We start from the raw sequence: 405,985 nt of genomic DNA, 5'->3' as shown, positions 1-405,985 counted from the left end.
GACATTGGTAGGCTTATTGAGAGCTGGTTCCCCTGACCCCCAGCAGTGTCTTTGTCCTTCTGAGACATTAGATGTAAAACTAAAGAAGATGGCACATAGAGGATGACATATTTTAATAGCCTTGGACCAAAACGATCTATGGCACTAAGCATAGTACCTACACCTGTGGGAATCAGGATATGGTTATTCATTTGTTCAAAAGACACTTATTGAATGGATGGCTTTCAGACCAATGTGAACACATTAACAAAAATTTTTTTTAAGCTTATTTAATTTTTTTTAGTAATCTCTATGCCCAACATGGGGCTTGAACCCACGACCCTGAGATCAAGAGTCACACCCTCTTCAGGCTCTTCCACCTGAGCCAGCCAGTTGCCCCCTTTTTAAAAATTTATTGAGTGTGAACACATTTATAACATCCACATTTGCAAAAACTGTTTTCAGGTTCTCTTCCTTGCTGGTATTACTTTTGCACCCACAGTAGAACATACACTCTGTTTTTCTCAGTGAAGAAGGAGTAGCGTTGGTGGCCGGCTTCCCTCCCTGTCTCTCTAAGTCCTCTTTGTGTACAGCAAGGACTTGTCAAAAGGCTGGCAGGGTTGGGGCACCTGGGTGGCTCAGTCAGTTAAGTGTCTGACTTTGGCTTAGGTCATCATCTCCTGGTCCATGGGTTCGAGCCCCATATCAGGCTCTGTGCTGACAGCTCAGAGCCTGGAGCCTGCTTCGGATTCTGTGTGTCCCTCTCTCTCTGCCCTCCCCCACTCACGCTTTCTCTCTCTCCCTCTCTCTCTCTCTCTCTCTCTCTCTCTCTCTCAAAAGCGAATAAACATTTAAAAAATTAAAAAAGTAAAAAAGGCTGGCAGGGGTTAGAGGTGAACCCACACTGTGACCACATCTGAACTTGAACCCAGTGTCCTTTGACCAACATTGATTAAGTAAGTATGTGCCAGGTATATGCTAAGTTCTGGGAATAAATGTGACGTGCCTGTCTGTGCTCGTGATGCAGTGGGGGATACAGACTCGGAGCAAATGAGTCTGAGAGGGCTGGTCAGGGATATACTGGAGCGCGGTGGGAACATTCAGCCGTGGTCTAGCTGGCCCGACATGCGCTTCTCGCCCCTTCTTTCTCACGTGCTGGTTCCCTGGAGGAGAGGCTTTTCCAGACTCTTTCCACTTGGATAACTCCTCATCTGACCTTCCAAATTCAGTTCAAAGGTCACCTTTTCTAGAGAGCTTTTTTTTTTTTTTTTTATATTCTACCCACCCCCAAACCTGTTTCCTCAGAACCCTCTGTATTAAATTGTAGGTTTGCTCACCCAGTTCAAGGTATTTTGACCATATACTATGTATTTAGCAAAATGCTTAATACAAAATTAATTTGGCCCTTTTGAAGATTAGCTCATCTGATTGACACAAACCAAACTCACAAGAATCTAATATATTAACCAGAGGGATATGATCCTCGTTTCCTGGGAGCAGGGGAGACTCAACGGGGAGAGCAGAGGAGAAGACTACACCTTTCCAAGGTCCCCCTTCTGGGCTCCTGCTGTCTGATGCGCATCTCTGTGCAGTGGCAGGAGCTTGTGGGAGCCTTCTCCCAGTGGGGCTGGGAGATCCTGAAGGACGAGGCCCAGGTGTTCATGAGGGTGGAAAGAAGAGAACAAAGATTCCACCTGAAGGCTGTATCGGTAACATTATCGTTATCCTTGTGTCAACATGGCTAAGTAAGAGTACCCAGTTGTTTGGTCAAACACCAGTGGAGGGGCGCGTGGGTGGCTCAGTGGGTTAAGCATCGACTTCGGCTCAGGTCTTGATCTCGTGGTTCATGAGTTCGAGCTCTGCGTCGGGCTCTGCGCTGACAGCTCAGAGCCTGGAACCTGCTTCACATTCTGTGTCTCCCTCTCTCTCTGCCCCTCCCCTGTTCACGCTCTTATCTCTTTCTCTCTCAAAGATAAGTAAACATTAAAAAGCAAACACCAGGGGCGCCTGGGTGGCGCAGTCGGTTAAGCGTCCGACTTCAGCCAGGTCACGATCTCGCGGTCCGTGAGTTCGAGCCCCGCATCGGGCTCTGGGCTGATGGCTCGGAGCCTGGAGCCTGTTTCCGATTCTGTGTCTCCCTCTCTCACTGCCCCTCCCCCGTTCATGCTCTGTCTCTCTCTGTCCCAAAAAAAATAAACGTTGAAAAAAAAAAAAAAAGAAAAGTAAAAAAAAAATAATAATAATAATAAATAAATAAATAAATAAATAAAATAAAAAGCAAACACCAGTCGAGATGTTGCTGTGAAGATATTTTTTGGTGTGGTTAGCATTTCAGTCAATAGACTTTGAGTAAAGCAGATGACCCTTATCCAGTCAGCTGAAAGCCTTAAGAACAAAGACTGAGGTCCCCTGAGGAGGACGGAATGCTGCCTCCAGACTCTTTTAGGACTCAAGATGCAACACTGACTCCTGTCAGAATTTCCAGCTCGCCGGCCTTACCTGCAGATTTCCAACTTCCCAACCCCTGTAACTGCATGAACTAACTGCTATTGGTTCTGTTTCTCTGGAGAACTTCAACTAATATGATTAGTACCACATGGGGATTTATACCACAAGACCATGAGAATTAGTACTCTTAAAGTTTTTGACATTTAATCAAAGGCACCCAATCTTAAATTTTTAGGCTTGGAAGCACTCTAAAAAGTCATCAAAATTACAGCTTCACGCTAGGGGCGCCTGGCTGGATCAGTCAGTGGAGTATGTGACTCTTGATCTCTCAGGGTCATGAGTTCAAGCCCCACGTTGGGCCTAGAGTTTACTTAAAAAAGAAAAAAAAAATTACAGCTTCATTTTATTATTGAGAAAACAAAGGCTCACAGAGGCCAAGTTTCCTATCCAAGGTCACCCAGTGGAAAAGTAATCGTAACAGGTGAGGCTGGTACCTGGTCCTCTGACTTAGACCATTTCTTTTCTTTCTCTCTCTCTCTTTTTTTTTTTTTTTTTAATATGCTTTGCTGTGGAAGTATCTTTCTTTCAAATATATTTTTTTTAACATTTATTTACTTTTTTTGAGAGACCAAGACAGAGTGTGGGCAGGGCAGGAGCAGAGAGAGAGGGAGACACAGAATCCGAAGCAGTCTCCAGGCTCTGAGCTGTCAGCACAGAGCCCGATGCAGGGCTCGAACTCACGAACTGTGAGATCATGACTTGAGCCGAAGTCGGACACTTAACCAACTGAGCCACCCAGGTGTCCCGACTTATACCATTTTTTATATATCAAAAGAACATTAGTGAAATGATGAAATATACAGTGTCTTTACACTGTGCCTTGATTTTATGATGGTTTAAGTAATAAATATCCTTTCAGTTTCTGACTTACATGTAAGAGTCACTCTGGTTCCAGTATGAAGAATAGAATGTGTGAGGGAATTGTAGAAGCTGGGATATAACTTAAGAAGCAGGTTTATAGGGGCACCTGGGTGGCTCAGTCAGTTAAGCGTCCGACTTCAGCTCAGGTCATGATCTCGTGGTTCGTGAGTTCGAGCCCCGTGTCGGGCTCTGTGCTGACAGCTCAGAGACTGGAGCCTGCTTCAGACTCTGTGTCTCCCTCTATCTGCCCCTCCCCTGTTCATGCTCTGTCTCTCTCTGTCTCAAAAATAAATAAAAACATTAAAAAAAATTAAAAAAAAAAAAGAAGCAGGTTTAAGGGGGCACCTGGGTGACTTAGTAGGTTAAGCTCATAGCTGAGTAGGTTAAGTAAGTAAGCTCAGCTCATGAGTTCACAGTTCATGGGTTCGAGCCCCGCATCTGGCTCTGTGCTGACAGCTAAGAGTCTGGAGCCTGCTTCGGATTCTGTGTCTCCCTCTCTCTCTCTGCCCCTCCCCACTCCCACTCCGTCTCTCAAAAATGAATAAACGCTAAAAAAAAGAAGAAGAAGAAGAAGAAGAAGAAGAAGAAGCAGGTTCATAAAATGACATCAATTGTAAACTCCATTTGTTACCTGCTGATACCTGCTTAAGGAAATACCCAAACTCCCATAGATGGTGAGTTTGTTTCCCCAACTAATTCTAAGAGAAGCGACTTCCTGATTCTATCACTAAAACTGAAGACGATCCTGAGGCTCCTGATCCCAGTGACTCCTCTGCTAATTAACCTTTGCCTGCCAGCCAGGCTGGACACTTAGGCATGGTTGGTGACAGCCTGTGGAGTTTGAAGGACACGAGGAAGACATCCCCTATCAGTTATTGTTGTTACTCTCTGAAATTCACTCACCGGAAGCTGAATCATCTGTGTTAAGTAAGTACTGTCCTGTGCCACTCACTCACTGAGCACCTACTGTGCACCTGGCCCTATGCTAGTTACTGGGAATAAAGAGATGAATAGATGAGTAAGACATGGTCCTGTACTTCAAGGAGCTCACAGTCTGAAGGGTTTAGAAAGACACAAGAACAAACAGTTATAGTGCCATGTAGTAAGTCCAAGTGTGGATGAGTTCCCAAGCCAACCTCCAGGTTGGGTAGAAGGGGAAGTTGAGAGAGGGAGACAAAGAATGTTCCCTGAAGGTGGTAATACCCACACTGAGCCTGGAAGAGAGGCAGGAGAAGGCCTTAGCCAGGCGAGGTGAAAGGGGGTGGTGCTGGCAGGAGGTCTGGCAGGTAGAGAAACTACAAGCAGTTGTCCATGTTGCCTGGGGGACAGGAACAGCAGGAGATGAGACTGATGGGGGATAAGAGCAGACCATGGGGAGCCTTGCAGGCAGTGGGGAGCCACTGGAAGGTTTTAAGGAGGAGAATGAAATGGTCATTTTAGACAGATTGCTGTATAGTTGCTGTGGGAGGAGGGATTAAGGGGTTGAGATTAGAAGCAGGGAACCCAGGGGCGCCTGGGAGGCTCAGTCAGGTAAGCATCTGACTCTGGCTCAGATCACGATCTTGTGGTTCATGAGTTGAGCCCTGGGTGCTGACAGCTCAGAGCCCGGAGACTGCTTCAGATTTGTGTCTCCCTCTCTTTCTGCCCCTCTCCCACTCCCACTCTGTGTGTCTCTCTCAAAAATAAATAAACATTTTTAAAAAAAATTTAAAGGAGCAGGGAACCCAGTTGGAAGGGGCCTCAAGGAGAAATGAAAAGATGAATTTGAGAAATATTTAGAAAGATAAAAGGTACAGGACTTGATGATTAACTGAATGTAGGCATCCCACCCCAGGATATTTTCAAGCAAATCTCAGATCTTCACATCCTTTCATCTGCAAATAGTTCAGGATATCTATCTAAAGGATGAGGATCCTTAGAAAAATAACCACAATACTATTTTCACTCCCCTCAGTGAGCAATCATGCTTTAATAGTACCAAATATCTAGTCAGTGTTCAATTTCCATCATTGTTAGCTCCTTGATTTTTTAAAAAAATTATTTGAATCAGAATCAATAAGACCCATACACTGTGATGGGTTGGCATGTCAGATTCTCTCTCTGTTATTTAGAAACTGGCTCATTACTCCCATAGCATTTCCCATGGTACAGATTGTGCTGATCACATCCTGTGATGGCTCTTGAATGTGTTCCCCTGTCACTTTTATTTTCTGTAAAATGTTCCTTGGTTATAGAGACCTGATCACATTCAGGTTTGATTTTTTTTTTCCCTTTTGGTCAAGATTAGGTGGTACTGTTCTTCTCACAAGGCTTGATTGTCTCTCTTTTTGTGATGTTAGCAGCCACTGGTGACAACTGCCTAGATTTATGAATTTGTTAGGTTTTGCAAAATGACAACGCATCCTTTTAAGAGGCTGTGACACACTGTCTATCACTGCAGTGTGAATAAGTGTGTCACACCTTCTTCTCGAGGGGGACACATGACACCTGTGCTGGCCAGGGGGAGAAAGGGGAGAAAGGTGACAGAGGACACATCCTTTACCTCAGGCACACTCCCCCTACCCGCTCTGCCAGTTGTCCTAGGGGTATTCCATTCCCCCGGGGGGTGGAGGTCCCTCAGAACTGAAAGATCCAGTTTCCCAGAGAGGATCTAAACTAGTAAAAGCCTTACCTGATGGGATGAGATTAGACCTGCTCCTTCAGGGAAGAAGTGTCTTCTAAATCAAAGCAGGACTTTGCTGGAATTAATCATGGCCATAGATGTGTCATCTTGGTCTGACTAAACAGAGTGTAAAAGCAAGCTGGGGTCTGATAAACGACACCGGTGAGCTGAGGAAGGACTATGTGCCCAGAAGGAACTTCTCTACTTTCATTTTAGGAAAAGGACAGCAAAAAAGAAAGAAACGAGCAGTGATTACCCAGTGCTAGCGTCAAGGGAGGGAAAATGCTAAATCTATGGTCACTAGAGCAGTACATTCTGCCTTGGGCAGGGATATTCATTTACTCATTCAGCAAACACCTATTGAGTGCTTACTGTATACCAAGCATTGGGTATCACACCCTAGGGGTTGAATATAAGCTCTGCTCTCACCTTTCCCATTCTGGTGGAAACATAGAACAACATACAGATAGAGTTCACAGGGCTAAGTGCCTAAAGGGGTAGGACAGAGCCCCCCAGAAGCATGAGATTCTGAGTTCACTAAGCCCCCTGGGGAACCTGACCATGGAAAAGGACCTGCCAACATGAGACCACCACTGCCTCGCCCGTCTCCCCATTTTTTAATTTTTTTAAAGGGTTTTTTTTTAATGTTTATTTATTTATGGGAGACAGAGAGACAGAGTGGGGAGGGGCAGAGAGAGAGGCAGACACAGAATCCGAAGCAGGCTGCAGGTTCTGAGCTGTCAGCACAGAGCCTGATTCGAGGCTCGAACCCATGAACCGTGACATGGTGAACTGAGCCGAAGTCAGATGCTTAACTGACTGAGCCACCCAGGTGCCCCCCCCCCCATTTTTTGATTTTTAGGTAATTGTGACTTTTGCAATCCGCGATAACGTAACAAGATGGATACTTGTTTGGGTTCGAGCACTCTTATCAGATCCTATGACACCCATTTCGCTGTGCCATAGGCAGGGAACAGGCAATGTTCTAGCCAAGGCTTGGCCCCATAAGAAAACTTACACACACACAAATATATCCCGTTGTTTTTACCTGTGGTAAAATTCACATAACAATTTGACATCTTCACCATTTTTAAGTGTACAATTCAGTGGTATTTCATACATTCACAATGTTGTGGCCTGAAGTAAAGGGGATGCCTATATTAAGTAAAAGGATGAGCTGGAAAACCTTTAAAGCTCCTTCTAGATAACGGGTTTCATAGAAATCACAACTTTTCGGTGCTGGCAAACTCTACCCTCCCCATGACTGGACCCGGCTGTCACTTCTCTTGCCAGTGATACCAGAACGGCTGGCTTGCCTCTGTCAGAGCAAATGATGAGGTTGCCATGCTCCAGTGGTCCTGAAGAGAATTCATTTTCTCCCCGATACAATGGGGAAAGCAGAAATTAATATATTGAATGTCACACTTTTTTTACAACCAGACATTTATTGTGCAACGAATCCTTGAAATCTTTTTTAAATTTTTTTTTTCAACGTTTATTTATTTTTGGGACAGAGAGAGACAGAGCATGAACGGGGGAGGGGCAGAGAGAGAGGGAGACACAGAATCAGAAACAGGCTCCAGGCTCTGAGCCATCAGCCCAGAGCCTGACGCGGGGCTCGAACTCACGGACCGGGAGATCGTGACCTGGCTGAAGTCGGACGCTTAACCGACTGCACCACCCAGGCGCCCCTGAAATCTTTTTTTAAAATGTTTATTTATTCTTGAGAGAGAGAGAGAGAGAGCACGCACAAGTAGGGGAGGGCAGAGAGCGAGAGAGAAGGAGGCACAGAATCCCAGGCAGAATCCCAGAGCACAGAGCCCCACGCAGGGCTCGAACTCACAAACTGTGAGCTGGTGACCTGAGCCAAAGTCAGATGCTCAACCAACTGAGCCACCCAGGCGCCCCAGAAATCATTTTTTTAAGTTTATTTTTGAGAGAGAGAGCAAGGGAGGGGTAGAGAGGGGCCAAGCAGGCTCTGCACTTGACAGCAGAGGGCCCGATGCAGGCCTCGAACTCACGACTGCGAGATCCTGACCCGAGCTGATATCGAGAGTCCCACGCTTACCCCACGGCGCCACAGGCGCCCCTAATCCTTGAAATCCTGAAGATGAACTGGGTTCTGCAACAGCTGCCCTCTTGGCGGAGGGGTTCTTCCTTCACGGGATCCGGGCCTGAATGCGCGGTACACAGGTTTCGGGCGCCTCACGTTGCCCGGCTCCCAGGGACGCTTCATCTTTTAGCCTTGGAGCTCTGGTCACACTTTCTCTTCCGCTTGCCGGGGCGGCCGACTTCTGAAGGTGGCGGAGTCACCGCGGCGCCACAGCACGTGCTCTTACCCTCTCGTTTCTGCGGCCGAGACGGAGGAGGCCGGAAGAGAAGACACTTCCGCTCTCTGAACACGGCTTTTCTCGGCTTTTCTCGACTAAGTCCGCCAGCGCGTTAGGGGACTGGCCCAGTTGCGGCGTGAAACTACCAATGGGCGTGAAACTAAGTATAAGGTGAGGTCGTATTTAATTTTTGTGTTGCGGTCATCTTTCATCCCAGACCCTCCCGTCTGCCCTCTGGAGAGCTACGTGGTGGTTGTCATTTCCCTTCACAGTGTGAAAAAAAATTTTTTTTAACATTTATTTATTTTTGAGAGACTGAGACAGCACGAGTGGGGGAGGGGCAGAGAGAGAGGGAGACGGAATCCGAAGCAGGCTCCGTGGGGGCTTGAACCCACAAACTGTGAACCGACTGAGCCCCCCCCCCCCCCCCCGCCCCAGGCGCCCCACCCTTCACAGTTTTTATTTTCATGTTCAGCTAACTCACACGTATCCATCATGGTGTCGCTCCAAGGAGACTACCGGAGGCTTGCTAGAAGGCGGATGGGAGACTGGGCCCCTGGGGGGTGGCTGCTTGCTGGGAGAGGCTCTGCTACCAAGCAGAGCTGAATTTCACTCCTGGTTCCGCCCCTTTTACTAGCGAGTGACTTGAATCAAGTTGGCCCATATTTCTGAACCTTCATTTCAGCATCTGTAAAATGAAAGAAGCCACACCCGCCTGAGAAGGTTCAAGGAAGGACTAAAGATCCAGAGCGGACATGTACTGGTCATCTCCTGTCAGTCCCTTGATTTTAAGCTGGGGACTCTCCCGCTCCCAGCCATGTATCCTGAGTGGGAGACATCATCTCTGACTCTCGACACGGTTCCTGATTGGCTTAGGACAGCCAATATGCCTTCCCCGGTCACAGGGGTAGGGCTACTGATGGGCACGGACCTTAGAGCTGATGGGAGGCACAGGAACATAGGCTGGGAGTTTCTGGGAAGGAGAAACTTCTCTCCTCCATGTGGACTTGAACAAGGAAAGATGTCACCCCAGGAGCTGCTCACAGCTCCTCCTTGTGAGGAGCCCCTCACAGAAGGTAGGGGAAGAGTCTGCCTGAGAATGGAGCCAGTCCTGCACGCCTCGCCTGAAGCTAGAGAGTTCCCCTGGACTGTTCAGCTAAATGGGCCAGTAGATCTACTTTGTTATTTCAGCCAGGTTGAGGTGAGTTTTCTGTTTCTTTTAAAAAAAATTTTTTTTTCAACGTTTATTTATTTTTGGGACAGAGAGAGACAGAGCATGAACGGGGGAGGGGCAGAGAGAGAGGGAGACACAGAATCGGAAACAGGCTCCAGGCTCTGAGCCGTCAGCCCAGAGCCCGACGCGGGGCTCGAACTCACGGACCACGAGATCGTGACCTGGCTGAAGTCGGACGCTTAACCGACTGCGCCACCCAGGCGCCCCAAGTTTTCTGTTTCTTACAACATCGTCAAGATGTAGTGGGTTGTAATTGACTGTAGGGGGTTAAACGGTGGTCCAAAATGAGACATTCACATCTTAGCCCCTAGAACTTGTGAACGTGACTTATTGGGAAAAAGGGTCTTTGCAGATATTATGAAGTTAAAGATCTCGAGACGAGATCATCCTGGATTTTCCAGATGCGCCCTAAACCAATGACAGGTGCCCTGATGAGAGACGCAGAGGTGGAGACAGAGACCAGAGTTGTGGCCCCAAAGGCCGAGGCACACCCAGAGCCCCCACAAGCTGGGAGAGACAAGGAGGTGTCCTCCTTTAGAGCCGTCGGGAAGAACATGGCCCTGCCGACACCTTGATCTTGGACTCTGGCCTCCAGAGCCCCATGAGAGAAGAAATGTCCGTTATTTTAAACCACCTAGTCTATGGTTATTTGATACACTGATCAGTGTGCATTTACAAATATTAATGTCCTCATCTATATGTACATTTAACTTCTTTCCGTGACTTTCCCATTCACCTTCCCTAAAAGGGCTGAGGCAGTCCAGCCTCAAGTTCAGCCTCAAGCCAGGCTGCCTTGGTTACATACCAGCTTGGCCACTTCCTAGCTGTGTGACTTTAAGCAAATTACTTACCCTCTCTGTGCCTCAGTTTCCTCCCCTGTAAAATGTTTTTAGTAGGACTCAATGAGTGAGTACATGTAAGTGCTTAGAGTAGTGCCTGGCGCGTAGCAAGCCGTGCACATACGCAGTGGCCGTTATGTATTCTCCCCTGTTCTTGGGTGATTTCCTTTCCTCATCAGAATGCTGCTTCTTCATGGTAATGAGCCCGGTTTTGTTCCTGACTAGATTTTTAAAATTATTATTACTTGTGATTCAGTCACCTCATTATGCTTTGAGGCCATTAAACTGGGGGAAATGTCACTCAAAAAAGTATGAACACACTGAGTCCGGTGGGATCTCCCTAGACAGCCAAAGTTAATGATTAGGAAAGTCAAAAGTCTACACCATTAGCAAAACAGAAAGACAAACAGCCTGATTTAACTAATAAGCTGTTCAATACCATGGCTTCTAATTGACTTTCTCTAGGCTTCCTTTTGAAATGCTTATTTCAAAGGGTATAAATAATTTAATTGATTTTCAGAATAATTGACTTGTTTTTGGCAGGTATTTCTGCTTCTTTGCTTTGTGGTGGGAGGAGATCCTGGGAGAAGGAAGGATTACTAGATTTAAGGGCCCCTACGACTATCCTGTTTTCCAAATTTTAAAGACAACATTTGTTTTTCAAATAAACATAAGGGCGCCTGGGTGGCGCAGTCGGTTAAGCGTCCGACTTCAGCCAGGTCGCGATCTCGCGGTCCGTGAGTTCGAGCCCCGCGTCGGGCTCTGGGCTGATGGCTCAGAGCCTGGAGCCTGTTTCCGATTCTGTGTCTCCCTCTCTCCCTGCCCCTCCCCCGTTCATGCTCTGTCTCTCTCTGTCCCAAAAAAAATAAATAAACGTTGAAAAAAAACAAAACAAACAAACAAAAAAAAAAACAAATAAACATTGTTTTCCTTTCTTCAAAGGAATTTGAAAGTAGGCTTTAGCTTAGAAATCATGGCACAAGGGCTTTTATGACTGTTTCTAATCCAGACACTGTCAATTTCCAGAAATGATAAACTTACTAGTACAGCTGGACCTCCAGAGCATGCCTTCCGTGTCTCACTAGTAGCTGCAAGTCCCTACCTCCCTGCTCACCCACGGGGCCTGCTCATCTTAAAACTGGACTATGTTCGGGGCACCTGGGTGGCTCGGTTGGTTAAGCATCTGATTCTTGGTTTCGGGTCAGGTAATGATCTCATGTTTCATGAGTTCGAGCCCCACATGAGGCTCCATGCTGATAGTGCCGAATAGGCTTGGGATTCCCTCTCTCTCTCTCTCTCTCTTTCTGCCCCTCTCCTGCGCTCTCTCTGTCTCTCTCAACATGAAAAAATAAACTTAGAAGTTTTTTGAAAAACTGGACTATGTTTTTTTTCTTTTCACTGTCCTTCCTTCCTATAAATGGGGAAGGAGAGAGGGACAGATACGTCTGCTTCCCAAGCAGATTCCTTTGCCATATTTGCAAAATCAAAAGCCTTTTGTGGTACGCATTAGCATGGCTAGAAACCTTGATTTATGTGACGTCAGATTTCCTAAAAGAGGGAGACCTCTATGTGGCTGTCACCTTCATGAGCAAGACCTTCATGGGCAATTCTTGGAGCAAGTGCCTTATTAAGAAAGCTCAGAGGGATGCCTGGGTGGCTCAGTCAGTTAAGTGTCTGATATCAGCTCAGGTCAATCTCATGGTTCGTGGGTTTCAGCCCCGCATTGGGTTCTGTGCTGACAGCTCATAGCCTAGAGCCTGCTTCAGATTCTGTCTCCCTCTCTCTCTGCCCCTCCACCACTTGCACTCTGTCTCTCTCAAAAATAAATAAACGTTGAAAAGAAAAAAGAATGAAAAAAAAAAGCCTGAGAGAATAAAATTATTGCTACCGTTGTATAGAACAACAACGACAACAACAACAACAACAACAAGACTAGTACCATCTTATCAATGCCATGTTTGAAAATGAAGACCTAATTCTTTGCACTGTGATTTTATGGCATCTGGAGGCTCTTATTCAGTATGACAGGTGAATTACTCATTTGGAAAAAGGCACTGGCATGGCTCTGTGCCCTGGGTAAGCTCTGACTTCTCTCCTTGAGCTGGGTGGGCACTGGTGGGTGAGTTTCAAGATACAACAGTGAGAGGCTTTGACATGATACCTGTCCCGATCTTACCAGAAGCCTCAGAGCCAGAGGCCAGCCATATCTTCACCTGGGCTGAGCAGCAACCAGATGGTGGGTTTGGGGTTCAGGGGTGGAAGTGGGAAAGGCAGGGGGGAAAAAGGAGAATGAAAATGAGGGGTGGGAGGAGGAAGAAAAAAACCCAAACAGATCAGACATTAGGAAGAAGGAAGCACAGGCCTTTGCCATATGTCAGTGTCGTGTCTCAGTCTGCACTTTGTGGTTTCGGTGCTGTTAGAGAAGCAGAAGGAGTCCAAGATGGCAAGAGAACATTTTCCTAAAAGAATACCATTCTAAAAAAAGGTTTATGGTGGTAGAGATAAAACTCCTGCTTAAATTGGTTTTCTCACTATTCTTGCTTTTTCTGCAGGCTGAGAATGGTGTCATGGAACAAAGAATAATCACCATTTCTTAAAAGGCTGAGGTCTAAAGTGAACACAGGTATGTACGGATCTGTTGCTTTCTACCTCTCCCTGGTCTGTAGACTGTAGACTGCTATAGGTAGGTGGAAGGCAGTAAGGATTGTGTTTAGGAGAAATCTATTCCTGGTGGCTTTACTGAAAGGGAGTTACTGTTCTTATACACCAAATCTGGAAGTAGTCAGTCCACGGATAGCATTTGGGCTTTCTATCTTCCATTTGACCATCTTTAGCGTGAGCTTCCCTCCACATGGTCATAAGATGGCTACCAAGCCTCCGAGCGTTGCCTTCAAGTTCCAAGCAGGATGGTTAAGAGCAGAAGGTAAAAGACACACGTCAACTGAGTTTATTTCCTTCCCCAAAGCTTATTATCTCATCGTCCAGAACTGAGTCACGTGGCCTCCCAAGGAACAAGGGGGCTGCTACTCCAAATGAAGTTGGGGTCATTAATAGGGAAAACAGGAAAAAGAATGTGAATAGGCAACTCTCAGTGTCTGTTACACAGGGGTCCTTTACCTAGCTAGGCTCCGTGGGCCTCCAGAGAGCTATGGTGAGTATTCATAGAAACATTTGCACAAATGTGTCTATGTGCATTTTTCTCCAAATTCTCAGCTTTATCTCTCCAAATATTTCCTCTCCTCCATTCTCCTCTGTCTTTTCTTTTTGGACTCCAAGTAGGCATATACTAAACTTTCCCACTTTGGGAGTTTACTCTCTTTGATATTTCTATCTCGTCGTCTCTGTGTTATACACTGTACGATAGCCTCAGGTCCAATTCACTAATTTGCTCTTCAAATTATCTATAACCTTCTGCTTAACACATCCACAGTTGTTTTCATGTTTTAAAGTTCTAGATGGGGCTCCTGGCGCTCAGTTGGTAAAGCTTGTGACTCTTGATTTCAGGGTCATGAGTTCAAGCTTCACTGTTGGGCATGGAGCCTACTTAAAAAGAAAGTTCTAGTTAGTTCTTTTTTTTAAATTGCCTTCCTACTTTTCAATAATCTCTTTCTCTGTTTCATTCTGTCTCTTTAAAAAAAAAAATTTTTTTTGGGGCGCCTGGGTGGCGCAGTCGGTTAAGCGTCCGACTTCAGCCAGGTCGCGATCTCGCGGTCCGTGAGTTTGAGCCCCGCGTCGGGCTCTGGGCTGATGGCTCGGAGCCTGGAGCCTGTTTCCGATTCTGTGTCTCCCTCTCTCTCTGCCCCTCCCCAGTTCATGCTCTGTCTCTCTCTGTCCCAAAAATAAATAAACGTTGAAAAAAAAAAAAAATTTTTTTTTTAAATTTTTTTTAATGTTTATTTTAAGAGAGCAGAGCATGCACATGCATGTCGGGGAGGAGCAGAGAGAGAGGGAGAGAACGTCAAGCAGGCTCCGTGCTGTCAGTGCAGAGCCCAGTGCGGGGCTGGAACTCACTAATGTGAGAGCATGACCTGAGCCAAAAACAAGAGTCAGGCATTTAACTGACTGAGCCACTCAGGCGCCCAAGAGATACATTTTTTTTTTTTTTTTTTTTTTTTTTTTGAGACAGAGAGAGACAGAGCATGAACGGGGGAGGGGCAGAGAGAGAGGGAGACACAGAATCTGAAACGGGCTCCAGGCTCTGAGCCATCAGCCCAGAGCCCGACGCGGGGCTCAAACCCACGGACCGCGAGATCGTGACCCAAGCTGAAGTCGGACGCTCAACCGACTGAGCCACCCAGGCGCCCCCCAAGAGATACATTTTTAAAACATATTTGAGGGGCGCCTGGGTGGCTCAGTCAGTTAAGTATCTGACTTCGGCTCAGGTCATGTTCTCCCATTTCATGAGTTCAAGCCCCACATCAGGCTCTGTGCTGACAGCTGAGAGCCTGGAGCCTGCTTCGGATCCTGTGTCTCCTTCTCTCTCTTCCCCACCCCCACTTGCACTCTGTCTCTCTGTCTCTCTGTCTCTCTCAAAAAAAACATTAAAAAAATTTTTAAACATATATTTGAAACTTTAAAAACACCTCTGTCAATAACTCGTGGGTCAAAGTTAATGGATATTTAATTAATGGATATTTAAATTATTTAGCATTGGGGGCGCCTGGGTGGCTCAGTCGGTTAAGCGTCCGACTTCAGCTCAGGTCACGATCTCACAGTCCGTGAGTTCGAGCCCTGCGTCAGGCTCTGGGCTGATGGCTCAGAGCCTGGAGCCTGCTTCCAGTTCTGTGTCTCCCTCTCTCTCTGCCCCTCCCCCGTTCATGCTCTGTCTCTCTCTGTCTCAAAAATAAATAAACGTTAAAAAAAATTTTTTTTAATTATTTAGCGTTGAATAATGAACATGCCTCATGTTAAAACTTGGGAGATGCCATAAAAGCCATACTTCAAGGGAAATTGATGGCCTTAAATGCTTCTATTAGAAGAGAAAAAAGGATAAAACTCATGAGATAAACATCCAACCCAATAAACTTAAGGACAGGAGAAAGAAGGTGATGGTAGAGATAAAAGGAGTAACTAAACCATGGATCTGGGTAGAGGCCCAGGTCGTCCACCAGAGGTCATTGCTTTTCACCATGTGATGGGGTCTTGGACACCCTGGTTGTAGGCTGCTACCCTTGGGGCTGGGGCCGGGCCATGCTGTCTCCTTGCCAAGAGGCCCGGTTGCTGTCACCCACCAGGTGACACCTTCCCGTGCTGCCCCCTGCTTCTTTTCCCACCTGCCTCCAACCCAAAGCCGCCGGCATAAACGCTCCTCATTGGAACCCTGCTTAGTGGTGAGCCATCCGGTTCCTCATTCTTCTCCCTGCACATCCTGTCCTCTCCTGGCTCTTCCCCAAGGTCACCATGCCTTGGCAGCCAACCAGGAACTTACTTCTCATTTCCCCACACCTGTCGCACCAGTGGTCTGGGGATGCACTTTGCACCCTCCTGCTCCACCGCTCCCCACCTCCAGTCACATCTTCCTTCCCTTCCTCTCCTGCCTGCTACCTCCGCCCTACGTCAGACCTCATCATACTTGTCCTAATTTTTGCAAGAGCCTCTGCATGGTCTCTCTGCCTTCAGCCTGGCCCTCCCTTTTCATTCTCCCCACAGCAGGTCATTCCCAGAGTAACCTTTGTAGAAGCACAGATCACGTGGCCCCTCTTTACACTGGCTTACATTTCCTGGGAGGTCTCCATTACCTCCCCAGGCAGTTAGGGACTCTGTCCCTGCTATTCCTCTAACACCCAGAGCAAACCTTGGTCATATTACCTGTTATGTCCCTGGCACATGTATGAACCTTGTGGAGAGGGACCACGTAGGTGTCGCTGTTCGGAGTGTGGTCTGTGAACTAGCACCTTCAGTATCACATGGGGGCTCCTTAGAAGTACAGAATCTCAGGCCTCACCCAAATCTACATAATCTTAATTTGCATTTAATAAGCTCCCAGGTGATTCATTTGTTCCTTAAGATTTGAGAAGCACTAATGACTGATAAGAATTTTCTGCAAGGGTGGAGGGCAAAAGAATCTGAAGTTCAAGTTGGTCTTTTCATTTCCTTTGTTTTGGTGAGCTCCGGGTGGGGGTGGAAGGGTGGAGGCAGCCTATTGAAATGACCTACACACATCCTAGACTGAATAAAATCAATGCACGCTTTGAGATTTAGATCAGAAAGAGAACTGATTATTCTGGAAACAGCTGACAACTTCAGGTTAATGCTGTGCTGCCCTGAATAAGGCAGACAGATGCCAGGATATGTCAGCAAAAGGACCTGTCATAGCATCAATTAGGAGAAATACTGAACACTCACCCCTTTGTTGGAGCCCAGCATGAAGGGGAGTACAGCGGGAGGGTGAGAGGAAGGGAGACAGCTCTGTCCTGGCAACAGGAAATTGCCTTAGGAAGATTGATTTGCGCATAGTGCAAAGTCATTGTTAGACAGAAAAGACTGTGTGCTGAGCCTTTCCTGCATGTTTCACTCACCCAGGCTGTCCTACCCAATATATTCTTAGCACTCCTCTTGCTCATCCAGCAGTCACAGGAGTGGCACTTAAATAATGGGCCCTGAAGCCTCACTTCCTGAAAGGCTCCAGTAATCTTTTATTGATACAAAATAGATCTCCAGGGCATATCTAAGCTTTCCGACGACGTGGAGGCTGCTTGGTGGGGTCTGGGGGAGGGCAGGGCTATAACAATAGCCTTCAGGTAGCCAAGAGAGCCCCTGCTGAGGAGAGCATCACTATTTGTTAAACATTTGTCTTCAAAAAGGGCACATGGGTGGCCCTTTTTGATTCTTGATCTCAGCTCAGGTCATGATCTCATGGTCCCTGGGATCAAACCCCGAATTGGGCTCCTTGCTGACAGCGCGGAGCCTGCTTGGGATTCTTTTTCCCTCTCTCTCTCTCTTTGCCCCTCACATGCTTTGTCTCTGTCTCTCTCTCTCTCTCTTTCAAAAATAAATAAATAAACTTAAAAAAAAAAAAAAAAAGATCTACCTCCGTATACCGAGCGCCATGCTGGCAAATGGACATACATGACCATACTCGTTCCTCTCTCTGGCCATATCACCCTGGTATTCTCATTCCTATAGCTGAAGGAGCTGAGAGACATTGGCACGTGGGTGGCATCCCACAGCTAACAAACGGCAGAGATGATATTATAAATGGCAGAGGGTTAAATTGTGACACCTCTCCCCCCCAACCAAAAAAAGATACGTTGAAGTTCTCACCCCTAATATTTCAGGATGTGAGCTTATTTGGAAATAGGTTCATCACGGAGGTCATTGGTTAAGGTGATACTGTACTAGGGTGGGCCCTAAATCAAACATGACTGGCATCCTTATGAGAAGAGACACAGGAGGGAGAAGGCGGGGGTGAGAATGAGGGAAGAGATGGGACGGGTGCAGCTGCTGGGCAAGGAGCACAGGACTGCAGGAAAACATGAGAAGCTAGATGTGGCAAGGGAGGGTGCTCCCCTACAGATTTCAGGTGGAGTATGCCACGGTTGACACCTTGATTTTGGACTTCTAGCCTCCACAGCGATGAGGCAATAAAGTTCTCTTGTTTCAAGCCACTGCTGGCACTTCGTGGCAGCCCAGTGCACCTGGGAGCATGGTTTTCCCATTGCCATCACCCCACAGACAGGATCTCAAGGGAGCCATTCGGGGCGCTCAGATCGACAGCATCCACACTCACGTGCCCACTCCAGACCCTTCCCGTGCACGTATGAGATGGTCATCATGGTGGAGAAGCTCAGCTCTGCTTGGAGGGCTCCTAAGGTGGGGCTGACAGATGTACAGCAGGGGAGCCAGGGGTGCCTGGGTGGCTCAGTCAGTTGGGCGTCCGGCTTTGGCTCCAGTCATGATCTCGCAGTTAGTGAGTTCAAGCCCCGTGTCGGGCTCTGTGCTGACAGCTCAGAGCCTAGAGCCTGCTTCAGATTCTGTGTCTCCCTCTCTCTCTGCCCCTCCCCTTCTCATGCTCCCTCTCTCTCTCTCTCTCTCAAAAATAAATAAACATTAAAAGAAAAAAGCAGGAGAGCCAAAATCCTTCCTGGAGAGACCCTGGAAACCCCACCATCTTATAAAGAAAGAAAGCAGGAGAGAGTGTCAGAGTCAGACCCCGGGAGACTGGGATCCTTGCAAATCTTTGCAAGGGATTTTTTGAGGGAGGGCTCTCAGGAGAAACCTGCAAGAGGAAGATGCTGAGGAAAGATGTGGTTTCGGGAGATGACTGGCCTCCACCTGACCCTGTGGGAAGCTCAGAGCACAACTTGCCCCACAGAGGTGGTTTCCCCCCGCAAAAAGGCAAGGGATGTTGTAAAGGAATCCTGGCCTCCACCCACCACTGGCTAGGCTGAGGCTGTTTTGTTTTTGCACGGCGTATATTCACGTAATGATGGGAGGAGATGGAGTGGGGTGGAGGGAGGGGGGAAAGAAGGAACTAACTAGAAGTTAATTAAGGTTCCTTCTTGGTGTGACTCTGGAGGAGTAGGGGGCAGAGGAGGGAAAGACAGTGTTGACAGAATCCCTCATTGTTTAATGATCAATGTTCCAAGAGCAACACAGCCTTTGACTTCTTCCCCCTCTGAAACTCATTACTTAAATAGAAGTTTGACTAAAATTCAAAATACCTTAAAAAAAAAAAAGATTTGGATCAATTAATGAAGCAGGTTTTCTAAATAAGGAGGACCCGGGGGTGCTTGGAGCACATCCGCAGCTCTCTGAAATGATGATGCTCTCTTCCTTCCCCATCCTTATGCCTCAAAAATAAAACCAAACACAGCAAGGCCTTCCTTGGTCCCGGCATCAAGGTTAAAGCCCAGGGCCAACGACTTTCCTTTACTGGAAGGCAAGCACAACGATGTGTGGTGGGGGGAGAATGGAAGACAGAGAGGCTTCTGTCCCCAGTGCAGGACAGCCCCTGGGGGAGGCTGATCCTGGGGACTATGCAGAGACCCTACGGAGCTGCTTCAGGGCTGGCCTGGGGCTCTTTGTGCCGCTTCTTCATTTCTTCTCACCTACTTTATCTGCTGCCTCTGTGAGCTGGGGAGACAGCGTGTCTTTTCTCATCTCACCGGGAATGGGGAACGGAAGTAAGGACAGGGCTGGCCGTGGGCCAACTGGGAGACGCTGGGACAGTCCCCCACTGCTCCCTCTGCTCCCTGGTGGTGCTGGTGCGGGTGCCGCCCGCCCACACATGCCTCCATCTGGAGGCATCTGGAGCCTCCTCTGAGTTCTTCCTTCCTGCTCCCCCTGAAGAGCTTCCTGTTCTCCCCACTCCCCCCACCCCATACCTTTGCCTCCAATTATCCAGTTACCTGGTTGGTAACCAGCCAGAACTAGAAGCCACGCTCCTCTCCATGCTCACCTGTCTCCCGCACACTTCCGTTCATACTAAGGTGCACATGGCTGATAGGAGTCTCACTCTCCCTGGGATGGGGGGGAGAGGGTGTCATTCTTTTACGTCCATCAGAGTACTGAGCTGACACATGGAGCTCCCCAGGGAAGAACTGTAGACTTGGGAAGTGAGTGGCAGAGATGGGAGTCCCTGGAACCACATGTTGATTACTAATTCATTTCACAGTATTTATTGAGCCAGGGCAGTGGGGGCAGGGGGGAGATGTAGAAATAGAGATTTGGCAAAATTTTACGTACGAAATGGATCTCATAGGAGCTCTCCTGTTCTCGATCTACATCATAGACCACTCCTAGTGGGGTATGTCTGTGTGATGTGTGTGTGGTGTGTGTGCGTGAGGCATGTGATGTGGGGTGTGTGTGTGTGATTTGGTGGTGTATGTTGGGGGATGTGTAGTGTTGTGTACAATATGTGGTATGTCTGTGATGTATGTATGATATGCTCAGTGTGTGTGGTGTGGAATGCATATTGTGCTTGTACGTGCTTGTATGTGTGTGTGTAAAGGAGAACCTTCCATAGCACCCTGGTTGGCATAAAATACTCACCTTTTGTCTATACCCCAAATACTTAGTCTACCTCCATCTCTACCTTCTCAAGCACCATTTGGGGGCACTGGGACAAGTGAGGACACTCAGTCTCTCAGCTGTTATTTATTGAATCTCTACCTCAAATCAAAGATGGCCATTTTGCATTCATTTCTGTGTATGGTGCTAGGTAGGGGTCCAGCTACATTCTTTGGCATGGGGACACCCAGTTTTCCCAGCACCATTTGTTGAAAAGACTGTTATTTCCCCCATTGAATCACTTGGCCCTCTTTATTGAAAACATTTGACATATATACAAAGGTTTATTTCTGGGTTCTCTATTCTATTCCATTGGTCTACATATCTGTCTTTATTCCAGGACCACATTATCTTTAAAAATTTTTTTTAATGTTTTATTTATTTTGGGGACAGAGAGAGACACAGCATGAGCAGGGGAGGGGCAGAGAGAGAGGGAGACACAGAATCCGAAGCAGGCTCCAGGCTCTGAGCTGTCAGCACAGAGCCCGACGCAGGGCTCGAACTCACAAACTGTGGGATCATGACCTGATCCAAAGTCAGACCCTTAACCTACTGAGCCACCCAGGCGCCCCTCCAGGACCACATTATCTTGTAGTACGTTTTAAAATCAGGAAGCGTGAGTCCTCCAGCATTGTTCTCTTTCAAGATTTTTTGGGTATTTCAGGATCCCTTAAGGTTCCATATGAATTTTAAAATGTATTTTTCAGGGCGCCTGGGTGGCTCAGTCGGTTGAGTGCTGACTTCGGCTCAGGTCATGATCTCGCGGTTCATGGGTTCAAGCCCCCCGTCAACCTCTGTGCTGACAGCTCAGAGCCTGGAGCCTGCTTTCGATCCTATATTTCCCTCTCTGCCCCTCCCACACTCATGCTCGCTCTCTCTTGCTCTCTCAAAACTAAAATAAATATTCAATTTTTAAATGGATTTTTCTTTATCTTTTTATTGATTTTTTAATATAATTTACTGTCACATTGGTTTCCATATAACACCCAGTGCTCATCCCAACAAGTGCTCTCCTCAATGCCCATCACCCCCTTTCCCCTCTCCCTCACCCCCCATCAACCCTCAGTTTGTTCTCAGTATCCAAGAGTCTCTTATGGTTTGCCTCCCTCCCTCTCTGTTACTTTTTTTTTTTCCCCTTCCCCTCCCCCATGGTCTTCTGTTAAGTTTCTCAAGATCCACATATGAGTGAAAACATATGGTATCTGTCTTTTTCTGACTGACTTATTTCACTTAGCATAATACCCTCCAGTTCCATCCACGTTGCTACAAATGGCCAGATTTCATTCTTCCTCATTGCCAAGTAGTATTCCATTGTATATATAAACCACATCTTCTTTATCCATTTGTCAGTTGATGGACATTTAGGCTCTATCCATAATTTGGCTATTGTTGAAAATGCTTTTATAAACATTGGGGTACAAGTGCCTCTGTGCATCAACACTCCTGTGTCCCTTGGGTAAATTCCTAGCAGTGCTATTGCTGGGTCATAGGGTAGTTCTATTTTTAATTTTTTGAGGAATCTCCACACTGTTTTTCAGAGCAGCTGCATTTAATGGATTTTTCAATTTCTACAAAATAACAGAGATTGCATCGAACCTGTAGATCAATTTGGGTAGCATTGACATCTTAACAATCCAGGAACAGGAAACAGCTTTCCAGTTATTGTCTTCTTTAATATCTGTCAGCAACATTTTGCAGTTCTCATTGTATAAGTTCTTCACCTTCTTGGTTAAATTTATTCCTCAGTATTTTATTCTTTATGATGCTATTGTAAATCGAATTGTTGTCTTAATTTCTTTTTAAGATTGTTCATTATAGAAACACGACCAATTTTTGTGTTGATTTTGTATCCTGCAACTTTGCTAACCATATTAGTTCTAACAGTTTGTTTTTGTGGAAAGGAAAGGTTTTTTAATTTTCCAGTTGATGAGGAAAGCGATGGATCTTAATCAGCAATATAAATCTTCTACCCACCAGAGTCTCGGCAGAAACACGCTGGGTAAATGACTTTCATGGAGAACTGAGCTGAGGGATGTGTGGGATTTCCATTCTCCTGGGTAATCAATATGTTGTCCCTAAGCTTGACCATCAAGGAGGGTCTGTATAGAGGTCCTTGTGTGTAACCGCTCTCTGATATTTTTGCTTGCATGTTTATAACGCGTTATTTCGTTATGTTGAATGTGTAATACACTCCCAGAGTACAAAATGCAGAAGGTACAAAAGACTGTATAATGAAAAGTCCACTTCTTACCTTTGTCACCCTCTGCCTGGCTCCCCTCCCCAGAAGTCAGCAGCTGCTTCAGGTCCCTTCCAGAAATGATCTAGGGTACATGCGAGCATTTAAGTGTATACACTTTTTTTTTCATTTATAGGCATCATTCTACCCCTTGTTGTTGTGGTTTTTTTTTCATTTCCCAATACATCTTGGTGATTGTTTCATATGAATACCTAAATTGTTCTTCTTTCTTTTTAACAGCTGTGTAGTACTCCATTGGAAGTTTGTACTTCAGTGTGTTTGAGGGACATTGAGGCTGTCTCCACTTTCTGATCTTACAAACAGCCCAAAAAGATTATTAGGATTACTCTGGGATGACATTTTAGTGCCACAGTTAACACTGAGGCACATTATGAGAAATGGTTGTTATTGTATCTATTATCAGGGTACCATTGAGGGCGTCCATTTGTCTCCTGCATCCCAGGGTCATCTTTAGGTGGACGATGGGGGAACTCCTGCCAGGTTTCTGCACCAGGGTTAAGGTGATACTTCTGAGTTCTGCGTTTTTTTCCATTGACTGTCGGTCGCCCTTAGCTTTGGCCACTAAGGTTCTCAGAACCAAGTGTACGGGCCTTGTTAGCAACCGCACAGAACTATTTATTGCACACTTATGGATGCTAATCTTACTCGTAGTTTCATTATTTTCCCTCCCTTTATTTCCCTCTCACGGCAGCTCCCAAAGCTATTTGTTTTCTTCTTTGACATTGTGCACATTTTTTGCAAACCATCTCAGGATCTTTATGTAATGAAGTGGGTATAAATAAACATATATAAATACATCCATCATACATAAATAAAATATGAGTTTGAGTCGTGTATCTAGAAGCAGACTTGACCTCCCTTCAACCGTCTTATTTGCATGGGACACAGGTCTCCCCTCCCTGAGCCTCTGTAGGTAGGGACCCCAGCCGGCCTGCCCTGTGGCCCGGGAGCCCGCTTTCCACTGGCTCCAGGAGATACGCTAGTCCATCGAAATGCTTCTAGGCCCTGCTGTCCCAGTCAAAGGCTGAGGAGAAAACCTGACTCTCACACTCTGTACACCTGGGAAGGAGGAGAGAATTCCTGGTGGCTGCACCCTGCCCGGCATCAGGGGCCCCTCTGGCTCGGGGATCCTGCTGCCGCGGGGCTCCCCCTCCCTCCCTCTTCCCCCAGCAAGCTGCATCCCCTTGTCACTTCATCCCACCCACAAACATTCTTTTGCTTCAGTGTGAAAAAGCAATTTGCATCCAACCAGCAGGACTAAGTGAGATAGATGGAGGTAGGCTGCTTTCTCATCTCAGAAACCCCTTTCATCTTGCAGGGCCCTTTGTGCAGCCAGGGTGGTTTTGTTCTAATGTGGCCCCTGCAGGCTGAGCGTCAGATTTGTGGTTTATCTGCCTCAGGGAGGCTGGCTGAGTGAACAGCTGGGAATACTGCAGTCTAAGGACGCAACGCTCTGGGACCCTGCCCGAGTGGCCTCTGGGTCCTGCACAGGGCCGTTGTTTTAAGTCAGAGGGAGAGAGGACCAGGTGCGTTTGCAATGCCTGGGGTGGGCTCGGGGCACCTGAGCAGTGCTAGGGGAAATGGGATTCAGGACTCAGAGATGCATGTGGGGCACTGCTCTGTCCCAGGGCTTCTCTGCCTGGGCCTTTTCCAGAGCTGAGTTTGATCTTTGCAATCCTCAGTGTCTTTACCTGCAAAATGGGCATTTAATAGTACTGGGCTCACAGAGTTTTGAGGATTAAGTAATAATGGCTAGTGCTTTAATAGCTCTTATTACATACCAATCATCATTGTTAAGTGCCTTACATACAAATAACTCCTTTGATGCTTACAACACTCTTTAGTTATTATTATCCCATTTTTCAGAGGAGGAAACTGAGGCTCGGAGAGTTTAAGTACTTTGTCCAAGTTCACACAACTAGTGAGTGACAGACCTGAGATTTGGACCCAAGTAATCTGGCCCCAGAGTCTGTGCCCTTAAGCACTCAGGCTCTAAGATTTGTCTGCAAAGGGGGGTGCCTGGCACCCGGAAGTCACTCATTCAAACATTGTTCTGGTGTCTGAGCCTCTGAGCCGGTTTCCTGCCTGACCTGGGAGGTGAGATCAACCCAGGTGATCTAGGTGATTCCCTGACAGCTCTCCCCCACCACCACCACATTCCTTTCCCGGGTTGGCCGCCCTTCTGGCCCTGGTGCGTATCTCCATCAGTGTACTTAGCACCTTGGGCTTGGGCTGAGATTCTCTGTTTATATCTGTCTTCCCTGCTCTTCTGCCAGCAACTCTTTCCTCCCATATCCCAGAACTCAACATAGTTCTTGATAGATAATAGGTGCTTAACGTTTATTTAAGATTGTTTCTTCCAGGGCACCTGGGTGGCTCAGTCGGTTAAGCATCCGACTCTTGGTTTCGGCTCAGGTCATGATCTCATGGTTCGTGGGTTCGAGTTTGGGATTCTCTCTCTTTCTCTCTGCCCCTCCCTCTCTGTCTCTCTTTCTGTCTCTTTCCCTCTCAAAATAAATAAATAAACTTAAAAAAAAAAAAAGATTGTTTCTTCTTTGTCTTGCACTGGGGCTCTGAGATTTCCCTGGGAGAGCTTACTGCTAGGTGACCTCGCCATCCTGGAGGCCTGAGCCAGAGATGTCCCTTACCTAATCTGTCCTTTTGCTTTGTCTGCTCATATCTCAAGCAGGCTGTGTGGAGGCTTTAAAAATATCTTTTTAATTGTTATTATTTTCCAGCACAAAAGCAAATTATGCCTTTAAAAAAGGAATGTGGGGCGCCTGGGTGGCTCAGTTGGTTAAGCATCTGATTCTTTTTTTTTTAATGTTTATTTATTTAGAGAGTGTGAACAAGAGAGAGCAAGTGGGGGAGGGGCAGAGAGAGAGGAAGAGAGAGAATCCCAGGCTCCGTTCTGCCAGCGTGGAGCCCCATGCTGGGCTTGAACTCCCAAACCGTGAGATCATGACTTGAGCTGAGATCAGTCAGTGCTCAACCAACTGAGCCACCTGGGTGCCCCAGGCATCTGGCTCTTGATTTCCTCTCAGTCATGATCTCACCGTTCATGAGATCAAGCCCCGCATCAGGCTTTGCACTGATAGCATAGGCTCTGTTGGGATTCTTTCTTTCTCCCTCCCCCTCTGCCCCTCCCCCACTCACATGCACTTGCTTTCTCTCAAAATAAATAAATAAACATGTTTTTAAAATAAAAATAGGGGTTCCTGGGGCGCCTGGGTGGCGCAGTCGGTTAAGCGTCCGACTTCAGCCAGGTCACGATCTCGCGGTCCGTGGGTTCGAGCCCCGCGTCGGGCTCTGGGCTGATGGCTCAGAGCCTGGAGCCTGTTTCCGATTCTGTGTCTCCCTCTCTCTCTGCCCCTCCCCCGTTCATGCTCTGTCTCTCTCTGTCCCAAAAATAAATAAAAACGTTGAGAAAAATAGGGGTTCCTGGGTAGCTTAGTTGGTTAAGCACCCAACTCTCCATCTCGGCTCAGATCACAATCTCATAGTTCATGAGTTCAAGCCCCAAGCCAGGCTCTGCACTGTCAGTGCAGAGCTTGCTTGGGATTCTCTCTCTCCTTCTCTCTCTCTGCCCCTTCCCCGCTCATACTTGCGTGCATGCTGTCTCTCTCTCTCAAAATAAATAAACTATAAATAAATAAATAATGAATGTGAACATTACAGGAATTTTGAAAATGAAAGTCCTCCTTAGTCTGCTAGCGTGATTTCTGGCTCAGCATCACCTGGGAACTTGTCATAAATGCAGAGTCTCAGGCCGCTCCTACCCTGACCTGCTGAGTCGGATTCTGCATTTAACAGGATCCCACTGACTCAGGCCACCTGAAAATGTGAAGAGCTGGCAGTAACCCTCCTTCTCCCTGACCCCAGCTGAGACAACAAGTGTCACCGGGTTTGTGTGCGTGAAAGCCTTTTAAAAAGCACGCTCTTCTAACCTCCCAGTAATTACCTGCAATTTTCCAACCTCATCTAAAACCAAAATGCTCGTCAAAGCTGTTCAGCAGGAAGCTAATAAAGACATCATTATCTGGTCTGTCTGCTTTCACTCTTGCCCCCTCTCCAACCCATTCCCTCCAGGGCAGCCATGGTGATCTTTTTAAAACATAAATTAGATCATGTCACTCTTCTGCTGAGAATCCTGCAGCCCTGAGAACCTCGCCTCCTCGCCTCTAGTCGCCTACCCTCTCCTTCCTGCTTTCAGTCCTGACACATTGACCTCTGTCCTCAGGCTCTGGGTCTTTGGAATCACTTCTCCTGGGCCCAGATCCCCTTCCTTCCTTCCCTGCCTGGCTCCTTCCAGCCTTCAGGTCTCAGCTTAAATGGCACCTCCTCAGAGGTGTGAGAGGACATGGGGAAAGCAGTTCTTGCCTTCCAGTATTCTCTGTGTCTGGCCCCAGCTGTGCTTAGACTGTCCACTGTAGTAGTGTAACCCCCAGGAGGGCAGGGACTCTCCCTCAAACTTAGCACAGTGCCTGTACACAGTAGGTTAACATCAATAAATAAATAAATTCATGCCTGCTTCCTGGTATCAGGTATGTTAATATCATCTCCCTTCATTTACCGGTTTGTTGAAATTACAAAAATAATAAATGCTAATTATATATGTCTTAAAACTCTGTGGGAAGGAATAAAATGAGAAGCAATATCCTGTTTTTCCTCGATTCCTTCCCACTGCAAAAGGAACCACTGGTAACAGCTTATTTTGTCTCCTTCCCAAACTGCATTGCCATTAAACATGCCACACGCATGCACATACTCATGCACACGCAAATAAGATTGTGCTGTCAGTATTGATTCTATTCTGCAACTTGCTTTTCTGGAATGTTGTGGTAAAATACGCAAACAAAATTTACTGTCTTAACCGTTTTTAAGTTTACAGTTCAGTAGTGCTAAGTATATGGACATTGCTGGGCAACTGATCTCAGAACTTTTTCATCTTACAATACTAAAACTGTACACCTATTTTGTTTTTTAAAGATTTTACCTTTAAGTTATCTCTACATCCCACATGGGGCTCGAACCCACAACCCCGAGATCAAGAGAACATTCCACCGACTGAGCCAGCCAGGAGCCCTTGAAGCTGTACGCCTACTAAACAGTTCCCCATTCCCCCCTCCCAGTGTTCTCTGGCAACCACCATTCTACTTACTATTTCTATGAGTCTGAACAACTTGCTTGAGCAACTTGCTTTTTGAACTTAATGCATCTTCCCATGGGGGCTCGTGGGATCTAGCTCATTATTCCTACAGTCACATAGTATTCCACAGTAGCCACGGCTGATATTTAACCAGTTCCCTCTCAGTGATGTGAAGATTTGCCGCTACAGAAATGCTGAGGTGCCAGGGTTAAATCCCAGGACTGCGAGGTCAGAGAGTATGTACTTCCATTTGACTATATTGCCAAAGAAGTTGTTGCAACTACCTTCCCACCTACAGAGGAGGAGAGGGTTTCTTTCCGGCTCTTCCCAATGTAAGCCAAGTAAATACTGTCCCATCCCAGGGACAGGAGGCACCGGCTTTGAAAGGAGGGTCAGTGGCTCCCTTCTGTGGTGGTTTCCCTGGGGGAGAAGCCTGGAGGGTGAGCTGGTGGCGAGATGGGAATCCAGCTGCTAGATGTATACACAGGAGGAAGTCTAATTCAAAAGCCATATAATAAGTGGACTTGGGAAGGAGCTCGTTGCCATGGCAACCTGACTCCCCTGCTGCCAAAAGCGGGGTTTTCTTCTTTCTTCTGCACCTGGCAGAGGCTTCTCTCCTCTCAAGATTACTTGAGGAAGAAAGACGGAGTTTGGCATTCTTTTATTGAGGTCAGTGCACATTTTCAGACAGTGACCACCCTGTCACTGACAAAATGTGATTCTCAGATGTCCTCTGGAGGCGAGGAGCTGGCTGAGCCCCATTCACCCAGCGCACGGCTGCACCTGTGTCTTTTGCCTCAAACACTGAGGCAATGGACCCCACCGACCTGCACTGTCTTTTCTGATGCTCTCCGGAGGCAGCAGGTGGGCCAAGCTCCCGAGGAGACTGCTCTGTTCCCTTCACAAGAAAAGGTTTTCTAGATCGTGTTTTTTAAGAATGCCAAAGGTCAAGGTCAGGGGAAGCTTGCTTGGTCAGGCTTCTTAAACCAGTCCCTGGTTTAAATCACTCTGCTCTGGGGTGCCAGGGTGGCTCAGTCTGTTAAGCATCCAACTTCACCTCAGGTTATGATCTTTCAGTCTGTGAGTTCGAGCCCCACGCCGGGCTCTGTGCTGACAGCTCAGAGCCTGGAGCCAGCTTCAGATTCTGTGTCTCCCTCTCTGCCCCCTCCTCTCAAAAATAAATACAAACATTAAAAAAAAAAAAAATTAAATCACTCTGCTCTGCTTTCTCCAGAGCATTTAGCCTTGAAAATGATGACTGGAACAGAGCAGAATGAAATTATTTTGACCTGCTCCCTGTATCAGGCTCTGAGCTAGGCACAGTGTGGACATGCCCTCGTCTAACCCTTCAGCCCTCACTCCATGAGGGGAATTATTGCCCCCATTGTTCTTTTTTGTTGTTGTTAATGCTTTAGTATCTCCTTTTATTATTATTTTTTTTAATGTTTATTTTATTTTTGAGAGACAGAGCGTGAGTGGGGGAGGGGCAGAGAGAGAAGGAGACACAAAATCTGAAGTAGGCTCCAGGCTCTGAGCTGTCAGCCCAGAGCCCGACGTGGGACTCAAACTCACGAACTGAACTGTGAGGTCATGACCTGAGCCCCCCAGGCATCCCCATCCCCATTGTTCTAAGAATGAAATCGGAGGCCCCAAAGCTTAAGTTATTTGCCCAAGATCTCACTGCAGATATATGAACCTGGCCCTGCCTGGGTCCCAAGCTCATGTTCCCCATCCCCAACCAGTAGATAATTTGGAGATGACAAAGAGGTCTATGGGGACTTGACCCATGAGCTTCCTGTGCTCCCCTCACCTGACAGTCCCCTCCTCCTTAACCTCCACCTCCCTCTCGAATCAGGCAGTGAGCTATGGCGGGGAAAACATGGGGGCGTGGAGGTTCAGACCCATACTAGCTGTGGATCATGACCTCGTCTGAACCCCCATTTCAAAACAGGAATATGGGAAACCGGTGCTCTGGGTCTTGTCTGTTTTTTATGAGAACACTTAGCGCTGTGGGGAGGATGAAGTGAACCGAGAGGAAGGATCCCATGATGTGACATTTCTGTTAAACAGCCCAGATCTCCACCCAGCCAGTGGCTTGGGAGCCTTTTCTGCTTTCTCTTACACCGCCTCTCTGGTGGGAAGGTGCTTCCCTAGCCTCCAGGGTATATGACAGTATAGATTTATATCCTCGAATTTGATTTTTCTACATCCCGTGCCAGCGGCAACCATCCCTGGAACCATTCCCAGAAGAATCTTGTCCCATTCACACACACAGTTAGTCTCCACGGTCCAGACCCACAAGCAACCCTGTCCCACAAGCCCACCCCTTGCAGCAGGCCTCAGAAATGCCGCCCCAGGCGTGCCGCGCTGCCCAGCTTTCGGAGCGCCGCCTGGTGACCGTGGCAAAGGGAGCAGGTACAAAGATTCAAGGAAAAATGGTTCCTGTAACTTCTCTGATGAGCCCCTGCCCCTCTTCGGGGAGGTAGAATGGAAAGGTAATTTGCCAGTTCGTGATGGTTCAGTTTCTGGAGGGTAAATGCACAGTCCTTTAAAGTTCCTTTCCTTTCTACTGCCACTATCCACGGTGGTGGTGGCCAGGGCCACCGAGGGCTTTCTGGAGTGTCTTGCTGACAGCCACTGCTGGAATCATGCCCTACAAAGGGTGGTTTCCGAGACCCTCTGGGCCCTCCAGCACCCCAGTTCCCTTAGTGGATCCCAGAGGAATTTCAGGATCCCCTGCAGCCAGGGGAACCAGGGTCACTTTGCCAGTCATTTCCCCACCTCCGTGTTGTATTTTTGCCCCTCTGCTTGCTGGACACACTGTCTAGCCCACTGTGGGTCTCCTCCTAGGGATCCAAATAAGAAGGAGGGCCAAGAATGCAGTGCTTTTAGCTACTCCTCAGCCCTCTCACACGCTGTCCCCCTGCCCCTGGCTTTGGCCCAGAGGAGGAGATTGAAACCCTGTGTGTGCCTGGCCTCTGCCTTCCACTCCAGGTTCGTAACAAAACTCGGTGGCCTAGTCCACCAGGCCTGGCTCTTGATATGTTAATGTGAGTTTATATTATTTAGAAAATCTTGTCTCTCTTGGCAGAGACTGGCTTTCAAGGCTATTCGCTTTTGGTTTACACGCTGGAATATTTTTGGGGATGTGCAAAGCCAAGCAGCGATTCCCTCTTTCTCTTTGCATTCCCAATGCTCTCCAGGGCAAACAGACGCTTCTGGCGGAGGGGGGACTTTACACAAAAGCGGAGGACACGAGGGAAAAGCCCGTTAATGTCTTTCAACAGATTCTCTTCCCAGTCCACACACTTCTGACCAGGCATGTTTAAGGGTCCTTCCAGCCCTGAAAGTCTGTGAATCTGTGGATTCTGTCCTTCTAACATTGTTGGGCATAGGAACTCCTATGAGCAGTATTTTGTAAAAAACAAAAGCCAGACAAAACAACAACCTTGTGGTGCCTGGGTGACTCAGTCAGTTAAGAGCCCAACTTCGGCTCAGGTCATGATCTCGCAGTTGGTAAGTTCAAGCCCCGCGTTGGGCTCTGTGCTGACAGCTCAGAGCCTGGAGCCTGCTTCAGATTCTGTCTCCCTCTCTCTCTGCCCCTCCCCAGCTCACACTCTGTCTCTCTCTTTCTCTCTCAAAAAATGAATGGAAAAAATTAAAAAATAAAAGCCCTTTTCTTTAGATGACCTAGTTTTAGTTACTGCCCTCGTCTCCTCACCCCTCTAGTAAAGCTTCCTGGAAAAGGTGTTCCTACTACTTCAGAACCCACCATGGTCAACCAACAACCACTCTATTTCTTTTTTTCTTTTTAATTTTTTAATGTTTATTTATTTTTGAGAGAGAGAGCACAAGCAGGGGAAGGGCAGAGAGAGAGGGAGACACAGAATCCAAAGCAGTCTCCAGGCTCCGAGCTGTCAGCACAGAGCCCTACATGGAGCTCGAACTCACAAACCATGAGATCATGACCTGAGCCGAAGCCAGACTGAGGTCCGACTGAGCCACCCAGGCGCCCACAACCACTCTATTTATAAATGCAAGGCGTCCTCTATTAGTTCCCAGAGTTGCTGTAACAGAAGACCACAATTGTGACAAAAGCAAACGTAAAAGAAATGTATTCTCTCACTGAGGCCAGAAAACCGAAATCCAGAGATCGGTGCCTCTCTCCTAATTTCTGGTGTTCATGGACACCTTCATCCAGTCTCTGCCTCAGTCTTTACATACCTTGCTCTCTGTGTCTCTGTGTCTCTGTGTCCCTGTGTCCCTCTCCTTTAATAAACACCAAGGACATCAGTCATTGGATTTACGACCCACCCTAAATCAAGGGCGATCTTTTTTTTAAGTTTAATTATTTTTTTTAATTTACATCCAAGTTAGTTAGCATATAGAGCAATAATGATTTCAGGAGTAGATTCCAATGATTCATCCCCTGTGTATAACACCCAGTGCTCATCCCAACAAGTGCCCTCCTTAATGCCCCTTACCCATTTAGCCCGTCCCCCCACTCACAACCCCTCCAGGAATCCTCAGTTTGTTCTCTGTATTTAAGAGTCTCTTATGTTTTGTCCCCTTCATTGTTTTTATATTTTTGCTCCCCTTCCCTTATGTGCATCTGTTTTGTACCTTAAATTCCTCATATGAATGAAGTCATATGATACTTGTCTTTCTCTGACTAATTTTGCTGAGCATAATACCCTCTAGGTCCATCCACGTTGTTGCAAATGGCAAGATTCCATTCTTTTTGCTTGCCGAGGAATGCTCCATTGTATATATATACCACATCTTCTTTATCCATTCATCCGTCGATGGACATTTGGGCTCTTTCCATACTTGGCTGTTGTCGATAGGGCTGCTATAAACATGGGGGTGCATGTGCCCCTTTGAAACCACACACCTGTATCCCTGGGATAAATACCTAGTAGAATTGCTGGGTCACAGGGCAGTTCTCTTTTTAATTTTTTGAGGAACCTCCATACTGTTTTCCAGAGTGAAGGGCAATCTTATCTTGAGATCCTTAACTTAATTACAGCTGCAAAGACCCAATTTCCAAATAAAGTCATATTCACAAGTGTGGGGGGTTAAGACTTGACACATCTTTTTGGAGGACAGTATTCAAACTCGTGACATGCCCTTTTCAGTTCTCTACTTGACCTTTCTGCAACATTTGACACTCGTGATCACTTTCTCTTGGAAACTAACTTTTTCTGGATGCCAGGCCTACCTCTCTACCTGGCCTTCTACAAGCTCCTCTACTGGTTCTCTTCCTTCCAGCCCTGAAAGGCTAATGTCCCCAACCTTCTGTCCTGTCCTTAGGTCTCTTCATCTTCCAGTCCCCCTCAGGCAATCACAATCATTCCCATGGTCCTCAACAAGACACAGTGGAGTCATCCTGGGATGTATGAGGCCATGCTATTGCACATTTTAGGACTAGAAAAGGTCTTCAGCTTTACCTGATGGCAATAGCAAAGGACTGTTATAGGGTCAGAAGAGTGGGAAAAGGAACACAATATTTTGAAATTTCTCTGGTCTTGGTGTTTGGATATATTGGATTGGAGAAGAAGATTAGAAAATGGGGACCTTTGGGAAGTATGTGATGAGGAGGGTTTAGATTAGGATGCTCCCAAGGGAGACAGCAAGGGCAGAAGAGAACTTGTTCGTGTTTTAGGGGGCAACTAGTGGGTACCACTTTACATGTGCTTCAAGTCCCACAGCAACCTTGCAAGGAAGATATTCTTACCTCCATTTGCCAGATTATAAAGCTCAGGGAGTTTGGGGCACCTGGGTGGCTCAGTCAGTTAAGTGTCTGACTCTTGGTTTTGGCTCAGGTCATGATCTCACAGTTCATGGGTTTGAGCGCCATGTCAGGCTCCACACTGACAGCACGGAGTCTGCTTGGGATTCTCTCTCCCTCTCTCTCTGCCCCTCCCCTGCTCACTCTCTCTGTCTCTCTCTCAAAATAAATAAACTTAAAAAAAAAAAAAAGCTCAGAGAGGTTAAGTGATTTACCCAGGGTCACACAGCAAGTTAATGGCCATGCTGGGGTATAAACCCATGTGTCTCTGAGTCTAGAAATTAAATAGAAGGAATGAATCTGTGAAATAATTTAATATAAGACATGCTGGGACTTCATGATGGAACAAATATACTGGATGAAGAAGAACAAAGGACATGATGCCCTGAAGAAAAATGGGGGATTGGGAGAGTTAGTGTGAGGAGTAAGAAGCAGGAGAATAGTAAAAATATAGCTTCTGGGGCACCTGGGTGGTCAGTCAGTTGAGCCTCCAGCTTTGGCTCAGGTCAGGATCCCATGGTTCTTGAGTTGGAGCCCTACATCGGGCTTGCTGCTGTTAGCACAGAGCCCGCTTTGGATCCTCTGTCCCCTCTCTCAGCCCCTCCCCTATTTGAGCTCTCTCTCTTTCAAAAATAAGTACATTAAATAAATAAATAAATAAATTAATTAATTAATAATAAACATATGGCTTCTGCCATATTGAGTCTGGGATGGTAGAGATGCCTTGTGGACAGATGGGAACCTTGGACCAGGGTTCAGGAAGGGAGATAGGAATTTGAGAAGCATCACTAAAAAGGGGGGAGTGGTCAACTGGTCAAGGAGATGGAGATGAGAGCAAAGGCTGTGACTGGTGACTTTTCGGGTGCTGTACCTGCTTTTTTTTTTTTTTTTTCAACGTTTATTTATTTTTGGGACAGAGAGAGACAGAGCATGAACGGGGGAGGGGCAGAGAGAGAGGGAAGAGAGGGAGACACAGAATCGGAAACAGGCTCCAGGCTCTGAGCCATCAGCCCAGAGCCTGACGCGGGGCTCGAACTCACAGACCGCGAGATCGTGACCTGGCTGAAGTCGGACGCTCAACCGACTGCGCCACCCAGGCGCCCCGTGTACCTGCTTTATCTACAAGGTGCTCTGGCATTTAAAGTTCCCTTCCCCATTTCCTTCAGGAAGATGGTTGGCTTGATTTCTGATTTCTTCCTCTTAACTCCATTTCCCGAGGAAGGAAGGAGAACTGGGGAGGCCACCAGAAATAACGAAGGTCTCCAGAAAAGCTCTTGTTGGCAGGCAGCCAGGTGAGCCTGGGTAGAAGCTGCCGGGGACCTGGTTGCAGGGCAGAGCACTGAGGCTACTCTCAGATGCCCTGTAGCAGGGGTGCGGGCTTGGTAGCAGGGGTGGGGAAGCTGACCTAGGAGCACCAAGCAGTGGCTCTGCGGTAGGGTGGTTTGTGCTCAAGATCCATTTGTCTGATGAGTCAGAGCTTTATCAAGTATGGGTGGTAATTAAGCTGGCGTTTGGGATTGCAGCCTTTTTATTTTTATTTTTTCTACTGAGATCCAGGAGAGACCAGGATGGAAAGACAGCAGAGCTTCTATGAACCAAACTCTCTTGTTTTTCCCTTTTGCAATGAATGGTTTGCCCCCAGACTGCTATTACAACCGCAACCACAATTACAACCACATTTCTTTCTTTTTAGACATTTTTTAATGTTTATTTATTATTTTGATCAGGGTAGGGGCAGAGAGAGAGGGAGACACAGAATGCGAAGCAGACTCCAGGCTCTGAGCTGTCAGAACAGAGCCCAAAGCGGGACTCAAACCCACGACCGCGAGATCATGACCTGAACCAAAGTCGGATGCTCAACTGACTGAGCCACCCAGGGGCCCCCAGATTTCTTTCTTGTTTTGCACTATAAAGTAGACCCAGGAGGACATGCGAACACAGTAGAGCTCACCCTGGGTTCACCGTATCAGGGCATCCATCAGCCTTTCCTTCACCTCCTTCCAAACACAAGGCTCTTGCACAGGTAACTCCCTTTAGCAGGAAGGCCCCTCCCCTCCTTATCCTTTCTGGCTTGGTGGGTGAAATGTCACTTCTTCAGCTCTATCCTTGTCCAGCACTTATTCTCTCTCATGCCTCTCTGTTGTAGAATCTCAACTGTTTACACTGATGTGTGGGATTATCTGATGAACGTTTCTAGATTTCACCTCTAGGTATTGCTCGTTCCTCAAGGTTCTTCCTCGGGCCTCCAGGGAGGAGGTTAAAAACCCTCCACACTTATTTGCCGTATTTTTTTTTTTTTTTAAGTAGTCTCTATGCCCAATGTGGGGCTCCCAACTCACGACCTGGAGACCAAGAGTTGCATGCTCCACGACTGAACCATCCAGGCGCCCCTTACTTGCCGTATTTTAAGTGCATGTGGAAATGTTTATTTGAGATGGGGAGAATCCAGATTTTCATCAGATTCAAGATTAAAGATTCCTTCCTGTGCAAAATCCTCAACAGCAAACAGCTCTCATTCTTGGGGTCACCTAAATCCTTTGCCCATTTGACTTTCTTTTTTTTTTTTTTTTTTTTTTTTTTTTTTTTTAATTTTTTTTTTCAACGTTTATTTATTTTTGGGACAGAGAGAGACAGAGCATGAACGGGGGAGGGGCAGAGAGAGAGGGAGACACAGAATCGGAAACAGGCTCCAGGCTCTGAGCCATCAGCCCAGAGCCCGACGCGGGGCTCGAACTCACGGACCACGAGATCGTGACCTGGCTGAAGTCGGACGCTTAACCGACTGCACCACCCAGGCGCCCCTGCCCATTTGACTTTCTATGCCCTCCTCTCTACTACTGAGACCCAGCCCAGCAGAATATCTGTTGATTTTGTCTTCCTATCACCTTTCTGTCTACTTGAGGTAATATAAACGCTCTTTTTCCTTTTTCTCTTAAAAGAAATGGCACATGGGGCGCCTGGGTGGCGCAGTCGGTTAAGCGTCCGACTTCAGCCAGGTCACGATCTCGCGGTCCGTGAGTTCGAGCCCCGCGTCGGGCTCTGGGCTGATGGCTCAGAGCCTGGAGTCTGTTTCCGATTCTGTGTCTCCCTCTCTCTCTGCCCCTCCCCTGTTCATGCTCTGTCTCTCTCTGTCCCAAAAATAAATAAACGTTGGAAAAAAAAAAAAGAAATGGCACACAAGCACACAATGGGGCTTCCAATGAAATGGCCCCACTAGGGTGAACACGTGACCTGGACTAGCCGATAGGAGTGTCCCATTTTCCTAGTTCTCACGCTTGGTTGAGTGGAAGTGGGAAAGTCTGTAAACACAGAACCAAAATCAGAGGCCTTTTCCCGTTTTGAAACAGATGTTGTGGGGCCAAGGTCTTATCAGGTGACAGGACGGAAATGCTGGCTAAACCTAGAGCTGTTGTCTGTGAGGGCAATGCAAGTTCGTACACCTGCTGGTGGTCATCTTTGCTACCACATGGGCGGACATCCCTTGAACATGAAGTTGAGGAAGAGCGAAATTAAGGAAAGCCATGAAGAGAGGGAGGGGCATGAGGAAGAGAAAAAGGGAAAGTGTGTGCTAATCGCAGAGTTTGAGCCCTTGGATCCAGTCATGACTTAAAACCTTAGCCAGCCCTGAACTTTTTACTTAATAGGCCAATACATTCCCCTTTTTTGCTCAAATCAGTTGGAGTTGATGTTCTGTCACTGACAATCAAAAAATTCTTGCAGATTGTCTCAGTCAGCTCAGGCTTCTGTAATAAAATACCATAGACTGACTGGCTCAAACAATGGACTTTGATTTCTTCCAGTTCTGGAAGCTAGAAGCCTAAGATCAAAGTGCTGCATCCCTGAATGAACCACTATAGCCAGAGAGATGGGATACAGTGATTGGTTAAAGCCAGCCGGGGCCCATCCCTGGAGCTGGGAGGTGGGGTCAGTCCTTTCTAAACTACAAGGTTACAAGTTCAGGATGTTATCAGGAGAGTTAACAGAACCATTATTAAACAAATAGAAGTTATTTTCTTGCACAACAAGAAGTCTGGAGGATGATGTTGGTTCAGCAAGTCAGTGATAGCTTCAGGGACCCATGCTCTTTCTGTCTTTCTGCCCCACCAGCCTCAGTGCATTGATTATCATTCTCATACTTGTCCCCTCATGATGCCAGGAGAGTGGCTGCGGCTCCAGACAAGGTATCTGCATTCAAGGCAGGGAGAAAGGAGGAAGGTCCCAATGGTCTGAAGCTCATCTGTTTCCTTCAATCAGGAAGGAAAACTTTTCCCATCAGACATCTGCTTAGGTCCTCTTGGCCAAAGCTCGATCACATGTGCACCCTTAGCTGCAAGGGAGGCTGGGAGAGCAGGAGACTGTTTTGTCCAATGGTCTTGGACTAATCATGATCCGTCACATGGAGATTCTGTTGGTGAGGAAGAAGAGGGCATGACTATTGGGGGGGGGGGTGTCACCGATAATGTTAGGCAGAGTCCTTTAAATACATTCAAACCAGGGTGCCTGGGTGGCTCAGTCAGTTAAGCATCCTGCTTCAGCTCAGGTCATGATCTCATGGTTCATGAGTTTGAGCCCCTCATCAGGTGAGCTCGATCCCCACTTTGACACGCTGGCAGTGTGGAGCCTGCATGGGGATTCTCTCTCTCCTTTTCTCTCTCCCCTGTGCTCATTCTCTCTTTCTCTTGCTCTCTCTCTCTTTCTCTCTGTCTCTCAAAAATAAATAAATAAACTTTATGGGGCGGCTGGGTGGCTCAGTCGGTTAAGCATCTGACTTCAGTTCAGTTCATGATGTCGAGGTTCACAAGTTCAAGCCTCACATCAGGCTCTGTGCTGACAGCATGGAACTTGCTTTGGATCCTCTGCCCTCCCCAACCTCCCCACCCCCGCGTTCTGCCCCTCCCCTGCTTGTGCTCTTCCTCTCTCTCAAAAGTAAATAAACATTAATAAATAAACAAATAAACTTTTTAAAAAAGTTTAAAAGATAAATACACTCAAACTTTCTCTACATATTTGTTCAAGTTTTTTCCACCTTTCTGAAACTTGTTCTTCTCCATCTTTGCTTACCACAGTCCTATCTGCCCTCCAAAATCTTCAAATGCCCCAAACCCCCAGTGAGATGTGAAGACTTCTTCAGCCTCCTCCATCACCTTCTACTTTTATTCGGGGACTTAATTCTGTCTTGTGGATGGTCACGTGCATGAGGCAGTATTCCACTGTGGTGCAGCTTTATGGTTATGGCTTGGATCAGCCGCTGAACCTCTCCAGGGCTTTAATTTCCTCATCTATAAAATGGGAGTAATGATAGAACCTACCTCACAGAGTTGCTGTGAGGATTTAGTAGGATAATTTATTTATGGTAAATATTTAGCCTAGTGCGTATCCCATACCCAGCACTTGATAGCTATTAGCCATTATTATTATTACTGTCCTGTTCTCCTCATCACCTCCCCTAGTCTCCACCTCCCTCAGCTTTGCATACTCTGCCGCTTTTCTTTAAACTGAGATATAATTCACATACCATAAGAGTTACCCTTTTAAAGTGTACAATTCAGTGGTTTTTAGTAGATTCACAAGGTTGTGCAATTGCCACTGCTGTCTAATTCTAGAACATTTCTATCATCCTCTCCCCAAAGATGGCAACCACTATCTATTTTCCGTCTCTATGGATTTGCCAATTCTCGGACGTTTCATATGAATGGAATCATACAACATGTGGTCTTTCGTGACTGGACTCTTTTGTGTAGCAGACTGTTTCCAAGTTGACCCACGATGTAGCATGTGTCGTTTCTTTTTCATTCTTTCTGTGGCCTAATATTATTCCACTGCATGGATTTGCCACATTTTGTTCATCCAGTAATCAGTTAATTGACATTTGGGTTGCTTTTACCCTTTGGCTATTACGAAGAATGCTGCTATGAACATTTGTGTACAGGTTTTTGTGTGGATGTATGTTTTTATTTCTTTTGAGTGTACATCCAGCAGCAGAATTGATGGGTCATGTGCTAACTCTGTGTTTAACCTTTAAAAAAAAATGTTTAATGTTTTTATTTATTTTGAGAGAGAGAGACAGAACGTGAACAGAGGAGGGGCAGAGAGAGAGGGAGACACAGAATCTGAAGCAGGCTTCAGCCTCCGAGCTGTCAGCACAGAGCCCAACACAGGACTTGAACTCACAGACCATGAGATCTTGACCTGAGCTGAAGTCAGATGCTTAACCAACTGAGCCACCCAGGCGCTCCTGGGGCAGAGCTTTTAAGTTATTTGCAATCAACCAGAGAAGAAAAGAGTCTGGAGCATCCCGTGGAGGTTTATGGAGAACAGGACAGGAAAAAGTGAGACAATTAACCACTAACATTTATGAAGCGCTAGGCCTAATGTTAAGTGCTTTTTATGTTAGGAGAAAGAAAAATCACTGTTTTAAAATTATACTGCAAAATAGGACTTGCTGCTCCAGGGCAAGGGTGAGATGTATAGATGCCTCCAGGAACCGGACAAAATAAATGTGACTCTGGGCCAAGTGTTAGATGGGAAGGAGTGGTGGGGCTGTGACAAACTAGGGAGCATTTGCTTCCTCTGAAAGGAAGCCATCACTCCCCAGCCCCAGTGAGCTGTGGTCTTCAGTGACCACAGTGATCTTAAATCCAATGGACCCTTTCATGCCTCAGTGACCTGACCTCCTAGGCAGCTTTGCTCCAGCTGACTCCTCCTCCTTAAACTACTCTGTTCTTGCTTCGATGATGCCACACTTCCTCGGTGTTCCTACTACCCCTGTGACTCTTCCTTTACAGATTTGTTCACTGGCCTGTCTGCTCCTCCTCAGTTCAGCCTCTGCATGGGAATTTCCCAGGACTCAGGCCAAGCCTCTTCCTTTTTTTTTTTTTTTTAATGTTTGTTTATTTTTGAGAGAGCGTGAGCAGGGGAGGGGCAGAGAGAGAGGGAGACACAGAATCTGAAGCAGGCTCCAGGCTCCGAGCTGTCAGCACAGAGCCTGATGTGGGGTTGGAAACCACGAACTGTGAGATCATGACCTGAGCGAAAGTCTGGCGCTCCACTGACTGAGCTACTCAGGCGCCCCGAGGCCTAAGCCTCTTCTTATCTGACTCTGTAGTTACTCTCCCCTTAGGCCGTCTCATCCATCTGTGGGCCAGTGGCCCTCGGCTTTGTATTCCCAGCCTGGCTCTTCTGAAATCAGTGGGATACTTGAGCGTCTCACATATGAACAAACCCCACACGGGACTTAGGATGCCCTCCCATAAATTTGCACCCCTTTCGGGTCCCCCGTTTCCATAAACGGAAGCCCTATCCCCCCCAGTTATACATTCCATCAACTCATTCTCCACCCTCCACATCCAGCTCATCCCAGGCCCCGTGGCTTCTGCTTCACAAATGTGTCTCGCATGTGTCCACCTCTCTCCGTCTCCACGGCCACCACCCAATGCAGGCCGCTGCTTGCCAGAGTTACTACTGTAGACTGGCCCTTTGCTTTTATTCTCTACCCGCTCCTAATCCACTCTCTACACAGAACGCAGGATGATGACTTTCAGATACAAACTTAAGCATATCATTCACATGCTTAAAGCCTTTTGATGGTTTCTCTTAGATTTGGTATAAAATCCAGAATCACTGGGCACCTGGCTGACTCAGTTGGTGGAGCAGGCGACTCTTCATCTTGGGGTTGCGAGTTCAAACCCCACCTTGGGCGTGGAGCTATAAACAAACAAACAAAATAAATAAAAATAAAAATAAAATCATTGGTATGGTTCACAATACCCTATATGAGCTGGGCCCAGGGCTAGGCTATGAAATCAAATGTCTAGAGGGTACAGGCAAGTGACTTATATAAATGAAACTAGCAGAGTCAAGGAAACAATAAGGAAGAGTGGGGACTGTGGCAAACTGTAGCGTGCATGCCTGTGAAAGGGGATGGTCTCTCTCGAATCCAGCAGATTGTTGGCCTGGGAGAAGGCGGGCCCTATCGCCAGACCTTCTGATATTTTAAGAGAAGCTAGGTCATTCAGATTTTTAAGTAAATCTAGGAATTTAAAAGTTGGCAACTAACTCGCAAACTTTTTTATCTTAACAAAACAAAACCCAAAAATTCACATCTATAGGTCAGATGCAGCATCTTAGGCAGCCAAACATAGACTTCTGCTCTAAGGATCATGGACGGAAAACTCTTCTTCGAAAAATGACTGGGGCACCTGGGCGGCTCAGTTGGTTGAGCATCCGACTTCGGCTCAGGTCCTGGTCTCACAGTTCTTGAGTTTGAGCCCCACGTTGGGCTCACTGCTGTCAGCCTGTCAGTGCAGAGCCCACTTCAGATCCTCTGCGCCCTCCTGTCTGCTCCTCCCCTTTTTGCGAGTTCCCAAAAATAAAATAAATATTTAAAAAAGGAAAAAAAAAGAAAAGTTACTGACAGTTTACGGTGAGAAGCACTTAGTGCGGTTAGGAGGCGGGGTTTGCAAAGACCAAGTGTCTCTTCTTCCCCTGTCAGCAATGAGATAGGTTGAGACACAGAGACTTAAATACATTGCTCTGCATAATAGAGTAAAAGGGTATATCTTCTTTGGCAGGAACAATTTTGCATTTTACCTTGGATTGTGGGTTTTCTTTGAGCAGGCTAGGGAAGAAGAGATTGGAGGCCTTAAAGCAAGGAGGAAGAAGGAGACGGGGAAAGGGTCCAGGTCCAGTGTCCATGGCTCAGAAACAGGGCAACAGTCCCAGCCCGTGAGGAGGGGGCAGAAGTGACTCCCTGTGACCTGGTGTCACAGACAGACTGCAGGAATCCTGAGACCTGCTGGCCACCTCAGTCCTTGGATTCTGGGCCCTCCCCTCCTTCCCTGCTTTGATAGTCTCTGAGTCCCGCTGTCCCAGGCTTGGGCTAGCCCTGGCTGCCTCAGGGTGAAGCCACCTGCAGAGAGCCAGGCAGGGGAGGGTCTGAGCCAGCGGTGGCTGGTGATACACAACCACTGGCAGAAATGTTTGAGGAGGCACCGGCCTGCCCACAACCCCTGCCCCGCCCCAGGACAGAGATGTTAAGTTCAGGTGAAGGTGAACCTGGGAATCCCTCAGGGTGCATATGTGACATTTCCTTGAATCACCCCAACAGCCCACCGCCCAGGTGTTGTTCTCCCCATTTTACAGATAAGGAAATGGGCCCAAGGGAGGAAGTCACTTGTCAAGGCCACCGCCTATAAGTGTTAGCAAGTCATGGGATTTACCTGCACGGCCCTTGTGGGGAGAAAGGGAGGCGCAGTATTTCTGAAGAGACAGAGCCTGAAAGGGGGCCATAGAAGTAGAAATGGCAGGGGGATGAAAACCTGGTTTGCTTTGGCCAATTTGTGAGTCAGTCTACAGCCTTTGGGCCTTCTCTGGAGCCTCCTGGACAAGTCTGTTTATGATGGGCTGGACTAGAAGACCAGCGCCGGCCTCCCAACCGCATGATTCCATGATGTTTCATGTGGATGACGTATGTGCTTGAGCTTTTGTGCTGGGGGTCCTGTGAGAGAGGCTGAGAAGCAAAAGTGAATAATCCCCGCCTGGGCAGCTCACTCACTGGAGGAGGCAAATGCACTCAAGAGCCCTTCAGCAAGGTGGTAACGGAGGGGGAGTGGGGTGCTTATGCAGAGCTCTGGGAATCCAGAAGGGAAAGCAATTAAACCTCAGGAGGGGAGGCCCTTGTCCTCCCAGATGAGAACACATCAGAGATGAGACGTGGGGGGTACATTAGTTTCCTGATGCTGCCATACATAACAGAGTACCACAAAGTGGGTGGCTTAAAACAACAGAATTTGTGAAATGTGAAGTCAGGGGGTGGGCAGGACCAGAGAGGTGCTAGAGAAGGGTCTCTGAAGATGCTAGAGACGGGTCTGTCACAGGACTCTCTCCCAGCTGCTAGTTGCCTCAGGCATTCCTTGGCTTCTAGATGGATCACTCTAATCTGCCATCTTCCACGGCATTCTCCCCATGTCTTCACATGATCTTCCCTGAGTGTGTGTCTGTTCATGTCCAAATTCCCTTTTTTCATAAGGACACCAATCATATTGGATTAGGACCCACGCCGATTGGATTAGGACCCTCATCTGGATTTGGGTAAATCCGTAAGACCCTATTTCCAAATAAGGTCACATTCTGAGGTATTGGGAGGTAACACTTCAGCGTGTCTCCTTTTGGGGGATGCAGTTCATCTCAAAAGGCAAGCAAGAATTGCACCTGGGAGAGGAGAAGGGGTTCTTCAGCTCAGGGGTGTACAAGGCAGAGATGTGAGACCCAGGGTGCAGTTATTGGAGGTCGGTGGAGATGAGACTCGGGCCAATTTGAGGAAAAGCATATGATTTGAGAAGAGATAATACAGTATGTGGACTTCAGAATCAAGCATATTTGAATTTGAATCTTGGCACTGCCACTAACTCTGTGACCTTGGGCAAGTCATTTAGCCTAAGTCACAACTGACCCGTCTCTAAAATGGGCATGAAGTTCTCCCTCCCACAAAAGGCTTGTGGGGGGATTAAATGAGTTATTAAGTAAATATAGTATTTAGCATAGCACTTGGCAGAAGAATGGCCTTAAAAAGAAACAGAAGCTACTCTTTTTCTTTTTCTTTTAACAAAGGATGTTGCCTTTCTGTGTCACCTGAGACCACCACTACCCATCACTAATGGAGGAGATAGCTTAGCAGATAATTAAGTGAATGGCTTCTTTATTCCACCCTGACCTTCTAGAAGGTTCTTCCCTTGGTTATCCTTTGAGAGTTAGACATGAGGCTGGGGTACTCACAGTAGGTTGCCCATCGCTGTTCAACAGGAATCCCGCCTCAAAGAGGAATTCCCTCCCCTTCCCCATCGCCATGACCACCACCCCCATTTCCACAATCTCAAAATTTAGGTATAATTAGTAAGTCATCGCTAATTGGAAAATTACGTTTAGCCTCCGCCTCGCCAAACCTCTTCCAAGATGGGATGCTGCCTTGCTTTCTCTGACCTCTTCACCTGAAGCTACTGGATCAGTTTGACTCTTGCACATCATAAGCCAGGAGGGAGGAGGAGGTTTTCGAGGCTTTGTGGTTTTCCATCCGAATGTTCAAGGCCAGGGAGGAGGGGGGCGGGCAGAGACAAGTAAACTCATTGAATAGTAAGGAGAAATAGCCTAGCTAAAATAATGTTTTTTTTCTTAGTAATAAGGCATTAAGAACCAATTATTATTGATTTGAGTTGAGTATAATATTATTGCTAACAATAAAAAAGAACCCAATTTTAAAAATGGGCAAAGGGCTTGAACAGACATTTCTCCAAAAAAGATATACAAATAGTCAATAAGCACATGAAAAGATGTTCAACATCATTTATCAATAGGGAGGTGCAATTCAAAACCACAGTAAGACCACTTTATACTCATTAGGATAGCTATTAGTTAAGAGAGAGAAGAGGGAGAAAGAAAGAAAGAAAGAAAGAAAGAAAGAAAGAAAGAACTATTGTTGGCAAGGATGTAGAGAAATTGGAACCCTTGAGCATTGTCAGAAGGAACGTAAAATGGCACAGCCACTGTGGAAAAAGTATGGCAGTTCCTCAAAAAGTTAAACATAGAATTGCCATATGATTCAGCAATTTCACTTTTGGCTATAAACACACAAAAAAATTGAAAGCAGGATCTCAAACAGATGTTTGTACACCCATGTTCATAGCAGCATTATTCACAATAGCCAAAAGGTAGAAACAGGCTAAATGCCCATTGACAGATGAATGGATAAATGAAAGGTGGTAAATACATACAACGAAATGTTATTCAACTTTGAAAAGGAATTATTTTGATACATGCTATAAACTGGATGAACCTTCAAGGCATTATAGTAATTGAAATAAGCCAGACACAAAAGGACAAACATTGTATAATTCTACTTATATGAAGTACAAAGAGTAGTCAAAATCATAGACAGAAAATAGAATGGTGGTTGCCAGGAGCTGTGGGGAAGGAGAATGGGGAGTTGGTGTTTGATGGGTATAGAGTTTCAGTATGGGAAGACCAAAAAATTTTGGAGATGAATAGTGGTGACAGTTGCACAATAATGTGAATTATTTAATGTCACTGAATTTTACACTTGAATGTGGTTAATATATACAGAAAATATGTATGTATTATATATTTTTTGTGTTAAAATACACATAATTAAAACGTACCATCTTGACGTTTTTTTTTTTTTTTTTAGAGAGAGAGAGAGAGAGAGAGAGAGAATGAGCAGGGGATAGGGGCAGAGGGAGGTGGAGAGAGAATCTTAAGCAGGCTCCATGCCCAGTGCAGAGCTAAACGCGGGGCTCGATCTCATGACTGTGACATCATGACCTGAGCTGAAATCAAGAGTTGGACACTTAACAACTGAGCCATGCAGGCGCCCCTATTTTGTTTCTTATTGTGGTAAAATATACATAACAACTGAACTGTACATTCAAAAGCAGTCAAGATGAGGGGCAGCTGGTGACTCAGTCGGTTAAGCATCCGACTCTTGATTTCAGCTCAGGTCATGATCTCCAGGTGTTGAGATCAAGCCCACATTGGGCTTCTGCACTGTCAGTAAAGAGATTCCTTGGGACCCTCCCCCTCCATCTGTCTCTGCCTCTGCCCTAATCACTTGCATGCGCGCTCTCTCTCTCTCTCTCTCTCTCTCTCAAAATAAATAAATAAACATTAAAATAAATAAATGGGGCGCCTGGTGGCTCAGTTGGTTAAGTGTTTAGTTCTTGGTTTCCGCTCAGGTCACGATCTCACGGTTAGGGAGTTTGAGCCCCGCTTTGGGCTCTGTGCTGACAGTGCAGAGCTTGCTTGGGATTCTCTCCCTCCCTCTCTCTCTGCCCCTCTCCTGCTTGCTCACTCTCTCTCTAATTAATTAATTAATTAAAAAAACATTTTTAAAAAGGGGATGCCGGGGTGGCTCAGTCAATTGATCGTCCAACTCTCGGTTTCGGTTCAGGTCACGATCTCACAGTTTTGTGGGTTCTAGCCCCACGTCAGGCTCTGTGCCGGCAGCATGGAGCCCGCTTGGGATTCTCTCCTCCCCTCCCCTCTCCTCTCCGCCCCTCCCCCACTTGCACTGTCTCTGTCTCTCTCAAAATAAGTAAATAAACTTTAAAAAAATTTATTAAAAAAATTAAAAATCAAATAAAACTGATAATACAGGAAATAAAACTATCATTGCTAGTCCCTTTATTTGGTGTTCTTGTCAGTATTTCTTTAGTGAGTATGAATATGCAGAAGGGTTTCCCTGCAGTCACTTAGTCACTTGCAATTTTGGCTTGCGTCATCTGTGGGATCTGCTGCAGAATCCTTCCACCACAGGGGATTTTAGGGACTTCATCCTCACAGTTGGAGAGGAAATATCTTCTGGGGAGTAGAGGAGGGGGCAGTGTAGAGGGCACTCACCCGGTTTGGGGAGATGGCGTGACGGGGCCCAATGAGAGAGATGGTATTTGTTAGGTATGGAAAGGGGAAAAAGAGCAAAGAGATCAGTTTTGTCTTCTCCACCCACTTCCGGTACTCTCTCTGTACCTCACCGTGGCCCCCACAGTTCCCTGAAGTTTGGGCTGTTCGTAGCCCCAGCTTGAATGAGGAGGAAAGGAAAACCCCACTCATTCCTCAGACCAGCCACAAGCCCTACTCTCAGCCCACCATTCCCGCTAACCATGTCACGAAGAGGGTCCTGCCAGTGCCACCACCCCCTCTTCCTGAACACGCTTGTTCTTACCCGGTGTCACCTGCAGGTTTGGGCTGGGGAAGGATGTGTTGGCGAAGGTTCCCCCATTATAATCTCCCTGCCCCCCTCCTCTCTGTGTGCCCGCGTTCCTCCAACTCTTCTCCAACTCTCCCCCATCCTCTCCCTTCCCTTCTGTTTACATTTCCACCCACTCACTTTCTGTTTCAACCTACTTTGCTTCAATATCAGTTTTCAGTAGGGGTTGAGAGCTGAAGGAAGGGGTGTCCCCTCTCCAGGGCTTGCTGGCCTTCCTCAGCCCGCCTACCTCAGTGAGCTGTAGACTGGGTCACTTGCATTTCCTGGGAGAGGCCACCTCACCTATTTCTCCTCCCAGATTCCTTTTTGGAGGGGGCGGGAGGGGTAGACCCCCAGGAAACCTTTCACAGGCAAACCAGATGCAGGAAAACCTCCTTTTCTGGAATTGGTGGGTAGGAGCTGCCTCAAGGCTCCCCTAAGAATCTTTTTTCTTTTGTTGGATGTGAATCTGAAATACCTTGGGAGTTTACCTGTGGCAGCTAGAGCCCCCACTGTCAGCGAGTAAGGACAACTGTCAGCTTCTCAGCTCCCCCTGGCACCCAGGTGGAGTGGAACGCAAGCCCGAAGACACTACGGCTAATGGCGATGACAAAAAGAGCTGCCCAGGACCCGAAGTTTGCTAGGCAGCCTATACCTGCTGCGACTGTGCAGTGAAAAACACCCAGCAAGAAGAGGCTGTGCCGCGGCAGCCGCTTTAAAGATGCGTCTGGACAAGCTGGGAGCTCGCGATGTGCTGCCACCATCTCATCCACATCTGCCGAGCAGTTTGCCCCGGACTCCTGGCTCCCAGCTCCTCTCGGAGAAGAAGCTGAGAAGCAGCAGGCTTGGCTGCCGCCCAGCGGCCCGTCTGTAATCTTCCTGCTCAACACCACATCTTGGCAGCAGCAGGAGGCAGGCTCAGGCTGCCCCAGAAGCCAGCCTCGAGACTGGTGACTCAGCGGGGGAGGTGGCGGGTGGGACTTGGGGCCCCGGGGGCCAGGACCGATGACAACTGAGCAGAAGACAGGAAGATGAGTCCTGAGCCCAAGCTGAGCAGCAATCTGATGAATTCACAGCAATTCCGTTTGTGTGGCTGAATCCTCCCTGTGGGTTTAGATCCCCTGCTTCCTGCTTTCTAAAATGCAGCCTGACCAAGGCCTAGATGCCGCAGCCAAGTGACCCCTCTTTTCCTTTGCTGCCACCCACCCCCACCCCCAAACCCAAGCAATTATACAGGAACATCCAAAGAGATGTGGGTGGAGATTTTCCTTTATTCGTTTTTTACTTTGGAGAGGAAGGGCTGGAGCAAAAAGATTCTGCCGACACACCAGGCCTCAGAATGACCCTTGCACATGCAGGACTCTGATGGCACTCACTCCAGATCAGGTGATTAGCAAATGTGCCTCATGACAACGACGTCCCCACAGCTGCAAAAGCCCCCTTGCTCTTCCCCATTTTTCTTAATTTTAAAGACTTCTGCCCATCCCCACCTAAGGTAGCCTTGTCATTCTCAATAACTGGCTCTCCTACTCCTGTGGGCTCAGAGCCCCACCCCACCCCACCCCACCCCGCCCCAAAATAAACATGCGTCCCCTAGAGATACAGGCAAATCGACACAGGATGCTGGAACGCAGAGAGATGGCATGCTTCGTTTCATCACCCGCCAGCTTGGGAGAAGGGCTGCCCTCCATCGCACCAGGGAGAGATGGGAAGGAGCGTTGAGGCCACATCACTTTCCAACCTCCCCAGGGCCCCGCTGCTCACACCCTGGCCTTCCCAGGTTTTAAATAAATCAGCAATTGAGAAAAAGACACTGGGGAGCCAAGAGATATAGGGCTCAACTGAACATTTGAATGAAAATTTTCTTCTTGTTCAGTTTCTGTTCAACCCAAAGGTCTCTTCCTCCTCTCCCAAGGGGATGTCTGATGCTTGAAGCCCCCAAAGTCTGGCTGCCAGCCTCCCCGGCAATTTGTGGACCCCGTGGAATGTTTTTAGTTGCAACAACCCCTCACCACCCAGCCTCCCCGCATTCTCCCAGAGGGGTCTTGGGTTCTTCTCAGCGTCTCTCCCCATCATGGTCCGCCGTGCTGTCCCGACTTGGAGGTGCCCAGGGTTGTAGGGGAAGCGTCAGGTGCCCTTGCTTTCTGTCCTCTCCTCATCAGCTGTGTGGACATTGCTGACGGCTCGAAGCCGCCCCTGGGCAGCAGGCTTCACCGACAGGACCAAGCGTTTGCGGAATGTCTCACAGAGCACGATGTACACAAAGGGATTGAGGCAGCTGTTGGCATAGCCCAAGCTGATGGCTGCGTTGTACAGGTACACAAAGGTGAGTGTCGGGCGGCTGATGTACAACTGGGTCAGCTGCAGCACATAGTAGGGGGCCCAGCACACAAAGAAGACCAGGCAGATGGCGATGGCTGTACGGGTCACCCTCTTTGTCCGCAGCCGGATGCTGCGCTGAGAGGCGGGAGCTACGGAGGACATCATGCGCTGCAGGATCCTCACATACGCAGCTGTGATGACCACAAAGGGCAGGGCGAAGGCCAGGAAGAACTGGTACAGGGTGAACCAGTACAGGTCAGTGTCTGGGTTGGGCAGGCGGATGCCACAGCCCACCGTGCCCCCTGGGAAGGGGATAAGCCTAGCGTAGAGCCACACGGGGGTGATGCTGATGAAGGAGAGGGCCCACAGGAGGCAGATCACCAGGGTGGCCACAGAAGGCTTCCGGAACTTGGTGGAGGAGATAGGGTGGACGGTGGCCAGGTAGCGATCAATGGCCATGGCGGTCAGGATGTAGGTGCTGGTGAACTGACTGTTGGCGTCCATGGCCGTGATGAGTGTGCACATGGTCTCTCCAAAGTGCCAGACTCCATTGCCCATGAGCTGGTGGATCATGAAGGGCATGCCCAGGAGAAAGAGGAGGTCCACCACCGAGAGGTTGATGATGAAGATGTCGGGCACGTTGCTGCACCAGTGCAGTTTGGACTTCTTCACCACCGCGAAGATGACTGTGGAGTTCCCGATGATGCCCAGGAGGCAGATGGTGCCAAACACTGAAGGCATGATGATGTTGATGTAGGAGACACTCCCTCTGCGAGGAGGTGACCCTGGGGACAAAAGGAGCGAGCTGTGACCATTTATCATGGACTCCTCTCTAAGGGCTAATGTCCTACTGGGTGCTTAGCCTCCAGCAATCATGTGCTTGCTTACGTCTTTATCTTCTTTCCGTTTCACTCAGGGCTCGCCATTCATCTGGAATCCTTTCCGACTGTTCTCCCTCCCCACACCGTTGCTAATCCTGTCCCCTTGCCCTCCTCCACCGGTTCCCTGGCTAATCCTACCAGATTCTCCCTCACCACCTGTTAGTTGAAGGACCCGGTCCTTTGCTTCCTGCATTGTCTCAGAAGGCACAGATTCAAGAACCACAGCTGTCTGCAGAGAATTATTCTGTGGGCCCCTAGGCTTTACCAGGAAACCTCATCAAAATAGCCAGAAGGACATGAAAGTGTGTGTGTGTTTGTGTGTGTGTGCGTGCGTGTGCACGCGCGCATGCGGGCGAGCAAGAGTATGCATGGGCTCATGCATGTGTTTTCCTATTTGCAGCCCTGATCATCTCATTTTAGAAATCACTGGTTGGAAGCTGTGCGCTGATTCCTAGGCATATCTGTGGGCTACTCTCCTGTGGAGAGAGGTTTTTGCACATCAGGCCTGCAGCCCTCTCTTCTCTTGGGTTCCTATCAGGGACTTCCTTGGTCTGTATCTTCTGAGACTGGGCTTCCCAAGTGAGCAGAGACCAAAGCTGTGTGTTGCAGCCTAAGCCGCTTGAGATTTTTCTCCACCAAGCCTTTCCTCTTTTTTCCCTTCCTCGGAGCTAGAATTTCAGGGCATCTCAGCTCTGGAAATGTCAGGAAGCTTCATTCAGGAAGTTAATCCTCTGGTGGCTCTGTGAGTTATCCCTTCCCATGGCCTTTCCCAGGGGTCAGTAAGGATGTTTCAGATCCCACTACCACAGTTTCAGTAAAAAGACAGGGGGACCAGCAAATGAGTGAGCCTACCCGGCTGTCTGCTCACATACTGTCCTCTATCTTCTCTTGCTTGCTTTTCCAGCCTGGAATTTTTATCCGCAAAGCATTTGGAACTCACGGGTGAATCTCCTCCTGTCTCCCTCAGGGCTGGCCCCCATCCCCTGCCACTTCCCAATGTGCCTTTTCGCTCTTCTCATTCTCCTCCTCCCCGGCCCCCTTCTGCCGCTGCCTGCCCCGCCCCCTTCTCCCCTTCCCCTCCGGGCAAAGCAGACTGCAGGTCTGATCCTCTAGAACTGTAATAAAGTTTCCTGAGCAGTTCCTGAGCGCAGAGGTGAAACCTTCCCACTCCCCACCCCCAGCGCAGAGGAGGGAGGACTCCCCTCCAACACTACTCACCGGCCAAGGTGAGGTTATCGGGGCCGTCCGAGGTGTTGCTGGCATTAGGGCCGGTGGGCAGCAGCGAGGCTTCTAGGTCCATCCTGCCGCTGCCCGTCGCCTGCTCGCCCGTCCACCCACGCAGGCTGCGGCAGCGCCGCCCGCCCGTCCCAGAGCACGAGCCCTGCAGTCCGGAAGGGGGTCTTGCTGGCGGTCTGGCAGCTTCTGCCGCCTCCTAGCCCCGCTTCTCTCCCCACTCCCTCCTTCCCCGGCTCCCACTGACATCACCTAGACACATTAACATTCGGAGGCAGATGCACGTTAACCTCTTCAGTCCCGAGCAGCAGCTCCCGCGTCCGACTGCCTGCGGAGCCCCCGGAGCCTGGGGGAGCTGGTGGGGGCGCGGGGGTGAGCTCAGGCAAAGCCATCGGGGAGGGGGCTTCCTTCCCACGTGCACTGGGGGCTGTGCTCCTGTGCTCCCAGGAGCTTGCCTCCTGGGAGGATCCAGGTGCCTGCAAAGACAAACGGGCTGCCTCCCTCCGGAAAAGTGAATGAGCCTGGCCTAGTCCCTAACCCCAGATATGGGTGGCTGGGCCATGTGGCAGGGGCTAGGGGTGACTTCACAGAGCTCGGAGATGGAAGGCTCAGACCACAGCATGCCTGTCCGCCAGGCCACCCTCAGCTGCTCTCCGGTACCCTAACCATCTCACCGGCTGGACCTCCAGCATCCGCCACAAGCAGATTCGTTGGCCTCTGAGCTGTTGACCAGCACTCAGAGGTGACTGGGGTCACTCTATGATGCTGCTGATGGCCAGGGTCTTAGGGACCAGAAGGGGACACTACCCTCTGCACAGAATTGAGGACCAAACGTACAGAGATTTTTCTTTTTCTTTCTTTCTTTCTTTCTTTCTTTCTTTCTTTCTTTCTTTTTTTTTTTTTTTAGTTTATGTATTTATTTTGAGAGGGAGAGGTGGGGAAGGGCAGAGAGAGAGGGAGAGAGAATCCCAAGCAGGCTCCACGCTGTCAGCTCAGAGCCGGACGAAGGACTCCATCTCATGAACTGTGAGATCATGACCTGAGCTGAGATCAAGAGTCAGGTGGTTAACCGACTGAGCCACTCAGGGGCCCCGAGATTTGATTTTTCTAAATGCTCTGAGGTCCTCGAGGTTTTACCTGGGACTTCTTGAGACAAATTTCAGAGCGTAGCACCCCCGTCCCTGAAGTTGTCAACTAGGAACCTTAGAGGGCAAAGCATTGAGGGAATTCTGGGCAGAGGTGTCCTGCTGCCAGCCTCCAGTGGCCCTCACGGCCAAGAGCTGCCAACACACCTACCGCCAGACTCGGGAGCAGGGGCTTCAGGGTAACAACAGCCTGATCCCTACCTGTGTGTGTCTTCAGTCTTATTTATTCGTTTCATCCAACAAATATTTATTGAGCCCTTACTACTTGCCAAGCACTGTTCTAGGTTTTGTAATGAAAAAACAACAACAACAACAACAACAATAAAGTCCCTGAATCCTTGTCCTCATGGAGATTACATTCAAGTTGAGGAGGGAGGGTTGGGGGGAATGGAAAGTATACAAAAAATAAAAAAGACAATTTACGAGGTTAGGGATTAGTGCTATGAAAAAGAGGGGGCCAGGCAACACTAGGGGAAGTGGAGGTTGCTATTTTACATAGGAAGGCCTCTCTGGAAGTGTTTTCAGAAGAGTCCTGAAGGAAATGAAGAGGCATGGTTGGGAATATCTGCAAGAAGAGCCAGTGCAAAGGCCCTGAGGCAGGAGGGTGCTCACACCCGAGGTAAGAGGCAAGTGAATCTTGTGCTGGAACTAAGAGGACTCCGACAGTATGAAATCCAGGGCAAAAAGCAAACAGGTGCGAGGTGTGCACTCGAGGCAAGACACGATAAGCGTAGGATCAGCTAAACTTACCTACAACTGTCCGCTGCAGCCAGAGCTGAAGTCAGAAGTGGCCGGGGGAAATGTGACATGGGTTACCAGAAACGTCCCATGTAAAAGGCTGCTGCGACAATCCAACTGAAAGAGGATGGCGTCTCAGATCAGGAAGGCGGAGGTGGGGAGAGATGGTGGGCTTGTATACGCTGTATAGAGACCAGAGCATTTGCTGGAGAGCTGGAAGTGTGTGAGAGGAGAGGCATCGGGGTCACTCCCAAGATTGGAGCCCAAACAACTAACGAATGCAGTTGTCATTTACTGAGATAAGGAAGTCTGTGGGAGGAGAAGATTTGGAGGAGAAATTAAGAGTTCCATTTTGGATCTGTTATATTCTGGATGCCTATTAACACCTGAGTGGAAATGTTGGGTGGTAGTCAGATGTGAGTCAGAAACTCGAGGCAGAAGTGGTGCCTGGAGATACAAAATGAAACTGACGACCCTGAATGAGCTCACCTAGGGAGTGCATGCGGGTGGATAGAGTTGTGTGGACTTGACCCTGGGGCATTCCAAAGCTTTCAGGGTGGGAAAATGAGCATTATGACCTCTTCTTCCACTTGCCATTGTCTTCCCGCCTCCATCTGTCCATCCATCTGTCCAGCAAATCATTGGGTTTTTAAAAAAATTTTTTTAATGTTTATTTATTTTTGAGAGAGGCAAAGAGCGAGTGGGGGAGGGGCGCAGAGAGAGAGAGAGAGAGAGAGAGAGAGAGAGACAGAGTCCGAAGCAGGCTCCAGGTTCTGAGCTGTCAGCACAGAGCCCGACACGGGGCTTGAACTCGGGAACGGTGAGATTATGACCTAGGCCAAAGTCAGACGCCTAACCGACTGAGCTACCCAGGTGCCCCCAACAAATCATTCTTGAGCTTCTGCTGTGCACCAGGCACCATCCACACAGTAAAGAAAACAAGTGCCTGCTATCGAGGAGCTTCAGCTTAAGTGGGGACATGTAGCTAATAACGAGCAAGTTGGCAAGTAAACAAGATACCCCTTTCCCTGCTGAGATCCAGCCAAGTCCCGGTGACTTCATCACGAAGGGATTTAGGTGTTCATAAAAAGGGCAAATGATGCCACCACTGCCACTATCGGCACTAGCAAAATGACTCTGCTTGAATTTAAACCATGACTGAGCAGCAAGGGCAGGTTTGATCTTTCTAGCTTTTGCACGCTGGGGGGTGGGGGTGTGTGTGAACACTGAGTTAGTCAACTCACAGTGGCAGCCACACGGGCTGATTACTCACTGTGGTAGCGTCACCAAGGGAATGACTGGGGTCCTTTAGAGAGGAGAGTTAAGGATGACTTCTTTGAGGAGGCATTCGGGTGGAATCCTCAGCATCCATTCATCACAAATGATTGATTTAAACCAGTCAATGGCAACCTCATGACCCTCAGCAGCGGCCATTTTAGGAATGAGCATGTCTACTGGTTGCCCACGTGCACCCCTTCAAATCCTCTTGGCCACACAGGTTATATTCCATCCATTGCTGCAGTGACCCACTCTGCACAGTCCCTGACCAACTTCAGGTACAGGTGCAGGTGCAGGTATGACCTGTTGGCGCTGTGTCTTAGCCTTGCGCTGTGTGTCCTTTACCCTCTGCTCTGTGTTGCTGTCACAACTTAGAATATGGGAATCCATGAAAGTGCCCCATGCATGAGCAGCTCGGAAGTACAGGGAGAGTTAACACCCCTTAGGGTGAACATTTAACCAGTGGATGGGGTGAACCATTTAACCAGCACTCCCGTGGGGTAGAGCAACCAGTCACCTGTACTGATGGCCAACTTGACTTCCTTCCATAGTGCTCCCAGCTTCCCTGCTTTGCTGCTCAGTCCTCACTTCTGATTCCTAGAGCCACACTTTCCAGTCAAACACCCAAGCTGTCAAACACCCAGAGACTTTGTCTCTGGCTCTGTTTTCTAGGAACCCAAGACTAAGGCGTGTGGCTCATTCCTACTGGCAGTAAAGGGGAGGAGTGTTGAGGTGAGAGATGTTTGGCCAAGTTCTTCTTCTTGCAAAGAGGATGCAGGAAGAGACAGTGTAGTTTGCCTCTAGTTTGTTGGATGAATAAATGGCTAATAGAGGACTATATGGGGAAGCCCTGAGAGACATGGGCACAGGGGAGAAGAACACAAGCCCTATTGGCCATGCTCCCTTCTCCAAGGCTCCATTCAGCCCCAGTGCTTCGTGGCCAACCTGGCAGCAGTGGCCACAAGGCCCATGACCAGGCAGTGGGCATCTCTCAGCTGTGAGTTAACCCAGAGGCCACAGTCAGGTTCTTTCTGATGGTGAGAAAGACAAAAAAGATCACCTTCAGGGATAGCGATTCATCAAAAGGATTCATGGAAATCCTAAGGAAGCACGAGAAAGCAGCTGAGGTAAGAGTACTTACATGGGGGGAACCAGAGGGGGCTCAGCCTAAGTGTCCCACTTCGGCTCAAGTCATGATCTCACAGTTTGTGAGTTCAGCCTCGCATCAGGCTCTCTGATGTCAGTGCAGAGCCCGCTTCAGATCCTCTCTCTCTGCCCCTCCTATGCTCTAGTTCTCTCACTCTCTCTCTCTCTCAAAAATAAATAAATAAATAAATAAATAAATAAATAAATAAACATTAAAAGAAACCCTTAAAATGAAATTCTGACATCATGGATGAACCTTGAACACATTCTACTAAGTAAAATAACTAGACACAAAAGGACAAATATTGTATGATCCCACTTATGTGAGGTACCTAGACTAGTCAAATTCTTAGAGACAGAAAGTAGAGTGGAATTTGCCAGGGGCTGGGAGAATGGAGAATGGGGAGTTGCTATTTAATGGCGACAGAGTTTCAGTTTGGGATAATGAAAAAATTCTGTAGATGGATGGTGGTGACGGTTGCACAAAGATGTAAATGTATTTAATGCCACTGAACTGTACACTTAAAAACAAAGTGGGGCGCCTGGGTGGCTTCAGCCAGGTCACGATCTCGCGGTCCGTGAGTTCAAGCCCCGCGTCAGGCTCTGGGCTGATGGCTCAGAGCCTGGAGCCTGTTTCCGATTCTGTGTCTCCCTCTCTCTCTGCCCCTCCCCCGTTCATGCTCTGTCTCTCTCTGTCCCAAAAATAAAATAAACGTTGAAAAAAAAAAAAAAAAACAAAGTAAATTTTATGTTGGGTATATTTTATCACAATTTAAAAATATGTTAAAAGAAAAAGGTATTGCATGCAGTATATCAGTTCAAGAGCTTTCTATGGGATTCCAAAAGCCTACTATAAATCATTTACTTAGACATTGCAGCTCTGTTGCATGTTCAATTAAATATCTTTTTTTTTAAGTTTATTTTTTTGAGAGTGAGATAGATTGTGAGTGGGGGAGGAGAAGGGATTAAGGGAGACACAGAATCTGAAGCAGGCTCCAGGCTCCAGGCTCCAAGCTGTCAGCACAGAGTCCAACGCGGAGCTCGAACCCACAAACCGTGAGATCATGACCTGAGCTGAAGTTGGACACTTAACTGACTGAGCCACCAGGTGCCCCAAATATCTTTTCTTAATAAAACATGGAAAAACTAAAAACACACCACCACTTTGGGCCCCAGAGATTCCAGACATCAGGCCACATGGAGATGTGGGGCAGCAAAGTAACATCTTTGGAAGAACAGATCAGAGTAGGTCACCTGCCTTCTTGTAGGTACTCAGACCTTGTGCTATCCAAGAGAAAATCGGATTTTTTTTTTTTTTTTTTTTTTTTTTTGCCTCTATCAAGTATTAAGACATCAAGTGACCTCAGAACATAGGCACTGATCTGAGATGCCTGTGCCCAGGGGCAAAAAGCTGGTTTCACCTGCCAAAAGTCATAAGAGTTGCCCAAAGTGCATGTACAAAGAACTGTTCAAGGCCTACTTTCCTTAAAAAAGGGCCGTGTGATATTTTGACATGGGTGCCAAACAATTCAGTGAGGAAAAGGATAGATAGCTTTTTCAACAAATGACACCGGGACAACTGGATATCCATGCACACAAAAAATGAAGTTGGACCCCTACCTCACACTATATACAAAAATTAACTCAAGGGATGCCTGGGTGGCTCAGTCAGTTAGCCATCTGACTTTGGCTCAGGTCATGATCTCGCAGTTCATGAGTTTGAGCCCTGCATTGGGCTCTGTGCTGACAGCTCAGAGCCTGAAGCCTGTTTAGGATTCTGTCTCTTCCTCTCTATCTCTGTCCCTCCTCCACTTGCAGTCTGCCTGTCTCTCTCTCAAAAATAAACATTTGGGGCGCCTGGGTGGCGCAGTCGGTTAAGCGTCCGACTTCAGCCAGGTCACGATCTCACGGTCTGCGAGTTCGAGCCCCACATCAGGCTCTGGGCTGATGGCTCAGAGCCTGGAGCCTGTTTCCGATTCTGTGTCTCCCTCTTTCTCTGCCCCTCCCCCATTCATGCTCTGTCTCTCTCTGTCCCAAAAATAAATAAACGTTGAAAAAAAAAATTAAAAAAATAAATAAATAAACATTTAAAAAATTTAAAAAACCACAATGACAGTCTCTTCAGCAAGTGGTGCTGGGAAAACTGGACAGTGACATGCAGAAGAATGAACCTGGACCACTCTCTTACACCATCCACAAAAAGAAACCCAAAATGGATGAAAGACCTAAATGTAAGATAGGAAGCCATCAAAATCCTAGAGGAGAAAGCAGGAAAAAACCTTTTTGACCTCAGCCACAGCAACTTCTTACTCAGCACATTTCCAGAGGCAAGGGAAACAAAAGCAAAAATGAACTATTGGGACCTCATCAAGATAAAAAGCTTCTACACAGCAAAGGAAACAATCAGCAAAACTAAAAGGCAACCGACAGAATGGGAGAAGATATTTGCAAATGACATATCAGATAAAGGGTTAGTATCCAAAATCTATAAAGAACTTATTAACCTCAACACCCAAAAAACAAATAATCCAGTGAAGAAATGGGCAAAAGACATGAATAGAACTTCTCCAAAGAAGACATCCAGATGGCCAACCGATACATGAAAAAATGCTCCATATCACTCATCATCAGGGAAATACAAATCAAAACCACAATGAGGTACCACCTCACACCTGTCAGAATGGCTAACATTAACAACTCAGGCAACAACAGATGTTGGCAAGGATGCAGAGAAAGAGGATCTCTTTCGCACTGTTGGTGGGAATGCAAGCTGGTGCAGCCACTCTGGAAAACAGTATGGAGGTTCCTCAAAAAACTAACAATAGAACTACCCTACAACCCAGCAATTGCACTACTAGGTATTTGTCCACAGGATACAGTTTTGCTGTTTTGAAGGGACACATGCACCCAATGTTTATAGTAGCACTATCAACAATAGCCAAAGTATGGAAAGAGCCCAAATGCCCATTGATGGATGAATGGATAAAGAAGATGTGGTATGTGTATATATATATATATATATATATATATATATATATATATATATTACACATATATATGTATATATATACATATACACATATATGTATATATATACACATATATACACAATAGAGTATTACTTGCCAACCAAAAAGAATGAAATCTTGCCATTTCCAACTATGTGGATGGAACTGGAGGGTATTCTGCTAAGGGAAATTAGTCAGAGAAAGACAAAAATCATATGACTTCACTCATATGAGGACTCTAAGAGACAAAACAGATGAACATAAGGGAAGGGAAACAAAAATAATATAAAAACATGGAGGGGGACAAAACAGAAGAGACTCATAAATATGGAGAACAAACTGAGGGTTATGGGAGGGGTCGTGGGAGGGGGGATGGGCTAAATGGGGAAGGGGCACTAAGGAATCTACTCCTGAAATCATTGTTGCACTCTATGCTAACTAACTTGGATGTAAATTTTAAAAAATAAAATCAAAAAATAAAATAAAATAAAAATAAATAAATAGATCTAATCAGAAAAAAAAAACACAATAAGATACAATTTCACACCCACTAGGATAGTTATAACAGAAATGACAGATAATAATTCTTGGTGAGGATGTGGAGAAATTGAAATCCTCATACATTGTTGGTGGGAATGTACAATGGCACAGCCACCTTGGAAAACAGTTTAGCATTTATTAAAAATGTTAAACCTAGAGTTACCACATGACCCAGCAGTTCCACTCCTGGTTCTATACCCAAGAGAAATGAAAACATGCTCATACAAAAACCTGTACACAAATGTTGATGGCAGCATTTGTAATAACAGCCCCAAATTGGAAACAATCCAAATGTCCATAAACTGAATGGATAAATAAAATGTAGTATATTCATACAATAGAAATATTTTCAGCCATAAAAAAAGAATGAAAGCACTGATACATGCTACAACATGGATAAATCTTGAAATTGTTATGCAAAATGAAAGAAGCCAATCACAAGACCATGCGTCTTATGACTCTATCTATGTGAAATGCCCAGACTAGGCAAATCTATAGAGATACAAAGTAGATAATGATTGCCCAGGGGTAGGAGGAAGGTGGGGGTGGGGGAAAGGGAGTGATGACTAATGGATAGGAGTCCTTTTATGGGGTGGTGAAGATATTCCAAAATTTATTGTAGTGATATTTGTACCCCTCTGAATATTCTAAAAATTATTGATGGGCACCTGGCTGGCCCAGCATTATATTCACATACAAAGTTGGTACAGCATGTGACACTTCATTCCAAGGTCATAAGTTCAGGCCCTGGTGGGCATAGAGCTTACTTTAAAAATAACTAGGGACGCCTGGGTGTCTCAGTTGGTTAAGTGTCCAGCTTTGGCTCAGGTCATGATCTCGCCGTTCGTGGGTTCGAGCCCCGTGTCAGGCTCTGTGCTGACAGCTCAGAGCCTGGAGCCTGCTTTGGATTCTGTGTCTCCCTCTCTCTCTCTGCCCCTCCTACACTTGTGCTCTTTCTCTGTCTCTCAAAAATAAATAAAAAAACGTTTCAAAAATTAAAAACAACAACAACGACAACAACAATAACAACAACAACTAATTGGGGCACCGGGATGGCTCAGTCAGTTGAGCATCTGACTCTTGATTTCAGTTCACGTCATGATCCCAGGATTGTGGGATTGAGCCCCACGTCAGGCTCTGTGCTGAACATGAAGCCTGCTTAAGATTCTGTCTCCCTCTGCCCTTCTCCCCACTTGTGCTCTCTTTCTCTGGATGGATAAATAAATAAATAAATAAATTTTAAAAATAACTCCATAAATATTGAATTGTGCACCTGAAAAGGATGCATTTCATGGTAGATGAATTATAGGCCAATAAATCTGTTTTTAAAAGGATGAGGGGTTGGGCACAGGAAGCCCTGAGAAGCACACAGGGCCCTCTCCAGTCCTCGGGGAAAATGCTCTTTGTCTTCTTTGTGCCCTTTCTCCTGGGAACCTCATCCAGCTACATCTTGCCAAGCATTTGGAGGAGGGGAACCACCTTGAACGCTCTTTGCTGCAAGGGACTTTCTGGGAACACCTCTGACATCCGAACCGCCGTGTGAAGTTGGGCCACAGCCGGTTCTGCTGACGACACTGGAGTCGGTGACTTGGGTGGGTTTTCACTTTGGCTGTGCCGCAGACTTGCTGTGTCATCCGGTAAGTCCCCGACCTGCTCAGTGCCAGACAGTTAACTGGAGCAGAGTGAGCCTGCCTCGGGATTCTCCTTGCTGTGGGTTTCATTTATATCTTTTTTGAGGCAAAAGTATAGTAACTGACATTTGGACAGCCTTTGTTACACACGTGCCTTATCTTAGCTAACCCAGTGGAATGGATGTGATCCCCAGTGACAGATATGGAAATGAAGGCTCAGAGAGTTGGGTGCCTTTTCCAGAATGATCCAGCTGGCACGGTGGTGCTGGACCCCACGCCTAGGCCCTCTGCTTTTCCGACTCCAAATTCTGCACTCAATTCCTCTCCATAGGACTCCCTTGCAATGACACATTCTTCCTACTTCCAGAATGCCAACGTGGAGAAAACAACTTAACTTTCGTTTGGTCTCAACCCCTTGGAGGTGGCCCCTCTCTGGCCATCCTCCCCGCTTCAATTCTGCAGCATCGGGGTCCCTATCTCACCCAACTGAACATGGGTGGGCTGACTTTCCCTGTGACAGCTCAGAAATGTTCACAGAAGAGACAGAGGTGGGGGTGGAATGAGAATCCATTTCTTTTTAAAAGGACTTTAATCCTTAATTTTGTATCATGGCGCACAGGACCCTTCATGATCTGGCCTCTGTCCACCTGCCAGACCTCTTCCCCCACCACCTCCCATTTCCACTCTATGCCCAGTGTCTCACTTAAGTATCTTAGTCTTTCCAGAAAGCTCTGTGTGCTCCTACAACTTTTGTACACCTTGACCCCATGGATCTTTCTTTGGCCACTTTCCCCCTGCCCCTCCGCCCTTTTGCTCCCTACCCTGTCCTCCATCCAACACCCAGCCCTGCACACATTGCAACAAATGATCTTGGTGCTCTCCCAGGCCTTTACAGGCCAGTGCACCCATCCCCCAGCTGCTGTGAGTGTCAGTTCCAAGGACTCACAGCTACCCCAGCTGTCCCCTTGGGTGGAGAATTGCTCTTGGCTGATAGGAATCTCCTTGCCATGGAGGTTACCACCCCCATAAGCCTGCGGCCAAAGCCTGAAAGGGAGCAAGAAAGGAAAGGGGACCCACTGCACTGGGCAGTATCCAGAGCCCACCCCCAGCCCTCTGGATCAGGCCAAGACTAGAGTGACCACCCCCAGCCCTCTGGATCAGGCCAAGGCTAGAGTGACCTGAGACCTCCTGCTTGGCAGCTTATCCCTCACTGACCTGCTTCACTCCTCCCTCAAGGGTATTCTCCTTCCATAAACCCCCATGCCCAGATCCCTGCCATCACATTCTATTGCAATTAAGGATTTTCTTATTGTCTCCCAGACTAGACTCTGCACTTCCTGAAGGCAAGGATAACGTCCTATTTATTTCTGTGTCCACACTGCCTGGCTGGGAACCGGGCAGAGAGCAGGTGCTCCGTGTTGAATTCCATCCAGCTTCAGAGAGGCTGTAAATAGCACACCATGAGATTCTGCACCGTCTCTGCCCCCTTGCCTTCCTCCCTCTCTCTTCCACATCCTCACCCCTGGGATTCCCTCCTAACTGTGTCTCCCCGCTCTATTCTTCCCCTACCCGCCAAGTGACAAAGAGATAGATTTCCCCCTGTCCTGCCACTTGCAACTTAGGTTTGAAAGAAAGAGACTGACAGCTGGAGGGGAGCTGGAAAGACACGGCCGGGCTAGCCACAGGGCAGACCCTGCTGGCAGAAGAGGTTGTAGTTAGGGGCAGTGGCAGCTGTGAGCTCACCTCCAGGGGCACTGGGCAGCCTGAAACCGATTACAGAAATCTGATCGCCGCTCTTGACTTTTCCCTCCTTCTCTCTGTACATCTTAACTCCATAAACGTTCTAGGAACCACGGTGTTCCCACTCTTTCTCATTCATTCCCACCCACTCGTGGCACCAACCCACGTCACCGGAGGAACGTCTTGCCTCAAAGGCTTATTAACTTTCCAGGCAGCATCCAGCTCACGTAGGAGCTGAGTCAGTGCATCTCAGCCGGCCCGGGGGAGGGAGTCTGCGCAGGGCTGACTCTGCCGCAGCCAGAGGGTCCTAGCAGAGGCCGTCTCCAGCCACACACAGTAGTCAGAGGGTAGGTCCCAACTGCTCTGGGGAGAGGCTCAACCGCGGGCCAAGCACTGGGCTAGTGCTCCCATGGCTAATCTCACCTAATTCCCCACAGCCCACCTGTAAATCACATCTATTGTTTCTGCTGCCCCATGTCTATTCTCCTTGTTCTCCTCCCCTCTGGAGACCCAGCAGCCCGGGAGCTCCCAAGAGGGCAACTCAGCGCAGGTGTGTCCTAACTGACCCAGTAACCATGCTGACTGGCCCAGGGCTGGGCACGTGACCTGTCAGAGCCAATGAGAGGCATCGAGACTCAGGTTAAAAATTTGGGGATGGGGGCGCCTGGGTGGCGCAGTCGGTTAAGCGTCCGACTTCAGCCAGGTCACGATGTCGCGCTCCGTGAGTTCGAGCCCCGCGTCGGGCTCTGGGCTGATGGCTCAGAGCCTGGAGCCTGTTTCCGATTCTGTGTCTCCCTCTCTCTCTGCCCCTCCCCTGTTCATGCTCTGTCTCTCTCTGTCCCAAAAATAAATAAACGTTGAAAAAAAAAATAAATAAAAAAAAAAAATTGGGGGATGGAGGGCCACCTGGCTGGTTCTGTCCCTAGAGCGTGCGACGCTTGATCTTGATGTCGTAAGTTGAAGCCCCACGTTGGGCGTAGTGCTTACTCTTTTATAAAATTGGGGGCGGGAGAGGAATTCTGGCTTGAAGACACTCATTCCTTTTTGCTGAACTCTAAATCTGAGAGGATGTGGGGGTTAGAGTTGCCGGCTCCAGCTCCGTACCATGTGAAACGTGAGACTGAAACCATCCCTGCAGAAGAGAGAGAAAGGGTGAGAGAACAGAGTCCTGATTATCTCCTGGAGTCCTGAATCCAGCCATACCTGAAGCTGGAATAATGGACTTTTGAATGTCTGTGGATCAGTATATCCCTTTGCTCAAGTCTGTCTGGGTTGAGCTTTCTGCCAGTCACTACTAATCAATACTGATATCAATTACCACATTTAACTGATTCTAAGACATACTCCCCCCCCCCCCCCATTTTAACATCTCTAATGTTAGGAGTGTGTCTTATAATCAATAGTAACGTCCTGATGGAGCCATCATTGTTTGCAAATTTGAGATACTGAGCACAGCTGTTCATATTGTCTTCACCCCAACTGAGTTAAATGCACCTTTGGTACTGCATGTACTGAATTTAGTGCTGTTTCAAATGTCTCCAGAAAAATCATGTTGTGATTTAGCATTCAGATGAAAGGGGATTATGTGAAGAGAAAGGCAGGAATATGGGAGAAACAGGGAGTGAAATTGATATTAGTGAAACAAAGTTTTTTTTTTTTCTTTGGAGGACTCACTGCTCTTTTCTTACAAGGCAAGAGCGAGTGCTTTGCAGAACAAACCATGAGCAGAAGTTGTGTTACATTTTGTTCCTAAGGTGAAAAGATTGGCTGTCATACATCAGCAGTGCAACCGAAGGCAGGAGAAATGGTGAACCTCGCAGAAGCGATGAAAGGTATTTCGAAGCAACAGGTCGCTGTGACTGGTTTAGGGCTTTGTCTCCAGAGACTGTTAAGATGTTTTGTCATAACTGCAGTTGGTGTGTTTTCTTTCTTGGTGGTGCCTCTCATAACCGCTGGAATACATTATCACTCCCTAGTTGCAAAAGTGCTCTTACAGTCACTGGCTCAAGGTCATATGCTCATTACCATCAGATTTAGGCCACAGTGTTAAGTTCTTTATTGTGATTCTCTTTACTCTGTGTTTCTCTGTGGGGAAATAGAGACACAAGGTGACGAAGGGAAATAAGAGATCCTGGCCTGGGGCCTCTGGGAAGGAGGCTTTGAGGGGGCGGGGCCTAAGAGTCCACCCACAGCAGAGTGCGGGGTGGCCCCCAACGGATCTGATCTGCGAGTGAGGGGACACGCGAAGACAATGAAGATTCAGGAGACACCTGAGAGAGAACTTCTACTCTCCCTTGAGGTGTCCCCCAGAGCTGAACCCCATAGCAGGCCTGGGGCAGAAGATCAGTTGTAATACGAATGTTATGCCTAATATGCACATGACAAGATCCAAACTCAGGGACACCCAGTAAATTATCTAAGATCACCTGGCTAGCAGGGCAGAGCCAGGCCTGGCCTTCCATTGAGTTCCCCTGCCTCTCTTTGCTGCTTCTTGAGAAGTGCCTGTTTTATTACTGCTGTCACAGGTACATGTTCACCTGCAGGGAGCTGGTACATTGGTGTAATGTAGTCATTTAGCTTGACTCTAAATGAGTGTTTTTGCCGCCACTGGTTTTTACCACACTCTACTTTTCAAAGAGTCAGGGGACAGGGGGTCATTGAAGATCCTTGTCCATTCAGGCGAGAAAAAAAAAATCCACTTACGAGTGAATTGGTAGGATGGCAACACAGACAGGTATGTGAAAAATTACTTGTTCTGGTGAGGTGGAACTTTGGTAGGAGAGAAACCGGTATAACCTGTTCCAGAGACCCAGAGCACACACAGAACTCCAGCCAATTGCCCGCATTGTGATTTGCCCCCAAGTGCTGAGGGCTTCAAGCATGGCTCGGTATAGAGAAGTAAATGACGGCCTGGAGGCCCTGCCTCTCTCTCTCTCTTGTCTCCACCTTTTGGTGCTGCTTGTCATTCCTGGGCTTTACCCCCAAGTCTTCTCTTACCACCTGACAGCAAGCTGCAGCCCAGCCTACCTTGTCTTTATAGTTTATGAAGTTAGAGGAGAAGCAAGAAGCTTTTCCTACAGCAAAAGTCCCAGCGAGCACTCTGAATTGGCCTGGTTGGGTGACATCTCTATCCTTGGTGTACTGACTACCCTGGTCAGAATTTGACTGTGTAGCCTCCTTGTGGTATAGAGGAGGGCTCAACCCCACTGAAATCACATGGAATGAGAAGGATGTCTGAGGAATAGGTGTGGATTATTTTCTTTTATTTTTTATTAAAAAAATTTTTTTTTAACGTTTAGTCATTTTGGAGACAGAGAGAGACAGAGCATGAATGGGGGAAGGTCAGAGAGAGAGGGAGACACAGAATCTGAAACAGGCTCCAGGCTCTGAGCAGTCAGCACAGAGCCCGACGCGGGGCTCGAACTCACGGACCGCGAGATCATGAACTGAGCCGAAGTCGGACGCCCAACCGACTGAGCCATCCAGGCGCCCCTAATTATTTTCCAGAGCTTAATGGGCTGAGAAGATATACCCACTTGACCTTATGTGTGGCACCACCTGGAAACATGGACACCGGAGATCGATCTGTTTCAGTTAGACTGCTTCTGGCTTCAAATAACAGCAACAAAACCTCAAATAAGCTTAAGCAGTGAGGAAATGTATTATGCCATCCAGCAGGGGATCAAGCTCTGGGAGTGGTGAGTCAGATGCTCAATAATGCCGTAGAGGCGCCAGGATTTTTCCGTCTCTCCCCTCGGCCTTTCTCTGTGTCAGTCTACATTTCCTTCTGGCCACGAGATGGTTGCAGCAGTTCTGGATATCACACAAGAAAGCAGCCTTTCCCCAACCACCCTCCTCCTGCCCTCAATGGCCACTGCTCTCAGTGCTCTATTGTATCTCATGGGCCACGACTGGGGAACTACCCCATTCCTAAACCAGCAACTGCCAGGAGGCCTGGGACATGACTGTCATGGGCTTAGAACAAACATTTCAGGGAGGGAATGGAAGGCAGGGTGCCAACCATGAAGGGCACTTTACCCTCCTCCCTGGAGGGAGAACATGTAGATGAAGAGATTTAAGCATCAATAACCTAAAATGAAAAGAGAAGTAAGAGTACAAAATTTCTGTGTGCTATCAAAGTCACACTGCCATCAGCTTCAAATAGGATGTTATAACTATAAAATATTTATGGAAGCCTCATGGTAATCACAAAAGAAAAACTTGTAGTCGATACATAAAAGATTAGTACAAAAGAGTCAAAGCATACTGCCACCAAGAGTCATCAAATCATAAAGGAAGTTGGCACAAGAGGAAGCAAGAAACAGAGGCTCTATGGACCAGTCAGAAACAATTAACAAAATGGCAGTGGGAAGTCCACACACTTATCAATAATTGCCAGTGAGATTTAAATTGTTCTAATTATCAAAATTCTATAGTTTTGCTAATTCTATAATTATCAAAATCATATCGTTTTTAAACTTAAAAAATGTTTTAAATGTTTATTTATTTTTGAGGGAGAGAGTGTGCGCGCACACACGAGCGGGGTAGGGGCAGAGAGAGAGGGAGAGACAGAATCCGAAGCAGGCTCTGGGCTCCGAGCTGTTAGCACAGAGCCCAACAGGGGCTCGAACCCACGAACGGTGAGATAATGACCTGAGCCCAAGTTGGACATTTAACCGACTGAGCCACCCAGGCGCTTCTGAATCATATCATTTTTAAATGTAAGTGGATTAAATTCTCCAGTCAAAAGACATAGAATGGCCGAATGGATGAAAAAACAAGATCCAACCGCGAAAATTAGTAACAAGAAACCTCAGTTGGAGTGGGGAGGTTTTGGTAGGGGGAGCTCTCATGCCCTACCACTTTGTAGTCAATGGCAGATGGAATTGACCTTGCACGAACTTGACCTTGCATGTGGCTACTACTTTACTATCTTGGCTGGAGAAAGAAACACTTGTTGCTCCCCCACCCCCGCAACTGCTCAGCATATGAGAAGCCACTATACTTTGAGCTCCCAGTTTATTCCAATGGACTTTTATTTATTTTTTTTAAATGTTTATTTATTTTTGAGACAGAGAGAGACAGAGCATGAATGGGGGAGGGGCAGACAGAGAGGGAGACACAGAATCCGAAGCAGGCTCCAGGCTCCGAGCTGTCAGCCCAGAGCCCGACGCGGGGCTCGAACTCACGGACCGTGAGATCATGACCTGAGCCGAAGTTGGACGCTTAACCGGCTGAGCCACCCAGGTGCCCCTGTTTTTTTAATGTTTATTTATTTTTGAGAGAGAGAGTAGACAGTGTGAGTGGGGGAGGGGGAGGGGCAGAGGGAGAGGGAGACGCAGAATCTGAAGCAGGCTCCAGGCTCTGAGCTGTCAGCACAGAGCCCGACACAGGGCTCGAACCCACAAACCGTGAGATGATGGCCTAAGCTGAAGTCAGATGCTTAACCGACTGAGCCACCCAGGTACCCTGATAAAGTCCAAGTTTTTAAGGCTCCCAAGGCTCTGCCTAATCCAGTCTGCCCTGAGTACAGAGGGGAAGAGAATGCTGAGAACAGGTATGCTGGGGGAGGCGGGGAGGGGGCAGGCTGCAGGAAGTGAGATGGGGCCTGGGAAAGCCAAAGGAGAGGCCTGACATCTAGATGGCCAGCACTGGGCTGCAGAGCCCAGAAAACTAGAGGCATGAAGATTACAAACAGGGAGATGTTCCTCTCCGCCTCTTTGTGATGCAGCATCAGTGAGACAAATGAGGGCAACTCTTCCCAAGGTACAACCACCACTTTGTGACCCGAGGCACTCAGTGTGTCCTTCTTAGAATGGCTTGCTGGCTCTATATTTTCCTTGATCTTTATTTCTTATTTTTTATCATCTGGTCATATCTTTCCATTATATTTTATGGAGTCTTTTTTTTGTTTTTGTTTTGTTTTGTTTTAGAAACAGAAAGGGAGTGTTTGCAAGTGCACAAGTGTGAGCAGGGGAAGGGCAGAGAGAGAAGGAGAGAGAGAATCTTAAGTAGACTCCTTGCTCAGCACAGAGCCTGAGGAGGGGCTCGATCCTATGACCCTGAGAACATGACCTGGGGGGAAATCAGGAGTTGGATGCTTAACCAACTGGGCTACCCAGGCGCACATGTATTCAGTCTTGTAAGAAGCTTACAGTCCTGTGGGTGCCTGTGTGGCTCAGTCAGTTAAGCGGCTGACTCTTGATTCAGCTCAGGTCATGATCTTGTGGTTCGTGAGATGGAGCTTGGCACCGGGCTCTGTGCTGACAGCGTGGAGACTGCTTGGGATTCTCTCTCCCTCGCTCTCTGCCCCTCCCCTGCTTGTGCACATGCTCACTCGCTCTCTCTCTCAAATTAAATAAATAAACATTAAAAATAATAATGGCATTGTTTTTCTCATTCAACAGAAAAATGGGCAAGAGACTTGAACAGACACTTCACAAAAGAAGTTTCCCAAATGCCAAATAAACATGAAAAGATTTTTAACTTCATTACTCTTCAGGCAAATGCAAATAAACTACAACATGATACACTTCCAACTTGACCTGGTAAAATAAAAAGGATTGAAAATATCTAGTTTAGAGGAAGATGTTAAGCAACAAGAACTCTCACTGAATGCAAATGGTTACAATTACTTTAGAAAGCTAGCTGGCTGGAGACCATAAAGCTGAAACTATGCCTCTCCTGTGACCCAGTGAATGCACTCCCAACAGAAACGTGCGCATCTATGTGAACCAAAAGACGTGCGCAAGAATATTTATGCCAGCACTGGGTGATGTAGCCCACAATGAAAACAACCACACCAGTAGAATGGGTAAGTTTATTGTAATACATTCATACAATGCAATGAGAATAAGCAAACTACAATCACACACAAATACATGGCCTAATCTTAAAGTGTTCTGAGCAAAAATATGCAAACTTCAAATACTTTACATTGTATCATTCCATTTATAGAAAGAACAGAAATAGGCGAAACTAATCTATGCTGTCAGACGTCCATGTGGAGGTAACTTGGGGTGCAAGTGAATGGAAGGGGGCACGAGGGACTTCTGCGGTCTTGCTAAGGTTGTCTTTTTTGATCTGGGTGCTGGTGAAACATGTGAGTTCTGTTTGTGAAAATTCTTCAGGTGGTATAGTTCTGATATATGCACTTTTCTGTACCCTTCTGAAGTATATACACTTCGATAAAAGGTAACATCAAAAAATGGATATATTAGGAAGTCAAGTTCAAAATATGGCTAAACAAGAGCCTTAAAGATGCAGGCCTTCTGGCTACCTCTAGCAGGGGATGTTCTCCCTTCTATGAAGGTTCTTTGGTGAAAAAGTCTGAAAAGCACCACTTCCGGTTTCCCTTGGTGAGGTTTTGAGAGGCCACCTGCACCAGAGAGCTTTGCGAAGGGGCTAGGTTTCAGGCTTCCGTGCCCGTGATCACGTGATTAGGTTTAGGGTGAGGCAAGTGAGGCACGGTCGGGCAAGTGCGGGGGTCAGATCGTGTCTGTTCTGTATTTATGCTTCCCAAGCAGTAATAACCGGCAGAGCTTCTATCGATTACCAGCGTTGCAGGTTCTCTACTCCAGGGAGTAGAGCGGTTCCAACAGTCAACCACTAGAGGACGCCAAAGAACAGCTTATAAAGCTGAATTCTTTGGTAACGTCGTCCTTCCAGAAAGAAAGATTTTTCTCCCCCCAGCCTGGATTCCTTTTCTCTGACAAAAACCCATCCATTTTGTGATTCTCTGCCTCTCTACATCTCCAGTCCCAAGTAGGCCCCAAATACATGAGCCAAATTCAATAGAAGAATATGTTTGGATTCTATCTCCAAAGTACCCAAATAAGATTATTACGTTGACTGCAATGATCAGAAAGCCAAAATAAAATCCTACGGTGGTTTGAGTTCAGCCTTGTGTTTAAACCCTGGCTTGTGTGATGTGGGGGCAAGGTGTCTTGGGAGGGTGACAAACCTTCTTGATTTGCCTGGGGCTGTCCTAGTTTAAGTACTAAAAGTCTTGCAGCTCAACTTCTCCATTCCTGCAAACTGGGATGGTTGGTCACCCTCAGTTTTTCTGATCTGTAAAATGGAATCAATGTCAGTACCTACAATGGGGAGAATTGAGTAAGATGATGATGTACATAATAGGTGCTGTTAGTTTTGTTATCAAGTAATACTGTAGATGGTTGTAGGCATGGACTGAGTTCCTATAAAACCATTTAAACAAAGCCTGAACATTTTTATCATCCTGCTCATGCATTCAATTCAATTCCAAAAATTTTTACTGAGTGCTTCTTATGTATCAAGAGATAGCAGTTTAGTGGTTATGGGCACATTAAAAAAAATTTTTTTTAACGTTTATTTATTATTGAGAAAGAGAGTGACAGAGCATGAGCATGGGAGGGGCAGAGAGAGGGGAGACACAGAATCTGAGGCAGGCTCCAGGCTCTGAGCTCTGCACAGAGCCCGACGCAGGGCTCAAACTCACAAACCGTGAGATCATGACCTGAGCTGAAGTCGATGCTTAACTGTCTGAGCCACCCAGGCGCCCCTGTTATAGGCACATTTTAAAAAATGATTGACCCTTCCAAAGGATGGTATGATCTGTAGGGGACAAAGAGAGAACGTGCTTACAGAACATAGGAGAAAAAGGTAATCCCAGCCCACTGTGTATATCCTTATAGGTCCTAATTTCCTCCAGGCTAGAAAACAGTAATGGTCTTTTAACTTACCTCCCCAACTCCAGTTCAGTCTCTTTCCAATCTAATCAATTAACTACCAGGTAAATCTTAAAACACATTTTGGATCCTGTTTTTAGAGACCCAATACCTACCTTGCCTAGGCATTCTTTACTTTTTACAATAGAGCCTCAACCAAACCTTCAAGGCTTATCTCTTGAAGAAAACAGACAACTCCCTTGCTCAAACATGTCCCATGTTTTCCTTCCTCCATTCCATTACTCACAATGTTCCTTAAGTTGGAATGCCCCACCTCATTGCTTCCTGTCAAACATACACTCCTTCACGTGAAATTACTGGGTTTTCCACAAGACATAACTCTCCCTTACTTCATTTTTTCTGACTTTACAGCATTGTTCAGATTGGTGTAACTTCATTTATGAACCCTCTTCTTTTTTTTTTTTAATTAAACAAAAATTTTTTTTAACGTTTTATTTATTTTTGAGACAGAGAGAGACAGAGCATGAACGGGGGAGGGGCAGAGAGAGGGGGAGACACAGAATGGAAGCAGGCTCCAGGCTCTGAGCCATCAGCCCAGAGCCCGACGCGGGGCTCGAACTCACGGACCGCGAGATCATGACCTGAGCTGAAGTCGGACGCCCAACCGACTGAGCCACCCAGGCGCCCCTATGAACCCTCTTCTTGATTGTGGGCAAGGATTGCCTGTTTCACTTTTGTATATTTCCTCCAGTTCCTTGTATGTAGCGAATAAATGTTTATTGTAGTACACCCAGAATTCTAATTTTGGTATCTATACCATGACTTTGCTAGTTTGTAGCCGTGTGTAATGTGTGTGTGTGTGTGTGTGCGCGTGTGTGTGTATTTTTTAAGTAGTCTCTACACCCAGTGTGGGGCTTGAACTCACGACCCAGAGACCAAGAGTCACATGCTCTACTGACTGAGCCAGCCAGATACCCCTGTGTGATATTTTAACTGACCTCTTTACATACTCATTTACTTTATTTATTTACTTATAAAGTTAAAAAAATTTTTTTAATTTATTTATTGAGAGACAGAGCATGAGTGGGGGAGGGGCAGAGAGAGAAGGAGACACAGAATCCAAAGCAGGCTCCAGGCTCTGAGCAAGCTGTCAACACAGAGCCCGGTGCAGGGCTTGAACCCACGAACTGTGAGATCATGACTTGAGCCGAAGTTGGACACTCAACCAACTGAGCCACCCAGGTGCCCCATAAAGTTTTTAATTTATTTTTAAAAATGCTTTTATTTATTTTGAGAGACAGCAAGAGAGTGAGCAGGGGAGGGGCAGAGAGAGAGGGAGGAGAGAATTCCAAGCAGGCTCCAAACAGTCAGCACAGAGCCTGACTTGGGGCTCGAACTCACAAACCGTGAGATCATGACCTGAACCGAAATCAACTGAGCCACCCAGGTGCCCTATTTTTAAGGTTTATTCATTTATTTTGAAAGAGACAGGGGGGCGGAGAAAGAGGGGCAGAGAGAGGGAGAAAGAGAATCCCAAGCAGGCTCCACGCTGTCCACTCAGAGCCTAATGTAGGGCTTGAACTCACAAACTGTGAGATCATGACCTGAGCCGAAATCAAGAGTCAGACGCTTAACCAACTGAGCCACCATGGCACCCCTTAATTAACCTGTTTAAGACTCAGTTTCCTCACCAAAAAATGAGGATCATAACAGCACCCACCTCAGGGGTCTAGCAAGGATGAAATAAGACGAGGCACTTAGGATGCTTAGTTTTGTGCTTGGCACAGCAGAGCTATGTATTGTCAGAGAAGGAAAAGATCCATTTAGGCTGGAGGAATACTGGAGGGCTTCCTGGGGTGGGGAGAGTAGGATGTGAGCTGAGATTTGATTAGATAAAAAGAAAAGAGAAGACATTTAGGCAGAGGGGCCACCCTGAATAAAGACCAAAGAAACAGAAATGAGCAGGATGTGCTGAGGATGTGGCTGGTTGAATCCTGGGAAGTACCTTTGGAGAGATTCTTCAGGAAGAGAGAGAAAAAGGACAAGTGAAGTAAATTTTGCAGAAGTACGGATTAGCGGGGCGGGGGGGGGGGGGGAGGGGGCAGGGAGGGAATCAGTCTCTAGCAGTTTCCTGGAGGTTCCTGTCATTTGGCTTGCCCCTGTCAGCAATAGCAACAAAATTACAAGGATAGCTCGTTTGATGAGTGACAGAATTGAATCAGCAGGTGTTTACAGCAAGTTGCACAGAAGGCTGGAAATGGACAAAATGACAACTAGCTGCTAATAAGTAGCAGGGTTAAGCTTGAAATCCTGTGTGTGTGGCCAAGAATTAATTACAGGAGTACAAGAAAGGGTGAATTTTGCTTGGTATCAGTTTGTGGGAAAAAAGCTTTAAAGGAAAAGGGGTGGTAGCAAGAAATGATTATAAAGTCAACTTGAGCCAAAGGGTCAGGGCAATGGGTACATTTGCTAAGCCAATAGTCTAGTGTACTAATGGATGTAGAGAGTCAGATTAAGGAAGGTCAAAGTCTCACTGTACTCTGGTGATCATATCATACCTGAGTATTTTAGGGGGTCACATTTTGGTTGCAAGGAACAGAAACCCGACTGGGAAGCGAAGGTACTGGCCTTCAGGGTATGCTCAGATGGTGCCCCTCCTAGATCTCTTTAACAGGCCAGTGCACCTATCCCCCAGCTGCTGTGAGTGTTGGCAGCTAAGGGTTCTCAGATGCTCAAAATTCCAGGAATTGCCTTCAGCTGAAGGGAACAACTTTGGAGACCTTAACTCCTTGATGGCTTACAGCCAGTGGCTGGCTGATACTTGGGTACACAAAGCTGCCCAGTGCCTCATGGGGGAATGACTCCTTGGTGTGGTTTCATGCCAGAGCTCTCTGTTGTGGATCAGGCCGAGGCAAAATCAAGCTGATTCTTGCTTGGCTGTTTCTTTTTTCCTGTCCTGCTCAACTTCCTCCCTTACAGGTTTTTCTTCCTTCAATAAGTCCCATTCACCAGATCTCCCTTACAGGCTCTGTTTCTAAGGATCCTGATGAAAGACACTTACAAAAGCAAATAGCCAGAAAATAGCTGGATCCAGGCTCTCAGAGTCATAACCTGCTGCAGTTTTTATCTGTACCTCAGCTCTGATACTTTGTTTTCGTATTGATTTTATGTATTCTCGAGCAAATTCTTTTGTGGTCCTCCTGGTCAACTCCAGGGGATGAGCCGGACAGTTCAGCAGCCTCAGTGTAAAGGAAACTTCTCCACATGGGTAGTTCCAACAAAGTTCCCAGAACTCCTTCTGTTTGGACTGCCTTGGGCCACATGCCTTTCCCTAAATCAATCATCGCAAATGGGGGGTAGGGGTGGGGAGGAGGAAAGCAGTGCTTTGATTGGTCAGGACTGGCCTAGTGCTGCCCCTGGAAAGATGAATAGTAAGGTCAGCCCTATGGCAGCCATATGGACAGACAGTGGGGAGGACTGATTCCCTAGAGGACATTAGGCTCCCCTTACCAGAAGAAAGAGAATGTTTGCTGGAAAGACAAAAATAACACATGTTCCTAATAGATCTTAACAAATTGAAAGATGCCACATGAAGTCATTAGGATAGTGGGGTGTATGGAAACCATAATCTGGCAAAAAAAAGGTGATTTTTTTTATCCTTATTGTTTTGGGGATGGGCAGAAGGTATAGAAAGGGGGCATAATCTTTAAATATTTGGAATGTTGTCATGACGAAGAGGGATTAGGCATGTTCTGTGAAGCTTTAGGAGGTGACATTAGAGCCCAGGCTCAGAGATTAGAGGGATGTAAATTATCCACAAGATATATTTGGATACTTTATATGCACACAGATACAAAATAATTACAATTTAAGTTGTCCAGAAAAAGGGCAGGCATATCTGAGAGGTGGTAAGCTTGCCATGCCTGGGCAGCTGGGAATAGGCATATCACTCTTACCATGACTAATAAAATACGCTCGTGCTTCCTTCTCACCTTTTCATAAAGGCTTTTTCATAAAGGCTGTGTCTAGATAGACATTATCTGGAATGCCCCACCCCCACCTTGTCTTAGGGAAATCTGCCGCACCCCAACAATCTCGAACCAGAGTACTTTTCCTCTGAGGTTCACCTTTGTGTCCTCTTGTTAATCATGACACCTGCGATATGCTGCCTGGCATTGTAATCTCCTCATCATATGACTTAACTCCCTCCAGTTTGGTGAAAGTGCTCCCAGGCCATAATTATTCATCTTACTGTGAGTATCAGTGTCTTACTCGAGAAATATTTGTCGAAAAAATAATTTTGCAGAAAGGTTTCTTGTCTTGGGGGAAGGTGTGTGACTAAGGGGCCACAAGGATCCTGCTCAACAAGATTCTGTGATCAGCACATGGCACTAAACTTGAAGCTGACTTATAGATGAGTAATTGGGAATACCCAGGGCCACTTTGGCTTTTGCAGCTATTGGAGGAGAGAAGAGAGGGGATTCTCTTCTGCCCTTCCTCTGACAGTTACACCAATAGACAGTCATGGGAGACCTCTGGGGGAGATCAGGGAATCATAGTTAGAATTTACTCTGGAATGTAAAGTGAGTTGTCCCCTCTCAGTCTCTGTGCCTTGGCACTGCTCCTCCCCAAAGCTGGAAGAATGTCCTAGCTCCTTTCTGTCTCTGGCTACTGTTACTTCTCTCTTCAGCCCTGCTGAGCCACACCATCCCCAGGAGGCTTTCGGGAAAGCACTTCCCCCTCTTTTCCATCCGCCAAGATGGGAGTTACTTCTCCTTTTCTGGACTCCCTCCCATTGCGGGGCGAGGGGGAGCAAATGGCCTGCCTGCACCAAGGTACTTCCCACAGCAGACCTCGCTTTACTTTTTCCCCCTTTAAGTCTTCTTTCTCCTTGTGGAAGTCATAGACCAGGTCCATGTGTGGTCTCTGCGCCTAATGCAGGAGATCCGCGCAGACACACACACACACACACACACACACACACACACACCCTTTGCTATATGAGTGGATGCCAGAAAGAGTAGGATATCAGCATTTTAGAATTTTACAATTGCAAGAGCCTTTGGGAGTCACCTACTATCACCCTCCCTTCTACAGATGCTCTTCCTGGAGTCTGAGGGAAGATTTTGGGTTCCTTCAGCCCCTTTTCTTCTCGAGGCCCAAAGCACTTTTGCTGTTGATGATCTCAATATTCTAGGTACGTAGGGAAGGGTAGGTAGGTGTCAGTAGCCTCCCTTTTCCCCTAAGGGAAACTGACTCAGAGAAACGAGGGGACGGGCCTCGGTGGCGCGGGGGCTGTAACGGGAATTCAGGGCTCCGGGCCAGTGTGGAATTTATTGTGCCTCCTTTTGGGAAGCGTGAAAGTGAAGTAATCGATTTACGAGCCCCCGGCGGACCCTTTAGCCCCCTAGAAGGATCGAGACGGGTCAGGAGGATTAATGCAGTTAAGAGCTCACGGCATTGACCCCTCGGCAACTTGGCGAGCTCCAGCCGATCCGCCGCCCTTCTCTCGACAGAGTGGCCAATGGGCTTCGGCCTCTTTAAGGCCCCAGCGCCCCGCCTCCGGCTCGTCGCCGACCTCCTCCCACCTCCTCGCCGCAGCTCGGCCAGTTCCAGACTTCCCTTGGCGATGAGGTCATCTTCTCGTTTCCCATTGGCTACGCCTGGCCGTCAGTCACAGGAAGTCCCGCCGCCGTCCTCACCTCCTTCATACCCCTCCCTTCCCGCCCTCCCTTTAGTCCCCTGGTCCCAGCCTCCACAAGGCCTCTGATTGGCCAGCACAGCTGTCACTTTTCCAGCAGGCAGTGTGGGAGGCGGGAGGCGGGAGGCGGGTGTGGTGGGAGGGCCCGCAGCTTCCGTGGCTGAGAAGAGCCGGCGGCGGCCGTGTCTGTGGTGTCCGAGGCGGCTGCGAGAGCGACCGTTCCATCCTCCTCACCCCTTCGGCTCCGCTCGCCACAGCCCTCCGCTCGCGCAGACTTCTCCCCAGCTCCGTGCGCCCTGGCTAGACGTTGAGCCTCGGGAGGGGAAGAGCGCGGTGGGAGCCGGAGGGGGACCGCCGCCGAGCCCGGGCTGGGAGGAGCGCGAGGCGGTGAGTGAGAGTCCGGGCAGGGGACCCCTCCCCCACCAGCCCCGCCCCGAGCATCCTTTCTCCTGGCGACCCCGCCGCGCGCCCTCGGGGTTGGCCTGGGCGGGCCTCGCAGCCCGGCCCCCAACCCGCCGCTGGTCCCCTCGCCTCTCCCCTCCGGGCCAGGGTCGTCTAGCCAAGGCGGGCGGGGCGGGGCCGTGCACCTGTGAAGCGCCTGGCCGGGCAGCGCGGGTCGGGGGTCCGGGGGTCCGGCACCTGCTGCACCCCGGGTGTGTTTTGACTGCAGGGACCCTCTGTCGCACGCTTTCCCCGGGATCTGTGCAGACCCTCGGGATCCATGTGCGGCCCCAGGATTCCCAGGCCAGGGAGGCTTACCTGGATTTGTTGATGCCTGTGTCAGCAACCTGAATGCCGCCAGGTGTAAGGGCCCTGGTGGATTTGAAACCTGACGGCCAAGAACTTTACCCTCTAAGAAAGTGTCTGGCAGGACGCTTTGATTACACCTCCCACCCTGGCCGGTGCCGGAAGAACGCATTGATACTCTGTCGTGGCTGGGGCTGGCGCTGGCGCTTTCAGGTCAGATTCTCAAACCTGCCGTTTCCTAGCTGTGCAATCTCGGGCTTCAGTTTCCTCATTAGGAAAAGGGGCATAATACCTATTACATGGGGTCGTTGTAAATTGAGAACGACTGGTGGATCAGTTTGTGTTGAAGCACCAGCCCAGCTTGGCTTTGTCAGGATTTATCTTTTTTCTTGCTATTATGGAGCATAACGAAAAGCTAGTTTGGCAGACACTTGACTCTTTACCAGCTGTATTTGGCATGAGGTAGGTGTATACAGGAACGTGAAAGATGTCACTTAAATGTAATAATGAAATTACACCCAGCTTCATGTGTTTTTACATACTTTAAAATCCATGAGAAGTCCGAAGTGTGCAGGTTGCCAGCTTTTGAGATCTTTTCAGGATCTTTTCTACCTGATGTCAAAGCCTGTAACGTAATCGTTATTTTCAATAAAAGTTAAATTCACGTGTTTTACGTGAGAGGACCCCCCAAAACTCCAGATTTCACTTAAGCCGCTGTACTGTTGAAAAGCAGCCACCTCCCAGGAGTGAGGTGGTACAGCCAGCTGGCACAGAGCCCCATGACTACAGGGTGGGGAACCCTTGGCTGAAAGTGATTTAATGAAGTTTTGCCTAACGTCGTTTCCATTTTTCATAGTGAATCAAAGGGCTTTACGATAGTTTCTTAGTGAAACTAAACTAGAGGCAAACCATTATTGCTTTTTTCGAAGACACATGCGAAAAAACACTGACTGTAGTCCGTTCTGGCACTGCTTCACGTCTTTGCCAGTAACGGTTAAGAAGAGACCCTGTTTAGAAAGGCTTCCAAAAGTCACATCTCTTTGGATAAGTTTTTTATTTAGAGTAAAATCATGAGATGGAAGAATAATATGTATCCCGTAATCCAAAAGTATTTACTGCAGACTTTCCACCTCCTTAAGTACTCTGCTGAGTGCTATGAGGAAGGCATTTAAAAGAAGTATGAAACAGCATCCCAGCCCATAAAGGGCAAAACCAGAAAGTTTGGAATCACTCAGTACTAATTTTGGGTACTACTTAAGTAATGACTTCATTCATTCATTCATTCATTCACTTATTCAGTAAACTTGTTCCTTGTCTGTAACGGGCCAGGTGTTTTTCTAAAAGCCAACATAATCGAGATAAGTGACATATGGTCCCTGGTCATAGGAGCTCACAGTCTAGTGTGAGAGGCAGAAAGTGACAGTCGTAACACATTGAAATAAACTCCAGACTACATGTATAGGAGGGTCAAGAGAGCTTCTCTTTTGGACCTCAAAGAGAAGATGGCATTTGGGCTGAATCTCAACTCACCAGATGAAGGAGAGGAAGATCATTCCAAGTAGCTGAGCTTGGAAAGATTTCCTGATGAATCTTCTGACTGGTATAGCCTAGTATAAGCCGTAGGGAAGGGGAAGGAAAGCGACATTTCTTGATGCTCACTATGTAATAGACATTAATAATGCTAGGCTTTTAATGTTATCACTCACTTCTCACAGCAACCCTATGAAGTAGATTTTACCTCCACTTTAAGATAGGAAAACTGAGGCTCAGTTAGTTAAATAGTTTGTCTGAGGTTACACGGTTAGTGACAGAGCCTGGACTTGAATTTCTTTCTTAAAAGTATGTATGCTCTTTCCCTTTTCACACTCTGTAGAGATAAATATAAGTGAGATGAGAAAGTTCCAGCTATATATGTTATTTTACTACATCAATTACAAATTACTTTCTGTAAAATAAATGTTCTTATTTGATTTAAAGTTTCTAAAACTTGTTTAACAAAAGCTATCAAATGGTAGTTATTTTATGTTTATAAGTGTGATGGCATTTGCTAAAAAGTGTGGTTCATGGAAACATTCAGTGGAAGACATGACCTACAGATTCTGTATGGGGCACTTAACAAAGCTGTTAACCAGGTATGGACTTTTCTTGAGACTGTAGCTTACATATTTAAGTGTATAAAGAAAAGGATGTGCAGATGAGTGGCCAATTAAATAGACAATGAAAGGTAAAATAGTTTTGAATAATTTTTATGAAAGGGGAAGTTAGAATTTTGAAGTCATATTAACATAGATTGTTATGTTGAGAGAGACTACTATTGACTATAAGCTCCACAAAGGCAATTTGTATCTTTTATTCTCAGCTTCAGGAGCAATTCTTGGGACATAGTAGATGCTCAGTTAATATTTGTTGAATAAAAGATGAATGTAGACAAATATATATTTATAGTGTGTTTATGTAAATGCTAGGGTTGATAGTTAAAATTGACATAGGAACATTTTCATCTGTTGAGAAAAAACTTTGGTCAGGAGGTTATATTTCAGAAGGTCTTTGAAAGAAGAAGGAGGACATTGATAGATTACCGATGAAGTGGTATAGACATATAGGTAGTTTATAAACGGTTATACTTTGGAAGAAAAGGAACATTGAACAAAGGGAATGACCCACTGACACAATTCAAATATAGGCAGTGTTTATTTCTTTATTTCTTTATTTTTAGAGAGAGCGCACCGCTCTCTCTAGGGAGAGGTGTAGAGGGAGAGATAGAATGTTAAGCAGACTCCATGTTCAGCATGGAGCCGGACATGGGGCTTGATCCCACGACCCTGGGATCATGACCTGAGCTGAAAATCAAAAGTCGGACACTAAACTGACTGGGCCACCCCAGCACCCCATAGGCACTGTTTATTTCTATGGCCTTAATGAGTTTTGAGAATCAGGGAAACAGTGTCTGCTCTTAAGGAAATTATAGTTTTAGAGACTAGGTATGTTAGGTATCTATTGTGTAATGTCTTACCCCCAAAGTTAGTGTTTAACAATAAACGTTCTTTCTCATAGTTTCTTTGAGTCAGGAATTTGGGAGCAGCTTGGGGAGTGGTTCAGGCTCAGGGTCTTTTCAGGAGATTGCATTAATAGGTCGTCTGGGGTTATAGTCATCTGAAGGCTTGACTGAAGCTGGTGGGTCCTCTTCTAAGGTGGCTACTCAGATTGCTGACAAGTTGGTGTAGGCTGTTGGTGGGAGATCTCAGTTCTTCTCCCTGTGGGCCTCTCCACAGAGCTACTTGAATGCCCTCATGGCATGGCATCTGGCTTCCCCCAGAGCAAGCAATCAGGAGACTAAGCTGCACTGTCTTTTATTTATTTATTTTTTATTTTATTTTTTATTTTTTTAATTGCACTGTCTTTTATGCCCTAGCTTTAGAAGTCACATACTGTCATTTCTCCCGTTTTCTTTTGGTCACACATTGTGGGAAGGGATGACACGTGGACATGAATACCAGGAGGTAAAGATCTTTAGGGGCCATCTTGGCGGCTGGCTACCTCATAGAACAGAAAAAGTGTTGGAAGAAGGTACAAAGTGCTGGGGGAGGGGAGGCAAGGATTCAGAGGAGGGAAAGATTTAATTCTTGTAACAGATTTTCAGAAATCTTAATTGGGTGCTCACTGTGTGCCTTCAACATGGTAGGCTAATATGTGGAAGTGGACACTGAATTAGGGCCATATGAAATGTAAGGAGTCTAGGCCGGCACTAAGGACAAACACTTAATCTCTGTGTGTAAATTGAGGGTGGGGTAATTTTTCTGATATTGAAGAGAAAGTAACTTGTCAGATTGATAGACAAGCATAGATAGACAGCACAGTCTCGTGGCATAGATGCTGGAGCCAGACTTCCTGGGTTGCAATCCTGCCTCTACCACTTGCTGGTGGTGTGACCTTGGGTGTGTGACTGTAATACTCTTACGAAGTCTTCTTAGGTAACTCACTAACTATAAAATGAGGGTGATGATGGTGGCTGCTTTATATGGCTACTATAAAGATTAAACAAGTTAAACATATGCCAAGTCCTTGGCACAGCTTTTCATGCACCACCATCATCATCATCATCATCGTTAATTTTAGGCAGTAGCATAGAACTGACCATGGATGAATGAGGTTGGAGTCAGAGATGAATGAGTGTAGAATGATGTGAATGTTCAGATAGAAGCATTGGAATGTCAGTCATTGCTGCTCAGCGTCAGATTTTCCAGTTCAAGTACTTATGTTTACATAGTTTTTATTTCACAATTAGAGTTACAACAGTTACAACAGTACCTCTGGAGGTACCTCAGGAGGTGCACAGTTTGCCTGTTAGGGGTAACTTGTATTCTCATTATCGGTCTTTGAATTACTGGGCCTTCTATCTGCAGAGTGGGTTTAGTCAGAAGCAGTACTTAGAGGTGCATATGCTTAAAAAGAGCTTAGAAGTGGAACCAGGACCCATGATAATAGCAGAGTGAGCACTTTTGTGACTGGGTCGCAGAAGAACCTGCAGAGATTCTTAATACTGTATCACTTCTTCGAAAGAGGGGAGCTCATCGAACTCCGTGTCTCTGTAGGTGCTAAAGCAGGAATTGGGTGATCTGCCAGGGTGCCTTGGGTGGAGCTAATTGCCTAAGTGGCCTTTAGTTCTGCGGTTCAGAGACTCCAGTCCAACTCTCATTGTTTAGTTGAACAGAGGCACTGAGAAATTAAGTGGTTTGAGGTTCCACAAGAATCTCGTGGCTGAGCCTGGGCCAGTTCTTCACCCCGTGTTTAAGGCCGGCTCACATAGTCGTAACAGAAGATCTGCAGAATCTTTGCAAGACTGAGCATTGTGAAAATTTCTTTTCTTCAGATACCATATTTTTAGTTTTGTGGTGTATCTGGTTCATTTGCTTCCCTAGTCACTCTCATTCATATGCTTTTAGAAATCATTCCTTAAGTGAGTGTTAGTTACAAGTAATTTGGATGGCTCAATTTGAAATCTGGGATGTATCCTCTTATAGGTGGGCTACTTACAGGTCTTTGACCTCTAAAATTGTAACTGGGAATTATGAGGGATTTTGATTTTTTTGAAAACCGTTTGTTCTGGTATCAAAATTTAAAGTATCAGAGTATCAGAGAGCAAAATAACTAGTGAAGTAACATGTCAAGTTTAAGGGCATGAACAGAGCTGGGTACTGACAATTATCAGCTTTGTAACCATAGGCTTACTACTTAACTTTCTTGTGACTAGTTTTTTCATCTGTAAAATGGGGTTAATGATTCTTACTCACAACATGAGGTTGTTAATAAGGATTACGGAGTCATAGTGGCATCATTGTTGTGCCACCTCATTAATTCTCACACCAGCTCTGTAAAGTAAGTAGTGGCACCATTTTGTAGATGAAGAAAGAGAAGCTTGGAGAGATTCACTAATTTAGGAAGATAGCAATCAGGGTTTGAACCAAGATCTTTTTTTTTTTTTTTTTTTAAGTAGGCTCCACGCCCAGTGTGAGGCTTGAACTCTCGACCCTGAGATCAAGAGTCACATGCTGTACTGGCTGAGCCAGCTAGGCGTCCCCCCAGTTCTGTCTTTGAGTTAAAAGTGCTAGCTCCCTACGATAATGTGTATGAAGTGCCTAACTTTGCCTGTAGTAAATGTCTGTTCCTGTTCACTTGCATAGTTTGTGAAAATGTTAGTATACTGAGAATTCTTTATGGTAGCAATCAAGGTGTTGTAGCATTCAAAGTATTCTTTGCAGTATTCCTTATATGTATCTTGTTGCCATTCCTGAAATAGAAAGCTATACTAGTGATTTCACATCCTAAATTGCTCAATAAATACTAAATAAGGGCATACTATAGTGTCCAAATTTTAAACATATTTTGTCAGTGTTTCAGTTATCTTTGTAACTGTAAATGGCATAAGTGATGCCAAAGTCCCTTAATCGTGGTTAATCTGTACATATTTCCACTACCACAAAATTTACAGGAACTTGGAAAGTTGTCCTCTCCTCATATTTTAGAACACACCATGTTGCATTTTGGTATGAGACTGGTGTTATTGGTTTCATGGTGAAACTGGCTTTATTGTTGACTTTATATTTTGTTACATGATGGATGTATTTTGGGGGGTAAGATTATTTTTATTTATTTATTTTATTAAGTAAATTCTTTGCCCATTGTGGGGCTCGAACTCACAACCCCAAGATAAAGAGTTGCACGCTCTACCAACTGAGCCAGTCAGGTGCCTCTATGGGATGTATGTCTTTAAAGTAGTCTTTTTATTTTTATTTTTATTTTTTTTTTATTTTTTTTTTTTTGAGAGCAGGCGAGCTAGGCAGAGTGGCAGAGAGAGAGAGAGAGAGAGAGAGAGAGAGAGAGAGAGAGAGAGAGAATCTTAAGCAGGCTCCACATGTAGCTCGAAGCTTGACATGGGGCTTGATCTCACGACCATGAGATCATGACCTGAGCTGAAATCAAGAGTTGGCTGCTCAACTGACCAACTGACCGAGCCACCCAGGTGCCTCTAAAGTAGTCTTTTAAAATTTGCCTTGTATATGTTATCTCGGCTTTCAAAACAATTTAGAAATGAAGGGTAAGGACAATGTTCTTTTATATCTCTGATACGTGTGATAATCACTTTTTATGGAAAATCAGTTGAACTAAAGCTTTCATTCAGAAGCCTTTCACTCTTTAATTCTAATATTCCAGGTTAATGCCCTAAGGGGGCATGGGAGGCAAAGATGTGGTGCTATTTTAAATTCTATATTTTGTAGATTCAGTGGATCATTTCACATTCTTGTTGATATTTCTTTTCTGTTTAGATTTTTTTGTTTGTTTTTTTTGCAAGGGAGGATCTGGGAGTCAGTCCTGGAATGATGGGAATAGGGAGCCACCAAGAATACAATGAGATCATAGGTTAGTGATTTAATTTGAAATTAAATAAATTTGAAGCTTTCCTTTACGCAGTAGAACATCATGGGGTGGTTATTGCTCATTTGTGTAATATCTGTCATGAATCTTTGTATACATTGTATACATTGAGTGAAACAGCTATTTAGTCATTTCCTAAAGCAGTCACTCTGTAGCATGATCGCATTTCATTTCATTTCATTTCAATTTAATTTTTTCCCCCTTTCACTTTTACCTGAAAGCTGATTCTGAAGGTGAGCCTGCAGAAACAATTTGTATAAAACTGGGCATGACCTGTACAATTTGGATAAAGTATTCATGACATTTTATTTTCAACATGTTTAATAACCTGTTGGGTGCCTAAATAAAACTGAGTTAATTATAGTGTAACCTTTTGTTCTATTTGGAGAGTGTTAAGGGATTTTTGAATACCTTCCAAAATTCACCTTCATCACATGAACTTAGAAAGCTCTTTCTAGAGCAAGGATCCTCAAAACTTAACCTGCGTGAGTCTCTACTTCTTCTAGTCACTTCTTTGTTTTGTTTTGAAAAAGTGTAGTAGGTTTTCCTACTGTTTGGAGATAGTAGTGATGAGTTTGGAGTTGAATGCACCTGTTTTCAATTCTGGCTCTACTGTTCACTAGCTGTGCGATCTTGGACAAGGGGATTAATCTTTCCAAATTTCTATTTCCTCATAGGATGGCTGTGAGAGGTAAATAAGTTACATGTAAAGCATTTAGCACATAGTAGGCATTCTATGCATGTTAATTTTCCTAACACCCAGAATTTTTCTTTTGTAGCAGTAGCTACAATTGCAGCAAAATAATTGTGTAATTGTTTATGTTTTTCTTCTCATAAGCTTTGTGAGGACAGGGGCCATGTGTGTCTCTTCATTGCTATTTTCCCAGCATTCAGTGTAGTGCTTGGCGTGGCATATAATAGATGCTCAATAAATACTTGTTGAATGAATGAAAGTGACTCACCCCTTCTCCTTACCCTGTCCTTCCTTGTCTTAATGACAGTGTCCTGAACTTACACTTGAGAATTACTCAGCTTTTTACTCGATTCTTGGTCCATTAATGACTGGAGCTAGGTAAAGGGGAAGGCAATAATGAACAGATGAATAACAGCCAGAAAGAGAGCATAACAATATTCAAAGTAAGTTATAATATTTTAAAATCATAGTACTCTGGGATTTCTAACCTTTTCTAATCTGATGTCCAGCCCCAGATTCTACCAAAACAGTTTTTGGTGAGGCCACCCCTGGCTTGTATGTTGATGAACCAGTGGGTTGTCCTTAGCTTAGTAAAACGTACTTAGTAAAATGTACTAGAGATTTGGAAAGATTAATTCCCTTGTCCAAGATCACACAGCCAGTGAACAGTAGAGCCAGAATTGAAAACAGGTGCATTCAACTCCAAACTCATCACTACTATCTCCAAACAGTAGGAAAACCTACTACACTTTTTCAAAACAAAACAAAGAAGTGGCTAGAAGAAGTAGAGACTCACGCAGGTTAAGTTTTGAGGATCCTTGCTCTAGAAATTCTTATAGTAATTCAGGCAAGAACCTTGATGTCATCTTCTCTTTCTTTCCCACTTCATATCCAGTCCATCAGCGAATCCTGTTAGCTCTCTTTTGTAAATATATCTGTATCTGATCATTTCTCACCGCCTCCATCATAATTATCCTTGTCCAACCCAACTGATTAGGTTCCTGTGGCTAGCTACTGTAACAAATTACCACCAACTTGGTGACTTAAAACAGCCTATATTTATTCTCTTATAGTCCTGAAAGCCAGATGTGTGAAATCAGTTTCACTGGGTCAAAATCACGGTGTCAGCAGCAGGGCTGCACTCCTTTTGGAAGCTTCGGGGGAGAGTAAGTTCCTTGCCTCTTCTGGTTTCAGGTGGCTGCTGGCATTGCTTGGTTTGTGGCAGGATCGCTTCAGTCTTCAACGGCAGCATCTTCAGATCTCTGTGCACATCTCTTTCACCTCTCTGTCAAATCTCTCTGCCTCCCTTTTATAAAGACATGTGATTGCATTTAGGGCTCACTCAGATAATCCAGGATAATCTCCCCATCTCAAGATCCTTAATCACATCTGCAAAGATTCCCCCACCTTTATTATTATTATTATTGTTATTGTTATTATTGGCCTTTTTTTTTTTTTTTAAACATTTTACTGATTTTTGAGACAGAGAGACACAGAGCATGAACTGGGGAGGGTCAGAGAGAGGGAGACACAGAATCTGAAACAGGCTCCAGGCTCTGAGCTGTCAGCACAGAGCCCGACGTGGGGCTCGAACTCACAGACTGCGAGATCATGACCTGAGCTGAAGTCAGCCGCTTAACCGACTGAGCCACCCAGGTGCCCCATTATTGGCCTTTTAAGGTAACAATCACAAGTTCCAGGGTCTAGGATGTAGAAAATGTGGGTGTCTTTTTTTTTAAGTTCATTTATTTTTTTATTTTGAGAGTGGGGGAGTGGAGGAGGGGCAGAGAGAGAGAGGGAGAGAGTGAATCCCAAGCAGGTTTCTCGCTGTCCACGCAGAGCCCACTGTGGGGCTCCATCTCTTGAAACATGAGATCATGACCTGAGCCGAAATCAAGAGTCGGACGCTTAACCAACTGAGCCGCCCAGGTGCCCCGAAAATGTGGGTATCTTTAGGGTGCCATTTTTCAGTCTACCAGTCTGTTCTTTGGCCCCCAAAGATTCACATCTGTCCCGCATGCAAAGTACATTCACCCCATTCCAACATTCCCAACAGTCTTAACCCACTGCAACATCAACTCAAGTTAAGATCTCATCTACATAACATTAGCTTAAAAGTACAAAATCTCATCATATACATCCTCTAGATTAGGTATAGGTGAGACTCTGGGTATGATCCATCTTGGGGCAAAACACTTTCCATCTGTGGCCCTGTGAAACAAGAAAACAAGTTATATGTTCTCAAAATACAGTGATGGGACAGACATAGACATTCCTATTCCAAAAAGGAGAAAATGCAGGGAATAGGTGTGTCACTGGTCCCAAGCAATTTTAAGATCCGGCAGGGAAAATGTCATTAGTTTTCAAAGCCTGGGAGTAATCCTATGTGGCTTGAGATTCCTGCTCTGGGCCTGTGGCTTTGGCTTTTGGGCTCATGGCTCAGCTCTAGGAGTTTTCTTTTTCTTTTTCCTTTTTTTTTTTAATTAATGTTTTTTTTTTTTTTTTTTAATTTTTTTTTCAACGTTTATTTATTTTTGGGACAGAGAGAGACAGAGCATGAACGGGGGAGGGGCAGAGAGAGAAGAAGACACAGAATCGGAAACAGGCTCCAGGCTCCGAGCCATCAGCCCAGAGCCCGACGCGGGGCTCGAACCCACGGACTGCGAGATCGTGACCTGGCTGAAGTCGGACGCTTAACCGACTGCGCCACCCAGGCGCCCCAATGTTTGTTTATTTTTGAGAGAGAGAGCGCAAGCAGGGGAGGGACAGAGAGAGAGGGAGGCACAGAATCCAAAGCAGGCTCCAGGCTCTGAGCTGTCAGCACAGAGCCTGACAGGGGGCTCCAACTCACAAACCTTGAGATCATGACCTGAGCTGAAATCGGGCGCTTAACTGACTGCGTCACCCAGGTGCCCCATGACTTACTTATTTTATAACTGGAAATTTGTACCTTTAGACCCCCTTTGCCCATTTCGCAGCACTCCCCCGCCTGAACCTGTGGTAACCACTAATCTTGTCTGTGTCTGTGAGCTCAGTTTTTTTTTTTTAATTTCACGTATAAGTGAGATCATATATTTCTCTTTTCTCTTATTTCACTTAGTGTAATGCCCTTGAAGTCCATTCATGTTGTTGCAAATGGCAAGATTTCATTCTTTTTTATGGCTGAATAATATTTATATATACCACATTTTCTTTATGCATTCATCCCTCAGTGGATACTTAGGTAGTTTTCATCTCTGGCTATTGTAAATAATGATGCAGTGAACATGGGGGTGCATACATCTTTTTGAATTAATGTTTTTGTTTTCTTTGGATAAATACCAAGAAGTGGAATTACTAGATCATATAGTAGTGCAGTTTTTTTTTTTTTAAGTCCATTTATTTACTTTTAGAGAGAGGAGGGGAGAGAGTGTGCTTGCATGTGCTTGCGTGTGTGAGTAGGAGAGTGGCAGAGAGAGGGAGAGAGAGAGAATCCCAAGCAGGCTCTGTACCGTCAGCACAGAGTTTGACGCAGGGCTTGAACTCTTGAACAGCAAGATCATGAGCTGAGCCGAAATCATGAGTTGGCTGCCCAACTAACTGAGCTACCCAAGCACCCCAGGTGTGCTATTTTTAATTTTTTGAGGACCTTCCATACCATTTTCCATCATGGTTGCACAAATTTACATTCCTACCAACAGTGCATAAGGGTTCCCTTTTCTTCAGATCCTCCCCAACACTTGTTATTTCTTATCATTTTGATAATAGCCATTCTAGCAGGTGTGAGGTGATATTGTGGTTTTGATTTGCATTTCCCTGATGATGAGTGATGTTGAGCATCTTTCTGTCTTCTCTGGAAAAATGTTCAGATCCTCTGCCTATTTTTTAATTAGACTGTTTTTTTTTTGCTATTGAGTTGTATGAGTTTTTTAAAAATATATTTTTGATATTAGCCCAATATCAGCTGCATGATTTGCAAACATTTTCCACCATTCTGTAGGTTGCCTTTTCATTTTGTTGATGGTTTCCTTTGTTGTGGCAGAAGCTTTTTAGTTTGATGTAGATTCAGAGCCACTTCCACATTTCTAAGTATTTACACTGAACACTCCACTTCTAGGTGCCAAAATCTCTCTCAGGGTTCAACCAGAGAAGTAAAATCAGGAGATATACATAAAGAGATTTATTGTAAGGATTTATTCCTTATATGATGCAGGGGCTAGCTAAGTAAGTATGATATCCATAGGCTAGGCTCTCTTGAGCTGAAGTTGTTATCCACAGGTAGAATTTCTTTTTCTGAGAAATGTCAGTTCTGCTTTTAAAGCCTTTTATTTTATTTTTTTAAATGTTTATTTTTGAGAGAGAGTGTGAGCAGGGGAGGGGCAGAGAGAGAGAGAGGGGAGAGAGGGAATTCCAAGCAGGCTACAAACGGTCAGCAAAGAGCCTGACTTGGGGCTTCAGTTCATGAGCTGTGAGATCATAACTTGAGCCAATGTCGGGACGCTTAACTGACCAAACCACTCATGTGCCCCTGTTCTTAAGGCTTTTGAACTGATTGAATCAGGCCTACCTAGATTATCTAGGACAATCTGCTTTACCTAAAGGCAACTGATTATGAATATTAATCACATCTACAAAATAGCTTCACAGCAACACTTAGTGTTTGAATAACTGGTGACTGTGGCCTAATCAAGTTGACCCATACAACTGACCACCACATAATCATTATTATTTCTTGCCTGGATTATTGCTGTAGTAGCTTCCTTTGATCTGAATCCCCATTTCTGCTCTGCTTTCTTGTGATCTGCTCTCCACATAGATTATAGATCTTATGATCTGCTTTCCAGAGTCAGTTTCATGATCTTCCATGGTCCCCATTGCTTACTCTGCTGCAATCCCACTGGATTCTTTGCTGTTCCTGGGTCATACCAGGTCTTTGTGCTTGTTGTTTTCTCCACCTGGTATACTCTTTCCCTAAATCTTCACATGATTTACTTCCTCACTTTTTTCAGATCTTTACTCAGATGTCTCCTTATCAGAGAGACCTCCACATACAAGAAAGCCACCTTGCTCCTTAATTGAGGGCAGTCCTTATTTTCTTTTTTTGTAGAAATTGACATGCTGAATGTAAAATTTACATGGAAATGTAAAAAAAAACAAATATATATATATATATATTTTATATAGAAATGTAAAGGATCTGAAATAGCCAAAATAATTTAGAGTTTTGTTTATTTACGTTAGCTCTATATCCAACATGGGGCTCGAACTCACAACCCCGAGGTCAGGAGTTGTATGCTCTTCCAACTGAGCCAGCCAGGTGCCCCTAGAAGAGCTAAAATAATTTAGAGGTGGAAGAACAAACTTGGAGGAATGAAATTACCTGATTTCAAGAAAACGTAAAGCTAGAGTAATCAAGATTGTGTGGTATTAGTGTAAAAACACAAATATGGATCATTGGAGCACAATAGGGAATGCTGAAATAGATGTATCATCAATTGATTTTTTTTTTTTAATTTTTTTTTTTTCAACGTTTATTTATTTTTGGGACAGAGAGAGACAGAGCATGAACGGGGGAGGGACAGAGAGAGAGGGAGACACAGAATCGGAAACAGGCTCCAGGCTCCGAGCCACCAGCCCAGAGCCTGACGCGGGGCTCGAACTCACGGACCGCAAGATCGTGACCTGGCTGAAGTCGGACGCCTAGCCGGCTGCGCCACCCAGGCGCCCCTCAGTTGATTTTTTAACAAAGGGTTAAATGTAATTCAATAGAGGGAAGAGTAGTCTTCAACAAATGTTGCTGGAACAATTGGGATATTTGTGTTTAAATAAATGAATGTCAATACCTAACTCACACTGTACAGAAAAAATTAATTTGAAAGGGCTCATAGAGCTAAACATACAAAACTGTAAAATTTATAGAAAAAATTATAAGAAAATATTTATGACCTTGGGATAGGCAAAGATTTTTTAGGAAACAAAAACACTAACCATGGAAGAAAAAAATGATAAATCAGATATATCAAAAGGAAAACCATTCAAATTGTTACCTTCTGTTCTTTAGAAGATACTCTAAGAGGGGCGCCTGGGTGGCGCAGTCGGTTAAGCGTCCGACTTCAGCCAGGTCATGATCTCGCGGTCCGTGAGTTCGAGCCCCGCGTCGGGCTCTGGGCTGATGGCTCAGAGCCTGGAGCCTGTTTCCGATTCTGTGTCTCCCTCTCTCTGCCCCTCCCCCGTTCATGCTCTGTCTCTCTCTGTCCCAAAAATAAATAAACGTTGAAAAAAAAAAATTAAAAAAAAAAAAAAAAAGATACTGTAAGAAAATGAAAAGGTAAGCCAGACTGGGAGGAAATATTTATACACAAACACACACACACACACTCTATATACATATACATGTGCGTATATGTAATTTCATATATGTGTAGATATCTATAGATTTATCAAAGGACTCATATTTAGAATATATGAAAATCTTTAAAAATAATATGACAAATGGCCCAATTAAAAATGAACAAAAGCTTTGAATAGACACTTCAAAGACAAAAACGTATTTGAATGTCCAAAAGCATAAGAAAAGATTTTCAACATTAGTCACCAGGGAAATACAAATTAAAACTATATCACATACCATTTCGTGCCCAGTAGAATATATAAAATTAAAAAATATGGAAAAGTCCAAGTATTGGTGAGGATGTGAAACAACTGGAATTCATGTATGTTGGTGGTGGGAGTGTGAAATATCGCACTTTTGAAAACAACTGGTCAGTTTCTTTAAAGTTAAATACATACTTATCATGCAACCTTGTCCTGCACCTTGGTATTTATTATCTAAGAGAAATGAAAACATATATTCCCAGAAAGACCACGTGAACGTTCATAGCAGTTTCATTTATAATGGCCAAAAATTGGAAACCACTCAAATTATATCAACAGGTGAATAGGTAAACAAACCGTGGACAGTGAATTATAGATACATGCAGCAATGTGAATGAATCTTGAAAACTCTGTTGAAAGAAGTAAGAAACAAAGGAGAACTTACTTTGTGGTTTTATTCATTCTTTTATTCATTCAATCATTCATTTTAGACAGAGAGAGCATGCAAGCTGGGGAGAGGGGCAGAGGGAGTGGGGGGAGAGAGAGAGAATGAATCTTAAACAGGCTCCATGCTCAGCCTGACATGTGACTCAATCCCAAGACCCTGGGATCATGACCTGATCTGAAATCAAGATATGGACACTCAACCAACCAAGCCACCCAGTCGCCTCTATGGTTTCATTTATATTGAAGTTCTAGAATAGGCAAAACTAACTTACAGTAATAGAAGTTAGATCAGTGGTTGTTTGTGGCTGGGGAGGAGGGGGAGGAGGAAGACTGCAAAAGGACATGAGGCATGATGGGAGTGTTTTCTTGATTGGAAGTGGTGATTACATGAGAATGTGCATTTGTTAGAATTAATTGAACTCATTGGAACTGTACACTTAAAATGGGTGCATTTTATTGTAAGTAAATTATACCTCAAAGTTGATTTAAAAAAAAAATACTGTGTGGTCAGTGCTCTGTGGACTAAACAAAAGGTGTTTGTAGGCCAAATTTGGTTGCGGTCAGCCAGTATCTAACAGCTGATCTATACCCCCACACATGTGCACGCTACAAAAATGCCTGGTCCGTAATGGTCTTCAAATTTCTGTTGAATGAGCAGGTGGATGACTAATGTGCCTTCTTGCATCACCATTGCAAGAAAATACTTCATTCTTCACTCTCCTGCAGTTTTCCAGCTTCAGTCATTTTACAGAGTTAATTTGTTTGGCTTCTCCTGGCACTAGTACCTTGAGTATAAATGAGGTTATTCATTCATTCAAATAGTTGCTGAGTATCTACCGTATATAAAATCCTGCCTAAATAAAGTAATTGCTAACTGTGAAGAATTACACAAATGTCTGTTGATTATATGTGTGAAATTAACATTCAATTTAAAAAAACAAAGGCTAGATAAGCTCTTTTTACTTAGAATCTGTTTTAGCTACTATTTCTTTGTCTAGTTCATTTACACTGCTTTCTGTGGAAAATAGCATAGGCTTAATAATAGACTCTGTTCATTATAACTTCTCAAATGAGAGGAAGCAAAACATTTCAGAATATCATTCTGGTATAGCTATAGAAATGGCTGATTTCTTCCTTTCTGATTAGAGTCTATGAAGGATGAGTGGCCTAACTTTAATTTGGTTGCTAGAACCAAATTGCTTCTTGGTCTTGTGGTTAGTCTATAGTTGTATGCTGTCTTCATCAAACTGGATTATGTACACTTTTATAGGTCACCAAGCAGAATTATTACATGATTTTTTTTTTTTTTTTTTTTTTAAATTTTTTTTTTCAACGTTTATTTATTTTTGGGACAGAGAGAGACAGAGCATGAACGGGGGAGGGGCAGAGAGAGAGGGAGACACAGAATCGGAAACAGGCTCTAGGCTCTGAGCCATCAGCCCAGAGCCCGATGCGGGGCTCGAACTCACGGACCGCGAGATCGTGACCTGGCTGAAGTCGGACGCTTAACCGACTGCGCCACCCAGGCGCCCCATTACATGATTTTTTCAATCAGAACTTTAAAAAGCCCTGGTCATCATTCTGTACTGATAATTGTTACCTTCTTGACTTTGATCAGGCTGCCCTGAATTCTCTGAACAGCCGCCTTCCTCCTAATTCCCCAAACTGGGTCCTTGCCCATTTTTTTTTTTTTTTTTAATGGTGGTTGGAATTTTTTTGTTACATTTATTTATTTATTTAAGTAATCTCTACACCCAATGTGGGGCTCAAGCTCACAGCCCCAATATCAAGAATTGCCTGCTCTTCCTACTGAGGCTGCCTGAGCCCCTGTCCTTGCCCATTTTTAAAGTTAGCCTCAGGCTTAACTCCTTTACAAAACAACTCTCCTTGATTAATACAGTGAGTCATCCAGCCTCAAACTTGTTTTCAGACTTCCCTCTCCCTATGGTGCACTCTTCCAATTTTTCTTTTTTCAATGTCACATTTCTTTTTTTTCATTAAGACCTTTTCTTCCTGCTAATATTGTTCATTGGGGGTAGTAGCTGCACCTGATTGATATTATTTTCTTCTCCATGTGTCTTATGTAAGATCTGTACCAAGTGGGTTTAGGAAATAAATAAGATTATTGGTAAATTCTAGCACGAAGCTGAATAACACGCAGTACAGAGTCCCTGATGGATGAAGGTACAGTACTTTAGGTAACTGTGGGCCCAGGTCTTTTCTCCTCCATTTTTTTCTTGGCACATTCCCCTGAAAAGGAAGCCAGGGAGATTGAGAGTTGCTTCTATCTGATAATAGCCCAGAAACTTGAGAGGAGGCAGTTCCCACAGAAGCAGTCTGAGTCCAGTAAGAGAACTTAATGAACTGCCTTTGCCTGCACAGTCGTCAGGTCTTTGTGCTGAGATGCCAGAGGGACTGACTGAGAGAAACTTAACAGGAATGTAGGAATGAGAAAAAAAGTGGGTGTTGGAATTGCATATGTGTGTTATCTTGGTGGTTTGTTTTAATTTGGAAGTATCTATTACCATCACTGACAGATTTCTGTGATCGGAACTGTTCCTTTTTAAGCCCAAGTTAGAATTAATATCATATTAAAGGAGGACACTAGTTTATCTGCTGTTGAGAATATACTGTTTCAAATACCTGTTATCTTTAATGGGTTCAAAATCTTGCTTTAGTCATTTTCCACTATCCCAGGATTAAATTTACTTTTATTTTACATTCCTACCAGCAGTGCACAAAGGTTCCTATTTCTCCATATCCTTACTATCATTTGTTATTTTCTGGTTTTTGTTTTGTTTTGTATATGAGGTGGTTGTCTTTTACATGTTTAGTGATTTAATGTGTGACTGGTAGCATAGTGTTGTCATTGTAGTTATTAATCACACGACTATTTTTTTTTTCCACAGCAATTATCAGTCATGCCTGAAGTGCTTATTAAATTACTATTTTTACTTTTTACCATAAATTCCATAATGGCAGGGACCTTGTCCATTTTCATTACTAGAATCCCTAAGGCTGAGATGGTACCTGATATATTTCCTTAGTGAGTATTTTGATGAATGAAAGAATGAATGAATGAGTGAATGGAATGTGGATATAGTGTAATGGTTAAAATCAAAGACTTGGCATCAGATAGACATGGGTTTGAATTCTGATTTCTTCCTGTGTAAAAGCCTTGATAATGCCTTCCTCATAGGATTGTGGTGAGATTAAATGAGATCATGTATGTAAAACCCTTAGTACAGCACCTGGCACATTGTAATTATCTGATAAGTGGTGGCTAATATTATTAGAGAGAGGGCCCATCAGTAGGTGTGGGGTTTAAAGATCCTCATTCTGTTACTTATAAGTTATATAATAATATTAGAACAAGTTGTCTAACCTCTCTGGCCTGAGTTTTTTTTTTTTTTCTCTGTAAAATAAGAACATTAAGTTAGATGACCCTTAAGGGCCCTTGTGTAATTTTCATTTGATTCTTACTGTTGTAACTATATTCACTCCAGCAACCATTACCACTTAATAGTATCTCAACGTTAATTACAGTAGCTTGTTCATCCCAGAGTCTGAATCTCAGAAACATCTAAATGATAGAATTGACTTAAAAGAATTTTTTTTAAAGTCAGTTTTTTAATTGACTTAAAAGAATTTTTTTTTAAAGAAAACTTTTTAAAAATTTCTTTTTTTTAAATTTTATTTACTTTAATCTCTGCACCCCATGTGTGGTTGATTGAACTCTCAACCCCACCATAAAGAGTCACAGGCTCTTCTGACTGAGCCAGCCGGTTGCTCCTGAAAATAATTCTTTTAAAGAAAAGATCATTTCAGGGGCGCCTGGGTGGCGCAGTCGGTTAAGCGTCCAACTTCAGCCAGGTCACGATCTCGCGGTCCGTGAGTTCGAGCCCCGCGTCGGGCTCTGGGCTGATGGCTCAGAGCCTGGAGCCTGTTTCCGATTCTGTGTCTCCCTCTCTCTCTGCCCCTCCCCCGTTCATGCTCTGTCTCTCTCTGTCCCAAAAATAAATAAACGTTGAAAAAAAAAAATTAAAAAAAAAAAAAAGAAAAGATCATTTCAAAAGTTAAATTATTGAAATAGTTGAAGAATAAGTTGCTTTAGTGAAAGAATAGTTGCTTTAATCAAAGACGTTTAGTAATGATTTTATATGCCAGGTTGTGTATGACCACTCAGTGGTCATAGAAGTGGAGGAATGTAGATTTTAATGAAGATTGCAATGCTGGTTTGGTGGTTTTGCTGAGTTGTGTTGTATTCACTTGGATGGGGAGACTTGCTTTGAAGTCTCCTTTTTTGAAGATAGCTTTTTGTCCATTTGCTGTGCTGCTGATTGACGGAGGAAATAAAATAATCCTTGAGACTTTTGACTTCTGAAAAGTGGCTGGTTGTGTCCTTGTTCTTAGCAAATGTCGGACCAGATAGGCAAACTCTGTCTGGGTTTGAGAGAGAGAACATTTCACCAATTTGCCCAGCTAAGTAAGATGTTATCATTCCACCCAGCACATATTATTATTTTGCATACAAATAACTTGGAGCAGAGAGTAGAAGGAACTAGTTTTTACTGAGTATCTGTTTTATGCTAGCCACTGTTAGCTAAAACAGTGCTTTCATATATCCTATCCTGTCTTTTGTTTTTGTTGACGGAATAGTTGTTTTTGTACATACATGTTGCTCATTGTCACCAACCCTAAATCACTTACAGACTTTCCTTGAGTTGGGAATGGTCCTTGTGCATGAATTTCCCTCCCTATAGCTTTTGTTGGGACTCACTGCAGTCTCTGCAGCCCTAAGAAGGTAGATACTGCCATTAAGGAGGAACTCCTTTGGCTTCATTAAAAGCAAATAACCTGGGCCACCTGGCTGGCTCAGTTGGTAGAGCATGCAGCTTTTGATCTCGGGGTTGTGAGTTTGGGACCCATGTTGGGTATAGAGATTACTTAAAAATAAAATCTTAAAAAAAAAAAAAAGAAATAACTGTGATAGCTTGCCACAAACTCCCTTATCTCTTCAGAGGTGCTTTCCAGTTGTCTGTCTCCAAGTAGGAATCCTAAATACTTTCCCCATTGAAAAATATTACAGTTGATGATTAGGTATCCAAATGAAACACATACACATGCACGCATGTACATGTGTATAAACTTACTTATTAGTACACTGGTCATGTGGGAGAATTTCTGTAATTTAGATCTTTAAACATTTATTTTAATGGAAAGTGTATGGGCCACTGGAAGCCACTTAACATTGGGTGACCTTGAGCTAGGGCCAACTTCTTTGGGACTGTGTCCACTTCAGTAAATTGGGGATGTACTGGGGCACTTGGGTGGCTCAGTTGGCTAAGCGTCCGACTCTTGGATTTTTTTTTTTTTTTCAACGTTTTATTTATTTTTGGGACAGAGAGAGACAGAGCATGAACGGGGGAGGGGCAGAGAGAGAAGAAGACACAGAATCGGAAACAGGCTCCAGGCTCTGAGCCATCAGCCCAGAGCCCGACGCGGGGCTCGAACTCATGGACCGCGAGATCGTGACCTGGCTGAAGTTGGACGCTTAACCGACTGCGCCACCCAGGCGCCCCCCGACTCTTGGATTTTGACTCAGGTCATGATCTTGTGGCTTGTGAGTTCAAACCCCACATCGGACTTAGTGCTGACGGTGTGATTCTCTTTCTTTCCCCCTCCTTCTGCCCCTCCCCTGCTCATGTGCTCACTTGCTTGCTCTCTCTCTTTCTCAAAATAAACAAATTTTAAAAAATGGGGATGTACTTATCTTGCAGGGATGTTAATCAAGATTAATTGAAATCTCATGGGTATTCCACAGAGGTTGGTACTGTCACTTCTTCCATTCTGACTTTTATTTTATTTTATTAAAAAAAAATTTTTTTTTAACGTTTATTTTTGAGACAGAGACAGAGCATGAACGGGGGAGGGTCAGAGAGAGGGAGACACAGAATCTGAAACAGGCTCCAGGCTCTGAGCTGTCAGCACAGAGCCTGACACAGGGCTCGAACTCAGGAACTGTGAGATTGTGACCTGAGCCAAAGTCGGATGCTTAACTGACTGAGCCACCCAGGCGCCCCTCATTCTGACTTTTAAATAACTGAGTAAAATATCTTGGCGCATGACTTAGTTTGTTAGTGCTTTTATTAAGATGGCTTAGCCACATGCCCTGGGGATTGACAATGGAATTTATTTTTCTTTCCTTATCACTTATAAATCCTATTTGAAATGTATTCTTTTTATTTTAGTTTATTTGGGGGGGGGGCAAGGGGAGGGAGAGAGAGGGAGAGAGAATCCCAAGTAGGCTCCACGTCATTGGTGCCAAGCCTGCCATGGGGCTCAGACCCATGAACCGTGAGGTCATGAGCTGAGCCAAAATCAAGAGTCGGACTCTTAACCGACTTAAGTTAGGCGCTTAACTGACTGATCCACCGAGGCACCCCTAGAAATGTATTCTTGTTCAGACTTCGGAATGAGAAAACTTTTTCTAAAGCAGAATTAAGTGGATTTGCTTCAGGTGGCTTTCTGAGATCTGGCAAATTTGAACAAGAAAATTAGAATTGCTTTCATAGTGGAGTTCCCCCCACCTGAAACATAGTTGGCAATGAGAAGAAAGGTTATGCAATTATATGCATTCCTTATCAGATGTTTGGTAAAGCTTATTTTTGCCTGAAACATTCAAGGAAGTCCCGTACTCCCTTCCTTTCAGTCAAGAAGCTGATTGTGTGGAATAGGAGGTGAGTAAATGAAAATGAATCTGACTTTGGCAATAAGAGAATGAGAAGAATGCTAACCCCCAGGCTGGGCTTGTTTCAGCTTCCCAGAGATCTCAGAGGTTAGGACCCATTGGTCGTAAGCATTTAAAGAAAAAAAGCGCCCCCCTTCCCCCCCACCCAAAAGCCCAAATTGGGGCGCCTAGGTGACTTAGTTGGTTAAGCGTCCGACTTCAGCTCAGGTCATGATTTCACGGTCCGTGAGTTCGAGCCCCGCGTTGGGCTCTGTGTGGGCAACTCAGAGCCTGGAGCCTGCTTTGGATTCTGTGTCTTCCTGTCTCTCTGCCCTTCCCCACTTGTGCTGTCTGTCTGTCTGTCTCTCTCTCTCTCTCTCTCTCTCTCAAAAATAAATAAACATTAAAAAACCCCCCCACAAACTGTAGGTGAAGCCTGGATTGAGTAGGGCAATTTAAAAGATTTTAGATTGGTAATGGAATTGAAGAGATGATTTCCACTGGCCAGAATTTTGGTGTTTTGGTTTTACTCATCTACAGTTCTTCATTCAGTCCATTCTCTCCAAAGTAACAGGAGTGATCTTAAGAACATAAACTGAATCACATCACTTCTCTGCCTAAAACCCTCCTTTCCAGTGGTTTCCTGTTGCATTTAGAATAAAATCCGAGGGCTCCTGGGTGGCGCGGTCGGTTGGGTGTCCGACATCGCCTCAGGTCATGATCTCAGGGTTCTGAGTTTGAGCCCCTCGTCAGGCTCTGTGCTGACAGCTGGAGCCTGGAGCCTGCTTCACATTCTGTGTCTCCCTCTCTCTCTGCCCCTCCCCTGCTCATACTCTGTCTCTCTCTGTCCCAAACATAAGTAAACATTAAAAAAAAATCAGAATAAAATCCAGATTTCTTCCCACGACCTACATTGAATGCATGCTTTTATCTATATTGCTCTTACCACTTCTTTGGTATCCCTTTCCCCTTCAGTCAGTTACATTATCATCAGCTGGTTTTACTTTAGTTCTTTCAACTTTCCTTACCACCATATCTAAAAAATAGATATTTTCTGCCCGCAGACACTTCCTTTGTTTCCTTTATAACTCAGAGAAATTTATAATTATTGTTGCTCCTTGAACAACAGGTAGGTTAGGGGCACTGAGCCCCACGTAGTTGAAAATCCGTATATAACTTTTGACCCCTCTCCAGACTTAAAAGCCTGTTGACCAGAAGTCTAACTGATAACATAGAGCCTTACTACTGACAACACATATTTTGTATGTTACATGTTTTAACTACTGTATTCATACAATAAACTAGAGAGAAGAAAATGTTACTAAGAAAAACATAAGGAGAGAAAATACACTGTACTGTATTTAAAAAATCTGTGTATGAAGGGACCCATGCAATTCAAGCTCTTGTTCAAGGATCAGCTGTAGTTTTCTGCTTAATGGCTTGCTTGCTTTTTTTTTTCTTCTCTTTTTCTCTCTCTTTTTTTTTTTTTTTTTGTCTTCTTATGCTCCAAGATTATAAACTCCATGATGGTAGAGACTGTGTTTTGTCCTTTTTGTCTAGCACATGCTGACACATGGTGGATATTTAATAAATATTTGTTGAGTTAATGGTCATTTGATAACTTCTGCTTTATAGAGAGACTCTTCAGTTCATAAAGGAATAGGCATTTATTTGTTGATCTGACAGTCTATAAAATGATAAAAGTCAACACGGGCAAAAAAATGATTTTTTTAAAGATTTTTTTTTTTAAATTTTTAAGTAATCTCTACATCCATTGGGGGGTTCAAACTCACAACCCTGAGATCAAGAGTTGTATGCTCCATTGACTGAGCCAGCCAGGTGCCCCAAATTATTTGTCTTTTTGGGATGAATCTTTAAGAATCAACTTAGATGGTGCCTGGGAAGCTTTTCCTGATTGGCCAGGCTTGGATTAGATCTCCCTGTTGTTTGGTCTATGACACCATGTGCTTGCCTTTTGTAACAGTAGACTCCCTCCTAGATTCTCTGGGGGAGAAAGAATTTAGTTTATGATTGTATCTTCAGCCCTCAGATTGGTGCTGGCACATGGTAGTTGTGCTCAATAAATATTGGTTCAGTGAGAAATAAGAGTTAAAATTGAGGTATTTCTTAAAAAGAACAATTTTTACTATGGTATACCAGATTATGGAGGTTCGTTGGTCCCAAGAATTACTTTGTTGTTTGTTTTCCAAGTTCAGTATCATGACATAAGTTAAAAAAAAAGTCTTTATTATGGAAAATTTCAAACACATAGAAAAAAATAATGAGAATAATAAAATGAACCACCACCATGTACTTATCGCCCAGCTCCAACAGTTAACAGGACATGACCATTCTTGTTTAACTTGCTCCCCCTTCCTCTTCAATATTTTCAAACAAATCCCAGACATGATATCATTTCATCTGTAAATACTTCAGAAGGGTATAATCAATTTAAGAACTGGTTAACTCTTGGAAAAACCTGATACAAAAATTCCATTTGTCTCCTTGAATCTAATTGTAGATGCCAGCTGGTGAATTTCCATGTGCTAAACCACTCCCAAGGCTTGACTCACTATTGAAAGCATATACTCCATTGTAATTGCTGAGATAGCAGCAGTTTGCTAGAATATGTTATCATGGTTGTTTCTATTTGGGTAGAGAGCAGTTACTAATAAGTAAAAACTCATATGTCAGAGGTAACTTTGGAAATGTATCAAGACAGATGATGCTTTCTGACATTGTGCATTACAGGCCTTTGAGATTTTGTCTGGAAAATGAAAATGAAATATGGTTTGTAGATTAACAGAGTAAATTCCTGTAGTTCTTTGTGCGTGAATTCCTGAGAGTCACAATTAGCAGTAAAATGAAAAGTAAGGGTGCCAGAAGACTTAGCTAAAAAAACTCCTAAGCCTTGGAAGGTTGAGGGTTTAGAAATTGGGCCAGAGGAAAAGTCACATGGCATTGGAAGTAGTTATGGTTAGTTTTATTCTAGAAGTTAAAGTTGTGGCCTAGACCTCTGTAAATAGCCTAGGTTAAATAACATTTCCTTTGGGAAGGGAAGAGAAGGCTCTCTTTTCTTTCAGCAAATATTTTAAGGGATTAAGTACTATCTTGTAAAATTTGAAGATTGGCACTGAGTGAATGGTTGGACTTGAACAGTGTTTTCTCATGATCCCAGTTTTTTGTGGAAAAGAAATGAAGCAGGGATGGAAATGATCATAAGTATCTTTAACTATTGCCTTTAACCAACTACGTAAGAGAACAAGACTCTCATCCTACGAGGCTGTAAGTCCCAGCCCTGTTAGGACTGCAACCTTGCTTTCTCCTTAGCCTGAATTGCCACATGAGTCTTTTGGTAGGAGATGGTGGATATGGTGATCCCAAGTTAATTCTTGGCAATTTATTTTGAAAATCCACTCTTTTATTTCTGCCTTTATATTTCCACAACCCTTAGATAATTCCTTTATTAAAGTACTTAGTACACAGTGCCTTGAATAGGGATTTTGTCATACTTACCTGTATATCCTTAGTGTCTAGCACATGGTCACTTGGAAAATATTTGTTGACACATGATGATCCCTTTCCAGGCTTGAGATGGTATGATTTTGTGATTTCTCCAGTGGCCTTGACCAGAAGAATATGGGAATAGTGCTATTCTGATATAGACTCCTCTCTGCATTGTGTTTCTTCCTAGATGGTGTTTGTTTTCAGACTCTGAACCATTCTCTTCTTTTGGGAACTTTCAGGGAATAGGAGAGAAAAATTTGTGTTTAGAACAAGAGGACTGTGTCAGACTGAAGTTGATATGTTAGGATCACTGGAATCCTCAATGTTGTCAGGATGAAGAATTCAGTGTTGATAACAGATCCTAGGAACTCATTCTCTTTTTTTATTCTTCCTCATTTACTGAGATTTGACCCCATACCTGTGACTGTGAGGTGGAGTGGATCTTCAAACTTTGAAGGATGTGGTCAGTCATTGGGAATTAATCAGCATCAAACTATGAGTATTTCTTTTTTCATGTATGTGGTAACTGCTGTAATTAATTTGTTGTAAAACTGTAGAATCTATACCAAATCAAACCTATGGCTTATTATCTAATACAATATAGTAGAAGAGAAATGTTAAAAACCATTATTTCATCAAGCTGACCGTGTATGTTTATTGGAAAGTTGGAAACTGTCTCAAACTCCGCATATACAAAACTAAAATGATTCATTTTCCTCCTCTAAACTTTTTGCCACCAGCAGCTTTTCCTGTCTCATCTGATGGTGACTCTACTCTTTTAGTTGTTCTGATCAAAACTTTGGACCTTACATTTCTCTTATATTCCATATCCAGTCTGCCAGGAAAACTTTACTGGACTTACCTTCAAAATCTATCCAAATCAACAACTTCTCACCATCTCTCCTGCTACCACTGTTCTCTTGCCCGGATTATTGTGGTATTTCCTAACTGATCTCCCAGATTCTTCCCCACCCCTCTCTTCCCCTCTGTTCCCCTCTCCTCTTTATTTTGAGAGAGAAGGAGTGCACACATGTGAGCAGAGGAGGGGTAGAGAAAAGGAGAGACAGAATCCCAGGTGATCTCTGCTGTGTCACCATGCAGGGCTCAAACTCACGAACCATGAGACCATGACCTGAGTCGAGATCAAGAGTTGAACACTCAACCAATTGAACCACACAGGAGCCCCTCTTCCCTTTATTTTCAACACAGCAGCCTGAATCATTCTCTTGGTACCTATGTGAGATCATGTTGCTCCTCTGTTCAGAAACCCTTCAATGGCTCCCCATTTCACCTTTGAGTAAATACCCATCAGGCCTTCTCTTATCTGGTCTTCTGTTAACCTCTCTGCCCTTACCTACTGAATCCCCCTTGTTCATTCTGCTGCAGCCACATTAGCTTTCTTGTTGTTCCTTTTTTTTTTTTTTCTTTAAAAAAAAAATTTTTTTTTTTAACGTTTATTTATTTTTGAGACAGAGAGAGACAGAGCATGAACGGGGGAGGGTCAGAGAGAGGGAGACACAGAATCTGAAACAGGCTCCAGGCTCTGAGCTTTCAGCACAGAGCCTGACGCGGGGCTCGAACTCACGAACCGTGAGATCATGACCTGAGCCGAAGTCAGCCGCTTAACCGACTGAGCCACCCAGGCGCCCCTCTTGTTCCTTGAACATGACAGTCCTGCTTCTGCCTTCGGGCCTTTGCACTGGCTGTTCCCTCTGTGTGGAATGTTATTCCTCTAGGTATCTGTAACTCTGTCATCACTGTCAAATCTTGGTTTTATGTCACTTTCTCAGTGAGGCCTACTCTAATCATCTTATTTAAAAATTAAAATGCTTGGGTGCCTTGGGTGGCTCAGTTAAGCATCTGACTCTTGATCTCGGCTCGGGTCATTATCTCATGGTTCCTGAGTTTGGCCCCACATTGGGCTTTCTGCTGTTTGCCTGGAGCCCGCTTTGGATCCTTTGTCCCCGCCCCCTCAGCATCTCACCCGCTCGCTCTCTCTTTCTTAAAAATAAATAAACGTTAAAATTTGTTTAAAAAAAATAATAGCTTCTTTGTTCCAAATACTTCTGATTTCCATTATTCTGATCTTTTTCCCCTAAAATGTTCATATTTTAAGATATGCATAGTTTGTTTTTATAGTTATTCCTTGAGAGTGAGTTTTATGTATTCATTTTACTTATCTGTTAGCTGTACTTAAATGCAGGTAGACTTCGACGAAACTTTGTCTATAGACCAACTTTCTGTCATTTTCAAGCATCCAAAAGAGTGCTGAACTCAAAACCAAGAAATAGAAAAGCCAGTGCCTTAGATAGTCAAGAATGAACTCTGGAGTGTTGTTGACAATTCCTGAAGAGACTCAAAGTGCCAAAGTGCTGTGAATAGCTGGTTCTCTCAGAAGATGGACGAGTGTGTTGATGAAACTTGCAAATAGGTCAGCATTTTTTGAGAAGAAAGCCAAAAAGTATAGGTGAATGGACATGCAAGAAAAGCCAAGAAAGTGGAGTAGAGTGTGGTGGTAGTCACAGTGGACGAGATTTGAAGTGACCAGTGCAGTGAATGAATGGGAAACTCTTGAGAACCGTGATGGAGATCCAGAAGACAAGACATGTGTTTGTGGAGTGGACATGGACCAGCCCATAGGAGCACCTTTAAATACAAAATGCTTTGAAGCCACAGGCAGAAGAACCCTCTCCTTTGAGTGTGAACGAAAACCACAGTGACATATCATTTGACACTTGTTACGATAGCTGTTGTCAAAAAAACTGTGAGGAGAAACCGGAGCCCTGGTGTATCACTGGTGAGACTATACAATGGTACAGCTGCTGTGGAAAACAATTTTGTGATTCCTCAAAAAGTTAAACATAAAATTGCCATAGGACCAGCAATTCTACTCCTAAGTGATACCCAAAAGAATTGAGAGAGGGGACTTAACAGATACTTGTTTTCCAATGTTCACAGCACCATTATTCACAGTAACCAAAAGGTGGAACAACCCAACAACCCAAATGTCCCTCCACTGATGAAAGGATAAACAAAATGTGGTGTATACACACACACACACACGCACACGCACACGCACACGATGAAATGTTATTTAGCCTTAAAAGAAGGAAATTCTGGGGGCGCCTAGGTGGTTTAGTTGAACGTCTGACTTCGGCTCAGGTCATGACCTCGCGGTTTGTGGATTCGAGTCCTGCGTCGGGCTCTGTGCTGACAGCTCGGAGGCTGGAACCTGCTTTGGATTCTGTCTCCCTCTCTCTCTGCCCCTCCCCTGCTCATGCTCTATCTCTCTTTGTCTCAAAAATAAACGTTAAAAAAAATTTTTTTTAAAAAAGAAGGAAATTCTGATACATGCTACAACATGAACGAACCTTGAAGACATTATGCTAAGTGAAAGATTTCAGATGCAGAGGGACAGGTATTATATGGTTCCACTTACATGAGGCACCTAGATGGGCAAATTCATAGAGATGGAAGTAGAATAGATGTTACCAGGGACTAGAGGAAGGGGAAATGGGGAGTTACTGTTTAAATGGGTATGGTTTCTGTTTTGGATGAGAAATTTTTGGAAATGGATACTGGAGATGGTTGCACAACATTGTGAATGCACTTAATGCCACTGAACTGTACACTTAAAAATGGTTAAAATGGAGGGGTGCCTGGGTGGTTCAGCTGGTTAAGCATCTGACTTCAGGTCAGGTCATGATCTCATGGTTTATGAGTTTGATCCCCGCATCGGGCTATGTGCTGACAGCTCAGAGCCTGGAGCCTGCTTTGGATTCTGTGTCTCCTTCTCTCCCTGCCCCTTCCCTGCTCGTGTTCTGTCTCTGTCTCTCAAAAATAAAAAAAATTAGAAAAAAATTTTTAAAAAGTTTAAAAAATGGCAAATTTTATGTGAAGTATATTTTAACACTCCCTCCCTCACCCCAGAACCTTCTACGTTAGGTATAGCTGTTTATGCATGTGTGGGAGCATAGATAGGGAGGGCACACATGTTCAGACTTCAATGATTATGGAGACGTGCTCTTTCTGGTAGTGCAATAACCAGCTAAGTCATTCAGCTCCTTCTCCTGCAGCCACGTTTGTAAGCATAGGAGAGTCACTCAGTCATTAAGAAAATGGTAAATTTTACAAGAAACTTGAAATTGTTTCTGGAAAGGAGTACTAGGGGACTGGAGTAAGAAACCTAGTTTTCACTATATACCTTATTCTTGTGTTATTTAAAATTTTATTTATTTAGTTAGTTTTAAAGATTTTACTTTGAAATAATCTCCACACCCAACGTGGGGCTCAAACTCACAACCCTGAGGTCAAGAGTTCCACACTCCACCGTCTGAGCCAGCCAAGTGCCCCAGTTTTTAGAAAAATCATAGTTATATATTACCAATTTTGGAAAATTTAAATAATCTATTATAGGAAAACATGGAATAAGAAAAAAGTTCATTTTATTCTGTTTGAGAAAACAGGGATTAGCACATTTAAGACGATGGACAGGGGTGTTCAGATCAGGTTTGAGGCCTAGAGTTCTCTCTCATTTATAACGCTGGTAGACAAATGAGCTCCTGCTCCTATGACTTCACTTCCAATAGAGGCTTTGCTGGGGTTGCTGTCCACCCATCATCTCTGCAAATAACCACTTTACAGTGTTAGAAGAATTACTTAAGAGAATAGATGTTCAAATACCATAAAGTGGGTTTTGCTTTGCAGTTTAAAAAAGTGAGGGCTAGGGGCGCCTGGGTGGCTCAGTCGGCTGAGCGTCCGACTTCAGCTCAGGTCATGATCTCGCAGTTTGTGGGTTCGAGCCCCGCGTTGGGCTCTGTGCTGACAGCTCAGAGCCTGGAGCCTGTTTCAGATTCTGTGTCTCCCTCTCTCTCTGACCGTCCCCTGTTCATGCTCTCTCTCTCTCTGTCTCAAAGATAAATAAACATTAAAAACAAATTCAAAAAGCGAGGGCTATATCTGCATGTCTGGAGCTACGACAGCTGAGTCTTAATTACACAAGATACGGGAGGTGCTGCCATGGCTTGTTATGGGGTGCTGACAGAGGAAGGCAAAAGTGGGAACTTTGGTAGAGTTTGAAATTCTTATGAATGGAAGGCTTGAAATTTTATCTATCTATCTATCTATCTATCTTCTTTTCAAGATTTTCTTTTTAAGCAATCTCTACTTCCAATGTGGTGATCAAACTCACAACCCCGAGTTCAAGAGTCACATACTCCACTAACTGAGCTAGTGAGGTGCCCTGAAATTTTAGCTTTTTTTGTTACATATTGTGTGTGTTTCAGTCTCTTACTGAGCATTTGTTACCTTGAATGCTGCAGCTGGGTTGATCAGTGTGGCTGTGTAGGTCTTCCTTTTCCCTTCCCTCCTCTCCTCTCTCCCTTTATAGCATATATGGTATTGCTTCCTTTTTCCCCTTGTCACCTTCGTCAGTGAGGTAGTAACTGTTCTTTAAAATCTCTTTGCAGGGATGCCTGTGTGGCTCAGTGTGTTAAGCATCCAATTTGGGCTTAGGTCATGATCTCATGGTTCATGGATTCAAGCCTTGCATCTGGCTCTCTGCTGACAGCTGAGAGCCGGGAGCCTGCTTTGGATTCTCTCTCTCCCTCTCTCTCTGCCCCTGCCCCGCTCATGCTCTATCTCTCTCTCTCTCACAATAAGTAAACGTTAAAAAAAAAATCTCTTTCCTAATTAAATTGATATATGGAAAGAAAAGCTTTTAGGTGGTTGTGAAGGGCAGCAGAATACGTTGCTGCTTGTAGGTTTCTGGTCTCCTCTAGAGGAGGTTATGGACACTTCTGGAAATAGTAGTTTCTCTTGACTGTCTCCTTTTGAGACTCTCTAGTAGCATCAGCCAGTACTAGGACTTTGAGGGGCTTCCTGGCTTGACATTTCTGACCGTTCCACTTCCTCTAGGAGGTCCAGTCTACTTGCTCTTTCTTTGGAAGTGTAACAAAGAGTAAGAACAATCAGGCAGAATGAAATGAAGGTTTTTTTCCATAGATGTTCAGTTTGAGGAGGTACGTAACCACACCTTGTTGAGGCTGCTTGCTTAAAAACCATAGTGCGTTCATTTAACTGGGAATTGTTTTTTCTCTTCCTTTTTTGGTATCAGAGTCAAACCTTTATATTGATTTTTTTTTTCCCTCTTTCTTTCCTCTTCCATTTTTCCCCTTTAATTCCATTTTTTATTATTGTCCCTTTATTCTTTGCATCTTTTCCTCCTCAAGTTAAAATGAGATAGTAGCATTCTTTTCAGATGAAATGATTGTTTGAAAGAAGACGCTGAATTCTATGAAATTCCTTATTTTTGTGTGTGTGGGAAGTTTATTTTTTAGAAGATGAGGACAGTGTCATCTTAGATTGTAAAAATTCTCATTTCCTTTGGAATATAAGGAAAACTTTTTATTTTATAAATATTTTTAAGTTTACTTTGAAAGAGAGAGCGAGAGAGAGAATGAGTGGGGGAGGGGCAGCGTGGGGGCACAGAGAACCCCAAGCAGGCTTGATCCTGCTTGTGAGGGCTCCATGTCGGGCTCGAACTCATGAACCATGAGATCATAACCTGAGCAGAAGTCAGATGCTTAACCAACTGAGCCACCCAGGCACCCAGGAAAACTTAAAAAATTTTTTTAATGTTTATTTATTTTTGAGAGAGAGACAGAGTGTGAGTGGGGGAGGAGCAGAGAGAGAGGGAGACACAGAATCTGAAGCAGGCTCCAGGCTCTGAGCTGTCAGCACAGAGCCCCATGCGGGGCTCAGACTTACAAACAGCGTAACACAGTAAACAGTGTAACAAACAGTGAGCCACCCAGGTGCCCTCTCCCAGGAAGACTTTTTAAAGCTACACTGCCAGTAGAGATTCTACGTGAGCATGTGTTGAGCCAAAAGCACTGAAAATAACTGTTAGAATTTTCTACTGTCTCAGGGTGCCTGGGTGGCTCAGTTGGTTGGGCGTCTGACTTTGGCTCAGGTCATGGTCTCACGGTTTGTGAGTTTGAGCCCCGCATCGGGCCCTGTGCTGACAGCTCAGAGCCTGGAGCCTGCTTCAGATTCTGTGTCTCCACCTCTCTCTGCCCCTCCCATACTCATGCTCTGTCTCTGTCTCTCAATAATAAATAAACATTAAAAAATTTTTTCAAAAGAATTTTCTACTGTCTTAATTTTTAAGAAACAGCCCTTCCAAAATTTCAGGACACACACATCTGATTTTTAAATTCTTTTCAGGTAGGGAATGGGTATAGGTATTTAAATTTTTTTTCTGTTGTAATTTCCAAAGCATTTTCTGTCTTAATGAAGCAGTGTTTAGTAGCATGTAGTAAGAGAAGTACACTGGACTAGTAATCAGATTCTGATCCAAGTGTTACCAAGTCACTGAACCTTTTCTACTCTGGTTTCTCAACCAAAAATGAAGGGATTGGATGTGTAAGCTTCTAAGGTTAAGTTATAAAGATTTAGTCATTCTGGATTTTATTGGCATTTCTCTAAAGCCAGTAATATAAAAGATTAGAAGAACTTTGCTTATAATACTGTTCACATAAAAATATAAGTCATTTCAGTATAACATAAGACTTGGATTCTAAAGGGGCTTAGTCAGTGGATGACCAGCACAACATTTTTTATGCTCTCGTGTAGAAATCAGTTTCAAAATACATTCTCTGACAACTTTGAACTAAAAATCCTAGATCTCATTTTGATATTAATAATTGTAAGTGGTCATTATCTTTTATTTCTATTCATATCTTTTTAAAAGATAATTCATTACTATGTAGGAGTTGACTTTTTCTGTTACGGCTTCTATTGAAATGATACTGCTTGAGTCTTTCTCCCCTGAGTGCCTTTTCCTGAGAATAAAGGATTGCGTTCATACCTTTGCATAATGATCTAGAGAGTATTTTAATCTTGGCATGTTAAAACCTGGCCGACTCCATTAATATGTGACAAACTAGCACATTAGGACATTTTTTAAGTTCCAAGCCACGTGTTGTGCTTTAAATGAACAGGGGCATGTATAAAATTAATATTTAAGCCTTGAATAGCACAGACATTCAAAATGCCTGTTGCCCTGGGTGACTGATTTTCAGTGAGGCTCTTGCTTGCCCTGCACATTTCTTCCTCTGCTTTAAACAGTGCCAAGAGCAGAGTCAGGAGCGGGTTTATTCCTTTGACGCTCTGCTAACCTCTGCTTTCGGCAGGCAAAAAGGCTGCTGTTTTACTTCTTAAACTCCTACCATATGGAAAGTTTCTATAAATAAATCTTGGATTTATGATTGGACTTCTAAATTTGTAACTTCTATGATCCATGACTAAAGCCAATATAAATACCTATTTAAAATACAGACTGTACACAAAGCTGTAGCACTATTTCAGTGAGAAAGGTCACCAGCCACAATATCTAAATTATCAATTCGATTAATTTCTTCTGTCTCAGTTGGCATGAATGAGGACCTCATTTTGTTGTCCAGCAAAAACTAATGAGCCTGGTAGTTTGTAGTGAATCCACTTTGACTTTTTGTTTTGTACATGAATTGTTGGCATAATTGTGTAGCAGACATATGTATGAAAATGTAAAAATGCATTAGATTTTGACAAACGGAATTGTTTAAGTGTGCTAAAGGAGCTAACAATTTTAGAGGAATCCTGTTATTTTGTAAATTTGGGTCAATTGGTATTTCAGTCAACAAGTATATAATGGACACCTGTTATGTACCAGATACTGTGTTAGGTCTTAGGGCTTGTCAAGTGGTATGAAAGATGATTCCTGTTCAGAAAAGTAAGAGAAAAAGAAAAAGAAATGTAGGACAATAAAATGTTTTATCACTCTAATAGAAAAATGGTAGAGGTTAGAGTGGGAGAGAGACGAAGCATAAGAGACTCTTAAAAACTGAGAACAAACTGAGGGTTGATGGGGGGTGGGAGGGAGGGGAGGGTGGGTGATGGGTATCGAGGAGGGCACCTTTTGGGATGAGCACTGGGTGTTGTGTGGAAACCAATTTGACAATAAATTTCATATATGAAAAAAATTAAAAAAAAATAAACCAATACAAAAAAAAAAAAAAGAAAAATGGACAAATGCCATGTGCGTATGGTAGAGAGGCAAGTAGATTAACTCTGGGGAATTGAAAAGGCTTTAGAAAAATGTTTCAGTTGTATCTTTAATAATAAAAATTATTTCTAACTGGCTATATTTTATTGAGTGCCTACTGTATACTAGGATTAGGTAATGTTACCTACCAAGGAAAAGCAGGGAAGAACATTGTATGTAGTAGGAAAACAATGGAACTATCAAAGATTGCATATCCCAGAAGTAAGGCATTCCGTATGGCTAATGAGGAAGAGGAGCGGGATCAGTGGCTGGGTGGAATCAGGTTATGAAGGACCTCAGATTCACAGCGTCTGTCCCTGGCACCATGTTTTTGTTCTCATTTCCTTGCCTGAAAAGCCTTTCTCCCCTCTTTGCCAATGTACCTGTTTTTAAAAGTCCAGCTTCAGGGCAGCTTTTATGTGTAGCTTTTATCCCCTTTTCTCAAAGCTTATTGATTATTTTTACTGAATGATTGTACAAAAGAGTGTACCTTATAAAAGGGGAATGCATTTCTTGAGCCATTTCTTGTAGTATATTCTGATCTTCCCAACTAGTTTCTCCTTAAGGGCAGATGATGAATCCTCTTTAGCACTTGGTATAGTGCTCAGCACATTGTGGAGAATCAAGAAGTCCATAAGGGATGAATATGGAACATTTGTAGATGTATCAACTATTGAGATAGCCCAGCTGCAGTGCTTGAGATCACCAAATTTATTTAAAAGACATTCCTTTCTTTTTTTTTTTTTTTTTTTTTTTTTTTAGTGTTTATTTATTTATTTTGAGAGGGGGAGAGAGAGCACTAGCAGGGGACGGGGAGAGAGGGAGAGAGGGAGAGAGAGAATTCTAAAGAGGCTCCACTCTGTCAGCACAGAGCCTGACATGGGGCTCGATCTCACAAACTGTGAGATCATGGCCTGAGTAGAAATCAAGAGTTGGATGCTCAACTGACTGAGCCACCCAGGTGCCCCTAAAAGGCATTTCTTTTTTTTTTTTTTTTTTCAACGTTTATTTATTTTTGGGACAGAGAGAGACAGAGCATGAACGGGGGAGGGTCAGAGAGAGAGGGAGACACAGAATCGGAAGCAGGCTCCAGGCTCTGAGCCATCAGCCCAGAGCCTGACGCGGGGCTCGAACTCACGGACTGCGAGATCGTGACCTGGCTGAAGTCGGGCGCTTAACTGACTGCGCCACCCAGGCGCCCCCTAAAAGGCATTTCTTAACACCAGTAAGAGCAATTTTAAGAGATACAGGTCAGTTGTGATTTGGATGTAAAATGAGTTAATAAGAGTATCCCATAGGGTTGTTGAGGATTAAATTAATTAGTATGTTTAAGCACTTAGAACAGTACCTAGCATATATAGTAAGTGCTCAATCAAGTGTTACCTATTATTTAACTCCAGCTATCTGGGCCTTTTTGCCAGTGACAGAGCTCAACCACTGTTGTAGGCATGAAGAGGATAGAAAGGAGATTAACAGCTTCATACCTTTGAAAGCAAATGCCCTTTAGGAACTGGAAGAACTGCTTCTATTGCATGAACTTTTGTTTTTCTGTTTGTGTTTTAGTGATCGAGGGGTATGGTTGGCATGGAATTGAATTTCATCTGTCTGTGGGAGTTGTAAACAAGGTAGGTCGCAGGTTTATTTATTTTTTCTGTCTCCTTTCCTAAGCTGGTTTGTTAGTATTTTCAGTTCTGCTGAACTAGAATAGATCAGATTTGATTGTTGTGTAGTGACGCACCTATCATAGACCCATGATGGTCTGTCATTGTTGTTTATCTAATGTTGTGGATTACATCTAGTATTTTGTTAGAATATATCGAATTCACGCACATGCATGTACAAACCACAATCCAATCCTTGGAGGGCAGAAGTTCTTATATTAGAGCCATTATGTAAACCAGCTTGGGGTAATGGGTAGTGACAGGCTAGCTAATTCTTCTGGTCACTCTAACGTTCACTAGCTTAATATGAATGGTAGACTAAATGCAACAAAGGGCCTGTTTTGACAGTAGCCAGGCCATCATGGCAACAATAAATTTTGTTACTGATGATAGAATCTGTCTATCTGTAACCAGTAGAGTTTGATTTGACACAGCATGCTTGTGTTCCTATCTTAAGCTCTGGGCTAAACAAAAGTATACTTAGATATGGCTTTGGCTCCTATATCTGTCTTGTGTCAGATGCCCATAAAAAGCTATGGATGGCAGCTTCACACAGCTCTGCAAACCTATTTCTGTCAGAACATTTCCTGTCAAGGTAAGGTAGTGCTAGTTCATATAGTTCTAGTTTCCTGTGGTCTTAGGTATGTGGAGATCTCATTGCTCATTGGTACAGGAAACTCGGATTGCTCAGAGAATGAACTTGATAGCCAGAAACAATAATGACACTCTTCCCTGCAATCCTCCCAACTAGGAATCCTGTCACCTTGTGTATAGGGTTCTACAGGTTGATGACAACCGTGGGCTCTTGTTGCACCTGCACATAGGACAGCAGAAATTCTTGAGACTGCTTTCTCTCAGTCACAAAGAACAGTAATCATAAATATATTGCTACAAGGAAAAACTGTTGAGATACTTTATTTATTTTTCTAAGTAAGCTTTATGCCCAATGTGGGGCTCGAACTCATGGCCCTGAGATCAAGAGTCACACACTCTACCAGCCAAGCCAGTCAGGTGCCCCATTGAATTACTTTCTGTAGCAAAAGGAGCATGGTCCTTGGAATTGACCCTGCTGCCTCGGAAGGGAGGTGGGGAGGGCAGATGAAAGTTTAACTTTCCCAGATGAATCCTTTTCTTTGTCATCTGGTGGCCTGAATGTTGGGGTCTGGTCTGTGTGGTCAGTCAGGAAATTATCTTCTTTCTGTTTTCCTGCTTTTTATTGGGGTGGTAATGAACAGGAACTATTTCATGGAAATACTGTAAGAATAAGTGGAAATGAAAGAAATTAATGGAAAGGAAAGAAACTTAAAATTTCCTGAACACCTATTAAGGATTAGGCACGTTACTGTAAATTTTCAGTTATGTTCTTATATTGAAATATCTAAAGTTCACTGATATTACACTTTTTCAAGTCTAAGTAGATAACATTGTGGGTATCACCACCTTGAACTGTTTGACCTTTATTAAAGCCATTTAGAAGAAAGAGAATTCTATATTGACGCATGTTACTTCATTTGTCTGCTAGAACATTCTTTTATAAAGGAAAAAAAGAAAATACCTACATGAGTTAGTAGAGTCTTTTTGTTTTTGTTTTTATTTAGAAAATAAAAACAGACTTGCTACTGATTTAGCCAGAGGCAGAAAGGAGACTAGCAGGCCTGAAATTAGAGACACCTGTGCTGTTTTGGGAAGTTGAGACTCTTGACCCAGGCTTTGCTGAAGTTGGTGCAGGGGAGGTCAGAGTAGGTTAATATTTTCATAGCTCAAAGCAAATGTGAATTGGGGTTGTTTATAGGTGCAGTTTTGCTTGGTCTCTGTAGTTGAAAACGAGTAAGTAAAATACAGTGCTGCCATCTTGGGAAACTTCTGCAAAAGTCCCTGAAGCCATGCAAATTAATCTCCAAAAATACCAAAAAAATCCCCCATTTGGATGTTTTGTTTTGCTGGCTGAGGGAATTGACTGTTGTCATCACGCTGGTAAAGAAATTGTCCCACATTCTTTTAAGATAATTCTAGATTTGATTTTCTTTTTTTTTAAGTTTCCTTTTGAAATTCTCCTCTGATAGGAGGTACCATCTCTACATCTCAGGCATATGCAATAATGTGGGATCAAAATAAATTGTTACCTGTCTCCTAGATGATAGGAAGTTAAGTTGGAGTATTCCTTCTCCTTATTCTACATTTAACATATCCAGATATATTGTCTTTCTACTCTTAAGATAGTTAAGCTTTTATGGTCTTAGCAGTTGACACAGTACTGTCCTTTATTGGGCTGAAATGGAAATATTAATATTTCATTAATCATCATTTTTATTTTCCTGTCTGTAGAATGAATTGTATTTTTTCTCTTGGCTGCTTCCTTTCTTCAATCAGAGAAAGTCTAGTATGTAATTCTTCCTTCTTGCTTCAGCAAACAAATACCGCTTTTTAAAAAACAGCTTTATTTATGTATAATTTATATACTGCAAAACTCGCCTGTTTGAAGTGTACAAGTCAATGATTTTTATTAAATTTGTAGAGTTATGCAATCCTTATTAGATTCCAGTGTTACATTTCCAGCTCCCCCAGAAGATCCCTTGTAAACACTACTTTTTAGCTTGACATCATCTACAGATTTTGTTAAGTTCTGCATCAGATTTAATCTTTTTCCTACAAAGTTTCCCATTGTTTATTTTCCCTTTATTTTTATATTAGTTGCTTATTACAGGTCAAACATACTACCCTTTTGTCACTTTTCTTCTATTTTCTTACCACTTTTTAAAAGTGTGAACTTTCTTTACTTTTTGTTTGTTTCATTTCTTTTTTTTGTTTTTTTTTTTTAATGTTTTATTTTTGGGAAAGAGAGCACAAGCAGGGGAAGGGCAGAGAGAGGGGAACAGAGGATCCAAAGCAGGCTGTGCACTGCAGCAGCAAACCTGATATGGGGCTCGAACTCACAAACCGTGAGATCATGGCCTGAACTGAAGTCGGATGCTCAACTGACTAAGCCACCCAGGCATTCAAAAGTGTAATCTTTCTTGAAAAGAAGGGCTTTAGCTTTTATATGAAGTGTTACTTATTTTTTCCTTGAAAGACTATTCTGTAATGCTTCAGGCCTTTCAGTAAAAGCTCTTGTATTATTTTTGGTTTCCTTTTCACTCCATTTGTTATTTGTTATTTGTTTTTATTTTTATTTCTTTTTTTTTTTAAATTATTTTTATTTTTTTAGAGGATGAGCGGGAGAGAGGGGCAGAGGGAGAGAGAGAGAATCTTAAGCAGGCTCCATTCTCAGCACAGAGCCTGACGTGGGGCTTGATCCCACGACCTGAGTCAAAATCAAGAGTTGGGCACTCAACTGACTGAGCCACCTAGGCATCCCTGTTACTTGTTTTTAAAGGAAATCATTTACCTGTTTATTTCTCTTTGTGTATATAGATGAGATATTTGCTAATTTGGAGACATCTGCTCTGTACGTGAGTGTTCAGATGCTTTAAATAAGGTAGATAAATACTCTAATACATCTGAACTTTTAAACTTTTTTTTTTTTTTTAAGATTTTATTTTTAAGAAATCTCTGAACTCAGTGTGGGGCTCGAACTTACAACCCTGAGATCAAGAGTCACACGCTCTACTGACTGAGCTGGCCAGGCACCCTGAACTTTGAAAAGTTTTTGGTATATTTGTTATCAATTTCAACATAGCAAACTATCCTAAAACTCAGCAATTTAAAATAATAATAAACATTATCTCATACAGTCTCTGTGGCTCAGGAATCTGGGAGCAGCTTAACTAAGTGATTCTGACTCTGAGGTTGTGCTCATATTTGCTAGGGCTCTGGTCATCTGAAGGCTTGACTGGGACTGGAGGATCGGTTTCTGAGATGGCTTATTCACACGGCTGTGGCAGAAGGCCTCAGTTTCTCACTGGCTATTTATTGGCTGGAGGCCCAAGTTTCTTACCAGATCGACCTCTACATAGGACTGCTTGAGTGTTGTCATGATATAGCAGCTGGCTTCCCTCTAGAGCTTCCTGTCTCTGTGGGTTTGCCTGTTCTAGACATTTCATATAAATGGAATCCTACAATATGTACTCTTTTGTTATTGGCTTCTTTCATTTAGCATAATGTTTTCAAGGTTCATCTATGAGTTGTAGCATTTATCAGTACTTCATTCCTTTTTAAGGATGGATAATATTCCATTGTATGGATAAACCGCATTTTAGAAATCCATGTATCAGTTAGTGGTCATTTGGGTTGTTTCTATTCTTTGGCTATTATGAATAATGCCACTATGACCATTTGTGTACAAGTTTTTGTGTGGATGCATGTTTTCCTGTTTCTTAGGTATATACCTGAGGGTTGAAGCCTATATATTTTTATCCCTCTGTCTTACTGCAGTAGAATTCTAACTGGACTTACCACCTCTTTAATATGCCTTTCACTTTGCTATCCAAGTTATCTTTCTGACATGGAGATTTAATCACTTCATATCTCTACTTCTGTGTTTTCAGTCGCTCCTCATAGCTTTCCGGAAAAAGTCCAAAGTCAGCCTATCACACAGTCTATTTATGATCTGGCTCCTGCCTGCCTTTACATTTTTCCTGCCATACTTTTCATTCTTGTTCACTTAACCTCAACTGATACCATGCTTTTTCCCATTAAGATTTTCATGCTTCTATCATTGTCTCGAATGGTTAATCATTTTCTTTGCATGGGAAATAACTAGTTACTCTTTAGAAATCAGCTCTGGACCCATTTGTGGTTGACTTTATTACCTTTGTTTAATTCAAATACTCCTTTTCTCGGCTCTTACAATACCTTTACCATAATGCTTATCATGCTGTTCTCTGGATGTTGATTCTTGTTTTTTTCCCAGGTAGACTGCAAAACCCTGAAGGAAGGCACCATATCTTCTTTATTCTGTATCTCTAGGCCTAACGATGATAACACAGAAAAGTAGCTAGGATCTAGTGGGTTGTTTAATATCTAAATGCCAGGCAATACTCTATCACTTTACATTTGTTATGTCATGTAATCTTTACAACAACCCTTTATATTAGGCACTGTTCTTGTCTTCTCTTTAAAAATGAAGATAGCAAAGCACAGAGAGATTTAGTCATTTGCTGAAAGTTGTGCAAACAGCAAATGGTAGAGCTGGAATTTGGAAGAGCTGGTATTTGAACCTGCACATTCTGAGTCCAGAGCCTGTGTTCTTATTTACACTGCTATGCTGCTGCCATGGAGTTTGACACTTAGATATTTAATAAGTGTTGGTGGATGAGTGAACGAACATTCATTGTTTCTGCACTCAGAGCTTTTACTGCAGAACTGGTAGTGTTGAGGTTCCTGCTAATAGTATGCTTGTTCTTGGGGTTATAAGGAAGGGAAGACAGAGGTTTGAGTCACAGTGGTCTGAATTCCTATCCTGCTCCATGACTTCTGCTTCTTGATTCATTTCTCTATTCATTTCCTACTTTTACCAAAGAGAATGATCCTGTTACTCTTCCGTAATCCTTTAGGTAGTACTCACATTAAGATTCCTGAGTTTTGTGTCTTGGACTGTTTTCTGCCCCAAACTGTTATTTTGATAACATTAAAAAAAATTTTTTTTTTTAATGTTTATTTATTTTTGAGAGAGAGGGAGAGAGAGAGAGAGACAGACAGACAGAACATGAGCAGGGGAGAGACAGACAGACAGGGAGACCCAGAATCCTAAGCAGGATCCAGGCTCCATGCCGTCAGCACAGAGCCTGATGTGTAGCCTGAACCCATGAACTGCAAGATCATGATCTGAGCCAAAGTCGGATGCTTAACCGACTGAGCCACCCAGACACCCCTATTTTGATAACATTTAAGCCTTGAGAATAGTTTAAAGACTGATACTGTGGTCACCCATATACCCGTTTGACTAGATTTATCAATTTTGAACATGCTGCCACATTTTTGTGTTCTGTTTGCACACACACACGTACATACATACATGCACACATATGAAATTTTGCTGAAACATTTAAGGATCACTTGCAGATATCATGACACTTTACTCCTAAATATCTCAGCATTTATTTCCAAAGAGTAAGGAGATTGCTTCTACACCACCATAGTGTAGCTGTTACATTCAGGAACTTTAGTATTGGTATATTGTATATTGTCCTCTAATACACAGTCTATATTATATATTTCTGTAGTCCTAATAATGTCCTTTATACCTTATTTTAAAGCTTTGGAATCTAGAATTCAGTTAAGAATTACAGTGCCTTTAGTTGTACTGTCTCTTACCCTAAAACAGTTCCTAAAATGCTGTTTTAGGAAGGGAGCGGTGTTTTCCATGACATTGACGTTTTGAGAGATGAGTTGCTTTGTAAACTACCATTCAATTTCAATTTATCTGTTTCCTCTTGAGTAGCTTCAGGATAAATATTGTGGGCAGGATGTTTTGTCTTTCTTACTGCTAAACATCAGGAGGCCCACGATGGTAGTTTCATTAATGGTGATGTTAAAACTCACATTTGGTTAGTTCCTGTCTGCCAGATTTACCGATTATATAGGTGCCTTTTTCCCTTTGTAATATATAATTGATTAGAGTAATACCGATTTTTTTTTATATCTCTTGTGCAGAAGTACCGTGTGGTTGTCACAATAGAAGTGCGTATTAAGCAACACACTAAATTGGCTAACAGTGTTTAAAAGTTGAGTATTATGTGCAAGGCAATATGTATGAAATGGAGTTCGCAGTTCATTTGATTTGAGCTTCTTTGTAATGTGAACTTTTATAAGTGCAGAGTTTAAATGATTGCTGTAGAGCCTTGGGATGAAAATGAAGTTTTTTTGGGTCGTAGGAATTTTTGATGATAACCTTTTCATAGTTGCACTTCAGTGGAGTATTAATATTTTTCATAGTTTTCAGACAAATTCTTTTCCTGCTTTTAAAATCGCCTTCTCCAGTCTTTTTCTGTGTGCCTTGAAACCATGCAGCTCTTCATGAGAGCTCTGGAACTAATCTGGGTTTGAACCCTGGCTCAGCCCTTTAATCATTAGGTGATCTTGAACAGGTTATTTAACCTCTCTGTACCTCAATATTCTTCTCTGTGTAATAAGGGGAGTAATAATACCCTCATAAACTCACTGCATGGATCCAATAAGCATTTGCCACTGTGTCTGGTCACAGATCTTTAGTAAGTGTGGTATATTCTTTTCAGTCTGACAAAACTTGTCACATATTAATTACTCAGTGACTTTTTCCTTAAATCTGTGCCCTATACATGTGTACATAAACATATAAATATACTTGTAGACTTTGTTCAAGGAAATAATCTTACACATTTCTTCTATAATTCTCTCTGTCCTATCCTTTCTTCACGAAACTTGGGGAAAATGTGGATAAACTTTTAACTAAGAACACTTGTCGAATCCATATGTTAACCTTTTTTTTTCTTGGATGTTTACATTTGCTGCATACCATTTTAAAAATAACCCCCAGGGACTGCCTTGTGCCAGGAAAAAATGGTAAGTGTTCTCTCTACTTCAGATCATATGATCTTAATGCTACCTTGGAAATAGTTAAGTTCAAGGCACTGGGCTGACATCTCTGCCCTGTGTTGGAGGCCACAGTTCATTTATGTGGCCATCAGTTGATCTAAGGAGAGTATCGGCCAAATTTTTCAGTGGTGCTTAATGACAGAGGTACCGAATCTTCAGAGGGTATTTGGAAAAGTACTTGGTTGTTGCAGTGACTCTGGGGAGGGAGGAGACACACCACTGACATTTAGTGGTCAGTGACCAGATAATAAAACAAAGAATTATCCACCCAAAATGCCAGTAGCATTGTTGAGAGACTGAGATACTTGAACCTGAGGGCTTGGTGAATTGGTAGGTACAGTTTTATTTTATCTTAGTTATTTAAAAAAGATTATTATTGCTGAAGGCAGGAAGTTTTTTGAAAGAATATTTCAGAGCTGTAGTATATATACTGTATTCTTAAAGGAGAATTAGGCCATTTTTTCCCATTTGGGAGAGTAAGGTATTTCCCTGAAAATTCAGAAAGTGTTTCTATTATGAATGTGCATTGGTGGTATTTAATCCCTAAAATTAGGAGTAATTGAATGGTTAAAATTGTTTAATGGTTAAAGAAAGTTAGCATTATATTTCTTTAGTAGTCTTCTATCTCCATGATGGGTAGAAATAACGTAATTTGTGCTTGGCACTCCAGCAACACTTGAATATTGTTTGTACTGTTACCGTTTTTTCACCCAGAAGACCAAATGATGCATTTTTTGGGCAGATCAATAAGATTATATTAAGGAATGTAATTAAACTTGTTGTAGCTTGTTTCACTTGAGCCTAATGTAGGACTTTGACAAAGATTTTAGGAAAGATAAGTATTCTCAGCTTTCAGGCAGTGTTTCTCAAACTTTTTTGGCTATGACTCATATAGACATTCTATTTTAGCACCTAATTATATGGATAAGTATATGGATACCTGAAACAAAAAAGTTTTATGAAATAAAACCCTTAACTACATGTGGCACAATCTGATAATTTCGGTTTTATTTAATTGCAAAATGTTAATCTTGGTCTATTAATTTGATTATGTGACCAGTGTGTTATAAATTGCAATTTGAAAAATACTGCTTTAGGATATATGTTCATGAGATACTAGCCTAAGGTTTAAAATATATTCCAAATGTGATTGATAGTTTTCTTTTTTAAGATTTATTTTATTATGATAAGAACACTTAAGATACGATTCACCCTCTAACAGATTAAGTGTACAGTACAGTAATGTTATCTATGTACACAGTGTTGTACGTAGCTTTCTAGAACTTACGCATCTTGCATAACTGAAATTTTATACCCATTGATTAGCAACTTCCTCTTTAATCTTCTTCCTAGTCCCTGGCAACCACCATTCTATTCTTCTGTGAGTTTGACAATTTTTTCAAGGTTATTTATTTATTTTTTTAAATAATGTCTACATTCAGTGTGGGGCTCGAACTCATGACCCTGAGATCAAGAGTCACATGCTCTTCTGAATGAGCCAGTCAGGTGCCCGAGTTTGACAGTTTAGATACCTCACATAACTAGAATCATGTGGCATTTGTCCTTCTGTGACTGGTTTATTTTCCTTAGCATAGTGTCTTCAAGGTTCATCTGTGTTGTTGCATATTTATATAAGATTTTCTTTTTTAAGTCAAATAATATTCCACTGTATGTATATACCAAATTTTTTTATCCATTGATCTATTAGGTTGTTTCCACACCTTGCCTTTTGTGAACAGTACTGCATTGATTTGGTAATGCTACTATATCTTTGAAATCCTGACTTCAATTATTTTGGAAAAATACCCAGAAGTGGGATTGCTGGATCTTTTTTTTTTTTAAAAAATTTTTTTTTTTTTCAACATTTATTTATTTTTGGGACAGAGAGAGACAGAGCATGAATGGGGGAGGGGCAGAGAGAGAGGGAGACACAGAATCGGAAACAGGCTCCAGGCTCTGAGCCATCAGCCCAGAGCCCGACGCGGGGCTCGAACTCACGGACCGCGAGATCGTGACCTGGCTGAAGTCGGGCGCTTAACCGACTGCGCCACCCAGGCGCCCCAAGGGATTGCTGGATCTTAACGGTAGTTTTATTTTTAATTTTTTTGAGGAAATTCCATGCCATTTTTCATGATGGTTACCATTTTGCATTCCTGCCAACAGTGTACAAGTGTTCCAGTTTCTCTTGCTATCATCCTTGCTAACATTTGTTGTCTTTTATTTGCTTGATAATAGACATCCTAACAGATATGAGGTGATAACTGTGGTTTTGATGTGCATTTCCCTGATAATTAGTGACATTGGACATTTTTTCATTTACCTGTTCCCCATTTGTATGGAGCATTTTTCTTTCTCTTTCTTTCCCTCCTTCCTTTCTTTTTCCTTCCTTCCTTCCTTGCTTTTAATTTTTAATTTTTATTTTATTTTTGGAGAGGGGGAACATGAGCATGCACAAAGGAGAGAGGGGCAGAGGGAGAGAGGTAGGGACAGAATCCCAAGTAGACTCTATGCTCAGAATGGAGCCTGACTTGGGGCTTGATCTCATGGTGAGATCATGACCTGAGCTGAAATCAGTAGTTGGACACTTAACTGACTGAGCCACCCAGGCACCCCTGGAGCATTTTTTCATTTACCTGTTGGCTATTCTTCTTTGGAGAATTGTATATTAAGTCCTTTGCCTTTTTTTTTTTTTTAATTAATTTTTTTTTTTTTTAGTGTTTATTTTTGGGGGGGGAGAGAGAGAGAGCGAGAGAGCGAGTGCGAGCGAGTGGGGGAGGGGCAGAGTGAGAGGGAGACACAGAATCCAGAGCAGGCTCCAGGCTCTGAGCTGTAAGCACAGAGCCCGATGCAGGGCTCGAACTCACGAACCGTGAATCATGACCTGAGCTGAAGTTGGACGCTTAACTGACTGAGCCACCCAGGCGCCCCAGTCCTTTGCCTATTTTTAAATTAGGTTATTAGTTTTATTTGCTATTGAGTGGTAGGAGTTTCTAATATATTTTGGACATTCACCCCTTATCAGATATGTTGTTTAGAAATATTTTATTCTCATTCTGTAGCTTGCCTTTTCCCCCCTATTGTTTCCTTTGCTTTACAGAAGCTTTTTATTGTTTTTTTTTTTTTTAAGTTTATTTATTTTGAGAGAGACAGAAACAGCGTGAGTGGGAGAGGGGCACAGAGAGAGGGTGAGAGAGAGAATTCCAAGCAGGCTCCACGCTGCCAGTGCAGAGACCAACTCAGGGCTCCAACCCCTAAGACCATGAGATAATGACCTGAGCTAAAACTGAGAGCCCAATGCTTAACTGCTTAACTGACCAAGCTACCCAGGCACCCCTGTAGAGGACCTTTTTAGTTTGGTATAGTCCCATTGATCTGTTTTTCCTTTTGTTACCTAGGCTTTTGATATTATATGTGTGAAGTCATTGCCAAGACTAATGTCATGGAGCTTTCTCCTATGTTTTCTTCTAGGAGTTTTACAGTTTCAGGTTTTACATTTAAGTCTTTAATCCATTTTGATTTGATTTTTATGTATGATGTAAGATAAGGGTCCAAATTCATTCTTTTGCAAGTGGATATCTAGTTTTCTTGAAATCAGGAAATACAACGTTTCTAGCTTTGTTCTTTTTCAAGATTGTTTTGGCTGTTTGGGGTTTTTTGTGTTTTATATGGATATTAGGATTGTTTTTTTCTGTTTTTGAGGAATACCATTGGGATTTTGGTAGCAGTTGCATTGAATCTGTTATTGCGTTCAGTAGTATGGACATTTTAACAATATTAAGTCATTTTAATTGTATTAAGTATTCCAGTTCACAAACATGGATAGCTTTGCATTCATTTGTGTCTTTAATTTCTTTCAAGATTTTATAGTTTCCAGCGAACAAGTCTTTCACCTCCTTAGTTAAATTTATTCCTTAGTATTTTATTTCTGATGTTGTCATAAGTGGGATTCTTTTACTAATTTCCTTTTTAATTTATTTTTTAATGTTTATTTTTGATAGAGACCGAGGGTGAGCAGGGGTGGGGCAGAGAGAGAGAGGGAGACACAGATTTTGAAACAGGCTCCAGGCTCTGAGCTGTCAGCACAGAGCCTGACACAGGGCTTGAACTTATGAACCGTGAGATCATGACCCGAGCTGAAGTCAGACGTTTAACCAACTGAGCCACCCAGGTACCCCACTAATTTCCTTCTTAGATCATTTGTTAGTATATGTTGATTTTGTTTTGTTTTTTTGTTTGTTTTTTATTCATTTTTTTTGAGAGAGAGTGAGCACGTGCATATGAGCAGGGTAAGGGCAAAGGGAGAGGGAGAGAATCTTAAGCAGGCTCCATGCCCAGTGAGGAACCCAACATGGGGCTCGATCTCAAGTTGGGCGCTTAACCAACTGAGTTACCCAGGTGCCCCAGTGTATGTTGATTTTGTATCCTGCAACTTTACTGAATTTTTAGTTCTTTTTTTTTTTTTTTTTTTTTAAAGTAGGCTTCATGCCAGTCTAGCACGGAGCCCAACGAAAGCTTTGAACTAATGACACTGAGATCAAGACTGAGCTGAGATTAAGAGTCTGATCCTTTACCCACTGAGCCATCCAGGCACCGCCCCCCACCCCCCATTTACTAGTTTTAACAGTATTTTTTTTTTTTTTTTTTTTTTAGAGTCTTGGGATTTTCTGTTTATAAGATCATGTTATGTTGGGGTGCCTGGGTGGCTCAGTTGGTTAAGCATCTGATTCTTGATTTCGGCTCAGGTCAAGATCTCATGGTTCACGGGTTTTGAGCCCCAAGTTAGGCTCTGCGCTGGTGGCACGGAGCCTGCTTGGGATCCTCTCTCTCTGCTCCTCCCTTGCTCATACTCTCTCTCCCTCCCTCCCTCCCTCCCTCTCTCAAAGTCAATAAATAAACAACAACACCAAAAAATCACGTGTCTGCACATAGGGACAAGTTTTGCTTCTTCCTTTCTGATTTGGATGCTGTTTATTTCCTCTTGCCTAATTGCTTTGGCTTGGACTTCCAGTATGTTAAGTAGAAGTAATGAGAGTGGGCATCCTTACTTTGTTCATGCTCTTACTGGAAAAGCTTCAGTATTTTACTGTTGAGTATGATGGGCTTTTTGTGTATGGCATTTGTTATGTTGAGGTAATTTCCTTGTATTCTTAGTTAGTCAGGAGTTTTTATCATGAAAGACTGTTGGATTTTATCAAATGCTTTTTCTGCATCTATTGATTTTTTATCCTTCATTCCTTTTAAAAAGGATATCCTTTTTATCCTTCATTCTGTGAATGTAGTCGTATTAATCGTATTAATTGCTTTGCATATGTTGAACCATCTTTACATCCCAGAAATAACCAAGCCTGACTATTTCTGACTATGTGCTCCACTACTGCCCTTGGTTAAGCCACCTTCACATCTCTCTTGGACTTCTGATAGCATCCTAATTGCACTCCTGGTTTCTTCTCATGTTTTGGTCCCACTCAGCTCTGTCTTCCTTTCTGCTGTTTGAATGATGGTTTAAAAATGTTATTTCTGGGGCGCCTGGGTGGCGCAGTCGGTTAAGCGTCCGACTTCAGCCAGGTCACGATCTCGCGGTCCGTGAGTTCGAGCCCCGCGTCGGGCTCTGGGCTGATGGCTCAGAGCCTGGAGCCTGTTTCCGATCTGTGACTCCCTCTCTCTCTGCCCCTCCCCCGTTCATGCTCTGTTTCTCTCTGTCCCAAAAATAAATAAACGTTGAAAATAAATAAATAAATAAATAAAAATAAAAATGTTATTTCTATCATAGTATCCTACTGACTGTTGTTTTTTGTTACAAATGTGGCCTATGTGATTTTTTTAAAGTTTATTTATTTATTTTAAGAACAAAGGAGAAGTGCACGCAAAGGAGGGGCAGAGAGAGAGAATCCCAAGCAGACTTCACACTGTCAGCGAGGAGCCTGACTCGGGGCTCGCCCCCATGAACCATGAGATCACGACCTGAGCTAAATCAAGAGTCCAGATGCTTAACCAACTGAGCCACTCAGGCACCCCTAGCCTATGTGATTAAAAAAAGTTTATATAATGTTTTAATAAAAATTTAAAACGTTTAAAAAATGTTTATTATTTTTGAGAGAGAGAGAGAGAGAGCACGCGAGCAGAAGTGGGGGAGGGGCAGAGAGAGAGGGAGACACAGAATCTGAAGTAGGCTCCAGGCTCTGAGCTGTAAGCACTGAGCCTGATATGGGGCTTGAACCCACAAAGTGTGAGATCATGACCTGAGCCAAAGTTGGGCGTTTAACTGACTGAGCCACCCAGGTGCCCCTTAATAAAAATTTAAAAGTTACAGTAGTAATCATTGACCTCAGATATTTAGAACAAGTTATATTATGGAACTCTCTTGCTCATTAGTATTGAGGCCTAAATAGAATCTTCTCATTTCTGTGTCCTTTGCTATCCTCAATCCTGTTGTATTCATTTTAATTCCAGTGCATCACCTGGCCTGTTTTATTCAACTAATAATCTTCCTTTCAGATTGGCAGAAATGATAGCTGTTCTGGATTTTGTTGTAAACTTTTTTTTTTGGCAAGCCAATATGAAGAAAGATTTGGCATTTTAAAAGATTGAAGAGCCTGCTACTCTCAATCTGAAGGTTGTGAGTTCGAGCCCCACGTTGGGTATAGAGACTACTTAAATAAACAAACAAACAAAAGACAAAAGACAAGATAGTGTGTTGAACCAAACAGCCCAGAATCTTCGCCACCTACCTTATTAGTTATTTTCAGACAAGGAATATGGGAGTATGGAAATGCTGACTGGGAGTCAGGAGGCCAGGGTTCTCTTCTTGGCTTTGCCACTAATTAATTTGGTGACATTGAAGCAATTGCTTATAACTCTTTCGAACTTTAGTTTCTTCATTATCTGAAGTCATTGAATGCTCTAGGTTTCCTCAGACCCTAAAATTCAGCAGTTCTGCCATCTTTTTGACAGGGTTTTGAGACAGAGGAAGAGTCTTCTTTCTCTACTTTGCCACCTTGATTTTTCTGCTATCTCTTGTAATCTGAATGCCTAGAAAAAGGAAAATAAATTTTATTTATTTATTTATTTATTGAATTAGAACGCATGCATGCGTGCATGAGTGGGGGAGGGGGCAGAGGGAGAGAGAGAGAATCTTAATCAGGTTCCATGCTCAGTGTGGAGCCTGACTTGGGGCTCAATCCCATAACCCTGGACTCATGACCTGATCTGACATCAAGAGTCGTATGCTTAACCGACTGAGGCACCTAGGCACCCCAAGGAAAATAAATTTTAATCTCTCAAACTCAATTATTGTGATAGGTAATTCCAGAATTGTGATTATAAAATAGTCTGGGCACGTAAAGTGCTATGCAGATGACAAATGATTATATAGCATCATGGAGTGGAAAAATGTAGGTAAGTAGTCCCTTCCTGTGTAGTCCCTTTCTGTGAAATGCTCTGTGGCCACGATTGTATGATCCACTTAGAGAGTTTTTTGGGCTCTGCTTTGCTATGCTCTCCTTGGGTTGCAAGACTATTTTCTCGCTGCATTCTCTTTGTATTATGTTTTGTGCCTTGAGTGTGTGTAATTCAGCCAGAGGTAAAGCTGAGGAATTCATTACTTTGAGGGTTGGAAACCCTCCTGTTTCATCCCAAGGCAGTTTGCAGGAGATTTTAGCACCAGAAAAGGTAAGATTACCAAAGTTATGGCTGCCTTGTTTGTGAGTTGGGTCCCTGGTATCACATAGGGAACTGTGGTTTCCTTATTACACATTTCGTTCTTCAGTAAACACTGTAGCTCTTTTTCTGAGATGCTGGTGAGCTGTCCTGTGACTATGTTTTCTTTCAGGTTATTGGGAGCACATGTTAAAATCTTATGAAAATTGGCAAAAGAAGGCTCAGGTATTTGAATCATGTAGCATTGTTCAGTCGCCCTTAGACTCTCCAGGCTCTTTCACAGCACTATTTATTAAGGGCTTTTTACCTCACTGGGTAAAAGAGATAGAACGTGTGCCCTAAAATGTTAGCTGCTTCAGTCCAGTGAGGCGCTTAGCATTGCAATGCTTAACTAAGGGCATTGTGTTTAGCTCACCCCTTTGTACTCATGGCCCGATTACCATCAGCCTTTTTCAGAAGAAAGAATGATGATATGCATACTGTGTGGGTGTATAACATATTGAACTGAATTTTGGGCAAGTATAATTATAATATCAAAGGAGCTAATGGTATTCATGTTGTTAGGTAGATTTACTTCTGATATGTGAACAAATTGTGCCTTTTCCTAAGGGAGTCTAAGTTATATTGCCTTCCACAGTAAAAAAGGATGTGTGTGAGTGAGTGTGTGTAACAGTTAAAAGTTTGATTCTGTGACTGAATTGAAGGAAATGACCTAAGGAAGTTTTTTAGACTATGCCCAAGAATAAATTGATGAATTTTTCTACAGGAAGTAGATGAGTGGTGGGTGGGGACTGGAAGAGGGGAAAATGGGAGAGTGTGACTACTAATAGGTATGGAGTTTCTTTTTGGGGTGTTCTGGAATTAGTGGTAGAACTTTGTGAATATACTAAAAACCACTGAGTTGTATATTTTAAAAAGTTGAATTAATGGTATGTGAATTATATCCTAAGAAAGCTGTTATTTAAAAAAGAAAGGACCACTGGTGCCTGGGTGGCTCAGCCGGTTGAGCATCCTACTTCAGCTCAAGTCATGATCTCACAGTTTGTGAATTCGAGCCATGGTTCTGAGTTTGAGCCCCGGGTAGGACTCTGAGCTGACAATGTGGAGCCTGCTTGGGATTCTCTGTCTCCCCCTCTCTCTCTGCTCCTCTCCTACTTATGATCTCTCTTTCTCTCTCAAAAATAAATAAGCATTAAAAAAAAAAAAAAAGATATTAACCTCTTTTGCTGAGTAGAACAATATGATTTTTTTTTAATGATTTTAAGTTTTAAGTAATCTCTACACCCAGAGTGGGACTTGAACTCAGAACCCTGAGATCAAGACTTGTATGCCCTACTGACTGAGCCAGCCAGGAGCTTCAGAACATTATGAAATTCTGACAGTAGGATGCCTTTATTGAAGATACTCCATATCATCACTTCCCTAAAGACTTATGCCAACTTGAAAATGATAAAAATTTTTGTTTTGTTGAAAGATTGTGAAATTTAAAATTCTATAGTATATGGACTTTATGGGTGAACACAAGAAAGGAATGTTATATATTGCATATATGAATAATCTAGAAATAGAAATGTTACAAAGAGCCCATTTGTGGAATAAAACTATAAAAATTGGGTCATTCTCAAATAATGAGATACTATTTCAAACACTTCCACTTGTGCAAATTTCATAAAGTCCAGTAGTACTGATTAGATCCACAAGGCTGTGGGAAAGAGAAACCATAATACGCTGTTGAAGGATGTAAATTTTTGGCAAGGTTTTGTGAAGTCTATATATCCTACAGAGGAGGATTTATGCAAAAGGAAGCATGTACTAGCATTTTTATTTCAGTTATATTTATAATAGGAAAAATTTGGAAAGTATCCAACTGTAGAGGAATGGATAAGTAAGCAGTAGCATTTTATTTATTTTTTACTTTTTTATTAAAAAAATTTTTTTAAATGTTTTTATTTATTTTTGAGACACAGAAAAACAGAGCATGAACAGGGGAGGGGCAGAGAGAGAGGGGGACACAGAATCCAAAGCAGGCTTCAGGCTCCGAGCTGTCAGCACAGAGCCCGACACGGGGCTCTAACTCACAGACTGTGAGATCATGACCTGAGCTGAAGTCAGTTGCCTAACCGACTGAGCTATCCAGGCGCGCCAGTACTAGCATTTTAATGCAATCTGTTACTATAACATAGTCAGAATGGACAAGCCACCGTTTACGTATGTCTACATATCCTAGAAACACTATGTTGAGAAAAAACAAATTACAAAAAGTTGAATGTGATACCACTCATGAATGTTAAAAACAAAGCAATATTGGGGCGCCTGGGTGGCGCAGTCGGTTAAGCGTCCTACTTCAGCCAGGTCACGATCTCGCGGTCCGTGAGTTCGAGCCCCGCATCGGGCTCTGGGCTGATGGCTCGGAGCCTGGAGCCTGTTTCCGATTCTGTGTCTCCCTCTCTCTCTGCACCTCCCCCATTCATGCTCTGTCTCTCTCTGTCCCAAAAATAAATAAACGTTGAAAAAAAAATTAAAAAAACAAAAACAAAAACAAAGCAATACTGTGTTGTCTATGGATCCATATATATGCTGTAAAATTAATTTAAAAAAACCTGTGGATTAGAAGAAGATACACTAAGTTCAGTAGGATTTTTACTTCCGAAGGGAGAGAGAGGACAGTGGGACACCAACTGACTTGCAGCTTTCTATTTGATAAAAAAAAACTAAAGCAAAAATGGCAGTATGTTATAATTGTTTTATTTGGCTTCTGTCACTTCACTTTTCTGTATTTTAAATTCTTTCATAACCTTTAAAAGTGAAAAAAGAAAAGTGAAAACATCATATGACATTGGTTTTTAAGAAACCACTCGGCTCACATATTTTTCCTCAGGTGTTTTTGCATTTACTGTATTGCTATTAATATTATATTTAATAAACACATTGTTGATAATAAAGTATAAATTGTAAATTACCATATGGAAGTGTGCTTTTTGAAGAGCTGCTTGGAGTAGAACTTTTTAGAACTGAACAGTAGAATGAGGGATAGATGATGATAATTATTTTAGCTACTCACCTTAAATAAATCTCAGAGAGCACAAGATATACATGTGTTTATAATACTTGGGAATTCCTTAGTATTTATTTTTTAAAGAGCAGTCTTGGCTCTGGACGCTCTCCCTAATAATATCAGTTTCCTTTCTGTCATTCTTAGAGGAAAGGATGTTACTAGGATCTCTTCTGTTTACTATGGAATGTTCCCTTCCTAGTTTCCTTTTTTCCCCAAGAAATGATTGAGTTTTATATTTTAGACTGAGCTTTCAAGTTAGACTTCCCTCTAGAGCAGTGGTTTTGTTGTTGTTGTTGTTTTTTAAACAGCATTATATTAGTTTCAGGTGCACAACATAATGAGTCAAAATTTGCATATATTTCAAAATGATCACAGTAAGTCTAGATAACATCCATGACCATGCATAGTTAGTATTTTTTCTTGTGATGAGAACTTTGAAGATTTACTTTCTTAGTAACTGTCAAATATACAATACAGTATTATTAACTGTAGTCACCACGCTGTGCATTATATCCTATGACTTAATATATTTTATAACTGGAAGTTCGTACTTTTGACTCACTCATTTGGCCCACCTCCCACCTCTTGTAGTCACCAATTTTTCTCTGTACCTATGAACTCCTTCCAAAAATTAAAAAGAATTTTAGTTTCCACATATAAATGAGATCATATGATATTTGTCTTTCTCTGTCTTATTTTACTTAGCATAATGCCCTCAAAGTCCATCCTTGTTGTTGCAGATGGCAAGATTTCATTCTTTTTTTGTGGCTGGATACTATTTGTGTGTATGTATCACATTTTCTTTTATCTGTTTATTCATTGTTGGACACTTAGGTGTTTCTTTGTCTTGGCTATTACACATAATGCTGCAGTGAACATGGGCATGATGTATCTTTTTGAGTTAGTGCTTTCACTTTTGGATAAATACCCAGAAGTAGAATTGTTGGGTCATATGGTAGTTCTATTTGTAATTTTTTGAGGAACCTCCATACTGTTTTTCCTAGTGACTGCACCAGTTTACATTTGCACCAACAGTACCCAAAATAGGTTTTGGGTACTGTTGGGTACTCCACACAAAGTGGAGGATTTTCTCCACATCGTCACCAACACTTGTTGTTGTTGTTATTATTTTATTAAAAATTTTTTTTAATGTTTATCTTTGAGAGAGAGAGAGAAGAGAGACAGAGTGCAAGCCGGGGAGGGGCAGAGAGAGAGAGAGAGGGAGACACAGAATCCAAAGCAGGCTCCAGGCTCTGAGCTGTCAGCACAGAGCCCGATGCAGAGCTCAAACCCACAAACTCTGAGATCATGACCTGAGCTGAAGTCAGACGCTTAACCAACTGAGCCACCCAGGCGCCCCTATTATTATTTTATTTTAGATAGAGAGAGAACACAAGCTGGGGGGCAGGAGGGAGAGAGAGAGGGAGACAGTCTTAAGCAGGCTTCACACTCAGTGTCGAGCCCGACATAGGGCTTGATCCCATGACAGTGGGATCATGACCTGAGCTGAAATCAAGAGGCAGACGCTCAACTGACTGAGCTATCCAGTGCCTCCCCCTTGCCTTTTTAATAATAGCCATTCTAACAGTGTGAAGTTATATCTCATTGTGGTTTTGATTTGCATTTCTCTGATGATAAGTGATATTGCACATTTTTTTAATGAAAATTTTTTTTAAAATTTGCATCCAAATTAGTTAGCATATAGTGAAACAGTGGTTTCAGGAATAGATTCCTTAGTGCCCCTTACCCATTTAGCCCCTCCCCCGTCCCACAGCCCCTCCAGCAACCCTCAGTCTGTTTTCCATATTTATGAGTCTCTTCTGTTTTGTCCCCCTCCCTGTTTTTATATTATTTTTGCTTCCCTTCCCTTGTGTTAATCTGTTCTGTGTCTTAAAGTCCTCATATGAGTGAAGTCATATGATATTTGTCTTTCTCTGACTAGTTTCTCTTAGCATAATACCCTCTAGGTCCATCCACGTAGTTGCAAATGGCAAGATTTCATTCTTCTTGATTGCCAAGTAGTACTTCATTGTATATATATATACCACATCTTCTTTATCCATTCATCCATCAATGAGCATTTGGGCTCTTCCCATACTTTGGCTATTGTTGATAGTGCTGCTTTAAACATGGGGGTGCATGTGTCCCTTTGAAACAGCCATACCTGTATCCCTTGGATAAATACCTAGTAGTGTAATTTCTGGGTCGTAGGTAGTTCTATTTTTAATTTTTTGAGGACCCCCCATACTGTTTTCCAGAGTGGCTGCACCAGTTTGCATTCCCACCAGCAGTGCAAGAGATATCCTCTTTCTCCCCATCCTTGCCAACATCTGTTGTTGCCTGAGTTGTTGATGTTAGCCATTCTGACAGGTGTGAGGTGGTATCTCACTATGGTTTTGATTTGTATTTCTCTGATGATGAGTGATGTGAAGCATTTTTTCATGTGCCGGTTGGCCATCTGTATGTCTTCTTTGGAGAAGTGTCTATTCATGTCTTTTGCCCATTTCTTCACTGGATTATTTGTTTTTTGGGTGTTGAGTTTGATAAGTTCTTTATAGATTTTGGATACTAACCCTTTATCTGATATGTCATTTGCAATATCTTCTCCCATTCTGTTGGTTGCCTTTTAGTTTTGCTGATTGTGTCCTTTGCTGTGCAGCTTTTTATTTTGATGAGGTCCCAATAGTTCATTTTTGCTTTTGTTTCCCTTGCCTCTGGAGACGAGTTGAGTAAGAAGTTGCTGTGGCTGAGGTCAAAGAAGTTTTGCCTGCTTTTTCCTTGAGGATTTTGATGGCTTCCTGTCTTACATTGAGGTCTTTCATCTATTTTGAGTTTCTTTTTGTGTATGGTGTAAGAAAGTGGTCCAGGTTCATTCTTCTGCATGTCGCTTTCCAGTTTTCCCAGCACCACTTGCTGAAAAGACTGTCTTTATTCCATTGGATATTCTTTCCTGCTTTGTCAAAGATTAGCTGGCCAAACGTTTGTGGGTCCATTTCTGGGTTCTCCATTCTGTTCCATTGATCTGAGTGTCTTTTTGTGCCAGTGCCATACTGTCTTGATTGATTACAGCTTTGTAATACAGCTTGAAGTCTGGGATTGTGATGCCTCCTGCTTTGGTTTTCTTTTTCAAGATTGCTTTGGCTATTCGGGGTCTTTTCTGGTTCCATACAAACTTTAGGATTATTTGTTCTAGCTCTGTGAAGAATGCTGGTGTTATTTTGATAGGGATTGCATTGAATATGTAGATTGCTTTGGGTAGTATTGACATTTTAACAGTATTTGTTCTTCCTACCCAGGAGCATGGAATGTTTTTCCTTTTTTGTGTGTGTGTGTCTTCTTCAGTTTCTCTTATAAGCTTTCTATAGTTTTCAGTGTATAGATTTTTCACCTCTTTGGATAGATTTATTCCTAGGTATTTTATGGGTTTTGGTGCAACTGTAAATGGGATCAATTCCTTGATTTCTCTTTCTGTTGCTTCATTATTGGGGTATAGGAATGCAACCGATTTCTGTGCATTGATTTTATATCCTGCAACTTTGCTGAATTCATGGATCAGTTCTAGCAGTTTCTTGGTGGAATCTTCTGGGTTTTCCATATAGAGTATCATGTCATCTGCAAAGAGCGAAAGTTTGACCTCCTCCTGGCTGATTTGGATGCTTTTTATTTCTTTGTGGTCTGATTGCTGAGGCTAAGACTTCAATACCATGTTGAATAACAGTGGCAAGAGTGGACATCCCTGTCTTGTTCCTGACTGTAGGCAGAAAGCTCTCAGTTTTTCCCCATCGTGGATGGTATTAGTGTAGGGTCTTTTGTATATGACTTTTATGATCTTGAGGTATGATCCTTCTATCTCTACTTTCTGGAGGGTTTTTGTCAAGAAAAGTATTTTGTCAAATGCTTTCTCTGCATCTGGTTCTTGTCCTTTCTTTTATTGATGTGATGAATCACATTGATTGTTTTGCGGATATTGAACCAGTCTTGCATCCCAGGTATAAATCCTACTTGGTTGTGGTAAATAAGTTTTTTAATGTATTGTTGGATGCAGTTGGCTAATATCTTGTTGAAGATTTTTACATCCATGTTCATCAGGGAAATTGGTCTAGTTCTCCTTTTTAGTGGGGTCTCTGTCTGATTTTGGAATCAAGGTAATGCTGGCTTCATAGAAAGAGTTTGGAAGTTTTCCTTTCATTTCTATTTTTTGGAACAGCTTCAAGAGAATAGGTGTTAACTCTTCCTCAAATGTTTGGTAGAATTCCCCTGGAAAGCCATCTGGCCCTGTACTCTTGTTTTGGGGAGATTTTTGGTTACTAATTCGATTTCTTTACTGGTTATGGGTCTTTTCAAATTTTCTATTTCTTCCCGTTTCAGTTTTTGTAGTGTGTATGTTTTTAGGAATTTGTCCATTTCTTCCAGATTGCCCATTTTATCGGCATATAATTGCTCATAATATTCTCTTATTGTTGTTTTTATTTCTGCTGTGTTGGCTGTGATCTCTCCTCTTTCATTCTTGATTTTATTTATTTGGGTCCTTTCCTTTTTCTTTTTGATCAAACTGGCTAGTGGTTTATCAATTTTGTTAATTCTTCAAAGAACCAGCTTCTGGTTTCATTGATCTGTTCTACTGGGTTTTTTTTTGTTTGTTTGTTTGTTTGTTTGTTTTGTTTTGTTTTGTTTTGTTTTGTTTTTGGTTTCGATAGCATTAATTTCTGCTCTCATCCTTATTATTTCTTGTCTTCTGCTGGTTTTGGGTTTTATTTTGCTGTTCTTTTTCCAGCCCTTTAAGGTGTAAGGTTAGGTTGTGTATCTGAGACCTTTCTTCCTTCTTTAGGAAGGCCTGGATTGTTATGTACTTCCCTCTTATGACCGCCTTTGCTGCGTCCCAGAGATTTTGGGTTGTGGCGTTATCATTTTCATTGGCTTCCATGTACTTTTTAATTTCCTCTTTAACTTCTTGGTTAGCCCATTCATTCTTTAGTAGGATGTTCTTTAGTCTCCAAGTATTTGTTATCTTTCCACATTTTTGTCTTGTGGTTGATTTTGAGTTTCATAGCGTTGTGGTCTGAAAATATGCATGGTATGATCTCGATCTTTTTGTACTTGCTGAGGTCTGATTTGTGTCCCAGTATGTGGTCTATTCTGGAGAACATTCCATGTACGCTGGAGAAGAATGTATATTCCGCGGCTTTAGGATGAAATGTTCTGAGTATATCTGTTAAGTCCATCTGGTCCAGTGTGTCATTCAAAGCCATTGTTTCCTAGTGATTTGCTGATTAGATGATCTGTCCATTGTTGTACGTGGGGTGTTGAAGTCCCCTACTATTGTGGTATTATTATCAATGAGTTTCTTTCTGTTTGTGATTAATTGATTTATATATCTGGGTGCTTCCTTCCACATTTGGAGCATAAATGTTTACAATTGCTAGATCTTCTTGGTGGATAGACCCCTTACTTATGATATAATGCCTTTCTTCATCTCTTGATACAGTCTTTATTTGAAAGTCTAGATTGTCTGATATAAGTATGGCTACTCTGGCTTTCTTTTGGTGATCATTAGCATGATAGATAGTTCTCCATCCCTTTACTTTCAATCTGAAGGTGTCTTTAGGTCTAAAGTGGGTCTCTTGTAAGCAGCATATTGATAGATCTTGTTTTCTTATCCATTTTGTTACCCTGTGTCTTTTGATTGGAGCATTTAGTCCATTGACCTTCAGAGTGAGTACTGAAAGATTTGAATTTATTGCCATTATATTGCTTGTAGATACTACACATTTTTAAATGTACCTCTTGGCCTGCTATATGTCCTTTTTGGAAAAATGTCTATTCAGATCCAATGCCCATATTTTAGTCCAGATTTTTTATTTTATTTATTTATTTTGTAACTATTGAGTTGATTGAAATCTTTATATATCTTGGTTATTAACCCCCTTGTAAGATATATGATTTGCAATGATTTTCTCCCTTTCAGTAGGTTGCCTTTTTGTTTTGTTGATGGTTTTCTTTGCTGTGCAGAAGCTGTGTCATTTGATGTAGTTCCACTCATTTATTTTTGCTTTTATTGCATTTGCTTTTGCTGTCAAAATCCAAAAAATCATCTCCGAGGCTGATGTCAAGGAGTTTACTGCCTATGTTTCTTCTAGGAGTTTTAGATTTCAAGTCTTCCATTCAAGTCTTTAATCCATTTTGAGTAAATTTGTGTGTGTGGTGTAAGATACTGGTCCAGGTTCATGCTTTTGCATGTCTGTTCTTTCCCCATTGTGTGTATTCTTGGCTCCTTTAGAGCAATGTTTTTTTGTTTTTTGTTTTTTAAATATAACGTATTGTCAAATTTATACTGGGTATACAACACCCAGTATAAAGCAGTGTATCTGAGCTAGGGTATGTAGGGGGCGAGTAGCACTATTAAAAGATCATGAACTCTGAGGAGTTTTTCAGGGCTGTAATGTAAAGAAATCAGTTTTAGATTGAACAGGGATTGTTTTCTCTGTGTCTGCTCTTTCTTTTTCTATCTAGCTTTTGAAGGCATGTCAGAAATAAGTAGTACCCTGGAGATGCTTAGAAGTGTTTCTATAAATATGCCATATTTGGGGCCAAGGTGGTATTTTATTTATGTAGTCATTTTGCTGCATTTAGTCATTATCAACTAAAATGGCTAATATCTGCTATGTACACAGCATTCTTTAAAGATGTTCTCTTTCACACTCCGAAATCAAGTCCTTCAATTTGGATACATACTCTTGTCAGGAATGCTTGGGCTTCTCAGCTGTAGTATTCTGTTCGTTTTCATTATAACTTTAATGGTGGCAGAAAACAAACCAGTCTAGTTGAATGTTATATTGGAGTTTTTTTCCCCAGTAGACGATTTTGTATTTTTTTTTTTAATTTTTTTTTTCAACGTTTATTTATTTTTGGGACAGAGAGAGACAGAGCATGAACGGGGGAGGGGCAGAGAGAGAGGGAGACACAGAATCGGAAGCAGGCTCCAGGCTCTGAGCCATCAGCCCAGAGCCTGACGCGGGGCTCGAACTCCCGGACCGGGAGATCGTGATCTGGCTGAAGTCGGACGCTTAACCGACTGCGCCACCCAGGCGCCCCACGATTTTGTATTTTTAAAGATACACTTGACACATTGAAGGTGGGGATCTGTTGGCGTGCATGGAAAATTTGTGTAATCTCCTCAAACCCATTTTTGGAATAATCTGAAGTTGAAGCCAAAGCCTGACTTGGAAGCATAGTTCTCTTCTTAAAGGAGTAATCTAAGGGATCCAGATTAATACCATCATTTAGAATCTCTTGGATTATCCCATTGAAAGGTGGGAAGGTAAGTTTATGGTATAAGTGGGAAACTTTTATACTGTAAAAGGTTTATCAGCATTCACCCAAAAGTTACTGAGATCCATAACTTATCAGGGTACTTTGTTTATTCTTAAGTAATTAATTTTTAAAAATGTATATTTATTTTTGAGAGAGTGCTAGTAGGGGAGGTGCAGAGACTGAGGGGGACAGAAGATCCAAAGTGGGCTCTGTGCTGAGCCGAAGTCGGATGCTCAACCTACTGAGCCATCCAGGTGCCCCTTTTTCCGTTTTTAAAAAATTACATCTATACATGTTGCCAGGGTGCTACATAAGAATGATACTAAAGAATATCAATGGATTATAATAAATATAAATTAGAAAAAATTGCTTAAAAATAATATTTGTTGATTTCTCTGTTGGCGTTGGTATGAGTACTTCTCATGTATTCTCTAATCCTCATGGTAACTCTTTGAGAGTTATTATCCCCTTGAGGATTAGTAAGCTAAAGTCATATAGCCTCTTAAGTAGTAGTGTAGGCATGTAAAATCAGGCTCTTTTTTTTTTTTTTAAGTTTTTTTTAAACGTTTATTTATTTATTTATTTATTTCAATGTTTATTTATCTTTGGGACAGAGAGAGACAGAGCATGAACGGGGGAGGGGCAGAGAGAGAGAGGGAGACACAGAATCGGAAACAGGCTCCAGGCTCTGAGCCATCAGCCCAGAGCCTGACGCGGGGCTCGAACTCACGGACCGCGAGATCGTGACCTGGCTGAAGTCGGACGCTTAACCGACTGCGCCACCCAGGCGCCCCAACGTTTATTTATTTTTGAGACAGAGAGAGACAGAGCATGAACGGGGGAGGGGCAGAGAGAGAGAGACACACACAGAATCGGAAGCATGCTCCAGGCTCTGAGCCATCAGCCCAGAGCCTGATGCGGGGCTCGAACTCACAGACCGTGAGATCGTGACCTGAGCTGAAGTTGGACGCTTAACTGACTGAGCCACCCAGGCGCCCCAAAATCAGGCTCTTTGACTGAAGTACTTATTCTCTTCTTCACCGTAATGGCTTAATAAAGTTACCACAGATTGTATCACTTGAATTTCAAATAGTTGAGTGGTAGGCCATAAAAATGTTTTCTAATCAGTGGTTGTGGAGTAGTGACTACCATTTTATTGCTACTCCTCTGGAAAGCAAATAATTTTAAAAATTGGACTAATTTTAAAGAGGAGTACTTTTTCAGTTTACCCTAAAGTGAATACAATATATTTGTGAAAAATGCCTGAGCACGTCTCAAAGTATCTAAATCAAGCATTTTATTGTTATTATTACTTTTTTTTTTTTTTAAGAGAACGGGAGTGCATGAGTGGGGAAGAGGGGCAGAGGGAGAGAGAGAATCTTAAGAGCAGGCTCCATGCTCAGCATGGAGCCCGACTCAGGGCTTGATCCCATGACTTTGGGAGCATGACCTGAGCTGAAATCAAGAGTGGGCCGCTTAACTGACTGAGCCACCCAGGTGCCCCTAAATCAAGCATTTAAACGTCATATGAGAACTTTGACTTAACATAGATCTGTATGAGGTAACTAATTAAATTCCACCAGTATTTATTGTGCAGTTGAGCATCTTCTTTGTTCAAGGAACTGTACTAGCTGGTTGGGAACAAAATGGAGAAGGGAAGTAACATTTATTGAACACCTGTTATATTTCACATGGTCTCAGATTACTTTGGTTCTTCATCTCATTCATCCACACAGTAATTCTGCTAGTTGGGTATTCTTATTTTATAACATAGGAAACGTTAGGCATAGAGAATTTAAGCTCTTATAACTCAAATGGGAATTGTAGAATTTGAACCCAAGTCTGCCTGACAAAAAGTCCCATGCTGCTTTTCTGACTCACTTGTGCTTACTTGTGTGTAAATTTAAGATGTGTTCCCTCTTTCTAGAAGCATATAGTCCAGGGGTTCACAAAATGGATTTTGCAGACAGACTGATGGGAGTCCCTGATTCACCATCAGGGAGTCACAAGTTCAAAACTATTTTTATAATAATTCTAGGATGTTATTGTTCATTTTACTGTGTTCATATTTGCACTGATGTTGCAGAAGCAATGGTGGGTAAGACAGCTGGCACCTTAGCATGATTTGAGGGAGTGGCACCAAACTGCACTCAGATGTTGCATTTTTTTTTTTAACCACCGTGCACTTACAGTGAACGAAAAAAGTGGTTTCACTTCACATGTCCTTGATGCAGCAATAAAAATTTTTATGAAATTTGAACCCTCTAGTATACATGTTTTTTAAAAAATTTGAGATATAAATCATGCATACACATAAATCTTTTAAAAGTGTACAATTCAGTGGTTTTTTTTTTTTTTTTTATCATTTTACAAGGTTGTGCAGCTGTTACTACTGTCCAGTTCCAGAACATTTTCCTCACCCCAGAAAGAAGCCCCATGCTTGTTGGCATTTATTACCCATCCCCCGCCCCCATCCTCCCAGCACCAGGCGACCACTAATCTACTTTGTGACTCTGTGGGTTTTCCTGTTCTGTGTTATTCCACATAAATGAATTTTAGTAGATTCTCTTGAATAAATTCTTTATTTGCTATATGCCTTCAGGGCCATTTAGAGATGTAGAAATGTATTGTTCTCAAAGTTCATCCATGTTGTAGAAACTATGTCATTCCCCCCCTTTTTTTTTAACAGCTTTATTGAGATATAATTAAAATGCCATACAAGTCACCCACTTTAAGTGTACAGTTCACTGGTTTTTGGGATATTCACAGATATGTGCAGCCACTACCACAGTCAATTTTAGAACATTTTCATCACCTCAAAAGAAACCGGTAACATTACCACAGTCTCCCGATCTCTCCCCCACTTCCCCTTTTCCAAACAAAGAACCACCAATTTACTTTTGACAGATTTCCCTATTCTATACTTTCATATGAATGGAATCATAAAATACGATTTCATACATTTTCAGTTTCTCCACGTTCTTATAATCTGTCCTTTGGTTCTAGCTCTCCTAGTGGGTGTGAAGTAGTATCTCACCACTAGACAGTAGTATATGGTGGTTATTTCATATTCCCTAATGACTAGTGATGTTGAACATCTTTTTATGTGCTTGTTGGCTATTTGTATACTTTCTGTGGGAAGTGTATAATCAAATTGTTTGCCCATTATTAAATTGGGTTGTCTTTTATTGTTGAGTTATAGAGTTCTTTATATATTCTAGGTATTAATACCTAATTAGATATATACTTTGTAGAAATTTTCTCCCATTCTTGTAGGTTTTCATTTTTATTTCTTGAGCGTATCATTTGATGCACACATTTTTAAAATTTTGATAGTTCAGTTTGTCAACTTTTTTTCCTTCGGTTTTACTTTGGGTATTATAGCTAAGAAACTTGTCTAATTGACCTTCAATTAGACAAGTTTTCTTATAAGAAATTTTTCTTATAAGAATTTTTTATTTTTAACTCTTTTATTTAAATTTTTTTTTTTCAACGTTTATTTTTATTTTTGGGACAGAGAGAGACAGAGCATGAACGGGGGAGGGGCAGAGAGAGAGGGAGACACAGAATCGGAAACAGGCTCCAGGCTCTGAGCCATCAGCCCAGAGCCTGACGCGGGGCTCGAACTCCCGGACCGCGAGATCGTGACCTGGCTGAAGTCGGAGGCTTAACCGACTGCGCCACCCAGGCGCCCCTCTTCTATTTAAATTTTTGATCCATTTTGAGTTAACGTTTTATATAGCATGAGGTGGGGGTTCAACTTTGTTGTTTTCATGTGGATATCTAGTTGTCCAGCACCATTTGTTGAAAAGATTATTCTTTCTCCCATTGAATTGTCTTGGCATTAATTGTTTATCAGTCTGATCTAGTTGGGCTGGGATAATTTTTTAGGCCAAAGGTTTGTTCTGACCCTAAAGAGGCTCTCAGTTGTCTCTTTCCCTGGTTCTTACGAGTGAACTACCTGGACTACAGTTCAGCTTGTTGCTCCTGATTAAGAGGAGCTGTTTTTTTGGGAATCCCTTTAGGCCTGAATTTCTTTACAGTCTGTCTCAAATAAAGTCCATTCCTTTGGGAAGAGGATTGGAACTTTTCTCCTCTTCTCTTCTCTTCTCTTCTCTTCTCTTCTCTTCTCTTCTCTTTTCTTTGATTTTAAGTAATCGCTACACCCAATGTGGGGCTCAGACTCACAACCTTGAGATCAGGAGTCACATGCTCTACTGACTGAGCCAGCCAGGTGCCCCAGGAACTTTCTTTCTTTTTTTTTTTTTAAACATTTGCTTTTTTTCAAGTTTATTTTTATTTATTTTGAAAGAGAGAGGGAGAGGGGGAGGGAGGGGCAGAGAGAGAAGGAAAGAGAGAGAATCTCAAGCAGGCTCCACACTGTCAGTGCAGAATGGGATGTGGGGCTCAGACTCATGAACCATGAGATCAAAATCTGAGCCAAAATCAAGAGTCGGATGCTTATCCAATTGAGCTATCCAGGTGTCCCAGGAACTTTCTTTTCTTATGGACTGTCTCTCCTGCTGGACAAAATCTCTGAGTTATTAGTCTGGCTGTTGGCCAGGGTGATTACTTTTGGTCTTCTTGGCATGGAACCTTTGCCTTATGAGCCAGGGAGGATACTGTCAGGGCACCAGTATTCCCGGACTACTGCACCTTGGATAGAGCCTCTGTTCTATGAATGAAGGCTGGGTGGAGGAAGAGCCTATGATCTTCTGGTCCCACTTACCAGGAGTTTAGCCTCTTCACCTTGAAGTTGTAGGAGATGAGAAATGCTGGTGGCCTGCTCCTTCTGGTGATTGATTGGGAGCTGAGGAGAGAAGGAATGCCTTCATAGTAACACCCATCTGGAGTGAAGCTTCCATGAAGCTGAGCTATGGAGTGGATCATGGCTCAAATGCCACAGATGTTCTGAGTTTTAGTAAATTATTACTGAGTGTAGTAAATTTTTTTGAATCTACTTGTCTATTTACTATATGCCTTTAGGACCATTTTCAGAGACTTTAAAAAAAATTTTTTTTTTAAATAATTTTCGCCAGCTTTGCTTGTTTTCCAGGAGAGTGTGTCCACTCCTGAGATCCCAGGAGTGGAACTCTATCATTTACATATGGTAACACTCTGGTTGGGATTAATACTAACTTAATTTCAGTAGCATACAACAACTTTGCTCCTGTATAACTCTGTTCCCCTCCTTCCTATGCTGTTATTGACACAAAATACATTTTTATACTTTATGTACTTATCAACTCAGATTTATAATTCTTTATGCAGTTGTCTTTTCAGACGGGAAAAAAGAAGAATCAATTTATATTGTCTTTTCTGTTTATGTATGTAGTTGCCTTTGTCAGTGCTGTTTATTTCTTCATGTGGATTTGAGTTACTCTTTAGTGTCTTAAACACTTTTAAACTTTTTTTTTAAGTTTATTTTTTTATTTTGAGAGAGAGAGAATGAGTAGGGTAGGGGCAGAGAAAGAGGGGGAGAGAATCCCAAGCAGGCCTCGTGCTGTCAGCACACAGCCCAGTTGATCCCATGAACTGCAAGATCATAACCTGAACTAAAATCAAGAGTTGGATGCTTATCTGACTGAGCCACCCAGGTGCCCATGTCTTAAAACACTTTTAGTATTTATTGTAAGACAGATATGCTAGCAACAAATTCTCTCAATTTTGTTTGTCTCAGAAGGTCTTAATTTTTCCTTCATTTTTTGAAGGATAGTTTTCCTTGATATAGAATCCTCGGTTGCCAGGCTGTTTTGTTTCAGGACTTTGAATATGTCATCCCACTGCTTTCTGGCTTCTCTGGTTTCTGATGAGAAGTAAGCTGTTAATTGTATTGAGAATCCTTGTACATAATGAGTCACCTTTTTCTTGCCGCTTTCAAAATTTCCTTTCTTGTCTTTTTTTTTTTTTTTTAAGTTTATTCTGGGAGAGAGAGAGAGAGAGAGAGAGAGAGAACGAACAAGCAGGGGAGGAGCAGAGAGTGAGGGAGAGAGAGAATCCCTGGCAGGCTCCACTCAGCAAGGAGGCCAGCACAGGGCTTAGTCCCACAGCAGAGAGAGCACGACCTGAGCTGATATCAAGAGTCAGATGCTTAACTGAGCTACCTAGGTGCCCCTCATTCTTGTTTTTCTGTAGTTTGATTATGATGTGTCTATGTGTGGATCTTTTGTAGTTTACCTTACATGGAGTTTACTCACCTTGAATGTATGGATTAATGTTTTTCGTTAAAGAAGTTTTGAGAAGTTTTCAGCTATTATTTTTTCAAATATTTCTGCCCTTTCTTTTTCTCCTCTTCCCCTGGAACTCCCATTATGCATATGTTGGTATTCTTGGTGGTGTCCCATAGATCTCTGAGGGACAGTATCATTTTTTCTTTAGTCTTTTGTCTTTCATTTTCTCAGATTGGGTAATCTCGATTGATCTTCAAGTTTATGACTTCTTTTAAATATGTATGCTCAAATCTGCTTTATTTTGGTTTGTTTTTTTAGTTTATTTTGAGAGAGCGAGAGAGGGAGAGGGATAGAGAGAGAGAGAGAGAGAGAGAGAGAGAGAGAGAATCCCAAGCAGTCTCTGTGCTGTCAGCACAGAGCCCAGTGTGGGGCTTGATCTCATGAACTGTGAGATCATGACCTGAGCTGAAGTCAAGAGTTGGACCCTTAACCGTCTGAGCCACCCAGGTGCCCAGTATGTATGTTCAAATCTGCTTGAACCCCTCTAGTGAATATTTCATTTTAGTCATTCTACTTTGTCAGAATTTGTTTGGTTCTTTTTTTTTTTTTTTAAGTAATTTCTGCCTTTTTATTGATACTCTCTATTTGATGAGACTTTGTTCCCTTACTTTCCTTTAGTTTCTTTTAAATGTTTATTTAAAAAACATTTTTAGTGTTTATTTTTGAGAGAGAGAGAGAGAGAGAGAGACAGAGCATGAGTGGGGGAGGGGCAGAGAGAGGGAAACACAGTCTGAAGCAGGCTACAGGCTCTGAGCTGTCGGCACAGAGCCCAACATGGGGCTCGATCTCCCAAACTGTGAGATCATAACCTGAGCCTAAATTGGATGCTTAATCAACTGAGCCACCCAGATGCCCCATAATGTTTATTTATTTTGAGAGAGGGAGAGTGCAAGCAGGGAAGGGCAGAGAGGAAGAGAGAGAGAGAATCCCAAACAGGCTCCATGCTCAGTGCAGAACCCAATGCATGGCTCGATCTCACAACCATGAGATCATGACCTGAGCTGAACTCAAGAGTTGGACGCTTAACTGACTGAGCCACCCAGGCACCCCTACTTTTTTTTAGATATGTTTCTTTTATTTTTTTAATATTTAAAAAAATGTTTATTTATTTTTGAGAGAGAGAGAGCAAGCAGGGGAAGGGCAGAGAGAGAGGGGGACAGAGGATCTGAAGTAGATTCTGCACTGACAGCAAAGAGCCCAATGTGGGGCTTGAACCCATGAACTGCGAGATCATGACCTGAGCAGAAGTTGTATGCTTAACTGACTGAGCCACCCAGGTGCCCCGATATGGTTTTCTTTAGTTCTTTGGACATACTTGAAACAGCTGATTTAAGATCTTTGTAATATTTGTTTTTTTTTTTTTAATGTTTATTTATTTGAGAGAGAGAGAGAGAGAGAGAGAACAGGGGAGGGGCAGAGAGAGAGGGAGACAGAATCCGAAGCAGGCTCCAGGCTCAGAGCTGTCAGCACAGAGCCCAACGTGGGGCTCGAATTCATGAACCCTGAGGCCATACCTGAGCCGAAGTCAGACACTTAGCCAACTGAGCCACCTAGGTGCCCCATGATCTTTGCAAGAGTTGTAAATCCAAAGTTTGGGCTTCCTCAGGGATAGTTTCTTTTGCTGTATCCTCAGCATGCATTTTCTGCCTTATAATCTGAAGTAGCCACTCAAGCTCCAGTTATATACTCTGTATTCCAGGTCGGGTGAAGGAAGAAGGGCTGCAGACATGCTTTTACTCTCTTTAACTGTACTTCCTAGAGGTTGTATATGATACTTTTCCTCACAGCCCATTGGCCAGAATGTTATCATATGATACGTAATCATATGATTACTCCTAGTTTCAAGGGAGTCTGGGAATTTTGGCCTTTAATTTGGGTTGCCTTTTGCTTGTGTTTTTACTGATAAGAAAGAAAAGAAGAGTGGATTTGGGGATATAATGAGGGTTTTATTTTTTTACCATAGTTCACCCCTTTGGTTTTTCTAATGTTCATGCCTACCCGTATTTACATACATGTGACATATTCACCTCATCCCAAGAGAGACTACTCCAGTATTTCATTTAGTTTCTGCATTCAGCTCAAAGTTCAGGATGTCTGAGTAATGTGCAGTCTTCTGATAAGATAACTATTCCCAAAGCAATTAGTGTACAGTAGGTGTAATAGAAATAGGATGATAGCAATAAAAAATTACTGTTCAGAAAAGGGGAGAGTTAGTAACATACAAAAGTCCATAGCAGGGGCTCTGGTGACTTAGTCGATTAAGTGTCTGACTTCAGACCATGATCTTGTGGTTCGTGAGTTCGAGCCCTGCGTTGAACTGTCTCCTGTCAGCACAGAGCCTGGAACCTGCTTCAGATTCAGTCTCTCTCTCTCTCTCTCTCTCTCTCTCTCTCTCTCTCTCTGCCCCTCCCCTGCTTGCACTGTGTCCCTCTCTCTCAAAAATAAACAGACATTAAAAAAAATTTTTTTTGAAGTCCACAGCAATTATTAAATGTTACCGTGTAGGAAATTTGAAGACTTTTTGTTCTGACGGAGGAATAGATTTTTGAATTAAGCATTGTTTTTAAGCCTGGTGACTCTGGTTTTTAATTTATTTACCTCTGTGCCTCACTGGTCTCTACCCCTTCTTAGCTTAATGGCAATTACAGTGAGGCTCTCTGAAACAGTTGTCTTGTGTGAGAAGGCTACCCTAAGGAACACCCTCCCCCCAATACTTTTGTTAGTTAAATTCATAGCCTTTCTTTTTCCTTTTATTCTTTTTTTATCTCTGTCACCTGTATCATTTATTCCCCCATTCACTTCCCCTTGGTAACCATTAGTTTGTTCTCTATAGTTTAGAATCTGTTTCTTGGTTTGTCTCCCTCTCTCTTTTTATCTCTCTTTTTTTTCCTTTGTTCATTTTTTTTAAGTTTATTTATTTATTTATTGAGAGAGAGAGAGAGAGAGCATGAGCAGGGGAAGGGCAGAGAGAGAGGGAGAGAGAGAATCTCAAGCAGGCTCTGTGCTGTCAGCACAGAGCCAGATGCGGGACTTTGAACTCACAAACTGTGAGATCATGACCTGAGCCAAAAACCAAGAGTCAGATGCTGAACTGACTGAGCCACCCAGGTGTCCCACGTTTGTTTTGTTTCTTAAATTCCACATATGAATGAGATCATATGGTGTTTGTCTTTCACTGATGCTTAGCATTATATTCTCTAGCTCTTTTCATGTTGTTGCATATGGAAGGATTTCATTCTTTTTTTTTTTTTTGACAAAATTCAAAGTTTATTCATGATAACTCTCAGCAAAGTAAGAATAGTAAAACTTTCTCAACCTGACAAGTGACATTGAAGAAGCTACTTTTCTTTTTTTCTTTAATTTTCTTTTTTTAAATTTACATCCAAATTAGTTAGCATATAGTACGACAATGATTTCAGGAGTGGATTCCTTAATGCCCCTTACCTATTTAGCCCATCCCCCCTCCTACACCCCCTCCCATAACCCTCTGTTCTCAATATTTATGATGGAAGGATTTCATTATGGCTGAATGACATTCCATTGTAGGTATATACCACATTTTCTTTTTTTTTAATTTTTTTTTTTTCAACGTTTATTTATTTTTGGGACAGAGAGAGACAGAGCATGAACGGGGGTGGGGCAGAGAGAGAGGGAGACACAGAATCGGAAACAGGCTCCAGGCTCTGAGCCATCAGCTCAGAGCCTGACGCGGGGCTCAAACTCACGGACCGCGAGATCGTGACCTGGCTGAAGTCGGACGCTTAACCGACTGCGCCACCCAGGTGCCCCCATACCACATTTTCTTTATGCACTCATCAATTGATGGACACTTGAGCTGCTTCCATATCTTGGCTATTGTAAATAATGCTACTAGAAACACAGGGATGCATGTATCCCATTGAATGAGTGGGTGGATACCCAGTAGTGCAATTACTCAATTGTAGGGTAGTTCTATTTTTAAATTTTTGAGGAACCTCCATACTCTTTTCCACAGCAGCTGACCAGTTGGTGTTCCCACGAACAGTGCAAGAGTTTCCTTTTTCTCGACATCCTCACTAGTACTTGTTGTTTCTTGTGTTTTTTATTTTAGCCATTTTGACAGGTGTGGGGTGATAACCTCATTGTAGTTTGATTTGGATTTCCCTGATGATGAGTGATGTTGAGCATCCTTTCATGTGTCTGTTGGCTGTCTGTATGTTGTCTTTGGAGATCTGTCTTTTCATGTCTTCTGCCCATTTTTAATTGGATTATTTGGGGATTTGGGGGTGTTGAGTTGTGTAAGTTCTTTATATATTCTGGATACGAACCCCTTATTGGAGATGCCATTTGCATATATTTTCTCCCATTCAGCAGGTTGTCTTTTAATTTTGTAGATTGTTTCCTTTTCTGTGCAGAAGGTTTTTATTTTGATTTAGTCCCAATAGTTTATTTTTGCTTTTATTTCTCTTGCCTCAGGAAACGTATCCAGAAAAATGTTGGTATGGCCAGTGTCAGAGAAATTGCTTCCCGTGTTGTCTTCAAGAATTTTTATGGTTTCAGGTCTTACATTTAGGTATTTAATCTGTTTTGAGCTTATTTTTGTGTATGGTGAAAGAAAATGGTCCAGTTTTATTCTTTTGGATGTATCTGTCCAATTTTTCCAACACCATTTGTTGAAGAGACTGTCTTTTTTCCATTTTATATTCATTGCTCCTTTGTTGAAGATTAGTTGACCATATAAATATGGGTTTATTTCTGGATTTTCTATTCTGTTGATCTCTGTATCTGTTTTTGTGCCCATACCATACTGTTTTAATTACTATCACTTTGTAATTTAACTTGGAATCCGGAATTGTGATACCTCCAGTTTTGTTTTTCTTTTTCAAGATTCCTCTGGCTATTCAAGTTTTTTTTGTGGTTCCATACAAATTTTCGGATTATTTGTTCTAGTCTGTGAAAAATAATGTTGGCATTTTGATGAGAATTGTGTTAAGTCTTTAGATTGCTTTGGGTGGTATAGACATTTTAACAATATTCTTCCAATCCATGAGGATGGGATGTCTTTCCATTTCTTTGCATCATCTTGAGTTTCTTTCATCAACGTTTTATAGTTTTCAGAGTACAAGTCTTTCACTCTTTGGTTAAGTTTATTCCTAAATATTTTATTGTTTTTGGTGTAATTATAAATGGGATCATTTTCTTAATGATTCATTAACAGTGTTTAGGAATACAACAGATTTCTGTGTATTGATTTTGTATCCCACGACCTTAACTGAATTCATTTATCAGTTCCAGTAGTTTTTTGGTGGGTCGTTAGGGTATTCTATATATAGTATGTCATCTACAAATAGTGAATGTTTTACTTCTTCCTTACCAATTAGGGTGCCTTTTATTTCTTTGTATTGTCTAATTACTGTGGCCATCACTTCCAGTAGTATGTTGAATAAAAGTTGTGAGAGTGGACATCCTTGTCTTGTTTCTGACTTCCTGACCTTAGGGGAAAAGCTCTGTTTTTCACTATTGAGTATGATATTAGCTGTGGATTTTTCATATAATACCTTTGCGTTGAGGTATATTCCCTCTAGACCTACTTTGCAGAGGGTTTTTTTTTTTTTTTATCATGAATGGATATGGTACTTTGTCCAGTGCTTTTTTGCATCTATTGAAATGATCATATGTGGTTTTTAGCCTTTATCTTATTGATGTGATGTATCATGTTGATTATTTTACAAATATTGAACCACCCTTGCGTCCTGAGAATAAAGCAAATGCACACGGAACATTCTCCAGAATAGATCACACATTGAACCACAAAACAAGTGTTAGCAAATTAAAAATAATCGAAGTCATACTATGCATGTTTTCTGACCACAAGGCTATGAAACTAGAAATCAAGCACAAGATGAAATCTGGAAAGAGCACAAATACACAGAGGTTAAACAACATTTTACTAAACAATGAGATGGACAACCAAGAAATCAAAGAAGAAATCAGGGGCGCTTGGGTGGCTCAGTTGGTTGAACTGAGCCCCTGACTTCAGCTCAGATCATGATCTCATGGTTTGTGAGTTCGAGCCCCATGTGGGCTTACTGCTGTCAGCACAGAGCCTGCTTTGGATCCTTTGTCTCCCTCTCTCTCTGCCCCTCCCCCACTTGTGTGTTCTCTCTTTCTCTCTCAAAAATAAATAAAACATTTTAAAAAGGAAGAAATAAAAAATTACATAGAAACAAATGAAAATGAAAACACAGTGTTCCCATGTTAACTAACTAGAATTTAAATAAAAACTTGTAAAAGAAAAAAGAAAACACGGTGGTCCTATATCTTTGAAATGCAGCAAAAGTGGTTTTAAGAGTGAAGTTTGTAACAATACAAGCCTACCTCAAGAAGCAAGAAAAATCTCATGTAAACAACTTACCTTTACACCTAAAGGAGCTAGAAAAAGAAGAACAAGCAAAACCCAAACCCAGCAAAAGGAAGGAAATAATAAAGATAAGAGCAGAAATAAATGATATAGTAATTAAAAAACACAATAGAACAGATCAGTGAAACCAAGAGCTAGTTCTTTGAAAAGATTAACAAAATTGATAAACCTCTAACTAGACTCATCAAAAAAAAAAAAGAAGAGAGAGAGAAAGGACCTCAATAAAGAAAGTCACTAGTGAAAGAGGAGAAATAATGACCAACATCACAGAAAAGCAAACAATTATAAGAGAATATTATGAAAATCTATATGCCAAAAAATTGGACAACTTAGAAGAAATGGGTAAATACTTAGAAACATGTAACCTACCAAAACTAAAGCAGGAAGAAATAGAATATGTGAACAGACCAGTTACCAGCAATGAAATCAAATCAGTAATGAAAAACTCCCAAAAAACAAAAGTCCAGGACCAGACGGCTTCCCAGGCGAATTCTACCAAACATTTAAAGAGTTAATACCTATTTTTCTCAAACTATTCCAAAAAATAAAAGAGGAAGGAAAACTTCCAGATTCATCCTGTGAGGCCAGTGTCCCCCTGATATCAAAATCAGATAAAGACACCACAAAAAAAGAACTACAGGCCAGTATCCCATGAATAGAGATGCAAAAATCTTCAACGAGATATTGGCAAACCGAATCCAACAATACATTAAAAAAAATTACATACCATGATCAAGTAGGTTCATAGGCTTTGAATGGTAGAGCTCCAGTCTCATTTCCATTTGGCAGCCACTGCACTCCAAAGTGCAGTGGCTCACTCTTTCTACTCTATAAGGCTTCGAAGTAAGAGTCTTTTAGTCAACTTAGATTGCTGGCCACAGGAAAGAGATGTATTAGCATAGATATATTCCTTTATATCTCTGCTTACTGACTGATTAGCTCTAGTCTGAGTTTTACCTCTCTGGTATAATTTTGTTGGAAGTTTCTAGAAGCAGGCAACACATATGACATTCTGAATTTTTCCTACTGTTTCCCTTAAAACAATAGCATTCCAATATAGTCAGGCAGTGGTTTAACTAGGTGTTTTGCCACTGCATAACAATGATCATTAGCTTTTCAGTCTGCAATTTTGAGTGCTCACCACTTACTATTTTATAAGCATTGACACGTTATATTGTTTCTCATGAAACATTTTACTTATGGCACCATATTCTGTATTAGGATTATATTCAACCATTTGTGACCTTCAAAAGTAAAATAATAGTGGCTTTAAACATGACATGAATTTATTATTTTTTTTGGAAAAGAAGTACTGTGTGATGGGCAACCTAGGGCAGCTGTGGTGCTCTACAATGTCAGGGAACCATTTCCTTTCTATTTTTGTTGCCTTATCATTTACAACATGTGACTTCTTCCTCATGATCTAATATGGCTGCTTGCACTTCAGCACCTCATCCACATTCCAGCCAGAAGGAAGGAGGAGGGTCCAAAGAGTAATGGACCCAGTTTCTTTAAGGACATTTCCTGGAAATCACACTTAATACTTTTACTCATGTCCCATTGGGTTGAATTCAGCCCCATGGCTGTACCTGGCTGCAGGAGAGGGTGGGAAATGCAGTCTTTATTAAGGCATGCACTTAGCTAAAGCTAAGGTATTCTGTTACTAAGGACGAAGGGGAAAGTGGATATTGGGCAACAACCTCCAGTGCCTGCCACAATGGTCCACGTGAGGTTCTTTTACTTCCTGCTCATGGGTAGTCGCTGATACTTACAAATGCTCATAATTCTCTTCCCATTGTATTCTTTTCATGCCATCTAAGACTTCTGAGTTGTTACATTCAGATGCTTTCTTGTCTTTGAGATATAGATCATCAGTGTGCTTCCTTTCTCTTTGCTTTAGAACCTTGCTATTTTAAGATATGTCACCAACAAGATATTTGAAGGTTTTCATGCTGGTGTACATTTTACCTTTTCTTTTTTTGCTACCCACATCATGCTTTTTGCCTGCACAGATGCCTTCAAATGTGCTGTGCTGACTGCTGACTGCTGCTGCTGTGTGTCTTAGCATTTTATAAATTCCCCAATAATTGCTCTTACATGTAGTTGTAATATGGAAACTCCTGAAGTGCTTTGGAGAACACTTCTGTTATTTGCTTTGTTTGGGAAATGAATCTCTTTGTGCCTCCTCTCTCTCCTTCTTAATTTTAAAGCTCTAAATATCTTTTCTGTAGTTAAAATTGTTCTTAGTTATGCTTTACACTTTGTCAGAAACACTTGTGTTTTTATTTAAATTGCTGAGATTCATTATGTTTCCAGAGATTCTACCTTGATTGAAATCTTTCAACAACTGTGAGAATCTAAAAATGTATTTTTAGGGGCACCTGGGTGGCTTGGTTGGTTAAACATCCAGCTCTTGATTTCGGCTCAGGTCATGTTTTCACAGTTGATGAGATCAAGCCCCACATCGGGCTCTGTGCTGACAGCACAGAGTCTGCTTGGAATTCTCTCTCCCTCTCTCCGCCCCTCCCCCCTCACAAACAAACAAGCAAACTAACTAAAAACAATGTATATTTAAACACAAGCTGTGCACCATATACCATGAACATAATGTAATGAGGCAGTGCTTTTGTATGGTAACTGATCTTGCCAGAGTAGATTCATTTACTAAGTTTGCTTTTATAATTATTCAGAAGAATAACTGATGAGTTATTATCATATAACTCTGGTGATACACCCTGGTGTTTGAGCTCTAATGCTGCAGTACTATCATAGGTACGTGCATTATTCTGCGACTCCCTCATCGTAACACCAGTAGGTGCCCAGGAGCTGTAGCCTGGCCTTTTCTGCCTAATCATAGACATGCTAGTCTTGAGGCTACATTTTCCATGAGTGAGGGTTGCTGTGTTTGGATGTTCCTAAAAACTGCAGCAGTGTCTGGATTTTTTCTTTTCTATGACAAGATATTTCAATTCCATTGTTAAAAAATATTTGCTAAAGAGTTCAGGAAAATATTCATGGCTCTTTTTATAAAGAGAGAGCATATTAATATATAGGGAGAGAGTACATCAGAAACCTAAGGATATGAGGCTCTGGCACTGGAAAATAGGGCTTCTCTTCAAATGCTGTATTGTAGTGTGGAAACAAAGCACAGTACTGTAAATGTCTTTCCTTCCCCCCAACTGCTGCCTGTCTTCATCCTAGGTGAGGTTTGTCTCAACACGTTTTTCATTCCAAAGTTAGTATGTTCAAAAATAACTAGAGTTGACCCTTGAAATAGCATGGGTTGTACTGTGCGAGTCCACTCACATGTGGGTTTATTTTGATAAATACAGTATAGTATTGTAAATGTATTTTCCTTATGATTTTCATAATACTTTCTGTAGTTTACCTTATTGTGAGAGTGTAGTATGTAATACCTATAGTACACAAAATATGTGTTAATCAACTGTTTTATCAGGAAGGCTTCTCGTTAGCAGGCTGTTAGTAGCTAAGTTTTTGGGAAGTCCACAGTTTTATGTGGATTTTCAACTGTGCAGGGGATGTACCCCAAGCCCCCCGCATTTGTTCAATAGTCAATTGTAGTTTTTTCCAGATTATTCCTACCTGAACAGGGTAACTATGGCAGATTTTCCATCTTGTGGCCTGGAAATGTGTCAGGTTATCCTGGCTTACTGGAGTATGTTTTTGGTGCAAAAGTGGAAGTGACAGAATTCCTAACTTGGGGAAAAAAAATTCCTAGCTTGTCTCATGATGGGTTACATGATGTTGGGGGTGAATGTGCAAAATATATTCAGATAATATTTAAATTTACTCAGGTCTTTTATACATAACACGTGGACTTCTAAACATCTATCATTCCTTCTCTTAAGACGCATATAATTCCACATTTAAAAATTGGAGTGCATTTGAACACCGTAACGGAGGGATTAGGGATTGTAAGGAAAGCTGTAGTGTTTATGGGCATGAGTAGAGTGCAAGGAATGTTAACAAGTCATCTTGTCAAAATAGTGCTTTCAATTTTAAGCAACCTTTTGTGGTGAAGGGGGAATTTGGGTTAGGAGTTAAAGCAGATTGTCAAATTCCTTTAAATGTTTCCAATAAAGTACCACCAGGTAGTTAAACTCTTTGTACTTCTGTTTTGTTTTTTTTTGAAATTTTTTAAGTATTTTTGAGAGAGAGAGAGAGAGAGAGAGAAGGGGAGGGGCAGAGAAAGAGGGAGACACAGAATCTGAAGCAGGCTCCAGGCTCGGAGCTGTCAGCACAGAGCCTGATGTGGGGCTCAAACTCAGATCATGATCTGAGCCAAAGTCGTACGCTTAATCGACTGAGCCACCCAGGTACCCCTAAACTCTTTGTATTTTTTAGAATAACTTCTCATAAGACCCTTTAAGATAACAGGATGAGATAACAAATTTTTATTCAGAGTGATTTGCTCAAGGTCATATCAACAAATTCAGTATTATGATATATTAAGATATAGATCACATATCATAACTTGCCCCCGAAACAGAATTATTGCAGTTATTACCAGGGGACGCGGCAGAAGGGTAAATTATACCCAACTCAGAGTTAGGCAGAAGGCTAAGGTTCTCTACCCAAGAGCCAAAGTGATCTTTTAAAAACATAGATCAGTGTCATCTAGTTTTTTTTGAAGAATCTAGTTCTCTCCCACTCTGCTCTCTGGCCATGCTTGTGTTTCCTTGATGATGCCAAGCTCATTCCCACCTCCTGGCCTTTGAACTTGGCACATGCTATTTCTCTGCATGGCTGGCTACTTTTTATCAAATTCAGGGTAGAATCAGATTGTGTAGTTATTAGGGGCATGGGTTGTGAAACCCAATTGCCTACTTTGAAGTTATGTGACTTCTTAGTGCCTTCATTTCTTCAATTGTAAAAAATTGGATGATAAAAGTAAATATCTCTTAGTGTTGTGAAGATTGAAAAAATACATATGAAGTGTCTCACTTATAGTAAGTGCTTACTAAGTGTTGGCTATTGTTCAGTAAGTCTCAGCTCAGATATCACTTCTTCAGTGAGACCTTTCTTGACCATTTCATCATAATTAGCCACCCTGCCCCCTACACATAATACTTAGTTATCTGAAATTATTCCATCTTATTTTTTAATTTTTTATTTATTTAAAAAAATTTTTTAATGTTTATTTTTGAGAGAGAGAGTGTGAGCGGGGGAAGAGCAGAGGAAGAGGGAGACACAGAATCTGAAGCAGGCTCCAGGCTCTGAGCTGTCAGCACAGAGACCAATGTGGGGCTCGAAGTCACAGATCACAAGATCATGACCCGAGCTGAGGTCAGACGCTCAACTGACTCAGCCACCCAGGTACCCCTGAAATTGTTCTATTTTATATTTATTTACTTTTTTTTTTTTTGTCTCTCCCACTATAATGTTAGTTCCATGAAAGCAGGGATGTTTTATGTCTGTTGCGCTCCCAGTACCTAGAACAGTGCCTGATCAATACATATGTCTTGAGTGAGTTAATGGAAGTTGGGCCCACCCCACAAGATTTTCTTAGGTGACCTAAGACTGAAAGGCAATTCGTGCCACTCAATTCAGGGAAGATACTCCCATGTGTACCCAACACCAGTAGATTATGTTCGAGCCACAGATATCTAGCACAGGCGTGTCAAGAATGGTATAGAGGTCATTAGTAGAAAAAGAGTTGAACCTGGGGATAAAACACATATTCTGTTTGTCTTCTGTTTTTATTTATTTGTGTTGCTTCCAGCTGGTAAGGTCATGTCCTTTTATATAAGCCCTTGAGCTTACTTGTATCTTTAAGTTTGGGGACAGCTGGTTGTCCCTCAGCATTATAAAGTTACAGCTTTATTGAGCTTCTTCTAAAATAGTAGGAGTAGAAAGTACTGATACATAATTAGATACTCAGCTGTATATGATAATTTTAGTAGTCACAGGAATGGTCTGAGACCCAAAGTAGGCAATCTGAGACCAGGAATTCCTGAGTTACCAATGGAGTAGGTGTGATACCGGTTTATCGTTCCCTTGTATCTATTCCTCTGCCTCTTTCTCTTACTCTCCTAACTTTTTTCCTTTTGTTCTCTTCCTATTTTTGCATTCTTTTCTGTTTCTCTCGGTCTACTTTCACGTCCATATTTTCCTTCTTCACGTGTACCTAATGGAAACTAAGATGTTTCTGTTATAGGTTTCTCTCACTATCTGGAAGTAGAAGGTGAAATGGCCGAAGAAGCAGTTGCCGTTAATTTACATAGGGAGTATTTTTAGCATCCCCAGACCCCCCGAAATAACCTTGCTTAGGCTCTTCTGATACCTTAGGACACATTTTGCTAATGGATGCACAAAATAAATCGAAATGAAGTACAGAAGCGCACAGACACAGTTCGAAGCTTTGACAGCTGGATGCTGACATGCCGAGTGTAGTCCCAGGAAGGAGCTTGGCAGTGCCCCTCTCGCCGCTCGGGTGTGTGCTGCCTCTACACGGCTGGCTGCAAAACAAATGCTGAGCGCTATTTTTGGTTTTCACCTTTTTTCCTAAAAGCGAAAATCCTCTTGAGATTTCTTTTGGTCAGCGAAAACAGGTACTAATGTAGATTTTTCATAAAAGCAAGTGTCATAATGTGAACTTTTGAAAGCCGGGGATACCTTTATTTATATTTGGCTCCTGAACCCAACACCCAAAATCAAATTCATCATCGCCTCAGATAAAATTCCTTCTCCTTTCCTCCCTATTTCTATTAGCAGAACCTCTATTTTAGCAGTTACTCTGGCTTAAAACTGTGAACTCCTATTTGGCACCTTCCTTCCCTTCACCCCCTGCAATCAGATGCAGACATTCTGTCACATATAAATTCTGTCTCATTCATCCCACATTAATTCAACAAAGATCTGAGTTCTTGCTCTGTGCCAGGTATGGTTCTGTGTTGTGTGGTGTCCCCTTCTTTATACATTTACTATCCAAATTTCAGGATCTCAACCCTTTGTACTTTGCCTAATGAAGTAGCTTCATAACTTTTTCCCAACCTCATGTTCCTTTTTTTTTTTTTTCAATCCGGTGTTTACCCCACTGGCAGATTAATTATCTAAAGTATGATTTGTTCATGTCATTCTTTGTTTCCTAGAGTGAAACTGAGCTGGCTGGCCCAGGCTCACCTCATATAACTTTTACTTGAACCGTGTGATCTACCAAACTGGATTGCCCTTTTGGAACATAAATCTTCACTGTCTCACATCCATGTTATTGTTCATGCTGCTCTGTCTCCTGGGATAACGTGAGCCCCCTGAGGGCAGGAATTTTGTTTTATTCACTGTAGTATCTCTAGGACCCAGGACAGTACCTGGCATGTAGTAGGTACTCAGTAGATATTTGTTGAAAGAATAAGTGAAAAATAAGTGAACCTTGTCAATCCTATTAGCTTTTTTATGGCTATGCTCAAATATTAATATTATCTCTCTCAGGAAGCCTTTTCTGATCTTCTGTGTATTTCTATTTAAACATAAATACCTATGACAGAACTTTCTTGTCTCTTTTTTTCTGTATCAATGCTGACTTTGTATGATGTGATTGCTGTGAGGATAATATTGTCAGTAAATTAACAAATATTTATTGAGTTCGTATACTTTGTCAAGTATTATATCTAGGTACTTGAGTTAAAAAAACAATGGAACACCATTTACAACTACGTGGTTGGAACTAGAGGGTATTATGCTAAGCGAAATTAGTCAGAAAAAGACAAATATCATATGACTTCACTCATTTGAGGAATTTAAGATACCAAACAGATGAACATAAGGGAAGGGAAGCAAAAATAATATAAAAACAGGGAAGGGGACAAAACATAAGAGACTCTTAAATATAGAGAACAAACAAAGGGTTGCTGGAGGGGTGTGTGTGGGGGGATGGGTCAAATGGGTAAGGGGCATTGAGGAATCTACCTCTGAAATCATTGTTGAACTATATGCTAACTAACTTGGATGTAAATTTAAAAAATGAAACAAATCTAAAAAAAATACACAATGGAACCAAATTCCTTTCCTCGGTAAACTTAAAGTCTAGTGGAGGATCAATCCATTATAATAGTAGTAAAAGTGAGCAGTAGTAGAAGCAAGCCTAGTGTCTTACAGGAGCTGAACCATAGAAAGGGGATGGATAATAGGGAGATGGGGGTAGGTTGCGGAGGAAGAGGCAATTTTATGTAGTCACATGTAGAGAGAAGCATGACAGATACATATGGTTGGAGCAGAGGGTGCTTAAGAGAAGTAAGAAATGAAACAAGTACTCTGAACAAGTGTTCTGTTGTTACACCATTATCCATTTTGTTGGGGGAAGAGGGAAAACTTGGATGACTGTTTCCCTACAGAATGATCAGGTGGAATTGAAAACCTGAAATGAGTAAAGGCCATAGCTTCATGGAGCTTCCTGAAAAAAATTACTTGGGAAACTTTTGTTCTTTGGAATGTCTCCACACACTTGGTTGATAGGCTGTATAAGCAATTCTCATTTGAAAATAAATTGTTCTTTTTAGAATTTGAAGGCACACTATGCTATCTCAGTTGCCAATGTTGAGGCCATTTATTATCTCTCACAGTCTGTGGGTGAGGAATTTGGGCAGGGCTTAGCTTGGGGACTCTTCTATTCCACATGGTGTTAACTTGGGTCCACATAGTGGCATTCAGCAAGTGACTGGCTGGGCTTGTCTGGAGGGACCAAGAGTGTAAATGCCTGACACCTTGGTGGTGATGTTTGGAAGGCTGGTCTCAGCTGGATCCCTATTCCTTTCGGACCTCTTTAGATTTCTTCTTCATTTTTTAAAGGATTTTATTTTTAAGTAACCTCTATACCCATTAAGGGGGTTGAACTCATAGCCCTGAGATCAAGAGTCACATGCTCTACTGACTGAGCCAGCTAGGTGCTCCTAGATCTCTTCTTATGGTCTCTCCAGTAGAGTAGTTAGACTTCTGTATGGGGACACAGGACTCCAAGGGACCAAGGTAAAAGCTACCAGTGTTCTTTAAAGCCTATGCCTGGAACTGGCATAGCATCACTTTTGCTGTGCTCTATTGGTGAAGGCAGTCAGGCTCAGATTTAGTGGAGGGGAAATAGACCTTACCTGTCAGTGGGCCAAGTGTCAGAGAATTTACAGCCATCTTTAATTTGCCACACTACTCTTCCACGTGCCTTCTGTTTTTAGGTGGATGTTCTATTTTTGTTTCTTGTAGTCCATGGTTTTAGATGATTTCTATAATGAAGAGGGAGTGGAAAGGCCTTTTCTATGCTGTCCTTAGACGTCTGAGTAGTTTTTAAGATATCCGAAGATGATGGGGGCGATAGTGAGAGAGATAAGGGGGCAAGACTTGATGTTTTTGATGTTTTCCTTACCTACTCTAAGACCCAGGGCAGTACCTAGTACATATATAATAAGCTCTCAGAAAATACTTGTTCTCAAATTCCTTTGTGTATAAATTAAATATATATATATATTCCTTAAATAAAAAAATAGATAAAATATCCATCTATTTAGATAGTAAGAGTAAGATTTTGGTTTATCTACTATATTGAAGATAAATCAAAGGAAATACGAATCTGCCCATCTAAAAGAACGTTTGTTAATTGACTAAAAACAATTTTTATACAGAAAAAGTTTTTTTTTTTCAGGAGAATCTATCATTTGGTTGCATGAAATGGACTTTGTCATGGGTCATAATAAAAAATCCTGTTAGTATACACTTTTTTAGAATTAGCAGCTGTTTGTCTGAGCTCTTCGATTTCTCTAACACATTTTGTCCTGTTGCTTCTAGTTACATATGCCACTCGGCACCAGCAGAAGGCATGCAGCCCAAAATGGGGGTGGGGTGGAGAAAAGATGAGGCGGAATCAAACCAGCAAGAGAGTGAAACAGATGGGTTGTGGGAGATGACCCTGCCCCCATGTTGTTTTTGTTCTGGCTGCTACTGATCAGATGCAAATCAGCAGCCAAGAAATTGGAGTTGGTGATCCTGTGATGAAAAAGAAAGTTTGATCTTAGGCTGAGTAGAATTATAAATTTACAACACTAAAACATGATGCAGATTTTTTTCCTTTTGGTTATTTTAATTACTTTTCCTCTGACACATTTCAGAGAGTGTTTTGTTTGAGATACAACTTTTGTATTTTTCTGGATAAAAGGATACATATAATCTGAGATAAATATTGCCCTTTTAGGGTTTTTTTCATGCAAGTTTTACAGTAAGTAAAATTTTAGGAGTGTTCAGGAATTGGTGGAGGAGACATTTTAATCCATGACTATACCTCCACATTTTTTGGATCTTGTCTCTAGATTGTCAGCATTTACCAAGACTTTCTTCTGTGGGCTGTTTAAAAATGAATAGAAAGTAGTAGGTTTGTTAGAAAAATAGATCTTCCATATATATATATATATATATATATATATATATATATGTTATGCTAAATATTCTTTTCTTTTGTCAGTGCTTGATTTTGACTTTTGTTTGGCTTATTTTCTAAGGTCAAGATTGAGGAAACCTTGCTTTATGTCTTAACCAAGTCTTCACTTTGTTCTATGGAATAACCTTATTTTTTAAAAAAACATAGGAATGTTATCAAACATACACAAATGTAAAGAGAATAATAGTATAATGAGTCTCTAGGTACCCCATATTCAGCCTCAACAGTTACCAACATTGTGCCACTCTTATTTCATCTATCGCCCACCCCTTGGCCCATGATTTTATGGAAGAGTTTTGTGTAATATAGTTTAGTATTAGCATTTAAAAGTTTTTGTTGTTTTTTTTTTTTGTTTTAAGTAGGCTCCACACCCAGTTTGAGGCTTGAACTCATGACCCTGAGATCAAGAGGCAGATGCTGTACCAACTGAGCCAGCCAGGCACCCCTAGTTTAATATTAGCATTTTTAAAGAATATATCCTGAAACTTTTTAAGTATTTTATTATTTCTTTTTAATGTTTACTTTTATTTTTGAGATGGGGGGTGGGCAGAGAGAGAGGGAGACACAGAATCCAAAGCATCCAGGCTCTAAGCTGTCAGCACAAAGCCCTGACGCGGGCCTCAAACCCATGAACCATGAGACCTGAGCTGAAGTCGGACACTCAACTGAGCCACTCAAGTGACCCTTAAGTATTTTATTTTTTAAGTAATATCTATACCCAATGTGGGGCTGGAACTTGTGACCTTGAAATCAAGAGTCACATGCTCTACCAACTGAGCCAGCCAAGTGCCCCCCTAAAACTTGAAATCTCTACATTAACAGATACCACTGTAGTGTGTAGTTTACCCAATAAAAATATGTGGTGTTATTTATATACACACACACACACACACACACACACACACACACACACACACATATAAATTTTAAGTGATCTCTTTAAACCCTTAATGATCCCACAAATATGGAACTTAGTTACTAAGCTAGTAAATTAATTCTGAATGGAACACTCAGTAAAACAGTTTTTCAAATAGCTTTTTCTTATGCTCCAGACTTTGACAGGCACAATTATGGTCTACATCACTATAGAATTTGATACTCCTTTCTTTCATCTATTAAGATGCATGTGTTCTAATAATATCACTTTTTAAACTTAATTTTTCCCTTTAGGCCTAGCATTAGACTTTGGGTGACTTTCTCTCGGGGACCATTTTCCACAGTTGGTTTATTCATTTATGAATTTTGAGAGAGAGGGTGTGAGAAGGAGGGGCTGGGCAGAGGGAGACAGGTAGAGGGAGAGAATCTCAAGCAGGCTCCATGCCCAGCTCAGAGCCTGATGTGGGTGGGGCTCAGTCCCATGACCGTGAGATCATGACCTGAGCCAAAATCAAGAGTTGGCTGCTTAGCCAACTGAACCACCCAGGTGCCCCTCCATAGTTTAATTTTTTTTTTAATGTTTATTTATTTCTGAGACAAAAAGAGAGACAGAGCATGAGTGGGGGAGGGACAGAGAGAGAGGGAGACACAGAATCCGAAGCAGGCTCCAGACTCTGAGCTGTCAGCACAGAGCCTGACGTGGGGCTCGAACTCACAAACCGTGAGATCATGACCTGAGCCGAACTCGGTCACTCAGCTGACTGAGCCACCCAGGCGCCCCATTAATTTAATTTTTTAAATATCATTTTCTGGAAGTACTGGTTATGTTCATTAAATGCACACTAGAATTACAGACTCCTACAGTTTAAATTCAAGCTGCTTTAGAAAAAACTTGGTATTCTGAGGGTGCCTGGGTGGTGCAGTTGGTTAAGCATCTGACTCTTGATCTCAGCTCAGGTCATGATCTCACTGTTCATGAGTTTGAGACCCGCATCCAGCTCTGTGCTGATGGTGTGGAGCCTCCTTGGGATTTTGTCTTTCCTTCTCACTGCCCCTCCTCCACTTGTGCATTCGCTCGCTCGCTCTCTCTCCCTCAATAAATAAACAAAGAAATTTAAAAAAAAGAAAAGGTTTGGTATTCTGTGATGTATCTTTGTCAAATATCATCATCGTCATCATCATCTAATTCAAAGTAATAGGGGGAAGGTTGTTCTGAGTTAAGATGAGATGTAAATTAAAGAATATTTTAGGGGCGCCTGGGTGGCGCAGTCGGTTAAGCGTCCGACTTCAGCCAGGTCACGATCTCGCGGTCCGTGAGTTCGAGCCCCGCGCCGGGCTCTGGGCTGATGGCTCAGAGCCTGGAGCCTGTTTCCGATTCTGTGTCTCCCTCTCTCTCTGCCCCTCCCCCGTTCATGCTCTGTCTCTCTCTATCCCAAAAATAAATAAACGTTGAAAAAAAAAATTAAAAAAAAAAAAAAAAAAGAATATTTTAGGGGTGCCTGGGTGGCTCAGTCAGTTAAGAGTCTGACTCTTGATTTTGGCTCAGGTCATGATCTCACAATTTGTGAGATCAAGCCCTGTGTTGGGCGCTGCGCTGGCAGCATGGGGCTTGTTTGGGATTCTGTCTCTCCCTCTCTCTCAAAATAAATAAACTTAAAAAAAAAAAGAATATTTTAAAGAGTAGTTTATTTTTTCAGGCTCATTGAAATATATGAGTTAGCTTAGTAAGTTACTTTTTTGTGCAGAGATCTTTCCAGACCATTTTGAAATTTTTATGGTAAAATACACATAACATTAAATGTACCATTGTAACCATTTTTAAGTGTACTGTTCAGTAGTGTTAAGTAAATTCACATTGTTGTACAACAGATCTTTAGAACTTTTTTATCTTGCAAAGGACTGAGACGCTATCCCAAGCAAGTACTATTGCCAGACTATTTTTTTTTTTAAATTTTTTTTTTTTCCAACGTTTATTTATTTTTTTGGGACAGAGAGAGACAGAGCATGAACGGGGGAGGGGCAGAGAGAGAGGGAGACACAGAATCGGAAACAGGCTCCAGGCTCTGAGCCATCAGCCCAGAGCCCGACGCGGGGCTCGAACTCACGGACCGCGAGATCGTGACCTGGCTGAAGTCGGACGCTTAACCGACTGCGCCACCCAGGCGCCCCTTGCCAGACTATTTTTAATGAACAGATAAACTCATTTGAAATGAAAAATTTTCATTTACATAATAATATTCAGTGTGTTAGTCTCTTATGTAATCATGTAAAGAATTAATACGTTATGAGGCAGTACTTTAGTTTTTCTCTTAATCTGGTAAACTGTAAAATTGCTGGCACCCTTTATATTCTGTTACCACCCCCCCCCCCCCAAAGCACCTAAGTAGCAGAAAATTTTGCTTAGTCTCAAGTTATAGTATCACAGATAATGAGTTAAGTCTGAAATCGTGGGGCTTTACTGTTTGGTGAAGAACTTTTTATATGTGAAGAACTTTTTATATGATCCTAGCCTAATAGTTTAACAGGAGTACTAAAGTACAATAAGGTTTGCTCATTCCTGCCCTTGACTCGTACACATTATTTTTAATGTTCTGTATCTTTTGCGCATTCTTCCTTGTACCATTCAGATTTTTCTCAAGACCTGCCTGTCTTGGTCCCCAGATTATCTTTAGGTATCTTTCATTTGCTTCTGTCTTTGTTCACACAAGTATGTATGTATTTTTTAAATTACTTCATTATTTTTTTTTTTTAAGTAAACTCTACCCCCAATGTGGGGCTTGGACTCATGACCCCAAGGTCAAGAGTCGCACGCTCTGCTGACTGAGCCAGCCAGGTTCCCCCAGCAAGTATTTATTGAGTGCCAATTAAGATGCAAATACTATTTCACAGGGTCTGTCTACTGAATACAGTTATTACCATCTCAGCCAAATTTCATAGTTTTCTAGTATAAGGTGTGAACTCTTAATCAGGAATGATTTCACAACTTTCTTTCCCCTGTTTTATTGCGATATAATTGACGTGCAGCACTATAGAAGTTTAAGGTGTACAGCATGACTTGACTCACATATACTGTGAAATGATGACCACCATTTAGTTTAAACATCCATCATCTCTTACAGATATAACAAAGAAAAATGTGGTTTTTTCACTGTGATGAGAACTTTTAGGATTTACTCTCAACGACTTTCAAATATGCCACACAGCAGTGTTAACTGTAGTCCTCATGTTGTATATTACATCCCCAGTACTTATTTATCTTTAACTGGAAGTTTGTACCTTTTGACTACCTTCATCCGGTTTCCCCACCCCCCACCCCCTGCCTCATAACCATAAATCTCAGCGAGATCATACAGTATTTGTCTTCCTCTCTCTGACTTATTTCACTTAGTGTAATGCCCTTGAGGTTCATTCATGCTGTCACAAATGGCAGGATTTCCGTCTTTTCTTATGGCTGAATAATATTTTATTGTATATTAACAATTGCTTATATAAAGCATGTTGCTGTATGTGAAGCTACTTTTCCTAGGTCTTAGGCTGAAGTTATAATACTGCCCTCCTCCTACTTTCCTTTAGGACTCATTTATGAGTTTTTGTTATTTTAAAAACACACATCTCAGTGTGTCATCATCCATATGCACATGAGTGTGTATGTGCGTGTGTGCATATGTATCAGGGTGGGGGAGGGTATCAAGGACTGCTGTCCTAAGGAGTTTAGATCTCAAAGGATCCTTGATTCATAAAATTGAATCTTTTTAGTATGAAAAGGCTGCTGTTAAGGAAAGCAAACATGCTCTTTCAGAGTTCATGGAGTACTGAGCCAGATGGATTAATCATGTGTAACAATTTTTTCCCTAGTACACAGAGACAAAACACAGCTTAAATGGTTAAGTCATAGGCAAGATGGGAAAAAATTCTTTTGAAGGTTAGATTCTGGATTTTCTTAGCCATTTGTTGTTTTGTAATTCCTAAAATTATTCAACCCTCCCCCCAAATCCTTCTCCATTGTTTGCCCATACTACCTCTTAGAATATTAAGCTCCTAGTATTGAGTTCCTAACTCTTTTCTTTTGAACTTGCCTCAGTTAAGACTTCTTCCAGCATTTTTGGAGTAGAGGGTCTTTCTTAGTATCTTCATTCTTCTTAATTTCAACCCCCCATCTTAATTGCTCTTATCTGGATCTTTTCCAATCCATTTTAAATTTTATGAAGTGTATCAATCAGAACTATGACCATGTTTAGTCACACTATCGCCTTACATGAAGATAGAATGTGATGGTCTTTTTATTTTTTAGTTTTCAATGCCTTTCTTCATTTCATAGTTTTTCAATATTTTGTTGTTGATTTCCTCATGTCCAAATTAAAGTGCTCACTAAAGTTTGCAGGGAATTCCTAGGTCCTTCTTCTAGATTAAGAACTATAGCTTTTTCATTATACAAGCAACATATATATGTTTTAGAGAAAATTTGGAAACCAAAGAAAGTAAAAAGAAAAAATGTTCAGAGTCTGATCAAATAAAACCCATTTTGTGTTTTTGGTATAATATTTTTATAAATGAACATACATTTTTGTATCTTTCTTAAAGATGCTTAGATAAGCATTTTCCACACGTTAAATTCTTTATAAAAATTATTCTCAATAACTACATAGTAGGATTCAGTGAATGAGTATATTCCTAATTCACCTAACCATTAATCCATGCTATGAAAAATATATTCTTGTTATAATGTTTTCTTTGTCATTTTTAAAGATCTTGTGCTTATTTTGCCAGGTGTTTTATTTTTAATATCCCATTTCTGGGTATTATGATTAAATAAATATGTACGTTAAAATATTCAGGTAAATATCCATCAAACATACATCTCTATGTTTATGTTTTTTTATGGAATCTAATGGCTTAGGAATTTTTTTTTTTTACAGTAAACTCTATGCTCAACGTGGGGCTTCAACTCATGACCCCAAAGTCAATAGTTGCAGGCTCTACCAGCTGAGCTAGCCAGGTGCCCTGGGAATTATTTTCTTAAAAAAAATGTTTACCCCAGATTATGTTGGTACAGTATAATACTTTTAATACCTTTTGGATATTCATGAAAGTGTTAGTTCTCAAGGTACTTCTCCTTGGGAGTTGGAGGGTAACATTTCTCCCATAACTATTTCTCCTTGGCCACTATTTCCTTTTATCCCATTACACATCATGTGTGCTGCTTTTATTTTAATTTTATGTTGTCCTCCTGAGTGATGTAGTTGAGACTTGAAATTACATGTATTGTGTGAGCATACTAAATATTAAAATTAAAAATGATGCTGGCTAGGACTTTATCAATTTTGTTAATTCTTTCAAAGAACCAGCTTCTGGTTTCATTGATCTGTTCTGTTGTTTTGGTTTTGATAGCATTGATTTCTGCTCTAATCTTTATTATTTCCTGTCTTCTGCTGGTTTGGCTTTTATTTGCTATTTTTTTCCAGCTTTTTAAGGTGTAAGGTTTAGGTTGTGTATCTGTGACATTTCTTCCTTCTTTAGGAAGTCTTGGATTGCTATATACTTCCCTCTTATGACCACCTTTGCTGCATCCCAGAGGTTTTGGGCTGTGGCGTTATCATTTTCATTGGCTTCCATGTACTTTTTAATTTCCTCTTTAACTTCTTGGTTAGCCCATTCATTCTTTAATAGGATGTTCTTTAGTCTCCAAGTATTTGTTACCTTTCCACATTTTTTCTTGTGGTTGATTTTGAATTTCATAGTATTGTGGTCTGAAAATATGCATGGTACGATCTCGATCTTTTTGTACTTACTGAGGTCTGATTTGTGTCCCAGTATGTGATCTATTCTGGAGAATGTTCCATGTTCACTAGAGAAGAATGTGTATTCTGCTGCTTTAGGATGAAATGTTCTGAGTATATCTGTTAAGTCCATCTGGTCCAGTGTGTCATTCAAAGCCATTGTTTCCCTGTTGATTTTCTGATTAGATGATCTGTCCATTGTTGTACGTGGGGTGTTGAAGTCCCCTACTATTGTGATATTATTATCAATGAGTTTCTTTCTGTTTGTGATTAATTGATTTATATATCTGGGTGCTTCCTTCCACATTTGGAGCATAAATGTTTACAATTGTTAGATCTTCTTGGTGGATAGACCCCTTGATTATGATATAATGCCCTTTTTCATCTCTTGTTACAGTCTTTATTTTAAAGTCTAGATTGTTTGATACAAGTATGGCTACTCTGGCTTTCTTTTGGTGACCATTAGCATGATAGGTGGTTCTCCATCCCCTTACTTTGAATCTGAAAGTGTCTTTAGGTCTAAAGTGGGCTGTTTCGAAGGGACACATGCACCCCAATGTTTATAGCAGCACTATCAACAATAGCCAAAGTATGGAAAGAGCCCAAATGTCCATCGATGAATGAATAGATAAGGAGGATGTGGTGTATATATACAATGGAGTATTACTGGGCAATCAAAAAGAATGAAATCTTGCCATTTGCAACTATGTGGATGGAATTAGAGCGTATTATGCTAAGCGAAATTAGAGAAAGACAAATATCATATGACTGCACTCATATGAGGACTTTAAGGTACAAAACAGATGCACTTAAGGGAAGGGGAGCGAAAATAATGTAAAAACAGGGAGGGGGACAAAACAAGAGAGAGTCTTAAATACAGAGAATAAACAGAGGGTTGCTAGAGGGGTTGTGGGAGGGGAGATGGGCTAAATGGGGAAGGGGCTTAAGGAATCTACTCCTGAAATCATTGCTGCACCATGTGCTAACTAACTAACAGGATGCAAATTATAAAAAATAAATAAGCTATAGAAAGTAAAAAGGAAAAACATGATGCTGGCTTACTTTACAAAAAATATTTAAGATTAATGGTAGCTTGCCAGTAATATAATTTAGAATGGTATTCAGTAGAATAGTCTGTCTCTCCACAGTGACATATAAACTTTTTGTCTCCACTTCCATTTCCAGGTTGCCATCACGAAAGCCAAAGTGGATTTCTCCAGTGTAGTGTGCCTGCCCCCTTCCGTCATTGCTGTGAATGGGCTGGACGGAGGAGGGGCTGGCGAAAATGATGATGAACCGGTGCTGGTGTCCCTGTCTGCGGCCCCCAGCCCCCAGAGCGAAGCTGTTGCCAATGAACTGCAGGAGCTCTCCTTGCAGCCCGAGCTGACCCTAGGCCTTCACCCTGGCAGGAATCCCAATTTGCCTCCACTTAGTGAGCGGAAGAATGGTGAGTATATATGGAATTATTACATTGCCTGATTTGAACCAGGGTCTTCACATTTATGTTAAAGATCATTACTCTACTTCATGTCTCTTGAAAGTTTCTTATAATCTTACTATTTTCTGTAAAATAGAGAAATGGTAAGTTTAGGTAATCATTATAAACCCAACATTTCCTGCCTGGGTTATTAAAACTGCTTTCTAATTTGTCCTTCTACCTCTCTGCTTCTCCCTTCCAACCTCTTCCATAAATTCATTAATTTAGCAAATATTTATTGAATACACTGGGTCATAAACTATGCTAAGATTAGGGATTAAATGGTAAATAAGCCTCTGTCATTAGGAAACGTGTTCCTATACCTTGTCAGAGTAATCTTTTAGACCTCCCTAGCTTAATACTTTTCAGTGACTGCCCTATAGGATAAAAACAAAAGTATGTTTTACAAGGCTTGCAGGATCTGGTCTCTTTCTGTTTTGTTAGCTTCTTCTCTTATCATTCCCTTATTCCTAGTCTTTGCTCCAACTATTAAATATTTTTAACACTATTTACAAACCTTGCACTCTTGCTTCAAACTTTTGTTAATTAAAAAAAATTATAGGGGTGTCTGAGTGGCTCTGTCAGTTGAGCATCTGACTCTTGATTTTGGCTCAGGTCATGATCTCACGGTTCACGCCCCATGTAGGGCTCTACACTGACCATGAGGAGCCTGCTTGGGATTCTCTTCTCCCTCTCTCTCTCTGCCCCTTCCCCTATTGCGTGCACACATGTGTGTTCTCTTCCTCTCTCTCTCTCAAATAAAATTATAATTATAAAATTATAATTTGTATAATTTCTTTGTTGTAATTATAAATATTCAAGATTTCAGAAAAGGTATAAATAGTAATATAGCAAATATTTATGTACTCACATGCCATCTGGCTCATGTACTCTTCTCCATGGATCTCCATCCATCCCCAAGGTAATTACTGCCCTAAATTTGATATTTTATTGCCAAGTATTTCTGTATTTTTTTTAACAGCATGATTCATAGTAGATCATGACCTGAGCTGAATATGAATATATTCCTGAACAATGTAGAACAGTTTTTCTCATTTTTTATATAACATGTATATTAATTGGAGAGAACTCTATTGTATATACTCTTCTGCAACTTGTGTTTATTGTTCAATATTTGTTTTCCTGTGAGTTATTAAAGGTATTCTATAAGTTCATCTCATCTGATCTGTGAATCAGCATTTATGAAGTAGTCCTGCTTTTCCCTACTGATCTTTAGTGCCAGCCTTATTTCTCAGTGTGCAGGAGTTAATTTTTATGCCCTCTGTTCTGTTTCACTGGTCTCTATTCATCTCTTTGTCATAGTACATCATCTTAGTTATTGTTGCTTAATAATTAGTCTTGTTAGAGGGCACCTGGATGGTTCAGTCAGTTAGGCGTCCAACTTCAGCTCAGGTCATGATCTTGCGGTTTGTGAGTTCAAGTCCCACATCAGGTTCTGTGCTGACAGCAGCCTGGAGCCTGCTTCAGATTCCATGTCTCCCTCTCTCTCTGCCCTCCCCTGCTCATGCTCTGTCTCTCTTTCTCAAAAATAATAAATAAACATTAAAAAATGAAAAAAACAAGTCTTGTTATCTGTTAGGACAGTCTCTCCTTGCCTTTTTTGTCTTCAGAGTTGTCTGGACTGTTCTTGCCCATTTTGATTTTTCATAGTTTTAGAATCAGCTTATGAAGTTATGCAAAAAAAAAAACAAAAAAAAAAAACACCTCTATGGGAGGCAGCTGGGCGGCTCAGTCTGTTAAGTGTTCCAACTCTTAGCTCACCTCAGGTCTTGATCTCAGTCGTGAATTTGGGCCCCACATGGGACTTTGTGCTGGGCGTGAAGCGTACTTTAAAGAAAAAAGAAACTCATTGGGATTTTTTTTTTCTCGAACATTTTATTATGAAAAATTTCAGACACATGATAAAGTGGAGTTTTACAGGGAATACTTTTATGTCTACCTCTTAAATTCTCCCATTAACATTTTGTTATACTTGCTTTATAATATGTCTATCCATCCCTCTATTCATCAATCCATCTTATTTTTTTGATGCATTTCAAAGTAAATTGCAGACACCAGCATTCTTTCATTTTATTGAAACATAACAATAATATAGAATAACATACAAATTGTAAGTGTCCTGGTTGAGTTATCACAGAATGAATATACCTGTGTGTAATTACTGCTTTGTGAAGAAATATTCCAGCACCCCCTAACCATCCCATGTGCTTCTTCCCAACTAGTACTCCCTCTTTTTGCCCAAAGGAAACTACCATCTTGACTTCTAACATCATAAGTTAGTTTTGTTGGTTTCTAAACTTTATGTAAATGGAGTCATGCTGTATGTATTCTATTGTGGGCTTGTTTTGAAATTCATTTGTGTTGAATTATGTATGGGTGTAGTCTGTTTTCATTGCTATATAATTAGTCCATTTTATGAATATACTGGCATTTGTCTATTTTACTTTTGGTAGGTATTTGTGTTGTTTTAGTTTGGAGCTATTGTGAATCATGCTGATATGAAATTCTTGCACATGTCTTTTTGGTGTAATTGTTGGATTTTGATTCGAAATGTGTCATTTGTAGGTTAATGGGGAGAATATACATGTTACATATTGGGTATTCCTGTCCATTAGTTAGTTTTATCTCTTCAGTTAAATAGGTGTTCTTTGATGTCTTTCTACAGAGTTATAATTTTCTCCCTAAGGGTCATGTGGATAATTTATTAAGTGTATTCCCAGGTGTTTTCTGGGGCAGGGGTGGGGGGAGGTAGATGTTATCAGTGGTATATTTTTATAAAATATTTTCTGACTGTTGGATGCTGGAGAATAGAAATATCCAACCTTTAAAAAATTTAAAAAAAATTTTTTTTAAACATTTACTTATTTTTGAGAGACACAGAAAGAGCACAAGCAGGGGAGGAGCAGAGAGAGAGAGGGAGACACAGAATCCAAAGCAGGCTCCAGGCTCTGAGCTGTCAGCACAGAGAGCCTGACGAGGGGCTCGAACTCACGGACTGCGAGATCATGACCTGAGCCGAAGTCGGCCACTCAACCACCTGAGCCACCCAGGCACCCTGAAATATCCAACCTTTTAAAAACTCCCCTGGCTCTTCTACATATATGCCCTCTTTTTGGGTACCACTCTGCCTCCACTCTTCTTGGCAACTCTTAACTTGTTCTTCAGTATTCTGTTCAGGCATCACTCCTTTTGAGATGCCTGTCCTAACTCTTAGTCAGTGTTAAGTATCCTTTTCTTGATTTGCCCAATTGACCTTTATCGTTACACTTCATCGCTGTATTGTAATTGGAATTCTCCAGTCAGCAACATGAGTGAGCGTCTGGAACCTGAAATCAGACCCATTACGCTTCTGTCACAACCCTTCAGTGTCTTCCTGTGAGGCTTACGATGAAATCATTGTTTTTATGATGTGGGCCAGGTATCCTTTCTGACCTGATTATTTCTTACCTCTGTCCCCTTGCTCACTCTGTGCTGCTTTAGCCACACTGACTTTCTTGCTGTTTCTTGAACACATCAAGTATGCGCCTGTCCTGGGGCCTTGGTACTTGCTGTGCCTTTACTGAAGTTCCTGCACAAATGTCATCTCCTCAGGGAAGCCTTCCCTACCTATCTTATCTAAAATATCACCTCCCAGTACTCCCTATCCTGCTTTGTTTTTCTTTCAAGCACTTATTATTATGATGTGTGTGTGTGTGTGTTAGTATATGTGTGTGTATATATGTTTATTGTCTATATTCTTACCCCCTCGTTGCCCACTTAGATGGTATGTTTCATGAGGCCAGTGGGCAAAGTATTTGAATCAATAGATAGATGGTTTGTTTGTTCTACTAGAGGGAAGAACTCTGTTTTTACATCCATAGTGGGAAATGTAATGGAAACTCAAGCAGGGTTGGGTTTTTTTTTTTTTTTTTTTTTTTTTATATTTGTTTATTTTTGAGAGAGAGAGAGAGAGAGACAGAGAGGGAGACACAGAGTCCAAAGCGGGCTCCAGGCTCTGAGCTGTCAGCACAGAGCCCTATGCGGGGCTTGAACTCACGAACCGTGAGATTATCACCTGAGCTGAAGTAGGATGCCCAACCGCTGAGCCACCCAGGTGCCCCGTGCAATTTTTATTTTGGGAAATAAGGGGGGCGCCTGGGTGGCGCAGTCGGTTGGGCGTCCGACTTCAGCCAGGTCACGATCTCACAGTCTGTGAGTTCCAGCCCCGCGTCAGGCTCTGGGCTGATGGCTCAGAGCCTGGAGCCTGTTTCCGATTCTGTGTCTCCTTCTCTCTCTGCCCCTCCCCCGTTCATGCTCTGTCTCTCTCTGTCCCAAAAATAAATAAACGTTGAAAAAAAAAAATTAAAAAATTATTTTGGGAAATAAGGGACACTCAAGCATTTTTTTGATGTTTTTTTTTTTCCCATTTCTAATTTCTCTTTTTCTCCCCCATGATGGGAGAGACTTCAGCTTATTTATACGCTAAGGGGAAAGAATCCGGAGGGAAAAGCTGGAGATGAAAAAAGAGAAAGGATAACAGATGGAGCAGGGTTCCTGTTGAGATGTGAGAGGTTGGGATTTAAAGGTGTTGGCTCTGCCCTGCGCAGTAGTAAGGACCATGACTCCTCTGGGATAGGAGGAATGGCGGTGAAGGCGATGACAGACAGCCAACAGCTAACCTCTAATATCTTGGGCAGGAAGTGGAGGAAATTGGCGCTGACAGCTGGGATGGTCTCAGGGGGTCCAAAGCAGCTGTTGCTATTGGGGCAGAGATGTTGGTGCATCTTCAGCCTTTCTCTCTCAACTTTTCGGCATATAAATCAACTGAATTTTGTTTCCATTTTGAACAACAACTTTCTGGCCTTCCCAAGCTCCTAAAAGAGCAGTTTATTAGCACTCTCTCTACTTTCCCACATTCCAGAGACTTCACTGTATTCTGGCTTCTGTCCTTATCTCTCTCTTCAGTAACTGCCATTGCCAAAGTCATTAGTGTTCTCGTGGATCAAACAGGCACTCTTCATCTTAGTTGTCCTCATTGCAGCATTTGACGTGATTGGCCACTCCCTCCCACCTGTAACTTTTCCTCCATGGACATCACTGAAATTACTCTTGGCTTTTTTTGGGGACAGAGAGAGACAGAGCATGAACGGGGGAGGGGCAGAGAGAGAGGGAGACACAGAATCGGAAACAGGCTCCAGGCTCTGAGCCATCAGCCCAGAGCCCGACGCGGGGCTCGAACTCCCGGACCGCGAGATCGTGACCTGGCTGAAGTCGGACGCTTAACCGACTGCGCCACCCAGGCGCCCCTACTCTTGGCTTTTTAAAGTCTGCTTTTACAGCCACTTTCTTTTCTGCTCAGACCTTTTGCCAACTTTCTGTACCCACCTCTTAAATTTTGTTTCTCCCCAGTGTTTCGCTGTAGAGCTTCTTCTTACTCTATATTTTACCTTGAGTGATTTCTCCCAGAACTTTTTGCCTTTAACCACCATCATATGTTGTTGATTGATTCCTGTATTGTATCTCCAGACTCATATGCTTGGCTCTCGGACACCTCTGTAGGATGTGTCACAGACTCAGTATGTTTGGTGTAAAAGTCCTCATCCTACCTGCAATTCCTGCTGAATTCTGTGTTGTAGGAATTGGCACCACCCTCTACCCAGACGTTCAGATAAGGGATTATTTTGTTTTCTTCAAACTAAATGAAAACTTCAAGTTTTTTTTTTTAATTAAAAAAATTTTTTTTAATGTTTATTTATTTATTTTGAGGGAGATAGGGAGAGAGAGAGTGTGAGTGAGGAAGGAGCAGAGAGGGAGAAAGAATCCCAAGCAGGCTCAGCGCTGTCAGCACAGAGCCCAACACGGGGCTGGAACTTACAAACTGCAAGATCACAACCTACGCTGAAACCAGGAGCCAGACGCTCAACAGAGGCCTCAAGAGTTTTGTTTTATAATCAGATAAAATGTAGGAAAAAGAAAGTAAAAATTCCTTCGTAGTTATACAGTTCAGTTATAGCCAGTGGCAGCAGTTTATACATTTTTGTCAGTTTTTGTGTTCATTTATTTATTTTTATATACATGTACTCTGTGTAACCTATTTTCATGTAATTTTATTTCATGAGATTTTCCTGTATCAGTCAGTGGTCTTAGAAAACATTTTTTCCTCTGTTTCCTTGGATTGCGTATTAAATCGTGTGTATACAACAGTTAGCTAGTCTCCTATTATGAGACCCTTAATTGTTTTTTTTATTTTTTCTGTTACAAATAATACTGCAGTAAACATCTTTGGTATATAAATCTTGGTGTAAGTAACTGTAGGACAAACTCCCAGAAGTAGATGACAAGATATAGATATAAAGAACCTTTTCTTTCTTGCTGTAAAAGTGTAACATGTTTGGGTGTGAAGTTTTTTACTTTTCTTAAGTCACTGTTTCCAAACTGTTCCCCCAAAAGATGATAACATGCCTAATTTTGGAAGTAAGTGTTTAATTCCATCTCCTTTCTACCTGCTTCTTTCATCTTTCTTCCCAGCCATCAGTCACCACTTTTTATAGATTCTTCAGTGTTCATATCTACTGAATTCATTCTTTCTAGCCACCTTTACAGCTGCCACTTAGAGCAGACTCTCAGTAGTGTCTTTCTTGGGTTACTGCAATGTCGGCCTTTTAACTGGTCTCGCCTTGTTTCTAATCTTGTCCCAGTGGCTGCTGGGTGATTTTTCTAAATAGTAAATGAAGTTCCTGCTCTTCTGGTTGAAATCACTTAGTGGTTTCCATTTCCTCCAGAATAAAGCTTATTCTCCTCAGGATGGTAAACCAGGTCCCTCAGAGCCAGCTTCTGCTCCTCCCCTCATCTCTTCCCATGCACGCCAAAAGATTTGGGATTTCCCATAAAAGACACACTTTCATATCTCAGTTTCACTTTGTGTTTTTGTTGTTGTTGTTTTGTTTTTTCCTTTCCCTGAATGACCTTTCTCCTCCTGACGTTTCCATCTAGTCAAGAATCAGGAAGGTACCGTTTCCTTCAGGACTTTTTCCTCAGACTGCCAGTTTGGGCTAGGGGTTTGTTCTTTCAGTGTTCTTCAAAGTACCCTGTGTGTAACGATTTACTTATTTGTTACATGCAGCTGGATGAGAAGCTTTGTGGAAGGAGGGACTGTGTTTGTTTTACTTATCCCAGTATCCTTAGTGCCTAGCCAAAAACTTTAGTTTGCTAATGAATCAACTAGAGTGCCTGTTAAATGCAGATTCTGATGTAGATCCCCGAGAGGCCTGAGATTCTGCATTTCTCACCAGCATCCAGGCGATGCTAGTACTGTTGGTCTGGAGGACCACACTTTGAGTGGTAGAATGTGGTAGGTATTGGGCGAATGTTTGTTGAATGTAAGAGCCAGGGAATCAGTGATGACCTGATGACCGTGGAACTATGAATCCACTGAAACATTGACCTCTTAGATTTAAGCGATTCAGAAAAACAAAGTGATTGTTGATTCTGTTGCTGGACGGGGGGGGGGGGGGGGGGGGGGGACACCTCATTTAATTTAGGGTTTAGATTATTTGGAAGAAAGGCTTTCTGAGTCCTTCCCCGTAGAGGTGAAATATATTGTGGAATAATTGTTTTATTCTCTTAATTAGTGTTAGAACATTTAGACCACAAGTTTGCTATTTGTTTTAAAGTTAAAGATCTCTATAAATTTGAGACACACTATAATCCCAGTGTGTAAAACAGCTGCTCTGGTTGAATGAAACTTGAATGGAGAAACCAGACCCCCACTTACTTGGCATCCTTCCTGCCCTCAGGCAACTCTTGAAAGAGCACAAGTTGAAAACTTCTGATCTGGATCACTTATCTCCTTTAGTTTGAGATTTTTCTGAGCCAACCTCTTCAGTAGAATGGTTTCCTACCTGCCGGGGGAACCAAATTGATTAATTGTGATCATGCTTAGAAGGGAACATGGATACGTGAAACTGACAAACATAATGTTGTATACAACATAATTATTATTTTGGCAAGAGAAAAGAAACAAAAAAATGAAACTGTGTTCAATATTAGAAAGGAAATAATGGGGGAAAACTGACATTAGAACAATGCTGAAGGGGAGAAAAGGGGCCTAATAAAGAAATACTCCATAAGGAGTTTGAGAACTGGGGCGCCTGGGTGGCTCAGTCGGTTGAGTGTCGACTCTTGGTTTTGGCTCAGGTCATGGTGCCAGGGTTGTGGGATCAACCCCCGTGTCAGACTCTCTGCTGAGCGTGGAACCTGGTTAAGATTCTCCCTCTCCCTCTCCCTCCCACCCCTCCTTCTCTCTCCCCCCCATCTCTCTCTCCTCCCCTCCCTCTCTATATCCCTCTCCCTCCCCTTCTACCCCTCTCCCCTGCTCATGTCCTTGCTCTCTCTCTCTCAAATAAAAAAGTTTGAGGACTACAAAATACCTTATAATGGTAGAATGTATGCCAGTGACCAGAAATAGTAATAGCTTAGCAAAAATCGCTAATTATCAAAATCAGATTCTGTTACTATAGGGAGAAAATAAGAAATATTGATCAAGTTTCTTTTTTATTCCATCCAGCAGCCACCAGTTAAATGTTTGGACAGGGGCAATATTGTCAGTGTTTAGTTGCAGGGCCTTCTACTTGTACACCTTAATGGTGCTTCCTGTCAAGAGGAGAAAGAGACTGGATATACCGGTGAGAAAACCATTATTATATTTTATGCCAGGTGATCTTTGCATGGATGTTTATAGGAAGGTAAAGGTAAGAGCAGAAATGGAGAAGATTATAAAATTGGAAAATGTGGACTTCTAGAGCAGAATAAAGTGTAGAGTTAGGCGGTGCTTTTTCATGGATGGTGTACTGTGTGTCGGAAGAGTGAGAAATTTCCTTCTCAGATCTATTTCATTTGAAGCATATCTTATATAGAAATTCAGTGATTTAGTAAGGGCCCTTGCAGGGCAGTAGGCAATGAAGGCCTTGATACCTCTATTTCCTAAACAGAGGAAGTTGGAGCCATATAATGAGAAGTGCCTTTCCTTAACCCAGCCCTTATTAGCCTAATTGGAAAAAGTTGGTAGAGAAGTTTCAAGGTATATTTTTTAATATTACCCTTCTGTCATCTTCTAGGCTAAGTACTTAGATAAAATTGATCCTGTCCAGTCTGGTTGTGGAGAAGCCTTGGGAGTACCTCTCTAATGATTAACCCCATTGGCTCTAGCTAAAGGAGCTCTGGCATATGTTAAATGAACTTATCCAAAAGGAAATTTTTTTTTTTTTTTTTGGGACAGAGAGAGACAGAGCATGAATGGGGGAGGGGCAGAGAGAGAGGGAGACACAGAATCGGAAACAGGCTCCAGGCTCTGAGCCATCAGCCCAGAGCCTGACGCGGGGCTCGAACTCACGGACCGCGAGATCATGACCTGGCTGAAGTCGGACGCTTAACCGACTGCGCCACCCAGGCGCCCCTCCAAAAGGAAATTTAAGTTTCAATTTGCTTCTTCCTTTAATGGCATGTTGCTCTTTGGCTGTCCTTATGTATCTACCTCTTCTTAACACTAATCTGATACTAATTTATTTATTTATTTATTTATTTAAGATTTCATTTTTAAGTAACCTCCACATCGAGCATGGGGCCTGAACTCAGGACCCAGATCAAGAGTCACGTGCTCCACTGATTGAGCCAGCCAGGTGCCCCTGATAGTATTGGTCTTAAGAGTTTCAGAACTGGCTGAGACTGCATAAGACTTATTTTCAGGAACCTCTAGGATGGGAGCTAAGATACCTTTTGCCTCTTTTTTTCATTGTGAATATACTACATTTCAGTTATCTTATAGATTTTGTGGGCAGGTGTGAGAATTTTGCCAGAATTCGTGTTTCAAGTCTTCTGGTGGAAGTGCATTCCATGTTCTACATGATCAGATTACAAATGAACTTTTGGAATATAACCCATTTGTAAATTGGGGACTTGCTCATATCCTGAGATACGACTTTTGAAGTTTGGGAGTCATAGATTTAAGACACGGTGAATAATAATTACCTGGAACGCATTACTCAGAAGGCACTGCAGACAAAAGTTAGGTAAATTAATGATGACAAGTTCATAAAGGTTCCTAAGAGAAAGCTTGTATTGGGTAGATTATATTCTTGACCTTTTATTGTGTCCTTGACTTTTAAAATTTTATTCTAGAACAGTTATTTCTACCTTCCTCTAATTCTACTGCTGTTCACTGCCATGACCACCATGGAAATTAGTATTCAGCAGATATTTGTAAAGTGCTAATAGTGAATGAGACACTGAGAAAGACATTGAAAGGTATAAAGAGGAGTAAGTTGTACCACAGTTACTAGTTTGTTGCCCCATTCCATCCTGGAATGCCCCATTCATAATAAATATGAAACTTCTTTTTTTTTTTCTCCTCCCCATTTTAAGTGCTACAGACTAAATTTGGGGCTAGTGATCTGTTTATAGGGGATAATTTCTTTGGGACATGGTTAGAGGTTGAATACCAGAAAACCTTTTTGAAAATGGTGAGATTTACCTTTCCTCTGTCCTGTTTTGCCCCCTTTTGTAGGCATCCCCTAGACAGCTGTCCCGCACATCTAGTGTTCTGGCCAACAAATCCTTGCTTGGTGTTAAAGCTGATGAGAAATTTGTATGACTTGAATTTTTGCATTTTTGAAGGAGATCTTAATTCTCATTATTGAGAAAGTGCCTTTCTCCAACTCACCAAGGATCAAATAAATATAGACTTGAACTATCACTCACACACACAAAAATGCGTATATCTTATAGGAACCTTCATTTCTGAAGCATCGTCCAACAGATGTGAATATACTTCAAGAATAATGGGATAGAGCTTTTGAAATTATGTCTTCCAAGCTGAAAAAGCTTCTTATACTAATCAAACCCCTTAAAATTAGATTGGTGATATATATTTTACCATTCAAGTGTTTTTTTCTTTTTTGGTGGGAGATATATATAGAGAACATATATAGAGAAAAGTACATAAATCATAGGATAACCATAAACCAAAGAGTTGTGTAAACACTACTCAACAGTAGCTCATTGTGAGCCCCAGGGAAGCCTCCTATAGGTTCCTCTCTGAACACAACCTCATCTTTTCTTTTTAGGAGTAACTGCTGTTCTGACTTCTTGAAAATCGTTTATTTTATCACCTGTATAGTTCCAAACAATATAGTTTAGTTAAAGTTTTTATGAATGGAATTCTTTATTCTTCTTTTGTTCAACATGTGTGGTATTCATGTATGTATATAGCTTTAGTTCAACCATTTTCATTGCTGTGTTGTGGATGCACCTGTGGAAAAGTACTCCATAATTAAAAAAAAAAAAAAAAATCTAAAGGCATCCATATCGGCCAGGAGGAGGTCAAACTTTCACTCTTTGCAGATGACATGATACTCTATATGGAAAACCCAGAAGATTCCACCAAGAAACTGCTAGAACTGATTCGTGAATTCAGCAAAGTTGCAGGATATAAAATCAATGCACAGAAATCGGTTGCATTCCTATACCCCAATAATGAAGCAACAGAAAGAGAAATCAAGGAATTGATCCCATTTACAGTTGCACCAAAACCCATAAAATACCTAGGGATAAATCTAACCAAAGAGGTGAAAAATCTATACACTGAAAACTATAGAAAGCTTATGAGGGAAATTGAAGAAGACACAAAAAAAATGGAAAAAGATTCCATGCTCCTGGGTAGGAAGAACAAATGTTAAAATGTCAATACTACCCAAAGCAATCTACATATTCAATGCAATCCCTATCAAAATAACACCAGCATTCTTCACAGAGCTAGAACAAATAATCCTAAAGTTTGTATGGAACCAGAAAAGACCCCGAATAGCCAAAGCAATCTTGAAAAAGAAAACCAAAGCAGGAAGCATCACAATCCCAGACTTCAAGCTGTATTAGAAAGCTGTAATCATCAAGACAGTATGGCACTGGCACAAAAACAGACACTCAGATCAATGGAACAGAATAGAGAACCCAGAAATGGACCCACAAACGTATGGCCAGCTAATCTTTGACAAAGCAGGAAAGAATATCCAATGGAATAAAGACAGTCTCTTCAGCAAGTGGTGCTGGGAAAACTGGACAGCGACATGCAGAAGAATGAACCTGGACCACTTTCTTACACCATACACAAAAAGAAACTCAAAATGGGTAAGACAGGAAGCCATCAAAATCCTCGAGGAGAAAGCAGGCAAAATTTATTTGACCTCAGCCACAGCAACTTCTTACTCACCACATCTTTGGAGGCAAGGGAAACAAAAGCAAAAATGAACTTTTGGGACCTCATCAAAACAAAAACTTCTGCACAGTGAAGGAAACAATCCACAAAACTAAAAGACAACCGACAGAATGGGAGAAGATATTTGCAAACGACATACCAGATAAAGGGTTAGTATCCCAAATCTATAAAGAACTTATCAAACTCAACACCCAAAAAACAAATAATCCGTTGAAGAAATGGGCAATAAATAAATAATCAATCAAATAAAGAGGGCATTAAGGAATCAACCAAATAAATAAAGACTTGAAATATCACTCACACACACAATGCCTGCACCAGGACCTCCTAGTCTTAGCTATGATAACTGTAATAAGCTCTGTTATGTGAGAGAAATAAGTCCTCCCACCTTATTCTTTTTCTAACAGCGTTTTTCTTGGCTTATTCTTTGTCCTTTGCATTTCTATATGAATTATAAGATCACTGTGGGATCTTGATTAGGATTGATTGCATGAAATCTATAAACCAGTTTGGGGAGAATTAATATCTTCATAGTATTATACTATGAACATGGTATATTTTTACATTTATTTAGATTTTCTACAGGGTCTCCTGATGAGGTTTTATAATTTTCTTTGTGGTGCTCATACACATCTTTTGTTAGATTTAGTTTTTAGAGATTTCATATATTTTAATGCTATTGTGTTACCTTTTTTTTTTTTTTAATTTTCCCACTGTTAGTGATTCCCAAAAATTTTTTAATTTTTTTTTTTTCCAACGTTTATTATTTATTTTTGGGACAGAGAGAGACAGAGCATGAACGGGGGAGGGGCAGAGAGAGAGGGAGACACAGAATCGGAAACAGGCTCCAGGCTCTGGGCCATCAGCCCAGAGCCCGACGCGGGGCTCGAACTCACGGACCGTGAGATCGTGACCTGGCTGAAGTCGGACGCTTAACCGACTGCGCCACCCAGGCGCCCCCCCAAAAATTTTTTAAAGGAATAACCAAGTCTGTATTTGTTATCTGCCATGCTGGGTGGGATGTAAAGAGAAGCAAGTAGGAAAGAATGGCAGTGAAAAGGGTGTACTAGGTTCTCTTTCATAGACTTTTCTCCTCCTTTGTGGAAAGCTTAGGAAGTGCTCATTTGTTCTCCACAAGTGTGTAGCCTGTGGAAGAAAGGGCAGATCCTGTATTCTTTTTTCTGTAAGGGGACGCGCTGTACCCTTCCAGTCTCCAGTGTTACACAGGAGGTGCTAATTAACTGCTGGGAGAAGTAAAAATTTTGAGTGGGCAGTTTCTGATCTAAATTACAATATTTCCTTGGGAAAAGGAAAGAAAGAGATATAACAAAGTTACTTATGTTCCTCAAGAAGCGTGGTTGTCAAGGATTTTCTAGATTAGGTCTCCCAGCTAATGTGAAAGTGTCCAGATCTTAAGTATGTCAGTTCATTAAGTGATTCTTTTTAAAATGTGATTTAGAGAATTTCTCAACCTACTTCACCTCAGCAGTTAGAAATAATCAATATCTCATTTTCCTGTATTCATCAGATGTTGTGCTAGGCTCCTGGAGAACAAACGGATCCCAGATAGAATCTCCCTCTTAAAATAGTGAAACAAACAAAAATGAGTGGATGTCATTTCCCATTGTAAATTGCTCTTAGCATGTGGTTTATTTCTTTCGTCTTCTTCCAAATGTACATTTTAAAAGTAACTGAGCTAATACTGTGCTTTTTTCATTTAGCGTTATAGCTTAAAGGTTTTCATGTCATTGAAATATTTTTATAATTAGCCTTTTTAATGGGTGTATGACATTCCATTCTGTGCATCATTTATTTAATTTTTGCCCTGGTTGGATATTTGTTGTTGTTGTTGTTGTTTTAATGTTTATTTATTTTCAAGAGAAGGGGAGGGGGAGAGGGAGAGGGAGACAGGATCTGAAGTGGGCTCTGCGCGACAGCAGAGAGCCTGATGTGGAGCTCGAACTTATGAACCATGAGATAATGACCTGAGCCGAAGTCGGACACTAGACTGACTGAACCATCCAGGTGCCCCTGCCCTGGTTGGACATATGAATCATTTTCTGTTTTTCACACATATGCTAGTATTCAGATGACTTTTTTCTGAATTTTGGATTATTTCCTTAGAAGTGGAAATATTGTCTTAAATAATTTCACTATTTCAATGTTGAAAAATTTATTCACTATCTGTTGAGCACCGTCTGTGTGTTAAGTATTGGAGAGACATTAAGGAACAAGACAGGTAAAGTTCACATTGTCATGGAATTTATTTTAGTGAAAGAAAGATTAGAGTTACACACACCAATTCATAGTTACAAAATTGGTAAGTGCTTTGGTGGTGGGAAGCAAAAGATAACAGAATAGCAAATCTCATAGAAATGGTTCCAGGGGCGCCTGGGTGGCTCAGTCGGTTGGGCGTCCGACTTCGGCTCAGGTCATGATCTCACAGTTTGTGAGTTCGAGCCCCGTGTCAGGCTCTGTGCTGACAGCTCAGAGCCTGGAGCCTGTTTCGGATTCTGTCTCCCTTTCTCTGTGCCCCTCCCCTGTTCCTGCTCTGTCTCTATCTCTCTCAAAAAATAAATAAACATTAAAATTAAAAAAAAGAGAAAGAAATGGTTCCAATTTAGGTGGGGGAAGGGGGATTGACTGGGAAAGGCATCTTTGAGGAAGAGATATTTAAGCTGACAGCCAAAACACAAGTGGTGGTTGGTCAAACAAAGGAAAGAGGGAATAGCATGTGTTAAGGCTGCGAGTGGGAAAGAGGACAGGGCACAGGCAAGGATTGTTGGGGAAAAGTTGGCACAAAAGAACTAAAAGAATACCAGTAATGTCACTGGAGAGAGAAGAAAGTGATGTGAAATAAGTAGACAGATAGGGGCCTGAGCACACCCGCCTTTGTAGGCCTTGTTAAGAATTGAGATTCTTGAGACATACTTTGATCCATTCCATTCCAAGTGGTCTGCCAATTTAGACTTCTGTCAACCCTGCATGAGTGCCTGGCTCACTTACGTTGATAACCTCATTTGTAAAAGACTTTTCTAATGTGATAAATGAAATGTTTTCCTTTCAATTTGTATTTCTTTGGTTCCTAGTGAGGAAAGAACCTTTCCCCAAACGTTTGTAGCCAGTGGATGTTTCATTATTTTTTGACCATTCAGTTCATTTCCTTGTCCATTAAAACATTGTTTTTAAGGTTCTTCCCAAAGTACTCTTGTAACAGACTGGGAACCAACTGCTTGTCAGAGTTTGTAGAAGAGTTTCTTACATGTCTCTCACTCAGTATATACTCTGGATAAGGGGCTGGATCAGGTCAAGACTGGGTTTCTTTTGGCTTTGTTATTTTATGAGTCATGGGTATATAAGTCTGTGGAGTTGGGAATCTGAAAAGAAATTGATAAACTCTGGTCCCAGCTCACATCATCTTTCCTCTGAGAGACAATCCACGTCTCTTGTAACCAGAGCTAATTGCTGCCTCTTCCATGTTTATTTAGCTCCTTGTTTGTATTCTTATTTAGTACTTTATTTTTTCATTTTTCTATTTTAAATTGTTGGTTAGAGATCTCCTCCTCCTCCTCCTCCTCCTCCTCCTCCTCCTCCTCCTCCTCCTCCTCCTCCTCTTCTTCTTCTTCTTCTTCTTCTTCTTCTTCTTCTTCTTCTTCTTCTTCTTCTTCTTTTTAAAGAGGGTGAATGAGGGGGAGAGGGGCACAGGCAGGGAGAGAGAATCTTAAGCAGGCTTCATGCTCTGCATGGAGCCCAACATAGGGCTCAATCCCACAACTCTGGGATCATGACCTGAGCTGAAATCAAGAATTACATACTCAGCCGATGAGCCACTCAGGCGCCGCTGTCCTACTTCTTTATAAGGTCCTTGAGGGTAGAGGCAGTGTCAGTCTGGTTCAGCCTTGTCTTTGTGCCCCCACTGGCACTTGACATTGTGCCTGATGACAGTATTTCAGACATACAGTATGAATGACCTGGCTGTTTATATTTATAGCTATCATAGCCCTTAACATTTCCTGTACTTTGAAAAGTTACCTGAAAATACTGCCTTCATGTATCCTGAAGCCAAGGAAGAGCATACCTATGGTACTGTGTGATCCTCCTAGGTTTGCAGGTCTTGACTGGGTTTTTCATCAGTAGTAGATTTTGGTCACAGGAAATAGAAGCTGCCCAGGACCTGTAGTGACTTGCCTGAGTGCTGGGTTATGTTATCTTTGGGTGTTTTCACTTTGCCCAACACCAGGTATCTGGGGGAGAGACTTAACTGGTTGGGACCTGTAAATTTTTTCATTATGATGATTAGATTTTGGTAGAGATGAACCTCAGTAAACTGTATGCACTTGTGAGAACCTAAATCAGAAATGGAACATGATTACATTTTAGTGTTCTGAAATCCCACAGAGATCATAAAAAGGCGTCTGTTACTTTGTGTATAGTACCTGTCTGTACTACATTCCATCGTAGAAATGGATGTCAGTTGTTGGTGAAGTTGACAGCTTTCGATGGTTAAAGAATTGCTTATTTTGTAGTGATCTAGGCACTCTGTTTTTCTGGTTTCTCCCACTCATTCCGTGCAATTTGGGCATTTTCGTTGCCATTAGCTCTTAATATCCCTGAGGGCATTATTGTGGTTGTCCTTATTTATGTTCATTCTATTCTTGAATGCTATGGATAATTTTATTTTAGTCTTCCTCAGTTTTCCAAATAATAGCACCTTAAGCATGTGCTTTAATGAAAACTTTAACAGACTATACCTGCCTTTTCTGAGTAGGTAGGGATTCTTTTGTTGTTGTGAACTTTTCCCATACTGTTAGAATTTTCTGCGCTAAATAGGGCTTTTCATTCTATTTGGCATACATTTATGAATGCTGTCACATGTCAGACACTGTGCTCCATCTGTTAACGTAGAGACATGAAGCCATGTGGTAAAGAGCATTAATAGAGGTGGGCACAGGTTCTGGGGGAGCATAAATGAGGGATATTTAGCATATCCTTGGAGGGTGTGAGGAGGGTGGGGAGACTGCCAGGATCATCAGAAGGCAGCAGTTAAACTGAGATTTGAAGGCTGAATAAGAATTATTTGGTAAGAAGGATGGTTTTTAATGAAGACAAGCCTGGAGAGAAGGAACGCAGTTTGGAAACTATTGCTAAAGTACACAGTACCACCTATGTATTTTCATGAAAAACTTTGACCTGAATTGGATCAAGCCTCTGTATTTAACTCCTAATTTACTAGAAATATAGGGGATAGGGCAGCATGTTAAATGGCACCATGGGGGTATAATTAGCAAAGTCCAAAATGTGGGGAAACAACCTGGTTTTTTTCAACAAATAAACTACAAGAGAAGAAAAAGGAGGAATTATGGATTAAAAGAGATTTAAGAGACACATCAATGAAATGCCATGTATTGTCCCTATTGGACTCTGATTTGAATAAATCAACACTAAAAAATTTATGGGACAGTTGGGAAATTTTGAACATTGAATAGTTGATATTAAAGGATTTTTAGAACTTCGGGTGGTAATAATATTGTGATTATGTTTAAAAAAAATTGTTCTTTTAGATGTACAGAATATAGATGCAATGAAATGATGGCTAGAATTTGTTATAGAGGGATCAGTGTGAGCTGGACACACTGTGTGTGTGGTGGTGGCGGTGGGGGGTGTGGAGGGGCCCGGCCACGTGTTGATAAATTTCGAAGCTAAGTGATAGGGCACATAAGCAGGTTATTATGCTGTTCTTTTCTACTTTGTGTTTCAGTGTTTCCATAATTTTTTTTTTAATGTTCATTCATATGTTTTTGAGAGAGAAAGCCTGCGCATGTGGGCGTGCTTGCTTGCAGGGGAGGGGCAGAGAGAGAGGGAGAGACAGAAAATCTTAAGAGGCCCCGAGCTGTTGGCACAGAGCTGACATGGGGCTCAAACCGACCAACCAGGAAATCATGACCTGCGCCAAAATTCATGTTGTTTTTTTTTTTTAAAGCTGTTGCTATGGGGTGCCTGGGTGGCTCAGTTGGTTAAGTGTCCAATTCTTGATCTTGGCTCAGGTCATGATCTTACTGTTCCTGAGATTGAGCCCTGCTTTGGGCTCTGTGCTGACAGTGCAGAGCCCACTTGAGATTCTCTCTCACCCTCTCTCTCTGCCCTTCCCCCACTCATGTGTACGCACGCGCATGCACACACACACTCTCTCTCTCTCAAAATAAATAAATAAACTTTAAAAAAATCATTAAAAAAAAAGAAAAAGAAAAAAAAGCTGTTGCTATACTCCAGGCAAGAAATATGAAGGACCTGAAATAAAGCACTGGCTGTAGAGATGGAACAAAAAGGAAGAACTTGAGGAATAAATTATGAAACAGTCAGACTTAGATGTCTAGGGCTTGAGGGAGGGGTATCTAAGTTTATGGTTTGGGACCTGAATACTGTTACTTAAGATAGGAAAAGTGGAAGCAATGTATCTTGAGGGGTTGGTCCAGGATGGCATTGGGTGCTTGTTTGGGGACACACTGAGTTTCAGATAGCAGATAGAGATGCGCTGTTAATAGCTTACAGATAAAGTCAAGCTGGGTGTGGGTCAGTATGTAGGAGGTAGTTAACCCTAAGAAAGGATGAGATTGCCCAGGGAGAATACATAAAAGAGGGAAGGGAGGGCTCCTGATAGAAGCAGAGAAAGGAGAGAGCTCCTTAGGAATCTTAAGAAAATCAAGGAAATAGGAAGTTTTAAGAAGAGCGTAGGAACTATGACAAATCCCGCAGGAAGTTCAAGTAGGATAAGTTGTCTAGCTCCCTTTGATTATGAGCATTAGAGGCCTCTGTGGAGACTTTGGGCGGGGTGTGGGGAAGCTTTTGTGAATACAGTACATTGATATACTGCAGGTATCAAGTCCCTTTAGTGTGGATTAATAGAGACTGTAGCATATTAATTTTGTGTTGGTTAGCTAGAGAGTTATGATTAAAAGCAAAAGAGCTTTTATTTAATTGGAAATTAAGATCATTGTACTTCATTCCCTTGGTGCCATTAACTTCAAAAGCATGTTCAGTTGTACAAAGACCTTGTCAAAGTTTACTTTAGTTCTCCATGAAATTTTGCTGACTGGCACACACACAAAAAAATAGTGGCACTGAGGCTGTCATAGGGGTTCAGACTTCCAGCTTTGTGAAACCTGTCTTGAAGCCAGTTTCACAGTGAGTCTGTCACCGTGCTGATACCCTTCAGGGTAAATGCAAAATCTTAGCAGTGGGGAAAGATTATGTTGCTTGTTTCCTTTTTCAAAAAGATTGCTTTTTTAGATTTCTGTCTAAAAATTGTTTTCCCTTTCTTGAGCTCCTTTGATCCCAAATGGCAGGTGAGATAATGGGTGTAGAATTGCCATGAAAAAGTTAACCATCATTTGCACTATGATGCGTTACTGCTGCCACCACCATATGACTGTCAGTATCTCTGTAGGGCTGCGGTATTGACAGCTATGACCCTCCAGGCCCTCTTCTACAGCAAAAAGAGACATTTTGGCAGGAGGGAAACAGCCCTCTGCCCTTCCTGCCATCGTCTCTGCAGGAATCTTATAATTTGTATTTATTTTCCTGTAAGTACAGAACTGTGAGAACTTGTTTCATTTGAAAAACCCTCACACAGCAGATTGTACTGCCCACGTAGGGACAAAAGAATGATTCAACCTTTTAAGGATGCTTTTCCTTTAGTTGCTAACCTCTGACCGGACTACCATGTAGTCTGAGAATTGCAATTTACCCATTTTTCATAAGACAGTTGCAAATTTGATTGCCAGAAGGGGCTGGTGAGAATGCTTCTGTCTTCCCAGAGCAGCACGTAGCCCACACTGGCTGCTGCTTGGTTGCCTGTTGAGTCATTCCCACACTTCTATATCGAGCTTTGCTGGCTTTTCTTTTAAACATGATGTTCTTGGAGTGAGAAAGAAAGGAAGTTTTTCTCTCCTCCATAACATCTCCTCCACCCCAAGTCTGCATTGCTTTCTTTCTTCTAATAACAGAATATTGCCCTCAGTCCTTGTGGGACTGTTTTCTCTCCTAAGGTCTTAGTGGTGCTCGTTTATCATCGGTTTGACTCTGTAAGCGTTATGGCATTCGCTGGGCTGAGTTGCAGCAGCAGGCTTTCCAGATACAGGCTGCTGCTTCACCAGAAAGATGAAGGAATTCTAGCTAACATACCAAACATGGATTTCTAGTTTCCAGCTGTTTAAAAGTCCGTCGGATATGCTAAAGGGCATCTTAATGTGCTTATAATGACGGTCAGTGAGTGAAAAGGACTGTGAAGGGAATGAGTGAGGCTTTCAGTTTGGATAAATGAAATTGCTCTGGTTTGAAAGGATTTTAGTTTGTTTTTGTCTTTTGCAGTGGAAGGTAAAATGCCTGTATTCGTTCTTGTTCAGAAGAGCCTGCTCTGTGCTAGTGGAAAAAGAACTGAAGTATAAGGGAAATTCTTATATATTTGAACTGTCATCTTATGTGTTCCGTACGTCTAGCAAGATCACAACCCATTTTAGAAAAGTCAAATAACATCAGTAAAACTGTCTATTGACAGATCACATGTCTCACATAGGAACAAATTAAGGGGCTCGTTTAGGGGATTGGCAGATCTGAAAGACAGATTACAGCTCCGGAATGTATTCAGATGACTTTTTGAAACAGATATTTTAATTGGAGTGGGGGTGGAGAAATACTTGTGCTTCTGTAGTTAAATATTCAGCTTCCTTAGTCTGTTATCCATAAATACCACAGATGAAAAGCCCTTAGAACTCTTTTTCAGAAAACTAACTCACCATACACAACCCTCTGTATGCATGTGTTTGTATGTACCTAATTCCCATCCCTACCGAAGTAATGGGTCAGTAATTGGGCTGTTTGTTTCAAAGGATTGAGTTGTTTGAATTGTGTTTTAATCTGTTGCTCTAAACTGCATTAGCAGCCAAGTCCCTTATACTAAAAGTTTTGAACAAACCTTACCTTCTCCTCCTGAAAAGGGTGGGGGGTGGGGGGAAGCATTTGATCTGTGTTCTGAAGGTCTCTTTCTGTATGTCTCTCCCCTCCCCCCAGAGACGAACAGCAAGGGGAGGAGCTCACTCACTGTTCTAACCACACTTCATATGTCTTAACTTGAGCGCCTTTTGGTTTCCTGTCGGCAGTAATTCAACTCTGTGCCATCTTGACTTGCCTGAAGGGTGGATAAATTGGTAACTGTACTGAGAAGGGGAGTGAGTTCTCACAGTCTGATTTGAGCATAAGGCACGAGATTGAATTTATGAAAGCTTCAGTTGCCTCTGAAGACAACATCTTCTGTGACTTTGAATTTGTTCATTACATTTGTGGGTTGCTGTTTCTGAGAAGAATCTGTCATGACTCTACTGGAACCAGAGATGTTAATGATGGCTGTGCAGTCCGGTAATTTTGTATCTCCTGCAGATCCTATTTGCCATGGGTTTCTTTAATAAGGTTGGGTATATCTGTACTAGGATTGGATGGAAATGGGAGGAAGATAGATGGGGCTAAACATAAATCGTCCAGTGAATGTACTTCAGGTTTTTATTATAAAAAAAATTAGTCGTTTTTTTTTCTAGTTGCAAACTCCAGTTATTCAGACATAGCTTTGCTTTAGATATTTACTGACTTAAAACCGTTCAGTGAGGAGACCTATGTGAGGGGAAGAAAACACTTTCCTGTAATTAAGTGTTTTATTATTATCTGTAGCACTGCTTTTAATGTAGGATATTTAAATTGCTTTTGCTGTTTTATACATTACTGTCCACACTCTTAATGTCTCTTTGTGAAAGCATGTTTTAAAATTTTTCTTCAGTTCTTTCTCATTTGTGGTATAACCTCCTTTCAGTATCATCTTTTGGTTCTTGGAAATGTTCTTTTATAACCAATAATATTGAGACTCTAAGTTTTGGAGATGGGAAAGTTTGAGCAAGAAAGGAGTCAACAGAAAGAATGTAAGATTTTTGAAATTCTGTCTCTAAAAACAATTTTCTCAATTCAGAAGTGTCTTTTAAAACAGTTAAAATTCCAGTTTGTTTTTAATGGTCCCCTTTACTTTTAGTGTTTTGAAACTTGTTAAGTTAGTTATCTAAAAATAGGGAATGTTCTTTTGTTATTTTTAGACTTCTGCTAAAATGTAGTCTGTAGTGTTTTCCTGTTTCAGAGCATATCTTGAAAGATTCATACAAGTGGCATTTGCGGACCTCTTCCCATCCACTGGCTTTCACTCATTAGAATGAGCTAGGTTTTGGCAGATACTGTCTCTGGCAGAATTGGTCTTACTGTTCTCCTTGGGGAACACTTAGATAGTCTGTTGAAAGACACAGATATCCATCTGAAGACGGGATCAGATGCTATCAGGTTAAGCTTTATGGACAGGGAAGGGCAAAGAGGAAAGATACTGCTGCCGTTCTGTTCTTTCTGGTTTTACAAATAAGACCACGATGAGCCATTTATTAGTTGAGTTCTTCTGTTCATATATGCTATATTTTTTAGGTTGTTGCCTTTCCTTGTCCTCCCTCAGATCTCTTGAGTTCCGTGTTCTAAACAAGATAGTATGCTTATCTGACTGTTTCCCACTTGTCTCTGATGAAATCACTCCCAGTTAAACTGGCTTGGGGTTTGTTTTGTTTCCCTTCTCTGTGTTAAAGTTCTCTGTTGTATGTGGGCAAGTGCACATTTTATCTCAGGGAATATAAGTTAGCATTTGAACTCTCTCACCCTTCTTTGATCGCTTTGTTACTTACAGATTATCTCAGTCCAGTAACTTTTCTTAGTAAAGGTTAAAAGATTATTTGCTTTCCCCTAAAGGGACTTACTTCTTGCCTTGACTAAGAGCTGTTTTTCCTATGACATATGTTGGGCAGGGCTAGCTACCCATCTGTTGGACCAACTACTTCATAAAACTTTCAAAGGATAATAGTATGTAAGACAAGTACAGATAAAATTGACAAGGGTGTTGGGTACAGGTAAAATGAAAGATCTGCAGAGAATAAATAGCATGTGTGTGTACCTTTGTCTTTTGCCTATGTTCATAAAGGTAGAGAAAGTGGGCATAGCAAACCGATTTCTCTAGTACTTGTGGTTCCTAAATGTTCAAAATTTTTGTAATATTGTTACCGTTTTCTTCTTAAGCTGTGGCCATTATGCTGGATTTCAACAGTAGTATGATAGCTATATTTATGATAGGAAAAGAAAAAGCATCATTATGAAGCCTTGATAAACTAAAAGCCCACTGTTCTTTCTAAAAAAAAAAGTCAAGATATTTAGACTACATGAGCCATAGGTTAATTTCTAGCAATACAATATTTGGACTTCCCTGAATATATACTTTATAGGTGAAGCCACCCAGGGACCCCTGTTTAATGAGACTTTTAAAAATAAACTTTTTGGACAAGATTTAAGATGCAAAGCCTTTATCCTAAATTAAACTTCAGGATACTGACTGTTATAGCAATGTTCCAGGGTACATTGTGTATTTATTAGCAGTGTTCATTTAGTATTTGGAGCTTGGGAGATTTTGGTGAGACATACTTGTATATGAAGATTTTCATCCTCCTCACTGCTTATGGTCTCTTACTGACCCTTTGAGATCCAGTTCAGATGCTACCTTTCTGTGAAGCATCTGACTAGAGTCAGTCCTTCCTTCTCTCTGTTCCTACAGCACCACCTTTACATTGTAGACTAATTATCATCTTTACCCATCTCTCTAATTAGGTTATTAGCTTCTCAAAGGCAATATAGTCATTTGTATTTTGGCTCCTGACATTGGCACATGGTAGACACTCCAGTAAGTATCTTTTTTGAATAAATGAAAAATCTGGTTTGGCATACTTCCCCTAATAAATAGGCATAAGCCTTTAAAACAAGATATTCTCAGAATTTTTTAAAATCTGTTTTGCATTGAGAAATGAATCCTCCAACTACCGTCTCGTCTCTTAGTCAGTCCTTGCCCAGAGTAGGTGCTGTTGAACGCCTGGCTTTGAAAATTGAACTTCTTCCACATCTCAGGATGTGCAGGGTGCCCTGTGTTCCTATGATGTGTATTGTTAAATCTAAGTGTTCTGATCAAACCGCGATTGGAGGATTAAAGCATCTGTCACCACTGTGGACACCTGTCTAGATCACTGTAATTAGAAAACGAATGATCTGAGATGGATATTTGGGATTTCTGAAGTTTAAGAGTAAGGGAATGTTGGGGCAGTGGCTGATGCATTTTAGAACAGAGGAATGCTGGGGCTTGGCTCTTGCCAGCTAGTATGTAAGACTTTGACCAGGCGGGCCTCGTCCCTGTATCCAGCCAGTGTAGTCTTAGTTTCTGAGTCTACAACAGTGGGACAGAGTTGACTTTTGAGAAAGGGATTGACACAGTTCCTTAGGTTTCTGTTGGTCCCTTGACATACCTTGATCTCGACGCGATACCATTAGGGAGTCTGGTTTTTCTGTCTAGGTTATCTCTGGAAGGATCATAAGAAACTGCTGACAATGACTACCTCAGGGCTGGAGGATTGGGATAGAAGAGACTTTTTGTTCCACAAAACAGTTATCTTCTAATTTTGTTATGATTATGGAATACCACATAAATGTGAAAGAACATACGGAGTATGTATTAAAACAATATATGGAGTACATAACCCAACCTAAGAAATTGGGGCGCCTGGGTGGCGCAGTCGGTTAAGCGTCCGACTTCAGCCAGGTCACGATCTCGCGGTCCGTGAGTTCGAGCCCCGCGTCAGGCTCTGGGCTGATGGCTCGGAGCCTGGAGCCTGTTTCCGATTCTGTGTCTCCCTCTCTCTCTGCCCCTCCCCCGTTCATGCTCTGTCTCTCTCTGTCCTCCAAAAAATAAATAAACGTTGAAAAAAGAAAAGAAATCGAGCACGACATGCGCTGAAGTCCTCCAAGTGCCCTCTCCGGTTTATCCCTCAGAAAACAGTTTTCTTTGTTTTTAACTGTGTCTGCCTTTTGAATCTTTCATGTTTTGTACCATATACATGTTATCTATTAAAAAATATTAATTTAACAATTGAAAAGTGTTCCTCAGTCCATTTGTTCCTTCCATCACTTGATGTCTAAATACTTAATTCTTGCAGATTTCTTTAAAAAAGTTTCTAGTTTGCTGATCATTACAATTTGCCTCTGAACTGTGTATTTTATAATAGTTTGGGTTGGAGAGAGGGGAATAGTAATTCATAAAAATAAAGTTGAAGGAAGATGGTGGGCAGGTAACTTTTGTCCTTTTTGGTAGCAGGTTAACTCTTTAAAGTAGGGCCCCCTTGTTTGGGTTCACATCACTCAGGGATTTATAGAGCTGGTGGAAAACTTCAGAATTTTCAGCAATACTTATCTTTTGAATATCCTAAAAATCTAAATATTAATGTGGGCTTTAAAAAAAACATATTTTTTGTTTATATTCTAAGGATTTTAGAGCTTGAGGAAACCTTAGGTGTTTCTTGTCCTCTCCTTTATTTAAGATGAGGAAACTGGGGGAAGCTTAGCTGGCTCAGGCAGAAGAACATGCGACTCTTGATCTTGGGATTGTGAGTTTGAGCCCCATGTTGGGTGTATAGATTACTTAAATAAGTAAAACTTAAAAAAAAAAAAAAAAAAGAGGAAATTGGTCCATTGAGGATAATTTATTTCCTGAAGCCACATAATTAATTAGTAGTAGAGGTGGAAGGAGAATTCATTTCCTTACTCTCATGATAGTGCTCTTTCTGCTGTAACATACTTAAAAGAAACCCTCAGAGACCTCTGATGTATGAGATTGTTTATAATTTTCCCCAGAGATCTTGGTTTTCCTTGGTTTTTTCCATTGCAGGTTTCTATCACTACTCAGATTGACTCACATATTAAGAGGTGGAGATAAAACCAGGGCCTGGGTGTCTAGCTCCTGCCCCTGAGAAGTGGAGTCAGATGCTATAGGCCCTGTGGTTCTCTGGTGGGCCTCTATCTTGCCTTCCTTCTCTGGTCTGGTTGATGATCTCATACCTTGATGGTGATCTCAGAAGACAGGTAGGCAGACAGACAGCTATTGTCATCAGTATTCTGGATTACATCTTACTGCCTTTTCTCTGACTCATTAATTTATCTGGGATCCCCTTAGAAATAGGACCCAGATCAAAGGAATTTGAATTCATCCATGTGTCTCTATCCTTTTTTCTTCCCTTTTGTTTCCTTTTGGATGAGGCAAGCTGTCAAGACCACGAACCACAGTTTTAGCTTTATTAAAACAGTGCCAAATGAAATAAAGATGAGTTTCATACAGTCTTGTTTTTTTTGGAACTTCACGTTTATGATTACCACATGCATTGTTTTTGAAAGGATTTTCTTTATAACAACAAGGAAAAAAATGCTAAAAACCCTCACTCTGCCATCAACAACAAAAAATAACTTTCTCTGCCTTTCTCTCAACGAGTTAAAGGGCAATATCAGACTGAACTCCTGGTGTCGGGGTCTTCTTCATCTCACGGCAGTCACATAAATGGGATGGTGGCTGCAGCAGTGGAGTAAGTATGGGATAAGGGCCTAGAGAAGAGGGGGGTACATGACAGTTACCCGGCAAAAGTAAATCTAGTCAGGGAATGTTTATAGTCTGTACATTGTAAAGTATTTGTGTGTGTTATCTTGTCTGATCTTGACAACAAGTCTATGAGGCATCTGTAGTTTCACATTTTACCAAGGAGAAAACTGAGGCTCGGAGAGGCTTCAGGACACACAGTAAGAGTTTACATTCAGGTTTTTTACTTTAAACACTAATTACTTCTATTTTCCATTTAAAATGAAGGTCAGGGGTGTCTGGGTGGCGCAGTCGGTTAAGTGTCTGACTCTTGATTTGGGCTCAGGTGGTGGGAAGAGCTCCCCGCTGAGTGTGGAGCCTGCTTGAGATTCTCTCTCTCTCTCTCTCTCTCTCTCTCTCTCTCTCTCTCTCCCCCCCCCCCCCGCCTCTTCCCTACTGCACACGAGCACACGTGCACGCTCTGTCTAAAATAAAAATAAAAATAAAATGAGGGCCAGATCAGATCCCTTCTCTCTAGAACCTGCTAGTGGTTCTCATTCACAGGAAAAGCCGAAGTCTTTATAGGGGCTACAAAGTCTTGTGTGATCTGCCTGCAGCTCTGTGACCCTCAGACTGCATCTGCTCCTTTCCGTCACTTGATCTGTCCTAGCCGCACCTCTCTCTTTGCTGTCCCTGCACAACTTAGGGAATGCTCCTGCTTCAGGGCTGCTGCACCGGATATTCCTTCCGTGGGGCACTTTGTGCTGGGTAGCCTCATGGCTTGCTCCCTCACCTCTCGGTGAGGTTCAAATATCATTTTCTCGGGCCTTCCTTGACCATCCTGTAAGATCCTGCTTTTATTTTTATTCATACCATTTATCATCTGAGGGAACACACACTTTATTTGTTTATAGGTTTGTTTGTTGCTTACTGCTACTCTCCCCACTAGAATATAAATACCTCAAAATGAGGGATCTCTCTCTCTCGTTTTCTGCTGTTTCCAGCACCTGACACATATAATAAGCTCTTAAAATAATTCTTGAATAAATGATAGATCAGAAAATTTGGAAGGTGTTTTAGGCAAATACCTAAGACCGTGTTCCTGAGACCGTGCTTTTCAACTATTTTGTATAGCGTGCCCTGTACTAACTAGTGTAGTGGTTCTCACAGTGTGGTCGGGGAAACCCCTGGGTGTCCCTGAGACCTTTTCAGTAGGTGTGAGATGAAGTCTTTTTATATATTTATACTAAAATACTATTTACCTTTTTTACTGTTGTCCTCTCATGAGTATACACTCTAGTTTTCCAGAGCTATATGATATGTGATATCTCAACAGATTGAATGAAGTAGATATGAATTGCAAAAATAGGAAAGCAGTAATATTCTTGTTTTTTTTGTTTGTTTGTTTTGGAAAATAATTGTATTTTTCATAGACACATGTTTTCATGGGACGTAGGCTTATTGTTATTTTTTTAAAGTAATAATAAATATTTTAAATGTTTTCACTTTTAATTTCTTATCTGAAATATACTGGTGGATATAATCCACATTAACAAAAGAAAAGCTCTTTGAAGTTCTCAATAACTATAAGAGGGTAAAGAAGTCAGGACATCAAAGTTTGAGAAGGGTAGGTATAGTGTTTAAGAGCATATGGGGCAAGTAGGTGGCTCAGTTGGTTAAGTTTCCCATTTCAGCCCAGGTCATGATCTCACAGTTCATGGGTTCGAGCCCTGCATCAGGCTCTGTGCTGACAGTTGGCAGCCTGGACCCTGCTTCAGATTCTGTGTCTCCTCTCGCTCTCTGCCTCTCAAAATGCCTCTCTGCCCCTCTGTCTCTCAAAAATGAATAAATGTTAAAAAAAAATCTAAGAGCATTGACTTTGGAACCCAGGTTTCTTAGTTCTGCCACTAACTAGCTGTGTGATCTTGGGCAAAATACTTAACCTCTCTGTGCCTGTTATTTCATCTCTAAAATAGTAGTAATGTGGGCGCCTGGATGGCTCAGTCAGTTAAGCATCCAACTTCAGCTCAGGTCATGATCTCACAGTCTGTGAGTTCGAGCCCCATGTCGGGCTCTGTGCTGTCAGTTCAGAGCCTGGAGCCTTTTTCAGATTCTGTCTCCCTTTCTCTCTGCCCCTCCCCAACTCATGCTCTGTCTCTCAAAATATGAATAAATGTTAAAAAAATTTGTTTTAATAAAATAAAATAGTAGTAATAATAATAATGGTAATAGTACTAATGCCAGCCCCAGGAAGTTGTTGTAAGTATTAAATGAGTTAATATATGTAAAATGCTTTTAATAATTCTGGCACATAGTACTTGATGCTTTAAAAAAAATTTTTTTTTAATGTTTATTTTTTAGAGCGAGAGACAGAGCTCGACAAGGGGAGGGACAGAGAGAGAGGAAGACACAAAATCTGAAGCAGGCTCCAGGCTCTGAACTGTCAGCATAGAGCCTGATGCTGGGCTCAAATTCACGAACTGTGAAATCACGACCTGAGCCAAATTCAAGAGTCAGATGCTTAACCGACTGTGCCACCCAGGCACCCCAATTGGTTTTTTTTTTTTTTTTTTTTAATTTATTCCTGTGCATTCTGACAACTTGCCACAACTCTTTGGCATTTGGCAACTCTTTTTTTTTTTTTAATTTAATTTTTTATTTTTTTAAATTTACATCCAAATTAGTTAGCATCTAGTGCAACAGTGATTTCAGGAGTGGATTCCTTAGTGTCCCTTACCCATTTAGCCCATCCTCCTCCCACAACCCGTCTAGGACCCCTCAGTTTGTTCTCCATATTTATGAGTCTCTTATGTTTTGTCTCCCTCTCTGTTTTTATATTATTTTTGTTTCCCTTCCCTATGTTCATCTGTTCTGTCTCTTGAAGTCCTCATAGGAGTGAAGTCATATGATATTTGCCTTTCTCTGACTAATTTCACTTAGCATAATGCCCTCCAGTTCCATCCACATAGTTGCAAATCGCAAGATTTCATTCTTTTTGATTGCCTAGTAATACTCCATTGTGTGTGTGTGTGTGTGTGTGTGTGTGTGTGTGTATACACACACACACACACCACATCTTCTTTATCCATTCATCCATCGATGGACATTTGGGCCCTTTCCATACTTTGGCTATTATTGATAGTGCTGCTATAAACATTGGGGGCCTGTGTCCCTTCGAAACAGCACACCTGTATCCCTTGGATAAATGCCTAGTAGTGCAATTGCTGGGTTGTAGGGTAGTTCTATTTTTAGTTTTTTGAAGAACCTCCATACTGTTTTCCAGAGTGGCTGCACCAGCTTGCATTCCCAGGCATTTGGCAACTCTTACAAAAGTTTTTAAAAATATGTTTCTTCTTTATCCTTGAAATACTTTTAGGAATTTGTTCTAAGGAAATTATAAAAGGTATATAAGATTTATGTATAAGGATGCTTATAGCAGTATTATTCATAATAGTAAAAAAAACTAAAGCAGAAATCTGAATTTTAACAGTAGGAGTTTGGTTAAATAACTTATAGTGCATTCATATGATTACTAATGTAGTCATGAGATTATTTGAAGATGTGGAAAAATGTACTATTTTTCCATTTGATCCTTAAAAAATGACTGTAAGAAATATATACCAGAATATTAATAGTTGTTGCTGGGTAGCAGGGTGTTTTTTTCTTTGAAGTTTTCCTGTATCTCTCTGATTTTCTATCATAAACATACATTTCTGTTGTATTCAGATGAAAACCATATTTAATTGTGTGTGTGTGTGCACATGTAGGTCATATAGGTGCAGTTAGTTATATAAGAGGAAGAAAATGGCTGGAAGTATAGCATCTTGGATTTGGAGCTAGAACTATTGATTAGGGACCTCTGCAGGCAAAGACCAAACAGTGCATGGTAAGGAGGTGCTTCATCCCATTAAGCTATTCCTTCTGACCAGTCTAGTTTAAATATAGTATAGAATAGTATAAATCACTTTTACATTTTTTGCCTTTGTTTCTATTTTGTAAGATTTATTGAAAATCATCTTTGCAGTGTTTGTATTAGGCCATGTTCTTGGCAGAGCCATAGATCCTTCCTGAGCACACGAACTACTCTCAATTTGCTGGACCTTTCAGAAGTTTTATGAAGTAAAAACATACGAAGTTCTTTTTTTTGTTTTTGATGGGTAAGAATTTGAATTCTCATAGGCAAAAATAATGGCAGTAGTATAAAATGCTTTAATTATTTGAAGCTATGTTTTCATAATGTGTTTTGTCCTTTGACCCTAGGGTTCAAGTGTGAAATCCTCTTGACAGTCCATCTGTTCTTCATCAGAAAGCCAAAACTCATATTGCCTCATCTTTGCCTTATAAATAGGACCTGAAGCTTTTATGTTGAAGAATTAAAATGTTAATTAAACTGGCCTTGATTTTCTGAACTGTTAACTTAGTATATTCTCTTGAGAATCAGTTATACTATATTCCTCAAATCAGTGCGTAAGACTAATTTATAAAATATTCGGTTGTGTAGAGAGTATTGAAAACTTATGGTGTCAACATTAATGAAGCTGCTCAAACGGAAACTATGACCTCAGTCTTCTAATACCTTGCTGCTCAAAGCGTATTGCAAAGACCAGCAGCATCTGTATCACCTGAGAGCTTTTTAGGAATGCAGAGTCTCAGGCCCCCCTCACACACACAGTCACAATCTTCATTTGCACACGGTCCTCAGGTGCGTGTTAAAGTTGAGCTCTATTGTCCTAACGTATTTATGTTGACTTTGTTTTTGAGGTAAACGGGTAACACTAAGGTGACTTGTTGGTGTATTTCCTGGATGGTAAGCACTGCCCAAAATGATAAAAATGAGAAGAGAAGAATGCAGTGCTTAGAAAGATTATATGATTTCTAATTAGTGTGGGAGCGTTGGATAAATAGGAAACAAAAAAAAAGAAAACTTGTTCCTAGTACAGTATTCTGCATTTGAGAAATGTTCACAATTTGACACCTTCTTAGCCATTTTTCTTGACTTTTGGGGAGAAAGAATAAATAGGCTTCTCCTTGGCATGTTTACCTGAAATGTTTACCTGAAAAGGGATCTTGGAGGTGGTCTTTCATTTTACAGATGAGCAAATTGGGAACTAAGAATGTTAAGTGACTTACCTAAGATTGCAAAACCCAAGCAAGCTCCATGCTATCAGTGCAGAAGCCCCATGTGGCGCTGGATCCCACCAACCTTGAGATCGTGACCTGAGCCAAAACCAAGAGTCAGATGCATAACCGACTGAGCCACCCAGGTGCCCCTGGAAAACAATCTGGCATTTCTTATAAAGTTAAACATATTTACTCCGTGACCTAGCAGTCCTACTCCTAGGTCTTTATCCAAGAGAAGTAGAAACATATTCACATTTGCACATGAGGGTTGACAGCAGCTTTATTCTTAATGACTCTAAACTGGAAAGAACAAAGGTGTCCATCAGCAGGTGAATGGATAAATTGTGGTACATCCATAAAGTGGAAAACTACTGGCAATAAAAACGAACAAACTACTGATATATTCAAGAACATGGGGGTGCCTGGGTGGCTTAGTCAGTTGAGCATCCGACTTAGGCTCAGGTCATGGTCTCATAGTTCGTGAGTTTGAGCCCCGCATGTGGTTCACTGCTGTCATCATGGAGCCCGCTTAGGAAGGACCCTGTCTCCCTCTCTCTGTTCCTCCACTGCTCGTGCACTCTCTCTCTCTCTCTCAAAAAAATAAACATTAAAAAAAAATTTTAAATAAAAAACATGGGTGAATTTCAGAAACGTGCTGAATGTAAGAAGCTAGACTCAAATGAGTATATACTGAATGGTACCATTTATATAATGTCCTTAAAAATGCAGGTTGCAACATACTATTCAGTAATAATAATAATAGTAATAACAAAGGACCAAACTACTGATACATAAAACACCCGGGATGTCTCTCCAGACAATTATGCTGAGTGAAAAAGCCAATCCCAAAAGGTTATGTACTGTAGGATTTCATTTGTATAACATTTTTGAAATGATGAAATTATAGGTATGGAGAACAGATTGATGGTTGTCGGGGGCTGGGAGGAAAGTAGATGTGGTTATAAAAGGTCAACATGATGGAAATGTTCTGTATCTCGATTGTATCACTGTCAATATCCTGGTTGTAATGTTGCACTGTAGTTTTGCAAGATGTTATCATTGGGGGGAACTGGGTGAGGGATATGTGGGATCTCTCTGTATTCTTTATTATTTTTTTTAATGTTTATGTTTAAGACAGAGAGAGACAGAGTGGGGAAGGAGCAGAGAGAGAGGGAGACACAGAATCCAAAGCAGGCTCCAGGCTCTCAGCTATCAGCACAGAACCTGACCTGGGGCTCGGACTCACGAACTGTGAGATCATGACCTGAGCTGAAGTCGACACTTAACCGACTGAGCCACCGAGGCACGCTCCCTGTATTATTTCTTGTAACTTGCATATGAATCTGTAATTACCTCAACATAAAAAGCTTACTTGAAAAATGCAGTTTGGCAGCTTTTCAAAACATTGAACATAGACTTACCATATGACCCAGCAATTCCATGCCTAGGTGTATACTCAAGAAAATTGAAAACATTTGTCCACACAAAAACTTAAACACAAATGTTAATAGCAGCATTAGCCAAAAGTAGCAACAACACAAATGTCCATCAGTTGAATGGATAAACAAAATGTGGTATATCTTTACAATGGAATGTTATTCAGCCATAAAAGGAATGAAGTACACATATGGTCTGTGAAACAAATGAACCTTGAAACCATGCCAAGTGAAGATAGACACAAAAGGCCACATAATTGTAAATTCTATTTATATGAAATGTCCAGAATAGGCAAATCCATAGAGACAGAAAATAGACCATTGGTTGTCAGGACCTGGTGTTGGGGAATGAAATGGGGTGTTGACTGACTGCTAATGGATATGGATGTTTTTTGGTGGGGGGAGGTAATGAAAATGTTCTAGAACTAGATAGTGATGGTTGCGCACCTTTGAGGATATACTAAAAACTACTGGATTATACACTTTGGGTGAATTGAACGGTATGGTATGTGAATTATTTCTCAATAGAAAAAAATTGTATAAACAATATGCAAGATTCTCTAGAGTGACAGACAGCAAATCAGTTGTTGCCTGGGGCCAGAAACAGAGAAGTTAACTGCAAAGGGGCATAAGAGAACTTTATAGGATGAAAATGTGTATTTATTATTGTAGTAGTTATGCAGGTATATGCATTTGTCAAAATGCATTGAACTACATGCCAAAAATGGGTGAAGTATATGATATCTAAATTAAACTTCAATAAAATTGATTTTTAAAACTTATAAAATTATCTCTAATTGTTGGAAGCTTAAAGTGATCTTTAGGTTAAAACTCTTGGGGCACCTGGGTGGCTGTCAGTTAAGCATCTGACTTCAGCTCAGGTCATGATCTCGCAGTTTGTGAGTTTGAACCCTGCATCGAGCTTGTGCTGACTGCACAGAGCCTGCTTGGGATTCCTCTCTCTCTCTGCCCTTCCCCCACTCCCTCTGTCTCTCTCAAAATAAATAAATAAACTTAAAAAATCCTTTTTCTTATAGGCTAACAACTGAACCACAAATTAACACAAGGACTCTGACTTATATTGTTAATTTCTCTCTCCCTTTTCCATCTAGTCTGTTTACAAAGTGAACTTAGATTGATCAGTTCCAGTCAGACTATGCTCTTGTGCTTTCGAACTAACATGATTCTGTTGCTGTTCTTTTCAAAGGTAGGAGTGGGTGTAATTGTTCTAATTTTTGTTAAGTTTATGGAACATTCTATTTACTTGTATTGCTGTTGTCCTTTTTTGTTTTAAATCTATTTATTTTGAAAGAGAGAGAGAGAGAATGAATCCCAGGCAGCACCACACTTTCAATTTGGAGCCCAGTGTGGAGCTCGATCCCATGAACCATGAGATCATGATCTGAGCCAAAATCAAGAGTTGGATGTTTAACTGACTGAGCCACCCAGGCGCCCTTGCTGTTTTCCTTTTATGTGCAGCAGAAAATGTACCGTTGGGTATAACATCGGGTCTATTGCCTTTCACCTCTACTGTAGAGTACCGGAGCTAATTTGGGCACCAGGAGGTTGGGGGTAAAATGACTCTTGAAGGAAGGAAGCAAAGGGAAAAAAGGTGGTGGCACTGTTAGGTGTTGCTACAAACAAACACAAACAAATACATGAATTTCTTTCCTACCTACACCATTTCTCTCTCCCAGCCCCTGATCTCTTGCTAGGAAATGTGCTATATACTACACAAAACCTCTCAAGGGAATAGTTCTGGGAGATCATTTCTAAGTTAGAAAGATCAGCTTTGTAGGTGATTTCTGAATTTTCTCCCTGAGATTTCCTTCCTTTGCCCTCACTCAATTCTTTGACCTGACAATACTGAACACTGGGTAAGGTGTTTTCCCATTTAAAACTGTGCCCCAAAGGTGGATAAATCTTCTGTTATTTCCCTTAAGCATACCCAAGTTAGCTTTTTATATATATTTATATAATGAATTTATAAAATATTTATAAGGTACAAAATTTATAAAAAATAAATTTATATAATATATATTATATATATTAATTCCAGTATAATTAATATACAGTGTTACATTAGTTTCAGGTGTACAATATAGTGATTGAACAATTCTCTCCAGTACTAAGTGCCCATCACAAAAAGTATACTTTTCATCCCCTTCGCCGACTTCACTCATACCCCCTCCGACCAGCCTCCCCTCTGGTAACCACCAGTCTGCACTCTGAATTTAGAGAGTCTGTTTTATTGTATCTTTTTTTTCTTTGTTTCTTAAGTATTTTTTTTTATTTTTGAGAGAGAGAGAGTGCGTGTGTGCGGGTGCGCTCGCACACACACACATGTGCGCCTGTGGGGGAGGGGCAGAGAGAGAGGGGGAAACAGAGGATCTGAAGCAGGTTCTGCGCTGACAGCAAAGAGCCCAACACAGGACTCAGACTTATGAACCGTGAGATCATGACCTAACTGAAGTCAGGCGTTTAACTGACATAGGCACTCCTGTTCATTTGTTTTGTTTCTTAAGTTCCACATATGAGTGAAATTACATCATATTTGTCTTTCACTGGCTGCCTTATTTTACTTGGCCTTATTCCCTCTAGATCCGTCCATGTTGTTGCAAACGGCAAGACTTCATTCTTTTTATGACTCAGTAGTATTCCATGTGTGTGTGTGTGTGTGTGTGTGTGTGTGTGTGTGTGTGTGTGTGTACGCTTTGGTTGCTTCCCCAATTTGACTATTTTAAAATAATGCTGCAATAAACAAAAGTGCATGTATTGTTTTGAATTAGTGTTTTTGTATTCTCTGTGTAAATAATTAGTAGTGGGATTACTGGATCATATGGTAATTCTATTTTTAATTTTTTGAGGAAACTCCATAGTGTTTTCCACAGTGGCTGCACCAGTTTGTATTACCACCACCAGTGCGTGGGGATTCCTTTTTCTCCATGACCTTGCCAAACTTGTTACCTCTTGTGTTTTGTTAGCCATTCTGACAGGTGAGGTGATATCATTGTGGTTTTGATTTGCATTTCCCTGATGATGAGTGATGTTAGCATCTTTTCATGTGTCTATTGGCCATCTGTATGTCTTCTTTGGAGAAATGTCTGTTCATGTAGTCTGCCTATTTTTTAATTGGATTATTTGGTTTTGGGGTGTTTTTATAAATTTTTTAACTTTTTTTATGTTTGAGAGAGAGACACACAGAGTGTAAGTGGGGGGTGTGCACAGGGAGAGGGAGACACAGAATCTGAAGCAAGCTCCAGGCTCTGAGCTGTGAGCACACAGCCCGATGCAGGGCTCGAACACACGAACGGTGAGATCATGACCTGAGCCGAAGTTGGACACTTAACTAACTGAGCCACCCAGGCGCCCCAAGTATTATGTTTTTAAAATATATTATGGATACTAACTCCAACTGGATCTGTCATTTGCAAATATCTTCTCCCATTCAGCAGGCTATCTTTTAGTTTTGTTAATTGTTTTATTTTCTGTGCAGAGGCTTTTTATTTTGACGTGGTTCCAACAGTTTATTTTTGCTTTTGTTTTCTTGCCTGAGGAGACATATCTAGAAAAATGTTACTATGGCTGATGTCAGAGAAATTACTGCCTGTGCCCTCTTGTAGGATTTTTATGGTTTCAGGTCTCATATTTAGGTCTCTAATTCATTTTGAGTTTATTTTTATGTATGGTGTAAGAAAGTGGTCCAGTTTCGTTTTTTGCATGTAGCTGTCTAGTTTTCCCAACACTATTTGTGAAGAGACTATCTTTTTCCCATTGCATATTCTTCCCCCACCCCCCAGACCAAAATAGCGGCCCAGGATCCTGTCAAGGCTTTATTTGACACCACTCCCATTGCATATTCCTACCTCCTTTGTCAAAGATTAATTGACCATGTAACCGTGGATTTACTTCTGGGCTCTCTATTCTGTTCCACTGATCAACGTGCCAGTACATTTTTGTGCCAGTACCATACTGTTTTAGTTACTACAGCTTTGTATTATATCTTGAAATCTGAGATTGTGATACCTCCAGTTTTATGTTTCTTTTTCAAGATGACTTTGGCTATTTGGGGTCTTCTGTGGTTCCATACGTTCTTAGGGGTTATTCTAGTTTTGCAAAATATGTTGTTGGTACTTTGACAAGGATTGCATTAAATCTGTAGATTGCTTTGGGTAGTATAGACATTTTAATAGTATTCATTCTCCTAATCCATGAGCGTGGAATATCTTTTCTGTTTGTGTCACCTTCAGTTTCTTTCATCAGTGTATTATAGTTTTCAGAGTATAGCTCTTTCACCTCCTTGGTTAAGTTTATTCCTAGGTATTCTATTATTTTTGGTGCAGTTGTAAATGAGATTTTCTTAATTTCTCTGTTACTTTATGATTAATGTATAGAAATGTGACAGTTTTCTGTACATTGATTTTATATCCTGTGACCTACTGAATTCATTTATCAATTCTAGTAGTTTTTTGGTGAAGTCTTTAGGGTTTTTCTATATAGTATCATGTCATCTGCAAATAATGAAAGTTTTGCTTCTTCCTTACCCAATCTGGATGCCTTTCCTTCCTTTCTCTCTCTTTCTCTCTTTCTCTCTTTCTCTCTTTCTTTCCTTCCTTCCTTCCTTCCTTCCTTCCTTCCTTCCTTCTTTCTTTTCTTTTCTTTTCTTTTCTTTTCTTTTCTTTTCTTTTCTTTTCTTTTCTTTTCTTTCTGATTGCTGTGAGCAGCCTTACATTTTAAAAATAAACCTTTAAAAACTAGTAGAGACCAAACAGGAAAATGCAAAGATAAACAAATCCCAAAACATAAGAGACATATTTCTAAAGTATGGAATTCTAAGTGGATTTTGTGAGAATTCCAACAAAAATATAAAAATATATTTAAAATAACATAATAGTAGCCAGCACTCAAATAGGATTTACCATGTGCCACAGTGTTCCAGGCCTCCTTACATATATTAACTCTTTTTTTAATTTTAATTTAATTTTTTTTTTTTAATTTTAGAGAGGGAATGTGTGAATGGGGGAAAGGGGCAAAGGGACATAGAGAATTTCAAGCAGGCTCCATGCTCAGCGTGGAACCCAGTGTGGGGCTTGATCCCACGACCCTGGGATCATGACCTGAGCTGAAATCCAGAGTCAGACTGAGCCACCCATGTGCCCCCATATATTAACGCTTAGTGTTTGCAACAACTATATGAGATGGATGTTCTTACTATCCCATTTTACAGATGTTGAAATTAAAGGGCAAAGTGGATAAGGAATTCGGTCAATGCCACACACCAAATAAGTGGTAGAGCTTAGATTACACCTACGTGATCGCTTCAGAAACTGTGTTCTTTACCACTACGTTATTTTGCTTTCTAGATTGAGTTTCAAATCCTTTTATCCTCCAAATTTTTATAGCACCTCTTGTCTACCCAACTCATCTAGATTCCTTTGTCCTTTTCTTTCAGTACATTCCTTAACCTTTTTTGCCCCCTTCTCTTCCTGCCTTATTCCTCTCCCCAGAATACTATGACGTAACCATTAAAAACAACAACAAAAAACCTTTAATTTCTTCGTCTTTTGGAATACTTGTATTAAATTCTGTTGTCCTAGACCTCCTTTCTGCATAGGGACGACCTTTTCTATGCACATAACCTGATTTAGAAAATTTCCATGTTTTTAACAGTCTTGTACCTGTTCATGAGGATTAGAAAGGATGCTATTTTGAATTACAGTGTAGTAAGATTTCTGACTCTACACCCATGGCCAGAACACTAGTGTCATATGTTTGAAACTAAGCAAAACCTCTTGAGTGTCTTGCCATAAATGTGCGTTAGAAATTTTTTCCGATGTAGCAAATAGTTTCTGTGGGTAAGAAGTAAATTTAAACCTGTATATCTTTAGAGTAGGAACATTTTCCATGTGAAGGTCCTTGCTGGCTCTGTTAAGAAAAAAGGTCCCTTGCCTCCCTCCCCCTTTTCTGTCGAGCTCTGTAGTACAGAGCTTTCAAGAATCTTAAAAACTGAGTTTTGTATCTGTTAAGTCAGTCCATGAGATACTTGCAAATCCTGTAATCTTCCGTTAGCTTTTATCCTAAAGATCCCCTTGCAGTTAGGCTTCTGGTCGACTGACTCAATGTTGCTAATTTATGTTTAATCCCAACTATGGATGGTGTCAGTATGCATGTTTTTAGAAAAGTCTTGATACATTTGAAGACAAAGTATATTTTTTATATACTCAGAATTTCTAGGTATTACATGGAAGGTATTTCAGAATCTAGAAAAACTTATTGTCCCCACTTGCACAGGGATCATATTCTACTTTGCTAGTTAAGAGTCAGAGCTTGGGTCATATCTGGCCCTGCAGTCGGTATTGGTACTACTGGGATAGTAAGTATGTTTCCCAGTCAATGTGCATAGTTTTATCTGCCTACCTCTTTAACTTCAGCACCCCTCCCCCTTTTTGCTTCCTGGGTTTTATCCACCTCTCCTTCCTTCCCTCCCTGCTAGTTCCCATCTGTTTATTGTCCTACTCATCCTCAGGTCTCAGAAAATGTCCTGTCCTCCCTCTTTCCCTCCCTTTCCTCTCTGATTATTTTCATTCTTTCTCACTCTCTCTTTCTTCATGTGCTTTGAGATTATATATTTATTTATGGGATTTTTTTGGTTCAATTTTCCCTCGCTAGATTATAAACTCTATGAAGGCATGTATCTGCCTATTACTGTTAATTTTGTTTTACTATTTTATTTCTAGTGTCTATTTAGCTTGATACATAACAGGTGGTGAATAAATGTATGTTAATGAATGAATGACGTGAACATGAAATATTGGAGATACAGAGAAGAAGAAAGCCACTCCTGGCACATTCAGTATTCAGGTCCTCCAACCCTCCTGTTTCTCGTAGAGCAAGTACAAATCATCCTGCTAAGGATAACCCCCAAGTCTCTCTTTAAAATGTAGAGGGTCATGTTTTTTTGTACCAGCTTTCCCTTTTCCTCATTCATTTTGAGAAAGGTTGTTCTCAATTTTTGTGAAACTGTCAAGGTATATAAACTACGGAGTATTCATATCCCGTCTCTAGGTATACATCTGCTTAGGGTTGAACCAAAAATTGGCTCCTGTTTCAAGTATGGAGCTAGCACATATTTGGGAGCACTGGGTGTTCCAGCTAATTAGTTAGAGATTTAAATGTTTTCTTTTTAATGTACTGGTATTGTCTCAGGCTTTGGGAGATCACTGTGGCATATTTAAGTCAAAGGACTTAACAGTTTTCATTAAAAGAGCCAGTGTCCATTTTGAAATGTAATAGCTCAGGCTCAAACCAAGAGTGTCAGCATCTGAATGCTCATGCTCCCTGCCCACTGATCTCTTACCTCCTGCATCTCAGAGAACTTTTAAGGTGAAGATAGACAATTACTGTGAGATACGCAGTGTTCCTGAAAGCTCTTGGCTTAGTGTCTCAGTTTCAAAAATTGTTTTCATAAGGACGTCAGACAGCTTTAAACTTGGTATGCTGGTAGTGGGATTAAAGTACCACAAACAGACTTTATTTCTTGGAAAACTTCCTTTCTTCTAATTTCTTTCTTTTGTTACTTTAAGCTTTCTAAATTGTCTTTGTTCTCCGAAGGTGCTTAGAAATTTCTTTCCTTAGTAAAAGAGTTAAATAAGATTTAGAAAATTCACTGTTTAATAAATTTCTTGTAAACTATTCATGATAAAGATGTGTCAGTTAAAGTTTACAAATTACTTTTAAGATGCAAATTGCTAAGTGGTGGTGTTATGGGTTTGAGTTTCTTGGCCTTTCAAGATGTCATCCTTTTAGCCCTGTAGCTAAATATCAAGAGGCTACATGTTTAACCATAAAACATTAGCCTCTGCCAACATTACATCAACTCCACAAAACCTCATTGGCTAATTATCCCCTGGGACTAGGACATGGATTTGGCAGCTTGTGAAAGCTGCTTTTTCCAATTTCTCCCTTCCTGGCTGTGACATATCCCAAAGGAATGAAGTTGAGAAATAATCATCTTCTTTTGAAAGCTCTCAACCGCTCATTCCCACAGTGGTTCTCATGGTCAGGAATAGAAGATCCCTTCTTCCACTTGAGGACTCCTTATAGCTGATGATGTATTCTTTAAGTAGTGACCATGGTACCTTGCATGAGCTGTGGAAGGGTGATGGCAGGGAGCCTCATGTTCCTTGAGGTATGTTTCTGGGTGGTTGTCTACAAGGATCCTAGTACTTTTGTTAGGATCCTCTTATATTACCAAAATTAAGGAAGCTGGAAGTCTGGGATTGGGAACCAAATGTGGTCATCATCTGTGTCATTTGATACATGGTATAAAGAATTAGTATAAACGTTTAACGTCTCCTGAAATGAACATCCATAAAATAACTTTCTTGAGGGCAACTTTGAATAGTAAAAAGAACCATATGACCTTAAGCAATCCTCTTAGTGTCTTTTAGCCTCGCTAAAAAAAAAAAAAAAAAAAAAAAAAAAAAAAATTTTTTTTTTAAAGAGAAAGAACATGAGCAGGGGAGAGGGAAGGGGAGAGAGAGAGAGAAAGAGAGAGAGAATCCTAAGCAGGCTCTATGCTCAGCCCAATGCGGGGCTCAATCCCACAACTCTGGGATCTTGAGCTGAAATCAAGAGTTGGATGCTCAAGCAACTGAGCCACCCAGGTGCCCCTAGTCTCATTTTTTTATTGTTAAAGTAAAGATGTAGTGCCTGCCTTATCTTCCTCAGAAGGTGTCATAAGGATGGAATGACATAACACGTGAACAATTTCACCAAGATCACCAACTGTTCTAGTCACCCTATGCAGTGGGCCCATTTTAGGCCTCCTCTTACCTGACCTTCTTTACTGTTTGACCCTATTTGATGCTCTTTCCTCATTCTATGCTCAGAGTTCTCTATGTAATCTTGGTTAACCTAAGCATAAAATACATTTTTGGGAAGAGTATTATATAGCGCACAGCCTTAAGGAGAGAGCTGGACAACAAAGGTCAGAAAATGAGCAGAAATTGAGTGAGGAGCACATAGAGAAGAACATGTCACATGGCCAGTCTGCTGAGGACTGGCACTGCTCACTGGTCCTTCTGCGCTATTGCTGCTGGTCTGGTCTCCCACGAGCACTTGATGCTCCTGGCACTGCCACCAGTAGACACTTGCCACGGTGCCATGAATAATTTCTGGCTGTGTTTTCGATCTTTGTGTCATCCCCCCAATCTTCAGAGTTCTAAATGGGAGGATCTGTTGGCTGACTTGGGTTATGTTTTGTGAGCTAGAGGCCAGGATGCTGAGAGGGACTGTCTGTTCCTCTTCTGCTTCTGTACTAGGTAGAGGGGCCTGTCTTCCCCTATCTTGGAATTTCCCCCAAATAGGGAAGGTATTCAGACCCAGGGCAGCTGAACTACAGATCTCGTTCTCTCTCTAGCTTGCCTTCTGCCTCTCTGTACACTATTCAGTCTCTTTGCAGTCTTTTCTTCTTCGTGTCCCTTAATGTAGTTCCCAGGATTAGTCCTTGACCCCTTTTTCTCCCAAGTCTGCACATTCTCCCCAGCAATCTCATCCCAAGCTGTGGCCTCAACTACCACTATTCCAGATGTCTGCATTTGTACTTCTATCCCCAGCTTACTTCCTGGGCTCTGGGTTCATTTAATCCACTCATTCTTCCCACCTGGACATTTGGGTGACTCACATGAACTTCAGGCTTTTACATACTTAAAGATGATGTCACCATTCCCCACGACTACCCCTGCACCTCCTAACTTGGTACCAGTTGCCTAATCAGAAGATTAGGAGTCCTTCTCAATTCCTCTTTTCCTATATTCCTTGCATCTGTTTGTTCCCTGAGTTCTAAGATGCTGGTTCTGCTTTGACTGTTCCTATTTTGTCTCACTGCCTTCAGTCAGACTCTCATTTCTCACTGTGGTTTCATAGCCTTCTGATTGGTCTCCCTGCCCTATAGCATGACTCTTCTCTAATCTGTCCTTCATACAGCCCCCAACATGCTTTTTCTAACAATCACTTCTAATCGTTTTATTCTTCTCAGAATTCTTCCATTTCTTGTGGGGTAAAATTTTAAACTATTACATTTGTGTTTGGCCTTTGACTAATTATTCAGTCATCTCCTGTCACTTCCAACTTTAAAGTCTCCAGCAATGCTGAACTGCTTTTAGTTTTCCAGAACATTCTGTGCTCTTTTAATTTTCTCTTCCTTTGCATATAATCTTCTCTGTGACTTGACCATTCATCTCTCTGTTTGCCAGCCTACCAACCTCCACTTGTCTTTCAGGTCCCAGCAAGGGCTGCCTCTTCTGAGATGCACGTGGCCTCTGATTCCAGACAGGCTTGGGTGTTCCTTCTCCTGTGCTCTCCCTGTACTTGGTACAAACCACCAGAGTGATTATTTTATTACATAATTATTCCTGGCGGGTCTCATCATTAGAAATAATCATTTAATAATTAATTCTGTACCCCCCCCCCCCAGCCAGTTCCTGGTGCACAGCAGGCACGTAACAGTTGTTATTTCAGAACTAAGTGAGTGAAGGCACTTTGAGAAGGAGAGCACTGTACAGATGTTCATAATATTCTCATTACTGGTGTCTCCTTGTGAGGATTAGACCCTTTTAACTCTAAAGTTCTATTGTCTATAAAGCAGTTCTGGGGGGAGGAGTTCTGATTTTTTCATTCTTTTATCTATCTGCAGGTGGCCAGAGGTCCAAGAGCCCTGCTAACCCCTCAGATGAGCTTGCTTTCTCTATGATCAGGCTTATACTCTTTCCCCAAGAGGTTAAGTGTTCTTTCCTTTAGTTTTCCCCACCTGTTACCTAATACACATTTGAATCCTGAATAATGACTTGTTTCATGTATGACTCCCATTTCCTTACCCCACAACCACGATTCCATCACTGCTTCAGCTGCTCTAGTTATCAAAGATCATACAGTGATTGGAGACATACCCATTATTAATATTCCAGAGATTCTCTGGAGAGCCTAGAGGTTTATCTGCCAACCTGACTGGACTGCTGGTGCTGCAGTTGCCTTTTCTCCCTCCCCAGTTCTGTGCCAGTTCTGTGCTCCTACTGGGGGCCTTTGCAGAGCAAACAGTATGTAGTTTAACTTATACTTATTTTTTTTAGGACTTGGCCGCTCTCTCTTGATTTACTGCACTGGGAAGAATAAGTTCTGATTTTTTTTTCTTGTTCCTCCCTCTGAGGGAGCCTGCGTCATTGAGAAATGTTTAACCTCATGGCCTTGACTGGGGCTGGAAACTTGCCTAAGGGAACTTGAAGCTGGCAGTGTTTTTACTCAGATTCCCCCTTATGGGGAGGGGGATTTCAGCAGGGCCTGCCAAAGGAGGAAGATGTTGGGAAATTTTTTAGTAGCAAAGCTGTTGTTATTAGGTTATTGAAAGTATTTGAAGAGTTTTCTGGAGATAAGCTCAGGCATTTTGAAATCCCTCTGGGAGAAGGCTGTAGCTTCTACCAGGTATAAACAAAAATTCAGGCTGAGAAACTTAGCTTTTCAGTTGTGGATACATTGTTACAAGAAAATTTCGACCACTTGGATGAGAAAGAGAAGCAAACCAGAAAGAATTTTAGGAGTTTAGAAACACTTAGGAAAAATAGCTGTAGGCCGAGGCAAATCTCTATGGACTATGGGAAGAATTTGGCTTTTTATCAATTCTGGATCATCCTAAAAGTAGATCATCACAGGGGTTTTCTTTGGCAACTCTCTCTTTCAAAGTCTTATTGATGTTGCCACCGTATTCTGTTTACAAAAGCATTTTGTTGAGACAAACAAGGTATTTGCCTAGTAAGAGTTAGAATAGTTGATCTTTTGTGTCCAAACAATGATCTCCCTATTAGGAGAAGGTGTGAACCAGCAAATGTTTAGAATATGACTACCTCTGCTTATTTTTATCTTTGTGTCACAGATGAGGAAAAGTTATACAGCCATTTGCCAGTATGGAATGATGAGCTGAGCAGGCTCTGGGCCCTGACAGGAGAAGAAATGTGTAGTGAGACCATTTGCAGTGGCTCTGCGACTTCCTGGAAAATTGGAAACCACTACACAGTGCTAACAGGAACTATACGGGCGTTCCTGGCCACTCTGAACAATAGCTGCACTCAGCCAGCAGATTGTCTTTCTCTGCAGTGGCTCTGCCGTTAGCATGGATGACTGAGGGTTCATAATACGCGTGGCTAATGTGAGACTTCTCCTTTAATCAGCAAGCGTTTATTAATTATTGACTATATACTTAACACTCCGATAGGCACCCTGGGGAGTTCCCAACAAGTAGAAGGAGAGATTCTGAAACTCAGGAAATTTATATTCTTGTTGGAGGTACAGGGGTTACAGAGGATTATAAGATCCTAAAAGAGATAAATGAGGTCAGGAAAACTTCACAGTGGAGGTAAGTTGAGAGCTGAGCCTTAGAGAAAAAGTGCCATTTGGGAAGGCAAGAGGAGTCAGAGGAGGGGAGGGTGAGTCAGATAGTATTCAGATAGGAAGAACATTCTAAGGCAGGATCTGGAAACTAGACTAGATGTGGTATGCGAAGAAGGGTAAAGTTTTCACCTGATTATAATAGGAGATACAGGGTAGTTGCAAGAGAAGATTGGGTTGAATAGGTAATGAACTGGATTATCGAGAACTCTGAATGTTAAATCGGAGAGTTTGTCCTTTACCAGATAGTGGGGAGTCATTTTAAGCTCCCGAGTAATTATTTATCAACCTATTTCTTACGATAATTATTTCTTAAATTGGATTTTTATTGAGATAATTGTAGATTTATAGGCAGTTTTAAGAAATAATCCAGAGTAGGGGCGCCTGGGTGGCGCAGTCGGTTAAGCGTCCGACTTCAGCCAGGTCACGATCTCGCAGTCCGTGAGTTCGAGCCCCGCGTCAGGCTCTGGGCTGATGGCTCAGAGCCTGGAGCCTGTTTCCGATTCTGTGTCTCCCTCTCTCTCTGCCCCTCCCCCGTTCATGCTCTGTCTCTCTCTGTCCCAAAAATAAATAAACGTTGAAAAAAAAAAAAAGAAATAATCCAGAGTAATCTTTTATACACAGCATTTTAAGTGCAGAGTTTGTGAAAGTCACTTCCAAGGTCTCAACCATGTATTTCACAAGCATACGGAAAAATGATACCTGTATGCACCCTTTTTAATAGATATATAAAAAAATATGAAGCATAAAACATGTGCCATAAGGGCATTGTTTCTCTAACAATGAATGAATTTTGGAGGGGGATTAGGAAAGGCTACATGGTGCTACTGCCTTGTGAAATTATTCACTCAGCCCCTCATGTGTCCCAGGGCCTGGGCCATGTGCTGGGGGTATAGTGGTACACAAGATAGACATGGTCTGTGCCCTTGTGCAACCTGAAACTTAGTGGTGAAAGCAGATAAGTAACTATAATAAAATTGAATGGAGGTTATAATGGGAAATTCAGAATGCCAGGGGAGAACAGGGCAGGGTGATCCAAACAATGCCAGCGAACATCACAGAAAGGCCTCGCCTCGCGAAGGAAGGAGTGTTTAAGCTGTGAGCCGAAGGCTGTTCCAGTAGAGTGTGATGTGGAGGCCTGGAGGTGTGAAGTGAGGTAGTGCACTCACGGAACTGAGGGGCTCTGGTTGCAGTTGGTATAGAGAACATAGTGTAATGGACGTGAGCGAAGACTCCAGAGCTTGGCCACTTGAGCCTACGTCCTGGCCTTACCACTTACTCGTTGTCCTTGGACAGTTACCTCTCTATGCCTCAGTTTCTGCATCTGAAAACAGACATAACAGTAATTCCTACTTCAGTTTAGGAGTAAATGATTTAGGACATATAATGCCCTTAGATTAGTGCCTGGCATGCAGCAAATGCTCAGTACACGTTAGCTGTTACTGCTGCTTCCGTGACTGAAGCAATTTGAGAAGATGAACGGTAAGAACATAACTTTGAGATTCAGGGGAGCCTTAAGAGCCATGTTAGGAGTTTGGACTTTATCGTAAGAGCAACAGGAGGTCATCAAAGGGTTTGGAGTAGAGGCGTGACTTTAGATTTACCATTGAGAAAGATGATTGTGGTTTTAGTGTAGAAGATTGAAGAAGGCTAAGAAAGGTGGTGGGGAGACCAGATAAGAGGCAGTTGCAGAAGTCCAGATGAGAGGTGGCAGTCGTGAGGAAATGGTTAGTTTGGAAGGACATATGTTCATCCAGTCATTGAACAACTAGTTACTAAATGCACTGGGCACCGGGTGGACTTCTCAGCTTCGGTTTGTGAGGGAAGCCAGTGAAAACAAGCACATGTGTAACGTATTATTAGGAATGATAAGTGCTGTTAGGAAAAATAAAGCAGGAGGGCCACCTGGCTGGTTCAGTTGGTGGAGTGTGCGATTTTTGATCTCAGGGTTGTAGGTTTGAGCCCCATGTTGGGTGTAGAGACTACTTAAAAATAAAATCTTTTTTTTTTTTTTTTTTTTTTTTTTAAAGAAAAAGTAAAAGAAAGCAGGGAAGAGAGATGGATGATGAGAGTCTGTAGGTAATTTAGAAAGGATGGTCAGGGAAGACCTTTCCAAGAAAGAGACATTTGAGCAGAGACCTGAAGGAAGTGGAAGGGGTGAGCCATGCTCTTGTTTTTGTATGTGTGTGTAGGGTGTGGGGGAAGACTTGTGCAGACACAGCTGTGATCACACTTAGCATATTCAAGGACTAGTAAGGACAGTGGGGGGGGGGGTGAATATGAGTGAGGAACATAAGTCCCACAGGACAGAGATCCTATTTGCCTAGAATTGCTTTGAGCAGTACCTGGCATGTAGTGGATGCTAAATGAATACTTAGATATTAAGTAGATGGTCAGATAGATAGACGGAATTTAGAATGAATGAACAAATAAATAATTCATTCTTCCAAACAAGCCTGGAATCTTGGAGGAGGAAAGAAAGTTATGGGTAAGCTTCCTAAGTATTGTCTATCTTTCTTATTTTTTATTTTTATTTTTATTTTTTAACGTTTATTTATTTTTGAGACAGAGAGAGACAGAGCATGAACGGGGGAGGGGCAGAGAGAGAGGGAGACACAGAATCGGAAGCAGGCTCCAGGCTCTGAGCCATCAGCCCAGAGCCCGACACGGGGCTCAAACTCACGGACTGAGAGATCGTGACCTGAGTTGAAGTCGGACGCCTAACCGACTGAGCCACCCAGGCGCCCCTGTCTGTCTTTCTTATGAAAGGATAAGAGAATAGCCTCTGGAGAAGAGAATAGACTCTGGAGCTACACTGTTAGGTTCAAACTCTGGCTATGCCATCTGCCAGATCTGTGACCTTAGGCAAGTTACTTATCTTCTCGATGCCTCAGTTTCTTCATCTGAAAAATGGAAACAACAGTAGTGCCCACCTCATGGGATCTCTGGAGGGTTTCGCAGCCTGAGTGCTATCGACATTTGGGGTCATGTTGTGGGGGGCTCTCTTGTGTGTTGTTGTGGGGGGCTCTTTTGTGTGTTGTAGGGTATTTAGCAAAATACCTGCCTGCTGCCTACTAGATACCAGTAGCCACCTTCCAGTTGTAACACAGAAATGTCTCCAGATATTGCCGTATGTTTCCTTGGGGCAAAATTGCCCTGGGTTAAGAACCACTAGGTTTTGTCAGGATTAAGGGAGTTGAAATGTGTAAAGCACATAGAACAGTACCTGGCACGTGTACTATTGTTAAGATTAGCATAGTGGCTTCTAGGGAATAGTGTTTCTCCTAGCAGAAGTTGAGGACAATTTAGTCTCCCATTTGATTAAGTAAATAATAGAAACTTAAAAATAAAGCATAGTTCCTGATGGAGTATGAAAAAATGCTTTTGTTTATTCCCAGTAAAATTTATTTCTGCACACTGCCACTTTCTGTGGATGGAATGCCTTCTGATGTATCTCAACCAGAAGTTTCTTTAAAGCGAGAAACACTAGTAATAGTTTTTTGTACAGTAACTGGGATTTGGGGACTCATTTCTGTAATGTAAGAGTGTGATTTCTAAGATTAGAGTATGCTTCTCTGGGTGCAGGTAGGTTTAAACAGGTGCTAGTGGAGACCAACATCTATCCTAGTCAGAACTCACCAACCATAGTAAGCATGATCAGTATTCTTGTATTTGGCCATTAAGGAATTGAAATAATAGTGTACTCAACAATGTTTCATGGTTATATTTTATAAAGTAAATTTTTGTTGTGTATCATCTGTGCTCGCTGGGAGCTAGTGCAGTGGGTTAGGTGTTTGCTAATAGTGCTTCCTGGTGTGGGTCTTAAGTCTGCTTAAGCTGTGCAGGTGGTGCTGGATGGGGGAGGGTCATTAATTTTAGAGACATGGTATAGAAAAAGATCAGCTGACAAATGTAGCAATCAAAATGAGATCATTGGATAAATTCTTTAAAGTCATAATTCATCACTGTCCATTTAGGGGATTATTATTATTTTAAAAATTTACGTAAATCTTCATACCTAAATCTGCATGTAAACATAATTTTACATAAATGCATAAATCTGAAAATGTATATTGTTTTTTCTTTTTACTTTTTTTTTTAATGTTTATTTGTTTTTGAGAGAGAGAGTGCGAGCAGGGGAGGAGCAAAGCGAGAGGGAGACACAGAATCCGAAGCAGGCTCCAGGCTCTGAGCTGTTAGCACAGAGCCAGACGCAGGGCTTCCATGTTCGAGACCACCATTTCCCCCATCTCTCTGCTAGATATAGGTATTATAAATTCTTTGGTCTAATGGTGGGAAGTGGTAGCTCACTGTCAACTTTAAACTAAATCAGAACTTTAGTTAGTATTCTTAACAAGTTTGCTGAATAAGCCATATGAAAGCCTAGCCTCTCTGGACACTGTAGCCACATCTTGAAATGCTGGAGAGACATGGATTGTAAGGGATCAGGGGACAAATACAGCAGTTTGTTAACAGTGAAAAGCTGGCATTCAGATTTTAAGGCATCTATTAATCTGAAAATGTTGCATAAAACGGAGTTTTGCTGAGAAATATGTCTTTGCAGCTGTGCAAAATCTTTTTCCCGAGATCCTTGGTAAATTACCATGTAGTAGAGATCACTTTTCTGGGGAAGTTTATCACAGTGGTAAAGCAGATCACATTCAAGAAGGGATTTTATTTTATGCACCAAGTTTAACCAGAGAATTGATGCTGTAATGTGTGCTTTAACGTAACACAATTTATATTATGAATAATTTTTCTTAACCTTATAATTTTAACAGTAATGATAGCTGCCCTGTATTGACTGTCTTCCTTGTAGTAGATACTTTAAACAGTTATCTCATTTAACTCTTTTTTTTTTTTTTTTTTTTTTTTTTAATTTTTTTTTTCAACGTTTATTTATTTTTGCGAGAGACAGAGCATGAACGGGGGAGGGGCAGAGAGAGAGGGAGACACAGAATCGGAAACAGGCTCCAGGCTCTGAGCCATCAGCCCAGAGCCTGACGCGGGGCTTGAACTCACGGACCGTGAGATCATGACCTGGCTGAAGTCGGACGCTTAACCGACTGCGCCACCCAGGCGCCCCTCATTTAACTCTTAACAGGAGTCCTTCAAGTGAAGTGAAATTTTACTCTTGAGAGAAACTGGAACCTAGTCATAAGTGCTGGAGGAAGGAGTTGCACCTTTGACTTCAGAGCACCTGACTGTTAATACCATTCAGTCTCTTGATTAGATATAGTATGAACGAGCTTGGATAAGACTCCTGGATAATTTTTAAGTTTTGTTTAACATAAATATGGACCACCACAGTCTAGCCATCATCAGTCCCAGGGACTAATTTGAGTAAGATCTTTTTCCAAATCCCTTTCCCTGGGATCTGACGATGATAGTAGATAATAGTACTAAATGTTCGATAATTGTTTATGCATTCGTTGAAAAATAGTGGGCTAGAAGCTGTGGGTATTTGATAATGTTTGTTGAGTATCCATTGGGTAGAGCCCTATTTTATTTTTTGGCAAAATTTTGTGGCAAAATAAAAAAAAAGACATTAATCCTTTTCTTCAAAGAGCTTAGCATTTAGTTGGAGATAGATGTAGTCATGCTACAAAATCAGAGAAAATTATATGCTGAAAGTGGAGTGAGTAGAGTTTTTTGAGGTTAATTAGGGAAAGTTTCTTGGAAAAGGTAAGTTTTGAGCCAGGGCTTTAAGATGATGGATGTGAACAGGTGGCAGATCTGTGTTTCTTAAAAGATAGTAGACTCAGAGAGTCAATTCCAAGTTGTAGTGTTTCATAATTTTAAAAAGAGTGGAGTGTCCCTTATTATTATGCATCTTGAGATTCTGAACTGAAGATTCTGTTTGACCACATTCTTTCTAAGCATTTACTTATTTAAGTGACTGCTTTGCTATGCTTCCCCTTGTCATTTTGATTGCTTAAATTTGTGGGGATGAAGTTTAAATATAAGGTCTGGATTCAGAAAATAATTTTTGGCTCTCTATTGTTTTTTGATTTTTCATAAAAATATAAGAGTTAAAGATAATTTTTATTCTTCCTCACCATTCACCTAGTTTTATTAATCAGGGAAGTTGCTGTTTCCTGATAGTAAGGTGATGTATTGGTATGTTCAGAGCCATGGCCTGAATACAGACCAGATGTAGCATTTGTCTTGAGATTATCTGAGTATTTTAGACCTAAGAAATTTGAGAAATCTAAGTGAATTTTTTTTAATGTTTATTATTGAGAGACAGAGAGAGATAGAGCATGAGCATGGGAGGGCCAGAGAGAGGAAGACACAGAATCTGATGCAGGTTCCAGGCTCTGAGCTGTCAGCACAGAGCCTGATGCGGGGCTTGAACCCATGAACCGTGAGATCATGACCTGAGCCAAAGTCGGACACTTAACCGGCTAAGCCACCCAGGCACCCCTAAGTGAATTTTTAAAAATTACGAAGCAAGTGGTAGTCATGTTTTAACTTTTAAAATTAATTTTCGTTTATAAAACAATATATATGTTTTCTTAAAATAATGAACTTTTACGAAGAAGGCTCATTATCCCCAGTCCAACTTTGAGTTCTTAACTTCAATGTTTACATTTAAAACTATGAAATTATTTTCATCACAGTTTCGCTGAATCTTTTTTTTTTTTTAAGTTTATTTATTTTGAGAGAGAGAGCGTGAACAGGGGAGGGAGAGAGGGAGAGGGAGAGAGAGAATCCCTTGCAGGATTCCTTGCTGTCACCACAGAGCCTGATGCAGGGCTCGATCCCATGAACCGTGAGATCATGACCTGAGCCAAAATCAGGAGTTGGCCGCTTAACCAAATGCCATCAAGTGCCCCTACATTTCACTGAATCTTTGTAGTGGGCCTGTGTGGCCTTAGTTTATTCTTCAAAAGTATCCTGGGAAGTGTTGATGCCTTCTTTGTAATACAGTCTTGATAAAAAAATTTTTTTGTTCAATAGTGTCAGTCTCAAGATGTGTGATGAAGGACAGCACTCTTTAAAATTATGAAGCATTTCAAGGTGCCTGGATGGCTCGGTTGGTTAAGCATCCGACTTCAGTTCAGGTCATGATCCCCACAGTTCATGAGTTTAAGACCTGCATGAGGCTCTCTGCTGTCAGCGCAGAGTCTGCCTCAAATCCTCTGTCCCTCTCTCTCTCTCTGCCCCTCCCCCGCTCTCTCCCTCTCTCTCAAAAATAAAAATAAACATTTAAAAAACTAAATAAATAAAATAAGATTATGAAGCCTTCCAAAGGAACTGACTCTCTGAGTATAGTACCTTTTAGGGATCTCAATAATAACTCACTATTTTATTTAAAAAATTTTTTTTGATGTTTATTTATTTTTGAGAGAGGGAGAGAGTGCGCACAAGCAGGGGAGGAGGGAGACACAGAATCCAAAGCAGGCTCCAGGCTCCGAGCTGTCAGCACAGAGCCCAACATGGGGCTCGAACCCACGAACTGGGAGATCATGACCTGAGCGGAAGTCGAACGCTTAACCGACAGAGCCACCCAGGCTCCCCAATAAACTCACTATCTTAAAGGGCCGAAAGTTTTTTCAGATTCCCAGATTGCAAACACTGTGTGGTTAAGTGACACTCCTATTTGTACTATTCTCAGACTGGAGCTTCTGTGTATTATGTCAACTAGAAGACTGATGTGTGTGAAGCAAAATGTGTAACCCTGGTGAGTGAGTGACTGCCGGGCAGCCTGGTTTCTAGGGAAAACGTCAGGAGAGGCAGAGAAGTTAGCATGCAGGAAGAACTCCTGCAGAGGAGATGAGCGAGGGAGGACGGACCTGTGCTGGAAGAGTTGCAGCAGCTTTCAGCTTTGAAAGGCGTGAAGAATCAAAGACCACAAAGAAATGAGAAAGAACCAACAGGAGTGTAGTTTGACCCAGTCTTGATAGTTTTCCCCCCAAACTGTGCACTTCTAATTTTGCTCATTCTAAGTTCATTATGTCAAGAGCTTGTTTGTCTGGCGACACCTGGACCATTGAAACAGAGCGAATGGTAGTATGTTCTGGGCCTATCACAAGCAGTTACGGCAGAGCACTGATGGACGGATTTCTAGCATAATTAGCTCAGCTCTCCTGCACCTGAAAGGAAGAACCTGTCTTTGTGGTTTCTTTAAGCTCTTCTTGCCAGTACATAGTACATCCTGGAGACCTGTAAGAGTGGAGCATAGCCGGGTGCTTAGGTGGTCCAGAAGCTGGGTGCCTGGGTGGTTCTGTTGCTTGAGCATTTGTCTGACTCTTGATTTCAGCTCAGGTTGTGATCTATGGTTCTGGCTCTGCGCTGACGGTGCAGAGTCTGCTTAGGATTCTCTCTCTGCCTCTCTCTCTCTTTCAAAATAAGTAAATAAATAAATAAATTAATTAATTAATTACAAAGTTACCCAAAAAAGCTTCACTAGCTGCCACCTTCCATTGTGGCCTAATGACAGGAGGGAGAGTAGAGGGGAGCATCAAGAAGATGTCCTCTGTAGGATTAGGTAGGCAGAAAGATCCTGGGGTTCCCTGATAGCTTGAGAATTCTCTACAGAGACTAATCTTTATAAAGGAGATTGTAAGCCAGTAATAAGACAAAGGGATGTAAAAGTATGGTGTTCTTTACGTATAAGCATAGACTTACATATTAAAAAAACGTATACTTGAATGAAAGGTTGTATTTGAGGGGCGCCTAGGTGGCTCAGTCGGTTAAGCATCTGACTTCGGCTCAGGTCATGATCTCACGGTTTGTGGGTTCCAGCCCTGCAATGGGCTCTGTGCTGACAGCTCAGAGCCTGGAGTCTGCTTCAGATTCTGTGTCTTCTTCTCTCTCTTCACCTCCCCTGCTCGTTCTCTGTCTCTGTCTCTCAAAATTTTTTTTAAAAAACAAGAAAAAAAGAAAAGTTGTACTTGAAAATCCTGTCGGTTCTCCTCTGCTTCTTAAATTCTTCTGTTTGGACTGAAGGATCACTGCTTGGTTTCATTGCAAAAGAAACTGTATGGCGGGGGGCAGGGGGGGAGCAGTTTAAATAGAATCATTTTGGCCCTTAAGCTCTAGTGTCATAGAGAAGACATTTTCTTAATGTGTGGTATGTTCTGCTTTTAAAATCTTTAATTGACCACTAGAGCGTTTGAAGTCATTTGTAAGGGATAAACATTTTAAAAAGATGGTTGAAAAAAAAATTAAAAAGATGGTTGAAGCATATTTGAGTATGTGATTATAGGGAAGCAGCAGTTCCCCCCCACCCTTGAGAAACATTAATTGCTGTTCGTCTTTTTTCCTGGAAGACATGATTACTAAAAGGCGCAGCCAGTGAGAAAACTCTCCTTCCATCTTGGTTTTTCTGTTTCAGAAAGTCTGCTTGCAGTAAACCACTGGTCTGCAGTGTGTTGTGACCCCTCTGCTCCACTTTTGTGCTCAGACTGCTTATCGGTTCTCTGCGTTGTCTTGGTTCGTTAGATGACTCCGTGTCAGAGTCAGAATGAGGAATCCCAGAAGAGATTGTGACTGGCTCCCTATTTTGGGTGATGGTTTTTATTTAATTTACTAGGTCATGTAATATAGGCAGATATTAACAGTTTGACAAATCCTTCAGGAATGTTAGTTCCAAGCATGACATCTTTATGAGAAAACAGTTGTAATTCACTAAAATGTAAATTTAGTAATGTTAAATAGATCTTTATACCTTACTCCCCCTGTTTTATATCCTGTGAGTGTATTTGTCTATATAGTGGGAGGTCTTGAGCTGTCCTAAGCTGGAAAATTAAAATTAATAAAAGGAACCATTTCCTGAACATTTTCTGGATAGCTGACATACTCAGTATTGCTTGTTTCATAAAATTTAACTTAAACCAAATGTATTTGGTTACGTTATCCCCATTTTCAGGTAAGGTGAGAGCTCCGTGAGGTTGTGTGACTTATCCAAAGCCAAACTGGTGACCGGTGGTAAGAGCAAAAATTTATACAAAGATCTGTCTGGTTCCAAGTCACAGTTCCCAGCCACTGTGTCCCATTGCCTCTGTGGCTTCTGAGAGGTGAAGATCCCAATTAAGTCTTGGGCAGAAGAAAAAGTGAATCTGATTCTTTTGCTTGCTTTGGTTGTTCCTTTGTTTACTGTCTGTGTCACCCTTTTTCCCCAGCACCTAGCATATGTATAACACATACAATAACTATTTGCTGACTAAACGATGATGTATGATTAGCCATGTAGTATATGGAAGTGAACTGACATTTTTGTTTGTAAAGTTTTTCTCAGTATAATAAAGTACGCCTTAGACTAACATTTACCGGATTTATTTGTGGCATATATAATTTGAGTAAGAATAAAACATTTATAGGGGAGCCTGGGTAGCTCAGTGGGTTGAGCGTCCTACTCTTGATTTCAGCTCAGGTCATGATCCCAGGGTCGTGTGATCGAGCCCCATGTTGGGCTAAGCCCCCATGTTGGAGCCTACTTAACATTTCTCTCTCTCTCTCTCTCTCTCTCTCTCTCTCTCTCTCTCTCTCTCTCCCCTCCCCTCTCTCCCCCCCCCTGCCTTCCTCCCCAGCTTGTACATTGTACATTCTCTCTCTTAAAACAAAAGAGAGAGAATAAAACATTTCCAGTCCCATATGATTTCTGGAGATTATCAACAGTCTGACTGCCCATTTCCTTCTTCCTAACCAACCTCCATACTGCTGGTGTTGGCCCTCTTTCTTTCCATACTGTGTCAAAATGCCCTTTCTCTATTTCCTTTTCTGTCCATCCTCTATTCCCCAAGAAATTGTTATTTTCACACCTTTTGCTTTTGTACATGCCTCTCCCTTTGGTTGCACTTTCTTTCCCCATCTTTTAGTTTGACTTTTTTTTTTTTTAATGTTTTTTATTTACTTTTGAGAGAGAGAGCACGAGCAGAGGAGGGTCTGAAAGAGAGGCAGACAGAAGATCTGAAGTGGGCTCTGCGCTGAGAGCAGTGAGCCCATTGCTGGGTTCAGACTCACAAACTGTGAGATGGTGACCTAGCTGAAGTTGGACGCTCAACCGACTGAGCCATCCAGGGCCCCTATCTTTGAAAAAAAAATTTTTTAATGTTTAAATATTTTTGAGAGGCAGGGGAAGACAGAGGATCTGAATTAGGCCCTGTGCTGACAGCAGGGGGCCTGATGCGGGGCTCAAACCTATAAACCAGAGAGAGACCATGACTTGACCAAAGTCAGACGCTCAACCGACTGAGCCACACAGGCCTCCTGACTTTTTTTTTTTTTTTTTTAAATCATTCACGTCTCAGGTCAGATCTTCTCTAACTCCTCCAAATTCAGCTAGGTCTTCTTTTTGAGTTCCCATCAGAGCACTTATTATGCTGACGGATTGTATAATTGGGTACAAGTCTGTGTGTTTATGAGCCTGTATTATAAATTCCATGAAGGCAGGGACTTAGGCATTTCATCTGTCTGTATCACAGTGCCTGGCACATGGTAGGCAGGCAGTAAATATGGAAAGAAAAATGAAACAAAATAGAGGGTGTAACTTTTCCTAGTCTCACCATAAATCGTAGAGAACCACTCCTTTTTAGAGATGAAGGTGACACCCTGAGGTTATGCAGCTAAGTAATTAACACAGCTGAAAAACAGAACTCCTGAGTCCCAGCCTAGTGTTCTATCACTTTAAGAAAATGTTTTTTTGAGGAAAAAAAAAAAAAAAGATTTTTTTGCTTATTATAAAGGCATTTGTTTAATGTAGAATATTTGGAAGATACAGATACACAGAAGGGAGAAAAAGGAAAAATACAATCAGCCTATTCCCACCACCCAGATAGCAACCATCCTTCCAGCGTCTTCTGTGCACAGTGATATGTTTATGTTTGCACTATATCATCGAGTGATGACGACAGCTTGCGTTTACTCAATGCTTGCAGGATAGGCACTGTTCTAAGTGCTTTACATGTGTTCGACTCATTTATTATAGCAATGCTACGACGTAAATACTATTGTCTCCACTTTTCAGATGAGGAAATGGAGGCACAGACGTGATAAGTATCTCAAGGTCACTCAGCTATGAAGTGTTAGAGCCAAGATTTAAACCCTGGCTATCTAGCTTTAGAGCCTATAATTCATTCCGTTCCATTCTGCCTCTATGCGTGGTATTTTGTAATCTGCTTTCTTTTAAAAATTGAGATCAGTTGATAGACAGTCCTCATTCTTGGTACAGTTCAGTGAGTTTTGATAAAAAGCAAAACCACCACCATAATCGAGATACATGGGGTATTTCCATCAAGAAGTTCCATTGTGCCTCTTTGTAAACCATCTGCTTCCCCATTCTCCATGCCTGGCAACCACGGATTTTATTTTCTGCCCTCATAGTTTTGTTTTTTTCCTGAATTTCATATAAACGCAGTCATTCCATATTGGTGGTGTTTGTATTGTGACATTGGCCCAATAATCTTCACATGGTCTTGTTGGGGGAAAAGGCGTTGCTTAAATGAAGGATTTCTGATATTTTTTTTTTTCATCTTTTTCTTTCCTTTCCGTATTACAATATTTATTGAACCTCTTACAACGCAGGGGGGTGAACGAGGATGAGCAACTGTGGCCTCAAAGCCCCCTGGTTTGCCCTGTGAGTAGGGGCCGTGGCAGATGATGGTGACACAGTTGATTCTTGTACTTTATCTACTTTCCTACTGGAACACATTGCTCCGCGTAGAGGTTTTTGCTTCTGTGCCTCTACAGTTTATGCCTTGCTAAGCTTTCAGGTGCTGAGGAACTTTGTGGGGAGAAGGCTCTGGTGGCACACCGCTGTCAGCCTTGCTGACCACCTTGGGTGAACATGCCAGTGAGTGTCCTGATGGCAGCTGTTTCCATGGTTACCTGGGTAGTTTTCTCAATTTAGTCTGTTGGTGTGGCTGCCCTGATTTTCTGCCCTGTGACTTGAATGATGCAACTGTGGCATTTAAGTAGTAAAATCAAATGGTAAGGTAAGTTGAGATTGATAAGATAGGGTATGAATCTCAAAATTTTGGTGGGCTGCTACTGTTGTTGCAGTATGCTGTCTCTGACACTAGCTGGCATCTTAAATTTTGTTTTCAAGTTTATCTTTGAGACAGAGAGAGGGAGACACAGAATCTGAAACAGGCTCCAGGCTCTGAGCTGTCAGCACACAGCCTGATGTGGGGCTCGAACTCTATAAACGGTGAGATCATGACCTGGGCTGAAGTCGGACGCTTAACCGACTGAGCCACCCAGATGCCCTGACACTAGCTAGCATCTGAAGAACCTTTCTTTTCTTTCTAAACAGAAAAGTCAAATATGTACTGAGCTCTATCTTCTTTTAGAGACTTTATCAGCAAAATACCCGCAAATTGCTAAGCAGTATCTGTTCACTCATTTATCCATTCATTGAGCACATTCGCCAATTAACGATTATGTTTATGGTACCCTTCTTGATGCTGTGATATGGCTTATTTCAAAGTAAATTCTTCCTGAGTTTTTCCCTTGGTACTGACTGCCTTTCCTCCCAATTTGGTATCTTTCATCTGTAAACATTTTAAAAACAAATGTCAAGTGAAATAAAGTAGTGCAGTGTTATAGGTCCTTGTTCCACTTTGGTGCAGACTTTGCACAAGAAGGGAGAGAGGCACAGGAGAGAAGAGGAAACCTGGTCATGTGATACTGCTTGTCTGGCAGAAGCCTTTTGCTTCTGAGCAGAGAAACCAGCTGTTTACTATTTTGGGTGAATGAGGTTGGTTGGTTGCTACGAGCATTTTCTCTAAGGGAACCCTCTTCTCTTCCAGCTCTACACATTGAAATCATCCCAGTCCTGCTTTTTGGCATTTGGGTAGAGGAGGGAGGTGTCTATGTCGTGGCCCAGTGCTGACAGGAAGAAATGTTTTCCAGGAGACTTACTGATTCTGACCTTCTGCTGTCACCGCTTTTAACGCCCCACTCCCTAAGTAAACGGGATCTAGCTGTTCTTACAACCCTTAGCACTGCAGAAATGAAGTACCCACCTTTAACCTAAAGAGCAATGCTAATCAGATTTTCAGCAGATAATAAATGGCCTCTTTAAGGAGTGAGGTAAGGAAGACAGGGTTATTGCAACACTGGCCTTTGGAGCCTCACATCTCCCCCAGCATGCTGGAGGAGAAGACCAAGATTCATCAACCCACCTGCAGGATTCTGCCACTCTCATGGATTGTCCTGGAGCCGGGAAAGGACAGCTACTCAGCAGTGTGCCTGGCCCCTTATCACAGTTTGCGGGAAGGTTGGCATATTTATCCTGTTGGGATTTGCATGCTTTTGTTTCCTCCTCAGTTTACTGCAGTCTTTTTATCTCCTCCCTAATTCTCGGTAGCCATCCAAACTTTGACTTTGGGTGGTTCGCTCTCCCACGGTTTTTTATTAAAGTTTGTTGAGCCCTCAACAGGTTGACAACTGAGCATGGTGTCGTAGGGTGTGTGTACTTCATGACCTGATGGGACAGTGTTCAGGATGTTTTTCTTGATCCTTTCCTTCTACCCATGCACAGTTCATATACCAGACCTAGATTATGGAAGAAGGGAGAAAAAGCTTTTCTTTATAAGGTGAGGTTCTTCCCCTTTATATGGGTTAGATGCAGTGTTTTATCAATAAAATATAGTCTGGCCATAGGTACTATACAAATAGGGAGCTAGTGATGATGACTTCTCTCTGTTAAATACTGAAAGTGGATATATAACTTCTGTCACAACACTAAGATATTATAATTTAAAATAAAATAATTTTTGGAAGCCTTTTGACTTATACTGCATGTTAGTTTGGGTTAGTGTGGACAGTTTGGGCTGGCCTTAAGAAATCTTTTTAGACTTACATTAGAATTCCATCCACATGTATGAAAGATAGCACAGTAGGTTAACACCCATAATGGATTTTTCTTTTTTGAACATCCCTCTTTTGTATTCTGAAACTGCTGAAAAAAATATTCTTTGGGAATAGAATGGACACATTTGAGTTCTGCAGAAAAGTTCAGTAATTCTTTCAGAACTCTGGGTTATGAAAAAAGGAGAGTAAGGACTCGATTCAAATTCTGTCGGATGTGAATGGAAAAGAATTGTCAACATTTTCCCTCTGCTAGCTTAGAAAGCTTTCTGTTGTCCATTGGCAGAATTTATACACAATCTCTACTATTGATTCGTAACCGCTACTCTTCTAAAAACTTAGACATTTCTTTTGAATTCTTGAGATCTCTTTGGGACTTTACTAACATTTGACAGGATGGTTTGAGCATGTGGCATCAGCAATGAATGAATCCACTGATGAAGAGACGAGTGATTGTCAGTGCCTGGTTTGCAAAGAGAATGGTTTTAAAAACTGATTGAGAGGCAGTTGGTTGTTCTTTGAAAAGTTTTATAGCCTAGTGTCAGAAGTTTTATAGACTAATGTCAAAGAATCACCCACAGTAACATTTTATGGAAGATTATTTGAAAGGCAGAGAGAGAGTACGGTTTAGGACTTAAAGTTTTGGGCTGCTACTTTTGGCTTATCGTAACCCAGAAGATTATAGTGTTACAGATTCCCATTGAGAATGTCTTTATTTCAAGTACAGAAGTATATAAGAAATAGAGATGCAGAATTGTCATAAGCATTATCAGAATGGTAATTTTAGACAACTAGCCTAAGCAGTTGACTGTATGTGTTTCTAATTTTATACTGTGCTTAGAACTTTGTATCTAGAATTCTATATGTCGGATCTGGAGAGGACTCATATTATGTTTTCTATCAGTACATATTGTTTTTTAAAAAATGAGTGTCGTTTTATGAATTATACAGAAGAAATAGATTGTGCATTAGATAGTGAAAGCGTAAAGGATGTCCAGTATTACTTCTTTTGGGCTTGAAACAGATGTTTGAGGGATAAAGATAATTCTTCCTTCAAATACTCAAAAATACCCAGGGGAAGACTATTCTCCTCCACTTTTGTTTTATTCTTATAGATATCCCTGATGATAATCTTTTCCTTCTTTCATAGTTAGCTCTGGCTTCCTTTTTCCTAATTAAAAAAAACAAAACAGATTCTAAAAGCTGTCACACATTTTTAAACATAATTGTTTAGGATTATAGGAGGCTGTGTGTGTGTGTGTGTGTGTGTGTGTGTGTGTGTGTGATACTTTTACTATTGTTTTAGTTGACAGTTGGGAATGCCTCGGAGGATAGGGACCACACTTTTTTTTTTAATGTTTTTATTTATTTTTGAGAGAGAGCAAGACGGGGGGGGGGGGAGGGGCAGAGAGAGAGGGGGAGACACAGAATCCCGAAGCTGAGTTGTCAGCACAGAGCCCGATGAAGAACTCAAACTCATGAACCGCGAGATCATGACCTGAGCCAAAGTCAGATTTTTAACCGACTGAGCCACCCATGTGCCCTGGGGCCACACTTTTTATTTACCCCTTATGGCATTAGGACCTATGGGGTTTCCATTATTTTTTTAAACTTATTTGTTTGTTTCAAGAGGGTTAGGGAGGGACAGAGAGCGAGGGAGAGAGAATCCGAAGCAGGCTCCACACTGTCAGCACAGAGCCCAATGTGGAGCTCGGTCTCACAATCTGTGAGATCGTGATGACCTGAGTTGAAATCAAGAGTCGGATGTTTAACCAGCTGAGCCACCCAGGCGCCCCTGTGGTTTTCATTATTGATAGGATCAGATCTGCATTTTTTAGAAGAAGCCCTCAAAAGGTTGATGTTTTGTGGTTTAATACAACTTGCTGGTACAGCACTGCCCAGTACTATATCTATATTGTCCAATACAGTGGCCACTAGCCACATGTAGCTCTTGAGACTTGAAATGTGGCTGCAGTGACTTGAAATGTGACTGAATTTTTAATTGTATTTAATTTTAATTAAATTTAAATAGCATATGTGACAAGTGGCTGCCATATTGGAGGGCACAGTTTTAGACAGTTTGCCAACCTTTCCAGATACCTTCTACTACTCCCTTTCACAGACTTAATTCTTAATTCTATATCTAAATCAGAGCATATTAGTTAACATTCTTAACCTTATAATACTTCCTATCTCTAGGTCTTGGCTCCCATCTAGTTTTTGGTTTTTGTTCATATCTGTTTTATGAAGTCCTCCAAAGATGGTTTATATGCTGCTGCTCCTACAAAGCTTTCCTGATCCTTTTTGCACTCTAGTGATTCATCATCTGCAAACTCAAAGCACTTACAACACTGTCTTTGATTATTGTGATTTGTTTTACATTTATCTTCTCTATTATATTTATAAATTCCTTGAGGGGCCTATATAGTTGTTATGATTGTGTGTGTGTGATAGGCTTAACCATTTCTTTTTTTCTCCCTTTAAAGTGCTTATTAGTGAAGTGTGTTTATACATAGTAGGTGGTTAATATGCATTAGCTGTTATTCTAGTTAGTTAGTCTAGTCTAGTTACTTAGCCAAAACTGGTATAGTTTGGAAATATGCATGAGCATATTTTTCCTCCAAGGTTTATGAGTTAGAAAAGAAACCATTCTAGAAGAGGGTAATGTAGTGGTTGTTTTTGTTGAGGGTACTGTGTTTTGTTGAGGGTACTGTGTTTCCTGGCACTAGAGGGCAGTGTTATGCCCATAAGAAAATGTGTTTATCCTAAATGACATACATTTTGAGCACTCTGTCCTAATTCAGTTTTATTCAGGCTCATGTTAATAATTCTAGCCTTCAGAAGAAACTCACATCTTTTAATTGTCAGTGATATGAATAAGTAACCTTTCCCCACAATTGCTTGAATTAGATTCAGAATATGATGCTGTTCCAGGAGATTGGTGAGATTCTTACTGAGAAGAAATTTGGTACATCTGAGAAACACTGGCCAAGGCATTGGGTATCAGAGATTAATTCCTTGAGGGCTGAAAGCCTTTCTGTGGTAGGCAGCTAGCGCTCCAGCTTTGAGCCTATAGTCAAGAACAAAGTCTTGGTTTGATCTTGCCAATGTGAGTTTGGCTAAATTGCTCTAAGCTTGGCAAACCTGTGTCTTTTATTATATCATGGGTATGATGTCTGCCATCCTAACTCATAGAGTCAAATAAGATCATATGTGTGAAAATAGCTTTGTAAAGTATTATTTAAACATATAGGGTTGTTTTTCTTCTCAGTTCCTACCTTGTACCTAGTACTAAGGCATGTACATAGTAAGTGATTGGTTATAAATATTATGACATTAATTTTTTATATTTCTGGTAAAGAATGTACTCTGTTAAAAGTTGATGAGAAATATATTGGTACAATTACTCCCACCTAGGCTGCATACACTGAAAAGTGATTAGTTACAGTAGTTTGACACATCGTGTCCTTCGGTGTTATGCAGCCTTAAAATGAACTGTCTGTGAGATATACCTGTGTGTGTGTGTGTGTGTGTGTGTGTGTGTGTGTGTGTGTGTATGTGTAAACTAAATACATATAGCTTTTTTAGTCTTCTCTAGTAGGTTTATTTTTGTGTGTTTCCTGCCCTTACTAATAAAATATTCAGCACAAGCCAATTGCTTTTTTTTGGAAAACCATAGAAAATGGTGTTCAAATATACTTAGCCAAAACTGGTATAATTTGGAAATATGCATAAGCATATTTTTCCTCCAACGTTTATGAGTTAGAAAAGAAGCCATTCGAAAAGAGGGTAATTTAGTGGTTGTTTTTGTTGAGAACAGCGATCAGCCCGGAGCCTTCTCTAGTAAATCATTAGATGCATCAAATAAAATGTTCAGCTGAAGTTCATGCAATCCCACAGTTACCAAACACTCTTGCCAAAGAGAGTTGCAGTCATAATATCTGCAATCGAATCATTTCCTGTTCAGGCTTGCAGGTGAGGAACTGTCTGAAACTGCAGTCCTGTGAGATTGGTTATGAAGAATATGCCTTGGTGGGAGAGGACCTGATGATATTAAATGACAACCTAGCCAGTGGGATAGAGAGAATACCCAGGGACCCTAAGACTAACCAGACTTGAAGTCATGTGGATCAGGATATGCAAGCCCATTCCTATGCAGTGATCTGAATAAAGCTCCTGTGGGGCATTCAGATATGTGCTGAACACACTCGGGCAGCGGGCCAGGCAGATGGCACATTCCTGTACTGACCTTCGGAGGCCTGGCAGATTACAAAGCTAGCATTGGAGGCGTGGTTGTGCTCTGGCAGGAACAGCCCCGACAGCCTGCATTTCATCGAGCATTTGGTCCTCCCCAGTTGAAGGGATTCCTTGGGACTGGGTTGGTCTCTGAGTCCACTTAGGGGTTAGCATATATTTTTCATACCCCTTACCTCTGCCGCCTCTTGAAGTTGATTTTTACTGTCAGCACAGCCCCAGAACTGACTCCCATCCAGATTCCTCCAGACTAGGGATGACCCAGGGTTAGCCTTTGAGATGCCATGAATCCCCCCTACCTTCCCACCCCCCACCTGTCTTCACTGACCCACATTTTCAGGTTTGACTAAGCCTTCCATGTGAGAATAGGTGGGGGCTAGGCAAGTTAGGCTGCAGTCACCTGTCCCTCCTTTTGCTTCAGTGCATCCCTTTGGCTATGTAAAGGAAATTTGGGTGTGATGGACTTCTTAGGCTTCACCTTTCTCCACCCCCCCTCCTTTCCTGTTGCCCTTTTGATTTTTTTAATCTGATACTGAGCCTCTCCTCCCCCCACACACACACCATTGGAGTCTCCTAAGCTATTTCTGTCGGTTTAATGATCCCCAGCTGTTGCTGTGGTTCTGGCTGTTTTCATGCCTTGATGAGGCAGAAAAGCTAGGGAAAGAGGGGTCTTACTTGTGTGTGTATCACACAGTGTGTCAGACAAGTGTAATGCATTTTTTCAAAACAACTAGGGTGAGGCTTCTTAGGGAGGGATGTTAATCCTGAGATGATTTGAAAATGCAGGAGGAGGGAAACTACAAGCTAGTAGCCAGGACATTTTAAAAATAAGTAGTCTGCTGGTAGGTGTGGCACCTTCTGCATCCCTCAAAATTGTGCTAGAAAAATGTGGTATGTGGTAACTGCGTAATTGTTTGGTTACTTTATATTCTACTTCCATTTTAGCTTTGGAGCTGGAATGTGTTGAAGGAGCCAAATATTTAAATGAAAAGGAGGATTCTGTGATAGGAAAAATATATGGCACTCATTCCTGAAGTGGCCAGAAAAGGCATTGATTTCAGTTCTGCTTTAACTTAATGTAGGTTTGTTTCGTAAAATTTTGTGCAAAACCTGCAGTAATGAAATGTTCCACTTGCAAATTTGACCACGTAAACTTGAGGAAATACAAAGTTGCACTCTCCAAACAACATGAACTCCCTTACAGTTACATACACATTCACTTCTCCGATGTCTCTACTAAACCTGGAGGAGGATTGAGAGAGGGAAAATCCTGCAGTAGTTAGATGGGCTACCGTATTACAACAGACTGGTGTTTCCTTTGTGTATTTGATCTTGGGAATTGAAGCTCTTCCAGCAATTTTAGCTGATAGACTTACAGCTTTCATACTTCATGTGCGGCATGAAATTTAATTTTTGCCTTAATTTTTGCCTCTTTCTTTGCCTTTCCATCTTCTACAGAGAAGAAAAATTTTGCCGTTAGCTTTTACCAAAATTTATTTTAAAACACTCTTAATTTTTTTTGAGACAGGTAAAATTTCACATCACCTAGGCTTTAAGAGGAAAAACTATTGTGTTTTCCTTTAAATACCCATAGAGAACTTTACACATAAATATTTGAAGAACTTCCAGATTTTTGTATGTGTGTATTTTTAACACATTTGGCCAAATTTCTCATTTCTTTTTTTTTTTTTTTTTAATTTTTTTTTTTTTTTAACGTTTATTTATTTTTGGGACTGAGAGAGACAGAGCATGAACGGGGGAGGGGCAGAGAGAGAGGGAGACACAGAATCGGAAACAGGCTCCAGGCTCTGAGCCATCAGCCCAGAGCCTGACGCGGGGCTCGAACTCACGGACTGCGAGATCGTGACCTGGCTGAAGTCGGACGCTTAACCGACTGCGCCACCCAGGCGCCCCTCAAATTTCTCATTTCTGATCACCTCTCTTTTTCCTAATCCTTGCCCTAAAAAAATTAATTTAAAAAATTATTTTAGGGGCACCAGGATGGCTCAGTTAAGCATCTGACTTCAGCTCAGGTCATGATCTCGTGGTTCATGGGTTCTAGCCCTGCGTCAGGCTCTGTGCTGACAGCTCAGAGCCTGGATCCTGCTTCAGATTCTGTGTTTCCCTCTCTCTTTGCTCCTCCCCTGCTCACATTCTGTCTCTGTCTCTGTCTCTCTCTCTCTCTCTCTCTCTCCCAAAAGTAAATAAATATTTTTAATTAAAAAATAAATAAAAATTATTTTAATCAAAATTTACCTTTTTTCCCCTCAGAATTTCTGTTAAATGTCATTAGTTACAACAAACACTGAAAGTTAATTTCAAAAATATCAAGAAACTAAATAGGATAAGCCTGTTGGGAGAGTTTGAAATACTTTGATAGAAAAAAAAAAAAAAACTTTCTAAATATTTACAGAATTTATATGGAGATATAGGCCTCCTTCATTATTTCAGTCATGAATATTCTATCATGCTATGTTTTTCAAGTCCACATTATAAAGATCTAGAAAGAATAAGTACTCTAATATATTTTTCAGGGAAAGGATTTTTTGTGCCTTCTGGTTTGCTGTAGAGTGACTATTTTGTAGTGTTCCAAATTTTGAATCTGCTCACCTGTCACCCACCCTCAACAAAGCTGGGTGCAAAATGTCAGCACCAATAATACCAACAGAGAATGGCAAATGAGCTTCAGGTTGACCACATTGCCTGGGTGAACGTGCAGAACTAATGCGGCAGGGAAAACGCTGTTCCTGGGGCCTTGAACGTTGGAAGGGTTTGTTCAGATGGCCCTGCCAGTCTAAAGGAAGCACGTTCCCAATTTATCTACACCACATTCAGACCTCTGGTGCAAGTCCGTGTTCTGCTCAGATCTTGTGTGAGGGAGTTGTTTGAGCAGTGCCTTACAGATCCTTAGGAAAGTGACCAATAACACTGAAGTAGCTGGCAGTCGGAGATCTGCCTGCTGCAATTAGAGAAGGACATTACTTCCAGAGGGAGATGAGCAGCTACCCAAAATGAAATGGTGAGCCCCACATTCTGACGATATGGGAGAGAGTTTGATTTATTTACTTATTTATGCATAATTATTAATTTTTTTTTCTTATGACTCTGGCATTAAATGTGATGTGGTAGAAAAAGCACATACTTTGGTATCAGGCCAGTCTGGTTTGAACTCTGTCCCTGCCTCTTAACTAGCTGTGCATAGTTAGTTAACCTCTTTGAGCCACTGTTTCTTCATCTATAAAATAGAGGTAATACATAACCTCAAATAGCTGCTGAGATGAAAGGAGTCACTAAAGCAGTACATCCAGCCCAGTGACTGCATAATGTAGGAGTTCAACACATTAGATTCCTCATCTCTTATATCTTCGTTTCCTTCTCAAGAGAGGCCTTTTTCTTGCCTCAGTACCTTTGCACTTGCTATTTATTTCTGCTGCCTGGAACACTCTTTCTCCAGATCTTTTCGTGGTTTATCATATCATTTAGGTTTCTTTGTAACAGTTATGTGTGTCTCCTCAGAAGGGCCTTCCTTGTGTACTCTGTGTAAAATTATCACCCCAGTCACTCTCTGTTCTCTTATTCTGCTGTATTTTTCTTCATATCATGTGCCCCTGGAAATTATAACATAAATAACTTTTTATTATGTTTTTCCCACTAGAACATATGCTCTGTGAGGGCAAGGATCTCATCTGTCCATTTTACTGCTGTACCGTCTAGCATGGGGCCTAGCATATAGTAAGTAGGTCCCTAGTAAATATTAGTTCCATGAATGAATGAATCATTCGACCCAGACTCTTACTAATGCCAGGGAAAAACCAGGGAAGAATGCAGGAATGAAGTTGTACCGGGAAGTAGGTGCTTCCTCAGTGTGGATGTTTCTGCCTTGAGAGCCAATTGGGAAGTAGGCCTGCGAAGTTCTCTTGTATCCTTCACCTCCTGTCTCTGGGAGGAGCTCCTTTGAATGACCTTTACATGTGACCACTGTTATCCTGTTAATCTCTATTCCTTTTGGAATTTTAATATGGGAAGCTTTTAGATTCTAGAGTTCTGAAATGCCATGTACTATTCACTGAAATCACCTGGATTTCCCCCTTACTAGTAAGTAGGTAGAGCACTTTTTTTTCCAGCGACATCATGCAGAAAGCACTCTTAATAGTGTCGTTTTTAAACATGAGGAACTGATCTGTTCTATGAAGGAAGAGAAACACAACATAGAAGAGTGGCTGAGGGCTCTGGCTGGAGATGGAGATGGGGCTGGGTTCCAATTCTGCTTTGCCCTTTACTTACTCTGTGACCTTAGGCAAGTTGCTTAATCTGTCTTATGCTCAGTTTCCTCAACTACAGAATAACAAACACTGAAAGTTAATTTCAAAAATATCAAGAAACTAAATAGGATAAGCCTTCCAGGTGCCTGGGTGTTAGTTAAGCATCCGACTTTTGATTTTGGCTCGTGTTGCGACCTCATGGTTCCTGGGATCGAGCCCCAGGTTGGGCTCTGCACTGGCAGTGTCAAGCTGCTCGGGATTCTCTCTCTCTCTCTCCCTCCCTGTCTCTGCTCCTTTCCCTGCTCATGCTCGCTGTCTCTCAAAATAAACCAATAAACTTAAAAAAAAATGATAGTACCTTCCACGTAGCTTTGTTTTAAGAACTGAGTAAGATAGCACATGTGTGTTTTCACCATTTTATTATTTCACAATACAGAGACCTTTTATCTTACATATTTTAGTGCCTTAAGTTAGATTTTCATAAGCTTATCCTTTGCACATCCATGTCAGGGCAGGTATATAAGTAGCCCAGGTTTGCTACCCCAGGAAGATACCTTATCTCTCTGCCTGAATCCCTGAGAGTATTCAGATTAAATAGATAATATTTATCAATTTTTGGTATTACTTTGATATGGAAAGCAGATTATTCGAGAGATAATTTAACTCATGTTTACACAATATATACAGAGATAAAAGAGAAATTTATCGGATTGCAAAAGGGTTGAATGATTGAGCATATTGATAACCAAATTTGAAATCTCATAGGTGGTTTTTCATATGCGTGATTTTATCTCTCTTCAGGATTATATTGTGGTCCATTCTATTTGTTTATGCCACAAATCATTTTATGTTTTGAGTTTATTAAAAGGCCCATCATTATTCTTCATAACTAATTAGTCTTTTATAGGAATTAATCAGCAATTTCTTTTGTGCAAGAGATGGTAACATTTCAGTTTCAAAAACCTGACCCTTGGGGCGCCTGGGTGGTGCAGTCGGTTAAGCGTCCGACTTCAGCCAGGTCATGATCTCGCGGTCCGTGAGTTTGAGCCCTGCATCGGGCTCTGGGCTGATGGCTCAGAGCCTGGAGCCTGTTTCCGATTCTGTGTCTCCCTCTCTCTCTGCCCCTCCCCCGTTCATGCTCTGTCTCTCTCTGTCCCAAAAATAAATAAACGTTGAAAAAAAAAAAAAAAACCTGACCCTTAATATGTTTTAGTAATTGATTCATAAATCTTTCTGAAGGGAGAGTCAAACCAATGGGTTCTTTTAAATAAGCTTTTTATTTTGGAGTAATTTTAGACTTACAAAAAAGCCACAGATAGTACAGAGAGTTCCCATATACCCTTCACCCAGTTGCCCCTAATGTTAGCATGTAACAATGGTACATTTGTCAAAACTAAGAGGTTAACATTGGTATACTACTAAGTAAATTCCACACTTTATTTGAATTTCAGCTGCTTTCCCACTGATTTTCTTTTTCTATTCCAAGATCCAGTCCAGGATACCACAAGGTGTATGATTTTTAGATGGTGGATCAGTAGGATCCCAGAGAGAATTAACCATGTTTTTCTTACCTCTCTTTCCTCCTTTTGTCTTACTCTGGATCTGAATTTCTGCAGATCTTTTTTTCTCTGCCAACAGATAAATGACCTTTCTGGGTCCTTTAACTACCATTTCTGTATTGACAGCTTAGAATTTCAGGATCATGCTTTGAACACTATGTATTTCATTTTATTAATGAATGGGTACTGATCCTTCTGTCTTTCACTGGGTCTTGCCCTTTAGACATACCTGGTTGAATGGAGTCTGAGAGCAGAGGGTGCTTCTTCACTGTCAGAACCCTTCCAAAAGGAAACAAAGCCCTTCCCTACCCTTTTTCTCCCCTCTCCTCTTCTCTCTTCTTTTTTTCTTCTCTCGTCCCCCAGCTCCCTCCTGGTCCCCCCTGTCCCAGAACAACATTGAATGTTTTGACATAAGGCCCTTTCATTTTGCAAAGTAAAGCATGTCCTTGGAAGTGTGGTACCAGATTACTTGCCATGTCTACGGTCCTAGAGAAAAGCTATGTTTTTGTGTTATAGTTTTACAAAGCACTTTTCACATACATTGTGGAACTTTTTTTTTTTTTTTAAGTTCAAAGGGCAAGGATTGTTTTTACAAATTGTATTCTAGTGGGAAAATGGAGGCTAAAAGAAGTTAAGTGACTGGATTAGGTAGCAGCAGAGCCAGGATTGTGTCTTGTGATTCTTTCTCTGATGTTCTTGGTCAGTTCTATAAGTGTATTGCATCCACTTGGAACTTATGAAATATTCGTATAACCAACCCCATATGTCTTGCCCCTTTCCCCAGAAATTATAGTTAGGTTGACAGTAAGCTTTTTCTGGTTAAGGGTAGGGCTAATTATAGAATACACTGGGCCTTAAAAATGCTGTTGTTTGTATTAAAAGCACAAAAGCCAGAAACACAGTTTGGTGCAGTGTACATTGTGCTGACCCATTTAGGCCGGTTTCCCAAGTTGAAGGAAGAAAATGAACCATGAAAGGGTCTAAAAAAAACTCAGCATCTGGAAAGCTTGAGGAAATCCTACGTACAACTCAGGAGAGGGAAACAATTCCATGGATGCTCTCTAGGGTCTGAGAACCAGAAACCAGGAAAGGCCAGGGAAAAGAGCAAGGGAGCGCAGACACCTCTCTTTCTTCTTGTATCTCTCTGGCCTCTATCAGGAAGGACTTGTGAGAAATTACGATAAATAGGGACCCGGACGAGTACTACTTTTGGGAATGACACCAAGAAATTACGTGAGGGACACCTGCATGGCTCAGTCAGTTAAGCATCCGACTCTTGATTTCAGCCAAGGTCATGATCTCATGTTCGTGGATTCAAGCCCCACATCAGGCTCTGTGCTGACCCAGCAAAGTCTGCTCAGGATTCTCTCTCTCTCCCTCCCTCTCCCTGTCTCTCCCCCTCCCTCCCTCTCTCTCTGCCCCTCCCTGGCTCATGCCGTCTCTCTCAAAAGAAGTAAATAAAAACTTAAAAAAAAAATTTTTTTTTAATTACTTGAAACTTTAGTACAGACTGATCATGAGGATAAAATATTTTTAAGACCCCATTTATGGCTTCACTATTCTTAACCCATGTAGAAAAGATCTTGTTTCTCTGTGACTTCCAGTGTTGGGTACTATCACCTTTGCATTCCTGTAGCATCTAAAAAGTAGAGAACTACTTGGATTTTATTATTTTTAAAATTTTTTTAAGGTTTATTTATTTTTGAGAGAGAGAGAGACAGAGTGTGAGCGGGGAAGGGCAGAGAGAGAGAGGGAGACACAGAATCTGAAGCAGGCTCCAGGCTCTGAACTGTCAGCAGGGCTCGAACCCATGAACTGTGAGATATAACCTGAGCTGAAGTCGGAGCTTAACCAACTGAGCCACCCAGGTGCCCTGGACTTTTATTATTTTTAAGGAACCAGTATTTCTTTTTATTATTTATGCATACATGTATATCACCCATAAGACCAGATGACTGGATTTGTCAGGGACCCTTAGAGGGGCATGTGTATTAGCTAAGTTGCATTTTTCTATGACCTTTTAAGTAGAAGTCTGCATTACAGACATCAGGTCTTGTCTTGTCTTTTCTTTTCTTTCTTTCTTTCTTTCTTTCTTTCTTTCTTTCTTTCTTTCTTTCTTTTTAATTTTTTTAATGTTTATTTATTTTTGAGAGAGAGAGACAGAGCACAAGCAGGGGAGGGGCAGAGAGAGAAGAAAATACAGAATCTGTGCTGTCAGCACAGAGCCAGAGCCCGATGCAGGGCTCAAACCTGTGAACCATGAGATCGTGACTTGAGCCGAAGTTGGACGCTTAACTGACTGAGCCGCCCAGGCTCCCCAGACATTTTGAGCTTCTCTTTCCCGTTAGGTGTAAGAATTCCATGAGAATGAGAACCACGTCTTTTTCATACTTGTAATACCCAGTAGCCAACTGTGGCTTTGAGAGGGCAAAAGATCTTGAATGGATGAATTGAATAATGGGAAGAATCTAACTGCTTAGTTAGGATGTGGTGTCTTGAGTATTTCTTTGGAAGTACTCTTCACTCTTGTAACCCATGAAAGTGTAAACACCACTGAAGGCAGTGACTTTGTTCATTGCTGTATTTCCAGCAGCAAGCAAAATATCTGGCATATATTAGTAGAACCTCGTATCGCTTGAATGAATGCCTGAGAAGTTTTGACAAGAAACTAGGGAAGAACTAAAGGAGGCATGGATATGAGATGAATTGGTGTGCTGACCAACTAGTGTGTGAAGCAAATAAACACAAAGTGAATAAATGACACTGCGTACCATAACTTTTTATTTAAGTTTATGTATTTATTTGGGGGGGGGCAGGGGCAGAGAGAGGTGGGGAGGGAAAGAATCCCAAACAGGCTTCTCACTGGCAGTGTGGGGCTTGATCTCACGACTGTGAAATCATGACCTGAACTGAAATCACGAGTCAGATACAACCAGCTGAGCCACTCAGGTGCCCCAATTTATTTAATACAGTTTACCCCAAGGTCTCTCTGTGTTTTAAGGAGTTTTAGTATCTTAAATAATTGACTATATTGGGGCGCCTGGGTGGCGCAGTCGGTTAAGCGTCCGACTTCAGCCAGGTCACGATCTCGCGCTCCGTGAGTTCGAGCCCCGCGTCAGGCTCTGGGCTGATGGCTCAGAGCCTGGAGCCTGTTTCCGATTCTGTGTCTCTCTCTCTCTCTGCCCCTCCCCCGTTCATGCTCTGTCTCTCCCTGTCCCAAAAATAAATAAACGTTGAAAAAAAAAATTAAAAAAAAAAATAATTGACTATATATATAGTAGTAAAGAGGATATGCGAAAAGGTGGTTATTACAGAGCATATGGAGGAGAAACTATGAATTCCAGGGTCTGACCTCTCTCATATCCTTCATTCTTTTCTTGTAAAACCTTAATCATAACTTGTACTTTTGATATGTGATTTGCTGTGTGTTTCCCCACTGGACTGAAAACTTTATATAGGAGCAGAGACCACAGGTGTATCCAGCACTTAACATGGGGCCTGACACATAGTAGTTACTTAGTAAATATTTGTTTGGCGGATGAATGAGAAATGAACAGAGATCATCTGTGTCTCTATCCCGACTTCCAGTCTGCATTTTGGTGGTGATGCTATAAAGTGACCTAGGCAGCAGAACATGAGGAGTACCCTCTTCTGTGACATCCTTCACCTGTTTTTAATCATATAGTCTAAGGATGGAAGTGTGAATATTCAGAGAATAGGCTTTGGTTCTAAGTGATAGGTGATGTGGTTTTACAATTTGGGTATCACTAAATGATTTTTTAAGGCATGGGAGATAAACAGGTACAAAATACACCAATAAAATTGGTGTAATTCACTGCTGCAAAGATGAGTATTCTAATTATTAGTATTGCTAAGCTCCCCCTAAGGCTAAAACCCACCCTGTTCCTTCTCTGATCATCCCAGTGAAACAGATTCTCCAGTTTGAAGTTAGAGGTGGTGATGTCTGTTGTTGAATTAAGTTGTATTTGCTTATTTATTCTGGGACTGGTACCTAAAGGTTATGGAGGGGAAAACAGTGGACCAGTTACTAGGAGATCCGGCTTTGGAAATGTCCCTGCAGTCAGAATCTTCCTTGAAGAGGTTTTACTGAACAAAGGATGATGCCAAAGGAGGGTTTTGGTTTTTTTGTGGTCATTCCCTACTAACCCCCTTCCTATTCTTTTCTGCTTCCCTCATAAATACTTTATCCTCTACTCCAGAAGCCTTTGTGGAATCACTGATGGGTAAATATGAATAAGGGGGAGGACAACCTTCCAAGATGCACATTTCCCTCCCCAGTGAAATCCAGGACCACTGACCAGTGGAAGCCACAGTGCTGGGCTTGAGGACGCATCACTTACTTTTTGCTGTTTCTTTCTAGTCCTGACTCATGTATTTGTTTGAGGTGTCCGTTTCTCGGATATTACCCCTTGAATGCCATCAACCCACTTCCATGGCCTTACAGGGCAGAAATATATGATGTTTACTCCTTTGCTTTGATTTCCCAGGAAACCAATTATACAAATAGCAATTGATCACCTTTGTTTGAAACAGGTAGAAAACTTGATTAATTCTGATTAATTCCTGATTAATTTTAGAGACACATGATATATAAAATTTGTGGAATTCAGTAACAGTGAAAGGATAAAGACTCATGCATGTACACATATAGGTATTTTTGTTTAGTTTTTATCGACTTGAGGAGTGGAGAAGAAATCTGAATGCTGGTGTATAATGAATAGAGAGATTTTGTCAAATTCCTACTCTTTTGAATCTACTTGGTCTAGCACTGCCTATGAATATGATCATTTGAACTTGTGTCAGATACTCCTTGGTGATGGCGGGTGTGCATTAAATGTACTAGCACATATGGCTCTTAGGCTGTTTACTATAAGTGAGTTATTAAATGATTTCTTCTAAAATGAATAATCCCTAAAGTCTGGACACATAATAGGCATTTTATTTAGACTGCTTAGAATTGAGAGGAATTAAGTTAGACTAAGGGGAAATTCATATAGATAACCTATTACTTTGTAGTTGAAAGTTTTAGAAGAAGGATGTGTATATATACACAACCAAACAGATCAATTCTAAAACAAAATCAAGGAGAGACTGACAACTATAGTTTGGAGTTTATTGCTTAGGTCTTTTTTTTTTTTTTTTTTTTTTTAATCCTCCTTATTAACATTGTTCAAATTGGCAGGGGAGGGTTGTGCAACGTATAAAACAGTACCTATCTATAGTCAGGTTGTACCAATACTCCAGACACTACTGATACAGGGTGAATTCTATTATTTGAATGGGGAACTTGGTCAGATTTCAGATAAGCATGGAGTTTAGAGTTCACTGCTGAGAGGGGACAGGATGGAATTTTCAGATAAGTGGACTTTAATTTCATTTAGTTTTACAGATGGAAAGATTTATTAGATAAACTTTCCTCTTTGAGCTAGTAAATTGGCCTTTACTGTGTTCTCCATAGAAAACTTGAGTCATAGACTTTTTGCTCTCATGAGGCAACAAGTTTTTCAGTCAAGAAGTTTGCATAATATCCCTTATGGCCCTATATATAGATGGGTTATTTAGGAGGGCTGCTGATTGATATTTCAGACTTATTTTTGGATGATGGCCAGAGTTTTCATTAGTTATTGTTCCTTTGAAGTGTTCAGACTTACTAAATTGTAAGTAAGTTTCTTAAATTTCTAAATTTCTCTATCCTCACAAATCAAATCAATTTGTTGTATTTAATCATTTTCTGGGGTGCCTGTGTGGCACAGTTGGTTGAACATCTTGATCTTGGCTCAGGTCATGATCTCACAGTTTGTGAGTATCGAGTCCCACATTGGGTTGTGTGCTAATGATGTGGAGCCTGCTTGGGATTCTGTCTCTCCTTCTCTCTGCCCTTCCCCGCTTGTACTCTCGCTCGTGCGCTCTCTCTCTCTCTCTCTCTCTCTCTCTCTCAAAATAAATAAACTTAAAATTTTTTAAAATCATTTTCTAATAGCTCATCTTACACTGGGCTTTAGAAACACTGTATATAAAAGTTGACAGATATTTTCCCTTTTTTCCTCTTACTTTCTTTCCTCTAAAGAGATGTATAGTATTAAATGCCCATACTCTAGAATCACAAAGACCTGTACTGAATTCTCATGCCAGCACTTTGGAGCTGTGTGACCCAAGGCAAAATTTTGAAGGTCTGATCCTTAGTTTCCTTATCTGTAAAATGGAGATAATAAGTGTACCATCCTCATGGGGCTTTTTTTTTAATTAAATGAAAAGCATGTCAGTCACTTAACAGGGTCTGACACATAGCAATGCTCGATGACTCCTGGCTATTAACTATTTGCATTTTATTTTTATAATTAATGTTGCTGCTAATCTTTGGTTCTAATTTATCTGAAATCAAATTCTTAGATTAATTTAAATTTATTTTACTGAAGTATCACCCAAACTCCTTTGACCTTGGCCTGAACCATCCATTTTCCTCAGTCCCTTTGTCTGTCTCACCAGAGAACCCATCCAGGTGCTCCTATTCCATGCCTCTTGTTTCCGCAGCTTCTGGAAGACTCTGGAGAAGCAGAGAAATAAGAAACCCAAGTTCTAGAGTCAGAATGCTTGGGTTCAAATTCTGTTGCACTTCTTATTAGTGGAATAATCTTAGGTACATTACTTCACGCTGGGCCTTATTTTTCTACCTCTAAAATGGGATTAGTAATGCCCATGTTTCTCCGTAGTGGGGTGTTAGATTAAATGAGTTAAAACATTAGAGGACATGGAACGATGTTTGGCACAGAGCACACTTTCTATAAATGCCACTAGTGTGGCTGTTGTTTTATCCATTTATTTTGCAAGGCTTTAGGTGTTAATTTATAAAAAAAAATAATAGTTATAACCTCCTGATTAGATCTTTCAGACTATATGTATTACCATTTTGAGATATAGTTGAATTCAAGAAACCATTATTAAATGCTTACTGTGTATTAAGTACTATGGAGGGCATATAGTAATAAGATATTTTCTCTGCCCTCCAGGAGTTTATAAACTGGTAGGAGAGATAACTACATTCAGGGGTAACTATTACACAGAGTAAACTATTACTATACTTTCTATAACAGATAAAAGGTAGTTGCCAGGAGGTCTAGAGTAATTCTGCATGCTGGGGAGTCAGGAAGGTCAGATGGAAAGGGTAGGTATTTCCAGGTGAAGTGAATAAACAGGCCAGTACATGAGACTTGAGGAAGAGTCATTAGACAGCCTTGATTGGGGTGCTTACAGTGGGAGAGCCCGGGAGTGCTCAGTGCAACATAGCAAAACTGTGGCACCAGTAACTTGGTAAGAGGAGGAGTGTGAGGGAGGTGGAGGAGTTGAAGTTGGCTCAAAAATTTTAATACTAGTTCAGGAGTCAGGGAGTGGGGGGCTTTGCAGATAGTGCTTCCATTTAGAGAAGTGAGGATGGAAAGTGGGTTAGGTTTTTAGGAGAAAGACACGTTCTACTTTGGACCTGCTGAATTTGAGATGTAGTCAGGAGCCTAGTTAGAGTTCTGCCATTCTTGGAGGCATTCTTAAAAACTGCTCTATGAATGGAAAAGGCAGGTACTTAAGGTAATGTGATTCCTAATAGATGCGGGTCTCCCTCACATGTGACTTGTAGAGACCTTACAGTTGCAGACTTCTCATGTAAGGGGAGTTTCCCTGGCTCAGGATCCTCCTAGCCCTCCTCCTCTGAACATGTTCACACTTAGCCTTTGAATGCAGGCTGTGCCGTGGTCATTCTGTGTGGTGTGCAGTGGGAATGCCCTTTAGGTTTCGTTGGCATTTGAAATAGAGATCACTGACTTTTAACTTCATAAAAATGCCTATGGAGTTGTTTCATTAGGTGATTAGAGTAGAAATAGAAGAAATACTTGTAGCCCTCTCCTAGCCCACGTGCGCTTTGACTCATGTAGCTTGGTGGTTTCACCTCAACAGAAAAAAAAAGCTCTAAATGAAAGTAAGAGGAAGAAAAGAGTTATATTAATGGTAAAATGTTTTCTAGTCGAGAGAAATGCGTTGCTCAGTTAAAAGTACATGTAATTTTTAGATGCAAAAGAAAAGATTTTACAAATAACCAATACTTCCTGATCTGTGTGAATACCATGTCTTTGCTGCACTCATGGTGGTAAACACATGCTACCAGGAAGACAGTGTAGACCATCTAGAAAGCCTTTCCTGCTGGGTGTTGGTCCTCATTATATTTCCTTTGAGTTAAGAACTTGTGTTTTTTTAGTCTTAGGAGGAGGATACAGTGTTGTAGGAGGTTTTGAGCAAGAGGCAAGACTTTGGTACTTTGTGGATTGTTATCGCCCTGCAAGACCCTTCGCAACTTCCTCTCGCCGCCCACAGCAGAATACGGAAACCCTGCTGTATCAGGCCACTTCTGCAATTATAGACAGTCCCAGTTAAAGGGACCCTTCTTTCACACTACACCCTTCTGTGCGGGAGACCTTCTGTGCATTTGACAATGTGTCTTTTGTGGTGGAATGCCCAGCTGAACCTCCATGTCTCCTCTCTCTTTGCCGCCCTGCAGTGCTGCAGTTGAAGCTCCAGCAGCGCCGGACTCGAGAAGAACTGGTGAGCCAAGGGATCATGCCGCGTAAGTGCCTTTCTCTCTTTCTCTCAGCGTTTGATAGAGTTGCGTTTTCAACATGGCTCGCATGCCTAGTATGCTGTGGGAAGGATCTAACAAAACGAGGGCGACAGATTTCATTTGTCACCTTCTTTCTTGTGCTTTTCCAAGTTCCGGGGCTTTCAGTCACTAATAGTTAACTGCCCTTATTGATCAGGTTCAGTGAAACAAACAGCATTAGGTTTACTGGTGCCATTGAACCATCCTTAGCTTTTGAATTGCACTTTCAGGGGTTTCTACTCCCTATTACACTTCCCTTTTAGGAGGAGCAAATCTTGAGCTGGGGTATTGTGAGGAAGAACCTACCTCTTGCCTGTGTTTTGCCTTAGGTGTTTAGGTTCTTGGGAAGGGAAAACCCTTTTCTACCTGGTATTTTATTTTGAATCAACTGCGGTTTTCTTTAGAGTGAGATTCTCAGATACCCTATGGCTGGCATGGGTGTGATTGTGCTTGTGGGGTTCTTGCAGAGCTGGGTTTACTGGGTGCACAACTCACTACATCACTTGGGGAGAAATGAAACCGACATTGGAATCTGTGAGAAGTAAGAAAATTTGCTTTTTATACCAACAGCATTATAAAGTGGAAACTGGCACCAGCAAGATTTTGCTCTTTTTGACATCTCTTTTTAAGTCATCAGTGGAGAACTTAAGCTTTCCCTTCTTTCTTTTCTCTTGTGTGTTATTGCTACTTGGACACACCCTAATGAAGTTAAAAAAAAAAAAAAAAAAAAAAAGGAAAAAGTCCTATAACAGAGTCCGTAAGTCTCTAGCTTCATAGAGAGAGAACTGATGTTTTTCACCTTAATGCAGCATTGACCTGCTGCCACTGTATTTTCCTAATTCTCATTCACTTACTCACTCAGAATATTTGGGAACCTGTATGTGCCCATTGATGGAGCAAGATAAATCCAGCTCCTGCTCTCAGGAGCTTTATGTTTAAAAGGAGAATAGTGATAGTACACAAGGAGACAAATAAGATAATTTCAGAACATGGAAATTACGTAATTTCCAAGTTTGTTACGATGTAAGCTAACTGGCTGGTGTGGAATATAATAGGAATGAAATGGGGTTACTTTGGATAAAGATGGTCAGGAAAGGCCTCCCTGAAGAGGAAATATGTGAGCTGAGGTCTGAAGGATGAGATGGAGTCAGCCATGCAGAAGCAGGCAGAGGGCCAGGGGAAAGGGAGAACAAGCATAAGAGCCTAGTGCAGGTAAGAGCCAGTTTAAAACGTTTGAAAACATCAAGGAAGCCAGCGCGGCTGGGGCCTGGTGAGTGAAGGGAGAACAGGCCAAGTTAAGATTGGCAGGGTGGGCGGGGCTAAAATGAGAGCCTATCAACTGCACGGAAGAGGTGGGTTTTATTTTAGGTACAGTGTGAAGCCCTTGAAGCCTTTTAAGCGAGTGAGGATGGGATTTGATTCAGGGCATGGTACTGAATGGCAGGTCCATTTCTAAGAGCTAGAACCTTATAGCAGCTGTAAGGAATCTGAGGTCTGTTTCTGTCCTAATAAGCATCAGCCAGGAACTTAAGTCTCAAATTCAGCTTCGGGTTTACTGCAATTAACTACCAAACCATTTACCCACATTATGCTGCAATCTTCTCTGGCTTTCCAGTGAAGGACATCCCCCCCCCCCCCCTTAAAGAGTCAAGAGCAGATGGCTTGTGCAGTGGATCAATAATGTGATCAGGTAGGGCAGTGATGTGCTTTACAAAACACTCCAGATCTGCCTCTCTAGAAACCTTTGTAGAGGGACAGGTCACTCAGAGTCTCATCTCCTTGTCCGTTTCGCCAAGGACATCCTGTGTTTAATGTCTTCTCTGTGCCCAGGGTAGTCTTAGAGAGATTAAAGAAATTTGAGGCAAATTAGTTACCTGCCCTCAAGACATTTAGCAGTTTATTTGGGTGGCTAAAATCCACCGATGCACAAAATAAAGAGCAATTCAGCATCCTGTGGGGTGCTGACTAATTACAGTACAAGTTCTGAGAGCATAATGCTACTTCTCAGGATCTGTAAGATGTTCAGTGCCTAAAAGCCTTGCATTCTCCCACCTGTCTTTCACTTGGTACCAGGGGCTACTGTAGGTCACTGTTTAATATGATTTATTGGGTACAGTCCTCCTGTTTAGCATTTCTTGTAGTATTCTCTGTTGTTAAGACAAATGATGCTTCACTTACTGCCGTTGCTTATAGATTTCCCTCCAACTGCATTGTGAGCTCCTTGAGAAAGTAACTTATTTATATTCCTGTCTCTAGTGCCTGGCACTGAATGAATGAATCAAGACATTCGGTTGTAAAGTGTGATATGTGTGTGTGTGAATGACAGACACACAGAAGCAGATACTACTCTGTTGCAAACTCGTTGGAATTCTGGGCATGGAATTTGGAATGACACTTCTATCAGGAGCACAGGTTCTAAAATGTTTTGAATATCTAATTGTATACTCTGTGTTGTTCTCTGTATCTGTGAAGTGAGAATAATTGTGCTTCTTGTAGGATTAGAAGTGATCTGCCTCTGTGAGAATACAGTATCTTCCTCCTACCAAGAACCACCTTTGGCTATGGACACAGTCTTGGTTTTCAGCTTTTCTTTTTTTTTTTTTTTTTTTCTTTTTTTTTTTTCAACATTTATTTATTTTTGGGACAGAGAGAGGCAGAGCATGAACGGGGGAGGGGCAGAGAGAGAGGGAGACACAGAATCGGAAACAGGCTCCAGGCTCTGAGCCATCAGCCCAGAGCCCGACGCGGGGCTCGAACTCACGGACCGTGAGATCGTGACCTGGCTGAAGTCGGACGCTTAACCGACTGCGCCACCCAGGCGCCCCTGTTTTCAGCTTTTCTAGTGAAGGAAGTAGGTAGCAAACTCTTAGATTATGGGAGCTCTAGAATGTTGATGCCTGGGAATAGTTTCAGGTGTGAAGTTCCCTGTTCACCTACATACCTGGTGATACACAGATAGGTCCTGAGTTCACAAAGCTGAGGGTTTTTGTTCGTTTTTTGTTTTTTGTTTTGCCAACTGTGCACCCTCTGAGTGAATCTTCTTCCTTACCATAGTCCTGTGCTCTCTACCTTTACTCTTGTTGTAACCTCCAACACCCTGTGCCTCCCTGACCTCCCCACTACCTGCCATCTTCTACCAGCCCAGCCCCACTTCTCACCCTCCAGTCCACATCTTTCAAAGAAAACCTGAGCAGTGCTGGAGACAACTTGTAAGTGACCAGCAAGTTGTTGTTGATTATTGGAGATTTGGAGACCTGAACAAGTAATCTGGTTGGAAGGGCCTATTTCTTTCCCATCTTGCTAGGCTGAGGAGTCTCTGTAAAGCATGTTTATATGTAAGTTTGCTGTACAACTTAGGAAGTAGGTAGGGCCTCAAACTGGGGAAAGGAGTGGTGTAGTCATGGCTGCATTCTGCCTCATCATTTCTGTGTTTATATCTTTTATCAAGTTCTTCTCATTCCAATCTTATTTATAGCTCCGGGAAGAAAAGCCCACCCACCTCATCTCCCAGAATACTCCTACACAGTTGCCACGTAGGACTGGCTTTCAGTTCTGACAGCATCTCTGTAGGACACCATGTCTTCAATGGCTCCCTTTGCACTCAGGGTGGTTGAGGTTCTGCATATCATTCTAAGTTGGAGTATGACCTTTCATAAAGTGTAGGGAATTGAAGAATCTCCCAATCCCACTGCTGCTTGATGTGCTCCGTTCATGGCATCTAAACTATGGGGTTTGGAAGTTGGTTTCTGATGTGTGTTTTAAACAGGATCACTTCCCAGCATCTGTCATTCTCATCATGTAAATACGTGTCTCACATTTAACACTATATAAACCCTACCAAATACAGAGTGCCAGATAACAAAGGATTACATAATCCAGGCCCTGAGCTTTCTTTAATAATGTCTGAAGCGCCACATATCTTGAGGGAAAGGAGAGATGGCACAGATAGGAAACTGATGTTCAAGTCCAAAGAGTAAGCCCAGCAATGCTGCTGTACCCAGAATGAAGACTCCTAGAAGAGACGGGTCTTGTGTGCTACACTTTGTTCTCAGACAGAACTTCCCCCACAGCCTTCCTTTCTCTTTGACATTCAAAGGTGTACAGGGTCATAAGGTTTAGGTGAAAATTAAGAAAAATGTTCTGGCAGTGAGAGCTGCTGCAGAGGAATAACCTTTTAAAGGAAAACACGAACATTCTCCTGATCCCAGACAAATGAGAAAAAAGTTTCCTGTAATCTTTCTGAATATGAAAGAAGAACTTTGTCTGCTTCTTCCTTCTTAGCCTTTTGTTAGTCTATTGTGAATCCTTGAGAAAAGCATAGAGTAGCATGTTTCTAATGCTGTAATTAACCCTCAGTTCATTATTTTCCCATGTGCATGTACTAGAAAAACCTTGGTACCTTGGCAAGCATGTGAAGAAATCAGTTTTTGTCCTGTAGATTCTCTAAGAACCTTGCTCCATTGCTTGAGTGAGCTTGTTTTTTCACTTTATTATTATTATTTTTTAAGTTTATTCATTTATTTGAAAGAGTGAGCATGAGCGGGGGCGGGTTAGAGAGAGGGGGAAAGAGAGAATCCCAAGTGGACTCCACACTGTCAGGGCAGAGCCTGGTGCAGGGCTTGAACCCACGAACTGTGAGATCATGACCTGAGCCGAAGTTGGAGGTTTAACCAACTGAGCCACCCAGGCGCCCCAATTTTTTCACTTTAAATGGCATTTCTGTGCAGCCAGCCGGTGCCATTGGTGACACTTAACCACTGAATGGTTGAGAATCCAAAGAGTGCGAAGGCAACGCAGTGCAGAGAGGGCAGCCACTTGGTATCAATCCAGAAGCCTTTCAAACTACCTAGCCCCTGAAGGGTGATCAAACATGTGGCTGAGTGAAAAAGTGAGCAAATTGGTCTGTTTTGACTGGATCATACAAACAGGCGCTATGTATCTCGCATTGAAACTGGAAAGAACGGCTTTATGTAATGAGGTCCCACCACTCTGTACTTTTAATAAACTTTGCCATATCTTGACTCCCTAACCTTTAGTTCTGCAGCTTAATCCCTTTGTCATGGTTCAGCTGTCATTGTTAGCCAAGTGATACATACACATAGAGACAGTGTGGCCCCGTTGTAGCACTCATAGCTTATCTGTCATTTTAACTGGGCCCCAGTGTTAGCTGGAAATCTCCTGTTCATCTGATTATAGCAATCTCTGCACCAAGAAGACATTTTTTTAAAATTTATTTTTAAGTTTATTTTGAGAGAGAGCGAGAGCATGAGTGGGATAGGAGCAGAGAGAGAGGGGGAGAGAGAGAATTCCAAGCAGGCTTTGCGCTCTCCTCACAGGGCCCAACTCGGGGCTCCAACTCACAAACTGTTGAGATCATGACCTGAGCCGAGATCAAGAGTCAGACACTTAACTGACTGAGCCACCCAGGCACCCCAAGAAATTTCTTTTAAATTCTAACAAGAGGTTTTTTAATGGCTTGCAGTATCAGGATTGATTACTATGATTCCTTTGTCTTGGAAGCTGAATTTCTTCTTAATAATATTTTTATTTGTAACTTGGGAATCGTTATTAATAATATTCTTTACCAAATGTACAAACTGAGTTTCCAGATTCTTTTTCTTTAGTACAAATGGGTCAAATCCATTTTGGTAAAGCTCTTTTAAAACTGATTTTTGGGGGCGCCTGGGTGGCGCAGTCGGTTAAGCGTCCGACTTCAGCCAGGTCACGATCTCGCGGTCCGTGAGTTCGAGCCCCGCGTCGGGCCCTGGGCGGGTGGCTCGGAGCCTGGAGCCTGTTTCCGATTCTGTGTCTCCCTCTCTCTCTGCCCCTCCCCCGTTCATGCTCTGTCTCTCTCTGTCCCAAAAATAAATAAACGTTGAAAAAAAAAATTTTTTTTTTTAAAAATAAAACTGATTTTTGTTTTTGTAAACCCTAAGAGAATAAACCAACCTCCTGAAGCCTCAGAGTTTCTTGTAATGAGAAAGAGGCTGTAATTTAACTCTGTCATCTAGTAACTTGGTGATGGCATGGGATCTTTTCCCCAAGTTACTAGAATTCAAAAGAACTAGCCGCTAGACCAGCCCTGTCCAATAGCACTGTCAACAGTGATAGAAATATTATGTAACGCTAGCCACTATCCACATGGGATGTTGAGCCCTCAAAATGTGGCTAGCTTGAGTGAAGAGCTAAATTTTTTAAAAATGTTTATTTATTTATTTTGAGAGAGGGAGAGAGAGAAAGAGTGTGTGTGTGTGTTGTATGCCTATGTGTGTGTGTGTGGGAGAGGGGGAGGGAGGGAGGGAGGGGGGGAGAGAGAATCCCAAGCAGTCTCTGTGCTGTGAGCACAGAGCCCAACGCAGGGCTCGATCTCATGAACCATGAGATCATGACCTGAGCTGAAATCAAGAATCGGACGCTTAACCAGCTTTGCCACTCAGGTGCCCCAAGAGCTGAATTTTTAACTTTAACTAATTTAAATTTAAATAGTCACATATGGATGGTGGCTATTGTATTAGTGGAATTTTACACCTTACTCTCCCACTTAGGAACAAGGTGACTTTGGGCAACTCAGTTAACTTTTCTGAACTCAACTTCTACTTTTATAAAAAGGGGATAATAACTCTTCTTACATATCCACAGAGTTAGTTTGGAAATAAGTGAGGCGATATATTGTTCATGCTTTTGAAGTATAGGCACTGTTATTCTCAAGAATGAGAGGAGCATTAGCTTGGCTCTATCATCTCGTGAATCTGAAAGCAGTATACACACACACACACACACACACACACACATCTTATTAATTTCTCTCAAAACCAATGTTTGGGAACAGGAACTGTTTTTCAATAAATAACCTCTTATTTGCATTTTCATCTTTACAACAGTTGCTGAAAATTATTGAGTCAGAGAACCACTAGCCAACATGGTACTCTGTTGACTGTTTCCATTTTGGTTGTATAGTAACAAGACTATCATTTTATTAGCTTGCTATCTCCATGGCAGTGGGTGTTTCTTTTTTACTCTCTCTTAAAACAAATAAATAAGTGGGTTGGAAATAGTGTTTTTTAAAATCTCTGGGCAACTTGCCAAGAGACAGAAATGTTCACCAGTGGGGACACAGAGGTGATTTCAGGAGAGATGAGGGTCTGGTTTGAGTCGGGATTGCCCTTTTCTTTTTAAAACTTAGGTCTAAATTGACAAAATTATAGGCTTCCTGGAAATGTCATTTGTCTTGCTTTTTAAGTGAAGTGTTAACAGTGTTCAAGGCTTCTGTCTCAGTGGGTACTTTGTAGATTCTGAGTCTAGGTGGGAGCAGAGGTGAGTGCAGATCTGCACCTTGGCTTCTGTCATTTCCCATTTGCTCCAGTCCACTTGGGAGTGGCTAGAAGCTCTGTGGCAGTCTGAACTGCTGTCCCTATGAGCCAGAGAAATTTGGCCAAGATGCAGCCCATGTCCCTCTCCAGTAAGAACCCAGAAAAGGCATTCCCCAATCCCCAATTTTTGCCCACTGCCTCTGATCTAGTCTATGCCCTCAGGCTCATGCTTCCTTTCTTTTTCTTTTTTTTAATTTTTAATTTTTTTTTTTTAAACAGAGAGCTCAAGCAGGAGAGAGGGGCAGAAGGAGAGGGAGAGAAAGAGAATCTTAAGCTTGACTTGGGGCTCAATCCCATGACCCTAGGGTCATGGCCTGGCCAAAATCAACATTCGGATATTCATTTGACTAAGCCACCCAGGCACCCTCATGCTTCTTTTAGATACTGACTCTCACAAATATTCGTGCAACTCATTTGGCTCTTTTGTTTATTTTATTTATTTATTTATTTTTTTTAAGTTTCATTTATTTATTTTGAGAGAGAGAGAGAAAGCATGAGCAGGGGAGGGGCAGAGAGAGGGAAAGAAAATCCCGAGCAGACTCCACCCTGTCACCACAGAGCCTGACGTGGGGCTCAAATTCATGAACGGTGAGATCATGACCTGAGCAGAAATCAAGAGTCGGACGATTAATGGACTGAGCCACCCAGGTGCCCTCCATTTGGCTCTTTAGGTATATAAATATCTTTGTTTGAAAGAGCTAGTTGCCTTTTTTTTTTAAATTAAAAAATGTTTATTAATTTACTGTTTTGGGGGGGCGGGGACAGCAGGGCAAGGAGTGATCAGAGAGCAAGGGAGAAAGAGAATCCCAAGCTGGCTTCACGCTCAGCACAGAGCTGGACACTGGGTTCAGTCCCGTGAACCACGAGATGACCACCTGAGCCAAAATCAGAGTTGGATTCTTAACCGACTGAATCACCCAGTGCCCCTAGTTTCCTTTTTCTTCTAAAAATTGAGATATAATTGACATATAACATTATATTAGTGTCAGGAGTACAATATAGCCTTTTTTTTTTTTTTTTTTTTTTTTTAAGATGCAGTGAACACTGCCTGATTGAGATGATGTTTCTTCAGCTTGGAAGTGTGACCCTTTCACTGTAGTTGAATGTCAAGTTTACATGGCATTTGAGAAACACCAGTGTAAACATGTGTCCTAGGATTGGTGCTAATCTGATCCCTAAACCTGAAGCTGAGAGAAAATTGTGTGAGACACATGGCCTCAGCAGTTTTGTCTCAGGAGACCAGCTGAGTGTATCACTCCTGGGTGTTAAATGTTGCATTTCTGATAGATGTCAGCGACCTCATCTCTCTTCCTGCTATTGTAGGATTTCTTCTCTCAGTGGTTAGTGACTAGCCTCAAACCTCCTCCTTGGCCAGTTGGTAATAGATCCTAAAATAGGACTCTAGAGTGAGTTGTATGTTTATGTTCTGAGCATATTCATTATTGAATTCAAAGAAGAATTTTAATAGGAAGCTCTGTTGAACAGGCCATCAAAAGTAGCCTTCTTGATACGGGTTCTTGATACAGTTTAATATCTAAAAAGTACAGTAGAAAAAAAAAAGGTGGGGGTTGGTGTCTGGGTGGCTCAGTTGGTTAAGCGTCCACACTTGATTTCAGCTCAGGTCAAGATCTCACAGTTCGTGAGTTCAAGCCCCACATCAGGCTCTGCACTGACAGCTCAGAGTGTGCTTGGGATTCTTTCTCCCTCTCTCAGTGCCCCTCCCATGCATGCTTTCTCTCTGTGTCTCAAAATAAATAAAAACTTAAACAAAAGAAATTACAGTGGATATTCAGTTTTATTTAATAATTCTTGAAGTGTCTGAGATAGCCAAGGCCAACTTCTTTTCAAGGTAATAAATGGAGTAAAGGAGTTTATAAAAGTCACTTGTTGAAACTACTCACAGAATTTACCTGTACAATTACAAATGTAAAGAATCACACTCAGGGCGCCTGGGTGGCTCAGTTGGTTAGGCGTCTGACCTCAGCTCAGGTCATGGTCTTGCAGTTCATGGGTAAAAACCCCACATCAGGCCCTGTGCTGACAGCTCAGAGCCTGGAGCCTGCTTCGGACTCTGTGTGTCCCTCTCTCTCTGCCCCTCTCCTGCTTGCTCTCTGTCTCTCTCTCAAAAATGAATAAACATTAAAATTAAAAAAAAAAAAAAGAATCACACACTCAAGGGGGCTGTGATAGTGTCTGACAATGTGGCGACTTAACATTTTCAGCCCAGTGGAATGCTAGCTGCAGAAAGGGCACAGGTGATTTGGAGCTTTTTCCTACGCAGGTGACTTAAGCATATTGATTACGGGGCTTCAGTAAGAAATAGTAGCTTTTAGGGGCGCCTGGGTGGCTCAGTCGGTTGAGCGTCCGACTTCGGCTCAGGTCACGATCTCACCGACCGTGAGTTCGAGCCCCGCGTTGGGCTCTGGGCTGATGGCTCAGAGCCTGGAGCCTGCTTCTGGTTCTGTGTCTCCCTCTCTCTCTGCCCCTCCCCCGTTCATGCTCTGTCTCTCTCTGTCTCAAAAATAAATAAATGTTAAAAAAAAAAAAAAAAAAGAAAGAAATAGTAGCTTTTGGGTGTGTGCGTGCTTCAGCAGGGAGCATGCACCGGTGTGGTCACTGGTCCAGAGCACTGGACTGGACTACGATGTGAGAGCCACATATAAATATGGCTGGCATGTATGTCAAAGGGAAGCTCAGAAGGCCAAGTTCACAATATTTGGCCCCTCATATTCTAACCTTTAGGAATTCAGTGTACCTGTTGATAATTCATCATGTAAAAGATTGCATCCTGACCTTTTCTTCCCAGTCTTATGTCTCTTTCACTGTCAGTGGGTCAAGGTTGCGAGACTGAAACAGCTTGCACTCCTGGGAAGGAAAAAGATTCAGCATTCTGAGTCTCTACTTTTTTACATTTATTCTTGGTTGTTGGCTTTCCTGCTGGTTTGGGTGGGGATGACAACTCAGATGCCAAAACAGTGGTGGTGGCGAGCCTGATACCAAAACAGGATGTACATGAAGCACGTTTTCTGTTAGTTTGGATTCTTGCTTGCACCAGAATGTGTGATCCCTTCCGCATACCCCACCACCCCAGCTCTTTCTTTGACTCACACGGACTTGGTCTTAGTTCTGGTTTTCATTGTCATGGCCAGTCCCTGGAACTGTCAACACAACTCTTTAGTTAATGGTCTTTGTTGCAAGAATTGGAGGCATTTTGATTGGACAGCTAAAAACAGTTAAGACAGAAAATGAAGTCAGGCCCAGTTAGCTCTCAGCATTTGATTCCACATGCTTGCTGTTTGCTGCAGGAGGATGGCACAGAAAAAAAGTGAAAACAGTACCAATGCCTCAAATTTAACAGCTTCTAGCAGCTGGCAGAGCACTTTCTCTTTAATGCTAACAGCCGTCAGTGTGGAGGTTTGTATAATTGCCACCTCCTCGATGAGGCTCTTGAGGTTGGCTCGGGGGTCATGTGACTTGCCCACAGTCACACCACCACCGAAGGACAGAGGCAGCGCCAGTCTGGTCTCCTGGCTCCAAAGCCCATGCTAATTCCTGAAGGTCACAGTCTAATGGTTCTCAATGACGTAGGAGTTTTATGAGATAGCCTGTCATACTTTCCTCTGCAGCTTCAGTATTGAAAATTGAAAACAGCATCAGATCAGGACCCATAGTTGAGGAAGTAAGGTGAAAGTTGGTAGTGGGGGTGAGAGTAACCCCGTCATTTTTGAGCCCCTCTTTCCCCCCCCCCCCCCCCCCCCCCAGTGAAATTGCTTCCAAATTGCTGCTCCTGTCTGCTGGCTGTGGGGCTTAAAGGCCATGGACATCTTTCCACTTCCATCATCATAACCCTTAGTTAAATCAGAGCCTCCTGATTTCTCTTGTGCCATTTATACTCCTTAGAAAATCTTACGTGTCCCTTCACCACACAGTTGCCCAGACAAGTTCCCAGGATTCAGCACACAGTTACCCCTGTAATCCTCATAGATTCTCGAAAGCTGGTGTAGTGTGCCCCAGGTTAAGAGCCCCTGTTCTGCCTGGATACAGAATCATTTCCCTAAAGGTGGTGATGTCACACCTGTGACACAGCTGACCTCTGTGCTTCTGTCACTCAAGTGTGTAAGTGACCCTCCCCCTTTCCTGTCCTGATCCTCTGGGCTCCTCGCCTGCTGTGTTCTAAGACCCAGAACTGCTTTTCTATAGCTGCCTTCTACTGAGTGTGATTGCCAGGCTGCAGATACAAACAGTGGGGTGTGGAGTCCATCCCAGCTAGGCCCTCACCAGGGTGGGAGGAGAATGATCCTTTGACTCAGAAATGCACACTTTGCAACTCAAAGCAATGATCCTCAAAGGGACTCAGGAGATGAAGCTCTTTACTCACTTGTGGGCACCTACCTAGCCAGCAGAGTTGAAAGTTTGAATGAAGCTGTTGAGAAAAGTTATCAAGTGCTTACTAGGTGTACTTTGTAGTCACTTAGCCCCTGACGGTGGAGAGTGAGCAAACAAAAATCCTTACTTTCTCATCTGCCGTGTGCTGCCTTTTCTCTGCCTTTAGGACTTAGAAAATCTTGGTTTTTGAATGTTAGCAGCAACAGAATCCTTGAGGAGCTTAATTATAGAGTAAAATTCTTGAAGCCCGGGAGTCTGCATTCTAGAGAGAGTCTTGCTTTCCAAAGAAGTTCTGATGCAAATGACTCTTGAACCTCACTCAGAGGCATGCTGGGCTGAGGGCTGCTGGCCTTTTTGCCCTTTTCATGTCTAGTGGTGGAGCGGGGTCTTGTTATTCTCCCCTCTCAGGAGTTGTGAGGCGAAAGACAGCCTGTCTTCATGCTTCAAGAGTTGATGCCAACTTTCTAAGACCATTGAGGCTGCTGGTTTATGAAATGGTTGTGTGTAGAAGTTTAAGAACCCCGTTTTCCAGTGCTGGGGAAAGCCTGCCTCGCCTGCCTCTCTGATGACGGTGTCAGTGGTCCATGTGGCCAACTTAATGAATTGCCTGGAGCTGTGTGCAGATCTCCATGCAAGGGCCAACGGATGAGGCAGAAGACGCCTTCAACTTTGGAAGGAGTTTGGTTATGCAGTGACTCCCTGTTCTGCCACATTGGCCCCTTGGAGAGAGGGTTGGAGGGAAAAGGACTGGGAGAATGTGTGTCCCCTTGACATCTTTTGAGGTTGTATCTGTCCCATTGCCAATATTAGAGAAAGGAGAAGGGAGCATCTCTTTCTAGAGGAGCAGCCAGGAAAAGAAAGCAAAATGCAAAAGATCAGATTAAAATCAGAGGAGTTTTTGTTTGTGATTTGTGTGTGTGTGTGTGTGTGTGTGTGTGTGTGTGTGTGTGTACGTGTGTGCACGTGTGTGCATGTGGTAACTATCACATTTTGCAGGGAAAAGAGATAACTTTGACAGAGTTATCTTCCACACCCCCACCCCCTCCTCTTGCCTCTGTTGTGCTGAAATATGTATGAATAAAAAGATCTGAATTTTGGAATCAGGAGAACCAAAGTTTAGTCTCCCATTCTGTCGTTGATCAGGATGTGATGTGAGGCAAGTCAGTTTTCCAGTATGAAATGGGAAAAATAATAGGTTCCAAGAAGCTCGAGGAAGGTAATTGCCAACACACTATACAAACATCGGGGAAAACAAGGAAACCATTTGTAGCAAATCTGTTTATGTTACTTTTGGGAGCCTTTTTGTCAGTCTCTAGATTGACAGGCACGATCCTACTTTATTTCTTCTCTCCATGTCATTTCCTCCAGTACGACTCGCAAACCGAGTAAAGCCCAGAGTCCTACAAGGCCCCTGTGGCTACCCCCTCACCGCCTCTCCTCACACTCTGTGTCCCTTCTGCTCTGCCACCCTGGCCTCCTTGACGCCCTCTGTCGTTCGGCAGCTTCCCACCCAGGGCCTTGACTTTTGCTGTTCTCTCACCAGGAAGGCTCTTCCTCAGATGGCTGCAGGGCTCACTCCCTTCCTCAGGCAGGTCTCCTCTGTGGTCAAATGGCACACCAGAAAGTCTTTCCTGGCCTTCCGTACGGTGAAACGTTCCTGCCCTCACCACTCTATCACTCAACCCCTGCTTTATACTTCATAGTGTGTCTCACCTCCTGTGGTATCATATGTTCATCTGTTTCATGTGTCATCGCTCACTAGAACGTAAGCTGTAGGAGAACACGGATATCCCAGCACGAAAACAGAGTCTGACACATGGGCTCTCAGTAAATATTTATTGGGAGAAGGAGTGAGTAGTTTACTGTTAGCACATCTTAACCTCTTAGGAGACGTAAACCTCTGGACCCCACTTCCTCACCTCTTACTTCACCTGTTGCAGTTAGTATAGTCCGCTAACCCTCCGGCATAGCTCTGAGACCAGCGGCCACTTCCTAAGTATAAGCAATCCTCTGGAAACTTCGCAAGCCTTATTTTGTCTCTCTTCTTCCACCTACTCTCTTTCTTGAAGCTTCCTCCTGACATGAGCTTTGCCTCGCCCTCTCCTGCCTCTGAGAGCCTCCTCGGGATCCTTTTCTGGGCTCTCTTCATCACTAGTGATGAATTTAATCACTTAAATTCTGGGATTCTCTTTAAGATTCAGCCTGGAAAATATTTTCTCCTGTCTCTGCATATCATATCACATTATCCTTAGATGACATCACACACACACACACACACACACACACACACACACAAATGCACGTGTACATACATGCACAAATTTGCACATCTCCTGATAGGGTGTCTCGCGATCAGCTCATATTCAGCACGCCCAAAACTGAACGCAGTTTCTCCCACCCTGTCCCAAGTTACTCCTCCCATATCCCCGTCTGGGAGTGTTAGTGGCACAGCCGTTCACCCAGTCATTCCATTTTATTCTTCTAAATGGCCTCTCAATCACTACACAATCTCGTAAAAATGAGTTCTTACTCGTTTGCCATTCCAGCTGATTTGAGGCAGGGGTCATCAGTAGATGCTAAAACCATGAGGGAAGTGGTGGTTAGGGAACAGGATTTTCACATGGGCTCAAGATATTACCCCACAGGTTGCATATTAATTACAAAGGAGGAATGCTACTTTTAAGATGGAGACATCTGTTACCTTTCAAACTTTGAGCACCATCAGTTGCTGGGCAACGTGGCCTTACATGTCTCCTGATATTAAGAAGTATACATCAACTGTATAGTTTCCTTGCCAAAAGTATTTAACATAAATCTAATCATGAGGAAACAAACTCAGAATATAGGACATTCTTTTGGCAAGACAACTGGCTTAGATACTTAGGTCAGTGTCATGAAAAACGAAAAAGGCAAGAGTATTGTTCTAGATTGTGACGGAAGGGACAGCAGCCAAATGTAGTGCATGACTCCCAATTAAATCTTGGATTGAGGGGGGAAATCTAAACAACTCTAAAAGACATTTTGGGGGGGGGGCAACTGAGAAAATTCAAATACAGACTGTAAATTATATTGAATCAGTGTTAATTTTCTTAGGTGTGATAAAGGTATTTTTGTTATGTAGGAGAATGTCTTTATTCTCAGGAAATTCCCAAGAATTTGGGGCTGAAGTGTCTTGATTGATATCTGCAACTTTCAAGTGATTCTGTAAACAAAAATTGTGTGTGTCTGTACCCATGCATGTGAGAGAGAGAGAACAAATATGGCTGAAAGATAACTGGCGGATCTAGGTCAGAGTTATAGGGCTGTTCATTATTTGTTCTTTCAGTGTTTTGGTAGGTTTGATAAATTCAGAAGTAAAAGGGGACACGGGGAAGGGGAGCATGTGAATGTAGACATGGGGGAGTTGAAATGAATATGTGCCAATTACCAGCCGCATTTCTGCTTATTTTATTTTTTAATATAAAACATTAAGTTAGAAATACCACCCCTCCCCCTCCCCTCCATGCAGGTCTGATTATGTGGCTTCCTTGGCTAATGTGGTGACTACATATGGATCTCTGGATACAATTCTTTGTTTGTTTGTTTTTGAGATGGGGGGTGGGGGGGAGGGGGAAGGGGGAGAATCCCAGGCAGGCTCCTTGCTGTCATTGGAGAGCCCAATGTGGGGCTTGATCTCACAAACTGTGAGATCATGACCTGAGCCAGAATCAAGAGTCAGGTGCTTAACTGACTGAGCCACCCAGGCATACAATTCTTAATAGCACAGGAAAAATATCATGCCCCTTCTCTCTGGCCTCCATGGTTTCTGATGAGAAATTTATTGTCATTCATATTTTTTTCCGTCTGGCTGCTTTCAAGTTTTTTCTTTCATTTTCAAAAGTTTAATTGTGTCATATCCTGGCATGAATTTATTTGGGTTTGAGATTTGCTAAGACTTTGAATCTGTAGAATTATGTCTCTTGACAAATTTGGGAAGTTTTCAGCCTTTCCTTCCCTCCCCTCCCCTCCATTCCCCTTCCCTCCTTCAAGAGAGAGAGTGCATACACCCAAGAGGCGGAGAGGGAGAGGGGGAATCTTAACTGGCTCCACGTCTAGCGTGGAGCCCACTGCAGGGCTCAGTCTCACTATCATGAAATCATGACCTGAGCTAAAATCAAGTCAGATGCTTAACCAACTGAGCCACCCAGGCACCCCACAGCCATTTATTTCTTTAAGTTCTTTTTCAACCCACTGTTTTTCTTCTTCATCCAGGCCTTAGATGACAGAATGTTAGATTTTTTTATGGGTAGGGTTGACCTTGTTATCACTGGGCCATGGTGAAAGTCCTGACTTTTCACCAGCCCTCTCCTGACATCAGCAGGGATGCAGAGGGGTGTCTTATTTCTGTGAGGTAGGGGTGTAAGTCCAGGTTCCCTGTTTTGTCTCCACTTATTTCTTGTGTGTTGGGGGGAGGGTATTTGTTACTGGTTGGTGGGAGTGAAAGACCTAGCTTTCTACTTGGCCTTCTTTGACGCCTCTGGGCAGGGGTATTGGGGAGCTTTATTATAACAAAACCCAAACCTTTTCAAGGATGGGAGTCTAGACTCCCCACTTGACTTTTCTGGTCAGGGGTGAAGCCACTGTTTTTTTGTGGTGTCAGTCTGGAGTAGAACGATTATTGTCTAAAAGTTTTCTAATTAAAAAAAAATAATTTTTTTTTACATTTATATTTGAGAGAGAGAGACAGAGCACAAGTGGGGGAGGGGCAGAGAGAGACAGAGACACAGAATACAAAGCAGGCTCCAAGTTCCGAGCCGTCAGCATAGAGCCCGATGTGGGGCTTGAATTCACAAACCGCGAGATCATGACCTGAGCTGAAGTCAGATGCCCAACTGACTGAGCCACCCAGGTGCCCCTGTCCAAAAGTTTTCTGTTTGCCTAGGTTGCCCTTTCCCTGGTCCTTTGGCCAATGAGAGTAGGTTTTGTTGGGACTTTTTTGTCTGCCTCCATTGGCATTTACAGATGGTTGACTTCTTCAGCTCCAAGTCTAGAATGTATGAGATAAAAAGGAAACCCAGGGAACTCACCACTGTGTCGTTCTTCAGGTTTCAGGGTCCCTTGCCAGTCTGCCTTCTTCTCTTCACCTTTCAGAACCTACGTATGTTTGTTTAATTTTTTTTACTAAGTAAACTCTGCCCCCAGCAGGGGTCTTGAACTCACAACCCTAAGATCCAGATCATGCTCCTCCGACTGATCCAGCCAGGCGCCCCTACTTTATGTTTGTTTTTTATATAACATCCAGAGTTTTTAGTTGTATTTAGCGGGAAGAGTAGAGAACAGTATGTCTGTTCCATGTCCCAGATGCACAAGTCCCTGCAGTAGCAAATGAAAGGTCTTTGTGGGCTGGGCTCTGCCTCATTGTCCCCAGATGACCTCCTCCTTGGTCCAACCATATATCAAACTACTTGTAGCCCCTTGAACTTGTCGTGCTCCTTCAAACCTTCATGTTCTTGCTCTTCCTTAGCCTCGGACGACTTTCCGACTCCCTTCCTTGTCTGCCTGTGGTGTTTCTATTCTGTTCTGTTCGTACGGGTTTTCTCTGTGAAATCTACCTGGACAGTTCATACACTCTTTCCTTGGGCTAAATTTTGCCTCTTCTGTCCTTTTCTCTAACCAGACCATGAATTACCTTTGAGGGCTGGAGCCCTATTCTGTATATCCTTGTCCTCAGTAACTGGCATAATAGTTACTTAAGAATTGTTTATTGGATATGGGGCGCCTGGGTGGCTCAGTTGGTTAAGCGTCCGACTTCAGCTCAGGTTATGATCTCACAGTCCGTGAGTTCGAGGCCTGCATTGGGCTCTGTGCTGACAGCTCAGAGCCTGGAACCTGCTTCAGATTCTGTGTCTCCATCTCTCTCTGCCCTTCCCCTGCTCATGCTCTGTCCCTCTCTGTCTCAAAAATAAATAAAACATTAAAAAAAATTTTTTTAAATTGTTTATTGGATAGATGGATGGATTGCTATATTTCTATTATCCCACCTGGGTTATTATTATATGTTTATCCCCTCACCTCCCACAAAACCCCCTCTTATGTTCACCCCCTGTGTGTGACTCCTACTTCTACAGTGGAGAGAGAAATCCAGCAGCTTGCCTGAAGGCAGGCCTCCTTGGACTATGGCAGGACTCCACTGGCTTCTGTTAGCTGTACCATGTTCGTAGCTTTGAGTTACTCTGAATGCAGAACTGGTGGAGAGTTTCTGGCAAAAGTATCTTATTGAGGATGGGAGCCATCGTTTTTATTATGTCAGCGCCTAATAAAGCCACATTCCAACCCAGGTACTTAATAAATATTCCTTAATGATAACGAGGAGATGAGTCTTGATGGCTAATTGCGGCCATTCCTTGCTGAGATTCATTTCCAGAAGTGCTTTGTGGATCCTAGAAGACTTTCACTTGTCTACATGTTTAAGTAAATCTGGGGCTGTGATGGGAAAGTACTGGTTTAATGTCCTAAATTAATGTGAGAGGTTGGTTTTTTTTTTTTTTTTTTTTTTTTAATTTTTTTTCAACGTTTATTTATTTTTGGGACAGAGAGAGACAGAGCATGAACGGGGGAGGGGCAGAGAGAGAGGGAGACACAGAATCGGAAACAGGCTCCAGGCTCTGAGCCATCAGCCCAGAGCCCGACGCGGGGCTCGAACTCACGGACCGCGAGATCGTGACCTGGCTGAAGTCAGACGCTTAACCGACTGCGCCACCCAGGCGCCCCGAGAGGTTGGTTTTTAAGGATCCTCCTACTCACTCTCTAGTATGAGATTAAATCATGACGGCTTGACCCCCTTACTTCTGCATGGTAAGCCACAAAGCTCAGTGGACACAGTGAGCAGAGCATCGAACTCTGCCTTGGAAGCTGATGGCAGTATGTTTCTTAAAAACTTGAAAGTGTTTTTCTCTTTTTAGTTCACAGGGACCTCATTTAAGGGAGAGAACATGAAAGGGGAGAAAGAAAATGGGTGCCAGAGAGGGGGCAGAGTCTAAGCTGGTGGTTGCAGCCAGCCAGGGATGAGACCCACAGCTGGAACTGAGACTGTGACAGAGAGCGTCACACCTCGTAGCCATTTCTGTTCATTTGAGTTTTCCTTTCAAGTATGTGTGCACCCTCCCCTGTGTGCGTGCAGAGCGGCACGAGTGTCCGGGGGGAGCCAGCTCCCAGAGGGTGGGAGTGAAGCGTCAAGAGCCGCCCTCCCACCCCAGACGCGTATATTACAGACAACATGCACAGTTTTGGGATTTGCGTCAGTTCTGTGGGGCTTCTCTTTCACAGACGGACTTCTAGGAGTTTCTGGGGAAATGAAATTTCTGAATAATATCCTGGCTCTTCTGACTAAGCCACTAAGGCAGAAAGGAGGAGAGAGATGGTCTTGGACCTCCATCTGGATGAACGCAGCCCTCCTCATTGGACACACATTTATGGGTCAACTTTGAGTCTTCCAGAGTTTTTCCACAACAAGCAGAGGCCTAAGCTTTAAAAGCTGTTTTCTGCTTTGCTGCATTTCCTCGTGTCCCATTCTATTAGCATGGAAGCTTGAGGTGATTTTGACTCCACACTGCCGCTCACTCCAACATCAAGGAAGCCCAGGGTGTACGTTTATCATCCCTGTGTCTCTTTCACCACTTTCCCCCCCCCATGGCTGTGGCTTATAGCACAGCTGGCTGGATGCGCATGGGGATGCCTTCTCGACCCCAGACCCATTGCCATGAGAGCACCGGCTGCCCCACCTCCAGTCTCTCCCCAGGCGGACCCGAGGAGCCTCTCACAGGAATCCTGATAAAAACCCAAAGGAAGAGGGGCTATTGCTCCCTTCTGTTGGAAGTACCTATTGAAGTCGCTGAACTTGCTCTCAGAGAGCAGTTAGCAATGGGGAAGGATAGCACAGAGCGAGTGGGGTGTTCACGGACTGGGAGAAACCAGCACACTTGTCAGGAGGTTGAGACAAAAGAAGAAAGTGGAGACAGAACTAGACCTGGGCTGGGGTCCGCCACTGTATGAATGAATGACCTGTAACTGTGGTGTTAGTTTCATCACCTATAAAATTGGAAGAAGGGTCCCTACCTCGTGGGTTGTTAAGAGAATTCAGGGAGATGATGATGTTGTTGTTACAAAGTGAAAAATCATTTTGGGGCGCCTCGGTGGCTCAGTTGGTTAAGCGTCCAACTTCAGCCCAGGTCATGATCTCACGCTCCATGGGTTCGAGCCCTGTGTCAGGCTCGGTGTTGACAGCTCAGAGCCTGGAGCCTGCTTCAGATTCTGTGTCTCCCTCTCTCTCTGCCCCTCCCGTGCTCATGCTCTGTCTCTCCCTGTTTCAAAAATAAATAAAGATTAAAAGTAAATAAATAAATAAAAACAAAATGAAATAGTCTTTGTGGGATTGGTAATTATTGTCTTGAATTCTTTTCTTGGTCCTCACTTCTGGTTCTCTTGATCAGGCCCTGAGCAGCTAATGACTTTCTCTGATCTTCTCATTACCCCTCCCGCTTGTTTCGTAGTGTCAGTGCTGAAGGCTGCGCCATGAGCTCCACGGTGAGCCCCAGCTTTTGAACCGTGGCTTTCTGTGCCTGCGGTCACTTTGAACCCCTCCTCTCCGCCTTCTTCACACCTGTATATGCTCAGTGCTGTGGTTGAGCTGACCTTTCCACATTGCCTGCACTCAGCCCTATGTCCGAGCAGTGTGTGTAATTGAAGCCTCCTTGCCTCCCCATCCAATAGGGTCGTCCTTCTCTACTTTTTGAAGAAGTTAAGAAATCTATCCAGAGGAATGGCAAGAAGTCTGACCTGAGGGTGAGATAGAGTGAAGCTATAACCTCACTTTGTCGCTTGCTGGCCTTTCCTACCCTCTGGAGCCTGTCCTTATCTGTAAATTGGATTGTTACCTACCACATGGATGAATCATTAGGAATATAAAAGTAGATAACATGTTTAAAATATCTAGAACAGTGCCTGCCACATAAGTAGGCACTCCATAAATATTCATCTCTCCTTTGCTATTACGTGAAGATTCCCTAACCAAACAGGAAGTCCTGTATATGACAACCAGTTCTCCTGCTTCTTATCCCCATTCTTTGATGCACTCCCCTTCCATCTAGAAATTCTGTGCTTTTGTGAGTTACTTTTCCAGAAATTAGATTTGTGCCTTACCCTTTGGGATGGCCAGTGTAAGTTGTTGAGGCAGCAGGCTAGCCAGGGTTCTAGGTAGATCATCTGTGGCTGTGATACCAAAACTAGCAGGTGTGTGTAGGAATTGAACCCATGATTCAGCTACATCACTGGGTTTGGTGACAGCAGCACCTCACGTTAATGTGTGTGTGCACCACTGGCTTCAGAGCACCCACTTTTATTTGATTCTTACAAGGGTTCCGAGAGGTAGGCAGATTCTCACTCTCCAGAAGAAGAAAAGGAAAACTGGGAAGGAGTCCCCTGTGTCACACCGGTAGTGATTGGCAGAACAGGAAAAGACCACAGACGCCTTGATTTTCTATCCAGGACTTCTATGTTTTGAACCCAGATGAGAACCAAAATTCTGGCTGTTCAAGTGAAAGCTTAGAGTTCTACCACAGACCCGTCTAGCTTTCCTGTCACTACTGTATGCTTTGTTTCCATTTCTTACAAGAATATTCATTAACTTATCGAATGAATTACATGCTAGGCAATCTAGACATTGGGGATACTGTCAGAAACAAAGGAAATAGACATGCCCTGATGGAACTTGTCCTAATGGTGGGAGGCTGACAATAAACAAGTTAGAAAGATGTGTGCTGTTACTGTAAAGAATGTCACTCGGTGAGGAGTGCTATGGAGAGAAATAAGAGAGGAAGCTGGGGGTGGGATGGGGCAGACACTGTGAGTTTTCACTTTGATTCTTTGTACTTATTGTCTCATCCCTGTGATACGCCCTCTGAGAGTGGTCCATCACACCCCCAGTACCAGATTTCTACATGTCAGGGCTTTTGGAGACTGGTTTTGAAGTTGAACCAGCTTTACCCAGCGAAAGCAGGTGCAGGAGCTGTCTGCTTACCCACTAAATTGCTCAAGACTACCCCAGATCAGAGCTGGGATAGTCTGGATAGTGCCTTGGAATGCTCTGGTAGGTTGGGGAAGGAGCCTGTGCTGGTTTTTTCTTAGAGATTATTTGTTAAATCTATAGCTCCCCCTGCTGTTAGAAAACAGGGTAGGCTCTTAACTGTTTTTTTTTTTTTTTTTTTTTTTTTTAATGATTCTTTTTTATCCTAAGATTTAAGAAAGTTTTGTTTTTTAAATAAGTACTGCTGGGACATTTAGATCTTTCTTCTGGGACTGCTGTTGCTGAGGCCCAGCCCCCAGGAGCAGGATGGGGGGAGGAAGCACAAAGGCCCGGGCAGGATAGGGTCATATCTGTGCTCCTGCTACTTTTAGCTTCTCTGTATGCCTGCACTCCTACCACAGCCAGCAGCCTAGCAAAAGTTATCTCCACACACAGTTTCACAGCTGTTCTGAAATTCTAGGGCAGCAGAAGTGAAACTGACCATGGTCTTGTAAATTTCTCTGCTCTTGCTATTGTTCCCCACTTGAAGTGAGTCAGGCCTTTTCATCCTCTTACCCTCAGGGTGTCCCGACTCCTCATTTGTCTTTATAGCCAAGTGTTTGACACAAAACTGTCTTCATGATGCCACATTTGAGGAGATTTGGTCTTGGTTTGGTCTTGTTTGCTGAGTCGAGAGCTGTGGGCTATGTGGTGGTAGATTCAGACCACAGTTGAGTCCTCGACAGGGCCTGTAGCGAGCCCTTCTTGTCAGCTGCTGGCTGTGTGCACCAGGGTCAACCAGACAGTCACTGTGAAATTCTTTTAGTCCTTAGAGATGAAATTCAAGGTCATTTTAGCCGAAGTGAAAAAGGAAATGGCACCCAACGAGACCTAGGTCTTTCTGGTTTAACTGCCCTGTTCAGTTTGGTCACTTTGTGAGTCCTAATGAGGTTGCAGGAGTAAGGTGGACCGCACACTCGGCTGTGCTCCTCCCAGAGTGAGGTGGGGCCCAGCAGGCATTCTTGGAAGATTGACTGATCAATAAGGATTGTGCAGCTAACAGTCTGGTAACAGGTCCAGGATACTTTTTTTTTTTTTTTTTAACATTTATTTATTTATTTTCGATAGAGAGAGAGAGAGACAGACAGACAGACAGAGCACAAGCAGGGGAGGGGTAGAGAGAGGAGGGAGACACAGAATCCGAAGCAGACTCCAGGCTGTGAGCTGTCAGCACAGAGCCCGACTTGGGGCCCGAACCCATGAATCATGAGATCATGGCCTGAGCCTAAGTCGAATGCTCAACCAACTGAGCCACTCAGGCGCCCCTCCAGGTTACTTTTTTAAGCTATATTCCATTTTTGCACTTTATACAGCCCAGGCTTAGGTAGTGACTGTTCTTGTTAGGAATAAAGTAACCAGAACTGTTTTAATGGGGCAACTGAACCATAAAGATATGTGCTTACTCAGGTGCCATGTTCTTCTTCACTTCCGCTGATAAGAATTAGTGTTTCTAAAATTAACTTGAATTAAAATGCCTTCTCCACCATAAACTATAGCTGTGCACATGATGCTTCATAAAAGTAATTCTTTTATGATTCTTTTCTCAACAGCTTTGAAAAGTCCAGCTGCGTTTCATGAGCAGAGAAGGAGCTTGGAGCGGGCCAGGGTAAGGCCTTTCTTCCCCAGGGGCCTCCAGAGTGCATTTGCAGAGCCCATTGTATTGCTGCTGTATTCCTTCCAGTCTAGTGCGCCCTGGGGCCAGCCCTCACCTCGTTCTAGACCGGAGGCGCTGCCTTTTTCTATTCTGTCCCCACCCCAGCCACCTTGTGGCACGATCTGAAAACGGGATCAGAATTTCTCTTTTCCTGCACTTAAGCGTATATGATGATTAGCAGTCCTCCCTCTTGTGGCTCTGGAGACCGCTGGTATTTCCCCGTCTTTAATTCCACTTCACCTTTTGTGGATGTTAGAACGTGAACAGCAGCTGTTGAAAAGCTTGCTGAGGGCTGGTCCTCCCGAGTCTGTGGCTGCACTGCCCACACCTCTCCAGGATGGGGATTCCGAGGGACAGAAAAAGTCTCTGTTGCCCAGAGTAGCCAGTGTCCACTCAAGGCTGTGGAGGCAGAAGCAGGGCCCCTGTCTGAGCCCCAGTTCATGTTGCTGCACCTGGCCTGCCGCCTTGTCCCCCCTCAGTTTCAGTTCCCTCAGGGGCCTCAGGGGGATATTCTGCTGCCCAGTGTGGGCAGAGATGGGGAAGTCACCAGAACATGCTTCCCCTCTACCCCTTCACTTTTTTCTTTTACAAAAAGGCAAGGAAAGAGAACCTCCCAGTAGAGGACCCTATAGGCCATGTATCCTTAAGACTCCCAACTCTTTCAGAGACTGAAATATTTACCTCTAAGACTTTCTTACTGTCTTTATTTTATTTTTTTTTAATTTCTAACAAGAATTATGAGTAATTCTTAGAGTGAGCAGGAAGAATGAGGTCATGGACACGGGGAACAAAGCAGCAACAAACTGTGCTGTTGGAGTTACTGGGAAGAGTGGAGAATACGGCAGGGGTGGGGGACGATGGCATTGCCCATGGCCCCATCCCACTTGCAGTAAGACTTGGTGCCATTACCTGGACTGCTTCTCAGTAGGCAAGGAGTTCATTGGAGCAGATGAGAGCAGCTCTTATTTTGCAGAGTACTTTTTTTTTTTTTTTTAATTTTTTTTTTTTTTCAACATTTATTTATTTTTGGGACAGGGAGAGACAGAGCATGAACGGGGGAGGGGCAGAGAGAGAGGGAGACACAGAATCGGAAACAGGCTCCAGGCTCTGAGCCATCAGCCCAGAGCCCGACGCGGGGCTCGAACTCACGGACCGCGAGATCGTGACCTGGCTGAAGTCGGACGCTTAACCGACTGCGCCACCCAGGCGCCCCTTGCAGAGTACTTTTATAAGCAGCACGACATCATCTTGTGGTTGATGCTCACCTCAGCTCTTACGAGTTAGGTGCTCTTCGTCTTCATTTCATAGATGCAGCTAAGAGAGGTTAACTAAGTTACACAGCTAGTAAGTAGCAAAGCTGGGACTCAAACTTTGGCCCGTGGATGCCACATATTTTCTTAATTAGTGCCGTATTCTGCCTTGGCTTTGGCCACTGTTCCCAACTTCAGGTGGCTTAGAAGAGAAGACTTGTGGCGTCCAACACGTGTTCTGCCACCTGCAGCAGCCATGGCAGTACTGTTGCCCTCTGCAGATGGGGCAGAGCGATAGGCCCAGAGCCCACAGCCACTTTCAACCGTCTCCTAAAAAGCTCAGCACCACCCCAGGGCTGGCACAGGGCTGCCCAGTCGGAGCACCAAGTCTTCACCTTTACCACACACTGTGTGCTCTGGTTTTTTATTTTCCGCTCTCGCCAACCTTGTCCTGTCCTGTGTTGTCTTAGCCTGCCCTGTGCTGGTTTTGACCCGGTAATGGTCTTGACCTATGGTTTGAAAAATTCTGGTGCAGAGGTTAAGAGCATAGACTCTGGAGTCAGATGGATCTGGGGCCACCTGTACATTAGAACACAAGCACCAGGCATGTGCTGCCTCAGAGACTGTTAAGGGAATGGTTTAGTTCACCTGGAGTTGCAGAAATGCCGAAATGAGGACACTGGACTTTAGGGAACTAGGGCTATGACACCATGTATCAGAATTAGTATTCCATATGGCAGCCACTCAGAATGAGTGGGAAATGTTCATGAGATCATACAGTGCTACCTTTTTTTGAACAAGGCATAAAATTATATTCCGTATGATTACAACTCTTTAAAATTAGACATCTTCTGCCTGGAAGAATGGAAGAAATAAATATCCCAAAATACTAAGTGGGTGATTAAAATTTTTTATTATTGTTTCACTTTCTAATTTTCTAACTTTTCTTTGATGAACATAGTTATTACTTTTATGATAGTACAAGCAATAAACTTTTAAGAAAAAATTAGTGTTCAGCCTCAGAGAGACAAATAGTCTGGATAGATGGGTGGTGCCCTGGGCAGGTGCATGGGAAATGGATGTGCCCCTTCCGCCAGAACTCCCCTTGCCTCGGAACCCTGCAGGCTCCAGGCTGAGATCAGGGCGGCCTACAGAGGTGACCAACCACAGACACAGCAGCCACGGCTGCTTTTTGGTTCTGTCCATTCCATAACTTGTATCCTGGATTTGAGATCTTCTTGGTGTGTTTTTTCTGTAGACAGAGGACTATCTGAAACGGAAGATTCGTTCCCGGCCGGAGAGATCGGAGCTGGTCAGGATGCATATTTTGGAAGGTGTGTTAGGCTGGAAATGCTTCCTCCCCTTACCCTCGCTGTTTTCACCATGCATCACCCACATGTCTTTTTCCCTCTGTCTTATCACTCCCATTTCTGGCGACAGTGGGGAAGCCGAGCCTTAGCACGGTAAAACAGCAGAACGGTGGTAGCCACCGCTGCTTCTGAGAGTTCCCAAAGCAGCAGTCACATTCCCTCATGCCGGCTTGCCCTTTTCTCCTCTGGCTGTGTGGTGGCCCCGGATCTTGTCTCCCCTTGGTATGAAGCCTGTTCTCCAGAATCTTTTAAAGATGCAGTTACTGTCTCTTCTCCTCCACTCATTCACTCGCGCCTTCATTCAGCAGTCACTCAGACCTCTGTGACGCAAGCGGGCCCATGGCAGGTATGCTCCGCCTGACCCCACCACACACTTCTTTCCACATTCTAGTGAAGGAGCAATTCTGGCTGCTGAAAACACTGTGACTCAATTCTTTTTTGTTGTTGTTCTGTGTTTATTTATTTATTTGTTTGAGAGAGTGCACGCATGTGCAGGAGCATTAGAGAGGGGCAGAGGAAGAGAGAGAGAATCTTTTTTTTTTTTTTTTTTTTTTTTTAAATCAACGTTTATTTATTTTTGGGACAGAGAGAGACAGAGCATGAACAGGGGAGGGGCAGAGAGAGAGGGAGACACAGAATCGGAAACAGGCTCCAGGCTCTGAGCCATCAGCCCAGAGCCTGACGCGGGGCTCGAACTCACGGACCGCGAGATCGTGACCTGGCTGAAGTCGGACGCTTAACCGACTGCGCCACCCAGGCGCCCCGAGAATCTTTTTTTTAAAGAACCAGTGCATCCTTTTTTTTTTTTTTTTTTTTTTTTTGAAGTTTTTTATTTTGATAGAGAGCAAGTGGGGGAAGAGAGGTGAGGAGAGAGAGAATCCCAAGCAGGCTCTGCACTGCTCAATGCAGGGGTCAAATTCACGAACCATGAGATCATGACCTGAGCCGAAATTGAGTCAGAGGCTTAACCGACTGAGCCGCCCAGGCACCCCAGAGAGAATCTTTTTTTTTTTTTTTTTTAATTTATTTTTGAGAGAGCACAAGTGGGGGAGGGTCAGAAAGAGAGGGGGACAGAGGATCTGAAGCGGGCTCCACACTGGCAGCAAGCCCTTGTGGGGCTTGAACTCGTGAACCACGAGATCATTACCCAAGCTGGAGTTAGACACAACAAACTGAGTCTCCCAGGTGCCCCAGAGAGAGAAAATCTTTTTATTTTTTATTTTTTTTTAATGTTTATTTTTGAGAGAGAGCATGAGCAGGGGAGGGGCAGACTGAGAGGGAGACACAGAATCCAAAACAGGCTTCAGGCTCTGAGCTGTCAGCATAGAGCCCGATGTGGGGCTCGAACTCACAAACTGTGAGATCATGACCGGAGCCGAAGCCAGACATGCAACCGACTGAGCCACGCGGGTGCCCCCCAGAGAGAAAATCTTAAGCAGGCTCCACACTCAGAATGGAGCCCAACTTGGGGCTTGGTCCCATGACCTGGGATCATGACTTGAGCCGTAATCAAGTTAGACGCTCAACCGACTGAGCCACCCAGGCGCCCCTGTTCAGTTTTGAGCCAACTTTGGGGTTGGATAGGAACTTTTCTTAGTCCGAGCACCGCACTGTGTTGACAGAGACACTGAGACCCAGCAGGGACTGAATTGCCTTTGTAACCCAGAAAGCTTGAGGGGGGATGAGGCACACGCTTCATCGTCTGCTGCGCTTTCGGCTTTGTAGCCCCCTGTGCCCGGTGAGCTTTGCTAGGTGTGCCCGTGCTCTGTCTGCAGTTCGGGGCCCCTTCTTGTGTCCACGTAGAACTTCAGGCTGGGCCGCCCTTCTCTGCCTGGGACACTCTCTGCATCCTGATGGCTTCTGCTCCTTCCCCAGAGGGAAGGAGAGTTGCTCTGGAGCTCCCAGGGTAGAGCCAGGTCCATTCCTACATCCTCCTGCACTCCATTCTCTCCCACGGGCAGAGACCTCGGCCGAGCCTTCCCTCCAGGCCAAGCAGCTGAAGCTGAAGAGAGCCAGATTGGCCGATGACCTCAACGAGAAGATTGCACAGAGACCGGGCCCTATGGAGCTGGTTGAGAAGAACATTCTGCCTGTGGAGTCCAGCCTGAAAGAAGCCATCATTGGTGAGGAGGCCCCAGCCACCCTGCGTGGACATGCAGGCCAGATGCAGAAGGAGGGGCTCTGGGCTTCTTGCTGTTTGATTCCGGCTTTGACTTGGGAACTGAGGTGCAGAGTGTGAGGGCCCAAGAAACAGGCTGTGTTAGCTTGGGGCAGTGCCAGCGGCCTCAGGGGTCACACCAGAGTAACTAAACAACAGAGGCACCTCTGTCCACCTTCATCTCTGCATACCCAGAGGCTTTGTCCTCTCCCACGGGGTGGCTGGATGTCAGGGCTGATGTGTGTAAACCCACGGGGATGCCAGAAATTAGAAATCTGTGCCTTACTGTCTCTTTTTCTTAGTGCAGTCTCTCTCAGAGAGTGGCACTTTCCACAGATACTTCACTCAGCAAATACTGATTGACCCAAGAGGTGTGCTAGGTGCTAGGACCGCAGCCCCACAAAGCAGAGCAGGCCCCTCGCCCTGATGGAGCTCAGGCCTAGGAGCAGACACCGGCAGGTCAACAGGCAGCAGCAAGATAGAGAAGCTGTGCCGGAGAGAGCCCTGGCTACGCTGGGCACACAGAGGAGGGTCCCCAGCCAGGCCCTGACAGGGGGGTGTGGTGCCAGAAGAGGTGACGGCCAAGTCTGGGGCTGCAGGATGAGTAGGAATTAAAGTATATTCGGGGAGAGAGGTGCCGCGGGCTCCAGGGGAGAGCTGTGCAAGGTGAGGAGCAGCCTGGGCGTGGAGCTGGAGGAGGGGGTATCGAGATGGGAGGTAGGAGGTGGGCAGAGTCCAGGACGTGCCAGGGCCTCGTGTGCCATGGGCAGGTGTTCGGACCGGATTCCTTTAGAGTTTGGTAACTGTTAGCACCGATGTGGCTCCTGGGCTACAGTGGGCCCGAGACCTGGTCCTGGGCAAGGCCGTGCGTTCCTGCCCCTGGAAGGTAGCTGTGCCACCAGGGAGAGGGGGCGCAACTGCTCCCTTCGTTATAAGCAGTTAGATCTTTTTGGCAGGGCCCCAGGCTGAGTTGGGCCCTGAGCCCTGGGTCAGAAGAGACTTTGGTTTCCGGGGCCTCGTCTGCACCGCAGACAGTGGTTTGACAAGGTCGGAGGCAGCCGGCGTGCCGGGGGCTGCACACCCTGGGCCCCAGCAGCCCCTCTGCCATTGGTGCCGGTAACCCTCTTAGTTCACTGCTTTGCCCTGGCATTCATTCCCCCCTCCTCTCCGTGTTCTCCTGTCCAACCCTCACCAGATTTCACACAGCCCCTAATCTCAGGCCCGCGTTTAGGTGACGGTCAGTTCTGGGCTCTCTAGCCAGCCGAAACCTGAGAGTCGGCATTGTGCCCGGCCCTGTGTAACGTTCTGCAGTTTACGGAGATGAACAAAATATGACGCTGCCCTCAAAGAATTCAGTACAGTGAGAGGAGACTGATGTACGAACAAGTGATTTCTGAGTCTGGCCCCTGGTCAGGTGCCAGCACTGCGTAGTGAGAAGGTCACGGTCCTGTGACATAGTAGCTGAGTCACCTGGCTTGTGGGACAGTTTTCAGGTCCACAGTGATGGATATAAAGGGCCCCGCACAGTCTTTGGCGCCTGGGGAGCCTCACAGAAGGGCGGCTGCTGTCGTGGACGACGTGGGGTGATGGTGGGTCAGGTGCAGTGCGAGCTCGGCTGAGAAGGCGTCCTCTCAGCGATGGGCATGGTGGTGAGGCCCGGAGAGCGGTCACAGACAGTACGGCACATTTGGGGTCCACCTTTGCCAAATGGGGAGCGTACGTGACACTCCAGGCACGGGGACAGCATGGGCAGCGGCCCGTGGGCGTGTTAGGGCATAGTTTGTTTGAGGACGGGGTACGTAGTGACCAGTGGTGACTTGAGAGAAAGGAGCATTTGCCAGCCAACGCCAGATCCTGTGGGTTTTGGGGAATGAGTAGGTGGCAAGGAAGCGTTGACAGCAAAGGCAGGCCGTTTGTTCAAGAAGTGAGCGGAGGAGGAAGGGGGAGGGAGAGGGTGGGCTGGGAGGAGAAATCGATGCAGGTGTGTGGTTGAGAGGAAGGAGTCAGAGGAGGAGATGGGAGGAGGGGAGAGACTCAGGCCAGGTCTGTGGAGGAGGAGGAGAAGCTGGCCGTGGAGAGTGGGGAGGGAGCCCAGGCAGTCCTGAGGCCCGCTGTAGGTGGGGGCCTGACAGGGGCTTTGCAGAGGCTGGCCTCCCGCTGTCTTCCCCACACACTCCCCACGGCCACTCCCAGCACACGGCTGCCACTCGCGTGCTCACACGCACATCCCTCCCCCAGGTCACCCCCAGCTGATCTGTAAGATTCATGGCAAGATCTCTCTTCCAAGAAGTCCTCCCTGAGCCTCTCCTCAGCATCTGTGTTTCCCTCAAGCAGAGGTGACTGGACCAAAATCAGAGGGCGGGGACTCTGTCTCTCCACACCCTGCACCTGGCCCAGACCCGGCCACCGTAGGGAGAGGAATGCACTCTGCAGGGACCCTGGCCCACACTGGTCATTGGGCTTCTCCGGTGTGGCCGGCCACTCCCTCCGCTTGGACTGTCCCCGGGGGTGGAGCCGAAGCTCCTCCGTCCGGGATTCCGCCGTCCGGTGCTGGGTGTCGTGTGGCTGCTGTCCCATGGCGTGTCTCCTTGCTGGGAGGAAGTGGGAGAAATCTAGATGTGTGACTGGCCTGAAGTACACGACAGTAACGGGGCTCCATTTCCCCCGTGTGCTGCGCATGTGGCCCCCGCCAGGGCAGATGAAAGGAGGTGTAGGAGCCAGCCCAGCGATGGGCATCCCGGGCTCCGGAGCTTCAAGCTCAGGCACATCCTTCCCTGGTCCCAGGGGAGCAGAGAGCCTCAGGCTGTGGCCCCGGAGAGGAAGAGGCTGCTGGGAGAGTTACTAGTGTGTTCTTGTTCCTCATCTGTGGTCTTTCCACCACAGCAGATTTCCCCAGACATGCCCGACAGCTCACCTCCGTGCTGTGACCGCTGCCTCAGTCCCTCCCGTGTGAATGGCAGACCAGCGCAGAACCTCTTCCCCCAGCAGCCCTGAGGGGGTGGTTGTGATGTGAATCGTGTGAAATACCTGCTTGCTCCTTCCTTTTGTGTCCTGGCGTTTGCACACGAGGGCCCTGCTCCCCCTGCTTCCCCCTCACAGCCTGGCCCCAGGAGCACGTGCACTTGAGGCGGCCAGGGGCCCTGACCACGGGGCAGGGCGTTTCTAGCCAGCAGGGGGGCTTTTCTTCTGGTGGCCGCTGCTGCCAGGTCTTGGGTCTCTGGGAGTCACAGGCCACTAAAGGGAGGTCACTGTACTTCAGTGATCCTGTTTCACCTGTGCAAGCAGGTGTACCTTTTCCGGGAGGCCCTTAGCCTGTGCCCGCCCTTTAGGAAGTGGAGGCAGCCCCGGGGAGGAGCCCTCATTGCAGGGTCCACAAGCCTCTGGGGGAAGAGAAGAGTTTTGTGCCACCATAGGATGGAAGTGAAGTGCGTTTAACAGCAGGGAAGCAGATGAGATGAAGGAGGCTGCAGGCTGGAGGGAGGCCGGGAGGGAGGGCAAGTAGGGCTTGACCTTGGGGACCGGACACAGTGAAGTCAAAAGCAAGGGAGCACTTGATAGCTTAGTAGCCAGCACTCTTCCTGCCTTTGTTTGGGGGTCCTGAAGAGGCGCTCTCCTGGAGCTCTTTTGCTGGTCTTTCTCACGTCGGCCTCGCTGGGGGTGAGGAGGGGCCAGAGTGGGCACCTTGCTGGGACAACCCCCCTTCCCATTCGCGGGCACTGGAGGTGGACTCTCACCATGGCTTTGGCTTTCAGTGGGCCAGGTGAATTACCCGAAAGTAGCGGACAGCTCTTCCTTCGATGAGGACAGCAGTGATGCCTTATCCCCTGAGCAGCCTGCGAGCCACGAGTCCCAGGGCTCGGCGCCATCCCCCTTGGAAGCCCGAGTCAGCGAGCCACTGTCCAGTGCCACCACCCTATCCCCCACTCAGGTGAGCTTGCCCCTGCCGGATGCTTTCCCTGCTCCCCAAGGGCCCCAGACCTGCTGGAGCTGCCCAGGGTGAGGTCTCGCCTGGGCCAGGTGTGGTGGGGAAGCTGGGGATGTCCATGGCTGCCTGAGTCGCAGTGGTGGGGAGCGGGGAGGTGTCGGCAGCGGGCCCTGTTTTGGCCAGACTTCGCCAGCCTGTGGTCCCGGGCTGGGGCTGCCTTGCAGCAAGATTCCTGAGCCTCCCTGGCCTGTTCCTGCATCCAGTCGGAACAGCCTGCTTCTCCCGAGTTCAGTTCAGTGGCCTTTTCACTGCCCTCTGTGTCTCCATGTTCCAGCTCCCTCAACCCTGCCCTGGGGGCCGGGTTCTCACCCCGCCTCCCATCTTGCCCACCGGTGGCCCCCTGCCCCTGCCCGTGATGGCTCTGGAGGAGGTGCCTGTAGCCGCCTCTAGGCAGGGCAGGGCTGGGATGGACCCCCTGATAATGGTCGTGCCCCCTGGGGCAGCGGGAGAGGGAGGCTGTCCTCACCTCCAGCCCTTTCTCAGGTGGTGTCTCAGCTCCCAGTGGGCCCGGATTCCGGAGAAACACTTTTCCTGGCAGAGCAGCCTCCTCTGCCTCCCAGCCTCACCAATGGAACCACAGCCCCCCCTGCCAAGCCCACCCCGACGCTTATTAAGGTACAGGTCCCCAGCAGCTGCCCTCCCCTCCCTGGGCCCCTCCAAGCCCTGCCGTGATTTCATCCCAGTGTGGGGCCAGCTGGGGGTGGGGGGCGGGGGGAGTGCACCAACATAGGTCACGGAAGTAACATGGGAGTTTCTCCTCTTCTCTCTGCGGACGCTGGCTGTCACCCTTGTAGCTGCCATTTCCTGAGCACAGTGGCTCTTATTCCGCCCTGCCCGCGAAACCCCCCCCCCCCCCCCCCCCCCCCGGCCAACCCCTCTGGTCTACTGACACCACATGAGGCAGTAATCGAAGTCTGCTCTAGGAGTGACAAAACTGAGAAGGGAAATAATGGGCGCCAGGTCACACAGGGGCTGCTTTGGGCTTTTTTTTTTTTTTTTTTTTTAAGATTTTATTTTATTTATTTATTTATTTATTTTAAATTTTCAACGTTTATTTATTTTTGGGACAGAGAGAGACAGAGTATGAACGGGGGAGGGGCAGAGAGAGAGGGAGACGCAGAATCGGAAACAGGCTCCAGGCTCTGAGCCATCAGCCCAGAGCCTGACGCGGGGCTCGAACTCACGGACCGCGAGATCGTGACCTGGCTGAAGTCGGACGCTTAACCGACTGCGCCACCCAGGCGCCCCTAAGATTTTATTTTTAAGTAATCTCTACACCCAACATGGGGCTTGAACCCATGACCCCAAGATTAAGAGTTGCATGCTCAACCAACTGAGCCAGCCAGGTGCCCCGGGGCATTTTCTGTTCTCTTCCTCCAAGACCTGACCTAACATGTCTGGGGGGCAAGGCTGACCACCAATCCCCAAGACACCTCCTGGGGGACCTTGGTGTGGGGGACACCGTGTGGGGCACTGAGGTTCATGGAGCTCAGCAGCCCCATGACCCAGGGTCCGTCCTCCCTGTCCCACAGAGCCTCCTACTTCAGGGTCTCCGGGATTTCGCTCTAGACTGCTGCCTCTCCACGCCTGCACCTCTGCTCTCCCCCTCAACCCCGGGGCAGCTTCCCTTCCTTCCTGCCCCACCTGCTTCTCCCTCTCATCTTACCATCTGCCGCCCGACACACACGCTGCCCTGGCTGGGAGCCAGCCGTGTGCCTCTGCTGCTGCTCCCAGCCTGGGAGCCATCCAGGATCCCATTCCCTCACTGGAGCCGAGTCCTTGCTGTGCCTCCGGCTGCTACCTTTTTGTTCATGGGGCTCCCTGGTGACCTCCTGTGTGGTGTCCCCACCCTGTGTGCACCATCTCTGCCAAGCCCCCCGAGGCCCTGCTGCTGGCAGGAAGTTTCAAGTGTGTGGCTTCCCCATCCCAGAGGAGTCAGTGAACTGCCCCACTAGGGTCGCAGTGCCCAGGCCGTTTGTTCTTCCGGGTGCCTCTCACCTCTGGGGTCTATTCCTGGTGGCCACAGATGTCAGAGTTTTTCCCCCAAAAACCCACCTCAAGCCTGTTCCTTATCGCACAATTGGTGCCTTTCTTTATCCATACACATTTGAAAGAACAGCGTAAATCTATTTGTCTCCCCTTCCTCTTTTTTTTTTTTTTTTTTTTTTTAATTTTTTTTTTTTTCAACGTTTATTTATTTTTGGGACAGAGAGAGACAGAGCATGAACGGGGGAGGGGCAGAGAGAGAGGGAGACACAGAATCGGAAACAGGCTCCAGGCTCTGAGCCATCAGCCCAGAGCCTGACGCGGGGCTCGAACTCATGGACCGCGAGATCGTGACCTGGCTGAAGTCGGACGCTTAACCGACTGCGCCACCCAGGCGCCCCTGTCTCCCCTTCCTCTTGCGCGGGGGCTTCCTCGGCCTTGTGGGCTGGCTCCCAGCCCCCAGCGCTCGGGGTGACACGTCTCCTAAAGTACCTGATGTGGAGGCTGTGAGCTCCATCCACCAGCTGTTTGGTACTTTGTTGTGTTTACTCTTAGCTGGAGGTCATGGTGACGTCTGCATTTGGTTGATTAGTCTCCAGGTCAGAGGCTCTTTTAAGAAAGAGGGGCTGTGCCCGGCCTCCCCGCTGGCACGCTTGTGGCCACTGATGAGGCCGCGGTCCGGTAGCGGGGGAGTGGACGGGTCCTTCTCAGAAGCCCGACGCTGCCCCCTGATGGCGCCTGCTGTCTCCTCTGCCCTCAGCAAAGCCAACCCAAGTCTGCCAGTGAGAAGTCGCAGCGCAGCAAGAAAGCCAAGGAGCTGAAGCCAAAGGTGAAGAAGCTCAAGTATCACCAGTACATCCCCCCGGACCAAAAGCAGGACAAGGGGGCGCCCGCCATGGACTCCTCCTATGCCAAGATCCTGCAGCAGCAGCAGCTCTTCCTCCAGCTCCAGATCCTCAACCAGCAGCAGCAGCAGCACTATAACTACCAGACCATCCTGCCCGCCCCGCCAAAGTAGGAACCCGCTCGCCACCATCACCCCTACCCCGCCCGACTGGCCGACGCCGGGCCTGGTGCGGGTGAACCCAGATCCTTAAGGAGGCTTTGTTCCGGATCCTCACGCCCCGCACCCGTCTCTGCCCCAAGGGTGATGCTGGCCAGGCTCTCATCGCTACCTTTCCTTCTTCTCAGGCCTGCAGGTGAGGCTCCGGGAAGCGGCGGGGCCCCCCCGATACGCAGCCTCTCCACTACCGGTAGCGGCTCCAGCTCGGGTGCTCCTGGTCCCAGTGGGTTGGCACGTCAGAACAGCACCTCACTGACTGGCAAGCCGGGAGCCCTGCCTGCCAACCTGGATGACATGAAGGTAGGTGGGCGAGCCCTTCCTGCTGGGACACTGGGACCACCGCCAGGCTGGCCTTCCCCCTGGGGTCTGGCCTAGTGTTTCTATGTGGGGAAAGCAGCCGGTGTAAGACCCACGGCGGTGGTAGGCGGAGCAGAGCTCCGGACTCCGGTCTCCTCCAGCAGAGGCCCTTAGAACCTGCTCCAAGGCTCGCCTGGCCCTGGTCATCGTGATATCTGCCTTGTCATCACAGTCCTTACCATTAAGTACCGCAGCCGGCGTCTGTCTAGGGCCTTGGGGCTTACCAAGCCTGTTTATATGACTGCTCTTCCTTCGCCTTTGCCGTGTGGCATGAGAAATAGGGACTGTCCCCACTGCCTCGGGATGAGCACGTGGAGGTGTTGAGGGCAGAGGAGCTCGTCGGAGGTCTCAGACCCGGCCGATGGCAGAGCCAGGATTCAAATGTGGGGCCGCCGACTTCAATTCCCCACCTTTTCTACTTTGTCTGTTAGCGCCCCACTGAATGTGCCGCACACACGTGGTTCTTCTGCCTGGGAAAATAGTTTGGGGCTTGGGACACTGGCCCTGCTCGTGTCCTGGGACCTCAGAGGGTGGGTCATGCTCAGGGCCTGGCCTGTTTCTTCTGCCCTGATCAGAAGATGGAACAGACCAAACTCTCCCTGGAGAGTTTGTCCTCAGAAGCAGACCAGCCCCTCCCGAGTCATGATCCGACCCCAGTAAGATGCAGCCCTCATGTGGGTGGCTAGGCACAGGCTCCAGGGTCCATCAGACCTTGGTTTAACATCTAACTCTGCTGCTTGCTGGGTGAGATCTGGAAGTCATTTTACTTTTGTGGTCTGTTTTCTCACCTGTAAAATCGAGTTGGTTCAATTAAGTATTTAATTGAGCACCAGGTACTACGCTGGGGCTGGGGACAGCTGAGGGACCATCGTGCCCAGATGGAGGAGGATGGGCCCAGGACACACACACACACACACACACACACACACACACACACACGTCTTACCCTCCAGGCTGTGGGAGGGGCAGGGGCTCCTGTATCTGAAGTACCAGCGGGACCCAGATGAATGAATCTGGTGGACAAAAGGCTCGTCCTTCCCACCTCCCCGACTGCCCTCCTGCCTGGACCCAGTTCTCTGTGTCGCTCTGCGGCCCTGACTCTCGGCCCCTTGCAGGTGGCGGAGCTGAAGCAGGAGCTAAAGCTGCGGTCACTGCCCGTCTCAGGCACCAAGACAGACCTGATCGAGCGCCTGCGTGCATACCAGGAACAAGTCAGCCCTGCCCCAGGAGCCCCCAAGGGCCCTGCCGCCCCCTCCATCTTGCCCAAGGCTGGTGAGGTGGTGGTCGCCTTCCCGGCCACCCGGCTAAGCACAGGGCCTGCCCTGGTGGCGGCGGGCCTGGCCCCGGCTGAGGTGGTGGTGGCCACAGTGACCGGTAACGGAGTGGTGAAATTTGGCAGCACGGGCTCTACACCCCCCGTGTCTCCCACCCCCTCAGAGCGCTCACTGCTCAGCACGGGCGATGAGAACTCCACACCCGGGGACACCTTTGGAGAGATGGTGACGTCGCCACTGACCCAGCTCACCCTCCAGGCCTCACCGCTGCAGATCCTCGTGAAGGAGGAGGGCCCCCGGCCCGGGTCCTGCTGCCGGAGCCCCGGGGTGCGGGCCGAGCTGGAGGGGCGTGACAAGGACCAGATGCTGCAGGAAAAGGACAAGCAGATCGAGGAGCTGACCCGCATGCTGCGCCAGAAACAGCAGCTCGTGGAGTGGCTGAGGCTGCAGCTGGAGCAGGAGAAGCGGGCGCAGCAGCCCGGCCCCGCCCCCGCCCCCCTCAGCACCCCAGTGAAGCAGGAAAACAGCTTCTCCAGCTGCCAGCTGAGCCGGCAGCCCCCAGGTCCCGCACACCCCTTCAGCCCCAGCCTGGCGGCCCCCACTGCCCACCACGCGGACGCTTGTCCCCTGGTGGCCCCAGCCGTGGTGGTGAAGCAGGAAGCCGTGCTGCCGGAGCCTGAGCCAGCCCCCGCTCCCCAGCTGCTGCTGGGCCCACAGGGCCCCAGCGTCCTCAGGGGGGTCACACCTCCCACCCTCATCACCGACTCCACAGGGACCCACCTTGTCCTCACCGTGACCAATAAGAACGTGGACAGCCCCGGCCTGGCCGGCGGGAGCCCCCAGCAGGTACCTGGGTGGAGGAGGGGCAGGGGCTGGGGGAGACCGTGAAGATGCTCCGGTGACAGCCCCGTTGACCAGGCGCCCCCATGGCTGGGCAGACTGGGCTGGTTTCCCTTCAACTTCCACTCGATCCTCTAAAATGAGGGGTCACCATCCCCATGTCACCAAGGACGGGTACTGGGACTTGGGAAGATTAAGGGGGCTGCCCAGGACCCCAGAGCCATGAGGGTGGAGCCATCAGGGACTGCCCAGCTCTGGACCTGGGCAGCCCCCGCCCAGGCCAGACACCATGCCTGCCTCTGCTCCGTAGGGGTGGGACAGGCCCCGGTGAGGGTCAGGGAAGCCCTTGCCTGGGAGAGGCCGAGCCTGCTGCTAGCCCTACTCCCCTCCCGCGCCCAGAGAAGACAGCTGTCCCCCACTAAGCTGTGCTGGCAGCCAGCTCCCTGCTGCAGCCACCCTCACAGCCCAGACCCTCCACCCTGGCCGGTCCAAAGGTGAGGCTGCTTTAGGCTTCGCGTGGCTTCTCGGCCCTGCAGAGCTCTGGGGCGGAGGAGAGGACAGTGACAGGAACCAGGCACCTCAGGATGGGAGACCGAGGCCCCTGAGCAGCCTCAGGCAGACAAGGAGGAGAGGCTGAAGGAGCCCAGAACCCCTCCTTTCCCAGGTGGCTGGTACCAAACCCACGTGGCCAGTGGCCTCATGTCTACCCCACCTTCTGCAGGGTCAGAGGTCAGGGCTTCCCCCATCCCCTATCCTTTTCTGCCCCGATGGCTTCCATGCAGGCTTCCTAAAAGCCAGGGCAGCTAACAAGTTGTCCCGGCCCAGAAGGTAGGCGCCCCTGCCTTGCCCTCCCGGATTGTGCAGGGCCCTGGGCCTCCTTTCCTCATGCCGTCACCGGTTCTCTCACTGTTCTCCTGTCCAGCCCTTGTCCCAGCCTGGTTCTCCGGCAGCCCCTGGCCCACCAGCCCAGATGGACCCAGAGCACCCATCACAGCCCCTCTTTGGGACCCCCACTTCTCTGCTGAAGAAGGAGCCGCCTGGCTATGAGGAAGCTGTGAGCCAACAGCCCAGACAGCAGGTGAAGAAGGTAGACTGGGGCCTGGCCAGGGTGGGGGGCTGCCTGGGCTGCTGGGCTGGGCTCCTACAATCCCCCCCACCAAGCCCAGCTGGAGGATAGGGGCAGGCAGGAGTGGGTGTTACAGGGTCAGAGTGGGCCTTGCGGGGCCGGGGGCAGAATGAGCGAGCTCTGGGAGCCTGAGCACAGGCCGGTGGACTCGGCAGGTTTGGCTGCTGGCTCAAGGGCAGAAGGAAGGGGCTCTGCCCTGAGCCAGGCTGGGAGCCTCCTGTTCTAGATTGTCATCTTTTTTTTTTTTTTGCTATTTTGTTTTACAGGAAAATGGTTCCTCCAGCCAGCAGATGGATGACCTATTTGACATTCTTATTCAGAGTGGAGGTAAAGCCCAGACTCCCGAGCTGCCTCCCAGCCAACCTTCTCCTTTCTTCAAAGGTTGTTTTCAGTCCTGGGGTGGTTGATTTATTGATTTTTGTCTAGTTATGGAAAGGACACTTAATGGACGAAAGGCCCCATAGTTTGGATGTAACAACAGCTGAGACACATCCCATCTCCATGGCTTGGGCAGGAACCAGCCAGGGGATGCAGCCCTCAAGTAGCAGTGCTTTACCCCAGCACCCACCGCGTGGTGGGCACTGTCCCCGCAGCATGGGGTGTAGTGATGAGCAAAACGGAGACGTTTGCCTTTGCACGGTCTAGTGTGAGGAGAGGCATCGTAGACGAGTGAGTTCTATCACGTGTGAGGAGTAAATACTATGGAAAGTCGGGGGCGGGGAGGGTCTGAGGTGCCCGAGAGCGGTTGGGTTGGCCTTGTTGAGCTCCCTGGGGGGCACCCGTGAGGCCAGGTGTGTTGGAGGAGCGGCATGAGCGCAGGAGGGAGAGGAGGGGGAGGAGGTGCACGTCGGGGCAGAGCACGAGCCCTCACGGGCGCCGAGCAGGACTTGGGCTCTGGATGAAGTCAAGTGGAGGGCTGTTCCAGCTGGAAGGGCAGCTGTGGGAATCCAGGTGAGGCCAGGGGGCCTGGGTCAGGCTGTGGTAGGGAAGTGGAGAAGCACCTGAGTGTGGGTGTATTTTAGAGAGCTAGTTGCTTTTCTTACGGACTAGGCATGTGGCGGGATGACAGGAGAGCAGCCATGGACGAGAGGGTATGAAGGGTTCGGCCTGAGTCACCAACCTGCAGCTGCAGGAGTTCGGGGGGAGACGCAGGGGGCGCACTGGGGTGCATCAGTGCGGCCCGTCAGGCTCAGGTGTGTCTCCCGAGACCGCCAAGCAGGGCAGTCTGTCACGTGAAGGCAGGTACTGGGAGTTGTCATCGGGATTGACGTTCAGAGCCAGGAGATCTGGCGAGCAGAGAGGAGGGTGAGGCGGAACCCAGGGGCACGAGCAGGTGACGTCTGGCCGTGGGCAGAGTGGGAGAGTGCCTTCAAGATGGTGAAGTCCTGAAGTCCGGGGCTGTCACCGGGCAGTCAGGGGAGACAGGAACCCAGACCTGGTCACGGGGTTAGCACTGGGTGGCCAGTGGTGGCCTCGACCAGGGCTCCGCAGTGGGACGTGGGCAAGGGCCTGGGGGTGGAGGAGCCAGCTGGTCTGGAGAGCTCTCTGCAGAGGGTTTCCTGCGAAGGGAGCAGAGAGCCAGCCTGTTCGCATGCTGGTGGAGGAGGTCCCTGAGTGCGGGGAGGGCACGGCGCCCGGTGGGAGCTGTGGGAGCTTGTGGAGGTTCTCTGAGGGCTTTCGTGCCGGTGTAGGGAGAGGGTTAGCGAGATGTACTGGTCAAGCAAGAGCTCGGCCATGGAAGGGTACCCTTTAAAATGGTGACTCGTGGGGTCGCCTGGCTGGCTCGGTCTGTGTGGAGCATGTGACCCTTGATCTGGGGGTTGTGAGTTGGAACTTCATGTAGGGTGTAGAGATTACTTTAAGTAATTTATTCTTTTAAAGAATAAAATCTTTTAAAAATAAATAAAATGGTGAATTTTATCTCAAAAAAGAAATCCCACAGAGCTTAATAGCTGTTGTTCCCCTCAAGGTCATGGATTCCTAGGAGCCTCCACAGGTTCTGGAGTCTACAGTGGGGCCTGGGGTACATTTCTAACAAGCACAGGTGGCACTGAGGCGGCTAGGCTGGGCGGTGCTCGCAGGCGGTTGGAGGCTGGTCTAGAGCCCGGGACAGAGGCCTGGGCACAGACAGGGGGAGTTCCTGGGAAAACCGAGATTGTGCCGGAAGCAAAGGGAGGAGGCCAGGCCTTGAGCCCTAGCAGTGAAGAGATGGCAGAGAGAGGGAGCCGGGCGTGCTACCTGCCACCCAAAAAACACACAACTGGCCAGAGCCAGGGCAACTGTGCCGGGGAAGGCCTTTGAACGGGGTGGGTGGGGGCCAGCAGGGCCCCCCGTGGTGGCAGCTGGGGAGACTGAGCTTGGGGAGATCGTCATGCCCAGAGGGGACGGGGGTGGGGAGAAGCCCGGGAGGGCCAGGAGCAAGCCTGGTTTCTGCAGAATTTTTTTTTTTTTTATTGTGGTTAAACACACAGAAAATCTGCCATTCTAATAATTTCAAAATGCACAATTCAGTGGCATTAAATACATTCACAGTGTTGTGCAACCATCACCACCATCCATTTGTAGATCTTTTTCGTCATCCTATACTGACACTTGTTTCCCAGTAGATGGTAACTCCCCCTTCCCCTCCCCCCCAGCCCCTGGTAACCTCTGTTTTCTTTTCTGGCTCTGAATTCGCCTATTCTAGGGAGCTTCGCATCAGTGGAATCCTATATTATTTTGTCCTTTGGTTTCTGGCTTGCCTCACGTGGCAGAATGCCCTCCAGGTTCATCCGTGTTGTAGCAGGTGTCAGAATTTCCTTCCTTTTTGTGGCCGAATGGTAGCCCGCTGTAGGGATAGAGTACGCTGCTCATCTGCTTGTCCACTGATGGACACCTGACTTGTTTCCGCCTTTGGCTGTTGTGAGTACTGCTGCTGTGAACACCGGCCCACTAGCCTGCATGGCTTCTCGCAGCGGCTGCGCCATTTTCATTCACACCAGCCACGCACAAGGTTTCGGACTGGTCTACATCCTCACCAACACTTTGGATTTTTTAAAAAAAATAATAGCTGACTTGGTGTGAGGTGGTTATCTTTTTTTTTTCCTTTTTAAGTTTATTTATTTTGAGAGAGGGAGAGAATCCCAAGCAGACTCTGTGCCGAGAGCACAGAGCCCCAGCGTAGGGCTTGAACTCATGAACTGTGAGATCATCATGACCTGAGCCAAAATCAAGAGTCGGACACTTAACCCACTGGGCCACCCAGGCGCCCCAAGGTGGTGTCTCCTTATACTTTTGACGTGCCTTTCCCCTAGTGACTAATGAGGTTGAGCATCTTTTCCTGTCCTTACGGGTCCTTTGCAGATCTTGTGGGGTCTCTGCCTTCGGTTCCTTGGGGTTGAGTTGTAGTTCTTCACTCTGGATGTGACCCATCAGATACATGGTGTGTGGACATTTCCTCCCATTCCACGGACTGTCTTTTCTCGTGATGGTCTTTTCAACGCACAAAAGTTTTAAATTTTTATATGGTCCAGTGTGTGTATTTTTGTTGTTACCTGTGTTTTTGGTGTCACAACCAAGAAATCGTTGACAAGTCCAGTGAAGATTTCGCATTTCCCTCTAAGAGTTTTGTAGTTTAAGCTCCTGAATTTAGACCTTTGACCCATCTGGAGTTAACCTTTGTATGTGGTATAAAGTCGGGCCAGCTTCGGGTCCTGATTGATCAGGCCTGGTTTCTGACATCCCTTCACTTTCTTGCTTGGCAGAAATCTCAGCAGATTTCAAGGAGCCACCACCATCCCTACCAGGGAAAGAGAAGCCCCCCTCGACAGCAACCTGCGGGTCGCCCCTGGCCGCACCGTCCCCACCCTCCGCCGAGCTCCCCCAGGCCACGCCACCTCCCTCAGGCTCACCTGCCCTCCCTGGGCGCCTGGAGGACTTCCTGGAGAGCAGCACGGGGCTGCCCCTGCTGACCAGCGGGCACGAGGGGCCAGAGCCCCTCTCCCTCATTGACGACCTCCACAGCCAGATGCTGAGCAGCTCTGCTATCCTGGACCACCCCCCCTCGCCCATGGACACCTCGGAATTGCACTTTGCCCCCGAGCCCAGCAGCGTGGGCCTGGACCTGGCTGACGGCCACTTGGACAGCATGGACTGGCTGGAGCTGTCGTCGGGAGGCCCCGTGCTCAGCCTGGCCCCGCTCGGCACCACCACCCCCAGCCTCTTCTCCACGGACTTCCTCGATGGTCACGACTTGCAACTCCACTGGGATTCCTGCTTGTAGCTCTCGGGCTGCAGGGCCAGGATGGGAGGGGCTGGAAGCTGGGGAGAGCCTGATCCCACCTCTGTGTGGTCGTGAGTCCTGACAATCATAGGCTCTGCTCTCCCCGCCCCAGGAGGCTGGAGCAGGCCGTGCCGCCCCCTGGCTCAGACTCACCAAGGAGACAGGCTGCCAAGGAGCAGCTTTGGTCTAACCCCAGAGTTCAGGAGGCCTGGACAGGCCAGGGCCGTTCTATTGACCTCCTTTTGTGAGGTCGGAGGTGCAGTCTGGCTGCAGTTGGCTCAGGCAGGCGAGGCCCAGGGTCACTCTCTTTCCTTCTAGTCCCCTTTCCCTATGAGGGAAGAAACCAGCTTGGGCCTCTACCTCCCCATCCCCTCGATGCCAACCCCAGGGTCCCAGGCTTCTGGGAGGGGAGCCCCTTGCCATTTTAGTGTCTTGGTGTAGTGTAACCATTTAACGGTTGGTGGCAAACGTTTCCTGTACAGGTGTATATACCTCTATATTCTATATCGCCATACATATATATACATATATTTTTGGGGGCTGGGAGGTGGATTGGAGCTCCCTCCCATCCTGTGCACAATATAGAAGGGCCCAGAGACCACTGCTCCTGGGGTTAGATGCAGCCTTCGTCCGCCCCATCACGCGTGTTTGACATGTAGACACCCTGCCACCGCCTGTGCCCCACCTGTGCCCTGCTCCATACTTGTGCCACAAGGGCAGAGGTGCCTCCTTGGCCACCCGCCCACATTCCGTCCCACTGCCTCATCGCAGCCACCACGGCCCTGGGACGGGAGGTGGCGGGGGGTTGGGGGGGGGGGGGCATCAGCCCTCAAACTGAGGCCTCCTCAGCTCCCTCTGGCCTGTCACTATCATTAATGGGATTAGGGATGGAATCACCAAACCAGTGCTGGGACAGAGGTCGGGAAGCTGTGTGGACTTTTTTAAAATAAAAACAAAAACACTGACTTTGGTCCATTTTTGTTCACTCCACGGAACAGGTGGGTGGTATGGCTGGGTCCTAGGCTTTCTAGATGATTCCAGGAAGGACAGAACCTTGCACATACAGCTGTGGCCCTGGCTGGACAGAAGACAAGAGGTGATTTCTCAAAGACACACTTTATTTACAAACCAAAGAGGCCAGGGAGCCTCTGGCCACCCCCATCCCCTTCCTGAGCAAAAACTGACACAACAGACCTGGCTCTCCACCTCCTCACAAGGTTTTTGGTCGGTACAAACTGTGAAATTGGGGCCTGGGGTCTCTGTAAATGCCTGTGCAGAGCCCTCCCCTGGGTACCGGGAAAAATAGGCTGAGCCCCACCTTCTGCTCCTGCCTCCCACTGTCCTCCCGTGACACTCCTGGGTGCCCCCAGGTGGCGTCCCGCTGTGTCGTGGTGCCTGGCCAGAGCTCCAGTGCGTCTTTCCCTTGACCCCGCAGCTGAGAATGGGCCTGGGCCACCTCAGACCCCATCCCAGAGCAGGCCCAAGACCGGCCAGGACCTTGCTGTTCTCTGCTTGCTTGAGGAGGGGGCTGCTCGGGAGCCGAGTGCCTGGGGGAGGTGTGGGCTTGACGGCCACCGTAGGAGGAGCATCACCCGTCTATGTCCCAGCTGAAGAGGTGGTGCTTCACCAGCATGTCCTGAACACCCTCCTTCAGTGGCTTCTTCTCCTCCTGCACACAGGGACAGTCCCCCATCATGGGCGCACAGGCGCTAGAGCCACGGCAAGGAAAGCCCAAGGCGGCGGGGCCGGAGTGGTTTGTGTAGGTGATGCCGGCACTTGGGGTCCCCACGGGCCCTCCCGCCTCAGCCGGCCCAGAAGCTTTGGGGCGATCTGCCAGCTCAGCTGCCTGGCCTGCCCCACCCCAGGCGGCCCCCAGGCGGGAGGACAGGCTGTGGAGCTGAGGACTGACCCCAGCCACCCACCTCTCTCTTCACAGGAAGTTCCCAGTCCTGCGAGAGGCTGAAGGCGAAGCAGCAGAGAACGCTGGAGGGGAGGGAGGGAGTGGGGAGGCCGTCAGTCTCCCTCAGGGCAGCTCTGCCCCCGCTTCTCCCACCCCAAGCCACGGGGCAGGGCTTCCGAAGCAGGGGCGGGGACTCACCGGAGCTCACATTTGATCTGGACCCAGCCAGGACTGCGCAGGAAAGACCAGGGCTGGTACCACTTCTCCACGGTAGGCAGGCTGGAGCAGAGCACCTCCAGCCACAGGTGCAAGACCTGCTCGCTGGGGACAAGCGGGCAAGAGTGGGCTGCCCACCCCCAGCTGCCTTCCCTGTGCTGTGACCTCACCAGGTGACTGCGCCTTCGCTCTTAGGTCTCTGCGGAGCGCCCTGCTCCCCCACGCTGAGGGACACGCGCAGGGGCCCACCCATCCCCCAGGGCCCCTGTCCCCATGGCCCTTGCTCCCCTCAGCCCTGTCCCGGCTCCCTCCCTCTGTGTCAGACTCCACCACACCTGCTGCACAGGGGCCTCAGCCCTGCCGGTCAGCCCCGGAGTGAGGCCCACAGCCACGTTCTGAGCTCCGGGAGCTTTGCCGCCACAAACCACCCCTCCTCCCACCCTGGCCTGGGTCACAGCAGCCTGGAGGTTGCCCCCTCTGCCAAGTGGCAAATCTAGACACCACACTCACCCTGACCCAGGCCTGGGCCTCACAGATGCCCAAGTTACCCTCAGGCAGGTGCCCCCTCCCTAGTTCTCTGTGGTGGCCTCGTTCCTGGTGAGCCCCCTCACCGGTCACCTTGCTGAAGTGTGTGCCTTCCCCAGCCCACAAAACGATGGCTGGTCTCACACCTGAGGAAGGCCCTTGGCAGCCCGGAAGGCACCCCAGCTGCCTCGTCTGTCCAGCTCACAGGCACCCCGCTGCCCCACAGGCCCACGGCCCAGGCTACCACTCATCTGACAGGACGGTCACTGGCCCGCGGTGGGCAGATACTCACTTGAGTCCCACGCAGATGAGGGAACGGAGCTTGACATCCATCTGTGCGTGTGCAGCGTCATGGGTCACGTTCACAGACTGCACAGCCTGGGAGGGCCCAGCTGTCACTCCGGGGGCTCCAGCTGCCAACCCAGGAGGCCCGCACCACCCTCCACCCACTTACCCGGTAGAGCAGCTCCTCCGGGGTCAAGACTTTGCCATCTTCATCCAACCTGAGGGAGGAACCGAAGCTGCCGTGGCTGCCCTGACATGCAGGGCTCGGGCTGTGCCCACCCCCTCCCCACAAAACCACCAGGAGACCCTGCCAGGAGGACACCAGGCAGGGCGGCTGGGCCTGTTACCTGTACGTCTTACACAGCACCAGGCGTGAATACACCGAGTCAAAGTCTCTCTCCACCTCCCGGCCTGCTGCCTGGGGGTCAAGGTGAGTGTAAGGGACACCAGGATAGGTACCAGATCAAAGTCACAGAGTCCAACCAAGCGCATACTGCCACCCATGAGCTCCTGTGCCAGCTCTATAGGGCCCAAGGAAGGGCTCAAGGAGGACAGTTGGGGACGTGGGTCCAGCCATTGACTTACCTCCTCGATGAACAGCCAAGGGTGGCAGGCACCTCCCAGCAGGGACGGCTTCTTCAGCCCATGTTCAAACAGGGCCTTGAGAGCTGGGCAGAGGGTCCCTCGAACCAAGTCCGTGACCCCCTCTGTCACAGCATCATCCCCCGCGATGGAGTACTGACGGCGGGGGACAGGGTCTGAGAGGCCCCAGTCCCACGCCTGGGGCCAGACACCCCTTCCCCGTCCTCACAGCCACTGCCACCAGCCAGCACGTGCCAGGGTTGAGGCGGCGGCAGCAGCTCCCAGGGGCAGCCGTACCTTGTGCGCCCTCTTACCTCTTTGCTCCGTTCATCCAGGACTTCCACAAACTTGGCTGGAAACCAGCCTGCGGGGGAAGCAGGGCCCCATGGGGGCCGTGGGAGGGCCGTGTGAGGGCAGGCTGGCAGGCTGAGGAAGCCCGGCTCCTGCTGAGGCCGGAGGGTGACAGAAGGGCTCCTGGTTTCAATGCCTGGCCCACCCCTCCTCCAGACGGAGGCCTCACCTCTCAGGCCGTTCAGCTCCCCGACCCAGCAGTGCTCATCCTTCTGAGATATGATCTGCGTGGTAGGCAGAGAGGAGGAGGAAGCAAAGCTTTGGTTGCCCGGGCCCCGTGCCTACAGCCATGTGGGTGGAGCAGGGACAGATCCCGGGCGGCCCGGGGTCACCCTGCTTCCCGCTGCCAAGCTCCCCGCCTCTCGCTGAAGCTGCGCCTATGTGCCCACGCACCGTGATGATGTCGTTCTTGCGGAAGCCCAGCTCATCGTCGTCGTGTCGCTCGAAGTCCAGCAGGGCCTTGGCTCGGCGCCGGTGGCTGCGTGAGCATGCCACATAGTTCTCGTGGTCCCGCTGGTGGCTCTCCATGCTGTAGTCCGGGCTCAGCTCCTGCCCCAACAGCAGAGAGGTCCGCTGAGGAGAGGCGCCTCCTCGCCAGGGCCTCCGCTACCTCAGGATGGGGCCAGGGAGGGAGAGCCCCCAAGTCGAGCCCACAACTCACCACACTACAGTTTTTGGGGTCTGTGCACTGGAAATGGCGGGCAACACGCAGGATGGCTTCCCGGAGGTCGGCTACCAGTTCCGTCTGCTTGATGTTCTTGGCCTTGAGCGCCTCTAGGTCGTCCTCCCCTGGGAGCCCCAGTGAGCTATAGCAGCCATGGCCCCTGGCCTGCACCCCCTCCCCAACCCCAAGGATGCTCAGGGTCCACGTGGGGGTCTGAGGATGGATGCCTCCTGGTCTACACCGCCACCCTGCCCTGCTGGGGCGCTGGGAGCCGCAAGCTGGAACTCGCAGGCAGGGAAGGAGTCCCTGAACCCAGCCTGGCACCGGCAGCCATGGCAGTTCTCACCAAAGAGCAGGGAGGTGATGCCAGACTTCCTCCGCTGGGTCCGGCGCCGCACGACCTGCAGGCAGGGAGTGTGGGTCAGCGGCAGCCGGCAGGGGTGGTGAAGCTAACCGAGCTCCTCCTGGGGCCAACATCTCACTTGTGCCACCTCATCTGAAACGGCCTCCGCAGCCAGCTCTGAGCATCAGAAATGCAGTCGGTTCAAAGCTGGGTCTGCCACACAGCCAAACGGCAGGTCACAGCAGAGATGCACAGAAGGCCAAGGGCAGTGGGTCATTCCACAGCTGTGGTCTGACTGGGCCAAGCCCCGGGTGCCGGGCTGGGGAGGGGGCAGCAGAGCAAGGAAGGGCTGGTGGGTTCCCTGCAGCCTCTCTCACTTCGGGCTTCCTCGAGGACCCCCACGCTGGGGGTGAGGTAGGGCCTCCTTCCTCAGGGGCCCACCTGTGACAGGTTGGTGGTGGCACTGGTCCCTAGGAGTTGGCCCTGGTCCGCAATGAGGTAGGCCAGGTGCTTGCGGCGCTGCGTCTCCACGGCCACGTCCGTGAGGGAGCCAGCCAGCCGCATGGCCTCCCCCAGCAGCAGCTCCGCGTCCTCAATCTGCGAAGGGATGTCTGACAGCGTGTTGAAGATGGAGGCCGAGTTCTCGGACTGGATCAGCTCCTCCTCCTGAGCCACACGAGGGAAGGAGTGAGGGGCAGGGAGCGTCACTGCCAAACGTCAGGCCCATGAGCTGACCCTGCTCACTGTCCTCAGGTCGGGGCCCCCCAACCGTGGGCCTCTCAGGAGGGGCCGGTGCTCAGGCCACAGGAAGCTGAAGGCTGAACCCCACTCGGCCCCCAGAGGAGGGGTGCCAGAGCATCTGCGTCCGGCCCCAGTGGGGACGGGGCTACAGCAGCACCTTGAGCCGCAGCATGCCCAGCGTGGTCTGGAACAGCACCAGGGAGCCCTCGTAGAAAAACAGGTCCCAGAGGCGCAGCAGCAGCTTGATGTGCACCACGCTGGCGAAGGCCGTGAGGAACCAGTGCAGCGTGATCAGAGACAGCTCTGTGGACACAGACAGGAGCCCCCTGTGGCTGGGACCAGGGATGGCCAACACAGCCAGCAGGGGATGGAATGAAAGGCGGGGGGGGGGGGGGGGGGGGGGGGGGGGGGGGGCTCCCAGGCACACAAGCTGGGGAGAAGCTGGAGGGTAGCTCCCACAGAGCAGCAAGAGCCTTGACCACTCCAAGGGGAGGGACGAGACAGGCTGTCAGAGAACAAGAGCACGACAGAGACTGATGTGCTGGGTCTAGGCTCAGCCATCATCAGGTGGGAGCCTTCCTCCCAACGCAGCTGGCTGCCCTGTCCGCTGCTGGCTGCATCTGGGGACCTCAGACTTGTGACACCTGAGAGGGACACAGGACCCCCAACCCCAGAGAAGAGGGTGGGCCTCTTACCGATGGCCCTTACATGGGCCTTACATGGCCCTTACCGATGTCGTGCTCCTGGAGCAACTTGTCCAAGCGAGGCAGGTACTGGACGATGAGGTGGCGCAGGACCCGCTGGTCTGTCTGGACTCCCAGCAGGGTGGTGCTGAAGTAGGAGGCGGGGAGCAAGTCCTCGATGATGGCGCACATCATCCAGAAAGCGTCCTCCTCCTCCAGGAACAGCAGAAGGCAGGCAGCCACCTGGCCAGGGCAGGGGGACAAGGGGCCTCTACCCGGGTCTCCATGTGAACTAGAAGCGGCACCGCCCCGGAGGTCCCATCGTGGACCGCGCGCTCTCCTCAGGGTTGGAACCAACATACTTGGCAGCCCCGGCCCTCCACGGGGACCCCCACCTCCAGCCCTACCACCCATCCTACTGCCCAGGACGGCACTGTTCGCCAGTGCGGGGACACCCCCTTCCCCCTCCAGGATGTGCTCACCATGCCCGTGCCCTGGCAGTAGCCGATCTCTGGGTAGAGCCAGGCCAGCGCCCGGAGAACCCTGCGCAGGCGGGGCACCCCGATGCTGCTCACGCTGGCGAAGCAGACGTTGCTGGGCATGGTGCGGAGCAGGTCCTTCTCGATCTGCCAGCAGCCCACCCACAACGAGGCCCTGTGAGATGCAGGCCCGCACCCTCCACACTGGTGACACCTAAGGCACCATCCTGTGAGGGAGGCTGGGAGACCTCCGTGTCAGACAAACCCCAGGCAGGCTCACCCAGAGCCTAATGCTCTGGGTCAAAGCGTATGTGCTTCCTTCAGGATTAGAGCTCAGCTAGTGTGTAGCTGATACCACCAGATTCACCAGGGGATCTTACAAAAATAGAACGACAGATCCCTGGGCCTCAAGCCAGAATCACAGAATGAGAATCTCTAGAATGAGGCCCGGAAATCTATACTAATCTCCAGGTGAGGGGTGCCCGGTGGCTCCATCAATTAAGCACCTGACTCGTGATTTTGGCTCAGGTCATGATCTCACTCACGGTTCATGGGCTCGAGCCCCACACTGGGCTCCGTGCTCATGGTGTGGAGCCTGTTTGGAATTCTCTCTTCCTCTCTCTGCCCCTCCCCCGAGCACACATGCCTGTGTGTGTGCATGTGCATGCACATTTGCATAAACTCTCTCTCAAAAATAAACATTTTTAAAGAATAAAAAGTCTCCGGGTGATCCTAATGTGCACCCAGGTTTGGTCATCTTTTAACAATGGTCCCTTCTGCCTACAGGGACCCAGGAAGTACAGGCTTGCTCCAGACACATGTCTGTGAGTGGAAGGGCCGCCACACAGCTGCCTGCTCTCCTAGGCCACCCCTGCCAAGGACAGACCAACAGGGTGGGTCCCCGTAACCCCAGGCGGCTTACCGCCCTCCTGCAGGCCCACACGTAGTTTCTGACCAGAAAGCACTTTCTGAAGGGCCCCTGGTGCCGTCCCAGCCTCACCTGTTTGGCAGCAATGGTCTCATCGTTGGAGCTGTTCTTCACCATCTCTCGGTAGGACAGCTCGGAATTCCTCTTCTTCTGCAGGGCCCCAGAGAGCCGCATCCACAGCTGAGGGGGAGCCTCCATGAGCGTCCAGTGGGACACCTGAACCCCCGCGGGCCCTCTGCAGGTCCCTCGCCGCCTCACCTGTGGCCTCATGCTGTGTGGGATGCCCGCCAGCACCAAGGAGCGAAGCTTCTCAGAGCGGGGCAGAGAGACAGCAATCTTGTCCCACGTGAGATCCCCCACGTCATGGTTATGGGTGAACTCCAGGTGGGCCTGCCAGCGCAGTCTCTGTGGAGGGTCCTCCATCAGAGACACACCTGACGGCCTGCCGGAACCAGGGTTGGCACCATCTGCCAGGATAGAGCCGGGAGACGCAGTGGTGAGCAGGGATAGGCCCTGGGCTTTGGGTCCAGCGCCCAGATCTGGGCAATGAAATGCAGAGCCACGTTTCCAACAGCTTCCTGTGGCTCCAGGTGCGTGTCCAATAGGCATCCTCACGAGCAAATGCGAGCTCTTTAATTTCTCTCTCAAACCTGCCCCTGGCCAGTCCCTCCCAGATCCAAAGACACCCCCCCTCCACTCTCCAGATGCTCAGGCTTAGATCTCAGAAGCCCTTCTGGCTCCAGCTCAACTTACTCCCACATTCAACCCACAGGCAAAATATGTTGGCAGATTCTCACCACTTCTACCACCTCTGATATGGCCCTTGACCAAGTCATTGACTTCCATCTGGGTCATCGTGAGGCCTTCTCACTCGCCTGGTTCCACCCCTGCCTCCCTGAAGGTGTTCAGCAGTCCGAGTGCCCCTTGCCAGCCACAAGTCAGACCACGTTACTCTGCTCACTCAGATGAGAGGCCTCACGAGGCTCGGTGACCACATCTCTCCAGCCTGGCCCCTCCGTCCTCATCGCCTACTGCTCTCCTCTTGCTCCCTTGGCTCCCGCTATTCCTCACCAAGTCCACTGCCAGCTCAGGATCTCTGTCTTCTTATTCCTTCCCCCGGCTATGCTCACTGCCTCACTTCCTCCTAGTCTCCATCCAAATGTCTCCCCTTGGAGAAGCCTTCCTTCATCACCTAACACACAATCCACCTCCCTTCTCCACAGCCCCAGATTTCTTCAGAGTTCTTCTTGCCCCCAGCATGCATTTATTTGTTTGCTGCCTGGGAATTCCACAAGGCCAAGACCACCTTTGGTTTTGTTCGAGGCACTGGGGAGGCAGCAGTGGAGGGTGGACAACCCACGGACGGCCCCTGAAATGGTCGCGTGAACACTGACAAAGCTCCTGTGGGCACCAGGCAACACGAGGGAGCATTAGCCTTACAAAGATCCTTGTTCTCACTCATTGTAAAGCCTCGCCCTCAGCCTCAGCTTTCCAAAACTTCACCATTCGAGAATTCACATACACACAGCAAAATGCACAAATTTTAAGTGTATACTTTGGTGAGTATCAATAAACAAATGTCTCAATGTGGTCCCCATCATTTCCATTATGCTAGAGAGTTCCCTGTGTTCCTCACAGGCCTGGGTTTTAACTTCCATGTATCTGCCTGCAAACCAGAGAACAAGGAAAACTTGTGTCAGAACTGGAACATGAGCGACCTGAAGAGGACTGGCCTCAGCCCAGTAAACTCCCGCAGGGCTAGTGCTGGCCTGGGCTAGGCTGGCCTGGGTTCGGGCAGACAGCCTTCCTGACAGCCCGCCTGGGAACCAGCAGGTGTATTTAGAATAGAAAACAATGGAAATGGCCTAGGAGCTCACTTACATAAGAGTAGTTATAAAATGTTATGATAAATCCATTATAATGGCATATAATGCAACCACTGGAAAAAATGCTTTTAAAGAGGTCCTGGGACGCCTGGGTGGCTCAGTCTGACTCTTGATTTTGGCTCAGGTCACGATCCCACGGTTTATGGGTTCGAGCCCTGCATCGGGCTCTGCGTTGACAATGTGGAGCCTGCTTAGGATTCTTTTTGTCCCTCCCTCTGCCCCTCCCGTGTGTGTGTGTGTGTGCGCGGGCGCGCGCGCGCACACACACACACACACACACTAAATAAACTTAAAAAAAAATAAGTCTTAACTAACAGAAGGAATGCTATACAAGCAATATAAAAAATGAATAGATGACATAATTTTAGTTATGAAAAGTATATAAAGACACACACACAAAACCAGGAAAGGAATAAACTAAAATATCAGCAATTATATTTAGGTTGCGGGATTAGGAGTCACTTTGTTTTTATCTTTATACTTTGCTGTATTTTTCAACTTCACTAAATGAACATTATTGCTTTTATTATCAGATGTGAAGATCAATAAAATTAATCTAAGTTTTAAAAAATCAGAAGTTTCCATATACTCGTAACAGTAACTTCATCACTGTTGATGAAGAAGCAGGTGAAACACCCAGAGCCCGGGTCCCAGCTGCACAGTGAGAGTCACCAGAGCTGGAGCTCCAGGCGCCAACAAGATTACAAGAGACACCAGCAAGATTACACCAGGGACTCCATCTTACCTTCCTTGTCCACGCGGAAACCGAACTCATCATAGAAGAACTCTGGCTGCTCCACTGACTCTTCCTTCTAGAACCACGATGAGGAAGAGTCAGTTGTATGGCCACAGGTCTGGCACCACAAATTCTGTAAAATGCCACCTACATTGCTGTCTGTTGAAATTCTACTGGCATTCAAGACTCAGATCGAAGGCCACCCTTCCTTGAAGCCTCTGTGGTTATCACTCAGCTACAGGGGCCACCACCCTCTCAAACTGGCCTAGCATTTTCCTTGTTCTCCTTAGAGGTCAAAGATAATAAGATCAGGGTAAGAAACAGATTTTATGCATCTCTGCATCCTAATAACACTGGGCACACGATGCCATAATACTTTTCCTCCGACCTCATGACTGATTCCCAGAGGACATAGAGCTAAGATGCCATGTCTGATGGTGGCTTCTGAGCCTGAATGACCACAGGGGTGTGGCTACCCACTCCCAGGAAGCTACAGCAGTAGGTTCCCTTTGGCGCCACAGCCTGGGAGCAGAGCTGTACCTGCGTGGACTTGGCCAAGATCTCCTGGGGCCACATGCTTGGAGTCAGGGCTGAGAAGGGGCCACTGGCAGAAGGTGTGTGGCTTCCTAAAATCGAGGAGGACCAGGAATAGGAGATGAAGAAAATTCAGAGCATTCCGGGGAAAAATTCAAGTTGGGATCTCCCCCACTCCCCCCAACAAGGGTGCCCAACAGCAAAGGGACTGCACCATCTGAAGTGGGATGGTGAGGGAGGGGAAGAGACCTAGATGAGCAACTTTCTGGAGGAAGGAAAAGAAAAAAAGCCACATGTTACAAAACATAACCAAATTTCATCTCCTTGGCTCTTCCTCCACCCAAGCGTGAGGTTCGGGGATACTGGAGAGCTGAGCAAAGTTATGGTAATCCTATATGACCCTCAGGAGGACCTCCTCCTTTCTCCCACTCTTACCCTTAAAGGTCTGCCTGTTTCCATTCCACTGGATGGCCCTCCCAAGTGAGACCCTCCCCTCCCTCTGGGCAGCCTCTCACCCATCTCCAGCCCCGGGCCTGCCTCCCACCTGACATTGTGCAGAGAGGCAGGGCAAGTCTTCAGCAAATCCACACTCAGAAGGCTTCCTAGCCTATTATCATACAGCTGGAAGGCTCCTCAGGCTTCATCTGGTCCAGAAACATTTGCCCTAGAAGGAGAGCAGAGGGGAAAGTCATTCTAATGCAGCCCCTCTGCTGGGTGTCTTTTCTACCCACCACTGTGATTTTGCTAGCTGAGGGGCAGTGAGAAGGAAAAGTCACACTTGAAAGAAAAGGTTCCTATTCTGACCATTTCATCTGAGAGAGGACACAGGATATGTTCTGAAGCAGCTGTTGATGTTTTCAACAGTTCTGTGAGCCAAGGGGAGTGTCCACTCAGTTCCCACTGTTGTTAAAGGAGGGAATCCTATATACAGACTTCTGGATGCCCTAGGCTCAGGCACATATTTCTTCGGAGAGGAGAGGAGAGGAGGGGAGAGGGGAGGGGAGGGGAGAGGGGGGAGGGGGGAGGGGGGAGGGGGGAGGGGGGAGGGGAGGGGAGGGGAGGGGAGGGGAGGGGAGGGGAGGGGAGGGGAGGGGAGGGGAGGAGAGGAGAGGAGAGGAGAGGAGAGGAGAAAAGAGAAGGAAGAGAAGAGAAGAGAAAAGAGAAAACCAGCCACCACCCAAACCTCCATGAATAAGTTTCCCCAAGCCAGAATCTTTGAGGAACCATTCAATAGAACACAAATTAGCTTCTGGATCAATGCCTCTAATTCACCTCAATACTGACATTTACAACATCACCCAGCCGTCCAGCTTTACCATATTTGTCACCAGCCTTGCAGCTGGGAAACCAAGATCTAAATCTAATTTAGATCTCTCCTGCTGCCACTGAAACTCCTGCCTCCCTCCCTTTTATTGTCCTCTCACAAAATGAGGACTCAACAATAAAAAAGACAAAATGGGCAAAAGATCCACATATACATTTCCCCCAAAAAGAGATGTTAGTGGCCAAAGAGCAAGTGAAAGGCGCTGGACATCACTGCTCATCAGGGAAATGCAAATCAAAACCTTAATGAGATACCACCTCACACCCACTAAGATGGCTGTAACAAAAAGAAAGTGCTGACAAGGACGTGGAGAAAGTGGAACCTTACACATCCCTGGTGGGACTTAAAATACAAAATCAAGCAGCTGCTGTTGCAAACAGTCTGGCAGTTTGTCAAAAAGGTAAACACGGAGTTCCCACATGACCAGTAATTCCACTCCTATAGTTATTCACTCAAGAGAAATGAAAGCATGTCCACCCGGAAACTTGTACGGATGTTCACCGCAGCATTATTCATTTTACCAAAAAGGAGAAAAAAGCCAACTGACGAATGGCTATACAAAATGTATGGACTGTCCATACAACAGAAAACTCTTTAGCTGTAAAAAGGAAAGTGAAGTATTGATACGTGCGGCCCTATCGACGAACCATGAGAACATTACGCTCAGGGAGGAGGCCGCTCACAAGAGGATGAATACTGTAGGATTCTATTCAAGTGAAATGTCCAGAAAAGGCAAATCCATAGGTAGAAAATAGGGTAGTGAGTGCCAAGCTTGGGGATGGGGGGAGCAGTGGGACTGCAGAGTGACCGCTAACAGGGTTTCCATTTGGGGAGAAGAAACGTGTTCCGGAATATGGGATAGTGGTGACAGTTGCACAACAGTATGAAACACTAAAACCACTGAACTGTACACTTTAAAAATGGTAAATTTTATAGCATGTGAATTATATTTCAATTTTTAAAAATAAGAAAAAGCCACTGTCTGGTGTGTCCTCCCAATTTCTAACTTCCCATTTCTAACCTGCTCCTATTAGATCTAAAAAGAATCTGTTATTACTTGAGCTTCAACAGAAATGCAGTTTCTGGAATAGCTTCTTCAGCCTTTTCTGAATATGAAGCCTTTTATTTCCAACTATGGAATGAAAGGCTTGGACTCTGTGAAATAAAAAGGAAGTAGCAATACAGAGAGGTGGCTGAAATATTTTAGGACAAGCTGCCTTCCAGTTCTTTAAATCATGTTCACCCAGACCCAGACCTAAAAGAAACATCTGCTTTTGTCAACTTTTCAGGTGGCCATTGCTGTTCTGGCCCACAGAACTTCTCCAGGCTCTCTGCCACAGAATTCTGGTAGGCCAGAAGGGTCAGGTGACTGAGAAAGAAGCAAAAAAGCAAAGCAAAGGGAACTTTTGAGAAAACATCACCCCAGGGGCGCCTGGGTGGCGCAGTCGGTTAAGCATCCGACTTCAGCCAGGTCACGATCTCGCAGTCCGTGAGTTCGAGCCCCGCATCGGGCTCTGGGCTGATGGCTCGGAGCCTGGAGCCTGTTTCCGATTCTGTGTCTCCCTCTCTCTCTGCCCCTCCCCCGTTCATGCTCTGTCTCTCTCTGTCCCAAAAATAAATAAACGTTGAAAAAATAAAAAAAAAAAAAAAATAATAATAAATAAATAAAGAAAACATCACCCCATAGGTCCTTAGCTCGAGCCTATGCTCACAGTGGCCATGTGAAAAAAGGCCCCATTCTCTTCAAAGACCTATCTGCAAATCTGGGGGCAAGAGTCATCTCGTAGCTAGTAAGTGCAGCTCAACTGGTCACTAACCTCCACCCCTGCCTCAGACTCACCCTGACCATGCCACATGTGGCCTAAATGCCCATCAGGGAGGCCTGGCTGCCCAACTGGGAGAGCTGCTTCCAGACAAGCTCCACTGGGAGCCAGATGGCAGAACCTGCTTCCCTAACAGGTCAGCTGTCCTAGCCTTGCCTGTTCTGCGCAAGGACGGTAATGAGAACCGAATGTCTTCCTTCAGTGTAACAGATATGTAGGGCCTGGTTTCAATCAGAGTTTTGTGCTGGATAGAACACTACATATTTTTACATTAAAGGGACTGAGAAGTTTTAAAATCATGTCATCATTTAATCCTTATAACATGTTTTGAAGTAGATGCCTCTATTTGTTATACAGAAAAAATTAGCCTACAAAAGACCCACGTACAGTTTTCCAAACAGACTCCAATAATGTAGCCTCCTACAAAACCATGCTACCTCCCATCTGGCCTGGTGCATTGATGTCACACAGCCACCAGCTAGATCATCACCAGCATCCTCATCACTGACACCACAGAGGTAGTGATTTGGTTGTTTTTTTTTCTGGAGGGACAGAGAAAGTGTGAAGGAAGCGGGTGTTGCTTACAGTGGAGGAAATGAGCTGTCTCCAGCTGTGGAGAGCCAGGGAGACAATTCCGACCTTGACCTGCCTCCCACTCATTCATTCACTCAACAAGCATTTACTGAGCACCACCACAACCCAGGCATGTTTTTTTTTTATTGTTTCTTTTTGTTTAAGTTTACTTATTTTGAGAGAGAGAGTGAGCATAAGCGGGGGCGGGGCAGAGAGAGAGAGAGAGAGAAAATCCCAAGCAGGCTCTGTGCTAGAGCCTGGAGCGGGGCTCATTCCACGAAGCATGAGATCATGGCCTGAGCAGAAACCAAGAGTCGGATGCTTAACAACTGAGCCACCAGGCGTCCCCGGGCATGCTGGGCATGGTTCTAAAGGCTGAGATGCAACAGCAAAAATCCCAAGTCCCAGCTGTTACGTTACAGTAGAGAATCAGACAAAAAACACAGAAATAGCTGAGCCAGATCATGACAACTTCAGTACTGTAAGAAAAATAAATCAAGGTAAAGTGTAGAGAGTATAGAAGAGAGGGGCTATGTATAATACAGTGGTCAGAAAAAAACTTTTGAGGATAAGGGGACATCTGAGCAAAGACTAAAGAAGGAAGTGAAGGCTCAAGTCCTATCGAGGGAAAAGGGAGACAGGCAGAAGGAACAGCTGGTGCCTCTGAGGCAGGAACATAATTGGAAGGCTGAAGCAGACGCAAGGCAGCCAGCAGGCTGGGGACCAGGAAGGAAGAGCAAGAGCAAACCTGAGTGGGAGACACGGCAGGAGTCACAGTGGGCCTGACAGTGTGTGCAGACTTTGTATCTCATTCTCAGGGAGTTGGGACATCACAGCAGGGTTCTGCACAGAGGGGAACCTGAATCTGACTTAGGTTTTAAAAGCTTTCTGGCTGCCGTGCAGAGGCAGGAGTGCCACTGGTGGCAATGACGTTGGCTTCACTACAGTAGGACGGGCAAGAAATGGTCAAATTCTAAATACACTTTAAAGAGGCTCTGCAATAATATGCATATGCCACATCTCCCGCCAACTGCCCTTGAGTCTCCAAGTTCCCAGTAGAAGCCGGATATGATATTGCTAAGCTGGGCAGGCAGGTTTTTCCTGCCTCTGGTCACTATGGCAACTTCCTGAAAGCAGCCATCTGGGAGTTGGTGGAAGCAGCTAAGAACTTAGCCACGTCACCAGCTGCCCTGCTGTTGTCACAGGGGTACAGAGGCAGAAAGAAACTTTTGAAAAACAGGATTGATGCAAGCAACTTTGAGATGCCACAGAAGGATTTCTTTTTAATTAAATTTACATGCTTAAAGGAATCTTTTTACTCTGCCTCCAGTATATTTCTCCCTAGTTTGCAAATCCTACAATTTCCTGAAAGGCAAATTTTGTTCACAAAGCAAAGACTGAGATGAACCTGTAAATCTGTGTGTGTTAGGAAGGAGATTTTATCCTTCCTCCACTCTTGACCTTCTATCCTAGTTTTCTTGACAATACAGCAGGGTTGCCACAATTGCAGAGGTGGTCATACATTTGCCAGGGAACACGAAAGCCCAGAGCAGCAAAAGCAGAAATATTTGTATTCTAAAGGGGCTGAGATCCCGAAGGCTGTTTTTCTCTGTGAAAAAATGATAGGACACCGAAAACTATTGGTAACAACTAATTGGGAGGGAGAGGTGCAAGGGCAGGGAAGTCCAAGAAAGGCTGGTGTAAGAGGATAATGTAGCTACTACAGACGCTTTAAAAAGTAAAATCTTAGGGGCGCCTAGGTGGCTCAGTCGGTTGAGCGTCCAACTTCAGCTCAGGTCACAATCTCAACAGTCTGTGAGTTCGAGCCCCGGGTTGGGCTCTGTGCCGACAGCTGGGAGCCTGGAGCCTGCTTAGGATTCTGTGTCTCCCTCTCTCTCTGCCCCTCCCCCGCTCATGCTCTGTCTCTCTGTCTCTCTCTCTCTGTCAAAAATAAATAAACATTAAAAAAAAAAAAGTAAAATCTTAAAGACCTAAATGTGAAACATGAAACCATGAAACTCCTAGAAGAAAACACAGGCAATAATTTCTTTGAAATTGACCTTAGTAATAACATTTTTCTAGATAGGTCCCCTGAGGTAAGAGAAACAAACACAAAAATAAAACTATTGGGACTACACAAAGTAAAAAACTACTGCACAGCAAACAATCAATAAAATGAAAAGGCAACCTACTGAATGAGAGAAGACATTCAAATGATATATGCAATAAAGGGCTAGTATCCAAAATATATAAAGAACTTGCGCAACTGAACACACACAAAAAAGGCAAATAATATGAATTAAAAATGGGCAGAGAACCTGAATAGACATTTTTCCAAAGAAAACATACAGACGGCCAACAGACAGACAGAAAGATGCTTAACATCACTCACTATCAGGGAAATGTAAATCAAAACCACAATGAGATACCACCTTACATCTGTCAGAACAGGTAGAATCAAAAAGACAAGAAAAATAACAGGTGTTGGCGAGGATGTGGAGAAAAAGGAATGCTCCTGCAGTATTGATGCAAATGTAAACTGGTGCAGCCACTGTGGAAAACAGTATGGAAGTTCCTCAAAAAATTAAAAATAGAAATACTGTATGATCCAATAATTATACTACTGGATATTTATCCATAGAAAACAAAAAATTTCATTTGAAAAGATATATGCAGGGGCACCTGGGTGGCTCAGTCGGTTAAGCGCCCGACTTCGGCTCAGGTCATGATCTCACAGTTCATGGATTCAAGGCCCACGTCAGGCTCTGTGCTGACAGCTCAGAGCCTGAAGTGCTTCAGATTCTGTGTCTCCCTCTGTCTCTGCCCCTACCCCACTCGTGCTCTGTCTCTCAAAAATGAATAAACGTTAAAAAACATTAAAAAAAAAAAAGATATATGCACTCCTATATTTACTGCATTATTTGCATTATTTACATTGCCAAGATAGGCAACCCAGATGTCCACCGACAGATGAATGGATAAAGATGATACTGAGGTGCCTGGGTGGCTCAGTCAGTTAAGTGTCTGACTCTTGATGTCAGCTCAGGTCATGATCACAGGGTTATGAGATCAAGCCCTGTGTCAGGCCCCATGCTAGGCATGGACCTGCTTAGGGTTCTCTCTCTCCCTCTCTCTCTGCCCCTCTCCCACTCATACATGCTCCCTCTCTCTCTTAAAAAAAGAAGAAGAAGAAGATGTACTGTTCACACACATGCACATACACAACGGACTACTACTCAGCCATAAAAAGGATAAGATCTTGCCATTTGTGACAGCATGGAGAGACCTAGAGGGTATTACACTAAGTGAAATAAGCCAGAGAAAGACAAATATCAGATGACTTCACTTTTATGTGGACTCTAAAAAACAAAACAAGCAAACAGACAGAAAGCAGAAACAGACCCATAAATACAGAGAACAAATTGTTGGTTGCCAGAGGTGAGGGAGGTGAGGGGGTGGGCAAAATGGGGGAAGGGGAGTGGGAAATGCAGGCTTCCAGCTATGGAATGAATAAGTCATGGGGATGAAAAGTACAGCACAGGGAACACAGTCAGTGGTATCGTAATGGTGACGTATGACAGATGGTAGCTACACTTGGGTGGGCACAGCATAACATGTGCAACTTGTCTAATCGCTATGTTGTACGCTTGAAACTAATATAACGTTGTATGTCAACTATACTTCAATAAAAAAACCAGACAATAAATGATCAGTGGTACATGAACATTTTATTGGAAAATATTTTGACTACTTTTCTCAAGGTAGGGTACAGAAACATTGGGATTCTTACTGGGTTTTTTTACTGGCTTCTCTTCCTCAGCATACCTCTAAAATGTATGTGGGCTCCACCCTCGGCCCTTGCTTTCCTTACTCAGAGCTATTCCGGCAACCTCATGCGCTGTCCAAGCTTCACAACCACTCCTTCCTCTGAGGACACCTTTCCCCCAAGCTCCAGGCTCCTATTTCCAGCTGCTTCCTTCTGCCAACATTATCTTTCTGAAATGTAAATCTGATCCCTGATCTCCTGCTTAACTCACACGTAGAATAAGGGCCACATTCTCTAACAACACAAGGTCCTACACCACCTGCTTCTACCTCTCTCTCCCCACATCTACCTTACACTACAGTGATGCTGGTCTACCCCTATCAGCTGCCCAAATGTCTCCATTCTTTAGTGCATAGTGGTCTCCTCCTTTTGTCAGGAAGACTCCTATTTATAACAACTCGACTGAAACAACACCTTGTCATAGAAAGAAGCCTTCTGTAGTAACCAGCCTCCAAGATGGCCCCAAATGATTCCACCTCCTGGTATTCACATCCTTGTGTAGGTCCTCTCCACACTGAACTCCAGCTAACCTCTGAGACCAATCAATACAGCAGCAGTAACCATGTATAACTTCCAAGGATAGGCCATAGATGGCATTGCAGCTTCCACCTTGGTCTCTTGTATCACCTGCTCCGGCGGAAGTCAGCTGTCATGCTGTGAGGACACCCAAGAAGCCCCATGGAGAGGCACCAACTTCGCAAGCCACTTAAGTGAGCCACCTTGGAAGCAGATCCCCTAGTCCCAAGCTTTCAGATGACTGCAGCTCCAGCCCAACATCTAACAGCAATGTCATAAGAGACTCTCTCCTCTCATGACCCACAATCTCCCAACCAAGATGCTCCTGAATTTCTGACCCATAGAAACTGTAAGAGATAATAAATGATTATTTTTGTTTTAAGCCACTAAGTTTTAGGGTGATGTGTATGCATCCAAGATAACTAATATACCTTCATGTCTCTTCTCTGCCTTTAGCTGAGGTTCTCTCCCTGTGCTCCTATAAAGCCTTGTGAATAAGTCTATCACAGCACTTATCCCATAGCATTTTTATCCCTTTTTCTTTTTTGGCCAACTGACCCCACAAAACTAGACTGCATCTTGCTTCCCTCTGTATCCCTGGCACTCAGAAGTCTCTCAATAAACATTTATCTAATATGTTAGATAAATAAGACAAATGAAAGAACAACAGCAAATGAAAAAAAAAGTAAATAGAAAGAAAAAAGTAAAAACATTTCATACCATGGTAATAACTAACTGGTATTTTATTTATGCCATATTCTCCCTTCTTCTGGGTGTCTGGAAAATAGCAACCTCCCTACCACACTAACCCCGAACTTTTGAAACTGCTTCCCTTACTCACTTTTTTCCATCTACATAATTCTGGGAAGCTGTTTACATTTATGTGACTTCATCTCTCTGACCCTAGTTGATTGGTTCTGGGTGAACACAGATGTGAAATGGACCAATCATACAACTCAACAGCTATTGCCAAACATGATGAGACCAGGCATGAGTGTCTTTCTCAAAATAGCCTAATAAATCCCTTCTCAGAGGTTTTGAATTTGAGACCCAGAGAGCCAAGGAGATCAGACCCTTTGGTGATGGAAGCATTCATATACATACAAACACACATGAATATATATATATATATACACATATATATATGTATGTATAACTATACGTATTTACATATATATGTACATAAACATACATAAACTATTTTTTTAAGTTTGAGAGAGAGAGAGAGAGAGCGAGCATGAGCAAGGGAGGGACAGAGAGAAAGAGAGAATCCCAAGAAAGCTCCATGCTGTCAGGGCAGAGCCTGACATGGGGCACAAACCCACGAATTTTGAGATCATTACCTGAGCCAAAATTAAGAGATGGACACTCAATGATTGACTGAGCTACCCAGATGCCCCCATAAAACTATTTTTTTAAATATAATACTCAGGGGCGCCTGGGTGGCTCAGTCAGTTAAGCATCTGACTCTTGATTTCAGCTCAGGTCATGATCTCAGGTCATGTGAGATCGAGACCTACATCAGGCTCTGCACTGACAGTGGGAAGCCTGCTTGGGATTCTCTCTCCTTCTCTCTCTGCCCCTCCCCTGCTCGTGCATGTGTACACACTCTCTTAAAATAAATAAAATCTTTAAATAAATAAATAAATAAATAAATAAATAAATAAATAAATAAATACAATACAATACAATACAATACAATACAATACTATACTCAAGGTGCCTGGCTGGCTCAGTCAATAGGACATGTGGCTCTTGGTCTCGATTATCATAAGCCCCATACTGGGCATGGAGCCTACTTAAAAAAATAATGATGAGGGGCGCCTGGGTGGCGCAGTCGGTTAAGCGTCCGACTTCAGCCAGGTCACGATCTCGCGGTCCGTGAGTTCGAGCCCCGCGTCAGGCTCTGGGCTGACTGCTGGGAGCCTGGAGCCTGCTTCCTATTCTGTGTCTCCCTCTCTCTCTGCCCCTCCCCCATTCATGCTCTGTCTCTCTCTGTCCCAAAAATAAATAAACGTTGAAAAAAAAAATTTTTTAAAAAAATAATGATGAAATAAAATACTCAATACTGTAAAAACTAGTTTTGTGAAAGAAGATTAGTTTGGGGCACCTGGATAGCTAAGTCGGATAAGTGTCTGACAGGCTCAGGTCATGATCTCATGGTTCGTGAGTTCGGACCCTGCATTGGGCTCTCTGCTGTCAACACAGATCCCACTTTGGATCCTCTGTCCCCCTCTTTCTCTGACCCTCCTCTCTCTCTCTCTCAAAATAAATAAACTTAAAAAAAATTAGTTCACTCATGAATTGCTATAAATTGGTATGTTCCCTTGGGAATGAAATACCCATAAATATTTTCATACTCTTTGATCCAGTAAGTTCCTCCTGGAAACGTAAAGAAACAATTCAATAGGGGCGCCTGGGTGGCTCAGTTGGTTGAGCGTCCGACCTCGGCTCAGGTCATGATCTCACAGCTCGTGGGTTTGAGTCCCGTGTCGGGCTCTGTGCTGACAGCTCAGAGCCTGGAGCCTGCTTCAGATTCTGTGTCTCCCTCTCTCTCTGCCCCAACCCACTCGCATTCTGTCTCTGTCTCTCTCAAAAATAAATAAACATCAAAAAAATTTTTTTAAAAATTCAATAGAAGCAAAACAGTATGTGCATGAAAATGTTTACTTCAGCATTTTGATATAATGACACAATAAAATGTGACTCAATCATTTCAAATTTCAACTATGGACTTCCGCATCTGGCCAAGACAGTTACAAGGATTGGATTTACTTTCCCAACTTGAGCTAAAACAGAAAAATACATGAAACAATGGTTTTCAGACATTGGAAGACAGGCAGCACAGGACAGTGAGCCCTGAGACAGAGAAAACAAATCATCATCCCAGTTCCCACCTGGATAGTTTGCCGGCTGGCCCAGGACACAGAGTGGAGAGCTAGAGGAGGCCAAAGGAGAGCAAAGACATGGAGAAGGGAGGCTTGCACAGAACTTGCAAAGAACTCCAGAAATCTGCAGAGGGTGTTCCCAATCTTCATCTGAATACTGGTCACAGCATGTGTGTGAGGAAAGTACCCAGGGTTGGCAAAAGAAAAACCTGAAAGGAAAACGAGGAATACCTGAAGCTCATCCCACTGGGTCATCACAATGCATTCTCCCTCTTATACATTGTGGAATGCAATTTGCTAAAACTAAGTTGAGAATATCTGGATCCATGCTGATGAAGGACATATGATCTGTTTTCTTTCCTAGTAACGCCTTTTTTGGTATTGACGTCAGGACAATATTTGCTATAGAATGATTTGGAAAGTAGTCCCTCCCTTTCAATTTTCAGGAAGAGTTTGTGTAGAAGCTGGTATTTCTTCTTCCTTAGATGTTAAGTAAAAATCACCAATGAAATCTTCTGTGCCTAGAGTTTTCTTTGTGGAAAAGTTTCCAACTATAACTTATTTAATAGTGATGAGGTGATTCAGATTATCTTTCTCTTCTTGAGTGAGCTTTGGTAGTTTGTGCACTTTCAAGGAATCTGTCCATTGTTTAAGTTGTTGAATTTACTGGTGAATTTAATGCAAAGTATGCAGAAGAACGGGGCGGGGGGGGGGAGAGTCATAGATAACAAAGATAACAGAAATCAGTGAAGTGGACACAAAAATATAGAGGAAAAATCAGTGAAACTAAAATTTGCTCCTTAGCGAAGATCAATAAAATCAATAAATCTCTGAAAAAAGTGAGAAGACAGAGATTACCAATATCAGGAATGAAAGAGGATATATCACTACAGATCCCAGAAACAGTAAAAAGATAATAAGAGAATATTATTAACATTTCATGTAAGTTCCACAATGCATAAAAAGAACAACACCATCAAGACCAATTGGGATTTGTCTTGGGAATGCAAGACATGTTCAATATTTAAAAATCAATCAATGTAATTAAGTGTAGCAATAGCCTAAAGAAGAAAAACTATGTTTATCTCAACAGATACAGAAAAAAATATTTGATAAAAGGCAATATCCATTCATGATTTTAAAAAAATCTCAATAAACTAGTCATAGAAGAAAACTTCACTTAATAAAGGAGATCTACAAAAATCCTACAGTTGGGGCGCCTGGGCAGCAACTCTTGGTTTTGGTTCAGGTCACAATCTCATGGGTTCATGAGCTCAAGTCCCACATTGAGCTCTGGGCTGACAGCTTGGAGCCTGGAGCCTGCTTCAGGTTCTGTCTCCTTCTCTCTCTGCCCCTCCTCCGCTTGCGTTCTGTCCCTCAAAAATACATTAAAAAAATTTTTTTTTAATCCCACAGTTATTTATTTTTTATGTATTTATTTATTATTTATTTTTATATATAAAAATATTATTATATATATAAATATATATAAATAATATATAAATATATAAATATATAAAAATATATATTATATATAACATAATATATAATATATATTAATTATATTATATATTAATATATTACATATTACATATTAATATATTAGAATATATAATATAAATATATATAATATAAATATATTATTATACATATAAATATATTTTTTATTTATTTATTTTTATTTATTTACTTTTTTATTCTGAAACAGATAGAGTGGGGGAAGGGCAGAGGGAGAGGGAGAGTGAGAATCCCAAGCAGGCTCCACACTGCGAGTGCAGAACCTGATGCGGGGCTCGAACCCACAAAACTGTGAGATCATGACCTGAGCTGAAATCAAGAGTCAAACGCTCAACCGACTGAGAAAACCAGGTGCCCCTACAGTTAACATCTTAATGATGAAAGACTGAATGCTTTACCCTTAAGACTGGGAACAAGGAAAGGATGCAACATAATTCTAATCAAAATCCTAGGATTTCTTGGAGAAATTGACAAGTTGATTCTAAAATTTAAACGAATGAGCAAAGGAATCAGAATACTCAAAACAATTTTCAAGAAGCAGGAAGCTGGAGGGGTGCCTGGGTGGCTCAGTTGGTTAAGTGTCTGACTTCGGCTCAGGTCATGATCTCACGGTTCACGGGCTCAAGCTCTGCATCGGGCTCTGTGCTGACAGCTCAGAGCCTGGAACTGGCTTCAGATTCTGTGTCTTCCTCTCTCTCTGCCTTTCCCCTGCTTGCACTCTCTCTCTCACAAAAATAAATATTAAAAAAAATTTTAGAAAAAAAAAAGCATAAAGCTGGAGAATTCACACTACTTTATTTCTATACTTATTATAAAGCTGCAGTACAGTGTGGCACTGGCAAAAGGACAAACACATAAAACAATGGAACAGAACAGGCAATCCAGAAATAGACCCATACATATTGCCAATTAATGTTATGGTTAAACTGTGTTTCCCCAAAAAAGGTATGTTGATGTCCCAACCCTCGATATCTCAGAATGTGACCTCATTTGGAAACTGGGTCTTTACTGATTTAACCAACTTAAGATGACATCATTAAGGTGAGCCCTAATTCAATATGACTGTTGTCCTTATAAAAATGTGGACACAGACCTACAGAGAGGGAAGACAATGTGAAGAGACACAGGGAGAACACTATGTGAAGCAGAGACTAGAATTCCGCTGTAACAAGCCAACAAACATCTGGGGCTACCAGAAGCTGGAAGAGGCAAGGAAGGATCCTTCCTCTACAGGTTGCAGGATAAGCATGGCCCTGATGACACCTTGATTTCAGACTATTGGCCTCCAAAATTGTGAAATAATATTACTGTTGTTCCGAATCAGACAATTTGTGATACTTTACTATGGCAGCCATAGAAATGAATGCAATTAATTTTCAGCAAAAATACAAATGCAATCCAATGGAGAAACAAGAGTCTTTGCAACAAATGGTCCTAAAAAAACTGGACAGCCACCTGTAAAAAATTAACCTTAATCCATACCTCACACCACATACAAAAAATTAACTCAAAATGGATCGCAGACCTAAATGTAAAACCCAACACTAAAACTTCTATTTTTTTTTTTTTTTTAAGTAAGCTCTAGGCCCAACACAGAGCTCGAACTCATAACCCTGAGATCAAGAGTTGCATGCTCTATGGACTGAGTCAGCTGGATTCCCTGAACACTAAAACTTCTAGAAGAAAACAGGAAAAAATGTTTATGACCTTGATTAGGCAAAGATTACTTAGATTTTACTCTAAAAGCATGATATATCAAAGAAAATAGGTGATAAATTGGACTTTAACAAATCAAAGCCACAAATGGTAGAAAATATTTTCAAATCACATATCTGATTAAGGACATGTATCTAGACTATCAGGAATTCTCAAAACTCAGTAAGCAAAAAAAAACAAGCAACCCAATTTAAAAAAGGAGGGGCAGAGATTCAAACAGAAACGTTTTTAAGGGCAGCTGGCTGGCTCAGTTGGAAGAGCAGGAGACTCCTGATCTTTTTTTTTTTTAATGTCTATTATTTATTTTTGAGAGAGAGAGAGAGAGACAAAGTACAAGCAGAGGAGGGGCAGAGAGAGGGGGGATAAAGAATCCGAAGCAGGCTCCAGGCTCTGAGTTATCAGCACAGAGCCTGACACAGGGCTCGAACTCACAAACCGCGAGATCATGACCTGAACCGAATTCAGATGCTTAACTGACTGAGCCACCCAGGTGCCCCCTGAGACTCCTAATCCTGAGTTTGCGAGTTCAAGCCCTACATTGGGTGAGAGGCTACTTAAATGAATAAAAAGAAACATTTTCAAATTATATACACAAATGACAAGTATGTGGAAATATACTCAATATCATTACTCATTAGGGAAATGCAAATTAAAACCACAGTATTACCACACACATATTAAATGACTAAAGTTAAAAAAAAAAAAAAAAAAAAAAAAAGCTAAACACTAACACCACCAAAACCTAACAATATCAAGTGCTGATGAGGATGCAGAGCGACTAGAACTCCCCTATGTTGTTGGTGGGAATGCAAAATGGTACAGTAATTTTGGAAGTTTCTTATAGAGCTAAACATAACATAATACAACCCAACAGTCCTACTCCTGGGTATATTTATCTAAGTGAAACGAAAATTTTTGTTCATCAAAAAAATCTGTATGTAAATCTTTACAGCGGCTTTATCCATGATTGCCAAAATCTGAAAACAACCCAATATCTTAACTGGTAAATGGATAAAGAATTGTGATAAATCCATATAATGGGTTACTAATCAGCAAAACAAACAAAATAAAATAAGCAACTACTGACACACTCGACAACAGACAAATTTCAAGTGTATTATGCTAAAGGAAAGAAGTCAGATTGAAAAAGATACATACGGCAGGATTCCAGCTTTAGGACGTCCTGGAAAGAGCATACTATACATAGGTACAGGAAACAGACCAGTAGTTTCTACAGGATGGGGGTAGGGGGAAGAGTTAACTATATAGTTACACAGGGCAATTTGTGGGGTGAGAGAAATTCGGTATCCTGATTGTTGGCAATTCCGTAATTGTACGTATCTGTCAGAGCCTGCAGACTTGTACACTAAAAGGAATGAATTTTATCATATGCAAATTATACCTTAGTAACATAAAAGAAGAAAAAAAACATTATGCTTAGTGAAAAAAGCCAGACACAACAGTATAAAAATTCCAATTATTGGGATTAAGCAATATGGATACTATTTATGATCTAACATTACATGAAAACACTATAATGCAGGATGCACACCCAGAAATATGTAAATTCTTCAGTCATTCACTCCCTAAATATTTCTCCAACACATGTTATGTGCTAGGACAACAATGATTTACAGCCTAGAGGGGAAAATCAAACAGAAACAAATAAACAGATGGACAAATAAATGAGAATTCCCAAATGTGGGAGGTACTCTGAATAAAACAAAAGGCTGATGTGATATAGAATCCAAGGAAGGAATCTCTGAAGTACTGTTTGGGTTGATAACTGAAGGACAGGAAGCTAGCCTTGCAAAGATCTAGGAGTGGAGAGTCATAGGACAGAAGGAATGACAAATCCAAAGGCTCTGAGGTGGGTAAGACCTTGGAGGGACAAAAAAGAGCTCAGTATAACTGAAACATGATGAACAAGAGAGACAAAGTTAAGAGCGAATGGGAGAGGTCTACCTCTGTGCTGACAGCCTGGAGCCTAGAGCTTGCTTTGGCTTCTGTGTTTCCCTCTCTCCCTGCCCCTCCCTCACTTGTGCGCTCTCGCTCTCTCTCTCTCTCCCTCAAAAATAAACATTAAAATTAAAAAATAAAATAAAAATAAATGTTTCTCAGATATCCAGTTGGAGAAGATAAGTAGGGGGCTGGATATACAAGTGTACATCTTCGTGGAACTGTCAGAACTCAAGAGATAAATTTGGGAGTCTTTCATTCATCTATCCAATCAACAAAAAAATTTTCTGAGCAACCACTATGTGCCAAACACTGTTCCGTGTGCTAGGGAGACAGCAATAAAACAAGACAGACAAAACTCTTGCTCCTGTGAACCTGCAGCTTCCTTATCTGTAAAAGGGGATGACAAATGAGAAAATGTAAGTAAATACTTATCATAATACCTGGCACATAGTATGTACTTAGTAGATGCCAGCTATTAACATTAGTGACAGAAAAAGACAATTAGTAAATAAGTGAGTAAGATAATTTCAGAGTAATAATACATACTATGAAAAACAACCCCACAGAATAATAGGTTTCAGAGTGATAGGTAGGGGCAGATGGGCTATTTTTGAGGAGTGGTCAGAGAAGGCCTGAGGAGATGACATTTCAGCTGACACCACAGAGATGACAAGGAACCAGTTCTGCAGAGACCTAGAAGGACAGCCCAAGCAGAAGAAATGTCCCATACAAGGGTCTTAAAGAACTAGAGTTTATTACACTGGAGAAATAACAGGCTAGTGTGTCGGAGGTAGAACGATGAGGGGGGAAATAGCAGACAGCTCTGGAGAGGCAGACAGGAGCTAGCTTACAGAGGGCCTTCTACCCATGGTAAAGAGGCTGAGATTTCATTTTAATGGGAAGCCACTGGAGAGCTTTGAGCAGGGGCGTGACCTGGTCTGACTCATGTTTTAAAGAAATCACAATGGCTGCACTGGCTGCTGTGTAAAGAATGAACTACAGAAGGGCTAAGGATAGAAGCTATTATAGTTACCCAGGAAAGAGATAGTATCTCTGACTAAAGTAGTTGAGATGGTGACAAGTAACTAGATTCTGGATATAATGTGGAGGTGGAGAGGTAGATAACAGAAATAAAGAGTCAATGACAACTCCTAGATTTTTTACCTGAGCAACTGTGCAGGTCCTATTAATCAAGATAAGGAAGACTATGGGGGAGAGCAAGTTTCAGGTTTAGAAATCAAGAGATCTGCTTTGGTCATGTTAAGTCGAGATGCCTATTAGCCCTCTAAGTGGAGATGTCAATTAGGCAATTGTGTATATGAGTATAAAGTTCACAGACGTCAAAACTACAGGTGTGAATCTGGGAATCATCAGGACTAGCTGTCCCGGCCAAGGAGAGAATGCAGAGTAGGGGGTCTAGAACCAAATCCTGGAACATTCCAACACTTAGAGGTTAGGCAGGAAAGGAACAGGAAATAAGATTTGAGGGGTGGCCAGTGAAGTAGAAGGAACACTAGTAGTGTGTGGTGCTGTAGAAACCAAGAGGAGGAGGAGGAGGAGGAGGAGGAGGAGGAGGAGGAGGAGGAAGAGGAGGAGGAGGAGGAGGAGGAAGAGAAGAGGAGATGATGGTGATGATGATGATGATGATAATCAGTGTCGTGTACCACCCAGAGGTAAAGTGGTAAGAGGACAGAGAATGGGCCGCTGGTTCTGCAAGCTGGAGGTTTTTGGTGATCTTGACAAGAGTTTTAATGGTGAAGGTGACAGTCCAATTAGAGTGAGCTGAAGAGAGAACAGAAGAAAAGTGGAATCATCAGCATCAAGGCAGTACATGATTTAAAATACAATAACTGGACACCTGGGTGGCTCAGTCGGTTAAACATCCGACTCTTGATCCCGGCTCAGGTCATGATCTCACAGTTCGTGAGATAGAGTCCTGCGTCCAGCTCTGCACTGATAGCACGACCCCTGCTTGGGATTCTCTCTCTCTCCCTCTCTCTCTACCCCTCCCCTGCTCATGCTCACGCTCTTTCTCTCTCAAATAAAGAAACAAAACAAAATGTGAGATAAATTTTTTTAAAAAGCATAAGTGGGAAAAAAGTGCAAATATCAGAAATAGCTTATCTATAACTGTGAAAAAGATCTCCTTCTCTTCTCATTTGTAGCTAACACTTTACTAACGCTGCTCAGCATGAATCTGACATCTTAGCAACCTGTGAAGTCAGGAACTCCCCAAGCTGCTAACAGGTAAGTCTGTCATTTTTCAAGTTACTGTAACAAGTTTCCCCCCAGTAGTTTAAGTAATCACTGGAAAAACAAGTGACAACACTTTAACAGTCAAGTTTCCAAGGCACCATTTTTCCTTGTTGTTGTTTTGCTGTTTTTAAAGCCTAAACCAAATCCCCAGGTGTGACTTCACCTGGGGCTGTAGTTGCTTTCTATTATATTCAAGTACAACACTTTCCAAAGGCAAAGCCACGGAAAGCATTTTAGTGATTTTTTTAAAGTTTATTTACTTTGAGAGAGAAAGTGTGAGCAGGGGAGGAGCAGAGAGATGGAGAGAGAGAATCCCAAGCAGCCTTTGCGCCACCAGCACAGAGCCCATTGCAGGGCTAAAACCCATGAACCGTGAGACCATGACCCGAGCCGAAACCAAGAGTCAGACTGACTGAGCTACCCAGGCAGCCCGCCACTGAAAGCATTTTAAAGGAAAAAAGATGCTTATAAACCAGGAGACTAGAAAAGTACAGCAATTGTAAAGTGGGCTGTAAGGGGAAAATGCTATTTCCAAATCCAAAAACTTTTACAGAAATATTTCCCTGTCCCCTGAATTTCTCCACAGTTCATGCACCTGGTCCCCAGCCACAACCTAAGCTGGGGTCTGGTGGGACACTGGCTGTTAGAGCCCAAGGCTCAGGAGCGCTTCTTTCCAACACCTCTGAGCACTCTGAACAGAATCAATTCTTTTCCAATGAGAATACAGTCAGATACAAACACAAATGATAAACTTAAAACTATAGCAGGATAAATGTGGGTTCCAGGTCAGGAGAAAATCTCTAGAGTATAAACACAGTCACTGGGTTTCTCTTGGGAAGTTCTGCACTCTTCTCTGACTTTTGTACTTATGCAACATTAATGGAAATCAAAATTTTAAAAAATTCTGTCACAAATCTGCTACTCCAATAAATCATTTTCTTCCCTTCTGTGTTTTTCCCTTAGTTTTTCTCTATATATGCACAGTTCTAACAATACATATTTTAAAATATTTTTCTGTACTGAGCACTAAATTACCAAAAATTTCCCCAGTAACCAGAGTTTTTATAGCCATATATTCTGTAATTGACTTATCTAGTCATCTGTTGTTACAGCTGAGCACCTAACAGCAAAATCTGCAATAAAAACAATTCTATGAGAAACTCTCCCTTTGAAAATTGTTTAAATGAAATTAATGAATCTGTCTCATTTGGGAGAGGATTTGGATTTTTGAAGATTTGCCTTTTCTACTCTAAAGTGTCAACTTTTGTATTATAAAGGTGCAATCATCAAGACAGTATGGTACTGGCACAAAAACAGAAACTCAGATCAATGGAACAGAATAGAGAACCCAGAAATGGACCCACAAACTTATGGCTAACTAATCTTTGAGAAAGCAGGAAAGAATTTCCAATGGAAAAAACACAGTCTCTTCAGCAAATGGTGCTGGGAAACTGGACAGCAACATGCAAAAGAATAAACCTGGACCACTTTCTTACACAAAAATAAACTCAAAATGGATGGAAGTCCTAAACATACGACAGGAAGCCATCAAAATCCTAGAGGAGAAAACAGGCAACAACCTCTTTGACCTCGGCTGCAGCAACTTCTTACTTGACATGTCTCTGGAGGCAAGGGAAACAAAAGCAAAAATGAACTACTGGGACCCCATCAAGATGAAGAGTTTCTGTGCAGCAAGGAAACAATCAGCAAAACTAAAAGGCAACTAACTGATGGAATGGGAGAAGATATTTGCAAATGACATATCAGGTAAAGGGTTAGTATCCAAGATCTATAAAGAACTTATCAAAATCAACACCCATAAGAAATAATCTACTGAAGAAATGGGCAAAAGATATGAATAGACACTTTTCCAAAGAAGACATACAGATGGCTAACAGACACATGAAAGGATGTTCAACATCACTCATCATCAGGGAAATACAAATCAAAACCACAATGCTCCTGGGTGGCTCAGTTTGTTAAGCATCCAACTTTGGCTCAGGCCATGATCTTGAAGTCCATGAGTTTGAGCCCCACACTGGGCTCTGTGCTGACAGTTCAGAGCCTGGAGGATTCTGTGTCTTCCTCTCCCTCTCTGCCCCTCCCCTGTTCACATTCGGTCTCTCTCTCTCTCAAAAATAAACATTAAAAAAAAATTTTAAGGGGCGCCTGGGTGGCGCAGTCGGTTAAGCGTCCGACTTCAGCCAGGTCACGATCTCGCGGTCCGTGAGTTCGAGCCCCGCGTCGGGCTCTGGGCTGATGGCTCAGAGCCTGGAGCCTGTTTCCGATTCTGTGTCTCCCTCTCTCTCTGCCCCTCCCCCGTTCATGCTCTGTCTCTCTCTGTCCCAAAAATAAATAAACGTTGAAAAAAAAAATCTTAAAAAAAAAATAAAAAAAAAAAATTTAAAAAAAACCACACAATGAAATACCACCTCGCACCTGTCAGAATGGTTAAAATTAACAACTTAGGCAACAACAAATGTTGGTGAGAATGCAGAGAAAGAGGAACCCTTTTGCACTGTTGGTGGGAATGCAAACTGGTGCAACAACTCTGGAAAACAGTATGGAGGTTCCTCAAAGAAACAAAACAAAACAAAACAAAACAAAACAAAACAAAACACACAACTACCCTATGATCCAGCAATTGCACTACTAGGTATTTATCCAAAGGATACAAAAATGCTGATCTGAAGGGGCACATGCATCCCAATGTTTACAGCAGCACTATCAACAATAGCCCAAGTATGGAAAGAGGTCAAGTATCCATCGACTGATGAATGGATAAAGAAGATGTGGTGTGTACACATACGATGGAATATTACTCAGCGATCAAAAAGAATGAAATCTCACCATTTGCAATAATGTGGATGGAACTAGAGTGTATTATGCTAAGCAAAATAAGTCCAAGAAAGACAAATATCATATGATTTCACTCATGTGGAACTTAAGAAACAAAACAGATGAACATAGAGAAGGGAAGCAAAAATAAGATAAAAACAGAGAGGGAGACAAACCATAAGAGACTCAAATACAGAGAACAAACTGAGGGTTGCTGGCAGGGTGCTGGGTGGAGGGATGAGCCAAATGGGCAAGAGGCATTAATGAGGGCACTTGTTGGGATGAGCACTGGGTGTTATATGTAAATGATGAATCACTAAATTCTATTCCTGAAATCATTACACTTTATGTCAATTAACTTGGATTTAGTTTTTTAAAAATAAAAAATTAAAAAAAAAAGTGTCAGCTTTGTAAATAGAAATCGAGGTATGAGATTAGGTTAATAACAGATTATTCGTATTAGAGTTTAATATGATGCCATTTGAAGCAGTTAACCTAATGACCCCTATACTTAAAATTTTACAATATTATAATTATACCACAGTGAGGAATTACTATTTTAATAGTTGGTTCCAGAATGCCTCCCAGAGTTGGGGGGGGGGGGGGAGGTTAATCTTTGTTTTGAAAAATACCTTGGTAAGCTCCACACATTAAAGGGGAAGGTAAATCTTGAAGGAGTGGAAGAATTGACAGATCTGTCAACTGCCGAGCAAAAGAAGAAATGAACAGAAATATGGAAGCAGGGGAGAACAGAACTAGAGGTGGCCTAGAGTATAAAGAGGAGGGGAAGAGAAGTCCAAAAACAAGGTGAGGAGCTGCATCCTTTAGAACAAAGGGACCGATGAGACATTAACACTCAGTGTGCCTGTGGGCTGGGGGATCTGGAGGGTGAGTACAGTATGCCTCTTCAGGAAAGGACAATCTAAACCCCAAGTGAAGTTGTGTTCCTGCAGGGTAAAACCCCTTTGCCATCCCCTATCTTCAGTAAAGCCTGCCCTACTCCTAAGAGCCTCGAAGGTTGTTTGGGGAATAACCAATGGAAAGGTCTAAAAATAGGGATAATTGGGGCGCCTGGGTGGCTCAGCTGGTTAAGTATCTGACTTTGGTTCAGGTTATGACCCCCAGCTCATAGGTTCGAGCCCCACATCGGGCTCTGTGCTGACAGCTCAGAGCCCAGAGCCTGCTTTGGATTTTGTGTCTCCCTCTCTCTCTGCCCCTCCCCGGTTCGTGCACTCACTGTCCCTCTCTCTCTCTCAAAAATAAATTTTAAAAAGTTTAAAAATAGGGATAATAATTCCTACTTTATAGAGTTTTCATGAAGATTAAATGGGTTAAATTTGAAAAATCTGGGGGAGGGTGTTGGAATTCCCACATAATATGGGCTTATAGGGCTTGTGACCATTTTATTAAAATTTCAAGATAAGTGATTTCAGCTGATCATGTAATGTAAAAGTTTTATTTATCTCATTTCCTTAGATTGGTATATAAAATAACTACTTTTTGAAAATATAAGCTATATTCCAGGGGCACCTTGGTGGCTCAAATGGTTAAGCATCCTACTCTTGATCTCCGCTCAAAACTTGATCTCAGGGTCATGAGTTTAAAGCCCTGTGTTGGGCTCTGCACTTAGCATGAAGCCTACTTTAAAAAATAATAATAAAAATACAAGCTACCTTTCGACAATATCATAGAGTTTATGGCTCCCTAACTTTACAATGTTGTTCCCTCCCCTTAAATAATCCCAACCAGTGGTTCTCTAACTGTGGAGTGCATCAGAATCCTCTGGAGGACTTTTCAAAACCCAAAAGGCTGAATTTCTTTTTTAAGATTTTATTTTTAAGTAATCTCTACACCCAACACGGGGCTCAAACCTACAACTCCAAGATCAAGAGTCATGTGTTTTACTGACTGAGCCAGCCAGGTGCTACCCATAAAGCTAAATTTCTGCATCTTAAGGTCTGAGCAGAGCCTGAGGCTGTTCCTTTCTTACAAGTTCCCAGGTCATGTTGATGCTGTGGTACAGGGAACACACTTTGAGAACGACTGAGCTAAACCACCCTTTGACCATTCTTTCGAATTCTAGCTCATATGCAACCTCCTTGAACACTTTTCCTTCCAACCTTCATGCCCTCTACCCCCCTTCTCTGATAAAACTAATCATTGTACCTACTGTTTATTTCATAGTATACTGTAATTTATATATGTACACATCTGCCCTATATCTATCTGGTACTTAGCCCAGGGCCTGACCCGTGGCAGGTGTTGACTGTTTGAGGAGGGGATACCAAACTCCTGGAAGATACCCACATACAACAAACTCCTTTGTATGTTCTTGTGCTGGGCTTCTTCTGCTCCCTCTGCTTGCAACACCCTCCACTTTACCTGACTCAAGGCTTAGCCCAAACATTTCCTCCTCCAGGAAGCCCTCTCTGACACTCCCTCTGCCTTAGGTTTGTGTCAGGTGCCCCTTTTCCTGTCTGTGTATAACATATCATACAACATATTTAATATACTATGTGTAACATATCAATCTACAACATTTATCTTCGTAATAGCTACTACTCACTGAAGGCTAAGTGCCAGGAACTCTAATAAGCAGAACTGGATTAAAATCTTTGGAGACTTTTGGTCAAGCAACTCCCACTTCTGGAAATTTATCCCATACCTCAGGAAAATGACTCCTACAGAAGCACACTCCCTACAGCATTGTTTGCGATGGAAAAATATTAGAAAACCTCAATATCCATTAGTAGGGGAATGATTAAGTAAGTTACACTGCAAATATATAATGGAACAGCTGTCAAAAAAGAGAATGGATCCGCTATTTATGTACTGACAGGGAATGAGCTCCAAGATACGTTGCTAAGTGAAAAAAGCAAGGAGCAAAACAGTGACAAGAATGGTAAACATCTATACAAAAACGAGGAAATTTTCACATAAGACTTAAAAGGCTGCCTGTGAGAGAAACTGGGTGGCAGAGAGACTTTTTACTTAAATACCCCTTTGTACCTTTTGAATTTTGAACTATTTGAATGTGTTACCTATTCAAACAAGCATGAAAAAAAATTAAAGACCTTTAGAAAGCCATAGAATAGAAAGGTTAAGGTGCTCCCCTATTTAATCAATATAAAAATAAAAATAAGTATGAGGAAGTCTAACAACATTTAGCTTTTTTCCAAGATGACTTTTGCTATTTCTATGAAATGTCTCATGCCAAGCTATTTCCATTTCCTCTTTGCATTTTGTGTCTCTGCTTTATTAGCACCCTCAGTATGTACCTGATCTATTAAAGGTCAATCCATAGCAGATGTTCATTAGATCTGGTGACAACACTCTAGTTCTTACAGTACAGGGTGTGCAAGGGTTGTGACCCTTCGGTTTTCCCCCCGCCTTGCTGGCTGCTCCTCTTGAGTCCTTTCCTGGTTCCTCCCCTGCCAGTTCTTAAACTGCCGTCATGTTCTGTCCTAGATCCTCCTCCAGTTTCCTGCACACTCACGGGCTCTCATGGCTTCGGTTCACACCTACAGGCAGATGATCCAGTTTCCATCCCACAACATATTTCTCCCCCAAATTTCAGGCTGGCACATCCAGCTGCCCACTGGACCACTCTGCCAGAGTCCTCAAAATACCAGGCTCTCAAATGAAGTCATCATGAACTCTGCCCGCCTCCGGTGGTCCCTATCTGAGGAGACTGGCATGACAACCTATCCACCACTTTCTGCAGCCAGAACTGGACCTCATGATTAATGAATTCTCCTTCATCTTCCCACCTCCACCCTTCAAATCTTAGGTCTTTCCTAATGTTTTCTGAAATTTCCTGTTTCTCTCCAAACTTTGTCACTGCTCAGTTGGGGCTGTCATCATTTTTCACTATCATGGTTTTTGGTTTTTACAGGTCTCTCAACTGGGGATCTCTACCTCCAGTCTTGGCCCCGTGCCCCACACCCCATCTGTACTCTGCAGCCAGAGAGGTCCTTTTAAGATGCAACTGACCATTTCCTTCTCTTTCAAACCTTTTTGCTTCCTTCTGACTTTAGGAAAAAGTCCGACCCTGCATGACCTAGCAGTCCCACTCACCATTCCAGCCTCATTTCTCAACATGCACCTCTCACTCGCCCTCAGCACATGCACCATGCTCCAGCCAGAACATCTTTTCTCAGACCTCAGAGCCCCCAGATTTCTCTCACAGCACGCTGCTAAATCAATTACTCTTCAGTATGTAAAAAAAAAAGTCTTGAAATGTGGGCCCCACCAAACACAATAAGGCAGCTGGCAGTGCTAATCTTCTACCTTGGCTCCGTACTTCAATCATCCTTGTTGAAAACATGTTTATTATTCACCTCACCCTTTATCTCCCTTAGAGCTGAAGACATGTGAGGTGAAGACCCACTATCTCATCTGCATTTGTCAACTGCCTTCCCCCAAACTGGCATCAGGAGCAGAGTGGTGACTTCAGTAATCGGTTCTATCTTGAGCTGCACTCCTGCGCCCACAGGCTTACAGCTGGGCTGCTGTAATACTTTCTTTGTGACCAGAGAGAGAGGGTGCTCTTTTAGGCAACAGTTAGGTGCGACTGTGCAAGGCAGAGCACAGACTGTGGAAACACAGAGCAGGGAAACAGGAACCTCACCCCAGCATCCTGCACAGCGATTCCAGTTAAATGCAGCTCTCCTATGCAGACTTATGACCCATGCTAGGCTACTCTAGGTCTTTCCATAAAACAATTAATCATCTGAGGCAGTCTGGTCACTTCCCTGAGTCCCTTCCAGGAACATTCTCCTAGGATTTACAGCCTGGCAGTACCCAGGATGGTGATAAGGAAAGCAAAAGCAAAGTACTACTCGAACCTTCTCTCAGTCCCACTATGAAGGGCAGGGGGCAGGGGTAACAAACACTCACCAGTAAAAGTCAGACAAATAATGGTTAGCTACCTGCAACTCAGGCAGCTCTGAAATACAGCAGACACAAGTTTCTGAGGAAATAAAGCCCCTTGAGGGCTGTCAAAAAAGGCCCCTGAAAAATTTATATTTAAATTGTTAACATAGGAGCATATGGCACATAAAAGGAACAAGACAGATGGTTAGCAAAGTTCCTATTTCTCATATAGTTAAACCATAGAGGTCAACAAACTGCTTTATCTGTTTTTGTTGTTGTTGTTTTAGAGCGAGAGAGAGAGTATAAGCACCAGTGGAGAGGGGCACAGGGAGGGAGAGAGAGAATTCCAAGCAGACTCCATGCTTGGCGAGGGGCCCAATGTAGGGCTCGATCTCACAACTGTGAGGTCATGACCTGAGCTGAAATCAAGAGTCGGACACTTAACCAAATGAGCCACCCAGGCTCCCCAGCAAACTGCTTTAAGTCATTTATTTGGCCAGACCATAAAATTATAGTGGGAATTTCTCATTTGCAGATATGAAAATACCTACATAATAACTCTAAAGTATGGTAATCCACTCCTATTTACTTTGTGGCAGTGAGTGGATGGAGGTACTAGAAAGAAGGTACCAATGAAAGAAGGAATGATGTATTTATTGAGCATTTAACATACTGCTAAGAAACCAGAGAAAACCAGGGCTCAGGAAGGTTAAACATCTTGCCCATGTCACACACTGAGCCAGGACTGTGTACTAAGCTGTCCCTCTATTCCACACTGACCAGCACAGCTGTCATTGGCAACTATGCAGCACAATCTCCAGGGAAAACCGTGAAGCTACTTGTGGGTGTGTGAGAACAAAACACTTTGGCTTGGGGTATGGAGCCCAGTGGAGTCCAGGTTAAAACATAACATAAGCAGCTGGATTAAGAAACACCAATTTTGGGGCACCGGGGTGGCTCTGTCAGTTGAGCGTCTGACTTCAGCTCAGGTCATGATCTCACAGTTCATGATGAGTTTGAGCCCCGCATCTGGCTCGCTGCTGTCAGCGCAGAGCCCACTTTGGATCCTCTGTCTTCCTCTCTCTCTGCCCCTCCCCAGCTCATGCTGTCTCTCTCTCTCTCAAAAATAAACATTAGGGGCGCCTGGGTGGCTCAGTCGGTTAAGCGGCCGACTTCAGCTCAGGTCACGATCTTGCGGTCCGTGAGGGCTGTGAGTTCGAGCCCCGCGTCGGGCTCTGTGCTGACAACTCAGAGCCTGGAGCCTGTTTCAGATTCTGTGTCTCCCTCTCTCTGACCCTCCCCCGTTCATGCTCTGTCTCTCTCTGTCTCAAAAATAAATAAATGTTAAATAAATAAATAAATAAATAAATAAACATTAAAAAAAAGGAACATCAATCTTTGTGAAAATTCCAAATTAAGCAGATAAATCAGGAGTGAATTCCCATATTATAAGAGCAAATTAATTTCTCCAACAGATCTGCACCAATATTTAGAGATCATTAGCTTCTTCAATACCGGGTACAGGACAAAAGCACAGCCATGAACGACAGGGTCATGCATGACACAACTAGAAGGATCTTTTGAGTTCGTGTCCTGCTTGTTGTTGTTGTTGTTGTTGTTGTTGTTGTTGTTGTTGTTGTTTTTCCCAAAAAAAGACACTGAAGCCAAACAGGTCCAAAGACTGATTTAAAGCCATACAGTGAACAGGTGACACAGCCAGACCAGAAGCTAAGTCTCTAATTTCCACTATTCAAACCTAAAATTGAATCAAAAACTTGGGGAAAACATGGGAACCAGCAGACTGGATCACACTTAGACCAGCATCACTTACCAAAAGAAATCCCAGGAGAGATGTTATGAGAGGCTGTCCTGCTGTTGTAAAAGTTCGCATTAAGTAGACCACAGCTTTTTTTTTTCTTTTTGTGGACTACCTTCCATTAGATAATCTACTTTTTGTTATCTCTTTGTATATCATACTTAATACTGCTGATTTAAACAATCAGGTCCACACACTTAACTTCTACATTGTAGGAACTACAGTACCATTTTGAACTAATCACTGAAATTCTTGTCTCATCCAGTCCCAGGTAAGTTTGCACTGCTCTCTTTGTTCATGTTACTCCAGGAAATTTATCCTCACTATTGCTCAGCGACTTTCATTCATCTCTAAATGGCTTTCTATCATGTTCCCTTCAGTGCTACATTCAAGCCTTCTCCCCATTTCTTCAGACCCCCAACTGTTCTCTGCTGCCACTCACTCCCTCCCAGCTGATGACCTGTTTCCACTCTAATGACGCTGAGGTCATTCAGCTAAGGCTTCCTCAACTTCCTCCTCCTCCTGTCAAAACTGCTCCATCTTTGGGTGCCTCGGTGCCTCAGTCAGTTGAGCATATGACTTTGGCTCAGGTCATGATCTCACGGTCCAAGAATTCAGGCTCCGCATCGGTCTCTGTGCTGACAGCTCAGAGCCTGGAGCCTGCTTCAGATTCTGTGTCTCCCTCTGTCTCTGTCCCTCACCCATTCATAATGTCTCTGTCTCTCTCTCAAAAATAAATATTTTGAAAAAATTTTTTAAAAACCTGCCCCATCTTGTCACTATTTTCTCTTTCCACCTTCCTCCCAGAGGAAGATGCAGCTTGCTTCCTTCACAGGCTAAGTCCTCCAGCCATAATAACCTTCCACCCACTTCCACAACTGCATCTCCAGTCTTCCTCTCTGCTGGCTTTGTGTGCAGTGCATACACTCGGTTCACCCTCATCCTTAATTACGACAAACCCAAACAAGGCAACTTGGACCTACTCAAACCTCCTACCTTTCCAGCTCTCCTTCCTCTGCCTCCCTGCTGCATTTTCAAAGGCAGAGTCGAATCATCAACTTGCTCCTCCGTCAACTTGCTCCTTAAGCTTTTTCTACTTAGCTTCCTCTCTCAGCACCCAGACTTTCAGAGGTCTCCAGTGGTTTCCTTGTCACATACGGAGTCCTCATTTCTTTAAACTCCTTGCAGCATTTGACTCTGCTGACTTACCTGAGTTTCTTGAAACTGTTCTATGACTCTCAGGGCACTGACCACACTGGTTTTCCTTCCCTACTTAACTGCTTCTTTGCTGACTCCTCTTCTTCCCCAGACCCCCCAAAAAAGACATTCTCCAAATCACGCTTCTCTTTTTTAATCCACTCCTAATGGATTCCTACTGGGGAATCCGTTCCTGCTGCTAAGGGGGACTTAGCTGTCACTACTGTACAGATATGCCACAAGTCTCTACCTCTAGCCATAGCAACACTCCTGATGTTTCCAACTTCCTGCTGGATGGTTTCAGCCGACTTAATCATTACACATCAAAATCTGGGGTTCTCAAATGAATCTATTTTTATTCCATCTCAGATGATTCTTTTCGACTTTCCTATTTCTTCTTCTAAGACACTCAGACTCTTAAGCTTTTAGGGTAATTTCTGGCTCTTATATCTGTCTTATTCTCACAGTGAATCAGTTCCAAAGTCTATTGATTTTACATTTAAAAGTATGTCTAATCATGTCTGTCTCCACTGCCTTGACCCAGACCCTCACCCCCACTTTTCTGGGCCACTGTAACAGGTTTCTGTGCCTCCAGACTCTCTTTCCGTTCACGTTAAATAAACACTAAATCTTTGCTGAAGCACAGCACTAATTACAGAGTTCTCTCATCTTCTTCAGTGGTCCTCAATCTACCTTCTGAGTCAGCTCTTACTTTCCCTGCACGTACCCTATGCCTCAGCCATCCAGACCACTCACTGCTATCTCATCTTGTTTCTTTTTCATATTGTTTCCTGCTTTGAAGGCCACCTCCCATTTCTGAATGTTCAGATCCTATCCAACTTTCGGTGCGCAACTCAAAGGCACTTTTGTGAGGCTTTCCCCAGTCCTTTCTCTCAACATTTACTTGTACCTATCAAATGCCACTTACGTACTTACATTTCTCTCATTTTTAACTAGTGTGTCTACCTTATCTCTAATAAACTGGAAGCTCCTTAAAGCGTGAATTCTTGTCAGCATTTAGTACTTAATAGGGATTTAATAAATGTTTGCCGAGTGACTCATCTAATTACCTGTTTTATGAGGTACCTACCAGAATACACCTTCCTTAGTAGTTTCAGGTTTGGTGAAGAAACCTACATTCACTTTATATATACATGGTACAGTAAGAGCAAGAAGTCCTGGGTTTGACAACCGGTTCTGCCACTTAGCTATGTGGACTTTGAGTAAAATATTTAATCTCTCATAGCCTCAGTTACCCTATCAGTGAATTATGGTGTAGTGCCTGCAGATTCAAGTGCTGAAAAAGTATTTAGAACCCCTAGCACAGTTTCATATACTTTGCACAGAGACAATATTTTCCAAAGCTGGGCCACAATATAACCTATCCCACATGCTCTTCTTAAAATGTGACACTGACACTCTTTCCACTGAATAGTGGGGTCTGTGTACCCTCCCTTTGAACCCAGGCAAAGCTCAGTGACTGCCTCAACCAAGAGAATATGGTGAAAGTGACACTATGTGGCCTCTGGGGATATGTCATAAAAATGCCATGCACTTTTACCTTATTTCCTTGAAATAGGAGCTCTCGGAACACAGTTGCCACGCTGTGAGGTAAGTAAGGTCAAATGGAGAGGCCACGTGTGGGTGTTTCGGCCAACAGCCTCAACTGAGATCCAGCTGATGGCCACCATCGACCCCAAGACATGTGAGTGAGGAAACTTCCCAGATGACTCCAGCCGCAACTCCAGCTAACTGCAATAGCTTGAGATACCCCGTGCAAAAACTGCCTGGTGGTGGGGCACCCGGCTGGCTCAGTCGGTAGAGCATACAACTCTTGATCTCAGGGTCGTGAGTTTGAGCCCCACCTTGTGCATAGTTTACTTTTTTTGAGAGAGAGAGAAAGAGAGGGATGGGGGGAAGGAAGAGTGGGGAGTGAGTTCAAGCCCCACACTGGGCTCTGTGCTGACAACTCTGAGCCTGGAGCCTGCTTCGGATTCTGTTTCCCTCTCTCTCTGCCCCTCCCCTGCTCATGCTCTCTCTCAAAAATAAATAAACATTAAAAAAATTAGAAAATAATTTCCTTAGGGGCACCTAGGTGGCTCAGTTGGTTAAATATCTGACTCTTGATTTTGGTTCAGGTCATGATCTCATGATTGGTGATTTCGAGCCCCATGTTGGGCTCTGTGCTGACAGCATGGAGGCTGATTGAGATTCCCTCTCTCTTTCTCTCTCTCTCTCTCTGTCCCTCCCCCGCTCATGCTCTCTCGCTCTCTCAAAATAAAAAACTTAAAAACTTAAAAAAAAAAGAATTTTCTCATAATTGCAGAGAACTTTATAGGTCATTCAGTACAACCCATTAGATTATTATACCCCTATTACTCCTCCCAAGTGAACAACTTTGTCTTGGCTTGAACTATTTTAATTTTTTTTCATTTACTTACTTATTCATTTATTTAAAGTAAGCTCTAAGTCCAATGTGTGGCTTGAACTCATGACCCTGGGATCAAGAGTTGCATGTTGTACCAACTGAGCCAGTCAGGTGCCCCGGCTTGAACAACGTTAGTGCCTAGATCTACCTCCATAGACCAGACAGCCCATCCATCCTCAAATAGCTCTTTTAGACTCTAATAGCACAGAAATCTGTTTCCTAGTAATGTCTAGTCTTTATTCCTTTTTAGGGACACTTTGTACACTACATGCTTCAGATATTTGAAGACAGTGTTCAAGTCTTCTCTCAGATTTCTCTTCTCTTCAGGTTAAAGTTAACCAGTTGTTTTAACTCTTTTCTAAGTGACATGGCCTTATGCTTTGTAATGGTAAGTTAAGGGAGTCTCAACTGCAAGCCAGAAAAACTGACTTTGGGTAACTTACATTATGTAACATAAGATTTATTGGAAGGATAGGAGGTAGAGCACAGAACTGAGGAAAAGCTAAAGAATCAGGTCTTTGGGAACAAATACAGAGCAGTTCCAGTATCCACATATTAGGAATTAATCCATGGTTGTGATGAAGGAAGCTTGTCACTGTGTCACTCAACCTAACATTCAAATGAAAAGAGGATTACATCTATTTGCCTAACGTCTATTGGCCTAACCTGGGTCACGTACCCGCCTACTAGGTCAGGGATAGACTGTTTCCTCAAAGCAAAACTGAGCTGCTATTCCCTGAAAAACCTACACTGGATGCTGGGCAGGCTGAAACAACTTATGTTCACTAAATTCTCTCAAAATGTGATACCTCAAATCCAACGTAAGAATCCAGGTGTAGAGGAGGAGGAAAGCCAAGGTATAGCCCCCCACACTTGCTGTATGACCTTGCGCAAGTGACCGAATTCTGCCTCAGTTCCTATCTGTAAGAAGGTGGTGGTCACAACAACACTTTGTTGTACCTGCAGCAACCAAATAAGAAAATGTATGCGAAACACTTTATAAAGTCAAAGCTAACTACAGTAGCCAACACTTGCTGACTGCCTATCAGAGTCACATTGCACAGATTATTTTATTACATAGAATTTATTTACATAGATTATTTTAAAACAACCCTATGAAGTCGAAGATTATGAGCACGAACTCTGGAGTCTGACTACCCAGGTTCAAATCCTGACTCCATCACTTATTTCTGAGACCTTGAACAAGTTACTTAGCTTGTGATTGTTTCCTCACCTTAAGTGGGCATAATTCTAACAATTGTGATTATGAAGGCTGAGGTAATATAAGTAAAACTCTTAGAACTGTGCTGAGTATATAATAAACACCCAACAAATATTAGCTGTTACTATGGTGGTAGCAGTAGTAGGTATCCCAATTTTACAAATGAGCAAAATGAGGCATTGGGAAGTTACATCACTTGCGTTAAGTTTTCAAAGTTTAACGTGGAAGAGCAGAATTTGAACTTCATTGTAAGTGTTCCTAATTACTATACTCCATACACTTTGAAAGTGGAGGGGGAAAAAAAAGTGGTATTTGGACTTTAACCCTAACTTTAAGTCACACAAATTAAGGATATTTACAAACGAAACTCAAACACAAGAAGAAGGAAATGAACTGCTGATACACGTCTTTAGAATGTTAGCTAGAAGGCTAATCAGATCTCTAGAGAAGACCAGGAATATTCATATTATTTTGTTAAGGAAGAAAAGTCTCTTACCTCTATTGGAAATCAGCCCCTTACCAAAGGTAAGCCTTCTGATTAGTGCTTTCAATATAATTTTTTTTTTTTTGCTTTTTTAAATATTTTATTCTTAAGTAACCTCTATATCTAACATGGGGCTCGAACTTACAACCCTGAGATAGAGTCACATGTCCCACCGACTGAGCCAGCCAGGCGCCCCTCAATCTCATGTCTAATGTTTATTTATTTATTTATTGAGAGAGAGAGAGAGAGAGCGCACACGCGCGCAAGGGAGCACATGAGCAGGGGAGGGGCAGAGTGGGGGGCGGGGACAGAGGATCGGAAGCGGCCTCTGTGCTGACAGCAGAGAGCCCGATGCGGGGCTTGAACTCACAAATCATGCGATCATGACCTGAGCCGAAGTCGGATGCTTAACTGAGTCACCCAGGTGTCCCCTGAATCTCATTTCTAATGTTACTCTTATTGACAAAGTTACTTAATAATGCCAAAGAAGTTAACTTCTCCAAAACAATTCACATTAGCAGAGAAAAAAAACTATACATACCAAACCTGCATCACACTTAGAAAAAGTAGGAATGTGTTTATAACCAAGAGAGAGGCATAATGTTAGAAGATGCAGTTAACTGTGTCCACCAAAAAAATAAACATTTCTCATATATGAATTAAGACCATCAATGAGGCTAAATGTTCAAAAAGGAGAGATAATTATATGGATACTATCCAAACAACGGTGTCTTCAAAATCAGTTCCTAAGCCACACTAAAAGTAAGCTTTGTTATTTGTCATACAGTACTACTCAGAGTACTACCGTGTTCGAATACCACATCCGATGAAGTATTCATTCAACAGATACTTAGTGATTACCTAGGGGGAAGTGGTGAAAAAGACAGAGGCCCTACTCTCATGGAGCTTACACTGTAGGCAGGTATTACAAAAAAGAAATTGAGGCTCAGTTCCCAGGACTGTCAGACTCTATTTCGACTGTATCATCTCTCACTGGCAAGATACAGCTTCTCCTAAAAGTCTACACCTAATCATGCAGTCCTGACAGCATGGAACAATTTAGAGTTTCTCTCTGGTGGCAGTCCAGAGTCACTTTCTCAGTGAAGTATTCTTCCCCCAACTCCCAAGAGCAAAGATTGCTTGGTCAGTAGTTTAACACATCATGTTGACATGTATACAATTCTTTTTCTTCCCTCATTAGTCCCTAACTCCCTCAGGGCAAGAACCATGTCTTAATCTCTTTATATGTCTAGAAGATGGTGGAGCAGATAATAAATAGCTGAGTGGAGCTCACGAAAACATTTCAACAGAGTAGACAGTGGGAGCCAGACTGCAACGAACCAAGGAGTCCAAGGAAATGACGGGCATAGTGTTTGCCCTTCAAGAACAAGCCTAGAAAGGAAAAGAAGAGAAATGGAAGTAGTTCAAAGAAGAAATGTGATCACAGGAAAGTTTTATATTTTTTTAGGAATAAGCAAGATTTGAACTTATTTTTTTTTGTAAGGTAGTACAGCACAATTAGAAAGAGCAAATGGGGCACCTGGGTGGCTCAGTGGGTTGGGTTTCTGACTCTGGCTCAGGTAATGATCTCACGGTTCGTGGGTTCAAGCCCCACGTCAGACTCTGTGCTGACAGCGCAGAGCCTGGAGCCTGCTTCCGATTCTGTGTCTCCCTCTCTCTGCCCCTCCCCCACGCGTGCTCTCTCAGAAATGAATAAACATTAAAAAAAATAAAAAATAAAATAAAAAGAGCAGAGATGGCAGAGTCAGATAGGCTTGAATGTGAATCTGTTACTTACAATGTCTATAGGCAAATCACTTAACCTCTGTACTTCAACTCGACATATATAAAAAGAGAATGGGGGCATCCGGGTGTCTCAGTTGGTTAAGCAACCAACTTCAGCTCAGGTCATGATCTCATAGTTCATGAGTTGGAGCCTTGCATCAGGCTCTGTGCTGAACACACAGCACCTGCTTGGAATTTCTCTCACCTCTCTCTCTGCCTCTCCACGGCTTGCACTCTCTCTCTCTCTCTCAAAAAATAAATAAACGTTTACAAGAAACGAAATTTTAAAAAAAGAGAGAATGATAATACCTACACCTCACTGTGACAATTACAGCACTTGGCAAACAGAAGAAATCCAATAAATGGTATTGATGATTATTATTGTATGCAGAAAGAAGCCTGGTCTCTGATGTTCTACACCCTCTTGCGTAGCTTGTGCTTCAGTCCGGATTTCCTATCTCAGTCTATGTGTTACTATGTAATGGCTCAGCCAGTTGAGCGTCCGACACTTGATTTCGGCTCAGGTCATGATCACGGTTCATGGGTTGGAGCCCTGGGTCAAGCTCTGCGCTGGTGGCATGGAACCTGCTTGGGATTCATTCATTCTCTCTCTCTCTCTCTCTCCCCGCCCCCCCCCCCACTCACATGCAAGCATGCACACACACTCTCTCTCAAAATAAATAAATAAGTAAACATTTTTAAAAATATGTATGATGGCAAGGAAACAAGATCCTTACTTCTTTGTGTACCACCCTCTGTGCTATTCCACTTCCTTGTGACAGTCTGCATGAGCTCATGAATGGCTGCTGTGGAAAATTACTGATGTCACCAGCTGAGGAAATAGACACAATCTGGAGAGCAAGCCAATGAAACTGATGTTAAATCATCAAATGTACAAGATTCTGGGCTCCTGCCAAAACTCATTGAGCACTAAGAAGAGAGAAACTGAAAACACAAACACACAGGACATTGTTTAACTTCCTAAGCCAACAAGGTGTTCCCGGCATCCACCCCAGGCACAGATAGATGGCTGTATGATAAAAGGGATGGTTTCTCCAGAGTTCCTGTCTCAATATTTCACCCTAATGTCAGATTCCTTTCTGTCAGGTGCTATTCCAGTTCACCAACTTTTCCGTCAACCTGACAAGTTTCCAAATTCACAAGATTAGTATGCTTTTTGAAAATCTTTAAGCAAGTATTGTTCACAGCCTTTTAAAGTTGATGCTCTGGTGATTGACGCGGCAGCACATATACTAACTGAAGTTAATGCTCCGCTCACGTTCACCTGTTACTCGTATCGGATCAACAGAAACACCTCACCCCCCACCCCTCTCAACCAGATCACACATCTCCATGCTTAAAAAGGGACACAGGGAAGAAGACTCAAGTGCAGGCTACTGTGACAATTTTAGTGATGATGAGGCTACATCTACCCGGGATTACTGGAAGACAAGAAAGATACTGACCTCCATTCAAAATCAATTACAAATTAATCATGGAGAACAGAAATAAATATAGCAAACAAAGACGATATAACTACAGATTGGAGTTCGGAGAAAACTGGAAGATAGGGAAAAGAAGATGAGGAAGAAAAGAAGTAGGAAATATATGTGTATCAACTAACTTAATCACAAACATAATCACAAAAGCTACAAGTAATCAAGTCAAGGTTGAAAACTCAGTTTTTGTGAATCTGGGTCTCATTAGGAACTTGAATTTACCAAGAAAGAATAAGAAAGAAGGGTAAAGAATATTCCAGGGCACCTCCAATAACCCACCAAAAAGCCAGTAACCCCAGATTTCACTTGCAGCAGAAGATACTGGAAAATAAGGCAGTCACCTGTCACAGAAAAAAAAACTTTAGAACACCTTTTTTCCCCTCCATATAAAAAGCATCCTGGTTCATTAAACTAAGTATAATTCTCGGAATTCCGATCCTAACCACGCTGGGTGATCCTGGCTAACACATGCCTCAGTTTCCCCAATGTTAAAATACAAACACATGACGGTGTGTAACGAGTCTCAGCCTCGATCTGAGCCTGTGTCCTGACCCCGGACCTGAATCTTCGACGGAAAGTCACAAGTTCAAGCCAAGGAAGAGCTGGCAGTTTAAATGTGCCCAAGGCAGCTTTAAAAAAAAAAAAAAAAAAAAGAAGGGTTCCCGGGCTGAGTTGCGGTTTCTGCTGAGGGGGATGTATACGGGCTCGAGCCTCCACGGCACCGAGGCTCTGGCGCCGGCGGCCCCGTTCCCGCTGGCGGGGCTCGGAGGCCGCCCCCGCCCAGAGGAGGGACGCGGGGGCGCAGCTGCTCGGGGTCCGAGCCCAGCCGCCGCCCCGCAGGCCCGGCACCCGCACCGCGAGAGCCCGCGCCCAGAGCCCCCATCCAACGCGGGCACCTGCGAGGTCCGGCCCCGCCGCTCTCCCCGGCCTCGGCCAGTCCTTCTCCCCTCGTCGGCCCCGTCTGCCTGTCAGTCCGTCCGTCAGTCGGTCTGTCCACAGTCGCCCCCGCACCCTCACCGTGGGGGGGCAGGTGTGGGCGCCGGGCCCCGCAGACACAGCGAGTCTCCGCCGACCTCTCCCTCCGCACTCACCTGCGCGGCGCGGGATGTCCAGCTGTCCAGCCGCCGCCAGTCCCCGCCACCTCAGTGCCAACGCGGGTCAGGCTCGCGTCTCCGCGGCTCTGCAGCTGGGACCCAGTCAGCGCTCGGCGGCGCCACCGCGCACGCGCACTGGGCCGAGTCGAAGGGGTTGGGAGGGGTGCGGGGGCCGCGGGGCATGGTGGGGGCTGTAGTCGTCTGGGTCGGCTGGGCTGTGGCGGAGCTGGGGTCCGCGCGCTCACTGACCCAGCACGCGAGCCTCCTTTCCGAGCCGAGCTCTGGTTCCCCGGCGGGCTGGGGCACAGACGACCTTAGAAGCCCATTTTTAGCTCAGCGATACTCATTGGCCTTCCGTCCGCACTGCAGTCCGAGGCGCTCAGGGCAACATGAAGTGGACCAGCAGTCGGGATGCGGGATAGGGGCGGCTGAACGCTGGAGAGGAGCGGCCCTTACTTGATGTCCGTTTTCTAAATATTTAAGTGCCTTCTTCACAAGTGTACAGAACCAGCCCTAGACCAGCCTGATCCACTCTTACACAATTCACAAGCCCTGGAAAGAGCCACAAATTGGAACAAATTTGGTTGAGGGCATGCCAGAGAAATTCACTCTCCGGGGATATATAATGCAGCGGGTGTAGTCAGAAGCCTGCGTTTGAGTCACTCAACAACGCTAACACTTATCCATAAGATGAGAATGTGAATTTATGGTTATGAGAACTAGATGCTGTTGGAGGAAATGTTAAAGCACAGTACAAATGAACAGTCCAGGAGGGTAGCAGGCCCACCTCCATTTGATACCCAGGTCCTAGCAGACATCAGATTCTATCCTGAAACAAACAATAGTATTTCAGAAATAGTATTCCTAGAAATTTCACCCTACTCTGAAGAGATAAATTTCGTTTTAGAGCTGCTTATTAACCTACGCATGGGTGACTAATGGTGTTCCAAGGGGGTGATGCTTGGGTCGATGGATGGAACCATTGGTGAAATCTACACGCACTACAAGCCTGTCTCAGTCCTGACCTCACTGTATTATGCTCACTTTGCAAAGCAATTTCATGTTACTTACAACATCCCTGTGAAAGCTGGATGAATTTCACCATTTGAATTTTACATAGTACCTGGTCAAACTAATAAGTTGCAGAGCTCTGAACCCAGTTTCTGGGGCCAAATTCACTATCCTTCCCAACCACACCACTCTTTCAAATTCTGCTTTCTTAAACCAACTAAACTAAACCCTCTGAAACCCATTGCCTTAGAGCAATGGATTCCAGACTTTTTGGTTGTGGTAACATATCATGTCACAACTCGCAAGGGTTATATTTCGTAAGTGCTGACAGCGCAGGGCCTGACTCGGGGCTCGATCTCATGAAACGCAAGATCCTGACCTGAACCAAAATTAAGAGTTCGATGCTTAACCAACTGAGCCACCCAGGTGCCCTGAAAAAATGCCACTTTATTAAAAGCTTCCTAGAATGCCACTCAAGGCAAAGCCCTTCTCAATTTGTGCCACAGGAAGGGTGGATGGAGCCAGGTGTATTGAAGAAATTCGGCCAAGCACCGAGCCAGTGAGAAAAACAGCATCTGCGTCATGCTGAAGGGTAGATTACAAGATGATAAAAACAAAGGAAGTAGTGTGGATTTGTTGAAGTTACATCCCAAGAGCACCTTTTCTCAGTGGTGCTTGATGAACTTTAGGTGTGTTCAAATGTTAAACTGTATATGTCCCATTATCGAGGAGCCATTCAGCACTTTGTGTAGTTCTGCTTCTTATACTGGAACCAAAAGCTCCAGGAGGGCAGACTGGCTTGTCCACTACTGTATTCCCAGGACACAGCAGGGCACTGAAAAAAAATGTGTTAAATTATGAAACCTGGATCAGGAACAAAATATTGTTTAAATACTTATTTCCTCCAAGTTATTACCAAAGAAATGCTTTCTAAATGTGAAGTATGATTTGACTCTTTTCTTTCTTGGAAGAAATGAGGGGTACCTGAGAGGCTCAGTTGATTAAGTGACTGACTCTTGATCTTGGCTCAGGTCTTGATCTCAGGGTCCCAAGTTCAAAGCCCTGTGCTGGGCTCCCTGCTGAGCATGGGAACCACTTAAAAAATAAAATGAGCAACTTAGCTGTTTAAGGAACTATGGAATGAATCCCTTTGAGATCTGTTCATTATGTTTGCATTTCTGCTTTATGTATATTTTACTTTTTTTTAAGATTTTACTTTTAACTAATCTCTCCCTCCAACGTGGGGCTCAAACTCACAACCCTGAAATCAAGAGTCACATGCTCCACCGACTGAGCCAGCCAGGTGCCCCTACTTTATGTATTTTAAATACATTTGGCGCGTGCTCTCGCAACCAGCACTATCCTAATTATAACTTTTTAAAGTTTGAAGCTAAATTACTACTTAACAATTAGCATTTAAAGCCATGGTTTTAGACTTCTCAGGAAGTTAGAGCCACCCAGTGAAAGGCTGCATCATTCGTGGATGGAAACGAACTCGAGGCATTCCTGGTCTCTGTTTCCCTCCTGATCTCACATGTGGCCTCTTGAAACCACTATTCTGCTGGACCTTCTTAGCAACCCCCTGTGGGGATTAGGGACAAGGGGGTCTGCAGTAGTTTTCAAGGATCTCTTCAAACTCTTTCCACTCCAGCTTGGCCTGGGATGTTACCTAATCACGGTTTCTGGACCACTATACAAGAGGAGGGCCCAGTAAAAGTAACTGAACATGCAATACCAAGTAAGGCACTGGAATCCGAACGGGCAGGTCATATATGGTTTTGTAAGGCCAAAGGGCATTGTTTATGAGCAGAGAGAGAGGGCCTCTTGTTTTCATCCACCCAAAAACCCACATTTCATTTGACCTTTTGTCCAAGTATTTTCCTATAGATCATCATGTCCTCGGACGTGCTCATCTTGAAATCTGGGCCAGAAACACAGATCAGTTTCTTCCTGAGTTTGGACTTTTCATGAAGGTAAAAATTACCACCCATACTCACCACTTACTCCATTTTCCCCAGAAATTTGGCCTCTAAGAATTTCTCTGTACACAGAGAATTTTCTCTGCACTTAATGAAGAATAAAGTCACACCAGATCCAGAATGGAAAACCAAATTCTGCCTTGACTCCTAGTTTTGTTCCAGATCAGCTAAATTAGAGCTAAATTTTGTGTCAGACCACACCTCTGATAAAGAACATACCTTATAAGTAATGTATATGAATTCCAGTACTTAAAAAGTGTTATAATGACTTAATGTAATTTGTCCTAGATGGGATTCTGGGACAAAAAAAGGAATTAGCTAAAAACTAAGGACTTTATTTGATGGAGGGCCTGGGTGGCTCAGTTGGTTGAGCGTCCAACTCTTGATTTCGGTTCAGGTCATGATTTCATAGTTTATGGGTTAAAGCCCTGTGTTGAGCTCAGTACTGACAGCGCAGAGCCTGCTTGGGATTCTCTCTCTCCCTCTCTCTCTCCCTCCTCTGCTCTCTCTCTCAAAATAAATAAAAATTAAAAACAAAAACAAGTGAAAAAACTAAGGACTTTATTTGATAATGTATCGATATTGGTTAATTGTGCCATACTAATGTAAGATGTGAATAAGGGACATCAAGTATGGGGTATATGGGAATTCTGTACCATCTTTGCAATCTAAAACTATTCTAAAATTTAGCTTAAATAAAAATTGCATTAAAAACTTGAAAAAATACACAAGAGCTGAAAGAAAATAAAAACTACCTTAAATTCATTATCCAAGAAACCACACATTATTTCATTATATAGCTTTCCAGGCTTTTTTTTTTTTTTCTCTCCAACTTTTTACTTTCTTTCAAGTAAGCTGTATGCTCAATGTGGGGCTTGAACTCGTGGTCCTGGAATCAAGAGTCATATGCTTCATCAACTGAGTCAGCCAGGTGTCCCAACTTCATTTATTTATATGCTTATTTATTTTGAGAGAGAGAGGGTGTGCGAGCAAGTAGGGGAAAGATGGTGGGGGGGGGGGGGTAGTAGGAGAGAATCCCAAGCAGGCTCCATGTTTAGCATGGAGCCTGACTCGGAGCTCAATCTTACGACTGTGAGATCACAGCCTGAGCTGAAATAATGAGTTTGACACCCAACCAACCCAGCCACCCAGGTGCTCCCTTACTTTTTATGCTGGCTCATTCCTCATTCTTTGGTTGGTTCAAGTTCAGGATGTACTCTCTTCCATGGCAGGCACACCAAACCAACAGCAGCCTCCTTAAAATTTAGCCTGCTCCCTGACTGGTTGGCGAACTCTCTCCCAGGCTCAAAAATGAAAATGGCGCTTCCTGAGTACCTTAGGTCAGATCCTATGCTATGCAATTTCAGTCAGCTAGTCCTCACATCTGTCCGGGATTTACATCACCATTCTGGAGGCACCTAACCTCTGTGCTTCTACTTAAGGACAGGAAGCTCTCCTGGTTATCAAATGAAATCTACCACCAGCCAGGGGAAGAGAGCAGTACCTAGGTGTCTGACGGCAGCTGAACAGAAGCTGGTTATCCCAGTCTGCCCAGATCCTGATTTTTGGATGGTTCAGACCCTGGAGTTTAGATCACTGGTTAACTGAATTCAATCTAATCTTCAAGAAGGCACGAGTGTTCTCTTCTTAGCCAACCTGCAGCCCACCCAAATGCCCTTAATTAAAATGTTAAACGGGGAAGCCTGGCTGGCTCAGTCGGTGGAGCATATGACGCTTGATCTTGGGAGTGGTAAGTTCAAGCCCTATGTTGGGTGTAAAGATTACTTTAAAAAAATTAATTAAAAAATAAAGTCTTTAAAAAATGTCAAATGGGCAGGGCACCTGGCTGGCTCAGTACGCTGAGCTTCCGACTCTTCGTTTTGGTTCAGGTCACAATCTCAGGGTCATGGGATCAAGCTCCGTGTCCAGCTGTGCTGAGCGTGGAGCCTTCAGATTCTCTCTCTCCTTCTGCCCCTCTCCCCCGTTTGCACACTCTCTGAAAGAAAAAAAACAAACAAAACCCACCCAAATAACCCAGGAAGAGAAACCAGACAAACCACCAATTATTAGAGATCAGAAGTCTGTCATCACAAGACCGCCATTTATTTTTCAGGAGGAAATGTATTTATTTTTAAATGTTTATTGATTTTTGAGGTGGAGGGGAGGGGCCGAGGGTAGAAGAGAATCTCACGCAGGCTCCATGCTGTCAGCTCAGAGCCTGGAACCTGCTTCAGATTCTGTGCCTCCCTCTCTCCCTGCCCCTTCCCTGCTCACACAGTCTCTCTCTCCCTCAAAATAAACATTAAAAAAATTTTAATAAAAAAAAAAATTCATGGTATCCAGTATCCCCAGTATGTCTGGTGTATAACATAAATAAGTTCTCAGACTACAGATACATTGATAGGAGCTGCTTTCTCTTTGGTGGTCCATACTAGAGAAGGAAGTAGATAGAGTGCCTGATCAGAGCCCAATGAGTTAACTCCTTTTACCAGACCTAGCAGTTTCAAACATCCCAAGATTCACACAGGAGGAATAATAAACTTTCTACAAGAATTGAGATGTCCTATGGTTCCACGCTTTCCAAGACTGCTTGCTACATTGAACTGTATTTAGAATTTGGTTTCAAGGATTGTCTCCTATTCTCCAACAGGTTAGGCTCTTTACTCCCGACTACCTTTGATTGTACATGGTCAGAGCCGACTCAGCCTCTTTTCTCTTGCAACATTCCGGTTCCTGACAACTAGGTAGTCTGGCTTCTGATTGAGCTGAAGGGGCGGGGTGAGAATCACTCACTCATAGTCGCTTCAATCCTGGGCCCAAACTGGCCTCAAACTCTCAACAATGCCTATGTGTTTCAATGGTGTCTCTTGGGGCAACAAATACCTAAGTCACTCTTCCTCCTCACAGGGGTATTTGAAGCACTGACAAACTTTCTCCCACAGGATTGAGTGCTCAGACATTCCTTCACCCTCAAAGTCTTCTTTGGAGGTTGGCTCTCAAGTTTCTCTCTGTTCCTCAGACTGGGTTTCCACAATTGAACATAATGCCACGTGGTGGAACCGTAAGACTACAGTGGCTTTTCTGGACACTATACTACTACTAACACATCCTAAATGATCTCACTGGCAACCACTTCTGGTTCATACTGAGTTTAAGCTTAACTTACATGTATCTTAGTTTTTTCTTCTTAGTTTTCACCATATCATTTCAGTCTATTCAGGTTGGATAAAATCTTAGTTATCTTACCAAATGCATGTACTGATTAATTGTCCTAGTTTTGTGTTGTTTGAAAATCTGATAAATACACTTTCTTCATTTTCATCTACGCTCAACGTGTAGAATGAGACAGGGCTAAGGATAGAGGCCTGCGGACTAATACCAGTGCTCTCCTTCCAGGTGGGGGGACAGTCCTAACGCTCCTTTTTTGGCTAAGGCTGGTTCAATCACCTATCAAACTGTGTAACCAGGATTAAAGACTGTCAAATGTCCTGATGAAATCAATAGACCCAATTAGCATTTCCCTGATATATAAACCTTATCATGAGCTCAAATACAACTTGAGCAGAGTAAGCCTGAGAATGTCCTAGAACTCCAGATTTCATTACTTATTCTGGCCAAACCAAGCTGGATGCCAAAGGTATCTAACCATACTGAATCAGAGTCCATGGTGAATCACAGGCCAGGTTATTTTGCTAGACACAGATGAAATTTACCTTCAGAAGAGTGGAATAGGAATTCGCTGACTCCCTCACAATCACGTGAGCGTGTAAAACAACTTAGACTAGTTAGATGATGTGCCTGAAAGAACAAACTATGAACAACTACAGGTTGTGTTGCTGTAGAAAACAGAGTCCAATTCAACGTAATTTATTCCTGCATCGTAAACGCTGAGAAATGGGAAAGCGCCACACCAACAAGAAAGTGCTGTATCAATTTCAGGTAATACGTCCTAAGGTAAAATAAGGCACTAAACTAATGGTTTCCATGACTTGGCAATAAAAGTTAACAAAGCCAACGACTTCATGTTTAATCCTTTTCCAACGCTACAGACATAGTTCTGCTTTCACCTTCATTACACTTTCATATGGTTTCAGCAGGGGATATACTTCCTCTTCCAAGAATCTCTGCACCTGCCGAAAAGAAAAGCAAATGTAAGACAAAAGAAAATGTAAAGATGGAAGTTTTGCTAACGCTTTTTTCAAAGTCAGTTTATATCACTGAGACCTAATTTGATAAAGCTTTTACCCCACCACTGAGTATTTCTTCACTGCCTGTCAGAAATCTCTCCCTAGACAGAGGCAGCTCAACCCACCATGCCTACATGTTTCCCCACAAACGAGCCCAGCCTGTCCTTTCAGTTGGTCTCATCATCGTCCACCCAGTACCCAAGCTGAAATCATCACGGCTTCTTCTCTCATCTTCATTCAACCTGCCAAGGCTCTAACTTCCTGAAGAGCCCTCCAATCTCTCCCCTCATCTGCATCTACCACTGCCTTGGCTCAACGTCCTCATCATCTACTGCTTGGCCCCCTGCAGCAGCTTCCTTACTGGTCTCCAACCTCCAGTTTAAGTCTCTCAAATCCAAAACACCAGTGTGATCTGAGGAGAAATGACAAACTCTTGTCTGTCTCCAACTTTAAATCCTGTAACTACTTCTGGGTACTTGCTACTCCAGCAACAATCAAATGATTGTAGTTTCTCTCCCATGTTGGAGGTCTATCTACTTGCCAACTCCTACTTTTCCCTAAGATTCAGCTCAGATGTCAAGTCTTCCAAGAGTCTTTCCCAACCTCTCCTATTCTCCTTTGTGATCCCTAAAAAGAAATATGCTTCCCTCAACTCCTACAGGTACTGCTTGGTATTATAATGACCTTTTTATAAGCCTTTACCACTAAGTTTTGAGCTCCCTGAAGATGAGAATTATTTTTAAAGCCCCAGAATGAAGCACAGTACCTGAATACATACTGAGCACCCAGTTTGCACTCGTAAATGTTTTTGAATTAGCTCTTGCAGTCTCCAAAAGGCCAAGGGGAAAAATGATAAACATTTACTGAATACCTACCACGCGTCAAGCACTGTGCTAGGCCTTTTAATTCACATAACCACCACCCCATGAGATGTATATATATTTTTTTAATTTATTTAATTATTTTGAGAGAGAAAGAGAGAGAACATGTGTGTGTGCAAGTGGGGAAGGGGCAGAGGAAGGAGAGAATCCCAAGCAGGCTCCATGCTGTCAGCCCAATGCAGGGACCTACTACGTTAACCAAGAAATCATGACCTGAGGTGGACACTCAACCGAATGAGCCACTCAGACACCCTGAGATGCACTCAACCGAATGAGCCACTCAGACACCCTGAGATGCATATTATCCTGTCAGCCAATGAAAGCCAGAAGTCAGGAATGAACCTGACTGATCTGAGGGTAAAACCCAATCTTTGTCCATTATACCACATGCTCCAAACCAAAAGAGAATTCAGAGAAATCCACAGGGGGAAATAAGGCAGTTCAATACAACCAAACCTTCACATTTTAGCCTGCTCTGAATTCTTTCTGCCTAGCCTCATTTTTAACAGACTTCTTATAAGAAACATTAAAGACTGTATTCCAGGTTCTGTGGCCCAGCAGTGTAAAAAGAGGGCATTTGGGGAAACTTCTAGTGCCACAGAAGTGTTCTGGTGCTTACCTGTTGAGATGCACGACCTGTAAAAGAAGAAGGATCCAGCAGACGGTCCAACTGGGAATGAATGGGACTGAAGTAGGCATCAGCCTGGATTCGCTCTATGAGGTCATTGTCACCTCCCTCCTGTTTGACCACAGCAGCTGCCTGCTGGGAAAGCACTCTAATTTTCTCATGGCAATCCTAGGAAGACAGTGGGGCATTGTTGATTCACTTACTAACAGGGCATCTGATCATCATACCATCATCCAATACCACAACTATGCTGTCTATCTATGGCTGGTACACAAAGCCCACCCACCCACTCCCCACCCAGGCTGAGGAAGTTCCCCTCACAGTCTAATTCCATCAAGATCTCAACCCTCCGAACATAACCTAGGATGAACCTGAAGTAAATGCCCATCTTGTGCTGGCTTTTTTTTTTTTTTTTTTTAGTTTATTTATTTTGAGAGAGATAGAGAGAGCAAGCAAGGGAGGGGCAGAGAGAGAGGGGACAAAGGATCCGAAGCAGGCTCTGTGCTGACAGCAGTGAGCCCGATGTGGGATTTGAACTCATGAACTGTGAGATCATGACTTGAGCCAAAATCAGATGCTTAACTGACTGAGCCGCCCAAGTGACTCTTGTGCTGGCTCCTCTAACAGCTCGTGAACCACGTGCTCTGTCGTGCCCACTTCCCATCATTTCCTATTACAAATTCAGACCTTATTCCTTTGCTAAGAGTGGACTTTTCCTACAAGTGATAAAGTGATTCACTTTTAACAAACCAAGTTCACCGTAATCACCCTCCAGAGATGAGCCTGCTCTATGGCAGAATATGGTCACTGTTCTGTACCAATACCATGACTGAGGGCAGATGACAGAAATGCTTTCATTCTTAAGGGAGGAGAGGAGGACTAAAGGTGCCCTTTCAATTTATCCAGGAGCATAAGGGGTTAACAAACCTGGCGGTTACCCCCAGCTTTCACCATGGCCATGATGATGTTCTCTGTGGCCATGAAAGGCAGCTCTTGCCGAATGCGCCGTTCAATTACCTAGAAGAATGAACGAAGGGCTAAGATGCTTCACAGTTACAAAGTCATACACACAATAAGAGATCAACTGTGACCAGCAACATACAGAGAAGGACATGAACTACCATATCTATGAAGACAGAGGGTAGAATGGATCGATTCGATCTGCATTTCAGTTTTCTTTAGAATTTCAAGTATTATTTTCATTTAAAAAAGGAAAAGCAATTTAAATACACTTTTTTTTTTTTTTTTTTTTTTTTCAACGTTTATTTATTTTTGGGACAGAGAGAGACACAGCATGAATGGGGGAAGGGCAGAGAGAGAGGGAGACACAGAATTGGAAACAGGCTCCAGGCTCTGAGCCATCAGCCCAGAGCCCGACGCGGGGCTCGAACTCACGGACCGCGAGATCGTGACCTGGCTGAAGTCGGACGCCCAACCGACTGCGCCACCCAGGCGCCCCTAAATACACTTTTAAAAGTTGCTTCATTGGAAAGATTTATAAAACCTCAACTTTGTTAAATTTCAGTGCCCCACCTCAAGAGCCAAGTATATAACGGGAACAAACCATCTGCCTCAGGTACCTAAAAACAGGCAAAGGAAACAGTCTACTCTGCCAGTCACACCAAGCTGATGATTCATGAAGCTCATGAACAGTTTAAGCCAATTCAAAGTATTTCCTTTTCTCTTTTTTATAAACGTTGTCTATGGATTCCAGAGTTAGTTCTCTAGAGCCACGTCACAACCTGAAGAATGAGCTCTGGTTAGGAACAACTCCTACTGGACTAGAATGCAGATCACCAAACATACTTACTCCAGAGTAGAAGATTATACTCACCCTCCCACATTCCAACCCCCACCCCAATATTTTGCTTTTTAATTGAGGCTTACTTTGGGGTACACCACCAATCCTTCAGAAATGTTCTGCAGCGTATTCAATATAGTATCTGCGGTGAGAAATGCCTCGGCCAAACAGATACGTCTAGAAAACAAATAGCCGTTCAGTTATCTCTTTAAGCAAATATTAATTTCAGTGAAATATAGGGTGTGTCCCAAGAAGCTGCCATACTGACTTCTCACGCTACGTGTACTACTTGGACAACTTCCTTTAATCTCATGACTTTGGCTCTACCCCCAATCTCCTGATGACTCTCAAATCCATCACCCCTTGTCCAGACCACCTGCCTAAAAGCCAGCTCACATACCAAACTGGAGAAGCTCTACCTGGTTGGTCTGTAGGTACCTCAAACCCAAAACTGGATCCAGTCACTTCTCCATTGCCTCCTGCTTACCATCTCAAACCTACTCTTCTTCTCCCTGTGGCTCCCATCTTCAGTAAATGGCACTTGTACCCCATCACCAATCTTAACATTCACTCCTATCAGCCACCAAGGCCGGCCAATCTGCCAGATTTTCTACCCATATGCTTCTTCTCTAATCACATGAGCACCGTGCCAGTATGGACTTCAATTTTTAAAAATAGCCTCCTAACTTGTCCTGACCAGATCCATATCCCCTTAAAACTGGTTCTCCATGGGGCGCCTGGGTGGCGCAGTCGGTTAAGCGTCCGACTTCAGCCAGGTCACAATCTCGCGGTCCGTGAGTTCGAGCCCCGCGTCGGGCTCTGGGCTGATGGCTCAGAGCCTGGAGCCTGTTTCCGATTCTGTGTCTCCCTCTCTCTCTGCCCCTCCCCCGTTCATGCTCTATCTCTCTCTGTCCCAAAAATAAATAAACGTTGAAAAAAAAAAATTAAAAAAAAAAAAAAAAAAAAACAAAAACTGGTTCTCCAAATTGTTGCAGGGTGTTTCAGCAGGCACATATGATTAGGTCACACCCTGCTGAAAAATATTTAATGGCTGACTTCTGAATGGGTTCACACGTCTTATTTTCATAAATGCCTTATTCCCTGGATTACACACAGATCCCAGAGAACTAGCTTAACTATATATATCCTTTTCCACTCAAATTCTAATACAATGCAAGCAAACCAGAATAACGTGACTCTGCTTTAAATAAGTATATATACAGGGGTGCCTGGCTGGCTCAGTTGGTGGAGCACGTGACTCTTGGATCTCAGGGTTGTAAGTTTGAGCCTCATGTTGGGTATAGAGATTATTTAAAAATAAAATCTTTAGGGACACCTGGGTGGCTCAGTTGATTAAGCATCTGACTTCGGCTCAGGGCACAATCTCATGGTTCATGGGTTCAGGCCCCACATCAGGCTCTTTGCTGTCAGTCCAGAGGCTGCTTTGGATCCTCTGTCTGCCCCTCCCCTGCTCACACTCTCCCTATCTCTCAAAAATAAATAAACATAAAGAAATTTTTTTAATAAATAAAAATTTTAAGTAAGCAGAAAACCATGTGCATGTTGGTACCTTATTCACAGCTACAAATTACTTCTGACCCATCTCATACCGAACCACCATATAATTGTGGCAAGACGTCACAGCTGACACCTTACCTACCTCCAGCACAGTAACTGAACTTTTCAGGGCCTACAGAGACCATCATATACTAGCTGTGATCCATAATCATGTTTTACCTCATTGCTTGTCACACAGACTTTACTCCCCCGTGCTACCTACTAGCAACTCCCTCTTCTTTCTCCTGCCTTTATGCTTCTATATATGCTTCCAATCCTGTCTTAAAAGTCTTTTAAAAATGCCTAGATTTCTTGAGTCTTAAAGCATTACCTCCTCTGTGAAGCCTTTCCTGACCCCCACACCTAGACTTCCCCTTAGCTCACAGAGCGTATCTCATACACACTCTGTTCCTACACTCATCATACTTTTCTTTGTATGTTCTTGCCTCCCTGCCAGACTCCATGCTCTGTGGGGACAAGGAGGAAATGCACAGATGCTCAAAACATCCTTCTGCTTCCAGGCTCCTCTTCTGGTCCTCCCCACAACTCACTGTACATGGCATCCCCTTTTACTGACCGATTGGCACTATCATCCAGCGTGCGCTCGAACCACTGCACAGATGCCGTCTGCAGCGGGTCGACGATGAGGGTCATGAGGTGACGGGCAAGGCTACAGCAGCGCTCGGAGCGCATAGGGTTCCGCTTGTATGGCATCGCACTTGAGCCTGCCACGTACAAGGACGAGAAGCAAAGGCAGAGAGACTTCAGAGGACAATGAGTGCCCAGGCACGCTGCTGGGCGAGCTGTCAACACCTGCCCACGGGCCCTCTGGCATTTCTGTGGTGCTCCCAGGTCTCCACACAACACTCACCAATCTGCTGTTTTTCAAAGGGTTCCTCCATCTCCTTGAGGTTTGCCAGGAGTCGTATGTCGGTACAAATCTGGGGGAAAAGGGCCACAATGATGTGCAGAACTCTGGGAGTAGGGGCTAGGCTGATGGAGGTGAGCTCACCTCCCCAACAGATACTGGAGAGTATCTCATTCAGACTTCTCCAGGCTCCTGAAGAGCAGGGATAACAAGTAAAGGAGCATGGAAACACTTCTGTGAAACATAGCTGCAGACAGCACGGAAAGCCGACGCCAGATGAACTTTAATGAGAACGCAGAATCCAGTCCTGTCCTTTAAGACACCTTAAGAGGCTTCACCCACAGGCCCCAGATGGTGAAAAATGAAGTCTGACATCTCTTGAGAGATGCGACTGAACAAAGCTCTGAGGCCAACTCCTTCTGTTTGTGCAAAGCTCTCATCCCAGCCCCACAAACTGCTGCCACCACTCACCTTGTGCACGGATGCCCCCAAGCTAGCCAGCACAGACAGCACCTCAATATCCACTTTTCGTGTATAGGTCTGCCCTGTGATGATGAAAGCCCTAGAAATAAATTGAAAAGAGCCGTACATAAAAATATTTCAAAATGTGACTATGTCAAACAAATGAGCAAAAATCGACCCTGAGCAAAAGCTTGGTCTCACTGGTATACTGAGTCACACGGAGCCCAGATGACCTCACTGATAATCTGCTCCTGGAACAAATTGTTCTTCCACCCTTTTTACTAACACCCATAACCCAGAAGGAAGGGTGGTCCTGTGCACCCGTGTCCTCACAGCCCAATGGAAATGCCTGCAAGAAGGAGCCATGGTGGAGCGTGGCAGCCCTCAAGGGAAATGGTCAGATTTAGATGAATCCATCGGAGACCTCAACATGGGTAAGACTATTTCCTTCTTCCTTATAGATTATCAGAAAACAGAATCTAGACTATACAAAAATAAAACCCAGGAGGTAAAAGGAAATGGGTAGGGATGTCTGAGTGGCTCAGTCGGTTAAGCGTCCGACTTTGGCTCAGGTCATGATTTCACAGTTCGTGAGTTCCAGCCCTGCATCAGGCTCTGTGCTGACAGCTCGGAGCCTGGGGTCTCTTCAGATTCTGTGTCTCCTTCCCTCTGTGCCCTTCCCCTGCACGTGCTCCATCTCTCAAAAATAAAACAAACATTTAAAAAAAAAAAGAAAAAAGGAAACGGGTAGAAGAACAAAGGAAGAAAAAGGGTCAAATTTAGAGGTACACTGAACACGGGCCTTCCATCACTTAACAGGGAAGCCAACACCTTTCCCACTTACCTACCTTTTAAATCCTGCCTTTTCTGTCACTATCTTGTCAAGCTGCTCTACCTTGGAAGAAAAAGACATCCTTATAGAAATCCAGGTGTGACCAGTATGAGAATATCTCAATGTCCTGCCCTGATTTCGATCCCTGATGCCCCTTTCGATCCAAAGACTCCACTCATCCCAGGATCCATCTCTCCGCCCATCCTAGAAGTCAGCTTTGTCCTTGGTGCCCGCACCACTGAGCTTCCATGTCCCCTTGCTGCTCTCAGAATACCTTCTGGTCATCTCCCTCGAAGAGCTGCAGGAAGCTGGCCTGAGTGCCTGTGGTGCCTTTCACTCCCCGGAAGCGCAGGTCATCTCGGACACGCTTCAAATTCTGGAGGTCCATGCAAAGATCCTGAATCCAGAGACAGCAACGTTTCCCAACTGTGGTCAGCTGAGCAGGCCTGAAAATGACCCAAAGAGGACACACACAAGTCTCAAACCAAGGACTTACTTCATAAAAGCTTCACTCCCTCTTCAAACAATTACTGCTACCCCTGGAAAGAGGAAGAATTCAGGTAAGAGACAGAGAGACCTGTCTCTTACCAGAGTGAAGAAGTGTGAGCAAGTGAGCAATAGTTATGATTCAATGTCATTTACAAATATTCAATGATTATGAAACTAAGATCTCCTAACATAGCTCTTTCTTTATCATCAACAGGCAACATATAGGCAGGGACAACGCCTGTTTTGTTTGTCCCCAGGCTTTGGCAAGTCAAATATACTCATGTAACAAACATTTGCCAAATAGCTAATGTGTTCTTGGTTTTGAAAATACCATGGACAAGGAGCACCTGGCTGGCTCAGTCAGTTGGGCAGCCGGCTCTTGATCTCGGCCCAGGTCAAGACCTCATGGTGGTGGAATCGAGCCCCACACTGGGCTCTGCACTGAGCATGGCGCCTGCTTGGGATTCTCCCTCTCCCACTCATGCTCTGCCTCTCAAAATAAACAAACATAAAAACAACAACAACAAACAAAACAGACAAGGTTCCTGTCCAATGGAGCTCGCGTTGTAGTAGAAACAAGTAAACAAAGTGACCATTGATTTTTTTTTATCAGAAATATGAAAAAATAAAATGATGAGGACACTGGAGAATGCCACTCTAGACTGGCGGTAAAGGAAGGCCTTTATGAGGAGACAAGGTTTGATAAGGAAGCAGCCATGCTGTGGACAACAACCCTAAAACATACATAACCCAAGGACTCTTAACCTAACAGCTAATGGCTTTGCTCCCCGTCCAAAGTCTAAATCAATTTATTGCCGGTCTGTTTCTGAACATAAAGTATAATAATGAGAACAAACCGCAATGATGTTGGAGTTTGTTTTTTTTTAATATTTATAAAGTTTATTTTTGAGAAAAAGAGACAGAGTGCAAGCGGGGAGGGGCAGAGAGAGAGGGAGACATAGAATCTGAAGCAGGCTCCAGGCTCTGAGCTGTCAGCACAGAACCCAACGTGGGGCTCGAACTCACAAACTGTTAGATCATGACGTGAGCCAAAGTTGGACACTTAACCAACTGAGCCACCCAGGCACCCTGATGGGGAGTTCTAATAAATGACCTAGCTCATTCCAAATGGATTCTCTCTCCTATCAGGCTAACAGTATGAACCGTGGGCAAACATGAAGGCACATCATGAGACGATATATCCCCAATTTCATGGTAGTTTTCTAGCTAACTCTTGCTAACAAATTACTGGTACAAGCAAAGAAATGAATGGATGGACTTGCATGGATCTGTTCACAGCAACACTGTACACAATAGCCACAAAGTGGAGACAACCCAAATGTCTATCAAACTAAAGAATGGACAAACAAAACTTGGTATATCCACCATTTTGGCTATAACAGAAATGAATGTGCTACATGCCACAATATGGATGAACACTGAAAACACTAAGTGAATGAAGCCAGTCATAACAAGATAAATATTTTATGATTGCATTTAAATAAAATGTCCAGAGGAGTGCCTGGCTGGCTCAGTCAGTTAAGTGTCCGACTTCAACTCAGGTCATGATCTCATGTCATGGTTCAAGGATTCGAGTCCTGCATGAGGTTCTCTGCTGTCAGTGTGGAGCCCGCTTCGGATCTCTGTCTCCCTGTCTCTCTGCCCCTTGCCACCCCCTGCTCTAGCTCTCAAAAAAGAAGCACTAAAAAAACATTTTAAATAAAATATCCAGAAGAGACAAATCCATAGACAGAAAATAGATCAGTGATGGCAAGGGGCTAGGTAAGGGGGGAATGGTAATAACTAAATGGGTATGGGTTTTCTGAAGGGTGATGGAAATATTCTGAAATTATATACTGGTGACTGTAAATAAATCTGTAAGTACACTAAAAATCTGTAAATATACTAAAAACTACTAAACGTACACTTTTTTTTTTAACATTTATTTATTTTTGAGACAGAGAGAGACAGAGCATGAACAGGGGAGGGGCAGAGACAGAGGGAGACACAGAATCTGAGGCAGACTCCAGGCTCTGAGCTGTCAGCACAGAGCCCGACGCGGGGCTCGAACTCACGGACTGCGAGGTCACGACCTGAGCCGAAGTTGGACGCTTAACCGACTGAGCCACCCAGGCGCCCCACTAAGTGTACACTTAGAAAGGGTGAGTTTTATGGTATGTGAACTGTATCTCAATAAAGCTGCTTTTTTTTTTAAGTAGGCACTATACCCAACGTGGGCCTTGAACTCACAACCCTGAGACCAAGAGTCACATGCTCTACCGACTGAGCCAGCCAGGTGCCCCAAAGCTGCTTCCCTTTGACTGCAGGAACTGACCCACACTGATGTGACCTCATGCACCAATACCATTTTCTGAGTGCTTAATGCCTGCTAACCGTGGCAGCAGATACCTCTCTCGTCACGCTACCCCCAGAGGAATACTGGGAGGCCCACAACTCTCCAGTACTCACAGGAGAGGAAGAGGAGTCGTGACTCAGGTAATGCTAGGGAGCCAGCACGAGGCAACATTTGTCATGGCCAGCCCCAACACACCTTGCACTGAGTCCTCATACAATTTCTTCAGGTTTCTGCGACAAGTGCAGGCCCTAACTTTAAGGAAGATTAGACTCAACAGATTTTCCTCAATGTTAGGAGACAGTATCTTCGTCGCCATAGCAATATCCCACCAAGATGTAAGGCGGATGCTAACACACCACTACTCAAATATCATCACTTGAAACCTGCTACTAGCATTCCAAAAATGACATTATCTGCTTTGAAAAGGATTTTATTTGGTAATTATAAAAATACTTGAACATTTTACACATCAAAAATACAAAATAGGGAAAAATTTAATTATCCTATTACCTCATAAACCAGAGTAATTAATATTTACATCTTGGTGTAATTTCTTCCAATCTTTGTACAATTCATATGCTGTCTTTATCCCAAAACAGTAACCTACGCACATTTCCACAATATGAGTCTTATAAGCAGCATTTTAACGGCTACATGTTATTCAAGCTTATGAATATACTATATCTCATTTAATTCTTCTCTTATTGTGGACAGCTGGATTGTTTCCGGTGCTTACTATCATAACCAATATTTTAACAAAGATCTTTGCACGTAAGACTTTTTGCATAATTTAGATTACTTACTTCAGTAGGAGTCTCAAAAACAGAATTACTAAATCAATGAGCATGAATACTTTCAAACGCTCTTGATCCTTATTTCCCAATGTTCCCCAAATGAACTCTCACCAGTATAGCTTTTAAGGTAGGGACCAGGTTCATTTCTCATAAGCATCCTAAGTTATTTGCTTAAACTATTTTTTTAAGTGTTTATCCATTTTTGAGAAAGAGACAGAGACAGAACCATGGAGTAAGGCCAGAGAGGGAGACACAGAATCTGAAGCAGGCTCCAGGCTGTCAGCACAGAGCCCAACATGGGGCTTGAACTCATGAACCACGAGATCATGACCTGAGCTGAAGTTGGACGCTTAACTGACTGAGCCACCCAGGCACCCCTTAAACTATGTTTTGAGTTTCTTCACCTCCAGCTTCCGTGGAGAAGGGAAACTGAAGGAAGAAATGAAAGCCAAATGCATACCAACAAGCCCAAATCCCGAGAAGTAATCACATCACTTACTGGAAATGTGTGAAACCTAAGGTAGGAAGGCTGGCTCGTTCCTTAGCAAAGTCAGCAAGCCGAGAAATCACTCTGGCAAGCTGTAAGAAAGACCATGTGATAGAAACAGGGTGAGTTCAGGGTAAGCTCGTTATATAATCAGGAACTAAACTTTCAGACAATTTAATATAAAATTAGATCTCCAGCCTGTGGAAGGCAGAGACATTACCTTTTTATCTTTGTATCCCAAAATGCCTTGAAGATTTAAGAGCAACCAATGTTCGATCAGTGAGTTGACTATCTAAAAATATCTAAATAAATCATGAACTTATTCTGCACAATTTTAAGACCACTAACATGCTCATGCAGGGAAAACAGGACAAAATCATGAATCTGACCCAATGTCAACAACATGCTGCTGGTTAACTGCCTTTATTAAAAGACTACGTTTTGTTTTTTAAAGGTATTTATTTTGAGAGACAGCACATGAGCACAGGCAGTGGAGGGGCAAAGACAGAGGGAATCCCAAATAGGCTCCACGCTGTCAGCACAGAGCCCAACATGAGGCTCGATCTCATCAACTCTGAGATCATGACCTGAGTTGAAACCAAGAGCCGGACACTTAACCGACTGAGCCACCCAGGGCCCCAAAAGGCTAGATTTTAAAAAGGATTCACTTAGAGCATTTTAACTCAAAAAGACAATTCGTTCTACAGATGAGATATAGGATCATTCACCTGACTAAAGAATAATCTATTTATATTCACATTGCATTGATTTATTCATAAGTGGTGCCCATCTCCTATCATGGGGAATCCAGGGCTAGCAGGAAACTTCTGCCAATTCCTTACCTTTGGCAAAAGCAGGTCAAATGCATTTCTGAGAATAATCAGGTCCTGCAAAGGAAAATGCAGTGGTCTCACATCAAACAGCTTTGCCCAAACAATATTATTACACAATACTTTTTGGCCATCACCACTGGGTTTCTCAGCTAGCCACCTACCTCACTATTAGCAACCCTCTGTGCAATTCAGAAGATGCTAACAGAAGTTGTTCTTTTCAGATTACTATTTTAAAAGCACGTCAACCTAGAGAGCAGTACTTCTGGGATCTCTAAGGAACAAAACCTTTATACTCCTAAAGGCCAATTTATGTGGTAGCTAAAATGACGGGAAAACAGTTACGGGCAAACCTTCTTCCTGAATATTGTGAAAATGTCCAGGTCAACAAGCTTTCTATCTTTCCAAAAGGAGTGCCTGAGTACCTGAGAAGCTTCCATGGGGCACATTCCATTAGCCTTCTGTCCTTTTTCCACATCTACCATTGCTAACAACAACAGAAAAGACATGAACCAGAACATCAAGGTTTAGGAAATTTAAAGCTGTTCTTGAGGAAAATAAGAGATGTGTTTCAGGCAACTCCAATACAAATTGCTGAGCCCAACTTATACAATACAGTGGGTATTCAAAAAAAAGTGTATTCCCCCATGAGAAAGGATTGTTCTTCTTCTATTATGTGAGTAATACACACACAGATGCCTTTTATTAGGTACTACTTGAGACTGAAAGCATTTGGGGCAACTTAAAAATTAGTGGCTTCTTTCTGAATTGGAAGTGTATCTGGAATCAAACTTCTGGTCCCACGGGCGCAGCATGATTAAGAGGACAGCTTTGGAGCCATTCTCCCTGGGCTTGATTCTTATCTAGCTGTGTGACATTAGGCAAGTTCTTCAACTTATCTTTAAGGATCCTCATCTGTAGAGACAGGGATCATAAAGCTAGATCCCAAAGACTGCATATTCTGATTCCATTTCTATGACATTACCAGAAAAGGCAAAACTACAGAGAAAGAAAGCAGATCAACGGTTGTTTGGGTTGGAAAGCAGGAGTGGGAAGTGACTGCACACAGGTACGAGAACTTTTTAGAGTGAGGGATGTGTTGTAAAACTGGAGCATGGTGAAGGTTGAACTGCATAAATTTACTAAAACTCATTGAACCACACATTTAAAATGGGTAAATTTATGGCATGTAAACTGCACCTCAAAGAGCTGTTTAAAAATGGGATAAAAGGACCTTTTTCACGGTTCTTGTGAAGAATACAAGAAGTCAAACACACAAAGTGCTCAGAATAGTGCCAAGCACTTGGTAAATTCTTAGGAAAATTATTACTTTTCATGAAAGATATTACTTTTTTATGTTTGAGGATAAGCTGCTTCTGCTAATTAAGTTTCACGTAAGAATCATAATGTAATTTTCTTTTCAGATGTTACAGCAAAGAGTTATAAAGGACTTCGGAAAGAAAATTACCTTGCCACTAAAACGCTAAGACCTTGGCTTATGCCCAAACAGCCAATGCAGAAACAGTATCTGCCGGTCTTATTTTATGGAGGTCATGAGAGGCTTACAGTTTAGATTGGAAGGATAACAAAAGCAGAAAATTCCTCAGTGTTAAGATACCCCTAAAACTAAAGATTTATGGAGTCACTTCCTATAACTAGACAAAAATCAAATAAAATTTATAAATCCATTATGAAGACCGAGTCCTAAGTGGAAACAAAACACAGGTTCCTACTGTATTATCTCCAACATAGCAGGAGGTGGCTCCAAGGTGAATTATAGCAGCAGCTTTTGGGCAGCAGTGGCCAAACGTGTGCACGTGAGCCATCACATCATGTCGTAACTGTTTCTCTTCCTCAGCTGCCATCTTGAAGTCGATGTTGTCCAGGTTTGATTTCATCTCCTGGATTTGTTCATCTGTGATAGGCAAACCCAACGTCTGCAGAACAGGCAAAACAAAATACCTCAAGCGTCACAATGACTTGAAGTGACACCGAGAAATACATTGGTTCATGTTAGCATTTATGTCCCACCTCCCAATTCTTTTTTTTTTAATTTTGTTTTTTTAATGTTTGTATTTATTTTTGAGACATAGAGAGACAGAGCATTGAGCGGGTAAGGGGCAGAGAGAGAGGGAGACAGAATCTGAAGTAGGCTCCAGGTTCCGAGCCATCAGCACAGAGCCTGACGCAGGGCTCGAACTATCAACCACAAGATCATGACCTAAGCCGAAGTCAGATGCTCATCCGACTGAGGCACCCAGGCGCCCCCCACCTCCCAATTCTTAAATTAAGATCTGGGGCAACTAAAAGAACATGGGTGGGGAAGGGCAAGGTTTTCTTAATGAATCATGGTAAGTTACATTGTAAGTAAACACCAAAATATACAACAATGTACATTTTGCATATTTCAACAACGTAATTCTGATCTTTGTTCCCTTTGCCCTTGTATCTCTTCCTGGCTCACACAGTCTGGTCTTTGGGCTCAAATGTTACCTCCTCAAAGAGGTCTTTCCTGATGCCAATGTGAAATATTCTTCTTATGTGTCACTCTTCTATTCCTTTAGCCTAAATTTATTTAGAGCACTTATCACCACATGACATTTCTTACAAATGCATTAGCCTGTCCCTCCCCCTACAATGTTACTCCACAAGAGAAGAGCCTTGTTGTATTTATTGCTTACCCCTTAGTGCTTGGCATGTAAGTGCCCCAGGTGTGGGATCCAGGCCACAGCTTTACATTTGACCCAGACAGATTTACTTCAAGAAATGAAAATTAACAATGTTGTAAGTGGTTTTGCCAACAAATTACGTACAGCAAATTCAGTAAAACAAAGCCTTTACAGGATATTATTGAGAAAATAAACACATCAACAGCTTACATTCATCCACCACTGGAAAAGTCAGGCCGGCAAAGAGCAGCTTGCAGCCCAGGCAGCTCAGACCCCTGGATCCAAGAGCGAAACATATAGACTGGTGAAATTTATTCAAACGTCACTTGAAATTCCCAAGTCCTGGCCTTGGGAAGGATCTTGCGTCTTAGACCTGTCTTGTCCGAGATGGTGGCTACTTGCCAGATGTGGCTATTTACATCTAAAATGGTTAAAGTGGGGCAGCTGGGTGACTCAGTCAGTTGGGCTTCTGAGTTCGGCTCAGGTCATAATCTGGCAGGTTCGCGCTCCACGTCGGGTTTGGAGCTGATAACTGGGAGCCTGGGGCCTACTTCAGATTCTACGTCTCCCCCTCTCTCTGCCCCTCCCCCACTCACGCTGGGTCTGTGTCTCAAAAATAAACACTAAAAAAAATTGTTTTTAAATAATAATAAATTTTAAAAAAGAATAAAATGGTAAAAAGTAAAAATTCAGTTTCTTGGTCACACTAGCCACATTTCAAAATCTCAGTAGCCACACTGAGCAAAACTGCCTCGAAGTGTCTGTTAGCCAGTAGATAGGACACCTCAGGCCTCCTTCCAAAGCAAAGCAACAGGGGGCAGTGTGGCCAAACTGCTTCTTATCCCCAAGCAATGCATCTTGTCAAAATTCATCCCCCACTCTTGCTTTTCTGCATTCCTGCTAATCTTTAAAAAAATTTTTTTAATGTTTATTTTTGAGGGAGAGAGAGACAGACTGTGAGTGGGGGAGGGGCAGAGAGAGAGAGAGAGAGAGACAGACAGAATCTGAGGCAGGCTCCAGGCTGAGCTGTCAGCACAGAGCCTGACGCAGGGCTCGAACCCACAAACCGTGAGATCATGACCTAAGCCGAAGTCGGACGCTCAACTGACTAAGCCACCGAGGCACCCCTCTCCTAATCTCTTATTCCTCAAATTTTTGTCTTAACTACTAAATTATTACACAGTTCCTGCTAATTTTAAAAATTTTTTAATGTTTATTTTTGAGAGACAGACAGAGTGTGAGCGGGAGAGAGGCAGAGAAAGAGGGAGACACAGAATCTGAAGCAGGCTCCAGACTCTGAGCTGTCAGCACAGAACCTGACGTGGGGCTCGAACCCATGAACCGTGAAATCATGACCTGAGTTGATGTCGGATGCTTAACCAACTGAGCCACCCAGGCACCCCTAGTTTATGCTAATTTTGACACCCTACAAGATAATCCAAACGCAGGAGATTATACCAACATTGTATGCATTTCAGGCAATGTGCACACTGGCCAGAGGAAAGAACACATATTCAGACTCTACATTTCAATTCCAGCTTCATTTACTAGCTGCGGTGATCCTGAAAGTCTGTTTTTTTTTTTGTTTTTTCAACTTAAAAAAAAATGTTTATTTATTCGTGACAGGCAGAGTGTGAGTGGAGGAGGGGCAGAGAGAGAGAGAGAGAGAGAGGAGATACAAAATCTGAAGCAGGATCCAGGTTCTGAGCTGTCAGCAGAGCCCAATGCGGGGCTGGAACTCACGAACCGTGAGATCATGACCTGAGCCAAAGCCGGACACTTAACCTACTGAGCCACCCAGGTGCCCCATTCTGCAAAGTCTTTGAATGCCACTACCCTCATCTATATAACGGAGTACCATATGAAATGGAAAAGAGTACATAACAGTACATGATAAATGACCACACACTACTGATGTCCCTTTCTACCCATTATTGTCTGAGCCAATAGTTTATGAAGTCTCTCTGTGCCTCCATTCCATCACCGGTAAAACATCTGTAAAATAGTTACAGTACAGTGTTATTTTGAGGATTAATGAGGCATTAATATGCCAAGTCTTAAGATAGTGTCTTGGCAGGCATGATAAACGTGTCTATTATTATGTCATTTACACTTTTTGAGCAGGCATGATAGGAGTGTCTACTGTTATGTCACTTAATTTTCTTGAGCACACTGATGGGGAGGGGGAAAATCTAGGAAGCGTTCCCTGTTTGGGGAGTTCCTCTGTACTTGGGTCCCAGGCACATACTGTTTGTTTCCCTGTTTACTGATGCCATTTGAGAAGGCATTGCCATCTGGCTTGTGGCATTTTCCTCTGAAACTTTATAGCTCTCTGGATCACTTTCAGTTTTCTTCAACTCCTCTGGGAAGGCCGCTCTGGAGCTATTTCTGAAAGCGTTGGGCCGAACAGCGCTATATGCAGCTCTTAAAAAAGACACCAGAAAACCCATCTAATAACCCCCTACCCCGATTCTCCCTCCTTAGAGGCAAAGTGCAGTAGAGTGGAGCAAAAACAGTGGCCTAGGAAACATGAATTTTGTAGGGACAGTCCTGCCATTAACCACACTGAGGCACTGTGAAAGATAAGGTGGCTAAGCTCTCACGCTCTGCATTGAACCCAGGTTCACATCCCGGGTACGCTATTAATGGTTCGGAGCAAATAACGCGCTTGGCTATCACCGAGGCTTGATTTCTCCCGTATGATGTGGGGAAAGCACCACCTAGTTTGCAAAGTTTCTATGGGTTAAACGGGAAAAGAAATGAGCACAATAGCACGTAACAAGGGCTCAGGGTCCGTGTTAAGCAGTGTATCCCTGCAGGAATGGCCAAGATAAATCCCTAAAATGACAGCGTGCCTTTCTCGCCGCCTCCTCCGCCTCTAACCCTCCGTGACTCAAAACAAAGGAGGCAACAGGTGTCGGCTCCCGGGCTTCCTGCCCTGACCTTCCTGGAGCCGCAGCTCCTCAGAAAAGGGACACCCGGCCGAAAATAGCGGGGCAGCTGCTCCCGGGGGCCAAGCCCAGGCGCGACGCCGAGCCCCGCACGTGCTGGGGCGGGCCCGGCCCCTCATCCCGGTGGCCCATTACCTGCTCGGCCTCCGCCAGCCACAGCCAGAGCTGCCGCCATGTCCGGAATTTGTACCTGTCGCTAAACACGAAGCACATCTCCGGGCTGGCGTAACGGGAGGCAAGCGGCGAGCGGTAGCTGTCGTGCCCGCAGGCCGCCTGCTGTCCCCGACGATCGCCTCCCTCCGCCATCCCGTGCACGCCTCACCACCAGGTCAGGGAAGAGCCAGCGAGGGCGGGAGCGGAAGCCCGGGGACGGGACTTCCTCCACGCGGGGCGGAACTTCCTCCATTTGGTCTCGCCCCCGGGTTTCCGGGGAACCGGAGCCTTCAGGGTTGTCGGGTTTCCGCTGCTTGATGTTGAGTTTTGTCAAATTCGTCTTCGTGTACAAGAAACGTCATTAGCGCCTCATAAGCTCCTGAGCCGCTGTGTGCCTCAGTGTCCCCATTTGAAGAAAGGTACATTAAGACAGCCTTTAAGATTGCCGTGAGGTTAGAGTGTTAGATCGATGCCTGGGACGCTCAGAAACCCGTGTGTATTGCTATTATTAGTTATGGTTGTCGCCCACCCCAGCTTCACCGCCACTGCCTATCTGGCACCGCACGCAGTTCTGAGGAGGAATGAGCGTTTGTTGAGTTCCAAGTGAGCCCCTCGCACGAAACTGCAGTAAAAACGGATTTCAGCCAGTGCTGGAACTGAGACTCCCAGAAGCCGAGTGTCTTGCTGAGGGTCACCCAACTAGTCACCCGACTTTAGATTTTGCACTTAGTCGCTACGCTGTATGGTTCCCAGCCCACTCCATGCTCGGTCACACCACGACTTGATAAAGGCATTCCCAGCGACCCCCTGTCCTGGAAAACCTCTGTTTTCTCAGTACCTCCTACTTAATCAGTCTAGAAAATGTTCCCTAATGATCCCACTCTTTTCTCTGGTTGACCAATAAAAATAACAACCTCTAACATCTGTGAAGGGCTTATTAGGTATCAGGCACTCTTTTTTTACACGTGGTCTCATTTCACCCTGAGGATCCCGAGTGCCTCGAGCAGTATTAGATGAAATAATACAAGTAAAAGGGCGCCTGGTTGGCTCCGGATTTGTACGTTTGAGCCCTACATTGCGTATAGAGATTACTCAAAAATAAAATCTTAAAAAAAAAATACAGGTAAAGCTCTTGATGCAATGCACAGAGTAATGCTCAATAAGTGGTGGCCATTATTATGATCCCCATTTTGCAGGTAGCAAAACAAAGGCGTGGGTCGGGTGATTGTCTTGGGATTGTTCATGTGGAAGGGGGAAAGCTAGGAGTTATATGCAGGCAGATAGGCTTCAGACACCTGGTTCTTAGCTCCAAATGTTCCCCTTCCTTGATGCTACAGTAGCAGGCATTATGCCGCTCTGAAATAACCAATTTTGAGTTCCTCAGTAGAAGGAGACCTCCCCGGGGAATTCCACTTTGAATATCCAGCTTGTTTGCTGAGGTGAACTCTGCTTTGCCAGTAACCATGATACTTCAGGGATGTTAAAAGTTGCTGATTAGGGGGTGCCTGGGCTGGCCCAGCCAGTATGCGACTCTTGATTTCAGGGTCATGAGTTCAAGCCCCACTTTAAGTACAGAGCTTACTTAAAAAAAACCAAACCAACAAAAAACCAAGTTGCTGATTAGATCCCAAGGCTTCAAGATCGTGCTTTGGACAATAATTTCTTTTCCTGTCACCTTTCCATTTCTGCTTTCATTTATTCACAGATTCACTCACAGCCCTATGGAACACACTTCTGCGATCTCCTAGATGATGAATGACCTGACTTCTTACAGGCCTCTCATAACTCTCACCAGAGTTCAGTGGTTTTTGCTTTCCCAACTAATGGCAAACTTGGTGGGGGCAGAGATCATGTCTGTCTTGGTCACCATGTCCCTGGCACCTAGCACGGAATCTAGCATAGTATAGGTGCTCAGTAAATGTTTCCTGGATGAATGAATGCTGCCAAAAGGAGTCTAGCACAGAGAGAGAAATGGGCCCAGAGTAGCCAAGATGCAAGTGAGATCCTGACACTGCACATCTTCTTTTCCCACGTCTCCCATTTCTTCAGTGTCCTCATCCCATGGATCTTTCATGGCTCCACCTGGACTCCAGAATTAGCAGCCAGAAATGACGGCAGCACCAGTGCAGAATACCTTGGCCATCAGAGAAGCCCATCAGTTGGTATCCTGGGCTCATCACTCGGGTCTTGTACGCACGCCCCTCTTGAGCTGCAGAGGCTTGGTGTTGAGGAGAGAGGGCGGACGATTCTGGGAAGATGAAGAACTTACTTCCTGGAACTTCCCACTCTTTGCAGAGTGTGTCAGCGTGGCCACCGCTTTGATGTGCAGTGACCAGTTTACTATCCTCACCTTCCACTGTGACTTGTGAATACAACCGTCTCCTCAGTCTTCCAGCCCTCACTCCTGCCTCTGCTTCACTCCACTGTCACTCCTCCTCCTCCACATAGGAGTTGCTGCCTCCAGTCTTCCAGATCCTCATTCAGGAAAGGATCTTGCTCTTTTGATTATTTTATGTTGAATCTTTTTAAAAAATTTCTTTATTTAAAAAAAAATTTTTTTTTAACGTTTATTTATTTTTGAGACAGAGAGAGACAGAGCATGAATGGGGGGAGGGTCAGAGAGAGAGGGAGACACAAAATCGGAAGCAGGCTCCAGGCTCCGAGCTGTCAGCACAGAGCCCGACCCGGGGCTCGAACTCGTGGACCGCGAGATCATGACTTGAGCCGAAGTCGGACACTTAACCGACTGAGCCACCCAGGCGCCCCAAAAAATTCCTTTATTTTTAGAGAGAGGGAGAGGCTATCCCAGGTAGGCTCCTCGCTGTCAGTGCAGAGCCCTACGTGAGGCTTGATCCCATGAACCTTGGGATCATGACCTGAGCCAAGAGTCGGACATTTAACTGACTGAGCCACCCAGGGGCCCATTATGTTGAATCTTTAATCTCTCCTGTATTGCCTCCCCTCTTCTGATTTAAAAAGAAAACGCACAGGTCTCTTCCGCTATAGAAACATCTCCACTTGCTCTGTTACCTCCATAACCTACCTCTCTTTCTGGCTGCCTCTTAAAAAAAAAAATTTTTAATGTTTATTTATTTTTGAGAGGCAGAGCACAAGTGGGGGAGGGACAGAGAAAGAGGGAGACACAGAATCTGAAGCAGGCTCCAGGCTCTGAGCTGTCAGCACAGAGCCTGATACGGGGCTCAAACTCACAGACCGTGAGATCGTGACCTAAGCCGATCTTGATCTTCAAAACCCACCTAGACACTTCCAGCTGGTTATCACTATTCCCAAAACGACATCTCTAGGTCAGGAGTCATACTTATATCTCTCTTGTGCCCTAACTCTAGGGAAAGATCTTCTGATGATTTCATTTTCTTTTATATCTGTCCTTCTTATTTTTTAAATATTTTTAAAAAATATTTTATTTTTTTAAAGAATATATTTTTAAATTTATTTATTTTTGAGAGAGACAGAGAGAGAGTTGGGGGGGGGGGCAGAGAGAGGGGGAGAGAATCCCAAGCAAGCTCCCCACTGTCAGTGTGGAGCCCAATGTGGGGTTCGAACTCATGAACCGTGAGATCATGATCTGAGCCGAAATCAAGAGCTGGATGCTTAACTGACTGAGCCATCCAGGCGCCCCTAACAGTTTTATTTTTAAGTAATCTCTACACCTAGCATGGGGCTCGAACTTACAACCCCAAGATCAAGAGTTGTTCGCTCCACCAACTTAAGCCAGCCAGGTGCCCTTCTGTCTTTCTTGCTTAAACAATTATTTTAAAATGTTATTTATTTTTCGGATAGAGAACACCAGCAGGGCAGAGAGAGAGGGAGACAGAGGATTCGAAGTGGGCTCCACACTGACAGCAGCAAGCCTGATGTGGGGCTTGAACTCCTGAACCGTGAGATCATGACCAGAGCTGAAGTTGGACGCTCAACCAACTGAGCCCCCCAGGCGCCCCAAATAAATTCTTGATGTAATGTCCTGTTACCCATTAGGATCATTCATTCCACAAAGGTGCATACTGTGTACGAGGCATTGGAATACAATGGGCAGCTGATGAGGCTGGAGAGAAGGACAAAGGTGAGAAGAGAGGAAGCTAAATTTGGAGAAGTAGATGGAAGCCAGACCATGTGACCCCTTGTTGGAAATAAGGATAGTTTAAAATCACTAAAAGGCTTTAGACTGGATGTAGAGTGACTTCATCAAATTTGTGTTTTGAAAATATGCTATCAGTTATGTATGGAATGGATTGGGGGCAAGGAAGCTGGGGTGAATGACAAGTAAGAAGCCAGTTGGGCTACTGCTGTGGACCAGATGAGACCTAGGGTTATAGGAGATCTAGCTTGGACAAGACAAGTAAGTGAAGAGGAAATGAAGGAAGGGAAGAGATTAAGAGGTACACTCGGTCCATCTTAGTGATGGATTAGTTATGGGGAGTAAGGGTTGGGGCAGAGCCAAGGATGCTCCTGGGTCTCTGGGTTTTATCACTGAATGGATGGTAACGCCATATACCATGGTGCCAGAGGAGGGGCAAGCAGGCAGGATGGTCTTATGTTATGGAGGCATTGAGTTTGCAGTGCCGTTAAGCTATTCAAGTGTTCTGAAACGTTGAGTAGATGATCATACATACAGGTCTGGAGCCCAATGGTATGGGCTGGAAATATAAATTTAAGTCATTAACAGCCCTGGAGCTGAGGAACAACACATAAAAGAATCTTGCCTTGGGGCACCTGGCTGGCACACGGGGTACAGTGTGCAAAGCTTGATCTCAGGGTTGAGTTCAAGCCCCATGTTGGGTGTGGAGCCTACTTAAAAAAAAAAAAAGAATTCTACCTTTTGAGTGGTGCTTACATTGCAGTGAGGGAGATGGATAATAAAGAAGAAGCAAGACAGTTTTAGAAAGTGGTACATTTTTGGAAGAAAATATAGCAGGACAAGAGCATAGAGTAGCTTAGGGTTGGGGGGGGGTGGTGACAGGTATTTTTTTTCTATTTAAGTAATCTCTATATCCAACACAGGGCTCGAACTCACAACCCTGAAATCAAGGGTCACATGCTCTTCTGACTGAACCAGCCAGGTGCCCTCTGATGACAGCTATTTTTGAAAGGATCATCCGGTTAAGGCCTCATGTTTGACCAGAGACTACACAATGGTGCGGGGACAAGAGCATCCCCAGCAGTGGAAAAGTAAATACGATGGCCTTAAGGTAGGCATAGGTTTGGTGTGATGAACAGGGGTAGTCTAAGATTGAGATTGGGAGAATCATAGGGAACGAGACTGAGTAGAGGGTTTGTGTGCTGTGGTATAGAGTTTAATTTTAAGGAGAAACCCTGGGAGGGTAGCGACATGAACAAACAGAGAAGGCTGGGGTGGAGCTAAGCGGAGGATGACAGCCAGGGGTTGCTGCAGTGATGGCCAGATCCTAGTTGGTGTGGGAAGATGTGGATCTTGTGTGGATGCACGTTTAGCATACAGCCGAAGGGCTTCCTGACAGCTAAGCAAGTGATGTGAAGAAGCTGGGGGTTTGAGCCACTAGGTGGACAGTGGTGCCATTTACTAAGATGGTTAAGACCAGGGAAGGAGATGTGAGTAGGAAGGTGGAGGGATTTGTCTATTAGACTGGGAAGTAGACAGGCAGGAAGTCCGGTGGATAGACAGGATATTAGAAGGGCCAGGGTTGGAGATATAATTTGGGCACGATGGGGACATGTGTTGTATTGAAAAACACAGGGCTGGTCGATCTCATATAGGAGGAGCAACGTGACTAGATAGCAAAATTTAGGAGTGGGCCTGAGCCCAGGGGCACTGCAAAATTTAGACCTCAAAGGAAAAAGGGGACCAAGAAAGAAGGCCAGTGGGGAGGACACCACCTAGGATGTTGGCATAGAGAACAAGGCGGGGCTTGGGGTTGAGCACTGATGAAACCAACTTTTCCTGGCCAGGCAAAAGAGGCTGAGGGAGGTGGAGGAGGGAAAGGACCACGTTAGAGCGACGAAGGAAATCCAGGAGCTGTGGTATCAGGAGGTAAATGGCTGCGTCCGTTGGACGAGGGAGGATGTTAGTGACTTTAGAGCCAGCTCTCTTCGGGAACGATAGAGGCAGAGGCCTAGGAGGGGGAGGAGAGAAAATGTCTCGAGAAGAAAAATGGGGCAGGGGCAGGGGCTGGAACGTGGGCCCACAGGAGGATGTGTGTGTACAATGGCACGGACTTGAGTGCGCTGACCGGCGGGGGCTCCAGCTGAACAGCGCCCCCAAGAGGAGGCAGGAAGGGGCAGGGTCCCAAACACTGGAGGCAGCGGCACTTGAAGGGGAAGGAAGCACCTCTCTCTGATTATAGTTTGGAAGCAGGAATTTGGGGGATTCTTCTGACACCCCTGATTTTCTTTCTCCACGTATTAGGATGCTCGCTGCTTGGTGTCAAGGTTTCACTGCTGGTTGGTTACAGTAGATTTACAGGAGTCCTTATTTGGCCTGTAATGACTTTTTTTCTGAGCAGTGCTGCTCTTGGGTACTGGCAGAAAATAGAGAGGTTTCTAAAGTGGGGATTTTGTCACATGGGTGTCAAAACAGGAGGGGCGAGGGGAATTTAGAGACGTTAGCAACCACGCTAGTGAAATTGTGGGCTATAACACTTAAACTGGATTAGGAAGGGAGAAAAAAGAGAGGGCTGGCGGGATGGAAGAGAATAAATAGTCAGTGTCCTGGAGTTTTAAAATTCATCAGAGAGGAGGAGTGGGAACCAGTTGGGAGGACAGGAGGTTAAGGTCAAGGACACTGAAATTACTGGTTCTGGAGGGGAGCAATTTTGGGTGAGTATGGGAGTGTGTGGCTGGACTGGAGGAAGGCAGGTAGAAGGCTAGCCGTTAGGGTGGATTTTCCCTGTGGCACTGAAGTCACCTAAGGTGATGGCAGGGCACGTAGGCGTGAGGAGGGCCGAGTCAGAGGCTAAAGTCTTAACCACCACCATTCTACAATGTGCCACCCGTCCCCCCACCCTTAGCCGTCTATGCATTTTTTAAATACCCGAACTTTAAAGTCAAGTCTTTTGGTGATACAGGTCCTCATAGTTTTTGCAATGATCTTTTTTCCTCAGAAAATAGCACTTGCTTGGAATAGGCAGGCCCTCGAGGTGTTCGCCAGCACCTCATCTCACACTTGGTGCATTTACTTATTTTATGAAACAAGAATTGGATGGCATATGGCCTACCACTTTGTACGACAGACTCCTTAGGGACGCTTTGTCGGAAATCTAGGTGTTTCTCAGCAGAGGACATTCTGGCATGCTAACTTTGGAATCCTACCTGGGTTCTATTATGTGATGAGACAAGTTTCAGTCAAATGAGCGAATGTACGTGGCCCACTTAGAGCGGTGCCCAACTTACAGTAAGCAATCAGTGTTCCCTATTATTAGCTAATTAAATGATTCTGAACCGTTCTCCTCATGCACTGGGTTCGCTGCCATCTGTTTGGCACAGCATTCTGAGAATTAAGTCAGACAACAGTACCTGGGAATTAGAAAGCATTCGTTTCCTCCCATTCCTCCCCTTTGCTATTCTAAGAGGTGCTTCAAGGCCACAGAGCTAACAGGTCTGTGTTTTAGCAGCTAAAATAACCATAAATAAGAAACTGCTGAGATGGGGCAAAGCGTCTGAGCCATGTGACAGCACTCAGGGCAGGGTGGCGAGGCCCTGAGCGGCGAGCGGGCTGGGTCTCGGCCCTGGGTGCAGCGTGGCCCTCCGCAGGCACTTCTGTCTGCTCTCCTGGCTCCCACGCCAATGGCAAGTACAGGACTCAAGAAGACAACGAAGCTAGAAGGAGATAGTCAGTTTCATTTTGAGAATGTGGAGCCCGTACCGCGGGCAGGCAGCGAGGAGCACAGACCTCCCTCCCGACTGGCCAACCTGACGTCCCCAACAGCAAAAACATACAGGACAAGGGAGGCAAAATGGAGGATGCCGGATGCTGCCTTTCGGAGACCTGTATGTGGAGCAGGGAGAGGGACAAGAAGAAACAAAACATAAACATTTGACAAACTAGCAAATTAAACAGGCAGAATGAAACAGGAAACCACAATAGATGCTTAGCAGCCAAACACATTTATTAGTCTTTTTTCTCTTTTTTTTTTTTCCAGGAACCCAAAAATATTTTGTAGTTATAATGTAAGCAACTGAGTTGCACATAATACAATCATATCTTTCCAAAATAAAATAAAATAAAAAACTAAACAAAACAAAAATAAGCTGTTTAAAAGCCCAAAAAAACCCTTCAGAAAAACTCTTATATATGCATTACATCATCTCTCAGTTTTAATGAAATGACGGCGACTTAATTCCTTAGTACTCAACCTGTCACAATCCAACGAAACACCACCCTTGAGTTTTTTTTGTTTGTTTTTGATTTTTTTTTTTAAATCCAGCATGAGAAATACAGTACCTGCTATGGCAAAAAATACACATAAAATGCAACTTTTCAGCTTATTTGTACATTAGTAGAGTTTAACATTTTATTGTTTTTTTTTAAGTGAACCAGTGATTTTAAGTACCACTATACTAAAAAAGTAAAATAAAATAGAGAAAAGGGGGGCCCAGCCTGCCATGCAAGTGCACCTCTAAAGTGCCTAGTTTCTGTGTCCATGTAAAACCAGTAATATGAGGAGCAATTTCAACAAATGGGAGTTTGATTAAACCTCTATGTTTAAGAAAAAACAAAAAGACAATGCCATATCCTCCCTTTTCTCCCCTCAAACTTCCTTAAATCCCATCGTCCACTTTCTCTGTTGCCCACCAGAAGAGAGAAAAGAAAGCCACCAAAATAACATTGTAAAAGCTATTTCAAGTATAAGAAAAACAAAACACTTCTAGGTAACTTGCAGAGAGCATCACTATGTGCAGCTATATGTAGTCATGTTGGTAGGTTTTGTTTCTGCTGAGTGTTTCAGATGAGAGGATTTTTGCTGTACCTTCCTGTTACCTGTTTTGTGTGCAAAGTTGGAAAGCTGCCTTTTAAAACTCCAGCCTCTTTCTGATGCCCTTCTCTGCACCTTCTGTTGAAACGGGGCAAGGAGAGAAGTGAAGGGAGGAGGAAAGAGGAGGGCGGGGGGTGCCAGTCATTAAAATGGCACTCCTCCCATCTTCCTTCCCAGGCCTCCCACCTCCGAATCCCCGCACTTCTCTGGTTCACCGTCAGCGACCTAATTAACTCTCCCGGCAGAGATTCCCATTCTTATTTCCTGATTTGGTAGGATATATTTTACTATGTAAACATAGCCCCTAGGATTATGGAACCCAAAGCAGCATTTATATCTCCATCTAAATGGAGAAAGATAAAATAGTCCAGAAACCTCTCCTCAGGTTGCTTTTGTTGTCTGTTTTTGGTTACTCATGACAGGGGTGGGGTGGGGTGGGCACAGAATTAAGTTGTAGGCAAATAGTAGAGAGAGTTAGGAGTGGGCACAATTGAGCTGTTGTGTCTGCTTCCCCCGCCCCCCCTCCCCCGCCCCGGTCCCAGAAGGGTTTTTTTTTTCTTTTTTTTTTTTTTATAACCTGTTAAAAATGTTCCTGCACCTTAAGTCATACAGAGGTTAAGGCCAAGGGTGCAGAATCTTGTGCACGTGTCTCTGTGAGCACATTCACGGTGCATGCACCATTTTTGATGTCTTCTGTGAGATCACTGGACACACTTTGGTCACTGGTGTGTGCAAAGGGTGGTGGTGGGGAAATGTCCCGGGAAAGAAGTGCAGAGATCAGCAAAGCCCTTTGGGAGCATTGTGGATGGATATAAGGGCGGTAAGGACTTAAGGGGGACCAGAGGAAGGAGACTGATGGAAAAGGGGCCAGCCTCTGAACAGCAGAAATAAAATCCAAAGGTGGACAGCAGCCCAAATCAGAAGGTGGGTGGTGAATATGTGTGCATGTATTATCAAGCTTCTTCCCCTCAGAGGAAGTCGTCACTATACAAGATCGGTGAGCTCAAACTAAAAAGGGCTTCTAGACAGATACCGGGTTTATCCTTAAGATGGGGGGGGGGGGGGGAAGGAGATGTTTGTGAAGAAGTTATTCAAAATGATCCATTCTGACCCTGCCTCATGGGTGGCCAAATCTAGGAGAGCAGTAGCTGACAGGTTCCTACAAGCAGCATTTGTTAAACGTCCTTTCCCTCTACCTAATGTCAGCTTCAGGCCTCACGGAGACGAACAAGAAGAACATCTGAGGGTGCTCACACCTTTCAGGAAGGCTGTTTGCACGTCTCAGGTGGATTTCCTTTAAGTAAGAAATCAATCCATTTCCAGAGCATCGCAAAGTGACAAGGCTATGAATTCTGTAGCGCCAAACTGAAATGCCAGGGACTAATTCCCTTTGTGAGCTACAGAATGCTACTCTGTTGCTCAAAAAAGTCAGCCTGTGTGTGAAGCAAGAGAGGTCGAGAGCTCAAGGTCTCAGGTAAAAAACATTCTGGAGTGCCTGGAGGGGATGGATCTTCTGGAAGAGAGAAATTCAGACACTCCCCACCCTGGGAGTAGATCTGGAAGAGATGGCATCTATTTGCAACAGGGTTCAGACACTGGTCGGCTGTCACTGTGTATGAGAGGCAATGGGGAGACCACCACCCTACAAACGCAAGTCCGCTCCCCTGACCTGTTCTTTCTCTTAAGCCTGAAAGAAGATCTGAAACTTCAGATGGCTTAACAAAAAAAAAAAAAAAAAAAAAGGAAAATATCATATTTTAGGGCTACTTTCACAGCAAAGGAAAACATTGTAAAAGTTATCCTATTTACACATTCATATTTTAAAAAGGATAACCCACTGGTGTCAGAAACGGAGAGGGGAGTTAAGGGTCTACATTGCAGGGGAAATGTACCTCGAGGTATTGTTTTGTGTTAGACAGTTGAAACGTCAGGATTTTATTTTTTGTTTTGTTTTTTTTTGTTTTTTGTTTTTTTTTTTGTTTTTGTTTTTTTGTCTAAAGGCAATCTAACAGATTGGAACCCTGATAAGATCGTGCCCGTGCAACCGTGCACGGGCACGAGGAGACTGTGATCAAGTCTGTTCCTCGTTACAGTACTGTGAACGTCAACAACAAAAACTTCTGCCTGGAAACACTGAACGTGGGCAGAACAATCTCTGGCTTATGATACTGCGTGTTGCAAAGAATGCCTAGACCAGAGCAGTGCAGGTGCCAGGACTCACCACAGGAATTCTGTCGGGCCGGGAGGCTCCAGGCTTTCCTGTGTGCAGCACCTCACCGCTCACCAGCTCTCTAGCAGAACAAATGGCAAGGAAGCAGAGAGAGGACGTTCGGCTGAGGGGCAGTGGGTGGGGAAGAGTCCTTTTTTTGCCTGCCAAGCCAACGGGCCCTCTTCCCCACAGAGCAAGACAGTTTCCTTATAAATAAGTTCACTTAAAAATGCTTAAGGAAAAACAAAGACAAATTAAAAGGAGCGAGGAGGAGCCGGAGGAGGAGTTTTGGAAATCGACAGGAAGATGAACTTTAAGGTCAGCACGAACGAGGCATGGTTTCCTGAGCTTGAAAGGGTTCTGAATTCAGGAAAGGATGAGTACTTTTTCCCCAGAGAACACGAGGGCCTTTGGGGCCCCCGCTGTGGCCCTGGGCTAACACTGCACGGTTAGGGTGGAGAACCCGGCTGCCAGGAACCGCAGGCCCCCAGGACTGCAGGAGGACTCCGAGTCTCTTTCTACCTCACTGTGCCGACTTGACCGCTGCTGGCTCTCACTCCCCTTCCCCGCCAGGACGTGGGGATACCATGGACACAGAAACCGTAGAACAAGGATGCAAAGCCACTTCCTTCCCCTTTCTGCCCTCACCCTCCCCCCCCTTGCAGAATGCATAGTTACAATTCACGTTACAAAATAAAGAAGCAACGATGACCACATATGGGACCTTTTTTTTTTTGAAAAAAGAAAAAAAAAATCCAACAACCTCTTCTTAAATTCAGTATCAAAATTCACATTTGCATAATAATACATTTCAAGGCCATTAGAGAGGAATGAGAGAGAAGCCCAGAAAGCCACATCTCTCCTCCCTTTGTCTCCTGAATGAAGCTGAAGGAATCTTGCGGGAGGGACTGTTTTCCTCTTTGGGGAGTTCTGAGGAATTATGGAAAATGGCCCTTAGCATTCACTTGTGGTTTCTTTAGAAGATCGGGCATGGGGAGAAGAGGTGGAATCGTTTAAAATAAACATAAAAACAAATGAAGAGACACTGCAGATTTCTACGTTTAACTAGAATAGTTCTGAAGAAATAAAATATGATTTCAGATTTTTCTTTTTTTTTTTCTCAAACACTTCCATCTTATTCTCTCAAAAGCCTTTTCCTCGTGTGTAATACCCTGTTCTCATAAACAGCAACATTATGGGACTTCCATTTGGGAAAATAATTGCCTTCTCAGGACAGACTCAAGAGGGTGGAAACGCGCTGCCCGCCCCGCACATGGCGGAAGCCAGAAAACGCCTTCTTGACATGCACGAATGTGTCACAGACATCACCATATTTCAGTTCTCCAGTGCTTACAGAAAAACAAAAAACAAAACGGCCACGGCCACACGCGCGCGCACACAGACACGAGGGAAACTAGGTACTGCAGGTAGAGAAATTCAACCTGCGCTCTCCGACCGACCTGGGTCTCTGTCGTCGTGCACCATCACCTCGTTCTCCCGCCCGAGCCCCAGGATCTTTTCCACACAACTCTACACTGTGCAATATGGGTGCTAATGAAAACTCCACGGCTGCCCCTGAGGACTGCCAGGAGAATCGCTGACTTCCGTAAAGACTAAGCTGACCGCCTTTCTGTTTTATCCCCACGGAGAGCTTCTTCCTAAAACAGACGGTCCCTGTACTCCCAAAGGCACATTCAGAAATACTACACTTAAGTAATTCCTTGGACAAAATTAAAGGGGGGGGGGATGGTGGGGGTGGTGTTTTAAACACATTTATTCTAACATCCCGAAATTTCCGGCAAGAAGGGTCACGCTGGATGCATCACTTGGTGAGAAACTATACTACCTTTAAAAGGTATGTAACTTCTTTAAAGGGTTCCAAAGGTTTTTGCTTTGTTTAGTATACAGACAACCCCCGCCCCCCTTTCCATTTTTGGCGAACACATTTAGGATACACGACCTTCCTGTCCATAAAGCTCTGCGGGACGGCTAGCTCACCTCCAGTGACCTTGCACAACCCAGCCCTCTGAGAACCGTGCACACCTTTCAGGAGCCGAGGGAGAAGGAATGCCAGATTGAGGGTGAGGTCCAGGAAAGCAGGGGTGAAGGGGAAGAAAAGCACTTCGTTTCACATCTCTGCAACGACTATACTGTAAAGTACCTTTACAGTTTTGCTGCTCCCCACTAGCAGTAAAGAGGAATTAAGCTCTTTGAAAACAACAGTCTCAACATATTAATCTTGGCTCGAGAGGGGTCAATGGCGATTGGGAATGGACTTCCAAAGTGGTGACTGACAGTGTGAAAAATAAACCGAGGCACAAAGTGCTTTACGGAAACACGATTTCTTTCTTTCTTTCTTTCTTTTTTTTTTTTAAATTTACAACACAACACTTCTTGCCTTTATCTGACCTTTCCTTTCCCCAGGGACAAAACTAGTGTTTGTCACAACGAAGACCCCATGACTGAATCTTGCAGAGACCCTTCAGTCAGGGTGGTACCATGTTTCCTGGTGTGCATAGTTTCTCTTTAAAAACAAATTCAGCTGTATAGCCAAATGAAAAGAACTATTTAAATTCTGTGAGGCAAACACTGGCAGCTTCGGTCTTCTTTTTTCTTTTTTAGTGGTGGTGGTGGTGGTAGGATACAAGAGATTGACATTTTAAAAACCACTCAAATGTTAGAATACTTGGTAATTCCTTCAGCTCTAGTCTGAGTGACCACACACATAAGGATAGCAGGAATGCCCAGCCGGTGGGGAGTAGCTCTGTTTCCTGACCGGTGTTCCCTTCACCATCCTGTAAATGTTCATGGCCTCTTTGGCGGTGCAGGCAGCGGGGAGGCATTCTGGGCAGGTTAGGGAGGGTCAACGTTCTATTTTTATTCCATTACTACTGTGTTCATAGACTCCTGAAGTTGAGAACTATTTTAAATCTAAGAATGTGATGCCAGTACCTCCTTTATCAGATTCAAGGTCAAGAAAACAACACCGTCATTAACAAGTGGGGACCATCTCTGAAAATACACACACCTTTGGCACTGGCCATAAACCTACAGAGGTTATGACAGGGTATGCACTAACTCTGGAAACACAGAGAACATTCTATGGGTTTTTTTTTTTAAAACAGATTGTTGATGTTCTTGACAACATGATGTATATTTGCCTGCTTCTAGACTGTGTGGACACCCTGTAGTTGTAGATAAGAAAGCTAAGAGGGTGCGGTGTGCAGCAGAGGGTGAGGGCGCCCTATTTTCTGAAAGGGTGCTGAGGTCTACAGATTGACAACTCCCTGTAGACACAGAGGCTGGAATATTTTCATCTGCACCATTACATGCAGCCTTAGCTGTACACTCACAGAAAGGAAAACAATTCAAGAATACATTTCTTTTTGCAGCAACACTAAGCAGCATAGTTAATGCACAGACATGAATGAAGTGTGACAAAACTTGCCAAAAACACTGAAGAAAAAGTTTGATTTTGTTTTTTAACCAGCTAAACATGTGTCTCTACGCTTAGTAAAAGACCCTATAGACAGTTAAAAGAAAAAAACCCAAATCCCAAACAATAACCTACAAAGTGTTATATATTGAATCTGAACTCTGAGGATGGGGGAGAAGGGGACCTTTCTTACATAAAGACTCAATTGTTCCCTAATCTTAGAGACGGCTGTCATAGCCAAGTCTGCTGAAAACATCTTATTTACACTGCAGAGGAAAACAGGCTTGGCTTAAGCGTTTTTCTCAACACAGAGACATCTTCATTTTGTTTAAGAGTCAAGATGGCAAAATATAAAAAAGTAAAATTAAAAAGTACACAGCATCTGAGGTCGATATGGAATCTGGCTGTTAACCCTACAAAAACTGCCCCCCTGACAAGTGGCAAAAATTCGAGTGAATCTTTGCAACAAGTCAGTAGCCCGTGAAATGTTAGTTTCTGCTAGATATATTAATAAAAGTTCTTCCAAATTCTTAGGCAGGGATTTCTTTTCCTCTCTTTTTTCTTCTTCTTATTTATTTTTTTGCATATCTTAGATCCCACGTTCAACCCACAGGAACTTGGAAGAACCGACTGCTCATTTATGCTACATTCATATCAGAAGAGGTGGCAAAGTTCTTAGAACAGGAGCCATCTGATTAGAAAATTAAGCTGCTATAAATAAAACTGATCGAATGGCAATCAATGGATAATTATTTATTGGGGGATACTGATGAAAGAATTTGCTTTGGAACCTTGACATGCCATCACTGCTAAGTTAACTTCTGTGCATGTTGTAAATGCAAAAAATCAAGGGCTAGGTACGGAGGAACCAGAGATGCCACATGGGCCATCCATTTCTTCACAGTGTCTCGGAGATCTGAACTTTGTGGGTTTTGTTTTTTTTTTTTTGTATTTTTTTTTTTTTTTTTTTAAACACCTAAAATTAGGTCATGGCACTGGATTTAAATTGCCAGTAGAGGTCTCCAGTCTGATGGAAGACATCTCTTCCCCACGAGTGCTTATTTTTTTATTTTTTTTATTTTTTTGGCGACTCATGTGGTAGACAGAAACCAAGTTTGTGATGTTTGAAAGATGGACACCTCCAGCCACTAGTAATCAAGTGTTTAAAAAATAAAGGAAACTAGTAAAAATTGGAAAGCTCAAATTTACATGATCGAAATGTTTACAAAATAAATCTACATAATGAGAGGTGACCAGCAAACCTCTGTACACATGCCAGAATGTGGTGGAAGAGAAGCCACTCCCACCGAATTTTCTAAGTGTATGGAAGCCACTTAACCTCTCAGCAGACATGGCTCTTGCCAAAGAATATCATGGAAAGAAAAGAGTTTTTCTCTTCCATTATATTCTCACTATATTCTTTTCTTAGGTCACTGCCAACCAATAAAGCAAAGCTTCCATCAAGTTGACCAAAAAAAAAAAAAAAAGAAAAAAAAAAAAAAGGTGGGGGGGCAGAGTTGGGGGAAAGAGAGGAGACAAGGGAGGACAGGAGCAGAAAAACAGGAACCCCTTTCTACTGGCCCAACACAGACAGACTTTCCAAATCACTGTATGTGGTTGTCACAATGACACACGTGGAGACGTCAGTACCCAGTAACGAGGGCGATAACACAAGGAAGGATCTTGGCATTCCACATTACTGAGACATGAAAGCATATTTAACTTCCTTGATTTCTGTTTATTTTCAATTTAGCCCACTGCCTGTGGGGCCTGTCCAGAACCACTCCGATTTCCTTAATGGGCAAGTGTCTTAATGTCTGCGGAGTGACTGGACCACATGCACATACACACGCGTTCCCCCTGCTTAGGATGTCTGGGTGTATGTACGAAGGCACTAAAGCGGCTTTAGAGAAATTGCAGGCAGCAACCCCACCCACTCCCTTTACCTGTCAAGCTGGAGTTTCTTTCCCACTGGGAAGCTTAGATGTTTAAAAGCAGCTGTGGTCATGCTTGGGAATTCTGACCCCCGGCCCCAGGAGGGAATACAAAAGGAGAATTCAACGTCATGAAAAATCGAAAGGAAATACTCCACATCTCCAGCTGAGGGATGGGGATAATTAAGCAGCAGATCTTCAAAACAGCAATTAAAATGAGCACAACAGTAGCTGGGAGCTAAAAAAGTAAAATCACTTGTTCCTTATTAGATTCTTCTTTTCTCCTCCTCCCATAACAAACGGAGGTAAGACAGACATTCTTTGTTAATAGAACAGTCCATAGATATTTTCCTCTAGTAATGCCTATATTTAAAATTTGTTCCAAAAATTATTAACCTATATTTCCTAGCTCTTTACATAGATTCTCAGCAATCCAACCGTACTATTTTACAGATTAGAGTTTATTTTTTTTTTCCCCCTAAGTTGTTGTTTCTTTCTTTCTTTCTTTTGTCCTGGGGTTTGAGGGGCAGGGAGAAGGGTTCCCTTAAAAAAAAAACAAAACAAAAACAATCATTAGGGGAGATGTCAGTTCAATCCTAAATGGAAAGGAACAGAGTGATGACGTTCCCATTTATAAAAACCAAACGCTCCCACTAAATGACACACAATTTCAAGCGAATCCATGATAAAGCTCTTAGAAAGCTAATCCTTCTCCCGTGTTTTTAAAGATAACGAATTGACCTGTTGCTGCTAAATTGATCATTTTTAAAAAATATTTCTTTCTATGTGTTTTAAAATGTGTGATCCCCAGTATGACAATAATGTTTGGAGACTTTATGTTTTTTTTTTTAAGTAAAAATTGTTTCAACTTTTTGAAGTTTCAGGAACTTGTAAAAGTTTATGAACAGGAAAGAAACAGCCGTCTATCTAGGATAAGATACGGTTAAATAAACCATCTTCAAAAAACTGGCTTCCTACCCTAGAATTCCTGAGAATGCTTGCAAATTTTAAAGCAGGAAAATAAATGTTAAAAACAAAAACAAAAACACTGTTAAATGCTCCCAGAGTTAGTCTTCATCTAAAATATATATTTATATGTATATATATACGCACTTTTTGGTCTTTTTTTTTTTTTAAGTTTTTAATTTTTTCCCTTTAAGCTTAAGATGGAAGAACATTTGAGCTTCTCATGTTTATTTTTACATATTTCAAATCCCTCATTATGTCTTGTAAACAAGAGGGGCTCTAGCACCCGGCTTTCACCGTAGTATCGTAAGGAACTCAACTAACCCATAGTGCAGGCCAAGGAACCAGCAGGCAGGAGGGGGGGGGGGCAGGACACGACAGGGAATCACGGCAGTGGACAGGGCTGTCACGGGCTCGTGGGAGCCTCGGGACACGCTCCTGGCCCAGGGCCACTAAGATTTCGCCTTCTGTAGATGGCTGAACACAGCTGCTCTCCACCTGGACGTCACCACACACCACAGGGTTTTGCTCCTCACACAGAGAGCAGGCAGAGGGGACCAGAAGGAGACATTTTTGTACATGGGCAGAGATGGAAGGGGCATGGTGGTGGTGATGAAAACCGGAGAGCAGGAAGAGGGCACAGTTAGTTTTCTACAAGGCATCCAATGGGACTGAACCAACGCTGGAGACTCAAGTTTGACCACCTCCCCACAAAGGGTGCATAAAGACTTCCAAGAGCGAATGCTTACTTGAATTACACATGTCAATCTCTTTTGAGGCTAGGTTTATAATCAACAGGGTAAGCCAGAGGACTACAGAATTCCCACTCGTTGTCTCATAAAACCACTTGATGCAAATAATTCGTTTTTGCCTTTTCCTATACACACCCACCCACCCACCTACACACAGACACAAGCTAAAAGTCAAATACATTAGGCATTGTTGTATCCTTCACTGAAGATGCTAAAGAAAGAAAAACTCCCTTGTCCTCACTAGCAGCAAGTTATGGAGGACAGTAGAGGTCTGCTCCCACCAAGGGTTGGAATGGGCAGGTATTTGCTGGTACAGAATGTCGGCACTTTATGTTAAACAGTATAATGCAGACTGGGATGTCCACACAAGTGCTAGCACATTACCGGCATACGTTCCCCTCCCTCCCCACCACCCCCCGCCCCGCCAGCCATCTGCTTTGTATAAAGGGGTACCCCTTCAGGTCTGCTAGAACTCTTCACAAAAAGCAGTTTGATACATGTTGATTCCAACATAAGTACATACATGTTGGTGATAACTGTGGATTAAAAGTTGCCCCCTATTCGGCCCAGAGTACTACTACATTGATGCTTAAAAAAAAAAAAAAAAAAAGTCTTTAAATACCAAAATAAAAAAGCAACATTACAAGGAAAAAAAAAAAGAGGTCAAAACCAAAAAAAGGTGCAATACTTAAAAGTCTTTGCTAAGTTATACCTGCCTAAGCAAAACCACATACACAGGAAATACACAACACAGAGAAACAAAAGGAAACGCTTGAAGTACACACTGGTTTAAGAACATTCGTTAAGTAAACGTTTCTGTCAGTGATGGCCTGGTGCTGTAGCGCGCCGCGGCCTGGCACAGGTAACGCTCGGCGAGAGAGGAGCAGAGAGGGAGAAGCTGCAGCTGCTCACGAGTTACTTGTTTCGTTTTCACACAATGAAAAAGAGAACCAATTCAGCATTACCTGACTTTCTGATGAATTCCTCATACCTGATTACAACAAGAAAGGGGGAACGTGGTTTTTCTGCTTTTGAGACACCACAGAAGTAAAAACTCTCTCATCGTCTGTTCCCGTTCAAACTAATGAAAAGAAAAGGCCTGCGTGAAACTTAACAGATATCCCGATGTGCCTGGTGGCCACTTACTTTAAAAAACAGAAATAAATAAAACACACGGTTGCTCCAAGAGGTACCTCCTGCTCTCCTACTTTTTTGGGACTTGGCAGTGCTCCGCTCTACTGCTAGGTCGAAAGAAAAGCAAGAGAAAACTCGCTCAGGCTAATTTGCAAATGTAAAGGAGCTCCCTGCTTTAATCATTAAAAAGCACTCTGTTCATCTTAATGCAGCCCAACGGAGTTGCTTTAAGTAAGCAGTGGCTCCCGGTGCTTGTGTGTTCTCATAGTTAAAAAAAATAAAAATTAAAAAAAAAAAATAAAAAGCAGATGGCCGGCCAGCCAGCCTGCAGACTGTTAGCAACGCAGCGTTCGGAGAGATCGGGTGGGGCAGGGGGAGGAGGACACGGGCACACGCACACACAGAGACAGAGAGAAGGATGCACGCAAATGCACATGAACACACGTGCACACACATACCAGAACGAGCATGCCTGGGCAGTTACATGTGCCAGAACACACTGGTATTTATCAACCAGCCAATCACAAATTTTTTCCTTTTTTTTTTTTTTTTTTAGGTTTTTTGTGTTTTTGTTTTTAAAGTGAGGCTCCGTCAAGTCTTCCCCCCCCCACCCCAACAATTCTTTTGAATTCCCCTCCCTCCCAAACGTGGTAGACCTAAGGACGGAAACACACCCAGTGCAAACAAAGTTAAAAAGCTATTTTTTTTCAGTATATATGTTTCTTAGCAACAACTTCCATATAACATGAAAAAAGTGAAAAACTAGAAACTAATTTTTTTAATTTTTTTGTGTTTAAATTTAAATGGTATGTGTACTTGCTTCACATTGTCTTTCTAGGTTGGCGTTCATGATTCAAGTATTTCAAGAGTGATATGTTCTCTTTTTGGATTCATATTCCAAACGAAAAAACTGAAGTTATAAGGGAGGCAACTATGTGCTCAGACAGTCTGTCAATGACCCACCTTTTTTTTTTCTCTCTCCGTTTTCTTTTTTCCTTTTAAAAATGTATTTATTGCAAGTTGAAAAAAAAAACGAAAAGGTCAAGTTAGTGCTGCTGCTGTTCCAAAAAAGGTCACGAGGTCAGAGTTGAAAGTTTTAAGTTCAGATTGAATCCGACCCTCCTCCCAGAAGGTCACCAGGTAGTAAGGGAGCAGGGCTGCCCATCCTATGGGGATCTTCCACAGTTGGGACTCCCCACAAGCTAGAAGAATAGTTTGGGGGCCCCCACAACGAAGCGCCAGCAAGATCGGCCCCGCTGCTGCCGCCAGCACTGCTGCTCCACTGCCCGAGCCCTGTGGACCCACCGAAAAGATTCAAAGCAGGTCCGACGGGATCTGACTGGGTCTGGCCGGTCTCCAGCGACTGCCAACCTGCGGCGGGTGCACTTGGGGTTGCTGCAGGTGTAGGGGGCTGAGCTTGTGCCAGAAAGCGGCTGACTTCATCATCGGTGGCAAACTCAGCCAGGATGGTAGTGTTTCCCAACACACACCTAGAAGAAAGGGGAGGGAAAGAGCTATTGATTTGAGGGAAATCCTAAAGCACCCGCACGGACTGAGGGTTTCAAGTCCCAGAGTCCTTGATGTTCAAAGTATGCTCCTTTGACCAGCAGCTTCCACATCCCCTGGAAGCTTTCTAAAATGCAGAATCACAGGCCCCACCCCAGGCCTACGGGATCAAAACCTGCATTTTAACCAGACCAGGTGATTGAGAAATACTGTACTAAAGCAGTAAGGGATCAGTAAATCTCAAGACCTCCAAAGACTACTAGGGGGTACCACGTATCGCTATCCTTTTGGAATTTGTATGTTGAGAAAAATGTCATCTTTCTTTTCCCCATGGGAGGTAAAAGGTCACACTGCAAACATCAAGGTGACTCAACCTCACACATCTGGAAGTGCCATTGCTCTGCCTCTGGGCCGGGCTCACCGCCTGAGAGTCACCACTGCTCGCTCGTTCTGTTTGCAGCTTTCTGCCGGGGCCTGTAGCCACAGAGAGTCAGCTCTTCCCTGGCTACCAGTTTGACAGCAGCTGGGAGGGGGGACAGTCAAAGTGTGATCCAGTCCCACCTACGTAAGACAAAAACCTCTGCTACCCGCCAAGCCACAGCGTTTCAGCTTCACCAACAAAGAAGACAAAGTAAGCAACCAGATTCTATTACAAAAAGTGACGGCACCTACAATGTTTCACGTTTTCCTGAACACTGGGGCTTTGTTTTACGGTATTAAAATTTACTCACTGCTTCATGACTTCATAAATTCTTTACTTTTGGAATTCTGATTACGGGCCTACACAGATATACAGGGCAATCCACGCCTGGGGAGGTAGAAAAGATCCGTCCCCTCCGTACCAAGCAATTGCTTATGCCAGGATGCTGTTTTTGTGCATGTTCTCGTGGATCTTTGCTTTATTAAGCAGGTGCCAGAATACTCACGTGTGCATCTTCGTGCGTGTTTGTCTCAGTGAGCGTAGGATGGGTACTCACATGTGCAGTGCAGTCTGGGCCTTGGCTGCCTCCTGTTTGGTGCTGTATCGGATCAGGGCAGTGCCCTGGGTTAGGTTCAGATGGAATGTCAGCAGTGGGCCATGCTGCATGCAGATGGTTCTCAACGTTGACCCATCAATCTAAGGAGTAATGATATTCATGAGTTAAAAACTGGAGGTAGGGTGTGAACAGAAGTCGAATGGCCTTTCTTGTATATGAGGAGGAGAAGGGCTTCTGGTTTGTAAATAATGATATTGGCACTAAGTAAGTCTTGGACAAAGGAAGGAAGGACTCAAAGCAGGAAAGAGTGCACTCAATAGAGGTCTTAAAGGCAAATTTTAAGTTAATTCAAAGCACGGGCCGAGATCTAATGTGCCCATACTACAAAAAAAAAGTTTGCAAAAACACAGCTCAAGACAAATCCTATGATTCGACCTGTAGTCTGTTTTTAAGAGGTAAACACATGAATGCGTGTTGACTTGTGAGAGCCTTTAGAAAGCAGAAACAGGATGGCGCCCGAACAGGAACTTAAGACAAGTTCTCGACCTCATTAGTAACGTCGTATTTGAACTATTCTCCACTCCCCTGGTTAATAATCTCACAGAGAGCTAAAGGAGGACACAAGAAAAGCACTGCTAACCTCCTTGACGGTTTAGTGGTTTTTAAATTTTTTTAAAAATTTATTTATTTTGAGAGAGAGAGAGAGACAGAGAGAGACAGAGAGTGGGAGAGGGGCAGAGAGGGAGAGAGGGAGAGAGGGAGAATCCCAAGCAGGCCCCATGCTGTTAGCACGGAGTCCAACGTGGGACTCGAACCCACACACCATGAGATCATGACCTGAGCTGGAGTCGGACACTTAACCGACTGAGTCACCCAGGCGTCCCCACACCCTGATGAGAATGCTGCTGGCTGACCTAGCTCACAGACGACACCGGTGTCCTTGGACTCCCACGCTGCCCATCTCAGGACGAGCCTTTGTGCCTGCTTCTCTGTGAACCCTGCCACCCTCAGCCTCATGTTGGCCAGACTCTCAAGATGTTCACCGTTTACAGACAGTTTCTCTCACTCCGGACTCGGATGAACAGATGCACTTATTCACTCTGATGAATGTATTTGTATTGAGATCTTAACCAGGTTTAGACAGGCTGCTCAGTCCAACATTCAGTTCATTTCTTTGGAAGGGAAACAGATTACTATCAGAACAGCCTCAGAAACTGTGCTACCGGCGGTGGCAGTGGAAACATTGTGTGGTTTCACCATGGAAACCCTGCAGGATGGAAACCAGCAGCATCACCACAGTTCTTTACAGAAAATGGAAATCAACTCTCTGAGCGTGTCCGTGTGGGCCACAAGTGACCTTTCAGGACAGATGCCCTCTAAACAGATTTTAGGTGATGAAAAGTACACTTATCCAGGTTCCAAAGATTTGCCCTTATAACCGTCTTCTAAGCTACCATCGGGATTAGTCTATTAGATACTTGAGTTTTATTTTTTTCAACGTTTATTTATTTTTGGGACAGAGAGAGACACAGCATGAACGGGGGAGGGGCAGAGAGAGAGGGAGACACAGAATCGGAAACAGGCTCCAGGCTCTGAGCCATCAGCCCAGAGCCCGACGCGGGGCTCGAACTCCCGGACCGCGAGATCGTGACCTGGCTGAAGTCGGACGCCCAACCGACTGCGCCACCCAGGCGCCCCGATACTTGAGTTTTAAAATTCATCAGTTCTTTCTTATATGAGCACAGTTAACCCCTAGATTCACATTATGTATATACACACATGAACTTACTATTTTTCATAGCATAAAACAGAAGCGAACAGCAGGCTAGCTTGTCCAAGTTCCTTTCAACACAGCGTAGACTTTATGGCCTCTCTCGTCCTCACCATACACCCACCACACTGTGTGACAACTTTAGAATGTTGTCATGTTCTAATGAGGCATATACAGATTTGAGTATGGTCGTATAAAATCTTCATACTTCAGTTGACTTGTAGCTAATAACCCACCTGGGGCTTTAAGTTGAGTTAAGAGCCAACCCAGACTCTTCTTCATGTTAACTGTATTTCTGAAACTGCCTTTCTCAACATGTGCCCTAAATACAAACCCTGGACTCACTCCCCACAAACAGGTTCCACAAACAGGTTCACTGGGCAGGTAAATTTAGGAGAAGCTGCATTTCTCCACAGAGGATCATACATGTTAGCATATTAAAGAGTCTAATAAGTCTCACAGTGAAGAAACCCGCTTAATTTTGTTTAATCAAGTACATGTTCCAAACATATTAGGCCAGAGACCTATTACTATCCCATGGGAACACTCTAGAAAATGCTAGCTAGCTTACTAAAGTGCGCATGAATCCAGTTATGAATTAAATGCTAGACAATTCGTTCTATGTGTCAAAGGGAGGGAGGCATAATTGACTCCTTTTAACAAGGTGCTGTAAAGGTTGTGCTGTCAAGTCCAAATGAAGGTCACAGGCTCAGTTTCAATGGGTTCACTTAATCTCATTTGCGTGTTCAACATAATACTGCCGCAAGTATGTCAGTTATCAAGCAAACAAGGTGACAGAGTGGCTTTGGGGCAAATGAAACCCATCACTGTAAAAACAACCCAGAGGGCATGTTCTGAAGAGAGCAAATTAGTAATGCCATCTACAAAGAAGAGAGTAACAGATGGAAAATTGAAAGCACCCATGTGGCATTTAAGCTATGAAATTGACAGATTTCTTCTACTGCAGAGATGGATGGTTAATTATTTATGAAGCATAAAAATGTTTGATATTGAGCCCCAAGCCTTGTTGGGCCAACAATCCCCACTCAGGAGTAGGCTTCGAGCCTCGGGTGGGGAGGCCCACCCCTGCATGCTGGACCTCTGAGTAGCAAGCAGGAAATTAATGAGCTTTGTTATTATCTGGCAACATTTCACACCTGAGTTTCCCTTTCTTAACACAATCAAATCCCGTCTCGAAAATCACAAGGAAGCATGGTTACCTGTGGAGTGAGATTGTGAAGAACCAGCCAGTAACTGGGACGAACTGAACCACCATCACTCCAAGTAGAGGCTGTAAGTAACCAGAAGAAAAAATTAGGAAGAGCAGTAAAAAAATTCAGAAATCCATGAGTGAGAAAACGTTTCCACATAGGCCCCGTGTGTCTTCTCCCCTTTTATAAACGGTCTTCTATTTTACACGTCCCTCTAACCGCATTCATCCTGTCACTTAATGGTCAGTTTCTCTTCCCCTAGACCTTGTAACCCTGTGCACTCTCACACCTCATTTGTAAGGCCACATTTCCCTCCTAATGTTCTCACGCTGCTGTGTGTCGTTTTTACTTCATCTGTCCCTTGCGAGTTCTTGGCTACCTCTGCCCTAGACCGAACTGCAACCTTCCACTCCAGAGATCTCTTTCCTCTACCAGACAACCGTGATTTCCTCTCTTGTGAAGACTTCATGTCTTTTTTGGTGTTAACATAAGCCCCTTGTGTTTGAACAATGATGCTCCTTTAGGCGAGTCCTTGTCACCTGAGGCAAGCCGTGAGTCCTGTGTCCCCCAACCCCTGACCGATCGGGGTGCTGTGCTGCTCCAGGGAGATGATGGTTTGGGGTTGGTCAGACCAGGAGGTGGGCGGGGCAGCGGTGTAGTGTTCCTTGAGGAAATATGGTTTTTCCACATCTTGTTGGAGAGATGAGTGGGGTTGTGTCCTATGGGATCTGGGGACCATGTTGATTTGTAATCAGGGAACTTTGCTATAAAGAAGACAAAATTAAGGAAGAGTAAGGTTAAATAGATCACTTTTGTGAATCTACATAAATTTTGTGTATACATATAAATAGTATTCTAAAAATAGTAAGAACACATCTTGAGACTAGCAATACAAAATAATACTAAATATAAAATTTTCAATGACTATTACTCTGAATCAACAACACATGAACTGAAGATTTAATGATAACTAATTCTCTACTACTTTCTTAGCCAAACAAGCCTGAAAGGGAAGATTCATTCAAGGGAAGTTTTCTTAAAACCATTAGTCTTACGTAAAGATATAGTGGAATGTGAACCTTAGCAAAACTATTCTATAAATACTCACTGGCTGAATGGGAAATACATTAGAAACTTCTAATTTTCTTGATTGTGATTAAGCTATCAATATTCAAACAGATTTTATTAAAAATTTTTTTATTTTTAAGTAATGTCTACACCAAACATGATGCTTCAACTTACAACCCTGAGATCAAGAGTCACATGTTCTACTGTCTGAGCCAGCCAGGTGTCCCAATATTCAAACAGATTTTGAAAAAAAAAAAAAAAAAAAATCAACAAATATTTGCTAAGGGCTTATTATATTTTAAATCAGTGCTGTGGGTAATATAAAGTTATTCTTAAGAACTTCAAATTCACATGAGAAGACAGAACAGGTGAATAACAGAATTGGTAGCTGGAGGTATCATCACATATGTTCAATACACAGAGGAGAAAACACTGTTATGTCATCATCAAAGGCATGGCAAAGACAGGTCTGGAAGGATTTTACGAACGGATGGGCCTGGAGTGCTTGGGTGGCTTAGTTGGTTAAGTGTCCAGCTTTTGATTTCGGCTCAGGTCATGATCTCATGGTTTGTGGGACTGAGCCCTGTAACAGACTTTCTGCTGACAGCACGGATCCTGCTTGGGATTCTCTCTCTCCCTCCTTCTCTTACTCTCTGCCCCTTCCCTGCTTGTGCTCTTAATCTCACTCTAAAAAATAAACATTTAAAAACAAACAAAAAAATGGACGGGCTCAGAGAGACAGGAGAATATAGACGAATATCCCCTTTAAACTCTATCTGTACCAAATGTATTTTTCTTCAGTTTTGGGTGAACACCATTTCACAGGGCCAGAGAGGTACAGAAGGCCAGAAAGGTAGGGTGAAGGCCGATGAGGATGCTACCAGGAGTTCTTGCACTAGATTTGGTACGTAGTATTTAAACCTGGGTCTCAGCCTGGGTGACAGCAAGTAGGATGGAGAATGGATAGGAGATATGGCTGCAGAATACACTCCCTGGGAGACACCCTCACCACTTGGACTCAGGCAGCAAGTGAGAAAAATCAGGAGACTTTGTGATCCACTGATGCTGGAAGCATCATTAAAACAAACACAAAAACTTAGTTAAGGAGGAAAGACAATGTAGGGGAGGGGCAGAGATGTACATTCAGTTTAGACAAGTCTGGGGTGACTCTTGGGTCATCTCTCAGATGAACGTCCAACTGTAGACAAAAGATTTTTATCCGATTCAACCGGAGATATGGGCAGTTACTGGAATAAAAGAGTTGAGTGAAAAAATCAGTTTTTACATGTAAAGAAAAAAGCCCCCAAAAGAATAATGTAGGGTAGTGGTTAGAAACACGGATGTTTGAGTTGGCTCCTTTACATATGCACTCAGACCTGAGGCAAATTACATCAGCTCTTTGTTGTCGTCGTCGTCGTCGTTGTTATTGTTGTTTTGAGAGAGTGAGAGGGCATGTGCGAACAGGGTAAGGGGGGCGAAGAGAGAATCCCAAGCAGGCTCCACGCTGTCAGCACAGAGCCAGACACGGGGCTCGATCCCACAAACTGTGAGATCATGAACTGAGAGGAAACCAAGAGTCGGATGCTTTATTATATCCATTAAGATATAAAAGTCAGATGGTTTTACTATATCCATTAAGTTTTCATTCCCTATTGTCTTAGAAAAAAAAAATATATATAAGGAACTCAACAAATGTTGGTAGAATTAATTAAGGGCCTCTTTTTTATTTTGCCTTTGGCCATCTGCCTGTAGCCTTTGTCTATAAGTGGAAGGAATTTTTTTTTTTTTTTTTTTTTTTAAGGAAAGCAAACTAGAACTGGTTGCCTTAGGAACAACTTGGTAAACGTCCCTGGTTCTCCTCATGGCCCATGAATCCTTTGGCAAACTGGTTAAAGAAAAACGCTTGTGGCACAAAGATCTGACCCCTGTCCTCTCAATGCTCACAAGCTCCTTGCAATGATGTCACCATCTGCCTTGTCCTAAAGCTACATGTCTCATCCTGTCTCTGTGTGACCGGAAGCTCCTTGAGAACATGGCCAGTACAAGAGGTGTGCTTCCATTTATGCTGCCCTCGCTATTCAACTTTCATTGTATTCCGTAATAAATAAATGCCCATTTCTTTTGTAAAAGGGAACCTGATGGAAAAGTGCAAGCCAAAGGGAAACGAACAGGTCATACTTGTACCTGAAGTGCTATGAACGTTGGTAAAGGAGTTGTCAGAGGCACTGTAGGGCCAGGCACCAGGTGAAGGCAGCGAGGTGTTGAGGGAAGAATTAGACCCTTTTGGGGACACAGGAGGAACAAGATGGAAATCTTGAGACAGATGTCAGTATAACCAGTGCAACCTTAGGTATTTTATTTACCCTTCCATGGAAGATTAAAATATATCTTAAACAAACAAACTGAAAAGCTACATATTTTTATGTTTTTTGGTTAAATTACAGATTAGCAGGTGCCATTGAAGCCACAGATTGACAAATATGAAATGCCGGGTTTTGAATGAACACCGAGGATACCTAGCTCATTTACCTGTGGTGTTATCCCGCAGAAGTTGGTGGTCAGTATCTACAATGGGAGATGTGGCTGTACCCCCCAGCACACTTCCTGGGGTGACATAGGGGTCAGATTCAGGGTCAATGTTTTGGATACCTTTCCATGGCACTCCTGGTTGGAATTCTGAAACAAGGAGAACCAATATTAGAGGTAGGAGGATGTTCAAAAAAAATGTTAAAATCAAGTTAGTTTTTGATACAAGAAATAGATCTGTGAAAGAATACTGAATGTATTTTATTGCAAACATTTATCGTAAAATTAAAAATCACACTCTCAACCCCAACATGTACTGTGCTAGCAGCTTCTGTGTTACCAAGCTTGTCGACCTTCTCGGTGTCTCTGGGGCTGTGAGCCAGAGCTCATTAGTGCCTAGCCTGGTCACTTCTCTTCCTACTTCCAGGGCAGTTCGGCCCGAGAGCAGTGAAACCGGGAGTAAGTAACCTGGTGCTGATGAGAACTGTCCAGGTATCTAGGACACAAACCGGGAGAAAATCTGCGTTGGAAGTAAGTGACTTCTCCCATTTATCTCACCGGAAATTGGCTCAGATGAACAAAAGAAAATACACTATAAATGACCATGACTTCGTGGAACATCCAGGGAGAAAGAGCAGGAATAATTTGGCTTATAGTGAGAAAGCCCAGAATATGTATAAGTATTTATAATTATTTTTATTAATATTTTTAATGTTTATTTATTTTTGAGAGAGAGAGAGAGAGAGAGACTGACCAAGCATGAGCAGGGGAGGGGAAAGAAAGAGGGAGACACAGAATCCAAAGCAGGCTCCAGGTTCTGAGCTGTCAGCACAGAGCCCGACGTGGGGCTCGAACCCACAAACTGCAAGATCATGACCTGAGCCGAAGTCGGATGCTTAACCGACTGAGCCACCCAGGCACTCCTATAATTTTTTTTTATTGGTTAATTTAAATCATATTTAAAGTTGTTGGATGGGATTAACAAACTTTTGTTTTCCCAATCATGATGGAGAGCAATATATAGAATATACAAACAATATGCATTATATGAGCCTTCTTTGGTGGAATGGAACTGCACATATTCATACCACAAATATTCCAGTACAGAAAGAGGTTCAGATAGACATATACCAATTTTTAATTTTTGATTTACTAAATTAAAATTTTTTCTACAATGAAAACAGATTACTTAAATTAAGATAAAAACAAAGGGGAAAAAGTAACAAAATAGTCTCATTGTATCACTACTGCATATCTGGAACCTAACTGATGATAAATACTTGCTTAATGAATAAACGGGTCAATTAAATGGACATTTCAGAAGAACCCATGTTATGAGGCATCCTGTGCATGGATGAATCCCAAGTCTAGCTCCAGCATCACCTTCTTTGATCCCAGATTCCACTCCTCTGACTTCTTTCAGCTTATCTATATCTGTACAATATTTAGCACAGTTACTTGCGTTACAGGTGACCAGTGTCCACACCTTATCTCCCTGACTGAACTCTATGGAGCAGAGACCTCATCTAATGTGAATTTACTATCTTCCCACAACATAGCACATACCTTCCTTTTATCAGACAATAATTACTGAATGAAAAAATAAAGTAAGTGCCTGAGTAACTGGCAAAAGCAATCTGTTCAGAGCCTGAAATTAAGAACTGAAGATAAACGATACACAGAAAAAACATTTCCTGGACAATACCTGGAGGCCAACTGGCATTGCTGGATTTACTTCCGATTTTATTTGTTGGTGGAGATTTGGCAGGTAACCAGCTATCACCAGCAGGACCCGTATGGCCACCCAGTGTGTCACTCGGGATGATATCAAACTGGTTGTATGGTGACCCTCCTCGAGTCTTACCAGGGGCCACTATAGCGCCTGAGGAGAGAGAGGAAATTGATTCACACCCAGCAAAAACAGTATTCTGACTATGCACTTAAAAAAAAGTTCTGGAACAAGAGGTTGCCCTGGAGAGCCAGTATATAATCCATAAGTAGGATGGCTAGGAACAGTTCATTTCACCTTTCTGAGCTTCTCGGGTTCTCATTAAAGCACACTTATTCTTCAATTTTCCTTTCAGTTTTAAAATTCCATGGGCTTAAGAAATTAACGAAACTCTGACCACCTACAAATCATACCATTATCCCCAGTTTCTATACTGATGACTCAAGAATCAGAAATAGGAAAAACACTACACAAGCTGCAGTGCGTAAGAAGCGTTTTCACTACACTTGTCCTGACACCGTTCACCCAAGTTCTTTGGAGCTGGTCAGACCTAGGTTAGCTAGAAGAAGCCGTGTAAATGCAGGGAGTTCACTGGAGAGAAAAGCATATGCGCTTGCTTTGAATTCCAAAGCAATGAGATGGAACCCCCGCCCAGGGTCTCTGCCAGCACAAGGTCAGCAGGGGACTCTGCAGCTCGGACACCCACGGCCCCACACACTAAGAACAGCCGATCCTTTGTAACTGCTTTCTTGAGAGCATTTCAGCAGTTCTGTCTGTGCCCTTTTTATGCATCTTATATGCTATGAGGCAGGAAAAAAAACCTTAAAAGCTTCAAATTCCCTTAACCTAACAAAAAATGAGCTTCACTTTAAATAAAATTCTTGGCCACCCTATTTATTTCTCAAATGAATTTCACATGCTGCACCATGTCACTTGATCTACCCTTAGGATGCTGTTTATAAACAGATAAAATTATTTCCAGGATGATGTATTAACATATTTGTATAAATACTGACTAAAATAATCTGCTTGGTTTGGCCCGGCAGGAGTATTATCAAAACCACCTTCCAAGCTCAGCAAAGAAGTCATTTGCTTTTCTGGAGCCACTGACAGAAATCTGACTCAAGGGCACATTACAGTGAATAGTAGAAAATGAAGAGCTCGATTACCTTGGGGATTGCTAAGGAAATGGGGAAAACATTATCTATAAGCTCTGAAAAGGCAGGTGGATATTTTAGCTTCAAGATATCCTCTCATATGGCACTTGTATTTATTATCATGCACCTATCATGTCTTTGGGGACAAAGGGACCTGATGAATCATCAGCCTAAGGAAGCAGGGTAAGTCCCCAAAGCTGCAGATGCTGGGTTTGAATTATTCAGTCTAGAGACAGATTTTATAGTTTCAATAAATCATTCTTGATTTCATGGCATGAAATCAAATGATAATGCTTAGAGATAGCAGGGAAGAGCTCCATGGGGCCACTTTACCACCTCTGGGGCAGACCCATTAAATAGTGGTTTACAAAGGAACCCTGAAAGTTTTCAGACTGATGGGGCTGAGGCCTGCCAGGGAACAGCAGCAACACCAGACCAACACCTGTTAATACTTGCCTCTCAAGGCTACAGGTGAGTCCAGGTGAATTACTGTCAAATGAAATAAACACTGAATGAAACAAAGGCCGAAGGAAGGTTCTAAGACCTTTTATTTGTGTTACAGGGAAATGGAGAAGTGTTTACAGAGAACGATGGAGGTGAAAGGGCCCACAATTCACAACCAAAGCCCATGATGCCCTTAGCTGCTGCCTTGTGGACGCCGTAATTCACAGAGAACAAGAGAGTTTTGGGGAAAGTTCAAATTTCATGTACTCTTCTACTGGTCATCTTTTGGAGATTAAAGGTTCAAATAATCAACATGATATGTATTTGTTGTGATTTCTTAAACCTCAAAAAAATGGGTTCTGTTCTCTCAGCCAATATATTAGGGTTTTATCCTAATGGGTACTCAAGTTCACTGCTACTACTCTTAATCTCGTTACAGGTGGGAAATTTTGCATCCCTTAATTACAACTAGCATTGTAAGTTTTTCATAATTTGAAATACACGCAGCCCCAATCTTCCTCTCACAGGTGATCACAGGATTTGGGGGAAAAAAAAAAATCAAGAGACAAAAAGCTAAAGATTTCAGCTTTAAAATAATTTGTAAGGATATATTACAAGGCCTGCTAAGGGCTGAACACTTCCAACTCATAAAGCTTTGCTCACTCTTACCATTTTTGTGCATATTGGCTTCCTGTGTGGCTACAGAGGGCAGTCCCTCCATCATGGAGGTCCACTGTTTAAAGCGAGACTCTGTTCCAGCCTCCTTCCCACCAACCATGCCATAGTCCATGCCGCCAGAGCTGAAGCCTAAAACAGAGAATCACATTTTACATCTTTCTATAAATTTCTAGCATCAGTAATCAAAAGATCTGAGGTAGAACCCATGAATAGCTTCCTTTGTCATTTAAAGACTAATTCACAAGAAGTTTCTTCACTGAGAAACAGATTTTGGGGTATCTGGGTGGCTCAGTCGGTTGAGCATTCAACTTGTCTCAGGTCATGATCTCAGAGTTTGTAGCTTCAAGCCCCACATCAGGCTTTGCACTGATAGCACGGAACCTGCTTTGGATTCTGCGTCTTCTCATCTCTCTCTGCCCTTCCCCCACTCTCTCTCTCTCTCTCATTAAAAAAAAGAAAAAGATTTTGATTCAAAATGTTCGTCATGGCTCTTGCTTACCAAAACAAAAACAAAAATAAAAACAAAAACAAAAACTCTTTGTTAAGGTATGAAAATGTATATGAATGCCATCTAATTAAGGCCATCTCAGTGCACCTGTGTCTTTACTCATTTAGCTAACACTTGCACCAGGCAGATTCGTCAACTCAAACAGCAATCTCCACACAACAAACTAATATGGTATAACAATAGTCACGAGGTGTGGTGAGGCTGTCTGGGGGAGGAAAGGCTTTGCAGGAGGGACATTTGATTTAGGGCCTATGGCAGGTATAGAAGCCAAGGATACTAAGTACAAAGCTTTGATCGAAGACAATCAGGTGACATCAGGGAATGATGACGAGTTCAGTGTCACTCGGATGCTCAGTAGAGGAAGTGAGGCAGGGTGGCAGGAGATGGGAGAGAAACGAGGAGTTGTATTGTGTAGGGTCTTTATGTATTAGGCCAAGGATTTGGGGACTTTTTTCTCCAAGACATAAAGAAGAAATATTTCTCCAAGAAATAAAGAAGGTTTTTAACAAGTGAGAGAAAGAGATAACTAAGTTTGTATTTTAGAAAAAGAACTGGCTGTGTAAGAATGGCGTACATGGAGGCCAAGGCAGAATCTAAGAGATCAATTTGAAAGAAATCTTTATGCAGTGATGAAGCCTCCACAGCTCAAACTGGCAGTGACAGGTTCAGAGTTTACTTTGCCACGAGCTCCACGAAAGCCTCCGGTGTCAGGCTTCTGGTGGGAGTGTGGGTGGGTAACGTCTTCCCGCTGCACAGGGCTGGACAGCTGAGGTCCAGCATGAGAGGGTTGCTGATGAGGTCTCACGGGTCCCACCATCCACTGTGGGTCAGAACGTATTTCACATGAAAATAAAATAACACCGAAATAAACGAAACAGAGGAGGGGAAGAACGATGGGTAACCATAGTAAAAATGAGGATGGACCACAGGAGTGTGGAGAGCCATCCTGTGTAAAATGCTCGGGTGACCGCAGGAGTCAAAAGCTCATCTACTCTTAGTCAAGAAGATGTGTCATTCTGGCCAGGCCAGACTCCGTGCTGTACCCACTTGACTCTGCAACCACCTGATGGTGCCTCAATGGCTCTGAAGTTCCACTCATCCAAACCCCATGAGGGCCCAGGTCACGTTTTCCCCCTATGCTTCTCTGAGTTGTCAGAGACAGTTTTAAAAAGGCAGAGTGAATCAAGCTCAAATAATTCCGAGCACCTTGTCCTATGTACAAAGCGTTGCTATTAATATAAAGAACACTGTTCATTCCCATTGCTTGTAAGCGACTTTACTAGTCCGTGTGATTACGTGGAGGGTGCGGGCAGGGAGCAGAAGTTCCGGAAGAAGCCGGAAATATTCCAAATTAAATGTTTTTTTAAAAGAAGAGTGTATGGTATTTTCTTTTTTTCCTGCGTAGCTAGGATGAAATGAGACTGGAGGAACAAGGGTTTTTTCTGACAGAAGCTTCAATGGCTAAGCGGGCCGTTCCTTGGGCAAGTAACACTCTACCTTCGACAGAGGAAACCAGCCCAGGGTGCTTGGATTCCAGGCTAAGCAAAAGCTTGGTTCTAATCATGGAGGAAGAGCTTTTGAGAGTAACCCAGGATTCTGGTGAAGATCAGAAAGAAGGACATGAGGATTAATAAGAAGATAAAGAACTATTCCTTCCGTATTACTTTCCTTTCTTTTTTTTTTTTTTTTTTAATTTTAATGTTTATTTATTTTTGAGACAGAGAGAGACAGAGCATGAACAGGGGAGGGGCAGAGAGAGAGGGAGACACAGAATCCGAAACAGGCTCCAGGCTCTGAGTGGTCAGCACAGAGCCCAACGCGGGGCTCGAACTCATGGACTGTGAGATCATGACCTGAGCTGAAGTCGGATGCTTAACCGACCGAGCCACCCAGGCGCCCCTCCATATTACTTTTCTTTAAAGTTGCTCTGAAATTTCTTTAGAGCTCACAGTGAATAACGTTAATTTCAGCTGCTTAGAGTTCTTTTGTGACGCACAAAGTGTAGAAAATTAGTAGGAGTTCTCCACCTTAGGAAGAGGGGATAGTTTGAGCAGTTCCATCTGAACCTCAAGTAAAGTGGGCATCTTCCTCATTAGAACCTTGGGGATCAAACACCGCGAAAACATGGCAGCATGACAACTGAATCACAAAGTTTGGTAAGCAAACACACAGAGGGGTGTGAAGAGAACAGAAGCTAAAACTGCCTTGAGAAGTTCATTCTCCAACCCCAAAACCAGGAGAGGAAGAGTCAATGTAAGGTTGTACGTAATTCTGTGTCTGTCTTCCATGTCCTGTAGTAACTGGCATGACTTGTAACCTCTAAGCTATTTGTTTTTTTAAATTTTAAAAAAATGTTTATTTTTGAGAGAGAGAGAAAGAGAGGGAGAGAGGGAGAGAGAGAGAGAGAGAGAGAGAGAGAGAGAGAGAGAGAGAACGAGCACCAGCGGGGGAGGAGCAGAGAGAGAGGGAGACACAGAATCCGAAGCAGGTTCCAGGCTCCGAGCTGTCAGCACAGAGCCCGACGCGGGGCTCGAACTCACCGCGAGATCATGACCTGAGCCGAAGTCGGAAGCTCGACCGACTGAGCCACCCAGGCACCCCCTCTAAGCTATTTGTAAGCCCAGACTTTTTGTACTTGCTATTTCATCAAAACCAAACTTCCTCAGTCCACCAAGTTGCCTCCCTGTAATTCTCCAGCTCACCAACAGAGCCCGAACTCAAATCAAACCGTCTTTTAATTCAGTTCCATGCACGCTTACAGAAAGCCTCATTTGTGCCAGGCTTTGGTAGGAGCAAAGGCATTAACAGAAATAAGACATGCCCCTTGCTCTCCCAAGGGACTCATCTCCCCGGTACATCATCCCTTTCGGCTATCTTATCATTCCTACAAATCCAACCCTTGGCCTACCTTATCTGTCTTTGCCAGAATTGCTTTCTTTGCCACGTACTCTAATTCCTGGTCTATATTCATCATTACCACATGGCTCAGTGTCACCTCCTTGAGGAAATTCTCTCAAGGTAACTTGTCCTTACCCAATCACTCCTTCACGCTCTTTGTCTGTATTAGTTCGTTTCTGCTACTTCTTTTATTATAGATTAGAAAACAAACTAGTGCTTTTATAATAATTAAAATAAAAATAAACTATACAAGAATGTACCCAGAGTTGTCCGTTTAACACATTCTCTTTTTAAATGTTTATTTATTTTTGAGAGAGAGAGTGAGAGAGTGAGAGAGAGAGAGCATGTGAGCAGGGGAATGGCAGAGAAAGAGGGAGACAAAGGATCCAAAGCATGCTCTTTACTGTTAGTGAGGAGCCTGAGGTAGGGCTCGAACTCATGAACTTGAGATCATGACCTGAGCCAAAACCAGATGCTTAACCGACTGAGCCACCCAGGTACTCCGAGATTTTTTTATTTGTAAGTGATCCCTACACCCAACATAGAGCTTGAATGTATAACTCTGAGATGATGATCTACCGACTGAGCCAGCCAGGCACCCCCAAATTTTGATAAATTTTAAACATGAAAAGTTAAATTTTATTGGAAGTACATTTTCTTTTTTTTTTTTTTTTCAACGTTTATTTATTTTTGGGACAGAGAGAGACAGAGCCTGAACGGGGGAGGGGCAGAGAGAGAGGGAGACACAGAATCAGAAACAGGCTCCAGGCTCTGAGCCATCAGCCCAGAGCCTGACGCGGGGCTCGAACTCACGGACCGCAAGATCGTGACCTGGCTGAAGTCGGACGCTTAACCGACTGCGCCACCCAGGCGCCCCGGAAGTACATTTTCTAATAAGACAAGGGACTTTATTTCTCAATTGGTTCAGATACCTATGAATGAGTAGGTATGAGACTGCATTCATGCTCTTCCTAGCTAAAAAATTCCTACAGACAAAAAGCACCAAAAAATCTTATGTAAGTAATTAGATGAGAAAGAAGGAGTCTTGTTACAACATCACTTACTTCTTTGAATTCCTGTGGAGGGGATATTCCCTTCCCTCAGCTCAATACATGGATGCTACAACAACTTTAGATAAGTCATTATCCCCAGACAATTTGGTTAAGTATGTTTTCAATTCTGCTAAAAGCAGAGAATTAGAAACCATCTATTTAAAAAAAAAAACAATTAGTTAAGGGTCAGTGAAGCAGTTATTAAAGTCATTCAACTTTTTAATTTTGGGAAAATATACCAAAAGTGGCTTTATTAGGACTAAGAGACTTTTATTCTTTTTTTTTTTAATGTGTTTATTTTTGAGAGAAAGAGAGAGTGCAAGTTATCGAGGGGCAGAGAGAGAGGGAGAGAGAGAAAGAGAATCCCATGAGGGGCAGAGAGAGAGGGGGGCACTATCATCGCGGAGCCTAATGTGGGGCTTGAACTCCTGAAAGGTGAGATCATGACCTGAGCCGATGTCAGATGTTTAACTGACTGAGCCATCGAGGTATCCTGCTTTTAATTATTCTTGCTCCTTTTTAGCCTGCAGGTGTCTTTTTTAGTTTAATACTCGGCAGTATTGAACTGCAAGTTGAACTAGGCAAATTGAAATATTACTCATTTCATTACATCTTTGCTACCTAATTTTTGAAAAAAAATTTGAACCTCTCTGTATGCTTTAAATATATTTTCATCAAAATCTTAGTTATAAATTTAGTTTATTCAAGCCAGGCATTCAAAGTGGATTTACTTTCAGTCCCAAAATGTATTTTTCAATTAAAATAAAATGTCATAATATGAATTTAGGAATTTTTTTAAAGATTTGTTTATTTATTTTGACAGAGTGAGAACACGTGTGTGAATGGGGGAAGGGTAGAGAGAATGGGAGAGAGAAAATCCCAAGCACTTGAAAATTGACCCCACAAACCATGAGATCATGACCTGAGCCAAAATCAAGATCTGGATGCTCAACTGACTGAACCACCCAGGTGCCCCTGAATTAAGGAAATTTTTAACTGTGGAAAAAACTGCAAAATGCATCTTAGAAGGCAGATGGTAACTGGCCAGATCACAGTTAACATGATAAAGACCTAATAAAAATTATCCCTTGTTAAATAAGTTATCAAATGTAAATAAACTAGTAAGTCAATGTTTTTTTTCCTCCTTTGAATGACAGAGAGAGATAGAACACAAGCAGAGGAGGGGCAGAGAGAGAGGGAGACACAGAATCCGAAGCAGGTTCTAGGCTCCGAGCTGTCAGCACGGAGCCTGACACGAGGCTCGAACCCACGAACCGTGAGATCATGACCTGAGTTGAAGTTGGACACTTAACCGACTGAGCCAGGCGTCCCTCTCCTTACTTTAGATTCTAATGCATAGTTACAAGTTATTTTAAAACAGGAGTATGATAAAAAACATGACATTTCTTCAGTAAGTGTATGTACGTGTATACTGAACTCTGGTCCTTCAGTCATCAGGAAGTTATGCCTCCAGTACAATAATCACAAATAACACCATTAAGCTAATAAGACATCATGATATTTTCTATATATTTAAAGAAATGAGAAGATATGCTGCTAAAAACTAAAAGATTCTCAGCTAACATATAATGTTACTACCCCCACCCCCAATAATTTTACTTCTTAATAAAAGACAGAAAATATTAAAGATGTTGTAAGAACTGTCACTGGAACATCATGATGTTAGGTTTTTAACAACTGACTGATTAATGAATACCCAGGCTAAAGGCAAGCACGTAAAAGGTTTATTCACAGGTTTTACCTGATAAATGGTGAAAAACATGTATTTAAGAGAGTCAGTGTCATTAACCTATGTTGCTCAAGCTGTTCAAAGGTACTTTTCTTTCCAGTTAAGACATGCTGTAGGGAACAAGTACAAGTACAAGAGCCATGCACATTTACACGCGTGAAAAAGCCGTCTGGGGCTTCCACATGTTCACTTTGCTTTGTACCACTGGGCTCTACTTTGAGAACCACGTACTCTTTGACAAAAGGGGATGGAAGAAACAAAGTTGCCCTGCCTTATTATCATATACAGTGTCTAAATTCACAACTCGACGCACACCAAAACACCCAGGTTCTTATGTCAAGCTTTCACTTTAACAGAAAACAAGATTAAGAAGGTGAAGACTGGAAACACAGAGTTAATGACACCTTCATTAGTCATTATAGGAGGCTTTCCCCTTGCTTGGCACCCTGGATTTCTACATCCCAGACGGGCATGACTTAGCAAGATAGGAGATGGTGTAGAGTTCTGTCTTCTCTCATGTCAAGTGATGGTACAGGTGTTAGTCATGTATGTATGTATGCATGTTTTTTTAATTTTTAAAAATGTTTATTTATTTATTTTCTATTTTTATTTATTTTTGAGACAGAGAGACAGAGCATGAGCAGGGGAGGGGCAGAGAGAGAGGGAGACAGAGAATCTGAAGCAGGCTCCAAGCTCCAAGCTGTCAGCACAGAACCCGACACGGGGCTCGAACCCACGGACCATGAGATCATGACCTGAGCTGAAGTCGGACGCTTAACCGACTGAGCCACCCAGGCGCCCCATGGTTATTTATTTTTGAGAGAGAGAGAGAGAGAGAGACAGACAGACAGACAGATAGAGAGACAGAGTG

The 405,985-nt window shown here is 43.7% G+C and overlaps 5 protein-coding genes and 1 long non-coding RNA gene across 30 annotated transcripts in view; 1 reads left to right on the top strand and 5 right to left on the bottom strand.

The window, feature by feature from the left end:
* Positions 1-48,625: 48,625 nt before the first annotated feature.
* Positions 48,626-52,323, bottom strand: MCHR1 (melanin concentrating hormone receptor 1). Its single transcript, XM_045465942.1, has 2 exons — positions 51,796-52,323; positions 48,626-50,481 (listed from the first exon to the last, which is right to left on the bottom strand). Exons 1-2 carry the CDS (start codon positions 51,875-51,877, stop codon positions 49,502-49,504), a joined length of 1,062 nt encoding a protein of 353 aa, XP_045321898.1. The 5' UTR covers positions 51,878-52,323; the 3' UTR covers positions 48,626-49,501.
* Positions 52,324-77,497: 25,174 nt separating this feature from the next.
* MRTFA (myocardin related transcription factor A) lies at positions 77,498-293,979 on the top strand. Of its 8 annotated transcripts, none has more exons than XM_045465930.1 (15): positions 77,700-77,793; positions 78,077-78,366; positions 170,221-170,482; positions 249,737-249,802; positions 273,241-273,296; positions 275,853-275,928; positions 277,926-278,087; positions 281,875-282,050; positions 282,591-282,722; positions 284,854-285,107; positions 285,285-285,456; positions 286,629-287,633; positions 288,550-288,705; positions 289,020-289,080; positions 292,497-293,979. In XM_045465930.1, exons 2-15 carry the CDS (start codon positions 78,199-78,201, stop codon positions 293,012-293,014), a joined length of 3,264 nt encoding a protein of 1,087 aa, XP_045321886.1. In that variant the 5' UTR covers positions 77,700-77,793; positions 78,077-78,198; the 3' UTR covers positions 293,015-293,979. The 8 variants fall into 8 exon arrangements, with proteins under 8 accessions (XP_045321889.1, XP_045321886.1, XP_045321885.1 ...); XM_045465929.1 differs by having other exon boundaries at positions 288,550-288,714; XM_045465936.1 differs by lacking the exon at positions 78,077-78,366 and adding an exon at positions 113,686-113,747 and having other exon boundaries at positions 77,718-77,793; positions 288,550-288,714.
* On the bottom strand, positions 266,810-282,963 carry LOC123591519. The gene is made up of 3 exons (XR_006709389.1): positions 282,852-282,963; positions 277,805-277,807; positions 266,810-266,820 (listed from the first exon to the last, which is right to left on the bottom strand). It is a non-coding gene; the product is annotated as an uncharacterized LOC123591519 (long non-coding RNA).
* Positions 293,980-294,114: 135 nt separating the features above from the next.
* On the bottom strand, positions 294,115-341,638 carry SGSM3 (small G protein signaling modulator 3). Of its 4 annotated transcripts, XM_045465939.1 has the most exons (23): positions 341,505-341,637; positions 314,827-315,026; positions 304,412-304,531; positions 303,874-303,959; positions 303,343-303,409; positions 300,970-301,178; positions 300,784-300,891; positions 299,787-299,930; positions 299,352-299,547; positions 298,779-298,924; positions 298,322-298,546; positions 297,884-297,938; positions 297,535-297,662; positions 297,267-297,422; positions 297,043-297,097; positions 296,837-296,886; positions 296,526-296,678; positions 296,288-296,358; positions 296,110-296,158; positions 295,948-296,033; positions 295,113-295,235; positions 294,937-294,997; positions 294,115-294,683 (listed from the first exon to the last, which is right to left on the bottom strand). In XM_045465939.1, exons 3-23 carry the CDS (start codon positions 304,416-304,418, stop codon positions 294,603-294,605), a joined length of 2,256 nt encoding a protein of 751 aa, XP_045321895.1. In that variant the 5' UTR covers positions 304,419-304,531; positions 314,827-315,026; positions 341,505-341,637; the 3' UTR covers positions 294,115-294,602. The 4 variants fall into 4 exon arrangements, with proteins under 4 accessions (XP_045321895.1, XP_045321894.1, XP_045321896.1 ...); XM_045465938.1 differs by lacking the exon at positions 314,827-315,026; XM_045465940.1 differs by lacking the exons at positions 294,937-294,997; positions 314,827-315,026 and having other exon boundaries at positions 341,505-341,638.
* Positions 341,639-348,348: 6,710 nt separating this feature from the next.
* Positions 348,349-366,658, bottom strand: ADSL (adenylosuccinate lyase). 6 transcript variants are annotated; one of them, XM_045465925.1, is made up of 14 exons: positions 366,480-366,583; positions 363,351-363,426; positions 362,403-362,606; positions 360,682-360,726; positions 359,852-359,931; positions 355,988-356,159; positions 355,730-355,776; positions 354,891-354,981; positions 354,423-354,492; positions 354,129-354,276; positions 352,081-352,171; positions 351,121-351,210; positions 350,185-350,361; positions 348,349-348,627 (listed from the first exon to the last, which is right to left on the bottom strand). In XM_045465925.1, exons 3-14 carry the CDS (start codon positions 362,565-362,567, stop codon positions 348,541-348,543), a joined length of 1,263 nt encoding a protein of 420 aa, XP_045321881.1. In that variant the 5' UTR covers positions 362,568-362,606; positions 363,351-363,426; positions 366,480-366,583; the 3' UTR covers positions 348,349-348,540. The 6 variants fall into 6 exon arrangements, with proteins under 6 accessions (XP_045321881.1, XP_045321880.1, XP_045321879.1 ...); XM_045465924.1 differs by having other exon boundaries at positions 366,425-366,535; XM_045465923.1 differs by lacking the exon at positions 366,480-366,583 and adding an exon at positions 363,549-363,927.
* Positions 366,659-374,520: 7,862 nt separating this feature from the next.
* Positions 374,521-405,985, bottom strand: part of TNRC6B (trinucleotide repeat containing adaptor 6B) — a 260,344-nt gene continuing 228,879 nt past the window's right edge. For all 10 annotated transcript variants that reach the window (XM_045465916.1, XM_045465910.1, XM_045465911.1 and 7 more), the window contains 8 exons: positions 398,898-399,035; positions 396,604-396,780; positions 394,902-395,048; positions 394,557-394,652; positions 391,844-392,068; positions 391,314-391,384; positions 388,323-388,462; positions 374,521-387,329 (listed from right to left, as the gene is read on the bottom strand). In XM_045465916.1, the coding sequence (XP_045321872.1) occupies positions 386,942-387,329; positions 388,323-388,462; positions 391,314-391,384; positions 391,844-392,068; positions 394,557-394,652; positions 394,902-395,048; positions 396,604-396,780; positions 398,898-399,035 (1,382 nt within the window). In that variant the 3' untranslated portion in view covers positions 374,521-386,941. The remainder of the gene's footprint in view (positions 387,330-388,322; positions 388,463-391,313; positions 391,385-391,843; positions 392,069-394,556; positions 394,653-394,901; positions 395,049-396,603; positions 396,781-398,897; positions 399,036-405,985) is intronic.

This window comes from Leopardus geoffroyi, chromosome B4, assembly GCF_018350155.1.
Source record: "Leopardus geoffroyi isolate Oge1 chromosome B4, O.geoffroyi_Oge1_pat1.0, whole genome shotgun sequence".
NCBI lineage: Eukaryota > Metazoa > Chordata > Mammalia > Carnivora > Felidae > Leopardus > Leopardus geoffroyi.
Note: the sequence above shows the minus strand (reverse complement) of the source record. Positions and strands in the feature narration are given on the sequence as shown.

Bases quoted from the DNA above. Each gene is read 5' to 3' on its own strand.
- ADSL (XM_045465922.1), bottom strand. From the start codon at position 366,595: ATGGCGGAGGGAGGCGATCGTCGGGGACAGCAGGCGGCCTGCGGGCAC. The intron at 350,362-351,120 runs GTTTGTTAACCC...CTGTCTTCCTAG, and splicing joins AAGCTGGGGGTAACCGCCAG to GATTGCCATGAGAAAATTAG. The intron at 348,628-350,184 runs GTAAGCACCAGA...TCTTTTCGGCAG, and splicing joins CAGGTCGTGCATCTCAACAG to GTGCAGAGATTCTTGGAAGA.
- MCHR1 (XM_045465942.1), bottom strand. From the start codon at position 51,877: ATGGACCTAGAAGCCTCGCTGCTGCCCACCGGCCCTAATGCCAGCAAC. The intron at 50,482-51,795 runs GTGAGTAGTGTT...TTTTGTCCCCAG, and splicing joins CGATAACCTCACCTTGGCCG to GGTCACCTCCTCGCAGAGGG.
- MRTFA (XM_045465929.1), top strand. From the start codon at position 78,199: ATGCCGCCAGGTGTAAGGGCCCTGGTGGATTTGAAACCTGACGGCCAA. The intron at 285,108-285,284 runs GTAGGAACCCGC...CCTTCTTCTCAG, and splicing joins ATCCTGCCCGCCCCGCCAAA to GCCTGCAGGTGAGGCTCCGG. The intron at 288,715-289,019 runs GTAGACTGGGGC...TTTGTTTTACAG, and splicing joins CCAGACAGCAGGTGAAGAAG to GAAAATGGTTCCTCCAGCCA.
- SGSM3 (XM_045465939.1), bottom strand. The intron at 299,548-299,786 runs GTGAGCACATCC...TGCCCTGGCCAG, and splicing joins ACTGCCAGGGCACGGGCATG to GTGGCTGCCTGCCTTCTGCT. The intron at 294,998-295,112 runs GTGAGTCCCCGC...CCTCCCCTCCAG, and splicing joins CAGATCAAATGTGAGCTCCG to CGTTCTCTGCTGCTTCGCCT.